Below are 458,266 nucleotides of genomic sequence, written 5' to 3'. Positions count from 1 at the left end.
AATGGTTTTATTCCTGTAGATGATTTTAGCATTTCATTGTGTTTTCTAGTTTTATCTTGCATGAAAATAATTAGCCCCATTTTTTCCAAAAAATTATTTTGGGTAAGTCTTTTTTTTCTGTGGCATTTTATCTATTTTTTCCTTAAATGTTTATTTTCATATTGTTCCTTTAGCTGATTTGACTCATTCATTTGCTCAAACTGTAACATGCAAAGCAGTGGTCTTGCACAAGAAGGTAAACCATGAAACAAAGCACAGAGTGATTTCAAAACATTCAATCTTGACATGTGTATATAGATAGGATGTAGATATAGGCATGGTCATCTGTTTTAGCTTGTGGTAGACAGTAGCAGGGTTATAGCAGGGTACTTTACTGAAAGGTGTGAAGAGCCCACAGCATTTTTGCCAGTTATGTGTGGTCATGTATCTGATTAATCACATCATCTATTCTAAATAAATTTCTCCAGTGCTCTTTGCTGTACGTAACCACATCATATTAAACAGAAATGGTCTACAGGAAGGATGTGACTTCTTTCAGTCTTCAAGGACTTTGAATAAAATGTATTATTTTCTAGATCTTACCTTTTATCAATCAGTAGTTAATAAGGGACTTTTTCATTTCTCTTGGATTGAAATCCCGCTTTACTGACAGTGTACTGTTCAGGTTTCTTTGAATATACGTCAGTTGTGATGTTTACCTTTGTAGATCAAAGCACCTTTGATTCAAATCTCTTTTGAAATCACACCAGTCAGCAAGAGTTAGAGGAACTGGCCTTTCTCATCTCCTTATCTCATCTGCTGTTTTGTGTTTGATTTGCCCATATGCCTTTCTAGCTCTGTTCTTTTTTCCTATCACCTTTAAATAATCCAGTGACCTGTTAATATCACCTGGCAGAGTGAAAATATCATGGCTAATGCGGAGAGCAATAGCAGCTTTAGATTGAGGAGTCCACTTCAGCGCTAATCCAGTCACAAGGGATGGAAAGGGAGAATAGAGAGGGAGACTTAATTTACACCTAGTATGGAAATGTGATTTCAGTCTAGATATGCACTTAGTCTACACTGTAGGTGCAACTCAGTTTTTTCAGACTTGCTTGACAGATTGCCTTTTCACTTTCAAAAATAACTTTTTCTTTTGTATATGAAGGGTACACTTGTGTATGCATACATACTTACAGCAGCTGTTAAGGCGCTGTCCCGTAATCAAGCATTAAAGCATCATGAGATTTTATTTAAATGTTTGTTATAAGTGTGATTTCATTGCAGTTCTTAGACAGTACAAATATGTGGGAAAGAACAAAACAGTTTTGGAAAGTCTTGTGTACCTAGGATCAGATATGCTTAAATTTGTTCCTTAAATTTGACTTAGATTCCTCTCAATTAGGACTCAGAGCTACAAAAATCTGTACTCTTCTGGATGTGAACATACCCCCCAGTTGTCTCTAAATCTTAAGTTGCATTTTTGGCAAAGGCAGATGCAATTTTTCACTAGGAACTACTAAATTAAAAACATATTGTTGTTTATGATGCACACGATTTTCATTTTAAAGGGATATATGGTTTGTTAATATAAAATATGCAGACTATTAAGTGTTTTTATAAAACTTGTTATTGATTAGTACCTTAAAATGGTTACTAAGGACCCCAAAGCGCTTTACACACTCAGTCATCCACCCATTCACACACTGGCTACATTGTAGCCACAGCCACCCTGGGGCGCACTGACAGAGGCGAGGCTGCCGAACACTGGCGCCACCGGGCCCTCTGACCACCACCTGTAGGGAATGGGTGAAGTGTCTTGCCCAAGGACACAACGAGCGAGACTGTCCAAGCCGGGGCTCGAACCGGCAACCTTCTGATTACAAGGCGAACTCCCAACTCTTGAGCCACGATCGTTCCTTAAAATCAATGAATAGATTCAGATAGTAACAAAGATTAGTTAATGACAAGTAGATAGGTGAAAGCGTATAGGCTGGTAAGTATGAGAAGCTATGTGCCAACGACGAAAACTATACCAGCATTAATGCTGTTTTTAGACTATGTGGATTATATTTGTGCCTGCCATAAAATCGCTGCCTCTGATAGTATATCGCCTCAGGAGATGGCATTTTTCTAATGCAAACACATCATACTCGACTGACTCACTCAGCTTCAGGCTTCCAGCATTGCATCCGCAGACTGTGTATCTGAAACCTGTATTTTTTTTTTTTAATGGTGAGCATTGGGCAATGACTCTGGTTAAAAGATGTCTGAATTTAGATGTCTGGTACTCACTTGATCTCATGAACTCAGTAAGCATCTTGTGGTCAGATTATAATTTCATGTCTAACTGGACACGTATTATTTTGACTTCTTAGTAACAGTGTGGGTCTACTGTGACTGAGAAGTGGGTTTCGCTTTTCCAGTTAGTTCCACCCCTCGCTCGCCACAACACCAAGATGACGATGGAAGGAAATGCTCATTTTGAGAACATTGAGACATGACTCATATCATGGTGGTTACATCTGTCTTCTTTATGCAGTCGATCATCACCGATCATCTGATATCTACCCATATTTACCCATATGCAGGTAAGGAGAAGGAAAATGAAAACAACAGGTGTGGAAGAGAAGTGATTTCTCTTTAACATAAATGTTCTTTTATTATTATCTTTTTGCCTATTTCCATTCTTCACAGTCTTAAGATTTTTTTGGTTTTGTTTTCTCAAATTTCAGCACAGCACAGTGAGTGGGATCAGCACACTGCCAGACTGATAGAGGACCTTGTCAGTTGTGGTCAGTGGACTGGAATACTGGAACAGTCTTTTTTTCTTTTTATTTGTTCCTCTTGTATCTTACCTTGTGCTTGGAAGCATGATACTGTATATGCAATAACACTGCTTTCACAGAAAAACATTACTTTTCTTCTTTTTTTTCTCTGCTTCAAGGAACATCATGTGCTTTATTTATAAACTGAGAACACATTAGTCTCTCAAGTCTTTTGTTATCTCTTCTCTCCTGTTTTCATGATTCACAGCGTTGAATTCCAGTTTGTTAGTTTCACGTCTCTCAGTCCAGCTCTTTTGTTGGTGAAGCACACAGTGATCTCAACTGGTACTTTTCAGATTTACTTTCAGCTTTTTTCCTTTTCTGCATTTGTCAAAATGGATTTTTATTTCAGAGGTTTTTAAAAATTATTTCTGTTTTTTTCTCACTTCTCAAATTAATTTTACTAAGTACAGTTCTGAGGTACTCTTGTGCACATATTTCCATTTCTAACTGCTTTGTGACACATAAAGAACAAGGCTTCCTGTAAGGTAATCCTATCCCACAGATGGTCTGCAGACCAGGCAAGCTTTCCATAGCGGCACATAAACAGTTTTCTGCTTGCTGTAGGTTCTGATTAGAAGGTTTCTAGAGTAGCTCAAGAACTGTCTTTGCTAACAGCAGTCCAAGATGTTGTAGTGAGAATTATTTAACAGAGGTATGATAGACACACTGGACAGCAACCAATTCATACCCAGAAGCACTACAACACAAACCTGACCAGCATGCTAGCTAGCTTGCTAGAAACCAAGAGCACTGAAAAGCTGAGGCTGGTAAACTAGCACACTGATTGAGTATGACGTCATTCTGTCATCGTGTGGTTGTGGATCCATTACTTTGGTGAAATTTCAGAGAGAGATAGCTTTACCTCAAATGTAATCTAATCTAATGTCTCAATGGGAAGGAATATTCATATAGTGCTTTTGCAGTGGCAAATGGAATAGAAGCCAGAAGCTAGAAGCAGAAAAGATTACCTTTGTAGGCAATTTTAAAACATTTACTTGAAAGAGACATTTGCTCTTGGCATGGTAAGTTCTTTTTAGTTTTGTTTTAGTTTACTGGGCTGAGATTTCAAAATCTCACACAGTCTGTTTTGCTAAATATAAAATCTGTTGTTTTGTGTGCAATCCTTTTTTCTGTAGACGTTTGGACTGAATGAGGTACTTGAATTTGCAGTAGTTTGCAGAGGTGGGACCAAGTCATTGTTTTGCAAGTCTCAAGTAAGTCTCAAGTCTTTATCCTCAAGTCTCAAGTCAAGTCTCAAGTAATGTCAGGCAAGTCAGAGTCGAGTCTCAAGTCACTGGTGTAAAAGTCCGAGTCAAGTCACAAGTCTGAAATTTTGAATTTCAAGTCCTTTCGAGTCTTTAAAAAAAAAAAAAAAAAAAAGTATGTTGCAGTTATGCTAAATGTAAATATTAGACCATGTAATTTTTAAATCTGTGTTTTTCTCAACACATGACAAAATAGTGAACTTAGAAAATATACACAAATTGTGAAATTGCACCTCTTTAAAATGCAGCTCAATTAAACCTAGCTCCAAGAATAATTTTCACCGACAGTTCTGAGATAAGCTGCATGTTATTCTTGGATGCGGTTGTAGGACCGGTGTTGTGCCAAAAAGTGATTGTCTGCCAAAAACTGATTTCCGGTATTTGCCAAAAAGCGATTGCTCATATTTAAAGTGCTATAAGTAACTTGTTGGGCTATAATATGTTAAACATATGTCAAATGCATCCCTTATGGATGACATAAAGTCATCTTGAGCCACAAACAACATTCGTGTAGCAAGATACAAGCCGCAATCAGTTTTTGGCAGCGACTTTTATATAACCTTTATTTATGCAGTAAAAAAAATCTCATTAACATTAAAAATGTATTTTGTAAGAGTAAGTTGCCCAACAGGACAGCAGAAATGGCAGCAAATATTACAATAGTTCTGTAAAAATATTTTAAGTGGGGATAAAGGACCGGATTGGTTATAATGTAAGTACAAGTTGTAAAGATACTTAAAAAACAGATAATTTTTTAATTCTTTATGTATCCCCTGTTCACCGAAGTCTATTTACGAACATACGTAAAGATATTACACATAAAAAATACACAGAAACACTGGAAATCACTTTTTGGCACAACACCGGCTTTAAAATCGCATGACAAAAATATCATATACATTAAAAAAACTGCATCACCAACGTAGCCTGGACAACATTTGCTAGTTAGATGAAGTCAGCTATCTCATCGTAGCATATTTATATGCATATTTATAATTATACGGTTCTTGTGAGTGCATACACTCGTGAAGTTTAGTAACTTCCGGTCACTGCAACAAGCCCAGGTACAGTTTACCGACGGATGGGTACAGGACCTTGAAATGCACCGTGTAGAAAGTAAAGACCATCGTACGAACTACAACAATGACAAATAACAAGGACATAATGAATTTGTACCTTTCATTCCAGGAAACTGAGATAGTAATTTTCTTCAGTTATAAATGTACCAGTATGTGAAAATATGTCTTCCATGTATCTTCCAGTTTCCACTAGTATAAAAATGTACAAATATTGATTTCAGACTAGTAATTGTATCTTAGAGGCACTTTTTCTAAACCAATTTAAGGGTAACTTATAATCAGTTTAAAGAAGCCATTTAAATAATATCAAGGTGTGAACTGTAGGAATTTAATGTATTTACTAGTCAAGGAAAAATGCTTTAGTGCTAAAAATCTAACCTAGAGATTAATTAATATTTGAACAGAAATGTAAAAATGAAGTAAATGCACAGTTACGTTAACAGATATTCTTTGGGGGAGAAAATGTCAGGTGATATTTTGTCTCTGTGTCACACACTTCATCATAATCTTTCCTAAAAATAGAAACTCTACAATGATGGTGCGGCTTTAAGTTCTGCAGTACACAGCTTCATCTGGTGTATTGATTTTTGTTTTGCTGAGTTTTCAAACTCAGTTTAGGGCTTTGGTGTAGAGCTAGTGAGTCATCACACAGCAGAAAGACACAGGAAAATTACCAATTACATACACTGTTATTGTTCTTTGGTTTATAAGAGAAACACAATTGTCTTCAAAGGCAACGAGATCCAGTAAATATAGCCCAAACACTGGCAGTAAGGATTAGAAATCAACATGAGTTTAAGAGTTGATGAGTTGCAACACCAGCTTAATACAGTCTAGAGTCTGCAGGTTCTGCTGTGGCACAGCCATGAGTCACTTATCAAGTGTGCTTCAGTCTGCAGAGAGAAAACATTTGAGGTTCGGGCGGCTGCATCCTGTACCTCAAAGGACCAAGTGACAGGATGATGAAGGGTTTTATCCTGTGTGTGTTTACCCTACACAGCCCAGTTCACAGGAGCCTTCATTGGTACAAAGTCATGAACTGTGAGCATGAAAAGGCAGTAGCAAAGCATCACTTTTGAATGCCAGATATATAACCTCTTACCTACCACCAGGTGCCTGTTGACTCACTGGGGTTGAATTTTGCTTTGTCCACATGTTACATTTACAGAAGACACATTTTCAGAAAACTAGAAGATGTAATGTTTCAGATAAAGTCGAGGTGTTTCAAGCAGAGGTGGAAGATAACTCAACCCTAACCCTAAATATGTTTCCAGTAACTGTTAAATGGGGTGTAATGGGAGCTTAGGTTAAAATGTGAAATCAAACTAACAAACCAAGCATAAACAATGACTTGTGTGTGCTGTATGCATTGTATAAGCTGCCACTTGCCTGCACCAAGTTACCTATTACATTATGCAACACATTAGGAGGAAATAAAGAAAAATACATGTCATTTTAACAAAACAGCACCATATTATCATGCCCTTTAATTATTTTAATAAAGTATTCCACTAACCTGGGCCTATTCACATAATTAAAATCACATTGATTTGAATGAGGTGACAAAATGTCTCATGCACCTCTTCATATATAAGTTATATTATATCTACATTTATGTCAGCTTTACAGTTTTCCAGTCTATGACTCTGCACTTTCAAAAGACTCTGCAAGGGAAAAAATGCTTAGCTTTTCTTGCAGATTACAACCTAACATGACATAATGATGCAGGCTGTTACACATTGCACTGCAATAATAATGGATTCATCTTGGTGTATTATAGGACCAACAATAGCTCTAGTCATTTACCAGCGGGTTATTTTGGCCCAGTCCACGTCTTATTTCTAAATTACTTATGGTCTGGATACAAAAGGATCTCAGAAATATATTTTGTTGTTTGCTGAATGCTGATTTTGACATGACTGCATGATATTTCTTTCAGATTTGGCAGACTTGTCATCATATTTTTATTTACCATTCTGACCACTGAAAAAACAGACTTTTGGGAAACGGGGGGATTTCTTTAAAATCCTTGATCCAACCTTCTTTATTCCATGTAACAAAAGTAGTTACTGTACAAGCTGAGGAATAACTTTAATAACTGGGTTATTTAATGTCATGTTAGATAGTCATGTCTTTGTGTAGCTTTGGCTTGTAAGCAAAAAAATTAAACAGAATAACGGTGTTCATCGTTTGTGATCAAATCTTAATCAAGTAATCATGTCTGCCGTGAAAAAGACACTACGCCGTGGATTCATTACACACTTAAATCTTATCAATGTCATAAACACTGACATTGATAAGATTGGAAGAAAAGAGAGAGATATTATCAAGGAAAACTGACATGAATAAGAGGTAAGACAGAAAGAAAGTAAAGGACACTCAAACATAAAAAAGCTGAAAAAAAAAAGCATTTGCTATCTAATCAACGTTTCCTCCAATAAAAGCAGAACTACCACTTCCATCCTCAAATGCTTATTTATGCAGCACACTCTAATTGCTATGTTTTTGGATTCATGCTACATTTCATAGATCTGGCATTTCAGGCTTCCACTTCAGATTACAGCTGTGAACAGTACCCTGTATTTATGTCAGACAAAATATGCAGAGAGAAAGTGAAAACTTTCAACTCTCAGCAGGTTAGTTGTTTAGCTGTGGAGCTGATTTGATAAAACGAAAGAAAAATCACTAAAATAAGACAAACTGGGAATAAAAGGAGAGCTCTGACAAAACAGTAATTAGAGAAAGCTAGTCTAGACAGAAAGTTATAGCAGACAGAAAATTACACTATTATTGTTATTGAAGGATAGTCGCTGGTTTAAAAACCTCAGAAAGGTCATTCTATCAAATGACAGAAGGCCAGACTGTATTCAACTGTGTGTTCAAGTTTTGTTCACTTTAGGCTTAAAAGCATTGTTGGAAACGTCTTTGTATATATAGTAGTGGGCATTAAAATGACAACTTTTCGATGTCTTTAACCAGCCAGTATTGCAGTAAACACATGTTTTATATATTTGCAACATGGTAATGGGTCTGGCTGAATTTCTATAGAACTTAAGTAAATGTCAGACAGTTCAGATTCAGTGACAGTAAGTGATAGGCTATTCAGGTGTTTCTGCATTATCCTTTTTCATTTATAATATCCTGCACTTTTCCAAAAAGGACTGTTCTCTGTGACCATCTTCAACAAGTAGCATCAAATAGTTTACATGCTACAAAAATGTTGTATGTAATCCAAAATCATGCCCCTAGTTTTTCCTAGTGCAAATGTCACATGGTGCTCTGAATCTTTCCAGTCCTTTAGGCCCTACCATGGCTACACCAACCAATATCACTCATCTCAGAAAATAATCCTAGTCCTACACAGGAGGCACGACTTTAACATCTGCATAGCTGTTGATAATTTAGGCTTGAGTTTACATTGTGCTGACCCACTTATTAAGTAAAGTAAAATTTTATTTATATAGCACCTTTCAAGATAAAATCACAAAGTGCTTTACAGAGGCAGAAAACAGACATTAAAATCTAAAACAAAACAAAATCAACCAAAAGCGAGTTTAAACAGAGGTTTTTAACTGCTTTTTAAAAGACATGACTGAGTCCACAGATCTCAAACTCAAATGGAGCGAGTTCCAGAGTCTGGGAGCCACTGATACAAACGCTCTGTCACCTTTTGTTTTTAATCTTGTATGTGGGACAACCAGCAACCCCTGGTCACAAGACCTCAGGGACCTGCTGGGGTGATAAGAAAGAAGAAGATCACTTAAGTAAGTTGGAGCTACACCGTGCAGGGCCCTATAAGTCATGATTATGATCTTAAATTGGACCCTGAACTTGACAGGGAGCCAATGCAGTTGAATCAGCAGGGGAGTGGCATGGGAGTATTTGTGAGGCTTTGTCAGAAGCCTAGCAGCAGCATTCTGAACACCTTGCAGTCGTTCCAGGGAGGCATTACGTAAGCAAGTAAACAAGGAATTACAATAGTCTAAGCGAGATGAAACAAAAGCATGAATAATCATTGCCAATTCGGAATGTGACACAATGGGACTCAGCTTAGCGATATTTCTTAAATGGTAAAAACAAGAGCGAACCAAAGATTTGACGTGTGTGTCCAGTGTCAGAGCTGGTTCAAATGTAACACCAAGGTTCCTAATGGAGGGTTTAATATAAGAAGCAAGAGGGCCTAGATTTTTAACCACAAGGGGAACAAATTTCTCAGGAGCAAAGACAATGACTTCCGTTTTATCAGCATTTAGTTGAAGGTAATTACCAGCCAGCCAATCTCTAACGGAATCTAAGCAGGACTGCAGGATTTGGAGCTTAGAAACATCAGGTGGCCTAAAAGAGATATATAGCTGAATATCATCTGCATAACAATGATATGAAATATCAGAGTAAGAGCTAAGAAGTTGCAGAAGAGGGAGTAAATACAACAAAAACAATACTGGTCCCAAGACAGAGCCCTGAGGCACCCCATAGGCAAGAGAGGATCTGAACTTAGAGGTAGCCACAGAGAAAGATTGATTTGACAAATAGGATTTAAACCATTCCAATGCGATACCCGATACACCCACCCAGTGGTTTAATCTATCTAACAAAATAAGATGATCAACAGTATTGTGCCTTTCTCCCATGCTGTGACTATAGGTTCTTCATTTTGGCCTCAACTACTAAGCTAATTTACAAAACATCAATACACAGGCGTAGACATTAAAGAAGTCTTAAGGGCCTGGTCATCTACTCACTTTGCCCATACAGTAATCCATCTATTGTGATACCACAGGCTACTGAGGAATAAACCTTGGTGGCCCTAAATAGTCAAATGTAGTTCTGTGGTTCTTGCATTATAATGGCTACTACAGCAGTCCAACAGTGCTATTTGCTCTGCAGGAACACAAAGATATCTCAACAATTCACTTTTGACAAGGCTTACTGGTGCTTTTTCTTATTTCTACAGTTCCTGCATGTGTTCTGGATAATCTGTTATTGTTGTATATTACACTTTCCTTGACAAACCATCAGTTTGCTTCTTTATCAGCTATCAAACACAAAGTTTACACTATGTTATGGATAGTCATTAAACCGCCAGTGTAAGTGTGCACCCGGATCAAACTATAAATGTACAGCTGAATCTGGACTCCACAGGCGGGTGACATTTGTAACATGCAGAAGTTTATCAGTCTTATGTTTATTTTTTCAAATGTTGCATAAAAATAAAGTAGGCCTTGAGGTATTTCGCTGTGATAGATTGTAAAATCTGCATCTTCTCTTTGATTCTGTAGAAGGGGAAAGATTGTGATCCCAATAATAGTTACCATAGAAAATCTTGGCAGGTGGTACAAAGGTGACAAGGACAAGTACAGGTGAAGAACAGCGAAAGGAAGCAAAGGAGGCCATCAAAAGTATGAAAAATTGTTCAGACAGCCTCGAGTCAAAGGTCCCTTCTTAACATAAGATGAAGATGTGAATTTTCTCATCTGGCAATAGGACATATATACGCACATACTTCTTCCTGGAAGCTGATTTGCTATTGCTGCCTCTCCAGGGTCACTGCTAGTGTCTGTTTCGGTGCTACACCATAATTTAAAGGAAGTGCAATGTTGCTATGCCAACACCAGTCAAGGCCAGAGATAGAGAGGAGGGAGAAGAGACTGATGTGTGATGAATATTGATTCTTTCAGTGTACCATTTGGCCAGTCACTGTTTTCTGATTAAGGGTGATGAAGCACTAAGAACTGAGCAACATGCAGAAACACATTCATCAGTCAGTGTGCACTAGCCTTTTTCATGAAAACCATTTAAATCATTCCAGAATTTTCCAGAAATTTTTAGTATTCTTTATTTAATTTAATCTTACCTAGCATTGCCTCATATCGCTACCTTGTTAAGTTACCATCATCAGTGGGATTTATCTGAGAGGTATACTATATGTAAGATTAATGTGTTAGCAGGTTATATTGAGCCTGTAGCAAGGTTTATGTAACTTATTCTGAACACATAACTTGATCTGGAGATCTGTTCGGTTCACTTGTTCTTTTCTCTCTGGACTGGTCCAGATATGCTGCCAAATCTGTTTTACACAGCTTTATTTATTTATGAATTCACAAGACTGACAGCTTTCTGTAGCACAGATCTCTTGTTTTAGCTGCAGTACCTGCCTTCTGTTTTGCAGTTTTGTTATGTTCTTCATAACTATCAATGACATTTTCCTCCTGACTGAAGTGTTCCACTCATGTGCGATAGACAAGTTAAACCATAAACTGAGCCTGAAACAGAAAGTCTGTGAGTACAAAGAAACTTGATTGTCACTGCCATGATATCCCCAGTCACTGACTGGGTTTTTAAGTTTTCTAGAGCCAGCTAATTCAAATAGAATCTAACTATATGGAATTTGCTTTGTGGTGCACTCCACAAGTTAAACAAAGTTTGAATACAGATTGCAACAAAACTAAATAAGGTTGTTTTAAGCTTTATATAACCTGCTACATGTTACTGCACATTGCAATAAAATGGGTTTTGCTACTGATGACTTACTGACTAATTCAGTGCCTACTGCTACTGCAACAATAAGCAGCAAGCACACAGCTAAGACACACAGGTAAGGCAGCAGCTAATCAGAAAGGTATCAGCAGCCGTAAAACCACTAAGTTCTTGATCCACACCCGTCAGAGCTATATTTTCTTTTTAAATTTTTATGCTGTAGATCACACTATTTAACAGACAAGTCTACATTTTTGGCTGTCTAATCTTGAGAGGTGTTTATCTGATATTCTTCACACTGAAAACTATATTGTAGGGGAATCTAGGAAGTACAGACACATTTGAGGGTTTCTGGAGGGTTGCTGGCTGTTTTTAGCATCTTTACAGCATTTTCCTTGATTTATTACCTCACAATTATGTCTTGGCCCTCTGGGACCTGATAATAATTTTCACAGTTCATATAACCTGGTTTATAGTTAACCCTCTAAAAGCAAATATCGTCATCTTTTGTCCCAGATTTAAGAGATCAGAACTTAAAGATTGATTTGGTGACCACACGTAGGTGGCAGTCAGGCAATAGGGTACATTAGCCCCTGTGTCCTGTTATCAGTGGTAAACCCGTCTGCCCCAGGTGAATACAAATACATCAAGGCTGCAAAAACATGATTTCCTTTGGGAAATTCCTGACGGACCCCTCATATCGTTGCAGAGAGTGAGGTGTGAGGGAGGTTTCATGCACTTGCTCTAGTTTGATCTGACCTTGTGTCTGTGAGGAAAATGAGGTCTTCATTTAATAAAGGGACTCTCACTGTCTTGGGTTCTAACACCTACCACTTTAAGCTTCACCGCAGTATCTAAGTGGGTGTACTTTATTGTAGTGCAAGTCAAAGCCTGAGTCATTTCCCCCCTAGAAGCATGGAGTTAAGAGATACAAGATTGTCAGTGTTGATTGAAAAGACCGATCTAACAAAAAGCCTTGGCTGTGGACACAACAATAGACACTACAAGCATTTACAGTCTGCAAAATACTAATGTTTTTGCTATTTATAAGCCTACCTTAGATTTTATACAGAATGTGCATTTTATTTAAGATAGCTGAGCACTCATAAAAAAAAATTAACCCCAGATTAAACTGGTGCAATATGGCCAAGTTTACCCGAGAATACAAACATTAATTGGATGGAAAGGCAAGAAGGACACAATTTTTCAAACCTCAGTTATATAGCAGTTCAGTAGACATAACCCTGCCTTCTGTCCAAATTCTGTTTTATGGAATCATTACAAGTACATTTGTAGCCAAATATTTTATTTATATATATTTTTTTATTTTGTTTATATCATTTGATATTGGATACAGGTGTTGTTGTTTTTTTTTTTGATAATCCAGGTAATAATCAGAATTACTGTCGTCCTTTATTTTTAATCCTATAATCCTGAAGCCTGCTCACTCAGTCATCCCTGAGGCTGCCTGAAAAGCAAAATTGTGTGACTGAGGACACGCTCCACACACAAACACGCAGGACAAGAATTATGTTTACAGCACTCAAAGCAAATTGAGGGAAACAGGAGGGTAAAAAGAAAATGTCACACACACTTACATGTGCTGGCAAGCATGTCCCTCTAACTGTGTGGGGAGAGTTTGCAAATGGCTTGACACCTACATAAAACACATCAGGACACAAGCATGGGTAACCATGAGCATGTACCACACCCACACATAAAGATGCCTGCACTTAACTTTCTATTCCATAGCTTCAAATAAGAAAATGTGCAAATGTGCACATGACATTTACTCTTTCAGCCAACAAACTCTTTCAACAAATTCAAAATTCCTCTAACACTATTTTTTTATGGATGTTGTAGTTCTACTTCTCCCCCTCTGCTGACTGACAGGACCTTTAAAGCAATGACAGTACTGCCAAGTGTTGCTCTACAGTTACGTTTCCCTTAGTTAAGAAAGGGGTTTGGCGGTCGAAAGCATGACATGACAGGAGAGTACAAAGGTGCTATATATGCTTCTTCATCTGGGTACAGCAGGTTTCTGTTAGCCGTCTCCCTCCCCCAACTCCATCTTATTAATCAGTGGTCCTCATAATCTCAAAAGCTCAAATATTACTATTTAAGCCAGAAACCATATATTTATTTCTAAAGCAAATCACAAGATTAACAGGTTGTGTTTTTGTGTGTATTTGTCTTCTCTTTACAAATTTATAATACTATGGATTTTACAAATTCAGCCAGTGCCTGTGCTATGGGGCATCCAGTCATCCTAAATGCTAACAGCATTTCACTTGACAGCATTTGACCTATGCTAGGAAAAATGCTGATAGGTTAAAACATTGGCCTAAAAAGTAGTGACAGTGGAGTTTACATCAAAAAGAGAATGCAAAAAAAAAAAAAAAAAAAAAAAAAAAAGGAAAAGGCAAACATCAAAACTATAAATCAACTCAGAAATTTCATTAGGTGAATTTATTATGAAATACTGAGATAACAGACCTCCCCTACGAATGAAACTGATAGTTTCAATTGCTTTTGAAACTGTCAAAATGTCATGGCTGTTTGAAGGCATGCAGGAATGGTGGACCCAACAGCAGGACTCACAGAGGCAAACGTAAACTCAAAAACACTCAGCTTTATTGCTGGGTTGCAGAAAAAAAAACCCCAGAAAAATAACTAAAACTGATCATACAAATAAACTAAACAGGCAGGCAAGCTGGCAGACGGAGCACGCAGTGTAGAATAAGGCAGCGGTCCCCAACCTTTTTTGCGCCATGGACCGGTTCATGCCCGACAATATTTTCACGGACCGGCCTTTAAGGTGTCGTGGATAAATACAACAAAATAAAACTAGTACCGGTACCAAAAAAAAGAAGATTTATTCATAAGACACATGAAAAGACCCAGGAAAACCGAGTAAACGATAAAAACGATAACAAAATAACGCTGAAAACCGATAAAAACCCTGAAAACCATACATTTCACACCTGAGCCTCTACTCTCGTGGCCCGGAACCAAACGACTCACGGACCAGTACCGGTCCGAGGCCCGGGGTTGGGGACCGCTGGAATAAGGGACGACAAAACGATAGCAGGGTAAGGTACAGACACTAAATACAAGAGGTGAACAATACCATAAGAAAACAGCTGGGAGACACGGCTGACACTGATTAAACAAACGAGACGGGAGAGCATGCAAAACTGACACTGACATAAGACAAAGACCTTCAAAGTAAAACAGGAAACTCAACACACATGTAGAGACACAGGCTTTACACAGAGACCTGACTGAACTGGAACAGTGGGAGTACTGAATCAAAACCTACCTACTAGCAAATCTTAACAGAATACATAACCAGAATAAAACAAGAACATAAGATAATATTAATAAACACAAAAAACTGAGTCATCAGACCATGTCTCCAGGACCATGACACGAAATGTGGCACTATGTATAAAACAGCATTTCTTTCTTAAACCAGAAAATATGCATTTTACTTCGCTTCTATTTTGATTGTTTCATTTAAAATCTACTGTGCTGGTGCGCAAAAAGGAATTTACAAGAATTCTATCTCTAACTGCAGAAATGTTAGTTTCTACAGTTTCCAAAAGGGGAGGGGGTGGGGTCAGACAACAAAAAGACTTGCAAAGTAAACAATCTGTTCTAATAATTCTATTTTCAGAAGTCTAGATTAAGTGGGAGTGAAGAGTTGGGCTGCACATGGACAAGGGGGGCATCGCATCAGCAGCAGGTTCAGTATTGGGTCAGTCACTTTAGAATAGGAAGTCCAGAGTGTTTGCTGAGTGTTGGTGATGGCGTCTCTGCCAAGATGGGATTTTTCTGTCTTGTGCCTTCTTCTCTTTGCTATGTTCTGTCTCCCTCTGTTCATTTGCCAATAGTAGTAATTACATTACTATCACTACACTCATGCACACAAAATCACACAGACAAGTACACAAAGCCATTGAAAAGATAGCCTGGTTTAAAGCATCATGCTGGTGTACCTTTCTTTTTTATACAGCTAATAAAGCCTGTAAGGAGTCTAAAGTTGCATTTACCACAAAGCATCAGCTGTCTGCTGGCGGAGGATTAACTTACCTCAGAGGCGTCACAGGCGCCTATTATTTTCAGAAATGCCTAAAAACATCTCAGACACAGTGCTGCACTGAGCTATTACAGCAAAACATGCTGGACAGCATGTGAAATGCAACTTTTACTTACTTTCCCTCACTTATAGTTTTTGCTTTGAGGAAAACTCTTTTTAGGTTTGCCTCATTAGGCGTGCAAAACGGTGACAATGCAAACAGAGCCGAGAATAATGACTGATAGAGATTTAGTGAGTTTCTCTTTCATTTTGGGTAAAAACATAATTCTGGTAGTGTGATCATGGCGTTCAGAAGTGATATCAGAAGAACTGCATTTGTTAGAGGAGCAGCGCAGCATGCCTCTGGGTTGCTTTAAATGGATGCATGCATGTTAATGGCAGCAAAAAAACAAAACAAAAAAAAAAAAAACGTAACTCTGGTGATAGCCTTTAAAGATGTAAACACATTCTGTCATAAAACCATTTAGCAAGTAAGTTTGGCAGTTAGCAAAGACCAACACATTTTCCTTTTTCCAAATAAACACATTAATTTCTGATCCCCCCCCACACACACACACACACACATACACTAACTGCCCTGCTTTGATCCCATAAATCGCCTCTTTCTCTTCTCTCCCCCCTGTGCTCCAATGCTCACTTCTCCATGTACCAGGAAATATTGGATTGATAAAATATACAGCCAACTCAACTTACTTTGATCTTTGCAGCTACTCTACTCCTTTTGCCTTCCTACTTTCTTTCTCTGATGCAAATCTTGCTCTTGTTCACCTCCACATGTCAGATTTGCTCTCCCAGCATGCTCTCCCATGCCTTTTTCTTATCCTTCCTTGACCTCAAGTGTATTTTCCAGATGTATCTCTCTCATGTCTACATTGCTGCCTACCACAGCTCCTCAAGAAGTCATTTACTTCTTTCCATGCCTTATCATCTCTTCAGAGAGAAAAGATGACAAACTAACACCTACAGCTAGTGATGGGTTTTTTTTTTTTCTGTATTGTACTGTAAAAGACCACGGCGCAAATTCATGCTTTGCAGCATACTTTGACTCACACGGTTGCTGTTCACAGAGCTGCAGCTCTCCCGCTGCCCGCTCAACATTATCACAACAACAACAACGCCAACCACAGGACCCAGTACAATATTTAATTCGGCGGGGCATGATTGCGGATGCCGCGCCGGTGCGTCCGCTTCCTCTGCACGGCCACGCCCCGCCACATGTACATAATGGACAACTTAGCTTTGAGGGTTGTCTGTGAAGGTTCTCAGTCATCCAGGTCATCGTAGTCAAAGGAGCTTGCAAAGAAAAGCGTCTAGACTCCTTTAAGTTACTTGAAGATGTTTCACCTCTCATCCGAGAAGCTTCTTCAGTTCTAAGGTCAAATGGTGGAGAGTCCCAGATATAAACCTAGTGGGAGTAACCCCCCACAGAGGGACAAAAGGAGGGTTGAGGTTTACTTTTGCTCCATCTTGCACAACTTGGTAGTGAGGCTGATAAATGCTTGCCATTGAAGCCAAAGCATGTAACATTATGATTTACTAACTGAAAAATTGCATATTGTAGAGCATCAATTCTGCATCAATGCCTCAATTGTTTTAACAAAATCCAAACCAAACCAGTCTGAAAGAAATTTGTAGATCCAACAACAATTCTGTCCCCTTTTCATTTTTGAAATCTGGTATTATTTTGCGTGCTAGGTGTTCTGTGTTATGCTCAGTCAGTGAACCACAGGGTGGTCATTGAATTCAGCATCCAATGTCAAAGCTAATCAAATGCAAAGTGTCCTTTGGCTTTGATGCCTTGACACACTTGGCACAGCAATTTTGGTTGCCAGGAGATAAATATTAAGAGGTTTACATAAAAATCACCATGAATGTCAAGGTAATTTGGGGCTTTTTGCACTATTCCTTTTTCAGGTTTGCACAGAATACATTATACAGCAAACAAGAAGTGTTTGAATTTATTTTGGCTTTTCTCTAATCCACTGTGGATCAAAATCTCAGAAGTTGTACCTCAAGCATACCACTTTTGGTTACCATCAACAAGCTTTTGGCACATTTGTGGCTGGATATCTGACTGTTTTTCTTGGGAGAAATAGAGTTCATTTCAACTGGTTGGTTTCCTGGCACCGACCCAGCTTTTAAACACAGTCCACACATGGTTGAGTGTGGGGCTTTGGAAAGGCTATTTGAGAAGCTTAATGTTATCTTGTTGTATCCATTCAATACCAGTTTTGATTTGTTTGGGATCACTGTCCTGTAAGAAACCCAAGTTTCAGCTATCTAGCTGTTGAGGTGAAAGTGAAGAATATGGAGGTAGTCCTCCTCCATTATTCCATCCACCTTTTGCAATGTATCAGCACTACTGCAAAACAGCCCGAGAGCATGATTCTACCACCACTGTGCTACACAGCTAGTACAGTGATCTGAAGTTTGACTCCACCCAGCCTTTTCTCCAAAAAGGTATTCGGCACACCCATGTAGGCACCTCCACATTTCAATTACACTTAAAGGGGTTAACTTTGAAGCACGGGTTTCTCTCTTAGCCAGAAACCTCTGAGTCCAATGCCAATGTAAAATGGCTCCACAGTGGACTAAAAACTCAGAGAACTGAAAAATAATAGCAACAAACAACCAAATAGAAAACAACTTGCTTGCTTAGAAATCAAAATTTGCTTCACAGGCCATAGCACAACCAATATTACTTGAGAGAATCTCACAGTTTAGACAAGGTTTTGCAAACAAGGCTCATAGACAGAAGCATGCAGTGCAGACTGCACACTCAACACAAAGCAGCAGCCCCTGGATGAATGTTCTTCAGCCTTTTAAAGACGCAGGTGTGCCCAATCAGTTGCTGATTGGTCTGGCATCCCTCAGCTGGTCCCATAGACTTTCCCTGGAGGTGCAAACCACAGGTTCCCAGGCAGCCAATTGTCTGTGTGGGTTGCCACACTCGAATTTGCATGCAGGAAGGCTGGCTCGCTTCTTCCAAGGCCAGGGGCTGTAACATGTATGTTGAATAATCATTTTATTTGGGAAACAGAAACATTCAAAGAAATCATTAAAAGCATCAAATTGACATGATATCCATGCCCATAATGAGTGAATGAAAACTCCTGATTACAACTGTAAGTTAACTGTTTTGAAAAGCAATAAAGCCCACATTAGGATGCTAGCGTGGTGGCGGTGGAAAAAGCCAGGAAATAGCAGTTTATATCTCATTTGGGACATTTGTGTTTTGAAGTTTTTGGGGTTTTTTTGTTTTTTACTCACTGGTTAGTGATCAGGTTTATCCACTAAAATTTACTTTTAAGATAAGCATATTTATTATAGAACACCAGTCTGTCATTAATAAGTGTCTGAATGTGAGAAGCTAAGTGTGAGAGATCTTGCAATATTGCTAATAACATTTTGTGTCATGGCACTTGTGCCAGATTCACATCCTGTGTACTCTAAAATCTAAGTCTTAACTTCACTTGCCTGAATTCAGAAGCTAAAGTTGGCTTCAAATGCAATGTTGGATGAATATCTTCATGGGCCATGGGGTTGCTGGAGCCTATCCAAGCTATCATAGAGAAAGATGCAGGGTATATGTCTGCAAGAAGCAATTTCTAAAGTAAAAGCATAGACATAATTCTGCTTTCTTGGTCGAAATCTTGCCATGGACTATAAGATACACGAATTAAGCCTTGTAGTGTTTGAGTAGTCGTACTCCATTTTTGTATGTGTACAAAAAGATTTTTAAAAGCTGCATAGATTCTGATGTTTTTATGTGACACATTATCTAATGCCCCTGAGCAACTTCTCTTTGTCAACACATTTCAAAAAAAAAAAAAAAAAAAAGTGTATTCCTTCTTTCATCCTCTCTACTCAAGATCTCACTTAAAAACAAAAAAACAACATGCATTCATGGATCTTTTCCTCCTTCTCTGTCAGTCTACAAGAACATTCAACATATTCATCCAAAACATATTTCCAGTTAGCAGTTATTCATCCATCTGCAGAGAGAGATAGAAACGTGCTCACAGTGCAGAGTGGAGTAAATTGGTAAACCATGTCTGCCCTTTTGGGATGGAGGGAACGGGTGAGGAGGAGGACTGAGAGAGGACAAAAAGGAAAATGAAAGCAGAATGGTGAGCTTTGGATTGGACTGGAAGTGGTTTCTTATCTACCCAATGATTTTTGTTCACAACATATTTATCCCACAGTAAAGTATGTTTAACCATGTTTGCTCTCATTTCATCACACAATCATTTTCATCTGTCAAACGCACCCTTCTATTAATTCAGTGTGAAGTTTGAATATAAATTTTGTACCTCAGTTTCTGCTGAGTGCTCACTGAGGGCTGCATGGTTTCAGTCAGCAAGTAGAGGCTAGTTGCTTTTCCTTTCTCATTTTACTTCCAGAGCTACATGTAATTGCATTGTGTACCTAAATTAGTACCACATATTCCCAGCAAGAAAGCACTTTAGCTTACTCCCCAAGTTCTTGAATTGTCTGACTTTGAATTTCCCGTTGTGTCTTTTTCTGAAATGAAAAGAGAATTTGTGTCTCCATATGGGGCCTACTGTGGATTGAAGTCTTTAGGAGGTATTTAGAATTCTGCACTTACACTGTGCTGTAGCTTCTCAACTCAAGATGTAGAGTGGCATGCTGTGCTTTGTTTGTATGCAGTTGTTATGCTGCAGCTTTAACACATGCTGCTTTGACAACACTATGCTTACATGTCAGAAATTATACCTTTTCAGCAGTGCAGCCTGTCTTCTCAACAATTCATCCACAGTTAATAAACATGGATTCAAACCTCCTTACATTCTCCCTTCTTCCTCTCACACCTCACTTATCCTTGTACCCTGATGCCATTTCTCCTTTTCAGCGCAGCCCGCCACCCCATACTCCAACCTCTTGGCTTTTTCATCTATGCCTCTTAAAAAAAAAAAAAAAAAAAAAAAAAAAGGAGAGGGGCATCACATGAAAAGGCAGACAGCATGGGATATTCAAATTAGTCTGGCCCCCTTAGGAGAGTGCTGCAGGAGAGTGCACACTTAAGGTGCTTTAGGATGGAAGGGTGGCAAAAATGGATGAAAAAGTAGTGTGAAGGTTGTACAATCACTGCCCTCATCCCTTCATCTGTCTTTCCAGTCCCTTACCACACAAAGCCTTTCATGTGTACTTGGCGCTCAGCTCTGTCTCTGATTTTTAACATTTCGTGGCAAGTGAGCAGGGCTGACATCCCCAGCTCAGCACGGGGCCGCAGGAAGGTGTTTGTTTTCTTACTTCAGCTATTCCTGTTCAGTTTAAAGCTCAGCTGTGTGACTAATTGGTTGGCAAGTCAAATTCATGAAGTAAAAGCAACACAGCGCAAAATGATTGTTTTTGCTTGTTTGTTTTCCCGGACAGGAGAACTTCCACAGCGCACAATCTGGAACTAAAACAGCCTTTTGACTGCAGTGTCATCACTCTCGCAGAGCTTTTTAGGAAGACGTTTTAAGAGTCAGAGGAAAAAAGTTAGGAAGAGCCACTCATGCTACCACTAGAGTGAAATCACCACCAGCATTCAAAAGTAACCAAAACTTTAGCCAGAAAGCATAGGTACTGAGAAGCAGAACCACTCCTTTATTGGGCATGTCGCGCTAATTGCCTATAATTTCCACCTGTTGTCTATTCCATTTGCCCAACAGCATGTGAAATTGATTGTCAATCAGTGTTGCTTCCTAAGTGGACAGTTTGATTTCACAGAAGTGTGACTTACTTGGAGTTACATTGTGTTGTTTAAGTGTTCCCTTTATTTTTTGAGCTGTGTATAATAAAAAAAGTAATTTAGATTCAGGATCACTTACAGCCAACTTGGCTGTAGTTTGTAATTTTTATTGTTTATGCTTGCCGGCTAGTATTGTGCCACTATGATGGTTAAGAGGTGCCTATATTCTGAGGAATTTATGACTGAATTATATCAAGTTTCATTTGAGAGAAGGATACACATTTGTGGATATATATGTGAGTTTATTCCATACAATCCAGAGAAAGTATGCTATCGACGAAACCATACTGTTTCTATTTGAGGGATAACAAAAAAGAAAATCCATAAATGCAGTTGGTACTCAAAAATACAGCCTTGTCTTCTTCAACCACCCCACCTATTCATGTACGTGTGGGCTCAGATACAAGTGAGAAAATGAGCTCAAACAAATATAATCACACGAAAAAACAAACCCAGCGCCCCAGGGGCTGAACTTAAAATTATGTGCCTCTTTCTCCCATGCTGCATGAAATTGGATCTGATTCATAGCACTAACTCTTCCCTTTTTCAGAATATCAGCAACTTTCAAACGTGACAACTTCCACAACACTAACAGTCTTGCTCTTTCCTATCTCTGTTGGCGTGCTTTTACTTTTCTTGGCAAACAACCACCCACATCCAGAGGAACCGCATAAAAGACAGAGGAAGAACTTCAGCGAAGCAATTACTGAAGTGAAGTGCCGCATGGCCAGCTTTTGGTCAGTGTAATTAATTAAATGTTTCTTTTTTCTTGGTTCATGTTGGTTCAGTTCAGAATGATGTCGTTATATTTGTTCAGTAAATGTAATAAATGAATGAGCATAGACAATAAACTACAGTGCAGCAATGCATTGTTTTTATCTTTGTTTACAAGTAATCCAAAATAGAGGTGTGAATAAAACCTACAATCACACAGTAGTAGCTCAATTGGATGCCAAGATGTATTTTAAGGAAGTGGCAAAATTAGACTGTGACTAGTCATGAGAAAGAAAACACTTCTAATTTGTATGCAACATGTATCTGTGGTTGAAGTAGCATCATTTGTGACACTAAATGAATTCAGACAGGAACCTAAATTGATCTGATATTTAACTGAATTCCTTGAAGACGTGACAGAAATTGTAATTAATGCATGTACCCATACCTGGCTTTTAATGTTATGAAGGAGATAGCAGCGCTCAACCTCCAGCAGTGTAACGTTCAACAACCACAGAAAAAGAGGGGACATTTAAGATCGTGCATGTAAGAGTAGCAGCCAATCTTGAGACAGATGAAAACAATGGAAATATTAATATTAATGTTGAGTGTATGTTTTGGATTGTTGCTTTTTGCTTATTGGTCCATGCATGGCTGTCGATGTCACTTTTTCACCTGATTCATTGAGATGAAACTTGCATGCTTGTTATATTTCTACTCATTTATGTTGCAATTTATTTCTTGAGAGTGAATGAGATAAATGGGAGGACAGATTGATGGATGGATTGATTAATTATTTAATTATTGTGATTGATAGCAAATAAAGTAAAGTCGCCATGGTGATGTGTTGTAGAAAATATCAAGTGTTAAAAAAATGCTCTGGGAAAAAATGCCTGGTTAATGTTAGCGGTCAGACAACAGGTCAGGCAGCACTAACTTAAACAACCATTCATTACAACCAAGGTTTGCAGAAGAGAGTCTCTTGATACACATCATGGTTAACCTTAATGCAGATAGGCAAGAGTAGCAAAGGACCACGCCAAAACTGGAAAGCAGAAGACTGGATAAACTTTGCCTGGTCTGATGAGTCTCGATTTTTCCTTTGATATTCAGAGGACAGAATTTGATTTAAACAACATGCAAGCATGGCTCCATCCTGCCTTGTATAAATGGTTCAGACTGCTTCTCGTGGTGTCAAGGTACGGGGGATATTTTCTTGGCAAACTGTCGGGCCCCTTGGTACAAACTGAGCATTTTAAATACCACAGCCTACCTGAGTATCATTGCTGACCATATCTATCTCTTAATGACCACGGTTTAACCATCTTCTGAAGGTTCGGTGATTGCAGATGGGTCATCTGATGCCATTCACCTTGGCTGTCTCCCAATTCAGGGTCTGCAGCCTTAAAGTACGCAGCCTCAACGATCCTCAAGGGCCGCGTACTCAAAGACCGCTAAGGCCGGAAGTGCGAGGCTTGTGAAATGGGACGGTCTAGCCTCCGTTGCGCTGCCCAGGTTGCCTAGCAACCATGATACTAACAGCTGGAAACGTGTCATACAGCTTTGTTTGACAGAAATGAAGGAGAAAATCTTTTGTTCATTTGTTTGTTTGTTTCTACATGAGCTTTGATCATTCTCTGTAAGATTAAGCTCAGCTATTGAACGGCGTATATATTAAAGTAAAGGCTTTAAAACCAAGTTAGTACAAACGTCACTAATGTCACATAACTTTGCAGACATGTAGCCAACAGTAATGTTTTAATGTTCTTCGTTATTAAACATTTGCACATAAATAAGTGACATAATATTCAGTACTTAAAGTGTACTCTTCGGCCGCCCCTCATCCGCCATTTTTTTCTGCAAATTTATCCACACCCATCGCCGCGCTATGCATTCTGGGATATGTTGGGCCACGAAGTCTACACTGCCTTAAAATTCAGGGAAATGAAGGACGCATTTCAGGGCCGCATTTCGAGCAACCTTTGAATTGGGACAGCCTTCGGCGCGCCGCTGTGATGTAATTGGCCTTGAAGTCCGTACTTTAAGGCTGCAGACCCTGAATTGGAAGACAGCCCTTGATTCTACATCACATCTGTTGTACAGAGCTTAGATATGTTTTTGGCATGCTGTGCTCTTGAAAAAATATATAATGACAGTCCCACAAACTCAAATATTGGGACAGACAGGTTGGTTAAGTGATGTGTTGAATTTTCAACAACAGGCCACAATTTTATAAGGAAATCTACACCCTAAAGTTGCCCTGAGTTTTTCACATGAGAAAAATATAAATGACAATTCAGTGTCTTGCATTGTTTGAATATTCAAGGTCACCTTGTCTTGAGTCAGATGGGATATTGCTTAACCTTTTGATTATTGTCTTCTTTCCTTGAAAAGATTTTTTTCACCCGCTTCATTTTCTTCTTCACATCAATCTTCTTTTCACCTGTGTCCACGTTGTTAAACAAAATATTTGATGGCTTTGCTTATATTATGCAGAAATACCTCAGAACTGCACATGGCCACACAGTCTCTGCAGTAAATGATGTCGTATCCACTTGCACAACCATTTACGTAAGCTGCGTCATCTCAAGGACCCTTTGTCTATTCTGAAGTGTATCTTTTTCTTGTGTCTTCAAATGTATTCAAGAACAAGTGAATATAAAAGCACTGAAACTATGTCATTAAAAATAAATAAATAAATAAATAATGTAAAAAATGGACGTAATGTCTTGGCAGATGTCTAAAATATTTTTGAAACTGCAACATGTTATAACTAGTGTTCATTTAGAGAACTCATCTTTCTGAAGAATTTGAACATCATGCCCTTAATAACTCTCATGTCTCTGTTCAAAGCAGTACTTAGAGGAGACATCTGTCCTCAGCACAGTGTTAATAGTTTGAAGGAGACAAAAAAATTCAATATTTTTGGAATAAGTTTCTACTAAATATAAAAAAATAAATGAATATCAAGTCAGGGTTAAACTAAGCCCTTATTTTTTAGATTTTACATCATGGGCCACACTTTGACCTTAAATGGGCTGGACTAACGTGCATGACAAATCTGTTGGAGAAAAAGTCTCTGGCTTGAAAACTTTAGATCACATATGAGAAATGCCAAAACTACATGACCTATATAATTACACTGTGCTAAACAATATTTTTATTGCTTTTTGCAACAGCATACAAAGGTTTGTTTTCCCAGTAATATGCTTCAGTAATAGGAACCCCACCCCACCTCCCACCCCATCAAATAAAAAACACATAAAATATGTATACGTTCGTACAATATGTGACATTTATACATATTAAAAGGAAACAAAAAAGAAAGAGAAAAAAATACACAACAGAAATAGCTACTAAACTATTTTCCCCTCATCCACACTCCTGCAGTTGTCCAATGTTTACTTCTTTAATAAAGTTTTTAAATGGCTTCCAAATCTCATCAAAATATGTTAACTTGTCTTTGAGAAAATACATTATCCTTTCCATTGCCATACACTGTGCCAAAGAATTTATCCAAGCACAAATAGCAGGAGGATCTGATTTTTTCCAATTTAATGCAATCATACGTTTTGCCTGTAATGTACAATAATCCATAAACTCAATTTGATGGGCTCCTAGTTTAAGATTTTTAGAATACACATGTAATAGCAACATTTATACATCTAAAGCAATCTTTGTATTCAAAATTTGGTTTATTTTGTTCATCACTTCCTGCCAAAATGCACGGACAATTCTGCATTCCCATATACAGTGGAAAAATGTTCCACGGGCTTCTCCACATTTAAAACATGTATCTGGAATTCTGCTATTATATTTGTTCAATTTCACCGGTGTTGCATATGTTTGGATGATCCAATTGTATTGTAATAACTTTAGGTTACTATTAATTGATTGTTTTTGTGATTTTAAGCAAATTGACTTCCATGTCTCCTCAGAAATATTAATATTTAGGTCTTTTCTCCAAGCTTCTAACTTAGAAACAGGCAGAGACAATCCAGTTATAGAATGTTAAAATTAAGCCTTTGTTACCACATTTTTTCACCATTAACTCCTCTAACTTACTTAACTGGGTAATGTTGAGAGACTGATTTTGCATGGAAGAAATGAAGCTTCTAATCTGTAAATACTTAAAGAAGTGTTTTTGGGGGATTTTAAATTTTGGAACTAAATCCTCAAATGAAACCATTATTGTCACGGACTGCTGGGGCAGACCGTGTGGAGTGAGTAGAGGACCCAAGAGCAGACAGAGGCCAGGACACAAAACTGGACTTAACAAAAAGCGAGCCTTTATTTAGGGCCGAAAGCTCACGGAAAAAACAACAACAAAGTAACTGAGGGAAAACCTGAACATAGACTGGGATTTAGACTATGACTAAACAACATACAAACTGTGACAAGGGCTAGGGGAGATAACACAGACAACGCAACACTGAACACAGCAAGACTGAGGACTAAATACACACATGAGGTGATCAGAGGAAGTGGAGACACATGAGGACACAGCTGACACACATAACCTAATGACAGGACAGGGGAAGTGAAACTAAATGCAATGAACAAAGAACAGAGGACTGTTTCAAAATAAAACAGGAAACATGAGACAGACCAAACAACATGGGCTTGACAACATGAGACGTGGAACACAAAGGGCAAATGAGACTAAGATCCAGGGGAAGGGGAAATGAGGAGATCCAATAAACAGAACTAAGGCTGAACAACTTAGGGGTTTAAGAGAGATGGATGAGCTTAACCCAAACAATAAATGACAAAACACAAAGACTCAAGTTCTAACTAATGCAAAAACAACAACTTAACATATCCCCATACTAAAAACAGAAATACACAATATATAATGAACACAAAATGCTGGGTCACAGACCCAGCCATGACAATTATTCCATCACAGAAAAGATCACCCACTTTCCTAACACCTTTTTCTGCCCAACCCTGGAACCCTGCGTCCAAATTTCCTGGTACAAATAAGGCATTTCCCCAAATAGGACTAAACTGAGAGAGATTATTCTTAATATTCATCATTTCTTTTATTGTAAACCAAACTTTAATCATATTTCGGACAATGGGATTATTTGTTTCTTTCTTTAATTGTTTTGGCTGCGCAGAGTATAAGTACAAGTTTAATGGCATTTTAAGAGAATTTGCTTCCATCCCCACCCAAGATGGGGTATTTTGGGATGGAAAATAAAACATTATTGTCCTTAGTTGAACAGCCAGATAGTACCAGTAAAAATTGGGGCATTTCAACCCCCCTGCATCAAAGGGAAGATACAACAAAGACAAGCGAATGTGGGGATGCTTCTTGTTCCAAATAAACTCTCTGACTAATGACGCTAGTTTTGTAAACAATCCAGTAGGAGGAGCCAGTGGGACATTCTGAAACATATGCAAGAGTTTAGGTAATACATTTGTTAGAGTTTGTATTGTTGATTGTTATTTATGCTTAGAAATATTTAACCATAGATGCTTAGAGGTGTATAATCAATTGTGTAGTGATAAGTTGTGTGATCTTTAACAGGCTACAGAGGCTTGGTGTGCATTCCACACTAGAATGCACACCTACATCCTGGGAGCACGGGAAGAGGTCGCATCTTGTTTTAATTGTTTTATGGTAGGATTAACGTAGCTACGTCTGTTCTAGTCTAAGTGCTTTTCTGTTTAGATGAACTGCTGGACTTCCTCACCGGGGGGGGGTCTAGTCTACCCTCTTCCTGACCAAGGATGTTTGACCCTTTGATCAGCAACACACACACACACACACACACACACACACACACACACACACACACACAGGCAAGGTACTCTTTGTTTGTATGTAGACGTCGTATGTTAATGAACCTATGCATATTCATGTAACCTCAATAAAAGGACAGTGTTACGGGAGGACGGACGAGAGCAACTGGGGTCAAGCGAAGGGACGGCGCTCTGTCCGGTCTCTCCCGTGCACGAGTAACATGAAGGACTTTGCCTATTTGTGTCTTGCTTAGCAGTGTAATTATATTGTCTTCAACGTTCCAGCGGATGGGTTCAAGCTACAAACCTATCAACATTAATTTTAAGAACATTAATCCTTCCAATAATAGATAGTGGTAAACTTGTCCAACGCTCCAAATCTTTGGAAATTTTCTGTAGAATTGTATTATAGTTAAGTACCACCACATCTTTTAGTGAAGGAACTATTTTAATGCCTAGATAAGTGTGTTCAGAATTAACAGTAAAGCCAGATATATTCTGACTTACGTTTTGATTATACCCTTGTTTAAGTAACATTAATGATGATTTTGTTACATTTACTTTATACCCTGAGAAGGCCCCAAACTGATCTATTAAATCCTTTATAGCAGGCACAGAAGTTTTTAGTTGCTTTAAAAATAGCATGACATCATCAGCAAATAAAGCAATTCTATGCTCCTTTCTACCAATCCTAACACCTTGTATTTGTCCACTGGTTCTAACAGCTATTGCCAGAGGTTCAATAGCTAAAAGGAATAAACGTGGAGATAATGGTGAACCCTCCTTTAATGTCAAATGGTACAAAAATTACCTCATTTGTCTGAACCTGAGCAACAGACTGACAGTGTAGTAGCTTGATCCAATGCAGAAATAAATTACCAAACCCAAATCTAACAATGACATCAAAGAAATATGGCCATTCGATTCTATCAAAAGCCTTCTCCGCGGCGAGCGAAAGAATGACTGTATCTTCCTGTTCACTTTGATTATGAAGAATGTTGAGGACTCGTCTTACATTATGAAAACCCTGCCTATGTTTAACAAATCCATTTTGATCATCTCCTATAATAACTGGAAGAGCACTTTCTAATCTTTTGGCGAGAATTATACAGATAATTTAGTGTCTGTGTTAATTAAGCTTATAGGACGCATGTTTTCACACTTGTTATTTAGTTTTCCAGGTTTAGGAAGGAATATTATCAGGGACTCCCTCAATGAAGCAGTAAGATTACCAGTATTAAAACATTCTATATACATATCTAAGAGGGGCTGTGCTAATTTATCTTTAAAGTATTTATAAAGGTCGATTGGAAATCCGTCTGGGCCAGCTGTTTTACCAGCATTTAGAGAGTTTATAGCATCAATAATTTCATGCATACTAATTTGCCTGTCAACATTTTCTTTGTCCTCGTCTGAAATTTTTGGTATACCAGTTTTATCTAGAAATAAAGATTGTATTCGAGTTGCATTGTTGAATTCAGAATTATATAATGTTTCATAAAACACTTTAAATGCATTGTTTATCTCTAATGGGTCTACTATGATATTTCCATTTAAAGTTTCAAGTTTTGTAATTGCCTTTTCAGATTCCTGCTGTTTTATACGCCAAGCCAGGAATTTGCTGGGTTTTTCATTTTGGACATAGAATTGTTGCTTTAATCTCAATAAATTTACAGCTGCTTTTTCGCTTGTCATTTCGTTATATTGCGTTCTCAATAGTAATAATTCTTTTACATTGTCCTCATTATTTTGGCCTGATTGAAAGCTTGTCTCTCCTAACATTTTAATTTTTTCTTCCAGATATTTTATCCTTTGGTTTCTTTCTCTTGTTTTCTTACTAGAATAGCTTATGATTAGCCCTCTTAAGTATGCCTTGAAGGCTTCCCAACTCACACTTGCCGATGTTTGATCTGAATTGTGCTCAAAGTATTCATTAATTTGCTTGCCTAAAAACTCAAGAAACTGTACACTGTCAAACTGGATGTGTGGAAGGAGCAAAAGATGAATAGCAATCATGTGCCAAAGATCGTGGCACAAACTCCAAAATAAAAAAATCTAACCAAAAAGAAAATAATGGCTCATTGTCACAAAGCTGGTTCGTCATATGTAGGATGAGATTATTATTAAAGATAGAGACTAAAAACACATGTTAAAAGCCAACTGTTTTTTTACCCGCATCAAGTTTTTCTTCCATTATCTTGAATAACACAATATGTTAGGCATGAATGATTTCACCACAAGAAACATTTTAGCTGCAGTTTCCAGAGGGACTTCTGTTCAAGTCTATGCAACAATCCCCTGTACCCCGTGTGTTTGATGCCAAGACCACCCTGACTGGTCCTTTACTTTGCAACATGGCCTGTTTTTCACCATTAGATGTCAGGCTTTATACATAGTCTAAGAATTTGGGATATTGTCCTTCTTTTTAGAAGGAAAGCAACTGGATCTTGTACTATGGTGTCCAACAGATGTTCATATTTTTCTAATTAACTCACCTTTTTCCACAGTTTCACTGTTATGTCTCCAAGGCACACTTCTAGCCAACCCCTTATTCCTCCAGATGACTCACACTTCAGCTGGTGCTTGATCAGATGGTCTCCATTAGACTGCTCTTCCATATCCTGTTCCCCAGCTATGGATCACTCTTCACCACAGTTATTTATTCATTTAGCATCTTACTCAGAATATTAACAGAAATATACTGCAAATTCCTCAGATTATTACTTTAATCTTCTTCTCTGTTAAAAAAACCCGATCATTCACTGTATAAAATCTGCTCTTAAATCCCCAAAATATAAAATCAGAAATGAAAGAACCACAGTGGGAGGGTGGAAAGGGAAAGAGAGCTGGGCTTAAAGGGAAAGAAATTGAGGAAGAAGGATACAGGGAGGGATATTCTCCTCCAAAGCCTCTTACCATTAAGCATTCACAGCTTAAGGCAGGCATTTGAAGGTCAATTGAGGAGGTGTGAACCAGGAGATATGCTTTTAAAGTGAGGAAGCTTATGAATGTGTTCCCTGTGTTGGTGGGGTGAGCTCTTCGATTGGCTGCCGATGGGAGAGGTTGGGCTCGATGGGACAGCTCAGGTGAGGTGAGTGACACACCTGTTCTGCAGATTCTAATCAGTCCCTCTCCATATTTCAGTACTGCCTCCTCTGCCGGGCCTCCAGAGGTGGTGCACGTAGCTAGCAAGGAAAAGAGGACTGTTAAGAAAGCTTGTGCAGAGTTGGGCTTGTAATAAAGAAGCTCTGTTAATGTGTTTCTCATGTTTGCTGAAAGTGTTTGTGAGAAACCCTAGAACTGGGTTGGCATTCTTTGCTGGCGGTAAACCTACGAATGAGTGAGCTTCGTGTCATATTCCCATTTGTGAATGAACAGGACAGCTGTCCACCAGTAACCGTGGACTTTTTACACAAATTAATCAAGGAGAGTTGTAGGAAGGGGTTTTGTTTCCCCTCTCATCTTCTCCTGTAACTCTCCAGTGGCTCGAGTTCCTGTTTAAACATTTACTCCATGTCTGCTTGCCTCATCAGCTGCTGTAATTTAACACCAGGGAGTGATATGGTGATGGGGGGGAGGGTTTTGGTTTTGAAGACTCTCACTCTAATTAAATTGTGTTATCAGAATAAAACACATAATTTTCATTGATATTAATATTAATATATTAACCTAAATGCCACCCAAAGCGGGAAGAAGAACCACAATAAACACTCAAATTGCTTGTAAAGGTCAGCAATGACTCACCATTAGTTCTGTCAATTCAATTTACTTAATTAAAACAACAGTGTCTGTTAATTGAAGTGAGAACATCAATTGGAAATTGGCTGTCAGAACAGTTTCATGTCAAACAATTTTTTGGTAATTTAATTTAAAAGTGAATCAATTTCCTGCATTGATGTTAACTAATATCGACTTCACCCATACTGAGTGTGGCCCACAGCCTTGTTACTCTTTGTGTTTGTTGATGTGGAAATTCTATTTGGAAATTCTTTGTGTTCTTATTTTGCGTGAGTATATGGCACATTCTGATTGTGGAGTTTACAGGCTACATTATGGAGGTTTTTGTCCGTTTGAAATATTTCTAAAATCGACAAATCTACTAGCACAAAATTGCACAACAGAATGTTTGAGAAAAATCAGCTTTTAGTGTCGAGGTAACACCAGGACTGCCAAGAGATATAATCTCTCCAGTGTGTCCTGCATGGGTCTACCCAAGGCCTCCTCCCAGTGGGAGCCCTTTGTTGTGCTATGGGAGTTAGCCCTTCAAGCAGGATGTCAAAATGCCAATTTGCCGACTTTCATTTTTGAGCAGCGTAGTCTCATGTTTGATGTTAAAATACACAACCCAGTAAATGTTGGGGAAAAAATAACTACTGTGCACTGGTCTCATTTGAAGCGCTGCCTTATGGTTCCACAGCTGTGGACTGTTCAACTGAAAATTGTCTGGTTGTAGCTGTAGCCCAACCTCTCATCAGCAGTGATGATTCTTAAATTTGGGTCAGTATGAAAAAGACGTTGATGTTTGATGTCTGGTTTGTCAGCTGTAGTGGGAAACAACACCCAGGCTCCTCTCTAATTTTCTTGCTCTCGTTTTGATCTCCAGTTTTGTAATCAAGTTCTTCTCGTGCCCTAGATTTCCTTTGTGTGCCAGCAAGACAGGCATCTGTTAATTCTACTCACCACCAAATCAACCTCATGCTTGCAAATATAGCAAGCATGACTGCCACTGTTCACCGGCTTCTCTGGCATCAGCGACATATGTCATCACAACCCCATTCACCTGGAATCATCAGCCCTTCAACTCTACTGTCTCTTTTGAGGAAATAATCTGGGTTTAAACGTTTTGTTGTAACACAGAGTCCTGCAAAGTCCACCAGTTTTAGTTCAGAAATATACCCAGTATATGATAATTCAGTAATAATGCTTTTATTACACCTAGGCTGGACTATTGTAATTCATTATTCTCAATTTGCTCGAAAAGCTGCATAGAAAGCCTTCAGTTGATTCAGGATGCTGCAGCAACACTACTGACAGTGAATAGAAAGAAAGGATATTTCTCCCACATCGGCTTCTCTTCATCAGCTGCCTGTTAAATTTATTTAAAATCCTGCTCCTCACTTAGTTCTTGAATAATCGGACGCAGTCTTATCCTAAAGACCTTATAGTACCGTATAACTCCAACAGAGCTTTGCTCTCAGACAGCTGGCTTACTCATGGTTCCTAGGGTATTTAAAAGTAGAATGGAAGGCAGAACCTTCAGCTTCCAGGTCCTCAGTTTGGATTTGGGAGACAGACACCCTCACTATTTATAAGATTAGGTCTAAAACATTCCCTTTTGATTAAGGTTATAGTTAGGGATATATTAGGTGACCTTGAACCCTCCCTTAGTTATGCTGTATTAGGCCTAAAATAGAACAGAATAGAATAGAACTGAACTGTAGCCTTCACTGCAACCTTCTGAATCCACGTAATATTAACCCTCCTGTCTTCTGTACACAAGTGAAGATTTTTATGGTTCTTGCCTGTAAGTCAACAAAAATCATTTTCTTTGGCAACTGTGCTGTGCTTCTGTGTGTCCTTGTTACCACATTCAGATTTTGGATGTAGATTTTGTTGAATATCATTCTGGTCCACACATAAGACCTTTTAAAAACTCACCACAGACAGAGATACAACAGAAGGTTTCCTTTGAGTGGGGAGGATAGAAGCTCTTCTGTTATAAGAAGTGCCTGTTACTTTAGAAGAGTGCTCTATATGAGAATCATAAAGCACTGTATGGAGCTGAATTATTGCTCCCTCTCTTATTTCTCACGTGCTACACAACAGTCTGTTTTTCATGTGAGCGCTATGATTGTTTTGTAAGCACTTAAAAACAGGTCACGTGAGCCTTACTCATTGGCACATTGGCAAACTGTCAAAGCCTCACAGGGAGCACTTTTTCCTAAATTGCTTCCCTCTAATAAATGCAGTCAGTGAGAGGTGGGAGGTATGGAAATCAGATTCTGTGCTGTGAATAAACCTCCAGACTACGTCTGTGTGTGTGTGTGTGTGTGTGTGTGTGTGTGTGTGTGTGTGTGTGTGTGTGTGTGTGTAACTATGCCTGAGGTTTTAAGGTAAACATCGATACATCGAATTATCAAAATATGAATGAAAAGCCGCATCATTCAAACAATTTTCCAATTGAAAAGATAATATAATATATAATAATGATATGAAAAACTGGAGCAATATGCCAGCACAGTATATTTTTTGACATGCTGTATATTCGCTGTAAAGCACACCCATAACATTCCCATTTTCATTTTATCCCTTTTTTATTTTACACAACATAACAACAGTACATGTTGTCTTTTTCTGTACAGAAGCTTTCCGTGAGCTTGTGACCAACACAGGCTGTATTATACCAGTGTCAGTGAAAAGCTCACAAGGTTCTCACGTTGCTTTTTTTCTTTGCTTTTTTTTTTTAATACTTCGCTTTAAAAAATATCACTTTCATAAGAGGTTCATTAAAGTCTTCATCTGTCTGCAACATTTTGTCTTTATGTGTCCAGAAAAGGTCTGTACTCCGCAGTAGGTAAGAAAGGCTATGTGTGAAATCTCTCTTCCTTAATCCGTCCCCTCATTCGTGGAGCCATGGTGGAGTCCTAAATCCGGTTAAAGTATCTGTTAGTGAGGGTCTGTTAGTGCAAAAGAAGGCACCGACTGCTATTCTCTTGCCACATTATGGATGCACATCTCTGTGAGCGTGTGAACATTAAGAATGGTGTGCTTTTCCCGTTTTTGTATTTTTTTATTCCTCTTATTTCCTGTATTAATTCCCTTTTTGTGGTATTTTTCAGATAAGGTGATAGTGAATCGGGAAATGACGTGGCGAGTCCATTGTCTTGTTTTTCTTTTGTGCTATAAAGTGGAACCAACGAGACAACTCGAGGACGCTACGAGACAAGGCAAGTTATCCACTCGCTGAATGATTGACTGCAAAATGGATACTGTTGAAGTGGAAACAAAAGCAAAAAACAAAACTGTAAACTGTAAATCAAGTACAAATAACTGTGGAGAAAAGTTATGAAAAGACTGATTATTTTTTTAAAAAGCGCGCACACACACACACACACACACGTTTACCAGAAACACAGTCAACCTCTCACACGTTTAGAAAGAAAATTCAAACAGGAAAACACACAGTAACAACACGCAAAGTTTTTCGTGACACAAGCAGGCTTTTCACACATACGCCTATAAACAAAACTTTGATTCACACTGCACGCATCCACTCACACAAAGGACAAACAATGAATAAACCAAAGTTCATTTTATGGTCGCTGGCTCATTCCAGTTCAAACTGTGCTTTCTAAGATCCAGTCAGAGTCACACCGCCCTTTGTCCGACTCTTCGTCCCCATCTTTTGGGAGTAGCATACCGCTCATTGATTGGCTCCTTTTGTTCCGTATTACGCGCCCTATTTTGGGTGCTCCTCCTCCTCCCTGATGGGCGGAGTGAGTTTTTGAGCCTCCTTCACTGAGTGAGTACCTCCTCCTAGCTCTGCTCCTTCCTCCCTCCTCCACAGGAAGAGTCTGATATCTGGCAGAAGAGGCGGCGGTGCGAGGAGCCCGGCGCAGGATGGGCGTCTCTCTGAATCGCACAGATGGGACTGGGCTCGGTGTGGCGATGGGGCTGAAGAAAGGGGAAGAGGCAAAGGGAGGTGGTGGGGTCTGAGAGAGAGCGGTGGAGTTATTTCGGTTGGTGTTGAGGTTCTCCAGGGCACCGGGGGATGAGGAATGAAGGAGGGCAGAGGAGGCGGTGGAAGTAGAGGAAGGTGGTCGTGTCGAGGAGGCAGTTGGGAGGTTCTCAATCATCCCCTGGCCACTGGAGCAAGCAGAGCCAGGCTTAGTTGGGGCGGGCTTTCGCTTTGGCTTGTGTAGGGAGCCTGTGGTGGCGGTGGGTGATGCAATGCCGGCTTGAGCTCTCTCTTCAACTGTTTTCTCTCGTTCCTCGGCTCCAGCTGTTGGGCTTCTGGCCGACCAAGCCTGGCTGAGAACTGATGTGGCTGTGGAGCAGTCAGGCAGGGAAGACTCAGAGGCCTGAGCTATTGTATCCTTTCTCCCACCTCCCGCTGCTGCAGCACCACTCCTCTTTGTGCCTCCTGAGAGGTCGTCTAATCCGATTGAGCCGTGTTTAGAGGAGCTTGGAGTCACGGTGCAACCCTGAGATTGCTGCCCATTGGTCTGTGAGTGAACGTTGGTCATTGACATTGAAATGCCTTTGCCACCCTCACTAGGGTTGCACACCTGAGGAAAAAGCATAGGGAAAAGGGAAAATTAGATCCGATTTTTCTCATCTTGAGTGTCTCCCTTTGAACCCTTTCAAGTAACAAGAAAAACACTTTTTGAGTTATACTTTTATGCATTTTAAGGCACACGTTTAGTCCTTTATGTCTTCACCTGGTTCTTCCCTTTTAAAATTCACGTTGAGTCCAACCTGTTGGTCCCTGTATCAGGACTAAGTTGCTGTTGTAAATAAAACAAAATATGCTATGATATTTAAAAATTTACAGGAGACCTAATACCACTATGACTATAACAGATGTAGCTTTTGCATCAGTTAAGGATACTTTAAAATGCTTCAAAATATCAGTTTATGTAAACAAATCATTTTAATGCTTTTATTTAAGCTCTAATTTACAGTTTTGATTAGAAAGATACAAAGAAGACCAAAAGATAAAAAAAAAAAAATCACTAGATCACTTTGTGACTTTTTCTTGTTACATGATCACCATAACGACAATCATTCAGCTAAATGAAAAGCTCTCTTGCCTCATTCCTGCTGCCTTATGGCTAGACTGGGCAAGAGCGACAGAGATAGACCCACCTTATATCGTATCATCAGGATGATAATAAAAACTAGAACCGAGGCCACTATTATCCCTCCGATGATAATGATCATGGTCCCACCCAGGAACTGAGACTGCATAAAATGACATCTCATGTACTCTGACTCGGTGGTGAACTGCACGCAGCCGACCACTCGCGTCGCTGTCAGAGAGGTGATAACGTCATCGTAGATGGCCAGGACACAGAGGTCGTACTGGGTGCCTGCTGCCAGGTTGTTGACTAGGAAGTTCTTGCTTGATGGAGGGATCATTCTGTGGCAGGAAGACAGGGAAGGCAAAATGACAGTTCAACATGTGTGTCAGCAGTTTCTTGGCTTCAAGCTTCTTGAAGCCTTTTTGAGATGGCTAATATAGTCTACCTTAGTGGAAAACAGTAGCCTTCATAGAGAAACAAATAAACTAGTAATTATATTTGACTCAACATCTATTATTTGGATTTCATAACTAATGCTGTGTTTGCCTGCCTAAGGAGTGCAGATAGAAAGTCAATACTAGTTAAATGCTTCTATGCATGGTTCCCGACAAATAAAGAACTAAAGCAGTAGCAATAGTGCCTAAGAGGCAGAATAGCAAGAATCATGAGCAGTTACATACAGCGTTAATTAGCCTAGTCTATTCCCTTTCTGTGGCTGTTTTGGAGATTCAACATTTGTAAGTTGAAGGAAATTAAAATAATTAGCACTTTAAGAGATAGTTTAGGTGCAGTATCACAATTGCAACAAAATGCAACAAGGCTGAGTGGCCTCGCTATATTCAGTTGTTCTATTCTGTCCATGAAATGTTAAAAATAAAGTCGAACTAAACAGGGAGGTTTTCATAAAAATATGAAAAGTACATGAAATAATTGCTGTGGGAGGACATTACTCTTTTTTTTTTAATTTCAAATGAACCAACATTCATAACCTTAAACAAATTTCTAACATCAGGTGAACTTCTGTCAGTTCTCTTGTGTACGACTGTAAGAAGATAGGCTCCTCATGTCATCATAGTGAAAACACTGTGCAGAAAATATGCACAATCTAAATAATGAATATACCCACTGCTTTGTTTCTACAAACATGTGACACCATCCTCCAGAGTAATAAAACAGTACAGTGCATTTTTAAAAGAAGACAGGAATGCAGAAAAAAAAATCAAGAGTGACGAAAAGTGAAGTGAATGAAATGACACAGAGTAAACACACTCCGCTCCTTTGGATGCTGAATCCTCAAATAAAGGATAATTAAATGACTTATTATGGCACAGAAGGTTTGAGCCGACAACCTTTGACAGCATGGACCTGCGACGATGCACAAGTATACTTAAACCGTTCAGTCTTTCCTCGTCAGTTCTGACAATAAGGATGAATAAAGAATGAATCATTTTGGATATTCTCTTGGACACTCGGACATTTTGAGTCCAATTTGTTGCTCTTTACTGGACACTTGTCACATTGAGTGGAGGTTTTGCATATTTGCCCTTCAGTTTCTCTAAAATAAAGTCTTGTCAGCGGTCCTGGAATTTGTCATTAAAATGCTAATGAAATTCCTCATTAAATCCAAAGAGGGCAGCTAGTTCAGAAGCCCGTGGTCGAGCGTGCACTGAGAGCAGCAGAGGGCTACTTTGGCCAGGTTAAAGCATCTGGTTTTGAGTTCGAGTTAAGCGAAGGTTAGAAGACTTGTTAAGGTTTAATGGTTAGTATTAAGAGCTCGGGGATGAATTTAATGGCAGGTCATGACTATACCCTCTATGGAATAACAGCACAAGGCTTTAAGTGAATGTGAGTGCATGTGAGGAAGGGTATTCATACAACCCTATGAATACTAATAGGATCATCTGAACAGTGGATGACCATGAGAATTCTACCCTTTGCTTCTCTTAATGGTTTTATCACAATAGTGGTGAACCTTGACTACACGTAAACACACATCCTGAAAATGCCATTAGTTCTATGGTGGGACACATACAAGGATACTGAAGATAGCAGGTTAATGACAGGAATGAAAGTCACTGGTACCTACAAGCTCAAACACAAGCAGCTGCATTTGGATACACATGCATCCACAGACAGGGATTAATTTCTCTATTAACTGCTGTGCTTGCTTTGGGCTTCGTTTGTGTGCAAGAATGTATGTGTGGCTGTGTTTAAAGCAGTAATATCTTTCTATAAAAAGCGTTTGTTTTCATAGCTCCTGGTAGGTCTCTGCATTTTAACTTAAACTATAGGCATTTATTGATTATCTTTTGACAGCTCATACCAGCATTTCTTCTTTTAAAAAGTCAAAAATTTGGACAAACCCTCTCATTTAATGGCTTTTATTTATTTTTACTACTTCCTAAATTGTAGATACATAATGAAGAAATCAAATATATGAAGCAAGATACATGATGACACCCAGCTCTACATTTCTTCTAAACCCAATTTATCCCTCTCACCTACCTACAATCATGGTTCTCCTCCAATTTTCTTAAACTAAACAGTAATAAAACAGAAGTTTTAGTTGTTGGTACAGCCTCTATCTTATCCAAATCCCACAGTTTTTCCATTAACACTGAAAGTTCTCCCACCCTCCCCTCAGGTTAAGAGTTTGGGTGTCATACTTGATAATACTCTCTCATTCCAGTCCCACATTAATTACATACTTCCACTTAGGTAATATTAACCGACTCCATCCCTTCCTTACTCCCCATGCTGCTGCCATCCGTGTCCATAGTCGTATTACATCCCGCATTGATTACTGCAATTACCTCTTATTTGGTCTCCCTAAAAGGTCCCTTCATAAACTCCAACTTCTTCAAAATTCTGCAGCTCGGGTCACAACTCGTACTCTGTCAAGGGCTCATATTACGCCAGTTCTTCAGCAGCTTCACTGGTTGCCCATAGAAGCCAGGATAAATTTTAAACTCTTACTTCTCACGTACAAGTGTGTCCATAAATCTGCTCCTTCCTATTTGTGTGACCTGCTCCATATCACCACTGTTTCCCGATCCTCATCTGCTATTCATCTTACCAAGGTTATTATCGTTAACGAAAACTAACGAAATAACGAAAACTAGAAGTGAAAAAACATTTTCGTTAACGGAAATAAAAATAAAAAGAGGAAAACTAACTAAAACTGTAGTGAGTGTTCACAAAACTAACTAAAATTAACTGAATTTATAGCAAAAATGTGTTTAGTTTTCGTAGATGTGTGTGTGTCATACAATAGTCAAGGGTGAAAATGAAGTTTAGTTTCCAGATTTTTTTCTTGCTGTCTCATTATGCCAGCAGGTGGCCAGTACGTTAGTCGAGTCGTCTGTGTTGCTGCGTCCACGCGCAGAATCATGTCAGGAAAAGTCAGGAGAAAGCGCCAGAGTCCAATTTGGGATTACTTTGAATATGATTGTGTTTTGGATAAAGCAAGTGTCTTGTAGTGGAAAGAGACAAATTATGAGGGACATTTCTAAAGGGGAAAAAAAATCCCACAAACCTTAAAGTGCACTTGAAAAGCTCACACAAGAAGGCTAACCTAGCTTACCTTGAAAAGGTAAGGGAGCACACTCAACCCTCATCCCCAGAAACAGAAGCTAACCCCAGGCAAGGCAGCGTGATGCATCCCGAGACAACAGGACGGGCACATCTACATAACTGTGTGAGTCAATTGCCTTCAAAAAAATGTATCAATTCACTTGAACCAAAATTACGAACACCCGGTGCTGCAAGAGTTAATAGTCTCATTGGGGCCAAGATATACATTTTATAGTTGCCTGGTATCAATGGTTGTTCATCTGCCTTTATTTATTTATTTATTTATTTATTTAAAGAACCCATAGGTGGGAATGTGAGTTGTCTGTCTCTGCGTGTTAGCCCTGCGACAGACAGGCGACCTGTCCAGGGTGCAGGGTATGGTAGCTGGAATAGCAACATACCCAAGGATAAGCAGAAGAGCATGACTGATATGATGAAACTGGGATTTTGTTGCACTTAATTATTGCAAACACAACTAAAACTATAACTGACACTAATCAAAACTAAACTGAAACTAAGGATTTTCCAAAAAATAAAAACTAAACTAAACTAGCAAACAATTGGTAAAAACTAATTAAAACTGATATAAAATTGAAAATCTGAAGTCAAAACTAAATAAAAATAAAAACTAATGAAAATTGCAAAACTATTAAAACTATTACTGTTCCGTCCGCACGTCTTACCACTATGGGGAACAGAGCCTTCAGTCGTTCTGCTCTTCCAGCCACTCTCTTCCTCCAGCCATAAGAAATATGACTCTCTTCCCGCATTTAAGTCACAGCTCAAAACACATCTGTTCAAACGTATTCGCTTTAGTGCTGATTTTATCTGTTGTCAAGTTCTGCTTTGCAATTATTTATTTAATCACTTATTTTTATGTATTTTATGACTATTGCTTTTATTAATTTTGTTCTTTTGTAAGGTGACCTTGGGTTTTTGAAAGGCGCCCTCAAATAAAATCTATTATTATTATTATTATGTAATTATGTAGCAAAGACAAAATTGATAAATAACTTGTCTTATATTTTATATTTTAGACTCCTCAAAGTAGCCACCCTTTGCTTTTTGACAGCACTGCAAATCCTTGGCCTTCTCTCAGTGCGCTTCAAGATGTAGTCAACTGAAATGGTTTCCATTTCACAGGTGTGCTTTGTCAGGGTTCATTTGTGGAATTTCTTGACTTCTTAATGGGGTTGGGACCATCAGTTGTGTTGTGCAGAAGTCAGGTTGGTACACAGCTGACAGCTGTTAGAATTATATTATGGCAAGAACCAATCAGTTAAGTAAAGAGAAATGGCAGTCCATCATTACTTTAAGAACTCAAGGTAGTCAGTCCAGAAAATAGCTAAAATTTGGAATGAGTTTCCAAGTGAAGTTGCAAAAACCAGCAACTGCTATGACGAAACTGGATTGCTGAGCCAGATATCCTGGCCTCCACAGTCACCTGACCTAAACCCAGTCAAGACGGTTTGGGATGAGATGGACCGCAGAGTGAAGGCAAAAGGGCCAACAAGTGCTCGGCATCTCTGGGAACTCCTTCAAGACTGTTGGAAAACCATTTCAGGTGACGACCTCATAAAGCTCATCGAGAGAATGCCAAGAGTGTGCAAAGCAGTAATCAAAGCAAAGGGTGAGTATTTTGAAGAATCTAAAATATGTTTTGAGTTATGAAAATAAATGTCATGAAAATAAAGAAAAGCCATTAAATGTGAAGGTGTGTCCAAACCTTTGACTGGTAGTGTATATTGCTTTTCAAGGTTATGCGGGTTTAAAAGTCATCAACTTTCAATGCAAAGTAGGAAATTGTGTTTCTAGTTTTATACTATAGAATCTTTCAAAAGTTTCTAGCCCCCATTTATTTGCTTTCAAATAGTCAGACTTCCTTGTAGTATTATTATTTTTATTATTATTTATTTATTATAATGGTTTTGAGGAATATTTCTTCAGGCCTTCTGATGTCTTTCAAAGTTTTGCTTTGGACATTGTTTTTGCTCCAGTCATTTTCAGTCCAGTTCTTGGATCACAAAATCTAGGCTGTTTAAATATAGTTTAAGCATATTTATCATAATCATCAACAGTTTTTGTCCACCTTTGTCTGTTAGAAAAGTAACTTAAAATAGGAAAATAAAATATTGCAGGGGAAATGCTGTTCTTCCTAAACAGTCTGGTGTTTTGTTGCTCCAAAGATGGAAATGTACATTTTCCGCTTTTACAATGGAGGCAGAAAAAATATGATTTTAAATAGTAAAAAAGCATTTTCTACTGTCAAAAACAAACCGGGAAAAGAATAGGGAGGAATAATGCACTGGGCTCGAGGGCTTGTTTGCTTCTTTGCCATACATGAATCTTTCCAAGAAACCATTAGCTGCACGAACCCTCCTTTTTACAGGTACTAAATCAGAATGTTTCTTCATTAAAATATCAGCATTTTCTGGCCAATGAAATAAGGAAAAACTTTTTCATTTTCAGTGTGCAAGCAAAGCTATCACCATTTATAATTTATGTATACAATCAACAATCAAGATGTTGAAAATCTGTTTGAGCTTTACTCAGCACACAAAAGTACATTTTTTTCCCATTTTTATGTGTTTTTTTTTCTTCTTTTTTCTGTTTTTCCCTTACATTCCTTCTTGAGCTGTTAGCAGTGTGAACTCATCCAAAGTGACTCATTCATTGTGGTTAATTTCTTTGTGTCTGAGCTGGATCTTGCTGCCAGTCTTTGAAGCCCTACAGTGGGCAGATGATTGCCTTGGCCGAGACTATTACACTAATCTATCTACTCTGCTCTGCCAAGCCCTCAGCCCAGGGCGCCTCTGTGTGAGTGTGTGTGTGTTTCAGGGTTTCATTACACTTTCATTACACAAGAGAAAATGTCAGCTTGGATGTTTCTCTATGAGTATCCATTTATGTACTTATATGTGTCTGTACATGTATGTAATTATGTGTGTGAGTTCCATTACAGTAATATTCTTTACCACTGCAAGTCTACTATTCCTGCCGTTTGTCACCATACCTGGACTCCTGGACTTCATCACTGAAATGACTATATGATTGTAAACAGAAGCCTGCATGTGCACGGTTGTGGCTTCTGCGTTGTATTAGAGTGCATGTTAATCGAGTTTCACTTCTCTCGCCCCGGTCCAGGTCAAAGCAAGCATCTCAATTTGTTGCTTCCTGCTTTCTGTCTCATGACAAATGCTTCCATCCATGAATGGAACAGTGAACTCTGATACCAGATTGTTCTGTTTCAGACATTTTCACTTGATTAAACATTGGAGAAAGCCTAAAGGCCACAGATATGCAGTCTTTCAGGAGGTTTGAAGGCATGCATGGCAGTGGTGCAACACACAAAACCAGGACCTTCAGGTCAAGCTGGAGTTTTGCAATATGGGCCGAGGACTTCTAATAACTCAGCTGTAGTCTTTGCCCCCAGCAGCACGGTCCAGTTAGATCATATGTGACACCGTGGGTGAACAACACACAATTATTTTCACTGCTTTGTCTAGCTCATTAGTCGTTTTAGATATCTGCAGGGAAATCATTTTCTTTTCCATTTCAGAGAAGAGAGAGAGTTTTCTAGTTTTGCGTATGTGGCATTGCTGGCCATTGAAACAAAAATGAAGTGAAAGCCATAGCACTATATGAGTGAGCCACAGTGGAAATGTCCCTTTAAGACCTCCCTGTTTCTGACCTGCAAAATCCTGCCTTTTTATTTTTTTTTTCCAACTTCAGAGTTTGAGGGGTTTTTTTTAAGTCTGCAAGTGAATGCAAGCTGAGCAACTCTGGCAACAACAAAACAGGCACTGTTTGGGGTCATGCATGGATGATCTGATGTCAGTTTGATGTGAGAAGAGGGGACAACATTGGGCCTGAAGCCTGGATTTTGTGATTTACTTCCTTACATACTTTATTTACTTGTGATTACTTTAAGTTTGAGAGTGACCATGCAAAAAAGTACATTTGAGACAACAAAACAGTGTTTGCACATAAATGACCACCCATGACACCCCAACCACCAAGAGGGAAAATTAATAGAACTGGTCATCTCATTAACAATACTGATGGAGTTCATGTGATATGACGCACTACAACTGAATTCTATTTTAATTTTTCATTATTTGACCTGCTGTATTTAACCACTATCTTCTTTCCTTTCCACAGTAAAACTGCACAGCTGTGTTACTCAAACAGAGAAAGGACCAAAATGTGGGTCACAGATATCTAAGAGTAGGTTGTCCAATTATTTCAGAAAATTGTATGCAGTGCTTCTGGCTAGAGCTTTCCATGTTACTGCAATGGAAGCTAGTCTAGATTAAATAGCCCGAAACATAGAAAACTTTGTCAGATAAGCTCAGAAAAATAGCCTGCAAAAGCAGTTATAGGTTTTAAAAAACTTTTCTTTGCATAGCACTTTTTAAACATGCCTTAGCTTAATTTTATTACATACTTTTTTTGGTTTTGTGCAGTAAAAACGGTTCGCATTGCACAGCAATCACTCACATTAGTCATTACTTTCACAGGCTACTGAAAATAACTTTCTTCAACTTAATTTTCTAAACAATTGAGCAAACAATCTGACAACACAAATACAATCAAACCAGTTACGTATAACAGGTTTATATACACAAAGTGAAGAAGATTAATGGTAGCTCCACATCTGCTCCATTACTGCTAACCTCAAAGCTAATGTAGCTTACACAGCAGATGGCACCATGCCATGCTAATAGGTCCAAGTCTCTCGGGCAGACAGAAAACATTGCAGTAGTGAGCTTTATATCTCTGTGTTACCGTGCATAGTGCCCCTGACACCAGAACTAATGGTTAACAAGCACCTACGCAGCTTGTAGTCATAGGTGGGACAAGGACAGGTGGGCACTCCTAACAACTTGTGCATTTCTTTCCCATTTAACCCTGTATGCATTCAGATTGTCGGCAGCAAAGGAATAAAACAAAAGCTTTGAAAACCATTTCTACAAACAGTGTTAAGAAATTACTTTAATTACAGTCATAATATCACAGTTCCCAAGAAAACACACTGCCACCTCATTTAAATGTCAGAGTGTATCAGCATTATCTAAAAACTATAATTATCCCAACCCTTCAAATTGCTTTCCAGATAATCATCCTTACACACTAAATTAGTGAAAAATGAACGTAGCTTACAGTGTTCGGCTGTAAAAATTTCAATCTGTTCAAAGACGACATTTTAGGGGTCTTGAGAAATCATAATGTGAATTACTGCTTGCAGTGAGAATCAATAAAAGATTTCACGAGTGAAGGAAGTTTAGTTCTAAAATTAGTTTTATGAATATTAAAAACACTCTTAGGGGTGACGTAACAGAGCGGACCAAACTGAGTTTATTTGTGATCAAAAGTTCCTAATTCAAAAACTGCTCTAGTCGAGATGTTTATAGTAACAGTACATTAAAATATTTCAAATGTGAAAAGGTTCTGCCTACAGTGTCAAACTAACAGAAAACTCTTAATAAACTGTGCAGCTTTTCATTTGCTTATTATAGTTTTGGCATTTTTACAACACATTCCACTATGAGCTAGACTTACCCACTTATGCACATTTCATACAGCACTAATTGTACTCATGCAGTGCTGCAATGTGCATGAGTGATAACATGGCCTCACATATGGATCAGGGTAATTTGGAGATGGAAGCTTGCCAAAAACAAAGGACTTGAGAAGGAACATGCGGACTGAAGAATGGCCTGCTCCAGCTCCTGTGCCGCAGTCACCTGCTACACTTTAATACTGTATTTTGGATGATTTCTCTCATCATCATAATTTCCAAAGAAATTAACGTATAAACAGCCCAGATGAAACAACCGCAAATTACCAAAGAGCATCCAAAGATAGCCTCTAAAACACACCGTAAATCTTTGTGTGACGTCAGTGGGAAGCAAAACATTCACGTTTCTTTGCAAGCTCCTTTGACCAGAAATATGATGGTGAATGAAACCTAAGACTGCTCGACTTCTAAACCAAATGAGGCAGTAGAGCAGGATCGGGTAACACAAGAGTGAATAAATTCATTTATATAAGTAAAGTATACAAAACCACTGACTTCATTTAAAATATGTAGAGTGAGGAAAACAAAATTAGTAACTTATATAAGATAAACAACCTGCAGTGAGACTAAACAATTATTAAATAAATAATGTAAAAAAGTCTTAGCTGAATCTCATTATAGTTATGACTAGATGTCAACGTGTCATGCAGCTAAAGCTGTCCCAGATGTTCAAAAGATGTTTCAGCATTATCTGCTGCAAGCCGTAGACCTCCATCTGCCCAGCTCAGCTCCATTCTTCCAGCTTCGCTGAGTCATCTGCATCTCCTTAATGCTGTGGCTGGCTGCTTCTATATATCCTTCCTGCATAATGTTACTTCTTGAATCTGTTGTTTTGATCTCCCATTAGCTTTTTCATGTTTTTTCTGTTCCTTTCCTTATGCCTCCTTTCCATCCTCCATCTTTGCCATTTACTTTCTTGCTTTTCATCTCTGCTGCCTTCTTTTTTCAGCCTCTTTCTCCCTTTCCTAAATCATTCCTTTTCTGAACAACTTCAGTGTGGTTATTCTTCCAGCTGCCCTCACATTCCCTCCCCTTCTCACACCCCCTTTATTACCACATACCTCCATGTTTATTTTATCATTTTACCCTCTTTTTATCATCCTTTTCTCCCTCCTTCTCTTTTCCCAACTGTTCCACATTTTCAGCCTTTCTCTGCTGCACCAAGGCATATAAATCATTATGTTCCCTTTGTCTACCCCTTGTTTCACTTTTATCATGACTTCTTTCCTTTAGACTCATCCTCACTGCTGTGGTACTTTCCTTGTACTTCTTATGTTAGCTTAAAACCCAATAGACTACTTACAGCAATAAAAGTGTTATGTTAGTCCTGCTATATGTTTATGGCACTATAAAATCAGAACTGGAACATTACGGCAGGATAAAGGCGGATGCTTTTTCATGTCTTAAGCGCAGTTGAGCTAGGTGTTACTGTATACTTGGGCCACAGGGACCACTGGCAAGGGTAAACTACTGTACTTCCTGTTACAGAAAGAGGAGAGAGAGAAACAGAGGGAGTGAATGTAAGCTTGGATTCATCCCCCGCCCCCTGTTGTGTGGTCTCATAAAAAAGCTTGCCACACAACTTGCTTGATGTGTAGTTTTTCTGGCAAATGGCAACCAGCCCCTGTAGCTCGATGGATCTGCTGGACTGGAAAACAACAGCTGAAAAAAAATATCAAAGAACAAATGGCAGCACAGTTCACAATAGAGGTTGTGTGCATTTCTATATTACTTAGAGAGTGTCAACGCTGAGTTAATGTCCTTTGATACGCCATAGCCTCAGATTTGGCAGATATTTTGAAGTCTTTATGTCACTGGACCTGTTGTAGCTTTAAATAAATTGCTACTCCAGGGCTTGAGTTTATGGGTGTATACAGTACAGCACAAGTTCTTTTATTTAGTCATTTTCAAAAGTCAGTTTGGTTTCGCTCTTAGCTATGATGTCAATTTTCTCTGTCTCTCTCTCCCTCTCTATAGACAAGTAAATTTCTGTTTTTTCTGCTCTGAGGAACCAAGACTTAACTGGATATACTCACACATAGTTGTTATCTGAGTGGATATTAATGGAGCACTGTGCACGTCGTTTCAAACGATCTAAGTTGTTGTTCTAAACTGTTTTTTAATTAATGGATGTGACTATGTTCAAGTGTCTCTGGAATTTTTTGAAAATGTTTTTTTTTCATAAAGTTTCAAACATCATGTATGCACATCAGGTTCAGTTAGGTTTTACACAAGACTGCTGTGATCGAGTCTAACGTTTTAAAATCGGGAAGACCTTTAATGCAAAATTCATTATCTTTATTTTTGCTTTTGCTCCACTTCACTGGAAAACAGCATTCATCAACATTTCTTTCTATGTTCAGCGCACACGTCTTTAAGAGGCCTTTTACCATCACCATTATAAAATGCTGCTCATTGACTAAACAAGACACCTATTCATCTTATAATTTGCAAATTGATTTTTTTCTCTGATCCAATAATAGATTGTATTCATCCAAACCTTTAATTAAATACAGAAATTGGTTCTTCACTGTGATAAGAATGTGTTACACTTTGTGGCCATTTTGCAGTCGCCTGTATCGACGCTCACTGTGAGCTTCAGCATCATCATCGACGTGGCTCTGACCTCCACGATGAAACCAGTGAGGTGTTAAGGCCAGGGACTACATGTGCTGCTTCTGCTCTAGTCATGAGTAAAAGGTCATCACATTATTTACTCAATACCACTCTTTACTTGATATGACCCTGAAATATCAGGCTGAAATTTGGAAATGAGCTGTGTTGTTGACTCAATTTACTTCCTCTGGCAGTTATTTATACAAATCCAAGTTTAGAGTTATAGAGACCATGACAAGAGATGATGATGAAACTTAACAGCTGCTAAACAATTTAACTACAAATATTTTTTACTGAATCCACAGTTGGTTCTGCATTATAAAGTGGCTTGAATTAAATGGTGTGGCGCTCTTGGTACGCTCGATTAAGACCGTGAGTACCTTGTAAAATAAGGTTGATTCATTTTGCTTTCAGACAAAACAGCTCTCTTAAAAGTTCCCTGAAAAAATGTACCAAATTTATTTTTGGTCACTGTGGTTGATGAACAATGAAGTTTATGGAGGACAATTTGGCATTGATAAAGCTTTGGAAAAAATCACTACAAACTGGGGTCATAGCCAGTAGGAATATCTTGGTTTATGCTTTAATCTTAATTCTGTGATATAAGATATTTGCCAGTATCGGGTATGATGTGATTCTATTTACATACATGCTGATTAAATATCAGACACACTGTAAATACCTAATTAACATGACACACCTTAACTTGCCGCTAACTACTTAATCAAAATTTTGATGAGTACTAGACTAGAAATTCTGCAGCATGAGTTCACAGTGACGCTTCTGTCACCACCTAAACAATAATTAACATTAATTAGCAAAGCTGACCTTGCTTGTTGTTGGCACCATTTATCATGTTACTTAGTAAAAGTGACAGTGAGCGCCAGCAAAAAAACATCCAAGATACTTCTGCCTGAATGTAAGTTATATGTGAAGAATCCAATTTAACAGCAATCTATACCCCGCGAAATAGAGCAGGCCTTTAATTGTGGAAAGCAGCTCAGGCAGATAAAATAGTACAGAAAGGATCAGAATTTGATCAGCTTTATTTCATTGGACACTGGTCCAAATGGACTGAGAAGTGATTAATAATCACAACTCGAGACTTCAAATGTTCTGTAGAACAAGAATTGTCAGATCTTCGACCGATAATTTAGTCATATTTTAAAGACAAACCAAAATGTTATCTTGTTTAATATTTTAATATGCAAAGATTTGCAAGATTTCTTTGAGTTAAAGGAAACTGATATGTATTTTTTCTTTGCAGTTAATTCTTTGCAGTTCTTTGTCCATTAATCAGGACAATAGGTCATTAATCAAATGTTTTTTAGATTGACATATAATGTCAAATTATATTTTGTTGCAGTCCAACTGCCATTTTTGGGATTCCCAATATTCAATGTAACTAAAATGGCTATGGAATAAATCCAGATTATTTTCTTACTCATCTCCAACAAAGCGATGTACCTTCCTGTGAAGAGATACCTTGAGGACAACATTTAGACAATAATGTAGGTGAATATGTTTTATAGAAAATATCCTTAAACAAATAAGCTAACATGCATGTGTTTGAACACAAGCACAGAAGGGGCCTACACACAAATCCCCAGCAGGACACAACTTTAGAAACACTGCTAACCACTCACCATAATGCTACCCACCCTAAATAAAACTAATCATGGTGCACTTCCTTTTCTTCATTATTCCCTTTAGAGGTCACCACAGTGGATTACCTCCCTCCATCTCACCCTATTCCCAGAATCAACATTCTTCACACCAACCCTCTTCTCTTTTCCTCCTGCCTGTAAGCTGCATGTTCACCATCCTTGGTCCTATATATTTACCATCCCTCCTCCACATATGTCTAAACGATTCTCAGCTTTACCTCTGTAACTTTGTCTCCAAATGATACATTATAAACTGTTCCTTTCACTCATCTTCACCCACTCCATGCTATCTCTCTTGTGCACTGTCCGTTGCTTTGGATGGTTGTCTCTAGGTATTTAAACTCAGCTACCTTGACTACCTCTACTCTTTCCAGCATCTTTCCACCTGTCTCATTCACACACATGTATTCTGTTTACTTCTACTGACTTTCATTTATTTTCTTTCCAGAGCATGCTTTCTGAAAACATCATACTCCATGACATTCATAGCAAGTACCCTGAATATACTGTCTAGTGGTAGTCAAGTCTCAGAATTCCATCATTTAAGCACTGTCAGGCCAAGCTGGAAGACGACAGTTTGAGAGATGCATGTTCCAGATTCTAATCTACGTCCCCATATGAAAAAAAAGAGACATACTGTCTATAATCAGACAAACGTGTGGCTATTCATTAGGGCTGGGCCATATTATACCGTTCACGGTAATACCGGTATAATGTTAGGCAACGATAGGAAAATGAAATATCGCGATAGAATGGGAGTAAAACGCGCATGCGCAGTGCCTTTGTTTTCATACGCACATGGCCGATTATTGAGTGAAACAGATGAACCAGAATTGGTTTGTAAAAATGGTGCAACTTCAGTGATGTGGAACTGGTTTGGTGTTTGTCCGTCAGATACACAACAAAGCACATTTTTTTGCAGAACATGCAAGCAGCCGTTGTTATTGTCATATTTGTCGGACTAAGATGCTCTTAAATCTGGGAGTAATCTGGGTCCTATAAACTCCGTATGCTTCAGGTCAAACAACACTGCAGCATCACTTAGAGTTAAAAATTGTCTAAATTCTTTCATCTTTAATAAAACGATCAGCATTGCTGCTTTACCAGGTGTAACTATAAAGTTTAACTTCCAGGCATCCATGAAAACAAAAGTTATTACATTTAACGGAGTTAGAAGTTAGCAGGAAGCTAGCGGAAGTTAGCTCGCTAGTTTCGCTAGTTACCTAAGCATGATATAGCACGTTCTGACGGAGAGATTTCTGAAAAAAATCAAACGTACAGCTCTGCTATCACTTCCAACATAAATGAAGACAGGAAACTAAACAGCAGTGACGTTTGTAGGGTTACTGAAGTTGGGCTAGCTGGTATATAATGATGTGCTACGTGATCGCTAGCGACACAGCTATGTTAGCATAACATAAACAGTGAAGCTGGAGGACGAACACTAACACTTTTCCACTTATAAAAGTTAACGTGAAGGTTCTTCATGGTTAGAGACAAATGCAATCGCATGGCAGGATGCTGTAAACGGACCAAACTTCAGTCAGGAGAACAACTGAGATAATCCATCCACAATACGAGGTTAGTCATTAATATACTGCAACAACATGGGAATAGAGCAGCTGCCAGAGAATTCAACATTAATGAATCAATGGTACAGAAGTGGAGGAAGCAAGAAGAATGAGTTTAATAAAGTTTGATTTATCTGACTGCTTTGTTTCGCTTAATGTGCTTTATAATCCCGTGCACCTTATGGTCCGAAAAATGCGTACTGCACACTGCAGTTTAATGTTGCAAAGCACCTCTTTTTAACTTCAGTGGATATTATACATGGTTATGCTCAGGATATGTCAGCCCATTTCTACTGGAAATGCCTTTTGGTTAAACTTTCAGCAAGGAATTTGCATTTGCACTGTTACATTTTTATAGAGCTTTAATGTACATAAAAACCAGCTTCTTGTTTAAGTGAAAATAAATGGAAGGTTGTCTTTTTGCGCTAGTAATGTTGTGGAGTTGTATTTTGTCTCGCATCAATTATATCGTCGGTTATATCGTTATCGCAAATTTTCAAATATATATCGTGATAAATATTTTTGGCCATATCGCCCTGCTCTACTATTCATCTTTATTTTTTCTCTCTTAAAGCCATGCAGTTTGCTGGGCTGTCTCTCTAACATTAAAGACAAAGAAATTACTCATGTTAATAAAAACTAGAATGCCAGTGAGATTGCTTCTCTGAAGAGAGGTTTACTATGGACTAGACCGGACTCCGCAATAGAAATACAATCCTTAAGCAGCAGGACTGGTGTTAAAACAGCAGTACTGTATCGGTGAACATCTGCCGGTCTCTCAAGTGTCCTTGAGCAAGGCACCAAATCCCTGTGAGCTCCAGGGGTTCTGTTCTGCAGCTGACCCCAATCTCCCTCAGGAAGAAGTAGTGGGTTTAGGTTTCCCTGCACAAATCGATACAGAATCAAGTATTATAACTCTTACTTTTCAGTTTTGCAGCAACTAGCAGGGTCATATGGTTAACATAAATGAAAGGGTACACTTGTGAAGATTTAAACCGTCACTCACTGCATTCGACTCACTGGGGAGTAAAGCACAGAAATGTCTATTGTGGCATTGAACCTGAAAAGTAAGAGCCCCACCTGACAGTGACAGTGGGGCCATGTTACCTGTGTCTATCATTCTCTTTCCTGCCTACATTCACAATTTTTTTCCTGCCATCTCCCTTCGTGTTCCATTCATCCTTCTCTTTTCTCCCTCTTTTACTATTCTCTTTTTACCACTCTGTCCCTCCTCTCTGTCTTTGATGTGCAGGTAATGAAAAAGCAGAATCAATTGGCTGCTGCTTTGTGCAAGCAGAGGTGTTGAATGGAAATCAATCCGTTACCTAAAGACAAGGGAACTGCAAAATAACACAGACACACCAAAAACTTCCTACTGAAAAAAGGGAGAGTAAGGGGAAGTGGGGAATATGAAAGGACAGGACGAAAGAATAAGCGATCTAACGAAGAGAGGAATGATCAGCGTGGGTCGTGATAGGCTGTCTAATAACTCCCCCTCTGTGGCCCCACAGAAAGCTGCTTGTTTGTAGTACTTAATGTAGTATTTTGAAGTCTCAAGGTGAAAGTCTAAATGCACAGACTCTGTGCTGTGAATCTAAGCGAGAGCAACAGAACAGCTGTAATGTTATCTTAAAAAGACGGACAGCTATAAACCCTACTTGTCCCGTCTCTGTATGTTACACTTTCTAAACGGGGTTTAGCGACAAAGAATTATGAAGAAAGAAGACTTTCCTGGAAACCAAGGTCACGGTCATGATGACCCAATTGGTCATTCCCGGTGTTCCCGTTGACCATTATGCATATTGATGTACGTGTAGGGATTAGTAGCGATAGGAAAGAGATTTCCCTATGGAAGCTTGAGGTGTTTGCTAATTCCCTCCCCCCCCTAATTTACTGGAGTAAATATTTGGCTCAAATAACAATCATTCCCTGTGAGACTGATCTAATCTGTGTAATCCTGTGCAAACAACAAAAGTCAAGAAAGGCCAGCAGAGCCCTCGCCGTCAAGGCCATCCTGTTTGAGTCAGCAGGCTGGACTGTTTTGTGTTAGTTTGCGAGATTGTCAAACACTCTCATGTTTCTTTGCTTTCCATCCTCGTCTCATATCCTTGTTAGTCTAACTTGCCCCGATATGAACTTTTTGTCTGTCCTGTAAGGGAGTAAATAAAGACGGATTATCTGTGCATATGCTCTGATAAAAAACAAGCTTATTGTCTTCCACTTTAGGATTAATTATGCAAATTTCAGACAAGGAAGTGTGTAGGTTGAAAAAAAAAATCCCAGTGAATACATAATCATTTTCATGATCAAACAGAATTGGCAAATACACATTTTTTGTTTGTTTTTTAGGGTATTTTAACCTAGAATTTCCATGGTCATGGCCTCGGTTTGCCCATGTGCATAAATCTCACTTACCTTCAAGCTCATGCAGAGACTTCATAGTGACCTTACAACTCCCACATGTATCCCTTTCACGGCCAGCATTCTTTCTTCGTAGTGCCCCAGTAGCCCACTTGGAGTGGCCTAATAACTCCCTTATAGTCACCTTGCAGTGCCAATATATCAGCCTTGTAGGTATGCCAGTGCCCAGATGCCTTACATTCTCACTTCTCTCCAGCTGTTCCACTTGTATTTCGAGTGAAAACATTTTCCAAGAGGATTATTAAAGTTAGATCTATTCTGATGTAATTTGATCTATGCTGCTCAAGCTTGGCTCATTCTCTCAGTAGGCCACATCATATTCAATTTCTCACTCTGTGTAATGAATGTTATGCAGTGATGCTGTCAAGATTACCTGTAAACCAGTGAGTCATCCTGGCTTCCGTTATACTGTATCTGGAACATCCGAATTCCTGGTATATTCCTCTGGAAGTTGAACTTGATCAGTGCAGTTGATGACGTGGCCTCAGCTGTCACCACCCTCTTATCCACACCACTCTTCACATCACCAGTCACGTTGCTCCCGTTGGCGCCGCCTCGGGTTGACGTGGAAATGTCCGACGATCGCGTGTCAGACTCCTGGATGTTGTTTGTGTTGTTGGAAATGTGCGGGAGTTTGATAATAACCAAATCCACTGTTTGGTGAGCCTCGCCGGCGGGGTTGGAGGAGATACAGGTGAACGAGCCAGTGTCTTGCACCTTACTGATGACAATGTCCAGAGTCCCGTTAGCGTAGACAAGTGTTCTGGAGGAATTAGAGACCAGTTTACCCTCAGGAGAGATCCAGTGAATGGCTGGCTCTGGGTCACCTCTTGCCTTACACCTTAAAAGACAGAAAACCAGTGAATTGAAACTTGAAACAAGACAGCACAGGGACAACAGTACAGTAGAAGCAAATCTTAATGCTTAATGGTTTCTGGAATCCTGCTACTTTTCCTCTGAGACTTGGGTGAAAAGTAAGAGGCTGAAACTTATCTACTATGTTGACAGAGCACATTTGAATTAGAGTACAAATGATAGCCTTTGTACTACAGTTGGTTAGCTAATAATGGAGTAGTATTAGGTTGTAGTAGTATTACTTCTATATTAAAAGGTTTCTGGGTCAATAAAATTATTATAACTCAATGCTGACATTTAAAAATTCCTTGTCTTGGTGTAAAATTAGTAAGTTAAGATACTAAAAAAGTAGTTATTAATTTTTTTTGTGTCATAGTTCATAGCTCTTTTGAGACAGAGATCCAAATAAACAGCCAGAAATGGTATCAACCAGTCAAATTTTATAGCTTAATTCATGTCTCACATGCTATAAACCAAAAAAGAAGAGTCAGAAAAAAACAACGTTCATAATATTCTATTTCATCAAACAAAAAATGGTTTCGCAACAAAGCAGACTCAATTTGAAGGATTCAAATTAGAAACAATCAAAGTGAGGAGCATGTTTGTCAGGGTAATTTAGCTTTCCCCTTTTCTGCAGATAATTACAATTACTGTGAAGTGCTTCAAAAGTTATAGAATAAGAGCTAACAAAAATCACATTTTTAGCTGGAGTCACACTACACATTCTCCACACATGGTTGTTAATGTTAGAAATGAACTAAAAAGGGCTCCTGGGATGTGAAGTTCATTTGAAGTGAAAAAGCGAGAAATGAAAGTGACACAAACACATACATTTAAGCTGTTTCAACCCTAACCCCAGACTTTTTAAAGGGTAAAGATATGCAAATTGCACTGTGTGTGCATTTCTTCAAATTTAATTACTAAAGATTTGTGTTCATTTGTTGACATTTTCTACCAAAGGTTTTTAAAGTTAATTGGTAATTATGTGACAGCGCACCTCAGATGTTGCAGAGGAAAACTTGAGTGGTGAAAAGTGTGTAAAATAATTCCCCCATTTTTTAAAAGCAACAAATAATGGTCACTCTTTTGAGTAACAATATTACTATGATAAAGTAAGTGCTGGGTATAAAAATGTGTTGTCAACACCTAATTACCTAACCATACACTTTCTCCACTTTTTCAATTTCATGAAATAAATTTGTATTGCACAAGATTGTTAGTAGAGAGTATTTCCTTCCCATATGATTGCTGGGTTTTCTCTGAATCTATTATTGTACGATCTACTGTACAATATAAAGAGCCTTGAAGCGACTGTTGTTGTGATTTGGTGCTATATTATATAAATATAACTGAATCGAATTGAATAGAAAAGCTGTTGTTGTCTTGATTTAGTTTTGTCCTGTAAAGTCTTTGGTAATATTTGTGTCTGTCGCTGATGTTTTATGTGTCAGTAAGCAGTGAGGCTTTTCATATTCTTGCATGTTTGTGCAAGTCAGGTGGTTACAGGATGATGGCAAAACTGCACCACATAATAAAAACTTTACTCCCTGATTATTATTGATTTCATAACCACCATATTATGTTTAGATGCAATTCTAGCAAGAACTGATACCTGAGAGCAACTCTCTGGCCTTCAAGGACCCTCATCTCGTGAGAGTATCTGGTGATGAGTGGAGGCTCGCAGAGAAACTCCTCTTCAGGGATGGACCAAAAGTATCGGCCAGACAGGTGCTGGGGTGTGGCACACGTCTCCAGGTCATCCTCCCTGCTCAGCCTTCGCAGCCAAAGTAACTCACAGTTGCAGTGGAGAGGGTTGCCACCGAATGACAGTGCAAAAGAAGAGAGGTGCATCCCTGACGTTGCTAGAACCTGGGAGTGCATTAAAAAAATGTAATAATTAGAACAGCAACATTTTTATAGACAATTCCACTACGTTCGGTCGAGTTTGGTCAGTTGAATGTGTGGTTCCTTGCTCCATCATAAACATAAACTACTTAATAATGAGAATTAAGAGAGCTGGAGACTTGTCCTTACATTTGACTCTAGAATACTTTGGTATACAAAGGAGCATGGTCAACTCAATGATTGCAAGGTGCCCAGGACCTGAGGCTGCAAAACAAGTCCAAATAATGGGCTCTCGATTCTATGCATGACAGTTGGTATGGGGTGTCTGTGCAGATAGGCTGTGACTGGTGATCACCAAATGTGGCACTGTGCTTTATGGCCATCAATACTTCTACTCTGGACTCTTCTTTTTAGATAAGAAAGGTTTCCTTCTTTCAAATCTTCCAAACAAACCATACTTTTCACTTTCCTTGTATTTGTACTACTGCAATTTTAACATTTAACATGCTAAATAAGGGCTGCAGAGTCTGAGATGCAGCTGCTGGATTTTTGCAGTTTGTCTGAGCATTGCATGGTCTGATCTTTTGCTGAGATATTCAGTGTGCTCGAGCCCAGCAAAATGCACATACTAACAGTTTTTAGAGGTGGTCACACCTACTTTGATTGCATTTGATTTGCAGCTTTTTTACATTACAGTAAAATAAATTGATTTAATAATTGCACTGAAAAATAGATAAACAGCTTTAGCCTGCTGATTTACAACCTGTTTTTATTTTATTTTGCGTGAATTCCCCAAGGACTTAATTGCCTAAATACGGTGGTATTGTGTGGTAGGCTGTGTTTAATGTTTTTGATTGAATGTGGTGGGAAAGAAAATTCTAAGAATACCTGTGCTCGTTGAAAAAGTGGGTCAGGTGGTAGCTTTTGGAGTTTATTAGAGGTGACATCCAGCCGGTTTAGTTTCTGTAAAAGGGAAAAGGTTCCCTCTGGAATGTATTCCAACATGTTGTGGTCTAAACTCAGCGTGTGGAGGCTTGTCATTCGCTGGATAAATAACAGAATAAAAGAGACATTTATTATTGTTTCTTTCAATGTGGTTAATTTTTCACACATTCGATAATGATAAGGGGAACAGAGCAAGGAAACAAAATGTGTGGTGAAAAAAACCTCTTTTAAAGTTTTAAAGTTGACTATACTTAGTTACCAAGCATTACAGTACTGACATTACCTACTAACACAGGGGTCAGCAACCTTTAACACCCAAAGAGTCATTTGGACCCGATTTCCACGCAAAAGAAAACACTGGGAGCCGCAAATACTTTTTGACATCTAAAATGTACCCAATGCACCCAATATCCTTCGGGGTCAACCTTCAGGATCAATAAAGTTTTATTGAATTGAATTGAATTGAAAAATGAAGATAACACTGTATATATTGTTTTTTACCTTCATGTATGTGTTGCTTATGAAATCCATGAAGTGCTACAGAGAAAGTTACATTTTATTTATGTAATTAACACATTTTGAACTCTTAAAGAAATAAAACAAAAGGAAAGACACCCAGCTGAACTAAAATGATCCATGCAGCAAACAAAAACTGTTGTCAGCCGCCGCCCTTATATCGCCTTTGGGCTTTTGGAGCCTTGACCTGACTTTTAAAAAATAATTTGAAAAAAAGCACTATGCTGCTAAAAAATGAAAAATAGATATTTGCAAAATTCTGCCTAGTATGTATTTTACCTGGTGTGTGGCGGGACGTGGTCTGCAGCGCCGCTGCAGGGGAGGCGAACGCAATCACGCCTTGCCGCCTTTACGTCTGTGCTATCTATGCTGTTGTGTTGGTGTGTGTCAGGCTGTGAGCTGCAAAGCTACAGCCGGCTGTATGCGTACAGCAACCGTGTGTGAAAAGTGGTCAATAAAGAGATGCTGAAAAGCATGTTCATGCAAACATCGTCGGGTCTGCTGTGATGTGTTTACAATGGAATTTCTGGTCCTGAACCTCTGCGCACAGTGTCTGCAAATCGGGGCTGTACGAAGTCACTTTCATCTTTACGCAGGACTGTAAGCTGTCATCTGTGAGGGGTGAGCGGTGTTTGTCTTTAACATTGTTCACGGTGGAGAACAGCTGCTGACATAATGTGGATCCGAAGATCCATAATTGGCCTACCTGGGGTTGAAAGTCTCAATAAATGCACGGTGTATCGGCGGGTATACCGGCTTCCGCGAGCGTGACGCTTATTTTGAGCGATGAAAAAATAATAGAATATAATTTTATTTTTATATTTCAATATCACAATAATCTTCCAATTTAGAACTACAAGTTAAAAAAGAACTAACATAAATAAAATATGCTTCAGCTAAATACTTCTATTTTATTTTCCCAAACCACGCGGAGCCGCACTATAAGGACTAAAGAGCCGCATGTGACTCCGGAGCCACAGGTTGCCGACCCCAGATCTAACACATCTTGGCTATCAGTGAAACTGCATATACAGTTATTGAACTGTCAACATAATGACCTCTGCTTAGTCCCAAAGCTCATTTAAGTCTAAAATAAATGCACCCACATTTTTTAAGGACTTTGCCTCGGGATGCTTTTTTTTTCCAATGCCCTCCAGCCAAACAAGCTTCAAAGTAGTGTTGCATGTTAAAGAGGTTCTAACCTGGATGGCCTCCCATGGAATAGTGTCGAGGTTATTGTAACTAAGATCCAATTCTTCTAGTGCCAGCAGGTCATTGAATGCTCCCTGGTGAATCATGACCAGTTGGTTGTTGTTCAGAATCAGGTGATGAAGCTTGGACATCCCACTGAATGTATCATTGCCTATCCTCGTCAGTCGGTTGCTGTGGGAAATTGAAGAGAAATAAAACTTCAGAGAAAACGTATAAATAAGATTTCATATTGTAAGACATTATTTTTAGTTCATACCTGTTGAGGTGCAGGGCTCTGAGGTTTTCCAGATCAGCAAAGGCATGAGGTGTGATGTAGGAGATGGTGTTTCTGGATAATGTCAGGTCCACCAAACGTGTCATGTTTGCAAAATCTTTTCTTTTCACACTTTGGGCAAAGATGAGACAAAAATAAAATATCGTTAAAATGAGGTAACTGCCATACTAGTGACCCACATTACACTTATAAAATACAGTCTAGCGAGAGTGGCAACTCATATAACATCATGTACTGCAGTAATGCAGACGTTCTACCAATAGAGTTTCAACAACAGCTATCGAAGGGTTTTAATGTAAATGGTTTAGTCTCATGAGTATCGTTATTATTGATGTGACGATCACCTTGTGACAAAATTGTCAGCCAGTCGTAGCTCCACTGTATGTCTGTCAATGTTGGGTGGGACAAATAGTAGACCTTTCTTGGCACAGAGGGTTGCCAGGTTGGGTGACAGTATTTGACATACGCAGCGTTTTGGGCATATCTGTGCCCGCACAGCCATAGCGACGGCCAGCATTACACACAGTACCAGCCTTTCCATTGTTACCCCCCGTACCTGGAAACAACACCTAAAATAAATGGAAACAAGACAGACCAAGAGAGAGAAAAAGAGATGTTAATGACATTTGAAATGAGATGCATATAACTAAGTGAACTGGTCCCATCAATTGGCCCCAAACTCCTGGTTTGCAGTCACATACACTTGTTACTGCCATCTGGAGGCCATTTGGATCTGTTTGATATTTAGTAGGAAAGAAGGAAAAACTTATGGCAAAAGTAAAATGTTAAAAACAAATGGAACGTGACAAAGAAACTGAGATAAAACATGCTTCCCCATTCAAAAGTCTTTTTAAAAGGAGAAGGATGTACTTCCTCAAGCTTCTCTGTAATAATACATTATCTATCACCAACTGCACATCCTTTGATATCAACTCAAATAACTGAATGCAAAGATGTATATTAAAAGTCAAGTGTAGATATGATGATGAGTGCAGTACGGAGACAGGTGGCTGGGCCTCTAAAAATCATCTGTGGTGGATTTTTTGTGCATGTTAAAGAATAAAGTGATCAGTCATGGTGATCAGAAAAAAACAACAACTTTATAACCAAACATGACTATGATCACCAAACAAGAAGAGGGTTTTATTAGTCTCATTTATTGCTCAGCAGTGTTATTGTGCATGAACATGAGTGAAAAGGCACACATACTCAGTCATCATTAACAAGCCGCAGTGCTTGTAGTTAATTAGAGTGTTAGTGCGAGAGTGCAGGGTGGTCAGGGAGAGAGAGAAAATCCTCATTAATGGCAACCTTGATTTCAGGTTTGAAGGACATGGGAGAATCACCATTAAACAGATCACAGTACAAACAAGCATGCACACGCAAACATCTACGCATTCACAGAAGAACACAACACAGACATAATGAGGGTGAAACAGAAGTTAAGGATTTGTCTCTGTGAACTTTTCTCACACTTTTTATTTGAACACAAATGCAGCAAAACAATAGAAACAACTTGTATGCTGTGTGTTCCATAATAGGTTTGTTAAGATGTTTTAAAGTTACAACTGGGAATGCTCACTCTCTCATAAGATAACCTATTATAAATAACACACCATGGCATATGTATAGGTAAACTGTTTTATTCATGGCCTGCTACTGCTTTATAAATCAAATCCAAACCAAAAAGGGAAAAATATCCCACAAAACAGATTTTTACACTCTGAGAATCCAAGAAGGGTAAAAACATAAACCTCAACCTCAACAATAACGTCTTAGTTTGGTCTGCTTTGAGAGAATTGCCCATAATATGTCATTACTTTGAAGACTGATTTGTTCCAATCAGTGTCTTTGCAGAGAAGCAGCCAGTTAGTGGAAAGGACATGAGTGCAGAATGAAACAGCAGCAGCATTTGGAGCCATTTCAACAAAAAAATGAATTTTAAGCCAGAGTATTTGCAAAGAAAGCACATGGTACGGCCGGTTCATCTAACCAACTTGCGTAGCTGGTGTTCATACCATTACCCGAGTCCCTGTGTAATAAAGGAGCCGCGCAACCGAATGTCTTGTAGAAAGCAACACGTCTCATCAGTCCTTGGATGTCATTCCCATCACTAACAAGCACACAGTGAAGGTGTTAAAATCAAAATGCTTTTTTGTTCAATTTTGCCTCCATCTGTGGTGTGAATTCATCACTGTGGTGTTCCTGCACTGCACTTCCCAGACATAGACTGTTAGTACAACCAACACTGCTCATGCTAACCTCATAGTTCTCTTGTTTATTCCAAACTGGAACCACATTTTGTTTTTGTCAGATGTATTTTTCCTGGAGAAGAATTACAAGATCCTACCACTTCCAGTCTCTCTGTGGTGGCTTTGTTTTTGTGTATCACTGTTTTTTATTCCATTGTTATCATTTTGTTGTCATACTTAGCCTCTTCATGGTTGTTTTGCAGCTCTTATCTTATCTTATCACATCACTTTGAGGATATTTTATTGCTTTTTCCTTTGTTTTTCTTATGTGTGTTACTTAGGTTGTTCTGCATCCCTTCCTCTCTTGTCTTTTGACTGGAAAAGACAAATCTGAGCCAGGTCTTCTTGACCCTTGCCTGGGTCTGTGTCCATGTTCAGTTCAGTAATCCTTCCATGGCCACTTAATGTTGGGGTGAGTGTCAGGCTCCTGGGCTTTGGAGCACTGGCCACTACATAACCTACCTGGAGATCAAAAGTATTTTTTGTATCCTACTATTTGCTACTTTTAGATTTTCAAACTACTGTAAATGGCACCTGTATGTTAAGACCAGAGTTTAATAAATTATATAGAGTCGTGTAATATTAACACACTACCCAGGACTGATTACAAAACCATTCACCAATCTGTAGTCTAGTTGTGAGGTCCTCTCTCTGTACTTCTTACATCTGTGTGAAATCACTGACATGAAATTTGCTACGATGTCAGAGGTCGTACAAGTCCAGTTTTTCTTTTCCTCTCTGTTTGAGTGCAGCGAAAGAAGACCAGAAAGATGGAGCAGCAGCTAAATAGATCACCGGATGACTCATATGCTCTGGTGCTACAGAAAGAGCAAGAGAGCGAGCGAGAGACAGCTCTTGACCTTTCTGACACGAAAGCAGATATCACCTCATTAATTACTCTGAGAAATGACTGTAATGAGAATGAACGAGTGAGACAGAGAAATGGAAAGGAAACGGGGAGAATTATCAGAGAGAGTGAGGAGGAAAAAAAGAGCGATCAGAGAGCCAGCTAATTAAAATGAGTGCTGAGGTGTGAAAGAAAAAGGGGGAGGAGAGGGACGAATTTCATTTAGAGAGAGGAGACGAGGCAGGATAGATGAAGAGGACGTTGTTCTGTCACGCTTTGTATGCGATATGCAAACCGTAAAGCCATCCGCTACACAGGAGGGATAAGGTTATATGTCACACACATATAAAAGTGAGCATTTCACCAGCACTGAACTTAATTTTCACACAAACTCTTCTTCACTCGCAACCTGATGTAGCTTGAGGTGACATGTAGGACCACTGGGATCAAATGGAATGGTGAATTAACCAAAGGGATTATGGGTAAGGAAGACAAATTAAGCTCTGTTTGCAGCGATGTGTAAAATACGATTCTGTTTCACACATGTGTGTGCTGCTTTATCCACTTCTTTGAAATCCATCCACCCTGTTCCCCCGAAGGTCTCCCATAAAGCCAGTTTCACCCCTGGCTTGCTCACTGATGAACAACCGGCTTCCCCGGACAGCTCAAATGGATTCTCCACACGCTCCATATACTGAAACTGATCTCGGGCTGCATTCAAATCTCACAGGGATAACCAGAAGCACAACTTGGCAGTTAAGAGTGGTGGCTTGGAAGTATTCGCACATTCAAACTTCTTTGAAGCTGCGGAGAAGCCACCATTGAAGACTTTTTGAGTGTTTTTTTTCCTCCTGATGAGCTTTTCACACATCCAATAAGCGAGTGATACAAATGTGATCATGCACTTTATGGTAAACCATTTAAATGACACTTTAGCAAATTCTATTCTCAACAAACTAATTCAACTCCCCCAACGCTTTACCACGACCACACAGTTATTAATACGCAATATAATAATAATAGCAATTAGCACAAGCATACATGCTGACAACAATTTCAACCGCTTGTATAGGTTATGTCATAGGGTCAAACAAAGGTTAAACAAAGTTTCCCCGCAGAAATCTAAATCAGACCTTAGACTGCCCATCATTTGAAGCTTGCACGTAAAGTAGGAACTAAGCGCCTAGTCTATTTCTCCAGTGACTTACCACAAAACCTGGCTAAATTTGCAAAAGTGATGCACAAAAGATGAAAGTTAAAAACTACCTGCGATTATTTAAAGTGACTCATTAAATAAAACAGCACCTGTTCCGCTGGTATTCATCTCTGAGTGACTGTTGTAAGTCGAGAGCTCGTAGCAACAATCTTTACCACGTGACGTGGATGTAGCATCAGAAGTAGGAAACTACTCTGACAATCCTAAAGTGTCATCCAGTGGTTTTGCAGGGCTCTTTACTGAGGAGTGTAAGGTAGTTTACTACAGCACTTGTTGTGTGGAAATAGATTATTTATGTCAGTGTTAGGAAAACCCTTCACGCGTTTAAGGGTCCTCCCACAGTCTGAGAGGACTGGGCTCTTGTTGGTGAGAGTGACATTTGTTTACTGCGAAGTATTCTTCCTGACAGGAAAAAATACACTGAAGCTTACAACCTCCAGATATTAAAGTGATATAGAAAATTAGATTACCGCAGGGACTACATTTAAGAACATTAAGCATTAGTTCAGGTGCATCTCAATCACCTATTAGGGAAAATAACATGCAAAGCTCAAGCTAATCTATGACATTACAATAAAGCTGTTGATTTTGTATCATTTGCAGGTAATGAGTCTCGCATTTTAGTTATCTGTGGCTTATAACTCACCTCATAGTTCTTCAAATAAGTAAGTGCAAGATGTTATATCACAGGCCTTTCCTGAATGTTTTCGTTCATTTGGAATATCCCTGAGTTATTATACAGTGGGGCAAAAAAGTATTTAGTCAGCCACCGATTGTGCAAGTTCCCCCACCTAAAATGATGACAGAGGTCAGTAATTTGCACCAGAGGTACACTTCAACTGTGAGAGACAGAATGTGAAAAAAAAATCCATGAATCCACATGGTAGGATTTGTAAAGAATTTATTCGTAAATCAGGGTGGAAAATAAGTATTTGTTCAATAACAAAAATACAACTCAATACTTTGTACCATAACCTTTGTTGGCAATAACAGAGGTCAAACGTTTACTATAGGTCTTCACCAGGTTTACACACACAGTAGCTGGTATTTTGGCCCATTCCTCCATGCAGATCTTCTCGAGAGCAGTGATGTTTTGGGGCTGTCGCCGAGCAACACGGACTTTCAACTCCCGTCACTGATTTTCTATGGGGTTGAGGTCTGGAGACTGGCTAGGCCACTCCAGGACTTTCAAATGCTTCTTATGGAGCCACTCCTTTGTTGCCCGGTCGGTGTGTTTTGGATCATTGTCATGTTGGAAGACCCAGCCTCGTTTCATCTTCAAAGTTCTCACTGATGGAAGGAGGTTTTGGCTCAAAATCTCACGATACATGGCCCCATTCATTCTGTCCTTAACACGGATCAGTCGTCCTGTCCCCTTGGCAGAAAAACAGCCCCATAGCATGATGTTTCCACCCCCATGCTTCACAGTAGATATGGTGTTCTTGGGATGCAACTCAGTATTCGTCTTCCTCCAAACACGACGAGTTGAGTTTATACCGAAAAGTTCTACTTTGGTTTCATCTGACCACATGACATTCTCCCAATCCTCTGCTGTATCATCCATGTGCTCTCTGGCAAACTTCAGACGGGCCTGGACATGCACTGGCTTCAGCAGCGGAACACGTCTGGCACTGCGGGATTTGATTCCCTGCCGTTGTAGTGTGTTACTGATGGTGACCTTTGTTACTTTGGTCCCAGCTCTCTGCAGGTCATTCACCAGGTCCCCCCGTGTGGTTCTGGGATCTTTGCTCACCGTTCTCATGATCATTTTGACCCCACGGGATGAGATCTTGCGTGGAGCCCCAGATCGAGGGAGATTATCAGTGGTCTTGTATGTCTTCCATTTTCTGATGATTGCTCCCACAGTTGATTTTTTCACACCAAGCTGCTTGCCTATTGTAGATTCACTCTTCCCAGTCTGGTGCAGGTCTACAATACTTTTCCTGGTGTCCTTCGAAAGCTCTTTGGTCTTGGCCATGGCGGAGTTTGGAGTCTGACTGTTTGAGGCTGTGGACAGGTGTCTTTTATACAGATGATGAGTTCAAACAGGTGCCATTCATACAGGTAACGAGTGGGGGACAGAAAAGCTTCTTACAGAAGACGTTACAGGTCTGTGAGAGCCAGAGATTTTCCTTGTTTGAGGTGACCAAATACTTATTTTCCACCCTAATTTACGAATAAATTCTTTACAAATCCTACCATGTGAATTCATGGATTTTTTTTCACATTCTGTCTCTCACAGTTGAAGTGTACCTCTGGTGCAAATTACTGACCTCTGTCATCATTTTAAGTGGGGGAACTTGCACAATCGGTGGCTGACTAAATACTTTTTTGCCCCACTGTAACTGAAGTATCTTATGATGTACCCCAGTTTTAAAAGTTTCCCTTATGGTGTAAGATCAACATCAGATATTATAATGAAATCCTTTCAGTGAATTTGTTGCTGTTACATGTGTTAGTTATCGTAAATCCACTTTATACAACTCGCCTCGTTCCCCCATTCATACAAGCACTTTTTCTATGTTTTTTTCCTTTCTATTAAAGTGCTTTTATCTAACTTTCATACACATTCACACTCTGATGGATGCATCAGTGAGCGACTTGGGTTTAATATTTTGCCCAATATTTGGAGCAGCCAGACATCAAACCACCAACCTTCCAGATTAGTCGATGACCTGCACCACCTCAGACAGCCACCAGGTAAGAACAAGCAAGCATTTTTTCTTTGATCTGGATGAATTCACGTTTTTAATCATTTAAAGTTTTCAAGCTGACTCGAGGATGACAAAAAAGAGAGGTTGACTTCAGAGTTGTTCTGTAGCTTTTAACCACATTGCATCAGATTATTGACACAGAAATGATCACATTTAATTTTCTGTTTTTTCAGCACATTAAAGAGAATATAGCCCAGCAGATTCTACCCTACTTTTGAAGTTTCCGACTAAAGTAACAGCCCCAAAATCCAGCAAGACATGTCTTCAGAATGTAATTCAAAATAATAACCTTGAACTCTGTGGATAAAAAACGTGTGAGAATTTTTGTCCTAAACACTAAACGAGAAGGATTTTTCTTTTTTAAAGGTTTTATTTTAGCCTCTTCCAAACTGCAATTCAGCTGCAACCCTACCGAATGGGATGCAACAGAAATAAAGCAAAGCATTATATCCACTTTAATATTTACTGATGGGCCATGCTTGGAAACTTTCTAAAAGTGGCAGCGGGTCAATAACATAACCTTGTACAGGAATCACCAGGGTGGAAAGGGTTAAAGTGCTCGTAGATATTGCCACTGGGAGCTCATGTGACATGATTGAGAGCTCCAGAGCAGTTAATATGTGGACCCTGTGTTTTCTTTAGCTCGGCACGAGACATGAGCCATACACACTAAATGACAATAAATGCAACTTATTTGTGGTTATTCACGTTAATAATGATGTCAGATCGAATCAAAAAAGATTTGTTGTGTTTCGTGTGTTCTTTTTTGACTTGGAAAAGCATGTTGGAAAAAAGCTCCCACTTCCCTGTTAATTTCACTCATTAATGCAACTAAGCACTTGCAGGAAATGCACCCACCTATTAAAGAAGGATCTAGGTCAATCGAAACAAAATTTAAGCTAAATGCAACAACATCCAGCGCTAGTGTTTGCATGCTCACAGACTTTAAGAGAATTAAAGCTTGTAGGTTATACTTGTTGTTGCTGGAAATACCTTTCAGCTTCTGTTTTTCATTTTGTCAATCAAATTAATAGCTTACATGGTCTTCTGTGGCTACAAGCCTGCACCTTTCATGGCTTATACCAGCATCTAATGCATAACAAAATGCACCAATGCCCAGACCACTTAAAGCAAGGGTGTCCAAACTTTTTTCACTGCGGGTCACATACATAAAAATATAGGAGGGGCTGGGCCACCTACTAGAAATTAGGTATATAACCTTAACTTTAGTGTATTAAAGTTAGAAAAATCACTTAAAAGTGATCGAATATGTTATATTGTTGAATATAATTAAAGACAAAACTGCCTTCATCACAGCTTTCCATAAGCACAGCTTCATCAGACAGTTGCAGTTTAATGTTGGCTGACAAGTCTTCAGTGCGTCGCACAACTGTATCTCTGGACATGCTGACGTTGTTGAAGTCCTGCACTTTTTCCGGGCACATTCTTTCGAGGCCGTGTTTTATGAGGTCTCCATCTGAAACAGGCTTGCCATGTCTTGCGATGAGTTGGGCGACCTCATAGCTGGCTATTGGAGCCTTTTCCTGGACAATTTGAGCACGAAAAAAATACTGTTGCTGGCCCCGCAGGAGAGCTACCATTTGCTTTAATTTCTGCTCTCGCTCAGCACCAGTGTAGGATGCATAGGCCTGATGTTTGGTTTCATAATGAGGTCGTACATTATACTCTTTCATAACTGCCACAGTTTCAGTGCAGATCAAACAGACACACTTCCCCTTGAATTCTTTGAAGAAATATTCACTCTCCCACCGTGTCTGAAATTCTCTGCATTCACTTTCTACCTTTCGCTTCTTTGGTTCTGTTTAGTAACTTGGGGTACATTTCTTCTGTGATTGTCCTTTTAGGTGGAGCAACTGCCTTGATCAACAGCAGCTCCCCATGATGTTAAAACTAAGAAGTGCAATACACTCAAGCAAAAGTTGATGTGCGGCCATATTCTATTCTATTTATAAAATTACTTGTGGGCCAATTAAAAATGGCCCGCGGGTCACAGTTGGCCCGCGGGCCGGAGTTTGGACACCCCTGACTTAACGTAACCTGCTGGCTTTGTGTTCTCTCTCCTGCACCGTTTGCTTTGTTTTTCTGTGCGTCCACTGAAGTAAACCTTATGCTTAAGCTAATGGTTTACTCACTTGAACAACAGGGGTCAGCAGCTGCCTAAATACATCACAATTACTCTTTATTCAATTAGTGCACTGTGAGAACGTAGCGCTGAGTAGGCCTAAACACACACACACAGGAAAATGAATCCCAGCCGCACCAAGACTTAAATCTAATCTGTATGCATGCTTTGCATTTAAAACAGATACTCGATACCTTCTGTGTACATACAGACACACATTAATTATAATAGTGATAGATTTGCTAAAGATTCCACTTAATAATTTTAAAAAATATCAACCTAACCTAAAAATGTGTTAAAACATTCTTCAATTAACCTTTTCATCTCAGTGGTCAATGTGCAAAAAACAGGCTTTATCAATCACTAAAATACAAACTACCACTACTTGTGGTGATGCATTTATCTGAGAAGCCTGTTGGTACTAGTATGAGATGAGATGAGCAGTGAAGCAGGTTTAACACCATAGTTCCCACAAACACTATCCTGAAAAGACTGTTAGAATGCATAACTTGAACAAAGAAAGGCTGTAATATAAATATTTTTTATATACTGTAAAGAAAAAAAAACAATAAGACCAACTTATATCAGGATTGAATGGAGTGCCACCTTTGCAGGTAATATTCAGGTTGACCATTTTAATCCATAATTGTATAGTTAAGCTTAATATTTTGGTATTGGGATAAGGACTAATCTGTGTAACAACAGTCATGGAAACTAGAGTATAAATGTTCATAAATAATATGGAGCAGGTACAGTTTTCAACTGCGAGTACCTAAAATTACCTAAAAAACAAAAAAAACAAATGCCGCTGGATACTCGTTACTACTGCAACAGTGTTCAAGAAAGGGATGTATGCTTCTGTTTGCAGCACACTGAAAAAAATATGTTGTTGGATTTACTTAATTCAATGGTGGACATTTGTTGCACACAGATGTTTTGCTTTGGCAGCAACTTAAACAATTGAGTTAAATTAACACAATTTATTCATGTTCAATAAACCTGTGCAATTTGTGTTGATAAAATGTGACTTAAACATGTTTTGATGAAGTAATTTGAGCTCTTGAAATATTTTAATCCTTCACAATTTTCTCACTTTATCCCAACACCATTCAATAACTTTTACCCAATACTACTTGGTCACTTAAATGCTACATGTTATCTTCAAATTACATTTTGCTATTATATTCTAGCATCAAATATACAATTTTCAAATGGAGGCCTTATAACAGATTGTATTGTTCTCTTCCAAGATGGTTGCTGGCATCCACCAGTAACCTTTCAAAACAAAATGTCTAATTTCACTGCATTGACAGTAGGTAAAGAATTAAACTGACATTACTCCTCCACTGAATCTACATAAATCAACAGTTAAATAATGTCAGTTCTTCCGTGTTCTCTGGAATCAATCACAGCAAAGAAATTAGACTCTTTCTTTTGAAAAATGTTGGGAAAGAACAAATCAAAACATTCTATTTAAGGCCTCTGACGTCAAACACCTTCCTATTAACATTACCCATTTTACCCCAATAACTAAAGAAATTAGCACTTGCAGGTCAAAACCTTTATTCAAGAGATGCAAAAATAACATTGATACAGTGACTGTCAAAAATTACAGCACTGATCATACTGTGACATCTTGGTTCAAAACAGCACACTTAGAAATATTCAACGTTCTTTACTTCAACTGAATGAAACTGAAAATAACATTTCACACGACCCATATGGGATATTTAGACTGCATAACTGTTCATGCTACATCTCTTCACTAGTAAAAGAAAGAAAAAATACAAAGAGAAATTTAAAAATGCTGCCAAAATGCTGTACAGAGCAAAAGGAAAAACAAACAACAACAACAAAAACGGCTCGTCCTCATGGCAGTTGCAGAGTATATAAAAATGAACCCTGCGATCTGTTCCTGGAATTGAGCTTCAAAAATGCAGCAGAACAAGTGTGAGATTTAAATGTCCTCTCACCTAGAGCTGATCAGCTTGCATGCATAACAGTGAGCTTCGTTGCAGGAGCAGTTTTGTCTTAGTTGTGAGTTTTTCTTGAGAGCTGAGTTGCATCCAACTCCATTACCACCCTTTGAATCACCTCAAAAGTGTAGCAGAGTTGTGATGGGTAACTCATATTGAAGGAATAAAAAAGGTCCAAACAGCATGGCTACTGCAAAGGTCACGTTATCCAGATCTTGAAGAAGTACTATACCCTCGATGATGATGCCAACATCAGAAAAGTCATTGCCTGGTGCATCCTCTGGAGACAGATGTTCATTGTGGTTTTCTCAATCTGTGCAGTGGCCTCAGTCAAGTCCTGGTTAAACACAAAACATTTCTTTAAGATTCCTTTTTAAACTCATCTCTTTTGAATCTACCAGTTCTAATGTTAGAGTAATTTAAACCAATGCAAGCAACATAGTAAATAGCTATAGCCAAAGAGTTGCCTGCCATGCTGCCATTCATGGTCTAACAGAGTTTCTAAGAGAGAGTGAAAAACATAATAATTTCAAATGCTTTACATTAGTTTTTGTTAGAAAGACACCGGCCCATCAGAAATCCAGGTTATGTCACTCAGAAGATGTTAGAATTTAGACTTTCAGCCCCACAATTTGGTTAGCTGTTGGTCTTTTTTTTTTTTTTCAAACAAAAGCTAAATATTGGGGGGATTTTCCTTTGTTCACTAGAATGACAAATTTAAAGTTTTTTCACACTGATGTGACCCCTAATATAGGGGGGTGGGGCCTCAAGGGGGGGCGGCCGAGTTCACTACCAGGCCTCATGTGAACTTCAAATTATTAAAGAGGACTACTGGTCCTAACCAGTCCAATGAGGATCAAGTGGATAACTAAATGCATTTTTAAAAGTTGCAAAGCCACAATCTACTCATAAAACACTCACCATGAACTCCTGCACCAAGATGTTGCAATTGTCTTTCACACAGATGCGGAGCACTTTGATGAGACTCCCTTCGAGCATTAATGTCATCCTAAAGTATTATAACAAAGAAAACAGAGATTTGTGAACTTTTCAGTAGCACAGAAGAAAATGATCCCAGACAAAAACTTAAACCAGTCAACATGCAACACCAGCATCTACAAAGAAATATCAAAAGTTCCTGTTTGACATCAACTTTATGGATATATAGTTTCCAGAACATTTATTTTTTTTTAAAAAGATAAATTTTTCTCAGTGGGCCAGTAAATGCATAACGAAAATTATGGCATCCTTTCGGTGGAATCAGTACTCACGGGTAATAGTTGACTGTTTCAATGGATGCAGCATAAAAATCTTTTACTGACCTAATGCAATACATATACACTTTGTAGTTAAAGAATTTTAAAGTTCGTACTGTCATCATGGTAGCTACATCCTTTAGCTTTGTGCCCTGTTCCCCCGATCACTTTGCAAACACTTTCAGCAGACTGTCAGAGAGAAACTCAGCTCCGTCAGAAACCTTGACTGTAAAGGCATGGTTGGGATGCACTGGAATGCTGCATTCCATCTAAAATGACATAAAATTATTTTGAAATAACAGCAGGCACTGTGCTTGGTTAATCAGCAATGTTTTGTTGAATAAAAACTGTGTTTCCAGATCTTATGGGATTAAAAAAATCCAAAGATGTTTGTTTCTGATTTGCAACCCAAGAACCCACAAGTTACAACCTCATTTTAGTTCAAGTGTGCATTAATGTGAGTCCAGTAATCACCTTTCTGACAATACATACAGGTTAAACCTATGGCAGATTTTGGATTTCTCAGTTGTATTAATAGGGTGGTCTATTTGAGTATGCATGCACCTAATAACTATAAAAAATCTATTATAATTAGGTTACAGAAACCTTAAGCGAAAATAGAATATACTTTCTTACCATAACACCTTGAACCCACAATCCATCAGCTGACTCCTGGTGAAATGCAGAATAGATGTGGTCTCTCAATGTGCATCAACAAAAACAAAAACAAAAACAAAAGGACAGCAGGTGAGGGCAGGAGGGGTAGGGATGTAAGCTAGCATAATGCCACTGATGATATTAGCTTAAGCTGTTCAATGTCCAAAATCTCACTAACACCACGGTGCAGTAAATACACAATGTAACTGAAGAGTCAGTTGGCAAATCTATTCACACAGAAAACCAAATTATGTTGAGAGTGCCTCGTAATTAGGTTTAAAGTGATATTACGGCTCTTGTGCCAAAGACAAATTCAAATGAAAAAGCGCCAATTCTTTGATAACAGATAAAACAGCAAATAAGCTAACGGCTCTTTTTTAGCATGTTACATGGCGGCACTCTAGACGTTTAACTACATTTGGCTGAAATATGGTAAACATTAATTCAAAAAATCAAGACATACCAAAAAACGTAGAGTTGGCTGCTCGACTTGACTGAGATGGATGCATTTTTTAAACCACGATCCAAAGCCCGCGAGATGAAATCACGCGTGGTTTCACGAGATTTAATGTTGCTATCTTATTGACTTACTTCACCTGAACATGATATGAACAATTTAATACACCCTTTCTGCATATCATGTAGTTTTTACACTATATAGTTACATTTATCTTTAAAACATGAGGCAATTGTGTTAAATACATGCAAGATGCTTACATAAATCCAAGAGATGGCCAGTCCCTTTTTTTCAGTGCAGGTGAACACATTGTGCAATCCATTTTTTATACTTCTGGTCTTTGTGGCATTTAAAAAACGTGAGTTTTGTATATAAATATCTCTCATTCCCAGCTATATGTATTACCAGAACAACTGCTGGTTAGGAAAGGGGTTTACTGAACAGTCTATTTCAGTCTCTCCACCTGACTTTATACTGAATTCATTCTGCACATGCATGTTTTCATTGCATTAAGGATGAAAAATCCTCCTTAAGCCTGCCTCCTGTCCTGCATCACAATCTCCGCTTCATGACAGAATTGGATTTAATGGTTCAAATCAAACCAATCAAAGGCAGATACAGCCAGCTGGATGATTTATAGGAGTACACGAGCTGCCCGAAATTCAAGATGATCACCGCCAAGGTCATTCTGGTAGGAGTGGAACGTGAGAACACACACATGCCCAAAAGCCATAGGCGACACACTGATGTGGAAGCATGTTTAATGCATGCACACAGAAATGTATACTAGATGTACTATCCTGAGACATGTATTGATTTTAGATTCAGTTATAAATGCACTGGCTTCTGTTTTTGTATGACTGAGAACAGAAGAGAAGCAGTAAAAGGAAGAAAGCAGTGAGACAGTAAGATTTGTAACAAGATCTTGGCGGTTTGGTGCTTTAAGTGCCTGATTCATGGAGAAGCTGTGTAATATCTGGTCTACAATTCTATTTCTGCAACACTGCATCACACCACTATTTTTCAAGAGACAGCAAAGTATCACTGAATGGATGCACCCTCATGTTCACAATACACTTTCTATGCTATAAAATCTGTCAAAATGCACACAGATGCATATATCAAAGCGGCTGAAGACACTGTGTAAAACTGTCTCAGCTCATTATTTTATGAGGTATCAATGACGTTTGGTGACTGTGGTTTAGATTAGAATGCATTCTGTATTAAGATAAAATCTTGAATGAGGCTAACTGGAAACTAACTGGAAAGCTAATTGGATTGTTATATTCAGAACAAAATACTTCAGAAATTGATCCCAGAAGATGAATCCCACTCACATTGGTGATGTCCTGAATTTTTCGAATCTGATATGTTAAACCATCGTTTTACTCATTTATTTCACATGCAGATTAAGATTTTGCATTTGAAATGATAAAGCATCCCATGGATTGCCTTGATGTTCACTGTAGTATACTTAGGTGATCCTTGGATTTAGATGTAGCATCAGGATTGGGCCAAGTATGTACAACATTTTAAAACATAAAAACATCCATAAAAGAAATGAGACTGTCAAAATCCTCAGTTGTACTTTTTGTTGGCAATGTCTGCAATTTAACATTTTGTGATTTAGCACAGTGATTTATTGTTTTTGTTTTGTCATCCTAACAAAAAATGTTTTTATTCCATCAATTCGCAGGAAACACTTTAAAACCTCTAACATGTGTTAAAATAGTCGTGCATGTTCAAAACAAACAATTTATTTTGAGTACACCCAGTAAAAATCTAGGCTTTCACAATATGAAAACAATAATGGTTCCTAAATGCCCAGAGCTACTCTATGTGTAATGCAGGGTTGGTAAATAATAATTGCTATTTATGGCTGTGAGTATAGCTCGAAGGCCTTTTGGTGATCTCCTGCAAAGCTCTCTTAAGATTAACAAGCTTTGTTTCTGCTGGGCATCATTTTTTCTGAGTGCATGCAACAGGTGAATAAAAGAAGCATTTATGACTCATAGTCACAGGATGAAAAGTGACTGAGTCTCCTTTGAAAAGCATTTCCTTGATTTTGAATAAAGGCAGTTTGGAGACCGTTATGAAGAATTTTCTCGAAAAATATTCTCTGTACTAGTGCAGCACACAGATGAGGGTGCTTTTAGATTAAAATTGTGAATACATGATAACAGAACGATGTGGATTGAAGCAAAGAAGGGCTCACTTCAATTTCATCAATTCATATTTAATACCTGCTTTCCTGCTCATGGCCATGAGGTCTAGCTCAATTGGAAATTCTTAACCTTGAGAACAAAATTCCTGGTTGTTTAATTTTAACTGAAAAAAAAATGAACAATCCTTCCAAAAATGTAAGGCTTAAAAGACTCATTAATAGCTTCTGCCTAATCAAAACTGCAACAGTGCATAAATAACAGCCTTAGATTAAGGTGTTTACTTTTACGCTGAAATAAAGAGTACCATTTATCTCACTGTCATCTAAATTTTTATATCACATACCACACGCATCCCATACTTGAAGCACAGGTATGTATGTTTCTTTCATTCTATTAATCTATACCACCTTTACAGATGCACCTCATTTTCATATACTCGTACATGTATATATGAGAAGAAATTAGAAGGACACACCTAACATATCTAAACTCTCTTATGTATGTCCCTTTACAGTGACAAGTCCCACCCAATATAGTTAAAATGAGAGCCATTACCAACTTTTGGAAGATTGGCAAACCAAGAGAAGGGAAGCATCTGCTGCCTACAACTATGACTTTCTGTTACATTCAAGCAAGCACACGTTAAAAAAATTAAGGATATTTTAACCTACAAAATGGCACAAAGGAAATATAGACAAAAAAGTGTCGACAATATTGGAGGGAGAGTGGATATTTGAGGATTCAAGAACAAGGGTGATGTGCAGAGCTGTAGTAACTACAGAGGGATAAAGCAGATGAGCCATGACGCGAGGCAAGAGAGGTGACAACAGTGAGCAGCAGCATGGCTTCATGTCGAGAAAGAGCACTACAAATGTGATGTTTGCTTTGAGAGTGTTGTCGGAGAAGTGTAGAGAAGGTCAGAATGAGCTGCACTGTGTCTTTGTAAATGTAGAGAAATCACATGATAGGGTCCCAAAAGACGAACTGTTGCACTGTCATGAGTGGCAGATAAATTGGTGAGGGTTGTGTAGGACTTGTATGAGGATAGTGAGACAGTGATGAGACTTGAAGAGGTGGAGATATGATTTGGAGAGAAGAGGAATGAGTTCAAATACCTGGGGTCAACAATACAACGCAATCAACTATGCGAAGAGACGCAAAGAAGAGAGCGCCCTCCATCCACTCCCCCCACTTAGGAAACCTGCTATGATTTATGGTTTGCAGAAAGTGGCATTAACACAAAGGAAACAGGCAGAGATGGAGATGGAGAGTTAGAAAGGAGTATATCACAGGGACAACTCACGTTGAGCAGTTTGCATATCCTGAACAAAGGGCGGTGAAAATGGAGCTCCCAGGCAGGAGAAAAAAAACCTCAGAGGAGGTTTACAAATGTAATGATAGAGGATAGAGAAGACTGGAGTGACAAAGGTGGATGCTTTGGACTAAAATGGAAGCGAGAATAATTCAAATTAAAACCATGTAGGTTGTTATGGTGTAACATTTATTTCAATATACAAAAACATTTTTAAAAATGTGTCTTTCTCAATATTAATACTGATACATGCTTAATTAGAAAATAGTCGCGTGTCAGTAATACATTTTTATTGCTAAAAAAATTATGTACTGTAAATGTCTTAACCCTGTTTAGACGGTTGGAAGTCAACATGGCAGCAAAGTGAGTGCACACTTACAAGCAAACTGAGCAAAACCAGAAGGAATGATAAACTTAACCAGCAGGGTTATTTTACAAGCAAAATGTTGCGTTGTTTCTGACATAAATAAATGCAAAACAAGTGAATCGACCCCTTCTGCAAAAGGAAGTGGGATTACTGAGATGAATTTGAAGAAGAGGGGGAACGATACACAGAAAGGGTTTATTTTCATAATTAGGTCTCTAGGGTGAAAAAAGTATTAATGGTGAATTGGAAAGGGGCAATGAATATTTTATTTAAGCACTATAAATTGGGTCAGCCTGCTTTATATTAGAATAAATGAAAGATAGAAACTGGCAGTAATTGATTCAAATACAGTACTATGGTAAGTAGGATAACATAAAATGAAGAGAGAAAGACAAAAAAAAGAAAGGGACAGTCTTTTTATTTAAGACATCAAAATGGCTTTAATATAGCTAATAAAAATGCATCCCAGCAAAAATTAAATAACTAGAAAAAAGTACTTAATTATGGGCTGATTTATCATTAGATTTATCTAGAAATTACAAAATATTTCTGACTAATATTCACATATTCTTTAGTATTGATGTAGAATGACTTTATTTTATGGGTTGTTTTGGGGGTATTAAAACTAATCATGAACGCACCACCTACAGGATTTCAGAAAGTTAATAATTAATAAGCAAAATGCAACACAATCATCAGAAACAGAGCAACATTAACATTTGTTTGGAGTTGTATTTCTGGCCTAATCTCTGTTTTGGTCTCCACCATTGGGTGACTGTTTAAGGAGTGAGCTCTTTTTTTCTTTGATCAAGTGCTCTGACACTATAAAAGGAAAATAATTTACTTCCAGATACATATTCACATAACCTAGCCACAAATATATACAAAGTGACATGGTGAATTGGAGTTAGTAGCAAAGTCATATTGTAGCAGTCTTTTGTAGTGTCTGAGAGCACCGTGTGCACAACTAGCGTTTTTAGTTTAGAGAAAATCACAGTCAAAGTTTTGCTCAGTTTTCTTTCTCCATATATTTTTATATAGATAGCTTAAAATGCACAGCAACGCTAACAAAACTGTTTTATTGATCACAGGAATCTTTTCAAGCTTAACACAATGAACACATTTACCCGACTAGCTGCGAACACCATCTTAGTGTTACGTGTTGGGTTCCCAACAATATGCCCCATAAAACAGTCTGCTTCATAGAAGAATAAAACACTTTGTTTTACGGTGTTTAATTTTTGAATTTCTTCTAATGTTTTAAACCGTCCAGCTTCACCTCCTGGTCAGCTGGTCCGGTAGCTGACATGGAATCACTCACAAGTGTCTGCACCAGCTGCAGAGTCTCCTGTCAAAGATGCCTAATGGACACACTTAGTTGAGAAAGCTTTATTGAACGGGACTATTTCCTCTTCCGTTACTCTAGCAACTGAAAGCATTGCAATATGAGGCATAATTTTAAATGAATGCATGGGTGTTATCTGACAGCAGCGTAGGAAACTGATCATTTCATAAGGAATAATAAAATGCAATAAAGCTGCATTTTTCATTACCAAAATGCATTGAAAGGCTGCCTAGAACACTCACACATACGTTGAACCATTCACTCACTTTTAGCAGTCACTTTTTCTCCATCATTATGTGCGTTCAGATTTCATAATTAAGTGGCTATTTGCGTATGTCGGCACTCTAATGCTAGTCTGGAAATGCCTTTTTTTGTGCCAATAAAGTACCTTTGATTTGAATGGATGAAGACAGAGCAGGGAGAGAGAGAGAAAGACAGAAAAAGGTGGGAGGATGACAAACAGTTTCCATCATCATCCTCCAGGCAAGAGGAGGCTGCATGCTTATATAAGAATACACATGCAAAACACACACACATGCATTTGAATGCGCACAACAACATTGTTTTTGTTTGTTTATATGCAGATCAGTAAATGGGGCTGCCCTACAGAGCAAAATGTTGTGGGAGGGCATGGCAAACATATTATGGCATTAGCTTGTAATGACACTTTGTCGGTCTGTGTGTGTGTGGTATCTGAAAATAGCCTGCATGAGAGCACAACGTGGAATGTGGAAGCATTACACTCTGGTCTCACATATCGCATGTGCCTGTCTGTCTCTCATCTTATTTTCTACTGCACTGCACTAGTGCATTTGACAGATAAGATTGCAGAAAATGTGCATGTGTGTATTTCCCTGTGCACATGTGTGCATGTGTGTAAGGCACTTGAAAATGATAATCGAGAAGCAGTCAACTTTAGTCTTCCAAGGAATTAAAGATAAAACAGCAATATTCTTGCTGGAAAACCACAGCTTGCAAATCTAACAGAAAGGATATTTCCTAGAGGAGTAGAAGCTTCTTCTTCCCAAATTCTCCTCCGTCCCAGCACTAGGCCCTCACATCTCAACTATTGACTTTTCTCTGTGTTGGTGCAGAAGCAATCAAACAGCTACAGCCTTTAACAATCCCCAAACCAACAGCGTCTGCAGTTCTGAATGTAACCTTGAACGTCAATTGCTTCATTTAAAAAAAAAAAAGAATTTCATCTTAAAAGAAGATAATCAGGTTTCAGCTTATTATATTGCAAATATGGATGTGTCTCCATCCTTTAATCACATAGGGAACGAATAATAATAAATATCCAAAGCTACACCACAAAATATGTAATTGGCCAAAAAGTGATTTTATTTCACCCAAGCAGTTCAGATACAGTTAATTGGTTTATGTTGATGAATAATACTTAGTATAATATGTAACTTTATTCTTTTTTTAAGCTTTATTCCATAACAAAATTCCAAAATGGCATCTTACATGTGCAACTCTTAGTATCATATAGTATGCATGTTTCCAAGACTTTGTCAGATCTAGCAAATGAAGCTTTGAGCAAAGCTGCGATTTGGTTTTTAAATAACATCTGTGCAATGATTCGGTGTTATTTGGCAGCATAAACAAGAAAATGTTTAACCACGACTGCAAGCATATTCTACAAATGCTTAAGTGAGTTACACATTCAAGAAAGCAAATCCTCACGCTTGTATGCCTACTGTCAGAACTGTTTGTTTTGTGATTCGGTCATAGTGTGTGGTGTTTTATACTACTTTTTACCTACATGACAAAGTGGGGTAATTAGTAATGGTTATTAATGCTATTATTATTTTTTTTTTTTAGTTTGACAACACAAAATAAAAATAATCATAATTTAAGTGTTTACTGAATGTCTTATTTGTATTATTTGTGTATAACCCAGTAATTACCAACATTATGTTTTCATTTATAGACATTAGTTACCTTACATCCCTGAGGGAATCAATAATACAATACTGGGATCTCTGTCAATAGTCAAACCAGCTATTGTCAGTCATCAGTGTGAAAGCTGATTGCAAATTATATCTGTCTAAATACCTCAGATTTAGTCACTGAGTTTCAGTTCTCATCTATACTTCTATGTTACCCCTATTATTTAGGCAACATTTAAATAGATAAATAATGCCCTGCCTATATATTTTATACTTATTAGGTTGTTGTCATAGTGACACACCTCGTTTTTTTTTTTAAATTTGATTTCTGTAGCCACACTTTGCTTTCCTGTCATCTTCATGCTGGTCTTATCTTTCACCTTATAACACATTTCTTTCTTTGACATTTTCATGACGTTCTCTTTTGCACATTTTCTGGCATGTAATCCTCGTACAGTAGAAGGTTAATACAAAAAGAATTAAGGGCAACATCCATCACACTAATTTATTCAGTCACTGCCTGATTTTAGGATTTACTTAAGAGTTAAATAGGACTGCACCTTTTGTGCTTTACTTTCTTAAAGGTTCTGCCGTTTAGTCATTTGAATAATGATTTTTTAAGGAAAGCTGAAAGCTGACAATTTAAGTTTTGTTTATGCGCAGTACCTCAGCACAAGCTATTTGGGAAAAAATGCACAAAGTAGAGTTACTTGGTTCGCTAAAAGGTATATAAAATATAAATGAAAATACAGAGCTAAAATACTTCACAGTGAGAGGTTATATAACCAATGGACTACCTAGTTTATCCTGCATCTTGGTGTTATCCAAGTTACTAAATAAAGAATGTTCATATCTCTTTCCCCCTCTGTGAGTGCAGCTGGAGGATGTACCAAAGACACAGTTTAAGTTTGAAAAAGACTATGCTAAATACTGGTCTCCAGCCAGGCCACTGAGATGTTTACTTCATGGAAAAAAGCTCTCTCGCTCTTGTAATTTTTAACTAACATTCTCAATAAGAAATGAGATACAGAGAGCAAAAGAGGAGGGACGGATAGACACAAACAGGTAGGACTGTAGCGTGCAAGCAGTCTGTTGCAGTGGATATTGTATTTGTCTGTGTGGGGGCTGAGGGTGGGATAAATAATTTATAGTCATCCAAACATGAGCACACTCTTACATTATTTACATGCAGTACATTTAACACCCAATCACACAGAAACGCTAAATTTAATGTGCTCTGCATTGGGAAAAAAGTGAAAGAGATGAAATATTAACAAATGCACGGTAAGTGTACAGCAACAAAGAGAAAGGCACAAGAAGGAAAAACGAAAGGAAGAAAGAAAGATTAAAGGTGAATCTCAGTAAAGACATGGCCAGAGGAAATCCGCCATGTGAGGAAAATATTAAACTTGCACAGACCTTTGTCTCAGTGTTTACCTTGCTCCTTGGTGTCCCATCGTGTCATAGTAATAAAAATAGTAGTAGAGTACTTCAAAGTGAACAGGGGGTGAGAGTACTGTGGTCAGGTCATCTGTGGTTTTTCACTGCTTCTTTTTCCCCAAAGCTGATAGTACACAAGCAACAATTTTTAAATATAATTCCAGAATTGACTTAGCCATACAGAGACCAGCATTAAACAGGCCAGTGGTTAAATCCAGAACAATGTGGTTGTACCAGCCATTTCCCAGGTGTCAGTGTGTGTAAATGTAAAGTAGGTTTTTTAGCTGAAGGGAAAATAAATACACTCTTTGCTCTGAAAATAGCTATCTGCTGTTTGTTGCATTTCCCAAAACCACTTCATTTAATTTCATTAAATTTAAAGATTAAAATGGTCTTAATGATGTTACAATTAATATTAAGAGTTATTCATATAGGACTTCTTTGTAACAGTTACAGAAATTACCTATGATTGATAATGCCTTATCTATATCCACCACATTTCATTATACTTTTTATAGATTTTATATTTAGATAATGGATCCCTTTAAATGATATTGGTTGATTAACATTGATATTGCCATAATTTTCTGACGTGCTCTATTTTACTTTTGGACTAAGATGCAAAAGTTGCACGGAAAAATATGAAAAGTGAGTTACAAACATCTTACAACAAGGCCTCAAGTCATAGTCGATATGCATGTATGTATGTGTGTGTGAGAGTGGATGTGCTATGTTGCCTTTAATGTGTGACAGACTTATCAAGAGCCACTGGCTAATCACTTCAGTATCTAGGTTAAATACAGATCAATGGTGTATGTGTGAGTCTCAGTGTGTCTGTTTTCATGTGTGTACATATAAAAATATGCACAAACAATCAACAATTAGACTAAATACAGCTTGTGTTTGTGCGTATGCGTGCTTACATTAGCTGTGGCATAAAAATACATGCACGCCTATTTTTATACCAGGATTTATACACTTCACAGCATCTGAGAGTGTGACTAATCTAAATTTATCCATCAAAAGCTACTTGTCAGCTCACAGTCATAGAATGATTCAGTGACTGAGGTGAAAGATGATGATGATGTTTGTGTGTGCAAAAAAGACTAAGCTTAAAAATCTCACATCTTTTAGAATATATGTCAGAGACAGCCCCATAATAACTGGAGTTAACTGTTTTGTACTGTTTTTTTTATGAAGCAATCTCTCGTTACGTTTTGCCCACATTAATTAATAAAAAGAAAAATAAGTTGCTTTACCAAGTAGTTATACTTTTATATAAATTGATATAGATCAATTATATGGCCATATGCAATGGCACATACAGCTAAACAGGTTTACTGACCAAAAATAAATCTTTAAAAAATGTTTAAATAAGCATTTTCAGAAGGTTGGTCATGTGTTGTTTTGGGTTTTTTTTTGTCTAAGCATATTTGTTTAGATCTGATTCAACAACATCTGTGTTTACTCACTGCATCTAGCAGCTTTGATTAAGGTGAAGCAAAAAAAAAAATATATCATGATTTTCCTGTGGTTTTCTGAATGTCATTCTGGGCAAGAAAAAGTAGATTTGTTATATCTGAAAATTCTCCCAAGCAACTCTTATTCATAGAGCCTAAGGTTATTAATTTTGGACTGACAGTTGGTGAGGTATTACCTATACATCTATATGCCCACAGCAACCCTTATCCATCATTAAGTTGCAATAGCATAAGGTTGACATGAGCTATGTAAGGTACGGTAAGCGATACCATTTGAGAAGTCATAATTTAACTTTTGTCAGCAAATGTATATTTTAGAAGCAGGTATTAAGCATTCTTCCTTCTTTTCATTAACTCAAACTTAGAAAATCTTCCTAGAAAGTCTTTATCTGTAGCTAATCCTGGGCTCGCATGCACACGAGGCAAGCTAAGCAAATCGGTTAGGTCGTTCCTGTCACAAACAGCCTTTTACAGGTTCTTTTGAGGGATTTCAAGCCACTCTCAGGCCACATGAGGGCTAAATGTTCTTAAATTTCTGATCTCTGACCAAATGTCTGAACATCTTACTTTCCCCTTTAGTATGAGTCCTGCCACACAAAGGAGGAGGCTTGGTTTGATCCCCATCCGATTCTTTCAGTCACTAGCAACTGCAAGTGAGAGTTGAAATGAGCCCCTAATGTTCCCTCAATGGTCCAGTAGATCCTCTGCATTACTGTTGATATCACTCCATTTCTTTTTGACTTTTGCTTGAGAATAAGAAACCAAGATACTTGAAGCAGTAAAACTGGTCTGAAAGGCTAGGCAGTGATGATTTATGTAGTGCAGCGAAGAAGGTTAAACATAGGTTCAGCATGTTTTATTTTTTTAACTTCTCCCAAAGGAAGAGCTTGGATTTATGCTTGTGGTCTAGCATAGTGTCTTTGGAGGCTGTGGCACTCAGCGGCTCCACAGTGTGGTTCTACACTGATGCTTCACCTCTGAGACTTCTCAGAAATGCAGATTATTGGCTAAGTGGCCGATTCCAAGACTTCCAAGGCTGTAGATACTCACACAGAAGTTGCATATGCCACTTAGCAACACACTCTCACCATTCAAGCTAGAGAGGTGTGGAGGTGGTGGGCTGGAAGGTCATGATATCAAGCAGATTATGTTTCTCTCTCCTAGGCCTTGTGGTTTTACAGGTCCATACAGTAAAAGCAGATCCATTGCAAATGTGCCCAATGAAGTTGTGCCTCTCAGATCTGGAGTTCAGCTCAAGGAGTTCCCTACAGAAAATGGTGGTTGCCTCCAGGCAGCTATGGTTAGCCTTATGCTGGTTGGAAAGCAAAGAGAAATTCAGCAGTGAAAGTGAAGCGAAGCAAGTGATGCGTCTCCAATTGGTGGTGACAGATACATCCTTGGACAGTGTGAAAGACGTACTGAATCAGTGTCCTAAAGCTACGGGAAATGCTTTATCCTTTCTGTCACTTCTGTCCATATATTTAATACATCAAGGTATTGCTAGTATGTACAGAATACAAAAGTATGAGAGTGGGCCGTATAGTTGAAGCATCTCACATCGACATCCTTTATTCTCTAAGCTGTTCGCGTTCCAGCCTGGTGAATGGACACTACTAAAATGTTCACTACTAATGCTCATCGTCAGCATTTTTATCAGCACAGCAGCAGAAGACAGCATCATATTTTTATGACACTGAAAGCTGTTTTTGTCCAGTGTGCATCCTGCCTTTTGCCTTTCTGTCATTTTAGCTCTGGCAAACCCCAAATCCCTTAACCCTGACTAGATGATCATTACATAAACAGATTAAAGAATGCAGCAAAGCAAAATAAAAAGTTAAATTAGGTATTTTTAGCTCATTCCCATCCCTTATTCCTTTTGATTCTTTGGCTGTCTTTCTTCTTCAACCATCTGCCCCATGATAGCTTTGTTAATTGCTGATGTATGTGGAAAATTTAGACAGGAGATGCTCTGCTGCTGCACATGTATGGGTGTAGATGACTTTATTCTTTAGAGAAATGTATTGTGAACTCCCTGAACGGAAAATACACTTCCTACACTTTCTTAATGAAGGAACTGTGTGTGTGTGTGCGTTTGTGTGCTGTAAAACCATGCATATGACAGCAAAAGCTATCAAGTACATCTTGACAGTTAAGTCTACATAGTTTGATGAATGTCAGAGTAAAAAAACAAATCATATAATAACATGAAGCTAATTAAATATGAGACTTCACGCATAATTCACCAAAGCAGAACTGAAAAGCTTCATACGATCTTGCTACTTTCTATATGCATCTAAACGGGCCTTTAAATTCCAGTAGCACTGCCTCCGATCTGTTTACAGTTTGACAATCTGTTGTAGCAGGCATGAGAAATCTGGCCAAGGGGGCTACAGAAAACACAAAAACCAGAACACAAATCAACATAATAAGTAAAGGCAGAATTACAACTGATATTCAGTACAGGCAAGAGACCAAAGAAACCTGAATAACAGATCATTAAAAGAGCAACATCAAAAACAGTCATATTGACCAAGAGAACCTTGTCAGTATGACTGTTTCTGCCCTTTGAGTGCTGTTGAACCTATGAATTTTAGATGACGACTCTTTGGGAAACATATAAACTTGGATTTAACATCAACTTAAGTTGTGTTAAATGGGACTGAAGCACAGAGGGTTTGTACAACTTAACAAACAGACAGACATGTTCATTAATGCAGTTGAGAATGTTCCCCATTTCAGTTAAAGTACGTAAATCTTTTCCAACAAGAGCTGGAATCTCATTTGTGGTTGCATCCGAGTAAGAAGGATTTCTTATTTAAGTGGTTTTTGAAAGGTAGGACCTTTTTAAGGTTGAACGACTTGTGAGCTGGCTTCTTCAGGGCAGAAAATTTACATTCTTTACTAACAGATAGTGGCACAGCATTTGTTTTTTTGTATGCAAATTCCAATACCACCACCTTTTTCTGAGGTGGTCACAGTGAAACAGACTGAATCTGTAATTCAATGATTCTGTAAATTAATGCAAAGTCTGTAATTAGGTTTCTAAGCCAAGCTTCAAACAAGAATATCATTAGCTGATGATTTCACTCAAATCTTAACCAAACTGAGTTTAGGAAGAGGACTTTGACATTTAGATGAGCAATACAAAGTTCAGATCTGGTTTAAAATCACAAGGAGTACTCAAAGATTTTTAATCTGGACCAGAGATGGGCTCTACGTATCCAGAGAAAAGCAGCAAGAAAAACAATGAAGCATTTTCTTTTCACTGATTTTAGTAGTAATACAAAAAGATTTCGCCATAGCCCGAAACCCTTACTGTGATCAACCAGTCATTGGAAAAAGGAAGGTCAATAAAATCAGGTAACATGAGATCTCCACTGATGTGTGATCAAGTTTGAAGAGCTTCTGAAAGATTTAAAATTCCAGGTTGTGTGCTTTGAAAGGAAAAAAAAAAGGTTCATTTTGTTTTCCAGGCTGTTCCCGCACCTCACATGGACAGAGAACAGTCAATAAAAGAAAGGAACCATACAGAAATACAAACAGGGAAAGACTGAGAGAGGTAACCTCCAGCCAATGTTAAAGTAGCCAAAACACCTAAGTGCATTTTGCTTTAGCAAGTTTGTAAAGTTTGTTGTTAGACAGTCTGGGGAGAAATCCAAAAATTTTCCAGCTGCTGTATGGAGAAGAGCTTTGGTGAACTATTGTTTGTGTTGTCTCCTCTCAGATTTTTTATGCCATCCATAAGTGATAATGATTTTCTGATTGCTAGCCTCTGGATATTGTTACAGATACAAACCTGAGTATTGTATACCAAACTCAGGCTTGTTTTTTCACAAATCAGTACCACAGAAATGTCTTTTTAACTAGTTTTGGGGATTGTCAGTGCACACCAAAATGCAGACCAGAGTAAAAATGGATAAACACATCATTATGCAGTATGCAAAAGTAAGTTGCAGCTTTAAGTGGAGCACAGGGAAAAAATGGACCTGCTGAAACACCAAAGTTATCCTTAAATCTCCACAAGAGAACGTGCTTTCATCAATGCAAAATCATGCACTAAGCACTCTTTATATGAAGAATTCAGCATGTTCTTGAATGTATTTCTACATCTAGAGAGAGAGTGAGGTGAAGGATTACTCAAAGAGGCAGAAACAGAGAAAGAGATTTCTAACAAAAAGAAATAGTGAAATAAACAGAAAAAGAAATAGAAAGAAAGACGATGAGAGAAAGACAAAAGAAACCTTGTAATCTCTGGGTGCTCAGCTGAATAAGAAATAAGGGAGAGCGAATGGGACTTAAAGACAATGAAAAGAGATAGGATGCACCAAGCAGGAACAGGAAGGAGAAATATGAGAGGAGAAAAAAAAAAGAGAGTACACATCAGAGGCCGAAGCTGTAACACAGAGCCAGATATGTTGGTAGAGGCACATTTAGCTCAAGGGAAGGTAGGATTGCTGTCTGCCTGAACACATTGGTTTTAAAAGTAAATGGGGCGTCTGAGTGAAACAGAAATGTGGAGTTTGATGTGCAGAAAGGAAACAGCAAATTTTAAAAGTACACTGGGGAATATAACCAACACTAAGCGTTGTTCTTGTGATGAGAGCATATCCACCCAACAAATTCACAAAGTCAAGTCAAAAATATGCAGTTTTAAAACCTAAGAATCAAGTACTGTGGCCACCATTTTACAAAGGTTTTTGTTGTTGTTGTTTAAAGATTCAGTTAATTATTTAATAATTCTGTTAATTATAATATAATTAATATAATATATTAAAGTATATTATATCCAGTTCAAGGTCAAAGAAGCCTACCCCAACTCTCAGTGTTTTCTGTCCTGGACTGTAGTACCAAGTACAGAAAATCCCCACTTTGGATTTAAAGACCTTTTTGCTGTCAGGGAAAAATTGCTAACCACCAACCTGGAGCTGGATAACCCCACACACCAATAAAAGACTCTTCCGTTTGTTTGATATGTTAGTCCACACCTCTAAGGTGTAGATTAACCAGTGTTGGTCAAATTACTTGAAAATAGTAATTAGTTACTAATTACTTCTCCAGGAAGGTAATCCCATTGCTTTACTGATTACTTATTTTCAAAAGTAATTAGTTACTTTATTACTTAGTTCCATTTAAAAACATGATGCACAGCCTGAATACGTAATAAAGCAACAGACCTTTTAGCCCAATTCTGTTTTTTCTGCATAATCCATCATGTAAAAGTGAATCAAATGGAAAAGTCTCGTTTAAAATTTTTTTTTTAATTAGTTTTAATCTTTTAATTTTATGCACATTGCATCAAGCAAAAATTAAATTATATGCAATATATAATTAATATATAATTAAATTGACATTTAAACCTATTTTCTGCATATTCCAGCATATAAAATAAAATAATTTTTAGTTTTTACACTCACTCTTTCAAATAGATGCAAGTAAAACACAGCAAAAAATAAATAAAATGAAAGATTCAGCAGCACTAAGCCCTGTCTCTCTTAAATCTCTTTTCATCTGTTTAGCAGGAGTGGGGCAGGTGAAGGTTTGCCCAGTGCTGCAGCAGTCATGTCAGTGTGGGGATCCGGGGGTTTCTCTGTGAATTTCACATTCCTGTGGGGCGTGCTAGGTGCTTGCTCAATGAAATTAAATTTTTCACTGTAGAAAGAAGTTTTCTTCCCACACAGAGTGTACAGCGGACGCTAATGTTTTTGTCACTTCTTTACTGAATCAAACACAAAGGTCAGTATTTCCACGCTTTAAATGCTGTATGGTCGTACTCTCTCCTGCACTCCATATTATCCATTGTTGATCATACGTCATTGTCATGAGGCACTTTTACAAACAAAATCACGGTTTAGTAATGCAGCGTGCTTATGCAAAAGCAACAGTAATGTGTTTACTTTTTTGCAATAGTAATCCGTTACTTTACTCATTACTTGATAAAAAGTAATCGTACTACAGACGTTACGTGTAACGCATTACTGCCCATCTCTGAGATTAACTTATACATTTTTATAGTTATTTTTACTTTGTAAAAAATAACCAGGATGAGGACCAGTGTCTGTCCCTAACCTCACTGTCTCTGTCCATCGTTGTCATCCATCATTGGTTTCTAGCCAGCCTGTGGGCTTTCCGTTTAAAATAAATAAGTATGGCTACCCTCACGTCTAGTTTCACATATTCCATTTCCTGCTTCTGCCTACGGTGAACAAGAACAACAGAGAGACAGAGACTTTTAGAAAAGAAGTCAGAAATAATACGAGCGTGTGCGATGTGACGAGGTAGCAATAGAGACAGGAATTCACTTCCTGTACGAAAGATAACAAATCCTGACAGGCATTCTTTGTGAAGAACGGCATTTCTAAATCTCATAAACAAAAAGAAATGGCCTTAATAAAGCAGATACAAAGAGGAAATGAGAAGCTTTTTCTGTTTGATATACATCCTTTAATCTTCGGTATGCAGCCAAACAAACATGTTCCACTTTTAAACATCCAGAAATCACTCCCAAATTAACTCAGTGAACAATATAGGCAGCGTGACTGCTGGCACCTGTCGTGGCAGCTTTATCTTCTTTACGCTTCAAAAAATAAACTCTCTAACATCCAGGTTTCACCTTCCATCGTCCATAAAGAAGCTTTAAGGTGATTAAAGTCATCTTATTCCACATAGTCTAACAGTAAGTGCCTGTTCCAGTCCTTCATTACATCCATATGATTTATTTTTTTGTTTTTTTAATATAGAGATAGCCTTTTTCTTTTGATAACTGATTCATTTAGAACAAAGCACACACTTTAACATGTGTCACAGCTGAGATTTCTTTGATTTTGTTTTCAATTTGCTTGTGTACCTTCAATAAATCATTCCCTTGGTTGGCTATAATGGACATATTCACAAGCTTTTACTGCTTTACGATGTATTGGGAAGATAAATCTTTTCAGTTGTAAAGCTGCATACACAGTGAAAAGGATTTGTTTGTCATGAAGCTGCCTGCTGGTCGCTGTGGACATGCCTTGCTCGGGTCACCTGGGTGACCCTCTAAAGCGTTTACTAGCAGGTCATATGTCAAACGTATTCTTCACTCTTATTGGTAGTCTCTTCAGTCGCTTGCCAGAAAGCTTATCAGGGGTCCGAGTGGCAATTTACTGATCTGCCATTTGACTAGCTGGCAGAATTGGTAGTCTGGTTGTTTGCAGTAACAGGATGGTGGGTGAACAGGTGAAATGAGTCATAGATTAAATAACTGTTTTAATCCAACCTTGATCAGATCCTTATTTTAGACACATATATAAAATCTCAAACTATGTTACATCTATTCACAGTTTATAATTTTCATTTATCTTGTGCAGGAAATGTTCTTGCAATCTCTTTTTTCATTCATTTAAAAGAAAATTACACAGAAACCAGTTTGGAAGTATTCAGCATGACTAACAGCTGCACACAAAACAAAGAGACAGAAATAGGGATTTGTAAACATGACTAATTACCTTAGAGTGTGCGTCCTATGTACCTGCGTCTCCTCTCATGTGTGAATTATACTCCTCCTGTTGTTTTTTTCCTCTTTTATCTCTTCTCCCTGTCCTCTCCCTTTCCCTCCTCACACCTATTATCCCACAGGACCAGAGGCAAGGAAGGCAGGAATAGGTTAGTTGGGTGACCCAGACTATGCCTGGCCCTCAGCTGTTCTCGGCTGCCAAATGTCCCCCTGGGATGAGGGCAGTCCTTCAACTCTCTACTAGAGAGAAGACACATATGCTAAAAGGCCATCACACAGAAAGGTAAGGAGGAGGTTAACAGTAGGAATGCAGTATGATTACACAAAAAGAAAGTGAGGGAAAAATGGAAACATGTGCTGAAGACTTGAAGTGTCAAATGAGAGAAGGAAAAAAGCAAAAGAAAAAAGTAAAAGCATCACATAAAGAGAGCAGAAAGATGTCCATTACAGAAAAAACAAGTGAGGGGGAGAAACGAGAACATGTGACTAAAAGTGTGCCTTACAGGAACATCATTGAAGAAGGTGATGGAAAGGTGAAACCCATCTATCCTTCCAACCTGTCACTTCATTCAGAGCTTCTTATACTTCAGTCATATATTCATTCCCCATTTTATTCCTCCTTCCTCCCCATCCCTCCATCAAGCCAGGTCTCCATTCATCAAAGTGAGCAGGGGACAGGCAGACTCGACTTTGACTTTGATCTGTTTTGCTAAGAAGTCGAGGGCTTCAGTGCAAATGGATACACACACACACACACACACACACACACACACACACACACACACACACACACACACACACACACACACAAGGGTGATCCATCTCTAAGGAAAGCATTCGTTCAAGTCGCTCACAAGAGTCTGCACGGTTGCAGGTTGAATTCCCCAGCTGGCATACAGGCCTCTGAGTGAACTCTAAAGAACTGAAACTGTCACAGCCAGGCGGATCAGCTGCACGCTGATCAGCCCTCTCTGTTTCTCTCTCTCTCTTCCTCTTCTCTCTCGCCGGGGCGGAACTCGCTGTGGGTTCACGCCCTCGGCCCACGCCCTTGGGAGATGAGACACCTGGGTCTCATTAAGGGGAGCAGCATTTAAGCCAGGAGGTGACTGCTGTTCGTCGCTGGATCGTTGTCTACCACGCGTTAGTGAAGTCAAGCTACAGCAAGTTTAGTTAAGAGTGTTTTCCTCTGTGCGTCGTTCTTAACCCTGTCTCCCTGTCTACAGAACTTCCTGGATTTTTCCAGTGCGATTCCCGTGTGGCAGTGTCGGGGTATGAACCTGTGATCGTGTCAGTGGATATTCTGAAGAACGCGTGCTTTCCCTTGGACTTCACTGGAGGCCCCTTCTCCCCCCACTCAGCTGTATATAACACCCCCCCCCCCTGCACATTCTTGTATATACACCTGGTGACTTGTAAATAAACCCTTCTTGTGAGCATCAGAACCGGAGTCCTGCGCTTGAGTCCTCCAAACCGTAACAATAACGATCCAGCCATCATGGACTCAGCAGACTCAAATCCCACCCAGCAACCCGTCCTCAACTCTCCAGGCAATTCTGGAACGCCACGAACACATGCTTCGGCACATAAATCAACAACTGGCCGCACTCACGCAAGCCCTTGCTCAACGTCTACCGTCGGTAAGCCCACCCTCACCCCCTCCGTCTGTTTCTCCTCAGCTATCGGCTCCAAATCCATCTGCAGCCGCTCCGCCTCTGTTTCCCCCACGCCGGCTTCCACAGAACCTCCAGAGCGATCGTTACCAGCGCCGGAGCCTTTCTCGGGTGAGTTCGATAAATGTGGTGGATTTTTGACTCAGATCACACTACAATTCTGTCAGTTACGAAGAACATATGAGACAGATGGGGCCAAAATCGCCTTTATGGTTCAACTGTTACGTGGGCAGGCATTAAACTGGGCGCAAGCTGTGTTAAGAACAGCCCCAGACATTTCTTACGAGGACTTCCTCACCAAATTTAAAAGTGTTTTTGAAAGAGGCACTGGAGCGGAGGGGGCTGCCCACAGACTGTTAAATTTGAAGCAGGGGAGGCGGAGCATGGCGGATTTTTCGGTCGAATTCTGGACCTTGGCCGAAGAAACTGGCTGGGGGCAGTCGGCATTGATAAGTACTCTCTTGAATAATATTTGTGATGAGTTAAAGAGAGAACTGATGATGAGAGATGTTCCTAAGACCCTGTCTGATGTGATTACACTATGTGTGAAGATGGATGAGCACCTACGGGCGCGTCGGGGAACCGGAAACTACATTTCCCAGAGGCCCCCGGGGCGCATGGAGACGGCAGGTGGGGGCGCGCCTAGCGGCAGTCACTCATCGGACAGCATGGAAGAAAGTGAACAGCCCATGCAACTGGGCCGCTCCAGACTGTCGCCCAAGGAGCGGTATCGTCGCTGGAGAGCCGGTGAGTGCTTTTATTGTGGCCGCAAGGGCCATATTGCCATGGATTGCCAGGCGCGGCCAAAAGACAGCGCCCGCCAGTAGTGAGGAGTGTACGGGTGGGCGAGGTCACCTGCTCACAGTCTCCTCCTCGTCTCATGATTGCGGCTAAGCTAACGATTCGTCTCAAGACTCATTCTCTCGACGCTCTGATCGATTCCGGGGCAGAACAGAATTTTATTGATGCCTCGCTGGCGCTAAAATTAGGTTTTAGCACGGAGCCTCTGTCTCATTCACTCAAAGTCACAGCCCTTAGTGGCCAGCGTCTTCCAGACATTACTCATATCACGGAACCGATTTCCCTGACTCTTTCTGGTAATCATGTTGAAACCATACAGTTGTACGTCTTTAAAGCCCCGCTCACACCACTAGTCTTGGGCTATCCCTGGCTATGTCAACATAACCCTGTGATTGATTGGAGGAAGGAAAGTATTTCGGGGTGGGGGGAGGAGTGTCACATGTCCTGTTTAAAAGCCGCCACCCCCGCCATGAGCCTACCACCCAATAAAACTATTTCAGAACCGCCTGATCTGTCCTCCATACCGTCTGTTTATCACGACCTGGCGCAAGTGTTTTGTAAAGATAAGGCACGCTCCCTTCCCCCTCACCGGCCGTACGATTGTGGGATTGACCCCCTCCCAGGCGCGCCGCTCCCGAACAGTAGGTTGTATAGCCTGTCTCGACCGGAGCGGGAAAGCATGGAAAACTACATCAATGAGTCACTTGCCGCTGGTCTCATTCGCCCCTCGTCATCGCCTGTTGCCGCTGGATTCTTTTTTGTCACCAAGAAAGATAAAAGTTTACGCCCTGTATTGACTATCGCGGCCTCAACGCCATCACAGTTAAAAACAAGTATCCCCTCCCTCTGCTGAATTCCGCGTTCGAGCTTCTCCAGGGTGCCACCGTCTTCACAAGTTGGACCTGCGCAACGCCTACCATCTGGTCAGGATTAGGGAGGGAGACGAGTGGAAGACGGCTTTCAATACTCACCTGGGCCATTTCGAATATCTTGTGATGCCTTTCGGTCTCACCAATGCTCCAGCTGTGTTTCAGGCTCTCGTGAATGACGTGCTTCGAGATTTCATCGACCATTTCGTTTTCATTTACTTGGATGACATCCTCATCTTCTCCCGATCTGTCGCCGACCACCAACGCCATGTCAGGCAAGTCCTTCAGCGTCTCCTTGAAAATCGTCTCTTTGTTAAAGGGGAGAAGTGTGAGTTTCATGTCTCCACTGTTTCCTTCCTGGGCCACGTCATCGATCGGGGTGACCTCAAGACTGATCCCGCAAAAGTTCAAGCTGTTGTTGCCTGGCCGACCCCTTCTAACCGGAGACAGCTTCAAAGCTTTCTGGGGTTCGCGAACTTTTATCGGCGCTTTGTTCGCGACTACAGTAAACTTGCCCTGCCCCTGACCCGTCTTACTTCTCCCAAGGTTCCCTTCTGCTGGGATGAGCTGGCTCAACGAGCATTTGCCCATCTGAAGGACCGCTTTGTCTCAGCGCCCATTCTCGTCCAACCCGATCTCGACTGGCAGTTCATTGTGGAGGTGGACGCCTCGGATGCTGGAGTGGGGGCGGTGCTTTCCCAGCAGCAAGGAGGTAAGCTGCATCCCTGTGCCTACTTTTCACGCCGTCTCACCTCCGCAGAGAGCAACTATGATGTGGGAGATCGAGAGCTACTAGCCATCAAGCTAGCCCCGGAGGAGTGGCGCCATTGGCTAGAGGGCGCTGCCCAGCCATTTGTGGTCTGGACCGATCGCAAGAACCTGGAGTACATTCGATCGGCAAAACGCCACAACGCCAGGCAAGCCAGGTGGGCCCTGTTTTTTACTAGATTCCAGTTCACGATCACTTACAGACCCGGTTCCCGTAATGTCAAGCCAGACGCCCTCTCACGCCAATTCGCCGCCTCCGAAGACAATAAATGACATGACAATAAAGTTTACTTTGACTTCAGCAGCAAGCAGGCGCACCGAGGGCTCTCGCGCTCACTTTTCGCGTATAGAATTTCGAAAAAAACATCGGTGCAAATGATAAGACTGTATCATGATGTCTGGTGTTTTCGTGTTTGTTGGTTTGTTTTTATTTTCTTTTATTTTGCGAGTTGGTTATTAGATGCTGCTCCAGCCAGCCAGAGAATCGCCCCCCACCCCGCCCTCTCCTCCCTGTGCCGCAAGCAGCAGGCGCACCTCGCAAACGGAGGGCGCCCTTACTCCCAGCAAATGGGCGATAGAAAACCGATCAGTGCCTGTACCATTCCCAATATGCGCTGGCATGATGTCGGGGCAGCATGAGTACGAGCAATTTTTTTTTCTGCCGATGCCCGTGATGCCGCCCCCCACCATGATGCCGCCCTGGGCAACCGCCCATGTCGCCCATATCAAAAATCACTACTGGTTGTAGCAAACAAAACTAAGAGGATTTTTGTCCCCATTCTAAAATTCATTTTTTGGGGAATTTTACTTTTTGCTGACACGTGAAATATTTATACCATTAGAATGTGTCCAACAGGATATATTAACCATACAAAGGACATATTTTTATATCAACTAATTGTGGTTATATAATGGCTATCAATCTAGAACTGTCGGCACAGCATTTTCCTATTAAACTGTTCCTGTACATCTGATAAAATTTTGGCAAGACAACTGTTTCTTTTTGTTCGGGCTTTATGATAGGCCAAATTACTGGCCTTTCAGTTTATATGAGAATGCCAGCAATTTCAAGCTCATGGCAAGAAAAAACATAATATGTATTTTTTTTTAAATTACAAAAATACTTCTTACCTTTAGAGATGTAAATGCTGATGAAACGCCGCAGGATTCACATGTTACCACGGCTACCACAGCTACAGCATCATGGATGAAGGTACAGGTCCAAAATTTTCTGCTGGGTTTTTCTCACTATAGAGGTAAAAAAAAAAAAGACATCATTACTGGACTTGAAAAATAGTGAATATAAATAGAATTGAGGGTTTCCATGCCATATTTTGCCTTTAAGATCTTTAGTGGCTTTTTTAAGTGTTTTGGCCTACAGTGTAGCTGTGGTGTACAGAGTTCCACACCAATGATTGGCTTCCAAAACAGTCTAATTTTATATAAATTGCTTGGCTGGCCTTTAACTGAGAACTAAAGAGCTGCAATTGTGCACCACTGAACCAGGAGGAAGTGTGCTAAGGTGAGTGCCCGTGTCGCATAGACTGATCCTACCTCACAGGAAATGTGCTCTCATGCGCTGCTGTGACTGGATATCAATGACTTGAACAACCCAGACCATTGATCCAGAGATATCTCTCTCTCTCTCTCTCTCTCTCTCTCCCTTCCTTCCTTGCTTGCTTTATCCCCTCCCAGTTTCTCTTTAAATTCCTCTCCTCTGTCTTTTATCCTGCTTTTCCATATGGATTTTTTTCCTTTTTTGCCCCTTGCTTCACTCCTTTCCTCTATCCTCCCCCTCCCTCTGTGGCTCTTGCTTTTCAGCTTTCCTCCTTCAAAGGACAGAGGACACAGCTGAAACAAAGGCTGCCTGTATACCAGCTGAGCCAGCAGGATGGAGGGAAGGAGGGAAGGATGGAAGGATGAAGGGATGAAAGTGAGGCAAGCAGGAAAGAATGAGGGCAAAGAGTAAGGTGGAAGAAGGTGGAAGGGAGGGGTGTAGGACAGGGCTAAGAAAACGAAGGCACAAGTGTGTGTGTGTGTGTGTGTGTGTGTGTGTGTGTGTGTGTGTGTGTGTGTGTGTGTGTGTGTGTTGGGGGAGGGGTGCAGGCTGTGCCAAGAGACAGAGTGATGAAGCAGGGATGGAGGTTTAAAAAAAAAAGGGGGGCAAAAGGTATGTGGAAGAGAAAAGATGAAGGATAGGCGAAGACAGAGACTGATGGAGAGAGATTGCTCTCACATCAAAAGTGTGTATCAGTCTGTATCAGCAATATCTCTCTCACACACACACACAAACACACTCACACACAAATCTGCCACAAGCGCAAACACATGTACTTCATTTTATCTACCCTTCTCAAATCAACCCATTGGATTGCTATCACAGGTTTCAACACAATTTATTTTTTTATCATTGTTGTCTCATTGACATAAATGTTTACTGTACAGATACACCGAAGACAAATATATATTTTTTATTCACAGTTCTTAAGATGACCTTGGAAAGGAAAAGGAAACTTCTGTAGAGAGATAAAGTCTCTTTGTCAGCAAATCTGCCACTGGCAGCAAAAGTGATTGACTTGTGTTAACATGCACAATCGCACAATCCAATGCATGCAAGGCAATGAGCCCTATCTAGTGGGCTCATGGGGAAGGAAAAAAAACGCATGTTTTAGTAAGCACACAGTATCATCTATCTCTGATCCTTTTTTTATACTGTATGTTTTGTTGCTGAATAAAACAAATTACTGAATGATTGATTCAGTGTGTTACTCATCGTCTGTTTCCTCCCCGAAATATTCATTTATTAATCAACTTCTGAATTCTGCTACCCTGAAAATGACCCTGAGGGAGGCACAACTACGAATACAGAGTGGAAAGTGTTCCAATTAATTTGCTTGTGCAGCAGAATCTCATCCAAGGCTCGTATGTAACTTCATACTAAACTTATTAGCGCAGCTACTTACAGACACAAACAGACAAATAAAAGTCATCTATGGAGTCAGGACTTTCTCACCTTACTTTAACCCTTTCCTTACTGACCATCCCAGTCCCCAGCCAATTTAACAGAGAATAATTTAACCCCACTCATGATTATAAACCTGTCATTACGATTTGATTTACAGTTTCAAATGGGTGCAGTTTAAAATTAAAAGTGTAAATAGTGATCGGTATCAAATTCTGCAAAAAAAAACAAAAACCCAAACAAACAAAAAAAAGGTTCCTTCAAAAGGATAGTTTGATATGCAGTTACGACTAACTTCAAAATTCTCTCACTCACCTTTAAAAATTCCAGTGAACAGCATTATACAAACTGTGAATCAATACATTTACTTTAGATTCCAAGCTTGACAAGACAACCAGTCCAGCTCATTGAGCCAGCATCCTGGTGAGACTACATTAACTCCACCTTAGTCTGGAGTTTGCATGGGTGCATTTATCTTTAATGAGGCCTGGATACCCAGGGTGAAGTGCCATAGCAACTTTGTTCAACATGGGTTCCCCATGATGTTAAAAGCTTTGAATGATCCCAAGGTGAAAAGAAGAATTCCAATTTGTCAAGAGAAAAAGGGATCCTAAAAATATTTGCTTTTAATTATTCAATATCTTATGTAACTCCAAACCAGGAAATGCCATAACTAGGCTGAACAGCCACAGGATGTCTTCGGAGTTACAGTTTGTTTATTCTGTATTTTAGAGTTCACAGTATGGGCAGCATAGTGAGATACCACAGACATCAAAGATTTCTTGTAGTCAAAGCCAGGAGGTGTGTACCAGCAAATCACTGCAATATGATGTCATGATGTCATTCACAGTGGAAAAAATGTTAGAAAACGTCTTTATGGTTTCATAGTTGACAACCGTACAGCTTTAAGTATTCATTTGCATATTAGTTTACTTGATTCAGACGTACATCTTTTAGTTACCAGCATGACTCTCATAATTGGATCTTGTTCGTTAAACAATATTATTTCCTGTTATGTTCTGAAATGGGACCGATGATGTTATTTTTCCAACTCCCTTTCTCCTAGAGTAGCTTTGCATGATTCACGGTTCAAAATTCTTCTTTTGTCCGTTACATCAGTCCTTGGTGCAGCCCCTCAGTTCATCCACTATCTTAAAGAAGTTTTAGTTCCTTTCCTAGCCTGCCTTCAAGCAGCTGATTGTTGCAAATAAAAGGTTTGAACAGCTGGATTTCTTTGCTCACTGACATCATACAAACCTACAAGTAGAAAAAATAAAGACTGAGCATTTAGAGCACTCTGTAGCCTGAGCTGTCGGCTCAAAGGAATTAAATGTAAATACCCTGATCTTATTATTGGTAACTGTTTGAATCACTGTATCGTCATCATTGAATCAGTATATAGAATAAATAAAGACGGGCATAATGTTTGTTCAAATAATGTGTTTCGTCATTTAAACACTAACTCCAGCTACACCTGCAACTCCACACTCCACTTACCCATTATGGATGATGTGTGGTAGATGTTTTGGGTCGGATAGACTTCTGTATGCACAGACAGGTTGTGGTCAAATCTTTAAAGTTTGCTTCCAGTGAGTATAACTGTGGAAGCAAAAGTGCCAAGCATAATAAAGCCCTGTTTATGCAAGTTTACTTGTGTGCGTGAGTCTGTGTGTGTGTGTGTGTGTAACGCTTGACTGAGTCCATGGATAGAACCCATTGCCAGCCAAGCCAGCAAGTCACTCTTCTGAATTATTGAAACAGGTCAGTAGGCAAGAGGACAACAGCGTCTGTACGTCTGTGTTTGTGATCGTCTGTCTGTGCACAGCAGTGCACTGCAAATTCAGAGCTTATGCTTTGTGCTGTCTTCTATAGAGGGAATTAATGGCTGTGCCTTCTATTCACTAAGATTATAAATAGAAAACAAGTCAACATTTTAACAAATGCAAAATGCTGCAAACAGAGGATTAGGTATGTTGAAAATAGTTATACGCCTTGAATACAGAGCTCTATCGGAAAACACTTACCTGGAAAGTAAAAACACCTGGGATGACCTAAAAAGTGCTGATATTTCTCAGTCACATTAAATTCACGAGAAGAAGCTTCAGAGCAGCTGTGCTCTTTTCTGTTCTTGCTGTTGTCCTGTGCTGTTTTTCTGTCCAACCAAACAGCAGCCAAAATAAATAGTGCAGCAGTATAAATACCAAGGGTAACCAATGTTCCTAGATGAGATAAATATAAAGAAGCCAGACAGCACTTCTGATCTGTGCTGCTGTGATACTTAACGCACCAATGGAACAGATGCACAAACAAGTTGTTGGACTTTGTTTTTGGCTTTTTTTGTCCTGGAAAAAAGGAAAGGAAAAACATTACTTTTCTTTTAATAAAATGTGCTCTCATTGGTTTGGGTTTTAGTTAAAACATAGTAAAGGATTGGATTTAAGTAAAAGAAAAAACAAACAAACAAACAATGATCAACACATCGCATGAACCTGATATTTTAACAGAAAGGAATCTGGTGTGCCTGCTGCTGTTTACTTTGGCAAGAAAATACTAAATGTAAATAGATCTAGATAGATAGACAGTAATACACAAATAAAACCATCGAAGTGCAGCTGCTTTGTTCAGAGTTCAGGGATATCAGTACTTCTTACTATTCTTGCCCTGGAAGCTCTTGTTTTATTATTACAATACAGATGCTTTTTGTTTGTTGTTTCTTTGCGTGTATTTATATGCTTTCCTTTCTTCTTTTATTCTCCAATTTACATCTGTATTCTTTGTTGCTGCACACCCCCATGCCCCCTAGGAGACTATAAAGACCATCCTGACTCAGCTTATCTTACAAATGCACCATGTTATCTTTGCACAAGTGCATACTGTGAACTGGAAAATGAGTAAGTCTAATTAGCGCAGTGTTATCTTCGAGTCCAACCCACTCAGTAGTAATAGAGCGCAGTATTGATGCTCCCACACATTTATACGCATTAACTCATCCAGTCACTGTAAAAGCTGGTAGTGTACTACAGAGAGCAGTTGTATAACTGAGGTGTGGTCAGTCACTTGCGGTTACACAACTCAGCAATGATGAGTGTATTTTAGCAAGCAAGCGTATGTGCAGCATGTCTCACTACTGTGATGCTACTTTCACCAGCTGTGAAACTGTGCAAATAAACCACACGCCTGTAGAACAAGCACTCAGCCACAGTTGGGAATTGTTTGTCTTCATTGCTGCTTTTGTGTGTTTCATGTCTGTCTCCAAGTTCAAATGAAGCCAGTGAGCAATTAAGATTTGTATATTCTCAGAGAATATCTCTGGGTTTTAAAAACAGGTAGCTGTTTTGGACTTGACCTGTACAGATGATAATATCTCTAATATCTGCCCAGACTGCAATGGCTTCTTTATATCAACACATTCAACCACTATGGTCACCCCCGAACAATCATAGTAATCATGTTTTGCATGAACTTTGAGATTTAACAACATTTTTCATATTTTCTCAACATTAATGTTGTTGATAAAATCCGGCGTCCTAATTATGATGTCAGAAGACAAATATCACTATCATCCATCCATTTATCCAACTCAGGGTTGTGATTGGGCTGTAAGCTATCCCAGCTGTACTACTACCATTAGGAAAATAAACAATATTAAATTGAGTAATATGGACAATGTGACTGTTGACAAAGATCTGTGAATGTATGGCTGTTGTTACAAATGTCAACCATTTCATTGTGTTTTTGCTTTTTGCGACAATGAGCATATGTGCGCCCAGCTATTGTAATTTGTTATGTGTTGTGTATTCGTTATGTGAAGCCTGTGAAGCCAGCAGGTCCTGCATCTGTGTTTTTATATGTGCAGTAACTGAGTGCAGCAGTAAATGTCTATATAATTTCTGTAGCTCTGGGCCTCTTAAAATGGGGTGTGGCTTCACTTAAGTTTCTGGTTTTCTTTTTCACTGCTAAATTTGAAATCTGATGAATATTCAGAACACCACTCGAAAACAAAACCACAGCTCAGTGTAAAATCGTGGACCCAACATGAGAGGATCTTGTGCATGTGTGGGGAGGTGTGTTTTGTGAGGGGGTTGGGGGTGGGGTGTGGTGCTTTCAGCTGACCAATCTTTCATCCTTGCACCTGTCATTCTTTACCACCTCATCCCTTCATCTCAGTGACTGCTATCCACTCCGCCCTCTGTAACTCTGCCTCTCTCTGTCGATCTGTATATCCATCCATCTCTGCCCACCCAAGTCCCTTGTCCTACCCATCATCCCTTAGTACAGCAGCGTGTACTGAGGGATGATGGTCTACCCTTCGCTGTTCTGTCATGGTGGAAAATGTGTTTTCAGCTAAGTAAGATCAAGACTGTGTTTGGATTTCACTGTTTGTGTCAACATTTAAAACTAATTCTGGTCAATGCATGTTATGCCACCTTTCCCTAATGGTATGAGAGTTATGCCATTTCACTAGCTGTTACAGTTGCAAATGCATCCATCAGTTATTTCTAGCAAAACACAATGTATAAGGTACTGAAAAAAATAATGTGGAAAAAGAGGAAAGAAAAAATCATAAAAGACACATTTTGATACATAACAGAAATTGCGCACACTATCCCCCCCTCCATTATTTTTAAACCACAGACAGGCACCAGTCTGTCTTGGGCCCTACAAAGAAATGTCAAGAACCTTTTAGTTTGCACACATAACTGTCGACACAGTTCTCAGCAGGGTCAAAACTGGAGCCTTTTTTTGTTGTGAGGGGTAATTTGTAACCAGTGCACCGCCACACCACCATGGGCGATTTCAAATTTGCCAAGACCATGAACAAAAGTAATAACAGAGCAGAGGTGGGCCACCAGCATTGCAATCAACAAGGCAGAAAGCTCTTTAAAAGACACACAGGGCTGTAACAGTGTGTTGACAACTACTGCAGTGAACCCATGGCTGGGAGTGACCTGGGTGGAACCTCTTGGCTCTGATATAGAAGTGAGAAATCAACTGGAAGCCTTGAAGAGAGAGGGTGTGATCTGGCCAGACAGTGCTGTGAATAAGGATCCAAACACTGCTCAGGCTGGGTGCCACCTGCCACTTTAAGATGGCTGGAAGTGACATCACTGATGAGCTTAAACTTGAGCATGTTACTGTAACTGGAAATTAACCATTGCTGTTGAGTAGGGATAAAAACCTCATCTAGGTACTGTAAAGCAGTGCATTAACTATGTGTGTAGATGATAATGAATGTCATCAGAAGTTTGCTCCAATAACTATTAGAGAAACCATCTATGTATTACCAAAGCACATCATTATGTTTTGGTGAAGAAGAATTACAGAATAGTTAGTAATGATATCTAATAAGTGAAGAGTGAACAGCCCATGATATATGGACCATACCTGCTTATAGTTTGTTTAACACAACATGCACACATATCTCATATTCCACCAGTGGCTCCATAAAAATACAAACTTACAGGCTGATAATGAAAGAACAGAAGCAGGACAAAGAAAGTGGGCACTCTTTTTACACCTTCAGCATCACTCCTACACAGATGCACATTCAGCACCAATACACACACACACACGTGCAAAAAAGTAGCTCTGAATGCAAGCAGGGTTTCCTAGAAAATCCCATTGCTAGTGACTTATCTCCACTTAAGCTCTTTTCACACTAACACCTGCAGCAAAAAAGACACGCTGCAAAAGGCCACCTTCCTGGTTATAGTGCTTTTCAGCGTCCTCGGAGCACAGCAAAGTGCTGCTACATCTTTTTGTTAAGAAAACTGGAATTTGAAGTGTGTAAGTCTGGACTCCATTTTGGTGTTTTTACTTTGCATACCTTTTTTTTTTTTGCACTGAACAGAACATGTTGGTCAAAGGTTTTGTCGTTAAGGTGTCATTATGAAAAGTTAAGACTGCATGGTTAATGCAGGTTGCTTTTCAAAGAGTCCGTTTTGAGCAAATAATGGATATTGAAGCCTTTTCAGTATGCTTTAGCATCCCACCTGCTTATCTTCATATCATGTCATTATATGTTAGCCGTTACCCTGAATTAGAAAGAGATCACACGCCAGATCACTATCCAAGTTTGATGATTACAGGTGATGAAAGGAAGGCATATTTAGACCTTGGAGTTGTGGAGCTAACTTGTATGTTCTTCAGTATTTTACTGCAAACTATGTACAAGGTTCAAGGTTCTTTATTTGTCACATGCATAGTTATACAAGTATAACACACAGTGAAATGTAGCCTGACACGCTCCTTGACATGTGCAAAAAAATTGGGGGGGGGGTGTGTGTAGAGGAAGAACATTATATATATATATATATATATGTAGATCAAAGTAGCACGGAGGGAGGTTAGCCAACTAACGGAGTTGCAGAAAGGTGCGACAAATAAGGTGCCTAAGAAATACAGCAAGCTGTCCATACAAAGACTCACAGCCTTGGCCAGCCGCCTGAGGAGGTACACCAGAGAGATAGAAGGCAGGAGAATAAACCAGCTGTTCTCCACAGAACCAGCAAAGGTGTACTCTCAGTGGCAAGGGAACAATAAGAGAACAGCACCACCAAGGCTGGAGACGGAGCAATACTGGAAGAGCATATGGGAGAAGGACGCAACCCATAACGGCAATGCTCAGTGGCTAGTGGATCTGAGGGCAGACCACAGCGACCTCCCTGAACAGGGTCCAGTAACCATCACAGTGGCAGATATCCAAGAAAGGGTCTCCAGTATGAAGAGTTGGACAGCACCAGGGCCCGACATGGTTCACGCCTACTGGCTAAAGAAGCTGACTGCACTCCACGAGCGTCTGGCAGCACAAATGAACCAACTGCTAGTTAACGAGAGACACCCGGAATGGCTAACCGAAGGTCGGACGGTCCTGATACCCAAGGACCCCAAGAAGGGACCGGTCCCGTCCAACTACCGACCAATAACCTGCCTCAGTACTACATGGAAGCTCCTGTCAGGCATCATATCGGCTAAGATGAACAGGCACATGGGTCAATACATGAGCGGGACACAGAAAGGGATTGGCAAGAATACCAGAGGCGCAAAACACCAGCTACTGGTAGACAGAACAGTCAGCCGAGACTGCAAGACCAGACTGACCAACCTGTGCACTGCCTGGATTGATTACAAGAAGGCCTATGACTCAATGCCCCACAGCTGGATACTGGAATGCCTAGAATTGTACAAGATCAATGGGACCCTAAGAGCCTTCATCAGGAACTCAATGGGGATGTGGCGTACAACACTAGAGGCCAACTCCAAGTCCATAGCACAAGTCACCATCAAGTGCGGGATCTACCAAGGAGATGCTCTGTCCCCACTGCTGTTCTGCATAGGCCTGAACCCCCTCAGTGAGATCATTAACAAGACTGGCTACGGATACTGGCTACGGATACCGACTACGGAACGAAGCAGTTGTCAGCCACCTCCTGTACATGGATGACATCAAGCTGTATGCCAAGAGTGAACGAGACATCGATTCACTGATCCACACCACCAGGCTATACAGCAATGACATTGGAATGTCATTCGGACTGGAGAAGTGTAGTCGGATGGTAACAAAGAGAGGGAAGGTAGTCAGAACTGAGGGGATTGAACTACCAGAAGGCAACATTGCAGACATAGAGGACAGTTACAAGTACCTGGGGATCCCGCAGGCAAATGGGAACCATGAAGAGGCCGCTAGAAAAGCTGCAACCACCAAGTACCTGCAGAGGGTCAGGCAAGTCCTGAGGAGTCAGCTGAATGGTAAGAACAAGCTCCGGGCCATCAACACGTACGCCCTGCCCGTGATCAGGTACCCTGCTGGGATAATAGGCTGGCCAAAGGAGGAGATAGAAGCCACTGACATAAAGACAAGAAAGCTCCTTACCATGCATGGAGGGTTTCACCCCAAGTCCAGCACCCTGAGGCTGTACGCTAAGCGGAAGGAAGGGGGCCGGGGACTGGTGAGTGTCAGCACCACAGTCCAGGATGAGACAACGAACATCCAAGAATACATTGGGAAGATGGCCCCAACTGACCGAGTGCTCAGTGAATACCTCAGGCAGCAGAAACCCAAGAAAGAGGAGGGAGACGAGGAACCATCATGGAAGGACAGGCCCCTGCATGGTATGTACCACCGGCAGATAGAGGAGGTGGCTGATATCCAGAAATCCTACCAGTGGCTGGACAAAGCTGGACTGAAAGACAGCACAGAGGCACTAATCATGGCAGCACAAGAACAAGCTCTGAGCACAAGATCCATAGAGGCTGGGGTCTATCACACCAGGCAAGACCCCAGGTGCAGGCTGTGTAAAGATGCCCCAGAGACAATCCAGCACATAACAGCAGGGTGCAAGATGCTAGCAGGCAAGGCATACATGGAACGCCATAACCAAGTGGCCAGCATAGTGTACAGGAACATCTGTGCCGAGTATAATCTGGAAGACCCGAGGTCAAAATGGGAGATGCCCCCAAGGGTGGTGGAGAATGACCGAGCTAAGATCCTGTGGGACTTCCAGATACAGACGGACAAAATGGTGGTGGCTAACCAACCGGACATAGTGGTGGTAGACAAACAGAAGAAGACGGCCGTAGTGATCGATGTAGCGGTTCCGAATGACAGCAATATCAGGAAGAAGGAACACGAGAAGCTGGAGAAATACCAAGGGCTCAGAGAAGAGCTCGAGAGGATGTGGAGGGTGAAGGTAACGGTGGTCCCCGTGGTAATCGGAGCACTCGGTGCGGTGACTCCCAAGCTAGGCGAGTGGCTCCAGCAGATCCCGAGAATAACATCGGAGATCTCTGTCCAGAAGAGCGCAGTCCTGGGAACAGCTAAGATACTGCGCAGGACCCTCAAGCTCCCAGGCCTCTGGTAGAGGACCCGAGCTTGAAGGATAAACCACCCGCAGGGGCGTGCTGGGTGTTTTATATATAGTATATGCATTGGGTGAATGTGCAGTAGTAGCAGCAAGCAGGTGAATTCTGTACATTAATATGAATAGACATCTGACTATTTTACAGGATGGACAATATAAACATATTTAAAATTAAAGGAATTGAAATGTACATTGTGCCTTGGTTTAGTGTCTGGAAGAGTCCTGTCTCAGTCAATTATAGATGATGTGAGCGGGCGGGTGTGTGTGTTTAGGGCACGGATGGCTTGGGGATAGAAGCTCCTCTTGAGTCTCTCTGTCCTTGCCCGGAAGATGCGGAACCTTCTACCAGATTGCAGAAGTTGGAACAGTTTGTTGCCAGGATGGGACGGGTCCTTCAGTATCTGCGCTGCTCTAGTCCGGCATCTCCTGGTGTAGGTGTCCTGAAGCGGGGGGAGAGCAATCCTGCAGCAGCGTTCTGCTGTACGGATCACTCTCTGGAGAGCTTTTTGGTCCTTCACACAGCTGTTCCCAAACCACGATGTCATGTTCTGTGTGAGGATGCTCTCCACAGCGCCTGTATAGAAAATCCTGAGGATCTTTGGAGAGACCCTGAACTTCCTCAGTTGTCGTAGGTGATACAGGCGCTGCCTAGCCTTTTTGGTCTGGACCTGAATGTGGGCAGCCCATGTCAGGTCTGAGGAGATGTGGACACCAAGATACTTGAAGGACTGCACCCTCTCCATTGGAGCTCCATTGATGATAATGGGCTTGTAGTCTCTGTGCTGACCCTTTCTGAAGTCCACCACCAGCTCCTTGGTCTTGCTGACGTTCAGCTGGAGGTGGTTGTCCTGGCACCACGATGCCAGATTCTTCACTTCATCCATGTAGGCCGTCTCATCGTTGTTGGAGATGGCACCCAACACCACTGTGTCGTCAGCAAACTTCACAATGGTGTTGGAGCCATGGGTGGCCACACAGTCTGAAGTGTAGAGGGAGTAGAGCAGTGGCGAGAGGACACATCCCTGAGGTGCTCCTGTGTTGATGGTGATGCTGTTGGAGAAGCACCTGCCCACCCTCACCACCTGAGTTCTGCCAGTGAGGAAGTCCAACATCCATGCACACAGACGGCTGTTAAGTCCTAGATCCCTCAGCTTTGTGAACAGTCTGCAGGGCACTATTGTGTTAAACGCTGAACTGTAATCAACAAACAGCATTCGCACATAGTTACCCTGTTTCTTGTCCACATGGCTGAGAGTGGTGTGTAGGACGTGGGCGATGGCATCCTCTGTGGATCTGTTGGATCTGTAGGCGAACTGCAGCGGATCTGTGGTGTCTGGGATGGAGGAGGAGATGATGTTCTTCAGCAGCCTCTCAAACACCTTCATTACTACCGAGGTCAGTGCAACTGGCCGGTAATCGTTCAGGGATGAGGGTTTGCTGTTCTTGGGCACAGGGATGATGGTGGATCTTTTGAAGCATGTGGGGACCACAGACTTCGCCAGGGACTCGTTGAAGATGTAAGTGAACACACCTGCTAGCTGGTCAGCACAGCAGCGCAGCAGACGGCCGGTGATGCCGTCTGGCCCCGCTGCTTTCCTTGTGTTCACTCTCCTCAGTGCCGCTCGGACGTCATGCTCCGCGATGCTGGTCACCGGTCTCTCGCTGATGACGTCACTGTCCTCGGTAGTCAGGCGGTAGATAGCATTAGCCGCCTGGCTAACCTCGAAACGGGCGTAGAACTGATTCAGCTCGTTGGTGAATGCAGAGTCAGCGTTGATCAGCGCAGTGTCCCTGGCTTTGTAGTCCGTAATGGTGCGTAGTCCGTGCCACATACTCTGTGTGTCGCCCTGGTGGAAGTGGGACTCCACACGTTCCCAGTACCGGCGTTTGGCATCTCTCACCGCGCGCCGCACGCCGTATGAGGCCGCTTTGTAGGCGCTCATATCGCCAGTGGCGAGACCCGCGTTGTAGGAGGCGGTCCTAGCGTTTACTGCAGTGCGGATCGATCTGTCCATCCACGGTTTCTGGTTTGGGAATGTGGTGACTCTCGCAGTGGGGATAATCTCCTCCGCTAGCATATTGACGAAGCATACTGCTACTTCCGTAAACTCGTTGATGTCGACTGCGCATGCTCTGAACATGTCCCAGTCGACGTCGTTGAGTGCGTCCTGTAGCGTAGCTTCTGATTGGGCAGTCCACCGTTTTACCTCCCTCGTGGTCACGTCTTCCCTCCGTATGCTTTGTTTATACTGGGGAATGAGGAAGATGGCGTTGTGGTCAGACTTCCCAAAAGTCTGTGAGACAGCTTTGTAGCCCTGCTTGTATGGCGTGTAGCAGTGATCCAAAATCCGATCCCTCTCGTTGGACACGAGACATGCTGGTAAAAGTTTGGCATGACTTGTCTGAGGTTCGCTTTGTTAAAGTCTCCTGCTACAATGAGGGCTGCGCCCGGGTCCTTGTTTTGAAGCGAGCTCAGCACATCATATAATTCGGACAAAGCCATACCTGTGTCCGCTTGGGGTGGGATGTAGACCGCCGTGGCGATGACCGAGGTGAACTCACGGGCAGATAGAAAGGGCGGCACTTAATGCTCAGGAACTCCAGATGTGGCGAGCAGCCGCTGGAGAGAGTAGAAATGCTCCTGGCATCACACCACTTTCTGTTTACCATGAAACACACTCCTCCACCTTTGGCTTTGTTCGACTCTGCCGTTCTGTCCGCGCGGAGCACAAAGAATGAATCCGACGGAGTTACGGCCTGGTCCGGCACGATGGGGGTCAGCCATGTCTCCGTGAAGCACAGAATGTTGCAGTCCCTCATGTACAAACAAAGGAAACAAGTAACATTGACTCATTTCTCATTGACAGCAGCTGTTGTTTACAAGAAGACTACTTCCTGAGTTAAGAGCTTCAAGAATTATGTTTATACAGCTTAGCGAACAGTTCAGTCTTAAATATTTGGTGGCAGGATTCTATTAACACAACCCGCAAATATTGGAGAGTAACTGATAAATCACTAGCAGACATCTCTATCAATGTCTCACGATCCAAAACTCCATGAAATTATTGCATGTGGTACATCACTAGTGGATGCACAGAGATGCACTGTACTGCACTCAAAGAGGCTACACAGCACACAATAATCTGTGGGAGGTGTAAGGTTGATCAATAAGAGTGACTCAACAATTTCTAGGCCAAATGCTGAGACGTCAGCTTTTAGAAACTCATTATCTGAGACGTATTCAGCGTGTTGGAACAATAAACTCTCACCGATGAGAATGAAAAGAAATTCCAAATCCCTGATATTCTTCTCCAATAAGCTACCTCAGTTTAAACAATTGGACACTGGGCTCAATATCTGGATGGATTATTTGCACAAATGTTGATTTCATAGAGGCTGTGGTTTTCCATGCTTTTGCAGAAAGAAGAGATTAGTCAGTTAAATCTCTTGGATTAAAGGTCCTGATTAAAAAGCCTTGCTAATTATTTAAACTATTTATATCAAAATAATAAGTAACTCTAGTCTCTTTATCCCAGTAATCTGCTCTGTGGTAGGCATCAAATCAACTACAAAATCAGACTTGGTAAGGGTTGCTTTTTAAATAATATTGTCCCTACAATTATCAGTTATTTTTCTCACATTTAACTGAATTTCCTGATCTGCTGTTACAGGACGTTTTGCACTGCACTTTTACCCCACGACTGGCTGGATGCATTAATAAGCTGGTGTTCCAAATAAAGAAACTGAATATTTTTGATGTTCAGTTTTTTGATTTTGTTTAAAACTAAGCAAAACAAGACAAATTGGAAGTTTTTAATTTTAAACGGAAGATTTTTGTTTGTTTGTCCTATGTTTTGGTACTTAGATAAAAGTCTCAGTGAACTAACTGATAATAAATCAATCCTCCAAGTTGTTGTGATGACTAGCATTCATTCAGGATTTAGCTTGAATTTGAAATCTGGCATGTTCAAATAGAAGTGGAGGGTATCACATCTGTATCAGATACCCGTTTTTGATTAATTTGTGAATGCTGGTTGCATGCAAATTGTAGGTGGTAACAAATTGTTTAGAAATTTGTCTTACAAACCTCCTGCATAAGTTACCATAATGAATAACAGGAAATCATCTTATACAGTATTTCAAAGTATTTGGCATTTAAATTCACGTCATCCTCTTCACTAAAACAAAAGCAGTTTAAATGAGCCTAGCAGGCTAATTTTCCTGCAGACTGGGAACTTGACCACATGGCCTCTTATATCTCTTTCAGAGAGTGACTTATCTTTGCTCTTCAAACTGAAACAGACTCATTTGAAGCATGGATGAATCAGAAAAGCCCTTGCAGTCAACAAATTTAGTGCAGTCACAACCACATTTCTTTTACCAGGTAGGTTGGGAATTTACCAGTAAATAAGGTTGTGCTGTCAGGAACATTCCCTATGTTAAAACAGTAACGCCAGAAAGCCAACCTGCGAACCCGCCAGCAAGACAAACAGCTGTTGAGTATTTTCATTTCATTCTCTAAGTCAACACAGGCTTAATCTCCCATGGTGAAACAAAGTTTTATTTATTTATTTGATTCAAATTTATTTATTTCATTGGGGATTTATGCCATTTTGATTTCACGAAACAGGTGGTCCAGGCATGTTTAAGAGTAATCCACTCAGAATAATACTGTTATTTGTTCCAGGCCGTTAAGTCCATTGAGCTGCATTTCAGTGATATTTCAGGCTGAATACATTTTCACAGCCCACCAAACAGATGGTTTGTCCACACAAAACAGAGAAACGAGAAAAAAACAAACAAACATTGTAAACCATAAATGTAGAACATTTTTAAGGCATTCCACAGATGTTTGCATACAGAAAATCAGTGATTAAGTTTTGTTACCTTGAGTCAAATTTTGTGGGTAAAAATAGAGTAACAATAATTTTTCCAAATTAGATTATGAAAATGTTCGATTTGTTAAGAGTTTATTGCAGGAACATGGGAATCAAGAGAAATGTGCAGGGCTGATTTAAGTCACCAGACACATTACAGTTTCTACAATTAGTTTTCCCTGTATGCACATTATTATTAGGCTATGCTGTTGTTAGAAATATTACTAGAAAAATATTACTCTTGACTGCATATGTTAAGATGTACAACAAACAGCAATAAGAAAAATGTACACAGCAAAATACCGAGTGTTAAATTAACACTGGAGAGTGTCTATATGGGTCCACACCTCTGAGTGTTAAATACAACACTGTTGAGTGTTAAATTAACACTTTTGACAGTGTTATATGTTTAAAAGTAACCTAGTCAGTTTTGAAGATTAACAATGGCTAACACTGAGCAGTGCTGATTTTCTAACACTGGAAAATAACTCAAAATGTTAGAAATATTTCAGTGTTAGAAAATCAGCATGGCTTGTTTCATCTGCATGGAGAGCTTCTTTAACTGCATGTTGTCTGTTCACAGCAAAATCTTCCAAACGCAAGTACCACACCTCAGATCAACTCCATGCCTTTTATCTGCTTAATTGATAATGACAAAATCAAGGAATTGCCCATCCTGCCCATGAAATAGCTTTATCAATGAGTCAATTACTTTTGGTTGGTCCCTTTGAAAAAATAAATAAATAAATAAATAAAAGAGTGTGGTGTGTATATATATATATATATGTATATGTATATGTATATATATATATATATATATATATATATATATATATATATTAGGGGTGCAAGGATATTCGTATCGATATTGAACCGTTCGATACAGTGCTTTCGGTTCGGTACGCATATGTATCGAACAATACAAAATTTGTAATTTATTTTATCAACTTTCCTTCTGACGATGCTGTCTGTGTTGAGCGCTCAGTGAATCTGCGTTCGACTACTCCGCCTAGGCTCCACAGTGCAGCCTAGGCGGAGTAGTCGAATGCAGATTCACTGAGCGCTCAACACAGACAGCATCGTCAGAAGGAAGAGCGCAGGGCAAGCTAGCGAGACAGAAGTTAAGCTCTCCTTGCAACATGGACCTCCTCCACCCTCATTCAGATCTGGCGTTTGGAATTATTTTGGTTTTCATGTGACGTATGACCCTGAAGGTAAGCGAGTCATGGACTAAAGCAAAACAGTATGTTGGATGTGCCATGCAATGCTCAATTACATGGGTGGGAACTAGTGTGTTAGCGCAGTTAGCTCGTTAACGTGTTGGCCGTCTAGCCCCATGCACGGGGCGATCGGCGGTAGCTCGTTAACGGAGATTTGCCGTGTTGTGGCTTTAAGGTCATTTCAACGAGATTAACCTGAAAGCACTAGTGGGAACACAACGAATATGACTGCACATTTACGCCGACATCATCCTAGTGCAAAGACAAGTGGAAGCAGAAAAAAAACAAGCAAGCATGCTACTAACTTTAGCCGAGTCATTTAGACAGCTGTTAGCACATGATTCTCCTTATATGTTTAATATGCTGCTGAGAATATAGCCCAGAAGAAGCGGATAGTATAGCTTTTATTTTGGAAAGAGACATTTCTCTGTAATAAACTCTCTTTTCCAAAGATGAGTAATTCCTCAATCAGATACAGGGCTCGCAATATCGCTAGCCCGACATCCCGGGGCTAGCGATTTTTTCAGTCGGGCTACCAAAATCTCTCTCTGCCCTGCCCGTCCGGCTATTGTAGGAAGTAAAAATATGTGTCAATGCTTTTGCATTCTTTCAGAAATGTAGCTGGGTAATTATGTCATTGGCATCGGTGAGTCACTGTCAATATGTGACATATTGAAATCGCGTTTGAATTTGCGCTTGTTTTTTTGCTTTCACTTTGCAATCGTGCGAACTGTGTATAGAGAGTGACAGCACTGATCTGTGAGTGATGATAATTTGTGCACCAATTCCTCTGACATCGTCTTATTAATTGTTAGCTTACTATGCAAACATGACAAGTGAAATCTCCCGCAGAAAGCTTAAACATGTGAGAGGTTGATCGCGCAGAGAATCGCTGAGCTTATGTGAGTGCGTGTATAAAAGCAGCAGGATATATATTTGACTACGATGACCTGGATGACTGAGAACCTTCACAGACAGATATATATTTTAGTTCTGCTGAGCCAAATAAGACAGGTCAGGGTGAAGAAGTGACAGCCAAAGAAAAGCTTACCACAAAACGGAGAAGTTATGACAAATCAGACTATAAGGCAAAAAGAAAGTGCAGCTTTATGGTTTCATGGACAAAATAATTTCTGTGGCTGCAATATGACGAGCTAAATAACCAGGGCTGCACATAAGTGGTCCGCAGGTGCGCATTCGCTGTCAAAATAAAAAACATGCACAAGGGTTAGGGTTAAATTTAAAAACTGTACTTTTGAGTTAAAATATATATTTATAATTTTAATAAATGACAAATTAAAAAGGCATGAACATTTTTTTTGTATCGAAAAAATATCGAACTGTGACACCAAAGTATCGAACCGAACCGAACCGTGAATTTTGTGTATCGTTGCACCCCTAATATATATATATATATATATTTTTTTTATATATATATATATATATTTATTTATATATATATATATATATATATATATATATATACTGCAAATAGTTGGAGAGGAAACAGGGAGAAGACAGTTCACCACAGAGACACAAATGCCTTTGATCTGTAGCCCCATGAAACTGGCCAGCCTATCTTACACCCTTGCAGTGCATGGGTGCATATATAGATGCGTGTGTGTGTGCTTGTGTTATGCATAATTATGTATCCCTCTCTGCAAAATGTCAGTGGACTTCAAAGGACATCAGACAAGTACACAGAACACACACATTGCATATCCCATTATTTTGTGAAATAGCCCAGAATATATTCTTCTGGTGTGTGATGTGAGTGTGTTTCCGTGTGTATCTAGGACAGAATTAGTGTCTGTATTCCAGTTATGTTTCCATCTTTTACCAAAGAGAAAAAAAGTCATTTTCAAGGATGGAAAGTTGGTGCAATGACATACACAGATTCATTACCCCAGGTTTTACATGCTGATGTCATAGTACAAGTTCTATAGGGTATGTCATTTATAATTTGACTAAAGTGGATCAGAATTAACAAACCACGAAATTCTTCCAACTTGCACAGCTTGTCAGGAAGTAGCACACAATCAACAACCAAGCAAAGAAAGAGAGTAGAATGCACATTTGGCAATAGATACAATATATTTGAAGCCGGTTGCTAGGCAGCAAGTCAAGTCCCATGAGAATCACTGAATTCTTTATGTCTCAAAACAGAAATAGACAAAACTGTGAGAAGCAGTCTATAAATCAACAAGAACAATTGCAAAAAAAAGCTATAATTGGATGAGCTGATGTGTGTCAGAAAGGAGGGGCCATAAGCTCTATCCATCCATAGAAAACGGTGAGCACCCACTGAGAGTCATACAGAAAGATTGCCACCAATCTTGTTAATCAAACAATGTTTTTTTGCTGTAATGCAAAGTGTCATTTGTCAGTTTATGAAAGAAAACCACCTTGTGATAGTGTTAAGAGAGGCCATGTTAAACCATGAACATTCATTTTTTTGGAAAAATGGAGTGTTAATTGAACCTTCTGAAACTAAATAAATAAATATTGATTTGCATCTATGAGTTTTATATTTCATATTTGTGACAACATTTTTTAAAATATTTTTTCCTTAAAAATCATCAGTATGATGCCCTGAAAAACCAAAATAAAAATCACACTGATGATGTAGAAATCTCAAAAATTCACAAAAACTTATGTATCTAATATGATAAACTCTAGAGGCTTTAAAGGGTTAAAACAACCGTAAACGTGCCATTTACACAATCAATAGCTTCCTCCTGTTCATAAATGAGTTTATTGGAAATTTGGGCAACAGATGAAAAAATCTACAGTTGTCAGGCAATTCTAAAGCTGAACTGAGCCTTTAACAGGGATAGACAGTAAACTATCTATTGTTATCTCTACCTGTGGTGTAAAACATAGGGATCCAAATCCAGCCAAACAGTCCAAGCTAGACTACTAGATGGCTTTGTAAGTGTAAAAATTGCAGGGATGTCTTAAATTTTTCAATAAAATACACTCGCCATTCTGGTGAGGTGATGCCAGTGTTTCTTCACTTGAGTGAAAATGTACAGAAAGTATTCATGAATCTTGACAAACTTTTGGAATTATAAAAAATAAAAACTCATTATTAAAACTGTACTCATTAAAAATACATATATTTCAGTATGTTCCTCATCTGTTTTATATAAGGATCTTTCATTAAATTAAATGTAAATTGTACTTCTTTACATTAAACGAAATCTTGGTTATCATGCGATATTATATTCCAGGCTGGGTGTTTGACACCTCTGACATACATTGTTTCATCACTCTGGTTCTTTGATTGTTGATTACTTACACTTTTGTGATCATGAGCTAAATGACATTGCAATTTGAATAAACATAGGGAATAATGTAAGAGATAGTTACAGACAACATAATAACAATATCAAGTCTACAACCCACTTACATTACTAAACATTTAGAATTTATTCATTTTTTTCTAGCCCTTCGAAGTACCTGCCTGCACTTTTGAAGTCAGCAGGGGCTCAGTGTTTTTAGCCTTCTTTTCCGCATTTAAAACACTCAATAGGGATTACATATGATGACTGATTTGGCCAGTCTAATATCTTCCAGTTTGTATCACAGAAGTCTCACCTGGCAGACTGTGTCTTTGGGCTCATTGTCTTGTTGTACGATGAAGGCCTGGCCAATGAGACTGAAGGATTTGCCAGACAAAATGTGTCAGTACACCTCTGAAATCATCCAACTGCTGCTGCCATCATCAATGAAGACACTGAGCCAGTTGCCAGAGACAGCCACACATGCCAAGGCCATGCCTTCTCCAAGTTTCACTGATGAGTTTGAATTGTTTGGATTCCTATCTTTCTCCACACTTTGGACTTTCTGTTGATTTTGGTCTCATCTGTCAAGAAAACTGGTTCAGAACCCTTCTGGTTTGTCTATATTTTTTGGGAAATTCCAATCAAGCCTTTGGATTTTTTGCTGATGGGAATTTTTCATATTAGAGAAGCATCTGCAGTTACGCCTAAATTATACTTCTGCAATTATATATGTGGAGCTTCAAAAACAGCCTATGCAAGTGTACAACAACATTTTATAATTGCCACATAATTTCCTTGGGGATTATTAAAGTATTCTGATTCTAATGATTCTGATTTTCACCTTTCTTGATTAACTTAACTTAGTAAACCTAGTTGAAGACTTTGAACGCATGGCCCCTGCTTGTTCTATATTCCTAACAAATGCACAGACAACATGAAGCAACAGCCCAATGAAAACAATTTCTATGCATAATGTGCTTTTGATTGCAAATGTGATCCAACAACTGATAGTCTATTTCTCACATACTGACTCATTACTTCAATCTTAACTCAATTCTGTAACTCACAAGCAACAGACCAAATCTCTGAGTTATTGCATATTAGTTTAGAAAAAAACATTTCCTAAACCAAGACCATTGGAAAATGCTTAACTTTAGAGCCAGAAATCCATTCCAAACATTCCAATACTCACAAGTCTCATTAGTAGTTAAAGTGCTTCTGACTGCTTTTCCACTTGCATTTGCATCTCGTTTATAAACCAGCAGGCCCATACATATTAAAATACTCAGAGGGGAAAAATACACCACAGAATTTGCCCATTTAGTCATTATCAACTCTGCACAATTACATTGAGACTTGTGAGCATTTATGAGAAGACATTGCTTTGTTTATGTTCACAAACTGAAAAAAAACAACTGCCTCATGAGCTGCTATATGGCGTGAAATCAGTTGCATGCTAAATCTGAGTGAGCATCTAGCAAACAAGTTAACTTCCATATGCAACTAACATTGTTAGTTTTTTTTTTTTCATGGCACCATGGGAAAAATAATATAGCTTTGAATTTGTTCTGAGTCAGTGCATCTCTGTAAAAGTGCTTGAATGGGGAACAAAATGAAACAAATGCATGACAATGACTCATTACATATGAATGACCACACAGAATTATGTTTATTTCATGATAAATGATGCTATTATGCTATAAAAACTGTTATAATTACTGTAAACTGGGGCTTTTTGTTCAGGACTGGAAAGGTTCACTGGGTACTGTACATAATTTCAGTATGGTTCAAGTTCAGTATGGAGTTATTTACACATCACACACACATACAATTCAGCAAAGATCATCATCATGATAACGTGTAAATTCCTGCTGTAGATAATGTGGCCTCATGCTAGCACCTAGCAGCTCAATGTCCTTACTGTGGACCTCTCTTTGATAGTTAAGTGCCCAGTATTACACTATCTGTCATTCACAAACACAGCCAGACCCACTCCTCCTGTTTACTGCTCATCTTGGTTCCATCAGCACAGAGTAAATAAAAAAATAAATAAAAAGATGTCCACGTTTATGTGTGTGTCCAGAGTTAGCCACATTAGGGGGCAATTAACCTAAATTGGAATTTGACCTTCAAAAACGTGTCAGCTACACCTCGTGCTCTTTATTTAGTGGAAAACTGTCATGTTACTGGGTCGTGTGACCCAGTGTTTGAGTTTTTATGTATCTTTTGTATTCATTTGTGTTCTAGTTTAGCTCATCTAGTACATTTCTAGGTTGCAGTTTAGTCCTTTGTTTCTTAGTTGTTTCTATCATCTCCCCCTGTACTGTCTCCCTGGTCCATGCATCTACCTGCCATGCTTCATGTCTGTGTGGTCCTTGTTGTCAAGTTTGTGTCATGTCTATGTCTCCATGTTTCCTGTTTTATTTTGAAAGAGCTTGGTGTTCTTTGTTCATTGTATTTAGTTTCACTTCCCCTGTCCTGTCATTAGGTTCATGTGTGTCAGCTGTTCTTCCTCATGTGTTTCCACTTCCCCTGATCATCCCTGTGCGTATTTAGTCTGTGTTTCATTCAGTCTGTGTCGTGTCGTCTGTTACCATTCCTGTCACTCTAGCTACACGTCATGATTCATAGTTTTTCAGACTCTGTTACTGGTCATGTTCATAGTAATCTGCTCCTGTCATGTTTTCATAGTCTTTCATGTACCAGTCCAGAATTCTGTTCTTAGCTTTTTCATGTTGTGTTCATAGCTCATAGTTACAAGTTCAAGTCAGTCTTAGTTTGTCTTAGCCTAAATGGTTTCCTAGTTTAGGCTCTTTGTTTAGGTCATTGCCTTAGTTTATGTTTGGCTATTTTTGCTTTACTGTTTACCGGCCCTAATAAAGGCTCGCTTTGAGTTTAGTAAAACTCTTTCCTCCTTCGTCTGGCCGCACCTGGGTCCTCGAAACACCCTCCACACGGTCCGCCCCCGCTGACCGTGACAGAAAACTGTATGATATCAACTTCTTTGCTAATCTTTAGTGAACTTTATCGTCTTGCCTCTAACGTAAATGAAGAATGCTGCGTCACTAATTTTAAGTTTTAATAGCTAACACTAACCGCTAATATGTCTGTTTTGCCAGTGGCCTACTTTCAGGCTTCCACCGTCATGGTTTTCATAAACCTACAACAAATTCTGTGACAGATGACTCTTTAATCCATGCACTAATGTTGCACAATAATACAGGCCAACAGTACCTACATTACATAAGATCATGATGGAAATACCAACCATCTGGTTACAATGACGTTAGTAACTAATAGTCAACTTGTTTCTTACTCCAGCTATTGAATCCAACACAGTATCCCATCTTTCACTATCTTCAGTTGAATTCAATTCAATCCAGATTTATTTATATAGTGCCCAATGGCAATAATAGTTGCCTCAAGACGCTTTATATTTTAAGTTAGAGACCCTACAATAAAAGAATAAGCAAAAGCAATCCAGATATCACAGTATCACATGTCTTAGTGATTTGCAAATGTGAAACCCACATTTACTGGAGAATGTGTAATTATTTTGATGATGCAACAAACTATATATTGATATACAAGGGCATGCGCATGCTGAAGATATTGTGGTTGCAAAGTTGTAGAAAAATATAGTAAATTGACTAAAAGCTGACATCAGCTACCTGACTTCAAACTGAAAATTGCATCATCGCAAATGTAACTAAATGGGTTTACTTGTACTATAAATGTGAAATGCACATTTCCTAGAAAAACCCCCATTTAGTTTTAGGCAACTTATGGATCTCAGATAGCCAGGGAGCTCAGTTTCCATCACTGTTGAGATGATTCACAAAAAGAGGAGTATTACCTTCTATTAATCAAAGATACATGATGGATATGTTAAATAAATTGATGTTTCTTTTTAGAAGGTCCACCATTACTTTTTCCCAAAGCCCCCAAGTCTGTTGTATATTCCTGTGGCCGCACACATGATGTGGGGAAAAAAAATATAAGGATGGCAGATGACCAGACAAGGAAGCAGAAACCTTCCTGAACCAGTGTTGGTATTGAACTGCAGTGCTGTGATTTCCACTTTTTGTCTTCCCAGTGTTTCTCTAGCAAAACTTTACTTTGACCATGCTGGTTCTGTTTTATTGGATTAGGCAGAGCTGGGCTGTCTGCCAGAGACTGATGTAATTACATTGTTAACAGTCATTGTGTCAGGTACTGTGAGCTATACACAGGTTGTAGCCTTTACCTCTTTCACTTTCAGAGATGACATTACACTCGCTCTACCTAGCTCTTACTCTTGTCCTCTCTCAGTCTCGCTCTGTCATGAAGGCAGACACTGAAGTCTTGCCAGGGTGACAGTGACTGTGTCTGTTTTAAGGGAATTGACTTGTAACTTTTTACTTTTTTTTTTTTTTTTTTTTTAATTTGTGCATCTCTTTGTCCCAGTGACATTAAATTTGCCTTCAACTTTTGCCACTGCTGTCAGCTTGTATTCCATCTTGCTTTTACACAACACTTCTCTAACATTTCTTTTCATTTTTTCAGTGGTGTAATAATATTAGTCTGTTACTCTCCAATGGACGATGACCAATTTATGTTTATATTTACTCTGTTACTAACAATGAAAACATTGCAGCTGTTACTGCAGTCATTGTTCAACTACAGGGTGGGCCATTTATATGGATACACCGTAATAAAATGGGAATGGTTGGTGATATTAAAGTCCTGTTTGTAGCACATTAGTATATGTGAGTTGGCAAACTCCTCAAGATGGGTGGTGACCATGGCGGCCATTTAGAAGTCGGCCATCTTGGATACAACTTTTGTTTTTTCAATAGGAAGAGGGCCATGTGACACATCAAACTTATTGGTAATGTCACAAGAAAAACAATGGTGTGCTTGGTTTCAACGTAACTTTATTCTTTCATGAGTTATTTACAAGTTTCTCTTTGTTCACAGCCATTGACATGTCAAAGAGGTTAACACGTGAGGAGCGAATCGAAACTGTGTTGATATCTGGTGAACGCAGTAACCGGGTCATTGCAGCAGATTTCAATGCAAGACACCCTACGAGACCACCCATCTCCCATGCTACAGTTAGCAAACTGCTTGCTAAGTTTCTTGAAACTGGTTCAGTGTTGGATTTGCCAAAATGTGGACGCAAGAAAACTGTCACTAATGAAGAAACATCAGTGGCTGTCCTAGCTTCATTCAGCAAGAGCCCACAGCGTAGCACTCGCCGCATGTCACTGGAGAGTAGCATTAGTCGAAAATCCGTTCAGCGGATATTAACTACTCACAAATGGCACCCTTAGATACTCCAGCTACTGCAGCATCTCAACAAGGATGACCCAGATCGGTGCACAGAATTTGCAGAATGGGCAAAACAAAAATTGGAACAGGACCCTCAGTTCACGCAGAAGATTTTGTTCAGTGATGAGGCAAACTTTTATGTGAATGGTGAAGTTAACAAACAAAACCACTGCTATTGGTCTGACACTAAGCCACATTGGATGGATCCCTCCAAGACTGTTGGACCAACAAAAGTGATGGTTTGGTGTGGTATATGGGGTACAACGGTAGTGAGTCCATTCTTCATCAATGGAAACCTCAAGGACACTGGATATTTGAAATTGCTACATGATGTGTTTCCCTCTTTATGCACTGAAGCTGACACGTTCCCTGAGTTTTTCCAGCAAGATGGTGCACCACCACATTATGGGTGCCAGGTCCGAGCATTCCTAGATGAACAGTTTCCTGGAAGGTGGATTGGTCGTCGTGGGCCAGTTGAATGGCCCCCAAGGTCTCCCGATCTGACCCCGTTAGACTTTTATCTTTGGGGTCATCTGAAGGCAATTGTCTATGGTGTGAAGATACGAGATGTGCAGCACCTGAAACTACGGATACTGGATGCCTGTGCTGGCATTTCTCCTGCGGTATTGCTATCAGTGTGTGAAGAGTGGGAGAAGAGGGTTGCACTGACAATCCAACACAATGGGCAGCACATTGAACACATTTTATAAGTGGTCAGAAACTTGTAAATAACTGTATCACATGGCCCTCTTCCTATTAAAAAAAACAAAAGTTGTATCCAAGATGGCCGACTTCTAAATGGCCACCATGGTCACCACCCATCTTGAGGAGTTTGCCCCCTCACATATACTAATGTGCCACAAACAGGACTTTAATATCACCAACCATTCCCATTCTATTATGGTGTATCCATATAAATGGCCCACCCTGTAGATTATATCTGAAATCTTAAAAGAGATATGTTGCTACCAAGGAATCCCTGAATATCAAACTTCAACTGTAGAATGTGGCTGTTTGACTGATTAACAGAATTCTCTTCCATCATTGCTGTTATAGTCTGAATTTACTTTGAATACAGTTGTTTGTTCTCCACGGGCTAACAGAGGTCATCCAAGTGACTCTGCTATACTGAATCCTGACTATCCTCAGCACCATTTACTTAACAGGCAGTGGGAGATTCTGTTTTAGCTCCACTGCCACAAGAATAGATCGTTATCATTTCATGCCACAATACATCACTACACCACTTTGCTTTTAATCATTAGTTATTATAAATCTCCAGATCTCTTTCACAGTGTGACTTTTGCCCTGTCTTCTTTCACTCACCCCCAACCGATTGTAGGTTTCTTCCTGTTAAAACTGATTTTTTTTTCTTCCCATTCTTGCGCTTGGCAGCAGTGAGAAGTGCTTGGGTCATCTGTTTGTTGTGGTTTTCTCTGTATTATTGTCAGTTCTGTACCTTACAAAATAAAACACCTTGAGGCAACTGCTGTTGTGATTTGACATGATATAAATAAAAAGGACCTGAATTGAACAATACCAGGATTTATGTGTTAGATTTAAATTATGAAGCTCCTTATTATATTATTTAGATTTATTGAACACTTCACTTGTTTGTGCTATTTTTGTGTAATGTTTTTACATTTTGTATCTGTTATGTATTGTGTTGCATATAGCATATTTATTAAACTCAAAATATAAGTACATATAGGGGTCTATAAATACAAATGTAGAAAAACATACAAAAAGACTATTTATTGGTGTTGAACATAATATATATTATTATACATATATTGTATATTATATAATCAATAATATATAGTGACACCCCTACATGACTTTCAATAGAAGTCTTTTGTAAACATTTGTAACTTACACTTGTAAGTATTTATCCATTTACTCTAGTCCTTTGTCAGTAGTTACAGATATGAGTTTTAAAAGCTTTGGAAAGCAGGATTTTGCTGGCTTATCCCATTATTTGTGACAGAATCTCTGAAGCTCTATGAGATCTTTCCATCTTCTGGTCACTCCATAGATCTGCTACAGACCTGAAGCCTAGGATTTTGCCACACAATCCAAGGATAGTCGGAGACTTGCCCTGAAGTCATTCCAGCTTTGCGTCGGAGGTCATTGTAGGATTAAAGGTAATCTGTTGTCTCAGTCAGTAAGTTCTAGAGAAGGTTTTCTTCGCGGGCCTTGCTCTATTTTCATCATTGCCCTCAGTTATAATATTTATATATTTTTGCTGCACAGATGAATCTCAATGGCATGATGCTGCTACCACCATGTTTCAAAGCATGTTTCAATGGATTAGTTAAATCATGAGCAATGCTGCAGTCTGCCAAACATCATACTGAAAATTCTGCCTGAATGGTTTTGTTTTAGACCCATCAAACTGGATAATTATTTTGCTTTTGCTCTAAAAGTTCCCTAAAAACAAAATTTTAAGTCAGAGATTTCAGCAATTTAGAAAAAGAAAAAACATCAAAACATGCTTTTGCAAGTATTATGGGTTGATGTTTGTAAAATTAATGGGGGGGTTTTCAATTCAAATAAAAAAATAAAAAAAAGTTTTACAGTAATGTGTGTAAATACATTTGTAAAATGTACTAACAACACTGCATACTTATCTTTGACTCCTGTAGTGTGAAAATGTTTCTGGAAAAAGAACAGCAAACCGTGTCTCTGTTGTGTCACCCCTGCACCCTGATTTATGTGAACTACATCACTTCACACAAAATGAATTGCATTTGTATACCCTGAAAGGCTCCTGTGGTAGTGCTTGCAATTAGGATTATCTAGCAGTAAGATTCCAAATTTAAAACTCGTGCTACTCTGCTCCTGCAGAGCAGCAAGCCATTGGCCATTTAAATTCTCAGTTTGTTGTTCTGTTATTATTGCCTAGTCTACATCACTATGTCAATGAAAACTGCCTCCTTGTCTTTAGCACAGAAAAAACAAACAGATTGTGGTGTTCTTTACTTTTCTGCCGAGCTTCAGATTTTCAGTGTGACCCTCTTTAGTAGGATTGAGCACTTATTGTTCCACTGACCTTTCTGCTTCGTACCACGCTTTCATACTCATTCTAAACATAATACAACCAGAAGCCGATTTTCCTTAAGCTGAAACTAAGGTACAAGATAAGTACACTGCTTATGAGAGTAATATACATCAGTAATATGTCATTACTGATGTTTTCCCACAGAATGTTCAGTAGGCACAGATTTGCAGGGAAAAATATGCATGCATACACAGCAGGATGCAAATATAATGTCACCTTCTCATGTACTCAGAGGTAAAAATGACTGGACCACAACCTTGAATTACATTATTCGTCTGTGTGAACATATTATGTTCATATGTGTGTGCGTATAGGTGATTAATCAGAGAAGTTTGTCAGCCCACAGATGATATATGAGCCCTACAAACATGAACACACAAACGAGAGCAGACGTACACAGTTTACATAAACACACACACACAAACACACACTGTACACAGCTGTCGTAAATTTCAGAGTAGTAGTTTATGCTGCGCGAATATCTCCTCTTTTGTGCTTTTTCGCTATTTCTACAGCTTTCTACAATACAGAACAACACTGAAGACGTGTGAACTATTAATGATGTAGTACAGACAAAAGTTCCTCAAAGCGCCACCAGTTTACCTTGATATCAAGTTTAACTGAGGACCGAAAAGAAAAAACTCACTAGACCCAAGAAACAAAAGGAATGAAAATTTGACAAGTGGAAATGTTTATCTAAGCCCAGTCGAGGTGGCTTAGGATGAGTTGGATCGTAAAATGAATGAAAAGCAGCATATGCAGGAGCTCTTCAATACATGATGACTGCCGCAGGAAGCCAACAGTGAAAATGGGAAGAGTATGCAAATCTGTTATCAAAGCAAAGCAGATGGCTACTTTGAAAAATCAAAGAATGAAAACATATTTGGCTCACTATATACTCCCGCATGTGTTGCTGTGTAATTTTCATGTTTTCCTTATTGTTTTACAGCAGAAAAATAAAGACAGCGCTTCAACGAGGAGGTGTGTTGAAACATTTTGTGTACATCCACAACTAACAGGATTTAATTCGTGACACACACTCACACACTTAACCCATTCAGAAAAAGAAAATACACTAGTTAGTATCTGAGTTAGGGCTGCTCAATTAATCAAATTTTAATCACGATTACGATCTGGGCTGTCAACGATCATTAAAAATGACTGAGCCGATTATTAGCCCCTCCCTCGTGCTTTACTCTCGCGCTGCTCCGTGTGGAAAATCGAGTGCACCTCTCTGCATTTCGAACACGCGTCACAACAATTAAGAGGACCCGAGGGAAGCTCGGAAAGCTAAGCAGAAGTTATTTGGAGAGGAGAGTGACTGCCGTCGGTTGAAAAGAGAGGTAAAAAAACTTCAGTGGTGTGGAAACATTATGGGTTCGCGGAGTCAGACGTGGATCAAGTAGACATAATGGGTAAACTTTGCTACAGTGTCATTGCTGCACCACAGAGCAACACTAAAGTTCACTAAACATAGATGTTTACATTTTTCATTTATTTTTTATATTGCAAACATTTGCACTGTTATCAGTATTTGCACACTATTTTATATTATTTTTTAAAGTCATTATTCAATACATTGTTATTGTTAACCCTTTAAATACCTGTAGAACCTGAACCATGTAAGCTAGCGCAATCATTTTTTTTTGCATATGAAACTTACATCTTATGCCATCAGCTTGTCCTCAGTCACGGTTTCCTTCCACATAAAGCTCTGCAAAAATTGCATAAAAAGCGCTTGCAGGAACAAAAACATAATATTCCAGAAACACGCTTTGCCGATCCGATCAGCTGTTTGTAACACTTCCCACATTGAAAAAGACGTCAACGCGAACTATCGCATGTCCGCCATTTCCCGTCCGAAACCGGAAGTGATGTCATTTTCGCAGAAAATGTAGTTTTTTACTTGTAGGCCTTAAAAGCCTAAACTGGTGTTTTTTATAAGTCATGTTTGACTCTATACTTTTCTGAATAGTTTCTGGGATGCTTAGAACTCGAACTGCACTGCTGGAAATAGTTTATTTTGATGCACATGCTGTTTTCTTTGCAAATTTGCATCATAGGATTGTTTTTTGTTTTTCCTGCAGTGTATATATAAAAATTGCTGTATCTCCAAAATAAAACTATGAAGACACTCAAAATAAATTTCCTGTGGTGGGAAACTATTTTTTGCAACTTTTTTGTATTTAAAGTTTTGAGGGATAAGCCTCTTAAATTTCCCCAAGTAGAAATATATATAAAAAAACAAAAACGATTTTCTAGTTTTTTTGTAGTTTATTGCACTTTATTGCAATTAATGTAATTACTATGGACTTAATGCATACATATTTTTAAAATATGGGCTATAACAGTTGTATTGATGTATAACAACTTGACATGCTCCCAAAAATGGCACTACAGCATGTAAAAAAAACAATAATATAAGCTCTGGCGGACTTGGTTCTATGGTAGGTCTTAAAGGGTTAAATAAAGATCGTCAAATAATCGAGATCTCAATTTCAGTGAAAATAATCGTGATTATCATTTTTGCCATAATCGAGCAACCCTAATCTGAGTTGTAATTAAGTCTCCTTTGTTGGCTTGAGTAATGAGCGATTTAATCCACAGACTGGTGTGATTTTACTATAGCTGGTGTACTTATGCACAATCCACACAATGACTTCAGTCCACTCTGAGCTGTAAATCTCCACACTAAAAGAATTTCCTTGCTACAGTCCCAAAACAGATCACTGTGCATAACTTTTAAAGTGCATCTTAATAAGAGAATGTGACCGTCAATGAAAATAAGCAATCCCTGGCTAAATCTCTTTCTGCCACACCATGTCTTTCTACTAACTGGTTTACCCATGTTACCATTTCTCCTGCGGCAGTTAAACACAGTTGTGCTCTTCCCAGGATTTATCTTTGGAAGATCAAAAGGATTTTCCTCACCTCAAGAAAGTAACAGACAGCCATCTTTCACTCTTATAACAAACCTGCAGTGCTGTAGGAGATAAGTCCTGTTCAGCCCAGTGTAGGAATGTTTAGCTGATTTAGAGTTTAGAAATGTGTTAACATACAATGTAGAATTATGTGTAGCCTGTTTTAGAGTTGAGAAATGTGTTAACATAGAATCTAGAATTATTATAGAGACACTGACACTGCCCTCAATGTAATAAAGGCCTGATTGTGTCATGAACTTAGGAGTAGAGTATAGGAGACCCTCCCCAGTTGAACTGTGAAAGTAAAACAGAGAGGAGTTAATGCTGAGTGGAAATTCCCCAGAGGATGTTTGGGTGGGGGTCTCAACATTTGTAACTGGATAACTGTGGTCTGGAAGGGAGATGGGTTTTTATGACCTCTAGGGAGTCACCTACCCCCACAGTGTTTAAACTGACACGCACACTCACTGATGTGCACTCACACATACACACAGGTATGCATACACAGTCACACACGAGCACTCACATAGACACGCGGGAACGCGCACATGTAGGAATTCACAGGCTCGCACACACACAAGTGAAAGTATGTAAACATAGTACTTAGTTTTATGACACCTTGTAGAGGGTTTAGAAGGGGGGTCACTGATACAAAACTGCATGTAACAGACAAAGGATTTGAGATCTGCAGAGGGGTCCTGTACATCTCCCGTCTAGAAGGTATAATCAATAAGTGTGATCAATGAGTGTGGATTAATAAAAGTGTTGTGAATTGACTACTGAGTCCCCGGTGTTCTTTCTGGAGGCCTGAGGAATCTACGAACCGGGCAAAACTGTTTAGAGGTAACAGTCAGCCTCCATTGGATTTCTTGTTACCTTTTTTTAGCCGTCGTCAAAAACTCAATATTCAGATACTAATCAGATACGGGGCGACCGTGGCTCAGGGGGTTGGGAAGCGTATCTGTAACCGGAAGGTCGCGGTTCGATCCCTGGGCTCTCTGTCCTGGTCGTTGTGTCCTTGGGCAAGACACTTTACCCTACCGCCTACTGGTGTTGGCCAGAGGGGCCGATGGCGCGAAATGGCAGCCTCGCTTCTGTCAGTCTGCCCCAGGGCAGCTGTGGCTACAACCGTAGCTTGCCTCCACCAGTGTATGAATGCTAGAGTGAATGAATAGTGGCATTGTAAAGCGCTTTGGGTACCTTGAAAAGCGCTATATAAATCCAATCCATTATTATTATTATTAATGCTGTTTTTTTTTTATTTTTTATGGGATTTGATCCTCATTTTCAAAAGTGTTGATGCCAACAGTGCCATCTTCACACAGCACCACTGCAGACAGGCAGCCAAGCCACCCAAGCAATTCTTTAGGAAGTAAGGCTCCCATTTCAACATTTAAGTTTTAAAGTTATCATAAATGTCAGCCTGGCCGGTGCATGTTACAATTAACAGTTCAACTATCACCAACTACTCAAAAGCCACATTAGCTGTCTGTTATCATGAAGGTAGCAGCTAGAGGCTATGGCTGGAAATAAAATCATAATATGGGAATTAGGTAGCAAATATTATCAGCCCTGCCCATCTGTTATGTTAATAGACAATTTTAGAGTAACAGGATAACACAATTATTTGTGTCTAAAAAGTGTTATGTTTATCTTAAAGTCCCAGATTGAAGCTGAGAAAGATCTTCCAGCTATTAGGCAGAAACTGTGTCAGGCTGCTATAGCAACTATTTGATCAGAACAAAATATGATGCAAAATTACCAAAAGCACAACATTACCTCAAACAACCTTAAAATCTTTTTTGTTTTTTGGTATTATCAAAGAGAATTAAAAAGAGAATTAAAAGCTCTTATACTGTATTTGTTCACTACATCAGGCAAATGAAAAATAGTGTTGTAATCATTGTTAGTATCATTCCAATCTTCATGAAAATATATATAATATATGGACCAACAACAGCTGTGGGCAGAGGACAAACTTGGTCAAAGCCCACTAGAACACAGCTCAGTTTGCTGATGGAAAAGTCTAAACTGCTGGAGCTCACTGCCTCCTTCAGTATCAGCTCTACCAACTCATTTACAAATCTCAAATCTGCTTTTTCACACTTTTGATGTGCTAATATATACAGCTCAGAAAAATCAAGGAAAGACTTGAATCACACATTGGCTCTTGATGAATGAAATATGCAAGATGAAAATCTTTCTTAATATACCGGGGACAATTTATACTTCAGCTGGAATTCTACATTGTAGGTATGAACCAACCTCAAAAACTGTCCAATGTGTAACCTCATGTGCACTTCCCTGGAAATGTAACCACACAGTCTACTGCGATCGGCATGTTCAGTATCACTGGGTCCTGCTATGCACTTCTGACTACTTCATTTTTGAATTAATCAGTGAACAAATAATAATCATTACTTCAGTTTAAGCCATAATAATCTTTTTAAAAGATTACCATAGCAAAGAGTGGGGGCCAAGTAGAGGCAAGAAAATCCCAGGACTTTATTTGTTTCTATTGTTCCAGGCAGCAGATCATTTGGCTTTAGTTGTGAAATTTTACTGACGTTAGAGATTTTTCTTTTTTTCCCTATTAAAATAGCAGAGACTTTAAAGCAGGGGTCCCCAATCCCAGTCCGCGAGGGCCGGTGTCCCTGCAGGTTTTAGATGTCACCCTGGGTCAACACACCTGAATCACATGATTAGTTCATTACCAGGCCTCTGAAGAACTTCAAGACATGTTGAGAAGGTAATTTATCCATTTAAAACAGCTGTAATGGATCAAGGACACATCTAAAACCTGCATGGTTTATCTATTATCATGGTTAATAACACTAAACCATAAGGGTTGTTGCCATTGCACATTGCACTTTATGATGAAAAACCTAGGTTGTTTTATCAGGCTTATATTATATTATCTTGGTGAGTGTATGTGATGTGTTGGTTGTCTGTTTGCTTGTTTGTACGGAGACACTGCAAATCAATTTCCCGTTAGGGACAATAAAGTTACCATTGACCATTGACCATTGCAGGGACACCGGAAGGGACTTAAAAAGTCAGAAACCAGCATTTGCAAGCATATCACAATATATAAAAGAAGTCCCTAATTAATGCTTCAGTCTTATTTATGATCAACCTATCGCTAATAATCGGCTATGTACCACAGGCCTTCAAGCTGGCAGATGCTATGCAGATGACACCCAGCTCTATCTATCCATGAAGCCAGATAACACACACCAATTAGTTAAACTGCAGGAATGTCTTAAAGACATGAAGACCTGGATGGCAGCTAACTTTCTGCTTCTTAATTCAGATAAAACTGAGGTTAATGTACTCGGCCCTGAAAATCTTAGAAATATGGTATCTAACCAGATTCTTACTCTGGATGGCATTACCTTGGCCTCCAGTAACTCTGTGAGGAACCTTGGAGTCATTTTTGACCAGGATATGTCCTTCAATGCACATATTAAACAAATATGTAAGACTGCTTTCTTTCATTTGTGCAACATCTCTAAAGTTAGAAATATCCTGTCTCTCCTGGTTGGTGTGTTGCCGGGGTTGTGGGTGGGTGGGTGCATGGGGGCCCAGCCGTGGAGCAGGGTGCCGCCGGTGCATCGAGCCACCTGGGGGGCTCTTCAACTGGTGGGGGAGATTGTCACATCTTGCAGGAACTTTCCTCTCTTCAGGAACTCTCTCTGCAGGAGGGGGAGATACAGGAGAGGTGGAGGAAGATCTCAGCCTAGGTGTTTATTGTCTTATGTAGTCTGGAAGATGAGTGGATGGTGGGGTGGGTGCAGTTTTCTCTGTGGTGGGGTTGGGTGGACTGTCCCGGGCTCTGTGGGGCCGGGGGGCGCTGCTGCACTGGGCCCCGGTCTGGATGGGCCTGGGCCCCCTTTCCCTGGTGGGTCGCGGAGTATGGGGGTGCCTACTGGGGTCAGCGGGGGAGCTGGCCCCAGGGAGGGGTCACTTGCCCCTCCCTACCTTACCTCCCCCCCCCCCATCTCCAGCTGCCTCCCCCTTCCCGCTCCACCACAACCACCCACACATGCAGGACCTTGGAGTAGGGGTATGTCACCAGGGTGCAGAGGAGGCTACCCCCCCCCCCCCCCCCCCGTCCCCTTCTGGCTGCCTCTTCCTCAATTTTATCCCACAACTTAGACATTCACATTACTCACAGTCTCATTACACATACGTATAGGATCTTGGGGGTGGGCACGATACACGGAATCCAAATTACCATCAGGGTGTACACCTCACCCCTGGCGTCGTTGCCCACCTCTCAATTTTAAATACACGTAGACATTGAGGGCTAGCAGGAGGGACCATGCGCTTACCTGCTGCTCTCTGGCAGGTAGCTCCATGCCCTCCTGGGTTTTAAATGCACCTTAGAACACACATGCATCAACACAACAATGAGCGGGTGGAGGGAGGTTTGGAGTCTTCTCTCACCCCCATTCTCTGCAGCCTGCTGGAGCGGGGGGGCTAGGAGGAGGAGTTGGCCGTCCGACTGCGGTCTGGAGTGTGGGGCCTCCCTGCTGCTGCGGAGTCGGGGCGGTCTGCCTCCCCCACCGCAGGGAAAAGGGTAACACCACCTGGGTCTGGGTGCAGTTCCCCCCTCCAGGGGCAAGGGTACCTAGACCCGGTTCGTAGAGTACACTTGGGGAGTGTGATCGTGTGTACAGCGTCTCTTTATGTCTGTCTCCATGTTGGTTGAGTGTGGAGTAAGTGCATATGAGAGCATGAGGGTGGGAATGGATGTTTGTATAGGTGTGTGCCTGTATGTAGAGCAGGGCGATATGGCCAAAAATATTTATCACGATATATATTTGAAAATTTGCGATAACGATATAACCGACGATATAATTGATGCGAGACAAAATACAACTCCACAACATTACTAGCGCAAAAAGACAACCTTCCATTTATTTTCACTTAAACAAGAAGCTGGTTTTTATGTACATTAAAGCTTTATAAAAATGTAACAGTGCAAATGCAAATTCCTTGCTGAAAGTTTAACCAAAAGGCATTTCCAGTAGAAATGGGCTGACATATCCTGAGCATAACCATGTATAATATCCACTGAAGTTAAAAAGAGGTGCTTTGCAACATTAAACTGCAGTGTGCAGTACGCATTTTTCGGACCATAAGGTGCACAGGATTATAAGGCACATTAAGCGAAACAAAGCAGTCAGATAAATCAAACTTGATTAAACTCATTCTTCTTGCTTCCTCCACTTCTGTACCATTGATTCATTAATGTTGAATTCTCTGGCAGCTGCTCTATTCCCATGTTGCAGTATATTAATGACTAACCTCGTATTGTGGATGGATTATCTCAGTTGTTCTCCTGACTGAAGTTTGGTCCGTTTACAGCATCCTGCCATGCGATTGCATTTGTCTCTAACCATGAAGAACCTTAACGTTAACTTTTATAAGTGGAAAAGTGTTAGTGTTCGTCCTCCAGCTTCACTGTTTATGTTATGCTAATATAGCTGTGTCGCTAGCGATCACGTAGCACATCATTATATACCAGCTAGCCCAACTTCAGTAACCCTACAAACGTCACTGCTGTTTAGTTTCCTGTCTTCATTTATGTTGGAAGTGATAGCAGAGCTGTACGTTTGATTTTTTTCAGAAATCTCTCAGTCAGAACATGCAATATCATGCTTAGGTAACTAGCAAAACTAGCGAGCTAACTTCCGCTAGCTTCCTGCTAACTTCTAACTCCGTTAAATGTAATAACTTTTGTTTTCATGGATGCCTGGAAGTTAAACTTTATAGTTACACCTGGTAAAGCAGCAATGCTGATCGTTTTATTAAAGATGAAAGAATTTAGACAGTTTTTAACGCTCAGTGATGCTGCAGTGTTGTTTGACCTGAAGCATACGGAGTTTAGGACCCAGATTACTCCCAGATTTAAGAGCATCTTAGTCCGACAAATACGACAATAACGACGGCCGCTTGCATGTTCTGCAAAAAAATGTGCTTTGTCGTGTATCTGACGGACAAACACCAAATAAGTTCCACATCACTGAAGTTGCACCATTTTTACAAACCAATTCTGGTTCATCTGTTTCACTCAACAATCGGCCATGTGCGTATGAAAACAAAGGCACTGCGCATGCGCGTTTTACTCCCATTCTATCGCGATATTTCATTTTCCTATCGTTGCCTAACATTATACCGGTATTACCGTGAACGGTATAATATGGCCCAGCCCTACCTGTATGTCTGTGTCTATATGTCAGGTTGGGTGTCAGACGCCACCTCTCTGGGGACATCTCAGGCCCTCCAAGGTTTGGAGGCCTATCTCCCCCTACCACCACTTCCCCTGCCAGTGGCGGACTCCCTCAGACATCGGTGCGTTGGTGGTTCTTTGTGTCCGGGGATGGGCGTCCGCTTATCGGGGCCTGGAGCCTGGGGCTCGCTCGGGCCACGGAGGTGGGGTGCCCCCAGCCTCTCGGCCTGGGGCTCGGTCACTCAGGCATGGCTGGCTGCCGGCGGAGCTCACGGGTGCATCACTGCAACTCCCCCTGGCTTTTACTCCGCGGCTGCTGAGTGAGCCCTCATCTGGGACTCTCCTCAGCTCTTTCTGGGACAGTGGCGCAGCTGCCCCTCTGTTGGTCTTCCTTGGTCTCTTGTGTTCTGGGGGCCTCTGGATGTCTGGAGTTTTGATCTCCTCCATACCTGCTTCATGCCCTGGAGGACGGGGCTGTGCCCCCCCCACACCCTCTAGAAGATCATTACATGAAGGAACCTTTTAAAAAAAAAACAAGAGCGTCCATGCTCACAGGTGTACACACGGGTGACCACACCCACAAACTACACCCTTTTTGGCTCCTACCTCAAAGCACACTGTGTTCTGTTGATCTTATGTGCTGCACAATAATGTTTAATATTTAGTATTTACTGTCATATTCCCATATATCATTGTGATGTTGTTTATTCTATTACTCTTGTTCTCTTCTGCTTGTTTTCTTTTTTCTTTCTCAGCAGGTGATCCAGGTGATTGATATATGCATTTTTTCTTTTTTTTTTCTTTTTTTCTGCCCGTTCTGTTGGTTTGTGTTTTTTGCCCTTCTCCCCCGTCCCTCTTCTCAGCTGTTTCTCTTTCCCTCTTTCTTTCTCCCCTTCTTTCCCCCAGTCAAGTCTGTCCCGTATTCAGTAAGTGAAAATAAAATAAACAATAAAAGGTGAATCAAATGGACCATTACGGCAAGGCTGGGATGGTCAATTTGGTAAAGTAAATCCGTTGGGCATCTTTCTTTGCCTTTAGACAACAATTCTGATGGCAAAAGAGCCAAACGGGACAGGCAAAAAAAAAAATATATATATATATATATATCCTGTCTCAGAGTGACGCTGAAAAACTAGTTCATGCATTTATTACTTCCAGGCTGGACTACTGCAATTCATTATTATCAGGAAGTCCTAAAAACTCCCTGAAAAGCCTGCAGTTAATCCAAAATGCTGCACCAAGTGTCCTGACAGGGACTCGAAAAAGAGAGCATATTTCTGCTGTTGTCATGGTCTCCGCTCCTCGTCAGCTGACAGCCGTCAGGTGCTTTGTTTTTGTTTACCTTTCTCTCTCACCTCTGCTCTCTCTTTCTCTCTCGCCCTCTCCCATTCTCTTTCTCCTGCCGGGGCGGAGCTCAGTATGGGCTCCTGCCCCTGGCCTACACACCTGGAGGTGATCAGCACACCTGTCGGTGATCATGAGAGATTGGAACCCTTCTTAAGAGGGCGAGTCTGCTCTACTCGTCGCTGGATCGTTGAGCCTTCAGCGTCAGTCGTCCTGTATTTTATAAAGTCAGTTTGTGAGCATGTCTGAACCAGGAGACTAATGGTTTTTTTCTGCCTGTGCATAGATTGCCTCTGGACTTGTTCTTCCCCGTGCCTGGCGACTGAACGGGAGCAAGAGAGATAGAGGAAAGGAGAGGAGATGTGTTAGGACTGAATGGAAACCTTCCCTTCCTGGACTCCTGCCTCTTTCATTCCTGGACCCTGGAACCCCGACCCCTTTTTTCCTTTGGCACCATTATGTGTATATATGAATTTCACTGTAGGAAACACTGTAAATAAATGCACCTTTTGAAGATACTAGTGGTCTGCGCGTGAGTCCGATCTACGAAACCTGACAGAACGATCCAGCCACAACATGGACTCAGCAGATCAGAATACCATCGGTCAGGCACTGGCTGCCCAAGAAGCGGCGCTGACTCGCCACGAACAAATGTTACATCAGCTGCGAGGTGAGATCGCTGCACTAACTCAAGCTGTTTCCGGTTTGACTACGCCAGGGGGAGTACAGCCAGGGACCTCCCAGCCGGCTCGCCCTGCCTCGCAGGAGACACTCGCTGCGGCCGGTCCCTCATCGGCAGCCACCCCATCCTCTGACGGTCCTCTGCCTTCGCCTGAGCCCTTTTCGGGGGAGACAGAGAAGTGCCCTGGCTTTCTGGCCCAGTGTTCATTGATTTTCCGCGAACAGCGGCGTTTTCATAACAATGACGGGGCGAAGATTGCGTTTTTGGTACAGATGCTTCGTGACCGGGCTTTGAAATGGGCCCAGGTCGTGTTAAACTCCAACCCGGAGATCTCTTTTGAGAGGTTTGTGATTAACTTTAAGACTGTGTTTAATCAGGGCTCTGGAGTCGAGGCTGCGGCGCTCCGCCTCCTTAACTTTAAGCAAGGTAAACGGAGTATGGCAGATTATTCAATCGACTTTTGGATTTTGGCAGAAGAAACTGGCTGGGGTCCGGATGCGCTCAGGAGCACATTGTTAAATAACATCCGGGAAGATCTGAAAGATGAATTGATTATGCGGGACCTACCCACTGCTTTTAATGAATTGATGTCTTTATGTATTAAGGTGGATGAGCGACTACGAGCTCGTCGGCAAGCACGGAACTCCAGTTCCCAGGAGGCCGCAGGGCCGCGAGGGGCGGAGGCTTCGGCCGATTACCGGTCCTCCCGGACATCAGGGGGCGCCGACGAAGAGGTACAGCCCATGCAAATCGGCAGCTCTCACCTAACCGCTGCAGAACGTCAGCGACGCATCACGGCCGGTGAGTGTTTGTATTGTGGTAATAAGGGACACATGATTGCCTCCTGTCCGTCGCGAGCAAAAGGCCGCGCCCGCCAGTGATGGTAGGAGTACTGGTGGGCGGTTTGAATCAGGATAAATCTCCTCCACGTTTAGCCCTGCCGGCTAAGCTGCTGGTCCACTCCGAGTGTCATTCACTTTCTGTGCTTATTGATTCTGGAGCAGAACAAAATTTCATTGACTCTGAACTAGCTAAACGACTCTGTGTGACTGTGGAGTCACTACCCCACGCCTTACGCGTCACGGCTTTATCAGGGCAGCGCCTCCCCGACATCACACACATCACTGAACCGCTCACCCTCACACTGTCTGGCAATCATTCGGAGGAGATTAGTTTTTTTGTTTTTCACTCCACTCAGACGCCGTTAGTTCTTGGTCATCCCTGGCTCCAGCAACATAATCCCACGATTAATTGGCAGAAAGGAAGCATTACGGGCTGGGGAGAGGAGTGTCATATGACCTGTCTTAAGGCGGCCGTACCGCCTAACCAATCGGTCATCTGTCCAGAGCCACTGCGGTCTTCCAACTTAACAAGTGTGCCGTCTGTTTACCACGATCTCGCTGAAGTGTTTCGGAAGGACCGAGCCCAGTCGCTGCCCCCCCATCGGCCTTACGACTGCGCCATAGACCTACTGCCGGGAGCTCCCTTACCGGCCAGCCGCCTCTATAGCCTCTCATTGCCGGAACGGGAGGCTATGGAGAAGTATATCACGGAATCTCTTGCTGCCGGCATCATCCGGGCCTCTTCCTCACCCGTCGCAGCAGGTTTCTTCTTTGTGGAGAAGAAGGATAAGACCCTCCAACCCTGTATTGACTTTCGGGGACTCAATAACATTACGGTCAAAAATAAGTATCCACTGCCTCTACTCACCTCTGCTTTCGAACTTCTCCAGGGCGCCGTCATATTCAGTAAGCTGGACTTGAGAAATGCTTACCATCTGGTTCGGATCCGAGACGGTGATGAATGGAAGACGGCGTTCAATACCCATCTTGGACATTTTGAGTATCTGGTCATGCCGTTTGGCCTTACCAACGCACCTGCAGTGTTCCAGGCTCTGGTCAATGATGTTCTGAGAGACTATATTAACCGATTTGTGTTTGTCTATCTAGACGACATTTTGATCTTCTCTTCCTCCCAGGCTGAACACGAGACCCAGGTCCGGCTGGTACTGCAACGCCTTCTGGAGAACCGGCTGTTCGTTAAAAGTGAGAAATGTGAGTTTCATGTGCCCACGGTTGCCTTCCTAGGGTACATAATTGAGCGTGGAGATCTTCGACCCGATCCTGTGAAAGTTAAGACTGTTGTGGACTGGCCTGAACCAACTAACCGTCGCCAGTTGCAACGCTTTCTTGGTTTTGCTAACTTTTACAGGAGGTTTATACGGGACTTCAGTAGGATTGTTCTACCATTGACCCAGTTGACCTCTCCCAAGCTTGTTTTTCAGTGGAGCGACGCCGCCCGGTCTGCCTTTCAGGAGCTCAAGAAACGGTTTGTCTCGGCGCCCATCCTGGTCCAACCTGACACCACCCTTCAGTTCGTGGTAGAGGTCGACGCATCCGACTCAGGGGTGGGGGCCATCCTTTCCCAACGGAGGGAGGGTAAGATGCACCCTTGTGCCTATTTTTCCCGTCGTCTCACCCCTGCAGAACGAAACTACGATGTGGGCGATCGGGAGTTGTTGGCGATTAAGCTCGCCTTGGAAGAATGGCGGCATTGGCTGGAAGGCACAACTCAACCCTTTGTGGTCTGGACCGACCACAAGAACCTGTCCTACCTTCAAACGGCAAAGCGTCTCAACGCTCGACAGGCCAGATGGGCCCTGTTTTTTACCCGTTTCCATTTCTCAATCACGTACAGACCCGGTTCCCGGAACGTCAAGCCGGATGCTCTCTCCCGTCAGTTCGCTGTTACTGACGAAAAGCCGGACCCTGATTCCATCCTGCCAGCAACCTGTACTATTGGGGCCATCACCTGGGAGATTGAGGCGGCCATCCGGGCGGCTCAGGTAGCCGAACCGGATCCGGGAGGGGGGCCTGCCCACCGACTCTATGTTCCGCGCGCTGTCAGGTCCCAGGTTCTGCAATGGGCTCACACGGCCCGGTTCTTATGCCACCCAGGGATACATCGCACCGTCAAGTTTCTCCAGCGGTACTTCTGGTGGCCTTCACTCGCCCAAGATACTCGGGAATATGTCACGGCCTGTACGGTCTGTGCCCGAAACAAACCCTCGAACCAACTTCCGGCGGGTCAGCTCCATCCGTTATCCACTCCTTCCAGGCCATGGTCTCATATTGCACTGGATTTCATTACCGGGCTACCTCCTTCGGCAGGTAACACTGTCATTCTGACCATCATTGATCGTTTCTCTAAAACGGCTTATTTCATTGCTTTGCCTAAGCTTCCTACAGTGCTGGAGACCGCACGTCTACTTGCCACTCACGTCTTCCGCTTGCATGAAATTCCGGAAGACATAGTGTCTGATCGGGGTCCTCAATTCACCTCCCGGGTCTGGAAAGAGTTCTGCGACTCCCTGGGCGCTAAGGTCAGTCTATCCTCAGGCTATCATCCTCAGAGCAATGGCCAGTCCGAGCGGGCCAACCAAGAACTGGAGACTGCCCTGCGCTGCGTCGCCTCCACCAATCAAACCATCTGGAGTGCGGAGTTGCCGTGGATTGAGTATGCCCATAACAGCTTGACTGCCTCAGCTACCGGCCGGTCGCCCTTCGAGGCGTCCTTGGGATATCAGCCTCCTCTTTTCCCTGCTGTGGAAGGTGAGCACTCTGTACCCTCCGTTCAGGCTCATCTGCGCAGGTGCCGCAGAGTTTGGCGGGCAACTCGAGCGGCGTTACTACGCACGAAGGAGACCAATAAACGTATCGCAGACCGGCACCGGACTCCAGCACCCGACTACTCTGTTGGCCAGAAGGTATGGCTTTCTACCCGTTTTGTTCCGGTTCGGACTGAGTCGAAGAAGCTTACGCCCACCTTCATTGGTCCTTTTGAGATCTCTGCTTTGGTCAATCCCGTCTCTGTGAGGTTGATGCTCCCTCGTAATATGAGGATCCATGATGTTTTTCATGTTTCTCAACTCAAACCTGTCCGGTCCAGTCCTCTGTGCCCTCCTTCCAGGCCCCCTCCTCCCGCCCGGCTTGTGGATGGCTTGCCGGCCTACTCCATCACTCGCATCATGGACTCTCGGCGCCGTGGGCGTGGCTGTCAGTATCTGGTTGACTGGGAGGGTTATGGCGTGGAGGAGCGCTCCTGGGTCCCTCGGGCGGTCGTTCTGGATGTGCCCATGCTCCGGGAGTTTCACCGCCTGCATCCGGACAAGCCTGGTGGGTCGCCGGGTGGCTCCCGTTGAGGGGGGGGTACTGTCATGGTCTCCGCTCCTCGTCAGCTGACAGCCGTCAGGTGCTTTGTTTTTGTTTACCTTTCTCTCTCACCTCTGCTCTCTCTTTCTCTCTCGCCCTCTCCCATTCTCTTTCTCCTGCCGGGGCGGAGCTCAGTATGGGCTCCTGCCCCTGGCCTACACACCTGGAGGTGATCAGCACACCTGTCGGTGATCATGAGAGATTGGAACCCTTCTTAAGAGGGCGAGTCTGCTCTACTCGTCGCTGGATCGTTGAGCCTTCAGCGTCAGTCGTCCTGTATTTTATAAAGTCAGTTTGTGAGCATGTCTGAACCAGGAGACTAATGGTTTTTTTCTGCCTGTGCATAGATTGCCTCTGGACTTGTTCTTCCCCGTGCCTGGCGACTGAACGGGAGCAAGAGAGATAGAGGAAAGGAGAGGAGATGTGTTAGGACTGAATGGAAACCTTCCCTTCCTGGACTCCTGCCTCTTTCATTCCTGGACCCTGGAACCCCGACCCCTTTTTTCCTTTGGCACCATTATGTGTATATATGAATTTCACTGTAGGAAACACTGTAAATAAATGCACCTTTTGAAGATACTAGTGGTCTGCGCGTGAGTCCGATCTATGAAACCTGACAGCTGTATTGGCTTCCCTTCATTGGCTTCCTGTTAAATCCAGAATTAAATTCAAAATCCTGCTCCTCACATACAAGGTCTTAAATAACCAGGCCCCATCTTATCTTAATGACCTTGTAGTACCATATCACCCCATTAGAGCACTTTGCTCTCGCACTGCAGGCTTGTTGTTCCTAGAGTATTTAAAAAGTAGAATGGGAGGCAGAGCCTTCAGTTTTCAGGCCCCTCTTCCAGTTTGGATTCGGGAGACAGACACTATCTCTACTTTTAAGATTAGGCTTAAAACGTTCCTTTTTGCTAAAGCATATAGTTAGGGCTGGACCAGGTGACCCTGAATCCTCCCTTAGTTATGCTGCAATAGGCATAGGCTGCTGGGGGATTCCCATGATGCATTGAGTTTTTCCTTTCCAGTCACATTTTCCACGCATTATGCATTAATAGACCTCTCTGCATTGAATCATACCTGTTATTAATCTCTGTCTCTCTTCCACAGCACGTCTTCTATCCTGTCTTCCTTCTCTCACCCCAACTGGTCGCAGCAGATGGCCCCGCCTCTCCCTGAGCCTGGTTCTGCCGGAGGTTTCTTCCTGTTAAAAGGGAGTTTTTCCTTCCCGCTGTCGCCAAAGTGCTTGCTCATAGGGGGTCATATGATTGTTGGGTTTTTCTCTGTATGTATTATTGTAGGGTCTTACAATATAAAGCGCCTTGAGGCGACTGTTGTAGTGATTTTGGCGCTATATAAATAAAACTGAATTGAATATCTCTGAGCTAAATGAAAGCCTTGATCTGTTAAAACCAATCTGTCAATTAACATTTAGGATGGTTCAGTATGGGATTCAAAATCATTTATGTTGATAAACATATGGAAGTAGTTTCAGATTTGGCAAAATGTTGTCTGACTGTCTTCAGTTGTAGCAGCTTTGTTCCACAGCAAATTCACTTTAAATTGCTGGAAGAACATGAGAGCCTTCTTATTTTGAGGAAACACTTCTGTCACTCTGTTCTGAATGCAGCTGAGGTACTGAACCCAAAAGTCGATTTGAACATAAATACATTTTCTGACTCCAACTCCATTTCTGTTCCCACCACACACAGTACGTGTGTGTGGCTATGCAGTTTTTTTTCCATGTGTCTTTTCAAAGTCAAAAGCAAGATTGCTTTGCTAAGAAGTGCTAAAAGCTCTTAATGCAATGCTGACAGGTTGTTCGCTGCACTTGTGTGCGTCCAACTTCCTAGCAACTTACTGTCACGCTGCTGCCCACCAAGCATGCCACATGTCACAACCACTTTCCCCTTGAGTCATCAGGCATAGACTTGAACATGCACTTTCAAGCAGTCACTTCCACACTCACACGAAGCTCAAAATCGCCAAATAGTGTTCTGCACTTATTTTATGTCATGCATAGACAGCCGTGCACGCAGGGAGGGATCGTGCGTACTGACTGATTGCTGCAATGTCAAGGAGGAGAGGTGAAGAGATGTAGAGAGACAGAAAAGGACAAAGGTTAGTGTTTTCTTCACATCCTTTTCACTGTGTCATTACTGGGTAATTATGGTGCTAATGACCCTGTAACTCTAACACCTGTCAACTTCACAAACACTCTGTCATATACTCCCCCTTTCCTCCACTGAACTCATCCTTTTCTGTACACAGTGGCGCCTAAATCAGCAAGACTGAAAATACGGGTTAGAGAATGATTTCACGCTCACCAGTTTTAAACAGCTCTACAGTTTAATACCTAGTAAGTAACCTTACGGATCTATCGTGGGTCTACTCGGGGAATAAAAAAACATGATTAAAATTCTCCTAATGTAGACTACAAAAGTGTCATATTTGATATGGAAGAAAATAAATACTGTTAAGAATCCACGGAGCAAGGTACTTAACAGTGTTTGGATACCATTCTCCCAGCAGAATAGTGTAAAAGTTGTTTTAGTGCTATGAATGAATGAAAGTCACAACATTTGCTGGAAAAGAACACCATGGCTCAGCAAAATAACACTTTCCCTGAAAAAAATTATAATAAACATGACAGCACAGGTTGTAGTTGTTGTGAGAAGTGTCATGTTTCGGCCGTGTGGCAGGCAGGATGAGGACCCAAATTGCAAACTCACACACACGGGGGATAAACTCAAAATGCAGCTTTATTGCTGATAAGTGATAAACAATAACGATGATACAAAAAGCAATACAAAACTACACTAAACTGGGAAAAGCTAAAGTAACATATACTGGAAGACACGGGGAGAACCACACACGGCATGAGGGAGAACGCGACGCCGAACAGAGGAAGACGCAGACAGAAATACACAGAGGGTTAACGAGGAAAGTGGGAACACACGGGGAACACAGGTGACACAGATAACCATAACGAGACAGGGCGGGGTGAACATAACACTGACGGGTACAGGCACAGAGGTTCAGACAGGAGGAGAGAGAGCACGGGGAAAACACAGACATAACAGGCTGGGGAAACATGAAACAACCACAAAGGGAGACGGGGGCTCATAAATACATAGAGGGCACACAGGGGGAAGAGAGAGCACGGGGAGAACTTAGACATAAAGGGCAGGGGAAACATGGAATAAAACATAAGGAGAGACGAGGGCTCACAGATACACAGAGGGGCACACAGGGGGTAAAAGCCATGAAGGGAAAACACTAAGGGAACACCACAACAGGGCAACTCAGAAAACATGGTCTAAATAAGGAACGAAATACAAAAATACATGGAAACTAAGAATACTGGGCCAACACGGCCCAGGACCATGACATCACCCCCCCCTTAAGGGCTGGCTCCCGACAGCCCAAACCCGAGAAACAAAAACAAAAACAGAAAACAACCCACCCAGGGCGGGAGGCGGGGGACCAGGACGGAGGGACCAGAACGGGAAACAAAACAAACAACAGAAAACACAGGAGCACATGACCATAGTCAAAATAAAGTTCAGGGGGCCGACCCAGAGCCCACAGGCACAAGAGTTCACGGGTCACACGGTCGGGGGGCCGACCAGGCGGGTAGCACAGGTGGCAGAGCTGGTCCGGAGGCCGGCCGCGCGGAAGGCAGCGGCGGCGGCGGAGGAGACGACGGAGCAGTTCAGGGGGCCGGCCGCGCGGAAAGCAGCGGCGGCGGCGGAGGAGACGACGGAGCAGTTCAGGGGGCCGGCCGCGCGGAAGGCAGCGGCGGCGGCGGAGGAGACGACGGAGCAGTTCAGGGGGCCGGCCGCGCGGAAGGCAGCGGCGGCGGCGGAGGAGACGACGGAGCAGTTCAGGGGGCCGGCCGCGCGGAAGGCAGCGGCGGCGGCTCTCCAGTGTCAGGCGTGCTGGCCATGGCCCGGTGGGCACAGGACCAGACGAAGCACAGGCTGAAGGCTCTGAGGCTGCTGCTGCAGCTGACGAAGGCTCTGAGGCTGCTGCTGCAGCTGACGAAGGCTCTGAGGCTGCTGCTGCAGCTGACGAAGGCTCTGAGGCTGCTGCTGCAGCTGACGAAGGCTCTGAGGCTGCTGCTGCAGCTGACGAAGGCTCTGAGGCTGCTGCTGCAGCTGACGAAGGCTCTGAGGCTGCTGCTGCAGCTGACGAAGGCTCTGAGGCTGCTGCTGCAGCTGACGAAGGCTCGGAGGCTGCTGCTGCAGCTGACGAAGGCTCGGAGGCTGCTGCAGCTGGCGAAGGCTCGGAGGCTGCTGCAGCTGGCGAAGGCTCGGAGGCTGCTGCAGCTGGCGAAGGCTCGGAGGCTGCTGCAGCTGGCGAAGGCTCGGAGGCTGCAGCTGGCGAAGGCTCGGAGGCTGCAGCTGACGAAGCACAGGCTGGACCAGGCGTAGCAGAAGGTGGCTGGATGGGCTCCTCGGGCCCTCCAGCTGATGTGGCATGAGGCTGGTGCGGTTCTCCCGAACCCCCAGCTGACGAGGAAGGTTGCTGAACGGGCCCCTCGGACCCTCCAGCGGAGACAGGAGGCTGAACGGGCCCCTCGGACCCTCCAGCGGAGACAGGAGGCTGAACGGGCCCCTCGGACCCTCCAGCGGAGACAGGAGGCTGAACGGGCCCCTCGGACCCTCCAGCTGACGAGGTAGATGGCGGCGTGGGAGCCGCGGAGTCCTGGATGAGCTCGTCCGAGCTCCCAGCAGGAGCCGATGCAGAGCCAGAGAGACCTGAGACCCCTGGCTGAATGTTGAGCTGACCAGCGGACCGTACTGCTATCGGGGACTGGGCTACAGGAGCTACTGGAGCCTGCGCTACAGGCGGCACTGGAGCTACTGGGGCCTGAACTGAAACAGGCGGCACTGGAGCTACTGGGGCCTGAACTGAAACAGGCGGCACTGGAGCTACTGGGGCCTGAACTGAAACAGGCGGCACTGGAGCTACTGGGGCCTGAACTGAAACAGGCGGCACTGGAGCTACTGGGGCCTGAACTGAAACAGGCGGCACTGGAGCTACTGGGGCCTGAACTGAAACAGGCGGCACTGGAGCTACTGGGGCCTGAACTGAAACAGGCGGCACTGGAGCTACTGGGGACTGAACTGAAACAGGCGGCACTGGAGCTACTGGGGACTGAACTGGGGGTGACACTGGAGCTACTGGAGACTGAACTGGGGGTGACTGCGAGGGAGCTAACTGAACTGAGGGTGGCTGCGAGGGAGCTAACTGAACTGAGGGTGGCTGCGAGGGAGCTAACTGAACTGCTGGCGGCTGCACCGGCGATAAGCAGCTCGCGTCGACATCTGCCACACAAAACACAGCCCCTGAGCGAACAGTCACTATGTCTGGAAAAGACACAGAGTCCTCACTCACCACAGCAGGTGAATTGGAAGTCCGAGTGTCCGGCTGTGGGGTGGTGCGTCGTTGTACAGTGTCTCCGGAGTCCAAACAAAAGGGGACAGAATTATCCGAGCCCGGTGTTAAAAAAACAGAGCCACTCACAGTTGTGCACGGGTTAAGAAGTCCGGGATCCGAAGGCTCGGGCTGAGAGTGTGACACACGGTCACTCTCTCCCAGGGGTGAAAACTGCTCCGCTGCTCGGGAACGGCGATGACGTGAACGCCGTTTTCTCCGGGAAGGGGGAGGAGACGAGCCGGGCCGCGAATCCGTCAGCGGGCCGGGCTGAACATCCTCCGGCTCTTCGTACAGGAGCGACCGCTCCGGGAGGACGCCTACAGTGGAGACGAGGAAGTCCTGGATGTGGGGGTGGAGCGCGCCGAATAGCCACGGGAGTCCGGACACCATCCGCTGTAGGCGGACGGCTACGGTCTCCCGGTACTCACCCTCGGGCAGCACCACCCACTCCTGACAGTGATACTCCACTGTATAAATCAGATCCTCCCGGAGGTCAGCGGAGGGGTTGTGAATTGCTGGGTCCATATCGTGGTCGCGTTCTTCTGTCATGTTTCGGCCGTGTGGCAGGCAGGATGAGGACCCAAATTGCAAACTCACACACACGGGGGATAAACTCAAAATGCAGCTTTATTGCTGATAAGTGATAAACAATAACGATGATACAAAAAGCAATACAAAACTACACTAAACTGGGAAAAGCTAAAGTAACATATACTGGAAGACACGGGGAGAACCACACACGGCATGAGGGAGAACGCGACGCCGAACAGAGGAAGACGCAGACAGAAATACACAGAGGGTTAACGAGGAAAGTGGGAACACACGGGGAACACAGGTGACACAGATAACCATAACGAGACAGGGCGGGGTGAACATAACACTGACGGGTACAGGCACAGAGGTTCAGACAGGAGGAGAGAGAGCACGGGGAAAACACAGACATAACAGGCTGGGGAAACATGAAACAACCACAAAGGGAGACGGGGGCTCATAAATACATAGAGGGCACACAGGGGGAAGAGAGAGCACGGGGAGAACTTAGACATAAAGGGCAGGGGAAACATGGAATAAAACATAAGGAGAGACGAGGGCTCACAGATACACAGAGGGGCACACAGGGGGTAAAAGCCATGAAGGGAAAACACTAAGGGAACACCACAACAGGGCAACTCAGAAAACATGGTCTAAATAAGGAACGAAATACAAAAATACATGGAAACTAAGAATACTGGGCCAACACGGCCCAGGACCATGACAGAGAAGTAAAGGCTGGGAAAGATGTGTTAGCATTCAGGGAACACAGAGTCCAGTCTGGGGTTCAGGGGTGTCTAGCAACTGAAATCTGAAAACAGGCTAGAAGTATAACAGAAGGAAATACGATGATTTTGAAATAATTCGAGGCTGGTAACTAAAATAAAACTTATCTGTAACAGTGGGTGTTGCCATGATACTGGTCACAACAGTACCTAAATAATGCCAATTGCTGAATAACATGGACACAAGACAACTGGAGGGAAGCAATTTGACGACAGGGCAAGTTTCACCTGTTAATCTGGGAATATCTTAACATACTTCATATGGGATATGTTTAGATATTGCCAGCAGTGTGCAACGCTGAGGACTTTAAACAATAAAACATTTATTTGTTTTGTTTTGAAACTATTATTTTTGTTTCTTCGTGTATAGTTCTACAAAATAGAAAGTAGTAAACATAAAGAAGGAAAATCTTTGAATTTATGTGTGCCCAAATGTTTGATTGTAAGGACCTATGTTATATTAATGCAGCAATAATATTCATAAATAAGCCAAAGCTCTCTGTTCAGCAATAGACCAAAAATGTGATTATTTAATAACATCTGGCATCTGATAAGATATTTAGCAAATATTTGATTTTTCGAGTCAACTCTCAACATTGTTGTGGCCAGACGTCTGGTCAAGAGCAACTGCAAGGCTTGCGGGATGCTCCTGTGACCCAAATCTACAATAATCAAAAGAAACTGTTATTGTTCATCTATGTCTGAGAACTGCAGAACATTGCTTCTACTTTCTTCATAACCACAAAAGAGAGATGAAGGAAAGTGAAGAAGCCTGAAGCTAGCCTAAAATAATTGACTTCAGTGCAACTGGGTGACACAAAGACATTAAAAGAATTGTAAATTATTAAAGTTATTACTTGGAAACATGACTTCAGGAGACAGACATGGACAAAATAGGAATTCTAACACTGCTAGTGCATTTGATCTTGGTAATTCATGTTTCTAGAAAATGTTCTTTTGTTTTCAGTTTGAGTTCAATATTTATAAATGTGGTTTTTGCAATATTTCCACATCTAACCACATTAAATGTAGTTGTTTGATAAGAATGGCAAGAATGAAGTCTTGTTTGGCAAGTTTAGGTTCCACAGGTTTTAAACTTTAATCATGCATAGGGCTAAAAACTAAATAGCTAATAGAAATATGTTGGCACAGTGCTAAATTACTAAAGCACACCTTTTTAGGATAGAAAAGGATTAGTGTCATGGTCAAATACATTGCTGTAAAGGTAAGATTAATGCTAGGAAAGTTAAGGTGGGTTAGAAAATGACTGAATTATAATTGCAGTCATATGACACACATAAAACTCAGAGGCGCTAAGGACCAATCCATCATGATGACCTCCACTAGCTTACTTTACATCTCAACATAAAGTGAGTATAAAAAAGAACAGTTGGCATAAATTGCGAGGTGCAATGTGATTTATAGGCTACTGAGCTCTAAGGGGCATAGTAGCTGAAAAGACAAACAAAACAAGCTTTGATGTATCTGTTAAATGTTAGAAAAGCACTCTGTATTTTGTAAGAGCATTAAGTACTGAGAAATAGAGAACATACACACAATCCACTTAACATTTTCCCATGGTTATAATCACTAAAAGCCTTTGTAAATTAAGCTCCCATCTCTTTATTGAAGAGACTAATGGTTGGGCTAATATAGCTTTGTTTTGTGTGTATGCTGTGTGTCTACGAGTATGATTTGTTTGCCTGAATTTGCATACATACCACCATGCACTGATTCTCCCTATCTCACGTTGAAACATCTCAATTATGGCTCCTTAGTTGTGTGTTGTCCCCTGAGTGTGAGTGCTGGTGTTACACCAGATCTATTATGGCCCCGGTTTGTCAAGGAACACAGAGGCAGGGCTCAGTGCCAAGACTGAGACCTATCAAATGCATCCATGTGTGTGGGTGTTTTTGCTTCACTCAAAGGAAAATTTATTCAGACTAAAACACGGGAATAGTAGGAAGACAATTTGTTGTTTTCTGTCACATTTTCCCCTAAATCACGATGAAATTAACTGCCGGGGCTCAATTAATAATTTATGCAAACGAGGGAGGTAACAAATCGACTTTTGTGTCTATTTAAGTATTTTTGCACGCATGTATGTGTATGCTGAAACGTTGAATGAAAGCAGAGTTACTTCACAGTCTTCATCACTCTGCTTTCTCTTACATGTCTGATGCTTTCTCACTCCGACCAGCTAAAAGTTTGGTAAGGATAACGGCAGGAACACAATTAAACATTTTCTCAATTGAGTCATTACAACCCAAATGAAGAGACTGGTGGCAAAGTTAACCCACAGCCATATTCCCATTAGCAAACAGTCTCTCACACACACACACACACACACAGTAGGAGCATTTAGAGAATTGGCTGTGAGGCTGCTCCCAGCTTGCCCACTGTGAGCCGAATTGAGCTGTACAAACAGCGTTTAGATGGTTATACCCGCGTGAGCATGTGCGTGTGATTGGGGATATGTGTGTTCATTATGTCTTTGGAAGTGAGACAAATATGATGTGCAGTGTTGAGTGTTTAAGCACCAAGAATGAAGAAGGAATGGGTGAACATAATTATTTAAGATGGAAAAACGAGGAAGGGGAAGATACTTTACTTCAGCCACTTGCCCCACTAGTTGGTTAAAAAAAAAAAATTATAATTATACGTGACACTGCCCTCAATAAAATAATGGTTAATTCATTGTGAAATGCCCAATAAAAAAGAGGTGGGTTCCTGGGTTTGAATCTGACGGCCAGCTGGAACCTTTTTTTCCCTCAGGTAGTCCAGCTTCCTCTCACAGTCCAAAGACTCTAAACTGGAGCTAGGTCTAGTTGCCTGTCCCTCTGTGTTAGCCCTCTAATAGATTGCCGACCTGTCCAGGGTGTATCCCACCATTCGCCCAGTGACAGCTATGATGGGCTGTAGCCCCCCCGAGACCCTGACTTGGATAGAAAACTGATGGATGTTCTGTGACAATGGCATCCTTCAAGAGCCAAGTACAGACAACAGGTATGGCATTTCATTAAGTTAAGATTGATAATGCAACTTCATTCATTCATTTGACATTCAGCAAAATTAGGAATGGAATTGTAGAAAGTAATACAGTAACTCTTAAATGAACCCCCTACTAGTCATCATAAATAAAGCAAAATCATAAATCAAACAAGTAGATCTACTGAACAAATACAAACCTGTACATCAGTATGCATTTTTTTGTCTCTGCGGTCTCTACCCTTTTCCTGTCTTCTTTTTCCCCTTAACATCCCTGCATGTTCTTATTTGGCAAATTTTAAAAATCACTTTTGAAAATATATATTTAACATTAATTAGCTACTCCTCACAACTTACTGTGCTTTCTGTCATCCTGCAGTCCCCCTGTCACCTTTGTATTCACCTACTCCTCCTCATGGGTGATGCAGTATGATGCATACTGTTCTAATTTGACCCCTGGAGCTCCTGTTCCGAAGTCTCTCTCTCCATCTGACTGTGCCACCCCATGTGACTTTCCTCCTCTCCTGTGTCACTCAGTCCCTTTTCATCCTTTCACACTTCTCAAATATGACTATCTTGTGTTTCCTGTTTCCTTTTCTCTTGACATTCGCACCTTCCTCCTCAGGGCTTAACGAGCACTGCTCTCTCTCTTTCGCACTTTCTTTTCTCTCATTTCCCCTTGTTGCTCCTTTTGTCCTTCCATTCCTCCTCTCAATTACCTTGTCTGGGCAGCATCTGGCAGCCTGACCCAGTATGTGGGTGTGTGTGTGTTTGGAGCTGTTGTGGACCATGTGCCTTGTCTGTGTTCCACTGGATTCTTGTCATTCCGAACTGAACAGCTGCTAACGGAAAACAAGTAGTTGGCTTCCCCGTAGATTTGGAGACAGATTACTGTAGGAACGCAGTCACATTATTCAGTCAGGACCTTTCCTGTGTCACCCGGGGCCTCAGATGAAACAATTGGCCGCATGTTGGTGAATTATCACAATCGTATCCAATCAGCAACTCTAAAAACTGCAGACATGTGGATCATGAAACAGACAGCCAAAAATGAAGAAGTCCTACTGATTTTGCATCAGATTTATTAAAGCCCCGTGAGTTATGATTATATTATTATTGTGGATATAATTATGTATCCTTTTCCATTAACTAAATCTCCAGCTGTTCATTCACACATCCAATCTATTTAATCTAAAGCAAGTTTGGCTTGAGCTTACACTTGCTCAGAAAGACTTTTATGTTCCCAATGGAGTGACGTGGATTTGTATCTGTATGTCCTTTTACATAATTTCTCTACTTTTGTCCTACAGATACCTTTGAATCCCGACTGACACAGTATAACTGTGCCACACAGCTAAACTCGATGGATTGTAGCTTTCTGACCAAAACTGCTTCATTCAGTTTCCATTTAAAAACTTGCAACGTGAGTCACTTCCACATATACGTCGTATTTTTAAACTGTAAACTACCACAATATGATTTTCATGTCTGCGTGTGACAGGTGAGAGGGGTGCAGTTAAACTGCATTAACAGAATTTAAAGGGGAGAGATGTGGTGTCCTGTGCCACCTAACATCATAATCCTCTGACATTGCCTCATCCTGCAGCAATGAAAGTGCACCCTGTTTACCATTAACATGATTACCTGTTTGTAGTAGTGTAAGATCTGCCGTCCTCTCTCTGCCAGCTATGGGGCTGATGGATGAAATGGAGAAAGACGATTAGGAAACCTGATATTAAACTTCTTACAGGGTCTCTTAAAACCTCTTAGGCTCTTTCACTCTCTTTTTCTGAATCACTCTCACTTTACCGTCCTGGCTTTCTCTCTCATTCTCCGGGACTATTGAATAAATCATGAAATTCAATCTGACTCTGCAATCACTCCAGTCTGTTGGTTCTCTTTCTTTTTCGCTCTGTGCTACTGCCTCTCATCCTAATTCCAGCAATTGAATAAAGTATGAGATTTTGAAGTCTTTCATGCAATTGTTTATCCTACAATCCTCTCTTATTTCAATCTTTTTTATCTCTCCTCCTTGTGGTAATTACTACAAGAGTACTACAGGACTACTAGTGGTTCTCTTCTAAAACAAAAGGGGAAATAAACCTCATTACTGTCATGTGTTACTCATTATGATGTGTGAATGTTTGCAACCAGCTATATAAGTTGTAATAGGCCAATGGCCCATTAGCAGTCATGACTGTAGGGGTTTGAGCTGTATCAGTATTCACCTGTCATAATGCATGCCCTGTGGTGAATATGGAAATCTCACTACTAACTTTGTGTAGCCATACTGCTGCTGATGTGGACAAAGCCAGATTGGGGGAAGTGCTGCATGAAGCATAAAGACAAAGAGAAACACACACTTTGCCTGTGGAAATGTACGAATCACAGTTAACTTCATTCACATGTCGATGAATGACTAGGCAGGGGAAATGATGTCAGCTAAATGAAGAAAGTTAAAATAGCGTTCAGTCGCATGTGAGCTTTTTTAACTTTTTGTCTAACTTTTACTGTTTTATCCTATTAAATGCTTGTATATTGACCTATATATGTATCTACACAGGCCAGTATAATTATTTGGCAATGAATCTTGTATTTATGTTTTATAAGCGCAAATGTAACACTGGGCTAACAACCAAGAATATTACACAACAATTAATATTATGTAAAAACAGACTGTAACCTAATTAAATATGTATTTACTCTCCAGCACATAAAATAGGCCAAGTCAGCTGCACCAGAAAAACCACCACAGCACTAAAATACAGGCAACAACTGTGCTAAGCTGATAAGGCAGCTACACTTTGTTGTCACTAGTTTCATTATATTAGATAGAATACCTGAATTGTCTGCTGCTACTGAAGTTACTACAGCCTCACTGCATTAGCAGTAGAACACAAAAGAAGCACCATATTAGATCTGATAAAGCATATCTGGCTGAAAAGCAGCAAAGATTCTACAGCTAAGCTGTTGCTGCCTGTGGATTTACACTGGATAAACTTTTTCCTTAAAGTAAACACCTCACTGATAAGAAAAAGACCCAGATTTCCAAAGCATCTGGCTTTTACTGATAAGTACTGCAATGTACCTCAAGAAGGAGTTATTCTATTTATTTAGTTAAAGCCATTTATTAGTTTTACACCTTGTGGTTTTTTGGGAGCAGTTTAGAGGATGATAGCAAGCCGTGTTGTTTAATTTCAAATCTCCTTAGGGCCTTCTTGTCATTACTGGTAATACAGCATAAAATCCTACTGTCCTTGTCAATCCATCAGTCTGTCTCTTTCTTTGTATCACCCACACTCCATCTCCATTTCTCTCTCTATGTCTCTCTCTCATTCTCTCTTTTGTCCTCTTATCTGATTGAGTGAATAATTCATGTCTATTCTTCAAGAAGGCTCTTTGTTCTCCCTCCTGGTGTGTTCTTTTAAAGCATTTGGGAAAGTGTATGTGTGCAGCATTTGTGTGGTTGAACAAAGCTAAACTCTGAGTTTTCCCTTTTATTCACATACATGCATGCTCACACACACAAACACAGAAAACAAACCAAGTCATATTTCCGAAAACATTTTTTTTTTGTCAAACAAGGAAGAAATATCAAATGTGAATTCTATATGCTGGTAAATGTGTGGGTGTGCCTTAGTGATGTGCTTGCCGGTGTTGTTCTCTTGCAAATATGGGTATGCACTGCGAGCGTGAAAGCACATAAAAGTGTGAATTTTACTATTATGTCTTCTATAAAGCATGCCTAAGTGAGTGTGTTGTGTATCTGAGTAAACGAGTATTTCTCTCCAAATGGGAGAAACCATCTTAAAATATGGTTTTTATCAGTATTCACCTCAGCATTAGAAAACAATGCCGTTTGGTTATGGAAATGCATTGCAGAACCTGAGAGATCGTTTTAGTTCATCCCTATCTAAACCCTCTGTCCTGCATACTGATGTATGTACTTAAACACACTCAGAGACACTTTTACATTTAAATCATCAGCTGAACTGAGGACAAGAGCCTCACTGCAGTAAATGAATGCATTAAAATTCCTATAACAGTGTTTTTACCTTACAGTGTATGCATGTGTTAGATGTTTAACTTTACAATAACAGCTCATAACCAGTAGTCCGTGGTTGTTGTACTGTCCAAAAAAGGCATTATATAAAAATATTATGCCATTAAACAGCTACATCTAGTTATTCCCTCATTCCACTTGTAGTTGATATAGAAAACCTTTGATTCAGTTTATTAGCATATTTTAAAATGGCAGCATCCAAGTCAGAAACAAGTAAACATGTGCTAAAGTTAACCACAATTTGAAATTATTTAAACCTTTCAATCACATTTTATAAAAGCAATGCAACATAGTGTTAAGACTCCTTTCAGCTACCATGTTAGAAATATGAGGTGTAATCAAAACTCAAAAATCAAACACCTGACCTAATTTAAAACTGGCCATTCTCACATTCAAGATGATCTTGTTGTGCATGTCTAGACAGATCCCATTGAGGCTACTATTTATAGATTGCCCTGGGTGCTTTGCAATGCCACTGTGGACCTCAAACTTGTGCGGTGAACAAACATCAACTTCTGTTTCAAACTGGCCTGAATTTTATTTGAAGTAATCATCACTGCCAATGGACGCTGGATTTCCAGCTACCAGCAAGCACTTTTCAGTCCAACAGTTTCCAAGCCCCAAGGCATTTTTTTCCAGGTGCTGAGCAAAGCACGGACTATAATTGTTTTCTTTAACATTCCAGGGGTTCTGAACCCTCAATTTGTCCCCCAGGCTGGACTGTAATTTCAAAATTCTCCTAAATGTCCTGAGGCATCTGAGAAAGAACACTTGATGGAAACACCCTTCGGTGTGTGCCAGCTTGTGCCAGCACAGAGTGTGTTGACAACACAATCTTAGCTCACCACCTTTTCCACTCTCCAGATTTGCTCCCAGCAACTTGGTCCACTTTGCAGAAATAAAAATTAAGTTCAAGGATGATCATTTTGACACACTGGAAAGGATTTAGCACACATACACTGATATTATTTAGAACCATTCCCAAAACTTTATGGTCGTACGTTACAGTTGCCTATGCATTTATATCAGGTAAATTAAAGCGCATGTCAGTAAAAATGTAAGTATTTTTCAGTTATAACTGTACCAATACAAATTTACTGGTTTAAACATTCGGCAGATGGCCGCCCCTCCCTGAGCCCGGTTCTGCTCGAAGATTCTTCCTGTTAAAAGGGAGCTTTTCCTTCCCACTGTCACCAAAGTGCTTGATCGTTGGGGTTTTCTCTGGTTTTTTTGTATTATTGTAGGGTCTCTACCTTATAATATAAAGCGCCTTGAAACAATTATCATTGTGATTTGGTGCTATATAAATAAAACTGAATTGAATTGAACTAAGAGGAGACACAAATACCTGTTGGGTTGGGTCAGGAAGGGCATCCAGTGTAAACATCTACTAAATTTAAAGAAAAAAAACAAAAGAACACCACATGGAGCTACCCAGTCTGGTGAACCATTGTGAATAAAGGAACAGCTGAAAGCTTTCGGTACATGCCTGGGCCAGCTCTTGCATTACAAATTTCCTCTAGGGCATACAAATTCCTTTTGCAACCCAAAACTTATCAAGTTTTGGGTTGCAGGTAGGTTGCCTGTCCCAACGTTTTTTTTTTTTCAGGGCTAATACACAGACAGACTCTTCCGCCTACCATAGGGCGAGCAGTGGTTCTCTGGAAGCTATTTGCGCTACTCTTGAACTAATCATTGTAATTCTGTGTAAACGTTGTGGTTATAACAGAATATATGGCAGTTAATTTAGTATAAGTGATTCTTCTCAATCCTACAGATTCTAACTTGAGTGTTGCATTGTTGCTTGATTGAAAGGCACATTATCAACGTTGGCTTTGGGTTATTCTTAGCATTGTGTCACTCGGGTTCTCTTTCTTTGATCAGTTTTGTCTTAACCTTTAAAATGTATTTAATTATAATATAATTTATTCCTTCAAACAGGGTCTAAGGCTCTTTTTGATATTGTGCTTTGCTGAATGTGTAGTCCTGTGAGAGAATATGTCTCCTGGGGTTTATACTTCAGGGTCAAAGTTTGGGCAGCTTCAAAGTGATACAGCCCTGCTTTTGGTTATCGCAGTCATACACTTGTTTTTATTGCTAATTAATCACACATTTCTTGGTGATATCTACTCATCCAACATTGCTTGTTGCTATTTTCACACACATTTATCATCATTGGGTTTGTCAGTTTTTCCTCCAACACAAAGGCAGAAGTGAGGATCCAAAGTTGTGAGAGAAGAGTACATCAAAGACAGAAACACGTCAGGCACATTGGATGAAAATCAAGTAACATTAAATATAGAAACAAATTTTCCTTTGATACTGCCACAGCGAACAGAGATGTCAAGGTCCAAATCGCAGGCTTTAACAAGAGGAATAGAGGAAAACATCAGCTCTGGATGCCCTTCGGCTTATATAAACCAACTGAAATTTATTTTTTTGTCATCTATACAATAGTCCACAAGTGCGGTAGATGTGTATCCCCTCAAACAGTAAGTAAACAGTCTACTAATTAATGAATGCGGTTGTGAAGTGTTTATGTGTGAATGCCAGCGTGACTGGTTGTCTGTCTGTATGCATCAACCCTGCGAAAGAGTGGCGACCTGTTCAGGGTGTACCCTTCCTCTCACTCCATAACAGCTGGGACAGGCTCCAGCGTACCTGCAACCCAAAACTGGATAAATGGAGGTGGACTTTGCTTTAACTTTGCCCAGCAGCTTCCATACCCTTTCATGGGAAGGATATGTCTCTTTAAATGTTTGTGTCATAACATGAGGTTGTTTTGTTTCTGCTTTCAACTTCTCCTGTATCAAAGACACTGTTTGCCAATGGCCGCCACATGACTTAAATAAATGCAATAGCCCGCATACACGCGACGCTCACCAGGCATACCAACAGGCCCATGGCAATCATCAAGTGTTCTTGTCCACCACACAAAAGGTTGAGTTAATTTCTTTTCTGCTGATTGGAATCACACCCACTCCACCCGTCTACAGCCCGAAGACAAAATGAATATTCATGCCAGTTTAGACCCTGGTCATGAATATGTATAACAGTTAACACCAGATATGCAAACAAGCCAGCCAACCCAGATGGCTTGAGATCACGACATAATGATCACACACATTCACACTGAAAGAAGGGAAAAACATAAAAGCATAAAAAAAAAACCATCAAAAAGAAGAAAGGGGAAGAGGATTACAAATGCATGAAAAACCTGATTTTGACATCTAGAGGATGTACCACCAAGACTGGGTTAGCATAGCAAACATGTTAGGAACCATGTAAGGAAATGGGTTGGCATTTATAGTTAAGCCCATGCAAGTTTCAAATGACATTGCTACTGGCAATGCTGTCATAGTGATGTTAAATGGGTATATGGTTTAAAGTATTTGCCAACTTACTTTAATATAAGTCAAAGGTAAATCTTTAATTAAAACTTGCTTTTAAGCTGACATCAGACATACTTTTTCACTCCTTTTCATGTGATGACTGTGATCGTATAGGCTGCTTCCTACTGCCACTCATGCAAGGAAATAAAACCTGCCTAGATACTGTTGGCACAATAAGATATTTCCTTTGAGCCAAAGCCTTGCTAACAAGCTTATCTCATCATGCACGCTATGAACATGTGTATGTGCATATGCGTGTGGTCTTGTGAGCACTGGTTACCCGCTACTGTATGTATGACACATCTAATGCTACCACACACACATGCAGGGTAAGATTAAGGCCAACTAGCCTGTTCTCTGTTAGCTCAACATCACCTGAGATCACACACACACACACACACACACACACACACACACACACACACACACTTCACTTTTTCCACATAACCCATATGGAAAAGAAATAGAAACAACTTATAAAAGACTTGCATCAGCTTTAGCTTGCTTCATATAATAAATCATTTAAGGCTTATATGATTTACTCATGAAAGTGGCCACTTTCTCATTACTTTCATATATTGTTTTAGGAAGTATCCAAAACATACAAGTTTCATTTATGTAATTTTTCAAGGGATCTTATATCTGTTTTCACTCTTGTATGTTTTTCATACAAATTTCACAGAAGACAGATACAAGCTTTATAAGATTTATATATATATATATTATATATATATATATATATCTTTTCCATATGGGAATACATGAGCCGTATATTCAGTTTGAAAAATCGGGCAGTTTGTTTTAACACCAGAAATGACTGAATGCATTTATGGCTTTGCTTGAAAGCAGGAGTGACATTTTTACATAGCACATTAAAGATCTGTGAAATTAGGCACAACTCATTTGAAAAGCTCAGGTAACTTCTTAGCTTTCTCCAGATTGTGTTACGGCCAAATCAAACAGCTGCAGTAGCATCAGATTTGTTTTACTGTGCAGTCAGAATGAGGTCATGCTGAGCAACAAAGCTCAACTGGGTCACAGGCTGTGACTCACTGTATGTTGCAATATACCTGGACTCATTAAAACTAACCCAGCAAAGTGGCGTCAGCACAGAGCTCTCTCTGACTTCCACTGCTATGCAATTATTACTGTCAAACATTTTGGTTTACTTGGTATATGGAGCAATGAAAGTTTGCAGTTAGTCTTTAACTTAACGGCTTATCCAAATGTAGGCTTATTTGTGAGCGATTTGTGATTCCAGATGAGTATGTTGTGTTTATTACAATAGTTAAAACTGAAACTTCACTGATGCCCTTTAAAAGCTCACTGACAGCCATCTGTAGTGTATAACGTAAATACATTATAAAAGAACCATCCTGGTAGCAGTGAGAAGCCTGTTTTGTCATATTTTCTTTTTTCTGGATTGAGGAAGGTAAGATGTTTTCTTTTCTTTTCATTTCATGAAACCTGAGTTAGTTTTATTTGTTTTGGTCGATCCTCACACTAACAATTAAATCAAATCTCTGTGGACTGCAGCTCTGTCTTGCCACTTGTTATCTTTGGGAGCAAGAAGAGGAGATGTAAATTGTTGTGTTATGCTGAGGTTCTCCCTCAGCAAACCCTAACAAAGGTCAGTATTGCAATGTAGCCATTAGTCAATGTAGGACGGTGCAGACCACGATGTATACTATAACTTTCTTAACTTATTTTCCACAAAAAGATAAATGTGCATAAAGCTAAGGAAAAAGTAGCATTCCAAAACTAAAGGTCAGAGCATGAACATTGAATCTGCAACCATGAGCTGCATTTTTCAATGGGATCGGGCCAAAATGGTGTAAGTGTAGAAAATAGGCTTTATCAAAAGTGGTGTGTGTGAAAACACTGTAACATAAAAGCTTGCTTGGCAGGCATGCTAACAATCTACATTCCTTGCATATAAATCAGAAGGAATAAACAACATTGTTGGTACATAGAAGCTTTCTGGTTTCAATTTATAGTCCAAGTAGTACTAATCACGTATATTTGACCTTGCAAGTTGTATGCAAAACCCTTTGTGGGGAACAAAGAAGGACAGTGTTGACACCATGGGCTAAATTGTATGCCAACCATTTAATTTTTACAAGCTTTTATAATTCATGTGAGTCATGAATTATAAGTCATGTAAATAGAGACTGGAAGACAGAACAGAAGGTCTTGGCCTGGATATCACTGACTGCACAGAAGCCTAAAAAGTAGTGAGCACTGCCGTTAGAGCGGAGGTCAAGAGAGTAGTAGATGGGTTTCAGACTGTGGCAACATAACTGTATGTTTGGATTTTCAAGACAGACACACTCTCTGCTTTTAAGATTAGGCTCAAAGCTTTGCTTTTTGATAAAGCTCATAGTTACGGCTTGTCCAGGTGATCCTGAACCATCCTTTAGTTATGCTGCAATAGGCTCAGGCTGCTGGGGGCTTCCCTGGGGGTGCACTGAGCATTTCTTTTTCCCTCCCTGTGTGTTTATACACCACAACTATATTCAATCACTAGTTACTATCAATAGAAGTTAATAGTAAACTATTCATTTTATAGGGTCTTTACCTTAGAATATAAATGATTTTTCACTATATAAATAAAACTGAATTGAAATTGAATTGAACTTAAAGCAGATTACGTTTTGATACATTTTGTTTGGGCTGAATGCAGCCCTGAAGAACTGTGAAGGGGAGAGAATGCTGTTTTGTAAAGCATTTACTTAAAACTACCAAAAAATTAAATTGTAATCTGACACCTTGAGAGTTCGATCAAAATCATCACATAAGGAATTAGACTGCCGGTTGAGATTTTTTTTTCATGAAGGAAAAAGAAAAGCTTAACATTGCTAAACCTTAAGCTTCAGGAATTTTAATTTCCACCTGAAAAACATTTCAACATTCAATCAGTGATCACAATTGTGAGGCCAAAATGAAACCTCGGCGTGCAAAAATTCTCAATTCAACACCTCATTTATTATCAGCCAGATTAGTTGATGCTACCACGCACTGAATGCAGCAGAAATAAAGAACTGGATGTTATACTCACTTTAGTTTGTTTAAGCATAGAAATCATCTAACAATGGTGTTGGGTTACATTTTATTGAGAGACACAGGCCTGGTCTCAGTAAAAGGACCTCCAGGGTAGATAGACCAATGTGAAAATCAGTATTTTACTGTTTTCCACAGTTGAAAATGTCACGTAGCAACTTTGTCACCACAGTGCTACAGATGGGAAAGGATAAACCACCAGAGGTCAACCAGAACAAGATTTTCACTTTCTTGCATTTCCAGCAAACACACGACCCTTCCACAACTTTGAATCATTAGATGTTATTCTGGTCTACTACAATAACCACACCCAGTTGTAATCAAGACTGAGATCAAAACCTACCAAGAATTACTCTTAACTCATTCACTGCCAGCCATTGGCAGTGAATGAGTTAATGTATGCAAAAAAGTGTGCCCAGTCCATATCTTGTAAATGTGCTGAGTCATTGTGTGGTGATGGTAAATGGCTGTATCAAGCCTCCACTTTAGTTCCCAGAGGACAGCTGCAGCAATGTGGTACATCCTTTTATCAGCCTACTTGCTATGTTTGTGCGTGTGCAAATAGTTGCCTACATAAGTAGATGCTTTGTGTGTGTGTGTGTGTGTGTGTGTGTACACACACTTGCAGGAAAGAATGTGTGTTTGTGCTTCATGAATCCACACTCTGCTACTCCCTGCATCTTCTCCATTAATCATGCTTTTTTCAGCCCTTCCTGCACAACAGACACTCCTGATACAGATTGCAAGTCATGATATCAATCTTACAAGGCCTCTCCATCAATTTTAAACTAGCACCTTACTGATTTAATCTGGAAAAAAAGCGAAAATCTATTTTGGGCATTGTGATACAAGTCTGCACATAAGTTAATGTTTGCAAACTATAGTAGTGGATGCTCATACAAACCACAATGTTGCAGTTCCCTAACATGAATTCCTTTATAATAACATATTTGTTTTAATGTACAAACAGGGCTCTAGAGTGCGACCAATAGTGCGACTAAAAGAAAACTTGTGTGACCAACTGTTCGAGTAAAAAAAAAAAAGTCTCTGCAACTCTGAACGTCTCTGTGTGGTCAACAACAGACACATGCCCCTATTGTGGTCTAAACCAATCAGAGATAGTCAGGGGCAGGACCTCTCTGATTGGTCGGGTTCCAGATATTCATGTAGTCCGTCTGTATGTTTTAAAGTGCCGGTGGACAGAGAGAGGTGAGTAGCTTGAATAAAGTGATATCGATTCATTAAATCGTGAATTGACTTTTGAATATAAATGTATTTTGCCAAAAACGCCAGAATCTCAGGTTAAAGCTCACGAAACTATTTCAACAACCACCAAACAGCAAATGAGAGCAGATAAACGGATTCCACACAAAGACGTAGACACAGAGCGCCGACCCGACGCATCAGAATCAGCTTTCTCTTTCTCGGCTTTCTCACCCGACGGCACGTACACGGACACGCCATTGGGGCTGAAAGTCAACAGCTCACTGATTCTGATGCGTCGGGTGAGAGCTGTGTTTGCGTCTTTTTTTGCGCTAGATTCTGAGCTGCAGGTTTTATCTCTCTCCAACCAAAATTCACTTAACCAGCAGCAAAAGAAGCAGCAAACTACGCTTCACATTTGATAAACTTTGTCATGAATTCCCTCTTACTTTTGCTGTCTTGCTTCCACCACGATAAAAATCGCACTTCACGCACAGCTCTCTTTCTCTGTGTGTACTTCAAGAACAGTTTCCCATCTCAAATCTCTGTTTTCTACATTATTCATTCGCTTATTACCCACCAGTCTAACATTATTTACAGCGCTGTCGACCGCTATCTTTTTTTTACTTAAATGACCTCAGAAAGCCTAATTTCTGCTGTTCAATACTGAAGAAATTTATACTTTCTTTATATTGCAGAATATTTTTAAGGTTACCTGCTATAAAAAGCCAGGCCAGGAAAATCTCCTTCCTGTGGGTAATGAGAAAAGTTGAAAAGAACGATTGATAACTTTTTTGTTAAGGCCTAATACGTCTGAAATTCATAGCCAGTGCTCTGACACGGTGCCATCAATCTTTGAACGCTGAAAAAGCACAGTGTATCCAGAAAACACATTATCTGCTGCGATAAATGCACTGCCCAAGTGTCCCCTCTCCCCACTGCCTTTCAGCGGCAGGCAGCAGCAACCAGGTCATCAGAGGAGGCCGAGATTATGATTAGGTTTGGCACTCTTTGGCAATATTGTAGGCAATATTAAAGCACTTTAAGCCCAAGATTGTTACTTAATCATTTACAAATCAATTTTGTCTGCATGGACAGCATTCCCCCCCCCAAAAAAGTGCACATGTAAAACTGCAATGTTAAGCTATGCGGTTGAAAAATTTGGGTACGCCTAACAAAAAAAATTTAGGTGCACCAGTGCAACCGTGGCAAAAACTTAGTCTAGAGCCCTGAGAAATGTTCTTACATACAAAGTGTCTCATCAAGCATTGTGCCACATGTGACATAACTTTATTGGCATAATGAGAAAAAAGATTAAGTACACTTACATTTAAATATCATGTATGGCAAAATATAAAAGGCAGAGCGGTCTACCATTTTCAAGGAGTGGAGATTATTAGCAGTTTTTTAAGTCTGCTGCATTAATGGAAAAAAAATTGTGTTTATTCATATGTAAGCTTTAATGTTACAGTATTAACTGCCAACTAATAAATCACTATAATTCCCATCTGTTATTCCACAAAATGTTATGCAACAGATACAAAGCATGAGAATAGTAAACCCATTCTTAATACCACACAGCTTCCTCATTCTGGAAGCTGTCTAGCCACACTGTTGTGTCTTAATAACAGGTTAGTGTTTTTAAAATACGTTTGGACATGGTTCACATCTGTTACTCTGCAAGATTAGAATATTCATTGGCCCTCAAAGCTTATGTAACCATAAAACATCTAAATACTGATCCCACTGCTCCTCAGGTCCAAATAATTAAGACCAAGAGCAAAATGCGAAACTTCAGCCACGGCTCCCTGTGTGTAAATTGTCTGTTTTGTACTAAGAGCACAAGTGCAGATAAGGCTATAAAGATAGAAGTATGTTAAAACAACTCTTTTTTTCTGTTTCTGTTTGTGCTTATGTTTGTGAGAAAGCAGAGTGGTAGATAGATCAAGCCATTCTGACTGACAAAATGACAGCTCATTATCACAGACAAACAGCCCCTAAGGCTATGAGTGTACACACACACACACACACACACACACACACACACACACACACACACACACACACACACACACACACACACACACACAGAGGCGGGGGGAGAGACCATAAAGAGTATCTGCTGATCTATGGATTCATTTGATCTAACCACCAAAAAGAGCAGCTGTAATAGTTTGTTGTCAACAAAAAATCATGGCATTTTAAAATATTTAAGTATTTTGTCTCGGCTCTCTATTTGCTTATTTACATATTCTGTTGAACTGCAGGAGCCCTGCTCCTGTGGTGTTATTTTCATTCTGTAATTTGACTGGCTAGCAGCAGCTGCCCAAAAAAACGTCAACTTTGAGTGCAAGCAGAGCATGCAAGACAAAGTCTTGGATCCATGATTCATTTCAACAACACACAACATCACCTTGTTCAAACTAAGTGAGAGCAAAGACGCATTAAACTGCGTGAATCCTGCCTTACTGTCTTCTACACTAACAACACAAGGTTAAAGAAATATGTATTTTTGAAGATTGCAAAATGGTCAAGTGAACTGTGCAGGGCTAATATGCTTAATCACATTCCTTGAAGGAGATTTAAATCCTACAAAATACTTGCAAAAATGCTTCCACAACTTCAACCTCTATATGTACAGTTTTTTCTAATCTAATGCAAACACACAGCTCAGTCGCTGTCCAAGCAATCTGTTTTAGACTTGCTACACTGTGCCCCAGCTGTTTTTTTTCCCCCCAAAATAATTAACTGCTCAGCATCCTCAAAGTTTTTGGAAAATGCCTCTAACCATATCAATATCCCTTAGCCACACATATCAAGTCATCAGATTTTGAAGTGTTTGTTGCTGGGATGCAGCTTGCTGAGCTCAGGTTACTGCCAAGCAGAAAGAGTAAAGAAATAAATAAAGATATAGCCAGCAACTAGGATTAGCTGGGTGCTATTTATAGTATTTGGTGTAAAAGCTAGCTAAGTGGGATGCAGTGATTTGGAGGTCGTTATTGCTTATAAAGCAGATGGATAAAACCTCAAGTGAAAGCAAAAGCACCCTAAAACATACTATTATGTGCAGGCTTCACATAAGAGTAAAAGAAAACAAATCAGCATGGAACCCTAAACAACAACCAGCACATATGGATGCAAATGAGATTTAACTGTGCATTGAATATAATATTTTCAGCTCTGCACTTTCACAAGAAGCATTTATTTTATTAACTTGGAGTTGGGGAGTTTAATGAGACACAATGTCATAGCTCAAAAGGAAAAAACAACACAATCATGACCTCCATTGTATTGTATTAATAATTACAACTTAAAAAGATGACCTTTTAGTACACTTAACCCAAAGACTTCCCAAGGAATTCAAGTCTGCTAAACAGCAACCTATACTCTGTCGCACTGCAAAATGCACCTATTGCTACGGGCCGGCCTGCTGTGTAGCGTTAATCTGCGTGTGAACAGATGGCATGCACTAACAAGCTAGGCTAAATGTAGCTATAGTTGGCAAGAACCAACACTGATCTCTGACTTCCTGATTCCAAGCCTCTTAATTAAATGCACCATTTAATCTACTCGGTTTTCAGCCCTGCGTCAAAAGAGAGAGAGAGAGAGAGAGAGAAGCATAAACAAACAAACAAAAACATCAGTTGACCATCACTGAACTCTTTAAAGCCTTTACAACCTGTTTGTAGCCTCAAACAGTCAAACTACTGGAGCACACTGAGCTGTCCGTGGTGCTGAAATGACTACTTGCTTCATGTTAACGTCCATTGTCCTGAAAGGTGTAGCTCCATAATATAGCTTTAAATGTTGTGTAGCACAAGCCATAAAGAAGGCAAGGCATTATTGCATTGTCTTTTGACTGTGCTGTTTTAAGCCATCCACCTTTCTGTACAGTGTAGAAATTGTAGCCCTTTATAGCCCTTGGTATACATGTGAAGAGCAACAAACTATACTTGTTGGCTTCAGTACTTTTACACAAAGTTGTTTAATTTTTTTTTATAATCTAGTTTTAAAAGAAGTGACAGTCAAGTAGTCAATATCTTCTTTGGATGTATTTGTTGTTTCTTCTGTAATTAAGCTTATGAAACTAGTTTTAGCCAGTAGCGAGGAGACTCGCCTAGCTCTAACTGCCTACCCTGCTTCAGAACAATAGAAGCAGATGGCCTAGTCTGATAAATCACATTTTCTTTTCCATCACGAGTAGGGATGGGTACCGGTGTCCGGTGCCATGATGGCACCGGTTCTGACATAAACGGTAGTAACCAGACCGAAAAGCAGCGCACATTTCGGTGCTTTATTTCGGTGCTTTTTTTTCCTGAGCTGTGATACACTTCTAGCCAATCATTTTACGTTTCCGAGGATAGTAGGCGGGGCCAGGTACGTACGTTCTGTTAGAGCAGAGCTACAGATTAAAAATGCCCAAGGCGAAGCGGTCGAAAGTCTGGCTGTACTTCACAGCAAAATATGCAAACTCAGCAGCCTGCAACAAGTGCTTTAAGCTGATACTGTGATACTGTCAAAGGAGGTAACACCAAGAATCCGATTAAACAGCTGGCGACGCATAGCGTTTTTTTAAAAAGCCGAGAAATGCGCCGTATTTGATAGCTTGCTGCGAGACCTCACACCGTGTACGTCGGGTGGGTTGCCAGTTATCGGACCCGGAGGAACATCCCCCAAAAACCCGAAGAATAGAGTCCTGCCCCCTAGCCCTGCCAGTGTAGCAGAAATGATGATGGCAGCAGCAGCCGTTCTTCTCTGCATGAGTAGCTTCATGTTGTTCGTGTGTAATTTACGTTGAGTAGGCTAACCACGTTATTACATTAATGCAGGTAAGGTGAACTAGCAAACATCGTCATAGCTACATGCGGCTGTCTTCTTGTTTGATGGCAGATACTCCCTTCACCCTGGCCAAAAAGGCTAAAATGACCAAAGAAAAAGTGGAAAACAGTTAAACATGAGAGGTTTTTGGACAAAGTTTGTGTTTTTCCCATTGATTAAGCACTGCTTCCAGCCAAGAGTGATACCATATATGCCACATAGCTGCAGAAAAGGCACACATTGTTATCTTTTTACAAAAAAAACCAGCTGAACATGAGAGGTTTTTGGACAAAGTTTGTGTTCTCCATTCTTTAAGCACCGGTTCGAGCACCGTTTAAGCACCGGCACCGTTTCAAAAGTACCGATTTGGCACCGGTATCGGATAAAACCTAAACGATACCCATCCCTAATCACGAGGATGGCTGTGTGCATGTGCGTTGCTTACCTGGGGAACACCTGGCGCAAGAATACCCTATGGAAAGAACGCAAAGTGGTAGAGGCAGTGTGATGCTCTGAGCAAAGTTCTGCTGGGAAACCTTGGGTCCTGCCATCCATGTGCATTTTACTTTGATATCTAATTCAACTGAATTCAATTCTATTCTATTCTATTCTATTCTATTTATATAGCGCCAAATCAAAACAACAGTCGCCTGAAGGCGCTTTATACTGTAAGATAAAGACTCAATACAAAGAAAACAGAGAAAACCCCAACAATCATATGACCCCCTATGAGCAAACATTTTGGCAACAGTGGGAAGGAAAAACTCCCTTTCACCAGGAATAAACATCCACCAGAACCAGGTTCAGGGAGGGGCAGCCATCTGGGGGCGGTTGGGGGTGAGCGGATGAAGACGGGACAAAGACACGTACCACCTACCTAAGCATTGTTGCAGACCATGTACACCATTTCATGGAAAGATTACACCCTGGTGGCTGTGGTCTCATTCAGAAGGATAAAGAGCCCACTCACAAAGTAAAAATGGCTGAGAAATGGAGCACAGCAAAGAGTTTGTGGTGTTGACTCCAAACTACTCAGCTCTCAATCTAATCGAGCATCTGTGGGATGTGCTGGACAAACAAGTCCAATCCATGGAAGTCCCAGGGTCTGTTGCTAACATGTTGGTGCCAGATATGACTGCACATGTTCAGGGGTCTAGTGAAGGAGTGCTCCTGACAGGGCAGGGATGCTTTGGCACATAACGTGTTGTTCCCCAACACATGGGAGACCAACAGAATATTAGGTAGGTAGCCATAGCATTATGCCTGATCGGTCTATGTAAACCAGTGGAAATATAGCATATATCTGATCTTCAAGGTCCAATACAGCATATAGCATTTTATTCATTTTCTGAAATCTCCAACTTTCACAACCAGCTTTGTGAAAAGGGAGGAATATTCATAGTGGTTTTAACTTCCATCTTACTTGATAAGGTAACTGTGAAAGCACTCTTTTAGGGGAATGGCCTAGCAGAGACTTTTCCAACAAGTTTAAAAAAAAATACACCTAAAGTTAGGCCAGCAATGCAGTATTGTATACTGCAAAAGCTGATATTTAGGAATCCACCTTGATGAAAGCATTTACACAGAAAGGGGGATGAGGCTGTGGAGTAATTAACCACTTTAAACACTATTCTTTCAACACAGTGTGAGTAAGTGCTCTCAAATGTTGTCTTTGGCAATGGATTGTGGTCCCTGTTTAAATGCCAAGTGTTTGGTGTTGTTTGTTCACCTTTTGGCTACTCGTTTCATAATTCTATATCAAGCCAGTGTATACTTTTTTCAGGTAAGTGTGTTTTTGGATAACTTAAAAAAAAAAACACAGTCTGCTGGGGAACTACACATGCTTCTAATTAAACAAAATATAGCATCACCACTTTCTGTGTTTCTGATGTGTATTCTATTGTGAAAAAAGTGGTACTGTCATGAAAGAAACTTTTCATACAAGAAGTTTTTTTTTTTATGTAAGACACTGAAGTGACACTCCTGCATGGTACACAAGACATGACAGTTGGGGAGAACATACAAATACAAATTTGTAAAACAGGATTAGCAAAACAAACCATGCACACATTGTCTCAATGCTTTGTTATCGGAGGCTGAGGACTCACAGCCATCTAGAGTTGCACAAACTCAATTCTGTCAGCCGTTCTGTAGGCAGAGGATGGTGAGGTTGGAAATGGCTAATGCTCCATGGGAAATCATTAAGTCCAGGTAATATCTTACTGAACTGACATTAAAAATTACTTCCAAGGTGCTATAGGTCAGAAGATGTTATCAAATATCTGTGTCTCAGTCTTATCCTCTCGTCAATGTCTGGAGAAGAAATTTCATAATATTTTGAAAGGAAAATGCTACAAAGCATCCTGATTTATAAAATGTTCCACACACTTCACTATTGGGACTGGTTCAGAAAGCTACTATACCATAGGACTGTGCATAGGACTGTGTTAAGCTAATGCAGTGTTTTGCAGCGTGTGGTCCAGTTTCACAGATGGAGTGCATGTCTGCTGAAGTGTCCTGATAAAAACAGTTCTGCAATATTTGTAATTAGTCTTGTGTTGACAGTAAAAACAGTTATGCATATGCTAAAATGCTTGTGCTGCAACTTGGCAATTCTTTCACTGTATTCAAATTACTGAAAATGAGATTGCATGTGCTGGTTATTTAATTTATGTACTCTATTAGTTTACATAATTAGATGCATTTACTCCGGATAATGAACTTTATCACTAACTTTGTCATGTACATCAGGTTGATGGAGGCAAAATGCTGAAAATGCAGTTTCTAATTTTGAAAATACTCAGTAACAGAATCCACAAGGGTAAACTTAGTTCAGGAGTAAGAGCTTAGGGCTCACAATATCTAATCATCACAGGACCACAAAGGATGCTCTTTAACTTAGGAAGCAGAAAGTCATTTAAAATGAAGATTTAAAAATGCCCACTTAGTGAAGACACACACATTTCTCCAGACAGAAATGCTTTTGGAATTTTGGTTTTCACAGTTTTAAATTGCAGAGACATATCTTTGATAGGTGTCAGCAGAAGCCTGGAGCTGGGGGATTGGTCGTTCAACCAGAAATGACAGACTCAAGAGATTGTAAGCTGATTAAAGGTGATCAGCACGTTGGGAAATAAAACATTAGGGGTTTGTTATTAATCAATTTTTCCTGCGTGATTTCAAATTTGTCTGTTTAATGTTTACAGCGTGTTAATGTTAATGTGTAACAGCCTGGTAATATTTAAGCCTACAAGAATGAATTAATGGTGCTCCTCCTTGGTAGCTAATCGTTTAAAGCTTTTAATTGTAGGATTTATTACATATGCATTCAACGAGAAATAACGAATTGTGCTTTCAGTATACAAAATTTTAGAAGAAGAGCGTTTAAATGAATCTCACAAGCGTGATTTACTAAATTCATGGCTCAGTATTTACTGTGTTGAATCTTTTTTTAAAAACAAGTCTTGTTTTTGCACTTGCTGGTGTTTTCAAAGATGGGGAACAATTGCTGGATAGATGCATAATCAGCACATATGGATGGCTTGAAGCTGTGAGCAAAGTGGCAAAACTTTACTTTTGTTCTGCAGCTCTTCACTAAATCATCGCCCTCATCACCCAAGTACATGAATGTGATTCACAGATTTACAATAACAGTAATTGGATTAATAAATGGATGGGTCAGAATCTGATTGTACTGTAATTGACGCCCTCCTATGGCTAAGTCCTGAGTTCCTCTGGAGCAGACAGATTTACCCAAAGAGCACAAACACTTAACACACAACCTCAAGCAATTTTTAACAGTTTACATTTAAATTCAAAAACAAATCAATTCTTCTTTAGCTGCCCCCTGGTCTTGGTTGAATGCTGGCTATTACATTACTTGCTTATAAATTAGCACATTTTAAGTAGATCACAACTTTGCATTCCCATGTGAGTGGAATCACATTTTTCCAATGCTTCCCACTTAACAAATCTGGCCCATAGGTTAATGTGAATGTCTACTTAATCAGCCTGTACCTAATGCATATGTGTCATTCACAGTAGTAGACTGACAGATACACACACAGACACGGTAACAGTGCTGTAGGCACTGAGCCAGAAATCTGTATTGTGTCACATTCAGTTATCTGTGCTGCACACAGCTCATTATTGCCCAACATGCCTCACATCTGTCATGTCACACAGTCTTCATGCTCACACCATCATACACGCACAGCCAAACGTACACCCAAACACCCTCCCCACCGGCTTCCTAAAGCAGGATGCAGTGTCAGACACATCACAGGTGATTGTGAAGCAGCAGGTGTGTGGAAAAAGGTAGCATGGGGAGGGGTGGGGTGGCTAATGTGGGTGTGAACATTATGTAACTTACGTAAGAAAGAAAGAGACCATATGAGAAGAAAAATAGTACATATCTACTACAAACAAAGACTGTGTGTTGAAGCTGCACTTAAGAAGCTGATGAGATAACTTTACAAATCTATACAAATCTATTCAACAATAATTACAGACCTTGTAATGAGTTTCAATCAGGATCTTAACTAGAGCTACCAATCAGCCAAAGACTAATCCTGCCTTACAGAGAAAGACTATTAATTAAGTAACTTAGTAGCTAACTAGTTAACTGGTAAATTCTATATAGTTATTATTTATGGATTTGCTTTTGTTTCTAAGCAAATGGAGCAGTGAATTTTGTAGTTAAGATCTGAAATGCTAAATTTCTAAACTCAAACAGAAACCACTGAATTGGGTTAACATTCAGGAATTATGTATAATATTCTTCAAACAAACGATTGATGCATTGTAGGCAAATTTGTGGTTAATGTCAGAGTGAAAAAAAACAACAATATTTTGGTGAGATAAAAAAACAAAACAAAACAAAAAAAACATGGAAATATATGATATGGGAGGCACAGTTCCAACCCACACTCCCTCTGGCTTCCTCCAGCTGCTGTGTTATTTGTATATCAGCCGCTTTCCATAATAATTCACTTAATGGAAGCATATACACAAGAAATGAGGACCCAAATCAAATCGTGAGGCACATCATCGCTGATTGCAGATACATAGCTGAATGCACCTAATTAAACTTGACATGTTCTACTAAAATAAAGAGAACACCGACAGTCTCTGAGAAAAATGCTTAATTATGGGGCATATTAAGGGGCAATAAGACAGACACACTTCAGCGATAAGGTATTATCAGCGAAGATTAATGCAAACAAATGCCACGTGAGACTCCAATACCAATCAGAAAGAATAGCTCTAATTACATAATGAGAAACATCTCAACCAGTTAGGAAACAGTGACTCTGACACAGTCATACTGGCTTTTTAAGAGCTACTTTAAGATCTAATAAAAAGTCTTGACTGGGGGTTTACTTACTTCTGTGGTTTATGACAGAAAAGTCATTTAATAGATTATTTTCCACGCAGTATTTTTGACAACATACTGTAAGATAACAGGATCTCAGCTGCTTGTTTTTTACTGGAAGAAACAAGCTCAGTGAATGTCACCGGTCACTTTGTCTGACAGCTCTGAGCTGTCACTCATGCGTGCCTCAGCTGATAGTTTAGTGAACAACAGACAGAAGAATAGGGGTTTTTTTTTTGTTTGGTCCTCCAGACTCTGATGGCATTTTAAGGACATGTTGTTTCACTCGATAATGACCACACACTCATGCACACATAATTTCAGACAGCTGCAGAAGCATTCCAGATGTCACATCGTCAGGCCAGCTCCCTATAAGGCCTCCCTCTCCTCTGCTAATAGGAAATGTTCCCTAACATCTGTGGTCTCCATCCCTCTCCCTCTTTCTCTCACTATCTCCCCTGCTCTCTCTGTCTGTCTCTGAGCAGTAGAATAAATTGAATTAGAGCTCCACCACCCACTCTGCAGGATCCTGCAGCCCTCTGTCAGATAGCTAAACAGAGAGAGGAAAGAGAGAGGGAAAAAGTTGGAGACAGATAAACAGAGGGAAAAAAAGATGGCCTTAATAAAGAATAAATAACAGCCTCACCACCTCGCTTTGGGGTTGTGGTAATGCAAGGTAAAGAATAATGCTTCTGAATCACACCTACGCCTGAGAGAAATTTCATAGACATCACCACACACAAAAGCATAAACCAAGCCTTACAAGCCCATCAGATGCTCATCAAATGCTATAAATTTTACACTGATGTAACCCAGGTAAATCAAACCTCAGCAACTATTCTGAAGTAGCTTTAATAGAAACTCATTCCAAGTCTTTCAAAATGAAAACTCAGTTTGTAACACACATGCAGTGTCATTTATCCAAAACCTAATGGCATGGTAAACCACTCCTTTCAGGCATAAAGAGGAGGCTAAACACAACTAAAATGGACCAAAAATCACCAGTTTCTCTCCTCGCTCATTCACCCACACTCTTTTTCTAGAGCAGGGGATTCATTTGCATAATGCCTCCATATCCACGGGCCATTAGCACCAGCACGAGTGGCTCGTGTGCATAAATTTATTGCCTTGATCAATCAATGCAAGCTACTGTACTGTACTAGTACAAACTGACGAAACTCCAATCCAGCAAAATGCAGAACCGTGGGAAAGACAAAAGAAGAAACCCCACAGACAGGGTAATGATGACATGGGAACAAATTTGGTTAGATTAGTAAAATTTTCTATGACAGGCATAATAAATTAAAAAAAAAATACACATAATTGGTGAATAATTTTCATTCTGCTTTAAATGAACCCCCTGAAAGGACATCTGTGGACAGGATTTTTTTTTTTTTTTTTTGGAATGACAGCAACAAACAACAGCATATCCCATCATAAACGTTATTTTATTATTAGAGCCACTTTCATTGCAGCCATTTTGTGTGTGTTTTTTCTGTGTTTCATACATTATAATGCAGGAATGAGTCTCAGCCAAGGGATGGAGCACAATGCCAGCTCAAAACTGCTTTCATTTCTTTATACAAATACTTCCTGTGGGCTGGAGGGATATTCAACCTTCCAGCTACACACTGTCAAAAATGATACGTAAAACAAACATTAAACTTAACTGATGGTTTTTGAACTGCAGGCATGGATGACCATGTTTACATGGAGCGCCAGTGGACCACACTCCAGAGCTGAGCAAATATGTGTAAGGCTTGTGGTTTTGGCAGTTTGCTTCTGTTGTGTAAGCATATCTACTATCACCCTGTAGACTTTATATCTTTGTGGATGCCACATTTACAGCAGCCGAGCAGCTTTTGATGGGCCAGCACAGAATCTGCTCTGATGCAGAGTCAAGATCAGCGCAATGGGTTGAAAATGCAAGAAACCTTGAAATTAATCAATAAATGGATACAATTTCTTGTTATTTAGATATTGTACTTTTTATGTTGTGCACACAAACTATACTGGCCTATGCTATTCAGCGGTAGCGCCCCCCCTTTCGCTGTCTCACGCGTGCCAGCGCACGCAAACATACACAAAACATCCCTGTCATTATTTGAAACTGACAGACGGTGGATACTAAAGCTAAATCGTTGTGGTGTTCTAGTTACATTGTGTGTGGGTTTAATTGCTTTACGCACGCGCACAAACACTGATGCATGATTTAATTTTATTTATTTTCAGGTATCAGGTAAAGGTGTGGCGCGTACTGCACAAAAAGGCGTGCTGAAGTGCAGATACCTGCGCGCTTTAATAACCGCTGCATGGACATTTTAGTGGGTTTTCTTCTCGCTGGAGACGCACGTTGCGCGCACGCTCAAGTTGTTCATTCTTTCTGGTTGAGCTCGCGGGCTCGAACGCCCGCGTGCACACACACACACACGGAGAGAGCTGCTCAAAATGTAGGCTTTACCTCCACAGACTCACACAGAGCCTTTGTAACTTACGCCAGGTTTAATTTTGACCTTGCAATGTTCTCAGTGGTGGTTTTCTTTAATGCACTAGCCCCTTCTCTGTGCCCTCCAGCCACCTACCCAATGCTATCAAACTACACCCCCTCTGCCTCCTTCCCGCAGCATATCAGCATCCAGACTAAATGTCAGCGCACGGGAGTCTAGAAATAACTCTTTTACCCCTCAACAGACGACCATTCCCCGGCTCCAGCAGACCCAGGCACAGAGAAGGAAGAGTTGGAGGCATAGGTGGATAGATAGAGAGGGCAAGAGAAAGCCGAGCCTTCATTTTGTGCGTTAAACAAGAAATAAAAGAGTTTAAACTTTACCTCTTTCAAGGATAGGTTTTCTTCGTTCACCGGCTGTCAGCGCTCAATTATTTCTCCAAATCCCATTATTGCGAAGATAGTGGCAATTATAGTTGTAATTCCACACAAATATGCTCCAAATACGAAAATATGCCCCATATACGTATATATCGAAGTAAATGTGCGTAATATCCTTTGGCTGTCTGTAAATTCCGTTTAGGTTTATAGTTCAATCCGATCTTCCGGAGGGGTGCGTCCGTTTTGCATTCTCACAGCGCCCGACGACTACATCCTCCTCTTGTTCTCGCTCCTCTCTCTTTCACACTCTCCCCCGTCTTCTTCTCTCCCGGTTTCATCCCTCCATCCGCTTGGTAAGGGAAGAATCCGATCCGAGAGAAAACTGGAGTGATTCTCTCAGCCCTCCGCCCGTCTCATTCCTCTTCTCTGTCTTCCTTCTTTTTGTCTTCTATTTCTCGCCTGTTCTTCCGCTCCTTCTCCTCCCTCTTTCACCTAGGGCAGGTGAAACAGGGAGAATTCCGCTGCAAGGCAGAAAATATCCCAGGTAGGAAAAAAGGGGTGGAAAACTCAAATTAATCCAGAAAAATTCCGCGGGTTAGGGAGAGTTTGTTGGTTATTAAGCACTTAAAATCCAAACCAGTACATTTCCTGGCTTGTTCGACAAGCTTTTAATATCGAATTTGGGATTTTCTTTTTCACCCACTCCCTCCCGTTCTCTTTCTTGCTGTCCTCTCTCTCTCGCTCTCTCTCTCTTTCTGTCTCTGAGTCTCTCTTCCCGTCGCTCACCCGCTCTCAACTCTGTGGGTCTCTGCTGCAGTCAGGAGTTAAAGAGAAGAGGAAAATGTATAAAAGGGCAGAAAATGAAGCAGAATAAAAAGAGCAGTAACGTCCCGGCCAAGCTGCCGCCCGGTTACTCGCTCACTGAAAGCTTAACCTGCTTCGCGATCCTCTTCGCAGGTCGCTGCTCTGTTACCGTTAATCCCCGGAGCGTGTCAGGTCCGACAAGTGCCATGTTTCATCTGAGAGGAGAACATCGCTTCCTCATACAGATTTCAAAATAAAAGCAGCGAGTGGCGCTTTTCAAGTACTTTTTTAACCACATGGAACTGGTTTTTAGGATAAGGACAGAATCTGACAGTGTGACTGGATATAGGAACATTTATAAAATTGCACCACTGGTGTTACAGTGGCAGATGGCTGGAATACCATTTGAGGAATCTATCCGCCCATGCAAGTCTGCATGTCATTCAAAATGCATTCCAAAATTTCCCAAATTCCTAAAAGTCTTCACTTTTGAATGGTAATAGAATCCCCACCCCCCACCCCAGGCACCCTCCATACCATGAATGTGAAGTTTAATTTACATCCGCTCTTGATAAAGTAGTCATATAAAAATGTCTGAGGCTGCCCTTAAGTGTCTGATTGTCATTGTCTGCCCATAGAGGATCCCTTTGCTTCCACGATGTTCCTATGTAAACATGAATTCTGCTACCAATCACTTAATGAATCTTCCCAAGGGTTTACACCAGGGGTGTTAAAACTTTTTTCACTGAGGGCCACATACATAAAAATATAGGAGGGGCCGGGTCACTTACTAGAAATTAGGTATATAACCTTAACTTTAGTGTATTAAAGTTAGAAAAATCACTTAAAAGTGATCGAATATGTTATATTGTTGAATATAATTAAAGACAAAACTGCCTTCATCACAGCTTTCCATAAATGGAAATAGAAATTTATTGATTTATCCAGAAAAAGCTTTGGTAGCTCATTCTCAGAACAGCAGCCTCAGATTTCTTCTTAGAAGATTTACAGCACAGAGAAAAAACAATAAAGGGGAAAATGGGACGGGTACATTTCAAGCTTGTTATTTAAGTTATTAGGCTTAGCAACACCTATTAACGTTCGTTTGAAACGGTTATCAACATTAACAGACTGAACTGGACTTAATAACAGGAGTGTATATAATTTTAGTAAATTATTCTGGTGAGTATCAGCTGTGCTGGGTATGTAAATCGGGCCATCCAGCTGCGGTGCTGATCGTACGCCACTCGTGCCAAAAATCCGGACAAATGTTACTTGATCAAGGAGCAAATCTGCATCAGATGAGAACAGCTGACTACGTGTGCGTGCGCTGTGCATATAAGAGAGTTGTGCGCAAAAGCACGGTAGTGACAGAATTGATGCGCATTATTGATATTTGAAGCATGTGTACCTGCACATTAACACACGGGTACTGTGGAATATATATTTTTACTCACCTAAAGCGCTCATGCTCTCGTCCACTCCCCGCAAAAGAATTAGCAGCTGTGCGGTGTCTGTGGCATCGGTGCTCTCATCGCATGCGATGGAGTAAAAATCAAAAGCACAGCTTCATCAGACAGTTGCAGTTTAATGTTGGCTGACAAGTCTTCAGTGCGTCGCACAACTGTATCTCTGGACACGCTGACGTTGTTGAAGTCCTGCACTTTTTCCGGGCACATTATTTCAGTGACTTTAACGAGGCCGTGTTTTATGAGGTCTCCATCTGAAACAGGCTTGCCATGTCTTGCGATGAGTTGGGCGACCTCATAGCTGGCTATTGGAGCCTTTTCCTGGACAATTTGAGCACGAAAAAAATACTGTTGCTGACCCCGCAGGAGAGCTACCATTTGCTTTAATTTCTGCTCTCGCTCAGCACCAGTGTAGGATGCATAGGCCTGATGTTTGGTTTCATAATGAGGTTGTACATTATACTCTTTCATAACTGCCACAGTTTCAGTGCAGATCAAACAGACACACTTCCCCTTGAATTCTTTGAAGAAATATTCACTCTCCCACCGTGTCTGAAATTTTCTGCATTCACTTTCTACCTTTCGCTTCTTTGGTTCTGCCATGTTTAGTAACTTGGGGTACATTTCTTCTGTGATTGTCCTTTTTGGTGGAGCAACTGCCTTGATCAACAGTAGTTTCCCCTGGTGTTAAAACTAAGAAGTGCAATACTCTAGTAAAAGTTGAAGTGCGGGCCATATTCTATTCTATTTATAAAATTACTTGTGGGCCAATTAAAAATGGACCGCGGGCCGGAGTAAGTTGTTTGGACACCCCTGGTTTACACAATAAACCAGGCTGTTGTGGAGAACTGCGCCAACAAGCTTATAAAGACATAAATAGATACTGAACAGAACTGAGTTCTGTCCCATTTTCAAATGTTACGCTTGGGAAAATTCATTGCCCACCCTGCTTTAAGGGGACTGCAGACTATGCAATGCAGAGAACTGAGGGTTATCTTTAGCCAACGTGGGCCAATTAACAAACGCATTAAGTCAATTAAACTAAAATAATCTGTTTAATATGGTAAATTAATTTTAACTTGTATCTAAACAAAATGCTATCAATTTAAGAGAGAGCAAAAGAGAGCCTGGTAGGTGTGATTGTTAGTTTCTAACCATAATATTCAACAACGTTAACGCTGATGACCAGAGTACCAGAATACGTTGTGTATGAAATTGTTGCGCTTTTATTCTGAAATAAAACGACTATACTTCCGGAATACTCACCGATAACCCTGTGGTATTTTACAATGCTCAGAACAGGTGCGTGGAAGTTCTTATTTGAAACATTTTTATTCCATGTGTGGAGCGCACGAACATATATTTTTCTCCTCTTTATCAAAATTATTTTTCTTGTCTATGCCTCCCTCTCCCGTGCCAGTTAGTCTTGACGGTGGTCATCAATCTGTTCTGGCTCAAATATGCATCACCTGTCATGTTGTCATTCAACTCACTTTCTCCTTGTTCCTATGTCTCTATGTGACAGATGGTTGTGGCTTAAAGAAAAGAAAGAAGTGAGTAATCAAGTGACCCCTCTCTGGGTTGATAAGCAGAACACTGAGAAAATAAGGACATGGAGGGGAGAGGTGAAGCTGCTGACAGAGATTAGAGAATTTATACAGTTTGAAGTGGATCTTCTCTGATTTTTATGTACCCACTTCACAGTCGACATGATGTTCTGAGACAAGTGGATATGTAGTCTGAGAACATGATCCAGACTGCAAAGCGTCACATACCTTAAATATATTAAAGCTGTTAAGGCTAGGTTGCAGGGATATCAGATTCAGTGGTTCACAGGGGATCCGCTCAGATGTATGGGGTCTTATCAGCTCTCCATTCCACAAAAGCCAAAATTTAAGATATGGCTTTTCTGCAGGACACTGATAAGAAATGGTGGTGGTCCATGGAATCAGAGACTGGGTGGTCTATGGTTAGGATTGCTGGAGCAGAAAGGAAATAATAAAAAAATAAATAAAAAGCAGTGAGCACTTTCAGTTTTCTGTGTAGCTTTGCCATACAGTCAAGATGTCATTACTGACTAATGGATTCTCTCATTTTGTAATCATTAATGTTTAATTAATCAGTGGGCTAGTCTTTCCAAATCATCAACAGGGTTGCTGGGTTAGGTGCCTTGAAGGCTAATGAGTTTTCATTTAACCTGGCATGTTCCATAATAATTTGTCCATAAATTTGCATGGTGAATGAGCGATAACCCAAAATGTTGTGCAAATGTATCTTTTTCTATGTGATTTACTTGTTAAAGAGTTGTAAAGCTGTTATGAGTGAACACTGCTGTAGTCTATTAAAAAATGCTGAATTGGAATGTCCTGTTGGACGGAAGTCATATCTGAGGGATTAAATAAGGTCATTTTCCTGTTATGACTCAAATAGCACTTAAGAACTGCTGATGTCAGCTACACTAACTACTTTACATCCCCACAGAATGTCAGCTTAATAGAGCTGAATGTTTACCGTTACATGTATGACCTCAGTGCCACAAACTGACTGGCCGTGACAATAAATGGACAAAGTCTAACCTTCAGGCTACTGCTGCTGCCAATCAGTTTATTGATTAGCTCTTAACATATGTTAAAATCAGTGAGACATTGTCAGCTGGCTGATGGGATTGCTCCCTGCTGAAATCACAATCCATTTGTTAGCCAAGAGCCCACAAATGTGTGAAATCAACAATCGATTAACCATTTGAAACCTAATCAGACTCATCTACTACGGCATTTTTAAAATTCATGATAATCTATGCAGTGATGGCATAGATCCCGAAGTGTCACTTTGTTGTGGTTAGGTTAACTTTATGAGTATAATCAAATGAATGCTAACACCTTCAGATAAAATTCCCACTTAGTTTTGTACAAGGATAATATATACACATTTATGGTCCTGACAAACACATCATCGTGACTTTAATCCTTTGGCTGTCCCTCTAGATGGTGGTGATGTTGTTATTTTCATTAATCACCATGGGACATGGTTTATGAGTGAATTTGGATAAAGTAGGACAAATTTTGACAAATGTCCTGTCAAATTATAGACAGTACTTCTTTTCTTTTTTTTAATCTTCTGTCATTTTTATTTGAAACTAAAATCAGTCCTACCTGCAGTTTCATATATAATAAGGAAAGTCACTGACCGATCCTCTTGACACTCTGAGCCAGAAAAGCAGAGACTTCCAGTAGTGCCGATCAGTGCATTGATTGTATGATCATCCGGGGACCATGTTGGAAACAGTGGTAAGACGGAAATAATTGGATGGCTAGATAAAAATCCGCTCACTGAGACTTGGATCAGTGATCACAGAGGTAGACATCCAGTAACCAATTGAAGATAAGGTCTGATGTGGTGTGAGGCAGTGTAAAGCAGCTGTAGTTCAGTGATATTTGTATTATCAGAATCAGAATCAGAATACTTTATTGATCCCCCAGGGATTCTGATTATTCTGTATCACCTCAGAACATTTACTTTACAGATATAGCCTTTTAGAACAGTCCAAGCTGTTGTAGCTGTCAGCGTAGACTCTTGAGATAATCTCTTAAATTCTCTTCATTTACCAGAATGTGACTTGGTCACACATTATTTTCATAGAACTGGCTGTAACTGAAGCTACAAAAATCCCCAGGACAAGTACTGTTTGTGTCATCCTCGATCCACTGGAGCAAAACCTGGTGATGGGAGCACAAAAGCACTGTAAGTATCAACATAAGCTGCCGAAGCTTTAGCCTTCTGTCACTATGGATCAAGCTATTGATTAGCTGTTATGGCTTTTGCAGATGGCAGCAGGTAATACTGACTGCAATCCGTTTGCACACAGATGAGATGAGTGGTCAAGGGTGTAGGCCTACCTACTCACGAATGACCCAATCTAGGATTTTTTTCTTTTAATCTTTTATATATTTATTTATTTATTAAAAATAAAATAAAAACAATTAGAGCATGCATAATGATCTCACTAGATGCCCTGCTCAAGGCAACAGGAAAAAGGACTTGTACTAATGTACACCAATGGACAAAACTAATCAAACTAAAACTTTCCAATCATTACAACGTATGTACTATACAACATGAATATTAAGCATTTTAACAAAAAGCTACTGTACTGTATATGTTAGCTTTAGTAAAAAAGCAAAACAAAACAAAAAAAACCAATAGATCACAAACTGCATGTCTAATTGCACACGGGGAAACACATTTTGTATCTCGGCAGCTTTCAGCTTACTGCTGTTTACGGCTTTTTATAAGACAGAAAACTTTGATCAGTTTAGTTGCTCTTGCAGGAAGTTATTTCCTTCCTGCACATAAAATACTTAAAAGCAGTGGTGGTGTGAGTTTTGTGAGTATGCTTTTCATCCATTGTAAATGACATTCTGTAGGCATACAATGTGCAACACCCAATAAAAGAAAATTTTGGGAGAGTGGTATTTCATCGAGAAAGGATGATTACAGTAGCAGGAAATGGGAGCTGAGGATCACGAGGGGAGAAACTGGCAGATGAATCAAATGAAAGTGTAATGTTCCCGCTTCCTGCAGGTTTGGTATCATCTCTAAGCGCATCTTAAGCTATAGTGGTGCAGGGAAATGGTTCTTAAGCTTAGGAGGACTGATAACACAGATTTTTTGATCGTCTCAGCCCTGGGATGCTTTTGGAATCAGACCGCTGAAATTTTCAGTAATTTGAAAACTTAAACAGTATTTTATCCCTATTATAATTATATAGGTGAATATAGGATATCCTACTATAAAGAAAATAGGATTAGATCCTGTGTTTCTGATCAGTCTTGTAAAGTTACTTATTACCAGGTTATAGCTATGATTGAATCTTGTTTGTAAATGATAAAAGTGCAGCATAACCTTCACATAATACAGTTGATCCAGTGAACATAAATTCACCGTACTGCAGGGGATTTATGTGAAAATTTCAAGCTGGTTGGTATCATGTAATTGGATCATTGTGTGCCAAATTTAGAAAGCGAACACAACCAAAAGCTGGAAGTGTTCCTGTTAAACACCAGAGTTAATTGACACAATGAAGCCTGAATTATACAGGTGAGTGTGTCCACATATTCACTCTATTATACATATCAGGAATATAAGTTACAAGGATAGAATTTTAAACAAATGTTACACTTAAGGATTCATTTTGAAATTCCTCTGCAGGGTCCTGTTGACCACATTGCTTCATTCAGTTCCGAAGCCATAATGCTTTGATGGTAGTACATAACACTACTAAGAAATAATGTAATTATTTGTGACATTATTAAATGTTCTGATAATTAACTGCAACTTGCAAGAACAAAAAAGAAATATACTTTGACGACTTCAGGCTGCATATTATTAATACAGAAAGCAGACTAATGAGTAATCCCCTGCCTGCCCTTTTTTTATTCTGTTGTGGAACTTGAATTAATGAGAGTTCACCCTCATTAAATTCAGTATAGCTGCTAAAACTGGAGGTAATTTAAGCATCTTGTACAATATGCCAGCGCAGACAGACAGCCCTGCTGTGCAAAGAAGTTAGCAGTCAAAAAAAAAAGGCAGCAGAGCCATTTCAGGCTGTTAGATCAGAGCTTTTCAATACAGTGGATAGTGCTAGAGTCACAACAAGACTGCATTGATGCTCTTATTAAGTGAACGACACCAGTACTTGCCTGAATTTTATTACTTATAATGAGATCAAAAGTAAGTTGTTTTGATATTTACTACATTTTTAAACAAGCCAGAGAGCTTTGATCAAAGAGCTCAACTATTTCAGCACAATGCAGGGACTCAGTCAGCTGGTTCTGCAGTCTTAGATGCCTCAGCATTAGTGAAACAGTGAACCGAACCCCACAAGTAAAAAAACAAACAAAAAAACAACAACCCTATTTTATACAGTTAACATTACTGTGTCCACAGTATGTGGTTTCTTTTTGGTCTATACTTTCACTGACAGTATATTCCAATATACTATGTTATTGCTATTATTTGAAAGGGGATCGTGGCTCAAGAGTTGGGAGTTCGCCTTGTAATCGGAAGGTTGCTGGTTCGAGCCCCAGCTTGGACAGCCTCGGTCGTTGTGTCCTTGGGCAAGACACTTCACCCGTTGCCTACTGGTGGTGGTCAGAGGGCCCGGTGGCGCCAGTGTCCGGCAGCCTCGCCTCTGTCAGTGCGCCCCAGGGTGGCTGTGGCTACAATGTAGCTTACCATCACCAGTGTGTGAATGTGTGCGTGAATGGGTGGATGACTGGATATGTAAAGCGCTTTGGGGTCCTTAGGGACTAGTAAAGCGCTATATAAATACAGGCCATTTACCATTTACCATATAAAAGAATAATTTAAAAAGGAAAACAATTTAGCGTATGTGAGCACAGACCAACCTGCTTAAAAACATGGTGGAAGACAGGTTAATGGGAACTATAAAATACAATTAAATAAAACTATTACATGGTTACAAAGAGCACAGTATAGACAGTGCCCTATACAAACAATCTGGAAACATAAATACACACACGTGTATATATGCACACGCATATATACATATACACACATACATATTATATATATGCACACACACATATCTATCCATGTATCTATCTATATATATATATAGGTGTGTGTGTGTGTGCGTGTGTGTGTAACTAGACTTGATGTATATTATGTAAGGTGTGGCTATACAAATATATGTACAACTCTGTGTATATAAGTTTATGGACAGGCATGCAATGTAGTGACAAGGATTGACAAGAGCTAATATTGCATATGAGAAATATTGCACATAGAAACTACCATGGTGTATTGTACGCTGCAGGTAAGGAAGGAAAGTAGCTTTGCAGGTAAGGAAAGACCTGAATCTCTCTGTTAGGGTCGGGGGAATTTCCGCAGGGCTAGTAAATCTAGTAGTAGGGACTTGCACTAGGGAAAAAAAAGGCTCAGTAATTCTAGTGTTAAGCCTGAAAAAAAATTTCTATGGGTAAGACACTAAGGCAGTAAAGTAGGCTTTTTATACTGTTGAGTCATCTATAGCGCATGGATCTACAGACAGTCTACAGTATGAGGTTCATTATCAGCCAAAGTTTTGACAGCTCTGACACAGTCAGCTTTGTTAGAAAATAATAAGGCTGAGAAACACTTTTTATCCATACTAAATTACACACACACACACACACACACACACACACACACACACACACACACACACACACACACACACACACACACACACACACACTCTTAAGGAAGCAGACTCTTAGAGTTACCTTATAACCAAAAAATAACCAAATTCCCTAACATACTAAAATCATTGAGCAGTCCAACTGCTTTCCACGGTCCAACCGTATTAAATCCTTTTAGCGGTCCAACTGCATTCAATCATTTTCAGCAGTCCAACTGCTTTAAATCCTCAGTACTGTCATGAGATTCTCATCAAAATCAAAGCAGACATTTACCGGCAACTTTTACTGAATAGACATTTAATTTTATCATCCAATTCAGCACACTTCGGATAAAATCAACAGGCCTGTGCCTACCTCTTTTATAAAGGCGCCTGTCCCCTCAGTTTGGTTGCCAGGTCACGCCTGCCTGTCTGACCACAACGGACCACCGAATTTCACCGTCTACACCTCCAATTCTCTCCCTCCTCAACCACCGGACGAAGCTCCCAAATGTTAAGGTTCAAATATTGAGGAAGGAGAGTACAAACAACCATTGGTCCAGAAGATCTTGGTCAAACAATTGATTTTAATGAATACATGCGTGGGAAGACCACTCTGTATGCAGATAGGGATTGATCTTCAACTTAATCAAAGCATACACAGATTTTTATAGCATCAGGGTTTGAATTAATGATGCCCCTTCATACGTCACAGACAGAATATACATACGTCAAATCAAAACCACAATGACTTTTAACACGGTTTTTAAAAGAACATTGTCTTCTATCTCGTCTGGAACACGAGCCCCACATCCTGCCAGACGCTGTTCCTCTTTCCAGAGACAAACATGACCAACTTCTCACCTATAAATGAGTCTAACTAATGTGTGTGTGTGTATGTGTTGACCTTACATGCTCTCTCATCTCACCCGTTGCACTTCTGACCTTTTACCAGAACCGAGGCTCATCCTTAGATACAATAACCTAACTGAAACTATATGTACTATATTGAATAAATGTTCTAATCGAGAACCTCTACTAAAAACTTAATGAAAGAATATAAAAGTATAACAGACAATTTGAATAACCTAGTAATTCAAATAGCCTCGTCTAGCCTGCTCCTCGGAATAACTTAGACTCTGCTTTCACTTCTGCAAACTCTCTGCAACTTCCTGTCAGCCTGCAACTTAGTCTTTCTGAAAGACACACACACTGTTTAAACCTCTGAATACAATATCAATACTGTAAATTATATTATTAATGCAATAGTAATGATGATGATTATTTACCAATAGCAGTAAAATAATTTCCCTGATCCACACTTTGCACTACTGCAATAAAGCTAGATGCTAACATTACTCTTAACAACACGATAAGAGATGTTGAAAAGTTAAGGAGAACTGCCTGAATGTGTTATTTTATGGAACAGTCCTGAACATTTTGTCCTAACATGACACCATGAAACACTGGAATGTGCGTCTGTGTGCATGTGTCTGTGTGCGCGCATGTGTGTATGCTCCCATCGCGCATGTGTGTATGCTCCCATGTACATGTTCTTTTCATGGTGAAATCTGTGCCATACACTGCCTCGCAATGTTATCTACACAGTTTTAGAAGCCTTATCTGAGTTAGGATAGATGTGTGTTTGTGCACATGTGAGTGAGAAAAGAGTGTGTGTGTGCGCTGGCAAACAGATAAGCCTTCCCTGCAAGCCTCTTATTCATGCTGTACCTAACAATACAAGGCCACAATCACTCTGAAACCATCTTTTACTTGTTTACACTTCACCATGACCAAAGGGAGCTGTGTGTCTGCATGTTTAGAGTGCCTTTGTCTTTACATGCCATACATTACATATGCCAACAGTTGTGTTACTATCTGTGCTTACATGCATGCTCCTTTGACTTTTTTGAGCCTCTGCCGACATATTTGCCTTTTTGTATTGACTTTGTGTTTGCGTACGGGGCTATGTGTCTGTTGCTGCGTGTGCACCCTGACAGATAAGCCTCCCCTGCAAGCCTCTTATTCGTTCAGCACTGAACAACAGCAAGGCTGGCATTACTAATAAACTCTATGCTCTGATATGACCAACGAATTTAGAGTTTCTCAAAGAGGCGCATACGGGCATGGCTGACACATTGTAAGCTCCAAAACATTGGCATGAGAGACATAAGCATGAGAGAGACTAAGTAAAGGGAAGAAAATGTCAGAGAATTAGTCTGAGTCTTTACACCCTCAAGAAAATAATATTATTGTGGAAATAATTTCCTATACAGCATAAAGTGAAAACAGGCCATTGATTTCCATTTCTGTCAGAGGCTGCACATGGAAACAATAAAAGAATCCATGACTACTGTGTCCATTTCTGGGGTAATTACCTTGTAAAAGCACTTTAAACAGCAACTTCATATTTCATTAAAAACTGACATAATAATGTTTCGTGACACAATGAATGACACCAAAATGTTCATTTGCCAAAAATGGGGTTGATAATTACAAGAGATAATCAGGAGCTGGTTCTTATTTAGAATAATTTCAAATTGTGTCATTCCTGAGAGTAATTCAGCTTTAATAATTGCTGACTAAATGCCTGAATGTGAAAGCACTACTAATTGTGGAAAGGGATTTTATAAAGTGTTTTTGCATGTTTTCCTAAATCGCAGTGTTTTGAACGCTCATGGCCACTGAAGTAACCAATTTGTATCAATCAAGCAGTAAAAACAGTATATTGTCCAGCCTATGTTTAAGTAAAGCTGGAGAATATCTAGGCTTGGGACTAAATTTTCAGGATGTTTCCTACATATTGCACAGTAACGCCATACAAGCAGGGCTACAAAACTGTCTCACACCCGGCTTTTGGGAAGTCTGACCACAATGCCTCATTCCTCAGTATAAACAAAACATACAGAGGGAAGAAGTAACCATGAGGGAGGTGAAACACTGGTCTGCCCAATCTGAAGCTAAGCTACAAGACGTCCCAGTCTACATCGTTGAGTGCATGTTCAGAGCATGCGCAGTCGACATCAACGAGTTTAGGGGAGTAGCAGTAAGCTTTGTCAACATGCTAGCGGGGAGATCATCCCCACTGCGAGAGTCACCACATTCCCAAACCAGAAAACATGGGTGGACAGATCGATCCGCGTTGCAGTGAACGCCAGGACCGCCACCTACAAAGCGGGTCTCGCCACTGGCGATATGAGCGCCTACAAAGCGGCCTCATTAAGTGCGCGGCGCGTAGTGAGAGATGCCAAATGCTGGTGGTGAAAGCGCGTGGAGTCTCACTTCCACCAGGGTGATACACGAAGCATGTGGCAGGGACTACGCACCATTACGCATTACAAAACCAGGGACACTGCGCCAATCAACGCAGACTGTGCATTCACCAATGACCTGAACCAATTCTACGCCCATTTCGAGATTAGCCAGGCGGCTAATGGTAACTACCGCCTGACAACTGAGGACAGTGACATCATAAGCGAGAGAACCGTGATCAGCATAGCGGAGCACGATGCCCGAGCGGCTCTGAGGAGAGTGAACACAAGGAAAGCGGCGGGTCCAGATGGCAACACCGGCCGTCTGCTGCACTAACCAGCTAGCAGGTGTGTTCACTTCCATCCTCAATGAGTCCCTGGCAAACTCTGTGGTCCCCACATGCTTCAAGAGATCCACCATCATCCCTGTGACCAAGAACAACAAGCCCTCATGCCTGAACGACTACCGGCCAGTTGCACGGACCTCGGTAGTAATGAAGGTGATTAGCTTCCCAAACAGCACAGATCTGCTGCAGTTCGCCTACCAAGCCAACAGATCCACAGAGGAAGCCATCGCCCATGCCCTGCACACCACCCTTAGCCACGTGGACAAGAAACAGGGTAACTATGTGAGACTGCTGTTTGTTGATTAGAGTTCAGCGTTTAACACAGTAGTGCCCGGTAAACTGTTCACAAAGCTGAGGGATCTAGGAACAGCTGTCTGTGTGGATGGGTGTTGGACTTCTTTACTGGCAGAACTCAGGTGGTGAGGGTGGGTAGATGCGTCTCTAACAGCATCACCATCAACACGGGAGCACCACAGGGGTGTGTACTCTTGCCACTGCTCTACTCCCTCTATACTTCAGACTGTGTGGCCACCCATGGCTCCAACACCATTGTGGTGTTGGGGGCCATCTCCAACATCGATGAGGCGGCCTACATTGATGAAGTGAAGAATCTGGCATCATTGTGTCCAGGATAACCACCTCCAGCCGAACGTCGGCAAGACCAAGGAGCTAGTGGTGGATTTCAGAAGGAGTCAGCACAGGGACTACAAGCTCATTATTATCAATGGAGCTCCAATGGAGAGGGTGCAGTCCTTCAAGTATCTCAGTGTCCACATCTCCTCAGACCTGACATGGTCTGCCCACATTAAGATACAGTCCAAAAAAGCTAGGCAGCTCCTGTACCACCTCTGACAACTGAGGAAGTTCAGGGTCTTGCCACTGATCCTCAGGACTTTCTATGCAGGCGCTGTGGAGAGGATCCTCACACAGAACATCCATTACTGGTTTGGGAACAGCTGTGTTAAGGACCAAAAGGCTCTTCAGAGAGCGATCCAGACAGCAGAACACTGCTGCAGGATTGCTCTCCCCATTCAGGACATCTACACCAGGAGATGCTGGACTAGAGCAGCTCAGATACTAAAGGACTCATCCCATCCTGGCAACAAACTGTTCCGACTTTTGTTCCACACAATGCCACTTACTGCACATAATGCCCCCCCAAATATGCGGGGGGCCCTGTATGCTTCAGGAAAAACTGAACAGGATGGAGGTGGACCCCTGCCTGGTGGCTTGGATCTCCGACTACCTCACCGACAGACCACAGTACGTCAGGCTGAAGGACATCACGTCTGACACTGTGGTCAGCAGCACAGGAGCACCACAGGGAACTGTGCTGTCCCCTCTTCTCTTCACCCTGTACACCTCTGACTTCTGCTACAACTCTGAATTATGCCATATTCAGAAGTTTGCAGATGACACGGCCATCATGGGGTGTATCTGGGATGATCAGGAAGAGGAGTACAGAAGTCTGGTGAGGAACTTTGTCGCATGGAGTCACGCAAACCACCTGCAACTCAACACCTCAAAGACTAAGGAACTGGTTGTGGACTTCGGGAGGTCCAGAGAAGGTCCACTGCCGGTTCAGATAGAGGGGGAGGAGGTGGAGGTGGTCAACAAGTACAAGTACCTCGGGCTGTGGGTGGACAATAAACTGGACTGGTCATGCAACACAGAGCACCTGTATAAAAAAGCCCAAAGCCGACTGTACTTCCTCAGGAGGCTGAGGTCTTTTAACATCTGCAGGAAGCTCCTGAGGATGTTTTACCAGTCGGTGGTTGCTGGAGTACTTTTCTATGCTGTGGTGTGCTGGGGGAGCAGCACAGCAAAGAAGGACTCATCCAGGCTGGAGAAACTGATCAGGAGGGCTGGCTCTGTGGTCGGCATGAAGCTGGACACTCTGGTGACAGTGGCAGAGAAAAGGACATTAAAGAAACTGCTGGACATTATGAACAATGCTGGGCATCCTCTGCACACGGCCATAAACAATCAGAAGAGTCTGTTCAGTGACAGGTTGCTTCTCCCCAAGACAAGAACTAACAGACTTAAAAACTCCTTTGTCCCACACGCCATCAAACTGTTTAACTCCTCCCTGGAGGGGAGAGGGAGGGGAAACAGGAGGACAAAGGAGGGGGGAACAACTAAGCTGTAGTGCCTCTTCACCTCACTGTACAATACCTTGTGCAATACTTTTTGTAAATAGTCAACAGTGCAATAGACTCAATACTTGAAATGTGCAATTCACTTGTATTTTTATTTTTTATTCCTATTTATTCTATTTATCCCCTTTGTATATTTTATTTATATTTGTCTCTGTATTTATATATGTGTGTGTGTGTGTGTGTGTGTGTGTGTGTGTGTGTGTGTGTGTATATATATATATATATATATATATATATAACAATTCTGTAACTGTAACTTCGGTCGTTGCTGTGCTTTTTGGAAGTCGAATTTCCCAGAGGAACCCACCCGAGGGATTAATAAAGTTCTATCTTATCTTATCTTATCTTATATATATTCACTGAATGTACATAATTTTCTGCTTTCCCCTTTTGCACAGTTATGGAGTGTATCAGGATACATTTCACTCCGTGTTGTACTTGTATAACTACAGGGAGTGCAGAATTATTAGGCAAGTTGTATTTTTGAGGAATAATTTTATTATTGAACAACAACCATGTTCTCAATGAACCCAAAAAACTCATTAATATCAAAGCTGAATGTTTTTGGAAGTAGTTTTTAGTTTGTTTTTAGTTTGAGCTATTTTAGGGGGATATCTGTGTGTGCAGGTGACTATTACTGTGCATAATTATTAGGCAACTTAACAAAAAACAAATATATACCCATTTCAATTATTTATTTTTACCAGTGAAACCAATATAACATCTCCACATTCACAAATATACATTTCTGACATTCAAAAACAAAACAAAAACAAATCAGCGACCAATATAGCCACCTTTCTTTGCAAGGACACTCAAAAGCCTGCCATCCATGGATTCTGTCAGTGTTTTGATCTGTTCACCATCAACATTGCGTGCAGCAGCAACCACAGCCTCCCAGACACTGTTCAGAGAGGTGTACTGTTTTCCCTCCTTGTAAATCTCACATTTGATGATGGACCACAGGTTCTCAATGGGGTTCAGATCAGGTGAACAAGGTGGCCATGTCATTAGTTTTTCTTCTTTTATACCCTTTCTTGCCAGCCACGCTGTGGAGTACTTGGATGCGTGTGATGGAGCATTGTCCTGCATGAAAATCATGTTTTTCTTGAAGGATGCAGACTTCTTCCTGTACCACTGCTTGAAGAAGGTGTCTTCCAGAAACTGGCAGTAGGACTGGGAGTTGAGCTTGACTCCATCCTCAACCCGAAAAGGCCCCACAAGCTCATCTTTGATGATACCAGCCCAAACCAGTACTCCACCTCCACCTTGCTGGCGTCTGAGTCAGACTGGAGCTCTCTGCCCTTTACCAATCCAGCCACGGGCCCATCCATCTGGCCCATCAAGACTCACTCTCATTTCATCAGTCCATAAAACCTTAGAAAAATCAGTCTTGAGATATTTCTTGGCCCAGTCTTGACGTTTCAGCTTGTGTGTCTTGCTCAGTGGTGGTCGTCTTTCAGCCTTTCTTACCTTGGCCATGTCTCTGAGTATTGCACACCTTGTGCTTTTGGGCACTCCAGTGATGTTGCAGCTCTGAAATATGGCCAAACTGGTGGCAAGTGGCATCTTGGCAGCTGCACGCTTGACTTTTCTCAGTTCATGGGCAGTTATTTGGCGCCTTGGTTTTTCCACACGCTTCTTGCGACCCTGTTGACTATTTTGAATGAAACGCTTGATTGTTCGATGATCACGCTTCAGAAGCTTTGCAATTTTGAGACTGCTGCATCCCTTTGCAAGATATCTCACTATTTTTGACTTTTCTGAGCCTGTCAAGTCCTTCTTTTGACCCATTTTGCCAAAGGAAAGGACGTTGCCTAATAATTATGCACACCTGATATAGGGTGTTGATGTAATTAGACCACACCCCTTCTCATTACAGAGATGCACATCACCTAATATGCTTAATTGGTAGTAGGCTTTCGAGCCTATACAGCTTGGAGTAAGACAACATGCATGAAGAGGATGATGTGGACAAAATACTCATTTGCCTAATAATTCTGCACTCCCTGTATGCATGTGACAAATAAAGAATCTTGAATTTGCTAATTCATGTTCTGCAATGTGGTGAGACTATTTCTATCGTTTCATGTGACTTACCTTTGTAAAATTGCATCCAGACAAACCATTAGACTTCTGGAACAATTCCCCTTTGGTCAAACAAGACCAGTGTGGAGATTTTAGCCATAATACACAGCACCACGGTAGCCAGAACTGAAACACCATACCACCACAATCACTTCATACCAACTGTGAAGTACGGTGCTGGAGGGGTGCTGCTGTGGATTTGTATTTCAGCCATAGCACCTGGGCACTTTACATTCATCGTGTTGACTACCAACTCCTCTATACCAAAGTACTCTGGAGTCAAACATGGGCCCATCTGTCCAACAGCTAAAGCTAGGACAAAACTGAGTCATGAAACCGAACAATGATCCCAAGTACAATCCACTATAGAACAGAATGGCCACAAAGGAAAAGAGTCACAGTGGTGCAAATCTCAGCTTACCAGAAATAATGTGGTGGGAACTAAAGAAAGCTGTGAATAAATCAATGCCTGAAAACCGAAATGAACTAAAGCAGCATTTTAAGGAAGAGTGAGCTAAAATTCCTTCAGAAGAATGTGAGTGACTGATAAAGTCATGCAGAAAACATTTACTTCAAGTTGCTTCAAATTATTGGCGATAAAATCTTTTTTATGGGCTAGTGAATCATGGAGTGTATGTAATTATCACACACTGCTTCTGCACTTTGGTTTATATTATATATTTCTTAAATAAATAAATAAATAACGAAAGTGTAATATGTCATTTGTTGCGTATACATTATGTTAAGACATCATCATGTTTACTGCGTCCACACAAGCTTAGAATTAGCAGAGGTTATAGATCATTTTTCCTATTTTTTGATTCGATCCTGTATATCCAGATTAAAACATATGTAATCTATCTCAAACTCAGTACACTCACACAAAAGAGGCACTTGAGCATGACCACGATGCCACAGAATGCTTTCTACATCTTCACTAGACACTGAACAGAAACTCTGAACTATAGAAGAGGCAGTGAGTGGGAGAAGGGGAAAACAGGAGTGGGTGAGTCAGCTGTTGGAGCAAACTATTCAGAACCAAGACATACTAAACAAAATTGTGCAGCCTCTTTACTACATGAATGTCATATATCATTTCTCATTCATGACGGTTCCATGCATCACTATGTTTCTATTTGTTGATCACTGTAAACTGCTTAAGCCTATGTAACACAGAGAAATTTATTCAATAAAATGTATATCCTAATTCTCGATCATTTATTGATATAAAAAAAGAAAAAAAAACTGCTATGCATACCTGATTTCACTATCCAGTTCTTACATGGCAGATGAAAAGTCCAAGGATTGGCAAAATAACTGAAATGCAAACCCTGTATTACCAGATTTCATAGTAATCTTCACGATGACTCAAAACACATCATTAAATATACCCTGAGAACAATGAATGTCATAATAAAATACATATACAATATCCAAGTTAATCCGTGTGTCCGCCTGCCCAACCATCTGTTTGTCTGTCTACCCATTCATCTATCCCTTACTGTAGATGTTAAATCATGAAAAACTTCTGACCTATAAATTATCATGCTGCATTCTCTAGCAGCCCTTGGTGAATATAAACTTCTTGGTGACACTTTACGAGTAAAAGGAAGTCCAAAGCATAGATGAAGGCTTAAACCTCTGGCTAGAGCTGGAGTTTGTAAAGCAATAGATGGTTATCTTACGTATATTTTAATCCATTGTGCATGAGCTGACAAACCAACATTGCGTTTTCAGAATGACAACACTATAGTGGTAAAGAAAAAAAACAACAAAAAAAACCACCCAGTAGTGCAGTATTCAAATAAAACTAATGTAAGCAGGCAGACTTTCCCGAGCTTATGAACTCAATCCACTTGGCCCTCGGTTACTGCACTGTTCTTTTGAAACCATTTAAATTCAGCACAATTTGAACTATTTCTTTGTGAAGCAAACAGGAGCAGCAAATGCCAACACCGCCATTTTTGTGTGCCAAATAAAATATTTTGAACAGCATTTCCTTTTTCTCCCATTTTCCATTTACTTTTGTCATGTGCCTGCATCAGTATGAGCAACTGTTTACATTGGTAATGCAGTGCTGTCAATGTGGCTGCCTGCAAGTGTGTCTTAAGAAAGGGATAGTCTGATGTTATAAAAAGTATATGGTTTATTTTTCATTACATGTTTGTCACTGTGGCTGCTGAGATATGTTTTTGAGTTTATTCATTATTCTTCATAAAATGATGTATTCATATGATGCACATCTGTTCTGTTGCGGGTGTTGATCAATCATTTCAGGGTTCCTTGAAATAAAAAGAAATAAAAATAATCTCTCTCTCTCTCTTTCTGTTCCAGCAACATTCCAGTAGCTAGCACAAAATCTAATGTGGCGTAGAGGAAGCTAATATCAAAGCACAGCGTTTTGCTAATTCACTGAAGCTTATTTGTATGTTTTCAGCAGTTTTAGTCAAGTGAGTTCACACTGTGGAAAAACAGGGACGTCTATCTCACTTCATTCATGTGCAGTAACATTATGTGTTTTCACCAGCTCCATTAATATTTCACTTCATCTCTTATCGGTTCAGCTTTACGTAATGTGACCGTAAACAGCAGCATGATGTAGCCTATGACACTGAGCTTAAGTGAGACTAGTGCACATAAATTAGGTAAATAACTTGAATATGAGCTTTTATTTTTATCCATTTTTGTTCTGTTGTCATTTGGTCTGTTACTAATTTATACCAATTCAGTAAATGTATCCTCTTGGTTGCATTTAATCGCTGCAAGGTTTGAGAAGCAATGTTCAAGTTAAGGTTGCCTTAAAGACAAATGAATAATTCCCAGGCTGCTCCTCACAGAGGGAGCTCATTGATTTATCACTGGTATTGGATCAGCACACAAAACGAGTAGAAGCCCTATGCCAAGGTATCTGTTAGGTATAAACTGGTATAAACCGATTACCTCATTATAACACAATTGACAGCTGGACTTGCCACAGCATCACGCTTTACAGGTACAAACGTTCTGCTATGAGCTTTTGCTGCTAACCACAGTCAAAAAAGTGTACTGTGAAGTAAATGTAATGTATGAATGAACATTTTGGGTAAAGCTTCTCGCGTAAGCTTCTGCCCTGCGACTGTTATCACTGCACTCAGCGGATGAACATTATCTGCAGTGGGATACACAAAGCAGTGATTAAAGGTCTGTCTATATTCATAGCTGAAGTCACAGCAGAAAGAGAGCCAGCGGGGTCATTACAGGATAAAGGCAGATAGTAAGTTAAACCTGGAGAACTTCTCTTCTAATCTCTTTCTTGTTCACCATTGCTTTTCTCAACTTGTCCCTCTGACACCTCTGACAGGGATCTTTGTAGCCTCCCCATCTCACTTCTTGTTTATTTCTTTTCTTACACTAAATTTAGGAATTTAGGAAATGTTACTCTTATTAACTTTTAAATGAAAACAAAAAGAAAGTAAACATTTGCACACAAAAGTATGAGAAAATTATAGTGAGTAATTTCTCTCTGTTAGCATTCTTGTATCACAATTTTAAGCTAATGTAGAGATACAGAGATAACTATTAAATGAAATTTGTGGATCCAATGTAAAACAGAGGAATAGTAAAAACATTTTTTAACAGCTGGTCCCTGCATAAATGCCTAAAATCCTAAAATCTTTCCCAAAAATGGATTTAAATTCTTAAATAGATAATTTACATTTGAGTGTACTGTAAAAGAAAATAACACCATGTCCTCTAAGCTGTAACTGTTGGGTTAAATGAAAGGTTCATTTATCCTAATTATTGTTTGAAGTTTGAATTCCTTATAGGGCTTGGAAATTATGGTTTATGGATTTATGATTTCAGAAGCTTCCGTCAAGGTTCACAATTTGTTTACATTGATCTAAACTAAAAGAGTCTAAACTAAAACTTTAATTTCTTCCATGATATGATGATTATTTTGATGGTTCTGACTGAAGAAGGCTCTCTGTGTTTGAGTGCAGAATTACAGTAAACTTCAGTTTACTCTAATCATACATCAGTGTTGCTGTTATGAAGTGATGCACCAGACAATAAGCACCACACAATACCAGCTAAAGGTGCTAAAAGGTGTTACCTAAATGTTTTTTTTTTTTTTTTACACTGAGCGTTACTAATAAGGGTGTCAGAACTCATGAGACAGTTCTATAATTGGATCTAAAATATGACTTAGACACAGTATATATTTATACGTTGTTATAATTCATTAGATTGTGATAGACAGGACTGAAGATGAAGAACAGCTAATGATCCACGACCTCACTAACAGTGAGCTTTAAATACAGGGAGATTTAAATTACACTCAGTCACTGCGGTTCATTTCAACAACTACCAGGTTGCAAATGAGACAGTCATTGCAAGTGAGTGCAATAATTACCAAAAATAAAAGATGCCAAAAAAGGGGGTTGTCTTATTCTTTACTATCCTTGTTAAATCTGTAACACACAAGCTGCAGACTGTGTCAGTTAGGATTCTTTGTCTTTGTATCAGCACATATAAAAACAGCTATGACCCCAATCAAAAGTCACAACATTAAAAGGAGATTGATAAAAACAAGGATTTTAGTTAAATGAATATATGTCCTAGTTTAAACGTCTGAGGATCTGTAATCAGTACTTTGTTGCTGGCCATCTAATAGACAAAAGAAAATGAGATTCATCCTCTAGGGATTGGCGATTCCACATTAATCCAATATCTATTAAGATAGTCAGTCTGGATCAAAATGGTAGACTGGCCTACCGACAGCTAACTGATTCACTAACCTTAAAGCTACGCTATGAGAATAGATTAAAAATAGTTCATCCGCAGCCTCAGTCACACAGACCTAGAGACGGGTCGGTGACCCCGAGAAATATCTAGTCGGTAGGGAAAAATGTGTATTTATTCATTCAGCAGAGTGGTACTGATACTTAAAAATATGGAATATTAGAACGTTAACTGGAAACAGAATGTTTAACTTTACAGTATAAGTTCTGCTGTAATGCTAAATCCAACACATTTCAAAAGCAGCAACTTTGACTTTGAAGACAAACGGTGGCTGTTTCCGGTTTGTGTTTCACTCTGTTCGTGATTTCATTTCTGTAGTTTGCATGGATCTCAGGTAACCTGCTAGCAATAATAACACAGGATTTAAGTGAAGACTTTGCAGCACATAATATATGAATGATAATGTTTCCTAAATACTGTATATGTAAGTATTTGTAAATACTTTGTGAACAATAAATAAGTATTCGTGTGGCCCTTAATGTTAAATTATTGTCTGAGTGTACAGAGACAGACAGAAAACACTACTGCCCTCCCAAATAGTGCTCTCTGAGCAAAGCAGATCAATACAATGGAGTTTACTCAGATTAATGGCACCTCCTGACTATGCATTCTGGACTAGGTAAACTTATTGGAAACTGGCCACATCCATCACTATGTATGAGGGTATTTAGGGAGGACAGTGACCTGACAATGTGGAGATTCATTGAATGACAAGCAATGGTATAATGGGCACGATGAACCTAAACCTGAACTAATTTTCACTCAAATCTCCACATCATAGTCTCTATGTGAATCGTTATAAAACACAATATCTCCTCAGGAGGCATATTTATGCACTCATATGGTTTAAAGCCCCTGCGTGACTTTTCACAGGAGGGGGATGGACTCCTGCTCACAGACTTGACTTTAGGGACGAATCCTTAACTTGGAGATGCAACTCACAGAGGTAATAAGAACCATTTATCCTCATTGCCAGCACATCATTGAATCTCTTGCCTAAGGCATTTTGATGACTTGATGCATCTGCACACCAAATTACAGATCTATGCCCTCTGCCAGTGGATGCTGTAGAAGGTGCAAGTCCAAATGCCTCTGTATTATTTATAAGTAAACAGGACTCATGAAAATGATAAAACAAATCCAGAAGACTTTATTTGTAACACAAATAAAAGTTTAACTTTACTTTTTCAGACATATATTTTTGGAATATAGTTTGGGTTAGTGTATTTTTTGAGTATTAATACCAGGCAATCCACAGGAAAACATTGCTCTGGACTTCAATGTGCAGATAGCGATCTGGTCAATTTGATGGCAGATAAAGAACTATGTTTAAAGATGACCTAATCACTAGCACAACACTGATAAAAGGCAGAGATCAGACAGGCCATAGATCTGAACAAAACATACATATAGAACATAATATTCATGCAATTTCAAAAAAATCAATAAAGGTATTGAAAAACTCCACAGACCTGTACCTGCTTCAATTCTCTCTGAAGGTTTGTTGCACTTCCTACTTTCTTTAAGCCAATAATAATGATGTCATACTGAAAGAGATGTCAGATTACCATCCACAATGATGCCTGACATCTTTACATTGCATCACTGGCCTGCAAGGGACACAAGAGCATTCTAATAAAGGTCATTAGCAACTTAAGCCAAACCCTGTGCATTAAAGCTGGGTTTTTCTGTGTCTTGTAAAGACCCATGTGGACAGCTGTGAACACCGTGGATGAAAAGTTGTTCTAATTATACCAGTTTCCCAGTCTGCTTTAAGTAAACATGCATAGTAGTGCCCCTGTAATGGTCATTTGGTCTCTAATAACAAACATTAAATTCTACTTCAGGTAAAATGTGCAAAAACAAAAAAGCAAAAAAAAAAAAAAAAAAGAAGCATGGCATGACAAAAGCTGAAAGGACTTTTTGTCAGGATTCAATCGACTCTGAGCCAACATCTCAAGACTAAACTCTAGTGGTAATACATTTAGTATTACATACGTGCTTTATGGCCTTCACAGACCACTAAGGAGCTTCAAGGGTTGCCATTCATGTACTAGAGTTAGTACAGTTATTTGTTTGCATGCAGAAACATTTCCTGGCTGTGCACTGTCAAGCCTTGGTGATGCAGGCAGACTACAGCTTAATATTTTCTGGATGATGAAGCGTGTTGTTTTATTTTTATGTGGCCTACCTGCCTCAGTAGAGGTAAAGTAATACTTGAAGTTCTTGGCACTTTATTAAATAAATGTGCTATAGCAAAATATTCATGCATGCTGCTGGACTTGAACTCTTTCACCAGCAGTTCTCAGAATGTGGATACTGAACAGCAGACTATATAAAAGACTTGTAAATAACTGACTGATGATGACTAGCTCTTCATCGATGATGGTCACGAATCATGACAGCAAAGCCTTTCAACTGCAAAGAGAGCACAGCTTCAGTGACAGTTGTCAGTCATGTGACACACAAAGACAAGTGATCCCTTGATGCAGCCATGCTGTCATTTTTTTCTGTCATACAGCACCCAGTAGATATCTATGCCTCGGACACTGTACTGTACATGTGCTCCGACTGACATGCAAATACGGCCAAAGAAACAAAACTTTACCACTTTTAGATTTCTGTAATCACAGTTAGATTTAGATTTTAGTTAGATTTTTTTCTAGTGCTGTCAGCGTTAATCTCTTTAATACGACATTAACGCCATAACCGATTTAAGGCGGCAAATCCCTGTTAACGTGGATCGCCCCGTGCGAGGGCTGCACAGCGTCAACGCGTAAGGGCTGTTAGCTCGTTAATGTGTTACTATTTTTTTTGTAGATTTTCTTTATTTTTTTAATCTCACTACAGAACATCCCTAATGGGGTTTATGCATTTTTGGTTTGGTTTTATGATTTTATAAATAAATATTTATTATAACTCCATTTCCAAAAAGTGCTGTGTAAAATGTAAATAAAATCTGAATGCATGTCATGATTTGTAAATCTCAAAAACATATTTTATTCGCAATAAAACATTAATACATTTCAGATGTTTAAACTGAGCTAATACGCAAAAAAGAATTTAATTTGATAGCACATCATAAAAGTTGGGACTGCACCCACATATCATCAGAGATGCAGGTATTTCAACAGAATGCTGATAACAAACTGAGTAGTTTCTCTCCTCTTTAAAACAGAGGATGCAGCATCAAAGTTTTCCAAAAAGAATTGAAAATTTCAACTACACTGACCACAAGTGTCCATTTGCCTCAGTCAGTTTTTACTGAACTGTGGTCCAGAAAAGACAGCTGCGATCCTGTTAACATCTCACTTATTCTTTGCATGACACCGTTTTAACCTGTATTTCTGGATGGCACATTTGTTTTAAACCTCTGAAAAAAACCAACAAAAAAAACACATTAGGTATACAAGAAACTCTTCTTAAAGATCAAAAACTAGATTTACAACAAAGGCATCAATAAGGGTGGAGGTTCTGCTGACTGACTGGGAGTCACACCTCCAGGCTTGTTTGGCTGTGCTGATCTGGGGTTTTCACCTCACAGCTGAGAGGTTTGCCGGAGGAGGATTTGGGACAAATTATTACATTGTTTATTTGCAGTTTATACATCAGAACAGAAACTGTCCAATAAACTGCAATTTTGGACGTAGCTTTGAGAGATTCTGCAAACAGTGACGATAACAAGCATTTACAAAATTGGAAAATCTAGTTGTTCATGATTGCATTCAATGCTTGATTGTTTTTGTGTGCACAGATTTTCTGATTCTCAGTCTGCATCTTTAGCCGGCTTTAACGTACTCCATCACAAACATGAAAGAGTCACTTGTCAACTAATCATTCAGTCCTGATAGCTGTAGTAGTGGTGGGTCCAATAAATACAGACAGGCACACAGTTTGGCTCTTTAACTTATTATTTATTTATTTTTCACATTGTATTTGATTTAAGACAAGTTTCCAAAGCTAGACTGTACTTTTGCTGAATTCATATTATTAATCTAAAGTATTTAATTCAGTCATTTTTCATTAGTGTTAAATGAAGTACCTCTGTTTCTTTATTGCTTATTTAGAGTGAAAGACACGAATAAATCCTTTGTAACTTTAGCTTTTGTGGCATACTGATCGGCAGCATGTTTATCCATTATTATTGTTTATTTAGGAGAGAATTTATGCTATTTTTAAGACATGATCTGCTATTGACATGTGTACCTTAGTACCTCAACACCTTGATAGTTTTGACTGAACATCATATTATAGATGTCTAATAATAAAAGGCAATTTTTCAAACAATTCTCTTAGACGACACAGTTTCTCTTTGTGCCATTCTAGTTTTCTTTCAATGTATTCAGACTTATTTAATCTTACAAACCTGACATCAGTTTGTTTTCATCCTTTTCTCTCCTGTGAGATAGCACATGCTGTGGAGGTGCCATTTTTCCAATGACTCACAAAATCCCTCCTGACCTTAAATATCTCTGTTCTAATGTTCCAAAGGTCAAAAATTATAAGTTTTTAAAGGGCATAACTTGTACATAATGATTTGTACTGGCATGATGTAACAGGGCAATCTTGTTGTTATATAAGGTTGCATTCAAACTTTGTATTATCACCTAAGTGAAGTTTTACAAGTTTTGTTTGGGTAAGAAAAAAAAAAAAGGTAGTCTATTTTTTTAACTACACAGTCTACACCACTGAGCTGCTTTGCCCAGATATCAGGGTTATTCTCCCATTTTATTTCTCACCCCGTCTTTCTTGCTTACTGACAGTAAATGGATTCAGAGCTACAATTAGCATCAATCTGCCATACAGCTCAAATAAATGACTCCTAATAGACTCCACTGCAAGATGCTGCAACAGACTCCACAATGAGATACACCGATAGAGCCAGCAACCCCCCTGCACACCATGTGCTGCTTGAATTTCAATTATCTTTTACCCATACAGCATTTTGATAGTGTTTTGTTACATAAGTAATACAACACATAAAATCACAGCAACACCATTGTTATCATGATGGAGTAATGCTGAGATGAGAAAGAAGGCCATATGACAAAAAAAGCAGACTTAATGTCTTTGCAAGTGTTTGCATTATCTGTATCAAGTTACACATTTCTCTTGAGGACTAAAAATATGATAATACAGAAAAACATGTAGGAGTAGGAAAATAACATTAGCAGCAGTGTTAGCTCTGGCTTACAGTATATTTGTGTGAAGGTTGATGAATGGCCCACTCAACATAAAAAAAAAAAAAAATCTGTTCTTTACAACCTTCAAAAAATACAAGTGTTTTTTTGATTGAGAATGACAAGCATGTTCTTGTAAGCAATTATCCTTTACTTGGAAAGCAATGAAGTATTATGTTTATGTCCTTGTCTGACGGCTAAGAGTGCACGCCACTGTTTTATCCTGATATTGGCAATGCTCTGCTTCATTAAATCTACAAAAGTGCTGCTGCAAAAGTCACTTGCATATGCCACACGGTCAACCACATTACAGTGTGACAAATGTGTCGAGCAGTTTTCTAAGAATCCACTGAGTGACACAAGTGAAGTAGCATTCAAAAGACAACCATCATTCAGTAGATTCTGCCAAACCTAGAGAAACTAGAAACAAGTGTGCTTTGTTTGTCTTAAAAGCAAGAAATAAAGACTAAATAAATAGTGCTGAAATCCAGCATATACAGCATAAACATCAACCTGACTTTTTTGTGTGGGTTTGTGCGCTTGCCTTCTTCTCAGAGAACCTGAACCAGGCTGTATGATTATGCGTGGGCAAATGATAGATATTGTAAAGTGTTTTTCCTGCTTGGAGTTTATAAAGAATCAGCTCACAGAATTGTGCAGTCCATAACAGCAAGTCTAAATGAAAGCAACAAGACGCTTGGCTTAGAATTTGTAGTATTCTATACATCACATTCAAGTAATTTGCATTTGAAGCGCCGTTTTGTTTTTTGGCTTTCTTTTGAAGTTACCTCTCACTTTATGTCCAGTTTGCAGCAGCAGCAGCAGTTGAAACTGCTGCTGGTAAAACATTGTGGGTTTTTTTTTTACATTTTGTTTTTTTGAATTGCTGGCCTATTTCCTTTAAAGAGCTTTTTTGAATGAAATGTTTAATCTGCATCATTTTATAAAACAGCTTCGTTTGAGCTTACTGCATAATCCAGAGCAGAATTACATTAACACAAAAAAGTGAAGCTTTCATGTGGTTATTAAGATTTCTATTAAAGAAAAAGTTAGAGAGAAAAGTTCTTAAAAGTTGCTAAATGAACAAGAGTACATGGTGACAGAAAATCTGCACCCCACAGCAAAGCACTTAAAACTCACAGCTCATTAAATCAGTCAAATTGAACCTAGTACCAAACTTTATTAAGAAGCCTATAACTATTTCTGTCAGAGAAGGAAGGGAAAGCCACTGGAGATTTTCAAGCTACAAACCTGAAAAATGGACTACTTTAACTCTAAGTTTTGTATGTTGGGCTTGTATTTGTTTTTCACGAAAATCTATATTATTAACCATAAAGAAAATATTGTTTCATAGAGAAAATGAAAGTAACATACAGAAGTGTAGAGCTGCCTCACAGGCAAAAGAAAAATAAAGCTACATGTAGCAAATGTGTTACTTATTTGCGAATGCAGGCGCACGACACACACAGCTCAGACCTTTATTTCTGTGTTGCAGATGTACAGTAAAGAGCCAAAGACCCACTGGTGTCTCCTGACTCTTACTTTCATAGAACACAACGCATAGACAGGCGTAACACATGAACGGGTTATATCACATTATAACGTGAAAACAACAACAATATAACAATATACTTTTCAGGTTTGAACAACATAATATCACTTTATTACAATATACATAATTATCACATTATAACAAAAACATTTTACGTTCTTACAATATAAATATTATATTGTACGAACGTGATAATTATGTATATTGTAATAATGTGAGATTATGTTGTTATGTGTTATGTGTCAGTGGATCTCCAACTTCCTAACTGGCAGACCACAGGCAGTAAGGATGGGCGGACATGTCTCAGCCTCCACCACTCTCAGCACGGGAGCCCCCCAGGGGTGTGTTCTGAGCCCCCTGCTGTACTCTTTGTACACATATGACTGTGTGGCCACTACCAGCTCCACCACCATCATCAAGTTTGCTGACGACACCGTCGTGGTGGGCCTGATCTCTGATAACAACGAGACGGCCTACCTGAAGGAGATTAGGAATCTGGAGAACTGGTGCCAGAGGAACAACCTCCTTCTAAACGTCAGTAAGACAAAGGAGCTGATAGTGGACTTCAGCACTAAGCAGGAGAGGAACTACCAGACCCCCGTCATCAACGAGTGCCCAGTGGAGAGAGTGGACAGCTTCAAATACCTCGGAGTTCACATCACGCAGGACCTGTCATGGTCCTGTCACATCAACACCGTGGTGAAAAAGGCCCGACAGCGTCTCTACCACCTCAGACGCTTGAGAGACTTCCAACTGCCCTCCAAGGTGCTCAGGAACTTTTACTCGTGCACCATAGAGAGCATCCTGGCGGGAAACATCTTAACCTGGTTCGGGAACAGCACCATGCAGGACAGACGAGCTCTACAGAGGGTTGTGCGGTCAGCTGAGCGCACCATCCGCTCCGAGCTCCCTGACCTGCACTCAATCTACAGCAGGCGGTGCTGGACCAAGGCCAGGAAGATCGTGAAGGACCTCAGCCATCCCAACAACAGACTGTTCTCTCTGTTGAGGTCAGGAAAGCGATTCCGCTCCCTGAAGACCAACACAGAGAGACTGAGGAGGAGCTTCTTCCCGCAGGCGATACGGTCTCTCAATCACACCACCACACAGTACTGACCCACACATACAGTTCTTACACACACACTGGACTTTCTGGACTTTGGTTTTGCACAACACTGGTCACTATATTCTTCATTTCCGGTTAATACTTGTACAGCTGCTGTTATTGTGTATATATTTATTTATATTTAGATTTCTTCATACATTCTTATATAGTTCTATATTGTGTATTGTGTATTTTGTTGTACAGTTATTTTATTTTCAACTTTAATTTATATATTTTATCTTATTCTTCCCAGTTAAATTTACCCTTCATTCTAATTTGTGTTGTACAGTTATTTCATTTTTAACCTTAATTTATATTCTATTCCTTCCTAGTTAAATTTACCCTTTTTAATTTTTCATATTTATTTCCTATCTTATTCATAGCCTTTTCCTTTTTTGTTTTCTTTAGGTCACGAGCAGTTGTCCAAGCATTTCACTACATATCGTACTGTGTATGACTGTGTACGTGACAAATAAAATTTGAATTTGAATTTGTTCTAACATGAAAAGGATATTGTTAGAACAATAACGCTTTCATGTTATAATGTGATATAGCTCTATTTTTCTTTTGTCTGCGTGGCAGCTCTCTGCTTCCATAGTAAGATCTCAAATGAATGCTTTAAAAGTTTTTCATTAAATTCACTCCTTAGATATATACATGTTGTTTTTTGCTTTGAAGTTACATCTACTGTCATCATCAGAAGGTAATCTTTGGTCTTAACTGACCTAAAGCTGAAGAAATTATATGAGGAAAGACTGGATTATAAAAGTATTGACAGCACGTATAATAATGTTGCAGTCTGTCTCTGTGAGCTGAATGAAGAACTCAGAGTTTTGATAAAGACAGCGTCAGTGTGGAAGTTGCATTGGTAGAATTGGTTTTCATATTTGATTCAGGGTCTGCCTGCTGTATAAGCTTGCTCCATGTAGTAACAGCCCATCACAAACTCTGCATGGGGCACATTTCAAGACAACGGCTGATTCTTCATCTCCCCATTCCCTCTTTCTCTTTCTTCTTTCATCTCCTTGAAAGGAGTCATCCCCCCTCACTCCTTCACCCCCTCCCACACACACACACACACACACACACACACACACACGCACGCACGCACGCACACACACCAATTTCCTTTTTTCTGTTGCTGATTAGACTCTCTATTGAGTTGTAACTCTCTCAGCTTTCCACAGGAGGCCTTTATTTTTAATTTAAGATTGACATTACTTTTGGATATGCTGCAGAAAGGAATTTATTACTGCAAAATCAAAAAACGGAAAATCCCTTGAAATTATATTTCGCAAAGGGAATTGACCAGTATATGACATAAAATTAATTCTTATCCACAGAGCTGCGTGAATCTGTTGAACCACACACACACACACAAAAAAAAAAAAAAAAAAAAAAAAAAAAAAAATCACAAAAACAAAACAAAGCTTCTCAGCTGTCTTTGTGTGAAGTGAATTTTGTTGCCAGACCTGGTTTAGCCTAGATGAGTCAAAGTAATTTCCCTTCATAGTATAATAATTATGAACGCAATAATACTTGAGTGTTTTTTTTATTCTGATTTGAACTAAATGCCTCATAGATGTGCAACATTGAGTTTCTCTAACAGCTAGAGAGAATGGACCAGTGAAATGTAAGTGGAAATGGCCATTCAGTATCATGTTATGTACATCTATCCGCTCCTGTAGGATGGTGTTTAAGCAGTTTGTATGAATCCACATCATTTAGAGTTATGAAGCACTTTCCTAAAGATGCGAAAATGGACAGAAGGAAATACTCACACTCGACACAGTGTCAAGCATTATTGACGGTATTATGTTGTGTATAAAATTTCTTTTGAACATTCTGTGTCATGTGCATTGTGGACCTTTTTTTGCATTTTCACACAATTTGAATAAAACAAGCCCGTTATAGGTAACTGGGTCAAGCAAGGTCAACATTCTGAGGTCATCAGTACAAATCAATCTTCTATCATTACGCCTGTTGCTCTTTTTTCACCTTTCTCATTGATATCAACTGACAAGTGCCAGCGATGCTTTTGTGGAAACTACATAAAGAATAGCAATCACATCTCCGTGAATGACTGTCCTACTTTGGTAATGCTTAATGACCTCCAAATTAAACTTCACTCCAATTATTGAGGACATTGATGAAGTGTCTGATACAATTATTACAACCAAACTTTTCGCTGCTCTACTTTTTCAGACAAGGATAACGCTGCTTCATTTAGTGAGCTCCAGAGTGATTTAGTCATCCTTTGGATGACTAAATGATAGGAAGTCACTTGTGTTCCTTTTCTTTCCCAATTCTAAATTTACACTGCTTCTTCCCTAACTGAGCCTCAATTACCACTGAACTGAGCAATTCCATAATCCACAACAGCAACATAAGAAAAAGGATGTTTATATTTTAAGGAAACACGGGAAAATTGATATTTCAGTTTCTTCCCCAATACATTCTCGCTATGGTTTGATTAATTATCACATAATTAAGTCAGCTGTTATATTTATACAATTAATTATAGGATATTGTCGTATCTGACTTGAAATATCTGATTCTGAAACAAACAAAAAAAAAGCAGGAAAAAAGAAGGAGGTCATTAAAACTAAAGAATGTGCTGCAGATTTTTAAAAACATCTAAAGCAAGTTTTGGTGCTTAGGAGAATATAAAGAGAAAGTCGGACCACATGGGATTAAATTTTAAATGATCGATAATATTGACTGAAAAATCAATAATGCAAGAACAGCAATATCTCACGAGTTGACCCAATGTTCTGAATACAAATCTGTGCGTCAACAGTTTGGTACTTGTGTCTATGTCCATTTACTTCATGCTTGATTAAAGGTTGCTGCATACTGCTATGCCGTACATACAGAATAAGCAAAAGCCACAGGTACTCTTCATCTATACTTTTGAGTGTGTAGTTGGTGATTGCTATGCTTAATGGTCTGTCTGTGCGGCATTGATGAAAATACTTTATTTTGCACAAGCTAGATTAGTTTTGCAAGAAATGTATGATTGCAGTGTAATTTAACCCAGGTGATAAGGGCTCAATTAATTGTATTATTCATCATCTACTGATTTGTATGTTTGCACAAATAAATCTAAACTGTTTTTAGCAGCTTATAAATATGTCTGCGACCCTGTCAAGAGAATGTCACAGCTTTCTCACTCCAGCATGAGCTTTCTTCCGTAGTGACAGTGAGCAGGAAGGAGCTGGTAAGGAAAATTAATAAAAAGATATTCATTTTAGAAGTAAGGGGCTCTTCTGGGACTAATTTTGAACAGTGACATGATATGATATAATGATTCAAAACAGAAGCAGAAATATGCGGCAACTACAACTACGACAACTGGCATTGGCTTACATCGTTATAGACTTCACTCATAGACTCACAGACTTCACAAGATTTTGCAACAGAAGAGATAAAGAAAGAGAGGTTGAGGGAACTTTACTCTTTAACTCCCTCTGTTTCCTTGTTTCGCTTAGACCCAAAGCAAATCTAAGCCAGGAGACCTCTTGTATTCTGGCCAAGAATAGAAAAGGAAAGAGTGATGAACAGAAGAAAATGTGTGTAGAGCTCATAAATCTGATCAAGATGTTGTTTCCATTTGTTACGACCCGGCTCAAAAGCCACAACATAAAAAAGGAGATGAATACCAGAGTATGGGTGAGAAGAGGTTTTATTAGTGATGGCCCGCTTGAAGCTGACGCTCCGGAGCGTGTGTCGAAAAAAACAACACACTGGTTCAGAAGCACTGTGTCGAGGCTTGCTTCGTTTGGCAAAAGTCACGTGACCAGTGACGTCCGAAGCTTCATTACGCACGTAACTGCTTCGGTACCTGATTCAAACGGATATAAGGAAGTGAATCATCCACGGGATTCGTGGAGTGTGTTGATGGTGACAGATAGCGACGAGGTGATCATTCCACTGACAGATATGGAGCCAGCGAGGAAGAGAGGACGTTCTGGCGTGTGGGAATATTTTGAGTTGATTTTGCTCAATTCATTTTATCTGCCGAAGTGAAAAACTTGAAATGTCCAAAATCATGTTTTCATAATGTAAATATCATTACAGCATATGACTTTAGGAACACTTCCATGTGAATTAAAGCTAATGAAGACTACAAAAATGTATTTGACACTATATGTACATTACATTGCTACACAGTTTAGAAAATCATTTTGTTTATTGTTTTTAGGTGATAGTCTGCAGGACCCAGGGATACCTGCATATCTACCAACTTACAGTGTAGTTCCTGCACTCCACAGCCTCTTCTGTTCCATGCAAGTGGATTTTCTCCAGGGCAGGAGAAACTATTTCTAAGAAAAGAAACAGACTCAGCCAGCGCACAGTAACACTAATCCTCTTTTTAAATGTAAATAACAAAAGGGCTACCTGACATAGATCATGTTTTTACTTTGCAAGTTCTTGATTAGGGGTGGGTTTTGATTATCGCTTTTCTGATTACAATCCATGCTAAATTGAATAAAGTGATATTGATTCATTAAAATCCCGTGTCGATTTGTAAATTAACGTTATTATGCCTGAAACGCCAGCATCTCAGGTTAAACCTCACAACATGTCGTCAAACACCATACAGCTAAAACAGTAACTGGGAGCAGGTTTACGGATTCTGCATACAAACGTGAACACAGAGCGCGGACCCGACGCGTCAGAGTCAGATTTTGGTGTGTCGTCGGGTCCGCGCTGTGTTTGCCTCTTTTTTTTTTCGCTGGCTTCTGCAGCTGCAGGTTTCATAACTCTCTGTTTACATCTCTAATTAAGTCTCACATGTGTCAGCTTTCTTATTATGGATATATACTGATACATGACCAGAATTGTAATATTTCTGACTGAGGCAAAACTTTCCAGATTCCAATCAAATTGAATCGGATCCTGTATCGAATCAAAATGATTCTACAAATCAGTGACGATGCAGCCGTACTCAGCTTCCTAAGCATTTTCCCTTTCCAGTTCACAATCAATCCCACCCCTAGGTCAAAAATATGTATAGGACAATTGGCCTAATCTAATATTTTGTATGAACCTGTCCAGCTGTCCAGTGATTAAACGACAAGTAGATGGAGGCAGGACTTCACAGCAGGGGCATACTCCATAATGTGCTGTGCATTCTCATATGTATATTATATATATTGCTCACTTATTGTATTTACCAACATCAAGGAGTTATGAGCAAAGAAAGGCCACACCATAGTGCATGTTTAAATAGGGAAAGTTTATTGATCAAAATGTATTACGCAAATACGCATTACATTTTTTTCAGCCCCCCAATCGAGAAAACAAAACCAATTACATGTTCAAAGCAACGGAACGGTGGCCCAATATCAGAGAGAACTCCACTCTTGAGTGAGCAATGATAATTGAGCAGTCCGTTTTATTTTGCAGATTCAAGCTGCTCTTCAAAATTTTCACCACCAGATGTCACCGGAGAGGACTGTGTTGAAAAGCTTCGAGTAATGAACCGTTTTTCAATACAAGCTTCAGTGCTTCGGAAAGCTTCATTTGGCCATCACTAGGTTTTATCTTAAAATGGAATAGCAGGTTGGCTCAAATGGCTGATGCCACCAAGGCAAAGACAAGTGAGCTCCCCGGACGCTTGCCTCAGGTATGCTTTTATCCACACTTGACTAGGTGTGGCCAATTAGCACCAGCTGAACACACCGAGCAGATTAGAGGCTGCAGAGGGACGTAACACCTCCTCCCTTAAAAGGGTTCCTCTAGGACCCCTAAATTTATTAAAAGCCCCTCTGAAGCCTTCAGGTCCTTGACCCACAAACCTGGAATAAAAGTTAAAGCTAACAGAAGCACAGTGTTCACGTTATAGTTGGCATCTCTAAGCATGGATGGGCATGAGGATTTGAAGTTGCCACACTGAACACACAAAAAGTAACATGTGACCAACACAAAGGAGCACAACAGTCACAAACCCAAAATGATTACCTGGGCCCTATTTCAGGAAGCTGGTTTAGAAAACTCAGAGTGAAAAACGATACTCAGGGTTGAGTAACCCCGAACTGTCCAACTCGGAATATTCGGTTTCAGAAAGGCTGATAACAATCAGTTCAATCAACGCGGAGTTGCGTCAACCCCAAGTTAAGCGAGCGCACGAGGATACATAAAGCCCTGATCAGTGGAGCACAGATCAAGCGAGTCACCATGGAGACGGAGGGAAAGAAGGTGCGGTCGACGTATTTCACAGCGCTTGAGGCCGAAACCCTGATGGTAGCATATGCCGACAACATGCACATCTTGCAGAAAAAAAGTAACACAGCCACAGCTGCAAAAGAAAGGGAGCATGCATGGCAAAACATAGCCGACAGAGTCAATGCGTGAGTGCAAATGTAAACATTGATCTAGGGATCTCCACCCATTTAACACGGTAATGTACTATATCCTATCTATTATCATTGTATACATTTAATGTTGTGATGTGATGTGAGCGCAGGTGCAACCCAACAGGCCCCAAACGTGCCTGGCAGCAAGTAAAAATGAAATACAAAAATATAGTCCAAACAGGTGAGGTGTAATTGTATTACGAGCCATAGTGCTTGGTCTGTTTGTCCCATGCAAATCAATTGCAGTTAGAGGCTACATTCATTGTCTTTCTGTAAGCACTCATTGAAATTATCTGAGCACATTACAAGTACATATTTGCTTACTCTGTATGCTCAAATATGAGCCGTTATAGCCAACAGAAAAAAAGCGGATGCCCGAAAAACAGGTGGGGGTCCTCCACCACCACCACTCACAGAGGCTGAGCAGTTGGCCCTCAGCCAAAACAGTGGGCGCCCAGTGGCTGAAGGCATCTCTGCGGGGACATCCTCTGAGGCAATAACCCCGCAAGACACAAGTGCCTACATAAGAGGTAAATCCAAAACAATACATGATGTGCATACATCCTTTCTTCACAGTCACCTTTGCAGTGCGACACATTCATTTGATGAACTCCTTACCAAAATGAACTATGTTGTAGTGAAGTTATTGTCCTACTGATTTTGCCTTCCCTCAGTGTCGGTTGTCTTTGAGAGCATAATGACAATGAGGTGTACGGTGATTGGTATGTCTGTTAATTGCCAGTTAGGCCCTAGTAAGTTATGAGTGACCTGTATGAACCCCATATTCTTTCAGTTGATGGTGATGGTGTACTGCAGGGGTGCTCAATCCCAGTCCTCGAGAGCTACTGTCCTGCAGCTTTTAGATGCATCCCTACTCCAACACAGCTGAATCAAATGTTTGATCACCTCTTCAGCATGCCATCAAGTTTGGAGAAGGCCTGATAACAAGCCATTCATTTGATTCAGCTGTGTCGGAACAAGGATGCATCTAAAAGCTGCAGGACAGTAGCTCTCGAGGACTGGGATTGAGCACCCCTGGTGTACTGCATCTGGTGCAGCTCCCTGTTGAGCCAGACCAACATGCAGTTGTGAGTACTCGTAATACTCCACAGACTACATGTGTCAACAGTAGAACAGCAATGTTGTTAATGTCTCCACTACAGGCAAATGATGACGAAACAATGACAACTGTTACAGAGGAGGACGCAACAGAGACACACCATGAGGTTTACATCTTACAGTGGAAAATATAACAACTGAATACAATGTGGTACTATGATAACACCATGGACTTACTATGTCCCTGACAGAGTGATGATGGAAATGAAGAGGAAGAGGGTCCAGCCACTCCTCCAACAAACCTTTCCACAGTAGGATGTTCAGCACTGAGTCACAACCAACCTAAGTAGGCATGTACTATGGATGTCAATGCTATGTCCTGTGTTGCAATAGCTCCCTGTAAAGCAGCTGTACAAGACATATTTGGTCAAGAAAATACAGAAGTGCGACATGGAAATGGTACACCTCAAGCAGCAGATCCAAAAGTCCAAGTTGGAGATTTTACTGCTGGAACAACAGTTAAGGGTGGGTGAAGTGGTCAGAGATGGACGAATTATGTCAGTGTTTGTACAACATACTAATATACCTATTTATACCTTGTGTACAGGACATACAGGGCGACCAATAAATCCAGTTGACCAAAGAATCTGTGTATTCGTCTTGTAACATGTTGAGGTGACGGGTCACAGGAAATGATTGTGACATACAGTGGGGCAAAAAAGTATTTAGTCAGCCACCGATTGTGCAAGTTCCCCCACCTAAAATGATGACAGAGGTCAGTAATTTGCACCAGAGGTACACTTCAACTGTGAGAGACAGAATGTGAAAAAAAAAAAAAAAAAAAAAATCCATGAATCCACATGGTAGGATTTGTAAAGAATTTATTCGTAAATCAGGGTGGAAAATAAGTATTTGGTCAATAACAAAAATACAACTCAATACTTTGTAACATAACCTTTGTTGGCAATAACAGAGGTCAAACGTTTACTATAGGTCTTTAGCAGGTTTGCACACACAGTAGCTGGTATTTTGGCCCATTCCTCCATGCAGATCTTCTCGAGAGCAGTGATGTTTTGGGGCTGTCGCCGAGCAACACGGACTTTCAACTCCCGCCACAGATTTTCTATGGGGTTGAGGTCTGGAGACTGGCTAGGCCACTCCAGGACTTTCAAATGCTTCTTACGGAGCCACTCCTTTGTTGCCCGGGCGGTGTGTTTTGGATCATTGTCATTTTGGAAGACCCAGCCTCGTTTCATCTTCAAAGTTCTCACTGATGGAAGGAGGTTTTGGCTCAAAATCTCACGATACGTGGCCCCATTCATTCTGTCCTTAACACGGATCAGTCGTCCTGTCCCCTTGGCAGAAAAACAGCCCCATAGCATGATGTTTCCACCCCCATGCTTCACAGTAGGTATGGTGTTCTTGGGATGCAACTCAGTATTCTTCTTCCTCCAAACACGACCAGTTGAGTTTATACCAAAAAGTTCTACTTTGGTTTCATCTGACCACATGACATTCTCCCAATCCTCTGCTGTATCATCCATGTGCTCTCTGGCAAACTTCAGACGGGCCTGGACATGCACTGGCTTCAGCAGCGGAACACGTCTGGCACTGCGGGATTTGATTCCCTGCCGTTGTAGTGTGTTACTGATGGTGACCTTTGTTACTTTGGTCCCAGCTCTCTGCAGGTCATTCACCAGGTCCCCCCGTGTGGTTCTGGGATCTTTGCTCACCGTTCTCATGATCATTTTGACCCCACGGAATGAGATCTTGCGTGGAGCCCCAGATCGAGGGAGATTATCAGTGGTCTTGTATGTCTTCCATTTTCTGATGATTGTTCCCACAGTTGATTTTTTCACACCCAGCTGCTTGCCTATTGTAGATTCACTCTTCCCAGTCTGGTGCAGGTCTACAATACTTTTCCTGGTGTCCTTCGAAAGCTCTTTGGTCTTGGCCATGGCGGAGTTTGGAGTCTGACTGTTTGAGGCTGTGGACAGGTGTCTTTTATACAGATGATGAGTTCAAACAGGTGCCATTCATACAGGTAACGAGTGGGGGACAGAAAAGCTTCTTACAGAAGACGTTACAGGTCTGTGAGAGCCAGAGATTTTCCTTGTTTGAGGTGACCAAATACTTATTTTCCACCCTAATTTACGAATAAATTCTTTACAAATCCTACCATGTGAATTCATGGATTTTTTTTTTCACATTCTGTCTCTCACAGTTGAAGTGTACCTCTGGTGCAAATTACTGACCTCTGTCATCATTTTAAGTGGGGGAACTTGCACAATCGGTAGCTGACTAAATACTTTTTTGCCCCACTGTATGGTGTCTCCGACTACTCTTCCATCCTGTATGTTCGTGGGTGGGTCAGGATGTACATCGTGTGGATCACTGCTGATGTCTGGTTCAGATGGACAGTGTTCTCCTCTAATTGTGGCAATGTTGTGAAGAATCACACATGCCACAATAATGTCACATGCCCTTTCTGGGGCGACCCTGAGTCTTTGCAGGCACTGGAACTGGGCCTTGAGCATTCCGATGGTCATTTCAACTCTGGCCCGTGTCCTGCAATGGGCCAGATTATATCACTGCTGTGGGCCCGGTTCAGGGTCAGGGTAAGGGGTAAGCAAATAGGGTAAACATGGATACCCCCTATCACCAAGCAAGTAGCCAGTGACCTCTCCTAGGACAGAAGGATACACGTCAGTGCAAACGTCCCTGTAGCAATTGGTCTCTGTATATTTCAAAGTATTTTCGACCCACCATGTCCAAATTTGGTGCTCAGTGTACATTCACGGAAAATTCGTGAGTCATGAACAGAGCCTGGCCACTTGGCTTCCACATTTGTGATGATGTTGGCAGCATCACATATGATCTTCACAGTGCAGAGAACACAAATTAGCATCCATTACTATAATGACATCACTTGTTAGTGTGAAATACTACAGGGAACTATGTACCTGTACATTAATGCTGTGGAAAGACTTCCTGTTCGCATAGTCTCCTTCATTTACTGAAGGAGCAATGATTGGAATGTGAGTGCCATCTATACAGCCAATCACGCCTGGGAACCCTGAAAATAGCTGCAACATGTAAGTAGTAGTTCATGTATCACCACATCATGGATTAGGTTTTGTTCATCCTGATACCTGCAATTTTGTGGAATCCCTCTTTGATGAATCTTGTGGGTCTGTGACCGGGGAACACCACAAACGAGTGCAGGAGACGTTTCAGTGCAACTGTAACATTGCTGACTGCCCAACAGACGGTAGCCTTGGAAACGTGCTCAGCATCACCAATATTGTACAGAAAGCTCCCGTTTGCAAAAAAAAACAAACAAAAAAAAAAACAAAAAACGGAGTGCAGTACAAATAATATGTAATGAACTGAAAGCATGTCCGCGATGTGTCACATGGGCAATATTAGGCCTGAGGATGTTATCCAAATAAATTATGGATTGTGCTGAAAAACGGTAACGTTCACACAGGAAATCATCAGGGAATGATAAAATGTCCAAACGCGCTCTAACCACTCTCTCCCGGCGAAGAGCTCTGCAGAGAATTTGGGCTCCAACATCTACTGGCTCTTCAAGGAAGGGGCACGCCATGTCTGACACTTCCTACAGTCAGGTTTCCGACAAAGAGGCGGAGAAAGTCAGGGTTAGTTGCAGTAAACCTGCTAGGGGGCAGGTTAGCTTCATGGAGTGTGTCATCATGGTGACTCACTCAGGCTTCATCTGAACTCGCTTTGTGAAACCGAAGACCCAGAGTTTTCGTTCACTCGGGGTATACTTACTCAGAGTTTGCACTAAACCGGCTTCCTGAAATAGGGCCCTGATCTGCTACAACACAAAACCAAAAGTAGCAACAAATAATCACAACTAAGTGATCTGTTGTCTCCACCACACAAACAGTCACATACAAGTGGCCCTATACCACAACAAGTTACTTTAATCCAAAAAGTTCAGGAAATCAAGCACACTAGTGACCAACCACAAAATGGAGAGCTATGGCCACACAATGATCACATCAAGGGTGGCTCAGCACCCCACAGTGTTATTGCCATCACCTGGCCAACAACACTCACAAGTGATCCAAGAAAATAGCCATATTCCCCACAACACTAAAGGTCACATCACAAAACACTCACCTCACAAGGATCTCATTAGCATCCATCAACACTGACATATGCACACACATGGTGTACACACAATGCCAACTTAAAAACAGCCTACCTGCCTCAGCTACAGACCATAATCATGAATGGTCTCAAACCTCCTACCAAGTTTGGTGCCACTGATTTACTATGTGCAACTCCCATCCTAAAATGCTAAAAAACAATAAAACTTTACCTGTCTAGTCTTCAGTGGTGTACCGGGCTCGAGGCACCTTTAAACGCAAACTCAAGGATAGGCAGCAGACCGGGGTACAGTCTCCCACCAAACCCTGAAGCGTACCCCCACCCAGGATAACCACCAAACACAATAAACTAAAACAAAAAAGCAAAACAACAAACAAGTGCTTCGATGGAAGGGCAGCACAGCCACCCAGCTGAAACACACTTACTAAAGGGAGTTTGCGCAATTACAGTGACCACCATCACTCACCCACTTAAAAGCAAAACAAAAAACTGATATTCAATCTCCACTAAAATGTCCAAATATCCAGGACGAGCTGCCACTTATGTTACGACCCAGCTCAAAAGACGCAATATAAAAAAGGAGACGAATACCAGAGCATGGGTGAGAAGAGGTTTTATCTTAAAATGGAATAGCAGGTTGGCTCAAATGACTGCTGCCACCAAGGCAAAGACAAGTCAGCTCCCCAGACGCTTGCCTCAGGTATGCTTTTATCCACACCTGACTAGGTGTGGCCAATTAGCACCAGCTGAACACACTGAGCAGATTAGAGGCTGCAGAGGGACATAACACATTGTTATTCATATAATTGTGTATTAGGAACCAGATGGCTTATGTGGCATTGTTACGTTCCCTTGAGGGGTCTAGGCGGTGAGGGGGAAGTAACAAAATGTGTCCGGGTCAGAAAAAGGAGACAGAGGCAAAATGGTTAAATGAAAGAGTTTTATTAAAGTTTCTATTAATATTCAACTAAAAGAGACGGACAAGCCGCTATTACCATTTAAGGAAACAAACAAAACTCAAGCGTTGGTCAATAAAGTAAAACGTAAGTCAAAAAGAGAGAGCAGCTCACTAGCTGCAAACACACAGCTTGCAAGCTGCAACAGAACACCCACAGCTCACTAGCAGCAACCATCAAACACACAGCTCACTCGCTGTAACCATTCACATGGCACTCTGCCCCAGAGCTCACCTTTCCCTGGGCTTAAATACTTAATTACTGATGGGAGTCAGCTGTGTAAAAGAGAAAGGGTGGCACCTCAGACAGAAGAGATTGAAGGACACGCCCACACAGGCACCTTCAGGGGGAGGCCCTGCTAGGGCCGTAACAGGCAGTGTGTGTGTGTGTGTGTGTGTGTGTGTGTTTTGTGAATGGAGATTAGAAGCTGTGGGTGCTTTTGCACAGGAAGGGAAAAAAAAACACAACTGGAGTAGGTTATTCATGCTTGTATAACTACCCAGGCTTCATTTACAACTTCCAGTGGATGAAAAAATTGAGTTAAGAAAAACAGAAACAAAGGATGAGGAAAAAATAAATAAATGAGAAATAGAAGTGCAGAGGAAATGTGGGGGAGTACCTGGATGGAAAGAGAATGAGGAAATACCAGCTAGTGACACAGGGAAATACATGGCACCTGTTCCTTCCTAGTGCCTAAAGAAAACTCTTTTGGCACACAAGATGTGAGGTTTTTTGGCTTCCCTGCTGTTTGGAAACAAGGTAATGAATGATACAAGCATGCAGTGTGGTGCTGTGAGCTAAATGCTATAAACAGTGTGACCTAATGACTGAGCCACATACACACTTTGTTCAGCTTAATCTTGTATTACCAAAGTGTCCCCTCAAGACAAAGCACATACAAGACTGGGTGCAAAAACGTTAGTGGAAATCATCTGGAAATGCAACATTTACAAAAAGCACATGCTACAAATTTTCAAAGTGGTAAATGGTAAATGGCCTGTATTTGTATAGCGCTTTTACTAGTCCCCCCTAGGGACCCCAAAGCGCATTACACACCCAGTCATCCACCCATTCACACACACAAGTGCAATTTACAACTGTTTTTTTTTTCATTCATGTAATGTTTTTACTTAAATTATGGTTTATACACTTAGTGCAAATCATGTAGAAATCATTTAGCTCTAAACTTTAAGAATAAGGCATACTGTGGAAAAAAAAAACACAGTGGAACACAAGTCAGTAGAATTCATTCAGTTGAAGACAATGAAGGTTAGCAAAAACAAATTCCAATTCATCTAAAAGTTGTTTGGTGGAACAAAGTGGTGCCAAACAATGTCCGCAATAGAAACATGCACAAACAGTGAGTTTACAAAAACAACAACAAAAAAACAAAAAAAAAACAACCAAATACCAGTCAGTTGCACAAAAGACTAACTTGAATAGATCTCAAAGCAAATGCTTTTTCATTTCATTTTTAGTTTTAGGAAAACAACAACAACCTAGCAAAGGGGACACAAGGCAGTGTGCTCCTCATGTCTGTCTATGAGGACAGCAACAGTGGTAAGGTGCAAAATGGACAGATGTAGAAATGAATACATCAGAGGGACAGCTCAGGTTGGGCAGTGTGGAGACAAAGTTAGAGAGGCAGGGCTGACATGGTCTGGATATGTGCAGTGGATGTATTGGGAAAAGGGTGTTGAATATGGAGCTGCCAAGCTGGAGGAAAAGACCATAGAGAAGATTCATAGATGCAGTTAAGGAGGACAAGCAGAGGGTTGGTGTGACAGAAGAGGGTGCTAGGGATAGGGTGAGATGGACGCAGATCTGCTATGGTGACTCCTAAAGGGACCGGCTAAAAAGAGAAGAAGAAGAATGCTTTTAGTGTAGTACCTTCTGCCATCATAAATGCTCTTTATGCTAAAATATTTTCATAGCACCATAAAGAATTCATTTACAGTGCAAAGAACCATCTTGCAGTGCACGCATCAAAAACCATACATTAGGATCATTATAGGTACGTTGGCTAAAAGCATCCAGTAAATTATATGTTTGGCGGAGCAATCACTCTCCTTCACTCTGCATAATATCAGCATAGCAATGAGCAGGTGAATTACATGAGCGTCTTTTCTTTCTGCAGTATAAGTAGCAGCGGCGCATTGCAAATTACGCCTATGAAAGAAAAATATGCTGTAATGGGAATATTTAAGTCTCCCTATGGATAACATGGAATACCAGATAGCCACATGATGGTAATTCACTTTGCTTGGATGAGTGTGCTTTGACATCGTTGTCAGGTACCAAGCTATTTTGCCCTCAGGACATGGTAAGATGTTTACATGATACTCACAGACACGAGTCTCATTGACATGCTTCCGTCTCAACACGCGAGTAGATGCTATGCAGTAAATAAATTTGCATCTAGGAAAGAAAAGATTAGCTAGTTTTCCCTGCTCAAATTCAAATCCTGTTGACATACATGTATAAACCTACTCTTCCATACACAGCCTTTCATTACCGCCGGGCAGACAGAAAAACGTTTTAGATTATCAGCTTCATTATTTTGAACACACGAAAGGCAATGTGTGCTGAATAACCTGACTCTAAATTATTCCCTCAGGCCCTTAAGTCAAATTAAACCTGGTCCGATGCATTTGTATGTGGAGCAGTGCAACCGACTCGGTCGGTGTTTGCTTGCTGATTTTAAAATGTAATTAAAACCATTTTAACCTCTGTAAGGTAAATTGTTCCTGATAATCAGGAGAGAAATCCTTGCAGGTTACGTTTGTCAAAACACAACCATGCTGCATGTTAGCGTCTAACCACAGGATTGATCAGAATTCACTCTGTATGATGTTTTTTTCCCCTAGAATTAGATTTGCCACGAGTTCTGATGCTGCCAATCACACCAAAATCATAAGTCAGAGTATTCGTGAAAAGTACAAGCTTCTTGAAAAAAAGAAAAGAATAAAATAAAGCACATCATTTTCTGACAAATTACACTTTGATTAGATTTCTGTTGCAATCACAGTATCAAAAATGCTTCTTCAACTTTCCAAAGAAGAAATTTGAAATGCTGAAAATTAGCTTTTAGCAATTTATGCACAGAATGTTTGGCCCAAGTTAGGTGTGTCCTTAAAGCACAACAGACAAATTGTCTGGTAGTTTCCTGATTTATTAGTTTTCTACGAGTGATCTGCAGGGCCCATTTTCACGTGTAATAGGCCACAGTTTGTTTTCTTTCAGAAAATAAATAAGAAATCATGATGTTGTGTCTATGCATTGAAAATTGAATTTGTGGTTGGACAAAATCAGTCTAGTGACCAGCTAGAAAAAGCTAGTATTTGGGTGTCAAGATGGCATGTGATTGACGTTCAACGTTTCTCTTTAATGTGCACGCAGCATGTGTGTAAAAGTTGCATATTTGTATTCATCCCATAGATGGCGCTACTCAGAGGAAATGTTTGATTATTTGAAATAAACATAATAATGTTAAGTTGAAGTATTAATTAGATGTTTGTACACAATTTTACTGGCTAATTTCACATCATGTGGTAGAATTATGTCTTTTTTATGAAGATGCTACCAGTTGCATGTATTATGCATTTAAATCTTTTCATCTTCAAAAAACACTTGATAGATCAATATGCACCAATCTCACGCTGTCATTTCTAATTATATGTGGTAAATTTACAGTACTAATCATTTTTCCCAGACTGCAAGAATTAAAATACAAAATAATATTAAGTGCTATGCTACTGTATTTTATTTTATTTTTTTTTTATTTCCATATCTGGTACAAAATCACATATTTTATAGTCAGTTTCTCAGTCAGTTATTTAAATATATCATTTTTGCATGCGATAACATCCCGATTCGACATGCAGATGTTAATTATTAATTCTAATTGTTAAACATTAACATTTAAATGCAGTTATATTATGATTAACATATGCATTTTAATTATAGTCTCAATCCTACATTTTAAACATGTCATTTAAGATCAAGAATTGATTAATCACTTCGTGGCCAATCACTCATGTGAGAGTCAGAGGATGCACTCTGCAGGTGTGTTTGAGAATGGGTGTGCTGCAGTGTTTGTATGCTTTCAATGTATAGTTGAATTGCTAATTTGAGCAGATGCTGCGTGTGTGCACACATATAGCCAGAGAGGCGAGTGTACTGGCATGCAAGAATTTTGAAACAAGACAAACACACGCAGATGGAGAAAGAAGCAGGAAGATACAGATAATTACACATGCTTATCATGGAGTTTTAACTGTTTATTATCCAGCCTACACCAAACTGAGAGCTACCACACACCTACAAGTCAAGTAGATTCTGTTTGTTTAGTGTAGCTGTGAATCAGAACAGAGTGTAAAGTGTAAAGTCAAATCTTGGATCATTGTGACATCATCAGAGAAATGTTGAAGTTGTTAAAGACTGGCAAGCAGGTCGATTGCTCAAAAACTTTGTTTATATCTAAAATGTTAAAACAGGCTTTAGTCATAGTTCTCATTTGTTTTTCTTCTGTGTTTATATACTACAAAATAGAGGAAAATATGGTGACAGTGGGAGTTTCAGACGAGTGAGAGAATGAGACTCGCTGTTTGCGATAATTAATGCGGTAATTTGCAAATCATGCTGTAAAACTATTGCCGCAAAAGGCAGCAGTACCACAAAATTATTCCACCAGGTGAAAAGTCATCCATTGCAAAATTAAGAGTGTTTTAAACTTCATGTGAACGTCTCCCACACACCAAAGAAAACTAAATAAACCAGCTATGTTACGAGTTTCAGCAAGAGAAACGGCACGGGAGGTTTGAGTCCATGTTATTGTTTATCGAACATGAAGTATATTTGTGGTCTTCTTTTGCCGTTGGTTCAGTGAATTTTGGTCGTGACGTGATGAAACTTAGAGTTTTGGAATCTGTGAGATCTCTGCTTTTAGACAATGTGTCGTTTGCTTGGTTACATAAAGATAAGTGAGTTTGTGGCGTCACTGTGTTTAGGCACATTTTGCAAAATTTTGTTGCTTTCGCGATGTTTGGTGGTTGTAGAAATTGTTTATATCAGCTTTTAGCTGAGATTTTGAGGTTTCTGTGGATACCACACATATTTACATTAAAACAAAAAACAAAAAAAAAAACACTCAACTTCACTGAGGCTTAAACTGCAGCTCACCCCCTTTGCCCCCAGTACCAGGGGCGCTGGGACTCAAGACATATCGTGATTTAGTCAAACAAACAAAAACAAAAAACAGCAGCTGGTGTATCCTAAACAAGATTTACTTCTTGCTGTTCTCAGTAAGAATGGAATATGTCCAAATTATAATGGATATATACTCTTAGGCTGTTACATAGCCCTTTACAACCAAACAATCTATCTCGATCAGCAGTGTTGGGGAGTAACGGAATACATGTACTGTTACGTATTTAAAATACAAAATATGAGTAACTGTATTCCGTTACAGTTACAGTTTAAAAAGGTGGTTATCAGAATACAGTTACTTTGTAATGAAGGGATTATACGGCTGTCTTTTCCTGTTTCATATGTTATGCTATGCCCTCTCTGTTGTTGGTAATTCCACGCCGTTGGAAACCCGAACAAAACACGCATTAAGAGGCTCTCATGCCTGTGTCTCAATCTCGCGGCCCACGTCACCTCTACTTGCATAATGATGTGACGAAATATTGTTTGAAATTACTATTCAAATACTTATTAAATATGAAGGCAATAGGCAGAGTGTTACAGGCATAGCCTTAAAGAATGTAGCCTTATGGGCAGTGTAGCCCAGTTGTAAGTAAGCTCTTAAGACTCGACTGTTTACTTTGTTCGTGTTTTCCTCCGAAACAATAAGTTCCGTTGGAGCAGCCTTTCAATGCCCCGCTCTGTCTCTTGCTAGCAAAGTTGACCCAGACAACAAAGTAAAGCTAGTTTTCGGCTACGAGCCCGACACGGAACCTGACGTATTAGCCAGAGGTCCCTTTACTACAGTCCAGAGCCACGGACCTGTTCTATATACGCACAGAATAGTTTTCTATACGAGATCTCTGCAAAAAGTGCAGCCTTACCTAATGTCCACCCTACTGTTACTCATTTAATTTTAAGATTTAAAAATCTAGTTGTGTTGGTATGGCGAGTATCCTTCAGTAATAGTAATAAATCACACAGCAATAGTACATTCATGTAGTTGTAAAAAGCATGACAATATATCAAGGAATCCAAAGTATTCAGAATGCGTTACTCTCATTGAGTAATGTAATGGAATACGTTACAAACTACATTTTGGGGCATGTATTCTGTAATCTGTAGTGGAATACATTTTAAAAGTAACCTTCCCAACACTGTCGATTAGTGGCCTGGATGTTAGTGTTCATGCGGGGAAAGAACTAGTGGAAGTCTGATCTGAACCTCCAGCTCCTCTGCAGTCTCCAATGTTGCTATCGGGCACAACCTCAGGGATCTGCCACCACCTTCAGCTGAATCAGCTTCTGCCATAGGGAGTTGTTGTGACCAGACAATCAGCTAATAACCCTGTCAAGCATGCCATAACTATTGCCATGGTGGCCAACTCAGTCCTGCAAGGTCCATTAACCCCCTCCTCCACAAGTATTCTCCCTTCTGCTTCCAAAGTAGTGCAGAGATCAGATGCAGTTTAAAGGGTCCTTTGGTTTAGCAATGTGAAAAGCTCTGGTGTAAAGGGCAACGGTCTGGTTTAACTCATGAAGCTGAAGCCTCCACCTGACCTGCTGTTACCACTGCTTCATAAGTAGTAACAGTGACAGGTCCAGGTGAACTGAACAATGGAATCAAGAAAGAAATGCACAAATCAATTTCTCCTTAAGTGAAATAACGAGTGTAAAGATGAACTAAAATAAAAATAAAAATGTAGCAGAGTTATTTTCTGTGCATTCATCTAGGAAGACTGAGTTGTGTTTTTTTAAGCATATAAAATATACAGTGTAGTACTGTTAACATTATGGTTCAATTCAACAGTATTAATCAGATGACCCAATGATATGTACAGGACATTTATTAGGCTTTAATGAGCAGGAAATAACCTCTTTCTAACCTTTTGCCAACCACTGTATCTGGGGGCAGGTGTAGTGTAACAAGTATTTAGTGTAATTGTTGTGAGTTATAATAAATTACCATTTTTCTTCGACAGACATACAAAACAGTAAGAACTGAGGGAAATGTGAGCTGATGGAAAGCAGATTTCATTTTGTCTTCAATCTGACAGACAATACCTAAGCTGTCACAGTGGAAATCTGCATATCATATTCACATTAATATAGCTCTTTAATCGGAAGTATCACAGGGAATTCTGACAATGCCTTTCATTTTATAAAACTGATATGTCATCCCTGAAATCAGTTTTGTTTATGTGTCGATGTGACTCAATAGGCCAGAATAAGCAAATGAGACAATGGAAACAGGAGAAACTGAAAAAAAGGTTACAAGGTTTTGTATCCCTCCCCCATATTGGTTCTCTTTAGGTCAGACCATGAAAATTAAAATAAGATTTGAATGCAAAAACTGGTTGTATATACAATTAAAGGTCAAGGCACTCCTGTCCTTTTATAGCCTCAAACAACCACAACTGCACACTTCAAAAAATCAAAGAAATGCTGTAATGTTCTGATGGAATGCAGTCTGGTATTCCAGTTATCTGTTGGTCGATGATAGTACCTTAGAAGTACTTTAGATTCCTGATCAACAATACGTGGTAATGTTAAATTTGGAGTTAAATTCTTGGTCTATTTATTTCATGGTCTGCAACAATCTCAAAAAGTCGTCTACTTCTCATTAAAGCAGCAACAGAATGTTTTCGATTACATAAGATGTTACGTTTCTCTTTTCACTTTTCTCAATTTTTTTCATCAAATACATATTTAATTATCAATTCTTAAAACTTATATAAACCTAAAGAACATCAACTTTTAAAACAATATTTACATATACATCATTACATAGAGGACAATATAAAATAAAGTGCAATCCCCTCTGCACATCAGTTACCTTTCAATATTTATAGATTCCTCCTTACTCCATAATCGTTCCTTTTGAATATGTAGTTGTAATATGTCACATTCAAATTGTGGACACTGACTTTAAAACAGATTATATTTGGTATATATATTTTACATCATGTCGCATTGGACAGTTACACCTCCACTGTCTTGGACTACATCTGTTTCTGTGTGGACAATGTAACAACTTGGAAACGATTCCGTGTGTTCCCTAATAATCCACCCTGGATGACACACGGAGTTCAACAACTTATTCAAACAAGGAACAACGCTTTCAAATCCGGGGACCAGGAGGCATACAGTGCTGCCAGGGCCAACCTGAGAAGAGGCATCAAGACTGCCAAGCAGCAGCACAGGAGGCGTATCGAGGCCAGGTTTGAGAACAACACAAACCCAAGGCAGGTCTGGGAGGGCATCAGGGCTATCACGGACTACAAAAGAAGAACACCATCACCCTCAGCCGACAGTTCTACTCTGGCTGAGGATCTAAATCTCTTTTATGCCCGTTTTGACAGGGAGAACACCGACCCTGTCCTGTCCCCTCTCCCCTCAACCGACCCTGCTCCGGTCCTGAGCACTCATGAGCTGAGGCGTGTGTTCCGGAGCATTAACACCAGGAAGGCGGCCGGGCCGGATGGAGTGCTGGGCCGGGTGCTAAAAGACTGTGCTGCGGACCTGGCGGACGTCTTCACCTCTATATATAACACCTCGTTGTCCTGTTCACTGGTACCATCCTGTTTCAAAGCAGCAACCATCGTTCCCATCCCAAAACAGTCAAATGTCACATGTCTGAACGATTTCAGACCTGTGGCACTCACCCCCATTCCCGCCAAATGCCTGGAGAGACTGGTCATTAAACACATCAGAGCTGCTTTTCCACCATCCCTGGACTCGCACCAGTTTGCATACAGGGAGAACCGGTCAACCGAGGATGCGATCGCCACAGTGCTGCACACATTACTGAAGCACTTGGAACACAGGAACACCTATGCACGGCTCCTCTTTGTAGACTACAGCTCGGCTTTTAATACCATCCGGCCATACAAACTCCGTCCCAAACTCCACCAACTGGGACTTAACTCCTCTCTGTGCAACTGGATTGTGGACTTCCTCACTAACCGTAGACAGAGTGTCAGAGTGGGTAAGAACACCCTTGTGGTCAACACCGGTGCCCCTCAGGGGTGTGTTCTGAGCCCTCTGCTATACACTCTCTTCACCCATGACTGTATTTCCTCCTGCGCGTCCAATCTCATTGTTAAGTTTGCAGATGACACTACAGTGCTCGGACTTATATCCAACAATGATGAGAAAACTATAGGACAGAGGTGCAACAACTAGAGTCATGGTGCCACGACAATAACTTGGTCTTAAACACCAAAAAGACCAAGGAGATCATTGTAGATTTCCGGAAGAGGGGCCATAACAACCATCTGCCTCTCTTCATTGGCAGTGAGGCGGTGGAGAGGGTGAGCAGTTTTAAATTCTTGGGGGTAACTGTGACCGAGGACCTGTCCTGGGGCAACCATATCACCTCAGTTGTACGGAAGGCCCAACAGCGCCTCTACTACCTGAGGAGACTGCGGAGCGCACACATTCCCAGATCTCTGATGTTGAACTTCTACAACTGTGCCATCAGCAGCGTTCTGACGTATGGATTTCTAGTGTGGTTCCCCAGCTGCACCAAGGCCGATCAGCAAGCACTCCAGCGGGTGGTGAAAGAAGCTGGCAGAATTATTGGAACAAGTCTGCCAGAGATCAGTAATATCTTCCCCACTCGCTGTCTGAGGAGGGTGCACAGTATCCTGCGGGACCAACATCACCCTGCGCGCCACCTTTTCCATCTGCTGCCCTCAGGGCGAAGGTACAGGTCTATACAGGCCAGAACATCCAGACTGGCCAACAGCCTGTATCCACAGGCTGTGAGGCTCCTGAACTCTCTGCCCCCCTCTCACGGACAATAACCATATCCAACTTCTTAATAGCAATGAACTGGTCTGCATTGGTGCATCATATCTTTATTCTCTTCCCCCTCCTGCCCCCCCCCCCCCTCTTTCTTAAATAGATAACTATCATATCTGATATCATATCTCACAGTACAATAATATTGAATGGGTTGCATTGTTGTATTTTGTCATGTTTCTCAGGTCTTTGTCTGAATTTCTACGAACATTATTGCTAAGGATTGTCTTATTGCATTGGAGTCACACTGGGTTAAATATGTACACTTGGGTTTTAAGGGGTATTTATTATTTTCTTCTTTTTTTTGGGTTGTATGGAAGCCCCAAACGCAATTTCATTGTTCTTGACAATGACAATAAATAAATAAATACTAAATACTAAATCATTCATCTTTTTTGGCTTTTGCCAGACTTTGTATGCATGATGACACTCTGCTCAGACAAGTCTGCAGGCTCTGTTGACATGAGCCTCAGGGTTCTCACAGCTTGTGCCCCCCAGCAAGTGAAGCATTTGATCACATCTTTAGGATGAGCCTGAATTTGCATGGTTTGGAAGAGGTCATGCCCGTTTTGAAGAAATCACATCCTAGTGGCGCTAAGGACTATGCATCCATGGGACTTACATCACACATCATGAAGACCCTGGATAAACTCATTCTGGACAAGCTCCAGGCCACAGTGACAGACCCTCTCCAGTTTGCCTACCAATAATATAGATTCAATAAACTGATCTGCAAGTCCAATTGACTTTATATTCTTGGTATACTCTTATATTTTTCTGCTATTTGTACCTGAGCTGTGGTAACGCACAAATTTCCCCGGCGTGGGATGATTAAAGTCTTATCTTATCTCATCTTCTAATGCTGTGGGTTTGGTGTGAGAAGTTGACACTGAGTTTTTAAAATGGAGGATTCTGTCCAATGTTTGGATCGTATCAGACAATTGTTCATACCCTCTCCATCTCATGTTGGACAGCCATAGGAGTATATTCAACAAAACAGTCACTCCACCATATACAGTGGGGCAAAAAAGTATTTAGTCAGCCACCGATTGTGCAAGTTCCCCCACCTAAAATGATGACAGAGGTCAGTAATTTGCACCAGAGGTACACTTCAACTGTGAGAGACAGAATGTGAAAAAAAAAAATCCATGAATTCACATGGTAGGATTTGTAAAGAATTTATTCGTAAATCAGGGTGGAAAATATTTGGTCAATAACAAAAATACAACTCAATACTTTGTAACATAACCTTTGTTGGCAATAACAGAGGTCAAACGTTTACTATAGGTCTTTACCAGGTTTGCACACACAGTAGCTGGTATTTTGGCCCATTCCTCCATGCAGATCTTCTGGAGAGCAGTGATGTTTTGGGGCTGTCGCCGAGCAAAACGGACTTTCAACTCCCGCCACAGATTTTCTATGGGGTTGAGGTCTGGAGACTGGCTAGGCCACTCCAGGACTTTCAAATGTTTCTTACGGAGCCACTCCTTTGTTGCCCGGGCGGTGTGTTTTGGATCATTGTCATGTTGGAAGACCCAGCCTCGTTTCATCCTCAAAGTTCTCACTGATGGAAGGAGGTTTTGGCTCAAAATCTCACGATACATGGCCCCATTCATTCTGTCCTTAACACGGATCAGTCGTCCTGTCCCCTTGGCAGAAAAACAGCCCCATAGCATGATGTTTCCACCCCCATGCTTCACAGTAGGTATGGTGTTCTTGGGATGCAACTCAGTATTCTTCTTCCTCCAAACACGACCAGTTGAGTTTATACCAAAAAGTTCTACTTTGGTTTCATCTGACCACATGACATTCTCCCAATCCTCTGCTGTATCATCCATGTGCTCTCTGGCAAACTTCAGACGGGCCTGGACATGCACTGGCTTCAGCAGCGGAACACGTCTGGCACTGCGGGATTTGATTCCCTGCCGTTGTAGTGTGTTACTGATGGTGACCAGGTCATTCACCAGGTCCCCCCGTGTGGTTCTGGGATCTTTGCTCACCGTTCTCATGATCATTTTGACCCCACGGGATGAGATCTTGCGTGGAGCCCCAGATCGAGGGAGATTATCAGTGGTCTTGTATGTCTTCCATTTTCTGATGATTGCTCCCACAGTTGATTTTTTCACACCAAGCTGCTTGCCTATTGTAGATTCACTCTTCCCAGTCTGGTGCATGTCTACAATACTTTTCCTGGTGTCCTTCGAAAGCTCTTTGGTCTTGGCCATGGCGGCGTTTGGAGTCTGACTGTTTGAGGCTGTGGACAGGTGTCTTTTATACAGATGATGAGTTCAAACAGGTGCCATTCATACAGGTAACGAGTGGGGGACAGAAAAGCTTCTTACAGAAGACGTTACAGGTCTGTGAGAGCCAGAGATTTTCTTTGTTTGAGGTGACCAAATACTTATTTTCCACCCTAATTTACGAATAAATTCTTTACAAATCCTACCATGTGAATTCATGGATTTTTTTTTTCACATTCTGTCTCTCACAGTTGAAGTGTACCTCTGGTGCAAATTACTGACCTCTGTCATCATTTTAAGTGGGGGAACTTGCACAATCGGTGGCTGACTAAATACTTTTTTGCCCCACTGTATCTCCTAAGGTTAGTTAACTACAAAGTCACAATATAATAATCATATTATGGGAAAATGACTGAATGAATCACAGATACCGTGTCGAAATAAAAACATTTACTGTATTTGCAACACCAGAAATTCAATTCATATAATATAAAACTACACATGCGTTCTTACTATATATGGTAGCAAAGTACATGATATCTCACTAGTTACTGCAGTTATCATTTGCCCCACTGTAACACCATAAGAAATCTTTTCTGTTTGGGTATTAAGTCATTCGAGAGTCAAATGAGAGAGTCATTTGAGAGCTCTCTATGACACCATGGCTATTTTCACTTGTCACTTGTGCACCTTAGTTCCACTTAGCTCTATATTTTAAAAATATATATTACATTTTCTACCTTTTGTATTTATTTTTAATTTGAGGATCTGTAACAAAACAATCAAAACAATCAAAAAATTTACTATAAAAAAACACAACCTAAAAGAAATGAAGATATCCAATTGGAGATAAAATAGCGACTGATTACATTAAATTGAAGCTTACAGGGGACCAATGTAATGATGATATTTTCTAATGTGAAGTTAAAGTGATAATCTATGTATTCACTTTACCGATGAGTGTATTTTTATCTTTAGTTTTTTTAAAACAAATTTTGTTACAGCAGCTCATGAAAATAAATTAATCTAATTAAGGTGGATTAGACATTGATGAGATGCAAGTAGAGATTTATCAAATCATTGTACTAAATAGAGTGAACAAAAAGGCTATTTCCACATTTTCTCAGGCTAACAAATGGATGAGTAGTTATCCAATTTATTGACTTCAGGCAAGCGCGCGCACACACACACACACACACACACACACACACACACACACACACACACACACACACACACACACACACACTTCCCTAAAGCATGAGCATTTCTTTAGAGCTTAATATGATCAAGCAAAACCAGTGAGCCAGTGATGCATTTGATCTGTTGATCAGCAGTCTTTCAAAAGAAAAATATGTGAGGGACTTTCTCTCTCTGTGAAATACAGCATGGTTAAGCTGTTCAGAACATTTCTCAGGTAAAATTGACCAGAGTCTGTTCTTCATAATATCATCAAGAGATATGTCTATATGTAAGAGGGCACCGTGTAGTCCAGTGAATCAGCATTTCAAAGATTTTTTTTAATTTTAAATCACGGATAAATGTGCTTAAAGCTAAGCAGGAGAGGGACCATTAGGGATGGGTATCGAAACCCGGTTCTTGTTGAGAACCGGTTCCCACTGTTTCAATTCCTTGGAATTGTTTGCCATTTTTGCAAATGATTCCCTTATCAATTCCAGTCGCCCCGAATGACGTCACCACGTTGCGGAGCGTCATTTACCTGGCAGGAAACACGGCACCTAAGTGGCTCAAACGCTCAAAAGTTTGATTATAATTTATAAGAATGGATGACCACAGGGCAACTTGCAATACTTGCAAAGTAGATATTTCATTTAAGGGAGGAAACACTACGAATATGCAAAAGCATTTGCTCACAAAATACGCAATAACCTTAAATGAATGTCGTGTTTTAAATTCCAGTTAATGCGGCAGGTAAATAATCAACTAACGGTGCATATTATGTTAACGCAATCTGCCTTATTACAAAACCTGCCATTACTGTGCGCTGCATTTAGGTGACCATGATGAGACAGACAGAGTCTGGCTGGCGCTCGCTGGCAGTTCTTGCTGCAGTCTACCGGTAGCGTCTCCTTTCAGGCCAGGATAGACGAATGTCACCGAGCAGTGACTAAGTTTGTGGTAAAAGGCTTGCACCCATTTGCCACAGCAGATGCCCCCGATTTTAGGTAAGTGAATGTGTTTAATTGTAGGCAGGGACATTACTGGATATTCTTGTGTAATTGTTACAGAATAATTTATGTTATACTTTGTTATTGCTACACAAGAATATTTATTTTATTATTTTACATTTACAATTTTTTTTTCCTGGGGACCCTGTGACACCCCATTCAAGAGCCATAGGCTGTGGATCTCTTAAGATCTCACTGTTGGGTTTGTAAGGCCATGTTACTCCTAAATTTCTACCTTGTTCAAAGAGAAGATATAAAACAAAGTTCTAAGCTAATCTACCTTAGTTTTCTCCTTTTTTAAAAAGAATTGATAAAGAATCGAATCGTTAAACAGAATCGAAAATGGAATCGGAATTGCAAAAATCTTATCAATACCCATCCCTAGGGACCATGGTGCTTAAAATCACTGCACAGTTTAAAAAACATAATCTATGATGAAAAATATATCTATAAAGTTTTTAGATACAGTATTAAAATGAAAATATAGCATAGCAATGAAAATATAGTAATCACACTTGTCAAGATAAACATCACAAAGTGCTTCATCAGTGCATAAAAAACTGTCTAAAAAGTGAAAAAAAAGAAGACTTGTTTTTATGTTTTTTTTAAAAGAGGCCATAAAGTCTGCAGATCTCAAGCTCAGCGGGAGAGAGTTCCAAAGTTCAACTGCTGCAAGAGCTCTGTCTCCTTCAGTTTTTAGCCTCATGTGACGCACAGCCAATAGGCTCTGATCACATGACTTCAGGGACATGCTGGGGACGTATGGATGTAAAAGTTCACTGATGTAAGATGTTGCTTGTCCATGCAGAGTTCTAAAGGTCAAAACCAGAATCTTAAAATGGACTCCGAATTCAGTGGGGATCCAGTGCAGCTGGGTCAGCAACAGTGTAATATCAGAGTATTTGGAAGACTTTGTCAGAATACTAGCAGCAGTGTTTGGAAAAACTGCAGGCGTTCCAAGTAGTTTTTATTGGACAAGCAAATATTGAATTACAGTAGTCTAAATGAGATTAAATAAATGCATGAATAACTATTTAAATGTCACAGCCTTAAACAATAGGACTTATAATGGGGCAATATTTCTTAATGGATAAAAAAAACAAGGGTGAACTAGAGATTTGATACATGATTTTGCACATCTAGCCAGGGGACCAAGAGTTTCCCTTGCCTCTGAAAAGGGGCAAAAACGAGGATTTGAGTTTTTTCTAAATTACATTGAACAAGTTGTCCACCATCCAACTTTTAATAGTCTAAGCACCAATTAAGGATCAGCAGCTTAGAAACATCCGGGGGCTTAAAAGAGATATATTGATGAAAGTCATATGCATAGCAGCAATAACAAATGCCACATATAACAGAAATAATAAGGCCCCTAAAACAGAATCCTGTAGCACACCATGAGTAATAGAAGTGAAACATGCAATCCATCTCTTAAAGATTTTCATGATGCAGGTGTTTAATTTCACTCTCCTGTCTGCATGTTTCTCCTGTCTGGCCTCTTATTTCTCGTATGTCAATACCTCTCATTTATTCATGTCTTTGTTTTTGCCACTCACCCTGCTTTTCTCTTTGTTTCCCATGGTCGTTTCCCTCTTGTTTTCCAGAAGGACTCTTAGTGAGTATATGGATGACATCTGAAACACTTTATCTTCTCTTTCTTGATATTTTATGCCATAGCAAGATAAGCCAACCACTGTTCTTTTTACGATATTCACAAATAGTTCCAAGCTTGTTCACACAGAATAGATTGCTTAAAGCTTTGTGTTATAAATCAATTTATTAACAAGGCTGAGAATCCTTTCTTTTTTTCATTGTGGAATTTTAAAAACTGTTACTGGAATATTTACTTCCTCAAATCAAAATAAACTTAATTTAAAGAATATTAAAAATGCTGCAGCAAACATCTGAAAGTTCTGACTTCAGCTCTTCAGTATTCTGTCAAAGCTTAGCTGAGGATGAAACACTGGTCTATCAATAACAACAAACAAATCTAAGATTACAGCTTGAATAGACTCAGTACATAGATCACGATACACATCAATCATGCTGCTTAATAATCTGATTCAAATCCAACACCCCCAAAGAGATAATAAGAAAAAAGATGAAATTTAGATTTGCGTTGACTGAATTAATGCAAGAAATAAAAACAAATGTCTTATTTAAGATGTTTCCCACTTTGGTATGTATTGTTGGAGGGTTTATTGCTGCTTTTTTATTAAGTAGTTTCCATTCTTTTGGCCAGTTGTGTATCTTAAAGATTTGGGTCCTAATATTCACAGTATTGGATAGAATCATGCAAATTTGCTCTTTTGCTAAACTTCTGGGAATTTGTGAAAAGTGGTTGTAAACCAACTTAGATCGCATTTATCATGAAAAATCTTTCTAGCAACTAACACTGTCCCACCTCACATTGCATGACTGACATTTTGGTTTAAAAAGGTGGGTATTTCTTATTTTACATTCTACAAATGTTCTACAAATAGTTTTTCTGTTTCCGGATAATCATACAAACAGTCCTTGAAGAAAGCAGTAACACATATCAGGTATTATGGTTTTATCTAAATGTTCAGTGATTTCCTGAAGCTAGTGGTAATCTGTCATTTTTCATGCATTAAAACAAGTTATGATGAAATTCCTTATAAAATAAATGAATAAAAAAAACAGCCTTATTTTATTGTGGGTATCAAAGTGACTGTGATGTTTTGGATTAATTTCAAATCCCCATGTATTATTCTTTAACATCAAGTTCAAAGCCAGTATGTGTCAAGATTGCAAAGGCTTTAACTGCTAATAAGCTCATTGAGTGTTTAAGGAATGATTACAGGATTGTCCAGCAGGTATCATGCTTCCAGTAATGGGTTTAACTGGACAGTGTGCATGCTCTTGCAGTGTGTTATCTCACTGTGAAACTAATGTGTAATAAATAACAGATCACAGTAAAAACAACAATAATATGTGACTCAGCTACCACGTTGAATACAAACCCCAATAAAATGTTGAGATAACAGTGTTTTTGCCAACTGAGCCACATAGGTGTTTCCCCCAGGGGCATGTTATCCCTTCTGCTGTCATCACTGACTGACTGACAGCAGCAGACTTTAACTCTGTGGTTTTCTAAGAGGTGATCGAAGTACCTTTCTGTTGTATTTTCACTCAGCTCACGGTGATGTACTTAGCATTTGCTGCCCTATGGTCAAGAATTTAAAGGCAGTTGATGCAATCATTGCTTAACACATTTGGTTGTGCTTTAATTTGGGAAATCACATTATATCTTCATTGTTCTGGCTATTATGTTTCTTGGGAATTATCTTTTTCCATTTATTGGGAAAGGAAAAAACATCTTTATTTTAGTTGTGTTTCACTGCCATTTCACAAAATGTACATAATGTTATGAAGCAGTTTGTTTATAGAGAATTATTTTTTGCTGCAAACACATTTTTTTTTTTGCAAAACAAAACAAAAAAAAAAAAAGGACTCTACTTTGCTGACAAAAAAATTTTTTTTTTGACTCATTTCATTATTTGAGTACAAGACATCTGGGTAAAAATACATAGCTAATCTATGCAAAAACTGAAGCATGGTTGGAAAAATATCCACTGTGGTTCAGATCTCTGAATAACATGGTAACACTGCTGATTTGATGGATGATTTCAGCAAGAGAAATATTGAAATGTGCTGCAGATTTTTACATCATTATCAGGCACCATCTGAGCGGGATGGACATGCACAACTCAGTCCTTTAGTATTGTGGAGGTTTATTTGTATGACATTTATGTCCATTAACTGAAGCACCTGATGTTCCAAAACATGCTCATTTTACTAAAATGTGTTCACTTTTTAAATTATGTTTCACTAAACAACATTAATCTATTATCTTAAGGTTCTTTAAACTTGTTAGGTTTACACAGGGTGCAATCTTTGAATAATTCAATAAAAAAACAGAAATGTTGATTGTGTTCTGAGCTTAAACTTTGCACGCTAATGTGAAAACACGATCCTAATCACTCCAAACTTAAGGCATTCAAATTAATGTCCTATAACACTATGTGTAAGAGAACGCTAATGTTTCTCATGTCACTATTTAAAACATACCGACAGACAGACATAGAGTCAATTACATTAGAGTATCAACATTACCTCAATCAGTGAACTCATTTGCAGGGAACTCAGTTCTCAATCTGTTAGTACAAACATTTGATAGATAAACACTGTTGTCAGCAATAGCGCAACACTGTCAATGTGAAATTACATCCTGCTATTGGGGAGGAGTACACCTCACGGTGAGGTGAAGCAAAGAGTTGGGCAAGAGAAAGGTGGTGGCTTGGGAAGTGTGGCTCCGACAAGGCAATTAAACGCACCTTGGGCTTGATGGATTTCTAATTGGAGGCTGATCACATCGGAGGTGTGCTGGATTATAGTGTCTGTAATGAATGGGAGAGACAGAGCGTGACAGATTAGTGCTGTTACGCCTCTCCCTGAATTGTGGGGAGAGTGTGTATAAAAGGCAGTCAGTGTGTGTCTGTGTCTGTATGACAGCATTTGCGTGTGTTTGTGTCCGGATATAAGAAGAGACAGGTGTGTGTATGTGTGTGCAGCATGTGTGCATTATTTTTGCTTGTTTATTTATTCAGTATTTCTTTCAGGGACTAGTTACAAATGCATTAATCACACAAAAGAGAAAAAGATGTTTTGTACCAGTTTTGGCTAGTAGCTAATTTCCATCTGGAGTCCCTGGATGGATAAAACACTATAAACTGTGGTTAAAATGGGCTGCAGATAGCCCTACGAGAATGTTAGTGTATACTGTATCAGTGTAAAATGTTGTGTATGTGTGTGCGAGTGCATATATCACTAAAATGTTACAACCCCAATTACAAAAATGTTGTGATGCTGCCTGAAATACAAACTAGATTCAATGATTTGCAAATCTCATAGACCCATGTTTTATTCACAAAACATCATAGACGCCACATTAACTGTTTGAGCTGGGAAAGTTTGTTATTTTAAGAAAACATTAGCTCATTTTCAATTCGATGGCAGCAATACTTAAAAAAAAAAAAAAAAATTTAAAAAAAAAACTTGGAGCACAACCATGTTTACCACTTTGGAGCAGCTCATCTTCTTTTATCAACAGCCTGTAAATGTTTGGGGGTAGCACTTTATAATAATGTCACACTCATACTAATAAACATTAGTAAGGTGCAAGTGCTGAATTCATCATTTAGTAATGATAAAAACAAAGTGGAGGAAATGCAAAAGAACAAAAAAAGACTTTTAGAGATGGGAGGATGTGGTCAAATAAGCTCTCTCTCTCTCTCTCTCTCTCTCTCTCTCTCTCATGTTTCATGCTAATCATCCTGTCCATCACCATTACATCCGCAGTGATGATGGACAGGCTGACAGATGGTGTCAGGCAGGAGTCTCTATGGACTATGATGTTTGCAGGCAACATTGTGACCTCTAGTGAGAGTAGGGAGCAGGTGGAAAAGAGAAGTGGAGGTATGCTCTGGAGAATAGGGGAATGGAAGTCAGCGGAAACAAGATAGAATACATGTGTCCGTCAACGAGAGGGAGAAAGATATAGCCCGGCTGCAACAAAAAAAGAAGAGGACAGAAAAGATTAATAAATGCTCTGAAGGGGGACATGCAGAGTTTTGGTATAACAGAAGAGGGTATTAGGACAGGATTGAGGTGGAGGATCCACCTACCCTTAAAAGGAAAAGCCAAAAGAAGAAGGAAAAGGGAACAACTGTGCAACTGCACAATCCAAGAAGTACAGAAAATAAAATAAATTTGAATCAGTGACTCCATAAGTCGAGTACAAAAGAGAATGACAGGTATATTTTTGTATTTCTGTGTGATGTGTAACAACAGTGGTTGAGTGTGCTTCTGTACAATTTACAGTGTCATCCGCCTGTTGTGCATCAAAAAGAGCATCAGCCAGTTGTTACTAACATGACTGAAGATAACCAAGGGTGCAACAATAGGGATGAACTGGGAAGCGTGCTATGAAGGCGATGATGGAGGTAAAGACAAAAAAAAGAGAGAAAAGGGGCTCAGAGGGAGTAGTCAGCTTCGACTGTTTTGAACAAGCAGACGGAGAGGCGGAGAGGAGGTGGAGAGAAAGAGGGGAGGATGAAAAGGAGACCGAATGAAGTGAGAAAACAGAGGGGGAGACGAGAGACAGTTGGTGTGTATGTGTGTATGTCTGTAAAGTGAAGGGGAAAAAAACAGGAAGAAAGAACAGGCGAGGAACTTTTAATGGCCCTGCTGTTGTCTTTATCAGCACACTGTGACAGCCAGAATCAATTATTAAACAAGACCACGAGCCTTTGGAGGAGAAAAAGAAGACACTATAGTGGCGAGGTGATGAGAGCAGGGCAGAGGGGTGGAGGAAAGATTAGAGCAGAGCGTTGATGTAAAGGGGATGAGGAAAGGAGAACAATGTATGGAAAGGACAGATGAAGGTAAATTAGGAGATCGAGCAAAAGGAGAGGATGAAGGGGAAAAAACAAAGCTAAGGAGAGAAAAAAAGTCAAGAGCAAGATGAAACTTATTTTTTTGTTTTTTGCAGAGAAGCAACTATAATTGAGTGATAGAAGAGTGGATTAAATGAGATGCAAGAGCCGTTGTGCCTTCTTTCATGTTGTAGTCCTTCAGGTCATGCTGTGTGTGTTTCATTGTTTTATAACCAAGCAAAGGAGAACTTGAGCCTCTGGGAATGTTGGTATGGAGGAGCTGGGTTAGTGTTGCACCATGCAACAGAAAATGAGGTTTGTGAGTGTTGTTTTTGAAGGGTGGTAACACAATACACAAAAAACAAAAATATATGCCAAGATTATGGAATTTTGTGTTCTGCGTTATAGAGAATGGAAAGCAAAATTTAGAAAAATTAAGTACGCCTCTAACGATTTCATTGCTTGTATAACCACTTCTATTAACAACTTGAAATAACGCTTTTCTGTGTTGTGCCATCCATTTAGCCAGAGGTTGTTTGGTTTCCCCGATGTATATATCACATCCATCCTCCTGCACTTAACAGCATGCACTAAATTACTCTGTTCTGATGAACCCGATCCTCGGGGTGGACCTGTTTGTGGAGTAGTGTGTTTTGAGGTTTGAAAGCTCCAGAAACAGGTGTTTTGAGAAAATGTAGCTCAACTGTTCCCTTACCTGACAGATTAGGGATCATTAACGATTTTTGTTTAGGTAACAGTTAACAGTCTTTCTTTTACCCCGGGCCTTTTTGATATGATTTTCTTCTGCTTCAGAAGACCTGCCTCTTCTGAATGTTGTGAAAACCTGCAGGCCAGGACTCCACAGTCTAATTACACCTACAGGGCAGTGACCACTTGTTCAATGATGAGAGCGTAGGGTACACATCCTGGATGGGGAGGAATGCTGTTTGAAAGAGGAGTCAGAAAGACCATCTCTGAAACCAGGAGGGGGCCTATCTTAGATGCTACAGCTTTCACCATCTTACAGTGCTGTGATTACAGCCATTCCCCAACTCTATGTGAATGGTACTCATGGCTATTGAACATTTCTCTCACTGAAAATGCAACATCAGTAATATTTTCTTACCTGGATGATCTAGCATGCATCAAGACATAAGAGTCAGTCTTATTTTGAACTAGTGACCTTAGCATCGAGGATGTGATGCTATTTGTTTATATATCAAGCTTTGTTTTTGTAGAAACCAGACACTACTGATTCCTTGCTAAACAAATCAACAAACACAAGCAACAGCTCAAGAACTAATAAGTACTCCTTCATATTATTTACTTATTTGATGCCTTACTTATATGCAGTAAAGGTACAGCCATCAACAAAAAGCCTCTCATGATACAGAGTTCAAGGGATGTTGAAATAATAATAAAAAAAAATCTAAAGAATCATTATCAATGAATTTAAAGGTCACTGCTGGGGGATTATTAGATTCCTGAGACAAGCGTGTCAGAGCAAAGCAAAAAATGAAACAATCTCCGCACACAAAGAGGTCACAGATTGTGGCTGACCCAGCTTGAGAAGAGTGGAAGAACAAACAAAATAAGAGAGAGGCAATTCATTTCATCTCATTACGGTTATTTAGCCAGAAAATGTTTTTTAGGACACACTGAATGTTGCAAGAGTGGTTCTACAGTGTATTACATACCAGATATAATGGATAGCTGAAGTGTCCCTATTCGTTGTGTAGTTGTTATTCCTTAAACCCTACAGCAGTACAGTACAGTACAGCAGCTGGACCTTTTGCTCTGTTGTTGTCAGTTTTATATAATGACCAGAAAACGACTTCTTCCTGATAGTCATGCGAAAACCAGCCCACCATGGCTACACATAAGTCTTAGCTGGTTTATACTTTCAGGAAATACAAGTGCATACACTAATCCTCAAGCGATCGTCCAGATTTTTAAATTAGTCCTTGTTTGTCATCTTGTCAAATTGTAGCAGCTATCATAATGGTCATAACTTAGTATTTAGTATTTATTTATTTATTGTCATTGTCAAGAACAATGAAATTGCGTTTGGGGCTTCCATACAACCCCAAAAAAAGAAGAAAATAATAAATACCCCTTAAAACCCAAGTGTACATATTTAACCCAGTGTGACTCCAATGCAATAAGACAATCCTTAGCAATAATGTTCGTAGAAATTCAGACAAAGACCTGAGAAACATGACAAAATACAACAATGCAACCCATTCAATATTATTGTACTGTGAGATATGATATCAGATATGATAGTTATCTATTTAAGAAAGAGGGGGGGGGGGCAGGAGGGGGAAGAGAATAAAGATATGATGCACCAATGCAGACCAGTTCATTGCTATTAAGAAGTTGGATATGGTTATTGTCCACTTACCTTACCTTAATATATTAAATAATTTATAGTAAAGTGTTATTTTTCTATGTGGTACAGCACTGCCAACATATCCACAAAGTTTGTGCTTCATTTAGTGAGAGAAATTTGGAGTTTGTTAATCTGTTAGCTCGCTTCCCAGCCATGCTAGGTTGACTGATAATTTTGCACTGAAGTCTCGTTCTCCAGACTCACTGACTTCACATTTACTTCAGCTGCAGATCCCAGAAAATAACTGGACATATAAAGGTTGAATACTGCAAGAGTCCAGTTTGACCAAAGGGCACTGAAAGATCCACTTAAAACAGATGTGACTAGACCAGCTTCAAAGGGATGGAGAATGCACAGTTTAAAGAAAAAAATCTTCAAATGAACCACGGCAGAACGGCAGAGTCGAACAAAACCAAAGGTGGAGGAGTGTGTTTCATGGTAAACAGAAAGTGGTGTGATGCCAGGAGCATTTCTACTCTCTCCAGTGGCTGCTCGCCACATCTGGAGTTCCTGAGCATTAAGTGCCGCCCTTTCTATCTGCCCCGTGAGTTCACCTCGGTCATCGCCACGGCGGTCTACATCCCACCCCAAGCGGACACAGGTATGGCTTTGTCCGAATTACATGATGTGCTGAACTCGCTTCAAAACAAGGACCCGGGTGCAGCCCTCATTGTAGCAGGAGACTTTAACAAAGCGAACCTCAGACAAGTCATGCCAAACTTTTACCAGCATGTCTCGTGTCCAACGAGAGGGATCGAATTTTGGATCACTGCTACACGCCATACAAGCAGGGCTACAAAGCTGTCTCACACCCGGCTTTTGGGAAGTCTGACCACAACGCCATCTTCCTCATTCCCCAGTATAAACAAAGCATACGGAGGGAAGACGTGACCACGAGGGAGGTAAAACGGTGGACTGCCCAATCAGAAGCTACGCTACAGGACGCACTCAACGACGTCGACTGGGACATGTTCAGAGCATGCGCAGTCGACATCAACGAGTTTACGGAAGTAGCAGTATGCTTCGTCAATATGCTAGCGGAGGAGATTATCCCCACTGCGAGAGTCACCACATTCCCAAACCAGAGAACATGGGTGGACAGATCGATCCGCACTGCAGTGAACGCTAGGACCGCCACCTACAAAGCGGGTCTCGCCACTGGCGATATGAGCGCCTACAAAGCGGCCTCATACGGCGTGCGGCGCGCGGTGAGAGATGCCAAACGCCGGTACCGGGAATGTGTGGAGTCCCACTTCCACCAGGGCGACACACGGAGTATGTGGCACGGACTACGCACCATTACGGACTACAAAGCCAGGGACACTGCGCTGATCAACGCTGACTCTGCATTCACCAACGAGCTGAATCAGTTCTACGCCCGTTTCGAGGTCAGCCAGGCGGCTAATGCTATCTACCGCCTGACTACCGAGGACAGTGACGTCATCAGCGTGAGACCGGTGACCAGCATCGCGGAGCATGACGTCCGAGCGGCATTGAGGAGAGTGAACACAAGGAAAGCGGCGGGGCCAGACGGCATCACCGGCCGTCTGCTGCGCTGCTGTGCTGACCAGCTAGCAGGTGTGTTCACTTACATCTTCAACGAGTCCCTGGCGAAGTCTGTGGTCCCCACATGCTTCAAAAGATCCACCATCATCCCTGTGCCCAAGAACAGCAAACCCTCATCCCTGAACGATTACCGGCCAGTTGCACTGACCTCGGTAGTAATGAAGGTGTTTGAGAGGCTGCTGAAGAACATCATCTCCTCCTCCATCCTAGACACCACAGATCCACTGCAGTTCGCCTACAGATCCAACAGATCCACAGAGGATGCCATCGCCCACGTCCTACACACCACTCTCAGCCACGTGGACAAGAAACAGGGTAACTATGTGCAAATGCTGTTTGTTGATTACAGTTCAGCGTTTAACACAATAGTGCCTTGCAGACTGTTCACAAAGCTCAGGGATCTGGGACTTAACAGCCGTCTGTGTGCATGGGTGTTGGACTTCCTCACTGGCAGAACTCAGGTGGTGAGGGTGGGCAGGTGCTTCTCCAACAGCATCACCATCAACACAGGAGCACCTCAGGGATGTGTCCTCTCGCCACTGCTCTACTCCCTCTACACTTCAGACTGTGTGGCCACCCATGGCTCCAACACCATTGTGAAGTTTGCTGACGACACAGTGGTGTTGGGTGCCATCTCCAACAACGATGAGGCGGCCTACATGGATGAAGTGAAGAATCTGGCATCATGGTGCCAGGACAACCACCTCCAGCTGAACGTCGGCAAGACCAAGGAGCTGGTAGTGGACTTCAGAAGGGGTCAGCACAGAGACTACAAGCCCATTATCATCAATGGAGCTCCAGTGGAGAGGGTGCAGTCCTTCAAGTATCTTGGTGTTCACATCTCCTCAGACCTGACATGGGCTGCCCACATTCAGGCCCAGACCAAAAAGGCTAGGCAGCGCCTGTATCACCTACGACAACTGAGGAAGTTCAGGGTCTCTCCAAAGATCCTCAGGATTTTCTATACAGGCGCTGTGGAGAGCATCCTCACACAGAACATGACATCGTGGTTTGGGAACAGCTGTGTGAAGGACCAAAAAGCTCTCCAGAGAGTGAGCCTTACAGCAGAACGCTGCTGCAGGATTGCTCTCCCCCCGCTTCAGGACACCTACACCAGGAGATGCCGGACTAGAGCAGCACAGATACTGAAGGACCCGTCCCATCCTGGCAACAAACTGTTCCAACTTCTGCAATCTGGTAGAAGGTTCCGCATCTTCCGGGCAAGGACAGAGAGACTCAAGAGGAGCTTCTATCCCCAAGCCATCCGGGCCATAAACACACACACCCGCCCGCTCACATCATCTCACATCATCTATAATTGACTGAGACAGGACTCTCTTCCAGACACTAAACCAAGGAACAATGTACATTTCAAATTCCTTTAATTTTAAATATGTTTATATTGTCTATCCTGTAAAATAGTCAGATGTCTATTCTTATTAATGTACAGAATTCACCTGCTTGCTGCTACTACTGCACATTCACCCAATGTGTGTGTGTGTGTGTGTGTGTGTGTGTGTGTGTATGTATATATATATATATATATATATATATATATATAAAAAAACACCCAGCACGCCCCTGCGGGCGGTTTATCCTTCAAGCTCGGGTCCTCTACCAGAGGCCTGGGAGCTTGAGGGTCCTGCGCAGTATCTTAGCTGTTCCCAGGACTGCGCTCTTCTGGACAGAGATCTCCGATGTTGTTCCTGGGATCTGCTGGAGCCACTCGCCTAGCTTGGGAGTCACCGCACCTAGTGCTCCGATTACCACGGGGACCACCGTTACCTTCACCCTCCACATCCTCTCGAGCTCTTCTCTGAGCCCTTGGTATTTCTCCAGCTTCTCGTGTTCCTTCTTCCTGATATTGCTGTCATTCGGAACCGCTACATCGATCACTACGGCCGCCTTCTTCTGTTTGTCTACCACCACTATGTCCGGTTGGTTAGCCACCACCATTTTGTCCGTCTGTATCTGGAAGTCCCACAGGATCTTAGCTCGGTCATTCTCCACCACCCTTGGGGGCATCTCCCATTTTGACCTCGGGACTTCCAGGTTGTACTCAGCACAGATGTTCCTGTACACTATGCCGGCTACTTGGTTATGGCGTTCCATGTATGCCTTGCCTGCTAGCATCTTGCACCCTGCTGTTATGTGCTGGATTGTCTCTGGGGCATCTTTACACAGCCTGCACCTGGGGTCTTGCCTGGTGTGATAGACCCCAGCCTCTATGGATCTTGTGCTCAGAGCTTGTTCTTGTGCTGCCATGATTAGTGCCTCTGTGCTGTCTTTCAGTCCAGCTTTGTCCAGCCACTGGTAGGATTTCTGGATATCAGCCACCTCCTCTATCTGCCGGTGGTACATACCGTGCAGGGGCCTGTCCTTCCATGATGGTTCCTCGTCTCCATCCTCTTTCTTGGGTTTCTGCTGCCTGAGGTATTCACTGAGCACTCGGTCAGTTGGGGCCATCTTCCCAATGTATTCTTGGATGTTCCTTGTCTCATCCTGGACTGTGGTGCTGACACTCACCAGTCCCCGGCCCCCTTCCTTCCGCTTAGCGTACAGCCTCAGGGTGCTGGACTTGGGGTGAAACCCTCCATGCATGGTAAGGAGCTTTCTTGTCTTTATGTCAGTGGCTTCTATCTCCTCCTTTGGCCAGCTTATTACCCCAGCAGGGTACCTGATCACGGGCAGGGCGTATGTGTTGATGGCCCGGATCTTGTTCTTACCATTCAGCTGACTCCTCAGGACTTGCCTGACCCTCTGCAGGTACTTGGTGGTTGCAGCCTTTCTAGCGGCCTCTTCATGGTTCCCATTTGCCTGCGGGATCCCCAGGTACTTGTAACTGTCCTCTATGTCTGCAATGTTGCCTTCTGGTAGTTCAATCCCTACCTCAAACTACCTTCCCTCTCTTTGATACCATCCGACTACACTTCTCCAGTCCGAACGACATTCCAATGTCATTGCTGTATAGCCTGGTAGTGTGGATCAGTGAATCGATGTCTCGTTCACTCTTGGCATACAGCTTGATGTCATCCATGTACAGGAGGTGGCTGACAACTGCTCCGTTCCGTAGTCGGTATCCGTAGCCAGTCTTGTTAATGATCTCACTGAGGGGGTTCAGGCCTATGCAGAACAGCAGTGGGGACAGAGCATCTCCTTGGTAGATCCCGCACTTGATGGTAACTTGTGCTATGGGCTTGGAGTTGGCCTCTAGTGTTGTACGCCACATCCCCATTGAGTTCCTGATGAAGGCTCTTAGGGTCCCATTGATCTTGTACAATTCTAGGCATTCCAGTATCCAGCTGTGGGGCATTGAGTCATAGGCCTTCTTGTAATCAATCCAGGCAGTGCACAGGTTGGTCAGTCTGGTCTTGCAGTCTCGGCTGATTGTTCTGTCTACCAGTAGCTGGTGTTTTGCACCTCTGGTATTCTTGCCAATTCCTTTCTGTGTCCCGCTCATGTATTGACCCATGTGCCTGTTCATCTTAGCCGATATGATACCTGACAGGAGCTTCCATGTAGTACTGAGGCAGGTTATTGGTCGGTAGTTGGAGGGGACCGGTCCCTTCTTGGGGTCCTTGGGGATCAGGACCGTCCGGCCTTCAGTTAGCCATTCCGGGTGTCTTTCGTTAACTAGCAGCTGGTTCATTTGTGCTGCCAGACGCTCGTGGAGTGCAGTCAGCTTCTTCAGCCAGTAGGTGTGAACCATGTCGGGCCCTGGTGCTGTCCAACTCTTCATACTGGAGACCCTTTCTTGGATATCTGCCACTGTGATGGTTACTGGACCCTTGCAGTGCAACACATCGTCGCATGGAGTCTATCAGATTGTCAATTGTGGCCTGTGGAATGTTGGTCCACTCTACTTCAATGGCTGTGCGAGGTTGTTGGATATTCGTGGGAACTGGTACACGCTGTCGTATACGCCGGTCAAGCACATCCCGAACATGCTCAATGGGTGACATGTCCGGTGAGTATGCTGGCCATGCAAGAACTGGGACATTCTCAGCTGCCATCTGCCCTGAACAATGTGAACCATGATTCATCCGTGAAGCGCACACCTCTCCAACGTGCCAGACGCCATCGAATGTGAGCATTTGCCCACACAAGTCTGTTACGGCGACGAGCTGGAGTCAGGTCAAGACCCCGATGAGGACGACGGGCATGCAGTTGAGCGTCCCTGAGACGGTTTCTGACAGTTTGTGCAGAAATTGTTTGGTTGTGCAAACCAATTGTTCCAGCAGCTGTCTGGGTGGCTGGTCTCAGACGATCTTGGAGGTGAACCTGCTGGATGTGGAGGTCCTGGGCTGGTGTGGTTACACGAGGTCTGCGGTTGTGAGGCCGGTTGGATGTGCTGCCATATTCTCTGGAACGCCTGTGGAGACGGCTTATGGTTGAGAAATGAACATTCAATGCACGGGCGACAGATCTGGTTGACATTCCTGCTGTCAGCATGCCAATTGCACGCTCCCTCATTGCTTGTGGCATCTGTGGCATTTTGCTGTGAGACAAAACTGCACATTCCAGGGTGGCCTTTTGTTGTGGGCAGTCTGAGGTATACCTGTGCACTACTCATGATGTCAGATCAGCATCCTGATGTGGCACACCTGTGAGGTGGGATGGATTATCTCAATATAGCAGATGTGCCCACTACCACACATTTGGACTGATTTGTGACCACTGTTGGGAGGGATGGTTATATTGTGTATCTGGAATGAATTTTAGGTCTCTACGTCCATCCCATGGGGAATGGGAGCAAAAACAAAAGTGTTGCGTTTATATTTTTGTTCAGTGTATATTAGGGGTGCAATGATACACAAAATTCACGGTTCGGTTCGATACTTTGGTGTCACGGTTCGATATTTTTTCGATACAAAATAAAATGTTCACGCCTTTTTAATTTGTCATTTATTAAAATTATAAATATAGATTTTAACTCAAAAGTACAGTTTTTAAATTTAACCCTAACTCTTGTGCGTGTTTTTTATTTTGACAGCGAATGCGCACCTGCGGACCACTTATGTGCAGCCATGGTTATTTAGCTCGTCATATTGCAGCCACAGAAATGATTTTGTCCATGAAACCATAAAGCTGCACTTTCTTTTTGCCTTATAGTCTGATTTGTCATAACTTCTCCGTTTTGTGGTAAGCTTTTCTTTGGCTGTCACTTCTTCACCCTGACCTGTCTTATTTGGCTCAGCAGAACTAAAATATATATATACTGCTGCTTTTACACACGCACTCACATAAGCTCAGCGATTCTCTGCGCGATCAACCTCTCACATGTTTAAGCTGCGGGAGATTTCACTTGTCATGTTTGCATAGTAAGCTAACGATTAATAAGACGATGTCAGAGGAATTGGTGCACAAATTATCATCGTCGCTCTCTATACACAGTTCGCACGATTGCAAAGTGAAAGCAAAAAAACAAGCGCAAATTCAAACGCGATTTCAATATGTCACATATTGACAGTGGCTCACCGATGCCAATGACATAATTACCCAGCTACATTTCTGAAAGAATGCAAAAGCATTGACATATATTTTTCCTTCCTACAATAGCCCGACGGGCAGGGAAGAGATAGATTGTGGTAGCCCGACTGAAAAAATCGCTAGCCCCAGGACGTCGGGCTAGCGATATTGCAAGCCCTGTATCTGATTGAGGAATCACTCATCTTTGGAAAAGAGAGTTTATTACAGAGAAATGTCTCTTTCCAAAATAAAAGCTATACTATCCGCTTCTTCTGGGCTATATTCTCAGCAGCATAAGGAGAATCATGTGCTAACAGCTGTCTAACACTAGCATCCCCAGGCTTCTACCTTTCTACCTATAAAACCTGAGAGCAGTCAAATGGTGGAAGTGGAAGCTAAATTGGCTAAATTGACCGCGGAGTCATCATTTTGCGTTTCTACCTTTAAAAGCCGGAGAGCAGTCAGTCAAATGCTGGAGTCGTTCATATGTATATTAGGTCGTTACCTAGGAATTCTGGAGGGAGGGGAGTGGGGGTGAGTGATTGAGGGGGTGGGGGAGTGGAGTGTTTCAGTTTGCCATCTTAGGGAGAAATCAACACGTCCTTTGTATGTCCTTTGTTGCTGAGATTTATTGATGAAAACAGTACAAAAAACCAACCATTTGTACACATATTTACAAATAATGATAAAAAGTGAGTGAGTACATTTCAACATTTTCAGCAATCACTCACAATCCTGGCACTGCCACGGTATCTGTCGTCTGCATTTACCACATGTGTACCTGTAGCAGTGAACACATTGCACAGTGGCCTGATTTTTTTTGCATCTGTGTACTTGGATTTTAGGTCGCAAGCCACCCAAAACTTGCTCCATGCACCACTCAGCAGGCCATTTGTAAATATGTGTACAAATGGTTGGTTTTTTGTACTGTTTTTATCAATAAATGTCAGCAACAAAGGACATACACCCATGTGTGTTGATTTCTCCCTAAGATGGCAAACTGAAACACTCCAAGTTGGTGACTTTTGGAGATTTGTTTCCCTGGATGATTGAGAATGCATCAAGATGAAACACAAAAGGAAGCTCACCGCTTTTAGCAGCTCCCCCACCCCCTCAATCACTCACTGAGTGATTGAGGGGGTGGGGGAGTGGAGTGTTTCAGTGTTTCAGTTTGCCATCTTAGGGAGAAATCAACACACATGGGTGTATGTCCTTTGTTGCTGACATTTATTGATAAAAACAGTACAAAAAACCAACCATTTGTACACATATTTACAAATGGCCTGCTGAGTGGTGCATGGAGCATGTTCATTGGTTCATGGACCTCCCTGAACTAATGGCATTTATGGCAGCAACAAAAGCGGTGAGCTTCCTTTTGTGTTTCATCTTGATGCATTCTCAATCATCCAGGGAAACAAATCTCCAAAAGTCACCAACTTGGAGTGTTTCAGTTTGCCATCTTAGGGAGAAATCAACACACATGGGTGTATGTCCTTTGTTGCTGACATTTATTGATGAAAACAGTACAAAAAACCAACCATTTGTACACATATTTACAAATGGCCTGCTGAGTGGTGCATGGAGCATGTTCATTGGTTCATGGACCTCCCTGAACTAATGGCATTTATTGCAATTGTCATCTTGCGGGGGGTTTACAGGGTTCCATCGGTAAATGACTGCTGGTCAGCAAACCTGGGAAACCCACAGATAATTGGAACTATGGCACGAAACCGCTTCCAAGACATCATGCAACACTCCACTCCCCCACCCCCTCAATCACTCACCCCCACTCCCCTCCCTCCAGAATTCCTAGGTAACGACCTAATATACATATGAACGACTCCAGCATTTGACTGACTGCTCTCCGGCTTTTAAAGGTAGAAACGCAAAATGATGACTCCGCAGGGGTCTAAGGTAGAAAACCAAAATGACTGCTCTCCGGGGGTCTAAGTGCTAAATGACTCGGCTAAAGTTAGTAGCATGCTTGTTGTTTTTGTCTTTGCACTAGGATGATGTCGGCGTAAATGTGCAGTCATATTCGTTGTGTTCCCACTAGTGCTTTCAGGTTAATCTCGTTGAAATGACCTTAACGCCACAACACGGCAAATCTCCGTTAACGAGCTACCGCCGATCGCCCCGTGCATGGGGCTAGACGGCCAACACGTTAACGAGCTAACTGCGCTAACACACTAGCTCCCACCCATGTAATTGAGCATTGCATGGCACATCCAACATACTGTTTTACTTTAGTCCATGACTCGCTTACCTTCAGGGTCATACGTCACATGAAAACCAAAATAATTCCAAACGCCAGATCTGAATGAGGGTGGGGGAGGTCCATGTTGCAAGAAGAGCTTAACTTCTGTCTTGCTAGCTTGCCCTGCGCTCTTCCTTCTGACTATGCTGTCTGTGTTGAGCGCTCAGTGAATCTGTGCTCGACAGTGCAGCCTAGGCGGAGTAGTCGAACGCAGATTCACTGAGCGCTCAACACAGACAGCATCGTCAGAAGGAAAGTTGATAAAATAAATTACAAATGTTGTATTGTTCGATACATATGCGTACCGAACCGAAAGCACTGTATCGAACGGTTCAATATCGATACGAATATCGTTGCACCCCTAATATATATATATATATATATATATATATATATATATATATATATATATAAATAAATATAATGTTCTTCCTCTACAGCCCCCCCTATTTTTGCACATGTCGAGGAGCGTGTCAGGCTACATTTCACTGTGTGTTATACTTGTATATGCATGTGACAAATAAAGAACCTTGAACCTTGAACCATTGTAATGGTTCATTTTTTTCTTTTGTATACAAAAAGAAGTGACAAAAGCCGGAGAACAACACAGTAGAGTTTCCAGTGGATGAGACATTAGCAAAACAGTTATGAGCTAAAATAAATGACTGAGGAAACCATTTTTGGATCATGCATACAGAATATTGTTATTATATGATCTGTATTGTATTATTATAATCCCTTCCATCTTGGATGGGCAGTTAATTTTCAATAGCATTAACAGACATCATTTAAGCCTGTTATTTTAAAATGCCCTTAACCTTTCCTACTGAAATGTACTATTTTCAACTGAGGTTTTGAAGCACAATTATTCCTTAATGCCATGAGAATAACAATGGACACTGTAAATTACCTTTTGTTTGTAATGGTAACTGTATTCTAAAGAAACAGTGTCTAATTTCACAATGACACAAAGCCATCACAAAGTACTTTCATCATAGGGATGGGGTTTTTTTCCCTCTCAGACAATACTTTTAAAACATACATTTTTGTAAGACAGAACAAACTAATAATTTACTAATACAAACTTAATACTGATAAGCTGGTGTATGGAATAGCTTCAATGAGAGCTTAACTATGAAAAAGCAAAAAATTAATTTGGTGTGCCTTCATTTCTAGCTGGAATAGCTGTTCAGCTCCTACTTAAATCACGTCACATTTACAAATGATATTTTTGATGAATGTTTAAATTATGCAAATATAGGTTTTACTTGCTGAGGCGTGTTTTTTGTATTTATAATCACTTAATATTATTTTTATATTTTTAATTCAGTCGTCTTGCTTTAACAAGGTATTAAATAGCTTGTGATTATCATCTGGCATTATCTACTTAGAATAATTTAATCACATTATATAGTGGTAATCTGCCACCAGTCCATCTTAAAAATACTTAAGGTGTTACATTTGTCATGTTTTTTTCTTATGCTGCAAGTGATGTAATTATGATACATTTCTGCCATTTTTAATAATCCAGGAAAGTGCAGGTGCAGAAGACTCTTTGCCTCATTAAACCAATCTGCTTCCAGGTTCTATGATATTCTGACATATAACCAGGGTTAGATTTTCAGCAAAACTCCAATTTTTTTTTCCTTCCAAGTTCAATCTATTTTTGCAACAGCAAGTAAGTGAAGGCTCAGTTGTGGTTTGGTCTTATCAAAAGTGATGGAATTATGAATGTAGAAAAAAAAAGTCAAATTTTTACCATCTAGAAAGGCTATAAAATATTTAATGTTCAATCTTTGTTTTTTCTTCAGATTAAGCATGCATAAATTCAATAAGTAAGACCTGCATTTTTCTATCTGCCTGCATTAATTGACTATTTGAAAGGACATTTAACTGGTTGACCTGTTTAATAATTACCATTTAGAGTCTGTCAGTAGTTTAGTGGTCATGTGTTTCCTTGAAAAAGTATCTATGATGAAATAACTACAGCCAAGATGTTTGGGCTGGACCAACCCAAATTATTTTGAAGAGGGAATTACTTCACATGGTAGCATTTAGCCAACAGGCAAACTTCACACTCCAGGCATGACAGAAAAGTTGGAAACATAAAACTGTCCAAAAACGTTTTGGTGTACTGAAGCATGAAGACTTCCTTTCACTAAGGGGCCGAGTATACCTCTTAAAAACAGCTTTCATCTCCACCAAACTTCACACTTGGCACAATGCAGTCAGACAAGTACCGTAATCCTGGCAACCGCCAAACATAGACTCATCCATCTGATTTCCAGATGGAGAAGGGTAATTCACCACTCAAAAACAAATCTCCACTGCTCTATAGTCCAGTTGTGGTGTGCTTTACAGCTCTGCGTCCAATGATTTGCAGTGTGCTTGGATGCAGCGGTTTGGCTCTGAATGGACTGTTCTTGAGCCAATCTGAAGCCCACATGAAGTTTGGAGGTCTGAGGTGATTGACTCTGAGAAACTTGGTGACTCTGTAATTTTTGTGTGACCTGCCACCCCTTGACTAAGTTGCTGTCATTCTCAGTCGTTTCCTCTTTGTTATTATAAACTTTTCCACAATCATTAACAGCTGACTGTGGAATATTTTGTAGTGAGGAAATTTCGCGAATGGACTTGTTGCACAGCACCTCTTATTATGGAACCACACTGAAATTCACCGAGCTGAGAGTGACCCATTCTTTCCCAAATGTTTGCTGAAGCAGTCTGCATGCCTAGCTGCTTGGTTTTTTTATAGATCTGTGGCAATGGAAGTGATTGGAACACCTGGATTCACAGATTTGGATGGGTGAGTAAATACTATTGGCATTCCATGTATAAATATATGAAAACCAAATAAGAGGTGTTAAATTTGTCTAAATCAAGGACATGAATCAAGGATCCAAAACAAAAACAGGTTTGACTCATACTGACACTGTAATGGCTACATCAGTTAAAACAGGATCAAAGGAGGATGTTGAGTAATGGTAATTCTTAAGTGTCCAAATAATACTAATACTAATACTAAGGAGAGATCGTTTGGAAGACCTGAACATAATATATGTTCAGACAGAGAAATTTGGCAATTGGACTCCGATGACCCATCATGACAGAATGGAATCTCAGCGGTGATAGGATTTAGGACAGGACCCAACAGAATTTAGATGCTGGTGGTGAAGATTAAGACTGAAGCTTGGATGGAGCTCTGAGTGTACTGGGTGCAATTGAGATGGGAAGGGTGTGGGTTGCATAAGCTTCAGAGGAGTCTAATTTATGTTTAATTTATTTATTTAGGACAGTGCATGTTAATGAACATAAATGTAAAAAAATTACATGAATGTAAACATACCAGATTATAACCAAGGGCTAACTTCCATCTGTTGTCCATAAAGAAAAAAAATAAAAAATAGTCAGCTTTTTAGAGTTTATAAACCTTTATCCATAAACCCTATTCTTGATTTTTTCTCAACCCCAAGACTAAATAACTTTTCTTCCTTAAGATTAAAGGTTGCCTTATCTAATTAAAAATCATATTTATTTTACAACAGTGATTGCAATAGGTTTGGAAAGCCATGGCATCCTGCAAACATGGATACCAGATCAGAAAAAGTTTCTCTGTGCATTTTGACAGAGCACTTGTAAATTTGCTGTCAAACTTGCACAAAAAAGAGCATGTTTTTTGAGTACCAGTGATAAATAAAGTGCTTACTTAAAAAAAAAATAAAGATATTATCAAATGTAGCTGTAACTTTGCTTTAGTGGTTGCTTATTCAGCACTGTGGATGCTGAGGTGAAACTTATAACCAACTGGGAATTTAACTTTAAAGCAGCAGGTGGGACTTAAGGGGTTTTTCATCTAGTGGATATCCCATTTGGGAAAGAATATCTTCATGCTTGTGCCTTTATTAAACCTGGAGGGGAGCAGCTCTGCATTTCAGGAATCACATTGACCAAGAGCAGCTGTTCTTCACCCTGCTCGGTCAATATGTGCAGTGAAGAGAGCAGAATGGTCACGATCACACAGCTTGCCTCCTTTTTTATTGAATCACTTTGCAACAAACACTAAGAGCTATGAGTTAACCGTTAAAAAACCTTAAACAAATTAGAACAAATGTAAAAGACTTAATATTGTATCGTCTAAATCATCATGTATTTGATAACTGATGAATAATTCAATTGTCAACAGAGCTATCTGCTGTTCAGAAAGAAAAATCAATTACAAACTGCTCTGATATTCAAGAACCTCCAGGATATATGTGCCAAGTTTGAAATTAAAAGCAACTTAATATATTGTTCAAATATTGTTGCTTTATTTATACTGGCAGTTAATTCATGTTGCTGTTTTATAAAACATTTGTTTTAAACTGACTTAACTTTAAAATTTAAACGACATTCAATTTGCTATTTTGCAGTAATAACAAATGTGATAGACATTTATTGAAATACAGATTTGTTTGCTGAAGGCCATAATTTGGTACCATGGCCTTCCATTGGCCATGCCCCAACTCTCCACCAAATTTGATGAAAATTGGACAGATAGCTTTTGTCTTATTATTCCAACAAGCATACAAATATAGAGTAAAATAAATATTGGTGAAATGGCCAAACCAGCAAACAACTGTGAGGTAATAAAGTCAAAGAAATGGTACCCATTTGCCACATTGGTGTGCTCAGTCTGAGGCACCACAAAGAAATGGTTCTCAGCTGTTGGGTTGGGTGTAATAAATCAAGCCAGATTGGCTCTGCTGATAGCAATAGCTTGGCTCTATCTGTTGCTCAGTCCAACACTGTGGTGAAAATGTAAATAGCTCAAGCATCATTAAATGGATTGTAGTGAAATGCCTTGCTGATATGTTTTCGCAGAGAGCTTGTGTGTGTGTGTGTGTGTGTGTGTATGTGACTGTGTGTGAGAGTGGGAGGGGGGGGGGTAGTTTCTAATTTTTGTATCAAAGTCCCAGAATGCTTACTGACAGCACTCTATTGTGTCATTAGAAATTTGCCTTTGACATGACTTTTTTTTTGGGGGGGGGGGGGGGGGGTGGTGAGGCTTGTATTAGTTCACTAGTATGTTGACTAGATGAATAAGTAAATATAGCTGTCCAGGATAACAATGCCCATTTTATATTTGCAGCTAGACTCTTTATAGAACTTTAATGTCTCCATTATTGGGGGGAAAAGGTCACTATTTGTCAAAGGAAAGTTAACGTAGCTAAAGCTAAATTAGACCTTAGAAAACTAAATTTCTGAGAGAATAACAAGGTAACTCACAGTATGTCTGTGAAGGTTCTCAGTCATCTAGGTCATTGTAGTCAAAGGAGCTTGCAAAGAAAGGCGTCTGGACTTGAAGTTGCTTGAAGACGTTTCACCTCTCATCCGAGAAGCTTCTTCAGTTCTAAGGTCAAATGGTGGAGAGTCCCAGATTTAAACCTAGTGGTAGTATCCCCCTACATTGGGACAAAAGGACCCCCTGATGATCGCCTGAGCCAAGGTGTGAAAATGGGTGTGGGTCCCAATCAGCCAGGGTTTCGGGTGAGCTCATGGTGAAACCTGGCCCCACCTTATCATGCGAATTCCTGAGGTCAGATGGTAACTCACACTTAAACTTTTTAATCTAGCAGGCCAGAGGCCATTAACTTTAGATCTACATAGATATAAATCTCAGTGTTTGCCGTATTCTACTGATTTAACTCACTTTATCTTCTCCCTACCGCCGTATCTCAACCAGGCAGCGAACCTATTTTCAATACATTTGCATGTCAACAGGCTTGTTTAATCCATGCTTGAAAAACCTTGAAAATTGTATTTGACATCAATGCAAATAATTCAGTTTACCACTGTTGCCCTGGCTCAACCCCAGATTCACAACAGGAACACACAAACACACACACACACGGCATGTGAAGCCTGAGGAAATGCCAAATGCCAAAGTGTGCCATGTCTCAGTACCCAACAGAACACGCTGCAGTCCTTTTAACGCTTGTTGACTCTTACATAAACACTGCGCTTTGACTTTCATATGAGCATTTTACATAAAAGTTGTTGAATTGAATATGAAGAGTGGGACCAGGCTTTGCTGCTTGTCCTGGCAGTCAGCACTGAGGCAAACACATGCATACGCACAAATCTGGATTCAAAGGAGAAGCATAAATGAACTTCAGTTACAACTGGGAGGCACAACAATATATAAAAAATGAAACAGGTTGAGCAGCCCACACACATGCCCACAGCGCTCATGCAGAACAATTTTTGGAGGCACTAGTCACCAGACCCACATTGCAAGTCATGTGAACTCACATGGAACACAAAGTAAAATCCCAGAAAAGTTATTTTTAGATAGACAATACAATAACATAAAAAGTTTAAGTCATTCACAAGGCAGTAATCTTCCATGATCTCAGAAGGATTCCTTCATTTATTCATAAATGGTGAAGCGGTTTCTTATTTATGATGTGGTCACAAAGCTGAGGAAAGGATATTGGAACAGTGGCTTTATTACTTATGTGTGTTACGAACTTGTATGTCCATGTGTTTGTTTGTGCAGGTGTTGTGTTTTTTCTATGTTAATTTAGCTGTGCCAGGGCCCTGTTCCGATTGGTGCGTGGATATACTGCCCCGGCGTGATTGGATCCAGCTGGAGGACCCGCCCATTAAAAGGAGGCTGGAGTGCTACAGCGGGAGAGGCCCTCGCGTTTCTCCTCATCACCCAGCAGTAGTCCTGTGGTAGCCGCTGGCTGCAGTATACGCTTGAAAGTTGTGGAAGTGGAGTGGGTAGGGGTGAGCTGCCATTTCTTTTGATCACCCGTTTTCTCCTGTTTTGAGTTAGTTAAGGAGGTCAGACTGTGTCTTTATTTTTGACTTTGTTTTGGTAAGGTCAGGGGTGCGGGATTTGTGTAGGTTTGTTTTGTTTATTGTTTTGGCCTTGGCTCACCCTGAAGTGTTGACACTCCCGTTTTGGTTCTCTTTATTCACATTGTAAATAAATCACCTCATATCTAACGGATTGGTTTCGTGTGACTGCTTGGGTCTTGGGGGGGAAGCGAGTGCCTCGCTCATGTTATGGCCTGGCCCTAGACGGGGAGCTGGAAATCCAGTAAGTACCAACTTTGCTGGACGCTAACAAAGACAGGGAGGTTCTGTATGTGTTTGTGTTTTCAGCATTGCTTATTCACACAGGAACACAGGGTTTTAAAGGCACGAATGCCAAAACTATATTTGTATTTTTAATCTTCTGCTTAAGAGACCTGAACATGGATGCATGCACAAACCCATGCGGCATGTCTTTTAAGCGAAAAGCACAGATAAACTGATATTTATTGTCCTAGCTAAAATGTTTTGGTGTTGTTGTGTTTATATTTATATATATCTATACAGATACAGATATAGATATAATTTTCAGAAGCATAACAGACTCAGAAGTCCAACTGTGCTTGATGTTGTGAATACTACCATGTATTACTGCATTATCATAAAACAACAAAAGAAGCAGGTTGTAGTGGTAAAAACAAAAGATCAAATTTTTTTCCCTCCAGCCCACAGGTTTTTATTTAATCCTGCAAACAATACCAGAGCACAGTTGTTTGTTTGGTTTGAGCCCAGAACAATATGATAAAAACATACCAATAAGCCAAAAAAAACAAAAGCACTGACAGGGACGTAAACGACTGATCATGTTGTTTCCCTGCAATATTTGACTGGGAATATGTGACAGTTTAATTTCAAAACACTTGTAATAGGAAACGTGGCTGATGACTGAAACAGCCAGGTAAGGTACAGCTAGAAAAAAACGGAGGTTTCAAAAGAAATTATGCTTTCATTTACCGTATATACAGCAGAGTCCAAGCTGTTCTGCAGAACCAAAAAATGAACAAGACTGAGGGCAGGAAACAGTGATTTTACTTTGAAAATGGTAGGTGTCCAGCGTGTAATCAGCTCAGAACTGTAAGAAACCAATGGGGTGCTGGTATACTCATCTACAGCCTGAAGAAGTCTGCTCAAACACTGTCTTCATGTAAAACTTGCAGCCAAATAGTCAATCATGCAGGATAAGGTTAACATTGGGCTCAAAACATAACAGCTGAGCTACAGAAGAATCCTAGCAGGTAATTCTGGAGTGATGCTTTAATTATAAGGCATTAAATATTATTGAAGAACAGAATACTACAAAATGTTTAGCGGTAACTAAATAATTACTGTACATAAGCACTGAGAGATACAGAATTTCCTACAAAACTGATAATAACTTCCTTATGTCTACAGGGATTTTCATGAGATTTACTTTACGAATTGTAATAGAAGTGTAGAAATTTTAAACTTACTAATTTACTGCTATCATTGTGAGAATTGAATATGATACTTCAACTTTGAATTTACGTGGTTTTAAGTCCTAAGATTCTGACGTATGATTATCTCCATAATCATCTCTATAATCATATATAATGATTTATTTATATCATATATAAATAAGTATTCGCTTCAGATTTAGAAAGATTAAGGTAGGACAGATTTGTTAAAAATGGGTGCAACATTGTTGTGCTCAGTTTGTTTTAGATCACCCACTATAGTACAGTTGACCCCCACCTATTCATGGTTCATTATTTGAGAATTCAGTATTTGCGGATTTTTCTGTGGAAAGTCTAACGTGGGCTGTATTCAGTGGTTAAGAGGAGGTGGCAGAAACACTCAGAAGGACAGTCAAAAACTTGTCATTTTAATTTTTTTAAATTTATTTTTTTTATTTTTTTATTATGACTGTATTGTCCCCTCCACCAGGCGTGCCATTCTTCAGCTGTCTTTGACACACAACAGTGGTAAATATGATGCTTTCACTCTCATTCTCTTTAACAACCTCAAATATTTGTTTTCATCTATACATCCACCAATTTCCACACATACTTGCGTCATCATTCAGAGTCGCAATAGGCTGAAGCATATCTCAACGGATGGCTGGGAAAGTGTCGTGTTAATACTGGACATGTTGTCAGTGCATCACTAACAACCAGTTTAACTAATCAAGTTAAACTAACATACATTTGGGTGAAAGTAAAAACTATGTCTACCACTAATACATGAGAGAAAGTATAGACAGAGAGGAGTGCAAGAAGAATGGAGAGATTATGTGCTGGATGGATAAATAAGGGGACATACAGTTTATAGAGGGAATGGATGGATTATAGGATAGATCAAGTATACCTATGACCTTTGCAAGAACTGAAACTAAACTAGAAAAATTTGCATTTCCTGCGAAAATGCTGTGTGGATGCCTTAACGCTGAAGATGTCTGCTGAAAAAAGCTGAAAAAGTTGAAAAAACAAAACAAAAAACATTGCCCTGAGCAGGATTTGAACCTGGCCCTTCTGGTCTAAAGGCAGCGATTCACCTCACTGCACCAAACTCATTCACACAAAGCAGAGGTGGAGAGAGTGACAATTGTGGTGAAATTAGCAGAAGCTGCTTAGAATTGTGCTGATAAGAGGTGAAAAAGCTAAACATTTGGCAGAAAAGAGGTGAATCAGAAGAATTTCTGCTGAAAAGAGGCAAAGAAGCAAAAAGATGAGCTGAAAAGAGGTGTAGAAGCAGAAGTGCTTGCTGAAGATGGCTGTATGTGTAATGACACACTGGAGAGCAGTGACACACAAGAAAGCAGAGCGCATGCAAGCAGGGAATATGTGTAGCAACTGTCACAGGTAGGATTCAAACCTCTGCCACCGGGTCTCACTGCAGATGCCCTACCCTCTGAGCCAAATGAGTTCTGGTCACAAGCAAAGATATGATGAGAGGGACAATGTGCACTGTGGAGCAGAAGCTCAAATTAGCAGAAAAGAGGTGAAGAGGAAGAACTTTGTTGTGAAATGAGGTAATGAAACTGAAATTTGTGCTTAAAACAAGTGAAAAAGCTGAACTCTGAAATCCTGCTAAAACAGAAGAAGAGGCTGATATTTTTCAGCTACTCATTGAGCCAAACTGGTTCTCACGTAACTGAAAAAAGGTGGAAAAGCTTACAATTTTAATGAAAACAGCAGAAGAGGCTGAGATTTGTGCTGATAAGAGGTGAAAATTCTGAACCAATCAGAGGTACTGCTTCTGTCTGCTTCATCAGGCTGTGTACTTGTATGTGTTTCTGCCATAGACTGTTAACAAGAATCTGAGGTCCATATTAGAAAAGCTGCTAAAATCATAAAACTTTGCAGAATTGTAATAAATTATCAATATGAATTACCGGTCTGTGATAGTGTATAAATTTGTACTCAAAAACTAGGTGGGATAGAAGCATAATTCTTGCACTGGGTGAATCAGCGGACTTTGGTGTACTTTGACTGCGATTTACATAGCTCTTTGTATCTCCGTCGCGGAGACATGACGAGAGAAGAAATGGCTTAATTTTCGGAGTTTGAAAAATGAGAGGACAGATTTCCACCCCTCAAACATGTTTTTGCAGAAACACTGTAATTTCGCTTAAATAGTATGAAATAGCAGTAATACTATGATTTGGCAGAAATACTACTTTTTAGCACAAATACTATTGTACAGAATGGTGTACGTCAGTTTAATGCTGGGTGGTGCTGCAATAGTAACTATCCTCGGTCAGAAGGAGAGGCTGACATCCAGGGATTAGATTACCACAGGTGGAGTTTATTGGCGGTCAGATGGATGGTACAGGGAGGCATGGCATACAGTAGGAGGATGTGGAGAGGTGATATGGTGTGGTTTCTATGATTAAGAAAACTGGCAACAAATTCCTCCACTACAAATCAGTCTGATACCACTTCTTACAGGGTTCACGTTTACTAAGGCACTACCCAAAAGGCGCCACAAGAGGGCACTCCAACACAAGAGATGACCTATTTACACTGTAAACACCCCCTACTTAGCCACTACATACTACAGTGATATTACAGTATACAAATTCACACAAATACTATGATTTGGCAGAAATACTATGACTTAGTAGTAATACTATAACATAACAGTTCAATGTTCTAGCACAAATACCACAATATGGCAGAAATACTATGTTTTAGCATAAATACTGTGATTTGGTATAAATACTACGATTTGGCACACATACTATATTCCGCAGATGCACTATAACATAACAGATATTCTACGACTTAGTAGTAATACTATAACATAACAGAATTATTAATTGGGCACAAATACCACAATTTGGCAAAAATACTATGATTGGGTACAAATACTATGATTTGGCAATAATACTGCATTTTAACACAAGTACTGAGATTTGATTGAAATACTATGATTTTGAAGAAATACTATTACTCCATACAAATACGATGCTTTGGGACAAATACTATGTTTTGGTTCCAATACTATGATGTGCAACAAATACTATGATTTGGCACAAGTACTATGATTTAGTACAAATACTATGATTTGGCAGAAATACTATGCCTTAGTAGTAATACTATAACATAAGAGATATACTATGGTTTTGCAGACATACTATGTTTTTGCACAAATACCATGATTTGGAACAAATGCTATGATTTAGCAGAAATACTAAGATTGGGTACAAATACTATGATTTGGCAATAATACTGCGTTTTCACAACAACTACTGAGATTTGATTGAAATACTATGACTCCATACAAATACGATGCTTTGGCACAAATACTATGACTTAGTAGTAATACTATAACATAACAGATTTCCTAAAAAAACTATGAAATTGCAGTAATTCTATGACTTGGCAGAGATACTACGTTTTAGCACAAATACTATAACAACGCAGAAATACTATGACTTAGTAGTAATACTATAACATAACAGTTCAATATTCTTGCACAAATACCACAATATGGCAGAAATACTATGTTTTAGCACAAATACTGTGATTTGGTATAAATACTACGATTTGGCACACATACTATATTCCGTAGATACACTATAACATAACAGATATTCTATGAGTTAGTAGTAATACTATAACATAACAGAATTATTAATTGGGCACAAATACCACGATTTGGCAAAAATACCATGATTCGGCACAAATACAATGACATGGCAAAAATACTATGATTGGGTACAAATACTATGATTTGGCAATAATACTGCATTTTAACACAACTACTGAGATTTGATTGAAATACTATGATTTTGAAGAAATACTATTACTCCATACAAATACGATGCTTTGGGACAAATACTATGTTTTGGTTCCAATACTATGATGTGCAACAAATACTATGATTTGGCACAAGTACTATGATTTAGTACAAATACTATGATTTGGCAGAAATACTATGCCTTAGTAGTAATACTATAACATAAGGGATAAACTATGGTTTTGCAGACATACTATGTTATTGCACAAATACCATGATTTGGCACAAATGCTATGATTTAGCAGAAATACTATGAATGGGTACAAATACTATGATTTTGCAATAATACTGCGTTTTAACAACAACTACTGAGATTTGATTGAAATACTATGATTTAGAAGAAATACTATGACTCCATACAAATACGATGCTTTGGCACAAATACTATGATTTGGCACAAGTACTATCACTTAGTACAAATAATATGATTGGGCAGAAGTACTATGTTTCAGTACAAATACTATGATTTGGCAGGAATACTCTGATTTAGCAGAAATACTATGTTTTAACATAAATACTATATTTTGGCAGAAATTCCTGCTAAAAAGGACTATTTCTGCTTTTTAGCAGAAATACTGTAATTTGGCATAAATACTATAATTTGGTATAAATACTGTGATTTGGCACATATAATATATTCAGCACATATATTATAAAATAACAGAAATATTATGATTTGGCCCCAAAACCATGATTTTGCACAAATACCATGATTTTGCAAAAATACTATGATTTTTCAAAAATACTATGATTTAGCAGAAGTACTAAGATGTAGCAGAAGTACTTTGTTTTAGCAGAAATACTATGATTGAGGAGTAATACCTAAACATAGGAGAAATATTGATATACAGACACACATACACAGAGACTAAAGGGAACAGGAGCTGTGGAGAGTCTGGGCTTGGTATATGTAGGTCAGTTAAATTAGCTGCACCTGCTGTAGTCAGCCCTTACACACACAGACACAGACACAGAGAGAGGTGTGAGTTTTCTTCAGTGTATTTCTGACATTCAGGATTCCACTCGAACAAATGGCCATAATTTCCTAACCGTAGAGGCTAGAACGGTCATTCAGGCATCGTTTTATTCAGAAGAGATGGGGGAATCTTCAGGTCTTCATAATTCAGAGATAAAACATAAATTATTAAAGATATATGACTTGTAATACACTGTAACTGAGTAGAGGCGAAGCAAAAACTGCCTTGACTTGCGCTCAAACAACCTTTGGTAACTCTAAATCTATATGGAGCATCAAAATCATTCTTTCACCGTAAGAAACAGCAGGCTTTGGTGAACAGTTATGGAAATTTTCAGGGCTCTGTGGAAATCCATCAAAAAGATATGACGAGAGAAAAAAGTGCCTCATTTCCAGTGTTTGAAATCTGATGAAATCTGAGCGAGGGACAAATTTCCTACCCTCAAACAAGTCCAACTCATTTCAGAACGGTAATAGGTGAGAAAGAAATTCTTGAATTGTGAGCGTCAGGAGTGTCTGAACATATACGGGGACAAGCCTCATGTCTTAACTTTGCTTCGTTAAGGAGATATGACAATTTGAAAATGCCTCTCATTAGAGAAATCCAGCGGTGATTTTGAACAAACTCTCCATTGAGTTTATATGGAGAGTTTTCTGACTTTGTGTTACTCTGAGGAGATTTGCAAAATATCTATGAGTCCCACAACAATGATAGGGACATTTTCTGAAAGCCAGCAAAAATACCTGCGTTTTGATGTATAATTTGTGGGGCTTGAGTGGAAATTGAGCGAGTAGCAAGAAGTTGTTTGGACATGAAGAGAAAATTCAAACAGTTTCACTGTCCCCTCTGAGTTAATTGCATAGCAACCATAGCAACGCATGTATTTTCTGAAAAATCACAATTTTGCAACTGAAAACTCAAAGAGGGATAAGATTAAAACGGTAGAAGATCTGAAAAAGCTGAATCATACAGGAATAGCCAAATCATTTGAGAACATTTTAAAGTTTGAATGGAGTTTCTAGGTGAAAGTATGAGGCAGTAGTTAAGTTTCAAAGACAAGAAAGTTTTAGCAGAATTGTGGAAGTTTCCCATTCATTTCAATGGGACAAATTAAAGGAAAAAAGTGTAATATTTTAAAAAGTATAATAGTAATAAACACCAAAAGTCATAGCCGGCATTAGCAGAAAGAGCAGAACAGTATAGAGTTTGAACGGTGAAAATAGCACAAAAATTGTGGAAGTAGATCCACGGCGAAAAGTGTACGGAAACACCCGGAATAATAAAGAATAAAGAGAAACAGGAACTCAATAGTGTGGATGCCCATTGAGGGCATCCACACAATAAATGGTTTGAGAGAAGCACTGATGAAAAGATATTGTAATAAGATTTAAATGGGATTACATACTGTATAATCTGACCTGTTTACCAAAACCTGCCTACATTACCTACTTTACAGATGAATAGATCTCCATTTCTGCATGCAGTCTATGATGCATGAATTAAAACATACAGTGGGGCAAAAAAGTATTTAGTCAGCCCCCGATTGTGCAAGTTCCCCCACTTAAAATGATGACAGAGGTCAGTAATTTGCACCAGAGGTACACTTCAACTGAATGTGAAAAAAAAATCCATGAATCCACATGGTAGGATTTGTAAAGAATTTATTCGTAAATTAGGGTGGAAAATAAGTATTTGGTCAATAACAAAAATACAACTCAATACTTTGTAACATAACCTTTGTTGGCAATAACAGAGGTCAAACGTTTACTATACGTCTTTACCAGGTTTGCACACACAGTAGCTGGTATCTTGGCCCATTCCTCCATGCAGATCTTCTCGAGAGCAGTGATGTTTTGGGGCTGTCGCCGAGCAACACGGACTTTCAACTCCCGCCACAGATTTTCTATGGGGTTGAGGTCTGGAGACTGGCTAGGCCACTCCAGGACTTTCAAATGCTTCTTACGGAGCCACTCCTTTGTTGCCCGGGCGGTGTGTTTTGGATCATTGTCATGTTGGAAGACCCAGCCTCGTTTCATCTTCAAAGTTCTCACTGATGGAAGGAGGTTTTGGCTCAAAATCTCACGATACATGACCCCATTCATTCTGTCCTTAACACGGATCAGTCGTCCTGTCCCCTTGGCAGAAAAACAGCCCCATAGCATGATGTTTCCACCCGCATGCTTCACAGTAGGTATGGTGTTCTTGGGATGCAACTCAGTATTCTTCTTCCTCCAAACACGACGAGTTGAGTTTATACCAAAAAGTTCTACTTTGGTTTCATCTGACCACATGACATTCTCCCAATCCTCTGCTGTATCATCCATGTGCTCTCTGGCAAACTTCAGACGGGCCTGGACATGCACTGGCTTCAGCAGCGGAACACGTCTGGCACTGCGGGATTTGATTCCCTGCCGTTGTAGTGTGTTACTGATGGTGACCTTTGTTACTTTGGTCCCAGCTCTCTGCAGGTCATTCACCAGGTCCCCCCGTGTGGTTCTGGGATCTTTGCTGACCGTTCTCATGATCATTTTGACCCCACGGGATGAGATCTTGCGTGGAGCCCCAGATCGAGGGAGATTATCAGTGGTCTTGTATGTCTTCCATTTTCTGATGATTGCTCCCACAATTGATTTTTTCACACCAAGCTGCTTGCCTATTGTAGATTCACTCTTCCCAGTCTGGTGCAGGTCTACAATACTTTTCCTGGTGTCCTTCGAAAGCTCTTTGGTCTTGGCCATGGCGGAGTTTGGAGTCTGACTGTTTGAGGCTGTGGACAGGTGTCTTTTATACAGATGATGAGTTCAAACAGGTGCCATTCATACAGGTAACGAGTGGGGGACAGAAAAGCTTCTTACAGAAGACGTTACAGGTCTGTGAGAGCCAGAGATTTTCCTTGTTTGAGGTGACCAAATACTTATTTTCCACCCTAATTTACGAATAAATTCTTTACAAATCCTACCATGTGAATTCATGGATTTTTTTTTCACATTCTGTCTCTCACAGTTGAAGTGTACCTCTGGTGCAAATTACTGACCTCTGTCATCATTTTAAGTGGGGGAACTTGCACAATCGGTGGCTGACTAAATACTTTTTTGCCCCACTGTAGGTGTCAAACTCTGGCCCGCAGCCTAATTACATTTGGCCCGCGAAGCCAAATTCAAATTCAAATTCAAATTTTATTTGTCACGTACACAGTCATACACAGTACGATATGTAGTGAAATGCTTGGACAACTGCTCGTGACCTAAAGAAAACAAAAAAGGAAAAGGCTATGAATAAGATAGGAAATAAATATGAAAAATTAAAAAGGGTAAATTTAACTAGGAAGGAATAAAATATAAATTAAGGTTAAAAATGAAATAACTGTACAACACAAATTAGAATGAAGGGTAAATTTAACTGGGAAGAATAAGATAAAATATATAAATTAAAGTTGAAAATAAAATAACTGTACAACAAAATACACAATATAGAACTATATAAGAATGTATGAAGAAATCTAAATATAAATAAATATATACACAATAACAGCAGCTGTACAAGTATTAACCGGAAATGAAGAATATAGTGACCAGTGTTGTGCAAAAACAAAATCCAGAAAGTCCAGTGTGTGTGTAAGAACCATATGTGTGGGTCAGTACTGTGTGGTGGTGTGATTGAGCCATACCAAATTACTTTTAGAGCTGGCCTACTGGTATTATACAGCTAATATATATATTGCTTAGTATTAAGCTTTGCTTGTTCCATATTCAGTTTTTCAGCAAAACGTGTTTGAGTTCATAAGAAAAGATTCATTCTTATATCTGGAGGAATAAATATTTTTCAATAAATATTAATGTTAGCCCGCGACTTTGTTCCAGTTTTGAATTTTGGCCCACTGTGTATTTGAGTTTGACACCCCTGAATTAAAACATAATTTTCACATGTTTTTTTTTTCATAAATTCCTTAGAGTCAGAATTTCTGGTTTTCTGGTTGACACAACATCATTCGTGTATTCAATATATCTAATTTTCCTTTTCTATTAAATGTAAATCTAAAGGTTTATAGTAGAATTTAAAATTATTTGCATGGTCGGTCTAATAGCACATCACCTTAAACTTGTGAAATTGCTATGAATGTTATCATTCGCTCATAATCCTGTAAACAACAGCAACTGAGAAGCGCTTGTCTTTGTGCTGCTACTAGCCACAATATTTGAACACTGGAGATACTCTGTAAAAATCCCATGAGTTCCTTCCTTATCTTCTTTTTATCCTCTACTTTTACACCAAATTAATTAATTCAAATCATCTGCTCTTTTAGCATTTTGAAGCTAGATATCTTTAATTTCCTCCTTATTTTAGTGCAGCTGGTTTCTGTTGAATGCTAGGATATTTCACCTTAATTTCCATTTGTCTGGTGGTTGAAGCCGCTAGGCTTATATTTAACATAAAACCATGTGCTAATCAAAAGAATAAACAGGAAAAGAGGAATCTGACATGTTGGAATCATTAATGGATGAATGGGATGACTGACTTCTGTTTAGTCAAATTTATGCACAATTGTGCTGTGTTTTTGGACTACAAAGATATAACCTTCTATAATCAACCAATGAAATAAAAATACATTTTTATTCTTTTTCATCTAGTATTTCAAGAACCTTACTGATTTTATATTAGCTTTGACAAAAGCCGACAAGGAAAAAAAAAAATACATGTTACAGGCTATAGGGCTTTGTCACAAAATTAGAGTAAGATATGGTTTTTAACTTATTTCATTCAAATGGAAGAAATAGCATGCATCTCTTCCACCAACTCCCAGCTTTCACTACAGATCACACTGTTATCTGCAAACATCATAGTCCATTGACCTCATCTAACAACCATCATGATTGATACAAGAATAGACTCAGATGCCAATATAATTCCACCCGCACCTTGAAACCACACCTCACTGCAGTCCTTCTTCCCAGCACCCCCTCAGGATTCTCTTCTAGTCCTGACATTCTGATACAATACCACAGTTACTTATTCATGTTCTTGAAAATTGATACTAGAGTACTTTCCACCTTCTTAGCACACTCTCTTCGCTTGTTAGAACAATTCCATCTCATCCTTCATTGAATTCTTTCCTGTTCTTCTCCAATTGATCACCAAGTCTCTTTGTCTTCTTTTCTCTGTCCAGAGTACAGATACCTTATTGGAAATTCTCTGACCAGTTCAGCTACACTTTCCAAATCATCTGTTAACTGTTCACTATTGCCCGGAGCCTCAAATTCTGCCCTACCTCTGCACACCATTCTTTGGCTTCCACCATTTAATCATTGCCTTTGCAAAGTCCTTCCAAAACTTTCTAGATACATTTTTGCAGCCTGCGATCTCTTTCAGAGTGAAAGAGAGCTCATTTCCCCAGTATTGGCTTCTGTTTGTTGTTAATAAATTATTTAACAGTGAAATTATAAGTAATTTGATTCTGTTAAATATAGATTAAGCTTAAAATCCTTCTCACATACAGGGAGTGCAGAATTATTAGGCAAATGAGTATTTTGTCCACATCATCCTCTTCATGCATGTTGTCTTACTCCAAGCTGTATAGGCTCGAAAGCCTACTACCAATTAAGCATATTAGGTGATGTGCATCTCTGTAATGAGAAGGGGTGTGGTCTAATGACATCAACACCCTATATCAGGTGTGCATAATTATTAGGCAACGTCCTTTCCTTTGGCAAAATGGGTCAAAAGAAGGACTTGACAGGCTCAGAAAAGTCAAAAATAGTGAGATATCTTGCAGAGGGATGCAGCAGTCTCAAAATTGCAAAGCTTCTGAAGCGTGATCATCGAACAATCAGGCGTTTCATTCAAAATAGTCAACAGGGTCACAAGAAGCGTGTGGAAAAACCAAGGCGCAAAATAACTGCCCATGAACTGAGAAAAGTCAAGCGTGCAGCTGCCAAGATGCCACTTGCCACCAGTTTGGCCATATTTCAGAGCTGCAACATCACTAATAATAATAATAATGGATTGGATTTATATAGCGCTTTTCAAGGCACCCAAAGCGCTTTACAATGCCACTATTCATTCACTCTCGCATTCACACACTGGTGGAGGCAAGCTACAGTTGTAGCCACAGCTGCCCTGGGGCAGACTGACAGAAGCGAGGCTGCCATATCGCGCCATCGGCCCCTCTGGCCAACACCAGTAGGCGGTAGGGTAAAGTGTCTTGCCCAAGGACACAACGACCAGGACAGAGAGCCCGGGGATCGAACCGGCGACCTTCCGGTTACAGATACGCTTCCCAACCCCCATAGCCACGGAGTGCCCAAAAGCACAAGGTGTGCAATACTCAGAGACACGGCCAAGGTAAGAAAGGCTGAAAGACGACCACCACTGAACTAGACACACAAGCTGAAACGTCAAGACTGGGCCAAGAAATATCTCAAGACTGATTTTTCTAAGGTTTTATGGACTGATGAAATGAGAGTGAGTCTTGATGGGCCAGATGGATGGGCCAGTGGCTGGATTGGTAAAGGGCAGAGAGCTCCAGTCCGACTCAGTTGCCAGCAAGGTGGAGGTGGAGTACTGGTTTGGGCTGGTATCATCAAAGATGAGCTTGTGGGGCCTTTTCGGGTTGAGGATGGAGTCAAGCTCAACTCCCAGTCCTACTGCCAGTTTCTGGAAGACACCTTCTTCAAGCAGTGGTACAGGAAGAAGTCTGCACCCTTCAAGAAAAACATGATTTTCATGCAGGACAATGCTCCATCACACGCGTCCAAGTACTCCACAGCGTGGCTGGCAAGAAAGGGTATAAAAGAAGAAAAACTAATGACATGGCCACCTTGTTCACCTGATCTGAACCCCATTGAGAACCTGTGGTCCATCATCAAATGTGAGATTTACAAGGAGGGAAAACAGTACACCTCTCTGAACAGTGTCTGGGAGGCTGTGGTTGCTGCTGCACGCAATGTTGATGGTGAACAGATCAAAACACTGACAGAATCCATGGATGGCAGGCTTTTGAGTGTCCTTGCAAAGAAAGGTGGCTATATTGGTCGCTGATTTGTTTTTGTTTTGTTTTTGAATGTCAGAAATGTATATTTGTGAATGTGGAGATGTTATATTGGTTTCACTGGTAAAAATAAATAATTGAAATGGGTATATATTTGTTTTTTTGTTAAGTTGCCTAATAATTATGCACAGTAATAGTCACCTGCACACACAGATATCCCCCTAAAATAGCTAAAACTAAAAACAAACTAAAAACTACTTCCAAAAACATTCAGCTTTGATATTAATGAGTTTTTTGGGTTTATTGAGAACATGGTTGTTGTTCAATAATAAAATTATTCCTCAAAAATACAACTTGCCTAATAATTCTGCACTCCCTGTACATGGTCTTGAAAAATCTGGGCCCATTTTTTTCTTAAAGACCCCACAATAAAATATCATTTCAAAAGACCACTTAACTCTCAGACTGATGGCTTGCTCACGGTCCCTAAGATATTTAAAAGGAAAATAGAAGGCAGAACTTTCAGCTATCAGACCCTTCTTCCCAAGAACCATGCCGCAGTCTGGATTTAGGAGATAAACAACCTCTCTACTTTTAGGATTAGGCTAGAAACTTTCCTTTTTGATAAAGCAGACATGCGGGGCTGGATACGGTGAACCTCCCTGAGTTATGCTGCAATAGGCCAAGGCTGCTGGGGGTTTCCCACGTTTCCCTTGTCTTTGGCAAAGAGTACCACAGTTTCTACCAGCCTGTTGGGCAGTAACACAGTAGGTCCATCTTAACCTGGGCTCCAGTAATCCAGTTTGAAATTCTTAATCCAGATGATCTATATGTCTGGCCAAAGTTTTATGTGGATGACCTTCCTGACACAACCCTAGCCATTTATCTTGGGACTGGCAGTCGGAGAACACTGGCTTTTGACCCCTGGGGTTTTGACCTGGAGCTCTTTGAGCTTTGTTTTATCAAAGTGATAATTAATATGAAATGAAAACAAAAGTGGACAGTTCACAGCAGTCTCTGTTTAAGTAAGCATTGAGGAACAACATTGTTTATTAGTTTAAGAGCTTGACAAGAGGGCAACTGGGCTTCCATTGATTTTTAACATCTTCAAAACCCCCGGGCCTCGGACCGGTACCGGTCCGTGAGTCGTTTGGTACCGGGCCGCGAGAGTTGAGGCTCAGGTGTGAAATGTATGGTTTTCAGGGTTTTTATCGGTTTTCAGCGTTATTTTATTATCATTTTGATCGTTAACTCTGTTTTCCTGGGTCTTTTCACGTGTGTTATGAATAAATCTTTTTTTCGGTACCGGTACTAGTTTTATTTTGTTGTATTTATCCGCGACACATTAAAGGCCGGTCCGTGAAAAATATTGTCGGGCATAAACCGGTCCGTGGCGCAAAAAAGGTTGGAGACCGCTGGCCTAAGGGGCTTCTTTGGTCTGGAACTAAAGAAGTCTCTTAGATCAGACCCAAATCTTCAAAAACCTACAGAAGTCCAGTTGCCTATATTTTTTACTAAACTAAAAGAAGTCCAGTGGGCTTCTTTTTTGTCTGTAGGTTTCTGAAAATATTTCACCTGTCATTCAAGAGGCTCCTTTGTTATACAATTGAAGACTCTGCAGATGAGAGGCCAAACATCTTCAAAAACCAAAGAAGACAGCTGCCTACTTTTCAAGCTCTCAAGACTAGTAATGACCTGCACAATAGAGTTGTCTATTATAGTTATTGTAGATTAAATGTAATTTTATATAACTAACTGTTTTAGCTTACACTTTTAGGTTAAAAATTGTGCATGTGCAAATGTTTTCGATGATGACAGAAAAAAGGCATGGAGGTTTTAAATGAAATCCAGTGCAATGAAAACCATATATTAAATGTTTGGAGGTGATCACTTATAAGTTAAAGACAAGATCATGGAAGAATTTGCACAATGACACTGGCTTCCTTTTCTAAAACCCATTTATGGAGAAACACTGCGATACACATCTGCAGATATTACCACCCCTATTAAACTTCTGTTGGAAATCATAATAATAATTTACTGGGAAAAGAGGCAAAAGAAATAAAACACATGCTCGACACTGACACAGATATAGTACCATTACTTACACATATACGCGTAGAAACATACTCAAATATATATGAATTAAAAAAAGTAGCACCTGGAGCTAATGGGGGGCAAAACAATCGCATGAGTGCTGCTGTTTGACTGAGGAAGAATAAAGGAGTTGTGGTAAGCCAATCACATGACCACTTCAAGATGACAAAGCAACAAGGTGATATATACCAGTTTTTAAATTGTGTCGATAGGCCACGTAAAACCATGATGTAGATGATAAACAATATATACGCTTCGTTTTTTCCTCAATAGTTTCATCACGTTTACTGTCTAAGGACAGCGCAGCAAGCACTCTCTGCTTATGAGCAAAAAAAAAAAAAAAACGCCCGTTCGTGATGGTGGAAAATGTACCATGCTGACCAATCAAAAAATGATATGAGAACATGACATTTGGTTGTTTAGGAAGTTTTGCAAATTATGAATGCAAAATGTTCATAATAATAATAATAATAATAATAATAATAATAATAATAATAATAATAATAATGGATACTTTATTGATCCCCATGGGGAAATTACTTGTTTTTCTCTGCATTTGACCCATTCACTCTGTGAAGCAGTGGGCAGCCCACTAAGCAGGCGCCCGGGGAGCAGTGTGTAGGGACGGTACCTTGCTCAGGGGTACCTCAGGGTAGCCGTTAAGTGGATTCGAACCGCCGACCTTCCGTTCATGATGCCTTTGCAAAGTTTGTTGTTAGCATCATCAATATGAAAGGAAGCTGAAGAATAAAGATGGATGATAAGTAAACAGGTCACAAAACTGTTTAACAAAAGGTTAAATACACACATTTTTTCTAAAAACAAGACAGACACTACAAAAATATTAATGTTTCAGTGTCAAGGTTTGGCAGTTTAAACTAGCAACCCATGACATTGATGTCCCCCCCATTTTATTATATCAAACAAGGTACCTAATATGACACGAGTTATGCATGCTGTTACATTGTTTCTAACATCAGTTATGTATCTTACATCTTTCTGTCATTAGGACTGGATTTGCAAAGCATATAGCAGCAGTGTTGCTGCTATATGCTTTGCATACACACACACACACACACACACATACGGGTCTATGTGGTATGGCGGGACTATACTACGTCAATCCGCCCGGTGGTGGTTTAAGTGGACTACCCTTTTGAAAGGACTTAGAGCCAAGGGAGCGAGGTTAAAGTGTTCGAAAAAATCTGAAAAAAATTTGGGTCACTTCAGACCTCATACACTCCCTATAGAAGTCTAGATACACTGATACACACCAACCAGACTCTATTGTGTTTTCTGGAGACATTGTCCACTTGACAACAATGTGTTTTATGAGGTCCAAAAAAAACAATATTGGGTCTTTAAAGGGACAATGATGTAATATGTAAATAGCTCATCATTACCATGAATACACATCTGACAGGACACAGGATTACTGGAACATCATTTTATTAGTGTTCTTGGATCTGAACATTAATTTTAACCATAAATAAAAAAAGAAATCTATGGACAAAAATGCCCACGCTTCCCACAGAAATATAAAAATATAGAAAACAGAAAAATTAAAAACATTTAAAATGAATTTTAATAGTTTAAAGGTAAATATTAAGGGGAGAAAATATGCATTTATAATTTTTTATTTTAAATATAACCCGTCAAAAAAAACCCTAAATAAATTAAATGTAAAAATTATGAAATACAAACTACTTCTGTATTTAACAAGAACTTTTTTTTTCTTTAAACAGAACATCAGTGTTAACAACAATTGGCAATCTGACCAAGATGTAAAACCACAGCTCTCTAAACAGTTATTTTAGTTCATTTTTTTCTGCCTTTTTGCAGTTAATCCTCTGTTTCTTACAAAATCTCTTATGTTTTGAACTGTTCTTCCTGCCAACACCGGATCTTCTACCAATTTGCAATGACTGCATTCATTTTTGGTGGCTAGTTTCCCTTCGTTTATGTGGTCTTTAAAATGCCTCATCACTGCAGCAACCTCAGCCTTGGACCACATGTTTTTGGGAGCTCTTCGGGAATTGTGGGATTGAGCAGCATTTTTCTCTGGAAGATATATAAAGTAGTAGTAGTTAAAACAAACAAAAAACCAAACAAAAAAAACAAAAAACATTTGGTGGTTAAAAGAATGGATGCTACCCTGTACTAACTTCTGAAATGTGTTGCTACCATCAATATCAAAACGAGCTAAAATTCTCTTTGAAAATTTATCAAATTTCTAAAATGAGACATTTAGTGTTCCGCTGTGAATAAAAGACTGAATAAAAAGTTGAATAAAAGTCTCTTGATGCATGCTCAATCATCCAGGTAAGTAAATCCCAAAACGTTGATTCTGTTAATCTGGACGTAGCGTTTTCAGTGGGAGAAACATTTTGTCACTCATCCAAGTGACTTTTTGCCACCACTCTGCAGTTTGCCATATGTTGCAAAGTGATGAAACAATAATAAGCTTAGAGAACCAACTGCACCCCTTACCTTCAGAGGGAGCAGCAGTCTCACTTGCTGCAGGCATTGTGAGTGGTCCTTCATCTGCTGATTACACAATTTGATTAAGTTTTAATATTTGTAACAAACATTTTATCCACAGAAACCAAGCTAGTGGTAACTTACCACAATCTACAGTGTCTTGGAGCTGCGCTGTGTTTGTGGAATCAGCTACTGCATGTACAGGCTCACTGGTGCCACACGCCAACATTGTGAGTGCTGTGTCATCATCATCTGATTCACTCTCACTGTCCTTTGTTTCAGCATCACTTAATGCAATTTCATCTGAGAAATTGTGGGAAAACCCCCCCAAAAAACCAAACACAAACCCCCCAAAAACCTCACATTAACAACGAGATATGACAAAATACAGAACAAATACTGGAAATTATAGTACATAGTTTTACTATTTAAGGCCACCACTCTGCAGTTTGCCAAATGTTGCAAAGTGATGAAACAATAGACTTCAAGAACCTTAAATCATGGACATTTAACAGAATGGTCTGTGCTTTTAGGTTTTAATTCGGTTGATAAAGCATAATATTCAACTACTGCCCTAATATTTGCTCCTTTCAATACAAACCTTCTATTTTGATCTCATCCAGTGATTTCCCCTGGATCTGGGAAAGTTGTCCTTTTTCCAGTGTTAAAAGCAGTTTGGAAATCTTGGCCAGCTGTGTTGTGGGAACTGGTAATCTGTAGAATTCGCGGTGAACGCGGATATCATGACCCAGGAAATCTGCAACCTGATCAAGTTCGTTGTTTTTCAAATTAAGGACTTGTGAGAGTGTGGCAACATGTTTTCTGAGCTGTGTCGATCTTAGATACTCAGGCTGCTTTGCTCCACACTGGTGTGCATGAACACGCAAGGAGTCCATTCCTCTGTAATGACTCATTGATCGGGGTCTTGCAAAGAGGTAGATATTAGTGGCACAAATACCACAGTCAGGCCTCCTACTAACCAGTAGTGACAGAGCATCCAGCATGCTTGGTGTTAGCAGAACTGGAACATTTCTGTCCCTTTTTCCCATTATTTCTATTCTACAGAAATAGTTACAGAGTCTCTGTTCCATTTCTGAGAGCCCCATGGCAACATCTGTGTGGAGTGCTGTTTTGTCTCTTTCAAGAAAACTTTTGAGGCGCATCTTTGAAACCTCTCCAGAACGTCTTCGGTTGAACACAATGATTTGTGAGAGTGTAACTTGTGCAAGTTGGGCATAATTCTGAGCTGTGGCTTCGTTCTCCAAGCTGCAAAAGGCACTTTCTGCAGATTTTTGAAGGTAGTGATGGAGAATCCGAACATCTTCTGTAAAGGGCAATGTTGATGGCTTGTTAAACTTTGCCTCACTCAATGTGTTCAAGGCACGGTGAGACACCATCTCAGACCATTTGGAGACATACAACTTCTTGAACGCATCAGTGGACTTGATTAGGGCTTCATCCTCTGTCATGAGGGCACGACAATGGATAATGTCAGACATTTTATGCAGTGTATGTCCCAGTTTCAGCGCAAGGCTTGGAGTTTTGTATGACAGTGTCTCTTCATCAAAACCTGAAACTTTCTTTACTGCTTGCACAACTCTCTGGAAATTAGCAGGCTTAATAGCTTCTTCCATGTTATGCACTGAGAATTCTGTGCGCAGACACAACAACAAACGTCCCGCTTCACGAAGCTTCTGTCGTATATAATCATACTTTGTAGGGTCTTGTCCATGTTTATTGTAGAGGGACTGGGCAAACTGAATAACAGTAAAGTCATTTCGCACAGCTGAGGCAATCTCATCTTGTTTCATAACAGCAAGAACCTTCCAGACTCCACTTGACACCTGCGGATAACACTGAGACTCCAGAGTTAAAGCCAGGCCGAGTACTTTGGTTCTTCCAGGTTCTTTATCCGTGTCATCTTTTGGTTTGTTAGGACATCTGCGGACATGTCTCCAAAGATCCTTGCGAACATACATCCCTTGACAATAAAAGCAATGAGCAAACTTTCCCTCTACTGCTTTAATCTTGGGTCTTCTCTTCACTTTCAGTGGTCCCACTCCACCATGCAAAACTGCAGCATTATGCTTAAAATTTCCCTTATTTCTCAATTTCTCTAACAGACTTTTACGCTCGTTTGAGTCTCTAGGCAGGGAAAATGCATGCACAACATCAGGAGCCGTTTTGTGCGTTTTCAGGTGGCGGGAAATTTTAGCTTGTGGTTTGCCACAAAAATAGCAGTAATTTCTTTTACTTAAAGTCATTTTTTCTGATTCAGTTTCGCAAAGCTCACTTTTATCTTGTGGCTTGTCCTTTGTCAAGTTGTGGATTAAATTCGTTGAATCTGATTGTTCATGCGCTTTGGAGATGTCATCTTGGCATAGCAGACCTTTTGATGTGCTTGGCAATAATGAGATGTCTTCATCTGAATCTTCATCATATGACTCTGAATCTGGCACATATTCTTCTTCTGATATGCTGTGGTTGCCATCATCATCGCTTGATATTTGATCCAGAACTGAATGTGGCAATCCATCCTCCCCTGAATATTCAGAAATTTCTTCTTTCTGGAATGTAAGAACAAAAGTTTTTTTAATTGATCAATACTTTAGACAGGTAAAAAATAAACTGAAAAAAAGTCAAGCCAAATATGAATGGGATACACACCTGTGTTGACTGGTGGCAATTCTGATTTGCCAATTTTGCAAGGCAAGATTTGTGCCAGACCCCTAAACAAACTGAAACACATTTTGATAGACTTAATTTAGCTTTGCAGTTCTATTTAAGTGAAGTAGTTTTTTGTCAAAGCATTGCAGTAATGTCAAATGCTGAAAAAACAAAAAAAAACAAAACTGTTCACATTAAGGATATTTTAATGACTACACATACACTGCTAATCCCCCTCCCCCCCCCAAAAAAGGACATCCCAGATGTGAATGAAGGAATTATTCTTATTAAATACTTTGTTCTTTAGGTAGTTGAGTGGCATGAAAGTGTGTAGTTGAATGTGTGTGGCCTCCAGATGCCTGTACGACTTCCCTACAATGCCTGGGCATGCTCGGGATGAGGTGGCGGATGGTCTCCTGAAGGATCTCCTCCAAGACCTGGACTAAAGCATCTGCCAACCCCTGGACAGTTTGTGGTGGATGGAGTGAGACATGATGTCCCAGATGTGCTCAATTGGATTCAGGTCTGGGGAACAGGCGGGCCAGTCCATAGCATCAATGCCTTTGTCATGGAGGAACTGCTGACATACTCCAGCCACATGAGGCCCAGTGTCGTCTCGCATTAGGTGGACCCCAGGGCCAAATGCACCAGCATGTGGTCTCACAAAGGGTCCGAGGACCTCATCTTGTTACCCAATGACAGTCAGGCTCTCTGGCAGGCACAGAAATGCCACCCCTCACCATTACTGACCCACTGCCAATATGATCATGCTGGAGGATGTTGCAGGCAGCAGAACATTCCCCACGGCATCTCCAGACTGTCACGTGCTCAGTTTGAACCTCCTTTCAGCTGTGAGGAGCATAGGGTGCCCGTGCTGAAGTTGCCAAACTTTGTGTTTTCTGGCAAATGCCAAACATCCTGCATGGTGTTGGACTGCAAGCTCAATCCCCACCTGTGGATGCTGGACCCTCAAGTCACCCTCATGAAGTCAGTTTCTGACCATTTGAGCAGACAGATGCACATTTGTGGCCTGTTTGAGGTAATTTTGCAGGGCTCCTCTTGTTCCTCCTTGCACAAAGGTGGAGGTAGCGGTCCTGCTGCTGGGTTGTTGCCCTCCTATGGCCTACTCCACATCCAGGTAGCACCTCCATGCTCTGGACACTACACTAACAGACACAGCAAACCTTCTTGCCACAGCTCACATTGATGTGCTACGCTAGATGAGCTGCACTACCTGAGCCCCTTGTGTGGGTTGTAGACTGTCTCATGCTACCACTAAAATGAAATCACCGCCAGCATTCAAAAGTGACCATAACATCAGCCAGAAAGCATAGGTGCTGAGAAGTGGTCTGTGGTCACCACCTGCAGAACCAGTCCTTTATTATGGTGAATTGACTATAATTTCCACTTGTTGTCTACTCTATTTGCAAAACAGCATGTGAAACTGGTTGTCAGTGTTACTTCCTAAGTGAACAGTTTGATTTCACAGAAGTGTGACTGACTTGGAGTAACATCGCATTGTTTAAGTGTTCCCTTTATTATTTTGAGCAGTTTATGTTATGGAATGGGGAATTGAGGACAATCCCAAGTATACCATTTTTACAAGGTCCTGCACCAATGAGGTAATACTGCATTTCTTTAATTAGACGTGACCACCCATTAATTAAAAAGGGAGCAGTGTTCATTTCAGCACGTCTTAACTTGTTGAACTCTATTAATGCTTTTTACTATACACTGTACCTATTCACTAAATGTCTCACCTTTGCACTTAAAGCCAAGCCACTTGAGGGAGGAAACCGGTCCCACACACTGAATGCACTTGTCCAAAGATGATATTGTTGTGCACACCAGACGATGATTGTGACACTGTTAGCAAAATATTGCAACATTTATTTGTTTTGGACAGTTGGAAAGGTGTGTTTTCAATTCAGTTGCAGATATCAACTAATAAACTTCGTCCATGTAAATCACATCACACCCAGGTGACTGCCAAACACACACACACACAGCATCCATAAAGAATGATGATAGATTAAATTATTAGTTCATTAAGTGGTACACTGGATTATATTTACCCTTTCAGGCTCTGGATGTTTCAGGTCCAGATCATTGTTTGGAAAGCTGTTTGGTTGCGGCTTTAGGCAGCTCACAGTCTTCTGAATCTGGCTGGTCTCAGTCTTCGTGTGTAACAGATAGAGAATGAAGACAAAAGAACAGTAATCTGACAGTTACTAAAAATGCATCACTCAAGAGGATGAATAGACCATTTCACTATTGGCAAATAGCGTAAGGTACACATCGTGCATGAGAAACATTCATTAAAATCTGTCCTAGGTCAATGTTACCTCTTCAAAATCTTGCACTGAAGAAGAATGCATGGCTTCTGAGCCTTGCTGAGGCATTTCTTCATCAAGATCCTGCAACAAAGAAAAGATGGCACAAAGATTAGACCAAGTGCTCTTCTTGCAACTGTACTGGGCAGTCCTGTGCTTCTGTCTTTAATTTGCATGTGTGTGTGTGTGTGTGTGTGTGTGGGGGGGGGGGGGGGCTTTCCACTCAAGAAATGTTTTCTTCTGAAAAAAATACTGGCTACAATAATTAACAACTGATTCCTTTGCAATCATCCATCCTCTTCCACTTATCCTTATCAGGATTGTGGGGTAGCAGTTTTGGGGCCTATACCAGCTACCATAGGGCAGTACAACCTGGACAGATCACCAGTCTAACATGGAAGGACAAGCATTTGCATTCACACCAAAGGGCAGTTTTGAATCACCAGTTAACCTAACCCCATAAGCTACATCTTTGGACTGTGGGAAGAAGCCAGAGTACACAGCGAGAGAGCCCATGCACTACCAGCAGTAAAAAGTGCCTAAAACAAGTTAAGTTGTATAGTACTATCTATCTTAATGTTCAAGCCTGAGTTTCAAACCACATAGAAACAAAGCACATGTAGTCAGTTCTGCATGCTGTAGGTCAAACTGTCAAGAAATACGAGAAGACCCCTCCTAAAACCAGAGTGATGTCACCATGAAGCAAACTTTGACGGAGTCCCCCAATAACAGTGTGGTCCTCCTAAGTCACATTTGGGTGGTTAACACACACACACACACACACACACACACACTCAGATGTTATCCAGACTTGCACTTTGAAACAATGAAAAGGACCTACAAGCCACGGTCCATGTAAATCACATCACACCCAGGTGACTGCCAAACACACACACACACAGCATCCATAAAGAATGATGATAGATTAAATTATTAGTTCATTAAGTGGTACACTGGATTATATTTACCCTTTCAGGCTCTGGATGTTTCAGGTCCAGATCATTGTTTGGAAAGCTGTTTGGTTGTGGCTTTAGGCAGCTCACAGTCTTCTGAATCTGGCTGGTCTCAGTCTTCGTGTGTAACAGATAGAGAATGAAGACAAAAGAACAGTAATCTGACAGTTACTAAAAATGCATCACTCAAGAGGATGAATAGACCATTTCACTATCGGCAAATAGCGTAAGGTACACATCGTGCATGAGAAACATTCATTAAAATCTGTCCTAGGTCAATGTTACCTCTTCAAAATCTTGCACTGAAGAAGAATGCATGGCTTCTGAGCCTTGCTGAGGCATTTCTTCATCAAGATCCTGCAACAAAGAAAAGATGGCACAAAGATTAGACCAAGTGCTCTTCTTGCAACTGTACTGGGCAGTCCTGTGCTTCTGTCTTTAATTTGCATGTGTGTGTGTGTGTGTGTGTGGGGGGGGGGGGGGGCTTTCCACTCAAGAAATGTTTTCTTCTGAAAAAAATACTGGCTACAATAATTAACAACTGATTCCTTTGCAATCATCCATCCTCTTCCACTTATCCTTATCAGGATTGTGGGGTAGCAGTTTTGGGGCCTATACCAGCTACCATAGGGCAGTACAACCTGGACAGATCGCCAGTCTAACATGGAAGGACAAGCATTTGCATTCACACCAAAGGGCAGTTTTGAATCACCAGTTAACCTAACCCCATAAGCTACATCTTTGGACTGTGGGAAGAAGCCAGAGTACACAGCCAGAGAGAGCCCATGCATTACAGCAGTAAAAAGTGCCTAAAACAAGTTAAGAAGTTGTATAGTACTATCTATCTTAATGTTCAAGCCTGAGTTTCAAAAAATTTCAACATAGAAACAAAGCACATGCAGTCAGCTCTGCATGCTGTAGGTCAAACTGTCAAGACATACGAGAAGACCCCTCCTAAAACCAGAGTGATGTCACCATGAAGCAAACTTTGACGGAGTCCCCCAATAACAGTGTGGTCCTCCTAAGTCACATTTGGGTGGTTAACACACACACACACACACACTCAGATGTTATCCAGACTTGCACTTTGAAACAATGAAAAGGACCTACAAGCCACGGTCCATGTAAATCACATCACACCCAGGTGACTGCCAAACACACACACACACAGCATCCATAAAGAATGATGATAGATTAAATTATTAGTTCATTAAGTGGTACACTGGATTATATTTACCCTTTCAGGCTCTGGATGTTTCAGGTCCAGATCATTGTTTGGAAAGCTGTTTGGTTGCGGCTTTAGGCAGCTCACAGTCTTCTGAATCTGGCTGGTCTCAGTCTTCGTGTGTAACAGATAGAGAATGAAGACAAAAGAACAGTAATCTGACAGTTACTAAAAATGCATCACTCAAGAGGATGAATAGACCATTTCACTATCGGCAAATAGCGTAAGGTACACATCGTGCATGAGAAACATTCATTAAAATCTGTCCTAGGTCAATGTTACCTCTTCAAAATCTTGCACTGAAGAAGAATGCATGGCTTCTGAGCCTTGCTGAGGCATTTCTTCATCAAGATCCTGCAACAAAGAAAAGATGGCACAAAGATTAGACCAAGTGCTCTTCTTGCAACTGTACTGGGCAGTCCTGTGCTTCTGTCTTTAATTTGCATGTGTGTGTGTGTGTGTGTGTGGGGGGGGGGGGGGGCTTTCCACTCAAGAAATGTTTTCTTCTGAAAAAAATACTGGCTACAATAATTAACAACTGATTCCTTTGCAATCATCCATCCTCTTCCACTTATCCTTATCAGGATTGTGGGGTAGCAGTTTTGGGGCCTATACCAGCTACCATAGGGCAGTACAACCTGGACAGATCGCCAGTCTAACATGGAAGGACAAGCATTTGCATTCACACCAAAGGGCAGTTTTGAATCACCAGTTAACCTAACCCCATAAGCTACATCTTTGGACTGTGGGAAGAAGCCAGAGTACACAGCCAGAGAGAGCCCATGCATTACAGCAGTAAAAAGTGCCTAAAACAAGTTAAGAAGTTGTATAGTACTATCTATCTTAATGTTCAAGCCTGAGTTTCAAAAAATTTCAACATAGAAACAAAGCACATGCAGTCAGCTCTGCATGCTGTAGGTCAAACTGTCAAGACATACGAGAAGACCCCTCCTAAAACCAGAGTGATGTCACCATGAAGCAAACTTTGACGGAGTCCCCCAATAACAGTGTGGTCCTCCTAAGTCACATTTGGGTGGTTAACACACACACACACTCAGATGTTATCCAGACTTGCACTTTGAAACAATGAAAAGGACCTACAAGCCACGGTCCATGTAAATCACATCACACCCAGGTGACTGCCAAACACACACACACACAGCATCCATAAAGAATGATGATAGATTAAATTATTAGTTCATTAAGTGGTACACTGGATTATATTTACCCTTTCAGGCTCTGGATGTTTCAGGTCCAGATCATTGTTTGGAAAGCTGTTTGGTTGTGGCTTTAGGCAGCTCACAGTCTTCTGAATCTGGCTGGTCTCAGTCTTCGTGTGTAACAGATAGAGAATGAAGACAAAAGAACAGTAATCTGACAGTTACTAAAAATGCATCACTCAAGAGGATGAATAGACCATTTCACTATCGGCAAATAGCGTAAGGTACACATCGTGCATGAGAAACATTCATTAAAATCTGTCCTAGGTCAATGTTACCTCTTCAAAATCTTGCACTGAAGAAGAATGCATGGCTTCTGAGCCTTGCTGAGGCATTTCTTCATCAAGATCCTGCAACAAAGAAAAGATGGCACAAAGATTAGACCAAGTGCTCTTCTTGCAACTGTACTGGGCAGTCCTGTGCTTCTGTCTTTAATTTGCATGTGTGTGTGTGTGTGTGTGTGTGTGGGGGGGGGGGGCTTTCCACTCAAGAAATGTTTTCTTCTGAAAAAAATACTGGCTACAATAATTTGGAAAGCTGTTTGGTTGCGGCTTTAGGCAGCTCACAGTCTTCTGAATCTGGCTGGTCTCAGTCTTCGTGTGTAACAGATAGAGAATGAATATACAGTGCATTTTTGAAGAGGCTTTTGAAACATTAAATAAACTGTATGAGAAAGATAAGTTTCAAGCTATTGTCTTTAAAATATTCACTGTCATGTATAGAGAATTTAAGGCCCTATGATTAAGAGACAAATAGTCAGTGTGATTTCTTTATTTTTTAAGCCATTGCTAAAGGAGTAAAACAATCACCTGTAGCAGCAACGAACTGTCACTAGGGCCCATTTATCTTCAAGGGACAAAATTTAAAATGAATCTAACTAAAGAGGCTACACAGCAAAATCTCCAGTGTTAAATTAACACTAGAGAGTGTCTATATGGGTCCACACAACACTGTTGAGTGTTGAATTAACACTTTTGACAGTGTTATATGTTTAAAAGTAACCTAGTCAGTTTTGAAGATTAACAAAGACTAACACTGAGCAGTGCTGATTTTCTAACACTGGAATATTTCTAACATTTTGAGTTATTTTCCAGTGTTAGAAAATCAGCACTGCTCAGTGTTAGCCATTGTTAATCTTCAAAACTGACTAGGTTACTTTTAAACATATAACACTGTCAAAAGTGTTAATTTAACACTCAACAGTGTTGTATTTAACACTCAGAGGTGTGGACCCTTATAGACACTCTCCAGTGTTAATTTAACACTGGAGATTTTGCTGTGTAGAATCACATTAAACATCAATCACTGTTAAAATTTAGAAACCGAAAGCCATTTTTTATTTCTGCATACCTGCTGATATTTTTTTAGTGCTTTTAGAGGGCTTTGATGTGGCAGCCATCACAATTGCCTGTTTTCCATTAGTACCTATCCCTGTTTTTCCAGTAGGTTATAGTACCATGTAGTTTTTCAGTAACTACTGCACCAAGGTTCCAAGTGATCCAAAGTGATCAGAAAATTTGACATAGACTGAATGCCACCAGGTGGCTGGTCAATGGTGTCACTCGATAAGTTATGAGTGCGCCTCCTTCGTGAAAATCCAAGCCATCATTTTTGAAACTCTGAAATGTTTGAAATAGCGACCAAAATTAACAGCGTGATCCCTGAATTGAACACTAAAGTATAGACTGAGCAGCAGGCATTTTGTCACCTTGACGTCCATGCTTGCTGTGGCATTTATATCACTGGATGCTCGGCTGCATTGCTATAGTTACCCCAGGCACAGTAGGTGATACTCAATTTCAGTGAAAAACTAGATGCCCTAAGTCACGTTAAGCCAATTTGAGTAGGTACAAATGTAAAAATGGCTTAGGGTATGCAATTTATCAGTTCCAAAAAGTACAATTGTAGAAATACCTTGCATCTCCAGAGCCAATCCGAGTCACCATAATTATAGTCTATTTCTTCGCCTGGACTTATGTCTCTGCTTGCAAATAAGCATAGATGGGGCTTTCCATTGATATTTAATATTTTCATCTTAGCACTTGGACTGATGTGGTTGTCGTTGACAAGTCTGCCTAATGACCCATCTTCTTGAGATGCATCCACACTGTGGGGTTAGGCAAAAAAGTATTAGCTTAACTAGTTAGTTAGGAAGCTTTTTTTTTCATAAATCAAAAGCAATGTGTCATTTAATCTTAATCAAACTACACTGATATAATACGCACCACCAGAGTTTTCCATCAAACTTGAATTCAAACATGAACACCTTCAGGCTGTCATGATAAACTCTGTGTCTCCGCTCACATTCTTCTTTTGTTATGAGTTTACCTCTGTATTCCAAAAGAAAGTCTCCTTTTTGGAATGGAACAGTCGTGAAAATGCCCCGACCTGAATTGCAGAGGCATACCAAGTGAGTGACAAAAGACAAAGTGACAAACTCCAAATCTAATCCAAACTAAAGACCCACTTACCTTTGAAGGCATTTATGTAGTGGATATCAAGTCCCAGTTTGTCCCTTCCAGCAGAAACATGACAGACTGCATCCTCCCGTGGAGGAATGCGTCTCCTTCGCATGTTCTCCTGTACGATTGGCTGTATTACCAAAGCATATAAAGTATTACGATTATCGTCATCATTGTCATCATCATCAGTAGTAGCAGAACTAGCAGTAGTGTAGTTTACAGCATAAACACAGCTGACTTATTCATAGTGCTAATTTATGCCTTCTTTTAAAATGTTAAAGGCCTAGTACTCAAAATGGCGACATGTGACATTTCTGTAATGGCGACTGCAGAGAGTGATACAAGTACTGAGAAAGCTTAGGCATCAAAACTGTAAGAAGTTTTTTCTTCAGGCATATAAATAAATACACGACTAAATACACTTATACCCTTGCTTTTATTTTAGGGCTGTCAGCAGAATGACAGACATTGGACAAACTGCCCGAAATTAGCTAACAGCGACATCAGGGATTTTGACTCAGACTGCGCTGGTTTAATTGTTAATCGCGTTAGTCGCGATGTCGGCATTAACACGTTTAAGCCACAATAATGCTTTAACACCGAGTAAATCCTAACACGGGTTAGCCCGCTTTATCGCGTTGACGCGGTTAGTCGTCAGCCCTATTTTATTTACTCAATGACAAACGCTGGGGCCGTTTTACTTCTTCAAAGACTCACTAACAGTCCATAAAGCATAAATTAAACCAGTTTAATATAGGCCTGTGCACCTATAATTTCATATAGTATTAAAGTCATGGTGCATTTTACATTAAAAAAGGCTTACCTTTGTGTTTTTAATCCGTCTTCGTATTGCCGTCGACATACACTTGTTAAAGGGCACGCGCGCGAAAGTTGTGGCGCCGTTTCCTGTAGGTACCGCCTATATATATAGCCTACCAATCACAATGACTTCCGGCCGTGTGTATTGAAAATGTGTATTAAATTGCAGTACCTACACACATCCACTCTAACTCGAAACGTCGCTGTGCAATACACTGGAATACACAAAAATCAGGTGAGGGGTATAGGTGGACTTTTAAGAAAATCAGAAAATCTTTTAATTATAGTTTAATAAATGAATTTACACTACAGTTTAAGCAAATACAGGTCAAAAGATAAATAATGACCTCATAAGAAGTAGAAAAAATTATTATTTAGACACTTAAAAATGCATTTACAAGTCATGTTTTAGGGGGACACATGAATACACAGCAAAAAGTCGAAATGTCCCCGGAGCCCAGGTACAGCGCAGGTCAAATGTCAATCCATACCACATAGACGCACTCACACACACACACACACACACACACACACACACACACACACACTACTAAAAAGAAAAAAAAAACATAACATAATACTGATTTATTTTCAATCGTATAGAAATACCAATAAGCAACTTCTTGTTTTATTATCATTAAGACTGAAAATGTACTTTTTTGCTCTCATGCTAAACCTTAATAAACTTTCCCCGCCCTCTGAGAAGGTTGCACGGCATGGCTATCAATACTGCTATGATAACACGTGCATGTACTATTGTACTGATTCATTTCTACATAATCAAATGTAATGGAGCAGATTTTTCAACAGATTTAGTAACATTAGCCTCCGTTTACTCATTGTGAAAAGGCATTTGTTTACCCTCTAAATTAAAAAGGTTAATTAGGCACAAATAAATTTCACTTTGGTGAAGTTTTTCAGATTTCAAATTATTTTCTGGAAAACAGTTGATTCAGCTCTAAAGTATTGTCTGTTAATAAAGTAGACAGCCAATTAATTTCAATTCAATTTTATTTATTAGGCGCCAAATCACAACAAAAGTCGCCTCAAGGTGCTTTATATTGTACAGTATACCCTATAATAATAGATACAGAGATCATTCGTAGATTGCTCGTTGGAAAATGAAAAGGGTACAATGATAACTGCAGTAACTAGTGAGATATCATGTACTTTGCTACCATATATAGTAAGAACGCATGTGTAGTTTTATATTATATGAATTGAATTTCTGGTGTTGCAAATACAGTAAATGTTTTTATTTCGACACGGTATCTGTGATTCATTCAGTCATTTTCCCATAATATGATTATTATATTGTGACTTTGTAGTTAACTAACCTTAGGAGATACAGTGGGGCAAAAAAGTATTTAGTCAGCCACCGATTGTGCAAGTTCCCCCACTTAAAATGATGACAGAGGTCAGTAATTTGCACCAGAGGTACACTTCAACTGTGAGAGACAGAATGTGAAAAAAAAATCCATGAATCCACATGGTAGGATTTGTAAAGAATTTATTCGTAAATCAGGGTGGAAAATAAGTATTTGGTCACCTCAAACAAGGAAAATCTCTGGCTCTCACAGACCTGTAACGTCTTCTGTAAGAAGCTTTTCTGTCCCCCACTCGTTACCTGTATGAATGGCACCTGTTTGAACTCATCATCTGTATAAAAGACACCTGTCCACAGCCTCAAACAGTCAGACTCCAAACTCCGCCATGGCCAAGACCAAAGAGCTTTCGAAGGACACCAGGAAAAGTATTGTAGACCTGCACCAGACTGGGAAGAGTGAATCTACAATAGGCAAGCAGCTTGGTGTGAAGAAATCAACTGTGGGAGCAATCATCAGAAAATGGAAGACATACAAGACCACTGATAATCTCCCTCGATCTGGGGCTCCACGCAAGATCTCATCCCGTGGGGTCAAAATGATCATGAGAACGGTGAGCAAAGATCCCAGAACCACACGGGGGGACCTGGTGAATGACCTGCAGAGAGCTGGGACCAAAGTAACAAAGGTCACCATCAGTAACACACTACAACGGCAGGGAATCAAATCCCGCAGTGCCAGACGTGTTCCGCTGCTGAAGCCAGTGCATGTCCAGGCCCGTCTGAAGTTTGCCAGAGAGCACATGGATGATACAGCAGAGGATTGGGAGAATGTCATGTGGTCAGATGAAACCAAAGTAGAACTTTTTGGTATAAACTCAACTCGTCGTGTTTGGAGGAAGAAGAATACTGAGTTGCATCCCAAGAACACCATACCTACTGTGAAGCATGGGGGTGGAAACATCATGCTATGGGGCTGTTTTTCTGCCAAGGGGACAGGACGACTGATCCGTGTTAAGGACAGAATGAATGGGGCCATGTATCGTGAGATTTTGAGCCAAAACCTCCTTCCATCAGTGAGAACTTTGAAGATGAAACGAGGCTGGGTCTTCCAACATGACAATGATCCAAAACACAGCGCCCGGGCAACAAAGGAGTGGCTCCGTAAGAAGCATTTGAAAGTCCTGGAGTAGCCTAGCCAGTCTCCAGACCTCAACCCCATAGAAAATCTGTGGCGGGAGTTGAAAGTCCGTGTTGCTTGGCGACAGCCCCAAAACATCACTGCTCTCGAGAAGATCTGCATGGAGGAATGGGCCAAAATACCAGCTACTGTGTGTGCAAACCTGCTAAAGACCTATAGTAAACGTTTGACCTCTGTTATTGCCAACAAAGGTTATGTTACAAAGTATTGAGTTGTATTTTTGTTATTGACCAAATACTTATTTTCCACCCTGATTTACAAATAAATTCTTTACAAATCCTACCATGTGGATTCATGGATTTTTTTTTTCACATTCTGTCTCTCACAGTTGAAGTGTACCTCTGGTGCAAATTACTGACCTCTGTCATCATTTTAGGTGGGGGAACTTGCACAATCGGTGGCTGACTAAATACTTTTTTGCCCCACTGTATTTTGATGCTTGCAAACATGCAACACAGCAGAATTAAGCATCGCCGCCTATGAACACGCGAGTGTACCCCTACACTGAAATAACACACAGACTTAAGCATTCTTTGTATTCTTCATGATTCTGGACAGGTCCATTAATGCTAGAGGCATTCTACTAATTTGAAAATGTATCTGAGGCACCATGAATATTTCAGATCCACAGTAGGCCCATGGCGGTGCTGAGTCAGCATCCTTTGCAATCGAATACCTCTGCTTTATGGAAAACATGCTAAGTACCCACACAAGAATGATTCAAGGCTCATTTCTGGAATTTGAAGTGGAAGAAAAAAAAACCTGCAGAATAGATCCAAAGCAAAGCTAGCACGTTTTTAGTCATGCCATTGGATTTGCACGATCAAAACTTTGTCTTGTTGTCAAGTGAAGACATATATTGAAGTACATTGAAGTGATCATGTGTGAGACAAAAGCAGTAAATTATTTAAATACTTATTGGTTAATGTAATCAGTTATGGAGTAGAAAGACAGACCAAAAAACTAAACAAATGAATGAAAAAACAATTTGACGCCAAATATTATTTGATCCTATTACTTCACAAAATGTGGTACACATCAGTAAAGACAACAATGAAAATGCCTTTGCAGTGCAGGACACAAGTATGTGCATTCACACATACACAGATTGTGACCTAAGGAAACAGTCCTTTAAGTACAGTCTCTATATGTCACACATATACACATGGAGAAGATATTAAACTTTAATGATTCTTACCATAACTTCCAATAAAAACCATAACTTGGCTAACCCCGACCTTAGACTATGTGTTAAAGTTAAATCTGAATTTTCTTTTTAAAATGGGGAAATTCAATTATGCAGAATTTTTGGAGCCAAAAGTTACTGATAACACACACAGAAACTGAAGAGATTTATGTCCAATAATATAAGAAATATAAGAGCACACACTGACATTCCCAAGCCTACAAAATGTGTGTATTTTTCACCATCGTAGCCTTGGATAATTTCACATGGCCTTAGACACATGTGTGTGTGTCAGCTTATAACTGGGACAGCAGCTTTAATCCCTCTGAAAACTGATGACCCAAGCTTTGAAGAAACAGTTGGTGCTACCAGCCAGCTTACACAGACATATGCACATATGACTACAGCTCCTGGAATTGATTGCCTGTACAAGTACAGGGAGTGCAGAATTATTAGGCAAATGAGTATTTTGTCCACATCATCCTCTTCATGCATGTTGTCTTACTCCAAGCTGTATAGGCTCGAAAGCCTACTACCAATTAAGCATATTAGGTGATGTGCATCTCTGTAATGAGAAGGGGTGTGGTCTAATGACATCAACACCCTATATCAGGTGTGCATAATTACTAGGCAACTTCCTTTCCTTTGGCAAAATGGGTCAAAAGAAGGACTTGACAGGCTCAGAAAAGTCAAAAATAGTGAGATATCTTGCAGAGGGATGCAGCAGTCTCAAAATTGCAAAGCTTCTGAAGCGTGATCATCGAACAATCAAGTGTTTCATTCAAAATAGTCAACAGGGTCGCAAGAAGCGTGTGGAAAAACCAAGGCGCAAAATAACTGCCCATGAACTGAGAAAAGTCAAGCGTGCAGCTGCCAAGATGCCACTTGCCACCAGTTTGGCCATATTTCAGAGCTGCAACATCACTGGAGTGCCCAAAAGCACAAGGTGTGCAATACTCAGAGACATGGCCAAGGTAAGAAAGGCTGAAAGACGACCACCACTGAACAAGACACACAAGCTGAAACGTCAAGACTGGGCCAAGAAATATCTCAAGACTGATTTCTCTAAGGTTTTATGGACTGATGAAATGAGAGTGAGTCTTGATGGGCCAGATGGATGGGCCCGTGGCTGGATTGGTAAAGGGCAGAGAGCTCCAGTCCGACTCAGTTGCCAGCAAGGTGGAGGTGGAGTACTGGTTTGGGCTGGTATCATCAAAGATGAGCTTGTGGGGCCTTTTCGGGTTGAGAATGGAGTCAAGCTCAACTCCCAGTCCTACTGCCAGTTTCTGGAAGACACCTTCTTCAAGCAGTGGTACAGGAAGAAGTCTGCATCCTTCAAGAAAAACATGATTTTCATGCAGGACAATGCTCCATCACACGCGTCCAAGTACTCCACAGCGTGGCCGGCAAGACAGGGTATAAAAGAAGAAAAACTAATGACATGGCCACCTCGTTCACCTGATCTGAACCCCATTTCTGACCACACACAGTGGTCGGAAAGATAGAAAATACTTCAACAAGTGCTGGGAGCATGGAAAACTGTTCCAGCTGTTCAAAAAACAAGGATACGAGGATGCTTAAATCTTCACAATTTACAAACAAAAAAAGACTGTGCACTGTGCAGACTGTGGAAACCATTGTGAAATTTACCTTCTTGCTGTTGCTGCTAAATTGCTACTGTAGCCAAAATCCTCAGTCACCTTCAGAAATATATATTACAAGAATTTTTTCCTGAAAGCCAGTGTGGCTTCCAGTCTTTCATCCACTGTGGACATGATCGTTATACTAGTACGACTGCAAGAACAGTGCATTGAATAACATTTTTGTTGATTTTATAAACGCTTTGGATGCAGTAGTCAGAGCGCTGTACGGTTCCCCGGATATCTTTGAATCAGCAGACAAATCCGAGCAACTGGTGCTTTTAGTTATCAGTAAGCATCAGCCCAAACACGTGTCCACTGAAATTGCTGGACCGCAAATAAAAATCTCTTAAACCCATGTTTTCTTAACAATAAAATATAGAAATCCTATATCAGACAAGAACAGGACAAAATTCCTCTCCAAACGTCTCCTCAGTTCCAGAACATTTACAGGCTGTTGTTAAAAAAAAGAGGGTATGATACACCGTGGTAAACATAGCCCTGATCCAATTCTCTTAAGATGCTTTGCTGCCATTAAACTCAAAATAATCTATTTTTACTCGTATGATATTATTTCTATCTTCTGTTGTGGTTTTATAGTTTCATTTGGTCTACATTTTATACAGTGCAAAGCTTTTGTGGAAATGGGGTTGTTTACATATTTGTGTCTGTGTGTGGTTCTTTGAAGTTATAATTTACAGCTTTTGTCAAAGAGAAATATTGTTTTAGGAATAATTGGGGGTTTGGGACACTATTGTACTGTTGGTTAATTGTCATATAGAGAATGGATTATCCTGGGGTTTTGTGTAAAATCTATGCGTGCCATATTTTAGTTGACTTGTGAGGGCCAACAGACCTGAATAAAAATGAGCAAAACAAAATCAGATAGGTTAATATTTAATTATTTCAGGGTTCAATGTTATATTTTCACATTATTAAGAGGCAGTATAACAATGCCTGTTACCTAAAAGCAAAGCTCCAAGGTGATATATAATTGTAATATCAAAATGTTCCCATGAGCAAAATGGTTTTAAGTATTCTCTTTTGCAGGATCAATGAAAGAAATGGTTGTGCAAGTTATGAAAAATATTCAGAAACTTTTGTGTTTTAAGGAGTTTCTTTCACATATGATCCAGTTCTTATATTTAGAACTGTGCTTTTGCATTGTTAGAATGCATAATTGTTGTGACTGCTAATGCTTTAAGACCTCCATAAATATTCAGTGGGTTAAAGGTTGCTTGACACTAGAAGAGTGTCTGTATAAGTCAGCACTCCAACTAACCTTAGATTAGCAAGCAGCATGTTTGGCATTACTGCCAGAAGTTTGGAACTACAACTGCTGCTATGTCTCAGCCCACTCCAAGTTTGATCGTTTCTCCGTCCTGAGAAGATTATTAATGTCACTACTTTCAAGTCGGTTAACTTAAACAATCCTCATGAGTATATAAGATCTATCCTAAAAAACCCTCTTAACCCAATATGAACAAAACCAACATATGAGAGATGTGTACTGCAATTGCAGTCTGTACTGCTAAGTGAGAGAGAAATCTTAATGGCCATCAACTTCTGTTGCTGAAGCCACATGGTTCCTCTTTGTATGAACTGCTAGAGCATGTGACTGATAACACAAGCAGAGCTACAGACAAACCAAAACTATTAGCCATATGTTGTTATACATACAGAACAATGTGCAATCAGATAAACTGCTCTGGCTACACTTCAGAGAATAAACAGTAAAACTTACATGTATGTTTCTGTCTGAACAAAACACTATTACAGCACATAAATCAGGAGGCTGCTACTGATATGTTTATCTGCATGATTTTGCATATCATTTACAATCATAACAAAACACCCACACAATGTCTGCACTGGCGCATCAAAACATAAATTGAATGGGAGCCGGCGCTAAGGTCAAGCACCTGCATCAGGCTTCCTAGTTGGCGAGTGTTATCATGTTTTTGTTTTTTTGGTAAAACTAAGGTAACTGAGGTAACTGAGGTATTACTTTTCAGATATTATATGCATAGTTTAGTTCTTTGGAAAAAAAAAATCAGTAAACCACGCAGCTGAAAATGGTTGACTGTTCTTATATAAGAGCTGTAGACAAATTACTTAGATTACTGTCAGAATGTTTTGATGCTTTACATTAGCTCATTACAGAAAATACATTTTAAAGAACAGGCAATTGTCTTGTACAGTCATCTTTTTGTCCATCCATCCATTCATTCAGTTTCTTCTGCTTATCCAATTCATGGTTTATCCCAGCTGCCATAGAGTAAGAGGCAGCCTACACCCTCTACAGGTCACCAGTCTGTTGCAGGGCTAATATAGAAAGAGACAGACAACCATTTGCACTCACATTCTTACCTGCGGGCAATTCAGAATCTCTATTTAACCTAATCCCAGATGTCTTTGGACTGTGGGAGGAAGAAGAGTACTCAGCGAGAGCTTACACAGACAAAAGGAGAACATGCAAATTCCAGAAGCCTCAAAAGGCCCTGGCCAGACAGTGGATCAAACCTTCTTGCTATCAAGCAACAGTATTACCATGCCACTGTGTTGCCATTTTTTTGTGAAAATTATGTATTTTTATTTTTATTTTTTTATTAACCTTTATTTAACCAGGAAAAGTCCCATTGAGATTAAAAACCTCTTTTGCAAGGGAGTCCTGGCCAAGAGGCGACAACACGTTGAAATTACAAAGTTACATACATATTATAAATAACAATTACATTTTAAAAACATTTTTCTCTGGCTCTCTCAATCTGGACTTAAAAGCATTTAATGAAATAAGATCTGCTATCTTCCAGTCTTTTTGCATCATGTTCCATGTGAAAGGGGCAGCATAAGTAAAAGCCCTCTTTCCCAGTTCAGTTCTGGCAAATGGAACATTGAGCAATAAAAGATCGCTTGAACACAGGCTGTAAGAAACAGTACTTCTCCGTGTGAGCAGATCGCAAATATAGGTGGGCATTTGTCCAAGCAGGGCCTTATAAATAAAGATGCACCAGTGAGCAAACCTCCTGGAGGACAACGAAGGCCATCCCACTCGAGCGTACAGATCACAACAATGGGTCAAGGCCCTACATATGTAAATATGTATATCAGCAGCCTGAGCCTACTGATTCAGACTCTGTATCACTGATGCACTTCAAGTTGAACTCAGCTGACATACTATACTACGGTATCAATCAATCAAAGACTCTGTTCAAAGCTATGTTCAAAGTACTTAAAATAAAGCAGACAGTTTGCTTATATTGCATCATCTGAGTCGTTCACGTCAGTTCATAAAAAAATGAAATATCCTTTATACTTTATGTGGTTCTTTTTATGTCACTTTTTATGTCACTTTTTTTCCTTCCTAGTAGGGGTGACTCCGTAAATGTAAATGCAGAAACGACGATGAAATCTGTCAGTGGGGGAAAGACAACTGTACTAAAATTCGTGATGTACGAGAGTGGAGTGACAATTATATGCAAGCAATACTAGTTTATTGGAACTGGAGTATACATTTTCCCAAAATTAAAAAAAAATAAAAATTTAGTATATTAACTAGTGGAAATATATATCTATGTTTTCACAGTCAGTGATTTGTCTACCTAATCCTAGCAGTAGACACGGGTTGTGTTGTCTTCAGCTCACAGTGAGTTATTGTAATTTAAGTTAAACATACAAGGCTGGTTGACATCAGTTAAGTTAGAAACTCAAATAACAGCATTTTCTCTATATATGTATCCAGTGAAATGGCCTAATCAGTGTCAGAATTTATTTATCACAAAGTATCTGAGGAAACAGAGTATATGCTACTGCAAGTGAATCACTGTATTTCTCTGTAATATCATCTAATTCTTTATAACAGGTGCTATGACTGCCTGAGCTACTTCTGGAGAAAGCTAATCATCTGCACCAAAGGACAGAGAACTGTTGAAAGAATACAACAGCAACCAAGGCCACTTGATAACTACAGCACCCATAATCTGACTTTTGACAAACCACTGTTTAACATTCCTGATCTAGTAAGTAAGCAAGCAGAAAAAAAATATTTATATGTATAGCACTTATAAATCACAAAGTGTTTTGCAAGAAAACACAAATTAGAACATATAAAAGAATACATCAGAATACATGAGCTCAGAGACACTTGACCATGTAGTGCCCTAAATTAAAAAAATTAATTTTTAAATGAGTTTTTAAATTTACAGGCAAACAATAAAGACAAGGGAAAACTGGAGAGATATGTGATCTTCTGTTAGTGCCATTAAAAAAAAAATCTTATCATAATATGACAACTAGACTAAGGCAAAACAATATACTACATCAGTCTGACAATCTTATGTATTGTATCTATCAACATGAGATTTTATATGGCAAAGCAACCTAGTGTGTTTGTTTAAAATGTGCTTTCAGGACCCCCCTCCCCCTTCAAGTCTCCTATGCTCCTATTGATCATGCTGTACTCTCCACTGTCAACAAACTGAATACTGATTCATACAGGTCAGTCAGGTGTGCTCAGTAATTTTGAAACAAGAGCTAATTTTCCCACTCTAGTGTAATTAAAACCACAATGTTTTGCTGTTGTTGCTTTACTTTCCCACACTAATTACTGTAATGAAAATTATGATGGGAGGAATTTGATCAAATTCAATCAGGTCGCTCTTTACCCTGCAACACTAATCACCACTAATATTTGCAAAGCTGAGCAGAATATGAAAAGACTCTTTTTACAGATATTTACACTAACCCTATGAAACATGGTCCAATCACATGATCTGCGATACCTTTGTAACAGCAGAAAAAAATGACAGAAAACACTACATACCTCAAACACAGTGTTTAAATAGTATTTGCATATTCACGGTAATCATGTCTGCTTATTTTTTTTAGCTCTTATATCTTAATAAATAATTAATAAGAGAAGATTTAGATTTAGGAATTAAGTTAAAAGGAAATAGTGATCTGATAGATTCATTTCAGTAACACACTTCCTAGACTTCTAAACTCTAAACCAATCCAAATGATGTTCAGGGGACTTAAAAAGGCACAGAATAGTCAGACGTGAGGAATATGGATCCTCTTGGCGCTTTGAATATCTTTGACAAATTTCATTTACAGCCATTTGAAAGCTGTCAAGATATTTCAGTCTTCCATTCCTACTATTATCTAACTAGCATAAACATGAAGTAAATATGAGACATAAAAAGTTAATGCCTCATGCCAGACATCTAATTACAATAATAATATTAATGTTCTCATTATAATATATTTTCTTTCATCAACTCTCTCAGAATGAGACTCATTAACTGCTCAACGTGTTATGACAGTGTCTTTGTGAGACATCATAATATTGTTCCCATTAGTCTTAAACCACCTACTGCTACTGGTGGGCCAAACAAGAAGAAGAGCAGCAATGCAGCTACTGTCTGAAGCACACACCACTCATCCATGATAACATAATTGGAGCAATCTTATCATTGGGTACATCACAGAGGACAAGCACTCATTCATTACATTTATATTTGAAATATTTATCTGAGGCTCTTGCTGTTTAAGAGGCATTTAAATAAGATCTAGTTCTGGATTATCAATGTGCCCCAGCCTGTGATGTTGTGTGACAGAATTTTCTGTGAGCATAAATGCGTTAGACATGAAACATTATTCTATTTATTTACCTACACTGCAGTCAAACTGCGAACACATCAACAAGGTGTTGTACCATTTATGGTTAGCTGTCATGTAGATTATGTGTTGTCTTAGGGAGCAAAAGTAGAAGTGATAACAGAGTCAAGAAAAGATAACAAGATAACATGCATTCATACATTATTTATGGCATTGTTTAATATTGTTTTCCTGTCAAAAACCTGCATCCTGGTGGTCCATCCGTTCATCACGTTTAGCAGGAGCAGAGATTTATGATCACAGCACCATGTTTTTATCTGAACTCGTACACTTCACGGGGAATCTGATCAATTCCATCTCTGTCTCCCTCTGTTGTTTCAGGTTTACAGTGGGGCAAAAGAGTATTTAGTCAGCCACCGATTGTGCAAGTTCCCCCACTTAAAATGATGACAGAGGTCAGTAATTTGCACCAGAGGTACACTTCTTTTTTTTTTTTTTTTGTCCCGTTTGGATCTTTAGCCATCAGAATTGTTGTCTTAAGGCCAAGAAAGATGCCAAGCGGATTTATTTTACCAAGTGGATCATCGTGGCCTTGCCATATTGGTCCATTTGATTGACCTACAAACGGGGCAGACATGACTGGGGGATAGGACAGGGAGAAAGAATGAAAGAAAGAGAGGGAGAGAAAGAAAACCAAAGGGGAGAAGAGACGGTGAGAAGGGGGGGAAGAAAGAAAAAAAACAAACAAACAAAAAAAAAAACACCTGGGTCACCTGTATGGAGAAAAAAAACAGAAGAGAAAGCAAACAACAAAGAGCAACATAATAAAAAAAACGGCACCATCACAATAAACTAGCTAGCAGTAGATATCAGTAGATACTAAATAATAAACGATATTGTGCAGCACGCAAGATAGACAGCGCACAATGTGCTTTGAGGCAGCAGCCAAGAAAGCTGTAGTCCGCGTCTGTGAATACCCGTGTGTACACCTGTGTGCATACCTGTGTGGATCAGCATGCTTGCATTCCAAAGGTTTCTCCATGTAACGATCTGCTAGGGAGTGTGGGGAGCCACAGCCCCGTCCTCCAGGGTATGAAGCAGGTATGGAGGAGATCAAAGCTCCAGACATCCAGAGACCCCCAGAACACAAGAGACCAAGGAAGACCAACAGAGGGGCAGCTGCGTCACTGTTCCAGTGAGAGCTGAGGAGAGTCCCAGATGAGGGCTCACTCAGCAGCCGCGGAGCAGAAGCCAGGGGGAGTTGCAGTGACGCACCCGTGAGCTCCGCCGGCAGCCAGTTGTGCCTGAGTGACCGAGCCCCAGGCCGAGAGGCCCCGATAAGCGGCCGCCAAGGAGTGAGCCGGTGTGTACCCGGACGCCCACCCCCAGACACAAAGAACCACCAACGCACTGACGCCTGAGGGAGTCCGCCACTGGCAGGGGAAGTGGTGGTGGGTGGAGATAGGCCTCCAAACCTTGGAGGGCCTGAGATGTCCCCAGAGAGAGGTACACTTCAACTGTGAGAGACAGAATGTGAAAAAAAAATCCATGAATCCACATGGTAGGATTTGTAAAGAATTTATTCGTAAATTAAGGTGGAAAATAAGTATTTGGTCACCTCAAACAAGGAAAATCTCTGGCTCTCACAGACCTGTAACGTCTTCTGTAAGACGCTTTTCTGTCCCCCACTCGTTACCTGTATGAATGGCACCTGTTTGAACTCATCATCTGTATAAAAGACACCTGTCCACAGCCTCAAACAGTCAGACTCCAAACTCCGCCATGGCCAAGACCAAAGAGCTTTCGAAGGACACCAGGAAAAGTATTGTAGACCTGCACCAGACTGGGAAGAGTGAATCTACAATAGGCAAGCAGCTTGGTGTGAAAAAATCAACTGTGGGAGCAATCATCAGAAAATGGAAGACATACAAGACCACTGATAATCTCCCTCGATCTGGGGCTCCACGCAAGATCTCATCCCGTGGGGTCAAAATGATCATGAGAACGGTGAGCAAAGATCCCAGAACCACACGGGGGGACCTGGTGAATGACCTGCAGAGAGCTGGGACCAAAGTAACAAAGGTCACCATCAGTAACACACTACAACGGCAGGGAATCAAATCCCGCAGTGCCAGACGTAAATGGCCTACATTTGTATAGCGCTTTTCTAGTCCATAGGACCCCAAAGCGCTTTACACTACATTCAGTCATTCACACATTCACACACTGGCGATAGCAAGCTACATTGTAGCCACAGCTGCCCTGGGGCGCACTGACAGAGGCGAGGCTGCCGGACACAGGCGCCACTGGGCCCTCTGACCACCACCAGTAGGCAAACACGGGGTTAGTATCTTGCCCAAGAATACAGCCATGCAGCCAGGATGCAGCCTGGGATCGAACCACCGACCTTCTGATTAGTGGCTGACCTGCTCTGCCACCTGAGCTACAGCCACCCCATACGTGTTTACGTGTTCCGCTGCTGAAGCCAGTGCATGTCCAGGCCCGTCTGAAGTTTGCCAGAGAGCACATGGATGATACAGCAGAGGATTGGGAGAATGTCATGTGGTCAGATGAAACCAAAGTAGAACTTTTTGGTATAAACTCAACTCGTCGTGTTTGGAGGAAGAAGAATACTGAGTTGCATCCCAAGAACACCATACCTACTGTGAAGCATGGGGGTGGAAACATCATGCTATGGGGCTGTTTTTCTGCCAAGGGGACAGGACGACTGATCCGTGTTAAGGACAGAATGAATGGGGCCATGTATCATGAGATTTTGAGCCAAAACTTCCTTCCATCAGTGAGAACTTTGAAGATGAAACGAGGCTGGGTCTTCCAACATGACAATGATCCAAAACACAGCGCCCGGGCAACAAAGGAGTGGCTCCGTAAGAAGCATTTGAAAGTCCTGGAGTGGCCTAGCCAGTCTCCAGACCTCAACCCCATAGAAAATCTGTGGCGGGAGTTGAAAGTCTGTGTTGCTCGGCGACAGCCCCAAAACATCACTGCTCTCGAGAAGATCTGCATGGAGGAATGGGCCAAAATACCAGCTACTGTGTGTGCAAACCTGGTAAAGACCTATAGTAAACGTTTGACCTCTGTTATTGCCAACAAAGGTTATGTTACAAAGTATTGAGTTGTATTTTTGTTATTGACCAAATACTTATTTTCCACCCTGATTTACGAATAAATTCTTTACAAATCCTACCATGTGGATTCATGGATTTTTTTTTCACATTCTGTCTCTCACAGTTGAAGTGTACCTCTGGTGCAAATTACTGACCTCTGTCATCATTTTAGGTGGGGGAACTTGCACAATCGGTGGCTGACTAAATACTTTTTTGCCCCACTGTATGTCCAGGTGTAAAAACAATATTGTAACTGAAAAGTCACTCTACCTTAATAGTCCTCTGTTTACATGCATTTTCAGACTCCAATCTCAACTTGTCTCTAGCACGATCACAACATGTACTAGACATTAGGAACACAAAGATAAAATAATTTAAGGTGGTTCCAAAATTTAGGCCAGCCAGTATGATAAGTCTCCCCCTGACTTCCCCCCCCCCTTATTTTTCACCAACTCACCTTCCTGAATTGCTGATTGAAAATAGTAATTGGTCTTTGGCCTGAGATTGATTGTATTAGTTTGTTAGTAAACTGGCTATAAATGACATCAATGCTGCTCATGCTAAACATAACTGACAACAAACAAATTGATGTCTGACCACTGGAATGAGCACACAAGCACAAGAAAGTGTTGGTTCCTGTCAAAGTAAATGGACAAAAGAAAAATGTTTTGTGTATGTATTAAAAGGTGTATTTGTACTGAGGAGAGTAAGAAGCAGACCATTTGCACAGAAGTGCAAGGTTAGGTGCTGTATGTGCTTTTTTGTTTCTTATGTGTATGTTTGTGACTTCACTTCCATCTTACTCCCTGCTTGCTCAGCATTAGTGACTGTCAGGTGCCTGGAGGGAGGTCCCACAGCATGAACCAAACCCACACCAGATGCTGCTGCAATGGCTTTTAGCTGTCTGTTTTGTGTGTGTGTGCTGCTGCATGTGTGTGTTTTAAGTGAATGGGGTGGTGGCTAGGAAGTGAGCAGGGTCCCTCTCATCAGTGATTGGGTAAGTCATGGACACCTCACGCTGTAACACTCAAAGGGTTGGTGCTAATCAATACACACACACACACACACACACACACACACACACACACACACACACACACACACACACACACACACACACACACCCACCCCCCACAGGGTATTTTGCAGGCAGCTGTAATCAGTCTGTGGCTGTGGCAGCCTGATGGCAGATTGATTCTCTCTTGTTCCTCTTTGTTTTTCAGAGTCTCTGTTTACTCTTTTTTTCCTTTTTTCTCTGTGACTTGCTCTTTATCTCTGTCTTTTCATTAATTTTTGTTTCTCTTCCAGTGCTCTTTTCATTCTCTTCCTTTACCTCTACCTGTCACTTCTTTTTCCCAAATGAGTGCCCCCACCCTTCTCCTTACTTTCCATTCTATTCCCTCAGGTTCCTCTGCAACTTCCCAGACCTGTTATTCTATTTCTTGTGTTCATCTGTTTGCCAGGGTAAAAATAGATGCTTTCTGCACCATGGAAATAAATATTGTTCTTCTAGCTTCGGAAAACTCTGAATCAGAGCAGAAGATATGACATTTTCAAAATAAGTACTAAAAAATAAATGAATAAACATCTTAAATGAAAAAGAAAAGCACACTGCACCCACAAAAGAAAAAGGAAAAATCTGTGACCTTATTTCACAATTATGAGAATTATGCCAAAATCTAACAAGAAGCTGTCAATAAATCCAAAAGGAGAAATACAGAAATATTAATAGCTTAATCATTACACTTCAAAATGCAAGTGCTAATTATAATAAATATGTAGCAGGCTCAAATTGTAGCTGAAAATGTAACCCTTCAACACTTCCTTTCAACATTATACAACCTCTTTCGTGTAAGCGTTGCATCTGTGCAAAAAGATAATTAATGTGACTAAACTGATTTGGTAAGAAACTTTTTTTCTGTAGCAGAGTGTGCTTACTTCCAATGCATGCTGTATTCAGGTATTAGAGTCAGATTCTGCAGGTGTGAGCCTAAAGCCTTTTTCCATTTCTACCTACTCAAATCAACTTGTCACAGTTTTTAGGGTTTTCCATTAGATCATAGTAGGTAGCAATTACTAAAATAGTACCTGCTCGGCTGGGGTTCCAAGCAATCTGGTCAGGTACTAAAATGTAACGTCGTCAAACTGCATACCACCAACTGGCCAACGCTCGTCACTCATATTCATTTATGGTTGCTTCTCATCAGTAGCACTAGATAGATGCTCAAGTACCAAAAATGATGTTTGCACTGTGAACACACCACTCAGATTAAAAAGAAAAACGATGTGTTACAGTATAAGTAGAATGTGAGATGTGATTATTTTACTACTCCATATCCATGCGGTTAAGTGAAAGTAACTCCAGGCCGCAGCACATGAACAATTACACATTAATGTCAACCAGGTTTAACTGCTCAATAACTGAAGGTGCTAAAACTTTTAACCCCTAGATATTATTATAAAAAACTATTTCATTACTGCGAATGCTGTTGTGAACGTTAGTCAGAAATTTCAGTTGAATAAGTCAGCCAAAAAAGATTTATTGCTTGTTGCTTAGTGACATTAAACCTTTGTAAGTCACTGACAAAAAAAATGAATCACAATAAAAAGATAAAACAATCATGTGTGCCCAAAGTGCATTTTGAGCTCAATATTACCATCGTAAAATAGTTTTTTTTATTTTATCTATTTAACCAGGACTACTCTCTTTTTCAAGAAACCTGGCCAAGAAATCACATACTTTCAATGCTGAATTCTTAACTGTGCAACTACAACTACAAGACTTCACTATCCACCTGCAGCCATTATTAGTGGATAAACATGTAGCGTAAGGAAATGTGAATGATTCATTAGGTTGCATTCTGATGGCTGACTGAAAGGGAACCTGGGGCCAGATGGAATAAGTGGTTATCAATAATGCAAATTTTATTTACAGTCCCACTCAGAGCTTTGTATAAATCTTCTCATTCAAAAAATGTTTCATACTATAACCAGCATGGCTACCAAACTATCCCATTTGATTTAAAACCTGGGGTTCTGGCTATTGTTTTTTCTTATTATTTTATCTTTTTGTTTTCCAAAGGCTATTTTGGAATACTATGATGCAGGGGCAGCCTCTAAAAGCAATTTCAGTTAACAACCTTATGAAGCTGGCTGAGAGAATATGCAAAGTTGCCATGACAAATCTAGCTCAGTTAAATACAAAAAAAATCTTGTAAACTTAGAATCATTTGCATGCTTTTTTGTTTATTACATAATTCTTTATATTTTGTTCCATAGTAAAAAAAAAAACAAAAAAAAAACTCTGAAAGGTAGCAGTGTTTTCAAAACATCTCTACCAAATTGTATCTACTTTCTATCCATCCCTTAAATTTTACCTAGAAAAAGCTGACAGATTTTACTGCAGTTTTTTTTCCCCTTTTCCCAGAACCTGCTACTATTTGCAGTACCGTGACCCAGTTTCTCCAACAGCATCATTAAAACTTTAACTTTATGTTTATTCAAATTTACCCCCAGTGGAAAACCAATATAACCCAGTCATATCATTTTTGCCAAGACCTGAAACTCTGCCAGCTGCGTCTATACGAAATGCCAGCCATCCATCACCACGAAGATACCTGTCATACACATCCATCATTTTTCACCACTGCAGTCACATAAACCAAAAAACAAACAAGTACTCACACACATGCAAACACGCATACACATAAAGGATGCATTTCCATCCGAGTTATCTTCATAGTGAAACACTCACACACACACAGAGAAAAAACACACACTACATATAAAGTGACGCCTACTCACACATGGGAGTCATTCAGTCAGACATCTGTATCCATCATTCGTCCGAGTACAGTCACAGCAGCTGTCACCTACTTCTGGATGAATTTTACATTAGCACAGACTGTAAAGTTCTCTTCTTTTCTTTTTTGGGTGCTATTAAGACATGTGGACTGGGACAGCTGTCTCCATTAATACCAAGTTTTCTCCTGTTTACTACACACATCTTTACCTTCATATTATCCAGTACATGCTGTATAAAAGCTTTTCACCCAAAGGTCAGAGCTTTTATGCATGTTTACATTAAAATTTACTCTTCAAGAAACAGTGATATAGTTTGGTTTTTGTGTACCATCAGAAACACTTACAATAGCCAACAAAGTCAACATTACAAAGCAGCTGACTTTTCCCTGGAAACTTGAAGTATTGTGCGGAACCACTTTTAGGATTTACTTTTGTATTCAATTTTTCAAACAAGATTCACCGTAAAATACAGCCACATTTGTCTGTCTGTACAATCCTTACAATGCCTGCATGTTTTGGGGTCCTGAGATTGATCCTAAAGCACTGGGGCTGTTTAAGGAAATCTAGATCTAGTGCTTTTAGAGCTTGATCCATGCTAAAGAAACAGATGTTTATGTTGACCTCTGCAGAGCATGCATGCAAAAAACAAAGTTGTTATATGAACATTAAGAAGCATTTGAACAACTAGCTCTGTGGATTCAATGTAAATGATAATAACACAGTGTTATGACTAGGGATGGGTACCGGTGTCCGGTGCCATGATGGCACCGGTTCTGACATAAACGGTAGTAACCAGACCGAAAAGCAGCGCACATTTCGGTGCTTTATTTCGGTGCTTTTTTTTTTTCCTGAGCTGTGATACACTTCTAGCCAATCATTTTACGTTTCCGAGAATAGTAGGCGGGCCCAGGTACGTACGTTCTTTTAGAGCAGAGCTACAGATTAAAAATGTCCGGCTGTACTTCACAGCAAAATATGCAAACTCAGCAGCCTGCAACAAGTGCTTTAAGCTGATACTGTGATACTGTCAAAGGAGGTAACACCTCAAATCCGATGAAACACCTGGCGACGCATAGCGTTTTTTTTAAAAGCCCAGAAATGCGCCGTATTTGATAGCTTGCTGCGAGACCTCACACCGAGCACATCTACTGCGGGTGGGTTGCCTGTTATGCAACATCCCCCAAAAACCCGAAGAGGAGAGTCCTGGCCCCTAGCCCTGCCAGTGTAGCAGAAATGATGAGGATGATGATGGCAGCAGCAGCCGTTCTTCTCTGCGTGAGTAGCTTCATGTTGTTCGTGTGTAATTTACGTTGAGTAGGCTAACCACGTTATTACATTAATGCATGTAAGGTGAACTAGCAAACATCGTCATAGCTACATGCGGCTGTCTTCTTGTTTGATGGCAGATGCTCCCTTCACCCTGGCCAAAAAGGCTAAAATGACCAAAGAAAAAGTGGAAAACAGTTAAACATGAGAGGTTTTTGGACAAAGTTTGTGTTTTTTCCATTGTTTAAGCACTGCTTCCAGCCAAGAATCATACCATATATGCCCCATAGCTGCAGAAAAGGCTAACATTGTTATCTTTTTACAAAAAACAGCTGAGCATGAGAGGTTTTTGGACCAATTTTGTGTTCTCCATTCTTTAAGCACCGGTTTGAGCACCGTTTGAGCACCGGCACCGTTTCAAAAGTACCGATTTGGCACCGGTATCGGATAAAACCTAAACGATACCCATCCCTAGTTATGACTGCAATATACTTTTGATCTATAGAAATAACAATTCAAATTGACAGACTTTACATCCCTTTTGAGTATAATAATGTGTACTTTATTAATGATGGGGTAGTTCATGGTAGCCGTTCAGTGGATTCAAATCCCCAACCTTCCCATCATGGGGCGACCACGCTACCTGCTGAGCTATCCCTGCCCTAAGTATGGGGTTTAGATGACCAATAATAACATTTAAGCTCCTTTAAAAAAATATTCAGGGACTCATTCATTCAATTGTATGATATAATGTAGGTAAATTGCACTTTTTGGTGTACTGAAGAGTTGGGTTTCAGTTTAGAATAGAGTTGACAGTACAAGAAAGCCAAAGGGTCTGCAAGAAGAAATAAGCTTTTCTTTCACTGCTACTACTACTTTACTAGTGCCTTTAAAGTTTTTTTTCTTGTCTAATTTATCAGATTTGTTCTAATTTCTCCTATAAAATACATCCCTTGTCATGAAGTAATGTCTGCTGGTAGAATGGACTTTTAACCTGGCATTATTTTTGACATTGTGCTTCACTGTGTTCTGCATGGTGCTGTGGTGTCAAACTATGTTCTGTCAAAGCCCAGGAGTGTGCAGGTTTTCCATTCAAACCCAGTGGCATGTGACAGGCTGAAAATGAAAGGGTACAAATCTGTTCCATGGTGACCTTGGGACTACCGTTATACACGGGGCGCAAAGCCTTTGTAGCATCTTTTCTGTTTTTATAGTGAGGTGTGCAATATTACAGAAATTTAAATAATCGTTTATACAAAGCCAAATGTCTGAAAATCCTTTACCAATGACCTTTCTATCATAACGTGTAGGATAAATACATTAACACACAATTATAAAGCTATAAATGGAGTGCTTATTTGCATTATCTTTGTTTGGTTGAGCTCATTCACCGTGGAGTTCCTCATCCAGTTATGTATCAGTGTAACATCAAACATCTGTTTGATGTTACACTTTTCTATCAACACATAACTAAAATATAGAAAAATATATTTTGGTATTTTACAGAAAAAAATGAAAAAGTTTAATGTCATGCTAAATTACTTGCTGTTTGGTCATGTTAGCTAGTCCCTGATCCTCAGTCTAATACAGCTTAGAACTGTCACACTTTTCTTTGTAGGTTTTTTTGGACAAGAGCCCTTTTCCCACACACTAGAATTGCAGTAAACACCCTTCAGATGCCTGTTTAAGCTTGTATTCAGTATCAGCAAGCTATCAGTGCAGTGATGCTCTTTTAGAAATTCCTCCTTCTGATCATAGTGGGTTACTGCTTCCCACTATGAGCTGAATGCCTCAAGAGACACAAGAGAAGTCTCCAGCAGTGTCCAATCACATCATGCAAATGCAGCCCCTGGGTGTACTCAGAAAAGTGATGACATCGGTAGGTATCAAAAAGACCGAGATTGTTTTAAGCCACCGGAATTCGAGTCTGGCATCCCAACTACCGTTTACGACATGAAGGATTTGGCTTTTATCTTGCAGTGTGACCAGTGGGAGTTTTTCATACTACAGGTCTCTACTATAGTATAATATATCTCGTGCCGCAGCAGCGGGCTTTAGTTCTATTACGATTTCTTTTGACACTATTTGCAACGCGCATAAAAAGGATTTCATCCATTTCTCAATCTGTCCTGCCATTAGTCATATAAACACTCAGATGTCTTTGGCCATCTGCATACTCAAACAAATGACACTGTTTAAATGATATTAATGCATCAAATTACAGCTATTTATTTTTAATGTAAGAGTTACTGTAGTGTCACTGTAAGTATTTACAATTTTTCTCTCAAAACACAATGAGCTTCTTAAAGTGCTGGTTGGTTACTCAAAAAATAAAACAATCTCACAGTTTCATTTTATAATAGTTGGTTACTTACCTCTATTTTCTAATAGAAACTAGAACAAAATGACTGACAAGATTTCTTTAAAAGCTTGGGTGTGTGTAATGTCTTACCCAGGGACCTAGCAGTTGAATTACTGTTGAGCTATGGTTGACTATAGACAGAGGTACAAGCAGACGAATTAGCTGACTGCAAGCTGGCTGAAAGAGAGCGTGACAGGTTGTGGTTGGCTGAGCAGGTGATGCAGAGCTGGTCTGGAGAGTTTGCAGGCTGGATGGTGAGCAATGGTCCTAGAAAACAGAGATAAAGAATGTAAGTAAATTCAAGAATTTCCACTGAAAGTAGGAGACATTGGCCCAAATTCCCTACGTGAACAGAGATGCAGCTAGATCTTTCAGTTCTGACCAACACTATCTACTAAGCACATGACAAATCACAGTGTCAAAAATGAAGACACCTGTTGAGAGAGCCAGTTCTAATAAAAATAATGGCGTGTTACAGTGGGTTTTACAGAAATCTTAATCCCTGAAAAAGACATTGCAATTCAGATCAGTGGGAGGCAGCTGGAGAAGAATCAATATGTTAATTGATATAAGGTTGAGCAATTTCCATTAGAAATTGGCAGAGATTGTTTGAGGACTTTGAGATTGAGGCAGCTGTTCTCTGCATGAATCTAAACACACTATTTATGCAGAAGGTCTGGTTTACAACAAATACATGGGATATAAACCTGCAAAATTTATGGACAAGTGACAAAAAAAGAGCAATCTAGATTTTAATAAAGGTACTGTAACCATTGCCTGTGTGCTAATGTGTGCATCTGTATTCTTTTTGTTTGCACATGTGAGACTAAATTTCTGCAAAATCCCAAAGCACTTTCACTAACCTGTAGACTTTGATAATACAGACTAATCATAGCATAAAAACACAGATGCAGCCAGGTGGGATCCAACTCGAGATCCAAGTGATCCAAATGATTTCATGAGCATTTCAGATCTGTTTGTCAGCTTTTTTTTTGATGGCTGGAAAAAGCAATACAAAAACCTAAACTGGGAAATCTAAACACAGGGAGAGACACACAACTGTGAGGGAGATCCTGACATAAACACACAGGATAACGAGGAAATGAGAACAGACAAGGAAACACAGCTGACACGAATAACCATAATGAGACAGGGGAAGCAAAACTGAACAGCATGAACATGGAAACACGAGACCTTCACAATAAAACAGGAAACAGAGGAACATGATGCAGGAGTAGAGGAGAGGCAGAGCATAAATGAATAAAACACAAGGAGGAAAAAAAGACACAAACTCACACAACCATATAAACACAGACACAGAGGGCAAAGACACAAGAGGATATCTAATAAATCAAGGAACTAAACAGGGACCATCAGAAAAAAACTTAAGACTAGCAAAGAGATATTATGCATAGATCATAATACAAATTGACAAAAACACAGGAAAACTGAAAATCCAGGATCATGTCGCTGTTCAGCTTAAAGCCCTGCCTCCTATTTTGGAAATGCAAAAAAAACCAAAACCAAAAACACTAAACAAAAGGTATTAGGCCATGATTAGAATCACAAGTAAACAAAATTAAGTTGCAAAGGAAGGTTATTGTGTGTTTAAGTTACTTCCCTCAGTGATTCTAGGTGAACACAAGTCATTTTGCCACCTTTAAAAGTTGTTTTTAATAACCCGGCAGCATTTGATATGCATGGCAAAAACAGCAAAACACATACTCAGACACCAAGATCAGAGAAAAGAATCTGGGTTACAGAGTGTGGAGTGTTTGGGTGCGGCTGTGTCCCCTTTTAAAGCAGTTCTTAACAACTAAGTTCAGCGTTGTTTCAATTATTCATTGTCTGAACTGATTCCTGTCTATTTTTTAACTCTATTTGGAGTATTCTCTCCTTTCCCCTCTCTCTCTCTCGTTTTTTCAAAAGTTATCAGAACATCACGTCCTCTCTGCGTCTCCACCACCTCCTTCTCTCTCTCCTGCTCTGTCGTGTTCTGATTGACAAGTGTGATGGTGTTTGCCTCCCCTTTTCCTGACCTTCAACTCAGGAACACACACAAATATACACACTGAGTGCACAGCATGACTGCTAATGGCTTCTACCTTTGCAGACTGTCAATAGGGAATTATAGACCTTATACACCAAAATGGAAACCCACAGAGAGAAAGCATTCAATATTCATATCACTGAAGCAAAGACAGAAATGGTCCTGACTCAGACAGGAAGATGGGTAGAAACAATTATATTACTGTCATCAAATATTGAATGTCTTGATCATCATTTTTAAGGCTTAATCTTTCTCTATAGTCATTGCTTGTTTTGATAGCTATGGCATGCAACACTGGGGGGACACAATTATCAGAATTTTTCTGAATGCAATAATCTTACTTGTGGTGCAATTGACCGACCAATCAATTTGGCAAAAGACATGTTTATCCGTTGTGAAATGATTAATACAAATGTGGCTGTTTGTGGATGCAGAATATCTGAATCGTACTGAGGGAGGTGGGCCTTCCTTCTCTCTCAAAGTAAAGACACTCAGATTTCATAAAAGAAAAAACAGGCTGTGTGTCCCTGGATTGTAGTCTCACTAGTCAGTGTATCCTCTAAATCCTTTCTTCTCTCCAATGTCTTTCATCCAACCCTTCTCTCATTCTCTGCTGCTCTCCTTTCCTCTGTCTTCTTTCATTCTTAAGTGTGTTTTGTTATGATGCACAAAGGTGGTTACTGACATGCCAAAATATTCTTGCAGGGACAAAAATCCCACACTTGCCAGCAATGCAGATATCAGAGGATTTTAGGTAAAACCCCAATAATAAAAATGACTTTTCTTTGCTCTCCCTTTCTTACACTAAGTCTTTTATGAATGTCTTTTTTTTATTTGACTCTACCCCCTCTGCTTTATCCCTCTATTCCTCCCACTGCTGTATTTTCTCTCTCTCTCTCTCTCTCTCTCTCTCTCTCTCTCTCTCATCATCTTTCTTTAGGCCTCTGTCACAGTAGAGAAAAAACAACATGGCAACCTCTGTCCAAGTAGAGGTTGCCATGTTGTTTTTTCAATTGCATTGAATTTGTTTGTTGACAGGGACTGCTTTACAAGTGGATGTGTTGGTCAACACATCCACCAGGTGGTCAACACATCCACCTGGTTGCCCAGAGGTTGACGATGCAGTACATTCAACTTCTGCACGACCACTTTCAACCATAAGCCAGTTATACAGGTCCTCCGGTGAGAGTCGGCCTCTTTCAAAATCAGCTCAGTTGGACTGGGATTGAATGCAATCAATTTCAGACAGATTATTGAAGATTTGCTAATAACTGCCATCAAATTTATAAAATTAAGCAGATTGCCAACACATTGCAATCAGACTCACCAGTGTCAAGACACAAAAACACTTCATAATGTATGGAGGCTTCAACCTGAAGTCCAACACCCTGAAGCTCTACAAGTGACAGAAAGATTAGTCACATTAGTTAATTAGTGTCAGAGCAACAATCTATGGAGCAAAGCCTCCACAGATTAGGAAGATGGCCTCCCAGAGATGGCCTTGGGGTAGCTGTAGGTCAGAAGAATCAGAATCAGAATACTTTATTAATCCCGAAGGAAATTAGGGATTAATAAATTAGCAGAGCAGGTCATCTACTAATTGGAATGTTGATGGTCGAGTCTGCTGCCTAATTTATTTATTTATAAAAAAAATAACTAAAAATAAATAAACTGGGGACTGCACTCTCCTGGACAGAGATCTCTGATGTTATTCCTGGGATCTGCTGGAGCCACTTGCCTAGTTTGGGGGTCACCGCACCTAGTGCTCCGATTACCACTGGGACCACTGTTACCTTCACCCTCTACATTTGCTCTGCTCTGAGCCCTTGTTATTTCTCGAGTTTCTCATGTTCCTTCTTCCTGATGTTGCTGTCATTCAGAACCACTACATCCATTCCAGGGTTACTTGCGTAGTAGTATTTGAACAACACCCTATTTTTGTCTCTTGCCCACCGATGCCTACATCAGGGCACCCTGATGTAGGCCACTTCTCATCAGGGTGCCCTGGTTCCTCAACACCTGACTCTACACTGAGCCAGTGCAAAGCTCCCAGTATAATGGAAAGGAGTGGCTGTCTAAAAGAGATTTCTATAATATTTTGAAAGCTGCCTCACGAAAATCTTTTATATGCAAGTTTTTTCTAATGGAAAATAAATAGACTTTTTTTCGATTCAAGTTTTTACTTGAATTAAAATTGATTTCTAGTTCTCATATTTCCCCCGTGTTTGGAAGGTTACTTCTCAAATGTATTCCACTACAGATTACAGAATACATGCCCCAAAATGTAGTTTGTAACGTATTCCGTTCCATTACTCAATGAGAGTAACATATTCTGAATACTTTGGATTACTTAATATGTTATCATGCTTTTTACAACTACATGAATATACTATTGCTGGGTGATTTATTACTATTACTGAAGGTTACTCACCATACCAATACCTACCAATTCCAAACTAAATTTTTAAATCTTAATATAAATGAGTAACAGTAGGGTGGACATTAGGTAAGGCTGCACTTTTTGCAGCGATCTCCTATCCAGTTGTTCAGTCTGACGTCACTAGCCGTGTCTGGGTCTAAACTCCGCTGCAGGTCCATATATCAAACGATCACTATGGCATTACTGAGAGTTGAAAAACTGTCTAAAGTCTTTCATCTTTAATAAAATGATCAGCGTTCTGCTCTACCAGGTGTAACAATTGAGTTTGGCATCAAGGCATCCATGAAAACGGAATTTATGACATTTAACGGAGTTAGAAGTTAGCAGGGAGTTAGCTCGCTAGCTTCTATCTAAATACAATATAGCATGTCCTGACTGCGGGGTTTTGGAAACAAATTAAAACGTACAGCTCTGCTATCACTTCCAACATAAATGAAGACAGAAAACTAAACAGCAGTGACGTTTGTAGGGTTACTGAAGTTGGGCTAGCTGGTATATAATGATGTGCTACGTGACCGCTAGCGAAACAGCTATGTTAGCATAATATAAACAAGCTAACTTTTTTTCCACTCGATAAAAGTTAACGTGAGTGTTCTCGGTGGTCAGGAACAAATGTAATCGCATGGCAGGATGCTGTAAAAGGACCAAACTTCAGCCAGGAGAACAACTGAGATAATCCATCCACAATACAAGGTTAGTCATTCATATACTGCTGCATGGGCTGGGCTGTAGTTACATCCTAAGGTTTTAAAAACTGAGCTTAAATAAATGATTAGCGGTAATAAAAGCCGAGGGAGGTCAACAGGGATCACTGACTGTTTTAGGAGCTTTTTGAGATCAAATAGAAGAAAATACATAACATTAAACATGTTAACAACACAAAAGCCATATTAAACGCAGACTACTTTAGACCCGGAAGTAGGATTCGTCGCGTCATCACTGAACAACCGGATAGAAAACTATTCCGCATGTATATAAAACAGGTCCGCCGCTCCGAACCATAGTAAAGGGACCTCTGGCTAATTCGTCTTTACTTTGCTGTCTGGGTCAACTTTGCTAGCAAGAGACAGAGAGGGGTGTTGAAAGGCTGCTCCAACGGAACTTATTGTTTCGGAGGAAAACACGAACACAGTGTACAGTCAAGTCTCAATAGCTTACTTACAACTGGGCTACACTGCCCATGAGGCTACATTCTTTAATGCTCTACCTGTAACACTCTGCCTATTGCCTTCATATTAAATCATTTTTTGAACAATAATTCTTAAAAATATTTCATCATTTCATTATGGGGTGACCGTGGCTCAGGGGGGTTGGGAAGCGTATCTGTAACCGGAAGGTCACCGGTTCGATCCCCGGGCTCTCTGTTCTGGTCGTTGTGTCCTTGGGCAAGACACTTTATCCTACCGCCTACTGGTGTTGGCCAGAGGGGCCGATGGTGCGATATGGCAACCGTAGCTTGCCTCCACCAGTGTGTGAATGCGAGAGTGAATGAATAGTGGCATTGTAAAGCGCTTTGGGTGCCTTGAAAAGTGCTATATAAATCCAATCCATTATTATTATGTGGACCGCAAGTAGAGGTGGGATGGACCTCAAGATTGAGACACAATCATTAGAGCCTGTTAATGCGGGGTTTTTTTTCGGGTTTCCACTGGTGTGGAATTACCAAAAATAGAGAGGGCATAGCCTAACATATGAAATAGGAAAAGACCACCATGTAATCCCTTTATTTCAACAAAGTAACTGTATTCTGATAACCACCTTTTTAAACTGTAACTGTAACGGAATACAGTTACTCATATTTTGTATTTTAAATACGTAACGCCAGTACATGTATTCCGTTACTCCCCAACACTGTATTTATTATATATCCATGCTACAAATGCCAAATAGAACAGGAGAAGGGGAAAGAATAAAATTTGGTATATTCAGACTCAATAGCTACATCAACAAAGTTTCAGACCAGGAACAGTAATTGAGGTGCAACAATACGACCAGTGGTCAAACCAATCTTATGAACACACGCAAAAATAAACAGTTCCAAGTGCTAAAGCCTAAACTGCCATCTTTCCTTCTCGACTGAGAGAGAAACAGAGAAAAAAAAAGAACATGTTGTTATAGAAACACTGGAAGGTAAACTAAATCAGTGAGTCCTACTATGATATGAATTTAAATAGACTCCTTTAGAGCTACATTCCTGTAGTGAAAAGAAAGGAAACCAGAAAATAAAGAGTGTAAAATCACCCCTGCCAGATCATGCTAAAACAGCATGTCTAGAAACAAAATTCCACTCTAGCACAGCATGAAAGTGTTTGGGGTTTTTTTTTTTCATTTAAAACAGCAACTTCAAAAACAAACACTACACCACATCTAAAGGGCACATGAAATAAAATGAAACAGAAGTTTGAAAAACTAGAACATTAAAAATTCATATTAAATAGTAAGAAGAAAATACTTGGATATTACTTATAAAACCAGATTTTCTGTTGTTATCTTAAAATGGTTCATACTCTGTAACAGAAGAACCACCATGAAACAATTTCTGTAACAATGTGTCTGAGATTGCCTTTGATGACAAGCAGGTAATATTCAACACACTGTAGAAGATCTTTCCTTTTTTTTTTTTTTTTTTTTTTTTTTTTTTTTTTTAATAAATAGGACAGGGGGAATGAATGAGAGAGAGAGGGGGAGAGAAAGAAAGAAACCCCAAGGGGAGAAGAGACGGTGACAAGGGGGGGGAAGAGAGCCAAAAAAAAAAAAAAAAAAAAAAAACTCCTGGGTCACCTGTATGGAGAAAAAACAAACAAACAAACAAACAAACAAACAGAGGAGACAGCAAACAACAAAGAGCAACATAATAATAGAGAAAACAAAGCACCATCACAATAAACTAGCTAGTCATAGATATCAGTATTTACTAAGTAATAAACGATATTGTGCAGCACGCAAGATAGACAGCGCACAGTGTGCTTTGAGGCAGCAGCCAAGAAAGCTTTAGTCCGCGTCTGTGAATACCCATGTGTGCATACCTGTGTGGATCAGCATGCTTGCATTCCAAAGGTTTCTCCATGTAATGATCTGCTAGGGAGTGTGGGGGGGCCACAGCCCCGTCCTCCAGGGTGTGAAACGGGTATGGAGGAGATCAAAACTCCAGACATCCAGAGGCCCCCAGAACACAAGAGACCATGGAAGACCAACAGAGGGGCAGCCGCGCCACTGTTCCAGTAAGAGCTGAGGAGAGTCCCAGATGAGGGCTCACTCAGCAGCCGCGGAGCAGAAGCCAAGGAAGATCTTTCCTTTATGCCCAGCAGTATTAACAAACAATGTCATCAATGCATTAATTGGGCCGGGGCACATAGGGTCCCACATGTCATTAGGATTAGCTTTCAGTTTAATTATGCATATTGCATATATGCTATTTTTTCCACTAATAGTCATTATTACTACTGTGATTTTTTTTTTTAACTATATCCTGCGACAACTGACAGAAACACTCTCAGGCCTCTTAAACTAAATTGTAATCTGTTGACAGAAATAATAATCAACAGTGACTGCATTTTAAATATAGCATGAAGGTTTCCTTAACTTCTTTCGGCATTTTTTTCACCTATTTATTACTTATATTGATAACTTCAATTCAACTCTTTGAAGGTCTGTGAAAGGATGTAGGCTGTATGTATTTATAAAATATAACCAAAGCAGCTTATTTGTTTAATCAGCTAGTTTACATTTCCTTTTTTTTCTTTTTCTTCTTCCTTTTCACTATTTTCTTAAACAAAGACACTGAGACAAGTTTTAGCTTTAGGTTTTTTTTTTTTTTCATAAACCAATCATCAAATCAACAAAGGTAGTTTCAGACACTTAAAAAGCTTTTTTTCCCCTTCATAATCAGCTTTGCAGATTACTGCTGTGCAAAAACAATTTGACTTTTAACATGACAAACCCAATTTTACTAACACATCATGCCACTAGAATATAGTTTCTGGGAATGGGCCTTTACACACTAGATATTCGGAAAGAAAGATGCCCCAGTAAAGCATAGCTTAGTAAATGGTGGAGAAACCCTTATTGCCAAACACAGTCATAAGATTTTCTTGTAACTGGTCACCAAACAACCCAGGAGAGATTTTTCCCCCCGCTCCTTTTAACAGAAACTCTCTAAATCCTTTAGATTTCTTAGCTGTTGCTTGACAACTTGTAGCTTAAGTGTTCTAAGTGTTCCATCTAAGCACCAACATTTTTCCAAGCCTTTTCTGAATCATTTAGATCTTCATTGGCAAACTTCAGATGGACCTGATGTGCCTTCTTGAGTAGAGGAACCTTGTGGGTACTGAAATATTTCAATCCATTAGAGCGTAGGGTGTTGATAGTGGTCTTCTTGGTGACTGTGGATCCAAATGTCCTCAGATCATTAACAAGCTGCTTCCGTGTACTTCTGGACTGATCCACCACATTTTTCGCACTAACTTTCACCCATGAGGCACGATCTTGAACGGAGCTTCAGACCAAGGTCGACCGATGCTCATTTTTTATTTCTTACTTCTGAATCACAAACACAAGTCCTGATCACACCATCAGTTGTCAGCTTCTCACCAAGCTTCTTGCTAATGTTTTTTTTAGCCAATTACAGCCTTCAGGAGATCTACAGTCTTTTGCCCGATGTCTTTGACAGATCTTTGGCCTTGTCCATGGTGGTGGAGGTTGATTCTGCAAATGGGTGTGCTTTATACACAAAAGTTGAGACCAGAAGTATCTGTAATTGACTGATTGATTGTAACCTATGTGTCAGGCACACAATCAATTTGTGGTTATTATATACTTGAAATGATGACATACAAATCAATTTCTAACTTTTATACAATGTTTTTTTTTTTCAGGATTATTCTGTCTGTTAAAATGAAACAACCATACAATTAGAGGCATTTGTTTCCCTTTGTAAGTGACCAAACTTACAAATTCAGCAGGTGATTGAATAATTTATATCCCTCACTGTAGATGCACTACTGCTTAAACACAAATATTTTAAACCTTTAGAATCCTAAGTAAGAGTTAGTGTAAAATTTTTCTGACACAGAAAATATTAATAACTCATTTTTTATACCTACAGTTCAGATCTATGCAGTTTGTTGAATAATGATAGACTGTACAAAGAAGGGAAAGCAAGCAAGCAATTTATTTATATAGCACTTTCAAAACAACTCTCAGCTGAAAACAAAGTGATGTACACATGACATAACAAATAACAATAGTGAAATAGTATATATATAAAAAAAATGTAAATTTAATAAAAATAAAGACTTTGTCATAAGCCAGGGAGTAAAAGTGAGTTTTAAGACGGGCTTTGAAGGAAGACAATGATGGAGCCTCTCTTATGTGCTAAGGCAAATTGTTCCAGAGGTTTGGAACAGCAATAGAGAAGGCCCTGTTGTCTCTGAGCTTCCTCTTAAACCGGGGTACCTCCAGGAACAGCTTGTCAGCTGACCTGAGAGACCTAGGAGGGGCATAAGCATGAAGAAGCTCAGAGAGATAAGGTGGAGCAAGACCATTTAAACATTTAAAAACAAACATTAAAATTTTAAAATAAATTATAAAATGAACAGGCAGCCAATGGATATGAGTTATATGGTCTCTCTTATGGGTTCCGGTTAGAAGTCGTGCAGCAGCATTTTGGATCAGCTGCAGACGAGAGAGAAGACACTGACTAACTCCAAAATACAGTGCATTACAGTAATCCAAACGAGATGAAATAAAAGCATTGATTACTGTTTCAAAATGCAGCCGAGATAAAATAGGTCTTAGCTTTGCCAATCGCCTTAGGTGATAAAAACTGGACTTGACAGTGGCCCTAATTTGAGTGTTCAATTTAAAATCACTATCCATCTTAAAACCCAAGTTAGTGACAACAGGTTTAAAATACTCTGCCAGGGGTCCCAAATCAAAAGTGGAGGGGTCAAAGGTCCACTAGGACCAAACACAATCACCTCAGTTTTGCTTGAATTGAATCTTAGAAAACTTTGGGCCATCCAAGTTTTAATATCATCTAGATATTAAAACTCAAGACATAATGGCTTGAGAATTCACCTGAATATATGTAGACTTTTCATGGTCAAATAATTGAGGATTGTGTCTTTGATATCAGGTACAAAGCAGGCAGGTTTAAAATGGCTTCCAGGAATTCTACTTCAAATGCTTAAACACTGGGGACTGCAAACAACAGAGAAGATGAGGGTAGCTTTGGATATGCACAACCACATGTGATTCTGTCGGTGCGAGACTGCCTGTGTGTCGCCAGTGTGTATAACTGTGAGGAGAGGACTAAAGAAGATTCTACTTCGGTAGAATGGTGTTGCATAAGACGTGCCTTGAGATACTTGATATGTTGTGTGAGAATGTTTCGCACATGGTAAAAAAGCACAGTTTAATGAGGCTGATGTCATGGTCAGACAGTGTCATCTTTTCTCTACCTTTCCTTGTCATTAATCTTGTTTCATTAACTCCGGTTCTCAAAGCAACTTGTGCGAATTCATTCAGCATTCATTTGGTAATAAAAATCCACCTCCCGCTATACATTCAGATTGTTTATCATGTCCCAAGCACATCACTTCCACACTGCTTACTGCTGGCACAATGTTACTTCCATATATGCATATACATGTATTTTTATTAAACTCAGGTGTCATAGGTACAAAGCTTGCTAAATTAGAAAGAAAGATTTACTCTGCAGTGTTACACTCACTACATTACGCTGATGAATTCAAGTAAAAATAAATATAACCAGACTAAGAACACAGGAGTCTATATAACTATACTTGGTTCTTTTTTCATCATGATTCTAAACCTTCTTTCACTTCTAACGTTTTCCAAACCAGTACTACATAATAAAAAATGATCAATTCCTTACCAAGTCTACAGAAGCAGTGTGTGTACAACCACCTTTAGCAGCAATAACTTGAACTAATGGTTCTCTGTATGATTTTATCAGTTTCACATCATTGTGGATGAATTTTGGCCCACTCTTCTTTCCAGTATTGCTTCAGTTTACTGAAGTGTGTGCTACTCTTTATACAGTAAGAGCAACAGCATTTTTATTTGGGCTGAGGTTTGGACTTTGACCAGGTATTGTAGTCTTTTCTTTTTCAGCCGTTCTGTTGAAGATTTACTGATGTGTTTGGGATCATTGTCCTGCTGCATGAGCCAATTTTGGCCTAACCTCAGCTGTTGGATATAAAGCCCCACACTTTACTCTAGGGCTCTAGATGGGCCTGACTGAGTAGTTTTATGACTTCTTGCCCATTAAAAGAGAAATAACTGTTCTGATAACAGAATGGCAGTTGGATCAAACAAAGACAAAAGAGATATATACTTTTTGTAAATGGCTCCTATTCCTCATGAGGCAAAACCCAGTTACCTTCCCCTTCCAAGCAGCAACATGCTGTCTCACTCCTTTATATCTTTTAGCATAGTTTTCAAATCTGCAAAAGATGTTACTTAATATTAACAATATGTCAGTCAGAAACATTTTGTTTGCAAGGTGTTACAGACCAAGAATTTATGTTTGGTTTGTCTTTGTGTGTCTCTTTATGGTAATCTCCATAGAATGCAAATAAATCAAATGAAATTGCCTGTTTTTCTGAACAAGGACATCTGTAACAAATGGAATCTTCTCCTCTTTGGATTAAAAATTTTGTATATTTACCCCAACAGATCCCATTTTTTATGGCTACAAGTATTTTTGCATCTTCATAGCCCTCCTCCTCCACCCCACAACACTCCCAGCTAACTGTAATTGAGCAGTTCTGCTATGTGTGAAACCACACTCTACATACTGAGACAAAAGTGGAGCACCTGGACTGTCAAGATGAGGAGCGGTGTGGTCTCTTTATGAGCTTAAAGAAGCCCCCAGAGCTTTTAAAAATTGCTAAAATGGTTCCAAGTTCGGAGGGACATTACAGGGTGGAGTTTACATTTTCTCCCTGTGCCTTCAAAGTGCTCTCTCCATGTACTTGGCTTTCTTCCTTCAAGAAATTCATGTAATGTGTTAGCCCTGCAGTAGACTGGTGCCCAATCCAGGGAGTACCCTGCCTTCCACCCTATGACAACTGGCAAAGGCTCCCAACTGATAAAAATAATAATAATAATAATAATAATAATAATAATAAGTTCTTGGAAAGTCCAGTATTACTGGGTTAGAGTTAGTATTTCATGTTTATAGTTTCACATTCCGACACATACACCAGGTAGTTTGTCAGCTTGATGTATGTGACAGAAGCAGAAAAAGAGATCTAGAGTTGGAAGGAGATGTAGTTATGATTTGTATTTTGTTTCCCCCGTGTTGTCTCTTCTGATAGTCATAGACTGTGTGTTTATAAAGTTTCTGTATATTTTTGTGTGTGGGGATGGATTCCCAGAGATAATGCGTTGTGAAGTAATTTGACAGCGTAACACAGTGAGAATGAATAGGCTGCAACAGAACAAAGCAACACACATCAGCTGCTCTGGACAGATAATCTAGTTAGGCTGCGGGTACACAACACCACTGAACAGGCTGAGGAGAGATTTAAGATTACAACCCAGAAGATGGATATCTGCTGATTCTGCTCACATGGTTTTGTAGAGCATGCACACATGCATGATTGTCAGTTAGTTTAGCTGGCAAACACTGACTTCTGGAGCAGAAGTTGTAGATTAATGGAACAATCAAGATCAAAACTTTCATTTAGAGAACCCATGCAAAGCTTCCAGATTTTTCTTAGGCAAATATTTTTCTTAACAGTCTAAAGACTTATTCTTATTGAGATTGTCACTTTAAACATTAGTTTTCTAATGCGTTTTTGAGCCTGCAGAAATATTTCACAGTTTGTATGGCCATGTCAATAGCAGTAGGTTAAAGGGATTGCTTTCTTCAAAATATAGTGACCCAGGAATACAATTAAGACCTTTACTGTACATAGCAGACATGGGATTTTGTTTTACTATTTTGTGCTTTGAAAATATTTTAAAGATAAAACTGTTTGTAATGCAGCCATTAACATGGACTGCATACTTTTGCTTGATGAATTTGTATGATTTTATTTTTCAATCAAGCTCAAAAATTCCAGCTTTTGAGCTGAAAATAAACAGATCCGACCAATCAGACCCATATGGTTAAAAAACCAAAAAAATCAATGTGGTCGTTTCAAATAATCAAAATAGTGTAAGCAAAGGTTTTTCTCTCTGATGTGTTTCTTTCTGAAAACAACACAGCAGCTCAGACAAAAAAAAAAATAAGATTGAAAAAAAAATCAATATGTTTTAATATAAAAGAAAACGTTTCTGATCCAAATGAATGGATACTTTGTGTGAGCCTGTGCACTAAAATTCAGGTGAAACTCAAAACGCATTACAAGCTATTCCACTGTTTAAATGTGTGAAAACCTTTCTTGCAAACGTAATGCATACTTGAATCACATGGTGTGTATATATCATTTATATCAATCACAAGAAAAACACAAAAGGGCAACTTTTATTAGTACTTCACAGTTCGATAAATAAATATTTCAATACAGAGTAAATACTAAACAATTAGTACTTCATTTTTTAAATTTTTGTTACCATATAAGGATCAAAGGACATTTTTTATGTGAAGTGCACATTTATTTAAATGCAAATCATTATAACTTTTTTACAAGTTTCGACCATGTTGACTAACTCTTATACATTTGACTGTGATTTCAAACAGATAATTTTTATTCAAAGCTTAATTGTACAAATTCCAAAGTATTTTAAAATATTAATACAACAGCAGCGGTTCCTTGCTTTCCTTTAAGAGGGTGGACAACAAAACTGTAATTTATCATCTTTCAATCAGGATATTTATTTTTTAGTTTTGTGTGCAAACCATTATTTTGACTGCCAGAGTGCAGCATACTAACAATAAAAAAAAGTATGGGTGAATATTGTTAAAACATTTTCTTAATCTCACTTATCTTACTTATATCCAAGTCTGGATTTTGGCTGAGAATGGAAGTTGAACAGAATTGTGGAAAAATAAGGATTTGTAAGTGACAAGGTCAAAAACCTTGTTATTTACAGGTATATTCAAATACTAATCTAATCTAATCCTAATCCTTGTAATACCCAATCTCAAAATGTACTACACCTAAAGTGGGGCTGCATAGAAAATTCTAAATAAAAATATAAATATTCACAAGTGCATTATTGTTTAGAAGTGGTGCATACTGAAACATACACATACAGAGAAACAAATATTAGTCAAAGTAAAGAGTGGGCAGATGTAGACTGATTTTATGGAAAGACAGACCAGGTGTGACAACACTGAGAGAAGAGAGGTAAAGATGAGAACTGGGAAAGGAAGAGAGACAAATAGAGAAGAAGAAAATAGAAGTGATAGCAACTGAGGAATTGAGTGTTGTTTATATAGCATATTAGATGCATCTTTCCATGCTGGTCTGAATACAGCAGCTGTGTTTCTCTCTCTCACTCTCACACACACACACACACACACACACACACACACACACACACACACACACACACACACACACACACACACACACACATATATGCACACAAGCAAAACTGTGACTTTAAAACCAATGGAGAGAGGCAGAGTAAATTTAGGCCACAGGTTTGGAAAGCGATTGATTGTATTCGTCTGCATGCGAGACTACAAAAATCACATCTCTTTACTGTACAAACAGTGGGCAAGGACTAAATTCTGGCTCATGCAGACAGTATTTTACTTTATGCTTTTAAAAAAAGACAGTGAGAAATCCAAAACTACATGTGGTGGCAAAAATTGAATTTAACATGAGAGTCTTTTATAATCTAATACGATATTTGCCAGAAGAATTTTGTTTTACAGGGAGATTTGAACAAAATGTCGAAATACATTACAAATAATTATGTGAAATATATAATTTTGGTACAAATAAACACTTTTATGCCAAGTATTATTTTTTTAATACTATATATGTTAAAATGTTATTTATATTATACTTATTATTATAAAAGGTTGATTACACTGTAAAGTGGAACTGGAACTGTGCAGCACTGTGGGCATCCTGACAAATTAACCTGAATCTAAAGCACATAAAGAGTCCTGTTGATGTGTTTTGTGTTCAGCCAAGGACTTGAATTATTTCTTTGTGATTTGCCAAGAGGAGCTCAACCAGCAGTTCAGATTTTATTTTGTATTTTATGGAGCATGCATACATACATATAGGGCTTATCATGGAGCAAAGCAGCTCCTGTTTAGAAAACCTCAGCCATTTTTGTTCAAGATAGTGGAGGCCAGGCCTCTTCATGTAATACCCAAATACGTTTACCCCAGGATATCTACAGGTACAAATTGTCTGAAATTTAAGTTATTGTATAAATTGAAAACATCTAATAACTTTTTTTAACCAGTGAACTTATGATGAAAAAAGGGGGAAGCTTCCCATGCAGATTTAGAGGTCTGCTGAAAATGTATTTTCCTTGAGTTTAGATGAAGGTATTATGATATTCAACATTTGTAGCAGGAGCTATATTTCAACGGAAGACAAATCAGGTCACATACTTTTGACAGCTTCCTCGTACTGACCACTTTTCTGTTTGACATATTTTTATGCATGCAAAATGTGCTGTTTCAATTTTTGTAATACTGTAGAGGTACCAGTAATATATGCATTCATTTTCTTTGCATACCTGCTATGTTGGATTAGTGTTAAGTGAGGAGGTGGGAATTAGTAATAAATCACAGGGATATAATGCAGTTATTGCTATTAGAAATAACCAGACTGTGGTTAAAATTTACACAATGCTTATTTTAAAAAACGAAAGAAAGTCTGACAAAACTACTTGAACAATACACACACAGGATAAAGTCCACATCAATAACAATGATTTCCTTTAAACAAAAAATATGGAGGAAGTTGGTAGTTTACACATTTAATGTTAGCCATACATCCTAAAATAAATCACCCTAATCCAACCATAACACACCCTGCAAGTACTTGTCCCTATAAATCATTGTGCCTAGTTTTTTTTTCTTTAAAACTGCTTTTTGTAGGCTGCATTAGCCAAATAAAACTGTTGGCTTTTACCCAGTGTTGGGCTTAAGTCAACCCTGCTGGTAAACAGAACCTGTTATATCACTTAAAAAATGTAAAGCTGGTTAAAAAAAATGGAGGACTGGAAGCATGGAGGAAAAATGGGGCTATTAAGTGCGAGTAATTCATAGGCTTCTGTTCCCTTCCCCAGTCTTGATTTTAACATAGGCTTTTCTTGAGGAAAACTCCACAAGACATATACATGAAGGACCGTTTAACTTTTTGGAGGCTACTGAGCACATGTGACAAACCTCACACAGGTTGGTGGCATGTGTGAAACCATGCAAACCAACTTGTGTAACAGTATGGATTTTTATGTTAAATGACTGATCAGGCTATTGGCAGTCTTGCAAAACACCCAACCTCTTAACAGCAAAGTAATAGGTTTTCAGGAAATGTTTGGAAGTTAAATGTACTTTACTGAATTCAGATGTTATATGTGGAAGCACATATTGTATGTGTAATTGTTTTGACTTGCGTGGGCTGTGCATGTCTTTATTTGTTGAGCATGCATATCTGTACACGTGGGCGCACTTGTCGGTGTGTATAAATATCTTGCGCCACCTCAGGTGTGTTTGAAGCAGATTTTTCAGGAGAATTGGAGATAAATCATGTGAATCCTTGCTGACATCTAAACCCTCCGAGTACTAATCAGCAGTAGTCTCAAACAAATGCGAACAGGCAGCGAGACGGCCTCTATGTGGGCTTCAATCATTGCTGCTGATGTCTTACTTTGTCTGTTTGTTTAACAGGTATTGGGGCTGCCGAGGAAGAGATAAGGAGCATATATAAATTGTTATTGTTCCAAAAATATTCTGCAGGATCTCTGCTAGATAAGATTCATTTTAACTGTCTATCCTGTGCTTGGGACAAAACTGGTCAGTGCTTGAAATCTTCTCCACTGACGTATCATCATGACCAGTGGTCACAATGCTAAAGGCTTTCAGGACGGAGAGAGCATGACTGTTGAAGGCGTATTATAATTTTGTGTTTGTGTATTTGAATTTTTTGTTGGTGGTCACTCAGGGTAATAGTACCAGGGTCATGTCCAATAATGACATTACAAAATGTCTTAAGATTTTTTCTCTTTGCTGAAAAGCTCAAAGACAGTTGAAATCCACCATCACCAGAATATAACTATGGCTACCTCTTAGCCTTAAGTGATAGATCCATGCTTTTATGTTGTTTAGATCAAATCTGACTCCAACATCTGTATCTGACTGTATCAAAAATCAAGAGTCATCAGAGCAGGCAACATTTTTCCAGTCTTCTACTGTCCAATTTTGTTGAGACTGTGCAAACTGTATCATCAGTTTCCTGTTCTGAGCTGACAGGAATGACCCTCAGTGTGGTCTTCTGCTGCTGCAGTCCATCGCCTTCAAGGTTCATTGTGTATTCAGCGTGCATTCTGAGATGCTCTTCTGCATATTGTGGATGTAACAAATGGCTGTTTAAGTGACTTTGGCATCCTATCAGCTCAAAGCAGTATGGCCATGCTTCTTTGACCTCTGGCATTTAAGCACAGAGAACTGCCACTTGCTGGATAATTTCTCTTTTTTGGACCATTCTCTGCAAACTTGAGAGGTGGTTGTCCATGAACATCCCATATTCAAACCAATTTGTTTGACCGTAACTACCATACTACATTCAGAGTCAATTAGTCGATACCTTGCGCCATGCCTAAATGCACTGAGTTGGGTCGGGTTCTTTTAAGAGAGAAGACTATCTAAACTCAGAGTATGACTTTTTCTTTTAATCAAGCAATCAAAGGTTTGAGTTTAAAAACAAAACAAACGCAGGGGGTCTGTTACTAAATAGCAAGCTGAAGGAAAAAAGGCCCCACACCCAGACAGTAAATGGTTTTTTATCATGTGTGATAAACAGGATACTAAGGTGATTGGTCAAAAGTTGGAGGAAAGTCATAGTCCTCCCTATTTGGCTGAAATCCAGCACTTCGGCTCATGTTTCTGGACATCTACTTATTTGGAGAGGCCACTTCACCCGTCACAATGGCAACCACCTCTGGTCCTCCGGTTAGACATGCATAAAGAGAGGAGTATGCATAGGGAGAAAGAGGGGAAAAGAGCACCTCTAACCCCACAAATCTACAGCTCTGTTTCCTCTAGCACAGCGAGGCTTAAAATTATTTACCTTCTGGTGCCTTCACCAGTCAGGCAGATCTTCCCACTGAAATTCCTCAGAGAACGGGTCTCCTCTATTTATGTCCATTAGTATCTGAGTATAGCAATCTACTTCTAAAACTACTCTACAATACATAAATATGTGGAGTAAAGTATAAAACAAGTGCGTGATGCTAATTGTGAGATAGTTGTGAAATATAAAATATTGAGGTATATTTGTATTAAAGATTATTAATTCCAACAGTTGCTGCTATATTATTGGCTGATTAGATATTTGTGTTAACAAGCAGTTGAACTGTGACGCTTTAGAGACTCCCCCCATTCCACATCCTATTTTCCATCAGTGTTGTTACCAAAGGTGAGGCAATTTTTCACTCAAAAAAGCAGCCTATTTTTGTGTGCATGCATGTGTAAATTGTCATCAAAAACAGAATTTGATTGCTCTGTGAGCAAACATAAATAAATATAATGATTTTCTGAGAATAAGTAAATAGAATATGGGTAAGGGTAAAACAAAGTTAGTGGTGTTTCAGTTTCAAACAAAGCTGAATAACAAAAGCAGATTCACCAAAAAGGGAAAGAAATGTAGTAGAAATAGCGTAAGCATGTGATGGGAAACATTCTTGACATTTTTTTCCTCATTGTTAAAAGATACATTACTAATATATCTTATATTTGGCTACATGGTTCTTTTTATAGGACCGTCTCATCAGCACAGAAAAAAAACAACAGAAATTACATTAATTCAGACACAATAAGAAAGAAGGAGCTGGTGTGGAGACCGGCAGGAAAGCAGCTTGCAGGAAATGTAAGAAAATTTTGCCAATAGGTTACATGGATGGATATCAGTTGAGCTTGAACCTATGAATTAAATTTGATTGCAGCAGAAGGTATGGTTATCTAAGTAATAATCTCTCAGTTTAGCCATGTTTTGGCGTAACTGTGTGTGTATGCAATGAGCATGTGGTTAGGCAGAGAAATCTATTACATTGAGTTTTCTTTTGTAAAACCAGTACCTAAGATGTTGCTGAAGGAGCTTCTCAAGCTTCTCGAGAGCTTCCTTTAGAGGATGGAAGGTGTTGTCCAAGATTAGTCACAGCTTGGCTTATACGTTTCTCCCATACATCCACCCCTTATTCCAAGAAGCAGCACTGGCATTCATGATTAGTTTAGACCTCTGTGTGACCCCTCCTTTACAGCAAACAAAGACGCTCAAGCACTTTCTATAAGTACTTGGTGAGTATCACTACAATTTCCATGAAAATGGAAGAACCCTAAAGAGAGTCAGTAATTGCATCTAAAATGATTAATCATTTAAAAAAAAAAATCCAGCACAGCATAGCTCAATAGTAATAGTAATCTACAGTAAATGTACACAGTAAACATAGTGCATGTGTTTCAAATGTCTTGAGCTTGTGGGTGATGAGAACTTGCCAGTGCATTCAAATAAACATTTGCCCCAGATGGTGAACTGTGTAGATGGCCTAGCTCAACGCCTCAATGCACCACCCTCAACTAATGACCTCATTAATGTGGAAACAAAACCAAACCAGGAGTAGGTGTTGTGTCTCTGGTAAATTGCTTGACCTATTTATTGTGGATCTACAGGTTTGCGGTTTATCATTTTGTTCTTTCTGACCTCGGTGGGAGACCGAGCTAATGTGTTGAGAAATGTGGGCTGACCGCAGGTCTGTGCTGCTGTTAAAGGGTGAGTTATATGATTCACAGGTTGGAACTACCAATCCAAATAAAAGGACAGAAAGTTGACCAAAACCAGCAAATTTCTTTAAAATGAGACTGTCTCTAGTCCTGTACAGCAGCGGTCCCCAACCCCCGAGCCTCGGACCGGTACCGGTCCGTGAGAGTTGAGGGTCAGGTGTGCAATGTATGGTTTTCAGGGTTTTTATCGGTTTTCCGCGTCATTTTGTTATCGTTTTTATCGTTAACTCGGGTTTCCTGGGTCTTTTCACGTGTGTTATGAATAAATCTCCTTTTTTCGGTACCGGTACTAGTTTTATTTTGTTGTATTTATCCGCGACACCTTAAAGGCCGGTCCGTGAAAATATTGTCGGGCATAAACCGGTCCGTGGCGCCAAAAAGGTTGGGGACCGCTGTGATACAGCATATCAAAAGCGGGCTAACATGCAGCATATTAACAGTTCTGTCTCTCTCAAACACAACCACACACTCGCAATCACTGCATGTTGGGAAGAAGACACCAGGGTCTTCTTCTCATTTTATCAAAACGTCACACAAGTCTGCAAGTAAAAACACATGCAGGAATAGATGAACACTATGAATATGTGCGCCCAAATGAACAGACGAACACATAGGTTTTCCAACTTTATTCACTCTGCTGCCAATTGTTTAACTCAATTGTGGTTAACAGGACCCAGGTAGGAGTGACATCTGTGTCCCAGTGTTCTGCAAACCAAAGCAACTGCAAAACCCTGGAGCATCAGCTACCAAAACAAAATGTGGTGTTTTGCTGAAGTGTTGTTTCACTTTACATGCCAAAGGTGAAGAGATGTAACTAGTAAACAATACAATTATTTGTATTGTTAATTATATCAGTGGGTGTAATTGTTAAATAGCTACTTTGTCACTGTTTCAGGAATGTTTAGTGAATACATGATATGTGAATGCATGACTGCAGCAAGTGAGACTTGTAGCTGTACTGAATATGACAGTTCGCTGTTCATCTGTCTCCCACTAATGTTAATGCCAATATAACCAATCTCACAATGCAGCTGTTCTCATTAACCTGCAGTCAGTACAGTGACAATAACTGAAAGATCTGTACTACCTGTAAGAGTGCTGCTTATTAATGAGCAGTGATCATATATCATGCTGGGTCAAACTGATAATCACTAAAAAAGAAAAAATGTGAATGAAAACATGTTTGCAATAAATTTCACACAATTGAAACAGTACAGTTGATCTCAGAGAGGTAATTAAGTACAAATAGTGACAACTTGGGTTTCACAAGTTTCCCTTTTAATTTTGGTTAGAGTGGATCTATGAGATCTGTAGCTTTGTGCTTAGCTCATCACTGGACCCACTTCAGTTTGCCTACCAGCCTGGCATTGGAGCGGATGATGCCGTCATTCACCTCCTACATCGTTCCCTCGCTCACCTGGAGACCGCTGGAAGCACTGTGAGAATCATGTTCTTTGATTTCTCCAGTGCCTTCAACACCATTCTTCCCTCGGTTCTAAAGGACAAGCTGGTGAACTCTGGAGTGGACCATCACCTCACTACCTGGATCCTGGACTACCTCACCGACCGACCACAGTATGTGAGGACTCAGGGCTGTGTGTCGGACAGGGTCGTCTGCAGTACGGGGGCCCCACAGGGAACGGTTCTGGCTCCGTTCCTCTTCACCATCTACACTGCAGACTTCTCCCACAATTCCACCCAGTGCTTCCTGCAGAAGTTCTCTGATGACTCTGCAATAGTCGGCCTCATCACTGATGGGGACGACAAGGAGTACAGAGGTCTGACCCAAGACTTTGTGGACTGGTGCCAGCTGAACTACCTCCAGATCAACGCCAGTAAAACCAAGGAACTGGTGGTAGACTTCCGCAGGCACAAGCATTCTCCACTGCAACCACTGAACATCCAAGGTATGGACATTGAGGCTGTGGACAGCTACAGGTACCTTGGTGTTCATCTGAACAATAGACTGGACTGGACTCATAACTCAGACGCCCTCTACAGGAAAGGGCAGAGCAGGCTGTACCTGCTGCGGAGACTCAGGTCGTTTGGAGTGGAGGGCCCACTCCTGAAGAAATTCTATGACTCTGTTGTGGCTTCTGCTATCTTTTATGGTGTGGTCTGCTGGGGCGGCAGCATCTCTGCTGGGGACAGGAAGAGACTGAACAGGGTGATCCGAAGGGCCAGCTCTGTTCTAGGATGCCCTCTGGACCCAGTGGAGGTGGTGAGTGACAGGAGAACGGCGGCTAAGCTGTCATCCCTGATGGACAACATCTCCCACCCCATGCAGCAGACTGTGACAGCACTGAGCAGCTCCTTCAGTGGGAGACTGCGGCACCCACGGTGTGGGACGGAGAGATTTCGCAGGTCTTTCCTCCCCACTGCTGTCAGACTCCATAATAAAGACTTTAACTGATCAAGCACACACATCCATACATATGCAATAATACTAAGTGCAATAATCCTTTCTGTCATCGTTGTATTTTTACTCAGTTGTATATAGTATTTGTATTTGTATTCTATTTTTATCTTATTGTATATTTATTTTATTGTATTCTACTGTATATATTATTTTATTCTATTCTGTACAGCTGTGTACTGTATTTATTCTTATTGTATTCTAATTTTTGCCTCATAACTTTTGCACTGTCCACTTCCTGCTGTGACAAAACAAATTTCCCACGTGTGGGACTAATAAAGGTTATCTTATCTTATCTTATCTTATCTTATCGTCTTTACTTTAGCGATAGAGATAAATGAGCAAGCTGCACAAAGCTAAGTGTAAGGGATGGCTGGCCCTGCAGCTTCTTGAAAAGCAAGATATATATAAATCATTTTAAACACTCTCTTATCTGAATTTAGAGAAACTCAACAGCTAAATTCAATTACCCTAGAGATAGCTGCAAGTCATGTCTGTTTGATGGGATATTTTGATGGCACACTTGGACAATGTCCTTGGACTTAGAAATGTGTGCATGAATGAGTTTAACCTGTGAAACTGAAACTAATGAATTTATGTCACTGACATAACATCAACATTGGTATTATTGAGATGCAGAAAAGACTGAGACAGACTGAACATTTAGTATATATTTAGTATATATATATATATATATATAGAATATTTAGTATACACATCCAGAAATGCATACACTATTATATATTGTACATATATTTATTAGTTTCAGGTTGGCCATTCTTGTATTTTGCTCGTTTGTGTTGTTGTGTTTGCACATCTCTGTTGCTTGTGGGGCTCGCACACAAGAATTTCACTCGCATGTGCTGTGCCAGTGTGCCTGCACATGTGATGTGACAATAAAAAGTGATTTGATTTGATTTGATTTGATTTGATTTGATTTGAACAGTGGAAGGCTATCTGCAGATTCACACATGTAAAAGGAAGCTAATTTCTTGCTTTACACCAATCACACTAGATTCAGATGGGCAAAACAGTGGACAATCTAAGCTACAGGTTCAAGATAGTGATGAAGAATCAATGCTGAAAGTGTAATTAAGAGTATTAAAGCCCTCTCTAAAGAGGAATAACAGGATAACCTCATGTGTAAAAAGGCATAAGGCTCCTTAAGTGAAACAGGGAGAATTACGTCAGACATAATGACACATAAGCTATCCACCTTTTTGCATTTAATTTTTCATTAGTACTTTCACTCTGTGAATGTGGATGCATATTTGTTACTTGACTAAACATGTAGCTGTGGTTGTGTGTTCTGAGGAATGACATTGCAGTCAATTAGATTCTATGAAGGATGGTTCATTAGTAGAAATGATTGCTGGCAGAAATGCAAACTGTTCTTTCTGACCCTTTCTGCTCTGTTTAGCCTGTTAATTGGCTCAATGTACAATAATGACTTTAACTTTCTTCCCCTATTTTGTATTTCGCTTTGCTCCATCAATTGTTACATTTTATTTTTGCTCAGTTTAAATCTTCTGAGTCCAGCATGCTTTATTTTAATTCTACCCAGACTCAGTGATGCAGAATAGTGTTGTTTTAGTTATCATTGCATTAATCTAATTGTGAAGCACCTGAGATACCTCAATTGTCCAGCTATGCTTTTACAAAAACACTGCTTGTAGCCTGTTACTACACACTCCATGTGTCTCTTAATCATGTGCAAGGTGTTCTTTGGTCTCTGTGCTCTAATGCACCTCCCACAGCAATATCCTCTTCTGAGCTATCAAAACCCCATTTTAGAGTCCACAGTAGAAGTTTGGAAAAGAGATGGTGGCTTAAGTTGCATGCTTATCAGTCAGGTGTTCCTGTCCTGCATACATCCTGGGAATGATGTGTTTTAGACTTTTACTGGGTTATGGTTTAATGTCTGTTTCCCTTTTCTTTTTATTTTTTACTTTTACATTTACGTAGTAAGAACTACTCAGGTTTAAGAAAAGAGCTTGGTTTGGATTTAAAAACGCAGCCTGTGACAGTGGTAACTCTGCTAAATAACAAATGATGGATTGGAGGTGATATATCTCTCACATAACCCAAAAAACCTTCACCATAAATGAGACATGCATTTGAGAAAGCTGCACTAACTGACACCTCATGGATGAGAACAGGCTGAATTGTTTGTGTATGGGCCATAACAGCATGCCAGGTTAAAGTCAGCCTGATTCTGCAGCAAAGGTGGTGAGGAGTAGGTATATCCAAAGTTTGCTTCATCAGAAGAAAAAAATTTCAATGGGATTCTCATTGTTTCGGTTCACTCTAACTTCCTTTCTTGGTCATGCAAAAAATCACTTAAAAGTTATCACCCCAGTGACAAATTTGATGAGAGAAATTAATATTTGAAGGACAGAGGAACACAAAGCTGTTTCCTCTGATTCACACAGTGACGTATGCGATGGAGTGACTTCTGTGGAGCTTACTTACTCTGTGTGAAAATAATTCAACAACAAGCCACAGACAGCTAATCAGATAAACTTGTGGTGGAGCTACATTCCTCTTCAGGCAGAATCATCAGAGCACACACTTGATGTATTTCTGAATCAGACAGGTCATTGCTGGGACACAAGGTAAGAAAACTTAAATAAAATATCCAGTGTGCTTGTCAGTATGTGATTAAATTGTACGCCCAGATTTTAACTGGATGTCGTCTTTGGCAGAAGGAAGGTGATAGGTTCAATCCATTGTTTCTGTAACCACTGTGAGTCTGCCATGCCAGTGACTACACAACCACACTATGGCAATGTCATTGTGCCAGCATGTTGGCCTTATAGGTCTGTAAAGGAAAAATGATATCTCAAACTACCAAGGGCGTAGATTTGGTTTTGGCATTGGTGGGGACAGATGATTCAACCACCGAACCCTTCCCCTTTTTATTTATTTTTTCCTTTTTGTCTTTGCTTCTTGATTTAAAAACAAAAAACAAAAAAAGGAGAAATATACTTGCCTACATATGCTATTCTACATGCTTTTAAACCATTTAAAATTACAATTCATAGTTTTATATGTGAATTATATAATGTTAAATTACTAAATTACTATTAACAAATGACTAAGTATTTTAGACTTTCGTTTACTTCAGCCATATTCCATATAAATCAGGTGTCATACAAAAATAAAAATAGCTTCAAATACAGTCATGACAATAAAACAATATGACTTTAAGGACTTAACAACATTACTTCAGTTATAATACACCAACATATCTTATACATTAGCACTAAGGGAACACTGAATGACCTGGTGGTTTTTGTCCATAAAACTACTCATCTAAGATGACTACAAAGTACAAGATCTCTCAGCAAAATTATGCAACATTTTAGGCACACTGTTGCCCCTATCAAATCAGTGAGGTGGGATTTTTTTATTCTAAACATGAACTACTGTTACAGCAACAGACATGGACTATTGGTGCCCCACACAACAACTCAATGTCCACTATGTGAAGGAGCCAAACACATGCCTTCTCCTCTCGTTAACTGAGATAAACTGCTGGCATATTTGTTTTACATCTACACTGTCCAGTCTCTCTTGGTGGACATGGCACACAGCAGCATTGTTTAATCTCATATGAGTCATTGTTGACCTTAGCCATGTTAGACATATAATTTTAACAGCCTCTGTAAACTAATATCCTGGCTTGCTCGAGGCTGCCGTTTTCTCTGACAGTTTCAATCAAAATTAGAAATGCTACTTTGTTTTACTGAGATAACTAAGGGTGCTGCCTGTTGTGCAGTTAGTTACCAAAACACGTTATTCATGGTTACATACAATTTTAGACTGATGTGGGCCAAAGCCTAGCATAGCCTGTAACGTTATTGTGACGGACACATTTTATGAGTGAACTTGACTTTAAGTGACTTACAGGTTTCTTTGAAAAATACTTTCTTATATCCAGGTTCTTCCTTTTTGCTGCCATCCTCCTCCTTGCAGGTCCTCGCAGCGCAGGCTTGCCGCTGCCAAAACTAAACAGAGCTCCCTGAAAGGCACAGCCAATCATATTGGCCATATTTGTCACATGCGGTAGGACTCCAGTAGAGAATGTAATTTAACTCTTTCTGCACCGCTAGGTGAAAGAGACGTTGACAGATCGTTTTTTTCTATCGGGTTTGTTTTTCTTTACTCGAAGAGATCAAATTATTGGTGGGGACAATTCAGTAATAGCTGGATATTGGTGGGGACATGTCCCTTCCATCCATGCCAAATCTATGCCCTTGCAAAGTACCCAAAAAAGTAAAAGATTAATAAGGGCAAAAAGAACAAAGTGGTCAGAAAAAAACTGGGAGAAACCCTTTTGGAATAACAAATTTAGATTTTAAGAACTGTGGAAAAACTGCGGCAGTCTGAGGATGCTTTGGTGGTAGTATAGTAGGGGGTGTGTACAAAATAAAAAGGATCTAATTTAATTTTGGAACAGCATGTCATAGCCCAGTCATTAGAGCCAGTTTAATAACAAGAGTTATTAAAGGACAAGTGCTCTTCTGGAGACAGATCTCGGATGTCATTGCTGGTATCTGCTGGAGCCATTTGCCCTTTTCTGGGGTCACTGCCCAACATGTCACAATTTTTTAAGTCACTATATTTGCTTATTATACTATGAGATGCTCTTGACATATATGTTGCTGTTGATGACCAATGTCAAATATTTTACTTGATGTTATTACACTTCAAGTGCCCAAGTTCTAATTACTACAGAGCTCTTATGAAGAGCAAATTCTCCAGCATCTGACTATTTAACACCACTTTAATCATATACGTAATAATTTAAATATGAATGTTGCAAAAACTTATTTTTACTCAATGACCATCTCTCATATGGACTATTGTTTGACGTCCTGGTCACTTGCTTGTCCAACAACACTTAAAACTATTGAAAACATTTATAAAAGAAGTTTAAAACTACTTGACAAAAAACCGACTTCCCACCACCACTGTCATGTGTTAAAAAAACATAAATTACTGAACTTCAATAACTTAGTGAAACTTAAAAGAGTGAGTTTATTATATAAAGTCTTACACTCCCTTGCTCCACCACCACTAAAGCAGTTCATTAGGCATAAAGAAAGCTCAGACAGGACCACTCAAGCTACAATCCAAGGAGACTTGTTCATACCCCACAGACGGACAGCATTTGGGCAGAACGTCCTTTCTGTCCAGGGTGGCCATCTGTGGAACAGTCTTCCTCAACCCATTAGAGAATGCTCGACATTCAATTTGTTTAAGGCAAAGGTTAAAAACTGGTTATGGACAAATCAAGTGTGTGATCATGTATGAGTTGTATAGTTTTAATGTTTTATTTGGGAACAGAATGGTGTGTATGTGTAAGTTTGGTGATGGAGTTTTTATTATGAATGAATGATGAATTTTTATGAATTATTATGTCTATTTTTATGCTTAAGGACAACAGATGGAAATTAGCCCTTGGCTATAATCTGGTATGTTTACATTCATGTAATTTTTTCTTTACATTTATGTTCATTAACATGCACTGTCCTAAATAAATAAATAAAACTACTTGAGACATTCAAATTTGGAAACAATATACAGTGAATGTACTTTTAGCTCCAAGTCAGCACTGAATGTTGAATATAAACAATGGGCTAAAAAGACGCAGAAATGGTTAAAAAGTGGAAATAATTTTATATAACAAGATAGGCATTGTTAAAGAAAACAACAGCATATGTTGAAAAAATATACAAGCAAAAAATGTATACATAAAAAAATGTAATGTCTGGATTTTTGCACCCTTTTCTTTTAGAAATGTCTCGGCTTCTAAGCTGTTTTATGATAGCCTGAGTAAATAATGCTAATACTTTATTTAATGTTTAAGTATAGGATAAAGAACCGGAGGAGGCTGTTACTGTTCGCTTTAGGGTTTTGACTGAATTTCAGTAAGGCATTAAAACATAAAAGTCACAGAGTTATGAATCTGAGAGTCACATTCCCTGAAATCATCGACATTGCAAATCCTCCAGTTGCAGAAACACCAAAGGTTGCTTGTCCTTTCTGTTCTTACACTATATCAAAAGTCACTTAAACTAAAACTCATTTATAATAAATAAATAAATAAAATGTTTCCACCAGCCTCAAAGCTAATCAAAAAACTGTACCATATATTGAAGGGAACTCAGGATCATGTTGCTTTATAAATCAAGAATTCGTTTGCAGTGGTTCTATGCTGGCTTGTTTAAAATGTCAAAAGAATGGAGAGACAATGGAAAGCCTGCCTTGATTTTCCAATTCATTACTGAGCTACGTTGCTAATGTTTTGATCAATAGCAAGAGGCACAAAGGGTAAGCATGTGTGGTTTCAGCTCTCACCAGCCATACCTGCAATAATGAAATTGCTAAGTACTGTATGATATAATATTGGTATAATAATTACATTTTATTCTCTTCATATTTATGCTTCACCTATAGTGTGTGTGTGTGTGTGTGTGTGTGTGTGTGTGTGTGTGTGTGTGTGTGTGTGTGTGTGTGTGTGTTAGCACCAGGCCTTTAAATACGCTCCAGGGTAAAATATTATCACTAAAAATGTATATATTCTTTCAGATCACTTCTGAACGAGTGATCTAAAGAAACCTTTATCTCTTCACTTATGGTAATGTCTCAAAAAACTGCACCCTACAAAATTACCAGCAGCAAAATGAAGGACACAACACAAGACTGTCTTAAATAAGCAAGGAATTCTACTTAATGGAAAACTACTCCAAATGACTACTTCAGAAAGGCCATTAGTGTGTCAAAATCTATCAAAATAAAGTATCACAAACTATCAGTCAAATCATAATAAATGCATTGCGATCATCAAGAAAAACAATAGATAATCTAAAATGTGAAACCTATTGCTGAGTGCTCAGGTAGGGTAAATACCGCTATATAGGTAATTGTCCATTTATCAAAGTTAAATAAGAGATAAAACAAAGACCTTTTATATTAATGTTTGCTAATTATCTATGCTCTGAACTGAAACAATAATACCACTCTGGGATTTTTAAAACCTACTCAGCCTTGACATTTGAAAAATATTTTACAGTAAAAGGCTGGAAGTGATACTATCCTTCAGAAAGTATTGATTTTGACTTTAGTCATGGTGTGGCCCATTATCTATGTTTGTGATGTGTTTGTGTGTCGCCTTATTAAAAAGAAACAACATCGCCTTTCAATGGTATAAATTATTAAACCGCATTACTTGTTTGAGAAACATAGGACGCAGCACACAAGACGCCACCAGAAAGAAGACAGAGATGGGAACAAAGCACCATTGATAGGTTTGAGAAACAGTGAGTCAGAGATATCCCGCCCACACACCCCGGGAGGCTGCTCAACATAACCAGATCATCGTCATAAACATGGAATGTGGAAGCAAGCAAACAAAGGGAATCTTTATAATGAATAAATAAATAATAATAAACATTGTAAAAACACATTTTCACTTACACTCTTTGTTTTTATATTACATTATTATAATATTATTATATTATTACATAGTACTAATCAAGCATTTGTGGGACAGACTTGTAACACGAGGTAATAACATGCATTTAAGGCCATTGCTTTTTAGGGATGTACTGTGGACATCATGGTTCTGCTTTCCGTTTTCTGAAATGCCAACTATAAAAGCTAACTAGCTATTTTTGTCCCTAATTTTATACATTTAGTTTAAGAATAGTACTGAAGTCCCTTCTGACCTATCAGAGTTAACCTGACTGTTCTTCGGTCCCTTCCACAAGAGGCCAGCCAAGGTATTACCAGCATCCATGAACAATGGCCTCAGGAACCAATTTATCTGGAATGATGTGGACACCCATTCTAACTTTGCAGCAGGGCACCTTTGGGTTCCACAGTAGTCTCTGAAAAGCTGTATATGTCAAGAAGAAGCACTGGCTATCCTCTATAAGCCAGCACCATGCAGCAATTTGCCAAAGCAATGTGACACAAAATCCCATTTCCCACTCCACAGTGTTTAACAGGATGGAAGACGTTCCTTCTATCTCTCCTTCGCTTTTCCTCTGTCTACCTTGCTTTCCTACTCTGTCTTTCTCTGACTCTCTAACTTTTGCTTTGAAGTGCTTTCAACTCCTTCAGTCTATGTGCTCTCTTCCTTACATTCTTTCTTTCTCTTCTCTTCTTCTCCCACTCTCCTGCTTCCTCATGTTCCCCCTCTCAGCCAAGCTTTTGAATGCATCCTTATTCTCACGCTAATCCTCTTCCCCCCTGCTCAATCTTCTTTGTCCTCCTGCGTGTGCCCTTTTTTGTCCTCTCTTTACCTCACTCCCATATGACCCCTCAAAGCCAGTTAAATCTGTAAATACTGTTTGTGCATGAATGATGAGTCTACAGGCACTAGCAGGTACTTTTGCAGAAGTCTTCCTCTACACTAAAACAGCAGGGAAGTCTGATCCACATCTTTTGGTAGGCAGACAAAATTGTGGAACATCTCATAGTGTTTCATGATGTTGAGTTTCTATGATTTAATTTCCTGTATTAGTTTGTCATTCTTAGTCTGTTTACACTTTACAAGCACAATTCAACAAGTCATATTTTCAGAACTGTGGCCCCATCTGGCATTATCCTCAGTTCTCATGACAGTTTCCATACCGCAAGTAGTATTATACTGTCACATGACACAGTCCAAATTCATACAGTTTGATGATACATCTATATTGTGTCATCAGTTATAACAAGGAAATTAAGTGATTAGAATTCCATTCAATTTAAGAGCTTTCAAGAAACTTAAAGCAAATAATTAGATCTATTCTCCAGAGCTCTGAGTTGGAGAAATGAATGTCATATCTGCTTGAACTTTCTCAGTCTTAGGTTATGTTGAAGTAATTCAAAAGGATGTTTGCAAGATTTTTACAATTTCAAACAAGAGTGAATATATTAATCCCAGTCCTTTCTGCACTTTTCCCATGATGATCAGACCCTTCTGTATATCCTAGTTTTACTCTGTCGGGATGTTCCTTAAAGCTCAAAATTCTCAAAAAAGAATGGAATAATTTTTCTTTTTTTTTTCCAACCAAACTTTGTTTTATGTTTCATTTCTTTTTTCTTTTTTGGGTTTTTTATCTCAGTTCTGTCCCTCCATCATGGGAGGCTATTCGAGGTGCCATAGTGCAAGGGTTGCCAGCCTGTGGCAGGCCTAACCTAACATTACTGGTAATTTCTTTCACATTACAAAAATAGTTTTTGTCACGGTTTGCGGGGCAAGCCGTGTGGATTTGTAGTAAGGACCCAAAAGGCGGCAGCTCTGGTGCAGGTGAGTGTTTATTTACAGCAGTGGGTACAAACAGCAACGGGGTGTGAACATGAAACCGAAACTTAAACTGGGTAAACTAACAACACAAACCAGGAATGACGGTGCAGGGAGGTCCGGGGAAATACATACAGGGAGACCGAGGGGAAACAACACAGACGAACCAGCAACTACTATGACAGAAGACACAACTTAAATACACTCAGAGAACACAGGGGGATTACATACAGGTGGGAACACAGCTGGGAGTAATTAACATGACGAGACTAGGGAGGCAAACTGAAAACACTCACATAAGACACAGACCTTCACAATAAAACAGGAACTTACACATGAAAGGACACAAACTAAGAAACGCGGACTAGATACAGGAACACACGGGCAGAACAGAGTAAACACTAACCAGAGGAAGAACAGAACCAAAATCGCGAAGAGAAAACACAAAACGCTGGGTCAAAAGGACCCAGGATCATGACAGTACCCCCCCTTCAAAGGCTGGCTCCAGACAGCCCAACAAAAAACAGCCAGAAAAAACAGAAAACAACCCGACCAGGGCGGGCGTCGGGGGCCCAGGAAGGAGGGCACGAAGCAAAACAAAACCGGAGCACCAGAAGGCCAAAAGGCAAAAACAAAAAACGAGCCCAAAACCAAAAGAAACGAAGCACACCAGAACACAGGAAAAAACAGAGTCCAAAACAGAAGAGTTCAGGGGGCCGACAGCACAGGAGTCCAAAACAGTTCAGGGGGCCGGCCAGGGGGCCGACAGCACAGGAGTCCAAACAGTTCGGGGGGCCGACCGTGCGGACGGCAACGGCGGCGACGTGGACACAGTTCGGGGGGCCGACCGTGCGGACGGCAACGGCGGCGACGTGGACAAAGTTCGGGGGCCGGCCGTGCGGAAGGCAACGGCGCCCACTCAGGCGATGGTGATCCGGACCAGGCGAGGCTGCAGACTCGGATGAGGCTGGACCAGGCGAGGCTGCAGACTCGGATGAGGCTGGACCAGACGAGGATGAAGACTCGGATGATGCTGCAGCCGGCGAGGATGATGATGCTGCTGCAGCCGGCGAGGATGATGATGCTGCTGCAGCAGGTGGCTGGACGGGCTTCTCGGGCCCTCCAGCTGAGACAGGTGGCTGAACGGGCTCCTCGGGCCCCCCAGCGGAGACTGGAGACAACAGCCGGAGCGGTCCCTCGGACCCTCCAGCGGAAACAGGAAACAAAGGCCGGAGCGGTCCCTCGGACCCTCCAGCAGAGACACGGGACGAAGGCCGGAGCGGTCCCTCGGACCCTCCAGCGGAGACACGAGACGAAGGCTGGACGGGCCCCTTGGACCCTCCAGCAGAAGCCATCACAAAGCCAGCAGGCATGGAGTCCTCTGGCAGACATGAAGGCAATGGGTGCTGTGCTGAGCACTGGCCCTGCTCAGACAGCACTGACACGGAGTTGTTCTCTGAGGGCTGCTTAATCTTCAGGGGTCCAGAATCAGCTGGGGACTGAGACCTAGCCTCTGGGGAAGCCCTGGAGTGCAGAACGGTGCCTGAAGCAGCTAAAGCGCAAGAAACTCCCTGACTGGACCTTAAATCTTCTCCCTGCATGGAGTGAATGAGTGGAACCGGTACTGCTGGAGCCAGAGCTACGGGTAGCGGGGGCACTGGAGCTACTGGGGCCTGCGCTACAGGCGGCACTGGAGCTACTGGGGCCTGCGCTACGGGGGACACTGGAGACTGAACTGAGGGGGACACTGGAGACTGAGCTGAAGGGGACACTGGAGACTGAGCTGAAGGGGACACTGGAGACTGAGCTGAAGGAGGCACAGGAGACTAAGCTGAGAGGAGCACTGGCTGCGGGGGAGCTAACTGAGCTGAGAGTGGCTGCGGGGGAGCTAACCGAGCTGAGAGTGGCTGCACAGGCGATAAGCAGCTCGCGTTGACATCCGCCACACAAAACGCAGCCCCTGAATGAACAGTCATGCAGTCTGAAAATGAAAAAGAGTCCTCACTCACCACAGCCGGCGATTTAGAAGCCCGAACGTCCGGCTGTGGGGTGGCGCGCTTGCGGCGCGATCGGCGTTTCCTCCCCGCAGACGGCTCCGACGGGCCGGGCAAGATCACATCCGGCGAGTCGGGCAGCGAGGCAGGAGTGGCTGAGAGAAGGTGAGGTGTGTGCCGGAGAAAAGCCTGTATGGTCGGAGGAAGTGAATTCAGTAGCCATGGCAGGCCGGAAAAGAGACATTGTAGCCGACCTTCCACGGCGCGGCGAAGCTCGTACGGAGGATTCTCCAGCCACAGCCCGAGGAGGATCTCCACATTGTAGCCGATGTCATCCTGGAGCTCCTCGGACGGATTGACTGCCGCTGGGTCCATGGTGGCTGGTTCGTTCTGTCACGGTTTGCGGGGCAAGCCGTGTGGATTTGTAGTAAGGACCCAAAAGGCGGCAGCTCTGGTGCAGGTGAGTGTTTATTTACAGCAGTGGGTACAAACAGCAACGGGGTGTGAACATGAAACCGAAACCTAAACTGGGTAAACTAACAACACAAACCAGGAATGACGGTGCAGGGAGGTCCGGGGAAATACATACAGGGAGACCGAGGGGAAACAACACAGACGAACCAGCAACTACTATGACAGAAGACACAACTTAAATACACTCAGAGAACACAGGGGGATTACATACAGGTGGGAACACAGCTGGGAGTAATTAACATGACGAGACTAGGGAGGCAAACTGAAAACACTCACATAAGACACAGACCTTCACAATAAAACAGGAACTTACACATGAAAGGACACAAACTAAGAAACGCGGACTAGATACAGGAACACACGGGCAGAACAGAGTAAACACTAACCAGAGGAAGAACAGAACCAAAATCGCGAAGAGAAAACACAAAACGCTGGGTCAAAAGGACCCAGGATCATGACAGTTTTAGCTATAAAAGTATTTTTGTAACAGCATCACCTTTTTTAACTTTGCCGCTTCACAGCTTTGATTATTTATATCATCATTTTCTAAAAGTCTTTTTATTCTTGTCCATTAAAATGTGTGTTTCTGATCAGTGTGCATGCAGTAAACACACTCTCTCCTTTACTTCAATTCTATTCTTTCGTCTCTTCCTTACACACAATACCAAAATCTCACCAGGGGTCCATTCTTCGTACCTCGCTAAGTAAGTTAGCTGGATTTGATTGTTGACGATTTCGCGTGATCTTGGATCATTCGGTTCTCCGAAGCTCATCCGGGACTTGCTGTCATAGCAACAGATCCGTAAGTGTAAACCTGCTCGGGAGCAGGCTCACTTTATGTAAACAGGATTAGATTGCAGCCACTCAGGTATGTCCGCTTCATGTATACGAAAGCAACAGCAATATTTTCCACTGTTTTACCATAAATAAATATTATCAATGTAACTAAAGTTAATGCAGTATTTGATTCTTTTATTGATTCCATACAGATACATACAGGTCATTTCCTAAAAAAAGGAAATGTACTATTGATCATTCTATTTCATGTATTTGATTATTTCAGATGTAATTCATATTTTAGAGTAGTAATAGTAAATTACTTCATGTAAGCAAGATGAGAGACCACGGCTATAAAAGCGAAGGTGGATTTGGGAAGTCTGTCGCAGCCATGTCCCGTCCGTATACGCGAGCAACCCATTGCGGAAGGTGCAAGATTGATAAGGAGAGTTTTCAGAATTCCGCGTATATTGCGGGACAGACAGGATCCTTTAGCTCAGCGCGACAGTGTGCTCATAGAGAGATATCGATATTCCCGTGAGGGTATTATTTACTTAACCAACATGTTGACGAGGGGGTGCAGGACCACCACCTGTCTTTTTTTGCTCTGCCCTTTTCTTGGTTGCTGTTATAAACAAACAGATTATTTCAGGGTCTCTTTTCAAGAGACTAAAAGCAATATAAGTGATAAATATTACCATTCTGTAGGATATTCTTATATTTCACTTTTACTTGTTCCCATGTTCTAGTGGGTCCTGTCGTGGCTCTAATGTGAAAGAGGATATAATGTAATATAATATAATAAATTTACCCTACCGTCTACTGGTGTTGGCCAGAGGGGCCGATGGCGCGATATGGCAGCCTGGCTTCTGTCAGTCTGCCCCAGGGCAGCTGTGGCTACAACCGTAGCTGCTTCCACCAGGGTGTGAATGTGAGAGTGAATGAATAGTGGCATTGTAAAGCGCTTTGGGTGCCTTGAAAAGCGCTATATAAATCCAAGCCATTATTATTATTATTATTATTATTAAATTACTTACTAGTTTAATTTGTCAGCAACTTTCTGCCAGCCCTCTCTCCTTGCTTTTGCAGCCTTTGCAGTGTTCCCTTGCGTTTTAATTAAACTCTGAAACTCCTGAAATCCCTCACTCAAGAGTTCTTACTCTGCTGCCAAAAAATACTGAGCGCGCTCCTTCGACATTTTCGCCGACCAATCAAAGGGTTGCCGATCAATGTTTCTACTATCGATGCGTAGCCCCTGTTAAGCCACCCAGTGATCTCACATTACTTCATCCAGCTATACTAATCGTCAACAACAGGTGTGTTCGGAGAACCGGGATAGCAAGCTCAAAGTTAGCGCGATGATTTGATCTTGGATGTCGTAAGCGAGGTACGAAGAACGGACCCCAGTACGCTGCTGAACAATATTTTACTATCACAGCTTTTCTCTGTGGAGGGTGTATAAGGGTGTGAGACAGGTCTATATGGAATCAAAGCCCTTTTAAATAGCCTCTTTGGATAGGTGTGTGTGACGTGTGAGTCTTTCATGAGATTTGTAGGTTGGCTTGTGCTGTTAAGACGGATTCTTGGATGCTCACATTTACACACACCGAGCTCTGTGGAGTGCACATACAAGACCACAACTGTTTTCAGGAACTTCATGAAAATGTGAGAATAGATTTATTTTTTTGCCTTTTGAAAGTATCATATGTTTTTCGGCACACTGAGTCAAAGGTAATTGCATTTATAAGGTGATATCTTTAATCTAAAGTGTCTCTGAATCTTAATGATTCATGTATCAGTTTTTGAGGCAAATTGCTATGAATTTCATTTGCAAAAGGAAGGATAGTGAAATATTAGACCTTGAGGCAATTTTGACCAAAACTACATTTTTTAATGAAGAAAAGTAGAATACGTTATTAAATTTCACTAATGCATGTTATATTTTTCACCTTTTTCAGGTTTTATGTGGTATTTGAATCCCATTAAAAATAAAGTTATATGCAAAAAGGTATCAGGCTTCTGCTACAAAACATTACATTAAAACATTACATTCCCTTACATTATTAGGGGAAATGAACAAAGGTGCTTTCCAAATTATCTCCCACTGAGCATGAATGCAGTTTTCCTACATCAGAAGATAATGTTTTCATAAGGTTTCAATGTTTGTAGTATGGCTTGACAAAGTGAACAGCATTTCACTTATTTTACAAGTATGCATGTGTTTTCTGCAGATTTACAGAGTTAGAGAAGTTGTGCTGTTCTGCCTGTGATTGTTTAGATCCCAGGGATAAACATTAAAAAAAAGAAATAACTTTAGTATAATATAACTATGTAATATATTATACTAATATACAAACTTAAGCCATAGCCCACTAATGAAGGAAGGAGAGAACAGCTCTTTTACTCAGTGTGATTGTTTTTAATGTACTCTTAATTTGATCTGTTATTGTATATTTTACACATGTTTGTATGGGATACTGTATTTGTTTTAAATGTTATATACCTATGCGGTATGTGACTTGTTGCCATGATGCCAGGTCTCTCTTGGAAATGAGATTTTTAATCTCAATGAGATTTTTTACCTGGATAAATAAAGGATTAATAAAAAAAGTAATGAATTTCTGCCATGTTTATATATGCTATGAAGGTAATAACTGAAAGACCTACCCTTAATTTAATTTTCAGCACAATATATCCTCTCTTTGTTGATCCATAGATGTGTTTACTTGACACTCAACACCACCTAGTAGACATCTAATACCCTCTTGAACTTCCACACACATCATTTCCTATCACTTAGCATTTTAAGCGGCAATATCCAGACTTCCCTTGTGGACAAAATCTTCAGCTCTTTCATATACAAACCAAGGCATTCACAAGCTGAGACAGAACCTTATATCCTGGCTCTGCCCTTCTCCCCTGCTGGCCGGACATGCCTGAAACACCTAATCTAGGAGATGCACACAAGGCATCATAATCAGGATCATAAGAGGCAGAGCTGGCTCAATTCAGTGTGAAGGTAAAGTGTTCCCGATCAGGTGTAAAGATTTTAGAACATTTACTGGTAAACAAAGACAAAAGTGCCCCATCCAAACCATTCCAACTCAACGGTGAAACATAAAGGATGATGAGTAATTTAATTTAAAAATTAAAAACTGTAATTTGACATTTTAAGTCACTTTTGGCAATTAAATATGAAGATTTTTCTGATTTATATGTTTTTGATTTTTGGCATTTCTACTCAAGGGCATATTGAGCATAGATTAAAGCATCTGCTCATATGACACAAAACTCCAAAACACTGTTAACTTACTGCTTATGGCATGTAGTGTTTCTGTGCTCCTGACATTTATTGTGTGGCTGTTTATCTCTGTCTACATTCCCCTCCTGTGTACATTCCTCAAAAGGGTTACAGGGACACACGCTGTTTGATTGGAAAAAGCACAAGAAGGTGAGAAAGGTACTATGAAAAGTATATGGATAAACAGAAGAAGCACAGATGCGCGAGATAGAAAAGGAGTAAACGAAAGAGGGTTAACGATAGGAAGTAAAAGGTGTACATTGAGGAAGGTGCAAAGGATGTGTAAGCAATAGAGCTGAGAGCTAGTGATCAAGAGTTCAAGCTAATGAGTGATATGAAAATGGAAAAAGAGACAGCTGAGAAAGCGAGTGAGTGGGAGGATCGTGGCTAAGTTGGAGACTGAAGAGTGGGTTTAAAATGCCAGGAGACAGTGTGTGGTAAATAAAAAGCTCTTTATGGCCGGCTGGGCGATTTAGTGGATTATCCCTTTACAAAGGTCAATGCTGGTTTGGAGCACGACCAAAACAACAACCGAATAAAAGAAGAACAAAAAACAAATCTCAAACAAAACCTTCTGACTCTGACTGAAGCTGTAAATGGCACCAGCAGTAAGCAAATATGATAACAATAACAGCAGCTTAACAGACAGCTTAACATTATGAACAGAAAAATACACTGAAAGCAAAGAAAACGGACTGCTTAAAATTAAAAATAAAATACTTAAAACATAAAAGTCCCAACAGGCAATCGTCTGCTGCAGTTACAAATGAACATTAATGGAGCAAAAAAAGAATATACACAGGGCTTATTACAGTTTGTGCTTATGTATTAGAACACATGAAGAATACATGCTTGATAGAAATGAACCAGAATGCGAGGAACAGCTTTGCTTTCAAAATCTGGTAAAAATGTTATCATAAAAAACTTTTTTAAAAACATGTTACAAAACAGCTTGCAATTTTAATAATTGTAGTGACTGCATATGTATTTCCTTTTTTATTTGTTTTTATTTTTTGCTTTATGGTCATATGATAAGCACGTATCCAGATCAAAATGTCCACTGAAACATAAAAAGCGAGCTTTCCGCTAAGCAAATATTAAATGCACTTAAATGCTAAAGTGCACCAAAGCTCTACTAGCAGTTGTAATTGCCAAAGTATACCTTTAACTAGGTTTCAGAAAAAGAATAATGAACTGAGTTTGCACCAAGTGAAACTTGAGACTTGAACTTTATTAATATTGACGTTTTTTTTTAGATACATGTATTGTCTTTGTTTTCCTGATTAGTATGCTGTAACAAACTAGGTCACATGGCCACAAAAAAAAGGGTGATCAATCATGATTGAAATGTATTTGTTTGCAGTTTATTTTAAAATTTAAAAAAAAGAACTTAAACTACCCATGGCGTGCGGTTGCATGACATTGTGTGTGTTCATACCCACTCCTCCAGTCTTTCTCCACCACTTCTTCATGTGCCTCGTCGACCACTGCTGTCTCATCCTGATCTCCTTACTGCTAACCTGAACTCTCATCTCCTGAACTGAAGTCAGGAGTCTAACACACAAAACATGCATAAACGTGTTTATTCCAGATGTTGTCACAATTGTTCTGATTTTCAGCAGATCCCGTCTCCAGACAGCTGACAGAAACCAGCTGTAAAAAGCTGGTTATAAGCTAACAATATACCAGCTAATGATAGGCCAAAAGTCCTAGATCCAACTGTCCTACTTTATTCGCTAAGTCTGTGAGTATTAGATGCACGCTCAAAGAAAGTTTCAGTAACACTGGCTAACAGCAGCAAAAACAGCAGTGCTAACCAAAGGAACCATTCTGGAAATCCTCAACAACTCAGCTCAGTATTACTGTCATCTGACTAAAGTCCCCTTCACTAACTCACTGACCCAAATCAGACTCCTTCCACACAGTTTTACAGCCTCCTCCAGAGCAGATAGTTGGGGATGGTCCACACCTGGCATTACGAGGTGAACAGCAGGCAGCCTGCACGCTCTTTATGAACACTGGCCAGAGCATTTGAGGTGACTCAGGGGTAAAATATTGCAAAATATTTGTCATATATCCTTTTTTTGTTGATATTATTTAAATATGTTAAAATATAGTGTTTACAAAAATGTTTTTATATACAAACAGTAGTAGAAACATGCCAGCCCGCCATTAAGTATTACAGACGGTTAAGAAGGGGGCCAGAGGATGTGCTCCAATTATATAGCAATCACACTACTGTACTGGAGAGGCGAGTCCATCTGTTAGTCAAGCCGTGGATTCAGTAGGAACAATGTGGCTTTTGTCCTGGTTGTGGAATGCTGGACCAGCTCTTTATTCTCTTGAGGATATGTCACGGTGATTTGGGAGTTTGCCCAATCAGTCTACATGTGTTTTGTGGACAGAGGGAAATCATTTGACTGCAGCCCTCGGGGGATCTAGTGGAAGGTGCTTCAGGAGTATGGGGTATTTGGCCTGTTGCTATTGCCATTCGTTTCACAAACAACCATAATGAGAGTTTGGGACTCGTTGCCAGTGGATGTTGGACCTTGCCAGGAAAGCCCTTTATCACTGATTCTGTTTATAATTTTTGAGGAAAGAAAGGAGCCAAGTGGCAGATGGCTTTGGTGGCCCAGTATCATGTGTCTGCATTTTGTAGAGGATGGGATGCTGTTCAATTCATCAGAGGGTTGCCTACAGCTTGCACTGGAATGATTTGCAGCCAACTGTAAAGCAGCATGAATGAGATTTAGTGCCTCCAAGTCTGAGACTATGGAATGAGAAAATTAAGCATCTTCGGTCTTCTTCACAAATGAAGAGTGGAGCGGGAGGTTGTCAAATGGACTGGGGTACTTGTCTGTTGTGGTGAAGACAGAGCTGACCATAAAAGTGAAGCTATCAATTTACCCGTCTATCTACCCTCACCTATGATCATGAGCTCTGAGCAGGGACCAAGAGAATGAGATCACATATACAAGTCATGGAAATGAGCTTTTCTCAAAGGGTGGCTTGCCTCTCCCTTCGAGATAGAGAAGTTCAGTCATTCTGGAAGGACTCAGAGCAAATCCACTGCTCTTTCAAATCAAAAGGAGGTGGTTTAGTCATCTGCCTAGGATGTCTCCTGGGCACCTCCTGGCTGAAGTGTTACTGGGAGGAGGCCCCAGGGTAGACCCAGGACATGCTGGAAAAATAATATATTTCGGCTGGCCTAGGCACGCCCCATGTGTTCCCCAAGATGAGCTGGAGGAAGTGGCTAGTGTAAGAGAACTTTGGCTTTCTCTGCTTAGGCTTCCCCCATGATCTAGATGGACGGGCAGATTCTTTACTCACTTTCAGATTTTTAAACCCTACTAAAACTATCCTTTAAACATTAATATACTGAAATACTCAGTTGTGATTCATTCTATTTTTTGTCCTGAAGAAGGAGCTGCAAAACTGATAAGTTTGTTAACTTATACAGTATGAGTTTTTGCCAGCTTTCTTACTTTCTTCAGGTAAGCTAAAACTTTGTCAATATACAGGGAGTGCAGAATTATTAGGCAAATGAGTATTTTGTCCACATCATCCTCTTCATGCATGTTGTCTTACTCCAAGCTGTATAGGCTCGAAAGCCTACTACCAATTAAGCATATTAGGTGATGTGCATCTCTGTAATGAGAAGGGGTGTGGTCTAATGACATCAACACCCTATATCAGGTGTGCATAATTATTAGGCAACGTCCTTTCCTTTGGCAAAATGGGTCAAAAGAAGGACTTGACAGGCTCAGAAAAGTCAAAAATAGTGAGATATCTTGCAGAGGGATGCAGCAGTCTCAAAATGGCAAAGCTTCTGAAGCGTGATCATCGAACAATCAAGCGTTTCATTCAAAATAGTCAACAGGGTCGTAAGAAGCGTGTGGAAAAACCAAGGCGCAAAATAACTGCCCATGAACTGAGAAAAGTCAAGCGTGCAGCTGCCAAGATGCCACTTGCCACCAGTTTGGCCATATTTCAGAGCTGCAACATCACTGGAGTGCCCAAAAGCACAAGGTGTGCAATACTCAGAGACATGGCCAAGGTAAGAAAGGCTGCAAGACGACCACCACTGAACAAGACACACAAGCTGAAACGTCAAGACTGGGCCAAGAAATATCTCAAGACTGGTTTTTCTAAGGTTTTATGGACTGATGAAATGAGAGTGAGTCTTGATGGGCCAGATGGATGGGCCCGTGGCTGGATTGGTAAAGGGCAGAGAGCTCCAGTCCGACTCAGACGCCAGCAAGGTGGAGGTGGAGTACTGGTTTGGGCTGGTATCATCAAAGATGAACTTGTGGGGCCTTTTCGGGTTGAGGATGGAGTCAAGCTCAACTCCCAGTCCTACTGCCAGTTTCTGGAAGACACCTTCTTCAAGCAGTGGTACAGGAAGAAGTCTGCATCCTTCAAGAAAAACATGATTTCCATGCAGGACAATGCTCCATCACACGCGTCCAAGTACTCCACAGCGTGGCTGGCAAGAAAGGGTATAAAAGAAGAAAAACTAATGACATGGCCACCTTGTTCACCTGATCTGAACCCCATTGAGAACCTGTGGTCCATCATCAAATGTGAGATTTACAAGGAGGGAAAACAGTACACCTCTCTGAACAGTGTCTGGGAGGCTGTGGTTGCTGCTGCACGCAATGTTGATGGTGAACAGATCAAAACACTGACAGAATCCATGGATGGCAGGCTTTTGAGTGTCCTTGCAAAGAAAGGTGGCTATATTGGTCGCTGATTTGTTTTTGTTTTGTTTTTGAATGTCAGAAATGTATATTTGTGAATGTGGAGATGTTATATTGGTTTCACTGGTAAAAATAAATAATTGAAATGGGTATATATTTGTTTTTTGTTAGGTTGCCTAATAATTATGCACAGTAATAGTCACCTGCACACACAGATATCCCCCTAAAATAGCTAAAACTAAAAACAAACTAAAAACTACTTCCAAAAACATTCAGTTTTGATATTAATGAGTTTTTTGGGTTCATTGAGAACATGGTTGTTGTTCAATAATAAAATTATTCCTCAAAAATACAACTTGCCTAATAACTCTTCACTCCCTGTAGTCATTATTTTTGAGTCTTTCTGACCAAAGTGCATAAAGCTGACACATACAGCACCATCCCTTTCATGTTAACATGTAAGGAAAGTCTTGGGTTTACTTTATGATTTGATAACCAGCTTTTCGCAATTGCTAAGCCTGATTGTCAATGTTTGGGTGAAACCAGATAACAGAAAGATAACTTGTGTTTGTTAAACTCAGTCTGTGTAATAAGGCCTTGGTCTCTGTTCTGCAAAAATAAATAACTATATAAAATTGTATCAGTAAAGAAAACTAAAGTCTTGGTGCTATGTCAACTCTCTAATTGAACTTTGGTAAAATTTTGGATGTTGCTTTGAATGTTTTGAGGGACAGCAGGGCTTGAAACAATAAATTATCTGAGATAATGTTGTGTAGAGATGAAGAAAGGGAAAATGAGGGTAGGAATAGGGGTAGAGGAGGATCAGTGAACACATTTTAATCAGAGCTAAATGAGAGGGAATAAGTAGGCAATAAGGGAGGAAACAAAATGGGATTAAAGCAGAGAGAGTGACAGCATGAGAAGAGAGAGGGAGGCGGGTCATTAAGAAATCTCTAGTGGAATAAAATGAGGAATTATCATCTTAATACAAGAGTTAATATCACTGCTTGTAGAATATGGGATACACACGCGCATAGGCTACACTTCTCCTTACCCACTCAGTCATTACCTTCATTTTTGTGTTTCTGTCCTGCCTCCTTTTTAATGCCATTTTCTTTTTAATCTAATTGTTTTTTGTAAGGCTTTTTGTAAGGCTTTTTTACTCTCACTGACATCACATATGCTGTCCTCTTAAGGAGATCTGGCCAACAGCCCAATCTATTATTATAACCCATTATTATAATTATTATTCTGCTGAATAAAATATAGAAATATAAGGTTAGAGAGTTACATAAAAATATGTAAAAATGTGTTTCAAACTACCAGGTAAAAGGATAAAAATAAGAATATGGTCTAGTTTATGTGGTTTTTGGTTTAAACTACAAAGTATAAAATTACACCAGAGGCACACAGGAGCTTTGAGCTAATTATTTACTTGTCTCGGTTTAGCATGGCCATGCTAACATTTTTTGTTTTGCACTAAACACAAACACAAAGGGCTCTGTCAATGGAAAATTGTACTTAGTAGTCAGTATAATCTTTTAATGATATAAGTTTGCGTGCAATGTTGTGTGGAGATCAGGGGCAGTACCTGTGGACTGGCAGACCGGGGTGGTGGTCCCCATCTTTAAGAAGGGGGACCGGAGGGTGTGTTCCAACTACAGGGGGATCACACTCCTCAGCCTCCCTGGGAAAGTCTATGCCAGGGTGCTGGAAAGGAGAGTTCGTCCGTTAGTCGAACCTCGGATACAGGAGGAACAATGCGGTTTTCGTCCTGGTCGCGGAACACTGGACCAGCTCTTTATCCTCTCCAGGATACTTGAGGGTGCATGGGAGTTTGCCCAACCAGTCTACATGTGTTTTGTGGACTTGGAGAAGGCCTTCGACCGTGTCCCTCGGGGTGTCCTGTGGGAGGTGTTGCGGGAGTATGGGGTGTCTGGCCCATTGCTACGGGCCATTCGATCCCTATACAACCGTTGCAAGAGCTTGGTTCGCATTGCCGGCAATAAGTCGGACTCGTTCCCGGTGGGTGATGGGCTCCGCCAGGGCTGCCCTTTGTCTCCGGTTCTATTCATAATTTTTATGGCTTTGGTGGCCTCAGAATCTCATCTCTGATTTTTGCGGATGATGTGGTTCTGTTGGCTTCATCGGGTGAGGGCCTCCAGCTCGCACTGGAACGGTTCGCAGCCGAGTGTGAAGCAGCGGGAATGAGGACCAGCACCTCCAAATCTGAGGCCATGGTTCTCAGCCGGAAAAGGGTGGAGTGCCCACTCCAGGTCGGGGATGAGTTCCTGCCCCAAGTGGAGGAGTTCAAGTATCTCGGGGTCTTGTTCGCGAGTGATGGGAGATGGGAGCCGGAGATCGACAGACGGATTGGGGCTGCAGCTGCAGTAATGCAGACGCTGCACCGGTCCGTCGTGGTGAAGAGGGAGCTGAGTGTAAAAGCGAAGCTCTCAATTTACCGGTCGATCTACGTCCCTACCCTCACCTATGGCCACGAGCTGTGGGTAGTGACCGAAAGAACGAGATCGCGGATACAAGCGGCAGAAATGAGCTTCCTCCGAAGGGTGGCTGGCCTCTCCCTTAGAGATAGGGTGAGAAGTTCGGCCATCCGGGAGGGGCTCAGAGTAGAGCAGCTGCTGCTCCACATCGAAAGGAGCCAGCTGAGGTGGTTCGGGCATCTGACAAGGATGCCCCCTGGGTGCCTCCTGGGTGAGGTCTTCCAGGCATGTCCCACGGGAGGAGGCCCCGGGGCAGACCCAGGACACGCTGGAGAGATTATATCTCTCGGCTGGCCTGGGAACGCCTTGGTATTCCCCTGGATAAGCTGGAGGAGGTGGCTGGGGAGAGGGAGGTCTGGGCCTCTTTGCTTAGGCTGCTGCCCCCGCGACCCGGCCTCGGATAAAGCGGATGAAGATGGATGGATGGATGGATGGATGGATGGATGGAAGTTTGCATATGGTAGAATACTGCATGTAATCATTTGTGTGTAGAAGTATATAGTTGGTGGCATATTGAAAGAATGTCTCATCCTTGGAGGTCTGTAACATTCCAGGGTGTTCACCCCCACATCCTAGGGAGGTCGTACCTTGTCTTATTGTTTTATGGTAGGATTAACGTAGCTATGTCAGGTTTGGTTTAAGTGCTTCTTTACGACAGATCTGGTTGACATTCCTGCTGTCAGCATGCCAATTGCACGCTCCCTCATTGCTTGTGGCATCTGTGGCATTTTGCTGTGAGACAAAACTGCACATTCCAGGGTGGCCTTTTGTTGTGGGCAGTCTGAGGTACACCTGTGCACTACTCATGATGTCAGATCAGCATCCTGATGTGGCACACCTGTGAGGTGGGATGGATTATCTCAATATGGCAGATGTGCCCACTACCACACATTTGGACTGATTTGTGACCACTGTTTGGGAGGGATGGTTATATTGTGTATCTGGAATGAATTTTAGGTCTCTACATCCATCCCATGGGGAATGGGAGCAGTAACAAAGGTGTTGCGTTTATATTTTTGTTGAGTGTAGATGAACTGTTGGATTTTCCAGACCAGCAGGTTAAGGGAAGTCGTTTATGGGGCCACACTCAGACCCACACACACGCACGCAGGCACGTACGCACACGCACACACACACACACACACGCACACACACACACGTACACCTCCACATTCCAATGTAAGGAACAAACGCTCACTGAAGTATAAATAAAGATCGGGGCAGTTTCTCAGTGCGAGTCTCAGTTCTGGAGGCTGCCCTTGCTAGCAAGAAGTTCTGTGTGTTTCTCTTCTCTGAGTCTTTACTGAAGAAGTGTTTTAGAGTATATTTCTTAACATTATTTGGTCCTTCATAGCCGGAGCAGAAAACATCAGAACTGTTATCTGTGACTCTGTTCCAAGATCCAGCACTGATTCCCAGAGGTGGGACCAAGTCATTGTTTTGCAAGTCTCAAGTAAGTCTCAAGTCTTTATCCTCAAGTCTCAAGTCAAGTCTCAAGTAATGTCAGGCAAGTCAGAGTCGAGTCTCAAGTCACTGGTGTAAAAGTCCGAGTCAAGTCACAAGTCTGAAACTTTGAATTTCAAGTCCTTTCGAGTCTTTAAAAAAAAAAAAAAAAAAAAGCATGTTGCAGTTATGCTAAATGTAAATATTAGACCATGTAATTTTAAAATCTGTGTTTTTCTCAACACATGACAAAATAGTGAACTTAGAAAATATACACAAATTGTAAAATTGCACCTCTTTAAAATGCAGCTCAATTAAACCTAGCTCCAAGAATAATTTTCACCGACGGTTCTGAGATAAGCTGCATGTTATTCTTGGATGCGGTTGTAGGACCAGCTTTAAAATCGCATGACAAAAATATCATACATATTAAAAAAAACTGCATCACCAACGTAGCCTGGACAACATTTGCTAGTTAGATGAAGTCAGCTATCTCATCGTAGCATATTTATATGCATATTTATAATCATACGGTTCTTGGAGTGAGTGCATACACTCATGAAGTTTAGTAACTTCAGGTCACTGCAACAAGCCCAGGTACAGTTTACCGCCGGATGGGTGCAGGACCTTGAAATGCACCGTGTAGAACGAAAGACCATCGTACGTATCATAAGTTTACCAGTCTCACAAATTGTCGTCATAAATACACATTCCTTAACCGTTTATTAATAGGACCTTTGAGCTCAACGGTAATTAATTAGTAGTTGTCATGGTCCTGGGCCATGTGGGCCCAGTATTCTTAGTTTCCATGTATTTTTGTATTTCGTTCCTTATTTAGACCGTGTTTTCTGAGTTGCCCTGTTGTGTTGTTCCCTAAGTGTTTTCCCTTCATGGCTTTTACCCCCTGTGTGCCCCTCTGTGTATCTGTGAGCCCTCGTCTCTCCTTATGTTTTATTCCATGTTTCCCCTGCCCTTTATGTCTAAGTTCTCCCCGTGCTCTCTCCCCCCTGTGTGCCCTCTATATATTTATGAGCCCTCGTCTCCCTTTGTGGTTGTTTCATGTTTCCCCAGCCTGTTATGTCTGTGTTTTCCCCGTGCTCTCTCTCCTCCTGTCTGAACCTCTGTGCCTGTACCCGTCAGTGTTATGTTCACTCCGCCCTGTCTCGTTATGGTTATCTGTGTCACCTGTGTTCCCCGTGTGTTCCCACTTTCCTCGTTAACCCTCTGTGTATTTCTGTCTGCGTCTTCCTCTGTTCGGCGTCGCGTTCTCCCTCATGCCGTGTGTGGTTCTCCCCGTGTCTTCCAGTATATGTTTCTTTAGCTTTTCCCAGTTTAGTGTAGTTTTGTATTGCTTTTTGTATCATCATTATTGTTTATCACTTATCAGCAATAAAGCTGCATTTTGAGTTTATCCCCCGTGTGTGTGAGTCTGCAATTTGGGTCCTCATCCTGCCTGCCACACGGCCGAAACATGACAGAAGAACGCGACCACAACATGGACCCAGCAGTTCACAACCCCTCCGCGGACCTCCAGGACGACGCGAACATGTCGGACCCAGCGACACGGAGGAGGGGGATCGTCCGGACAGTGGAGTCTCTCTGCGACAAGTGGCTGCACTGTTCCAGTGAGGAGGAACGAGAGGAGTTCGCCCGCCAAATAGAGGTGTGCGTATCTGTGTTCCCCTGGTTATGGGAGACGCTGCACCCCCTCGTCAGCGACTTTCTCGCCTCCACCCTCCAACTCCGTCCGCAGGAGCAGCGGCCCGGTGGGCGTACACCTTCACCAGAGCCGTGCCGTTGCGCCGTTTCCCCGCTGTCTCATGAGCCAGTAGCGGTCAGAGTTGGAACGGTGAGGCTCGCCACAGACACACCTTCCGCCCGCACCCCGCCGGCTTCCGCGTCTTCACCGCGGTCTGGCCGCACGGCGTGGCGCACGGAGACAACGGAAGCCATAGACTTTGGCGAGGAAGAGCGGCAGCAGGTGTTACGGGCTTATCGGGAGGACGAGCTCCGGCGGAAACCCTGGCTCATCCCGGAGGAGGACCTCTCACCTGCTGCACAGCCTACCAGCCGCTCGCCGTCTCCGATCCGCTTAGGCTATTTTTCGCCTGCCTCATTTCTGGCAAGGATGGGGGCGGACGACGGGGAACTCACCACTACGTCACCCTCTGTGTTGGCGCCATCAGCGCCCATCGCGCCAGCTTCCTCTGCTCGAAGGGGGCGGCGCGCCCGCCGCCATAAACCGGACAATGCTAAGACTACAAAACATGAAGTGGACGGCGGGTTCATCTTTGATAGAGCTATTTTTGTCGACCCTGAGCCTGCCATTTCTCGGACAGTTTTTTCTGAGCCTGCTCCTTTTCCTGCTCGTGTTTCTCCTCCCAGGTCAGTTCAGTTAGCTCCCTCGCAGCCCCTCACAACTCAGTTAGCACCCTCGCAGCCACCCTCAGTTCAGTTAGCCCCCTCGCAGCCACCCTCAGTTCAGTTAGCCCCCGCTGCCTGGTATTTTCAGCATCGGCATCTTTTCCCGTCTAGGTTTATCGCCAAATCATTCGATCCTCCCTTAAGAAAGAGACTGCATCCTCGCTGCCTTCACCCCAGTACACCAGTGTCACCCCCGGTTCAGGCCCCAGTAGCTCCAGTGCCGCCTGTTTCAGTTCAGGTCCCAGTAGCTCCAGTGCCGCCTGTTTCAGTTCAGGCCCCAGTAGCTCCAGAGCCACCTTCTGCTACGCCTAGTCCAGCCTGTGCTTCGTCAGCTGCAGCCTCAGAGCCTTCGTCAGCTGCAGCCTCAGAGCCTTCGTCAGCTGCAGCCTCAGAGCCTTCGTCAGCTGCAGCCTCAGAGCCTTCGCCCGCTGCAGCAGCCTCAGAGCCTTCGCCCGCTGCAGCAGCCTCAGAGCCTTCGCCCGCTGCAGCAGCCTCAGAGCCTTCGCCCGCTGCAGCAGCCTCCGAGCCTTCGCCCGCTGCAGCAGCCTCCGAGCCTTCGTCAGCTGCAGCAGCCTCCGAGCCTTCGCCCGCTGCAGCAGCCTCCGAGCCTTCGCCCGCTGCAGCAGCCTCCGAGCCTTCGTCAGCTGCAGCAGCCTCCGAGCCTTCGTCAGCTGCAGCAGCCTCCGAGCCTTCGTCAGCTGCAGCAGCCTCGGAGCCCATTCAGCCACCTTCCTCGTCAGCTGGGGGTTCGGGAGAACCGCACCAGCCTCATGCCACGTCAGCTGGAGGGTCCGAGGGGCCCGTTCAGCCTCCTGTCTCCGCTGGAGGGTCCGAGGGGCCCGTTCAGCCTCCTGTCTCCGCTGGAGGGTCCGAGGGGCCCGTTCAGCCTCCTGTCTCCGCTGGAGGGTCCGAGGGGCCCGTTCAGCCTCCTGTCTCCGCTGGAGGGTCCGAGGGGCCCGTTCAGCCTCACGCCGCATCAGCTGGAGGGCCCGAGGAGCCTGTCCAGCCGCCATCTGCGACCGCCTCGTCATCACCTGGCCCGGCTATATCCGCCTGTGCTTCTGCTACGCCTGGCCCGGCCTCAGCCTCTGCAACCTCGCCTGGCCCGGCCTCCGAGCCTTCGTCTGCTGCAGCCTCTTCAGAGCCTTCGTCTGCCGCAGCCTCCTCTTCAGAGCCTTCGTCTGCCGCAGCCTCCTCTTCAGAGCCTTCGTCTGCCGCAGCCTCCTCTTCAGAGCCTTCGTCTGCCGCAGCCTCCTCTTCAGCTGCCTCGTCTGGTCCAGCATCCTCATCAGCTGCCTCGTCTGGTCCAGCATCCTCATCAGCTGCCTCGTCTGGTCCAGCATCCTCATCAGCTGCCTCGTCTGGTCCAGCATCCTCATCAGCTGCCTCGTCTGGTCCAGCATCCTCATCAGCTGCCTCGTCTGGTCCAGCATCCTCATCAGCTGCCTCGTCTGGTCCAGCATCCTCATCAGCTGCCTCGCCTGGTCCCGCCTCAGAGCCTTCGCCCGCTGCAGCAGCCTCCGAGCCTTCGTCAGCTGCAGCAGCCTCCGAGCCTTCGTCAGCTGCAGCAGCCTCCGAGCCTTCGTCAGCTGCAGCAGCCTCCGAGCCTTCGTCAGCTGCAGCAGCCTCCGAGCCTTCGTCAGCTGCAGCAGCCTCCGAGCCTTCAGCCTGTGCTTCGTCTGGTCCTGTGCCCACCGGGCCATGGCCAGCACGCCTGACACTGGAGAGCCGCCGCTGCCTTCCGCGCGGCCGGCCCCCTGAACTGCTCCGTCGTCTCCTCCGCCGCCGCCGCTGCTTTCCGCGCGGCCGGCCCCCTGAACTGCTCCGTCGTCTCCTCCGCCGCCGCCGCTGCCTTCCGCGCGGCCGGCCCCCTGAACTGCTCCGTCGTCTCCTCCGCCGCCGCCGCTGCCTTCCGCGCGGCCGGCCCCCTGAACTGCTCCGTCGTCTCCTCCGCCGCCGCCGCTGCCTTCCGCGCGGCCGGCCCCCTGAACTGCTCCGTCGTCTCCTTCGCCGCCGCCGCTGCCTTCCGCGCGGCCGGCCTCCGGACCAGCTCTGCCACCTGTGCCACCCGCCTGGTCGGCCCCCCGACCGTGTGACCCGTGAACTCTTGTGCCTGTGGGCTCTGGGTCGGCCCCCTGAACTTTATTTTGACTATGGTCGTGTGCTCCTGTGTTTTCTGTTGTTTGTTTTGTTTCCCGTTCTGGTCCCTCCGTCCTGGTCCCCCGCCTCCCGCCCTGGGTGGGTTGTTTTCTGTTTTTGTTTTTGTTTCTCGGGTTTGGGCTGTCGGGAGCCAGCCCTTTAGGGGGGGGTGATGTCATGGTCCTGGGCCATGTGGGCCCAGTATTCTTAGTTTCCATGTATTTTTGTATTTCGTTCCTTATTTAGACCGTGTTTTCTGAGTTGCCCTGTTGTGTTGTTCCCTAAGTGTTTTCCCTTCATGGCTTTTACCCCCTGTGTGCCCCTCTGTGTATCTGTGAGCCCTCGTCTCTCCTTATGTTTTATTCCATGTTTCCCCTGCCCTTTATGTCTAAGTTCTCCCCGTGCTCTCTCCCCCCTGTGTGCCCTCTATATATTTATGAGCCCTCGTCTCCCTTTGTGGTTGTTTCATGTTTCCCCAGCCTGTTATGTCTGTGTTTTCCCCGTGCTCTCTCTCCTCCTGTCTGAACCTCTGTGCCTGTACCCGTCAGTGTTATGTTCACTCCGCCCTGTCTCGTTATGGTTATCTGTGTCACCTGTGTTCCCCGTGTGTTCCCACTTTCCTCGTTAACCCTCTGTGTATTTCTGTCTGCGTCTTCCTCTGTTCGGCGTCGCGTTCTCCCTCATGCCGTGTGTGGTTCTCCCCGTGTCTTCCAGTATATGTTTCTTTAGCTTTTCCCAGTTTAGTGTAGTTTTGTATTGCTTTTTGTATCATCATTATTGTTTATCACTTATCAGCAATAAAGCTGCATTTTGAGTTTATCCCCCGTGTGTGTGAGTCTGCAATTTGGGTCCTCATCCTGCCTGCCACACGGCCGAAACATGACAGTAGTGGAAATAATTTCTGGTAGCATCACAGAAATGTAGCAGTGACAATAATATTGTATGCTGTAATCGTACTGGACAATTAGTGATACAAAAAACCTGTTTTATCCTGTGAATAAAAGTATATGTTTTTGTCAATGTACCATAATAACAGAAGCGAAACGCAATATTGTGTCAGGACAATTCACTATTTATGCACAATAAATAAAGGAGCATAGCGCGACAATTTCTGTTCAGCGCCAGACTTGCTTGTAACCTATATCACCAATTATGTTAAGAAAAATGACGCATTAACTACAACAGCAGACTGACCTTTGTGTAAATGCTTGGAGCAGACTAACCTGTGAGCTGGAGTGTTCTGGGACGTTATATTTGGTCTTAGAATGGCTGCAATCCAGGACACCCGTCGCCTCTTTGTTACTTCGGAAACATGGCTCGAACAATTTCTCTTCAACGACGTAATCCGATAACAACCGATCTCTTTACCCGTCGGCTTCCCGTGGCTGTCATGCGACCGGCTATTGCAGTTAATAATACAACAGCTTCTTGACATTTGTGTTTCTTTTTATCGCTGTATAACTGATTTTAATTGAAAGCCTAGTACCGCTTGCCACGAGTTCCCAGAATCCTTTGCGGTTCTACCCGTGAATGACGTCACATTTTCAATCTCTATATAATATGCATGTTAAATTTTATATTTGGGGTAAAATATCAAGTCTTTTCAAGTAAACCGGTTCAAGTCCAATTCAAGTCCCAAGTCATTGGTGTAAAAGTCCAAGTCAAGTCACAAGTCTTAGGACATTTTTTCAAGTCAAGTCTAAAGTCATAAAATTAATGACTCGAGTCTGACTCGAGTCCAAGTCATGTGACTCGAGTCCACACCTCTGCTGATTCCTGACGCCGTGGGAAGCCAGCACCGAAGTCTGTCGACAGCCCTCTTAGATGAGGAGAGAGCCCCAGGACGTGCATTCGGGTCTGGGCCGGTGTTTTTAATCTGGTCCACGGCGGTGGGATTCAGTCCGATGATCTGAACCACCAGTGAGAAGTCGGAGGGGGAGAAACACTATTTTGGTATATAAAACGGCCACAAAGGTTTAAAGAAATGTGATAAAATAGGTTTAAGTTCGCCAAAAGGAACTGTGTTTTGACTAGTTTTAGAGGTAGCTGAAATTACTTCGTGACAAATTAGCGCGCAAATGTCTATATGTGTGTATGTGTCTGGAAGTAAGTTGATTTTACAGCACAATACGCTGCTGAACTACTTCTATTTTTGTTTTCTTTGCTGAGGCTCACGTACTGGTGACAAAGGAGAACGGTTGAGTTTCATCTCATAAAACTGATACCGTTTCACCGTTAGGGTGAAGTCGAAGGCCGTATCAGTAAACCACTCTGAAGTCAAGCGTGCCAGCGACGGCCCAGCAAAATCGTTGAAAATGGGGAATAAACAAGTAAAATTAACACCTGATGAGGAATAGTTAGAAAAACAACAAACCGGAGCAGGTAAAATAAGTGCAAATAGGTGGAGAAATCCACAAGAAGCAAAAAAAAAAACAAAAACGCAGATTCTTTAGATTGCCCTGATCAACAACAGCCGGTGCTCCAGACCATTAATTTAACCAGTTGTTAATAGTAATCTGCATTAAGCTCAGGGTTGCTCAAATTCAGTACAATGACATATGAAGTAAAATAGGTAAATATTTAAACTAATGACGTGCATAGAGGCACTTGACCTGTTTGAAAGACTGTCGTCTTGGTTCACATATAGAGCACACCTATGAAAACGACTAATATGCTGAACCCTGTATGAAACAGCTGAAAACTACTGGAGAAGCTGAATTGAATATGAAAGTGCAAGTCTTTGCCACTGTGTGGGGCAAAGCACGCAACCACTGTGAGGTTGCGTTGCGGTCTCTTCTGAGCTGATGAGCAAGCTACACATTATCAGATCGAGATCTGGCTGAGAACTCATAAAAGAGAGGGAAACAGAACTATGATAACTGTGATAACTGGAGTGTACAGAGTTTCCGTGAGCAGTTTTTCTGCATCTTGACTCATGTGTGTGGAGTGTTTATAGCATCAGCATCATGTTTCTGTTTATTTGTTTTGTTGGGTTGAAAAATAGTTAAATAAACTTGTGATCATATTTATGGATCACCATGGCACATAACATCAGCCATGTGATTTATTTACGCAGATGAAAAAGTGAGTGTGAATGTGTTTGACGTCACGGTGTCTTTGTGCGCTGTGTAAAAAGTAATTGCCTCTGATTGTGAGAGCGGTGATTCTGCAGGTCACCAGCTATTTAAAAAAAATTAAAAATTAAAAAATTAAAAAAGAGTGAAAAAGAGAAAAAATTCACATTGTAGATAAAAAATAATAATAAGAAAAAGGTTTTGTGTTGATCAGCCAAGAACAACTACAATCTCATTTTCTGCTTTTAAGCAAGGACTGTTCACAAAAACAGAAAGAGAGAGATGTGTGTTGATTAAGCAGTGATAATAATAATGAAAACCTCTTAGTTTGTCACTTTCAGGTGAAAAGCAGACCTGAATCAATTTTCCACATGCAGCAGTCGGAAGAAAGTTATAGTTTAACATCATTGGAAACATTCAGGCCAAGTTTCTGGCTAACTTATTTACAGCACCATGTGTTTCTCAAACTCACAAGCGAGCTCTCACTCCTCCCAAGGAAGACAAGGAATGCAGCTCCAAGGAGCAATAACATGGCAGATAAAGAGACAGCAGCAAAGTCCTGAGAAAAGAGTCCCAGCAAGCAGCAGCAGTGTGGACAAACAGCATCAGAGAAGAAGAGCAAACCCATCATCCTGCCTGATTGGATGAATGGCACCGTGTTTACAACAAGCTGAAACTTCACTATGCATGTGAAGAAAACTTTTGAGGAGAACTGAGGACACTGTTGGAGTTTGACATTTGCCACCTTTGGAGAAAATGGCAAGAAGAGACAGTGAAACACAGGACAAAGCTGAAAGAGAACTGCCGGCTATTGGACTGTTGAAGTGGGAGAGAACACAGAGTGAGAGTAAGTAGAACACAGAGTGCTGGTGTTAAATGTGGGAAATCAAAATTTGGGTTAGCAAACCTGGGAAAAACAAAACTGACTGTTTAAGTGGCAAAATTGTGAAGGAGTCTGAAACACTGCAAAAAGAAACATATCGTTAGCTTCATAGCATAAGTGCCTAAGTCATTGACTTAGTCAAATGACTTAGGCACTTATGCTATGAAGCTAACGATATACAAAATCACACACACAAGCAGAACATGCATTACTACTAACCCTACTAACACTTCCAAACACAAGAGAGCTTATGAAGATTAGACAACATCTTAAGCATGTGAGTCTGTTTATCATCTTGTCCAAGTCACTTAGTGTGATGAGAAGTGATGCAAAGATCAGTGGACTCATAGCACATCAGTTACAAAATGATTAATTAATAGCAGAGAAATGTGTAGGAAAGGCAGATTTAAGAACATGCTCTGCTGGATATGCAGCTCCAATCTGCCTAATAACACAAATGCACATGCAATGGAAATTAGCTTGTTATCTCTCATCAGTGATAAAAGTCTAAATTTAGCAGACACTTGTTATCAAATGCTGAATTTATCCAGTGCAAAAAATTGACTCTCTAGGTTGCAGGACAACAGTTTTAACTTTCGCGGGAAAAAAGATTCTGGTTTGACCAACCAGTGATCAGACAATAAATTTAGTTGTTAATATAGTAAATTGGGAGATGCTTCCTGCTTGATTGATGCAGCACAAGTAATTTACTGTATGAGGGAAATTCTATTTTTGTGATAACATTTTGAACATGCATTTCTGTTGTCCTGTCATCTTAGTTGGTTAATAGCTGATATACAAATTAGTTGATCGTTCTTAGATTAATGAAAGGTGACTGAATTCTAGCACGAGTGAATGGGATGTTTGGAGTTTGTTAGAGTGGAGACTCTAAAACACTGAGTTTCCTGTTTTGATGTGCGAGTGAATCCTGTACCTAGATACACAACTCTGAATGCATAAGAACAAACTTCTTTTGTGAAGTGCATGACAACATGTCTCATGTTTTATGATGAAGTGAAAAACCCGGGTTTTTCACTTGTAGTGAAGGACATAGTGAAACTGCCTGTAATTTAGACAAGAGTTTCTCTCTCTGAGCCTCAGGACTGACGATTAAAACTTCAGTTTTGTCCTGGTTAAGCTGTAAAAAGTTTTCTGCCATCCAAGATCTTATATCTAAAATACAGTTAAAAAGGGCATCCATTGGTCTGGTGTCATCAGGAGACACAGAGATGTACAGCTGCGTGTCATCAGCGTAACTGTGGAAGTTCACTCCATGCCTCCTGATGACACTGCCGAGAGGGAGCATATACAAATTAAAAAGTACAGGGCCTAAAACCGACCCTTGAGGCACACCACATGTCATTTTATGGATCTTAGAGGAGCATGTATCCATACTCACCATAAAAGTTCTGTCAGAGAGATAGGAAGTGAACCAGTTGTGTACAGCACCAAGAGGCCTACCATGTGTTTCAGTCTGTTTAAAAGAATAGCGTGGTCTACTGTATCAAAGGCTGCGCTTAGATCCAGTAGCACCAGGACTGAGAGCTTTTGGGAGTCCCAGTTATATCTAAGATCATTTAAAACCTTTAGGAGAGCAGTCTCTGTGCTGTGGTTCACCCTAAATCCAGACTGGAATATCTCCAGGATCTGTCTATCATTTAGAAAATCATTAATCTGAGTAAAAACAAGTTTTTCTAAGATTTTACTTAAAAATGGTAAGTTGGATACAGGTCTGTAGTTATTAAAATCATTACAATCCAAATTGCTCTTCTTCAGAAGGGGCCTCACCACCGCCGTTTTAAAGGCAGCAGGGAAGACACCCAACTGAAGAGAGCAATTCATCATGTATAAAAGCTCAGCCTCAAAAAATCCATAAAGTGTTTTAAAGTTACTGGATTTGTGATAATTCTGTTGCTCTCTGTTTGTGATTATGACGGGTATTGTGTTGACTGTGGGAAAGAGAGGTCCGAGTCCAGAGTTTTGTGTATTACTGTTAAAAGTGGAACAAATATAGGAGCTGGGACCAGGGGAACATCAGTCAGTGGCAGACAGATCTGCAGGTAAATATATAGTTTTAATGTGCAAATATATGTTTTTAAAGAAATAAAGTTGAGTGATCACCATGTTCAATAGGATTAACTCTATGGGAACCAAGAATGCATGTACTACTATCTTCAATAAATGAAATATCTATCAGGATGGATTAAACTTTTGACATGCTATTGAAGCAAACAGTGAACAGTGGTCCATGTGTGTTCATATAGTGGGAAACTCACTAATTTGAAGGACCTTTATTAGTCCCACACGTGGGAAAACAAATTTCCCACGTGTGGGACTAATAAAGGTTATCTTATCTTATCTTATCTTATCTTTCAGGGCTGTTTTGAGGAAGAAAGAAGTGCCTGTTCAGGGCCAGGTACTTCTGAGCTTGTGAAAATGAGTGGGTGGTGCTCAAGGCTCATTATGTTGATCAAATTTAGAGGCTAGAAACACTAGAAACCAACTACCAATCAGAAGGAACATTAAACAGTGGAACAAATGAAAAATGAAAGTTAGAAATGGTTAAGGCTTTTACCCAACAGATTAAATTCATAGAGAGTTTCTTTTTCCTTCAAAGAGTGTGTGTGTGTGTGTGTGTGTGTGTGTGTGTGTGTGTGTGTGTGTGTGTGTGTGTGTGTGTGTGAGAGAGAGAGAGAGAGAGAGAGAGAGAGAGAGAAGCAAAAAAGTAGAAGGAAAAACAGAATGTGCATAAGCAGCAGTAGTCAGCAGTGTTGGTCAAGTTACTTGAAAAAAGTAATCAGTAACTAATTACTGATTACTTCCCAAAAAGGTAACTTTATTGATTACTTATTTTCAAGAGTAATTAGTTACTTAGTTACTTTTTAAAAACATGATTTACAAACTGAATAGGTAATAAAGAAATAGATCTTTCAGCCCAATTCTACTTTGTGCCTAATCCATCATATAAAATGTAATCAAATGGAAAAAGTCTCTTTTTATAATGTGTTTTATTAGTTTTAATCTTTTAACTTTATGCATCAAGCAAAAATAAAATTATATGCAACATTCACTGACTGGAAGAAATTTGTTTAACATTTAAATCTATTTTCTGCGCATTCCTGCACATAAAATAAAATAGGTTTTTGTGTTTACATTCACTCTTTCAAATAGGTGCAAGTAAAACACAGCAGAAAATAAATAAAATCAAAGACTAGCAGCCCTGTTGCTCTATTTTCACCTGTATAGCAGGAGTGGGGTAGGCAGAGGTTTACCCTGGTGCAGGTGTGCCGCAGCGGTCAGTGGAAGAATCCGCGAGTTTCTCTGTGAATTTCCCATTATGTGGTAGCGCACTCGGTTCTTGCTCGGAAGTTAAGGGGTTTTTTCCGCTGTAAAAAGAAGTTTTCTTCGCTAATGTTTTTGTTACTTTTTACTGAATGAAACTCAAAGTAAGGTCGGTACTTCCGCGCTTTAAACGCTGCACGCTCATACTCTCCCCCGCACTCAATATATTATCCATTCTTGATCTGCACACAGCTGTTGCCACGAACGTCGCACTCACTTATGTCATTGTCATGAGACACTCACAAAAGAATCACGGTTTTAGTAACGCAGTAACGCAGCGTGCTAACGGGAAAGTAACGTTAATCTAATTACCTTTTTTGCAATAGTAATCCCTTACTGTACTCATTACAAAAGTAATCGGATTACAGTAACGTGTTACTGCCCATCTCTGGTAGTCAGTCAAACAGGAAAGTGAATGAAAAGATGATGTGGTGTTAATAAAAACAAATCAGTGGATCAGAGAAATAATTATGCCAAAGCATTAATACACTTGGACAAACATCCAGACAGACCTAAAGGAATATCATGCCTCTATGAGCAGGTTTCATCCTATCAGCTGTGATTGTATTCTATGTGTACCGGCCATCAAACAAACCTGCAAATCTGATAAAGACAGAAAAAAGAAGAAGAAGAAGAAGAAGAAGAAGAAGCGGACACAGCTGAGATGTAACCTGGTCACTGCAATTTTATAAAAGCCCAAGTGTAAAACAGCTGCTGCCACCTCAGCAATGCCAGCTGGGAGCTGTGATGTTGGAAACATTGCTGGCATGATGTACGTTCTGAATGTCTATTTTGTCTACTTATTCCAAAACCTGATCCCTGCAGAAAATAGATGTAGTTGTGGGAAAATAAACCTTTTACCAGACTCCAATTAATGATACCCTTTTTGAAATGAAAAGGGTATGAAACAACAAGGTGCGGCTATCCAAATGCACTTGATTAATTGACTAATTAAAGTGTGAGGTCAGGTGCACGTCAGATGTTGACAACCCGGGACTGATGATGAGGCCAAGACGGGGGTAAAACAGAGGGAAGTTAGATATCCAAAAGCACAGAAAGGTGTGATGAAGAAAGTAGTACAACAAGCTGTTCATACCTGAGGCCTCTGAGGTATGGACTCTTGGTGGGGTTGTTCTTCTAAGAACAGACCACAACGACCTCACTGAGAAGGATCGAGTATCCACCACCGTGGCAGATGTCCAATAAAGAGTCTCAGATATGAACAGTTTGACAGCAACAGGCCCTAACATTATTTAGACGCTAACATTGTAGACACTGAGGACAGCTATAAGTACCTTTGAATACCACAGGCAAATTGGAACTACAAAGAGGCTACTGCAAAAGCTCCAACCGCCAAATACCTGCAGAGAATAAGGCAAGTACTGAGTAGTCAGCAGAATGGGAAGAAGATGGTCCAGACAATCAACACCTACACCCAGTCATTGGATACACTGATGGGATAATCAGATTTCTAAAGGAGACATCAAGAAAAGAAAGCTCCTTACCAAACATGAAGGCTTTCACCCCAAATCCAGCACCCTGAGATTAAACGCTGAGTAGAATGAAGGAGGCTGTGGACTAGTGAGAGTCAGAACCACTTTCCAAGATGAACCATCAAAGATCCACGAGTACATCATATTGAGATGTTGTGGCAGGACTTTAAGATGCTATGCATAAGAAAAATTGCTTGCAAAATAAACTGAACTGAAGCAATGTTTGTTTTTTACTGGACTGCATTCTGTGGAAACCTTTTTACCATGGCAGCAAACGGTAAGAAATATTTTTAATAAATCAGAAATCAATTATTATTGATTTAAAATGTGAACATATACATAATATATTTACAAAGTAACACGCACCTGCAACCTATAACAGAAACTTGTTTTGAGTAGATGTTCTGATTTCCAGTCAAGCACTCCAATGACTGCTTATTGGTCTTAAGGGCAGTAATAAATTAAATTAAATCTGACATGCATTAGCATTTGTGGACTATGTGACATTTAAAATGAGTCACACACACACACACACACACATATACATACATTTTATGCAAGTGACATAGGCCTAAGGGCAAACTGTGCATACTAACAAATATACTAAATAAAGGTTGTTTTTATGCACAATATGCACTATAATTTGGGGTAAATGATTTAATGTAGAACAATTCTGTTCTTGTTGTAGATTGAATTAAATATACTCTGTACCTCATCCATCCCTGGAGCCATTTGATCATTCAAAAGGTAAGACAGAATATCTCTCAGAAAACTAAGGTTACTACCAGCCCCACCTGCTCCCCATAAGAATCCTGTCAACAGCTGAATCAAAGCCAGAACTCTGATCTTTTATTGATTTGCATGAAGGTTTTCAGGTGATGTAGGTTCTGTCTCGCTCTTTTCCCAGTGCTATAACCCCATTCACTCTACCTCCACTGGTGTGCTCACATAGAAAGAATTGGACTCTGCGATTGATGCTGACTTGCTGACTACAGGGAGTGCAGAATTATTAGGCAAATGAGTATTTTGTCCACATCATCCTCTTCATGCATGTTGTCTTACTCTAAGCTGTATAGGCTCGAAAGCCTACTACCAATTAAGCATATTAGGTGATGTGCATCTCTGTAATGAGAAGGGGTGTGGTCTAATGACATCAACACCCTATATCAAGTGTGCATAATTATTAGGCAACGTCCTTTCCTTTGGCAAAATGGGTCAAAAGAAGGACTTGACAGGCTCAGAAAAGTCAAAAATTGTGAGATATCTTGCAGAGGGATGCAGCAGTCTCAAAATTGCAAAGCTTCTGAAGCGTGATCATCGAACAATCAAGCGTTTCATTCAAAATAGTCAACAGGGTCGTAAGAAGCGTGTGGAAAAACCAAGGCGCAAAATAACTGCCCATGAACTGAGAAAAGTCAAGCGTGCAGCTGCCAAGATGCCACTTGCCACCAGTTTGGCCATATTTCAGAGCTGCAACATCACTGGAGTGCCCAAAAGCACAAGGTGTGCAATACTCAGAGACATGGCCAAGGTAAGAAAGGCTGAAAGACGACCACCACTGAACAAGACACACAAGCTGAAACGTCAAGACTGGGCCAAGAAATATCTCAAGACTGGTTTTTCTAAGGTTTTATGGACTGATGAAATGAGAGTGAGTCTTGATGGGCCAGATGGATGGGCCCGTGGCTGGATTGGTAAAGGGCAGAGAGCTCCAGTCCGACTCAGACGCCAGCAAGGTGGAGGTGGAGTACTGGTTTGGGCTGGTATCATCAAAGATGAGCTTGTGGGGCCATTTCGGGTTGAGGATGGAGTCAAGCTCAACTCCCAGTCCTACTGCCAGTTTCTGGAAGACACCTTCTTCAAGCAGTGGTACAGGAAGAAGTCTGCATCCTTCAAGAAAAACATGATTTCCATGCAGGACAATGCTCCATCACACGCGTCCAAGTACTCCACAGCGTGGCTGGCAAGAAAGGGTATAAAAGAAGAAAAACTAATGACATGGCCACCTTGTTCACCTGATCTGAACCCCATTGAGAACCTGTGGTCCATCATCAAATGTGAGATTTACAAGGAGGGAAAACAGTACACCTCTCTGAACAGTGTCTGGGAGGCTGTGGTTGCTGCTGCACGCAATGTTGATGGTGAACAGATCAAAACACTGACAGAATCCATGGATGGCAGGCTTTTGAGTGTCCTTGCAAAGAAAGGTGGCTATATTGGTCGCTGATTTGTTTTTGTTTTGTTTTTGAATGTCAGAAATGTATATTTGTGAATGTGGAGATGTTATATTGGTTTCACTGGTAAAAAATAAATAATTGAAATGGGTATATATTTGTTTTTTCTTAAGTTGCCTAATAATTCTGCACAGTAATAGTCACCTGCACACACAGATATCCCCCTAAAATAGCTAAAACTAAAAACAAACTAAAAACTACTTCCAAAAACATTCAGTTTTGATATTAATGAGTTTTTTGGGTTCATTGAGAACATGGTTGTTGTTCAATAATAAAATTATTCCTCAAAAATACAACTTGCCTAATAATTCTGCACTCCCTGTATGATCCTATACTTTTCCCTCTGGATATCCATGGACACCAATTCAAGAGTTGTTGACATGTGTGATGGGTGCTCAGTCATCCAGGTAAGGAAATCCCAGAAAGTTTATTTTCTTCATCCTGATATTGGGTTTTCAATGGGAGAAGCGTTTCATTACTTGTCAAGTGACTTCTTCAGTCTCAGCAGGTTGAAATTCTAAATTGACTCGTCATTATATAGCGCTTTTCTATTCTACTTGAGCACTCAAAACCTCTCACACTGACCTACAAGCACTTTTCTACGCGTAAGGGTTTTCCATTTAACAGTCCCACAGTCATACAGTCACACTCTGATAAATGCATCAAAGAACAACTTGGGCTTCAGTATCTTGCCCAGGCATGCTTTGGCATGGAGACTGGAGGAGCCAGGGATCAAACTGCCAACCTTCCAATTACTAGATGACCTGCTCTAACTCCTGAGCTACAGCCACCCCCAGAGGTCATTTGGTGATCATTAATATGCAAATTGTCATGACCATTGATCAATGGTCATGAGTACCATTCAGGGAGCTGGGCAATGGCTGCAATCACTGCACTGTAAGATGGTTAAAGATGTACCCATAGGCCCCTCCTAAGGGGATAGTAGTCTGTATGATGGCTTTAACAATCAATATATAGGATACAGGAAAGAGCTGTTAAAGCTACATTAGCAAGAGAGGTTATGATGAGCAAGCAGGAGTTTGGTTTCATACTGAGAAACAGCACTATAGATACAAAATTTGCTTTGACAGCGTTAATAAGTAAGAATACTGAAGATCCTAAGGAACTGCACTATGTCTAGAGAAAGCATTGATCTGTGCAGATGACATTGTAATCTCCAGTGAGAGTAGGGAGCAGGTGGAAGAGAGCCTGCAGAGCTGGAGGTCTGCATTGGAAAGAAGAAGATTGAAAGTAAGGAGAAGCAAGACAGAATGCATTTGTGTGTGAGGGAAACAGGTGTAACACTGAATCTACAAGGAGTAAAGGGAATGAAAATGTATTATTTTTAATACTTAGGGGTCAACTGTCCAAAGCAATGGACAGTCTAAAAGAGAGGGGAAGAACAGAACAGAGTACAGGCAGGGTGGAGTGGGTGGAGAGGAGTCTCTGGGGTGATTTGGGACAGAAGGATGGTGGCAAGGGAGGTTTACAAAATGGCAGTGAGACCTGCTATGCTATGTGCGATTTGGAATGATGGCACTGAAAAAAAGACAGGAGGAAGAGCAGAAGGTGGCAGAGTTGAAGATGTTACTATTTTCTTTGGGAGTGACCAGAATAAATAGGATTAGAAATGTTTAGAAATGAAGTACATCTATTACTATGGCTGTCTTTCTCTGCTTGTCCACCACTACTATCTCTGATTGGTAGCTATCACCAGTTTGTCTGTTTTTATCTTGAAGTCCCACAGGATCTTAGCCTGCTCATTCTCGACCACCCTAGGGCGCATATCTCATTTTGACCTTGGGACCACCAGGTCATACTCGGCACAGATGTTCCTGTATACTGTGCCAACCACTTGGTTTTGGCGTACCATGTATGCCCTGCCTGCTAGAACCTAGCACTCTTCTGGATAGTCTCAGGGGCGTCTTTACACAGCATGAACATGGAGTCTTATCTACTGTGGTAAACCCCTGCCTCTATTGATCTTTTGCTTAGAGGTTGTTTCTGTGCTGCCATGATTCATGCATCTGTGCTGTCTTTCAGTCCAGTTTTGTCCAGCCATTGGTAGGACTTCTCCATTTCAGCCATTTCTTCTATTTCTCTGTGGTGGCTTTTGCTTTCTACAGATGATATTATGTAGAATGAGCTGGAGAAGACTACTGGGATATGGCAGGGAATCAATATATGGTTCAAGGACAGAAGACTGACAAGGGTAGTGTAAGATTGATTTCCATGTTCATTGGATCAACACAAATATTTGAAGATTACAGTTTTGTTTCTGAAAAAATATATATCTTTGAACCTCAGTAAAGAGCTTTGCTGAACATACAATAACAGTGGCAGTAGAATGAAAGGTCATGATGACACAACTTGCTTAACATCGACAGTTTAATTCACTTCTGCCACGGTGAAAAATAACCCAGTTTGATGGAAATCCATCAGGGCAGAAAAAGCATATTCAGAAAAATTATGCCTCCCCTACAATACATTTTTTTTATAAACTTCACAGACAAATGCAAATGACTTTTAAGACAATGCTGCTGAATACATAATTCCTCTCAAAGCACTGCTGTTGTTCAGTGAGATTTTTACTTTTTGACAAATACACTAATCGTTTTCCTTTTGCTTTTACTTATCTCTGTTATAAAGCAAGTGAAGGAACAAAATGGTGTGATGGACACAGGGGAGAAACATATTTGCAACAAAGTAGATTCATTGGCAACAAGTGGATAATTACGTATTAGGTTACACAAAATTACACAAAAAACCGATACACAAAATTCACGGTTCGGTTCGGTTCAATACTTTGGTGTCACGGTTTGATATTTTTTCGATACAAAAAAAATGTTCATGCCTTTTTAATTTGTCATTTATTAAAATTATAAATATATATTTGAACTCAAAAGTACAGTTTTTAAATTTAACCCTAACCCTTGTGCATGTTTTTTATTTTGACAGCGAATGTGCACCTGCAGACCACTTATGTGCAGCCCTGGTTATTTAGCTTGTCATATTGCAGCCACAGAAATTATTTTGTCCATGAAACCATAAAGCTGCACTTTCTTTTTGCCTTATAGTCTGATTTGTCATAACTTCTCCGTTTTGTGGTAAGCTTTTCTTTGGCTGTCACTTCTTCACCCTGACCTGTCTTATTTGGCTCAGCAGAACTAAAATATAAATCCTGCTGCTTTTACACACGCACTCACATAAGCTCAGCGATTCTCTGCGCGATCAACCTCTCACATGTTTAAGCTGCGGGAGATTTCACTTGTCATGTTTGCATAGTAAGCTAACGATTAATAAGACGATGTCAGAGGAATTGGTGCACAAATTATCATCACTCACAGATCAGTGCTGTCGCTCTCTATACACAGTTCGCACGATTGCAAAGTGAAAGCAAAAAAACAAGCGCAAATTCAAACGCGATTTCAATATGTCACATATTGACAGTGGCTCACCGATGCCAATGACATAATTACCCAGCTACATTTCTGAAAGAATGCAAAAGCATTGACATATATTTTTCCTTCCTACAATAGCCCGACGGGCAGGGCAGAGATAGATTTTGGTACCCCGACTGAAAAAATCGCTAGCCCCGGGACGTCGGGCTAGCGATATTGCGAGCCCTGTATCTGATTGAGGAATCACTCATCTTTGGAAAAGAGAGTTTATTACAGAGAAATGTCTCTTTCCAAAATAAAAGCTATACTATCCGCTTCTTCTGGGCTATATTCTCAGCAGCATAAGGAGAATCATGTGCTAACAGCTGTCTAAATGACTCGGCTAAAGTTAGTAGCATGCTTGTTGTTTTTGTCTTTGCACTAGGATGATGTCGGCGTAAATGTGCAGTCATATTCGTTGTGTTCCCACTAGTGCTTTCAGGTTAATCTCATTGAAATGACCTTAACGCCACAACACGGCAAATCTCTGTTAACGAGCTACCGCCGATCGCCCCGTGCATGGGGCTAGACGGCCAACACGTTAACGAGCTAACTGCGCTAACACACTAGTTCCCACCCATGTAATTGAGCATTGCGTGGCACATCCAACATACTGTTTTACTTTAGTCCATGACTCGCTTACCTTCAGGGTCATACGTCACATGAAAACCAAAATAATTCCAAACGCCAGATCTGAATGAGGGTGGGGGAGGTCCATGTTGCAAGGAAAGCTTAACTTCTGTCTTGCTAGCTTCCCCTGCGCTCTTCCTTCTGACTATGCTGTCTGTGTTGAGCGCTCAGTGGATCTGCGCTCGACAGTGCAGCCTAGGCGGAGTAGTCGAACGCAGATTCACTGAGCGCTCAACACAGACAGCATCGTCAAAAGGAAAGTTGATGAAATAAATTACAAATGTTGTATTGTTCGATACATATGCGTACCGAACCGAAAGCACTGTATCGAACGGTTCAATATCGATACGAATATCGTTGCACCCCTAGTATTAGGTGTTTCTCAGAAGTACAGATGGACAAAGATCTGCTGACTTTGGGATTCTAGTGTTCATGTACACCCGTGTTTCCCAACCACTGTGCCGCAGCACATAGGTGTGCCGTGAGAAATGATCAGGTGTGCCATGGAAGATCATCTGGTTCCACCTGATTAGTACTCTGAATGACTGGCTTGAGTAACGGGAGACCAATTACATTCTCTTCCACTAGAGGGCAGTACAACTGCCTGCTCTAATTAAATGGGTTGCCAACTGCCAGTAAAACAGAACAAGACGAAGAAGAAATTACATAATAGTCATGCTGCGAGTGAGACCATGCAGTGCGTAATAGCAACAGATAAATATTTGAAAAGAACAAGTAGTCAGTCTGACCTGGGTCCCGGAGAAAACTCAGACCCAGATCAAGGCCATATCATGAGTAGTGATCAGAAGAAAGCAAAAAAGATATACTGGGGACAAACCGAGCCAATTCCACTATGCCGCTATGATTTTTCTAGTGTGAAATATGTGCCGTGGGTCCAAAAGGTTGGGAAACACTGCCATACGCTATCCCAGCCACTTGGTTGTGTCTATCAGTATATGCCATTCCAGCTTGGATCTTACATCCTGGATGTTCTCTCGGACACCCAAAAGGTTGATTCTGTTCATCTGGATGTAGTATTTTCAGTGAGAGAAATGTTTTGTCACTCATCCAAGTGACTTCTTCAGTCTCTAGGACATATTTGTACAGTCTGCACACAGCAAACAGCTTTTCAGGAGTATTTCCTCATCACATCAGCTGCATCTATCTCCTCTGCTGGCCAGTGTATCATTCCAGTTGGGTATCTGATGGCCGGTAGGACGTATGTATTGATGGCTCGGATCAGTCAGATGGCTTCTCAGTACTTGTCATCAGTGTTGGTCAAGTTACTTGAAAAAAGTAATCAGTAACTAATTACTGATTACTTCCACAAAAAAGTAATCCCGTTACTTTACTGATTACTTATTTTCAAAAGTAATTAATTGCTTAGTTACTTAGTTACTTTTTAAAAACACGATTTACAACCTGAAGAGGTGATAAAGCGATAGATCTTTTAGCCCAATTCTACTTTTTCTACATAATCCATCATACAAAATGTAATCAAATGGAAAAGTCTCTTTTTTTAACTTGTTTTATCAGTTTTAATCTTTCAACTTTATGCATCAAGCAAAAATGTAATTATATGCAACATTCTCTGACTTGAATAAATACGTTTAACATTTAAACCTATTTTCTACACATTCCAGCACATAAAATAAAATATTTTTTGTGTTTACACTCACTCTTTCAAATAGATGCAAGTAAAACACAGCAGGAAATAAATAAAGTCAAAGACTCAGCGGTCCTGTTGCTCTATTTTCACCTGTAAAGCAGGAGTGGGGTAGGCGGAGGTTTATCCTGGTGCAGGTGTGCCGCGGTCAGTTGAAGAATCCGCGAGTTTCTCTGTGAAGTCGTTGCACACTCGGTGCTTGCTCGGAAGTTTAGCGGTTTTTTTCGCTGTAAAAAGAAGTTTTCTTCCCACGCATGATGGACGCTAATGTTTTTGTCACTTTTTATGGAATCAAACCCGAAGTAAGGTCAGTACTTCCACGCTTTAAACGCTGCACGCTCATACTCTCTCCCACAATCGATATATGATCCATTGTTGATCTGCACACAGCTGTTGTCACCAATGGCGCACTTGTTTATGTCACTGTCGTGAGACATTCTTGCAAAAAACCACGGTTTTAGTAACGCAGTAACGCAGCGTTCCTACGGGAATGTCACAGTGCGGCATGGCAGACCGTGGGGATATGGGGAATGAGGACCCAGGCGCGCGGTGCTCTGTGTATAAACAGTGCGTTTATTTACAGTGATGGAAACAATAACAGTAAATCCCCGTGTCGTGTCTTCCCAAAAAGTCCGTGCTCCGTGTTCTCCACTGCCGTGTGTCCACACACACCCCGTGCCTGCTGCCCTCCGATGTTCCACGCTCCTCCTGAGGGGAAAATGACAGAGGCAGCCGTCAAGGCACTTAATTCCAGATGGTAACGCGTTACTGCCCATCTCTGCTTGTCATACTATTGATATTTGGCTGTGGCTGAACTTTCTGTATCCTTATAATGGTTGCTGTTGAGCAATTGGATACTCAGGTACTTGTAACTGTCCTGCACAGTTGTGGTTAGAAGTTTTCATACATATCATTGTGGGTGTGAATGTCATGGAAGGGCTTTTAATGATTTCATTGAACTCTCCTTAAGGTTCTACGGTATATTCTAACTTGACAAGGCCAAGGCCAATTAACTTCTCGTTAGTGATCATGATTAACTGTAGGCGGTCGTTTCTCTTTGCCAGTATAAAAAGGATTTTTGACAGCACTCATTGGATTGACAAATATGCAAAACAATAGGAAAATCCAAGGTACTTAGTGAAGATCTAAGAAGGAAAATAGATTTACAGATTAAAAATGCTCCACTATGACTGTATAACTTTGCAGCTCTGCAAACACCTGCTTCTATGAGACTAATGAAATGGGGATTTTTGCAGGTATTCACTAGTTTTGTGAAGTATTTTAACTTTTGCATGATTATGTTTTGGTATGTTATTGAGAATTAATGGAAGTTGTTTGTTTATTCCTCAAGCTGAACAAGATTTTAGTGATCTATGATTAGTTTTCATGAGTGCAATGTATTTTATTCATCTCAGCTATCATTTGTCCATCATTTTTAACAACTAAGGAAAATGATAAAAATAATTTGCACCTCTGCAAGTTCTGTCAAATCAAAGTCAGCAGGGAAAAGCTTCACCTGCTCACACTTTTACGGAGCTCTCAAGATCGAACAGATCACTGACCTGTTTTCTGTGGAATGTAAATGATAATTGAAAGTTTCATGTGCTTGGCAAGACAAACAATTCCTTCATTTTTTTCCCTTATGTGCACACGCTCCCTTTGTTCAGTTTATAAACCTATTAAATACACATACCGTAAATGTCGGGCTATAAGCCGCTACTTTTTGCACAAGCTTTGAACCCTGCGGCTTTTAGTCAGGTGCGGCTTTTCTATGGATTGTCCGTGATTTTTGTCATATCGTAAGACGATTTGTTTTGTGTGTTCCGCTGTTGTACGGCACTACGTTGCCTGGCGGAAGGATCGGGGTTCAAGAGTGGTATGTTAGTCACATGTCCGTCCGCCAGGCAACGTAGTGCCGTACGAAGTAGCGCGAAAAACAAACTTCAAAGTAGCGCTACGCGTTCAGCGGGAGTCGTGGATGATGAGCGGCGATAAACTTGCAAGTTATGCCCAAAAAGCAAGTTATGCCCAACTCGACCGGTGGATTCTGACAGCGTGGAAAAGTGTGAAAACATCCACGATCACCAACGGATTTTGAAGGGCTGGACTGCTGCATGATGGAGAGGAGGACACTGCCACGGCCCTTCTGAGGGTGTTCGACTCTGACACTGACAATGAGGATTTCTTTGGTTTTGAAAGTGACAACGAAGGAGAGAAGAAGAGTGGATGACGAAGCCATCATGAGCCTGTTTGTATCCGACACTGGAGAAGAGGACTTTGGTGGTTTTAGTGCGTAGGAAGAAGAGAAAGATGGTGAATGACTGACTTTTCTTCTTGTTAAAGCTGTGTCACTGCACCTGAGCCTAAAAGGTAGGCCGAATCTATTGTTCTGGTGTGCTGTAGGTTATTGTTATGTACTACATGTGCAAATATGTACCCATAACTTGTTTTTCAAAATATTAATAAAAGTGATGTCTCCAAACAGCCATCTCTTTCCTGACAATTCCCTTTGTGCATATTCTCTTACATATGATAAGTCAACATTGAAACACCTGCGGCTTTTGGTCAGGTGCGGCTAATGTATGTACAAAACAGGATTTTCCCCTGATTTTAGCTTGTGCGGCTAATATTTAGGTGCGCTTTGTAGTCCGGGAAATACGGTAGTTGTAACTCAGTGGACATACTTTGAAATACAGGAATAGAACTCTGAGGTTCCACAATATAGCTATAATACTATATTTATAAAGCTTTGTACAGTTGGAAGAATTAGTGATGATTACTTTAAATAATTTGTTTTTATTTTTTTAATCCCTTTTGAAATATTATTTTGCCACCCCTGTGAAATGTTGTTTTTGTAAATTGCAGCATTTTTCCTTTTAATTTCCACCATTATATAATAGCACACTGTCTTCAAAAATGCTGGATCTAAATACTAGAAAAGAAAAAGTAAAAAAATATTTGTTTGTCTCCCATTATTAAAACATTTTTGAAAATGAAAGCAACAGAAAAACAACCCTAAAATAAATCAGTGAAGACAAAGAATCCATTTAAATTGGAAAACACACATTATTGATGGAAAAGTGTAGGCTAAATCTTGAAAGATGAAATGGTGTTTAGTTGATCAGCCAAGCATAATTTTTATCCAATGAAAACATGTCAAACGAGACGCAACACACTGTGTCCAAATGTCTCTCCAAATAAGTGAGATGCATAGAAGAGTTCTGCCATGGGCGTGTAACTCAGTGTCAGAAAAATAAGAGGCAAATTATGAAGAGCTTTGTACAAAATTGTTATAATAACAAAGTAATACATTGTTTATCTTCTGATAGTTGTGTACGGGTTATTTGCCAGGATTTTATCCTGGCAACAAGTGCACTCTGTCAAGAAGTATTCCACAAATAAGGCTTTCTCACTGTCAGCAGGAACATCAATCGCACTTTAATGACAGATTATACGTTTTAGGGCTCACATAATAAAAGAACAGGTTTAATTTTAAGCTGAAATATGTGTATTTATTAAATTTGCCACGTGTTACTCTTTTAGAGAATAGTAATAGCGACCTCTTTATTATTGTAGTTACTGCTCTTCTTGTCTGTGAGAGATTATCCTGTAGCTGTAAAAATACAGCTAGAAGAAGATGTGAACAGTCACCTTCTGAATACCATATGAAGGTGAACGAATAAATTCATGGGCAAATGGTTGAAAAACTAGAGACCCCATAAAATAGGCTAAAAATAATGATATGAAGGTGAAAAGAAGCCACTGAAATCAGTGACTGAGAATTTCATTTATCTATAAGCGAGCTACAAAGTCTTAATATTAACACGCTGAGGTGCTGATTCTATAAAATCTATTCACATTTGACATTTGCTGCAAATTGAACTTGGAGCTTCTGAAAAAAAAAAAAGAGAAGTCACACTCACGATATAAGCAATAAACAAACACTCCAAATGATTTTGTATATCTTGCCTCAGTTTAATAGAGCAGGATCACATTTCACACATGAGCACTCATTGTGAAAGCACTCGTTAGATTAAAGTAATTCCAAATCAGATAACACTTCATATTAACTGCACACTCTTAAGCATTAGTAAGATATTAGTAAATACGTAACACTACCATAAAACATAAGCAAAGCAACAGTAACCTAATAAATGTAACAGTATTACAGCAATTCTTGCACAAAGAATTCTGCCTCTTTGTATTAGTTGTGACTTCTTTGTAGCTTAATTTAATGAGCAAATCAAACAACAAATGCACATGTGCAGTTGTCATATTAAATGTGTTATGTATTATTAAATATAAAACAGAGTTTGCATTGCAAGGCAGCTGCTGCAGCTGTGCATAGTGTAACACTAACAGAGGATAGACATTACCTAGATTTTAAATGACAAAAAAAAACAAAAAAACACAAGTCATGTTTATGTCCATGTGTCTTTTGTCCTGCCTCAGCAGATGACTGTCTCTCCCTGAGCCTAGTTAGAATAGAATAGAATTCAACTTTATTGTCATTGCACATGCACAGGTACAGGGCAACGAAATGCAGTTTGCATCCATCCAGAAGTGCTTTAGTGATATAGATATATTACAATATATATTAGCAATAGTATAGATATGTAAGTATACTACAGAAATGGGTCTATTATGGTATGTTATAATGTACACGGTATGAAGTATGTTGTGAATATTCTATAACTAAGTATGTAAAGGCTGTAGTGAGTACAAGCTATGTACAGGCTATGAACAGGATATAAATATGAAAAACTATACAGAATATGAAATAAATAACTTTACAGAATCTGGGATATACAGCTATACAGAAATGGGAACTATGCAAGTTGTAAACAGTTGTAGGATTAAAGATTATCGAATGTACAGAATGATTATTTACACAGAGCTATACAGTAGTGCAGTTAAGATAAGTGAGGGTGTAGATAGTTTCTACAGAGGCTATATAAAGTGCTAGTGGTTGTGAGTGGTGGTTCAGTCCATGTTATTATTGTGTTTGAGGGTACAGTTGTCCATTGTGGGTGTGTGTATGTTCAGTCCATGAGTTTAACGTGGGTCAGATGTCAGGAGGCAGAGTTCAGGAGTCTGACAGCTGTGGGGAAGAAGCTGTTCCGGTACCTGGTGGTCTTAGTCTGGAGGCTCCTGTGGCGCCTCCCAGAGGGCAGGAGGGTGAAGAGTCCATGTGATGGGTGACTGGGGTCTTTGATGATTTTCCCAGCCCTTTTCAGACACCGCTTCCTGTAGATGTCTTTTATGGCAGGAAGTGGTGCTCCGGCGATGCGCTGGGCAGTTTTCACGACCCTCTGCAACGCCTTCCGGTCCGAGGCAGAGCAGTTCCCGTACCAGACTGTTATACAGTTGGTCAGGATGCTCTCGATGGTGCAACGATAGAAGTTCACCAGGATGTCTGAGGACAGGTGGTTCTTCCTCGGGGTCCTCAAGAAGAAGAGGCGCTGGTGAGCCTTCTTGACCAGCTTGGAGCAGTTGGTCGTCCAGGTGAGATCCTCGGAGATGTGGACTCCCAGGAACTTGAAGATGCTCACACGCTCCACAGCCGTCCCCTTAATGTGGATGGGTGGATGTGGGTCAGCATTCCTCCTGTAGTCCACGATGAGCTCCTTGGTCTTCTCGGTGTTAAGCAGCAGGTTGTTTGTGTCGCACCACTCAGCCAGACGATCCACCTCCTCCCTGTAGGCGGCCTCATCGTTGTCACTGATGAGGCCATAGTTAGTTGCCATTGTTGGAATTTTCTTTCTATTATTGCAGGGTCTTTACCTTACAATGTAAAGTGCCTTGAGGCAACTGTTGTTGTGACTTGGCACTATATAAATAAACTGAAATGAACTGGATTGCATGCCAGGATTAACTGTGCTGGAAGCGCTTGCAGCACTTACACCATCCTCTTTTCATTGTTAGCCAACTGAACTAAAAAATACTATCTTCAGATAAACATATTTAAATAACCCTACTATAGTTGTGTTTTTGATTAGTTGACATAATTTTGGGTTGCACCCTGTTTAGTAGCTAAAAACAAACAAACTTGCCATGTTGTGTGCTAAAGAGTTACCATCCCAAACTTTATTTTACTTTAATACATCACTTTGAATGCTAATATGATTTGTATTTGATGTTTAGTACATATTCCGTATATAATAAATATAACAATAAAGTTTTATAGGAACTTATTAGTCAAAAATAAAGCATTTACATCTGTATTTATAAATTACATACCAACCACTACTAAGGAATATTTTATAAATGATTATTTAATGTTTACTAATACCAAACTAATGCTTACCAGTGTGTAGTTGTTATAAAGTGTTGCCAGGAATAATATCAGTGTGAGAAAGATTTTAAGGCACTTCATTTGGATCAGAACTCGTTTTATAAGCCATCATACTTGCATGCATGCCATACAAATTTTTGTGAAAATCAATTCCCATTTCTATTACACCAAAATGTGCTTTTAGTAAGAGAACGTGACAACTCATCCTGCATATTTTGACCCATGCTGGCCTCAGTTGTCTGATTAGCCACTGTGGGACTGCTTCAGAGCCTGAATATTGATTGTAGATCAATTTAAAGAACATGACATTTAAACTCACCAGTACAGGACGTGTCATGTACACCGGGTGGGGGAGGGGTGTGAAAGGGAAGTAAGTGATGGATCTGATTACCTGACTGATTTTTCCTGTATCCTAGTATGGGCATAGGTTTAAAGATATACCTCGGATATGAGTGAGAGAAAAACCCTACCAGTAGCTGGACAAAGCTGGACTGAAAGACAGCACAGAGGCACTAATCATGGCAGCACAGGAACAACCTCTGAGCACGAAATCCATAGAGGCTGGGGTCTACCACACCAGGCGAGATCCCATGTGCAGGCTGTGTAAAGATGCCCCTGAGAAAATGCGGGGCATAACAGCAGGGTGCAAGATGCTAGCAGGCAGGGGATGGAGCGCCATAATGAAGTGGTTGGCATAGTATACAGAAACATCAGTACCGAGAATGGCCTGGAAGTCCCAAGGTCAAAATGGGAGACACCCCCTAGGGTGGTGGAGAATGACCTAGCTAGGATCCTGTGGGACTTCCAGATACAGGACAAAATGGTGGTGGCTGACCATCCGACAAAGTAGTGGTGGACAAGCAGAGGAAGACGGCCATAGCGATAGACGTAGCTATAACAAATGACAGTAACATCAGAAAGAAGGAACACGAGAAGCTGGAGAAGTACCAAGGGCTCAGAGAAGAGCTTGAGAAGATATGAAGGGTGAAGGTAACGGTGGTGTCAGTGGCAACTGGAGTGCTCTGTGCAGTGACTCCCAAGCTAGGCAAGTGGCTCCAGCAGATCCAACATCCGAGATCTTTGTCCACGACAGTGCAGTCCTAGGAACAGTAAAGACACTAAGCAGGACCCTCAAGCTCCCAGACCTCTGATAGAGGACCCCCCCCCCCCCCCACACACACACACACACGCACAGTTTTGCATCCATTGAGTCTCCTCTACTTATCCTTTTCAAGGTTGCGGGGTGACTGAAGCATAACTAAGCTATCCTGGACAGCCTTTCATAGGTCAGTATACATACTATACGCATTAAGTATACATGATATCACAACATTTACACAAGATTATAAACGTAGAATTAAAAACTTTAAATTAATCACTGTAATCACCAAATCTATGATTTGATGTTATATAAAAAAGTAATCACATCTTGATTTTTTTTTTTTATTAATAATCCACTGTGGTTTTGTCCAGAATAACTTAAACTGAAAAATATTTTGGTGTGGCCAAAAAAAATAATCCATCTTTTCACTGTGCTCTGAACTGGCACAAGATGGCACACTGGCATGCACCCTCGGAGTGTTTCCTTTCAGTGTTCTCTCAGGAACCTTAGCATGCTTATCGATGTTCTCATCCTGGGGGATGAAGTCACAATTCACAACCCAATGATACTGGAAAACTACTTTAATGTTTAGAGACTGGAAACTATCATGGTGAAATCAGAGAGTGGACTGTGAGATCATAAAATAGCAGCTGCATTAAAAGCTAACTGGCAATGTGTGACGTCTAAATAAGCCAGTGTTTAAAATTTTTATGGACCTGTTGTAATAATTCCTACTCACATCTTGTGGAATGCATACATAGTCATCTGCTTTCCAAGTGACAAATTTACTGTGGTTTTTTATTCATATTTCATTTAAGCATTTTAAACCGGCACATGCCTTTGTGTAAAATGTTGTTGGAAAAAGGAATGTTATGAGCTCAAACCACCAAACCAACTGCATGCACTGATTTGTGTATTCATCCTTCAGTCAACAGGCTGTCTTTAATTTATTCAGTTCATTTTATGTTTAACTTTACAGAGATTAAAGCATCTGAGTTCAGTAAAAGGGCGTGAAGTTTGTAAAAAGCAGATTTTTCTCGAATGATATTTATTTATAAATTACTGAATGGCACCTGTTTGAACTCATCTGTATAAAAGACACCTGTCCACAGCCTCAAACAGTCAGACTCCAAACTCCGCCATGGCCAAGACCAAAGAGCTTTCGAAGGACACCAGGAAAAGTATTGTAGACCTGCACCAGACTGGGAAGAGTGAATCTACAATAGGCAAATAAGTATTTGGTCAATAACAAAAATACAACTCAATACTTTGTAACTTAACCTTTGTTGGCAATAACAGAGGTCAAACGTTTACTATAGGTCTTTACCAGGTTTGCACACACAGTAGCTGGTATTTTGGCCCATTCCTCCATGCAGATCTTCTCGAGAGCAGTGATGTTTTGGGGCTGTCGCCGAGCAACACGGACTTTCAACTCCCGCCACAGATTTTCTATGGGGTTGAGGTCTGGAGACTGGCTAGGCCACTCCAGGACTTTCAAATGCTTCTTACGGAGCCACTCCTTTGTTGCCCGGGCGGTGTGTTTTGGATCATTGTCATGTTGGAAGACCCAGCCTCGTTTCATCTTCAAAGTTCTCACTGATGGAAGGAGGTTTTGGCTCAAAATCTCACGATACATGGCCCCATTCATTCTGTCCTTAACACGGATCAGTCGTCCTGTCCCCTTGGCAGAAAAACAGCCCCATAGCATGATGTTTCCACCCCCATGCTTCACAGTAGGTATGGTGTTCTTGGGATGCAACTCAGTATTCTTCTTCCTCCAAACACGACGAGTTGAGTTTATACCAAAAAGTTCTACTTTGGTTTCATCTGACCACATGACATTCTCCCAATCCTCTGCTGTATCATCCATGTGCTCTCTGGCAAACTTCAGACGGGCCTGGACATGCGCTGGCTTCAGCAGCGGAACACGTCTGGCACTGCGGGATTTGATTCCCTGCCGTTGTAGTGTGTTACTGATGGTGACCTTTGTTACTTTGGTCCCAGCTCTCTGCAGGTCATTCACCAGGTCCCCCCGTGTGGTTCTGGGATCTTTGCTCACCGTTCTCATGATCATTTTGACCCCACGGGATGAGATCTTGCGTGGAGCCCCAGATCGAGGGAGATTATCAGTGGTCTTGTATGTCTTCCATTTTCTGATGATTGCTCCCACAGTTGATTTTTTCACACCAAGCTGCTTGCCTATTGTAGATTCACTCTTCCCAGTCTGGTGCAGGTCTACAATACTTTTCCTGGTGTCCTTCGAAAGCTCTTTGGTCTTGGCCATGGCGGAGTTTGGAGTCTGACTGTTTGAGGCTGTGGACAGGTGTCTTTTATACAGATGATGAGTTCAAACAGGTGCCATTCATACAGGTAACGAGTGGGGGACAGAAAAGCTTCTTACAGAAGACGTTACAGGTCTGTGAGAGCCAGAGATTTTCCTTGTTTGAGGTGACCAAATACTTATTTTCCACCCTAATTTACGAATAAATTCTTTACAAATCCTACCATGTGAATTCATGGATTTTTTTTTTCACATTCTGTCTCTCACAGTTGAAGTGTACCTCTGGTGCAAATTACTGACTTCGGTCATCATTTTAAGTGGGGGAACTTGCACAATCGGTGGCTGACTAAATACTTTTTTGCCCCACTGTATGTGTCTGTGTTAATGTGTGTGCTTCTGACCCACTGACAAGACTGAACATTATTTTGTATTTTTTCAGTAGTTTGTAATTATTACTGTTGCCATCTACCAAATTGTATTAGACAGTAATAGGACCCAGACTGCAAGTGCAACAGATTTCACAACCGCAGTCTTTTCACAATCTTTCTTTTTTTTACCACCTTCTTTGCCAAACTGATTAATCTGACAGTGCCAAATATGTTTCCTGTTGATAAGATAACCTGGTAATTGAGCAGTCTAGCTTTTAATTAACATTTTAATTTGACTTTGGAGCTTAGGTAAAGGGGCCTTTATTAAGCAGCCAGTTGGTCCAAACAACCTGATGGGCACTTGATGTGACAGACTGATGTCCCTTTATGAGTCAAGTGTGGTAACTGAACGCCATGCTTATAAAGATGCCCACTGATAGTCTATATGACATTAAGCACATCCAGTACTGTTAAACTGTCAGTATGAATATGATGTTGTAAAAATAATATTTCTACATGTCTTTACTGGTAGACTTGTTAATAAAGCCGTGTTCAGTGTGCAACAACATACTTCAAGAACAAGCAGGGAAACAAGTCTAACTCCATATGTGAATGTTACAGCAGCATATGTCACCCAATGCATTTATAGCACATATGATAATGTAAGACACCAGCTCTGCTAAAGAACTTTATTATGATGCATTAAGCTTTGCTGAATAATTTTAAAAATCACTTTAATAAAATCCATGCTTTACATGCAAATGTTATTCTCATACTAATACAAAAAAATGTATATTTTTATTGCTGGTAATGATGTTGCAGAGTGCACTTGAAGAAGAACTACAATTGCGATTGTTTACTCATTAAAATCATGATGCATCAAAATTTTTCACATACCAGCTTTTTCAAATACAATCAAAGCATGATGAATTGATTTTCTTAATTGTATGAAATAAATGGCTGCCACACTTACTCCCGTAAAAGTGGCATCTGCTTAAATAGAGAACATAAAAACTGTGACATTTTTGCTAACGAGGCCCGCAGTAATATGCAGTAATACACACCAAAGACGATCTTAAAAGACATGAAGTCATTTACTGATGTTTGACTAATAAAGAATGGAAATGAGGCAAAGCAAAAGATGACTCATGTACTATAGATGTTTTACTTGCCTAAAGTAAACTTTTAGATGAGGCCATGGGCCATGGAGGAAATGGAATGCACGCCTTTGTTTTGCTTCTGTGCTATTTTGAATCAATTTTGAATTATTGTGATTATTTTCATAGTTATGTTTCATTTCTTAGTAGTTTTGCAACTATTTCTTGTCGTTCTGCATCTCTGTGTAGTTCCTTTTCTTTCAAATCATCTGTAGTTGGAGTCATGAGTATTTGGATATTGACACAGTTTTTGGTAATTCTGACTTTGTACATTACAATAGTGGATTTTAATCAAAGAATCAAAATGTGATTAAAGGGACTTTGAGCTTTAATTCAAGGGGTTTTATTCATAAAAAGCATATTCATAAAGGACCTTCAGACGGTGTGAACCTTACACGGTTCATCCTTTGTCTGATAAATTGGGGATAATTCAAGTTAAGTTTGACTTTCAAACACATTTCACGTGTCTTTTGCATTTATATTGATCATTTTTAAATTGTAAATGCTATAAATTTAATTCTTATTTGTGAGACAGAGAGAGATGGGATGTTTTTGAAAGAGAGAATAAGAATGGTGTTAAAGAAGAGGACTCAAAAGGACTCTAAAGCTCAATACATCATTTGTCAGAATTACAAGAAAAGCTGCATTGCACACTCTCCTTGTGTCCAGATGGGTGCTTGACCATCCTGGCTGCTACAGAGACACCACCACAGAGCATGACCTTCTAAGAAAAGACCTGAAGGTGAACATCACACATAAACACACACTCGTATACCATTATCCAAAATCAATAGAAGCACGCACTTACCATTTCAGTAGTAAGGCACTCTTGCAGAAAACAGAAAAAGTGTGAAATTTTGCTGCCTACTTTGAATGATAAAAAGTAGCTCTACCTTTTATCATTGAACTGCTGGACAAATATAAAAATAAGAAATTGAAGGTGAGTAATCCAAAATAAAATCCTAACATAAAAGAATGCATTAGTTTATGTCAAGATAAATGTGAGATCAAAAATATTTATAATGCTGCATTTTTTGGCCTGAGGATGAAATGTAGCTTAGCTATTTGACACTAATTTAAAGAACTGAGACAACAATTTCAAAATAAAATAAAATAAAAAATATCCTTTGGCAAATATGAGCTATATTTATTCAGCACAGCCAAAATATCATGAAAATAAAAAATGAAATGGCACAAAATGTCCCCAAGATCATCTAAAGGATAGTATAGTGTTCTTTGCATATGCTTGTATTTATTATCCACTATATAATATGTGGCTGGTGTATGCCACTTTGTCATTCAGCAGCACAGTGCTGCTGAAATGTTTCACAAAGTCTCCCAAGCTCATTAAAATATATTACCGTTATAATCATTTGGGAAACTCAGTTGAGTCCACAGTCCATTATACATTCTAACCCAAAGCATAATGAGTTTAGAGCTTAAAATACATGGCGAGCGTTACATGCTTGAGCCACTTCACATCGATATTTCAGAGAATCAGATCAGTTTCCACTTAGAAAACTGTGTAACTTAAAATCCTAGGTTGAGACTATTGGGAGCTACATTTGTGACCCAGAATACAGAAAATCACACTTTCTTTGACTGCAGTGAATTACTACACTTGCACTTGCAGACATCTTTTGTGGGTACTTCAAAGTCATTAGTGGAAAGTAATAACAGAAAAAACAGACCCAAAATGAGTTCAGTTTAGCAAGCTATCGCTGTATCCACAGTATCTGTAATTTTATCTGAAATAAAAATCTAATGGCTGTATTATATTGCACATGCTTTGATTGCCCCACTTACATCAGTGCATTTTCAGTTGTGTTCTTATCTCTATTAGACTCCCCCCCTCCTCCCCTGCATTCCCCTGGGCAATCTCAAAACTTTCAAAAAAATCTTATCAGAAGAGAAACAATGAAATAGACTTTATACAATTGCACAGCCTGGTTTAAATATAATAACATGTTATCTGTTATCTGCCAAAGTTTGATTCATATTGTCAAAGCACTGTAAAGTTTACACCAGTGGATATCTTAACAAGGTCCAAACAATGTGTTAATCCTTACACACTGTGTGGGTCAAATTAGAACAACTTTGACATTTGAAAAAAGTAAAAGCACATTCAAATTTTATTCTTTTAGCTTGTTGGGTTAGGAGGGTTAGGGTTACTTTACATTGAGGCTGTTTGGTTTCAAATTTGACCCATATCCATCCAGATTGTAAATCAACCAGTAAGGGTCAAATCAAGTAAAACGGTGGGTTTTGGAGAGTCTTGAAACTTTAAAACTGTACATGTCATGCCTGTGTGTATTTTTATGGGATAGTGGTGACAGAAGTCAAGGGGGACCTTGACACTGTCTCGAGAACTCTCTATATTTCCACCACATTTGCTCAGCTTTCCACAGAGAGGAATGTTAAAATAATGAAAGATGATACCTTAACACAGATACGAGATCTGAAACAGGGCAGCATGGCAGTTTGATCTGCAGTTTAACTTCAGTACAGACACTTATTATAAGGGTTAGGGGCCCAGGTCAAAATTGTGTTGTTTTTATCAGTGATTACTGTGATAAGAAGTCTGTTCATTTTCAATTATTTCTTCGTTCCGTGACCCTCCTTCAGTTCACTCTTTCTCAAAACACTGAAAAAACACAACTTTGTCTTGTTTCAAACTCTGCAAATGCATTAGAATGTATAAAAATAAATAAATACCATCGGAGACATTCTGGCGTCCGTGTGCCCCACCTTTGGCCCCCAACAAAGTGTTTGACAACCAGAGCAGAGTCAGTCGGGTAGTGCTTAGCAGTCAAAAGAATAACTGTGTGTCTAGTAGGGTGTGTGATGCTGTCAGCTTCTAAAGCTTTCGCCTGTGTTCACACAGCGAAGCACAGCGAGACACGGAAATTGTGTGGGAATGTGTATATCTGTCAGTGTGCTTTGTGTTAGTTTTGCTCTACTGAGCACCGCTCTAGTTTCATATAAGTCTGCCATTCTCTCAGTTTCAGTTGTCTTCTAATTCCCAATGGCTTTTCTCTGTTTTGTTCTCCAACGCTTTTGTTTGTCTTTGACCTTGTTCCCTTCTCATCCTCTTTCGGTCCTGTTTTAGTAAACCAAATACTGTAGGTCAGGTCACCATGTACAAAGCAGGTCAACTATCTTTGCTGTTGAGGAAAATACTCAGGAGCAAATGTCAGTGTCTGTTGAGTTTAAGGTGCAACTAAGGCAGAAGTTATCCTATGACATTACGGTTTTTGTGAAGCAGGGTTGTCACTTCCAACTTGGCATTTTTTAATGTGCAGGTTACTATTGTGAAGGAGTATATTTTTCACACAAACCAAGTCGTTTTCAGTGCGTAAACCTAAACACAGAATCATACAAAAAGTGAAAACCAAATTTAAAAAACACAGTAGGCACAAACTACCAGCTCCTGGCTGACAAACCTGCAACGTTTGCACCCCAATGCCTTCTAATGCAGTCTACAGGTCTCTTAGCAGATCAACAAGCTCTTGGCAGCCAATATTGACATGGTCATAGTATTATGGGACACCAAAGGACACCATATGATTAAAAGGATTAATATAGATGTAGAGCAAAGAATGTGTTGAAAGTGCTTGGTTATGCTATATCAAATGCTCCCCTGTTTGGATTTTCATTTTATTTAATAAACAGTACCGTGTGATGAGCAGCACACGCTGATGAATAAAAAAAGTAAAGAGCAGTCTCACTAACCAAACAGTTGTTGTTGGGCTGGGACACTTGAGTTGGTACCAGCTAAACTGTAGCTTTTAATTGTCGCATACTAAAGAAACTGCAAGTAATTGGATATTTAGGCTGTACACAAATTAATTAAGCTAATATATGTTTCTGTTTATTTCAATTTGTTTAATTATCGATATTTAAACGTTTGTTTTTTTCTTTCTTTCTTTTTTGTAAGATTAGTAGAGTTGTTAGGTTGGGACTTCTTGATTGCACTAGTTTGCAACATGTGACAGTAAAAAGCTTTAATTTAGCTTTTAACAGTCACGATCAAAGTAGCCATCCATTTTACTTGAATCATTGAATTTCTCCCTTCTTAATTAAGTCCCTCAATCTATTTTCTTACTATTTCACCTTCCTCCATCTTCTGCTCACTTTGTTGCTGGGACAGCCTCTTCCTGCAGTTCTCCATGGCTGATCCTAGTAACAGCAGGGATTCCTGCCACATTCCAAGGATATGCATGTTTTGCAATAGGTCTGAATGTGAATCGGTGTCTGTTTCCGTGAGTTCTAGTGCGAGTTCTAGTCTAGTTCTACCGCAAGATTCTACATTTCTTACACCAATTAAGGGAATGTGACCAGAGATGGGCAGTAACGTGTTACTGTAATCCGATTACCGATCCGAAACCCCTAAACTTCTGAGCAAGCACCAACAGTACGCTGCCACGGGAAGTAATCAGTAATTAGTTACTGATTACTTTTTTCAAGTAACTTGACCGACACTGATGGTGGCCCATCATGGGGGTACCTATTGAAAAGCTTGAATAGGTAGATATACGAAATAAAACATTGCACCTTTTGTGAAACATTAAAGAAGTATACGTTCCCACAGGTTGAAGAGTTGCTGTTATACTGTGGCGTAATCACTAGATTTCAAACAATAAATAATAAAAATAAATGTAAATGTAAATGTAAAAGAATAAATAAAATGGAAACAAGTGAAGAAAGTAATCTGGAAAGTAACAAAATACATGTTTTTCCCATAAAGAAGTCATCAACAAGAGCCCCAGTGGTGGTTCAAGAAGCCAGGTGAACCACGTTTCTTTCTGTGTGCACTTCTCTTCATTATGACAGCCATCTCTGTCTCTTAGGTTTGACCCGTTTATACTTTAAAAAGAAAGAGTAAATGGCAATGCGTTAACATCCCTCAAGGAAGCCAGGACCTCTTGTGGATTGTAATGTTGTTGGTTTGACCTTTTCTGTAGCTTCACTCATATGTTTTCATGTAATAGTTGACATTTGGTTCCCAGGGTGTACACACTGCAGCTCCTCAGTAGACTGATGGCTCTTTGATTGGAACGTTTGGTCCTGCTGAGAGGTTAAAGAGCCTTCCTTAGACATCCTGGTGCTGTATGGCTGGAGGCTATAGCGCTCTCTGTGGATGCTACATGCCAACACTTATTATCTGCCGAGTTCTAGTCTTGCTGCAAGCTTCTGCATTTTTCATATCAAGGGTGTCAGTTTTTAACACTATATATTTGAGGGAATTAAACATGTTGAAATGAAAACGCAATTGATGATGTAATTAACTGAGTAGAAAAATTGACAATTTCTTTCACAAAGAAAACAATGGGGGTTAAAACACTTACCCCTTTCCAGCCTCAAGATACAAGAAGCAAGTTGTAACTTTTCTTATTCAACCCATTATGAAAAGTACCTGATGGTGTTATTTAATAGTATTGATTTGCTTCGTTTAAGAACATAGAATGGCCAAATGTTGGTGACAAGGACAACGTTGTCATTGCACTTGAGTCACACTCCCAAAATAATCACCCCCACATCCAGTTCACATGTTCTGGAATAATCCGCCTTTTTCAGTGAACCCCTCCCCTGTGACGTTCACTCCTCATATAGCTCTGTTGATTAAGACACTACAGCATGACTTACAAATAGTGGCTGTTAGTAGGTCTGCTCCATGAACAGCTTGTGAGTTAATCCAAGGCTATAAGCAGTATTTATTCTACAGTGCATACCTGTGCTTATAGGCTATGTAAAGGTATGGTCACATTTGAATTCCATGTGGAGACATGTATTTACAACACACAAACAGGTGGTGATAGATCATTTTTAATGCATCGTTGCTGAGCAGCAATAGATAAGCTTCCAGCAAGCTATAAGATTAACATTGTTGAATAAAAAAAGACAAAAGCATTTGTCACTGTCGAGTCCTGCTAAAGAACTAAACGTGCAAGCTTGTTTTAAAGCATTGTCTAATTTAGTAGCATACCAAGAATTATTCAAAATACAATGACTAGTCAATGGCAGCGTGACATAAAGTCTGAGCTCCTGACCCTGAAGTGACTGGGAAGAGCAATGATTAAGTTGCAAGAAGTTGGGGACAGTTGGATCCTGATTTTATGTGTATGGGTTATATGTGGCTCTACTCAATGCTGCTTAAATCAAGTCCAAGTTCAAAGACCTACAAGAATGGAGACACATGTCAAGACAAAAAGTCCAAACCAAATCCAAAAGGACTAAACGTCAAGTCAAGGATATGATCAAGAGCCTGAGCCTGAGTCAAAAAGCAGTCAATAATTATTCCAAACTGAGATTTTAAACTTCCCGGACAGTTGCTAATTTAATTTTTGATGAGTCGGGGTCTCATGTGTCAAGCAGAAGACGGCGGTTCAAGGCTGTATGATATAATAACAGTTTTGGGAGCTTTGTCTATTGCTTTGCTTTAACTTAACCTAACCTGCAATTGAAAGCAAGAAGCACGTTAAGGTAGTAAAAGCTATATTACAATAAAAAATATCAGTATAAACTTACAGCATAAACCTAGTACTGTAAGTAGTCCTTACTTACAATATTCATGAAGTAGACTACATCTTGGTTGAGATAATTAACTTCTAGAGGTTAAAACTGACCCCGTCCCATCCATACCACTTCATTTTTTTCCTTAAAAAAAGCCTTATTGATTAAACCCTATTTTTGGTGCTCAAGCATTATGAAAGAACCAGTTTATGCCAGGTACTATCCAGAAGTTACGGATGAATTTTTCCTCAAGTCACTGACTCTATTCATTTGCATGTTTTGAAATGGATTTTGAAGACCTCGGTGGTGGCTGAGCGTTCAACCCTCATTGCTTTAAATTCACATTCATCACAAGTTAAATTAACTGCAGTAGATACATATTCTCCATTTAGATTGTTTAGTTGTAATGACAGTGTATTAACAGATGCTCTAGCAGAGAAGAGGAAAAGAGAGGAGAAGATAGTTTCCAAAGAGCCCTGTTTTATTAATGTTAACACGGTGACTGGGCAGAGTGATCAGTCTCCTTCAAGCATACACAATTAGAGTGGTTCCCAGAGAAAGAGGGAGATAAAGAGCGGAGAAGGAGAGGGGGAAAGGTCCAGACAGGTGCAGTGAGGTGAACAGCCCTGGGGAAATGAGGCTCCATTAAGTTTGTCATCAGCAATACACCACCCGGGGTCACTGGAGAAGATGACAATCTCTTTTTGCTTCCCTCTTTTTTCCTCTTCACGTGCCTCTCTAGCCTAATTGTTTGCATCTTTCCATCTCATATTCCAGTCCTATTTGAGCCTCCCATCATTTCAGTGTTTAAAAGCCTCTCTGTCCATGAAGGCGATTAAAGTGGAATGGAGCGTATACTCAGTCATCTCTCTTCCCCAATTCTTACCCTCCCCATCTCTGTATTTAATATGCATGGCTCCTACCATTAAGGTGAATTGAGCACTGTACTCTGGTGAACCTCAGTCCATCTCACTGGCCATTACGCCCACACAATAAGGAATAATTTAAATCAAAACCTGGCTTAGTGAGAGAGGGCTCAATATTCAGTTTATCTGATAAGTTAAAGGAAGTGAATTTCTTATATAAAGTCATAAAGACAACTGTGAGAGTCAAATACCACACTAGAAATTGAAATGGTCTAGTATTACTCTGATGTGGTAAATAAGGTTCAGGTGTATTAAAATTGAAGCAAGGAGGATGACAAATTTTGTGTTATCGAATAACGTAAAGGGACAGTTTACTTAGAATATATGCCATTAATAGGACAGAAAGAAGACTAAAACACAAGGTTATAGGCAGTAAAATTAATTAATATTACGTCATAGGCATGAATAATAAAATACATAGAAGGTCACAAAATGAACATTTTTCATTGTATTCATTTGTAGAATTTGTCATGAACTGGTTGTGTGGAGGCAGATGAGGACCCAAACACAAAACTCACGGAGACAAAAAGCTGAACTCAAAATCACTGCTTTATTGCAGAGAAACAGAACTAAACTGGGAATGCTAACTGAGGACCGAGGGAACACAGAAAGGCACACAGGTTCGGGGAGGAGACATTGACGGCGCGACACCAAACTGAGGGAGACATGCACATAAATACACAGAGGGTTAACCAGGGAAGTGGGAGCACACGGGGAACACAGCTGACACAGATAATCATAACGAGACATGGCAGTAGTAAACACAACACTGACGGGAGACTGTCAAAGTAAAACAGGAAATACAGAGGTGCAGGCAGGGGGAGAGAGAGCACAGGCATAGCGGGCGAAACATGGAATAAAACACAAGGAGGGGAGACGAGGGCTCACAGATACACAGAGGGACACACAGGGGGGAAAAGTCACAAGGGGAAATCAAAATAAGGAACAACTTAACAGAGCAACCCAGGAACCATGGCCCAAATAAAGAACAAAATACAAAAATACACGAAAACTAAGAATGCTGGGCCAACATGGCCCAGGATCATGACAGAACTGGACAGTTTCCATTGTTTGGCTAAACTAATTTTGTTCCATTGATTATTTACTGTGAATCTTTTTCCTTCCTTAAAAACCTAAATATCTAGCTCGTCTTTTTTGTGGAAAAAATAATAAGGTTTACATGGACATTTATTTGAATCTTTACTTGAGCTGCACAATAACTCCAAAGCAAACTAATATAATATGATGGCAGTGTTATTCTTATTACAGGCTTTAAAAAAAGAAAAGAAAAGAAAAAGCTCTTAAAAGCCCACAATGTGCCTTTCAAAAAAAGATGTTACTTCCTACAATTTCACAAAACCTTTCACATCTACATAGAACATTCACAAGGCTAAGGCTATTTGTTGTGAAGCATGTACATAAAAGAATTTTCAACAAGATAAACTTACAAAACTATGTATATCTGAATAACTGAATCCTGAAAACATGTATTTGATTTTTTTCAGTTCAGCTTTATTTTTTATTTGCAAAGCGCCAAAAAATAGCACCGATGTATGCTGTATAATCCATACTATCATTTAACAAATGAAACCATTACTTATTTAGCCTTATATTTCATCTTTTCATCTTTTTTCTTTCTCTTTTTTTATTTCTAAGTGTGTTTTACATTCATTATCCTAATTTAGCTTGCACAAGAGAAACTGTGTAGAATGCCTTATTTCATGGAACATTACAAACAAAAGACAGATGTCTGTTTGAGCAGTGTAAATAAGGGCATTAATATAGGAATTTAATTAGCTTATACTGTTCTTACATCAATTTACCTTACACAGCTACCTTGATTTGTTTAAAATGTACTGTAATGTAATTTGTGTCTGTATAAATATAGGAAGTCTTCATAGAAGCGTCATTCCACTAAACCAGTCTACCACTCAGAAATATAACTGAAATATAACATAATGTAGGCCAAAATATGGCAGACTTTAAGAAAAAAGTATGAAGACATTAGTGGAGGTAAGGTCATCAGAAAAAAAAAAAGTCAAAAAGCAGTGAGCAGAGATGTAATTGGCCAGTGATGTTGACAGACCATAGAGGGGATTGGAAAGAACAGTAAGGGTGGTAGAGAGATGAATAGACAGACATGCTGGTCCAAAGAGCAAAAAAGTAAGAGTGAGTGATATTAAATGATAATAAATGATTTTTTATTACTGTGCAGAGTGCAGCACTCAGCATTCTGTAAACTGATGAGCCATGGAAGGGTGTGTGTGATCCTCTGAGAGAAGGCAGCACACATTTATTCTTCAGCCCCTCAAGACTTTTGTGCTGCCTCCTATTAACTTTGTCTTTTTGTTTCATGTAGCGACATTTCTGAGATATTGTGTGTGTACGTGTGAGACAAAGAGAGAGTGAGAGAGGACACTGTTTATTTGACCTGGTCCCTGCAAAGTGTATTTAAATTGTGACATTTCTCAAGCATTTTTGTATACTGGGCAATAAGTGCAAAGTGTCAACTTATTATTTGCTGAGTGGTTTTTTTTTTTGTTTGTTTGTTTGCTTGTTTGCACTCTGATATTTAAGTCTATGGGGCGCCGTTTGTAAAACTGAAACATGCTGAAATTAACGACAACATTTTTCCACATTAAGCTCTAAAACATGTTTGTTCGAGTCATTTTTGATTTGTTTTGACTGGTCCTTCTGTTTGGAGCTACCTGGTTCTGCCTCATCTTCACTGGCCATGCTGGTGTTCTCTGTGCCTGCATCCACATGGTGACTGTAAGCACCAGTTATAGTAACTTCATGTTTTTATTTGAGGTGATTTGTTTGATGTATATTCTTAAATTTGATGTTTGAGAATAAACGTATATCATTTCAGTTAATTACATTTCAGTAAAGTTTTTTAAATATTTTGCAACACCACAGAACAAATGATAGTGTATAATATGAAACAATAGATGTTTTCATATCGTCATCTGATATATATCGTCACATTGAACAGCCCTAATACAGAGGGTTCACTGCAAGGTGCAAGCCACTCATAAGCCTCAAGAATAGAAAGGCTAGAATAGACTTAAAATAATAATAATAAAAAAAAAACATCTAGTAAAAGACAGCAAAATTTTGGAAAAACATTCTTTGGACAGATAAAACCAAGATCAACCTCTACCAGAATGATGGCAAGAAAAAAGTATTGAGAAGGTATGGAACGGCTCATGATCCAAAGCATACCACATCATGTGTAAAACATGGCAGAGGCAGTGTGATGGTTTGGGCATGCATGGCTGCCAGTGGCACTGGTTGTGTTTACTGAATATGTGACACAGGACTGAAGCAGCCGAATGTGATCAGAGAAATACTGTCTGCTCAAATCCAGCTAAAAGTAGTCACATTGATTGGGTGGCATTGAATAATACAGATGGACGATGACCCAAAACATACAGTCAAAGCACCCCACGACTTTATTAAAGTAAAGAAATAGAATATTCTTGAACGGCCAAGTCAGTCACTGGATTTTAACCCAATTGAGCATACATTTCAGTTGTTGAAGACTAAATTTAGGACAGAAAGGCCCACAAACAAACAGCAACTGAAAGCCAATGCAGTAAAGGCCTGGCAGAGCCTTAATAAGGAGGAATGCCAGCATCTGGTGATGTCCATGACTTCAAGACTTCAGGCTGTCATAGCAAAGGGTTTTGAATAAAGTAATAGAAATGATCATTTTATTTTCAGTTATTTAATTTGTCTAATTACTTTAGAGCCTCTGAAATGATAGGATTGTGTTTACAAAATACTTTTTTCCCCCCTCACATTTTTATGCATTCATTTCATCCAACCCATTGAATTAAAACTGAAAGTCTGCACTTCAACTGCATTGGAGTCATTTCATTTTTAATTCATTCTGGTAATGTACAGAAGCAACATTAGAAAATGTGTCTGTATGCAAATATTTATGAACCTGACTGTATATCAAAACCAGTCAATTTATCATTTACAAAAACCAGTCAGCTAAATGATATGTGTGAGAAGGCCTACCGAGTGGTATAAGGAAACACTTACATCAAGAACGACTGTTACCTACCAAATAAATAAATATTGAGGACTAGCTAAGTAGTTTAGCTTTGATAGTTTAGCTAACACTGCTATCAACCCGTTCAAAATGCTATACAATAAACTCACCAAGTGGTGCACTACCACTGAATCTTTGGATGGCTGACAAAATGGCTCTTCCAATGTTTTCAGCTAAATCGCTGGACGTGCTGGTCGGGAATAGGTGAAGCAGCTCATGGCAGTGAAAAGTGACAGTGAGAAGAGCGCAGACACACAACCTGACCACGACCGGCACACTTTAGCAGGGGAGGTTTTCTTGAAGCTTTTATTTTGGTATTTCCATTGACCCGTACAATAAATTTGCATATTAGCTAAATATTTCGTTTCCCATAACATTTAGATTTAACATTTAGCATTTAAATTTAACATTTAAAATGGTGTTTTAGGCTGCTGCCCCTGCGACCCGGCCTCGGATAAAGCGGATGAAGATGGATGGATGGTGTTTTAAATATAAAAAGTTACAAATATTTTACTAAATGTTGTAAAAAATGACTCGAACAAACATGTTTTTGTGAATTGTTGTGCGTTCTCAGCGTTAGCCCAGTGACAGTTTGGCAGCCTGTCCAGGGTGTACCTTACCTCTCAGCCTACAGCACCCCCCATGGCCCTGAATTAAACAGCAGATGAGATATAGAGCAGCTACTTCCAACAACTTATGGGGAACCTGTTATGCTTATTTCCAGGACTCTATTTTATTTATTTAATGTAGGCATATGCTAGAATATCTTAGCATGATTCGTAGTTCAAAATAATTCATCATTGTTTGATACTAAGAATTGGTGTTGTTATTTCCTTTAATTTTACTCCAAATATGGCTGTGATTGTTGAAATGCATGAAATGGACACATGTAGAACTTACCATTACCAGCAGGAGGAGATATTTAAAGCCAAGTAAGAACAAAAAACAAAAAATAGGTCCTTAATCGCCAGAAACTGTTAAGCTAGGTGGCTAATGTGTATTTACATGTAAATGTGTTAATAATATCTGTTTAAATGCTTTCTCATGGTTATTTTCATTTTGACTTGAAATAAATGATCTCCCTCTGCTCTTACTACAACTTTTGCATGCATGCATATTTAACGCTTCGGACAGACAAAGTGTGAAATGGACATAGAGTTGTTTCCACTTTGATTTCAAATACTTGCCTCATTCATTCAAATATGTGGCACAGAAGCAGTGGCCCTTCCTTAATATGGGATCAGCCAGCATTTGTGGAAATTATACTTTGCGTTGTTCTTCCAGACAGGTCAACAGTTTAAAACTGATTTATACAGCTATTTTTTGTAATAAAGCAGCTCTTCTCTGGATAAACGCTGCACCCCAGATGCATTTTTAGATTTATCACAAAAACAACTGCATCCACATCCAATACCCTGTTCCCACAGTTCCCATCTAATTAAAGAAGAATTTGCTCTTGTATCAGAACATACATTTTGGCAGTGGCAATGCATTGTTAAAGTGTAATAAAGAACAAGGATAAAACACACATATAATTAAATTTCTGCTCATCATTAGCAGAATTAATAAGAAATCTACAATGCTGCAATTTCCTGCATGGCAGCTGCTCGCTGCTTGCTAAAGAAACTAGTTGAGCATTAGCATGATCCTTAGATAGTTAACAGGCTCCAAATGTGGTGGGAACAGTGGGGTTTAGTCAGTTTGGATTAGCTAAAATAAAGTTCACACTGGATTCCACCTGGCATTTAAGTCTCTTCACAAATCTAAACCTTAAATGAAATTTCAAGTTGTACAATCACATTAATAACTTAATTTACTACCTGGGAGCATGAGAAAAGAGTAGTGTAATGGAGGATCAAACCTACTTTCTATTTCATTAAAAAATACATGATAGACACACACTGAAAAACAAAATGGCCTAGTGAAGAAATAACAGAAAGAAGAAAATAAACAATGGGCTATAACATAATCAATACATTAGCAAATAAGTATTAATTTTTGTTATGCTGAGCTGTCTAAATACCAGCTAAAGTCAAAAGCTTCATCAAAATTTATTACATTAATTAGCTGAACAAACTTCACCCTACAAAATGATCTGATCTCTTCTATCCTCTGTTCATAGACCATAATTATCAAATGACAACGTCAACTGCAACTACTGTATGCCTACAGAAATCTGTGTTTGTATCGATCAATCTTAAACGCATGGATTATCTCCAATTTCATACTTATAAAGTCAGACAAAAATTGAGGTTATTGAATACAGTCTATCTAAGAAACATGGGGTCTAACCATGGGGTCTTGACCTCCAGTAACACTGAGATTTCTGGAGTCCAGCATATGTCATTTAGTGTGCATAATAAACAGATACATATGAACCTTCACTCAAATGCACAATATCTTTAAAATGATAAATATCCTGTCTCTGAGTGATGCTGAGTAAAACAATTGATGCATGGCTTTCATGCCTGGACCACTGCAATTTATTATTATCAGGATGTCCTAAAAACTCAGTGTAAAACCTTCAGTTGATCCAAAACACTGCAGTGAGAGCACTGACAGGGACTAAAAAGATTTCATATTTCACCCATACTGGCTTTTCTTCACTGGCTCCCTGTTAAATCCAGAATTAAATTCAAAATCCTTCTCCTTACATAGAAATTGTGAATAATCAATCACGTTTTTTAGCAATAAATCTGTTTTTGATTTTCATATTCTCTTTTCCCAAGTTCTACATTAGGGTTCATCTTTTCCTGCCACACAGGTGTACCTGACAGCATGAAATTGGTGATGTAATAACAATGGTATCTACTGATCTATTGCTGCTGCTCACTATGTCAAACCACCAAAAATGTTGCAAGCATCTGTGAGACAAATGTAGGTGTTTTCAAACTGAATATATCAGGTATTTTATCACACCTAACACACCATGTCTGCAACAACGTAATACAGTAGCATATGCAATTTCATGGTAGGAATAATATTTTTTCCATAGGGTATTAGACATTTTAAAACACAAGGAGCCCACAAGGAGGACCTTATTTAGCTGGAAGTTTATACATGTGAGAAATGTAATTAATTCCATAAAAAGAAAGGTGCCAGAAACTTGTGAGATATTAACAACTTAGCATTGTAAATAAAATATTGTTATGGATGAGTTTTCACATAAGACAGTATTTGGACACTATTTTCCATTTTGGTTATGTGTTTGTGGTTATTCTGTGAGTTAAGCAGCAACAGTTTTACAGAGACATTCTATTCTGACCTTGTATTCACCCATGGGTGCTACAGTTTGCTCCCTTTAAGCCCACAGAGTTGTTTACCACTTCGAAACGCCACTCAGTCTAAGAACAGTAAGCATAACCCCACCACCCTGTGCCTGCCGAGAGACTACCAAGTTTATCCTTCAACACAAACACGCACAAACACACACGCACAAACACACCGAACACACACATACACAGACACAGTGAGGTGTCTTAAAATCCTGAGACAAGGCGGTTTAGACAGAGTTGACCCTTTAAGGAGCTGAGGAATGTAAAGAACAGACACACATAGACACAAACAGTATGAGACCAGTTCCCTGACATGCGGCACCACATGTCCTCACTATGACTTGTAATACTTTTAAGTCCTCCTGGATGAAGCTTTCTCAGTTGATTCAACCAAGGTCAAATCTAAATAGCAACAGGTTCCACCCACCTGATACTTCATGTCTGTGTGTGTGTGTGTGTGTGTGTGTGTGTGTGTGTGTGTGTGTGTGTGTGTGTGTGTGTGTGTGTGTGTGTGTGTGTGTGAGAGAGAGAGAGAGAGAGAGTAGTATATTAAATATTACACTTCTATACACTGTGCGGGATAATAAATTATCACTTCTGCACATTTGTTTCATCTTTCCAAAAAAACTTCTTAACAGAGCTATTGTCATTTTCTTTTTCAGAATCACTAATACCTATAAAATCATTGAATAGTGCAGAGATAACCAAAAGAGTTGTGGTGGGTTAATGTGCTAATTTGTTAAGTGCTGATAAAAACAACCTTTTTCTTCCCAGTACCAGTCTTTATGCTAATCTAATTTTGCATTCCAGAAATTTAAGAACTCTGTTGATAAATAAACACTTATTTTTCTCTTGGTCTAACTGACCAATCAAAGCACTTTATGACAGATACCTTAAATCCTTGTTTAGGGTCAACCAAGTTTGACCTTGTTGTCTTCTTTTCTTTGACAGAAAGAAGTCTGATTTATGCATTCTTACATCAGCCTGACTGATGGACTACAATGTACTTCAAATAATACTACAAATCCTAAATAAACAATACAAGAGGAACATCCATGGTTAAACCAGCAACTGATAAAATACCATTGCGAACATCATGAACCCCACTACCACCCGTCCTTGTTGGTGGACACTGAACAGACAGCGAAACTGACTTGCAGGTGCAGAACAAGGCTGTGATGATGAATTGGTGCTTGTGGGGGAGTTGGCAGACAATACCAGGAGAGGATGCTTTAAGTGCATGTGATTATGCATAGCAGACGTTAACAGATGTTTGATATATCTGCCTCTGCTGATTTGACTTTTGCACACATTAAAAATCACTTTGGTTTCATCTGCAGTACTGACTGTAAAATGCTACCACACAGCAACACTCTTTTCTATTTGATTGCCCAAATCCATGTGGGGAGTTTCAGCTAAGTGAGTGACGGGAAGCTATGCTAAAGTTAATTAGTCCATAGCCTACATCTTGCTGTCTGCAAAACTAACTTAAATGTACCATATATCTGATTATCTGATTTGCTAAAGCCAAATGTTCCTCCTCGCCCGCTCCGTTCAGCTGAGCAGCTGTTGCTGTCGGTTCCTAAGTCACGGCTGAAATGCAGAGGAGACCGAGCGTTCTCCATTGCAGCTCCAATGCTTTGGAATAACCTTCTCCTCCATATTAGACAAGCGTCATCAGTGCAGGTCTTTAAGTCCAGTTTAAAAACCTATTTTTATTCCCTGGCTTTTAACTCCGTAGGAAACTGACACCTTTCTTATTAATTTATTGTATTTTTAATAATTTTGTTGTATTTTTAATTTTGCTAGTTGTTTTTTGATCTGTGTTGTTCAGCACTTTAAGAACACACTAGGCAGACCAAAGTGCTATACAAATAAACGATGATGATGATGATATAACTCCCACAAGTGCATGAAATTCGACACAACTACACAAGCATTGTTTTAACCTTTTACACCGAATGTTAAGGTTACTCTGTCAACAGCCTATTTGTAAAATACTGAGCTAACAGAGCTACGTAAACAGAACAAACACGAGAGCACCCGACTGCAGTCGTCAGTAATGCAGCATCATGGAATAATCTCCCGATATTCGCGAAAGTTATAAACTGCCTCCGGAACCCAGTTAGGTACAAAAAAAATGTATTCAACAAAAATAGTATAACAAAAATTGTGTATATATATATATATATATATATATATATATATATATATATATATATATATATATATATATATATATATATATATATATATATATGAGCAACAACAGAGACAAAGTGAGAGAGGCCTGTGAGAGAAGTTACTAGAGTTAATTTATTTTCTAACCTCAGTAACCCTACAATCCGCCTTTGTAGAATTAACCTCATGTATCCTTGCTCAATCACACCGTCACATGTAAACACACACACACACACAAACACATACACACACACTGTAAAATAGCTAGTAGCTTTTTACAGTCAAGCTGCATGCACCTGGCAGCATATGGAATCTGCAATATACTTTACATTTTCTACTTGACTGAAAGTTATGGTCAGGAGAAGTTGTTGTTGGAATACCTTAAATAGGTTATGTTAAAGCTCATTTGATGTTATTCCTTTCACCTGTTCTGCAAACGTCAATCCCTAAGATCAACGTTTCAGGTTTAGCCAGAGAAAGTTCTCAGCCACACTGAGGTTAATAAGCCTGAAGGCAGGCTTAAATATTAAAGGGATGAACTCACTTCAGCCTAGATGCCAGCAATGATAAAATTACCACACAACACAGAGAATTAAAACAATATTTGATTTTTACTGGTAAAGCAATTTTCCCCACTGCTTGTGTGTATTTTTATTTCACTGATAAGTTTCTGAAAGTGTGTCAAGCCCAAAGAGGCAGGGTAGGATTTACCCCATTAGTTGCAAGCCTGAAACATAATGTGGGGACAAAGTATGCCTGTGTGTGCGTGTCAGGGCTCGTGTGCGGAGGCGAGGAAGGGATGACCCACATGCAGGACTCGTGGTGCAGAACGAGGTTTATTGAATATGTAGACAACAGATGATAGGATGGATGGCTGGCTGGCTGGACTTAGCGGACTGGTAGACTGGCTGGCTAACTGACGGACTGGACGGAACACACGACAGAAACAACATCATCAATGACCCGACACTGAATGGGTAGAACAGAGGGCTTAAATACACAGACTGGTGATAATTATGATAATGAGGGACCGGTGAGTACACAGCTGAACATAATGAACTAATGATAATGGGAAGAGGATTGAACATAATACACACAGACCAAGGCTAACACAATAAAACAGGAAGTGGAACAGGCAGTAGATAAACAGTGAGTGTGAACTGAAAACACTGGGTCACCGACCCAGGAACCCTGACAGGACCCCCCCCCCCTTCAAAGGCCGGCACCCGACGGCCAAACGAAAAAGAACCAGAACAGGGCGGGCGGAGGGGGCCCAGGACGGAGGGACGGAGGCCACACAGAGACAGTTCGGGTGGGCGGCCACGTGGCCCGAGGCGAGACTGTTCCGGTGGACCGACCGTGCGGAAGGCAACGGCGGTGACGTGGACACAGTTCGGGAGGCCGGCAGTGCGGAAGGCAACGGCGGCCAGTCAGGCGAAGGCGGTCCGGAGGCCGGCCGTGCGGAAGGCAACGGCGGCCACTCAGGCGAAGGCGGTCCGGGGGCCGGCCGTGCGGAAGGCAACGGCGGCCACTCAGGCGAAGGCGGTCCGGGGGCCGGCCGTGCGGAAGGCAGCGGCGGCGGCGAAGGAGACGGAGCAGTTCAGGGGGCCGGCCGCGCGGAAGGCAGCGGCGGCTCTCCAGTTTTGGGCGTGCTGGCCATGGCCCGGTGGGCACAGGACCAGACGAGGCAGGATCAGGCGAAGCACAGGCCGGAGCTGCAGCAGGCGAAATAAAAGCCAAAGTCGAGGCCGGGCCAGACGAGGACGAAGGCTCCGAGGCCGGGCCAGACGAGGACGAAGGCTCCGAGGCTGGGCCAGGCGAGGCAGAGGCAGGGTCTGAGGCCGGGCCAGGCGAGGCAGAAGCAGAGCTAGGTGACAGCGAGGCATGAGGCTGGTGCGGTTCCCCTGAACCCCCAGTTGACGAAGAAGGTTGCCGGACGGGCTCCTCGGGCCCTCCAGCCGACGAGGCATGAGGCTGGTGCGGTTCTCCTGAACCCCCAGCTGACGAGGAAGGTTGCCGGACGGGCTCCTCGGGCCCTCCAGCCGACGAGGCATGAGGCTGGTGCGGTTCTCCTGAACCCCCAGCTGACGAGGAAGGTTGCCGGACGGGTTCCTCGGGCCCTCCAGCTGACGAGGCATGAGGCTGGTGCGGTTCTCCTGAACCCCCAGCTGACGAGGAAGGTTGCCGGACGGGCTCCTCGGGCCCTCCAGCTGACGAGGCATGAGGCTGGTGCGGTTCTCCTGAACCCCCAGCTGACGAGGAAGGTTGCCGGACGGGCTCCTCGGGCCCTCCAGCGAAAACGGTCTCAGAACCAGTGGGCACTGGAGCCCCTGGCACACACAGGACAGGGCCAGCGGGTGCGGAAACCCCTGGCTGAGGAGCGGCCGGGCCAGCGGGTGCGGAAACCCCTGGCTGAGGAGCGGCCGGGCCAGCGGGTGCGGAAACCCCTGGCTGGGCAGCAGGGTAGCTCACAGCAGGCTCTGGGTACTGAACAGGTTGGTGGACGGGCGACTGGACTACTGGTGACTGGACAGGAGGCGACTGAGCTACGGGTGACTGGACAGGAGCGGACTGGAGAGCAGGTGAGTGAACTGACGGGGCTGGAAGCTGAACAGCAGGTGAGGCTGACGACGGAGCTGAGGTTGGTGTGGCTAATGGCTGGGCTACAGACTGAGCTAATGAGGGAGATAAAGCTACAGCCTGAGCTAGTAAGGCCGGTGCCTGAGCAGGGGACACTTCAGCCAGCCTAACCAGGGATAAAGCTAGTGCATGAAAGGCTGGGTCAGGAGGTGGATGAAGTGGTGGACTGATTAGCTCTTCCGTGCCTCCAGAGCGTGAGGGCACTGGCTGGAGAGCCTCAGCTGAGTCTCTAGGGGGGTCAGGCTGGATCCTGGCCGTCCTCAGCCTAGGTGCTGGGACAGGCACGGGAGGTGGCTGGACACCAGTCACCCCCACTCGAGAAACCGAAGCGGGTGTGGCGGTAGACTGGGTCGCAGCTGCCCTCCTCCTGGGAGCTGGCACTGGTGTGGGGGTAGACTGACTGACGGGAGTGGAGATAATGACTGGGTGTGTGATGTTAGCAGGTTTATTGGGGATTGTTCTGGTTTTCCTGCCACCACTATTTACAGTCTTTGGGAGAGCAGAGCAGAACAAATCTTCCCAGTCCACAGAATCTTCCAGGAGGGAAACATCCCACGAATCAGAGATGGGGTTATTGTGCGTTTTGAGTGAATAATCAGATGGTGAGTGCGAAAAACAGTCACTGGAGCTCACCATCGGGAGTGGCTGAAAGTGGTCCGTTTTATGGCGGCGTGTGCGCCGATTTCTCCGGGAGGAGGAAGCGGGCGGGGTACACGTCCGAGCCTCTGGCACGGGAGCCTCTGTTGAGCCGAGGTGGAAGACGGAGCCGCTGTGCCGTGGCGAGGTTGAAGGTCCGGTGAATGAGGCAGGTGATGTGTGAGCGTGGAGCGGAGTGGCGAGAGAGGGAGCGGCCGAAGCGCGGCGTGAAACGTCCACTCTCCGCGGCAGATGCTCCGGTGCAGGTGAGGCAGCAGGTGGGGGAACGCGGCGTCTCCGAGGCCCGCCCAGAGCCAAGCGAGTGCCCTCGAAGACGTGCTCTCGCTCCGCGAAGAGCCGCTGTCTCTCCTTGAGTTTTTCAGCCCACAAGGAGAGCGCTACCTCCTGCCGCTCGTAGAGGTCCGAGTCCGCTGGGTCAAAAGCGTGTCTTCTTGGCACGGGTCGGGTCATTCTGTCAGGGCTCGTGTGCGGAGGCGAGGAAGGGATGACCCACATGCAGGACTCGTGGTGCAGAACGAGGTTTATTGAATATGTAGACAACAGATGATAGGATGGATGGCTGGCTGGCTGGACTTAGCGGACTGGTAGACTGGCTGGCTAACTGACGGACTGGACGGAACACACGACAGAAACAACATCATCAATGACCCGACACTGAATGGGTAGAACAGAGGGCTTAAATACACAGACTGGTGATAATGATGATAATGAGGGACCGGTGAGTACACAGCTGAACATAATGAACTAATGATAATGGGAAGAGGATTGAACATAATACACACAGACCAAGGCTAACACAATAAAACAGGAAGTGGAACAGGCAGTAGATAAACAGTGAGTGTGAACTGAAAACACTGGGTCACCGACCCAGGAACCCTGACAGTGCGTGTGCATGTGCACAAGAGAGGAAGAGACAGACTGACTTAACATACATTTGATTCTTCAGCTGCTCATCTGCCATCTGCTCACTCATAGTTTCACAAATCTAGTTGTACAGATATTTTCCATTTAATACATAAATCAAAGTGAAATGCTTTGATGTCAAATTGGATTAAATTGTCTTGTTTAAGACTTAAACAGGAAGCGGGGCGTCTTCTTTTTAAATGAAGGAATTTAGTAGTTAGCATTCACCAATTTAAGCTGTGGCGGCATTCGGGGAAATCAGAGTGACTGCCTGATGAGGATTCACTGCTACAAAGTTAAAATTAAGTTGTGGCAGCTAAATCCTGAGAGAGGGAAAGAAACACTTTGCTTTTGTACTGCTTGCTCAACGAATGATCCATAAATATAGTGTAACTACAACATTACACATAATACCATCCAGACCTGTCAAATAAGCTACAGTATTCCGACTAGGTACTTATCTTACCTAATCTAGTCAACATGAATGCATGTTATTTTATATAGACAGAATCTACTTTTGTCCTACTACCATTTGGAGCCATGAATCCATTACATTTAGCTATTTAACTATTTAAGTTTATAATTTCTAACATCAAAGTAAACTTATTTCTTACAATTAATGTTGCAGTCAAAACCTGCTTTTAATATTACTCTCGGATGCCCCTTTGTTCTTAGGGGTTAACACAGTGGGTATTTACACATATTTGATTTAGTAGATTGATTTGTTTTTATTTTATACTAGATGTCCTTGCTTAAGCAGTCCCCAGGGATTTGTGTCTCCCTGAATGAGCATAATGTTGACGGAAATAAGTAATGCATTCAAACCTGGGACCTGTAAAAGTGACATTGGATGTAAAAACACAAAAAAGTTTACATTTGTTTGAAATTTGAGATTTGTGAGTGTGTTCATGTCCCGTTAACAGAAACAGGAGCAGGCTGGATGTTTTTGTATATCGATTGTAAACCTGTGCTCCCTGACATATGTGACACTAACAGGAAACTACTACGCAATCAAGCAGCCCCTGCCCCGGCTCAGCATTCACTGCTCTGAGGTACGAGTTTGCAAATGCTAGTGGAAACGGAGGCAGTAGCTGCAATTAAAGGAGCAAGTTACTGTTTTTTTTCTTGTTACAAAAATTGATTTAAATATACTTTCTTAATCAAGGTGTAGGCCTGTTTTTAGAGTGCTTTACAAGCTGTTTTTATTGATCTGTGGTCCTGACAGAACAGTTCCACTACAAAGATGACAAAAAAAAGTATGAGTTCCAAATCAGTAGCAGAAAAACTCCAAACAGGCATGGATAGGATGTGTAATTTTAATCATCTTTCATCTACAACCATTTTGTAGAAGGAAGGGGAAAAAATGTATGTACTCTTAGTGAGCAGCTCAGCAAACATACAGGTCTGTTCACTCTGTAATTAAGGTATAGAAAGGATAGTTCTTTGTAATGTTCTGTTAGTCAAGCTGAACATATTGTGTTTGTGAAAATCTGTAGTGAAGTCCTGTGACTCAATTTTGTAATAGATCAACATAGGGAGCTGGTTCATCTCACCTCGGGAGGAGCAAAAGCAGAAATAAGTCCTTCAGGCAGATGCTGCCACATGTGTAAAAATCACTGGTATAATGATGTGGCTGTATGTTTTCTGCTTTTTGAGCACCAGTGGCCAGTATTGGTGGTAATGAGCACAGTGCAGTGGATGTGGAGGGAAAGAGAAATGGAGGCAAACATGCAGGGAGTGTTGAACTTGCAATAAGAAGCTTGTGTTGGGTGAACAGTAAGAATGATGATAATAATTAGGAATTAATTTCTCTGGAGTTCAGCAACAATTAAGATTCTTGTTAACAAAATTGAGCAAAAAAAGTGCCATGGTAAACAAAAACAGGTTGTTGCGCTCTACTTATAGTATTATTTATTTATTGTATTGTCTTATTACTTGTCATTTCTGTTTGTTAAAAAAAACATAAAACAAAACAAAAAACCCCAACTATTTATTTATTACTTAAAAAAAAAATGTGTCCCACCTCTGACAGCAAAACATTGTCCCTGCCTTTGTAAAGGGGCCGTTCATTTTACATCCACTTACACTCACTGACTCAATAAGTAAATAAATAAATAAACAAAATGGACAAATGCTTAGTAGTCTAGTTTTCACACAAACCCAAGTCTCCTAGTTGAAAGTCTAACAACTGTTTGTCCAGTTGCCACATTTTATGTAATGCAGGTCAGGAAATCAAATTATTTCTGTATTTTGTCTTCTTTTTAACTTTAACAAAATATTTTTGCATCCCATTTTCCTAGAGTATTTTCACACCTGTGGTGTTTAGTCTGTTCATTTGGTCACTGTTGTGAGAAGCAAATAAGACACTTTGGAGGTGTTCTCGGTGTGGCGTATGCTTTATGGGATGCTGGAACGGTCTGTACGGGCTAGCAACTAGCTGTAAAATAAACATGGTTTCTCCATGTTCTCCAATAGTACAGAACACAGCACTTTCTCCCTGTATTGAGTTTTGTTGTTCTCATCCCAGACACATCTGGGTAATAATCGATCGTGGCTCAAGAGTTGGAAGTTTTCCTTGTAATCGGAAGGTTGCCGGTTCGAGCCCCGGCTTGGACAGTCTCAGTCGTTGTGTCCTTGGGCAAGACACTTCACCCGTTGCCTACTGGTGGTGGTCAGAGGGCCCGGTGGCGCCAGTGTCCGGCAGCCTCGCCTCTGTCAGTGCACTCCAGGGTGGCTGTGGCTACAATGTAGCTTGCCATCACCAGTGTGTGAATGTGTGTGTGAATGGGTGGATGACTGGATATGTAAAGCGCTTTGGGGTCCTTAGGGACTAGTAAAGCGCTATATAAATACAGGCCATTTACCATAATAAACAGACTGAACATTATCACATAATTTGTAGTGACGCATTTTGGTTCCCCTGGAGTTCACGCAGCTTTTTCAGTGTTAAAACAATACTTTAATTTTACAAAATCGTTTGATATATGACAGATCAGTATTCTTTGTCACAAATGGACATTTGAAAATGACCCCCTGGCGTAACATCTAAATACATTGGGTTAGTGTGTATTTTCTTTTTTCCCCCCACAGGCACAGATTTTGTTGTAAAATTAAATTAAGATCTTTTCCAAATATAACCACCAAGTTTTGAATGTCTTAACCGAACCAAGTGCATTTAGTGAATAAACCCAACTAAGAAACAAATAAGAGCAAAAATGGAAAAATTGAAAAGGGCCTAAAAGTGAGTGTTGCTCCCTGTTGCTCCCAAACAGGAAACAAACCAAGTAAAACACATGACATATATGACACAGATCTCCAAATGGAGATCAGCACGTGTTAAAGTCTATCGATTTTCATAGTAATTACAATTTAGTTCTTGTACAGTATTCTCTCTTTTATTGTTTTCAGTGTGACTGTAAGCATCTTTAACTCTGTATGCATTTGTCTTCTTAATTTTCATTTTTTCCCCTTAATTTTCAGTTTGATCTTAGATCAGTTTATTTCTCCCTCTTAGTGCTGGAAGTGTTAAAGCAGACTTTTTTTTTTCCTTTTTAAGTTCAACACTGGATCGATTTGGACTGGACTGGACTGGACTGCTACAGAGAGGCCAAGTACAGGTTCACTAAAGAAGTGGACATTGCTAAACATCAGCACTCTGAGAAGATGCAGCAGCAGATCTCAGAGAATGACTCGGCCTCTGTGTGGAAAGGTTTTAGGAATATCACAAACTACAAGCCTAAAACCCCCCACTCCACTGATGACTTGCTCTTAGCCAACACCCTTAACGACTTCTACTGCCGTTTTGACGAGCCATCAGGCAGCCTTCACACCTCCAACGGCCCCAACAATAGAGACACTTTGGACACTAATTCCCCCACCTCTCCCCCCTCCATAGAGCCATCACCACCTTCAAACCGTTCACCTACAACACCCCCCTCCTCACCCCACACAAAAGAGGATTTCACACCACCTCCTCCCACCACAACTCTTCATATTCATGAAGCAGATGTGAGGAAGCAGTTTAAGAACCTGAATGCTCGGAAAGCTCCCGGCCCAGACGGTGTGTCTCCTGCCACCCTCAGACACTGTGCAAACGAGCTGGCCCCAGTGTTTTCTGGCATTTTCAACTCCTCACTGCAGGCATGTCATGTGCCTGCCTGCTTCAAGTCCTCCACCATAATCCCTGTCCCCAAGAAACCTAGGATCACTGGACTAAATGACTACAGACCCGTGGCTCTGACATCTGTGGTCATGAAGTCTTTTGAGCGCCTAGTTCTCTCCCATCTCAGGACCCTCACGGCCCCCCTCCTGGACCCCCTGCAGTTTGCATATAGAGCCAACAGGTCTGTAGACGACGCCATCAACATGGCCCTACACTTCATCCTGCAGCATCTGGACTCCCCAGGAACCTACGCCAGGATCCTGTTTGTGGACTTCAGCTCTGCCTTCAACACCATCCTTCCAGACCATCTCCGAGACAAGCTTTCCCAGATGAATGTGCCTGATCCCATCTGCCGGTGGATCACTGACTTCCTGACGGACAGGAAGCAGCATGTGAGGCTGGGGAAGAATGTCTCGGACTCCCGGACCATCAGCACCGGCTCCCCTCAGGGCTGTGTTCTTTCTCCTCTGCTCTTCTCCCTGTACACCAACTGCTGCACCTCCACCCACCAGTCTGTCAAGCTAATCAAGTTTGCAGATGACACCACCGTTATTGGACTCATCTCGGACGGGGACGAGTCTGCCTACAGGAGGGAGGTTGAACGTCTGGTGTCCTGGTGCAGCCACAACAACCTGGTGCTGAATGCCCAGAAGACAGTGGAGATTATTGTGGACTTCAGGAAGCACACAGCCCCACTCCCCCCCATCATCCTGACTGACACCCCCATCACCTCTGTGGACTCATTCCGCTTCCTGGGTACCACCATCACCCAGGACCTGAAGTGGGAGCCCACCATCACCTCCGTCATCAAGAAAGCCCAGCAGAGGATGTACTTCCTGAGGCAGCTGAAGAAATTCAACCTGCCAACACGGACGATGATGCAGTTCTACACTGCAATCATCGAGTCCATCCTCACCTCCTCCATCACCGTGTGGTACGCTGGAGCCACTATCAGGGACAAACAGAGACTGCAGCGTGTTGTGCGCTCTGCTGAGAAGGTGATTGGCTGCAGACTCCCATCTTTGCAGAACCTGTACACCTCCAGGACATTGCGGCGTGCAGCTCGGATCTCAGCTGACCCTTCTCACCCTGGACACAGTCTGTTTGACCTGCTCCCCTCAGGCAGGAGGCTCCGGTCCATTCGCACCAGAACCTCTCGCCATAAGAACAGTTTCTTCCCCTCTGCTGTTGGACACATGAACAATAACCATATGACTGTACCCGCCACTAACACATGACCCTACGCTGTGTCACTGCATCATTCCATGTTTGGCACTGATCACCACCTGCACTCATGTATATATCTTTCAACGTAGCACTCTTAATTCTTATTCTCATGTATATATCTCATGTATATCTCATGCACATATCTTTCCACGTAGCACTTTTAATTCTTATCCCTACTTTTATTTTTTTCCATGTCTATTTAAGTGCTATTTATGACACTATGTTTGCACTGAAGCACCGCAGCAATTTCCTAATGTTGTAAACCTGCTCAACATTTGGCAATAAACCCCATTCTGATTCTGATTCTGATTTGGAGTTCCTGTACTCACTCTACAGCTGTCATGTTTTACAGTAGAGCAATCTAGAAGTCTGGCCAGATAATGACTCTTGCCTCTGTGCTTCCTGACAGGGGAGATGTGAAACATTGATAGTCTCCACTCAGCCATTTTTAATGACAAATACCTCAGGGAGGTGTTGGATAGCAGAGAAGAAGGAGGAAATGATCTTTACATAACCTGTGACTATTGCCTAATATTTATAAATATTTACGTTTTTTAAAAATGACAAAAAACCCACTGAAAACTGACACTGTCAGAAAATATGAATTTCATGAATTTGTCTTGATTTATCCATTTTTGTAATTTATGGCTTGACACCTAAAAAGGTGTCAAGCACACATGCACGTTGCAAAAAAAAAAAACAAAAAAAAAACACGTTCTGAATTTTTCAGAAGATGTGTAGCGTGAAGTATATACACACCAAAATTATTGTGATTTTGCAGAAAGTTTGTCCTCAAAAAACACTTTGTGGAACAAATGAATTCATTATCTAGCAATGATGAGCTTGCACTGATTTTTCTTAACAAGAAAAGGAAGAAACTGATTCCAGGTTAATCTGATTCTCAAGAGAAGTCAGCAGGAGGAGGATTTTAATGGTTTTTAATGGAATTTAATGGCTAAACTAACTTTTGAAAAGAATAATTTAAGTTTTAAGTCGCATTTGGCTAATGTTAATATCATTAGTGTCATTAAATCCAGAAACTTTTCAAATTTGGTGTAGTAAAGTTTCAAGTTAAACAAGTTAAGAATTAAGCTATCTATCGTTTTGGCAAACCTATAAGCATTTTCCAGTAAAACCTTGTCTTTAAAAAAAATACTGACTCCACTTCTCAAATTATTATTTAGTTATCTAAACTTACTCGGTCTACAGCTCTAGTAAAATTATTCATAGAAATTTTTGCCTTCTTTCCTGCCTTATAACAGGAAATTAAAGGGATTCACAAAAACAACTCAGAAGTGCTCATTTTCACAATGAAGAACGAGGCAATGACAAAAATAGATGACATTTATAGTCAATAAAAAGCTCTCATTGGGTGACAGCTCTTAAGTTCCCTGCTGTGGAGCAATTATATCTCTGCTACTCATGTTACCTTGACTACAGTATAATAGCTGTAGGCATGTATTGCACCCGATTACACTGTATTGCAACAGAATCCAGCCAAACCGTGAAAAGAATAAAAGTTATGCAGTGACTTGACTTTGGTGGACTCACAGCATGACATTTCTGCTGTGTGACTGGGGTGTTTTATGAGGCCCTTGCTGAACTGGAACTATATGAATATGAGGAACATGTCTGTTTCACATGAACACTATGATTGTTTAGTGTAAGGTTATCTCACTGATATACAGTAATTTATTGTAGATCCTACAAAACAGCTTAACCGCCTCCCATTTAAAATATGAAGCTATGTTTGTTTGTATTTGTGTGTGACTATGTGTGAAACTGCAGAAACCTCCTGATTGAAATACAGACATTAAAGCAGTATAATTATGTTGTACCATAAACATTTGCCCACCACCCTGCTGAGAATATTTGAATCATGAAGCCACTATGTGTCTTAGCTGTAAAATGCACTGATCTCACCGTTTGAGTGAACTATATTCTACATTCTACAGTACCTGACCTATTTCATATTTCTTTATATCTTGCTTTTAAGGTGCCAGAGATTCTTGCCATTTTTGCATGTGGTCTAGAACAACAGTTCTCAATAGTTTTGGGGGGACATCAGCTGCTTTTTTCACTCATTTTCCATCCAGTTCTTGAACCCTAGAGCTGGACTGTACCATTTGATCCACTCTACAATATAGCAGTGTGGGATCACTTTGAGAGAGAACAAAAGGTGGTCGACATCGTAAGAACACCTTTGGACCCAACATCAACAGCTTTGTAATGTCCCTCAAGAAGTCTGGAGAACTATTACGGAAGAACACTGCAAGAAATTGCAGCGAAGCTTGCTAAGAGAGTTCAGGCTGTGTACCTGTGTACCAAATACTCATTTGGTACACAGGATGATGTACTAGATGTACTAGAATTGACACCACCGTTACCTTCACCCTTCATATCTTCTCAAGCTCTTCTCTGAGCCCTTGGTATTTCTCCAGCTTCTCGTGCTCCTTCTTCCTGATATTGCTGTCATTCGGAACCGCTACATCGATCACTACGGCCGTCTTCTTCTGTTTGTCTACCACCACTATGTCCGGTTGGTTAGCCACCACCATTTTGTCCGTCCGTCCCACAGGATCTTAGCTCGGTCATTCTCCACCACCCTTGGGGGCATCTCCCATTTTGACCTCGGGACTTCCAGGTTATACTCAGCACAGATGTTCCTGTACACTATGCCGGCCACTTGGTTATGGCGTTCCATGTATGCCTTGCCTGCTAGCATCTTGCACCCTGCTGTTATGTGCTGGATTGTCTCTGGGGCATCTTTACACAGCCTGCACCTGGGGTCTTGCCTGGTGTGATAGACCCCAGCCTCTATGGATCTTGTGCTCAGAGCTTGTTCTTGTGCTGCCATGATTAGTGTCTCTGTGCTGTCTTTCAGTCCAGCTTTGTCCAGCCACTGGTAGGATTTCTGGATATCAGCCACCTCCTCTATCTGCCGGTGGTACATACCGTGCAGGGGCCTGTCCTTCCATGATGGTTCCTCGTCTCCCTCCTCTTTCTTGGGTTTCTGCTGCCTGAGGTATTCACTGAGCACTCGGTCAGTTGGGGCCATCTTCCCAATGTATTCTTGGATGTTCGTTGTCTCATCCTGGACTGTGGTGCTGACACTCACCAGTCCCCGGCCCCCTTCCTTCCGCTTAGCGTACAGCCTCAGGGTGCTGGACTTGGGGTGAAACCCTCCATGCATGGTAAGGAGCTTTCTTGTCTTTATGTCAGTGGCTTCTATCTCCTCCTTTGGCCAGCCTATTACCCCAGCAGGGTACCTGATCACGGGCAGGGCGTACGTGTTGATGGCCCGGATCTTGTTCTTACCATTCATCTGACTCCTCAGGACTTGCCTGACCCTCTGCAGGTACTTGGTGGTTGCAGCTTTTCTAGCGGCCTCTTCATGGTTCCCATTCGCCTGCGGGATCCCCAAGTACTTGTAACTGTCCTCTATGTCCGCAATGTTGCCTTCTGGTAGTTCAATCCCCTCAGTTCTGACTATCTTCCCTCTCTTTGTTACCATCCGACTACACTTCTCCAGTCCGAACGACATTCCAATGTCATTGCTGTATAGCCTGGTAGTGTGGATCAGTGAATCGATGTCTCGTTCACTCTTGGCATACAGCTTGATGTCATCCATGTACAGGAGGTGGCTGACAACTGCTCCGTTCCGTAGTCGGTATCCGTAGCCAGTCTTGTTAATGATCTCACTGAGGGGGTTCAGGCCTATGCAGAACAGCAGTGGGGACAGAGCATCTCCTTGGTAGATCCCGCACTTGATGGTGACTTGTGCTATGGGCTTGGAGTTGGCCTCTAGTGTTGTACGCCACATCCCCATTGAGTTCCTGATGAAGGCTCTTAGGGTCCCATTGAGCTTGTACAATTCTAGGCATTCCAGTATCCAGCTGTGGGGCATTGAGTCATAGGCCTTCTTGTAATCAATCCAGGCAGTGCACAGGTTGGTCAGTCTGGTCTTGCAGTCTCGGCTGATTGTTCTGTCTACCAGTAGCTGGTGTTTTGCGCCTCTGGTATTCTTGCCAATTCCTTTCTGTGTCCCGCTCATGTATTGACCCATGTGCCTGTTCATCTTAGCCGATATGATGCCTGACAGGAGCTTCCATGTAGTACTGAGGCAGGTTATTGGTCGGTAGTATATCTATATATATATCTATATATATATCTATATCTATATATATCTATATCTATATCTATATATATATCTCGTTTCATTCCACTGAGGTCACTCAATACAGACAGGTAGCAAAGTCTTAAAATTTTCTACTGCAGTATGTACGTTTGAGAGAAAGAGACCTGCAGATTCTCAGCTCCACAAATTACATCTAATTTCTATCACACTGAGTTTGTGTTTACAATAGTGCCGAGTGAGAACATTGTATATTTTTAGTTTAAAATTATATTTCTGTTTGTATGGGTTATTGGCTGTCCCCTTTTTGTAACACATTTAACATTCTTGAGACTGACTGAGTGTCTGCCTTGGTGTCTGCCTTGGTAGGAGAACTATTTTTTTTTTTAGAAAGGCCAGGACTTCATCTCAACAGCACTTCATCTCAGGGTGACTGCATAGTTTTCCTGTGGTTTTCCACAGCCATCCTACAGTGGCTCTTTGCAGTTGGGCCTATTTTGCAGTTTTATTATAGATAACACCAAGTGCACTTAGCTGAGAGATGGCTAAATAAAATCAGGGTTAATTTTGTTTTTTTCCTCAGCTTCTAAATAAAAGTTTTCACCTGCTCTGTTTTCCTTTGCCTACTTTACTCCAGTGCATGCATCCAGTTACCTACCAAGAGTACATGTAACCCTTTATTTGAACACGCACCATATCACTGCACATTTTCTCTTTGAATTCTAAGCATAGCTTCACCCATCTCGTGGGAGAAAGTAAGCAACATTGCTAATGTGGTCTTCTGATTGAAGATATCATTAAGCAAGCACCAATATCAAATTGTTGAACCTGATCTCTCTTTGAAGTGCTCCATAGCACATTGATTGCTACCAACGTGGTTCACTCTATGGATCGTATTTTCTAGGTGATGAGCAGTTATTTGTGTGGGCTCAAATACTGCTTGGAGTTTTGTCCTTGGTGTTCAATTTTTGTCTCATGAACTAAAAATGTAATTAAAAGTTTTTTTTTCTTTTATGCCCTCATTCTCCTCATATGAGAAAGCCTTTTATTTGGAATGGCCTTTTTCCTTCAAGCCTTTTTCTACATTAGGTTTGCTGAGATGTTTTTCTCATCTCTACAGAGGACTTTTGAAGTTTTAGGGTTTCCTAACTTTTGATTATGAGTGAATTTGCTAACATTTCTTAAGCAAAAATTTGAACTGTTGGGGAAAAGCGGGAAATGTGTCCCATTTTAGTTGACAGCAAATTAAACTGAAGCAAAAATTACTTTCCAATATTTTGCATATACAGTGCTCTCTTTACTGTAACTTCAAATCATTTGATTATTTTCTTGATTCACAGGAGCTGGAGGCCCAGTACCTGGTATTCAATGTCTCTGGAAAATGTTCCCTTTTCACTGCAATTAATATTTAATTTGATCTGTCAGTCACCAGCAGTGGAATTTTCAAGGACATCAATTTATTCCAAATCAACTGTTGCTTCAATCTACAGGGTGGGCCATTTATATGGATACTCCGTAATAAAATGGGAATGGTTGGTGATATTAAAGTCCTGTTTGTGGTACATTAGTATATGTGAGAAGGCAAACTCCTCAAAAAAATACAAAAGAAAAATACACGTGGATGGATGGTGTGAGAAGTGCAGTAAATACAACAGGTTTTGGATTTATTCTCTTAGGACTGTTCCTTTTGTCATGAATAGATTTGGTTGACAACTAGGACTGCTTACACAGATCTGAACCCTGTGACAGACTCTAGACCTATCCAGGGTGTACCTCGCCTCTAGCCCTATCGTAGCTGGGATAGGCTCCAGCTCCACTGGGACCCTGATAAGGATAAGTGGAAGAAAATGGATGGATCCTGATCTGACCTCACCACACAGAAGTGCAGAACACATTGTTTAATACCTTGTGAAAGATTTCACATAAGTGCTTAAAAAATATGTTGAGAATCTCTTGGCCCAACATAGCATTCGGAAACAATCCAGCTATTGCATTACAGTTCACCGATGATGAATAATGGCTATGTTAAGTGTATCCCTGTTTTAATTCTTCTGCTTCCTCCTACGGAAAATTCTCTGCATTCTTTGCCACCACCATTTGACAACTGCCAAACACAGTTAAGCTTTCAAGAATTCATCCTATATGGCATTTTTCTGTTAATTTACAGACTGCACAAAGTGTTGTTGAGTATAAAGTAGGACAACTTGTTCTTTCCTTTCTGGTTTGTTCTTATTTTAGAACCAAGTGGGAGGTAAAAGAAGGTTGTGAACTGTAGCCATCTGCTATTCAGTCATCAAGATGATGTACCTATGATTTGTCAGGATAACTAATCGCATACAAATGCATGCCCATCGTCAAAGATATAGTATTTATTGAGCCTGACAGAGGGCAAGGGCTGTATTTGTCTATGATGTTGTAATCCTTGCCTGGAAGTGAATAGCCCTGGTTGTTGAAGTTGTTATTTTTACTCTTTAAACTTTTTACCTATTAAGCAAAACCATATTTATGTCTGATCATTCCTAAATTAATTCATACGGGACTATCTTAACCCACCAGAAGAATGAGGACAGATGGACCAGACCTCACAGAGCCTCGATCCAACATCATCACACAAAGAGACAGAAGATACTTAAACAGCCAAGTGCTTTGGCTTAGTATCTAGTGTTTCTGAGACGGTATTTTGCATTTCTGATATTGATAACTTTGGAATACAAATGATGTTAAACATACTTAAATACATATAATTTTCAGTTTCACACTCACAATCTAATATTCAATTACAGAAGCATTTAAGAATAAGTCAGCTTACGTATCTATGAATCTTCTTTGGTGCAACACTGAATACATAGCAAATTAAATGAATAATAGATAATCAGGCAAATTATATACATTTTTTTAAATGTGAATATTTGTATGTATATATGTGTGCTGAAAGAGCTTAATTTGCAGCACTCGTGTAACCCTGTGTTCATATCATGAAGCGGAAAATGGATTTTTTAGGACTAGCCTAGAAATTAACAGGTCTGATCAATAAAGATTCAAATCTTTATACTAGCAATGGCATCCGTTTTTAGCTTTATTTGTATTGCCTACAACCTTTGCAGAGTACTGCAATGCATCTAATTATTTAATAATGAGTACACAGGACCCTATGTGCATGTCTCAGGTTAATTCTATTTAACTCTCATTTTTTAAACTGGATTGACTTTTGCTTGACATTTCCTCATTTCTAAATTTCATCATCTCAAGTCACTGCCAAGTACCATTTGAAGGGTGATGTAAGCATACAGTTAGGTCCACTGAATTTTTTTTTTTGTGGCATGCACCACCAAAGTGGATTTTAAATTACACAATCAGATGTGATTGAAGTGCAGACTTTCAGCTTTAATTTAAGGGATTTTTCAAATATATTGCTGCTTCATGTGTGGGAATTACAGCCATCTTCAGAGGCTCAAAAGTAATTGGACAATGGACTGACTAGCAGCTTCATGGCCTGCTGTTCTTTCTGTAACTCATAGCAAACTGTCATTTATGCAGGTAAAAATATCACTTGACTGCTGTATGTCATTTTTACATTTTTCATTAATTTATGTGATGGAAATAATTGACGTTATTAGTAATAGTTTTGACCAGACCTAAGAGACATAACAGAAGAGCCCAACTACTTCACATGACAACAAGAGAAGATAGAAATGAGTCGACTCCATCTGAAGGTGTGAAGGACAAATGATGTGATGAGGCCGCTGTTGAATTTAGCCACTTATACTATTCTGGATAAACTGTGTATTGCTGTTTCAGACATATTTCGTCATACTCTATTCTTTGAATGTGTTAAAATTCCCCAAACATCTGTTGTCCAAAGGCATCGTCTCATTAGCCTGGATTTGTCTTTTTGTGTTTGGGTCATTTGGCCTGATTGGACTGTCTGGAATGCTTGCACAGGCCGAGCTGCTTGAAAGGGAGCAGCATGTCAGAGCTGTATGGATTACAGGAGGCACCTTGCCAACTTCACCAACAGGACCATCAGACTCGATTTCTGGGTTCATTTCCTCCTACTGTGCCTGAACTGTCACATCCAACAATAAAAGCTTCCACTCTGCATCTGAAAGGTATTCCGCTCTGTAATGATGACAGGGAGCTCATTCTTCTTCTGCAAATTTTGATAAAACACAACTTAGTGTTTGAATTTCAGTCTATATAGGGTTCTCACAACTAAAGGTAGCAACCGTGAGTGGACTGGACTAACCTTCAAACCTTTTGTAGAACAGACCACATGTGAAAATGACTTGTTTTCCAACTGCTGTGTCTGTAATAAAACACACTCAAAAAGCAAATATCACCAAAAAATACATAAATAAATAAAAAGAGAAAAGCAAAAAAGCAACACCCTCCAGAAGTCAGAGACAGGTCTGTCCAGAGACCCTCAACAGTACTGAAGACCTGAGGTCACACATCTTGATTAGATTGTGCCCAACATAGGAGAGGGAAGAGGAGCCCAAGTCCCCACAGCCATAGGGAAAGAGCCCCAGAGAACGAGAGGCCAGCCACCACACCAAAGCACCTTGCAACTCACTCTGGAGCCACCAAGTGCCCAAGTCCTCGTTGGTTGGTACATTTGTAGTGTAAACAATTCCCTGGAATAAGAAAGCAGCTAAGACGCTAGAATAGCTACAGTTTAACATTTAGAGTTTTAGCATTTGTTACTAACATATGGATGAAGGTAGCAACCGTGAATGAATATTGTCCCCAAAACTCTCAACTTTGCTACACTGATTAAAAATACAATTTTGTTTTCTCTTGATGGCATCACATAGCAGCCACCTGAGGAGTTTCTGTGCTCAGCATATCATTAATATGCCACATAAATATATTTTTTGCATTTTAGCCAAATGATAGGATGTTAGTCACTGAATTGCCACAGTGCAGGCAAGCCCTACCCCCCATTTCCAGTCACTGCTTGAAGCTGAGAAAGTCATCCATAACTTCTTACCCACTAACTAGGATTAAAATATATCACACCTCTTTAACTGTAAATGCTATTAATGTACCTTCTGCAAGCTAAGCTCCAAAACAGCTACACATTGCATTTTAGGTTTACATTATTCTTCCTCAGAATGAATCCTCTTTATCGCCTCCCTTAGTCAAACTCTGGCTTAATTGTCTTGCCTGACCACAGCTTTATGAGATCTATAAGAAGGCTTATTGAAATTTTCTGTATTTAAACAGCTGTGAACAACATTCAGCATATTGCCCTACTCCAGCTTGTGGTGTGTTACTTTTTGCATTCTAGTGTATTACAAGATTTAATGTCCTTTGGTCTTATACCTACAAATTGTCAAAAGCAGTAATTAATAGCAGTAACGTCAGTGTTACTGGCAGATCGATAGATACAAAAGGGCTGAACATAAAAACACATAAAAATATGTAATCACACTCTGCTAACAAGGCTGAAGAAAGGTAAGGAAGGGTCAATCTAAATATGGAAGGTTAGAAGAACAAAAGAAGTTGTGATGCAAGGTGCGAAGATTTGGAGGGAGTGTTGAATTTTCAGGGAGAAGAAGTATTCTTGATCACATAAATGCAGAGTATTTTTTGTACACATAACATGTCCCTCGCTTTCTGTCACCAACACACATGCTTTTGTTTATACAGGAGCATGTGTGCCAATCCATCACAGCAAGCAAAACAAGTGTTGTTTGACCCATAAAATCAAAAGGGACATTAATTAAAATCAAATTGAAAGGAGGTCTAAAACAGTGCCCTGTCAGAAAGCTTCTTACGGGTTGATATCCAGCCTTAAAAATACTGCCATCTTGTGGTCACAGTTGACTATTTTCTCTGGAAGCAGACTCAACTCTTAAGTCAGATTCCACCAGAATCTAAATGGGGCAAGGTATCAATGGATACAGCTCAGTCAGTCTATATGAGAAGCAAGTAAAATCTTAAAATCAACTCTAGGAAAAATATTTAAGGCGTTTTTTATTTGGTGAGAATCTAACATTCAAGGTATTAATTAGCTGTTATTTTTTCACTCGTCTTTAAAGATTATAACAAATCTGAGATCTCGTTGATCAGAACCAAATATTTAACATTTCCAATTCCCCCCAAATTTAAAGAAGTCCATTTTAGAACTACAAAAAATATTTACCCCTCCAATGAATTTATGAGAGAAAGATTTAAATTTGTGTTAGACAACTGTTATATTTGTAAAATAACTTCGGAAACAACAGAGCACATGTTCTATGGATGTGTGACAATCCAGAATTTATGGAAATCTCTCCATGTCCTAATATTGTCCCAGTATGGATATATTGATTTTTGGTCTTTTCAAAATATTCAAATTGGAGTAATCCTTAAGGACAAAAATAGTGAGTTTTTAATTAACAATCTCATTATTATAACAAAGTATTACATACATAAATGCCGATATGCTAAATCCCCCCCTTCATGGCCTGCTCTTAAAAACGACCTCTCCCTGTTCCGTAAATCTCTTAAGCTAATAAATAAGCCCCAAGCAATCAAATTGTATAGATTTTTAGAAGAGTTTGATTTTTCTTAGCCCCTTATTTAAGTTATGAGTCTTGTTTATGGAACCTCACTTTTAGAGATTTTATGATCCCCCTTGTCTTCTTTATTTCTGTTCCTTGTTTTTCATTCTTTTTTTTTTATTCATGTTTGTATTGGTTATTCATCTTTTTATATTATTATTATGTAGATGTGTGAATATGGATGTGTATGTATGCATATGTATATGCATATATATGTATATATATGTATGTTTACTTTCAGTTACTGTCGATTTCATTGTGGTGTATAGGAGATGTGATTCTGTTCTGATTGATTTAATATGTCGCTTGTCTCTTTGAGATTGTCATTGTTATTGTTCTAAATAAAGTTCATATTAAAAAACAAAAAAAATTAGCTGTTATTTTTGCCCCAACTCTCGATACAATGAATCACAATAGTCAAGAAATACCTTGCATGCAGACCAGGTAGCACTTATCTTTGAGATGCTCTTCAGTTAGAGAAAGCTCGACTGTACAACAATAGTTGCTTGTTTGTCGAGAAAGCGGCCACGTAAGCGGGTTTTGACAGTGAGCCGTGATAATTCTGCAGAAAACAATTTTCTTATAATAGAAAACTATCCTCAATATAATGGTCAGTGGTCACACAGATACTGCATTATCAGGTCTGCCTCTGGCAACAGTCACAATTGTTAGGTGAAAAACGAGTACATGGTGTTTTTCAGCTTTTGTCACATTTAAACACACACAACACAGCCTGGCCGTCTGACAGGAAATGGGAATGAAGTGAACCACTTGGTAAGGGATCTAAGGTAATCTTAGACAGCAAGCGATAATGGAGAGGGGTAGACAGGAAAAACAGATGACTAACATCTTGAACTGAATTGAATTGACACTCACTGAGTAATAGTGTAAGGGGAATAGGAGAGGAAGATAACAGGAGAGCAGTCAACAGGAAAGGTGAGTTGGGAACATCTGCCTCTGTAGCCCTCACTCTTCTTGACATTTCCCGGACATTTTGGTAGCTTGCGTTGTAGTCTTTGCATTCAAATACAGCCCTGTCATACTGAGTAAAAGCAGATAGCAATATTGTGAGGTAACAGAGTGTTCAAATAATATGAGCAAATACAGAAATACAGGTGTAGAAGCGCTTTTTTTATTCATAAAAAGCGATGTGATTTCATGTAAGTCACATGTAAATCCTCCCTATAAAAAACATAGCAATACTAGTCCAATCCAAGTCATGACTAAATCATAACAAGTTAGACTAATAAGAAGCAACGTAGAGATGTTGGAAAAGGTTACAGCTACAGTACATTTCTAAACCGTTTACCCAGCACACACACACACACACACACACACACACACACACACACACACACACACACACACACACACACACACACACACACAAATCCCAACGGAGAAGCATAGAGCAGCTGTGTATTGTGGGGGCACTTTTACACCTCAGAGCCTGTAGGTATGACGATTCAGGAAAGGCTGGATGATGGAACCAGACAATGACTCAAAGCACAGAAGTAAGTCATTAGCAGAATGGTTGAAAAGTATAAAGGCCATCTCTCTTCAAGAGTCGTATTCTGAAGAGAGCTGTTCAGTAGATGTAGATGGGACCGTCCAGACTTCCTCCTTATTGCTGTGCTAGTTTTATCAGTAGCTATAGAATATGTAGCTAATTAATTAATTAAAACTTTATTTCCCTTTTCCAGCCTGAACTGTGAGTTACTCTTTATATCTAAAAAAAGATAACTTTCAATGGTTTAGTCAGTCTTGGTTTGTATTCTAAGAAGATCCGTGACGTATATCAGATGTCGGTCCTCACGAGGTCCCAAACAGATCCACTCTGAGGGTTGTTTTTAACCCTCAGTGTAGGACAACTTTTGTTCTCAGTAATTTAGATTTCTAGGTCAAACTTTTTCGTCCTACCTCAGTTGCTTTTGAAGATCTTGCTCAATGACAGATTTTGTGCATTGACTCAATCAACATCTTATAAATTTTTAAAAGATCTCAACCATAAATGACTAACAAAAAGAAATCAATATCTCCGCTTTAGTAGAAAGTTTGTTGAGATGGCTCAGCCTATACAGTTTAAGAAATTCCTGCACACTTTACTAATTTATTCTTTAGATTTTTCTTTTTTATATATTTTAAATGGGTATCAGTGTGTTGATCAATATCCAAGTACCAATTATCAGTTCTGAATAACTTTTTTAAAAGCAATGCTAACATAAATTCATTTTTTGACCCGGACTGCACCCCTTAAACATTTATATCTAAGATGTTAAAAGGACATGACAGTAAAATAATTTTTAAAGTTACTTTTAAAATTTGATGCACAGTAGATATACTACGATTGGTTATTGTAATTAAGCAAACAATGAAACAGGCAGTACACAGTATAGTGATGAAAGTACTTTACTTTAAGTCAAAAGTAAAGTAAATGATTGACCTGAGTTAATTTGGTAAATGCAATTCATCGTTCCACTGTAGCCTGTTCATGCTGTTGCTTAATGAAGCACAATAAGGGAAAGGTAAACGAGCATGCTAAACAGAGTTCATATAACAGACAAACACGGCTACTTTTCTGAGTGTGGCTTCATTGAGATTGTTCTGATTGTGATGTAACACTCACCTAATAAATAGAGAATTTGTATGCTTTTCCTCAACATCAAAGGAAATATCTTGTGCTTTAATTTCATTCCTCCTTTCACCGTTCTCTTTGTTGCTTGATCCGTCCCTTGATCTCTTAATAGGAATTATCTATCACAATGAAGCGTGCACAGACTTTTACTCATACGCTTCAGTGCAAAGCAGCTCTCTCTGGTCACACAGCACAGTGTTAAAAGTTTGGCTCTGTAAGCCTCCTATTTTCCCTGAGTAGTGTCTGCAACATGTACACCATTACTGTTTTAGCAATGGTCTTAATTGCAGCTTCATTTACATCACATGTTAACAATGTTTGCAAATCTCAAACACACCTACACATAAAGGACTAACACCCAAACATGGGTATGCTCATTAGAGGCCAGCGAAACTAGCAGTGTGTATTGGATTTTGTTTACTCTAATAAAACATAAGACTTGTTCCCTGTCTGCCTCACCACCTCAAACTACTGTTCAGTACACAAAGATATAATGATGCATTACTCTGTTAAAAATAAATTAAAATCACAATGATTCTGTTGTAATGTATTAAAACATCTCCATTACTAAATCAAGATTGATTGATACTAATTTATGCTTATGTTATATAAAGTTTCTCCACGTGGTTAAAATGACATCACCACTAGAATTCTTCTTCTTTCTTTTTTTAATTTTTCATTTCAAAGGTTTATTTTATTAGCCTAAGATGTGTCCATTCCCAATTTCCACATTACATTTAGTTTCTTATTAGACCAACAGTGCACATGTACAACTATTCTTTCAAAGTACAAAGTAAAATGAATTATGTATTTACCAAAGGATAGAACCTCTATAACTTTTTGCTGTTATTTGGGCATGCGTGTTCATGTGCGTAAGTTTCTGGATGGATGTGTGTGTCAGTAATTCTAATCTAAAACCTGTTTATAAAGAAGCCTCCGGCAAGTAATGTGCTCTAGAGGAGGAAAACAAAAACAGATACACACAAACACACACATATGCAAGTGTCTATGTCTTAACTGTTGGGACAGAGAGGATTTTTTTTTTTTTACGTATCAAATAAGACATGTTTTCATATTAGGAGGCTGTGTAATTAAACCGCACGATCGTTCTGAGCTTGCTTTTCATATTCTTTAATTTTAGGTGTAAACAAACCTGCATAAGAAATCACAAAACATACTCTGTTGTGCAATGCTGTGAATGTTTTGGGTTATAAACGGTAACGTCATGATGATGACATTATTTATGCCTCCATTTAAAAAAAAAAAAAAAAAAAAGTTAAAAGAGTGATTGCAGTAAATTACTGTATAGTATAGTATACTGTTATCGTGGCAGGTTAATTTTCAGCATGTCTCAGTATTTTAATTTGGAGACATAAAGGTTTGAGTAGCTTCTAAGTTATATTTTGAAAGGGCAAATCAGGCCTGAGGGAAATGAATAAAAAAATGAGGATACTTAGCAGTTAGAAGATAGTAAAGATGACCTGTTTGCTTCCCACTTGTCGGTTTACCACGTTAATGCAATTTATTCAGTGAACAAATTCATGGAACACAATTCAGGGTTCTGATTGCCTCATGCGGGTTAAAAATACATTAACACCAACTTTCTGCTTTGAGCTGTCAAGCTGTTGTGGCTGATATTCCCATTGCACAAGAATGAAGCTTTAGTTTTGTCAAGAAGAAAAGCTTAAACGTCTCACCCCTTTGAACAACATGAGTTGCACTTTACAGCATTTGTAGCTTTAAAGACATTTGTTGATTTTGCTACAAAAGACAGGAAAATATTTGTGATGAAACACAAAGGTGAATTTTCTTTGTTTATCTCCTTGGGAGCCCAAACTTTAAGAATTTTAAACAGTGTTTTCTGGACCCTAACAGTTGTTTTATGGAAATGTGATTATTTGAAAAAGCATAATTTTTCTCTGTCATCATTCTACTTTTTAAAAAAAAATCCTGAACAGATGTACAAAATCCTTCTCCTATCAAAACATACTCTTTTGAATCCCACCACTACAGCTAGCTTAATAACGCCAGTCTAACAACATGTACAGTGACACAGAAAAGATTTGCTAATCAAAGCAACTACTGCTTTGGCTAATGACCCTATTAGCATAAGTAATTATGTTAAATATATCGTGGTGATATGATATTTTGGTAGGACAGTAAGCAGCTCAACGCCGTCATTAGTCAGCAGTTAAAGTTGATGATTTACTTGACATAGTTGCCACATGTTTTCAGCTGTGTGTGATTCGTTTTCAGAAGAATTAACAATATTTATTGTTTGTGTGTTTATTTTTCCTAAATTAGTGTTGATTATTTTACAGATGTCTTGCAATTCTAAAGCAGCAGTGTTGCCCTAATGTCTATTTACACACGATGCACATTACTCAAGTATCTTGAATGATGTGTAACTCAAGATTCTACACACGGGCAAAGTCTGGAGGCTATGTACAAAATGTGTAACAATGTGCTATGTATATACGCTAGTAAGCAGGTACCAAATGGTCACGAGCTGTCCATATGGTGCATAAAATTTAGGAACGTTGGCCGTCACTTATGTTAATGTGCATTTTTTGGTAGTGGTGTAGATAGACAGATGTAAACAGTTATATAAGACAATAATATTTTGTGTCTTTGTTCAAGTTAAAGAACAGTTACAACTTAAAGAAGTCTAGTTGTTTTTTTCCCCCAAGTTCTTTAGACAAAAGATACCAACATATATTATCTTTTACCTTGACACAGTGAACGTGTTTGGAAAAGTTAACCAAACTATACCTCTAGCAAATACACTTGTGCTTTTGGTTCAGGCCAGTGTTCCTTTTTGTACTTAAAGTGAGGTTAATAGTCACTTGTCAAGTTTAGTAGTTAGTACTTTTAAATTGTATTTAATGTGACAACTTGTGGTTCAAAATAAGAGCAAGTTGTGATTTGATTTGAGTATTTGAGGAAGTCACAATGGGGAGAGAGCTCAATGGAGAGCACAATGGGGATGCCTTGTGACAATAACATGTTGATGGCCACGTATCCAAGCTAAAGCTTTAGGTGTTAATTGTGTGTGACTTTGACTGAGTGGGAGAGAGTGCAAGGTATGAAGTGAAATATAAATGCAGATTTAACAGATTGGGAAGCAGAATGAAGGGAGAGAAGAAGAAGAAAGAGAAATGTCTAGAGTGTGACAAAGAAAAGTTTTGTTGACGGATGGAAAGACAGGATAGGAAGATGAATGAAGACAGCAATGATGTGTGCAGGTAAAGATAATGAGGGAGAAGAAAGCCGACAGAAACACAGATATCCACTCACATATGCACAGTCAGGTATCAGACTCAGCTTGGTTACACACACAGAATTATTGGTAGCTGCACAGGTACACTAATTGATATGACAGTGATAGTCTCTCTTTGTCTCTCTCACACACACACACACACACACACACACACACACACACACACACACACACACACACACACACACACACACACACTGTGTTTTATTAAACAAAACTGTGATGTTTAATTGGTAACAAATGCCTGCTGTGAGTGACAGGTGATCTTTGCTAATGACAGAGCTGGTAACTGAGGTACCCAAGGGGAGCAATGGAAAACTACTTCATGACTGGTTAAGCTTCAGAGGTGAGTCAGACAGTCAGTATAGCTTTATTCACATAGTAAGGGCTTGTTGTGGTCCATTCTTGAGTGATTTCTCACCAAGTCTGACCTAACCTTTGGGTATGAGTCAAAGATAATAGAATAATAGAAGCTGTTATGGTTATATTATGGGACTGACCCATGGAGCTTAAAAAAAGTTGCTGGATTGCTGATTAAAATCTTTTTTTCTTATCCATTTTCTTCTTTTTGACCAAAAGCAGCAGATAAACAACACAGGTGGGCAATGTTGTAGTTTGTTATCGCAAATACTCAGTTTGCAATAATTAGAATGAGTAGATGGTTAAGGAATTAAGCTGAGGACTGGCACCAGATTGGCTGCATCTGAGTGTGTCAAAGTGAGCTGATGGCAGATGGGAGGCCAGTGTGGTGGCATGGCGTATTGAGGTAGTTGTAAGAAAGGCAGGCTAGAGAATTACATTTGATATTAACAGTGGATTAAATTGGAACATAATCAAACTGAACAGAGAGAGAAGATCACCTTCATCAAGTTCCTGCACTGACTCTAACTAAAGAAATGTCCTCAAGCACCAATACTGTCTTAGTGATTAGGGAAGCTCAACAGGACCTCTTCTACTTGAAAAACATTTTTTTAAAAAAAAGAAAAGTGTATCTGCCTCAGAAATTTCTTGTGAATTTCTTCTTCTGTGCTCTCAATGGTGTGTTGACAGTACATGTCAGCGACATTCACATGGGCATATAACAAACTCTGTATGGGCGTACTAAAAACCACTGAGAAAATCACTGCAGCACAGCTGCAACACATCGACAACCCAGACTGCAGTCAAAGTTGTCACCACCACATTGGAGATCAATCATATTTAGTCCCTCATATAGACAATAAAAATAGAAAAATTCAGTCTGTCCAGTGGTCATAATTTTATTTTTTTATATATATTTATTTTAAAACTTATATGCCTCGTGCTTTTTTAAAAAAAATGATTAATGTTTGATTTTAACAATTACGTTGCAAGAAAAAAAAAAGGAAACTGTCCAGAAGCCCTAGCACTACTTTAAAATGTGACTGTAACCATGCCAGTGTCCTTCCCCACTGTGACATCAGGATGGCCTGTACTTATCTGATAAAACAGGAGGTAACTCTAACAAAATGAGTGGTTCCTCTCATCTCCCACAGTCACCTTCAGGCAGGAGACAGTGGCACTGCATGTGTGCGCATGTGTGTGTTCAGGACAGGACACTAATAAGACTACTTTGTCTCTGGATGTCCTTGTCCTAGTTAAACAGACACACACAGGAGTTACATGGAAGGAGAGGAGGAGGAGATAGAGAGAGCCTGGAAACATCATTATGACCTGCCACTGTACTATGGGAACAAGATGTCTCTCTAGCAGTGTGACACACACACATTCATAGATTATTACTGTGGTGCCTACAATCAGTGTAGCACATGGTCAAGTCAGGTAATGTCTACAACCTTCATCTTCTCAGCAGAGCTCCCCACAGGACCCGCATTTTCAGAGATACTTCAACCCAGTTGGCCATGACAATTTGGAGCCCCACAGGAACGGTCAGCACTATTTTACCTGCTTCTAAAACACTGACTACTGGAACTGACTTAATGGCATCACTTAATTTCTAAAATTCACGATAAAAGGCAAAACTTGCAGTCTTAATATTTCCTATCTAATGAAAATATTTACTGGAATTCTTAATACAGAACTGTGTAATTTCACTGAACAAATTTGTGGCATTTAGTTTTTTAGACCAAGCTCGAGTTTTAACCAGATCTGACCAATCACACCACTGCATTTAGAAACAAGTGCACTTTAGGTTAAAATGCACATTGAAGGTAAATATACAATGACATGAAAATAGTAAAATGTGTACAATAGCGCAATGGTGCAATCTTTGCTGGACCCAGCAAATAAATCCCATGGATATGGTCCTAAAAATTTATAGACCTAAGCATGTTGACTGTCACAGACTGAACAATTGTGGTTTGGAAAGATTGTGAAGAGAACGCCTATTCTTTGTAAAAAAAAAAAAAAAAAAGCCCGAAGCGCTTACATTTGCAAAGTTGCATATGAACAAACCACAAAACTTCTAGAACAATGTCCTTTGGGCTGATGAGACCATCAGCCGCAGTGGTGCGGGGGTGTTAATTTGTAGCCACATCACCTGGGCAACTTGCGGTTATTGCTTTGATTAGGAGCTACCCTGTGCACTCTAGACCTCAATGTGATTGAAATCTTATGGCAGGCCTAAAGAGAGCTGCCTATAAATGAATGCCCACACATCCTAATGAACTTGTGCAACACTGTAAAGAAAAGTGGGGCAAAATTTCTTCACTATGATGTAAAGCTGATAGTCATACAGAAAAAAATTATTTTAAGTCATTCTTGCTACAGGCAGATTTTCTTAATTTTTATAATTTCACTGCATAGAGTCCTATTAAAACTTTGCCATATGAATGCAGATGTGTTCAGGTAGACACATTTGTGAAACATGAGAAAACTGGGGAAAATTGAACACTACATTTGAATTATACTTCAGTGGAATAACATTGAACATTGCAAAATACTCATTTGAAATGTTTGCAACTTTGCTTTACAAAGACCTGTTGCTGAAACAGGCCAACAGTCTCACTGAACCTGATGTGATCTGTAACAAGAATTACAGATCAACTGCAAGGAGGAGGAGGAGCAGTGGGTAGCCATGACATTGCCTTCATTAAGGGCAAAATGACAGGAACAATATTCAGTTTATGTTTGTCAGTGTTACCCACTGATCCACATGACACATTAATAGGCCTTGCAAAAAACAGAACCCCAAGCTGCTCTTCTGCTGCAACTACTCGTCACAAACTGCTGTTAAGGGGTAAGAGCGGTTGTTAGGAGCAACTCCGTTTGTGAAAGTGGATGCAAGTCAACAGGTATACCCCCAGCCAAGGCTGTTAGAAGCTCAGTCATAAATATAGCATAAATAACTAACATAAATATAGCCTGTAGCAAGAACACAGTCTTATTCAATGTAACTTTAAATATGCCAAACGGAACAAAACAGAAGCACACGGCTGACAAGTCACTTATTATTATTATACATAGTACATTTTAATGACCTACCATTATATCAATTTTTTTAAAAATCACAATGATGGTGATTATAATGACACATAATGAGTCTCAGAACATCTAATGAGACAAAGTGTGTTTAATGAAGGACACTGTCTTTTTCTCTTTATTCTCAAAGACATAGGGTTAGGCATTAGTGGCAGTGTGTTTTATTGCTACCCTCCGGCATGCAGTGGGGCTTTTATGGAAGGTGTCACACTTGAAGCGGACAGTTGAATGACGTGACACATGCAGACAGATGCATACACGCACACACACTCATTCAGCTCACACATATGTCCACCTACACAAACCATCACGCCCAACCAGCTTAGCAGAGTTAGACTCTCTCTTAGTTCAGCCCAGGGTTCCTTTTTTTTTTGCGTGCCCTGATGAATATATCATCGGTCCATTTTGTGGCGAATAACATTTCAGTTCCCACACGCTATGCGGCTCCGCCTTATCACTTTCAGTTAGATGAACATGGGGTTACAGCAGGACTGGTGGAGAATTTAAATACAATGCATGAGATGGAAAACAGAGCTTGAGACAGGGAGCGAACTCTAGAGTGATGGAGAGTGGGTGGTTAAAAGAAAAATACAAGAGAAGAGAGGTGAGACAGATGGGGAGAAAAGGGGAATGAAAGTGCTATCTGTATCTGCCTGATCAGTTTCACTTAAGCTAAACAGGAGCTCGGTTGAATAGGGAATAGCTTGTGTAACAGAGCAAAGAAAGAACGAAGGAAAGACCACTATCTGATACAACCCATGGATGCCTTAGGATGAGCTTGACATGACATGACAGTCATCACTCACCTCTCACTCCGACGTGACCCACCATTATGGACCAGAGGAGGATGGCCACTCACTCAGTGTCAGTCAGGCAAGAGTCTGCAAAGCAGAAAGGAGTAGATGAGCCTTTGTTTTATGATTTTGCAAGTTTCATTAGCGCTGTAAAAATAATCACAGGTTCTAAACTAATGAATATGTGTTAACTCAGTGAGTTATTTTCTGTACATTTATTCTAAGGTGAGCATCTAAAGTGCCAGCTGCCAATACAGCTCAACAATAACCAATTGTTTGTGATGTGAAAATTGGGGGTCTTGTTTGGTATATGCTATAGTGCATCATCTTTGCCACCCATGGGTGAAAAGGAAGAAACTCACAGCTGATACTGATCAGTTGTGGCCCTATTTGGAGTATCAATAGGATCAATCAATAGGAACACTAAAGGTGTCTCATTGTATCAGGTACAAAGAGTAGCACAGCCTTGAAGTCTGGAAAGTTGCAAGGTTAAGCCTCAGGGGAAGTAATGTGTTTTTGAAGCACATGGAACAGATGCCAAGAACAGGCAGAAAATAGACAAACAACTGAAAGAGGATCAGCAATGTTATTCAATGAACCTGTCAAAGGTTTAAACATTTGGCTGATTGGTGTATTCCTCTTTATGAAGTTTTATGCACCATCTGACCGCTTTTAGAAATTTGACTGCATGTTGTGGTGAAATGTAAACTTTCTTTTCACATAGTTGATTGCTTTTGAAGAGGAGGAGTAAATTGTTAGGCACTGATTGTCATTATTAAGGACACCCTCTGCTCCTGTGCTCCTCTCCTGCCACCTGTGTATGCAGCCTCTGCTGTTTGATAAAGATAACTACCCAAGCACTAGCATGAGACAGCTGTGAACCACAGGAGAGGGACAAAAACTTTCCTCTTAAGTGCCGATCATCCACAACATTCATCTGCACAAAGCACAGAGCCTAGCTGACATCTCTGCTGCACTGTACATTCATGCACTTCACTATACCCTAGTACAAAAAGACTCACTTTAAAAAACCATGAGGCGCACGCACACACACCCCTACCTACCTGCACATCAGCATGCATTCACACAGTCACCATGCCCCAACACAGGTTTAATGGCTTTTCAGTGAACTAGATACAGCTTGACATGTTAACAGTAGGCACATACACACAGACACGCCATCTCACGGTCACCGCGGCTATTCTGCGGATTAAATGTACAGTCTTGACATACAGAAACACAGATTCACTGAGATATGAAAAAAATGCAGATTTGCTTCTGAATTATGTGAACTGACAGGCCACCCGGTATGTGTTTATATGGCATTCGATGTTCACATATACACATGACCCGTAAGACATGTGCATATGAGTGCATGTATCATTTTAAGAAACAGTCACCAACACAGCAGACTAACAGGTAAGATTTCTGAAATGCACTCAGACAAATTATCATATGGCAACAATTAATGCAATCAACACACTCTGGAGGCGCATGTGTGTTTTTGTGTGTGTGTGTGTGTGGCCATCGAGGGATCACTCGAAATCTACCTTTCTTGCTGACAAGGCTTTGTGTGTCTGCGTGAAAAGTAGGCCAGAGAATGACAACCTCCATTTTTCATTGTCGTTACTTTGGAGACGGAGCAGGAACAGATGCCACACTGGGACACAGAAACACACACACACACGCAGAGGCACACTCCAACGTCCCGTGAAAACACAGATTAAAAGTGCCAACGTGGAGACCTGAGTTGACCTATTTCAGCTTCAATTAAAATCACTTTGTGTATTTGTATGACCTTTTGAAATTGCAACACCATGCAACTCTGCAAAACACAAAATCAGACCATGTTTTATTGACTTTTTTGTCATCTTGTCCTATATAACATCCTAGAAATGATTACCATGTAAATTATTGAGTACTGTTATAATTGCAGTTCATGAGACGAGATTTTTTAAAGGTTAATACCTACATATATAAATAAATGTTTTTTTTTTCAACTTTTAAATCCATAATGCAACCAAAACGCAGGAAATGCCCAAAATTCAAAAGACTTGTCTGACTCAGGCACAATAAGCATAATAAATGCAAAGAATCATCTAATCTTTGCTCTTAAATAGCAATATACCTCTAAAACCATCCCCATATATTTTTGTTTGCTTCTTTTGGCTTGTCTTTGTTTTTCCCCCACTCTCGTTAAGATAAATCTGTTCAATTAATGTTTGAGATTACAGTGTAATTGTAAGGACCAGAAAAGGAATAATCTCCAGATGGCTGATTTAGAAAATAGCACAATAAAAATCATCCATTCAAACAAACAAAAACTGCTATTTGATTGAGAAATCTACCATTAATAACCTAAATAAAAAGAGAAATGAACTGGATTCAGAGTCAAGAAACTTAAAAAAAAAAAAAAAGAAATCCTGGAAAATTACCCACTATATGTCAGCCACATGCCCGATCATTGACATTACAATTCCCTACAGACGTTAACATTGCAGCTTCTCCTTATACCGTTTTAACTTTCAGCTATGCACTGGGACTGCTGTTAGATAGTCTTGCTAGGTTTTTGTACAAATAACACCCTATTTACATCATTTTGATCACTTTCAGTAAATATAGAGTACATATCTTGGTAACAATTAGTCTCACTGAACCTCATGTGAATGTAAATGTACTGCATTAAAATGCTGTTATGCTTTAGTTCTAGGTCATTGTGAATGCGAGGTATCCTCTTCCATAGATGTGCAATTCATGGTAAGCTAGTCCCATTGCAGGGAACTCCAGGGTAGGCAAAACAAACTAGAAGTAGTAATTTCCCACAAAGAAAACACAACAAAACTTTGAGTATAACTTACTAGACATGATTATAAATTATCTGTCAACTCTGCTTTCCAAAACTGGCTGATATTAATGGATTTTTCTGCTATTTTCTTTAGTTTCTGTTTTTCAGCACATTATGTATAATATTCTCCTTAGGCATATCCAACACTGTAAGTCTAAACTGAAGTCTAAGATATAAAAAAAATCAGCGGGTATTTTACACATTTGAAACCAATGTGAGATTTATGTTTTTGTTAAATTTACAGTGAACTTCCAGCAAACCTCAAATGCAGTCTCAATTCAATGACTAAGATGTGAGGAAATTCTTTGCCTCTCCGATGTGTTTTCAGTCAGTGCAACAAAACCTCTTAACCCTAAACTCATGTTCAAATATCAGACCAGTGTTATTGCAAAACAGTCCCCAGTCTATCTAACTGGAAGCTATTTTGACACAACACTTCTCCAGCACTGCCACCCAGAGCTGTTGTGTCAGACAGTGACTAAACAGCATGAAGAGAAAATCACCTTCAAGCGGCAAATTCTGTTCTTTTTGTTTTGTTCACACCCGCCAAGTTTACTTTACTTAAAGTTTTTTGAACTATTTTGCACTTTCAGCCAAAAATACTGCTTAACAATGTGATTTGTTAAGAATAAGCAAATAGCTGTTAGTGGTGTTATTGTAGGTTTGTGTATACTTCTTTGGTGGTAATACACCCGAAGCATTGCTGTAATTATTCAGATGTGATCAGATCTGTGTTTTGTTCTCAGGAGACCAAGGTATTCTCATGTATTTTTAGCACAGTTGTCATATGGGCATAGCATAAGAATGGTAATTAACATTTATTACACAAATACACACAAATTAAGAGACTTTAAAGAGAAATACAGTATACGTGATATGCAGCTGTCACTTATGATCCTGTGAGCCAGGAACTGCATATATTTTTACTTTTTGTGCAATAAGTACCACAATGCTAAAATTATTACTGATTTGACTAGTTGTGCAAACACACACAGACACACACACACGTTGAGTAAAATTTTACCCTCCATGTCCCAGCGAATCATTCTTTTTTTTTCCTGATTTCAGTTTTGTATTTTAACCTCATCCAACCTTGAGGTCTCCATGCCGTGCTGTCTCAGTTATTGTAATGCAGCCTGGCATAACCTTTTTAAAATAAAGTTTTTAAGGGTGAAGGTACATGGAAGAAAAAATAGTTCTGAGGATTTCAACAGAGGGAGGCTCACCAGACAACAGACAGTAGATGTACAAAAGCAAAACTCAAATGAGTTCATTTCAGCTGCAAGATCAAAGTTTCCATCCAATAAATTATATTCCAAAGTCTTATTTGTGTGATTAAGCCTTTTGACAAACTCTTATTCTTGCTTTCATGACTAGACAGACAGACAGAAAGAGAGGCAGACAGGCTTATATAGGTGGTCTTATCTGTCTATGTCACACTTTTAAAAAATTTGACAGTGATTTGTGACAGTGACAGAGTTTTCACAGAAGTTGTTTCTCTGACTTTAGTGAACCATTGCACTGTACTTAAATGAAAAATTTGCCTTAAATTTCAAAGTGCAAGATGTCACATTTTCACTTTATCTAATATAAACTGTAGATGAAAGAGTAAATTACAGCTTTGTGAATATTGAATTTGATCATCTGAACGGTCTCAAAATGTATTAAATATTTTCCAACATAATTAAATAACTCTCATACAATGCCATTAGGCTACATTTCCACAGTATGAGCAGCTCTGAGACAAGAAGACTTTTAGGGACTTTGTGAAGGTAATTGCTCAGTGAGGCGATCTTGTAAGAACTGCACGCCATTAATGCGTTTCTCATTTTTCATTCACAGAACAGAAACAATAACATCATGTAATAGCCAGTTAGGGGTTTCTATAGCGACAGCCACACTCACTGTGACAAGATGGAGGATGTCATAATCAGAACTGGGAGTTTGTTTGTGTCGTGGATTTCATGATGACAGTGGCGTTAAAAAGGCAGGGTATCACCCGAAAAAGGCGGCCTGTCTGGCAGCTTCAATCAGCAGGAGAAGCAGGAGAGGGCAATTTACTATGTTGCACTATCCACCAACTGCAACACTATGTTGGCCCTAATATGATACATGTGATGGAGATTGAACACTGGAGCTGTGTCAGAGCGCTGTTTCACATTTAGAGTGGCTGTGTGATGATTCCACTGGTAGCGAGGGGAGAAGGGATTTCCTTTGTCTCTTACAGAACACAACAAGCATTTTTAATTTATCACTAACCTACTCGTGACTTTCTCTTCAGCTGATTTTATGGTTAATGCTCTGCCTGGCCATTCTTGGTATCAGACTGCACTTTCAGAGCTGTGTGTGGCACTTCCATACCTAAAATCTCCAGTTATTTGTTCACTGACCCACTCCCAGTCGGGTCAGCAGTGATTACTCTGAGCAGGTTCTCTTAGATGACGGGAATCTCTTTCTGCATGATTTCTCTAGCACCACTGACTAAACAACAGGGATTCCTGTCCCAGCCAGGCTTCCAAGAAATGTGGAATATTTCTAGACAACCAGCTGTTGTTGTGACGCTCATGCTGTAGCTAAATGCTGGTCCTGCAGATCTGCACTCCACAAAAGCTGTCAAATCAAACGCTTTCTCACCACGAATGCTGCCAGACTCAAGCTTTAGGGGTGTGCTCATAGCTAAATAAATACCATTTCATTTGGTTGAAATTGCCAGCGCCACATTTTGTGCATTAAAATCAAAAGGGGGCAGCTTGAAGGTGGGCATTCACCAACTTTAAAGATATATCATGTTCAGGCCACAAAAAGAAAATAGAGAAAGAAGTAGTGCAAAAGTGATGTTTTGGTGGTTTGAGAATAGTCCATAAGTAGCCTACTGTTTGCTGACTAAGATAAACTGAAACACAGCAGCTTTTCATTATCAGCACAAAATGAGGTTGAAACAGCACTTTTACTACTATAAAAGCAGAATAGGGGAATGTGTGCCCTTAGACATTTCCCATCTGGTCTACTTAATTTCTCTCCCATATGCCTCGCACTTTACTGTAGCCTGCATTTAACTGGAAAGCCAGATATTTGCATATGAAGCTCAAAGTGATTTAATACATTTTTAAAGAAATCCATCCTTGAGGAAATAACTGGACAGAGAACTGGGGAGCGTTTCAGTACAATCTATGATTTAAAGCACAGGATGGCCATCAGGCTTCCTGGACGTTTGGTACTAAAATCCTTGTGTGTATTTTCTGTTGGTTCAAGGTCCTTTAAATACAATTTTTAAAAAACTGTCATGGCAATTGAATGCTGCTGGTTTTCTTTTACTAACTTTTTATGATAAGCTGAGGTAATTTCCTACATGCTCCATCTCCACACTTAACACTCAGTTATGAGGCTGACAGAAGTGTGTTTCCAGAAAGACAGACATTTAAGCAATTTTCAACTTAATTCAATTCAATTTTTTTTATATAGCGCCAAATCACAACAATAGTCGCCTCAAGGCGCTTCATAGATACAGACAAAAACCCAACAATCATATGACCCCCTATGAGCAAGCACTTTGGCGACAGTGGGAAGGAAAAACTCCCTTTTAACAGGAAGAAACCTCCGGCACAACCAGGCTCAGGGAGGGGCGGGGCCATCTGCTGCGACCGGTTGGGGTGAGAGAAGGAAGACAGGATAAAAGACCTGCAGTGGAAGAGAAACAGAGGTTAATAACAGATATTAGTGGAAGCTAATTTGTATTTTGGTGCCCTGTAATTGTCAGACAGGCTGTTGAAACTGCATGGTATACTTAGAGTAAGAGTCGTTTGTCTGTGATTTTTTCCTTTTAAAAACCAACACTTTATTTGAGCCATAGGATTTAGTTCACTGACTCAAGCACTTGGAAAAAAAAATGAAACAGACTTTAAAGAGGGCTACATTTCTGAGCCCTACATGTTATGAATATGTAGCGTCATGAGGTGAAAGAGACACCTCTTAAACTGTAGTGTGTTTGCCAAGGCGATCGTTTCATGAGGCTAAGTGTATGCATTTATACTGCACATGCACAAACTTGGCCATACCTTTAACTGCAAGCAGTTTGATAAAGGATTGTCTGTGTAAAAAGCAAATGAATAAACTTGAAGGAAAGTCATATAAAGAAACACAACTAAACTGCAGCGGAATAAATCGAACAAAGTAGAAAATCTTGAAATACCACACTGAAATTCACACTCTGAACAGATTAATCTTCACAAAAACTTCAGCTTTTTAAAACATTATTATGTGGCTTTAAAGCAAAAATGCACTCTAATTTTGATGCTGCTGCTAATCGTTCCTCCACCCGGATATACAGTTCAGTTTTTTGGATAATGACGTTTGTTTTTGCAAATGTATTTATTCATTTATTTATTTACTTATTTATTTCTGTTCATTATTTTCTCTCTGTGTGCCACCACAGTGGATGTTTATTCAAGTGACTGTAATGCTGAATTTTAGCTTTGGTGAAAGGGTTAAATAATAAATATCACATTAACTATTTAGGTGTAACAACTATTTTTATACACCAAACGGTATAGTTAAAGAAAAAAAAAAGAGAAGCACCCTGTGTCCGTTAGAAGAATTCATGCTGCCAAAAGCAAGAAAAAAGGAATCATCATACTGACGTACATCAACATACCACCAATCTACAGGTCAGACTTTTCATGACTTTCCACTGTGTGCATCTACTCTGAGTGTGCAATGAATCCCGACTATCGTTACCCAACTTGAACGTTTTCACCGAAAACTGAAGACCAAGAGAAGTAAGCAAAGATTAACTGTGTGAACTACTATCATATATGCAAGAATACCAGTGTAAATGTTATGTGATGTAAATTCATATTGCAATATCGCTGCTATAGCAATGCAATGCCTTTAAGCTCCATAGTGTGCACATCAATGAGAAAACTAGGCATTTCTGAGAGCAATAGGCATGAGATTCCAGTGGCAATTACGTACCTAAAAATGGAGCTACTCAACAACCTCCAACAAAGCACAGTACTTTACCTGGAAGAATTTCCATATATGTTTAGCAAAGGTGGAAACGACAAATGAATCTCAACACTTGAGGCAAAAAGACACCATTGTGTACAACTGGGCTATGAAGAAGAAGATACTTGTGATGTTCAACCCAAACGTAGACAAATGGCTCAGTCGAGTGTCACTGGCACAGTTGGGAGCTGCACTCCACGTGACAGTGGTGTATCAGTCTGGAACAAAATGGCTCTTAGAACCGGCTCTTTGAAGTGAACGATGGGATCCGGTTCCTGCCTGGGAGCCAAAGATGCTTTCTTTTCTTTATTTTCCTCTCTCTCTCTCGCTCTCTCGCTCTCTCTCTCTTTTGTTGTGCATGATTGGTCAACTACATGACATGTGGTGACATCTGACTGCACACACCAAACAACCATTGGTTCCTTTCTGAGCAGGAAAGGGAGGGACAGCCATAAAATAAAAAAAATTTAAAAAAGGATAAACGAAAAAAAGTTTAACTTTGAGTATAATTTTTTCTATATCAGAAATTGTGTTTTCGCAATTAAAAATATTAATAATTATAATATTATTAAATACTATATCTTGTGTTTGTACTGTATCTTGTTAATATCACCTGCCATTCTGTGTAATGTGCAAACAAAGCAAAATATCTACTCCGTGGACAATCGCACCCTTCCTAAGTGGTGACACCAGTTCCCCCTACTTCCTGTCCCTAATTGCAAGCATCACCCCTAACGCTGCCAGCACCCCGTTATATTAAATGAGTACTTTACTTTGAGTTCAAGCACTAATTCTTTTAGTGTAAAAAGACACTATACCACTTCCTCTAGTTTATTTCACATTTATCTTACACTATTTATATATTTTAAATATTATTTTTGTTGTTTTTCCCTCATTTTCCTTTTTGTTGTATAATTGTTTGTTTGTGATTATCAGTACTGTTTGCTTTCTTGTTTTTAATTTTTGTTTTGTTTATACACAAGGAAGAAGTAATGGTAAATTATTCCCTATTGGCTCAGAGCCCATGTTGATGAATGTCCAGTGCAGTCCACTGCTGAAGCGACACACAAGAGCACACATTCACATACACCACTGTTTAATCAGGTTGCCTCAATGTAAGCAAGGGAATTTTGTTCAGTAGTAAACACACAGACACAACCACACACAGATGGGCAAATACACTGGAATAACTATTATCCAAAAAAACATGCATACATACTTGACACAAGCAAGAAGAAATTGAATTTTGATTGCACCATGACTAAGAAACAAAGAGAAGTAAAAGGAGGATGAACTCCCCTCATCTCAGCATAACTGCTGAAATGCTGTCTTTATAACAACTTTAGAAATGCCAGAAGGTTAAAAGATGTCACGTGGTTCAACTTAATATGTATGATGTACTTATGGTCCATCTTGAATAAGCAATTAACCTAAAATGTCAAAGAAGCTGCTTTGTACAGATTAGCTGTGTCTGTGCACTTCAGAGCTGTGTTGGTTGCTTGTAGAGGAGCTATGTGGCTTCAATGTTTTGGCTGGTGGAAGTATGTTCCCCAATAACTCTATATTTGGCTGCCATGAATAAGTAAGGCTTCTTCTCCTCATGTAGTTCAGTTACACCACTTGAGCTTTCAGAAGCACATTATAAGGAAGCATTTGTGGTAAGTGTATCTACGAGGAAGACGAGAGCGTGTTTGTCTGAAGACATTTCTCATAATTATAATCTATTTTGAATTACCCACGAGACCTACAGAGTTGTTGGTTTCGTGCTTCCCGTTCTTTAGCCTTCTCTCTATCAAACCTTCTCAGCAGTACAACACCACACCTCCAAATCACTTTCTGTTATCATCACAGTCAGCACATGAACCCATAGCGTGCCCAAACCATTCTGTTTATGTTCAGCGGAGAATGAATAACTACATGGTAACCAACTGCCACTTTCACAGCAACGTTAAAAATTAGGGCTATAATTGAATGGTAGAATTATTGTATTGTAGTCTTCACAGGTGAAGTCACTGAGGGTATTGTTGAATGCCTTCATAGCAAATAGGGTTAATATATAATATCTAGAAACTTAAGGTTTTTTTTTTTTCTAAATCATTTCAGGATTTAAATAAATGCTAATGCACTTTGTACACAAAGCACATTTGCATCCCCCTTAAATTCAAGCCCAGTGTTATTGTTTACCATTTCCAAAAAAATGCAAGATCCAAGTTATGATGTATTCTTTTTTTAGAGAAATAACAGGCGTATTTTCTTTTTTTTAAACTGTCACAAGAAGAAATTCCAATAAAGTTCTCAACCTTATTTCATATGTCTCTTTTCTCTCCTTTTTTGCCTGCCATAGGCCCTTTTCCTATATGGTATATTTTTATCATCTTCTTTACTGTAACACTAAGTCTCATTGTCTTTTTCTCATTATGTTGAGCTCACACTTTTAAATAATTAACATGCAATAAATCCTACTGTCACATCAGTTCTTCATACTCCATCCTGGGCCTGTAAATGTTTGTGTGAGCATGTGTGTGTAGATTTGACTGTGGCTGTGAGAGTGCGAGAGAGAAATACTGAGATGTTCCAAAGGGTAGCTTTAAAATTGAAAGAAATCTTCATATAAAATCCCTGTTTTTCAGAAATACTGAGCTCCAATGGCAAACAAAAATCCATGACATCCCACTTGAAGTGTAACCAGAATTCTTGCAAGCTGCAGAGTGCAAATGGCTGCTTGATGAAAGCTAAAAATTATTTAGTTCTGCTTTTCTTTGGCTGCTGTCATTTTTTTTTGGCCTACGTACTTTTTTTCCTACACTTGGGTGGATTCCTCCAAGGGCACGCCTGAGTACATGAATACACACACCCAAACCATCTGAGCCCATATGGCCACACATAAACATGTTGGCTGTGCAGAAAAAAAATTACACAAAGAAAAAAAAAAAAAAAAAAAAGGGAGCAGAAAACAGTCCAAACTCCAACGTGTAATTGCAAACGCACACTGACACACATTTATGGAGTGTCTGTCCTGGAAAGATAACCCAGAAAGGATTACCTATACCACGTTTAACTGAACAAAACATACCTTGGCAGTGAAAAAGAGAAAACATGGGCCAGGTACGTTGTGTCAGATATGCAGCACGCCGTAAATTTCCTGATCAAATACGACAAGACGTCATTCTCAGATGAATTTTTTTCTCTGTAAAGCTGCAGTCACAGATTCCTAAAACTTAGTTTGCAACAGGAAACAATAGGAAAGAGCATTTTCTCAGTGACTGTATAACATTTCAATCATTTACCGCATTCCAAAATGTGAAATGGTTTGTCAGGTTGGCAGAGCTCATAAAAAGCCGCCGCAGTGCAAATCAATAGCAGACAAAGCCAAGAAAGGAGTAGGCAGGGTTCAGCCAAAACACAATCTCAAAGACTTTCCTTTTTCTGCCAGTAAAGTTCAGCAGGGGTCCAGGCAGGGATAATCAGATGAAAGCGGTTAATTACATACTATCGTACAGTGTGGTTCCTTTTGCCAAGGGTGAATGTGACTGCATACAGTTTCGCTGATATTTTGGAATCACATTTGTTCATGTTATTGTTATCCTTCTCCAAAGAATTAATATCAATTCCAAAGAGTAAAGCAACAGAAGTTGCTAAAATATTTCTGAACATTATTTTTATTGGTAGCAGTTGCCGCGCTTTTAATTTAAAATGGGCAGCTTTAACAAGTCAGTAATCATTCCTCTCTGTACCAAAAGAACAGATCTGGCGAAAAATATAAACAGAATTGCAAAGATTAATAATGAACTTTTAATGGGAAATCTGTTTGGGTTTAATGATGGAGTTATATGGCTATTGATGGATAACAAATGAATGAGTACTATCAACAGTAAATTTGGTTTTAAAGAGCTAAAGTCTCCTGCTGATTCATATTCACAGACCAGCTTCTTCAGTCCGAGCCAAAATTGCTGCATTGTGACTTGCATTAAGCAGCTCCTCTACTGGGATCATTTCTCAAGGAGGTGGTTGATTGGAGACTACAGGTAAAAGCAGACGTTTTAATAATGATAGAAACTGAATTTCTATCATTTCTACACTTCATTTCAACTTTCTTTATCTACACTGGGTTAAGAAAGCTGCGTTTGATGAATGGATTCACAAAACTGACACACACATCAAGATAAAAGATGAGAAACGATCACGATGATGTCCCAGTGACTACATCTACCAACAACAGCAGAAAGGTTTCAAATTGCTCATGCTGTTTTTTATTTTCAATACAAGGGTAAGTAAAGCCTACAGCCTACTGTAGTTTATAGCTCCACTTCTTTATGGAGTTTCTTTAGGTTGAAATACTGACCAATTAAAACTTTTAATTTGTATTCATTTGTAGCCCTGCTCTGAAATACTGGGTAAATGAATGTCAGTATTCTTATTCTCAAGGAAATGTACTCAAAGTATCAAGTAAAAGAACTGGGTACAAAAAAATTACCCTCTGTGACTGTTAACTATTACATATTGTATCATTACTTGCTATTAGTCATTCAATAGGGTGAAAGTGTGATAGTTACTTGAGGTGAAGCGTATTTTGGACTATTTTATGTTGAATAGGGTTAGAGTCTGCAGAGCAGAAAAACTAACAAAGTCATTCTGCTGCTTTTAGCTTTCTCTTCAAGTGATAACTGTGCAAATCGCAGCACAGCTTTTATGTTCAAATTATATTCATTGTGACTTTCTTTAGGAAAAAAAAAATACACAAATCATTTTCCCTTTCCAAACGTTCTGTCTGTGCTGTAACACAACTAGACACATTTCCTTTAACATCTAGGGGGTTTATGGTGGTGTTTTTGGGATGACCATTTGTTATTTTCCAAGCCAGCAGCCAGGTTTGGGGATTGTGGATTGGTGGAAAATATGTGAACATAGATGGATTTGGGATGATATTACTCTTTGACAAAGATTTGCAGATCCAGCAGAGCTTTCTAAATTGTTTTCCCTTTGTCCCACGAGGTGCTGCAGGTCGCACTTCTGACAATGATGCAGTAAGGCAGTATGTCCTCAAATGTGACTCTGTAGCATGTAGACAGGGTGGCAGATGGGGCTCTAATGGCTAAACCATTTTTATAAGATGAGCTTACCACACCCAACTAAAAATGGAGAACTTGGAGTATTATGTAAGTGGATTAGATATGAAGTTCAAAGGCACTAATAGAGAAGACGTAACAGGGTAGAGCACTCAGAGGCATTAGGTAACTCATAAGAAACTATAAAAAAAATATTCGAATGCTTTTGAATTATATTTACATTAAAGGCACTAAAGTAAATTAAAGTAAGTTAAAGATTGTCATGTGTGGAGTGCATTGAATGCACCTGCAACTTTGGAAATGCAGCCGTTCATGCAGTGGCGGTCTTAGACTGTTTGGCGCCCCGGGCGAACACTCCCTCTCGCGCAGATTTCTGCTTTCTCTGCACTGTACGCAAACATAAGCTTGAAGAAAATAATTCATCAGTTAAGCCATGAAATATCCTCAAGGCATCTTCAGAGACCTCTAAAAATACTGTCACACCTAAACTTTCTGATTCATTCACACACATGCACAAACCCACACATACACACGCATGCATACACCTCAGTTCCTGAAGGTAATGGTGAAGGTTTTTAAATCCTCCTAAATGCTCCAGAAAATCTCCACTTCTTAAAAACAAAATCTGTAAATGGATTCTATATGTAGACATGCTTACATATTTTTATGTGTGCGTGTGCTTCTATATAGTATTTGTAGATTAAGATGCCACTCTGTTAATGAGACTATTCAAAGCAACTTCCCTCTATCCCTGAATGGTATCTATATATGAATTTGTCTTTGTGTATTTCCATTTCATTTCTTTTGGTTTCTTTTTTAAAAAATAATCTGTAGTATTATTTGAAAAATCTAGCACAACTACTTAGCTTAAGCCTGTTTACCCCTTGAGGATCATAGGCCTTCGACAATTTGTCCACTTTCTGTGGTCTAGTGGTTATTTTGGCACTTTCAGTTTATCCATGAGACTACAGCTCCATGTCTGCTCAGGGCATCCTCTTCCTTGCTTTCATTTGTGGGTTCCAGTCAAGCAATTGTTGGATGGCTGGTTCTTCTGGTTCACTCTAAATTTGCTAACATATTAGTACAGCAATGGAAACGTGGCTATGATTGCGGTTTGAATACAATCCATCCTCTGTGATAGTGTATCATTACTCTGCTGAGTTGACATTTGCTGTCAGGTATAATTGAATAGCATCGTCTACAGTGGGAATTACACTAGTGGGATTGGGATTCAAATATCCTGACTAGTTCAGACAGTTCAAAAAGATAACATTACATCTGAGATATATGATGCTCAAATGCAAGAATAGTTAAGATGGCTCAAACCTTTGATTAATTTACTTAGACCATTTGATGGATCACAGCCTTATAATTGGATTTCTGCTTGTTGTTCAACTGGGTACGTTGAAAAGAGATATCAAGGTACAGTCAGGGTGACACCATTTTAATCTAATTTCTTCAGCAAACTTTAGCAGCCTGATCTGATCTACTAAATATATTCCACAAATCTTTTGAATAAATCACACCAGAAATGAAATCCACTTGCCCTTGATTAATGTCATGTGTGAACAAGCCGTTTCCTGTTAGGGATGTTCTGGCAAGCTGCAGTTTGTCAGGCTTAAACAAATACTATAATTTACTGAGTGAAAATCTAAAAAAAGAAGAGAAACTGGTAGAAAGACTGATTCACCTACACGCTGTACTAGAAAGTGCAGTGCGATGAGGTCAGCAGCTCTATCAGGAGATTATAGAGTGTATTAAAAGCCACCGTTTAAAGAAAACTTTACCAAGCAGGAAAGCAACATACATTCATATATAAGCAATGTTTATTTATAGTATATAGACTTTTCCAAAATAGGCAGATTTTCTTGATGATAGCTACACAATCAGACCTCAGACAGCACACAGTTTTCTACAGATCAGATGGAAACTTTCAACACCTCAAAATGTCATAGCATATAAAGGTCACTGTTTTACTATATTCTCTCTTAATTGTTTACTGTAAACATGAAGTGAAAACAAAAATGTATATTTTTGTTAATTTTTCATGAGACTGATTCTTAGATTAAAAGACTGACTGAGAGCCGTATTTCTGCGGTCTATTTCACACTGTGAATTCTATGACTTCAGCTCCCCAGGCTTCCAATTCAATCATCCCATCCACTCATACTTTATAAGCTCTTTCATGATTAACTTAAGGCTCTCATGTCCCACTGATTCCTATTCTGATATTCCCACTTGCATTAAAAACAAATTTTAGACACACTATTAATTTTAATGGCATAATATGTCATTGCAAAAGAAGCTTATTAAAGACTAGGAGTTACAGGTTATATTGAATAATAAATAAATGTTTTTACTACATGTCAAATGTCATTTTTAAAGACCTGTTCATGTTATGGACGGCTGTGTGCAGGCAGGAAAAGGACCCAAGGTGCAGACTCCAGAGACAAACGTAAACTGAAACAGCTTTAATGGTGAACTCAAACAGAACAAACGTAAGAATCCAAATAACTTACACAGGCAGCCAAACCACACAGCAAACTAAACAGTAGATTACAACACAGACACAGAGAAACACAGGGCTTAAATACACAGAGGGAGCAATCAGGGAATGGGTAACAGGAGGGAAACACAGCTGGGGCAAATCAGGCCTAACGAGACAAGGGGAAGCGAAACCAGATACATTAACCTCAGACAAGGACCTTCAAAATAAAACAGGAAACATGACACAGACTGAACTAAAGACACAGACTCGCACGCACTGCAACAGAGGGAACAGAGACGTGGGACCAGCGCAGACACAGACATTGACTGGACACGGGGATATAGCAACTAAGGATACACAGAGACGCGAACTAGACAAGGGGATACAGCTGACAGGGGAGGCAGAGCAACTAGAGAAGACAGAGACATAAACCATAAGACAGAACTCAAAGAAACCAAAGACTAGAAATTATAAATAATGTAATAAACTCACCAACCCTGGGTCAACGACCCAGGCATCCTAACAGTTCATGTTCAAGTTATAAATGCTAACATGCTATCTAATTTCAGTAGCAAGATGAGTCATTCAGTGTTCATATGTTAAGAACTGTATATTTTGAATATATCACTTTTATTTTCATTTTTACAACTACATTCTTCTTACTACCAAGGAGAATAAAGATGAAATGATATATTGACTAGCAGTCACCTAAATGTCTTCTAACAGGGAGCTTTTATGCATAATATATCAGCTCATCTACCAAGATGGGACAAACAACTCATGTTCCTAAAGTCTGATATTGGATTTAGAGACTTGTTTTGACTTTTCAAGTACGTCTGTGTGCAGACATAAACTTGGACTCTGCCGAATCAGGTCCAAGCTAAAAGTAGCACCAATGGCAGCGAGAGGATGCTAATAGTACTGTCACTAATGCAGCCTAAAATTGCAGGTAGCTAACATCACTATTACATTAATTCTCTCAGGCCCACTTAACACAGCAGCTGGCTGTCCTTACAGCTTACACATGGTCCCTCTCAGCAGGTGTATGTTATTACGCTTTCTCATTGCTGCTGTAAAATGCACTGCCTTCAATATAAATGGGACCTTTTGCTCTTGCTGTTGTATGTCACTCACCAGTATCACTTTAGGCTTGTAGTTTAACTTGCCTGGCAGACTGCTATTAAAAGTGTAAATTGTGGACAGTATTTGGCATCCGCAGCAACAACACTACAGTTTTTTTATGCTCTGCTTACAGATCTATGTCATAGTAAATAATGCTTTATCTGTGATGTTGCTGGAAACTTTCTACAATCCCCTTTACATACAGTACAGGCTTGATCCTATTGCAAGCATCATTTTGTCTCTGTGTTTCTACTAAAGTAAGGTTATACTGCTGATAGTGTCAGAGCAGGTCATATACATGTTTTTTGAGGGGTCTTCCCAGCTAAATGTCCTGTCTCTCTCTGAAAGGTCTTCCAGCTGCACAACAGTTGCACACTAATAAGAAAAGGGTATGTTTAACATCATACAGGGAGTGCAGAATTATTAGGCAAGTTGTATTTTTGAGGAATAATTTTATTATTGAACAACAACCATGTTCTCAATGAACCCAAAAAACTCATTAATATCAAAGCTGAATGTTTTTGGAAGTAGTTTTTAGTTTGTTTTTAGTTTTAGCTATTTTAGGGGGATATCTGTGTGTGCAGGTGACTATTACTGTGCATAATTATTAGGCAACTTAACAAAAAACAAATATATACCCATTTCAATCATTTATTTTTACCAGTGAAACCAATATAACATCTCCACATTCACAAATATACATTTCTGACATTCAAAAACAAAACAAAAACAAATCAGCGACCAATATAGCCACCTTTCTTTGCAAGGACACTCAAAAGCCTGCCATCCATGGTTTCTGTCAGTGTTTTGATCTGTTCACCATCAACATTGCGTGCAGCAGCAACCACAGCCTCCCAGACACTGTTCAGAGAGGTGTACTGTTTTCCCTCCTTGTAAATCTCACATTTGATGATGGACCACAGGTTCTCAATGGGGTTCAGATCAGGTGAACAAGGAGGCCATGTCATTAGTTTTTCTTCTTTTATACCCTTTCTTGCCAGCCACGCTGTGGAGTACTTGGACGCGTGTGATGGAGCATTGTCCTGCATGGAAATCATGTTTTTCTTGAAGGATGCAGACTTCTTCCTGTACCACTGCTTGAAGAAGGTGTCTTCCAGAAACTGGCAGTAGGACTGGGAGTTGAGCTTGACTCCATCCTCAACCCGAAAAGGCCCCACAAGCTCATCTTTGATGATACCAGCCCAAACCAGTACTCCACCTCCACCTTGCTGGCGTCTGAGTCGGACTGGAGCTCTCTGCCCTTTACCAATCCAGCCATGGGCCCATCCATCTGGCCCATCAAGACTCACTCTCATTTCATCAGTCCATAAAACCTTAGAAAAATCAGTCTTGAGATATTTCTTGGCCCAGTCTTGATGTTTCAGCTTGTGTGTCTTGTTCAGTGGTGGTCGTCTTTCAGCCTTTCTTACCTTGGCCATGTCTCTGAGTATTGCACACCTTGTGCTTTTGGGCACTCCAGTGATGTTGCAGCTCTGAAATATGGCCAAACTGGTGGCAAGTGGCATCTTGGCAGCTGCACGCTTGACTTTTCTCAGTTCATGGGCAGTTATTTGGCGCCTTGCTTCTTGCGACCATGTTGACTATTTTGATTGTTCGATGATCACGCTTCAGAAGCTTTGCAATTTTGAGACTGCTGCATCCCTCTGCAAGATATCTCACTATTTTTGACTTTTCTGAGCCTGTCAAGTCCTTCTTTTGACCCATTTTGCCAAAGGAAAGGACGTTGCCTAATAATTATGCACACCTGATATAGGGTGTTGATGTCATTAGACCACACCCCTTCTCATTACAGAGATGCACATCACCTAATATGCTTAATTGGTAGTAGGCTTTCGAGCCTATACAGCTTGGAGTAAGACAACATGCATGAAGAGGATGATGTGGACAAAATACTCATTTGCCTAATAATTCTGCACTCCCTGTATGTGTATTTTTTTGTAAAAGACTAGCATTGTTGCCAAGAAAGAAAATGGTTATATCTTATATATCTAATATAAACTACAGTTTATTGTTGATTTGTCCTTGGGAATTTCTTTCCTTTTCTCTTTCCCCCCCCAATTCTACAATTACATGTGTCTCCTATACATAACATTAGATTTTCAAGTGCTTAAAATCATGACTATATTCACATCAATCTACCTTCTTATACTTGATTGTAACCCTACCAACGAGCAGACACAATATGCAAAATCTGGGGGGAAAAAAAAATCAGCACAATTTTTACTTATTCTTAACATATTATGATAGTTTATTGTGGGTTTTGAGAGTTAAAAAAAAAAGAAAAAGCAAATGCTTTTTCTGTCATTTTCAATATACAGGTTCCTATTCTGTTTGATGAATCCAGCACAGCCTTGTCAGTTTTCTCATATAAACGTTATGCTGCTGTCAAATCAACTCATGTTTTCTGTGCGGATGTGCTGTTCCTGGACCTTGATCTTGACCTAGGTGTCATCCACAAATGTAACTCACTGCTATGCACTTTAAAAATGTATGTACTTTGACAAACGCTGAGTAAAATCAGATGTGATACTCATTTTCCTGCAATGGATTCATCTGCTTGCACTTTTGAGACTCAAACTTTTCATTGGATTTTTTTGATGCAGTGTTGAGGAGGGGTAATTACTACACTAAAATTTCACACATGTTTTTTTGTGTAGCTGTTGTGCTTTTGATATGTTTTAGTGCATCTCCTGTGCACTACCTCAGTCTCCCAGAAGCACTGCGATACATCCACTCAAACAGTTTCCAGTTATTTCAAATTATTACTCTCTTAGAAAGAACTAGAGATGGCACGATACCACTTTTTTATGTCCGATACCGATACCGATATCATAAATTTGGATATCTGCCGATACCGATATGAATCCGATATAGTGTTTTTTAATCAACAACTGTTTTTTTTAAATATCTTGCTGCATTTTGCAAGTCTGCAAGTTCATACTCAAGTTTAAAACAACAACTACACTAAAGCTATTCTGTTATACCTGTATGCAAAAAAAAATATTTCATAGTTCAGCAATACTGATCAATCTAATAAACTTAAACCTACACCATCCTCCCTATCCTTGTATTTTAAAGAGTACTTAGCATAAATATTAAGCAACCTAACTAATAGGGTTCCAACTCCCAGCAACAAAAATAAATAAATAAAAAATAGGGAACCACCCCTCACGCTCCACCTCATGATGCTTAATCGACGTAATCAACCTTAATTTGATGCAGTGTGAAAAAAATGCACAGAAATCAATTATTTTTCAAGAAATATTAAATAGATTCAACATCTTTCTTCAACAAAATTGCAGACTGCACAGATGGTACCTTCCCAAAGGAAAAAGTACTATAGCTTACTAGGGTATATATATTAGACTTAATAGTCACTATATACAGTAATTGACTTCTATTCATTTTACATCAAATTAAAACTTTGGGTGTCAGATAATTAATTATTAAAAGCTAGACATTTTAAATGAGAATAAGAAAGAAAAGTATGTCTTTGTGCCCCCTTTTCCCTGTTCATGCCCTATCGGCCCCCTGGCTAAACTTTGCTAGATCCGTCCCTGCACAGTTACCAGCCGTCAGCTACGTAGAAAAAGATCCTCGAGTAGAAAGTAATATTAAATAAATTCTAACAACAGCTTATCAAGCTTAAACGTGCTGCTGTTGTTCAGCCGCTGGTTTCCTCTTTCTGGTGCAAAGTGGGCCAAAAACAAACAAAAGAGACGGACTGGCTACAGAAAAGCCGATCAGCTGATCATTAAGCAGTTTCATGATTGAAGTAGCAGCAAGAAGAGGCAGTCGCTTGTTAAGCTTAACGCAGGAATGCTTTACAAACATTCAGAGATGGACTTACACACTTTTTTTACTTCTCTCGGGGATAACTTTGTCGGAGATGAAATGCCGGGTTGCTAGCGAAGCTCCACATGCTATCCAGACCACCGACAGGTCCCGCATGCCACAGCCGCTCTATCACGTGATGCATACTGCTCCGACGTGCTAACGTTCTGAGGTGAGTTAGGCGTGTTGCAAGTTTTGTGAGGTGCTTTCGTGATATTTAATGGATCGGATTACATTTTTTATTTTTCTCCGATATCCGATCCAGTAATTTAGGTCAGTATCGGACCGATACCGATACGTAATATCGGATCGGTCCATCTCTAGAAAGAACAGTACTTATTAGCTTGCCTGAATGTCTCAAAGACCCCCTACACGCCTCTGTAGTGAATTGCTACAGATTAGGTCAGACATTTTTGCTGAAGTGAAAAAAGTGACTATTGCAAGAGACACTGGAAATATTTCATATTGTGTACAACAAGTGCAAGAAAAATGTCTTTGAGGGTAGTTTGAATGTATCTAAAAAATCCAACCAAATACCACCCTTTCACTGTTAATGAATGAGACCATTTTAGGTAATTTTAACCTAAAATGATTTCAAATGAACGCCAGTTTATGAATAAATTTCATTCAATTGTGAAATGTAGAAAGTACATAAAATTTTTTCTGCCTACTTAAGTCTGGAGAGCAAATAACTGACTTATAACAATAACTCTATTATTAACTAATGTCATTTAACCGGTTCTAAACATTCTCAACTGCATTTGTTGAAAATGTGACACTTGAAAGTAAAACGTGTCTAAAAAGGTAGTATTTTAACAAAAGAGAGGCCCTGGTCCTCTAATTTGATTTCAATGGTAAACATAGAAGCTTTATCAAGTCATGTGTTCTCACTAACTATCATGCACTATTCAAATAACCAAATCGACCCATGTACTATATAGAAGGAGATTTTAGACAAGAGGATCATCCATTATTCTTTCATGCTTGAAAAAAACAAACAAACGAACTATAAAGACATCTCTCTCTCTCTCTCTTTTCATGGCTCTATCTCCCTGTGGGCACAGAGGGAAGCTTGATGAAACTTCACCAGGCAAAGAGGCCAGTAATTGTTTATTGATCTGTATCAATAAGCATAAAGCTCATCTGCAATCAACAACTTATTCCAATAAAGCCAAACAAAGAAAACAGCAGCAATGTTGTTTATGTCTCCATTAGTGATGCATCCCCACATTCAATCAGATATCTTACTGGTACGCTTAAACAGAAATAAAACAAAAAGCAAATAATATTTTTTATTATTAATCCTTTATTTATCCAGGTAAAAAAAAAAAATTATTCAAAAAAGGTGAATGATGCATAAAAAATAAATATGAAATGTGCCCGTCTTGTTTTGTTTTGAGAGTTTTTCTTGTAACAACAGCTTCTCTAATATAGCACTCACTCATAAACTAGCTAAAAAAAAAAAAAATTAGATGCTGTTACCTAAATCCCAACTCAGGTGTGTCTGAACTGTATCTGATATATAGCCTTGAGTTGAGGAATATGCCTCCCAAACTAATATAAGGTCAGGAATCATGATCCTCTCTGTTTTTATTCTGTTCTTATTGATACTTTGATATGAATTTAAAAGTGCAATGACATCAGTTACACTTGCCTTGCAAGTTTAAAAAAAAAAACACAAAACAAACGTAAAATTAATGGTGTCATTTCGGGCAAGCCGACACTGCCATTGAAGAGAAGATATAGGGGGAGGAAGTTACTATGGTAACACTCCTCATCTGCTATAACTGCTGCAGATGAAAGGGTCTTTATGGCTCACATACAAAAAGATGTGTGCTCTTGTAGTGTGTGTCAGTGGTGTAATGTCAGTGAAATAATGATGCCACGCATTTTGTAACGTGCTGCATAATAATGCGTTTACTGAGAGAGGGTACAGAGAAACAGCAAGTTTTGTGGCCACAGCCAGCTCTGTTCTAAGCTCAAGTTGTTGGTGTAGTGGAGCAGAATAGCGCAAACTACTTGGCACTATCATGTGGCACAAGAAATAAAAAACAAACAAACAACAAAAAAACAAAACAAAACAGAAATACACAGAATTTTAGTCAAGATACCAAATTACAGAAACATTCACAGGAAAACAACTATTTGCTTAATAGTAAGACTAGAATTAGTCCAGAAACAGCAATATAATATGATTATATTAGCAATACTTGTTTTCCTCAATACTGTAGTAATATAGCTAATGCACATTATTGACAAGAACACATACAAAAAACAAACAAACAAACAAAAAAAAAACGAAACTCAGCCAAAAGTCATAGAATTAATAACACTAAAAAAATTGTTTGAGTAGTGAATTAAATATGTAAGTGGGTATTGTAGATGTAGTTCTGTGACAGCAATGATTAAAAAAAAATTTGAACGTATCTGGTGATACTGATGGGTTATGGGAAAATGGTAAAAATGTGATAGTTTCCATGTGTGTGACATTTTCATTGGTAAAATTAGAAGTGTAATTCACATCCTTAATATTCAAATATAATAAAACTGCTGTGATTATTGTAACATTCAGACATTAAAGTCAGTCGAAAGTCAATGGGATCTGAAGCCATGACTTATCGAACTTCATAAATAATGAATGAAGTGCTATCTGTCCCAGACACTGTTTATCTCTTGGATTGTATATCGTGATGCACCGCAAGTCTTCTTTTTCTTCACTTATTTCACAAACCCTCTCAAGCTTTAACAACAGCTTAACCCAAAGAGAAATTTGTGTGGCATCAGTGTCCACATTTGTTGTTGCTCACAAACCAAACCTAATGAGTTTCTTTAATTCATTAAGTCATTTCAGCTGCTGCATTCTATAAATGTCCTTGACTCGTGTCTCTTGACTTGCTCCTGTGGATCTTTATGTCAAAAATTAAATGGTGTTCTGACTAGCTTAATATTTTTGGCAATTCACCAAAGCTAGTTTGTGTGTGCTTGTTATTGTCTGTTTGATTTTTTTAATATGGTACTTTTCTGGCCAGCAATCAAATCTCAAATTAAACAAATGTTTTACTTTCAGCATAAATAAAAAGTGATCAATACAAGCAAACATCAGAACAGAGAAATATTCTGCATACTACAATAAGTGTCATGGAAGGATTGTAGTGATAAAGTCCTTGTAGAACCATTAGTGTGCAGTTCCAGGGGTTTTTCTTTTTACATTCTTTTAGCTTCCTGTTTTGGTTTTAAAGCCCAAATCTATTCCAATCTGATGTTTTCTAGCCTCCATCACAAGATAGAAATCAAATGAGAATCAGAATGAAAAGGACGAGAAA

At 40.4% G+C, this 458,266-nt stretch overlaps 3 protein-coding genes and 5 long non-coding RNA genes across 9 annotated transcripts; 1 reads left to right on the top strand and 7 right to left on the bottom strand.

Annotated features, from left to right (window-relative positions):
- The first annotated feature begins 3,990 nt into the window (after positions 1-3,990).
- On the top strand, positions 3,991-354,840 carry LOC309695832. Its single transcript, XR_014273248.1, has 2 exons — positions 3,991-4,194; positions 354,789-354,840. It is a non-coding gene; the product is annotated as an uncharacterized lncRNA (long non-coding RNA).
- LOC309695822 (uncharacterized protein) lies at positions 34,240-41,055 on the bottom strand. The gene is made up of 3 exons (XM_082516734.1): positions 41,017-41,055; positions 36,825-37,098; positions 34,240-36,244 (listed from the first exon to the last, which is right to left on the bottom strand). The coding sequence occupies exons 2-3, from the start codon at positions 37,095-37,097 to the stop codon at positions 35,294-35,296; spliced, it is 1,224 nt and encodes a 407-aa protein (XP_082372860.1). The 5' UTR covers position 37,098; positions 41,017-41,055; the 3' UTR covers positions 34,240-35,293.
- Positions 54,559-175,424, bottom strand: LOC309695821 (leucine-rich repeat and fibronectin type-III domain-containing protein 5-like; the record flags this gene model as incomplete). Its single annotated transcript, XM_082516733.1, has 9 exons — positions 174,423-175,424; positions 96,088-96,204; positions 90,841-90,956; positions 60,181-60,405; positions 59,819-59,947; positions 59,553-59,733; positions 57,778-57,933; positions 56,657-56,913; positions 54,559-55,030 (listed from the first exon to the last, which is right to left on the bottom strand). Exons 4-9 carry the CDS (start codon positions 60,375-60,377, stop codon positions 54,559-54,561), a joined length of 1,392 nt encoding a protein of 463 aa, XP_082372859.1. The 5' UTR covers positions 60,378-60,405; positions 90,841-90,956; positions 96,088-96,204; positions 174,423-175,424.
- On the bottom strand, positions 70,555-73,647 carry LOC309695770. Its single transcript, XR_014273233.1, has 3 exons — positions 72,877-73,647; positions 71,906-71,993; positions 70,555-71,321 (listed from the first exon to the last, which is right to left on the bottom strand). It is a non-coding gene; the product is annotated as an uncharacterized lncRNA (long non-coding RNA).
- LOC309695834 lies at positions 218,382-455,410 on the bottom strand. The gene is made up of 4 exons (XR_014273250.1): positions 454,964-455,410; positions 434,576-434,650; positions 307,382-307,558; positions 218,382-218,708 (listed from the first exon to the last, which is right to left on the bottom strand). It is a non-coding gene; the product is annotated as an uncharacterized lncRNA (long non-coding RNA).
- LOC309695746 lies at positions 272,706-278,720 on the bottom strand. Its single transcript, XR_014273216.1, has 6 exons — positions 278,510-278,720; positions 276,750-276,820; positions 274,684-276,649; positions 274,227-274,385; positions 274,092-274,148; positions 272,706-273,662 (listed from the first exon to the last, which is right to left on the bottom strand). It is a non-coding gene; the product is annotated as an uncharacterized lncRNA (long non-coding RNA).
- On the bottom strand, positions 280,024-281,609 carry LOC309696214 (uncharacterized protein; the record flags this gene model as incomplete). Its single annotated transcript, XM_082517372.1, has 4 exons — positions 281,543-281,609; positions 281,273-281,374; positions 280,321-280,392; positions 280,024-280,152 (listed from the first exon to the last, which is right to left on the bottom strand). Exons 1-4 carry the CDS (start codon positions 281,597-281,599, stop codon positions 280,024-280,026), a joined length of 360 nt encoding a protein of 119 aa, XP_082373498.1. The 5' UTR covers positions 281,600-281,609.
- On the bottom strand, positions 283,924-286,295 carry LOC309696151. Of its 2 annotated transcripts, XR_014273365.1 has the most exons (5): positions 285,766-286,295; positions 284,952-285,072; positions 284,706-284,868; positions 284,189-284,587; positions 283,924-284,099 (listed from the first exon to the last, which is right to left on the bottom strand). It is a non-coding gene; the product is annotated as an uncharacterized lncRNA (long non-coding RNA). The 2 variants fall into 2 exon arrangements; XR_014273364.1 differs by having other exon boundaries at positions 283,924-284,587.
- Positions 455,411-458,266: the final 2,856 nt, after the last annotated feature.

This window comes from Aulonocara stuartgranti (assembly GCF_965226115.1).
Source record: "Aulonocara stuartgranti genome assembly, chromosome: 19".
In the NCBI taxonomy this organism is placed as follows: domain Eukaryota; kingdom Metazoa; phylum Chordata; class Actinopteri; order Cichliformes; family Cichlidae; genus Aulonocara; species Aulonocara stuartgranti.
The sequence above is the reverse complement of the archived record's forward strand: the minus strand, read 5'-3'. Positions and strand labels throughout refer to the sequence as shown.

Coding starts and splice junctions, on each gene's coding strand:
- LOC309695822 (XM_082516734.1), bottom strand. CDS start 37,097: ATGATCCCTCCATCAAGCAAGAACTTCCTAGTCAACAACCTGGCAGCA. Junction 36,245..36,824: donor TCCTGATGATACGATATAAG/GTGGGTCTATCT, acceptor CTTTTTCCTCAG/GTGTGCAACCCTAGTGAGGG.